Source organism: Monodelphis domestica, chromosome 7, assembly GCF_027887165.1.
Source record: "Monodelphis domestica isolate mMonDom1 chromosome 7, mMonDom1.pri, whole genome shotgun sequence".
Taxonomy (NCBI): Eukaryota; Metazoa; Chordata; class Mammalia; order Didelphimorphia; family Didelphidae; genus Monodelphis; species Monodelphis domestica.
In genome coordinates this window covers 45,289,596-45,777,182 of record NC_077233.1, presented here as the reverse complement: position 1 = coordinate 45,777,182, position 487,587 = coordinate 45,289,596, and the positions used below count along the sequence as shown (strand labels likewise).

At 38.1% G+C, this 487,587-nt stretch overlaps 2 protein-coding genes and 2 long non-coding RNA genes across 11 annotated transcripts; 2 read left to right on the top strand and 2 right to left on the bottom strand.

The window, feature by feature from the left end:
- The first annotated feature begins 15,343 nt into the window (after window positions 1-15,343).
- Window positions 15,344-156,323, top strand: SUMF1 (sulfatase modifying factor 1). 3 transcript variants are annotated; one of them, XM_056804554.1, is made up of 9 exons: window positions 15,344-15,697; window positions 22,893-23,066; window positions 24,685-24,759; window positions 66,657-66,739; window positions 80,266-80,388; window positions 81,144-81,258; window positions 84,986-85,099; window positions 117,837-117,896; window positions 155,369-156,323. In XM_056804554.1, the coding sequence occupies exons 1-9, from the start codon at window positions 15,359-15,361 to the stop codon at window positions 155,399-155,401; spliced, it is 1,116 nt and encodes a 371-aa protein (XP_056660532.1). In that variant the 5' UTR covers window positions 15,344-15,358; the 3' UTR covers window positions 155,402-156,323. The 3 variants fall into 3 exon arrangements, with proteins under 3 accessions (XP_056660532.1, XP_001374411.1, XP_056660531.1); XM_001374374.4 differs by lacking the exon at window positions 155,369-156,323 and adding an exon at window positions 129,075-129,843; XM_056804553.1 differs by lacking the exon at window positions 155,369-156,323 and adding an exon at window positions 120,193-120,380.
- LOC100022449 (histone-lysine N-methyltransferase SETMAR) lies at window positions 155,281-163,096 on the bottom strand. Of its 2 annotated transcripts, none has more exons than XM_007500131.3 (2): window positions 162,810-163,096; window positions 155,281-157,234 (listed from the first exon to the last, which is right to left on the bottom strand). In XM_007500131.3, the coding sequence occupies exons 1-2, from the start codon at window positions 162,918-162,920 to the stop codon at window positions 156,446-156,448; spliced, it is 900 nt and encodes a 299-aa protein (XP_007500193.3). In that variant the 5' UTR covers window positions 162,921-163,096; the 3' UTR covers window positions 155,281-156,445. The 2 variants fall into 2 exon arrangements, with proteins under 2 accessions (XP_007500193.3, XP_056660533.1); XM_056804555.1 differs by having other exon boundaries at window positions 159,874-163,087.
- Window positions 163,097-163,123: 27 nt separating this feature from the next.
- On the top strand, window positions 163,124-407,966 carry LOC130455444 (uncharacterized). Of its 4 annotated transcripts, none has more exons than XR_008913416.1 (6): window positions 163,124-163,423; window positions 171,868-172,032; window positions 242,145-242,237; window positions 258,255-258,383; window positions 270,523-270,599; window positions 407,446-407,966. It is a non-coding gene; the product is annotated as an uncharacterized LOC130455444 (long non-coding RNA). The 4 variants fall into 4 exon arrangements; XR_008913417.1 differs by lacking the exon at window positions 407,446-407,966 and adding an exon at window positions 272,316-282,009; XR_008913414.1 differs by lacking the exon at window positions 270,523-270,599.
- Window positions 407,967-417,937: 9,971 nt separating this feature from the next.
- Window positions 417,938-459,744, bottom strand: LOC103099954 (uncharacterized). 2 transcript variants are annotated; one of them, XR_001623838.2, is made up of 3 exons: window positions 459,159-459,744; window positions 457,396-457,519; window positions 417,938-418,659 (listed from the first exon to the last, which is right to left on the bottom strand). It is a non-coding gene; the product is annotated as an uncharacterized LOC103099954 (long non-coding RNA). The 2 variants fall into 2 exon arrangements; XR_008913413.1 differs by lacking the exon at window positions 417,938-418,659 and adding an exon at window positions 432,923-433,180.
- Window positions 459,745-487,587: the final 27,843 nt, after the last annotated feature.

Genomic DNA, 487,587 nt, shown 5'->3' with positions numbered 1-487,587 from the left:
TTACTTCTCTTATGTCTTAGAAACAATACACGGTATTGATTCTAAGACAAAAAGGTAAGGGTTTAAGGGGGGGGGGGGGAGTGTACAGTCAAGCAAAACAATTTCACACATTGCTCATGTACAAAAATATGCCCCATTTTGTGTCTTTAATCCATCATCTCTTTGTCAGGAAATGAATAATATAATTCATTGTTAGTCCTCTGGAATTATGGTTGGTCATTGTACACATCAGAATCCTTAAGCCTTTCAAAGCTATTTGTCTCTACAATGTTAATGTTATTGTATAAATTGTTCTTTGTCATTTAAGAAGAGATTTGTCATTTTGTAGAGATTTTAAATCTTAAAATTTCTTATTTCTGATATAATTCCTATAAACACATGAGATGGTAACAAAGGATCAAAAGGGACAATGAAAACAATCTTAATGATATAATTTTTTAATTGCACCAATAAAATCAATGCAACTAGATTAGAAAGAAAAGATATAGATCTGTAAAAAAATTTGCATTTACAATACCCATAAGGTTATCTTGGAAATATGTAAAATCAAGAGCTGTTTTGTAATAGATAAAAGCTTATAGAAAATAAATGGTTTTTAAAGGAAATAACTAGAGATAAGCACTTGAAAAAATATTCAAAATCACTAATAGCTAAGAAATGCAAATTTAAAATCCCCTTATACACAGTCAATACAGGGGATTTATTTTGTTTGACTAAGCACATTGTAAAGGTGAGACAGTGTTTAGACAATAATTTTATTAAATTCTGTTGTCACCAATATTTATTATATTTTGAGTCAGAAATTTATTTACACATATTTATAAATAGAGAGAAAACAATAAAGAAGAGAAATGTGAGGGGGGATAGAGAAGTCATCTATCCTATCAACCAAAATATTTTGCTCTGGGCCTGCTTAATCCAGGTAGAGATTAATTAGCTCTTAACCAGGAAATTCTGTTAGTGAGTAACCATGTGGCCTCCTCCAAGATGGAAGCTAGTCTCTTTAGAAACTAGGAAGGGAGTCAGCCTTTCACTCATCCAGCTAAGTAGTCCAGGAGTCAGAGTCTAAATTGAAGGGGAGCTCCAAGCCCATAATCCAAGCCAAAGTCTCTAGCAAAGTTCCCTTTGAAAACTCTCCCCAGTCAGAAGACTCTCTCCAGAAGACAATCTCTTCATACTATCTTCTCAAAGACAATCTGCTCTGAAGGAGTTCAGGGCTTGCTTTTATGGTGACTTCTTGTCCTTTCCCCTTTTCACAGGGACCAATCACAGTTTCCAAATTGTCTAGCACTACCTTGAGGGTAGTGTTTGTGGGAACTAGTTCTTAACTGCTGGAGGGGTGAATATTCTTCAAAAGGGTTCACAGATTTCTGGCTGATTGAGTTTCTGAGAGTGTAAACTTTGATCATAGGATTCTCAAGTTTGGGACTAAGTTAAAAGGGTGGAGCTCTCTAAGTAAGTTACTTGTGAGTTCTCTAAGTACCTGGCTAGCTTCTCACTAAGTACTAAGTAGGGTATTCAATCTTTTGTTGATTCAATTCAAAAGTAGACAAAGGAGAGTCAATCCTGTCTTTACAATCAAAGTAGGGATACTTAAGTTAGTGTTAACTCAAAAAAGACAAAGGGAATAAAGGATTCCTTTTCACAAGTATAAACTCAGAGAGAACAAAGAATTGCCTTTTATAGCATTTATGATAAAAATTTTGCTTTCCTTTTTCTTATTTGGGGGAGAAGAGAGTAAAAGAAGAATTAGGGATATTTACTCTCTCACCTTACAAAAAGAAAAAGAAAAGAAACAAGAGAGTCATTAAAATGTTTTTGAAATATATAGAAAGCAGAAGGAAAGTCAGAAGAACTTACCAAGCAAGACAGCGTCAAATGTAATGCTGAATTTATTATGTGGTTTAAAAGAAAAATAAGCTTTATATAATAGAAATTCATATTTTTATGTACAATCCTCTTTCTATTCTACTTGTATGTGGAAGTACTCATTTTAATTCCTGTTTGTTAAGAATTAAAAAGTAGAAAAAATAAAAATCACATTATATTCATTATATCATTCAGTAAGCATTTATTATATGCCAGGGACTATGCTAACTGACAACATTGTTCCAAAGATTCTCCAGATTAAAGTTTCTCAGATTGTTCTCAGAGAGTTAAAACAATAGATAGACAAAAATTGAATTAACTATAAATTGGATTCACCTTTTCACTGAGGATTGAGTTTAAAGTAGATATTTTGTAAACTCAAGTATCTTTCCAATCACCCTAGCCAGGATTAGCTAAAGACAATAAAAACCCTTAACAAATCTCAATCGCCTAAGCATCTATGACTCTATCTCAGCTTTCCCAAACTTCAGTAAAATTATGTAACCAGGATGATATCTCACCTTTGGAAAAAAACTATATAAACACCCCACTTTCTGTAGTAAGGTGGGAAGTCTCAGATCTTAAGGCCTGAGTTCCTCCCTGGGAATATACTCCTCCTATGGTGGCTCGGTCATGTTAATTGACTATAACCTCCTTGCTCCATTAAAGATCTGTAGTATAACTACTTTAATTATATATGTTCCTTCATTTTATATTGAACTGTATGATGTTTGCAATCCCCATCAACTTTAAGCCCATGTTCTTATAAGATCCCACTTCTGAGACTATACACTGACGAGGTGAGTGATAACAAGAAAAGAACTAATGTATAAAAATGTTCATTGTAATATTATCCATGAAAACAAAAAGGTAGAAAAAAGAGATGTTCTTGTTATTGGAGATTGGCTGCACAAACTCAGTTTTATGAATTCAATGGAATGTTCATGTTTTATAAAGACCAAAGGCGAGGTATCACATTACAGACACAAAATTTTCCTCCTCTTGCGAAAGATTAGATTGTGAGTTCCTTGAGGGTATGGATTGTCTTCTGCTTCTTTTTCTATACTTTAGTGTTTAGCCCAACACCTGGCACATTTGTTGTCATTGTTATTGTTCAGACCAACAACTCATAACTCTATTTGGGGTTTTGTTGGCAGAGATACTGGAGTGGTCTGCCATTTCCTTTTCCAACTCATTTTACAGATGAGGAAACTCAGGCAAACAAGGTTAAACTAGTGTCATATAATGAGTGTCTGAGGCAAGATTTGAATTCAGGAGGAAGAATCTTCCTCACTCCAGGCCTAGCATGAGCAGCCTGTGACAACTACAGAGGCATCTCACTACTCTCCACTGCTGGAAAGATCCTCGCCTGTGTTATACTCAACAGACTCCTGTCATCTGTTTCAGAGCAGAACCTGCCTGAATCACAATGTGGCTTCCGACCAGATCGCAGCACCATCGACATGGTCTTCACGGTGAGGCAAATGCAGGAAAAATGCCTTGAGCAGAACCTGAGTCTCTACATTGTCTTCATAGACCTGACGAAGGCGTTCGACACCGTGAACAGGGACGCATTGTGGGTGATCCTCAGCAAGCTTGGTTGCCCAGCAAAATTCGTCAAACTGATCCAGCTCTTTCATGTCGACATGACAGGGGAAGTCCTATCTGGTGGAGAGACTTCTGATCGCTTCAACATCTCCAATGGCATGAAACAAGGCTGTGTCCTCGCTCTGGTACTATTCAACCTATCCTTCACCCAAGTATTACGACATGCTGTGATGGATCTAGACCTGGGCGTCTACATCAAATACCGACTGGATGGCTCACTATGCGACCTTTGCCGCCTGACTGCAAAAACAAAGACAACAGAGAGACTCATCCTGGAAGCTCTCTTTGCAGATGACTGTGCTCTCATGGCCCACCAAGAAAATCATCTCCAAACCATTGTGGACAGGTTCTCCACCGCAACAAAACTGTTTGGCCTGACTATCAGCCTCAGCAAAACAGAGGTGCTGTTCCATCCTGCACCAGGGAGGCCAACTAACCAGCCGTGCATTATAATCAACAGCACGTAGCTTTCTAATGTCAACACTTTCAAGTACCTGGGCAGCACCATCACCAACGACGGGTCCCTAGACCATGAGATCAATGCCAGAATCCAAAAGGCCAGCCAGGCACTCGGGCGGCTGCGCTCCAAAGTCCTCCAACACAGAGGTGTAAGCACTGCGACGAAGCTCAAAGTGTACAACGCAGTGGTCCTCAGCTCGCTCCTGTACGGTTGTGAGACACGGACACTGTACCGGAAGCACATGAAACATCTGGAGCAATTCCACCAATGCTCCCTCCGGTCAATCATGAGGATCCAATGGCAGGACCGAATCACCAATCAGGAAGTCCTCGACAGAGCCAACTCCACCAGCATCAAAGTCCTGGTCCTCCAAACCCAGCTACGATGGTCTGGACACGTCATCCCCATGGACCCACAGCGAATACCAAGACAGGCATTCTATGGTGAACTGTCAGCTGGACTAAGGAAACAAGGCCAACCAAAGAAAAGATTCAAGGATCAGCTAAAGTCCAACTTGAAGTGGGCTGGCATGACACCAAAGCAACTAGAACTTGCTGCCTCTGACAGAAGCAGCTGGCGAACCCACATTAACTATGCTGCCACCACCTTTGAAGATGAGCGACGTCGACGTCTGGCTGCTGCCGACACCAGGCCACAACCGCACCTCCCGTAATGTAACAGTTAAAATTTAGGGGAGACTGAGGCAGGTAGAAATTAGTTTCTCTCTGCAAGGAGTATTATATTTTTAGAGGTTTATTGAAGATTAAGGATTAAAGAAAATACAGGATAAGGAAAACGTGCCTAGGCCAGAGAGGCCTAGATAAGACCTCACCTACATTATGGAAAGAGCCACGTCTGTCCCAAAACGGAAGTCCAAAAAGAGACACAAAAGCCTTTGCAATCAGCTTAAATCCTTCCTCGATCTCGGCCCACCTCAGAATTGCATGAGATTACAAGGCATTCTGGGTAAGTGGAGCAAAGGCTTGTGGGGATTGAAGTCCTGGATTCAAATCCATTTTTACAGTAACAACTGGCGTCCCAGGCCCCATGTGCCACAAACTTTGGGCTTTAGCCTTTGGACTTCAAAGCCACATGAGGGTACATAAATAGATGATAATGCACAAAGACAATTGTCATTCTCAGTCACCGAGAGACTACCACTATAACTAACTAACCAGGCTTAGCACTCTATTCTCTTTGATACCTAATTGACCTGCAGGGCATATAGTAGGTACTTAATACATGTTTATTTTTTAATTAAAAATGTAGGATGTAGTTCTATCTGTCACATACTAGCATGTTACTGTGGCTAAGTCCCTTAATGCTTTAGTGCCTGAGACAGCTGTTGAGATTGCTTTCTAAAATGGCCAGACTAATTTGTGACTTCATCAACAATATATCAGCTAACCTGTCTTTCCAAACACTTTCCATCACTATCATCTTTGGCAATTCCCAGTCCTGGAGGTGAAACTTGAAAGTGTTGTGGAAGAAAAACACCCAAATTTGTAGAAGGAAGAAAAACATCCCAAGAATGGAGACTCAAACTCCATTCAGCCTAGAAGTAAGAAAAGAATTTTATTTGAAGAAGTTTTTAATATAGTATGATTGTAGGCTGATGGAATTGCCTGGGGGTTAATAGAACAGCCTTGGAAGCTTATGGGATCACCCCTCAAGCTAATGGGTCTAATTCAGTTGTTAAGGATCAATGAACTTGATCCAGAAGGATGGAGAGTATTTTGTGGAGGGATGGCAATAGATGTTACTATCTGAAATCTGATAGACTATGATCAAGAAGAAACAAAATTATTGAGAATATTTAGAAGACAGGGACCTGAAATCAGGAGGAGGAATATTATCAATGAAGGAATCAGGAAAGAGTTCAGGTTGGAAAATAACCAGAAGTTCCATGGAAATCCCAACTTTGCAGGCATCTATTCATTTGGACTTGAAGAGGGTCCTCACAAGGTAACATGAATCCCATGAGAGCCTGCAGGAAACTTTAACAGTATAGATTAGACTTGCCTACTCTTCCTGATGAACAGACTGATCTCCCTTTTTGCTTAACCTTGTTTTTGTCAGGGAAACTGGGTATTGTCAATCCCCTTTTGTCATTACTGTGGGTAGAAGGGAGGTAGAGGCAAAATATCAGGCCAGTTAAGGTGTTGCTATCCTGATCTTAAGTCCCCTGTTTATCCTTTCAACTTGTAAACAGAAGAAATTAATATGCAGATACAGTAATACAGAAGGCAAAGATAATGGCTGCCCACTACCCATCTCCTTCAAAAGATTTGATTTTTATTTATCTTTTTTTTTTTATAATATATTTTATTTGATCATTTCCAAGCATTATTCGTTAAAGACATAGATCATTTTCTTTTCCTCCCCCCCACCCCCCATAGCCGACACGTAAGTCCACTGGGCATTAGATGTTTTCTTGATTTGAACCCATTGCTTTGTTGATAGTATTTGCATTAGAGTGTTCATTTAAAGTCTATCCTCTGTCATGTCCCCTCAACCTCTGTATTCAGGCAGTTGCTTTTCCTCAGTGTTTCCACTCCCATAGTTTATCCTTTGCTTATGAATGGTGTTTTTTTCTCCTGGATCCCTGAAAGTTGTTCAGGGACATTACACCGCCACTAATGGAGAAGTCCATTACGTTCGATGATACCACAGTGTATTAGTCTCTGTGTACAATGTTCTCCTGGTTCTGCTCCTCTCGCTCTGCATCACTTCCTGGAGGTTGTTCCAGTCTCCATGGAACTTCTCCACTTTATTATTCCTTTGAGCACAATAGTATTCCATCACCAACATATACCACAGTTTGTTCAGCCATTCCCCAATTGATGGGCATCCCCTCGTTTTCCAGTTTTGGGCCACCACAAAGAGCGCAGCTATGAATATTTTTGTACAAGTCTTTGTGTCCATTATCTCTTTGGGGTACAGACCCAGCAGTGCTATGGCTGGGTCAAAGGGTAGATATTCTTTTGTCGCCCTTTGGGCATAGTTCCAAATTGCCCTCCAGAATGGTTGGATCAGTTCACAACTCCACCAGCAATGAATTAATGTCCCTACTTTGCCACATCCCCTCCAGCATTCATTACTTTCCTTTGCTGTTATGTTAGCCAACCTGCTAGGTGTGAGGTGATACCTCAGAGTTGTTTTGATTTGCATCTCTCTGATTATAAGAGATGTAGAACACTTCTTCATGTGCTTGTTAATAGTTTTGATTTCTTTATCTGAGAACTGCCTATCCATTTCCCTTGCCCATTTATCAATTGGAGAATGGCTTGATTTTTTGTACAATTGATTTAGCTCATTATAAATATGAGTAATTAAACCTTTGTCAGAGGTTTCTATGAAGATTTTTTCCCAATTTGTTGTTTCCCTTCTGATTTTAGTTATATTGGTTTTGTTTGTACAAAAGCTTTTTAGTTTGATGTAGTCAAAATTATTTATTTTACATTTTGTGATTCTTTCTATATCTTGCTTGGTTTTAAAGCCTTTCCCCTCCCAAAGGTCTGACATGTATACTATTCTGTGTTTACCCAATTTACTTATGGTTTCCTTCTTTATGTTTAAGTCACTCACCCATTTTGAATTTATCTTGGTGTAGGGTGTGAGGTGTTGATCTATTCCTAGTCTCTCCCACACTGTCTTCCAATTTTCCCAGCAGTTTTTATCGAATAGTGGATTTTTGTCCCAAAAGCTGGGATCTTTGGGTTTATCGTATACTGTCTTGCTGAGGTCGTTTTCCCCCAGTCTATTCCACTGATCTTCCTTTCTGTTTCTTAGCCAGTACCAAATTGTTTTGATGACTGCTGCTTTGTAATATAGTTTGAGGTCTGGGACTGCAAGGCCCCCATCATATGTGTTTTTTTTCATTATTTCCCTGGATATCCTTGATCTTTTGTTCTTCCAAATGAACTTTGTTATGGCTTTTTCTAAATCAGTGAAGAAGTATTTTGGTAGTTCAATGGGTATGGCACTAAATAGATAAATAAGTTTGGGTAGGATGGTCATTTTTATTATATTGGCTCGTCCTATCCATGAGCAGTTAATGTTTTTCCAATTGTTCAAGTCTAGTTTTAGTTGTGTGGCGAGTGTTTTGTAGTTGTGTTCATATAGTTCCTGTGTTTGTCTTGGGAGATAGATTCCTAGGTATTTTATTTTGTCTAAGGTGATTTTGAATGGGATTTCTCTTTCTAGTTCTTGCTGCTGAGCTGTGTTGGAGATATATAGAAAAGCTGATGATTTATGTGGGTTTATTTTGTATCCTGCAACTTTGCTAAAGTTGTTGATTATTTCAATTAGCTTTTTGGTTGAATCTCTAGGATTCTTTAAGTAGACCATCATGTCATCCGCAAAGAGTGATAACTTGGTCTCCTCCTTGCCTATTCTGATGCCTTCAATTTCTTTATCTTCTCTAATTGCTACTGCTAGTGTTTCTAGTACAATGTCAAATAGTAGAGGTGATAATGGGCATCCTTGTTTCACTCCTGATCTTATTGGGAATGCATCTAGTTTATCCCCATTGCAGATGATATTAGCTGTTGGTTTTAGATATATACTGTTTATTATTTTTAGGAATGACCCTTCTATTCCTATGCTTTCTAGTGTTTTTAATAGGAATGGGTGTTGTATTTTATCAAAGGCTTTTTCTGCATCTATTGAGATAATCATGTGGTTCTTGCTAGTTTGCTTGTTGATGTGGTCAATTATGTGGATGGTTTTCCTAATGTTGAACCAGCCCTGCATCCCTGGTATGAATCCTACTTGATCATGGTGAATGATCCTTCTGATCACTTGCTGGAGTCTTTTTGCTAGTATCCTATTTAAAATTTTTGCATCTATATTCATTAGGGAGATTGGTCTATAGTTTTCTTTCTCTGTTTTTGACCTGCCTGGTTTTGGAATCAGTACCATGTTTGTGTCGTAAAAGGAGTTTGGTAGAACTCCCTCTTTGCTTATTATGTCAAATAGTTTGTATAGTATTGGGGTTAACTGTTCTCTGAATGTTTGATAGAATTCACAGGTGAATCCATCAGGCCCTGGGGATTTTTTCTTAGGAAGTTCTTTGATGGCTTGATGGATTTCAATTTCTGATATGGGATTATTTAAGAATTCTATTTCCTCTTCTGTTAGTCTAGGCAGTTTGTATTTTTGTATATATTCATCCATTTCTCCTAAATTGGTGTATTTATTGCCATATAATTGGGCAAAGTAATTTCTAATGATTGCCTTAATTTCTTCCTCATTGGAGGTGCTGTCCCCCTTTTCATCTTTAATGCTGTGAATTTGCTTTTCTTCCTTCCTTTTTTTAATTAGATTGACCAGTACTTTGTCTATTTTGTTTGTTTTTTCAAAGTACCAGCTTCTTGTCTTATTTATTAAATCAATAGTTCTATCACTTTCGATTTTATTAATTTCTCCCTTAATTTTTAGGATTTCTAATTTGGTTTTCTGCTGGGGGTTTTTAATTTGATCGCTTTCGAGTTTTTTCAATTGCATTTCCAATTGATTGATCTCTGCTCTCCCTTGTTTGTTAATATGAGCTTTCAGGGATATGAATTTGCCTCTGATTACCGCTTTGGCTGCATCCCAAAAGGTTTGAAAGGATGTTTCGCCATTGTCATTTTCCTTGATGAAATTATTAATTGTTTCTATGATTTCTTCTTTAGCTAAACGGTTTTGGAGTATCATATTGTTTAATTTCCAATTGGTTTTAGATTTGGTTTTCCATGTACCATTACTAATCATTATTTTTATTGCCTTGTGATCTGAGAAGGCTGCATTCATTATTTCTGCTTTTTTGCATTTGTGTGCTATGTTTCTGTGACCTAATGTATGGTCAATTTTTGTGAATGTGCCATGTGGTGCTGAGAAGAAGGTGTATTCCTTTTTATCCCTATTTATTTTTCTCCATATGTCTATTAATTCTAATTTTTCTAAGATTTCATTCACTTCTTTTACCTCTTTCTTATTTATTTTTTGATTTGATTTATCTAAATTTGATAATGGTTGGTTTAAGTCTCCCACTAGTATGGTTTTATTGTCTATTTCTTCCTTCAATTCTCCTAGTTTCTCCATTAGAAATTTGGGTGCTATATTATTTGGTGCATACATGTTGATTAATGATATTTCCTCATTGTCTAGAGTCCCTTTTAACAAAATATAATTACCTTCCCTATCCCTTTTGATCAGGTCTATTTTTGCATTGGCTTTATCAGATATCATGATTACCACTCCTGCCTTCTTTCTATCAGTTGAGGCCCAGAAGGTCTTACTCCATCCTTTAATTCTGACCTTGTGGGTGTCAACCCGCCTCATGTGTGTTTCTTGAAGACAACATATGGTAGGGTTTTGGATTCTAATCCATTCAGCTATTCGTCTACGTTTTATGGGTGAGTTCATCCCATTCACGTTCAAAGTTATGATTGTCATTTGTGGACTCCCTGGCATTTTGATTGCCTTCCCTAATTCTAACCTTTTCTTCTTCGGCTCTACCTTTTAGTCCAGTGATTTACTTTGAATCAGTCCCCCTTGTCCCCTCCCTTGATGTTTCCCTTTTTAGTCCCTCCCTTTTTGTTCCCTCCCCCTCCCCCCTCTCTTTCCCTCCCTTTTTGTTCTCCCTCTCCCCCTCCCCCCCTTGGTTTTCCCTTCTCCTTACCCTTGTTGGGTAAGATAGAATTCAAGATCCCAATGGATCTGGATGTTTTTCCCTCTCAGAGTTGATTTCCCTGAGATTGAGGTTTAAGTAACCCCCCCCCCCCTCTTCCTCTCCTTCTTATAGGAGTTTTCTTCCCCTCCCCTTCCCCTGTGAATCTTTGTGTGAGAACCATTATTCTATTTGGTCTTTCTTTACCCCCTATTTATACATTACATTTTCCCCACATATTAGTATACATAGGTTGATATAAATGTAGTCCTTATAGAAGAGAGTTTGAGTAAAAGAAGATAACATTTTCCCCTTTCCTTAATATTTACCTTTTCAGGTATTCCTTGCTCTTTGATTTTCGGTATCAAACTTTCCACAGAGCTCTGGTCTTTTCTTTGCAAAAAGTTGGAAGTCTTCTATTTTGTTGAATGCCCATACTTTCCCTTGGAAGTATATAGTCAGTTTTGCTGGGTAGCTGATTCTTGGTTGGAGACCCAGCTCTCTTGCCTTTCTGAAGATCATGTTCCATGCCTTACGATCATTCAGCGTAGAACTTGCAAGGTCTTGGGTGACCCTGATTGGCATTCCTTTATATCTAAATTGTCTTTTTCTGGCTTCCTGTAGGATTTTTTCTTTTGTTTGATAGCTTTGGAATTTGGCAATTACATTCCTGGGAGTTGTCTTTTGGGGGTTTAGTGTAGAAGGTGTCCTGTGAGCTCTGTCAGTGGATGTATTGCCCCCTTGTTCTAGAATCTCTGGGCAATTTTCTTTGATTATATCTTGTATCACCATGTCCAGTTTGGTGTTTATTTCTGGCTTTTCTGGGAGTCCAATTATTCTTAAATTTTCTCTTCTCCCCCTGTTTTCCAGATCTATCACCTTGTCGGTGAGATATTTTATGTTCTCTTCTAATTTCTTGGTGTTTTGGCTTTGCTTTATTAGTTCTTGCTTTAAAGCCTGGTTTTCTTTTACAGTTTGGTCAAACTGGTTTTGTAGATGCATGAATTTCTTTTGCATCATTTCCCACTTTTCCTCCCAGAGGGCTTCCATCTTTTTGGTCCTTTCTGATTCAAATTCTTCATGGGTTTGTGGAGAGTTTCTATTTCCTTTGGAAGATTTTGGAGAATTTTCTTGTATATCTTCTTCTATCTGCTCTGTATTTTGTATTTTGGCTCCATAGAATGTGTCCAGAGTCGCCCCTTTCTTCTTATTTTTCTTGGTATTTTGGGGCTTCTGTGCTTCTGTGGAGTTTGTCATCTCTGAACGTGGAGGATTGGCTTTTCTTGTCTTTGTCTGGTGTTGAGGCTTTAGTCCTGGGCAGATGTTGGTTCTATGAGCGTTCCCTGGGTTAAACTGAATATGCCTCACTGGAACTGGAATGGAAGGGTCGGACCACGAGGCCACACTCTCCCCCTGGCTCAATTTCCGGAAGTTGCCTTCAGAATCGCTGGCCGTGAGGCTGTTTCGTTGGCCTGCGGGGGGATGGGCTGCCGCTTCCCCAAGCTCCGAGAGCACAGACTTTCACTGAGACTTGGATAGCAGGATCCAGCCGGTGAGGTTGTCTTGCCCGCCCTGGGGGTTGCTGTTGTTTTGACCAGCTCTCTGCAGCGGAGGCCCCAGGCAGTAACTTTCACCCGGACCCGACCGGCTCTTTGCAGTGGAGGCCCCAGGCAGTAACTTTCACCCGGACCGACTGGCTCTCTGCAGTGGAAGCCCCAGGCAGTAACTTTCACCCGGACTGGGACTTGGGTAGAAGACCCTGAGGGTTGTTGTTCCTCAGACCCTGCTCTCTGAGCCCGTCGCGGCTGCCGCTTCCGGGAGCCTTGGACTCTGCGCTCCTACCCCTGAGGTCCGAGGGATCTCGGGTTCTGGCTTTTAAGGGGAGCCGTACCTTTTGAACCGGGTCCAGGTCCAGGAGGAGGGTTCCCAGGGTCTGTGCTGTTGATCGTTTTGAATTTCGGTGCCTTAGGAGCTTCTAGTTTGAGATCGGTCGGGAAGGGTTTTCCGGAGATCTGAACTTCAGCTTTCTCTAAGCCGCCATCTTAACCGGAAGTCTCCGATTTTTATTTATCTTACCACAAGTGTCAAAAAACAGTCTTTTATAAGGTCTAGGAAATCCTCTTAGGCTCTGAAGTATTGCATATAAGCACTTTGAGGGCAGGAACATTGCTTTCCTTTACATTCCTGTAAAGGTAGCCTCAAGGTTAGGAAGATCTGAGTTAAAGTGCTGTTTTCATATAACTGACTGGTTGACCCTAATTATGGAGTTTCTTCATCCAGGAGTACCTTATCCTAGTGAAATCACTGACCCATTCTCCATCTTCAGGATTTAAGACAGTACCTAGACTTAATAAATGCTTGTTGACTGACCAGGGGCTTTGGTAGAGTCCTCCCCACACTGGGAATGCCTAACACTGGACAGGAACAAGAACAAGGAATCAAGAGTATGTAGGTGGGTCAACTGGGTAGCACAGTGCATAGAGAGCCAGTCTTGGAGTTAGGAGGATCTGGGTTCAAATATGGCTCCAGATACAGAAGTATGGGTGGGTGATCCTGGACAAGTTATTTAACTCTAGCTGAATAGTCCTTGCTGCTCTTCTCTTTTAGGGTTGATATTAAGTCTAGAAGGTAAGGATTAAAAAAAAAACAACAAAAAAACTTAGATCCTTATGTGAGCTCTTTGAATTCAGTGGCTATCCTTTGCCTTTTTTTAAACTTTCAGCTGTTAGCACAGGAATAGAGTAGGCACTTAATAAGGTTCATCAATTGATTTGCAAATCCAGAGAATCCTGGGAAGACTTTCAAAGAGAGCAAGGAAAGTTGGGCCCAAAGAACAAGAAATACAATAATTCTGAAAATGGAGATAAGTATAGCATATATAGGAAACTAAACTGTGGTCAAATTCATGGTTAGTACTATTATTATGAGCATTGCAACTTAATAATGTTATTATACTACTATGATAATAAAGGAATAAAAGAGACATTTTTCTTGTCAACTAAAACCAGATAATTTTGGGGGGAGAGGTGATGATGGTGGTGATGGAGGCATATATTGAACTTTTAAAAATCACTTTGGGTGCTAAATATGGTAATTACCTGTAGTGTAAAAATGCTAGTTGTATCAATATTTTGCAAAAACAAAACAAAGCTGTGTTTCTTTTCATTCCCAGCACACAGCCCAGAGCATGTACTAGTTAATAAATAAATGTTTTGTTATAAATGTTTAGTAGTTTTCAGTCTAGATGGACTCTCTATGACTCCTTTTGGGGGAGGCAGTTCTTGGCAAATATAATAGAGAGTTTTGCCATTTCCTTCTCCGGCTCATTTTACAGATGAGGAAACCGAGGCAAACAGGTTTAAGAGACTTGCCCAGGCTCACACAGCTAATAAGATTTGAACTTAGATATTCCTGACTCTAGTCCCTGTGCCTTATCCACTATGCTACCTAGTTGCCTTTTATAAATGTCTCTTGATTGTCAGGATTCAAAAAATAGAGGACTTAGAGCAAAGGTTCTAACCACTTTCCACTATGTAGGGAAGTAATTTTAAAAAATATTATTATTTTTCAATTTTAAAAAACCTAATAATTGAAGATAATACTACATTTCAGTTAAAAATTAACATTAAAAATTTTTTTGAGTTCCAAATCTCTTTTCCTTCAGTTTCTCCTCCACCCATTTGAGAAGTTAAGCAATATGATAACCATTATAAATATGAAGTCATGTGAAATATTTCCATATTAGTGATGTTGAAAAAAACTAAGCAGGAAAATAAAGGGGAAAATATGCTTCAATCTGTACTCAGAGTTTATCAGTGGATAGCATTTTTCATCTTGAATCCTTTGGAACTGTTATGGATCATTGTATTCTTTCACAATATATTATTATTATTATTATATTGTTGGTAGTTTATGCATAATGATCTCTTGGTTCTGCTGCCTTTACTTTGTATCAGTTCGGATAAATTTTCTTAGATTGCAGTTAGAGGTTAATGAAAATAAAGATGTTATTCTACTCCTGCCATCCATTCAAATATTCAGATTTTCCTGAAATCTTTTCCAGGATCAGTACCTGTAGTAAGGAACTCCTAAATTAAAAGGATCTGGATTTGAATCCGGGTTTTGCCATTATCTTTGTGACAAAGGGCAAGTAAGTCACTTAATTTCACCGAACCTGTTTCTCATGTCTGTCAATCTCTTAACATTTATTAAGTGCCTGGTATGTGTTAGTCACCCTGCTCAGCTCTAGGGACATAATGAAAGGTAAAAGACAGTTCCTGTTCCTAAGGAACTCATAGGCTATGCCAAATGGCAAAGAACTACTACAAACACGATATAGAAAGAATAAACTGGAAATAATCAGAAGAGGAAAGGCACTGGGGTCTTGGAGGAAGCCAAGAGGCAGGACAGCATTCCAGACAGCATTTTCCTTGTGGCAAGTCACACAGCCTCCCTGGGTCTCAGTTGTTTCATCAGTAAAATGGGGTCAGGAGGAAGTTGGCATTGGGTTGCACTTAACCTTTAAGGTCCCTCCCGGCTTGTACACTTTAGGAGTTATGCTTGAGGCTGCCCTCGCTAAGCCTCCGAACTGATATTTTCACTTTTCATTATCTGGCCAATCACCATATATTTCCTGGGCAGCTACTCTGAGTTTTTTAAAAAGTCAAGCTTTCAGTGAGAAACATGAGGCAGAAAGCACGGACAAACTGCCTCACAAAGCTCTCCTTCCTCCTAGTGCTTCTCAGTCCAAAGAAGCGGCCGCGCGCATGCACTCCAACAGCTCCTTTAGAGGGCCGGGCTCACATGACCCCGCGCAGTCACATGGCTCTCCAGACAACATGGCTGCGCCCGGTTCGGGGCTCCCTTGGCCACGCCGGTTCCCTTCATTGCTGCTCGCACTGCCGTTGCTGCTGATTATTGGGGCAATGGGAGCGGCCAGGGGCTTGGGCTCGGAGGCTGGATCCGCCGCAGCTGATGCGGCCCACCCGGCGGGGACATGTGGCTGCGGCTCTCCCCAGCGCCCCGGGACGGCGGCGCACAGATATTCCCGGGAGGCGAACGTGGCTGAGCCGGCCTCTGCCGAACGGCCAGTGCTGACCTCGCAGGTCGGCGGCAGGGAGGAGGAGGGTCTTGTGCCGGAGAGGGGACCGTTTGCTCTGTAGGAGAAACCGTGGAGGAGAACAGGGTTCTTCTCCCCACCTCTCAGGACTGGCGGGGTTGCCCTTTTGCCGGGGATACTGAGTTTGGGGGGGAAACTATTTCCTCGCAGCCAAGGCCCGTGATTTGGAGTCAGAGGACTTGATTCCAAATCTCAGTTTTGCCATAACTGCTTATTTAGCGAGACCTAGGGCAAATTTAATTTTATTTGGGCCCTAGTTAAAGGGTTGGAGTAGGTGATCTCTGAGATTCCTGTGACCCGCCACGCCCACACCACTTCCCTGACATTTTTCCTATTGAAGCATGGAGGTGATTGTCTCCTGGCTTAGTTAATTTGAGAAAACCTAAGTTCTGTCTTCTCCACTGTTTGGGTCTGTATCTTGGTACAGCTGTAATTTCTCTGGTTTTAGTAAGATGAGACTTTAGTAAGTTATTGTTTCAACGAGCATTCAGTACTTAGGTGATGCCAGGCATTATGCTGGTGGCTGAACCAAAACAGGTTCCCTGCCCTCAAAAAGTTCATATTCTAATGGACCTTAAGGATACTCACAATCGGTGTAACCTTGCCCACGTTTTTTAACCCTCTGGGCTTCAGTTTATTTATGAAATGTGAGATTTCGTGGTATAGAAGAAAAAGTGTTAGATGGAGTGAGAGGATAAGGGTAAGGACTTAGCCTCTTAGTCCTCATTCGGCTCTAAATATAGGGGAGGACTCTCAAAAGTTATAGTGCAGTTTTAAGCTTCAGTAATTTAAGTTTCAAGCTTTTAATGTTGAATAGCTTAAAATTCCACTAAGACATTTGGGATGCCTAGCATGAAACTATTGTTTTGTGATAACATGTAACAGGTTTGTCTAAATGTTTATCTGGATTAGTCATTTCCACAGCAACAGTAGTCTTCCTAAACCATTAGGAACCTTGAAATTTCATTTCAAGGCATATGCCCTTTGTCTCCTGGGGTTGATGGTGGTCTACAAAATATTTTTGCTGATTCCTTTAGGAATGTTGTAGGAATGCAGATCCTTTAATATGTTTGCCACGATGGGGAAGTAACAGTACCTTATTAGCTTGATGTTTTTGGATTTTATTTCCTTAAGTGTTTTAATGTGGGAGTTGATGACTGTTTAGTCCTCAAAGTCTTCAACTTAGGGGTCTTTGGTAACAGGTGGCATGCATTGAGATTTGTAAGTATTCATGAATATTCCCTTGTATGACCCTCATAACACTGTGAGGTGAAAACTATAGGTATCATCTCCTTTTATAGATGAAAGAATGAAGGTTTAGGGAAGTAAGAGGGCAGATTGGCTAGGGTTTCAAGATAGATGGTTTGAAAGGAATTAGTTTTATTTTTTCCACCCTCTATAAATAGCAGTCCATTGTAAGGTTACTGGGGGCTTACTTGAAGCTTGCTCTGTTACTCTATTATTTGCAGTGAGTCTGATGTACCTGTCTCAATGTCCTTTGTATTTCTTTTGTAATAGACATTTCCTTAAAGTTTCTTCTCAATTTAAATCCTTATATAACATGTGATTACTCCCATATTCTTAACATGCAAGGAAATAGTTCCATGCTGAGCCATAAATAACACTTACATTGAAGCATAGTTATGGAGTCCACCCCCAAAGTATCTTTAGATATGATTTCAGAGGAGTTCATAAACTTGGATAGAAAAAAAAATACCTGAGAACCAAACCAGCAATTACTTAAAAACCTTGTTCTGTGCATAAACTTCACCAGACTACCAAAGGAATCCTTGACACAAGAATGGTTAAGAACCTTTGGTCTAAGAGAGTGATATACTTTTCGGTTTCATTGAATGCTATACTTGTAATAAATCTAGTTAAAAAAGAAACGAATATAAGATGCTGCCCTTGCCCTAAAGGAATAAATACTCTCTCTCTCTTTTTTTAAACCCTTACCTTCCATCTTGGAATCAATACTGTTTGGTTTCAAGGCAGAAGAGTAGTAAGGGCTAGGCAATGGGAGTCAAGTGACTTACCCAGGATCACACAGCTGGGAAGTGTCTGAAGCCAGATTTGAACCTAGGACCTCCCATCTCTAGGCCTGGCTCTTAATCCAGTGAGCTACTCAGCTGCCCCTGGAATGAATACTCTTATTGGGATAATAAAACATGGTAGTATATGATATCCAGAATCCAAGGAGAATTTTTTTCGATGAAAAAATAGATATCTGAGCTTTTCAGCTACTTATTTCAAAAGTAAGAACTTGGTTAAGATACTTTCCCACTTGTCCTTTCTTTAGTTCAGTCATCAATAGTACTGTTAGTATTTATAAAAGAATACTAGTGAGGGGGAAAGGAAATTATATTTGAATAGTGGAAAAGTACTCTGCAACCTATGAAGTGCCATATATAGTCTGTCTTAGCATGTTGTGAGAGTTCTGAAAGTTATGGCACTGTGTGTGTCAGCTTGCTTTAAAAAAAGATTTTGGAGAAATACATCAGAAGACTAGCTGAAAGTTTCATTTTTAAAAAGGCTAAAATTCAATCTTGATGCAAGTTTATCATTTTGAAAATGATCTTGAATTGACTTCTGAGTCTAGTATTTTGCAACAAAACACTTCTTTTTTGTTATTTCAACCTTAAGAAATTTCTTAACATAGCAGCTTTATTCAAGAGACAAGATTTGGGGAAAATAAAATTTATATGTTTGGGTGCATATTTATGTAACTCATATCAGATTTCACAGTCAATGATCCTACCTTCCTCCCTATCCATAAGTTGTCTTTCAAGCTTAATTTCAAATGAAATTTGCTTTATGAAGTCTCCCCTGAACTTTTTGGTATTAGAGTAATCTCTCCTTTAAATCTCTCCAGACTACTTACATATAATTCCATTTTACTCTAATTATTTCTGTGCATTTTTAATTCTCCTAGTAGACTCTAAGCCTCTCCAGGGAAGCACATTTGTATAGTTTAGTGCCTTGTATATAAAACAAATATTTGAATGAATGAGCACTGATGTCTTTTTTTATTCTTAGGTTTTATAAAAGGAGGTTTAGGAAACTGATGAGATAATGAGGTCTTCAGGTACCCTTTTTAAAGTCATTCAAACCTACCTCCCCTTTGTAAGCAGGCTCACTCTAGTCTCAGGCTAACTGAATTTTTTATTAATCTGTTTTTAATGTTATTGAAGATTGTGCTTTGCTTGCCCCTCTAAAGTTGGAACAAGGCAAGGAGTAGGTTAGGTTAGCATAAATATGTTAGTGTTCATTGTTTCTTTTGAGGGGGAAGGAGGAAGGAGAAGAAGAGGGAGAAAGAGAGAGTGATTGGTTTTTTTCCTGTAGAAATCTTATGACTGAGACATCCCTTTTATAACCCATTATTTTTCTTGCTGGCATTAAATAGGAGAGAGAGTAAAATGGAGAAAAATGAAAATATATGTGCTTTGGGTTTTTGAGTCCCAGCTCCCATAATTATCAAGGGTGTGAGACTGGGCAATAAAAAATATGACTTTTATGTTATGTTTTAAGGTTGACATAGTGTTTTGCATACATTATCCCATTTGACCCTGACAATAATCCTTTGAAATATCTTCATTTTACAGTTGAGGAGGCTGTAGGAGATTAAGTGACTTGCCCATAGCCACATAGCTAGGAAGTACAGTGGGGTTTGAATCTAAATCTTTCTGATTCCAAGTCTAGGACTCTGATCACAGCCCTGTGCTGCTTCTCAAGGTCTTAAACTTCTCTGAGCTACAATTCCAGTATCTGTAGAATGGGTATCATAAATGTGCAATTTAGCTTATGGAATTGTAGGAAAAACACTTTGTAAATAGTAATGCTGTCAGTACAATATTATTGTTCTTTATTAATCTGTGTTGCCTGAGTTACTATGGAGCTTCAGTGGGAAAATAGGATGAGTTCTTCACTTAACTCAGCCATTCATAAGCCTGAAGAGTATCAGAGGTGGGCAGGGGGAGCTTCCCCTTTGAATTCTTGGGGGAATGTTGCCACTGACCAGCTGACTCTGTAAGAAGGAATTAAGCATTCCAGCATTATTACAGCTGTACTTGTCAAGACTTGGCTGCAGACCATGGTGAAGACCAACTACTGCTTGTGACATCTGTTCAGAACACTTTAGTATATAAGATGGGAGAATACTCACTTTCTTAGTTCATTTTGAAAGGCATATTCTACTCAGGGTAGAATGGGTTATTTTTATCCACAACCTTTAGAATGGAAAATTGTCTTCTGTAGCCTAAATACTCTCATTAAAAAGAAAAAAATTAGGACAGAAGTCCACAGTGGAAAACTTGAGTATTGTTGATATTCACCTTCAGGCAGGAAAAGATAGAACAAATCTAGGTGACTTAAAAAATCTGTTAAATTAAATGGGCACAACTTTCTGTTGACTTTGCTTTTGAGCTGAGGAATTGACAACTGTTCTCATAATAGGATCTCTTTATCTGCTGGGGGAAGTTTTTTCCTTCTTTTAAACCCTTTAAGGAACTCAATTGGTTTGTTTTAAAGCTTAATTTTTAAGCTTTTGTGTCATGGATAGACTTTTCCCTATTATTATTATTATTATTATTATTACAGGAGAAGTGAGGACAGAGAGATAAAGGTGCTATAAGAGTGACCTGAGTTTTTAGGGATTGAGGATTTTATAAATGTCTAAAGGAATAGTAGAACTAGGTTTTATGTTGGGGTCTCATTATGACACTGAACCTTTGTCTACTTGAAGACCTTTTTTGTTGGGGAATCCACTGCCTCCTGGACAGTCCCTTACACTTGTTGATATCAGTAGTTTGTTTTAAAATTTCCATTAAATCAGCTTCTTTGCCTTTTCTACCTACTGGTCTTAGTTTTTGGGATTCATGCTGTCGAGTTGTGTACTTAGGGGATAGGGTTATATGGAAGAACTTCTTTGTATTTGGCAGTGAAGATAGATTGGCAGTTTCTCACTGTGACAGGCCACCTTAGATCAGGATTCTAATGTCGACTCTTTTAGCATCTATTTTTCTAAAGGTTCCTGAATGTCTTGCATATAGATGTTTTGAAAAGCTGAAACAAAAGAAGTAGATAAACCCAAATATCATATACTGAGAATTAGAAGAATACCTCCCTGATTTTTCTGTTGTGCTTTTCAGAATTGTCTATGATGTCTGACTTCCTTTCTCTGCTCCCCTATCCCCTTTCCACTTAAACTCACCAATCCTCTTCATTTTCCTGGGTTTCTGTCCATAGTATCATTGTTTTGGGGGTGTGGGACTAGGCAGCAAGGTGGCACAGTGGAGAGAGTGCCAGGGAGTCAAGAAGATTCATTTTTGTGAGTTCAAATCTGCTCTAAGTTACTAGCTGTGTGACCCATATATTTTATACTTCTCTTGTTTTTAGTTATCTGTGAACATGCTGTGTACTTCCAGTAGAAAGTAAATACCTTGTTGATAGGATTTTATTTTTATTTTATTTTATCTTGGAATCTCCAACTCCTAGCCCAGTGCCTTAACTCTGCCTCATTTTCCTCAAAAGTAAAATGAGCTGGAGAACAAAATGGCAAAGAACCCACTATGTTTGTCAAGAAAACCCTGAAAAGAGATCACAAAGAGTTGGACACCACTGAAATGACTCAACAACATTGAACATTGCCATTTTTACAGGAACCTCAGTTCCCAACTTAGTCATGAAATTTTTCACTTTCATTAAGCTCCCATGTCTAATCAGTTGCTAAGTCTTGTCAAATGTAGCTCCTCAGTATATCACATCTTTTCACACTCACACTAAACCTACACTACAGTTGAGACTCTTTATCTCTTTTCACCTGAGCTATTACCAACCCCTTCCTAATTGTCTTTCCAACATCCAAGTTCTCCCCTCTCTAACCCATCTTGCACAGATTGGTATTCCTAAAGCATAGGTTTAGTCATTTTCTTTCCTTGCTTAAGAAAATTAACTGGCTTTTATTTGTTTCTAGGATCAAATATAAACTTCAGCCTTTGACATTTAAAACCTTTCATAAACTTCTCTCTGTTTCAGTCTCTCTTCTCTGTTTCTCTGGCTTTCCTTCCCTTTCCCTTGCCCTCTCTCTCCTTGTCAATACTTGGCTGTTTGATGAACATGACATCTTATCTCGAATCTCTGCCTTTATATATAGACTATTTCCCTCATGCTGGAAATCCTTTCCTTCCTTACCTTTGCCTCTTTTGGCTTTCACTCAAAGGCTCAGTTCAAATGCACCTCCTTTAATAAGTCTTTTATGATTCTTACTTAGGCTCTCCCACCTCCCAAACATTTGATATACATTTTATGTCTATCTTGTTTGTTAATTATCTATGACCATGCAGTGTACTCCCAGTAGAAAGAAAATGCCTTGAGGATAAGATTTGTTTTTATTTTATCTCAGTATCTCCAAGTCCCAGCACAGTGTCTAGTAAATTGGCATTTAATAAATGCTTGTCAATTTATTGATTGTATACTGTGTCAGTGGAAGTAGAAATTGAACTCTTTCTTAATGGCTAGTTTATTCAACAAGCAAGTCTCCAGCTGTGATCTAATCCTTTCTTTTAATGTTAACTGCCAAGTGTTCTTTGCCCTCTTTTCCTCCCTTCCTGCCAGCTCTCCTACTCCCAGCTTTCTCAAATGTAGTATCAGGGGATTGGGCTAGTGTATCTAAAGCTCCTTCCTGTCCTACAATCTTTTAGAAAGTTTCCAACAATTTAGTTCAACACAGCACATTTACAACTTTTGGTGACACCCTCATTACCTTAAAAGAATTGACAAGTAAAATGTTCCAGGACACAAATGAAATTGTTTTTGCCTCTTCTAAGTTATTTAAGGTGTTTTTGAGGAAGAACCTATAACATTCTAATGGAAGGACTCATTTTCTAAAAGGTCCTCAGTGTTCAGGCTGATTTGTGGCATTTTAGGATGACATTACTAATTGAAGGAAAGACGTTTTAATTCCTTATTTGTAGGGTCATAGAGATAGAGCTAGAAGTACAAACCCTTATTCTACAAATGACTAAACTGAGTCCAATAGAGGGGCAGGGGCTTCAGGGCTGCACGTCAGGAAGTGGCAGGGGCAGGGTAAGAACCAAAATGTTCTGAAGATAAATCCATTACTACTACTCCCTCACACTGAAATGACAGCACAACTTCTTTCTTCTTTTCTCCTTCTCTTCCAGATGGCCCACATCCCTGCAGGTGTATTTACGATGGGCACAGATGAACCTCAAATAAAACAGGATGGGGAAGGACCTGCCAGGAGGGTCAGAATTAACTCCTTTTACATGGATCTGTATGAAGTCAGTAATGCTGAATTTGAGAGATTTGTGAACTCCACTGGTTATGTTACAGAGGTGGGTAACGAGTTCCTTTGAAAGTTCTCCTTAGAAAGTGTGTTAGTTTTGTGGAGTGGGAAAACCAGACAATACGCACAGCCATCATCCAGCCATCCCTAGCTGCTTCTGAGTCAGCAGAGAGCTGGAAAAAGAAAGACACCTTTCCTGCAGAAGAATGGATGGTCAGGTGCTGTTTGATGCTGTACCTAGGAATAATGAATAATACCTTTGAAATGCACATTGTCAAGCTTGAGGGTAACTCAGTTTGAGTTATATTTATGGTGCCTTGGCAATTCTAGTCATTTCCATAATATTAACAATAATTAGAGCTCACTTTTTTTAGTTATTCAAAGCACTTTCCTCCTAAGAACTCAGGTAGATAGGACAAATGTTATTCCATTCTGTTTTTGACAGACAGAAAGCTTTGGCTTGGTCTTATATTCTCAGGAACCTCGTCAGACAGAGAATAAGTGTTGGCGCTGGGATTCTACCTAGGTCTGATGACTTTAAATCTAGCATTCTTTCTCCCCCATCCCCCTTAAAAAACTAATTCCCATCTCTTTAATTTCAGTTCTTTCCTGATAGACTTCTCCCTCATCTTCTTTCTCTCAGCCCCTAGAGCATTAATGGTGAACCTATGGCAAGGGTGCCAAAGATGGCACATAGAGTGCTCTCTGGGCATGCAGCCACCCTCCCTCCTCAGCTCCCTGCCCCAGAGTTCCTTACTACAAAGGCAGAGGGACAGGTGGAGCTGCTCCCCTCCTCCTCTCTACAGAGACTGATGATATTTTTTCACATGCCCCACCCTTCTGCCCAGCAGTTCAGTGGGAGCACACAGGTGGGGAAGGTGGGCAGCTCACAGGTGGCAGAGCTGGAGGAGAGCAGAAAGCTTGGACCACTCTATACTCTCTGAGGACATTCCTAACTTCATCCTCCCCTCCACCCCAGCAGCTTAATGGAAGCACTTCCTTCCTCCCTTGTGTGGGGTGTGTGTGTGTGGGGTCAGGGTGTGTGTGTGTGGGGGGGTCATAGTACTCCATCTCTAAAAGGTTCACCATCACTTCCTCTAGAGTTGTTGTGGGGGTTGCATGAGATACTAGTTAAATGCTTAGCATGGTGTCCGGCACCCAGAAGTTGCTTAATAAATGCTTGTTTCCTTCTTTCTGCTTCTTTGACTAAACCTCCTGTGATTCCTTATCCCCTTCCTGCCCATTAAACATATATATTCTTCAAAGTTTTGTCCTAGGCTGCCTTCTTTTGCCTCTTTTCCTTTCCATTTGTCTTCTCATCCATTCCTGTGGTTTAAATGCTCCCCTCTATGTGGCTGGTTTGCAGCTCTATCTGTCCAGCCTTTCTCCATTGTGATTCCTGTTGTTTGCTGAATAGTTAGTTAGTTTCATCTGGAAGTTCTTCCTTAAGTTCAGAAGCTCTGTGTGTGGGGGTGGGGAGTGGGGAGGGTGATGCTCTATATTCCCTATTAACCCTCAGATAGGATAATGGGATGTTTTCAAAGTAGTATATTTTGGGATGCTTGGAAGGTTTCCTATCATCAGAAATTTTGTGGTTCTGAAAGATCAATTATGTGTCAAGATATGTGAAGTCACTTAATGAATTTTATCTTTTCCATTCATTCTAGGCAGAGAAATTTGGTGATTCCTTTGTCTTTGACAGCATGTTGAGTGATCAGGTGAAGAGTGATATCCATCAGGCAGTAAGAGATGTTTAATTTAACTGGGTTCTACGCTGGTGGGCTGGTGTGGAGGGAGTGGAGGAGGCTGGGTTTTGAACTAAATAATATCCCTGAATAATGAGCTACTTGGATCACTAAAAAATGAAACTTACCTAAGAATAAATGGATTGAGTTCTAGAATCTATAAAAAGTATTGTGAGACACTGTGGTAGAGGATAAAGAGTACTAACATAGGAGGAGTCTTAACTTGGGTGCTGGTCCTGGCTCTGCCACTTACTATGTCATCTTGGAGAGTCACTTGGGAAAGTCCTCATCTGGAAAGTAGAAATCACAGCCTCTCCTGCCTATCCTACAGAGTGAAGAGGGAACTTTGGTAAACTCCAAAACATTATGTCGATCTAAATTATAATTGTTGACGTCACTTAGACTCATTTGTTCATGTAAATAATATATAATCTCACTTAGCAGGCCACTGGATTAAGTTGAACTGGAGCTTTATTGACTACTATCCAAGATCCAGATTGTTTTCTTTCCCCTTAATGATCTTTAATACATAATAGAGGATTCAAATGACAGTTTTTGATTCTAAACTGTAAGAAGTCATAAGCATGTATTAGTTCAGTTTGGGGGTTAGAGCTTGAGCTTCCAAACATTAGTGAAAAAATTAATCAGGGTAATATGAATCCTTTTGTTCAGGACTCAATTTTTTGTTTTCTGTGTATTGAACCAGAGGTAACTGCCTTGTAGTATGTACTCTTAATTCAGAAAGTAAACACAGAGTAGATTCACCCCTCCCCCCAAAATGCACAAGAATGGCAAAAAAAGAATTTTCATATGTAGGGTGGGTCACTTAACCTCTGCTGCCAATTCCTTCCCACTCTTTTTTGCCTTGGAGTCAATATAAGACAGAAGGTAAGGGTTTTAAAAAAAGAAAGAAAATATGACATTCATTCTATCCACACCAATTTTATGCTGTGTGCATATGATTCTCTGTGTGTGTGTGTGTGTGTATGCATACACCCACGTGTGCATACTTGTGTTTGTGTATGGAAACTTACTAACAACCTCAGCAAATTTGAATGATGAAATAAATAAAATGAGGAGTAAAGTCCCAACTAAAGCCAAAAAATTAATTTATTACACTGCAATAAAAGGAGCTCCAGCAAAACCCCCATTAATTTAATGTTGTGCTCTAGTTTTCTGAACTTTTAAAAATATATATATTTTATAATAAATGATGCTTAAAATCATTGCTTCAGTTTCCCATGACTCTTCCATCTTCCACATCTTAAATCCCTTCCTGATACAACTCAATATAGACAAGCAAAAGAAATTCACACATTGGCCAGGTATGACAACATATGCCTCATTCTCTACCTACATTATACTACTTCTCTGTTGAGAGAAGGGAGCCATAATCATGTTCTATTTTTTTCCCAGTCATTTTTGACTTTTGGAGAAAAAGCTTGTGAAACCCTGATTGATTTCCCCCCACCCCCACTAGCAGAATTTTGTTCTTAGTGGTTTTATGAATTTATTATTTTTGTATGTTTGAAGTTTGACAATGATGTGCCTGGTGAATATCAGCATTTTGAGTTTTCTCTATTAAGATTATTGGAAGTCTTTTGAAAATTTTCTCGTGTGACTTTCTAAAGTATAGCAATCCAATTCTTTTCTTCTTTGGTAATTATAGGATTTCAGTAATAGAGATTTTCTTTCCTTAACCCTCCAAACTGCCTCCTTTGTATTCATTACATCTCAGTCTTTATCCAATTGAGCTCTCTTTTGAGCTTGGTATTTTATTTCAGCTGTAGTAGCTGCCCTTGTATTATTCTTGTTTTTATTGTATTCATTGGGATTTTCAGATTCCTTTCAACTGATTTCCCTTTTGCTGATTTTTTTCATCTTCCGAGACTTTTTTCTGCTGCCAATCTAGTTCTCCCTTGAATGTGTTTTATTATACTTTAAAGCACTTAATGAATGTTGTTATCGGATTCAGTTTCTGATACTGCTTTGGGTGTTTTTCTTCTGATGTTTTCCCATTTTCCTCTTTTTCCATAATAGTTTTTGTTGTATCCAAGACCTTCTTTAGTTTGCTAATTGGTTTTTGGTGAGTTTTTGTTTTCTAATGGGTTTTTTCTAGGGGTTTTTTTGGATGTTTCTTAGTCATTTTTGATGGAGATCATAAGAAGCCAGACTCTCTTGCCATCTCACTGATATTTAACTAATTTTTGGATGATTTGGAGGAGGGGGTAGAACTTTATTATTTATTTATTTTTGACCTAGTAGACTTTTTTGAGGACAGGACACCTGAGGACAAGTAGGAGTTGAGGTGCATAATTTGAGAAGTGTGAAGAGCTGAAAAAAAGGCAAAGATGGAGACAGAAGGAATTGGAGAATCAGAAGGCTAGAATAAGAAAGCGATTCAACTATCTTTAAAAGTGAAGAAATATAGTCCTTATCTTTTTATTTTAAGAAGTGTTTGTTTAACTCCTATTCAGAATTGAATATATATATATATATATGTATATATATATATATATTCAGGTTATTCTCTCCACTGTTTTAGGAGCTATTATGCCAAAAACTGAAACCCTTCAAGCTAGTGTTTCTTTTCTGTTCACAACAATGGAGGAAGATGTTAACCATTGACAAAATATAGGGGAAAGCAATATGAAGTGTTTAAACTGTTTCTGGGAAAACTGGAAAATGTTTTAGAAGTACCTTCCTGCCTGATGACAATTTTTTTAGCCCTATTTATGGATAAGAGTTGGCTCCTTCATTACAATTTTGTGTTTAAAGATTAGACTGCACATTAAGTACTAGAGATCATTTTGAGCTGGTTATTTCATGTGTTTGCAACTCAGCATCAGGTGTGTATTTTAAGATACTGAGCTTAGACTGATAGGCATTTGCAATTATTATTGCAGTTTGCACTTACAGATACGTTGCCTTCTGTCACTTGAAAATCTCCACATGCATTAGGTGTAAAAGGAGTGGCAGATTATTGCCAGGCTCCTGAATGTGGCTGTTAAGTAAATAGTGAAGTCTCAGTGTTCATAACTAGGACAAGGACAAGTAGCTCTTGCTGGGTTGTAGTATTGATCACTCACTTAAATGGCTACTAATGGAAAAACAAATGTTTTAAGTGTGTTTGGAGAGAGCTGAAGCTAATAAAAGGAATCTGTTTCATTGATGTTGATTTTCCTATAGTGTTGTTTTTTAGGTCCTGACGACAGGGGATAGAGAGAAGACATATTGACTTCAGTTCAAAGTTTTTTGAGAGGACTTGGCAGTCATTGTAGACTTGCAGTTCCAAAGAATCATCTGTTTTTATGTTCAGAATGTTAGCTAAAAAATGCTTATTTGTGACTTTTTTGTTGTGTGATACTTTAAGGCAAAGGCACTGGTCTTAATTGAAGCAGAGATTTGACAAGAGGTGGGATTGGGACCAGGTTTTTGTATTGTTTGATCTTGGGTGGCTTTCTATTTCTGGGAAGGATACTCTTCAGGGGTTGTTCTTTGCTTTGGTTTTAATAAAGTGCATTATTAGCAAATCTCATCTCTGGCATGAGTAATAAATGTGGGGTAGGCATACAAGAAGATATGGGTGTTCTGGCTCTGTTGGCAGCCTTCCCAAGGGACCAGTGATTAGCTTCTTGCATGTGGTTCGGCTTTGTCCATCTTGTTAACAATTTAGAAAAGCAAATTCCAGAGAGAATTGCCTCTTGATAAAGGAAGGTGGAATTCTGTTTTGAGATTTTCCTCTATAATCAAAAGGAGAAACTCATTGGTCTTATTTCACACAGAGCAAGAAATCAATTATCAAGAAGCCATTATGAATGATAGAGGACAGTTCAAATAGAGCACTAAGTCATTTTTCTCAAAGATATGGTGGGATTTTGTTGTTTGGATCATGTTGAGGAGGAGTTAAGGTAAGTTGTGAATGTGCCTCTGTCACCTCTTAAACAAAAATGAGTGAATTTTATAGCCTGGGTTCAGAACTGTCAGTGTAGGAATTCAATTCAATTATATGTTATTGTATAAATTGTACTGAGAGCTGCTTTAAGGAGGGACAAAAACTACTTTTTCTCCAAAGAATAATATAAAAATTTTCTAGATTTTAGAAATCCTTTAAATAAGGTTTAATTGTAACATAATGCAAGACAGAGTAAGTTTTCAGAGTGGCATGCTCACAACAGGTGCCATACAAAATCAGGCAGCATTGAATTGTATGTTACTTTATTCCCCTTTTTATTAGTTCAACAAACAGCTCCCTAAACTGTCCCATCCAGCTTTGGGAGTCTCCTCCATGGCAGCAATAAATATTTTTCTCCCTGAAGCAACAGCCGAGTCTGGTGGTTTGGCTTGTCTTGCATCTGCTGTATTTCTTCAAACTACAATCTGTTTTGTCTTTCTGACCTGCAAGAAAACTGACTTGAATTTAAGCCCTTTATGCTATTGTTATTTCAGAGAGTTTTATTGGGCTCTGGGAAGCACAGTAGGTAGAACAGTAGACCTAGAGCCAGGAAGACCTGAGTTTAGATCTGGCCACTTGCTAGCTGTGACTCTGGACAAGTCATTTAACCTCTACCTCAGTTTCTTCTTCTGAAAAAAAAAGGGGGGGGGATAATAATAATGCTTCCATCCCAGAATTGTCAGGAAGGTAAAATAAAATAATATTTGTAAAATGCTTTGCAAACTTAAGATACTTTCCATATAGCCATTTATATTTGATATTTCTGTGCTTAACTTTTGTACCATTTATGTTTTGAATGGATTGCATATTTTTATGGAAGAACTTTTCTCACCGCAGCAGTGGATAGTTTGTATGTCTTTGGACCAAGAGTCACTGAATTAATTTGTTTTGTTTTAACACCCCCCCCCCCTCCATCTTCACCTATACCGGCACCCTGTGAGTGTGGGAATATGATATCCTCGGCAGCGGATCTACCCTCCTTTTCTGCTTGGTTGTGAATGGACTTGCTCTGGCCCTGTCTGGTCTCCTTAGTGACCAAGGTCATTTATGTACACACTGGCTGAAGTTAGGGGTATGATTCATTAAACAAAATGAAAACTCTGTAGGAGATTTGAATCTATGATCTTGCCCTCCATAGCTGTAATATCATTTCCAGTATCTTTGGGCTAACTTCCTTTCTTCCCAAAGCACAGTGACATCAAAGAAGTATTTTGCTGTGCACCTTGCATAGTAATGCGTGCTTTAATGGCAATCCAATATAAAATAATATAAACTGATTTACTGGAGGCAATTATTTATCAAAGGAACCCTTCCTACATTAGAATAGTATTGGCTTACATGAGTGTTTCCCTTGGATAAAAACATCACCAGAAATCCTTGGCCCCCCAGCTTCCTTTGGTACACTGTCTCTGCCCTTAGTTAGATTGTAAGTTCTTTGAGGGCAGGAACTGTCTTTTTTTTTTTTCCTAAGTGTGTATCCCTAGAACAAGTGCTTCACAAATGTTTATTAACTGTTGACCACTGACTTATATGGCACATGTTCATTTCCCATATCTGTGGCTTTTTGTTGGTTGTCCCTGTTGGCTTTGAACACTCTCCCTCATTTCTCTTAGACTTTCTGGCTTCCTTTAAGACTCAAGTATCCCTTCTGTTTGTGCCTTTCCTAAATACCCCCAGCTGCTTTGGCCTTCCCCTCTGAGGTTCCCTTTCATTTAATCTGTACAAATCTAGTGTGTTCTATGCACATACTTGTCATTTTCTTTTTTAGAATGTAAATTCCCTGATGGCAGAGATTTTTCTTTTTTCCTTTTCTTTTTCTTCTTCCTCTTCTTTTTTAAAAATAAAAACCTTTACCTTCCATCTTAGAGTCAATACTGTGAATTGGTTCCAAGGGAAGAAGAGTGGTAGGGCTAGGCAATGGGATTTAAGGACTTGTCCAAGTTCACACAGCTAGGCAGTGTTTGAGGCCAGACTTTTTGCTTTTTCTTTGTGGCCCTGGGGCTTGGTGTTTAATAAACTCTTGATGATTGATTGATTGATTGATTGATTGATTAATGTATGCATTGTGCCCAAATCCTTCTTTCTACAGCAAAGACTAGAAATCACCAGAGGCTTCTTTAAAGTCCAGATGAGGAAGAGAAAAAAGAGTCAGATTGAGCCAATGTCTGAGTAAAGCGTAGGAGACAAGGTGTCTTGGTGTCTGGAATAAAAATGGATAGAGCATTAGATGTGGATCCAGGAGATCTCTCACTACCTGTCTGACCCTGGGCGAGTCATTTAACTTGTGTCTTAGTTTCTTCACCTGTAAAATGGGGCTGATAACCCTTCTCTCCAAGGGTTGCTATGAGGATCAAATGAGTTGATATTCATGAAGTGCTTTGCTACCTTTAAAGAGCAATAATATCAAGCTGTCAGATGAGGAAACACTACCTGTAGAACCTGCCTCATAGGGATGAGGTTTTAAGGTTCCAGACAGAAGAATGTCCAGCCTTTTGCAAATTTCAGTGTACAAAATGTGTTATCAGGGTTGTTGGTGTATCGTGCGCTCATCTTTATCTTTCTAAAAGTAAATTTTATTGATATATTTTTAAATGGGTATCACATTTCCCCTTATATTTCCTTTTCCCCAGGCATCCCTTATAACAAAGAATTAAAAAAAAGAATTAGAATATTTTTCCATGGTTACATGATTCATGATACCCCCCTTACCCCTTCCTTTTCCCTTCCAGAGCTGACAAGCAATTCCACTGGGATATACATGCATCATTGTTTAAAACCTAATTTCCATGTTATTCATATTTGCACTAGAGTGAACTTTTAAAATCATATCACCATCAAACCATGTGATCAGTCATATGTTTTTCTTTTGCGTTTCTGTTCCCACAGTTCTTCCTCTGGATGTGGATAGTGTTCTTTCTCATAAGTTCCTCTTTATTGTCCTGGGTCATTACATTGCTGCTAGTAGAAAAGTCTGTTACATTTGATTGTACCATAATGTATCAATCTCTGTGTACAGTGTTCTGGTTCTGCTCCTCTCACTCTGCATCAATTCCTGGAGGTCCTTCCAGTTCACATGGAATTCCTCCAGTTTATTATTCCTTTCAGCGCAATAGTATTCCCCAATTGATGGATACTCCCTCATTTTCCAGTTTTTTGCTGCTACAAAGAACACAGCTATAAATGTTTTTGTACAAGTATTTCTCTCTATTATCTCTTTGGGGTACAAACCCAGCATTGATATGGCTGGCTCAAAGAGCAGGCAGTCTTTTAAAGTCCTTTGGGCATAATTCCAAATTGCCCTCCAGAATGGTTGGACCAATTTACAACTCCACCAGCAGTGCATTAATGTCCCAATTTTGGCACATCCCCTCCCACATTTATCATTTTTCTTTGTAGTCATATTGGCCAGTCTGCTAGGTATAAGGTGGTACCTCAGAATTGTTTTAATTTGCATTTCTCTAATCAGGAGAGATTTAGAACACTTTTTCATGTGCTTGATAGTTTTGATTTCTTCCTGTGAAAACTGCCTATTCATGTCCCCATGACCATTTGTTGATTGGAGAAGAACAAAGAATTTTTTTTTAAAGAAAAAAGTGAGAAAGGGGGAAAAAAGCCACAGGACTGAATAATACACTGAACAAATTGGTTACTGTGTGTCCTCTTCCACTCTTGTGACCCTCCTTCCTCCTTTTCCTCTGCAGAGGAGTGAGGAGGGGGACCACTTTCTACCTCTTCTTCAGGGCCAGCCTTGTTCTCTGTAATTTTGTGGCATTTCTTTGTGATTGTTTTGTGCTGGCTCTTTCCTTTGACATTGTTGTAGTCATTATGTATACTGTTTTATTGGCTCTACTTCCTTTACTTGGCATTGGATCATGGAAGTCATTGCCATGCTTCTCTCTGTTCATCCTGTTTGTCATTTCTTACAATATGACAATATTCCATTGTGTTCATGTAACACAGTTTATTAACCATCCTTGATCAGTGGGCATGTATTTTTTTCTCTGGTTCTTTGTTGCTACAAAAAGTGCTGCTGTAAATATTTTGCTGTCCTTGGAACCTTTCTTTTTGCCAGTGACTGGAGGAATCTGAGTCAAAGGATATGAATATTTTAGCCACTTTATTTGCACAGTTCCAAATTGCTTTCCAGAATGGCTGGACAATTTCATAGCTTCACTGTGCCTATCTTTCCATAACCCAAAAGGATATTTCATAAGAGCTAAGAGCTTTATTAATTCTATGAACTATAAAAATTTTGGAAGAAACAGGATGTTTTTTTTTATCAATGGTTTCCTTGAGATAGCAGTAGGATCTCTAGTTCAAAGGTCATTTTAGTTACTTTATTTGCATAATTCCAGATTAATTGCTTTCCTTTTTATTTATATATTTATTTGTTCAGCCATTCCCCAGTTGGTGAGACTCCCACAGTTGCCTAGCTTTTTGCTTTAACAAGGAGAGATACTATTAATAGTTTTGTATATATGGGTACTTTTATGATTTCTTTAATCTCTTTGGGAAATAGACCTAATAGTGGTATCACTGGATTAGACTATGCAGTTTAGTAACTTTTGAGATGAAGATCTATGTTTTTTTTCTGGAATGACTGTATCCCCTCACAGTTGTACCAATGATGCATTAATGTATGTCTTTCCACAGCTACTCCAGCATTTGTCATTTTCTTTTCTGGGTATGATGTGGAACTTCAACGTTGCTTTAATTAACATTTCTCTAATTTTTAAGGATTTGTAGCATTTTTCCATATAATGTTTAGATTTCTTTCTTTGAAAGAAAAATTCTTACTTTGAAACAATAATTATTGTTTAGATTTCTTCCTTTGAAAACTACTCTTGACCACTTATACATTGGTTTATATTTATTCTCATTCCATTTTGTTTTATTAGGCTTAGCCCATTATTTTAGCCTGTCAAAATCTCTCCAGATCTTGATTGAGTCTTTCATCTGATATGTTATGTAATCCCTCCACTCCTACCAACTTTGTCATCTTCAGAATCAATAGGAATACAATCTATGTCTTTATCCAAACCACTAATCAAAATATTAGCTGATACAGGACCATTCTCAGATTCCTGAAATGCTCTGCTAGAGAACTCCATTCATACTTATATTAAGCCATTAATAACTACTCTGGGAGTCTCAACCAATGAACCAGTTCTACCTCATTGAGTTATTTTCTAGTCCATGCCTCTCCACAAGAATAACATAAAGTTCTATATCAAATGCTTTGTTAAATTTATAGTAAACCCTTCAGGAATATCCTGAAATCTAATAAGTCTACTAACGCTTTCAAAAAAGAAAATGAAGTTGGTCAGTCTCTTATCATGAAAGCTATGCTAACTCCTTCTAGTTACTGTTTCAAGATAGTTAATCTCTTTAGTAATGTGTTTTAGAACTTTGCTAGCCATAAAAGTCAAGTCCTCTAGCCTTTGTTTATGGATTTTCCTTCCTTCCATTATTCCCCAATTTTAAAAATTATATATTTGATAATCATCACCACTAACAAAAACATTTCAGTAAATGCATAAAAATTATATATAAAACCGCTAACTTCACATTGTTTATAATTTTTTACAAATATTTAAGTTATATGTGTGTGCTAATATAACATCCTCTGCTTTTGAGCTCTCTTTGTTTTACTTTGATACCTTTTTGTCTTGATCATGGCTGTGGATTTTTAAAAAATGTAATCATAGGATGTATTATTCACTTTTCTTCTTTTCATCTTCATATACTTTTCTTATTTTCTTTATACTTGCAATATTTGTCATTTCTAGCATCATAATACAATCCATTACATTCAGCTATCAAAACTATTCAGCCATTTCTCCTAGTCAATACATTTGTGTTATTTTGTCATTACAAACAAAACTTTCATGAATATTTTTGTATAAAAATAGCTTTTTATCCTCTCAATAATGCTCATAGGGCCTAATACTAATAAATGGATCCCTAGGTCAATGAGCATGAATAGCTTTATTACTCTTAATGTATATTTCTATCTTGTTTGATCAACTTAATCTGAGATTCTCATTTAACATATATTACCAAGGCCATATTTAGCTAGATTGGCCCTTAAGCAGGAGATACAATCTGTTGCTAGGATCATACTAGCCTAGTCTCTTCCTTAAGGAACTTCTGGGGAATCAGCAGAATTTAAGTTCTTTTTCCTTTAGACTCAGTGTTTCTTTTCTCATTGCTCCCTGCCCTAGTACCATCTCTGGTTCTCTCATTCTTTCCTTCTACAGCTGGGTTGTCAGCTCCAGTAACTTTTTTTCAGGGTTTTTGGAGGTTGGGAGATGGGTATTCTGAGCTGTCTCTGCAGTGGTGGTGAAGCTATGGCACACATGTCAAAGCTGGCACACAGAGTGCTCTCTGTGGGCACATGGTCACCCTCCCCAAGAATTCCTTACTAGAAAGGTGGAGCAACTTAGGTGGAGCTGCTCCCTTCCCCCTTTCCATCGCCCCTCTGCCCAGCAGCCCAATGGAGTGCCCAGGGGGTAAGAGGGGCAGCTCACAAGTGGCAGAGCTGGAGGGGAGGGGAGTGCTCGGGCTACTCTCCTCCCCCTCTCTAAATTCCATTCCTCACTGCACCTGCCCCTTTGTCCACCAGCCTACTGGGAGCGTTTCCTCTCTCTTTGTGTGGGGGTAATGGGGATAAGGCAGGGTGAGCCCGCACTTGGGGGGGGTGGCACTCTGGGGTTTGGGGTGGAGGTGGGACCCATCACTCGCTGTCATTGCTCTAGGGTTATCTAATCTAGGTGCTACCTTAGGTGGAAGGAAGCCTAATTTCTCTCCCTTCTCTGAGGTTGCTACATTAGTGTCTGCTTCTCATTGCAATCTGAAGGAGTGGCATCAGCCTGTGTAGGTCTTAAAGCACAGAGTTGAGGGTCTGATTGCTAAATCATAGAGACTGGTGAAGGAGAGGTACTGAGTGGGTATGATAAGGATTTTTGTTGTTCAGTTGTTTAAGTTTCTTTTGACTTTTCATGACCCCATTTGGAGTTTTCTTGACCCAGATACTGGTATGATTTGCCATTTCCTTCACCTCATTTTACAAATGAGCAACTTGCCTAGGGTCTCAAAGCTGTATCTTCCTGACTTCAGGCATTTAATTCCTAAGGCAGTTTACTTTATTGGGCTTCTTTCTTTCTTATCCTGTACATTCAGCTTTAATTATTCCATCTCTACTTCTGGTACATAATTCCCTGTTCACATAAAATGCTTTTTGTAGTTGATTAAGAGTATTAGGATTATCCTCTGTAAACCCATGGAAGGCATCCTTGGTACAATTCCATTAGCAAAGGGGATGGAAAGGATGTTAATACTTTGTATTCTTCTCAGTTCATTTTGATCTTTTTTTGGCTTACATATTTTCAAAACTTTTTGTTCTGTGTAACCTGGAGATTCTGAGTAGTAGGTATGGTGGCATCTATTAAAAATGCTGTTCTTTGGCTTTTATGGATTAATGTTATATCTGGGCAGTCTTGGACAAGAGTTGTCAGTGATAAAGGCCTAGTTCCAGGACAGTTTATTGGTTGAGTTTTTCAGGACATTTTGAAGTCTGAATTTGTAGGATGAGAACTTGTCATCTTGTAGGTGATGAAAAATAGGGAACTTTTCATGTATATTCTAGTCTCCATAATTGTATTGCTGGTTAGTTAAGAGGTGCTGAAATCCTACAGCTTTTCCAGAATGTGTTGCACAGTCTCTACTGTGTCCTTGCATAATCTGCATTGTTTGGGTTCCTCAAAGATAACTGTATGGTAATTTCTGATGGCAAAAACTTGGTCCTGTATTTCCATCTTTAAACTCCTCTGTTTCCATAGACAAATCTGCGTGATCCAGGTCTTCTTCCTGAACATAATTGGCTGAATTCTCCTCGATATTACTCATGGAAGGTCTTTGATACCTTTCTTAATTCTTGACCATTTTGTGGCCTCCTAATGGCATTCACTTGGTCATGAATGTTCTACTTCTGTTTGATGAAATAATGTCTGCCTGCTCTAAAAGTATTCCTGTAGTTGTGAACTGTTTATCTTGTGTCCTACTGATTTCTTCCTTTTTTAGCAAGAAACTTTCTGTAGTTGCCTTAGGGGATTGACCCTGTTGTACAAAATTTTTAGAATGCTTTCCAAATCTATTATGGTTGAATTTATAGTTTTGAAAATTGAAGTCAAGACTGAAATATATAGATGCTAATTGTTTTAAATATTGACTTCCTATTTAGCTTTGGTTTTAGGATGACTCTAAGTCTCAATATATTCTGCTTCAAGTTTCTTTGTAATGGCATTATGCTTGATGTGTATTGCCTGGAGGAGCAATGTTTTTGTGTCATCTTTGTCTACCAGTTCAATTTGACCTCGATATTCACCTTTAAAGTGTTCCTTCTCTGTTTTCCTTGGCACATGTTAAGAATTTTATATTATCAAGACTAAATGACATCGTGATGCTATCAGAGAAAGATTTCTCTAAACAGAGATGTTTAATATGTTTTTCTTTTTACTGGTGTCATAGTTTGATGTTGCCATGCATACATAAGATTATTATTAATAAGATGTCTGGGTTAAACTTCCTCTTTAATTTGGAAGCCAAAGTTAGTTCTATACAGAAGAGATAATAGATTTAAGGCTAGGAAGAACCATAATTGGCTTCCTGTCTCCCTGAAAAGTGTTACATTGTATTTCAGGTTTTTTTTAAATGTCATCTGAGTGAAATGTTTTAAGTAGAGAATAGTTTTCCGGGTGGATATCAAATATTCTAGTATTGTCACTATACTTAGGTCTATTTTAGATATTTGTGATGTGTGAATAAGCCAGAGTTAAGGAACCGAATCAAAGACTTGGGGATAATCCATAAATATGGTGGACATTTATAGAGGTTTTTTGTTCAATTATTACTGGATAGCAGATCATGTCACCTTTCTTAAGTGAACGAATTATATATAATTCGTTCGAAAGGTGACATCAGGTTTATATCTGAGAAGAAGGTGGCCAAATACTTAGTAAGTAATTCATACTTTACTGTGAAACTTTTGAGCCATCTCTTATCCAATTCCTACTTTTCAGTTTTTCAGAAAAGCACCCTCCCCCCTTCTCTCTTCCAATGAATCCCAAAGACCATGGTTATGGGCTACCCAATTATTGGTCATAGGATGTGTAGACATCTTTCACTTAGCTGAATCATGGCAAATTTATGTTATTTGGCATTATAAAGGCTGGAATTATTGATCTAATTGACAAGGTTTTATTTATACCTGAAGCTAAAGGGATAGGAGGCATTGCCAATGCCAGGATCAAACTAAAATGAAGTAACAATCTGATCAGAGAAGTTTAGTTGGTCTTCAACTTTTTAGGAGTCTGTCTCAGTGACTTTTGGAGTCAGAAGGGCCCTTTGAGCTGGCTTTGTGGTACAGATATATTTTTCAGAGAAAGAAGTTGAGGACTATCTTTGAGAAAAATGACCAGTATTAAAAAGAAGGTAGTGCAGAGGAGGAAATGAATGGCAATATCATCATCATCATCATCATTGTACTGTTTATACATTGTTAATATAACAAACAACAGAAGAACAGTTTTTTCAAGGCAGGTGGAAAATTCTAACTTTTCTACAAGAAAGGTGCTGTTGGGTATGTAGGAAAGAACAGTAGCTTTGACCTCAGAGGATCTGGATGTAAATCTTGCATCTTGGACATATTATTTTTTTTCCTTTAATCTATTTTAATAACAATTTCCACATAAGTTTTCTGAAGTTGTATGACCCAGATTGTCTCCCTCCCTCTTCTCTCCCCTCTGCTGGAGCTGACATGCAATTCAGGCTGGCTTATATATCTATTATCATGCAAAACATTTCTAAATTATTCATTTTTAAGTGTATAATCTTATAAAACCCAAATTCCAAAGCATGTACCCAAATAAACAAGTGATAAATCATATACTTCCATTTGCATTCCTACTCCAACAGTTCTTTCTCTGGAGGTGAATAGCATTCTTTATCATATTGGGACTTCTTATTCTTAATGTATATGACCTCCAGTGGGTCCCTTAAACTCCTTGATTTCTCATCTGTAACATGATGAGATTGTCTCAGGTGGTTTTAGGGGTCCCTTCCCACTCCTGATCTGTGACCCTATGAAGGGTTTCAGTAAGAGGCTGGTACTGTTATGAATTTTAAGTCACAATCTCATGTAATTTTGGTTTTCAATATCTGTAGAATTACATTTGAAATGTTCTCGGGTGTGTTTGTAAGAATCAAATGAGAGGGTGGATGTATTTTATAAATGTCTGGCTGTCAAAAATACTTCCTACATGCTGCCGATTTTTTTGGGGGGCCTGGGGAATGGATTTAATTTCCTCTGGTATCCTTTGGGTATTTCATACCTAACCACTATTTTAGAGTTCTTTGAATTTATTTTAGGCCCCATTTCTAAATGTTCTGTGGCCCAGTTTAGTTTGGGAAGCAGGGTGCTATGTTGAAATGAAGTCTTAGAGATATAATTATTCTGAGCCTTTTAATGCCACCTGATACCCCACTGTGATTTAGACATTTAAAAAATTCCATTTTACTTATCATCTGACCAAGTATCCAATCTTGATGACCTCCTGAACCTGGACCTGGTGTGACCCATCTCAGGTTGAAAATCCAGACTTTCTCTTTAGCAAGAAGAAAACAAGACTGGCCATTAGAGTTGAGTACAGGTCCATGGTAACTAAATTATTCAGGAAGGGAGGTTTAGGTAAGAGCAAATGGATAAGATAAGGAGGGAATAGTTGTTAAACAGCTACTCTTTGTGTCTTTTTGAAAAGAGGACTTGTCTGCCTGACCCTAGGAATCAGTGTGCTACAAAGGTTTAAGAAGGGTGCCTATGAGAGATAGCACCTGAAGGTAGGAGCCAAGTGTGGCAGGATAATGGCACACTTTTTTATCTGTTCCAGAATAAGACATTTGAGCAGAGGAGATCTGTTTGAGGCATGCCAGGGAGCAAGATCCAATTTTAGCTCTTGTTTTCTGTGGTCTATCTGTTTCCTCAGGGCACTACCTTTTTGTCTTTGGAGATCAATTCAAAGTAAGATCCTTAGTATGCATTATTTTTCTTGTCATTAAAATATTCTGAGATTTGTATCATAAAACTGACTTGTAAGGCAGAGAGGCCATTTGCTAGATAGCAAATGAATGATCCAAATATATGTATGAGCTATCTTAAGAATACTCTATTTAAGAATTGAAATAATGTGTCATAGAAGCCTAGAGCTAGAAGGAAACTTTAGGCCATCTCTTCCAACACCTTCATCTTTACAAATGAGGAAATTTTTCTAGAAAGGTTGTGACTTGGCTTGACCATAACCACACTTTACCAAAGTTACTGGAAAAGCTATGGCTGGAACCCAAGTCTCCTCATTTTCAGTTCATTTAATCCAACTGTGTTTTATAGATAAAAAAAAAAAAAAACCTGAGGCCCATAAAGTTTAAATGACTTACCTGTTATCCCATAGCTGTGTCAACTTGAAATCTGGGAACCCCAAGTTTGTCCCTATCCTTTGGGAAAATACCTTAAGAGGAGTTTCAGACTGAATTATAGACCTTAAAAGTACTTGATGATCCCAGTTTAGGTGGGACTAGTAGATATAATCAAATGTTAAGTACCCCTTTTGTCTTAGAAGTTTCTCCCATTGTATCAAAGTCTTGTCCCAGACAGCCCAGCCCTCCTCAGGACTCTTTCTTTAGTATCCATTGTAAAGCAGTGTCTTGGACTTCTCTTTTCCTTGTAGCCAAAGCAGTGTCTTGGACTTCTCTTTTCCTTGTAGCCACTGTCAAGCCAATCAATCATACTTCCTTGTCTTTAGTTCCCCAAAAGCTATATAAGATCCCTATGTTCTGTTGTTCTGGAGAGACTCATCTATGGAGGCAATTCTCTCAGACACTGTCCCCAGAGCCCCCAGGGTTTCAACTGTGTGGTATTTAGTGCACTTGACTCTGTGAAGGGGCTGATTATTAAGGACCTGTCTCTTTTCTGATTAAAGACTTGGTTTTATGACTACTTTAGTGTTTCTGTTTTTCTAACTTGACAGCTGTAAGATTGTGGTTTTTTTTTTCTTTTAGAATGTGCTGTTTTAAATAAGTAAACTTTAGGGGGGCAGCTGGGTGGCTCAGTGTATTAAGAGTGTTACAAGGGAATCACTTTAAAAGACTGATATATATTAATTTAAGGTCGCCAAGGAATCAGCTATGTAATTCCTAATTGAAAAACTCAAGTCAGCCGTCAGCCTTTTTTGGAGTTTAATTACAATCGGAGCAAGAAAGGAATTAGAGATATATATAGAGAGAGAAAGGGGAGAGAAGGGAATAGGGCTTAAATACCCCTTCTGTTTAGGCTGGGCCAAAAGGCCCAAGCCCTTAGATAGCTGGGGCAAAGAAAAAAGATCAGTCCCTATTACTCACGTGTCCAAAATGGAGAAACAGTCTCAGAGGCCCCCACCTTCAGCTTCCTCCAGAGCAAGCTTCCTCAGAGCCCAGGAACCACACCGACCAAAAACTCAACCCCCTCCAGTCTCCAGACCCTCCTATCTTTAAGGACACCATCCAAGTTGCCTCCCCTCAGTCCTCACATCTACCAATCACTCTTCATCAATTTCCCTGTCAATGGAGGCTCTCGCTTAACCCAGGACCGCCCAGAGGTTTCTGGCTTTTGCACATGTCTGTTGAAGGTCATATTTTTCAAATGATTAAATCTTTACTCCTTTGTTACAGCCCTTTCTAAATCCTGTTAACTTGAGTATGGTAGAGATTGGAATAATTAAATTTTGATCTAGGCTGCAGCCCTTACTCAATCCTATTAGGACTGAATAGGGTGGAGTATCTCCATTGTATCAATTCTAAAATCAATCAAGACTCAAAGAAATTCCTGTTCTATGCTCAAGCATAGGTCAAAGTCCTTTCCATTGTTCAGCAAAGGGTTTCTGTCCTAAAGTAATCTTAAGAAGGGAAGAGAAGGAACCTCCCATGCCAATGGAGTTCCCATTCCAATAGACTATCAGTAAGAAATTTTCCAAGTATGAAATATCCCAATGGTGAAATTTTCAACAATTATAAGTCTAAGGAAATTTGAGGTTTACAAGAGCCAGGCCTAGAGATGGCCTTAGACACTTCCAGTGGTGTGACCCTGGGCTTTTCCAGTAACTTTGGTTACTAACCCCCATTGCCTAGCCCTGTGATGGCGCACCTATGACACATGTGTCAGCACTGACACATGTAACCATTTTTGATGACATGTGGCCACATGTGGTTGCATACAGAGAAGTATGGGACAGACTGCATGCCAAAAAGGACATTTTTTTCTTGAAGTGACACACCACCTGAGTTATGCTTGATTTTTTGACAAATTTTGACATACCAAGCTCAAAAGGTTGCTCATCACTGGCCTAGCCTTTACCAATCTTCTTCCTTGGAACTGTCAACATGGACTCTAGAAGCACTCAAACCTGAGGCTTTCACCTCCAAGCTAAATAAAACTGGGGAATCACTCAATCTTTCTAGGCCACAAGTTTGGGGGCTTCTAGATTCCATGTTGACCCAACCAATACATTGTAAGGGGAAATTTTAGGGTTGTGACTTAATCTAAATTTAACTAGTCGCCAGGGAAAATCCCAAATAAAATATTCAAGTCAGTTTGGAAATTTTATGGTGGTTTAATTAATATAGAGGGAAGGAATTTAAGGAGAAGAGGGAGGGAAAGGGTATAGGATTTCTGCCTGGCCTTTTCCAGGGGGGAGTTCAAAGATCTCTGCCACGAGGTTTTTTCATATGATTAGAGGCTTTCCTAAGAGGATAGTGTTTTGGAAGGAAAAGGAGAAAAGAATCAGCCTAAACTCTGAGAGAGCTCAGAGAAGACGCCTCACCTGAACTAGGTTATTAAGCTTCCCCCAGTAGTGTATCAAAGACTCTCACCACCAAACCTGGGCAATAGCTGCCACCACGCCAAGATGCCAAGATGCTTAGCATGTTGCTGCCAGAGTCACCTCTCCGCCAAAAGAGGCCAAGAGAGGAAGTGACGCAAAATATATAGACCATTTTTACATCACTTTCCTGTGTCTCATAAGTACCAATGGTAGCTTAAGTTTGACTTAGGACAGCCCAGGGGTCTGTCAGTTGTTTCTGCTTTGTCATTTACCAGCACATGTCTGTCATAGGCCATCCTTCTCAATACTTAATCCTTAAGTAGGGGTGTAGACATTTCTGTTTTGTTAGACTAAGCAGGGTGGAGTAAATCTAAAGTTCACAACATAATAAATAAGTAAACTTTAGGCCTGGTTCTGATTTTTCTTTTCTACCTGTCTCACATTGTATGTCCTAAGGTAAACTCCAAATGACTACATGACTTAGATATAAAGACTGACATAAACAAATTAGAGGAATGAGGAAGAAATCAGATTTGTGGTTATTTTAAAAGATTTCAAGACCAAAGGAAGGAAAGAGGAGATAAAATAGATTGGTTTGATTACATAAAATTGAAAAGGTTTTGCATAAGAAAAACAAATGTGATTAGAACTAGAAGAGACAGTTAAATGACAAGAAATCTTTGCAGTAAGATTCCTGGATAGAGGTCTCATTTCAAAGACATAAAGGGACCTGAATCAGATACATAAGGTTAAGAACCATCTTCAGTTGAAAAACTTGTCAAAGGCAATGAACAGGAACTTTTCAGAGGAGAGATCTAAGTGATCAATAGCCATATGAAGAAATGTTCTAAGTGACTAATAATTAGAGAAGTATAAATTAAAGGAACTCTTAAAGTTATATTTCATATCCCTCATATTGGCAAATTTGTAAAAAAAAAAAAGAAAATAACATGATGGAGGGACTATGGGAAAACAGGTAAATTAATGTTATCTTTAAAAAAAACCTTTAACTTGTGTCCTAGAATTGATACTAAGTATTGATTTCAAGGCAGAAGAGTGATAAATCTTGTGGGGTTCTAAAGTTGAACCCCCGGTGTTTGGGAAGGATACCTTTTGCAAGAATGCAAAACTCTGAAACCTAGCTTAAAAATAAAAAGAGAAATATATTAATTTAGAAAGTAATGTTGAGAATGGCCAGAAGGATAATGTCAACATGGACTCTAGAATCCCCCAAACTTGTGGCCTAGAAAGATTAAATGAACTCCAGTTTACTTAGCTTAAGGCTCCTGGTTTGACCTTGTCACCTGGGAGTTCCTCTAGAGGGAAAGTCCTACTTCTCTGCCTCTCAGACTAACAATAGACTTTAAGATGTTGACTATCTCCTTTGTCCCAAAGTTTTCTCCCCTTACCCAAAGTCCTTTTTACCAAGGTGGCCCAGCCCATGATTGACTGGGTCTTTCCCTTTTGTGTCCATTGTAAAGTATTAGCCCCTCACTGTTATTCCTGTCTGAACTCCTCATTTTCTTTTATTACCACTGTAAAGTCAATCAACTGTCTCTCATCCTTAGCCCCCATGTGAAAGGTATTTAAACTCCCCAACTTTAATGGCTCCTTGGAGTTGTCATCTAGTGTTGCAGCACTCCCAGGGATAATATCCCCAGAGGCCAGGGTTTATAGACTCTGAGTAAAGAATTAAATACTGGACTTATCACTATCCTGATTAAGGTCTTGGTTTTTCTGACTATTTGATAGTTCTGTGTTATTTTCAAGTTAAAAATAGTAAGGTGGAATAGCAAGATGGGGAGCTGTTCCTTGGGAGGACAGCATGGATGGGAAAGCTGTCCCCCCAGACAACATCAATTCTGGGGATTTTATACTCTTTACAATAGTATAGATGTGATGCTGTGTCATGGTAATTCTAGAGTGGTCAACACTCAGGCATTCAATGGGGGGTTTGGTCATCTGACTGGGTCTGCCTGGAGACCTAGAGTGTGACCCTCATAGTTTTGGGGACAGATAGATGTCTGAGATACTGCCCAATGGTTTTGAGGTATAGCCTGGAGGTGCATCTCTCTGTCATCTTAAATCTAAAAGACAATCCAAGGAGTATAATCCTCTCAGGGTCTTATAGGAGTTATCACATGTTTTGTTTGAGGAGTCACAGGGATGTAAAGGAGCAAAGGAATTTCCCTGCTTACAGTTCCCTTGAATTGCTGGGGGTACAATGCCCCTGCCAATAAGGACTAGACAATTGGGTTTGAGTGACTTGGCCAGGGTCACACAGATAAGAAGTAACAGGCCAGATTTGAACCAGGACTTCTTGTCTCTAGGTCTGGCTCTTTAGTCACTGAGCCACCTGTCTGCCCAATTAAAGCTATTTTTGGAATTGTACTGTTCTGAAAAAGCTTTTGGGAACTATGCCCCCAAAGTTATTAAACTGTTCCATACCCTTCACCTCAGCAATGACAATATTAGGTCTACTCCAAAGAGATAAAAGAAAGGAGAAAGGGCCCCTTTGTGCAAAAATATTTATAGCATAGCATAGCATAGTTTTCGTTTTTTGCATTGGCAAAGAGTCGGGAAATTGAGTGGGTGCCCTTTAGTTGGGGAGTGACTGAATAAGTTATGCTATACAAATGTGATGGAATACTATTGCACTATGAGAAATGCTGGAGGAGGTGATTTCATAGAAACCTGGAAAGGCTTGTATGAACTGATACAGAGTGAAGTGAGCAGAACCAGGAAAAAATATACAACAACAATATTGCTAAGAGAAATGGCTGTGAAAGACTTTAAGACTCTGGTCAACATAGTAACCAACCACAGCTTGAGAAGAGTCATGATGAAACATTCTATCCACCTTCTGGCCAACAATGGACTTGGTACAGCTTGAGCTTTTTCTTTTTTTTGGACGTTGCCAATAGGAAGATTTGTCTTTTTTGACAGTGCCTATTTGTAAAAGGGTTTTTTGTTTCTCTCTCAGTTGGGATGGTAAGGATAGTAGGCTAATTTTTTGTTGATTAAAAAAATCTTCTTTAAAATATAATAGCATTGTGGACTCTAATATGCTATAAATATGATTTAATTAATTAAAAAGGATATACAACTTTTCTGAAAATCAGAGATTGTATAAAGTATGTTATTCCTGCAATAAAATGGCTGTGGTCTAATTGGATCAAAAGCTGAACTAGAAGTATTGCTACCTTGGGAGCCAGGAGCCCTGGGTGCTATTTCTGCTACTAGATTAGTTGTGTGGTCTTGAGCAGCTTTAGAGGTGGAAGGGTCCTTAGCAAAAACTTTGTCCAACCACTTCATAAATTCAGATAAGGAAACAGGGCCAGAGTGGTTAAATTATTTTCCCCTGGTTTTGTAGTAATTGCTGGACCTAGAACTTGGACTGAGCTCTTCTCATTGCTCCTTGCTGCTCTTTTTTTGCTACCCTAGGTTGTCCCACAGATCTTCAATTATAAAGTTTTTATTTATTTTTTTCTCCTTGAGGTGTAGCCTAAATCCCTCAGGTCTCTTGTTGATCTAACATTCTGACTCCAAGTCTTATACATCAAGCTTGCTATAATACTGGGAACTACTAGCTTTAATAGGCACCAAATTTAAAAAAAATTTTTTTTCTTAATCTTTAGACTAGCTTGTGAGGTATTATGTGCAAAAGAAACTACCTCCCCCAATCAAATAATAAGACCGAAGACACAACAATGAATACTTCTTGAGGACAAAAAAATTTAAAATAAATCTGTGGATTTTCTAGGCCCCTTCCTTCCCCCTCAGATTTTTACTTTCAGTTTTCAGTAACTAAGAGGGAGATGCTCTAAACTATAAACTGGCATACTTGAGTGACTTTCATTTGGTAGCTGTCCCTTGTTTATTCCATGTTTGTCCTCATAAGCTCTCGCCTTAAAGCATAGACCAACAAACATAAGAAATTCATATTATTTCCAAGAAACAGGGCAAGACACACTGGCTCCCAGTGAGCTGCTCCAAAGTGGCAGCCCTACTCAAACCATGCCGGAGCCCTCTGTGCGATTGCTATTTGGATGGCTAGCCTGCCTCCCTCTGGGAGTTTAGACCTGCAGGGTGAAAAGCCTCCTGGGAGGGAGGCTCTTGGCCTGAGGAAACTAATGTCTGGGAGGTGGCTGCATGCTTATACTTGCACTCCTGAGATCCCTGTTATTCTTTCTCAGAGTTGGTATTATCCTCACTTCAGAGGGGAACAAATTGAGACAGGAAGCTAAGTAACCTTTGCTTCTTGTACCTTGAACCATAGATAGAACCTCACTGAGCCTGTTCCACAGTTACCCTCATGTCACCTTTAGAATCAAGGAGGACAAAGACTGCAGCCTTATTTTAATCTAGCACTAAATGGGATATTTAATATATCTTTTCATCTAATTTTGGGCATAAGCAGCACAGTCTTGGAGATGGGAAGAAAGTGATGAATCTCCTATCAGAGGAAGAAGTTGGCTGTCCAAGTCAGTCTTGGTCCTTTGAGTATTTCTTTCATCCTGAGCTGTAGCTTGTCATTAGTGACATCAGAGACTCTTCAGCTTAGTTAGGATAGGCCTTGGCTTTTGTGGGACTCAGAGGATTTCTGTGGAATGATGATGAGTTGTGGGAAACATTCTGCCTGAGAGCCGTGTTGGTTGTCTAGCTTACTAATCATCCTACAGTTTTCAGTTTTCCTCTCTTCCAGGTCAGGATCTCATGGAAATGGTTGTCATCAAGGCACAAGAAAAAAGGGAAAATGCTATTGAGTGGGGTGGCAGGGACCAGGGTCCTCAAAGGCCATCTAGTTTAATTCACCCTACCCATGTGGTTAACTGACCAGCCAGTCTTTGTTTGTAGCTCTGTAGGGGGGAGCTAGGTGGTGTAGTGGAAAAAATGCCAGGTCTGGATGGACTCAAGAAGTTCAAAAGTGGCCTTAGACATTTAATAGCTGTGTGACCTGGATCAGGCCACTTCACCCTGCTTGCCTCAGTTTCCTCTTCTCTAAAATGAGCTAGAGAAAGAAATGGGGTCAGGAAGAGTCAGATGCAACTGAAACTAGCCTCCAGAGCCAAGTAGAACATGTCTAATTCCTTTGCTACATGGAAGCTCTTTAGATACTTGGACATTTGTCACATCATCCTCTGGCCCATCCCCAACAGTTTTTTCTTCCCTCTAGATGGAATATCCCCTGTTTCTTTGATGCTTATGTTGTATGGTTTAGGTCCAGCATTGCTAGGATTGTCATCCTCTGAACTTGTTGTCCTTCCTAAAATGTGTCTTCCAGAACTGTCTCATGTACCCTAGATTTGTGATCAGACAGAAGATAGTGTGACTCTCATCTCCTCATGCTTCTCAGTGCAACCCAGTATTACATTAGTTTTTGTGGCTGCTGCACTACTAACACTTCTTAAGCCTTTGGGCCTCTTCTGATGCTGTGTTGGGATATGTAGGTGATCCTATTACTTTTCTGTTTTTTTTCCCCTTAAAGAATTTAAGCTCATATGAGGCTCTCCTCTGTCCTTGATCTTGTTTGAACTGCCAGTTTTGTAGATGGAAAGGCCCTTTGCAAATGGGCAATATTTCTGATCATTGGCCTTAACGCATACATGAAATTCGGGTCCTTCCACATTTTAGAGAGGTATTCTAGAGCCAGCATAGTCTAGAATTGTAATGAATTATGAGGAACTTAACCAAGAAACAAAGGAAGAATACTCTAAAACCTCTAACTTGTCTAGGATTTCATTTTAATTTTTTGCCAAGATAAAATAAACGAATGGAAGATATTTTCTGCCACTATCCAATGTATTCCCAATACTGATTCAGCAGTCTGAGATCCTTGATGTAGGACTTATTTGGAAATGAACCATCAAACTTATTCATTTCTTTACTTTTACTGGAATTTTTCTTTTAATAAGGCAAATTCCTCTTATGATCACATGTCTTTTGGTGCTGAGTAAGGACATTTTATCTGGGGGTCAGTGTGTTTTATTCCTTTGATATCCAGTAAAAACTCTTATGAGACATGGGCCTTGAATTTCTGGGTTCTGTCCATTTTTGCTATGTGTGTATACCCTAGGCATGTCTGCAGTTTCTCATTCACTATTACCAATGCCAACTCTGAAAGCCTAATGGTTTACTCTTAGGGCCCTTCATCTTGTTTATGCTAATTTTTATAAGTTGACCATCTTTTTAATTTACATGTCTAAATGTAATTTGATGGACACTACTTATGGACCTGACATCTTTCAACAGAGTTGATTTGAATAATTACATAATACCTGATTCCCTGTGTCTATCCCTCCCTGCCCCAACCAGGGGTTGTATATGTTTAGAAGAGTGTAATTAACATCTCCAGAGAATAAAATAACCCATTTCTACCCCATGAGCTGTTACTACAATTTGGTTAGGCCTCCAAAGAGGGCAGGGTAAGACTCTCTTCTTTCCTTTGCAAAGCCCTTTAGTCCAGACCCAACTGTTCTGCTCTCAGGGATACTATTTACATTGTAATCCGTCTCTTGCTGTCGGGTACAGCTGTTTCAACTTAAACACAAGACAGTTGCTATGGAGATGGTAGAATAGAAATAGGTCATATTTAAAGCCATTTTTTTAATATGAGGGGGAGTGTCATAATTCTGGGAGTTTGTCTTATTTGACTGGGAAGATGTAGGTATATAAAAATGCTTGTCATTTTTAGGGTATCATTCATTATATAATATAAATGCCCTCCTATTGATATGCCTACATATATTATAAATAAATAGACCTAAAGAGTATTCTCTGCCCCCTATGTTAAAGAAAAGGGAATAAGTGGTGTCACACCTAGCAAGAATAGAACTTTAGTCAAGGGATCAGTTTATATTGCTCAGATGTTAGTTGGATGCAAAGTGCTATCAGTTGCTTGGAGAAACACCATGTTTTGATAGAAGGGCACTGGGTTAGGCATAATGAAATCCTTACCTCGAACTTGTCTCTGTAAAATGGGGGTAATGACCTTTTTCCCCAAGCCTGACCAGTATGATGATGTCTGTCCCTTCCTGGAGGGAGATAGAAGCTTGAGAAAAGGTAGTGCTCAGTATCCTTCTCCCTCCAAATTGTTGTAACTGAGGGATTAGTTTATGACCCTTGACAAGCCTCTTAAAGTCTTTTAGGTCAATTTTTTTCATCTACTGAATGAGGAACTTGAATAAATCCAATCATTCTTAGCTTTTTTTGTGTGTCCTGGCAACCTTGAGCATCTGGTAAAGCCTGTGGATCCCTTCTCAGAGTGATGGTTTTAAATGTGTAAAATAAAAAAGAAAAGATTAAAAAAGAATATCATTTATATTGAAATAAAGTTATCAAAAACATTTTTTAAAAATTATGGGGTCAGCTAGGTGGTTCAGTGGAGAGTCTGACCTAGAGGTGAGAGGGCCTAGGTTCAAGCCTGGCCTCAGATACTTCCTAGCAGTGTGACCCTGGGTGAGTCACTTAACCTTCATTGTCTTACCATTTTTCTGCCTTTGAACCAGTACTTATTATTGTTTCTAAGACAGGATAAGACCCCCCCACCTCCACCTCCCCATATTAAGAATCCCTGAATTAGATGATGGTATAGGAGTCTTTGCTATATCGTTTGGGTTAGGTCCTGACATTCTATGAATCAAATGGGTAAACTGGTATTTATTTAATGCTTATTGTGTGCCATGTTCTGGAGCTATGTAAACAGGTGAAAAACAATTGCTGTCTTTCAGGAACTCTTTTTACAGGTGCAGTCTCTTCTTACAAAGAGGGATGGCACTTGGTACCCTTTGGACCCTTTTCACAAAATATCCATGAGGTTAAGATGCTGAAATAAATAATCTTTGTGAGAGTCATTGGGAAGTTCATACTTGTGTCCTTCATAAGAATGATATTTGCCATTACTGTCATTTAAGTGACAATCCCTGGGTGTTTGAAATGAGACTAGTCCAGGGGTAGAGAACCAGTCATTGGTGTTAAGCTAAACCTGCCCCTTTGGAGCAATAATCCTTGGCTGTTTGTGTTTGTGTGTGTGTGTTAAAACACCAATATAATTCTGTTGATGCTGTGTTTAGAAGCAATATTATGTCCTATGAAAGATCTAGGATGGTTTTTCAATCTAGAACATTGGATGAATATTACAGCTTCTGAGTATAATAAATGAAATTAAAGTTTTGCAAATGCAAATGTTTATTGCCACTCATAATAATAGGCCTGGATTCTAGCTTCTGTCCTCATTGGGACTATTGACCTTTGGGTTCAGCACTCCCATTATATGGCTTGTACAAGGATGCTTTTGGGCCCTGTTATTTGATTATGATTTTAGGATGTGCACAAATGACAGTCTCCATTGAAGAAAGATGGGTGAAGGTATTAGTGAAAGAATCTTTAAGAAAAATGAACTCTCTGGAGAAAGGGAAAGTAGGCTGTCACTTAAGTATTATAATTGTTATAGGATTGTAGAGGACAGAAGAGGGACAGGGGATAAAGAAGGTTTTATAACAAGGAATGGAAGGGTTGAAGGGAGAGAGGGAATATAGCTGCCGGTGAGGTAAAAGGAGTGAGATACCCCTGCTGAGAGGCTATCTTGGAAAATTGGGGTTCCTGAGAAATGGGCTACCTATGATAGCCTGAGGGGATGTCTTTTCTATTGATTGATGTTGAAGATGCCCCAGAGCAGGTAAGCACAGACCCCCCTGAGAGACAAGCCTCCCCCCAGACTAAGGTCACCCAGCAGGGGTCCCATAAGGACTGATTATGGTTGAATGGCTCTCCTGAGGTTCAGCTCCCTCTATGTTCCCCTGAAATGAGAGTCCTCTTATCTGACTGTGGTTATTTAAATAAAGATAAATTTTAATAACAAATTTGATCTGGGGAGGTATCATGGAAGAGGGAATCGGGATTTCCCTAGATTGGGTTTGAGTCTCTCTCAGCTTTGGAGCTGAGGCCAGGCCTCACAGGCTAGTGGAGGGTTTCTTTTATCCTTGTCTATGCTAATCTGTGTTAGTTTTCTTAAGTTCAAAGTCTTTAGCTGAAGACAGCAAAAGGAAGAAAAGGTTCTGATCTTCAGAGCTGGTTGGACCTGTCTCTTTGGGCTGACACCCCTAAAGACAGGCCTTATAGTTCAAACCGCTCCCCTTAAATCCTTTTGTTCGATCCAGGCAGAGCACACAGTTGGGAAAATCAGGAATAGAGACACTTCTATCCTGAGACAGGGAGAGAAGCTCCTTCCAGTCCAAGGGCCAGGAAGAGAGTCCCAAACCAACTATCACTCCCAAGTTCCCTCCACCCACCAACTGTCATTCTTGTCAATATCTTCTCTCTAACATTCCAACTGTTGTTTGTTCCACCCGAGTGGCAGAAAGTCCAAAACTTGCTTCAGTTTTCCTTTCCACAGTATGCAGGAGAGAATGGAATAAAATTCACAGGCTTATAAGCTCATAGCTTTAAAGTTGGATGGGAACTCGGAGGTCATCTAGTCCAACCCTTTCATTTTATAAAAAGAGGGAAGAAAAATGACTTGAGGTCAGCAGGCTTTCCATTGGATACCATGTTGTCCCTGTTGTATAGTTTGTAGCATTTATGTTGAATGTGTTATTATGACAGTTTGCCGAATGAAAGTGTATTTAGCATTTATAGGACCTCTAGATCACCAGGGAAATCTATACCTCATATAGCTTACTTTGTCCATTGTTGATATATCAAGAAAGTTAGGTTCATGCTGAATCTTGTTTGAAGTGTTTTAGAAAGTAGGCTTGCATTGAAATCTTTTTGAAAGTGAATCATTCCTACTACTTCCAGCCTTAATTTATTGTGTTTGTGAGTGCACATATGCATAAGTTCACAAACAAGAGGTGTGTATGTGTCATAGAGAAACCTGTTTTCTGTGGCATAATGAATAAGGACTGAAGTTGGAGTCAGAAAGAATTGAGTTCAGATCATCCCTCAGACACGGTTGAGTGACTTGCCCAGGGTCACATATCTATCAAGTGCCTTGAGGCCAGATTTGAACTCTGGAAGATGTTTTCCAGACTTTTAGGCCTGGCACTCCATCTGCTTAACCACTTAAGCTGCTCAGTCCTCACCTGAACTAGAATCCTGTCTCCCACATTCCTAACAAGTCAGCCAATTTTTAATGGCATCCCTTTGACTGAGGGTGGAGCCTGCTGGCTCCTGGTTTAGCCCATCCTACTTTGGATAGTTCTAATTGTTGGGGATGTTTTCTTTACATGAAGCATAAGATTGTATTTCTTCAGCCTACACATTGTGCTTTTACTTCCATCCTCCAGAACCACACAGAAAAGTCTGTTACTCTCCCACATGATCCAGAGGAATCACATGCCATGGTCTTCGGTCTCTTTGTCTTTTGGACTCTTCCTTGATCTTCTTCCCGTTTGTCAGAATCCTTCTAAAGTGTACCTAGAACTGATTCCTGAACTCTTGAAGAGGTCAGGTGGGGCAGGCAATGTTTGGACTCCACGTCCTTCTTTATATTGTATCCAAGAGTGCATTAGTCTTTTGGGTTGCCAATTCACACAATTGACTTTTTAGGCAGAGATGTTTATTTTTTCCCATTTCACTTTTATTTTTTCTCAATTACACATAAACAAAAAATTTTCACAATTAACTTTTAGAATTTTGAGTTCCCATTCTTTCTCTTCCTCCTCCCTTCACCTCTCCAAGAAGGCAAGCAATTTGATATAGATTATACATGTGCAGTCATGCAGAACATTTCCATGTTAGTTGTGTTGCAAAAGAAAGCAGAGACCAAGAAAGCCAGTAATAATAAAAAAGTAAAAAAGAATGCTTTACTCTTATTGCATTTAAATTCCACTAACGTTCTTTTGTCAGACAAACTAGAGCCAGACTTTCTTCTCCCATTTTGTACAGACAATTCCTGCTTTATGTAAATTTGTATTATCCAAATTTGACATGGGGGCAGGGGCACAATGGAACTTGACCAGCTCTAGGCACTGAAGCCTCTCTGGCTTTGGGGGCTACTGAGCTTACTACCTAGGGAGCAGGACCATGTAGAGCCATCAGCTTCCATTAAGGGAACACTGGCTGTATTCATGAAGTTATATTAAAAACAAAAACAAACAAACAAAAAACTCTTACCTTCTGTCTTAAAATTGATATTAGATATTAGCTTCCTGGCAGACGAGCAGTAAGGGCTAGGCAATTGGAGTTAAATGACTTGCCCAGGATCACTCAGCTTTAGAAATGTCTGATGCCAGACTTGAACCCAGGACCTCCTTGAGAGACCTGGCTCTCTATCCCCTGAGCCATCTAGCTGCCTCAAAGTTGATCTTTTAAAAAATCAGGTATAAGATTTTGCAAAATTTTGGCCTATTGCTTTAGCTGGATGATGTGGCTTTAACAATTTTTTAAAAAGTATTTTTCCATGGTTATATGATTCATGTTCTCTCCCTCCCCTTTTACCTCCCCCCTCCCAGAGCTGAGAAGCAATTCCACTGCGTTAAACATGTATTATCATTCAAAACTCATTTCTATATTATCAATTTTTAAATAATCTCTTAAAACCAAACCTCCAAATAACCATGTAACTTATATGATACCCATATAACCAAGTGATAAATCATATGTTTTCCTTCTGTATTTCTATTCCCACAGTTCTTTCCCTGGATGTGGATAGCATTCATTCTCATAAGTCCCTCGGGATTGTCCTGGATCATTGCATTGCCATTAGTAGCAAAGTTGATTATATTTGATCATCCCACATGTTTCCCACATGATCATCCCACAATGTTTCAGTTACTGTATATGATGTTCTCCTGGTTCTGCTCATTTCACTCCACATCCGTTCATGGAGGTCTTTCCAGTTTGTATAGAAATCAGTTCATCATTCCTTATAGCACAATAGTATTCCATCCTCATCAGGTACCACAATTTGTTCAGCCATTCCCCAATCTAGGGACACCCCCTTATTTTCCAAATTTTGTCATCACAAATAGTGTGGCTATAAATATTTTTGTACAAACATTTTTTTATCTCTTTGGGGTACAAACCTACTAGTGGTATTGCTAGATTAAAAGGCATACAGTCTTCTAAAGTCCTTTGGGCATAATTCCAGATTGTCTTTCAGAATGGTTGGATCAGTTCACAACTCTACCAGCAATGCATTAGTGTCCCAATTTTGCAACATCTCTCCAACATTTATTGTTTTCCTTTACTGTCAGTTTGGCCAATCTGCTAGGTGTGAGACGGAACCTCAGAGTTGTTTTGATTTACATTTCTCTAATCAGGAGGTATTTAGTACACTTTTTCATGTGATTATTAATAGTGTTGATTTTTTTCAGCTGAAAACTGCCTATTCCTATCCCTTGACCATTGCCAATTGGGGAATGGCTTGATTCTTGTACATTTGACTTAGTTCTTTATATATTTGAAAAATTATACACTTATCAGAGAATTTTGTTATAAAATTTTTCCCCCAGTTTGTTGGTTTTGTTTATATAAAACCTTTTTAATTTAATATAATCAAAATTATTCATTTTACATCTTGTACTGTTCTCTATCTCTTGCTTAGTCTTAAATTCTTCTCTTTCCTCCAGATCTGATAGGTATATTATTCTATGTTCACCTAATTTACTTATAATTTTCCTCTTTATGTTTGTCTTTTACCCATTTTGAATTTATCTTGGTATAGGGTGTGAAATGTTGATCTAAACCCAATTTCTCCCATACTGTTTTCCAATTTTTCTAGAAGTTTTTCTCAAATAGTGGGTTCTTGACCTAAAAGCTGGGATCTTTGGGTTTGTTGAACACTGTCTTGCTTATGTCATTTACCTCAGGTCTATTACACTGATCCATCCTTCTATCTCTTAAGCAGTACACCATATTGCTCTGATGATCACTGCTTTATAGTATAGTTTAAGTATTATATCTGGTACTACAAGGCCACTATCTTTTACAGTTCTTTTTCATTAGTTCCCTTAATATTAATTTTTTGTTCTTCCACATGAACTTTTTAATACTTTTTTCTAATTCTATAAAAAAGTTTTTTGGTAGTTTGATAGGTATGACACTGAAAAAGTAAATTAGTTTTAGGTAGGATTGTCATTCTTATTATATTAGCTTATCCTACCCATGAACAATTAATATTTTTCCACTTGTTTAGATCTAGTTCTATTTGTGTGAAAATTGTTTTGTAGTTGTGTTCATATAACTGCCGAGTTTGTCTTGGCAGATAGATAATATTTTATATTGTCTAGAGTGATTTTAAGTAGAGTTTCTCCTTCTAACTTTTGCTGCTGAGTTTTGTTGGAAATGTATAGAAATACTGGTGATTTACATGAATTTATTTTGTATCCTGCAACTTTGCTAAAGATATTAATTCCACTAGCTTTTTAGTTGATTTTCTAGGATTCTCTAAGTGTGTCATCATATCATCTGCAAAGAGTGATAGTTTACTTTCCTCATTGCCTACTTTAATCCCCTCAATTACTTTTTCATCTTCAATTGCTACTGTTACCATTTCTAGTACATTATTAAATAATAGTGGTGATAATTAATAATAATAATAATAAAAGTGGTGATGGGCATCCTGCCTTCACTCCTGATCTTATTGGGAAGACTTCTAACTTATCCCCATTGCAGATGATACTTGCTAATGGTTTTAAATAAATACTGCTTATTGTTTTAAGAAAAGATCCTTCTATTCCTATACTTTATAGTGTTTTCAATAGGAATGGGTGTTGTATTTTGTCAAAGGCTTTTTCTGCATCTATTGAGATAATCATGTGATTTCTGTTGGTTTGGTTGTTCATATGGTCAATTATGTGGATGGTTTTCCTAATATTAAACTATCACTGCATTCCTCATTTAAATCTTACCTGGTCATATAGTTAATAATCTTTGTGATAACTTTCTGAAGTCTCTTTGCTAGTATTTTTTTTTTTAAGATTTTTGCATCTATGTTCATTAGGGAGATTAGTCTCTAGTTTTCTTTTTCTGTTTTTGATTTTCTTGACTTGGGAATCAGTACCATATTTGCATCATAAAAAGAATTTGGTAAAATTCCTTCTTTGCTTTTTTTGTCAAGTAATTTATATGATATTGGGATTAGTTGTTCTTTAAATATTTGGTAGAATTCATTTGTGAATCCATCTGGCCCTGGGGATTTTTTGTTAGGGATTTCCTTGATGACTTGTTCAAGTTCTTTTTTCTGATATTATTTCCTCTTTTGTTAATCTAGACAATTTATATTTTTGTAAATATTAATCCATTTCACCTATATTGTCATATTTATTGTCATATAATTAGGCAAAATAGCTCTTAATAACTGCCTTAATTTCCTCTTCATTAGAGGTGATATCACCCATTTCATTTTTTATGCTATTAGTTTTAGGTTTTCTTCTTTTTTTATATTAACTAATACTTTTGTTTGTTTGTTTAAAGAACCAGCTCCTAGTTTTATTTATTAGTTCAATAGTTCTTTTACTTTCAATTTTATTAATTTCTCCTTTGATTTTTTTTAGCATTTCCAATTTAGTTTTCATCTGGGTTTTTTTAGTTTGTTCTTTTTCTGTTTTTTAAAATTGCATGCCCAATTCACTGATCTCTTCTCTCTCTATTTTGTTGATATAAGCACTCAGTGATATAAAAGTTCCCCATAGTATTATTTTGGCTGTATCCCATAGATTTTGATATATTATCTCCTCATTGTTATTCTCTTCAGTGAAATCAGTAATTTTTTCTTTGATTTGTCCTTTGACCCACCATCAGTGATGCGGCTTTGCAGAGGCTTTTTGAATTCTCTTTTGCAGTGCTATCACTCACCTATTTGTCTGATCATTCTGCTCTACTACTATCAGACTACATGTGGAGTGCTTTGTTCAGTTCAGAATATCTGTGATGTGGTCCTTCCTTATACGATCCCTAACTCCCTTTTTCTGCTTATCAGTTGCCCCTCTCTTCTCATTAATACTTTGTGGGCTTTTGAGACCAAGAGGTTCCCTTTCTTATTGCTAGCTCTGGATTCAAGCTTTACATATTACTCATTCCTCTCTATTCTTCTCATATACTCTACTATGTTGTAATGTCATCCAATAATTAAAAAAAATTCTTTATTTTATTCCAGTAACAAATTTACATATTAGTTTCCCAAGGTTACATGATTCATGTTGTCTTTCTTCTTCCCTCCCCTCTCCTGTAGTTCACACGCAATTCCACTCTTATCCTACAATTTAAAAGAAGCCAATTCACCTGTAGCGGGGTGTTGCCAGGTTCTGTCCATAATATTCCACATTCAGTGTAAAATTTTATGGTTTGACTGAATATATTTAAATTGGTGGTCTCTAGGGATTTAATTTCTAAATCCCAAAATGAATTACTAAAGTAAAATGGAATTTATGGTAGTTTACTTTACAGTAGAGGGAAGATATTAAGGAAGAGAGAAAAGGGAAGATAGAAGAGAGAGAGAGAAAGGGAGAGGGAGAGAGGGAGCAAGAGAGAGAGAGGAAGAGGGGGAGAGGGAGAGAGAGGAGAGAATGAAAGAGAGAAGGAGGGAGAGGGAAAGAGGGAAAGAGAGGGAGAGGGCAAGCGAGTTTGAGGGAGAGAGAGAGAGAGAGAGAGGGGGGGGGGGGGGAGGGAGGGTGGGGGTGGGGGTGGGGAGCCTGCCTCAGAGCCAGGTTAAGATGGTGGGCCTTTCCCGGAGGTTCACACCTCCAGAGAGGGCAAGGAAACTAAGTCAGCCTTTCACTCACCATGGTGACTGTCTAAAAGGAAAGCAGTTTGAGATCTCCTGCATGAGCTCCTCCAGGAGTCAAGTTTCACAGTCAAGTATCTTTACTCCAAGTCTGAGTGTCTGTCTTCCAGTCTCACCTCAAGTGTCTCCTCTTCACTCCAAGCCCAAGCCACTGATCTCCAGTCCAGTTCTGAGTGACTAATCCTTTTATATATATTCATCCAGTGTGTCTCTATTTCCTCTATTTAAAAATATTTTTCTCTTGGGTCACCTCCCTTAAATTTTACATCTACCAATCACAGCAGACGCTCCTCTCTAGGACTGTCCATTCTTTCACACCTGGGTCACAGACCTCCCACTCAATGTATGAAATGGGTGTTCACACCTTTTTGTGGTTAAAATGGGTAGATCTATTTTAAATACTGGGTTAACACTTTGGGGATTACAATTTTATCTTCACTATCAAGGAAGAGCTAAGTACCTTCATTGGTACAATCAGTGGAGAACTAAATCCAATCTTCACCATAGTTAGCCACTGCCAGATTTCTGCCATCAACCATCTACTTGTGTACATTAAAAAAAAAAAGTCTTCTGCTAGACTATCTGTTATCACTCTGTGACTGGCCCCCTCTTTTTTTCAGCTCTGCCACAATGTGATTTTTTTTTTAATTTGGAAATTTTTATTTAATTAATTAATTTAGAATATTTTTCCATGATTAAATGATTCATGCTCTTTCCCTCCTCTCCTCCCAACCCCCTTCAGTAGCCAAGGCCACTGGGTTTTACATGTGTCATTGATTAAGACCTATTACCATATTATTGATATGTGTACTAGTATGATAGATGAGCATCTGTATCCCCAATCATATCCCTATCAACCCATGTAATCAAGCAGTTGTTTTTCTTCTGTGTTTTCTACTCCCATAGTTCTTTCTCTGGATGTGGATTGTTGCTGCCCATTTTTATTCACTCTTGCTGAATTTTTGTTGTTTGGGGTGTTTTGAGAAACAAATAATCCTGTCAGATCTGTCTTTCTTTCTAAAAATGTTTCTGACTCTTCTTGATTATTGAATGTCTATCTTTTTCATGTATGATTAAATTCAGATTTGCAGAGTATATTATTAAGGACTATGTTCTGAGCTGTATTGCTATTCAGAATATGATATTCCATTCCCTCTTACTTTTCATAGTGGGGCAAGAGTAATCTTGCATTATTTGAATGCCCTTTTCTATGTATTTGAAGATCTTTTTCCTGAATTTGTTTCTGATTTGAATTGTTAAATTTAACTACTCTATGACTTTGAGTTTAAAGCCTTGGAGGTTTTTTCCCCCTGGAGTCAGTCTGTGAATTTTTTCATTTAAAATTTCATTTTCTGTATTAAGAAGTTCTGGGCTGTTCTCTTCTATTGTTTCTATCATTATGATGTTAATTAAAGGTTTTTTTTGTCCTCTCTGGGTCTTTTGAGTAGACTTTTGGTCCTTAGGTTGTATCTCCACATCTTGCCCTCAAAATCAATTTTCTGTTTGCCTAGTGACCACATTTTCTATTAATGTTATCATATTTTGCTTCTCTTCTTGATTGGCCTTTTACTTCTGCATATTTGTATTCCTAATCTATTATTTTCTCTTTTACATCTTTAATGAGACTTGGCATTTCACAAAACAGTTTTACTGTTTTGCTTATCATTTTTGCTATTCAGGATATGAATTTTGGTTTCACAATTTTCATTTCTCTTTTGAACTACTTAGGAACAGGATGTTTTGGTTCCATGTACTCCTCTATAGGGTCCTCTTTATCATCAAGTTTTGGATAATTTTCCTTTGTTTATAGTATTTTTTTCATAGCTGCTCAAACTTATTTACTACATCTGGAGACCACATTTCTTTCATTAGTATTTTTCTTATTGATTTATTCTTTAGGTTTAAAGCTTTGAGTTTTCTTTTTCTTGAAATCTTGGGTAATTTCAATTCCCCCTGCTCCCTCCCTCCCCCTTATTTTCCCTATTACTCACTTTCAAACTTCCTCTCTTCTGATTGTGGTTTCCTTGGAGGCTGGACCTCTGAGCATCTCATCCTTTTTTTCATGTTGAGCAATTACCATTCACCAGCCCTAAAGTGTCTTTTGGGTGATCAGAACTGGCCTCAGCTCGTTTCTCTGCTCTTTTCCTCAGGTATAGTACTGTGATACTGCCATTTTTTGGATACTCTTTGGCCTGGCATTGGCAGTTCAGAGCTTTATGGCACTGGTGCTGTGCAGTTTCCCCTGCCTGGCACTAGCACTGCCAGTGTTAAGAGGTTGTTGCCCAGCTATTGCTCTCCTGGTGTCAGGGCAGTGGTGGTACTGCAGAGTTGTGGATCTCAGGAGCACTCCTCATTACTTCATGAGCTCTGATTTTCCTTTTCTTTTTCTAAATCTTTTAGATTCTGGGTGTGTTTGACCATGGGGCCAGGGAAAGTTACTTCTCTTTGGCACATTACTGATGTTTGTGGGAAGTAGATTTGAGATCAGAGAAGCTGATGAGTCCCCCATCCTTCTGTTCATGCCTCTGTGGCCATGTTATGGGCAGGAAGGAGACCCTTTGGGGTTCAGGAAGGATACCTTTTGCAAGCATGTAATGACTCCAAAACTTAGCTTAAAAACAAAAAGAGATTTATTAACTTAGAGAGTAATGTTGAGAGTGGCCAGGAGGATAGGAAGGTGGGATAGCAAGATGGGGAGCAGTTGCTTGGGAGGGCAGCATGAATGGAGAGGCTGTTCCTCCATGGGGACAGCATGGATGGAGAGGCTGTCCCCCAGAGGACATCAGTTCTGGGGATTATATACTCTTTAGATGCTATTTCCTGGTGTGGACTTGACCAGAATGTTAGTCCCTCAGGCATTTGGTGGAGTGGGGTGGTCATCTGACTGGGATCTGCCTGGAGGAATAAAGATTCATTTCTTTGTCCACCTTAAATCTAGAGGACAAAAGAGGGTAAACATCTCAGGACCCTGGGTGGGGTCATTGGGTGTTTCTAGGTTAAGAGTCACAAGGATGCTAGGGCGAAGGAGTTTCTCTGATAATAGTTGGCCTGGGTTTCTGGGGTACAGTGCCCATGTCAGCCATATTGTATTCCTCAAGTGGAACATTAGCTCTGTGAGGATGGAGACTTTAGTTTTGTTCTGGAGATTCAGTGCCTAGCACAGTGTCCTTTCTTTCACTCAGTAATCTCCAGTGGTTCCCCATCCCCATCAGGATCACCTATAGAAGCCTCTATTGGCATTCAAAGCCCTTCATAGGGCCACCTCTCTCTAGCTTTTTGGTCTTATTATGCCTTATCCCCCACCATGTACTTTTTGATTCATTGTCTGTCATTGTGGTACAATGAATAAGAGGCTCTCAGCTCTTAGCATCTTCCCTAGGTGTCCCTCAAAGCCTGTAAACCTCAAAATTTCTCAGACTTATGAATGTTAGGGGTTTCCCCCATTGGGGAATCTTCTACTTAAAAAAATTCCCTAGCAGATAGTGAGAATTCTACTTGAATGTGAGGGCTACTTGCCTTGGGAATATCCCTACTCCACCCTATTTAGGACTGCTTTAGGACAGAGAGCTCCTTGAGAACAATGAAAAGTACTTTGATACATGCTTATGGAAGGGACAGGAAGTTCTTTGAGTCATGACTGTTTTAGAATTGATACAATGGGATACTAAGTACCTATAAAGGTGGGGCAACTTGTAAACTACTTAAACCTAAAAGGGTGATAACTTATTCAGAGGTTTTTTTCTAATGAAATTTGTTGACACAGCAGCATTTTTTTCCTGACTTACTAAAGAGATTAAAACTACTCAGCTGTGAATTCAAAATGGGCGGTCCTTTAGAAACATCTACAGTGATTGGTAGATGTAAGGACTTAGGGGAGGTGACAGAGAAGATTTTGCCCTTAAAAATAAGAGCTCAGGGAAGAGCTGGGAAGTCATTCTGAAACATTCAGATTGGAGAGACTCATTCTGAGGAGACTGATTCTGAAACATTCAGATGGAGGAGGGAGCTGGTGAAAGCAGCTGAGATGCTGCTGGCCTGGTGTCATTAGAAATCCTTACTTAGACAGATCTTATGGTGAATTATAAAAAACTGACTGATTTCTCTTTTAAGACTCAAGTCTAGGCCATATTGGCTTGAGGCCCTTCATACTTATTCCTTTTCTTACTCTCTCTCTCTCTCTTTCTTTGATTACTCATTGTATTGTTAATTAAAATCTATAAAACCCAATTGTCTTGGGTATTTGAATAATTGGGAATATTTCCCTGGCGACCACCTTATATTTGATTTTAAAACCCAAGACACTGTAGTGAAACATATTTCTGCGGTCAAATTTACTCACCCTCTCTTATATCTATCACAATTTATACCTTCCACTATTTTACCCACTATAGTTTAAGACCTCAACCATTTTAAATCTCACAAGCCAGAGTGCTCTTCCTCTCTTTCTTGGACTTCTGGCTTCTGTGGCTTCCTCCAAACTTTAGCTAAAGTCTTGTCTTCTACCAGAAACTTTTCCCAGGATCTCTGAGCCCTGGAGCCATCTTTCTGTGGAGTATTTCTTTTTTTTTAAAACATTATTTTATTTGGTCATTTTCAAACATTTTTCATTAGAAACAAAGATCACCTTTTTTTTCTCCCCCCCTCCCCCCATCCCTCCCATTGGCGATGTGTGATTCTTCTGGGTATCACATGCGTCCTCAACCCTAGCCCATTTCTATGCTATTGGTTTCTGTATTAGGGTGTTCATTCAAAGTCCCTCCACCCCTGTAGTCAAGCTCTTGTCCTTTCTCCCTGTTTTAACTCCCACCTTTTGTCCTTTGCTTGCGGGTATTGTTTGTTTTTTTTTTCTCCTTGATCCCTGCATGTTGTTCAGGGACATTGCATTGAGACTAATAGAGAAGTCTATTACTTTCGATTGTACCACAGTATATCAGTCTCTGTGTACAATGTTCTCCTGGCTCTGCTCCTCTCACTCTGCATTACTTCCTGGAGGTCGTTCCAGTCTCCATGGAATTCCTCCACTTTATTATTCCTTTGAGCACAATAGTATTCCATCACCAACATATACCACAATTTGTTCAGCCATTCCCCAATTGAAGGGCATCCCCTCATTTTCCAGTTTTTGGCCACCACAAAGAGCGCAGCTATGAATATTCTTGTACAAGTCTTTTCCCCCATTATCTCTTTGGGGTACAAACCCAGCACTGCTATGGCTGGATCAAAGGGTAGACATTCTTTTATTGCCCTTTGGGCATAGTTCCAAATTGCCCTCCAGAATGGTTGGATCAATTCACAACTCCACCAGCAATGAATTAATGTCCCCACTTTGCCACATCCCCTTCAACATTCATTACTTTCCTTCACTGTCATGTTAGCAAATCTGCTAGGTGTGAGGAGAAACCTCAGAGTTGTTTTGATTTGCATCTCTCTGATTATCAGAGATTTAGAGCACTTTTTCATGTGCTTATTAATAGTTTTGATTTCTTTGGCTGAAAACTGCCTATTGATGTCCCTTGCCCATTTATCAATTGGAGAATGGCTTGATTTTTTGTACAATTGCTTTAGCTCTTTATAAATTTGAGTAATTAGACCTTTGTCAGAGGCTTTTGTTATGAAGTTTTTTTCCCAGTTTGTTGCTTCCCTTCTAATTTTGGTTACATTGGTTTTGTTGTACAAAAACTTTTTTAATTTGACGTAATCAAAATTATTTATTTTACATTTTGCAACTCTTTCTATGTCTTGCTTGGTTTTAAAGTCTTTCCCTTCCCAAAGGTCTGACGTATACTATTCTGTGTTCACCTAATTTACTTATAGTTTCCTTCTTTATGTTCATGTCATTCACCCATTCTGAGTTTATCTTGGTGTTGGGTGTGAGGTGTTGATCCAGACCTAATCTCTCCCACACTGTCTTCCAGTTTTCCCAGCAGTTTTTGACAAATAGTGGATTTTTGTCCCAAAAGCTGGGGTCTTTGGGTTTGTCATAGACTGTCTTGCTGAGGTCACTTACCCCAAGTCTATTCCACTGATCCTCCTTTCTGTCTCTTAGCCAGTACCAAATTGTTTTAATGACCACTGCTTTATAGTATAATTTGAGATCTGGGACTGCAAGGCCACCTTTCTTTGTATATTTTTTTTTTCATTATTTCCCTGGATATCCTTGATCCTTTGTCCTTCCAAATGAACTTTGTTATGGTTTTTTCTAATTCAGTAAAAAAAAAATTTTGGAAGTTCAGTGGGTATGGCACTAAATAGATAAGTTTGGGTAGGATGTTCATTTTTATTATATTGGCTCATCCTACCCATGAGCAGTTAATGTTTTTCCAATTGCTCAAGTCTCGTTTTAATTGTGTGGAGAGTGTTTTGTAGTTGTGTTCATATAGTTCTTTTGTTTGTCTCGGGAGAGAGATTCCTAAGTATTTTATTTTGTCTAAGGTGATTTTGAATGGGATTTCTCTTTCTAATTCTTGCTGCTGAGATGTGTTGGAAATATATAGGAATGCTGATGACTTATGCGGGTTTATTTTGTATCCTGCAACTTTGCTAAAGTTATTGATTATTTCGATTAGCTTTTTTGTTGATTCTCTAGGATTCTTTAAGTAGACCATCATATCTGCAAAGAGTGATAACTTGGTCTCCTCGTTGCCTATTTTAATGCTTTCAATTTCTTTTTCTTCTCTAATTGCTACTGCTAGTGTTTCTAGTACAATGTCAAATAGTAGCGGTGATAATGGGCATCCTTGTTTCACTCCTGATCTTATTGGGAATGCATCTAGTTTATCCCTATTGCAGATGATGTTAGCTGATGGTTTTAGATATATACTGTTTATTATTTTTAGGAAAGACCCTTCTATTCCTATACTTTCTAGTGTTTTTAATAGGAATGGGTGTTGTATTTTATCAAAGGCTTTTTCTGCATCTATTGAGATAATCATGTGGTTCTTGTTGGTTTGCTTGTTGATATGGTCAAGTATGTGGATGATTTTCCTAATATTGAACCAGCTCTGCATTCCTGGTATAAATCCTACTTGATCATAGTGAATGACCCTCCTGATCACTTGCTGAAATCTTTTTGTTAGTATCCTATTTAAGATTTTTGCATCTATGTTCATTAGGGAGATTGGTCTATAGTTTTCTTTCTCCGTTTTTGATCTGCCTGGTTTTGGAATCAGTACCATGTTTGTGTCATAAAAGGAATTTGGTAGAACTCCTTCTTTGCTTATTATGTCAAATAGTTTGTATAGTATTGGGGTTAGCTGTTCTTTGAATGTTTGATAGAATTCACTAGTGAATCTATCCGTTCCTGGGGATTTTTTCTTAGGGAGTGTGGAGTATTTCTTATATTGAACTTATTTGTGCATTGTTTCCTGTATTAGACTGTGACGTCTGTGAGGGCAGTGACTGTCTTTTGCCTCTTTTTTTCCTATCTCCAGTGCTTCACACAGTCCCTGGCACATACTAGGTGCTTAATAAAGGTTTATTGACTGACTGGGGCATAAAATCTATTGAATTGAATATTGAATCTAAAAATATTTAGTAAGGGCACAACTATGACCAGTGGGTAGAAGTTATAAGCAGGTTGAATTTACTATAAAGAATTTCATTACACAGTTTTCTTCGCAATGGAATGAGTGAGTACCTTATAAAGTACTGAGTTTTTTGTCATTACAGTTTCCAGAGTCAGTGTTGGGTCAAAATTGGGCCAAATGATTTCTCAGGTCTCATCCAATCCTAAGTTTTTTCTAATTTTGTGAATGAAAGGTGAAAAATCCTTGAATAAATCCTTATTAATCCTTAATTAAATTAATTAATTAATTAAATCCTTAATAAGCAAAAATTTCCTAGACTGTTTTTGTAACAGAAGAGAGCTGCTGACCTAGGGAGAAAGTTAAGTGGATTAAGAGAGGGGCCAGTGAGGCTTTATTACAGGATGCCAAGGTGTCTCATTAGACTCTACCATTTGACTTTCTCCTCTGACCTGGCCCTTTTTTCACCTTTTTTTTCCTACCTACAAACTCAGAATGATCCCATCCCTTACTTAAGTTGCTAGAAGACTTCTTTAAGTAATGCGAATGTCTTAGCTATAGGCACTATGTGAAGATGTCCTTTCTAGGCTAACAATGTATTCCCATGCATTTTTGCTTTGTGATAAATTGGTAAAGGACCTGATTTTCAAAACTTCTGTGAAGAACATTATAGATCATGGAGCAGGCACCAGCTAGACTAAAGATTGTGGTGAGTTTTCCTGAGTTTTTTTAGGGATTTTAAAGCTCATCAGTAACATCTCATTGATCTGCTTTTCTTTAAGGTTGCAGCTGCTCCGTGGTGGTTGCCTGTTAAAGGAGCTAATTGGAGACATCCAGAAGGCCCTGATTCTTCCATTTTGCACAGGTGAGTTAGGTTGCAGTTTCCCAAGGCTGAAGCTTTTTCTCTCATTCTACAGGCTTTATAGTTATGCTTTTTATAGAGTGAATTTAAGGTCTTCAAGTGAGCTCTCTAGAATTTGATCACTCAAGAAATATATGTCAAAATGTGTCCCTTTGTTCTTATTTTATACCATGGCTGTTTTTGTAGTTCATCTATATGGTGCTTTTAAAGCCTTTTGGAAATATGAATTAGTTTTAAAGAGGAATGTTAAGTTTATGAAATGTTTACTTATATCTCTAATTCTGACTTGCCAGGTGGCCCTTGCTGAAGCTATGTACTTAGGGTTAGGGATTTAAACTCTGGACTGATGTACTTTTAAAAGAGTCCCTGAAGGACTCCAGTAACATTATCTATCTGGCGAATCACAAAGCCACAATTTGATCATCAGGTCTCTAAGGTGCTAGCAAAGTAATTGTCTTCTATTTCAGATGGACCTGATTCTGACTAACAAAGAAGAATTTGTTTCTAAAGCAGAAGGAGATGGGAATCTGACCATTTTGTCTTGGGATTTTTTATACAGAAGGAAAGTGTAGTGGTCTGACATGAACTACACATTTTAGGAAGGCAGATTTAAAAAAGGTTCAGAGAATAACAGGTTCTAGGATGAAACTCCAGAAATGAGAAGTCAAGTCAGGAGATTGGGAATCTCCAAGCCAGAAATACAAATACAATGAATGAAACAATCCCCATTTGCCCAGTGCTCACATCAATGGGATAAACACAGAGGATCCCTAAATACATCCAGCATAAATTTAAAGAGAACAAATATAAATAAATGCAAAGTAATTAAATGCCAGGTAGTGTGTAAAAGGGGATGCTAAGGATTGAAGGGATCAGGGAAAGCTTCCTGTTGCATCCTGAAGGGAGAGAGGGATTCTAGGAGGTGGAGGGGAAGAGGGAGAAGAGGTCAAATATGAGGACAGAGTCAGGAGATGGAGTATTCTGTGAAGAAAAAAGAAGAAGCCAAATCTGGCTCAGTTGTAGAGTGTGGGAAGGAGAGTAATGTATAGTTAGGCTCAGGCAGGATTGTGAAGACTTTAAAAGCTATGTGGAGAAGCTTGTATTTGATTGTAGTGGCAGGAAACAGCCCCTGGAGTGTATTGAGTAGAAGAGCTGTATGGTGTGAGTTGTACTTAGGGAGAATCATTTTGGTGGCAGTGTAGAAGATGGTCTGAAATGAGAAGAGATTGGAGGCCAGGAGACTGGTGAAGAGGCCACTGTTCCCATCTAGGTGAGAGATGATAAGGTGGCAGTTGTTAGAGTAGAGAGAAGGGACCATCTGGGAGAGTTGTGGAAGTAGGATTTAGCATTTGATTGGTTTCATTGGGTGAGAGAGAGTTCAGAATCAAGGGGAACTGTACCAGCACAGGGGAGTAGGAGAAGGGACCTTTGACAGAAATAAGGGAGGCTTATAAGGAAGGTTTTTGGGAAAAGATAATTCTGCTTTGGCATTGCTGAATTTGAGATGCCTCTGTAACACTGTCCATTAGGGAGTTGGTGATGACTGCTAGGTTTAGAAGACACAAAAAGAAAGTTCCAATGAATACAGAAAAGATTTGTTTGAAGAGCTTGATATAGATGCAAAGGGAATTCATCATTTTAGATGAAAAAAGATCAAAGAAGACTCATGATAGCCCCTTGGGAGGGAGGAAGAAGAAAAAAAGGACAGTATTTGAATTTTACTTTTTTCTTTTTCTTTATAATGATGAATAATCTCTGAACTGGAAAGGGCAGAGTGAAAATGACTAATAGGTAGGAAGTTAATACCCAGATTGGGGAGAGGATAAGAGTGCCTATATGCCAACAGAGTTCCTGGCACCAGCCTTGAATGAACTTAAATTTTAGGTAGTGAAGGAACTGGCTGATGTGATTACTGAGCCATTTTTAGTGACCATTGAGAGATCAAAGAGAATGAAAAAAGTCCTGAAGGGCAAATGTCCTCCAGATTTTTGCAAAAACTAAGAGAATAGAATTTGAGACTATAGGTGAGTGAGGTTTGACTTTGATTCCTGGCGAGATCCTAGAACATCTCATCAAAGGAATGACTCAAGAGAGTCTTCAGGACAAAATGGTGACCACAGAGAAACAATGTGGTTTCATTGAGAACAAGTCATGGGGGAAGTGAGGTGGCTCAGTGGATTGAAAGCCAGGCCTAGAAATGGCAGGTTCTGGATTCAAATTTGTCCCTAGACACTCTCTAGTTCTGTGACCCTGGCAAGTCACTTAACTCCAGTTACCTAGTCCTTACTAGTCTTCCACCTTCAAACCTTTGTATTGATTCTAAGATAGGAGGTAAGGATAAAAAAAATCAAGTTATGCCAGACTTGCCTCCTTTCCATTTTTGATAGGGTTATTAGTCTGGAACTGACTAAATGCCTAAACTCAAAGAGTAGCCATTAATCGTTTAAAAGAAAAAGCACTGAACTTTTGAATAGTCTTGAGTTCAGATGTTACCTCTGGTGCTTATGTGACCCTGGATAAGTAACTTAAATTTTCTGAGCCTTAGTTTTCATATTTGTAAAATAATACTTATAGTAACTAACCTAATGGTTATTTGAAAATCAATGGAGATTAGTATTACATATAGTGCTTGCCTTTTAAAAATGTTTTAATTTTAAATATGATTTTTTGATTTGATACCCCTTATGATAGTATATCCTTTCTCCCTTCACTTCTTAGAGAACTATTCCTTATAACACAGAAAAAAAGAAGAAAAACCAGTTTAGCAAGATTAGCCAAAATATGGAAACATGTTTGGGTGTACATGCGGCATAAGGTGTTTTTCAAACATTAAAGTGTTCTATAAATGTATTATTATTAGTGGTGTTGGGAATAAAATGGGATCTGACCCGAGTTATAAGTGTTTATTAATAAAATGAGAGAATGAGAGATGAGAGAGAGAAGAGATATTAGCATGGTTCCTTACATGCTGACTTCTGATTGTCCTGCACCAGCCCAGGGACAGTCTGTTCAACAGTAGAAATAAAAAGACCTTCTTCCCTTGCTTGCCTTATAAATCCCCCTAGCTTCTTCCTCCGTGGCAATGTTGCACACTGATGCTCATGCTGATGGCGGGCCATTAGATATGACATTTCTCTGTCTCACAAGATTCTTTGGGAGGCCAGCATGTTAAGTCTCCCCACTCTTTATTTTTCCAGGAGGTTAACATGTCAGTTCTCCCCAGTGAATCATTCCACATATGGAATCTATACTTTTAGGATTTTCTCACTCGGGGGGGGGGGTACAAAAATAGAAAATATATTGAACATTTTATGGAGAGGGTTACAATATGGAGGCTTGTCTCTCCCAGAGTATGCCATGCATCTGCCCTTGTCCCTGTGCTTTTTAACATTTTTGTTAGTGATATGGATAAAGGCACCGATTGGCACAGTCTCTTAGGCTTACAGTTAGCAGAGTTGGTAGAGAGAGCTAATATATAAGTTTGGAGAATCAGGGTCTTAAAATGACTAAACCTGCTAGAATGTTGGCTCAAATCAGATGAGTGGTTAACTCTGGTTAAGGACAATCTTACATCTCACTTCAAAAAAAATCAAGTTATATAGTGTAAGATGGTCAAATAGCATTTCTCCTGGAAAAGATCAGGGGAGTAGAGATTGGCTCTTGAACTGAACCAATACAGTTGTATTCACATTGTATCACACAGTTATGTGATATTGGGTGGAGGGAGTGTTTAGGGTGTTTGAGGGAGAGTGAGGATACTGCCATGTTTTCCTCATCAGGCTGTATCTGGACTCTCCTGTTCTCTCCCCAACACTATGGTTTTGAATGACAATGTTAAGTTAGAGATCAGCTGTAGTTGTGAAATGCCATAAGGATGATAGTTGAAGAGCTGGACATAATTTGTGTGGAGTCAAGAATACTTGGACTAGAGAAGGCAGCATGTGTTACAATAGGAAATAAGACTTAGGACATAAAAAGTGATTGACAGGACATAGGATTAGGGTTTTCCTTGGAGCTGGTGGAATAGAATCCCAGAGAAATAGTTAAGCAATTGACAATCTCTTTTGACCAGGATGAAGGAGGAGGAGTATTTTCCTGGTGCAGCTTGAGAAACCACCATTACAAATCTTAAATATCTTCTGGATTTTGCCCACCAAAAGACAATGTTGTAAGATTACTAATCCCTAAAGACTTTGTCTTTAATGTACTTAGAAATAAGATAATTTTAGTCAGATAGCTTATAATTCAGAGGGTAAAATAATTGAGATCTATCCCTTTCCCTTCTTTCCCTTTTTACCTTCCCCTTCCTTGTTTAATAAAATCAAAATATTTATATGTTCCTTCTATGTTTTTTCCCTAAAACCCCTTCAATCCTATTGTAATATTTCAGTTGACTGAGTCAGCTAGGTTGTACAACCTAAATTTTATGGTTTTCTTAGTGATTTTATAAGGGGTGTGTAGAGATAAGGCAGTTAGAATGGAACATTCTAAAGACCCTCTGAAAGTAGTACAGTCCAGAGGGGGAGGCCAGTGGAATTCTAAGACTGGGAAAGCTGTGGGACATTTATTTGTTCATTTATTTTTGAGAATTTTATTTAGTCAATTTAAAACATTATTCCTTGGTTATAAGAATCATATTCTTTCCCTCCCCTTCCCCCCCCTCCTTCGAGTAGCCGACGCACAATTCTACTGGGTTTTATATGTGTCTTTGATCAGAACCTATATCCATGTTGTTGATGTTTGCACTAGGATGATCATTTAAGCTGTGGAACACTTAAAAAGGTTAAAAGGCCATTACCACATGTTCTTGGTGGCCATATTGAAAATAATTTTTTTTCAAAATTTTAATTTTATGATTGTTTATTATAAAATCTGATCATAGTGGAGTTTAATACTACCATTTCACCAGTGTATACTGTATTACAAATGAATATAAATCTGACAGGGGACATAATAATGGCTGTTATTAAGATCTTGTGGGATTGTATTCTACATATCCCTTACATTCTATTTGTAATGTTTCCAAATGTATGTGCAATGCTTTTAGACTATAACTGTATGAAACCTATAATGGAAATCAAACTGAAAACTGTATTATCACATATTCCCCTCTCTTGTGTTTGTATGTCTTATTTAAATGTAGAGTGATATTTATTTACATGGGCAAGTGCTTAAAAGCTATGGTCATTTGTGTTACAAAGGATTCAGAATTTAAATTGATGGTGGTGCAATTGAAACAACAGCTGGACCACATGGAGTTATACATAAAAGAAAATAAGATGCTTAATAAGAGAAATGAGTGTGGGGATACTGGAAATAATGGGGAAATTAAACAACTTAATAGATTACAATACAAAGAGGCTAGTGGGATGGCTACCCTATGCCCTCTTAGGGAGCTCCCTGTAGTTTCCAAAGATGAAATATTCCAAGTAAAAACCCACAAAAGATTCACCCCTGTGGACTTGGAATCAATTAAAAGGAGAATTTCTAGCTTTACAGAAGAATCTAATTGAGTTATTAAGGAAATGAAAAGGGCAATAGATCTGTTTGACCCTGACTATAATGATTTTGCATTACTAATGAAGGAATTATTAACTAAAAGGGAACCTAACAAGTTTATAGAGGAGACAAGATCAGACACTGTATTGGTATCCTGGCTGGAACAATATGATATGGATGTGAATAACAAATATAGAAATGAAGGAATGTAGGGAAGCTATAATTGAGGTTATGGGTTGGTATACTAAAAGACTGAATGCATGGTCAAAATTTGAGGCAATTAAGCAAAGATCACAGAAACACCTATAGCTTTCCTTGAAAGAATTACTGAGGTGACTGAAACAATCCTTAGCATGGATTTACTTGAGGAAGGGACCATCGCTGACATTAAAAGAATCTTTGTCAAAAATGCAGTTCCCCAAATGAAACTTCTCTTTAAGAATAATTACCCCAATTGAGAAGAAATGGATTTGGAGGACCTTGGACGTAAAACTACATATTTAACCACCGACACAGAGCATAGATATGAGAAGAAAGATACTATAGTGGAAGACCTAAATAGAAAACTTAGCAGTGAGATAAAAGAAGTCAAGGCAGTGGCTGCTTTGAAAACCATGCAGCCTAGGAACAATTATAGGCCTAGGGACTGAAGATCAGGCCCCAGGAAATGCTTTTTATGTGAATGTGTTAGGCACTTTTACAGAGACTGCAGATATAGGAGCCAAGTTAGGAGACAAATTAATAGGAATGGAGTTTTAATAGGCAACATAACAATAACTGGAGCAATAACCATTATAATAATTGGAATAATAACAATTGGTGGATAACTAATTATGTAAATCAATGCCAAAATGCCTGCTGTCAGGGACAACAAGCACCTGATCTGACCACTATGCAGGATTGGGCAAAATCTAGAGCTAGGCCAAAATATAGCCAGATGATGAAGGGTGACCAGAGCAAGGGTGCTTGTTCATTATGAAGGTTTACCCAGGATACATCAGTAATTGAATCAAGGGATAAAGAGTGGTGTATAAATGAAAATAAGTATAATGGTAATGAGGTTGAGATGAATGAAAGAATAATATAATTAGTGTTAATAATTATAAGGAAAAAGAAAATTGTAATAATAAATTTAATAAAAAATTCTAATGAGGGGGAAGCTGGGTAGCTCAATGGATTGAGAACCAGGCCTAGAGATGAGAGGTCCTAGGTTCAAACCCGGCCTCAGCCACTTCCTAGCTGTGTGACCCTGGGCAAGTCACTTGACCCCCATTGCCTAGCCCTTACCACTCTTCTGCCTTGGAGCCAATACACAGTATTGACTCCAAGACAGAAGGTAAGGGTTTAAAAAAAAATTAAAAAAAATTCTAATGATTATAAAATAAGTGAAATTAATGAAGAATATAAACTGAATAATAATAATGGAATTGTAAATGATATCAAGGTGGAGATTATAAGGACCAAGGAGAGTAGTGTAAAAGCTGATAATGTAAAATCCTGGGAATATCATGTAATTCAAGCAGATATAAAATAGGATGGACATGAAATGACTGTTCTTTGTACTGATGTTACTGTGCTAGCACCAGTATTAGAAACATTTCAGCCTCCAAACACTACAGAGCCATATGTATCTATTACAATAGGGGATCAGATATAGGATCTTCTGGTAGATATTGGAGCCAGTAAATCAGTTTTGCAAAGTCTTCCTAAAGATTGTAGTGCTATTGGTACTATGGAAGTAATAGGAGCAACTGGAAAACCAGAAAGGGTAGGTAAATTACAACCTAAAATGATTACTTTAGGTCCTTTATCTGTGGTGCATGCATTTCTTTGTATGCCAGACTGACCCATGTATCTTCTTGGTAGGAATTTATTGTGTAAATTACGAGCAACAGTACAATGTACTGATACTGGGGATATATTATTACATGAACCAAAAGAATCTCTGAAAGCTTTTCCATTGCTGTTCTTAGATTCAGTCAGTACAGAGGATGAGTTGGATTCCATCTATACTATTCTTGAGGATATCCCTGAAGATTTATGGTCAAAGTATTCCACAGATGTAGGCCTATTGAAATCAGCTACTCCTGTAAGGGAGGCAACTAAGGAAGGACCAATTCCTTGGGTACCTTAATATCCCTTAAGTAAAGAAGCAGTAGAGGGTATCATACCTATTATTGAGTCCCTAATCCAACAAGGGATAATAATACCTTGCTTCTCAGAATATAATACTCCTATACTTCCAATAAAAAAAGCTGAAACTCCATCAGACTGGCAAAATAGTCTACAGATTCATCCAGCATCTGAGAGGTGTAAATGATTTTTTTATGAACGTATAAATGTGATAAAGACACATCCTATTGTAACCAAGCCCAGCTGCTATAATCTCTTCCATTCCAAGTCAGGCAAGATATTTCACCATGGTAGATTTATGATCATAGTTTTTCTTGATACCTATACATGAGAATTCTCAAAAGGTCTTTGCTTTTACCTGGGAGAAAATTTAGTGGATGTGGACTTGTCTTCCACAGGGATTCACCGATTCTCTGAGTCAGTTCTCACAAATTTTAAATAGAGACCTGAAAACGGTAACATTCAAAGAAAGTAAAATAGTACATTTTGTTGATGATATTCTCTTAGCATCACCATTTGCTAAAGAGATAGCAAGATTATTTTGATTGAATTATGTAAACATGGGCATAAAATCTCCAAGGCAAAATTACAGTGTATTTTGCCTCAAGTAGACTATCTTGGATTTGTGTTGTCAGAGGGTTCCAGAAGTATCATGCAGAAAAGAATAGCAGATACCCAGAAACTGAGCATACCTAAGACCAAGAAGCAATTCAGCTATTCTTGGAACAATTGGTTTCTGTAGGCAATGGATACCTGGATATAGTGAAATAACTAAGTGTCTAATAGATCTAACCAGGAATACAGAACCAGAACCTCTGTAACTAAAACCCGAACATCTGCAAGCCTTAAGAAAGCTTAAGGAAGTGATTTTATCTGCACCAGCTTTGGGTATCCCGGACTATACAAAACCATTTCAACAGTTTGAAAATAAAATGTATTGCTTCTGGTGTACTGACACAGACTTTAGGACAAAATTATCATCCAATTGGACATTATATTTGTCAGCTTGATCCAATAGCTACTGGTACAGTTTCTTGTCTGAGGGGTGTAGCAGCTTTAGGTATGTTAGTCCAAAAGTCATCTGATTTAGTTTTGGGATGTCCATTGACTGTATATTCACATCAAATAGAAGCACTAATGAGGAAATTTTGTTCTCAGGCATATTCAGACCAATGAATAAGTATGAAATTATACTTCTAGGTAGTGAAAACATCACATTGAAAAAGTGTAGTGTATTAAACCCAGCTACACTTCTTCCTGATTTGCCAAAGAATAGTGAATCATTATATGAATATTTAGAAGTAGTAGATCTAGTAGATATGCCAAGGATGGATTTAAAAGACACTCTGATTGAAAATCCAGATTTGGTTTTATTCACAGATGGTTCTTCATATTTGTGTAATGGAATTAGATGTACAGGTGCTGCAGTTTTCACAGAATATGAGACACTGATATGGATCATTACCTAGTAATCTTAGTACTCAAGGTGCAGAGTTGGTTGCTTTAAAGCAAGCTTGTCTTATGGCTAATGGTAAAAGTGCAAATATTTATACAGACTCTCAATATGCTTTTTTCAGTTTGTCATGCTATAGGACATATCTGGAAACAACGAGGTTTTATTACTGCATCAGGAAAACCAATTGCTCATGCAGAAATAATAACTGAGTTGTTGGATGCTATCCAGAAACCTAAACGGTTAGCAGTGATCCATTGTAGAAGTCATACTTATGGCAGAGATTCAGTCTCTAAAGGAAATCAGAGAGCTAATATAACTGAAACATTTGTTGCCAGAATGTTTCAGTGTATGTAATGAATTTGTCAACTATGGAATCTGATGATCTAGAAAAAGCTTATGTAGACTCAGAAATTCAAAAGTGGAAGGAGAAATTTGGAGCAAGGAAAGAACATGGGATATGGGTTGCAGACACTGGAAAACTGCTGTTACCAAAAATTTATATACCTATTTGTGTCAAGTCATCCACACAAGAGGTCATTTTGTTACTCAAGCTGTAATTGACTTTGTAAAGAGGCAATGGGTAGCTCCTGGAATTAGTACTGTAGCAAATAAGATCTGTACAAGCTGTTCTGTTTGCCAAAAATTCAACCAAGGGGCATTCAGACATAAAGGTTTAGGTGGTAGACCTTTAGCATATTGTCCATTTGAGAGCCTGCAAATTGATTACATCAGCATGCCAAAAGGTCGAAGATACAAGTTTTGTCTGGTAATAGTAGACAGATTAACTAAGTGGCCTGAAGCATTTCCATCAAATACAAATACAGCTAGCTTTGTGGTAATGTAGCAGGTAAAAATTAGTTTCTCTGCTAGAAGTATTACATTTTACGAGGTTTATTAAAAATTAAGAACTTAAGAAAATACAAATAAGAAAGCACGTGCCTAGGAGGCCTGAAAGGCCCATTCAATTTCACTTACATCATGAGAGACGCGTCTTCTTGGAAGTGGAAGTAGGAAGAGAGCTCAGTAGGCTTTTACAGCCAGTTAAATAGAAATTTTGATCTCGCCCAGGTGGAAATCTCAGTGAGATTAGAGGGCATCCTGGGAACTAGAGCAAGGACTTCTGGGGATTGAAATCTGGGTTTCAGATCTCCATTTTTACAGTAAAAGTGTTGATTAAGGAAATTATACCTAGATTTGGAGTACCACTTGCCATAGACTCTGATAAGGGTTCTCATTTCACCCAAGATACCCTGAAAAGAGTCTATGAGAATCTAGGAATAATACCCAAATATATTCCTTATCATTCACAAAGTTCAGGTAAGGTGGAGCATGTAAATAGGGAACTCAAAAGACTATGTTGGGGAAGATCTGTGCTGAAACTCATCTCAAATGGCCAGATATTCTTCCCATAGCTTTGTTTTACCTACATATAAGACCAAGAGCAAATTTGCATATGCCATCCTATGAAATGCTTTTTGTACATGCTCTACTATAGACAAAACCTTGTAAGATAGTCTGTATACTATACTTAAAGAATGACATAATATGGGAGTATTAATTCAATCAGGTCCATTGGATTATTCTCTCTATGATTTCATGCCAGGAGGATATGGTATATGTCAAAAATTTTGCTAAAACATTAACAACACAAGACAGTTGGGTATATCCTTACATCATTGTGTTAGTTTCTCCATTTTCAGTTAAAGTTTTGGGTAGAGATTCATGGTATCATTGTTCACATATAAAATTAGCACATGGTATAAATAATGAAAATGTACAAATCATCGAAGAAGAAAATGAAGAAGAGATCATAGAAAGTTAGAATCATCAGGTAAATTGAGTCTGCAGTCAAAAAGATCAGTAAGGAGAGGACTATTCCAGTGGAAGAGGATAGAAGAGGACAAGAGGAGAATTCAAGAAATTAATGGACATTTTAATTTTATTTTAATTTTTAAAATTTATTTTATTTTATTTTTTTTAAACCCTTACCTTCTGTCTTGGAGTCAATACTGTATATTGGCTCCAAGGCAGAAGAGTGGTAAGGGGTAGGCAATGGGGTTCTAGTGACTTGCCCAGGGTCACACAGCTGGGAAGTGTCTGAGGCCAGATTTGAACCTAGGACCTCCCTTCTCTAGGCCTGGCTCTCAATCCACTGAGCTACCCAGCTGCTCCCTAATGGACATTTTTAAAAGACTGAAAACATAACTTTAAAGATTTTGAAAAATTTGCAATGAAGAGAATCACAGGATTAATGAACTAATTGATTAAAATTTGGGGTAATATAACACAAAACAACATAGCACATATTCACATAAGCAAACATAAATATATTTCCTACCATGGAGTTGGAGAAGAATTATTCAATGAAGATAAGATGAGAAGAGAAGGAAAGATTTGAAGTAGTGGTAAGTATATTGCATGCAGCAGTAACATAACAATAACCTAACAGCAACACTGACATTACACTAGCAAAACAACATGATATAACAAAGTAACAACATAGCAAAACATAAACACACAAAACATGGTTAGGTTACATTGAATCACTACTTAAATGAGTGAAACAATGAATAATTAGGTACTAACATTAGCTATAGATTAGTTATTTACTAACAGAATTTAGTTAGCTATTTTAGATATCTAATTTTAGTATAGAAATTTAGGTAGATAGAAGAATTTTGAAGATAGAGATTTAATTAGATAGGATTAAGTATATAAGATAAGATTATACACTAACTTGCATTATAACATACATAGCATACATTACATAACACAAATAACATATAACATCACATATCAAACAAAACTAAATATATGTAAATTTTGTGTGTAATAGGATTGCTAACGAATTGTATCATAGTGTATATATGTAACATGTGTATCATGTGTAAATATGAAAGTATATCATGTGTGTATATATTGCATGTGTGTACTATATATACGTGTGTGTGTAAATAGCTCACTTATATCTATTGTTACATGTAGTTTGCATAAGTGAGTTTAATGTTTTGGTTTAATTTCGGTGTAAAACTTATGCAATGCTGTGTTTATTGTAATTTTCAAAACATTTTCTTTTAAGTTTGATGTTAATGTATTACAGTAGTATTAGAATGTTCTGTATTAGCTGATGAGAGTAGTATTTACGAGTTTAGTGTTTGCATGGAAGTTGTGTTCATCTTTTGCTTTTGATGTTATTTGCTTTTTGTGATTTTGCATATGTTTGAAATTTTACTTGTTCATTATTTAAAACCCTTTTTTCCCTTTCCTTGATAAAATCTCTAGGTTAGTATTAGTTAGCTTAAGATAGTTGAGTATAGGTTTTTTGTTATTTTTGGTTAGATATCTTAGTGTAGGTAATCTGTAAGTAATTTAGGTTGTGCACAAATGCCAAAATAGTGTTTTCAAAAACGATTTAGGCTTTATGCAAAGGGGGAGGGGGGACTGTTACAATAGGAAATAAGACTTGGGACATAAGAGTGATTGACAAGACATGGAATCAGAGTTTTCCCTGGAGCTGGTGCAGTAGAATCCCAGAGAAACAGTTAAGCAACTGACAATCTCTTTGAACCTGGTTGAAGGAGGAGGAGTATTTTCCTGGAGCAGCTTGAGAAACCATCATTCAAATTACAAGCTTGGGAATATCTTTGACTATGGAAAAGAAGGCAGTCTACATTCTTCTGCTGGACAGATAGAACAGACCACCTTTAGATATTTCTCTTGGAATTTTTTGACTTTGCCCACCAAAAGACTCTGTTGTAAGATTACTAATCCCTAAAGTCTTTGCCTTTAATGTACTTAGAAATAAGATAGTTTTAGTCAGATTGTTTTTAATTTAGAGGATAAAATAATTAAGATCTCTCCCTTTCCCTTTTTGCCTTCCCCTTCATTGTTTAGTAAAATCACAATATTTATATGTTCCTTAAAACCCCTTCAATCCTATTGTAATATTTCACATGGTAACTGTCTCTGGCTAGTTTATTGATATTGGTGGAATAGGGATTAGATAAATTCTGCTTAACCAAAAGAGGCAGGACTAGGAACTGTGGCTAGACATTTCTGAGAGGCCTATTTTGGCTTTATGTAAGGAGGTTTTTTTTTTTTTTAGTGCCACTCAGAAGGGCACTAGGCTGTTCCAGAATCTGTGGAGTGTGCCCTAGCTAACGGCACTAGTCTGGGATGTTGTAGAGAAGCATCTGGTTCTGTTATGGATTTGGATTAGATGAAATCCCCTCAGGGATGAGATTCTTGGATTCTGGAACTTGTGGGGAAAAGCAGAAAACAGAAGATGTGTCGTAGCTTGGCTGGTTAGCACATCTGAACCACTTGTTGACATCTGCGTATGTCCATTTAACCATATAGTGATGCTTTTGGAATGCCTGGGCCTCACGGAATGCTGATTTGCTATGAATTCTTACCTGTGCCATTTTTCTCTTGTTCTCAGACGGGATCATCCAGTTCTTCATGTCTCCTGGAATGATGCAGTTGCATACTGCACTTGGGCTGGAAAGCGGTTACCCACAGAAGCCGAATGGGAGTATAGCTGCAGAGGGGGCCTGGAGAATAGGTACTGGAAAAGTGTAAGCCTTTCTTACAGGCTGACCATTGTTTTTAAAGCTCAGGAGATCTCTCAATGAGCAAGTCGGGTTGGAGTTTATTTTTTTGTCCATTCTCATTCTCTTTTCTCATTGAGTTTAATTCATTAGCAACATTACTTGGGGCATATTGACAAATGACTAACCAACCAATAAACTCCCCAAATCAAACCATGGGCTAAATCTTTTCCCTGATAGAGTCAAAAGAGTTCTCATCCTTCTCCTTTCAAAAGACGCAGAGGTTGTAATGCCAGAGAATCAGTGAGATGCTATTACTCTTTACATCAATTTGGCAAGCTCTCTCACTGGCAGCATTTTTCTATTTTTAGGTCCCTTCTAAAACTGGTACATATTTCCACATTGCTAAAACTCGGGAGTGCATTGATGCCTGGATTAAATCTTCTAGGAAAAGGCTCCCTAAAATAGTGAATTATTTATAAAGAAGTCCCTGGGTAATGTTGCATGACCAGGCTACCATATAAGTCCATAATTTGGCCTGAGTGGTTACAATTCTCTGGAGGTGCCTCTACTCCAGCCCTTCTGACAGCAAACTTCAAAGCAACAGGTTCTGTGGATGTTCCCCTTTCTCCCATCATTTCCTCATTTCCTTTCAAAGTATCCCATTCTTTGTAGCTCAGCCTGACCACTGTAGCTGTCTTCCTTCTCTCTCTCTCTTCTGGGGTCCAGAGGCCTGAGTGTATTTGACTGGCTTTGTCTCTCCTGACAGACTTTTTCCATGGGGCAACAAGTTGCAGCCCAAAGGTCAACATTATGCCAACATATGGCAGGGAGAGTTCCCTGTGAGCAACACTGGTGAAGATGGCTATCAAGGAACAGCACCTGTGAGTATTAGGGCCAGACACAGCAATGTGAAAAATATATAGGAATTTGAATAATAAATTAAGAGAGAGAAAAGAAAGAAAGGTTCTTTCAGTCAAGTGAGCAGAGCAGAGAGAGAGACTCATAACTGCAGCACTTTACCAAAAGCACAAGCTCCAAAAAAAGAGCCCCACATCGTGAGTCTCAGCCAAATTTATTTGCTAAGCATCCGTACGTAAAATGAGGATGTAACTTAAAAGGATGCTGGGAATATAGCTCAGGTGTGGCAAATTTTCCATCTGCACAAGTGGGACCTTCCCAGGGGCTCCTCTGTGCCTTGGCATGTCTTTGCCGGCCCATGTGGTAAATGCTGCAGGTTGTCAGACGTTTTAAATGAAATGATGTGAGAAGCAATTTCATTGAATGACCTGGAGAGAAATCCACTGGTTGGGAGTAACTATGTCGACAAGCTGCTAGCTTGTTTTTTTAATTCTCTTAAAAAAATATTATTTCTTCTCTCCTCAAAATGTCAACACAAAGAAGATAAGTATTTTTAAGAGACTGAAATGCAAGAAATGATTTTCAGTGATAAAATGCTATGAAAATAACTTGAGAGGATGACAGTTTTCTAGGAAGTAAAGGTCCATGTCAGGGTTCACCCTGTAGACTTCTTTTTTTTTTTTAAACCCTTACCTTCTGTCTTGGAGTATACTGTGTATTGGCTCCAGGGCAGAAGAGTGGTAAGGGCTAGGCAATGGGGGTCAAGTGACTTGCCCAGGGTCACACAGCTGGGAAGTGGCTGAAGCCGGATTTGAACCTAGGGCCTCCCGTCTCTAGGACTGGTTCTCAATCCACTGTGCTACCCAGCTGCCCCCTACCCTGTAGACTTCTTAAAGAACTGTACAGATATGTTAGTTGGTGTTTTTATAGGTGGCATGATAGAATAGACAGTGGGTTGGCCTTGGAGTCGGGAGATCTGAGTTCAAACCTTGTCTCTGGCACGTATAACCTACATGACCCCAAACAACTGCACAGGCACCCAGCCTGCCCACTGAGGCAAGAAACTCCAGGCAAGATGCTGATGTGGAACTGTGAAGGGACTGTCCTACACTTAGTGCTCCTCCCTTCCCCCCAAATATTGTGCAAACCTGTTGAGACTTTTTGTTTTGAGCAATTTTATAATATGAGATTTTATGCTGAATCATTTCAATTATGCACCAGCATGTTCAAGACAGAATTCATTCTCGTTCTTTCACAACCTGTTTATTCTTCTGACTTTACTATTTCTAGGAACGTTTTTTGAATTTGGGTTGTCTTTTCCCTTGCCAGTGAACTATCCAGTAACCTTTGCTAGACTCCTTTCCTCCATTTTGGGGGCCTTTTAGTCCATCCTTTATACTTACTGACCTAGTAACCCTAAAACATGGTTCTGATTATGTCAATCATTTGTTTAAAAACTCAGTTGTTCCTCTGCTGATTTTAATAAAATATATTCCTAAGCTTATTATTCAAGCCCATTCATGCTTGCCTCGGTTGTCTTTATCATTTTATTTCCAATTTCTACTTGTTACTTACTGTCTGCTCTAGTCCAGCAGTTCTTAGATGTTTGGTCTCATAGCTCCATTTTGCTTTAAAATGTTATTGAAGACCTCAAAGAATTCTTTTCTAGATTATATCTATCAGTATTTTCCATGATGGAAATTAAAGACCACTTAATGCTATTGAGAAAATAGTTTTGATCTCATGGACTTCCTGATTGGATTTTGGGGACCCCTGGACTATACTTTGAGAATTGCTGCTCTAGACAACTGGACTCGACTCTTCTTTGAACATGAACTCCTCTTGTGTCCATCGTATGCCTTTCTTCTTCTTCTTCTTCCCTCCCTGGGAATACTATTTCTTATGGAAATTGCAGAAGATGTGGAATCCAGGGAGACCAGGATACATCCCTAACTCCCTGAGATTGTTTCATTCATTCCCCAAAGAAGATGTAACACCCACAGTGCCTTCCTGCTTCCTCGGGTTGTCTTTAGGATGAGGTGTGTGATATAGAGACCTCAAAGAGTTAGAACTATGTCAGCTCCCGCTGTGATGGTAACTCTTTTCCTATTTCCTACCTCCATCCCCTAACTGCCCCTGTCAACTTACCTCATAGTTGTCAAGTCCCTATTTCATAATGATATATCTTCAAAGCTGGCCTCAGTGCACAGAAAAATATAAAATGATTGTTAGATTCTGTTCTCCATTTGCATGCCTCAATTCATGCAGGTAATCAAGGATCGAGGGGATGTATGCAGATATACACATATGTATGTCTACACATGTGGGCACTTAGGTAGTATGGTGGATAAAGTGTCCAGCCTGAAGCCAGGAAGACCTGAGTTCAAATCCAGCCTCAAATACTTATTAGCTGTTTGACCCTGGACAAGTCACTTAACCCTCCTTAGTTTCCTCATCGGTATAATGAGCTGAAGAAGGAAATGGCAAACCACTCTAGTGTCTGCCAAGAAAACTTCAGATGGCATCAGAGAGATGATTGAAATGACTAAATACATACATATATGTTTATACATCTGCATATTTAATGATGTATATATTCATATATACACATATGTATACTGTTAAAATTTAAATTATTGTTAGAGTTATTGTTAAATCCCTCCTGCAGTAGTAAAATATTACCATTCCCCTCCAGAAAATAAACACTATTTTTTACCTTCAGCTTTTTTTGGGTCCATGCGAAGTTAAAATTGCATAGGAGATTGTAGTCAAAGGACATGTGTGATTTAACTCAGATTTTTGGGACCTGAGAACCATCAAGAGCCTCATGATTATTCCCTAATTTGGCAACAGTGCCTGAGGAATTGGGGACCTTGGCTTTGAAACTTCTCCTCATAATGAGGGTTTGGGCCAGGACTTTAGAGGCCAGAAATGGGCACTGTCTGTACTGTAAGAGCTGGTTCAGAACTTTGCTCTCAAGACTTCTCAGATGACTGTTTGGGTCCAAATGAGATCAGAGATGGTTTATCACCCAAGTTCAGATTCATGTTTTCGATGGAGTAAGCATCCTTCTTTTCTCCTCTGTTAGGTGAAGTTTTGTTTTATGATCAATGATAAATTTTCCCATTAGAAACAACTCAACTGTATTTTATACCATGTAATTATAAACTTTCTGTAGGTTTATAAATTCCTCTTGAGAGCCCAAACTTTGGAAATGTCTTTTTTGTTTACATTCATGTTTGTTGGCTAAATTGTATTTTTTTTTAGTTTAAATTCACTTTAATTTTAAAAATCAATAAATGCCAAAGTATTTTGAGATATGATACAAAATGAAATGACAATAGGGTGACAACACCAAAAAAGTGATCTAATACTAGCTTATTTATTTAAAAAAACAGTCCGAAATTAGTCTTTTGTAGCCTTTTTAAAAGCCAACAGATAATGTAAGTATTCTCTGACCATAAAGATAATGTACAAATAAACACATCTTTATAGGAAGGTCACAAACCTGTTGATTTGTTAGACCTAAGCTTCTCATAATGCTAAAAATCCACCTCTGCAACCAGCTTATTCTCCATCTTTCCATAATCTGTAGTCTTCACTTTTTTTTTGGCTAAATTGTATTTTGACTGATGAAATGGATGCTAATATTCATGTGTGAGAGCCAGAGTTTTATTTTTGTGCTTTTTTTCAGCTAAATAGGTTTCTGGAAATGGATGAATGTTTTAACCGGTTCTTTTCTTTGTGTAGGTTACTGCCTTTCCTCCTAATGGGTATGGTCTGTACAACATAGTGGGGAATGCATGGGAGTGGACCTCGGATTGGTGGACCGTTCATCATTCTGCTGATGAAACCCTTGATCCTGTAAGTGTCCCTTTCTGGTGATGTGCTCCACGTTGGCACCTCCTGGCTCATCTGCCTCCTCGGGGCACGTTGGAGCAGGTTTTCTGAGGTTCTGAGCCGCTCATTTCAGTGTAGCAGGTACTTAAGCTCTGGCTGAGGGTCTGCAAGGTGTAGAAGAGGACAATGTTCCTTCCAAAGGGGAAAGTCGAGCAGGAAGGAGTAAGAGACACAAATAACGATGCTGCAGAGGAGCCTGTGATGTGCTTTGGAGCCTCAGAGACTGGATTGTAACCTTCGTTGGGTTGGGGGCAGGATCAGTGACAACTGATGTTGTTTTATCACAAGGGAGCCTTGGATTTGGGGTAGAAGGATGTCAGGCAGATGGGTTGGGCTGAGAGGAAGCTGCGTGCAAAGGCAGGGAAGCATGTGGCATTTGGGGAGTGACCGCCGTGTTCTCTGATGGCTGTTGTGGTGGAACGAAGAGAGCTCACCTTTGATCTGAGGAGCCTCTGAGTGGAGAGGAAGGTCCTTCTTGGGAGCCCAGAGCCGTGACGTCCAGTATCCCTTTCCTCTAGGCAGTAAGACAGGTGACGAGTGGGGAATGATTCTGGAAAGAAACAAGCTGCAGCCCAGAGCCCGAACTTCCAGGCGAAGTAAAATTGTCACATCGTGAGAGGGAGCCAAGCCGAGGAGTGTGTGAATTCTTATTATTCTGTAGAGGCTTTCCCTGTGGAGTCACAAAAGGCAGCGGGGAGGCGGAGTAGGGAACAGATCGGATGCTCTCTCCTCTCCCTGCTGAGGATTGGGCACACAAAGATCGTGAAGAAGTTGGGCCTGGCCCTCGAGGGGCTCCCCATCTAGTGAGTGTAGCAGGGAGCTGAAGAGAGTTTGGGCAGCCGCTGAAGTCCAGGGAGCCCAGAGAGGAATGAAGTTTGGAGCCCCTGGGCCTGTCCCAATAGGGCCAGGAGGAGCTCCTCGTGGGAGAGAAGGGCGCTGAGGCAGTTTGGGCCTCGGCCCTGAGCTTCTTTCCAGGTGCCTGGTGCTCGGTCTGAAGCCCAGAGGGTCAGAATCACACTGAGAGGGTTCCCGTGGAAGAACAGGCTGGGCCTGTTGGAGACACTCTCCAGGGCGAGGAGGCTTCATTCTTGCCCAGGGAATGGTGTCTGTGTGCTTGGGAGGCCTCAGCGTCTTGGCTTCCTGGAGGGCCGAGTCCTCCCTGGAAGTCCTCCTTGAACCAGGTCACTTGGGGTTTGGGAATTGAGACGTATCTCCCAAGTGCTTGTTTGAGAAAGTTTGGGAGTTTTGTATCCAGAATAGAAAGGGCAACAGAGAGCTGAGGCGCTCTTTCTGGCTGCAGATTGCTGATGATGCAGCTGAGGAAGGCCATTACATGTGCCCAATTTGCTACCTTAGGCTAGCGAGTAAACATTGATTAGGTACCAACTGTGTTAAGGCCCCGTGCTAAGCTCTGGGGATACAGAGAAAGGCAAAAGGCAGTCTCTGCCCTCAGAGAGCTCACAGTCTAAGGGGAGAAGACAGGCTAGAAAGTTAGAGGGTGAGAGGGAGGCAGAGGGAGGGAAGAAAGGGGGAGAAAGAGGAGAAAATGGGTGAGAGAAAGGGAATGAGGGAGGGAGTGTGGAGAGAGACCAAGAGACACATAGGAATCTGTAGGCTGGAGGCATGATGAGGTCTTACAGGCATGTGGGAGATGATGGGGGCCAGACTCTGGGAGCAGCTCTCGGATTCTGCTCCTCTCCAATCAGAAGGAGCCACGGGTCCAAGGGATGTTTCAGAGATCAGTAGCAGAGTAAATGGAATCTATGACTGATGTGTGCCCTTGTGCATTTGTGTATGTGTATTTATACACATTGGGGCCAGCTAGGTCTGAAGTCAGGAAGACTCGTCTTCCTGAGTTCAAATACAGCCTTAGACACTAGCTGTGTGACTCTGGGTAAGTCACTTAACACTGTTTGCCTCACTTTCCTCATTTGTAAAATGAGCTGAAGAAAGAAATGGCAAAAAAATCCCAAATGGAGTCACAAAGAGTCAGACTCAATAGGAAACAACTGAACAACAACACATATAACCACATTGAAAATTCATTAATTGGCTGCAAACACTTAGGCATATAGATATAATGGAATATTATTGTGTAGTAAGAAATGAATGTGAAGAATTTAAAAATGCTTGGGAAGATTTACCTGAGCTGATTGGAGTTAAAAAGTGTAAGAAAAGTACATACTCATTCACAACAGTGTAAATGGCAAAATCACTCCAAAAGAGACTAAACTGAATAATAAAAAGCCAGCGATAGTACTGGGAAAGAAAAGAACAAGACATAATTTCTTTCTCAGCTCAGAGGCAGGAGACTATGAGGGCAGAATGTTGTAGACCTCCTCCTCAGAGGAGGTAACTGTAGTCATTTTTGTTTTCTCTTTGTCACAAGGGAAGTATTAGCCATGGACAGGGAGAAGGGAAGGGTTGTCACTCACCCGCTCTCAGTGACAGTAATAGGGTGACAGAAGATATCGATAAAGTATTTTAAAGAGAAAATATAATAAATCATTTAAAAAAATCCTCAAGTATATTTCATTATGTGAACAGATTGAAAAGTTCCATGCTAAGAAACATGGGCATTCAGGCAACACTGCTCCTCCTAATACTAGCTGGACAGGGGTATGGCACACTTAATTTTACATTTTGACCTTTTAAAACGAGAAATTTCTGGAAAAGGAAGAATAATTTCTCAAGCTTTTCTCTCTGGTGGGTGAGCAACTGTCATTTGCCACTCAGGGCGTTTGTAGAGGTTGTCATAACTCAGGTTTTTGTGCCCCAGGCATGTTTCTCAGTGTGATTATAAATTTTGCTTTGCAGTGCTTGCTTTTCTTGAGTGTAACACATGGGCTGTTCATGAATAATCCAATCCTTAGATGTGCCTCCTTGGTTATAGATGAAAAGGCTGAATCCTTCAGGATCTGCAGTTCTTTTCTTATGCTTTGGGGGAGAGTGAGGTCAAAGATAACCCCTTTCCTGAGATTATGAAATCCTCCCTGAGTCTGCAGCCAGGAGGTATCTCCATCCACTGGCAAGATTGTAGGACCAGTGGTTATTTGCAGGCAGAATTGGAGTTAACTTTGTTCATAGATAAAAAGCTTCTGTATGCTTGGAAGGAGAGCACAAGCCTTCTGGCATAGTGGGAATACATATCTTTGGCCATCTGGTGCCTTGCTGAGTGGGTATTAGCTTTCTGTCTGTGCATCTCTTCCAAGGATGTGAAGAGGATTTCAAACATTCCCTATCTTCTCTGGTCACAGATTTTGTCCAATAACCAACTGGAAGTAGTTTTCTGCCTCAATTGTTTCACACCTAGATTTGCTTCTTGATTGACTAGGGATGATGCCCTTTTATCTCATTGTATGAAACCTGAGATCCTAGAAACCCATTGCGCATCACGAGTATTTTAGCAGCAGTCATGGTCAGAGTAGGAGGAAAAAGGGATCAAAACAGCCATTTGAAAATGGAGTTTTGTATAGTGAGAAACATCTGGGATCAGGCATTAGTTGGCTGCTGTGTTTTAGAGTTTGGGGCCTGTATGTCATGACAAAGATAGTGCTGAGAGGGTCCCTTACCACCAGCATGTAAGGCTGTGCCTTTGAATCTTGACATGATTGGATATGTTGGGTCTTTGATAATTCTGGTAAATTTTGGCATCCAGAAGTGGGCACAGTGCTCCAGGCAGGGTCTGTGTAGTGGTCTTGTTTTTTTCTGTGATTTGGGCATCAGGCTAATTCAGTGTATGATTGCATAGATCACAGGGCCCAGCACAGGACCGGGCATTTTTCAATCCTTATCTCATTGTTGGTTCAGTAAAGCTTATGATCAACTTTTTCCTACCCTGTATTTGTACAGCCGATGCCTTTGAGCAATCAGAGAGGCTGGCGCCTCTAGCCTTCTTCACTGTTTGCTCAATCAGACCCATCTTTGTAACAAAAAAGTCAGTTCAGTAAAAATGATTGCAACTGGAAAATGTGCTTAATATTGGGAGGTAGCATGGGAGGGGGAAGGAAAGGGCTGACCTTGGGGTCACAGGCCCTGAGCTACTTACCATCTTGTTGACCTTGGGGAGTCACTTTACCTCCCTAGGCCTCAGTTTCCCCTTTGGCCTGTTTCATCATTCTGCCTAGTAGTACTCCTCTGCTGAGAAGAAGAATGTATTTTTCATTTCTCTGAGATAATTATTGTTTTTTTAGTTGCTTAGAAATGTGCCTTTTTAATGATATAATTAATTAGTAATAGTTTAATTCATATTGATCATTTGTTTTGTCATCATTGTGTATATTCTTCTTTTGCTTCTATATATTCCATTCCATGTAAATTCTCAAGAATCTTCTTATGTTTCTCTGAATTTATCCTATTCATCATTTTTTCCTGAATCATAATATTCTGTTCTATTCATAAATCTTAGTTTGTTCAGCCTTTCCCTAGTTGGTAGGTACCAACTTGCAGCTAGTTCTCCATGTCCATAAACAGTATCATTCTGGATATTTTAGTATGTGGTAACCTTATTTCTGTCTTTGGGGCATGGTATCACTAGTCAGAAGTGTGTGAACATTTTGTCACAATTTTTGAAGAATTGTGAATTGATTATCTGAGGTGACTGGATAGATATATAGCTCCAGTCATATACCATTGTTCTAGGCTTCCTACAACTCTTCCAATAATAACTATTTAAACATCAGTTGTTGTTTTAAGCCCTTACCTTCTGTCTTGGAACCAATACTTGTACTTGTATTGGTTCCAAGGCAGAAGAATGGTAAGGGGTAGGCAATGGGGATTTAGTGACTTGCCCAGGGTCACACAGCTGGGAAGTATCTGAGGTCAGATTTGAACCTAGGACCTCCCATCTCTAGGCCTGGCTTTCAATCCACTGAGCTACCCAGCTTCCCCCTAAACATCATTTAAAAAAAAATTCATTCTCTAACTATTGCTGAGTTGGACTCTGTTTTGAACAAACATATATTTTGTATTAAAAAAAAACCCAAAGCTATTCTTTTATCAATAAAATCAGAACCAAAAACCCACTGAAAGCTACATAGTTATAATGGCCAAATTTAGTCCTACAATAGACCTCCAAACCCCCATTTAACTTAACAAAAATAATCCTGGGAGAGGGGGGCAATTGTATATCTAAAAACATATGTTAACAAAGTGGACAAGGAGGTGATTAATGAATTAAGTATATATTTTTTAAAGAGAGAAACCCAAAATAAGCACAGTTATAAGGGGAAATCTAGGTTATGTAAAAATGAAAAATATCACTAAAAATTATTTAAAAAGAAAGAAAATGCATCCCTTTCTCATCACCAAAGAGATAATGAGCTACAGATGTGGAATGTTGTACATATATTTGAAATGTCAGTTGCCACGAACTTTTTTTTCTGAAGTGATTATTAAAATAAATTTTTGGTACCAGGAATGGTTAGCTGGGTATGAGATGGGGAAGGATATATTGAGAAATGAATGAGTGTAAAATCAAAAGTGTATTAACAAATATAAGAGCAAAAAGAGAGAGAACTTCATATCCTTTAGTCACTTATCTATTGGAAAATCGGTCTTGTTACATATTTGTTTCAATTCCCTCTATATGTAAAGGTATTTCCCCCAACATAGATTTTGTTTTTCTAATTAGATTTTAAATTTTATTTAGTCAAAATTGTCATTTTTGTTACCACTTCTATATTTTGTTGGTGAATCTTCACCACAACTAATTGTGGAAGGTACCCCTGATTTATCTTTAATTTTTTATGATGTGACCTTTTATAGTCATTTCATATTTATTGGAACTTATTGTGGTACATTGGAAGATTCTAGTCTAAACCAAATTCCTGCCCAATTTGCTCTTTCCCTGCAGTTCCTGTCAAAGATGGAGCCGTTTCTCTACTAGTTTATGTTCTTGGGTTTATCCCATGTTGGATTATGGTTTTCTATTGCTTCTAGCTCTTGACTCCTCCTTTTTTCCATTTTGTTGTTTTTGAATGGTCATGATGGGTATATGGCATCTGGACTTCCATTTAAAAAAAGTGTCACCAGTAACAGAAACCTTTTCAAATGTTTGGATATTTGGCAGCAGTTTTATGGGCAAAAACATTTTTGGGAACCCCAAAAGGAAATAGTGTATTCCAAAGTGAAATTAGTAATTAGTAATGGTAACCAAGTCAGATTGGACTTGCTTTGTAAACCACAGAGCACGAAGCTGTTTCTTCTATACTTAGAGGATCTGTGATTTCTTTCCTCAGTATGGATAACTCTGCCAGTGAAGATTGCAAACACTTTGTAACTTGATGTTCTTTAAGAATTGACTCAGCCAGAAAATTCATTATCTTGTGACTAATCTGCTAATTAGCCTCTCAGAAGGGGGCACTTGGGCCTCTCAAGGGTTCTGGGGTTAGAGTAAATGTGAGTTCTGTGGACCTCACCTTGAAAACAGAATCCTTCCCCTGTCATCTCAAAGCAATGAAGAGTAATTCTTGGAGAGGATCAATTTTACATTCTTTACCTATCCTTAAGGTTTGCCTTCATACATTATTCTTAGTCCTTATGAGAATGGCGTAAATTTTGTAATGCTTCACAATCACTTTACAATGGTCCAGCTTTGATAAACTCCCTGATGTGATTTAAAAAAAGAGAACACTATTTTGTAATTGTCAAGTTCTTTGATTGCTTTCAATTACTCATAGCTATTCTTTCTTTCATAGCAGTTTCTTCTTTCTCTTCCTATCTGAGTTGGAGGCAGCTAGGTGGCATAGTGGATAGAGTTCTGGATCTGGCATCAGAAGGAATTATAATAGTAGAAATAAGTATAAAGCACCTACTGTGTGCCAGGTACTGTGCTCAATTATAGATATTATCTCATTTGAGCCTTTTAATTCTGGGAAGTTGATTCTATTTTCAACCTGCTTTTCAAATGAGGAAGTTGAGTTAGCAATTAAATGGCATACTCAGTCTCACATAGCTAGTAAGTATCTAAGGTCTGATTTATAAAGAACTTTGCAAATCTTAACATGCTGTGTAAATGCTACCTATTACTTTTATCTACTTCTGATTTGGGCTTAAAGTAAAAATAAAATTCACAATAAATATTTTGTTTTATATTTGTAAGTCTGGTTTTTCCTTTCCCTCATATGAGCCTGTTATTTAGAGAATTTCTGTTGTATAACTTGCTGGGGGTTTTAAGAGGGTAACTTGTAAATTATTCTTACATTGGTTTGTTCAATAAAAGGATTTTTATTAGCTCTTTCAGAGTTTATAGGTGTATAGGGAAGGAGTTACCATATGCTGCAAGGTTTGGGTTGTTTTAGAAACAAAAGATCAACCAAATGGGTTGGGATAACAGGTGGAACATTAAATGAAGGATTGATAAATTCACTCTTAATAGTAATAGAGCAAGTTTGTCTAGTGAGTTATGCTTGTACATATTTTGTCATTCTCTTTCTCTATACTTGTGATTTATTGCTGTGGTGTAAATATTGTTTCCTCTTCCCTCTTCCAGTTATAGATCAGTGAACTGCAATTCAGGGAGGTTCCATTTCTTGTCAGAATTACACAGCTAAAGTAAGGACCAGATCTCATGTCTCATAATTTTTTTCTCATAATACTTTATACTATTTTCCTCTCTGTGGCTATTAGTCATCTTAAATGACATTACAAATTTGTCAATAACAGACTGGTAATTAAATGGGGAATTAGGAAATCAGTAGATTGTAAATCCCTAGTTTTGTTTCTTTAAATAATTGTTATCCTTTGTTTTTTACACCAACTTTATTTCTATATTTCTCTCTCCCTAAGACATTCCTTTTAACAAAGAATTTAAAAGAATGGGGAAAAAGCAGTTCACGAAACTATGCAGCATGTCAACTGAGTCTGATGATGTGGGTTGTGAATTTTAGATTTACTCCACCCTCCTTAGTCTAACAAAAGAGGAATGTCTACTTAATGATTAAGTATTTTTTAATCTTTAATTTTTTAAATTAATGTTTAATTTATATTTAATTTATATTAATTAATTAATTAATGTCTACTTAAGGATTAAGTATTGAGAAGGATGGCCCATGACAGACAGGTGCTAGCAAATGACAAATCAGAAACAACTGACAGACCCCTGGGCTGTCCTAAGTCAAGCTTAAGCTACCATTAGTACATGTGAGATTCAGGAAAGTGGTGTAAAAATGGTCTATATATTTTGCGTCACTTCCTCTCTTGGCTTCTTTTCACGGAGATGTGGCTCTGGTGGCAGCATGCTGAGTCTTGGCATCTTGGCATGGTGGCAGCTATTGTCTGAGTTTGGCGGTGAGTTTCCTTGATACAATACTGGTAGAAATTTAGTAGTCTAGTTCAGGTGAGGCATCTTCATTGAGCTCTCTCGGAGTTTAGACTGATTCTTTTCTCCTTTACCTTCCAAACACTATCCTCTTAGGAAAGCCTCTAATCTTCTCAAAAAAACTTTGTGGCTGAGGTCTTTGAACTCCCCCTGGCACAGGCCAGCTGGGAGAAATCCTATACCCTTTCCCTCTCTCTTCTCCTTAATTCTTTCCCTCTATATTAATTAAACCACCATAAAATTTCCAAAGTGACTTGGGTATTTTATTTGGGATATTCCCTGGCGACCAAATTAATTTAGATTAAATCACAACCCTAAAACTACCCTTTCAGGGCAATGTTTCACACCTGTAGTTCTTCACTTCTAAAAGGAAAAGAAGTTTTTTTCTCTTTGCATTTTTTCTGTTCCTTTATTATTTATTTATTTTATTTATTATTATTATATTTAGTTTTCATTTATATTTTGTTGTTTTGTCCATTAGATTGTTGTAGTGCATGTATGTATATATATGTGTGTGTGTGTATATATATATATATATATATATATATAGTGTATATCTCTATGCACTCACACATGCACATATTTGAATGTACGTACGTCTCAGTATATATACTCACATCGCTATCTCTGTTTTCCTACTTCTGCTTGCGTTGTCATCCACTATCACACATGTGGGTTATACAGCATTAGTTCACATAAATCTTCCCTTACTCCCTCATTTTCTTTGTATTTGTTGTAATATGCCATCACATTCATGGGCCACAGTTGATTTAACCATCAGATGTCTGCTGCTACACAAGAGCTGCTATAAACATCTTGGTGTATAAGAGGCTTTTTCTATCTTTGACCTCCTTTGGGTATAGATGTCTGTCAGTGGAATCTTTGGGTCAGTGGATATGGCCATTCTTATAATCTTCTTAGACTAATTCCAGATTGCTTTCCCAAATGATGGAACCAGATCTCAGCTCTACTAATAAATAGTTCATTAGTGGGTCCCAGATTTATTTCTAGAATGGAGTGAGATCTTGTATGAACAACTCAAGCCTTCTCTGTGTAGAAACCTTTTCTGTGAAGCCAGTTACCGGGGTACATCAAACTCTGTAACTGTCCCAGGCCTGTATTTCTTCTGTGGAAACTAGGTGGCAGTGGGACAGGGCAGACAGTTCTGTCACTTGGTGCTAAAAAGCCAGGAGGGGTTCACAAACTCCCATTGGGCCTTCTAGCTTGGGAATACTCTGCCCCTTCATGATCCCCCCGAACTCCCATTCTAACTCTCAGGCTTTGCACTGTCCTTTTGTGACATCTGAGCAGCACCAGCATTAAGGGCCTCCTTAATGGCCTGCTTAAAGCTGTTTGTGGTGATTATTTTACCTACTTTGGGGTAGATATTGGTGCATATAGGATCATTTGACAGATTTCCTAACAGGTCCAGGCCTTTAGGTTGTGGTAGTATTTTTTTCATTTTTCAGTTGAGACTGACTTCATGATCCCATTTGGGGTATTCTTGTCGGGGATACTGAGTGGTTCACCATTTCCTTTTCCAGATCATTTTAGAAATGAGAAAACTGAGGCAAAACGGGTTATGTGATTGGCCCAGGGTCATTTAGCCAGTAAGTGTCTCGAGCCAGATTTAAACACAGGATTCAATCCCTGTTTCATTGGTTTCACATAGTTGACCTCTTAAACATAAAGAGAAGACTTTTTGGTCAGTTTGTCCCATTTAACTATGATTCATTCTTTGTTCTTTTGCTGCCAGATAAGTAAATGATTCTAGAAAGTACAGCACTAAGGCAAAGTATGTATAGTGCTCTTTTTTCAAAGTACTAGACACTTTCATGTCATGCCATCATAGCAGTGCTGTAGAATAGGTAAGGAATGGCAGCTTTAAATAGGGAAATTCTAGAACACAGTGGGTGTGACTTTGACCAGGTCTATAGTCATTTGTAGAGTTGGATCTAGAATCCATGTTTTTAGATGTTGAGACATGGACAACATTGACTAGGCCCCCTCATTGGAGGTGCAAGACCCAAATGGCCATTTATAACAACATAATACATTTTTATAGTAAGCCGCACACATGAGAACAGCACTTTGAAGGAAAGGTATGATGACAAATGATGGCTTAGGAGATGGGATCAACTATCGTGTGCTCTAGTTTTTCCCAAGTATTGAATTGTTTCTGTCGTTTGGTATAAACTGAACTTCAAGATCATGAAAGGTCTTCTCTAGAGATCTTCTTTACCATCGTACTATTGTGTTTCTTCCCTTTCTTCACTCAAACTCTTTTCAGTTCTATTGGTTTAATAAATTGAACTTTGAAACAATCACCTAATGCATTGTTAAATAAAACAGTAACATACTGTCTACGGCATCATTTTTCTGAACTTTCATAACATTATCTCCTGTTTATTCTTCTCCCTTCCCTGTAATATAAAATAAAGCCAAGGGGAACATCACTTTATTGACAAGAAAATTGAAACCAAGCTCTATTAAATCTCTTTTTACTAGGCCAGCCTGGTTATTAGATATTTCATCGTTTATAGCACCACTGGGAATGAATTGGCATAAGAGATAGGCTGTGAAATTTGGGCACCAATTTAGAGAAAATGGTTGTTCAACAAGATAAGATCAGATTAAAAGTAGACTCTTCATTGAAATATGTATGTGCATATATCCATTGTGATTGAAATTCCTTTTTCAAAGAAATGTTTCCCAGGTATCTTCTGTGTGCAGAGCACTAGGCTGGGCACGGAGAAATGTACAAAGATAATTAAGACACAGTCTTGCCTTTGTGGAACTTGCCTTCAGGTGGAGGGAGGAGGGGGAATGACATCCCCAAATATACTATAGCTCAATAATGCCTCATGCATTAGAATATCATCATGTAAGAGAGAATGTCATCATTGATGTCTGTGATTGGAGAAAAACATAGGTTGGCCATGTAATGAGATTGAAGAATGACTCAGACATTCAATGTGCATTACTACCCACACAATGTCAGGAAATCCAGAAGAAAATTCTCCATATCTCCCCTGGAGGATTTAGGAGGGGAGGTGGATCAGAGTCACATAGGACAAAAAAGCATGCATGGCCTGAGATTTGTTTCACTGGAAAAAGAATTCACATTGATGATCAAGGATCCATTGAGTTAAAGAGGGATAGAAAGTACTTTTTGTGCAAAGGAAACATCCCTTCAGATGGTAGCATGGGAGGAAGGGCCTAAACGATATGTTCAGTAGTTTTCTATTCTGAAAAGTGTACAAACTCTTTGTTTATACCCAAGCTTCTATGTAAAATACTCCTTTACTGACATGGGAATGAACATAGTCCATCTGGTAGCTCTTCAGTGAGCCCTGTCTCAGTGTTCAAGGAAGGATGTAAAAATTAAATTAGTCTCTAGTAATAAAAATTATTATAGTTTATGAGGTTTATTAAGGATTATTAGAAATCAAGAAATAAAGAAAATACAAATAAGAAACCACGTGCCTAGGGCTGATTAACCCATTCAAAGCTTACTTACTACATCTTGCAATGGCTGAGCAGAGAGAGTGAGAGCATAGAAGAGGGTGAGCTAGGCATTACTGCCAGTTAAAATACTAATTGTGATCTCGCCCAGGTGGAGACTCAGGTGAGATCATAGGGAATTCTGGGAAATACCAAGGACTTCTGGGAATTGAAATCTAGGGTTCAAATCTCCATTTTTACAAGGAGAAGGTGTGTACTTCTAATTCAGTCCAATGACCAGCATCTGCTTTCTGCCACACCTTGTGCTAGCCCTTGTGGATAAACGTAAGGAGAGATGTTCTGGAACATTTTAAGGTTTGCAAAGCCTTTACACGTGATCTCATTTGATCCTCATAACAACCCTAATGAGGTAGTTATTATCAGTTGTTATCTACATTTTACAGATTAGGAAATTGAGGCAGAGAGCTTTTAAGTGACTTGCCTAAGGTCCCACAAGTAGTAAGTGCCAGAGACAGGATTCAAATTCAATTCTTCCTGACATCAGATATGGTGCTCTATCTACTATGCTACTTATGAAATGCCTCAGCAACAAAAATGAAAAGGCTCTATCCTTTCAGAACTTCTGTTCTATTCAGGGCGAAATACTGAGAAACAGAAAATGTGTCATTTAGCCTCCGGGCCTTGGTTCTTCCCAGCACCCCTTTACTATCAGACAGAGGGAAACCTTAGGATACTTTGAAGTTATATTAAACCATTGAAGTTATGTTTAATTTAGTAAGATCTTATTGCTTCATCCTTCCATAACTTGCTAGTGAAGAGGACCTACTGAATGTGGAGACTATAAACCTCAAAAAAAAAAAAAGAAATCTTAAACTAAATTTGATCTGGGATTTCCTTACGAGGCCACCATCCATTCCTCATCCCCCCATTCTAAGCCCAGCTTGGAACTATTTCTAGAGTATGTAACACAAGGCTTGTTCTTTGTGATGTTTAAGTCATGGGTTTATAAAGATTCTTTAAGCACGTGTAATCAATAAGCTGGGACTTCTGGTGAGATTGTGATTATTGCCATAGTTTCCCAGATATATTGGTTTAAGAATGAGGCTGCACTCAAGATACTACTGTGGAGCAAAATGGTTACTCTCAATTTTCAAATCCCATCCTGTTTGGAGTCTCCGGGTCATTTTTCTTTGGAGAGTGTTTGCTAGAAGTGATTTGAAATTAAGAACATGCTACATGGTTTGGAATTCCAGTTAGGAAGAAAATCACTATCATTTCTGGGAAATAGCAAATGATTCCCTTTGTTAAATGATCCCATTGTGTGTTCACTCACTAGCTTCTTCCTGTGCTTCAATCTATACAGAATAGACTAGTTCAGTTTTTAGCAGCCAGGTTTATGGTGTTTAAAAACCCCAACAGAGGACTTCCGGTTAAGATGGCGGCTTAGAGAAAGCTGAAGTTCAGATCTCCGGAAAACCCTTCCCTACCGATCTCAAACTAGAAGCTCCTAAGGCGCCGAAATTCAAAACGATCAACAGCACAGACCCTGGGAACCCTCCTCCTGGACCTGGACCCGGTTCAAAAGGTACGGCTCCCCTTAAAAGCCAGAACCCGAGATCACTCGGACCTCAGGGGTAGGAGCGCAGAGTCCAAGGCTCCCGGAAGCGGCAGCCGCGCCGGGCTCAGAGAGCAGGGTCTGAGGAACAACAACCCTCAGGGTCTTCTACCCAAGTCCCAGTCCGGGTGAAAGTTACTGCCTGGGGCTTCCGCTGCAAAGAGCCGGTAGGTCAAAGAGCCGGTTGGTCCGGGTGAAAGTTACTGCCTGGGGCCTCTGCTGCAAAGAGCCGGTTGGTCCCGGTGAAAGTTACTGCCTGGGGCCTCCGCTGCAGAGAGCTGGTCAAAACAACAGCAACCCTCAGGGCGGGCAAGACAGCCTCACGGGCTGGATCCTGCTATCCAAGTCTCAGTGAAAGTCTGTGCTCTCGGAGCTTGGGGAAGCGGCAGCCCATCCCCCCGCAGGCCGACGAAACAGCCTCACGGCCAGGGATTCTGAAGGCAACTTCCGGAAATCGAGCCAGGGGGAGAGTGTGGCCTCGTGGTCCGACCCTTCCATTCCAGTTCCAGTGAGGCATATTCAGTTTAACCCAGGGAACGCTCATAGAACCAACATCTGCCCAGGACTAAAGCCTCTGATCACCAGACAAAGACAAGAAAAGCCAATCCTCCACGTTCAGAGATGACAAACTCCACAGAAGCACAGAAGCCCCAAAATACCAAGAAAAATAAGAAGAAAGGGGCGACTCTGGACACATTCTATGGAGCCAAAATACAAAATACAGAGCAGATAGAAGAAGATATACAAGAAAATTCTCCAAAATCTTCCAAAGGAAATAGAAACTCTCCACAAACCCATGAAGAATTTGAATCAGAAAGGACCAAAAAGATGGAAGCCCTCTGGGAGGAAAAGTGGGAAATGATGCAAAAGAAATTCACGCATCTACAAAACCAGTTTGACCAAACTGTAAAAGAAAACCAGGCTTTAAAGCAAGAACTAATAAAGCAAAGCCAAAACACCAAGAAATTAGAAGAGAACATAAAATATCTCACCGACAAGGTGATAGATCTGGAAAACAGGGGGAGAAGAGAAAATTTAAGAATAATTGGACTCCCAGAAAAGCCAGAAATAAACACCAAACTGGACATGGTGATACAAGATATAATCAAAGAAAATTGCCCAGAGATTCTAGAACAAGGGGGCAATACATCCACTGACAGAGCTCACAGAACACCTTCTACACTAAACCCCCAAAAGACAACTCCCAGGAATGTAATTGCCAAATTCCAAAGCTATCAAACAAAAGAAAAAATCCTACAGGAAGCCAGAAAAAGACAATTTAGATATAAAGGAATGCCAATCAGGGTCACACAAGACCTTGCAAGTTCTACGCTGAATGATCGTAAGGCATGGAACATGATCTTCAGAAAGGCAAGAGAGCTGGGTCTCCAACCAAGAATCAGCTACCCAGCAAAACTGACTATATACTTCCAAGGGAAAGTATGGGCATTCAACAAAATAGATGACTTCCAACTTTTTGCAAAGAAAAGACCAGAGCTCTGTGGAAAGTTTGATACCGAAAATCAAAGAGCAAGGAATACCTGAAAAGGTAAATATTAAGGAAAGGGGAAAAATGTTATCTTCTTTTACTCAAACTCTCTTCTATAAGGACTACATTTATATCAACCTATGTATACTAATATGTGGGGAAAATGTAATGTATAAATAGGGGGTAAAGAAAGACCAAATAGAATAATGGTTCTCACACAAAGATTCACAGGGGAAGGGGAGGGGAAGAAAACTCCTATAAGAAGGAGAGGAAGAGAGGGGGGGGGCGGTTTACTTAAACCTCAATCTCAGGGAAATCAACTCTGAGAGGGAAAAACATCCAGATCCATTGGGATCTTGAATTCTATCTTACCCAACAAGGGTAAGGAGAAGGGAAAACCAAGGGGGGGGAGGGGGAGAGGGAGAACAAAAAGGGAGGGAAAGAGAGGGGGGAGGGGGAGGGAACAAAAAGGGAGGGACTAAAAAGGGAAACATCAAGGGAGGGGACAAGGGGGACTGATTCAAAGTAAATCACTGGACTAAAAGGTAGAGCCGAAGAAGAAAAGGTTAGAATTAGGGAAGGCAATCAAAATGCCAGGGAGTCCACAAATGACAATCATAACTTTGAACGTGAATGGGATGAACTCACCCATAAAACGTAGACGAATAGCTGAATGGATTAGAATCCAAAACCCTACCATATGTTGTCTTCAAGAAACACACATGAGGCGGGTTGACACCCACAAGGTCAGAATTAAAGGATGGAGTAAGACCTTCTGGGCCTCAACTGATAGAAAGAAGGCAGGAGTGGTAATCATGATATCTGATAAAGCCAATGCAAAAATAGACCTGATCAAAAGGGATAGGGAAGGTAATTATATTTTGTTAAAAGGGACTTTAGACAATGAGGAAATATCATTAATCAACATGTATGCACCAAATAATATAGCACCCAAATTTCTAATGGAGAAACTAGGAGAATTGAAGGAAGAAATAGACAATAAAACCATACTAGTGGGAGACTTAAACCAACCATTATCAAATTTAGATAAATCAAATCAAAAAATAAATAAGAAAGAGGTAAAAGAAGTGAATGAAATCTTAGAAAAATTAGAATTAATAGACATATGGAGAAAAATAAATAGGGATAAAAAGGAATACACCTTCTTCTCAGCACCACATGGCACATTCACAAAAATTGACCATACATTAGGTCACAGAAACATAGCACACAAATGCAAAAAAGCAGAAATAATGAATGCAGCCTTCTCAGATCACAAGGCAATAAAAATAATGATTAGTAATGGTACATGGAAAACCAAATCTAAAACCAATTGGAAATTAAACAATATGATACTCCAAAACCGTTTAGCTAAAGAAGAAATCATAGAAACAATTAATAATTTCATCAAGGAAAATGACAATGGCGAAACATCCTTTCAAACCTTTTGGGATGCAGCCAAAGCGGTAATCAGAGGCAAATTCATATCCCTGAAAGCTCATATTAACAAACAAGGGAGAGCAGAGATCAATCAATTGGAAATGCAATTGAAAAAACTCGAAAGCGATCAAATTAAAAACCCCCAGCAGAAAACCAAATTAGAAATCCTAAAAATTAAGGGAGAAATTAATAAAATCGAAAGTGATAGAACTATTGATTTAATAAATAAGACAAGAAGCTGGTACTTTGAAAAAACAAACAAAATAGACAAAGTACTGGTCAATCTAATTAAAAAAAGGAAGGAAGAAAAGCAAATTCACAGCATTAAAGATGAAAAGGGGGACAGCACCTCCAATGAGGAGGAAATTAAGGCAATCATTAGAAATTACTTTGCCCAATTATATGGCAATAAATACACCAATTTAGGAGAAATGGATGAATATATACAAAAATACAAACTGCCTAGACTAACAGAAGAGGAAATAGAATTCTTAAATAATCCCATATCAGAAATTGAAATCCATCAAGCCATCAAAGAACTTCCTAAGAAAAAATCCCCAGGGCCTGATGGATTCACCTGTGAATTCTATCAAACATTCAGAGAACAGTTAACCCCAATACTATACAAACTATTTGACATAATAAGCAAAGAGGGAGTTCTACCAAACTCCTTTTACGACACAAACATGGTACTGATTCCAAAACCAGGCAGGTCAAAAACAGAGAAAGAAAACTATAGGCCAATCTCCCTAATGAATATAGATGCAAAAATCTTAAATAGGATACTAGCAAAAAGACTCCAGCAAGTGATCAGAAGGATCATTCACCATGATCAAGTAGGATTCATACCAGGGATGCAGGGCTGGTTCAACATTAGGAAAACCATCCACATAATTGACCACATCAACAAGCAAACTAGCAAGAACCACATGATTATCTCAATAGATGCAGAAAAAGCCTTTGATAAAATACAACACCCATTCCTATTAAAAACACTAGAAAGCATAGGAATAGAACGGTCATTCCTAAAAATAATAAACAGTATATATCTAAAACCAACAGCTAATATCATCTGCAATGGGGATAAACTAGATGCATTCCCAATAAGATCAGGAGTGAAACAAGGATGCCCATTATCACCTCTACTATTTGACATTGTACTAGAAACACTAGCAGTAGCAATTAGAGAAGACAAAGAAATTGAAGGCATCAGAATAGGCAAGGAGGAGACCAAGTTATCACTCTTTGCGGATGACATGATGGTCTACTTAAAGAATCCTAGAGATTCAACCAAAAAGCTAATTGAAATAATCAACAACTTTGGCAAAGTTGCAGGATACAAAATAAACCCACATAAATCATCAGCTTTTCTATATATCTCCAACACAGCTCAGCAGCAAGAACTAGAAAGAGAAATCCCATTCAAAATCACCTTAGACAAAATAAAATACCTAGGAATCTATCTCCCAAGACAAACACAGGAACTATATGAACACAACTACAAAACACTCGCCACACAACTAAAACTAGACTTGAACAATTGGAAAAACATTAACTGCTCATGGATAGGACGAGCCAATATAATAAAAATGACCATCCTACCCAAACTTATTTATCTATTTAGTGCCATACCCATTGAACTACCAAAATACTTCTTCACTGATTTAGAAAAAACCATAACAAAGTTCATTTGGAAGAACAAAAGATCAAGGATATCCAGGGAAATAATGAAAAAAAACACATATGATGGGGGCCTTGCAGTCCCAGACCTCAAACTATATTACAAAGCAGCAGTCATCAAAACAATTTGGTACTGGCTAAGAAACAGAAAGGAAGATCAGTGGAATAGACTGGGGGAAAACGACCTCAGCAAGACAGTATACGATAAACCCAAAGATCCCAGCTTTTGGGACAAAAATCCACTATTCGATAAAAACTGCTGGGAAAATTGGAAGACAGTGTGGGAGAGACTAGGAATAGATCAACACCTCACACCCTACACCAAGATAAATTCAAAATGGGTGAGTGACTTAAACATAAAGAAGGAAACCATAAGTAAATTGGGTAAACACAGAATAGTATACATGTCAGACCTTTGGGAGGGGAAAGGCTTTAAAACCAAGCAAGATATAGAAAGAATCACAAAATGTAAAATAAATAATTTTGACTACATCAAACTAAAAAGCTTTTGTACAAACAAAACCAATATAACTAAAATCAGAAGGGAAACAACAAATTGGGAAAAAATCTTCATAGAAACCTCTGACAAAGGTTTAATTACTCATATTTATAATGAGCTAAATCAATTGTACAAAAAATCAAGCCATTCTCCAATTGATAAATGGGCAAGGGAAATGGATAGGCAGTTCTCAGATAAAGAAATCAAAACTATTAACAAGCACATGAAGAAGTGTTCTACATCTCTTATAATCAGAGAGATGCAAATCAAAACAACTCTGAGGTATCACCTCACACCTAGCAGATTGGCTAACATAACAGCAAAGGAAAGTAATGAATGCTGGAGGGGATGTGGCAAAGTAGGGACATTAATTCATTGCTGGTGGAGTTGTGAACTGATCCAACCATTCTGGAGGGCAATTTGGAACTATGCCCAAAGGGCGACAAAAGAATATCTACCCTTTGACCCAGCCATAGCACTGCTGGGTCTGTACCCCAAAGAGATAATGGACACAAAGACTTGTACAAAAATATTCATAGCTGCGCTCTTTGTGGTGGCCCAAAACTGGAAAACGAGGGGATGCCCATCAATTGGGGAATGGCTGAACAAACTGTGGTATATGTTGGTGATGGAATACTATTGTGCTCAAAGGAATAATAAAGTGGAGAAGTTCCATGGAGACTGGAACAACCTCCAGGAAGTGATGCAGAGCGAGAGGAGCAGAACCAGGAGAACATTGTACACAGAGACTAATACACTGTGGTATAATCGAACGTAATGGACTTCTCCATTAGGGGCGGTGTAATGTCCCTGAACAACTTTCAGGGATCCAGGAGAAAAAAAAACACCATTCATAAGCAAAGGATAAACTATGGGAGTGGAAACACCGAGAAAAAGCAACTGCCTGAATACAGAGGTTGAGGGGACATGACAGAGGATAGACTTTAAATGAACACTCTAATGCAAATACTATCAACAAAGCAATGGGTTCAAATCAAGAAAACATGTAATGCCCAGTGGATTTACGCGTCGGCTATGGGGGGTGGGGGGGAGGAAAAGAAAATGATCTATGTCTTTAACGAATAATGCTTGGAAATGATCAAATAAAATATATTAAAAAAAAAAAAAAACCCCAACAAAACTGTGGGTTTTTAGTGTTTAAAAAAATTTTTTAATACCAGTTGACACTCACATTTCTTCTATTATAGATCTCTGATGAATCTACTTCCATCCATTTCCTGGGCTTTAGCTGAAAGTGGCTCTTTTTTTCATCTACTTGGTTTTGTGGGGTCAATGTGTATTGGATTATGACCAAGGGAAGAAGAATAGGTCTAAAAGAAATACTCATAGGGCTTGGGTCAAGATAACTTGAATTCAAATTCCACCCCAGATACAAACTTACTATGTGACCTTGGCTGGACAAGTCATTTAAATCTCTTAGCCTCAGGTTCCTCAAATGTAAAAGGGGTTGGTTGACCACAGTGGTCTGTAAGGTACCTTTTGGCTGCACATTTTTGATCATATATAATCCTTGTTGTAACTTTTTTCATATTCATGTGACTGCTTTCTAACTGTAGCACATCTGGGCATCTGGCTGCATTCTCCTTATTCTTCTCAGGAAGTCTGATCACCATCTTGGGTGAGGGTCCCTTAACTTGCCTTCATTCTTCACTTCCTTGGCATCATTGTTAAGTCTCTCCTTCTCTGCTCATAGAAGTTTCTCCATCTTCTAACTAAGGCCAATCTGCTAACTAACCTGAACTGTTGAGGCCATTCTGTCCAGCCTCTTCCAGGACCTTAGACTTCCAGTCATCTCTTTGTGGCCCAGCTTTGATCTCCTCTGATCTCTGTGTATGTCCCTGTAGGGGTAGAAATCAAAGATCTTTTTAAACAAGGGAAATAAAGCCTTTGGAAAAGGCTTGAAAGAAATGCAGACTTAAAAAAAAAAGAACTTTTTTGATGTAGAAGAAAAGTTGAGAGAGGGGGCTTCATTTATGAATTTATTGTTATGGGGAGCTTAGAGGAAAAACCTTCTACCAAAGCAGATCACCATTTTTGTACTTTTAGAGTTTTAGAGTTTCCTGAGGAACACTTTGACTTGCTCAGGGTTATTCTGCTAGTATGGGTTGGAGGCAAAACTTGAACCTAGATTTCCTGACTTCTAGGCTGGCTCTCTATCCCTTACATAATGGATAGGGCACTGAACTTAGAGGGAAAAACTGAGTTAAAATACTGGTATATCCAGCCAGGTATGGTGTCTGTAGGGAAAGGGTGAGCCACCTTCCATCTTACTGTGAAGAAAGACAGCAGATTGATAGAGCTTAGGACTGGAGCTCTTGTTCATTTAGTAGGAGCAAAGTCAGGAATGTGGAAGAAATGCTGTTTTCTTTTTACTTACAGGGTAGCCTGGGCAGATTGGTTTTAAAGAGAGAATACTGTTTGGGTTGGAAATGGTTCTCATGTTACCCTCACACTCTTCCAAAATTCAGAAACCCTCTCCTGACGTTACCACAGGAGCCACTGAGTGATTTGGCTGGCATAATTGGAACGGTGTCTCTTCCCCTACGTATGTCGTTCTCAGTCTTGGCGGTCTGCTCTCTAACCAGGGGTGAAATCTGCCTTCCCCCCTGCTTATTCTGGGCTAGCATCTGGGTCTTCTCTTGTCCTGTGGCCTCAGTGATGGGCACTGTCATTTCCTGGAGCTGCATTCCCTCCCTCTCTATCTTCAGGAACAGAAGGCTTTTTTTCCTGTTTCAAAACTTGAGCCTTCTGTAGTTCCCAATAGAGTTCCTGGCTTCAGTCTGAGGGGATGCCTCTAGCTCCTTTGTGCAGAAGAGATGATCAACAGGTGCTGAGCTCCAGGCTTAATTTCGTTTAGTTAACCATTTCTCGCCTCCTCTTCCTAGGTCATCTTTTGGTAGCTCTAGTCCATGTTGGTGAACCCATGGCACATGTGCTGGAGGGGGCTACCCTCCACTCCCTCTCCACACCCCTCTTCCCAGCAGCCCAATGCCAGTACTTCTTCCCTCCTCTGTCTGGGTGGCTTGAAACTACAGTTTGGACACATCATCTCTAAAAAGTTTGCTGTCACTGACTCAAGTGCCACCCCTCACCCAGAAAGTGGCTTTCCAGAACTCTATCACTGAACTTTTATAATGGCAAAAATACTTTAAATGGGCAGTAATAATTTCTACAATCTCTCTTCCTGCTGTTGAGTAGGACAAAGATCTTCTGTTAATCTCTCCTTTTCCTTTTCTTCTTCCTTCATCCTTTCTTCTTCTTTCCCATCCCCTCCTCTTTCCTCATTTTAAAAAGGGTTTCATTTTTTCTCAATTAAATGTAGAAACGTTAGCATCAATTTTCCACCATTTTGTGTTCTAAAATCTCTTCTTCCCTTTCTCCCTCCCTCTTCCCCTCATTGAAAAGGCAGGCAGTTTGATATAGGTTATATATGTATGTTTAGGTATACAAAACATACTTTATATTAGTTATGTGAAAGAAAACACAGACCAAAAATAAAAACCCATGAAGAAAATAAAGTGAAAAATTATATGCTTTGATCTATGTTCAGACTCCATCAGTCCTTATTTCTGGAGGTAGATAACATTTTTCAACATGAGTCCTTTAGAACTGTCTTGGGTCATTGTCTTGCTGAGAATAGCTAAGTCATCCACAGAGGACCAGCTGTTACCATATATAATGTTCTCCTGGTTCTCACTTTACTTTGTATCCCTTCTTAGAAGTCTTGCCAGCTTTTTCTGAAAGCATCCTGCCCGTCATTTCTTATAGCACAATAGTATTCCATTACAATCATATACTACAACTTGTTTAGCCATTCCCTAATTGATAGGCATCTCCCCAATTTCCAGTTCTTTGCTTCCACAGAAAAGAGCTGCTAGAAATATTTTTGTTCTTTTTTTTTTTAATCTCTTTGGGGTCCAGAACTAGTAGGTCAAAGAATATTCACAGTGTTTTAGCCCTTTAGGCCTAGTTCCAAATTGCTTTCCAGAATGGTTGGGCCAATTCACAAGTCCACCAGTATTGTATCAGTGTTGTGATTTTCCCATATCCACTGCAGCCCTTATCATTTTCCTTTTCTGTCATATTAGCCAGTCTGACAGGTGTGAGGTGATGCCTCAGAGTTGTTTTCATTTACAGTCCTCTGATAAGAAGTGATTTGGAGCGTTTTTTGATATGAGTATAGATGACTTTGATTTCTTTGTCTGAAAACTACCCGTTTACTTCCTTTGACTTTTTATTAATTGAAAAATGACCTACTATTCTTATTAATTTGACTCAATTTTCTATATATTCGAGAAATGAAGCCTTATTGGAAAAACTTGCTGTAAAAATTCTTTCCTCATTTTTAACAAGATACTGCTCTGAAACCACGACAAGATCGTTTTTCCTTGCCCTGAGTGCTTTGGCTCTAGTGACTATACCTGTGTAAAGTTGAAAATCTGTTACTCTAAAAAAGAACTGAGCCCATTGACTTCCTATTGTTACATACTTCCTGTAGACAGGGGATATTAGGTGGGGATGTGGAGGTTCCCACCTCTTTGGCTTGCAGCAAGCATGATGGTGGTAAGGCAGGTGTTTTAAATAGGCTGATCAGCCATTTGTGAATTTTAGATTTATTCTACCCTGTTTAGTCTAACAAATGCCTACACCCCTACTTATGGATTAAGTGTTGAGAAGGATGGCCTATGACAGACCTGTGCTAGCAAATGACAAATCAGAAACAACTGACAGACCCCTGGACTGTCTTAAGTCAAGCTTAAGCTACCATTGGTACATGTGAGACACAGGAAGTGATGTAAAAAATGGTCTATATATTTCGCGTCACTTCCTCTCTCCAGGATCTTTTCTCAGAGTGGCTCTGGCTCTTTTTTGGAGTAGAGGTGGCTGGTGGCAGCGTGCTAGGTGTCTTGGCATCTTGGCGTGGCTGCAGGTATTGTCCAGGTTTGGCAGTGAGTGTCCTTGATACAATACTGGGAGAAGCTTAGTAGCATAGTTCAGGTGGGGCGTCTTCCCTGAGCTCTCTCAGAGTTTAGGCTGATTCCTTTTTTTCCTTTACCTTTCCTAAAAACACCATCCTCCTAGGAAGCCCTTCATCTTGAAGGACTCAGCCTTGTGGCTGGAAAGTCTCTGAACTCCCCTTGGCTCAGGCTAGGCCAGAGAAATCTTATTTTCTTTTTCTTCTCTCTTCTTAATTCCTTCCCTCTATATTAATTAAACCACCATAAAAATCCCAAACTGACTTGAGTATTTTTATTGGGATTTGAATTAATCCCTGACAACCAACTAAATTTATATTTCAGTCAAAAACCCCTAAATTTACCCCTTACATATTGGGCATGTGGTCTTTATTTTACATTCCTTTTATTCCTTTATTTCTAATGATCATTAATAAATTCCTTAAAATATAATATTTTTATTGAGATTAATTTTAAAATTTTACACCTGTGGAGGATTTGTATGATCTGACAGATTGAAGGCTTGGCTAGAAGCTCTGTGTTCACAAGACCACAGCTTTTGGCTACATGTCCCAGTATGCCTTTGTTCTCAAAGGAACTCATATGGACAAAGATTATAGTGAGAATGACAGTGCCCTTTCAGACTCTCACATTTCTCTATACCTTTTAAAGAAGAAGCCCAGTTTGGTATGTTTAAGGTGGTTTGGACTTTTTATTGTTTGTTTACTTGTTAGTTTTTGCTTGTGACACCTTAGTACCTTGGGAAAAAGACACCGAACAGTTCCCTTTGAAGTTCCTCTAAATTGATTTCAGAGTAATTGTTGCTTTTATGAAGAACTTGGGTTGTTTGAAGATTATAAATACTGTATTTAAAACATCTTCGGATGTTGCCAAGGTGGCTGGTTTTCTAAGAAACATTAGGAAGGGAGTTCCATTTGTTTTTGTGAAGTCAAAATAAAAAACTTTGCTCTTTCCTGAAGGTGGCTGTGCAGTAGCAGACTTGAGAGTGGCAGGCAGCACATGGGAAGGAGGGCAGCAGTAGAAGCTAAAACTTGTCAAGGAGAAATTCACTCCTTAATTCCTGTAGTTTCCCGAATGGATTGAAAATCCTCTAGTGGGAACATTATCAGTTTCAGGATAGGCTGTATATCAGTGGAAGGTCATCTTTATGTCCTCTGATGCCAGCTTCCCGGGCTTCTTGGACATTATTACGCAGCTTTGATCTGCTTAGTTAAACTGTTGGCTCATAGATGCTAGAAACACTTAATTTTATGCCTTGGTAATGTGTGGAATGCCAGAGAGGCAGAGGGGCCAGAAACAGCCAGTCGGTAGGTATATATTATGTGATTTCTTCCAGCAACATGCGAAAAGGAGTAAAAGAAGCAGATGGTGAGAGTAATCCAATTGGGGCTTGATTAGGCAGGATTGCCAGTATCATGAGGCATATGAGAATAGAGGGTAGTGTGGAATCTGCCTCCCTAAGGGGAGGATATAGCCAATTCAGGAGTGATGGCCTGGAAGAGAAGTGGGGAAGACACACTGAACTTTCTCTATGAGTCTGTTTGTGTTTCCTCTAAATATATCGCAGAGTAATTATTGCTGTGTGCTGACCTTGGGATGAGTATCTCCTCCTCCCATATGCCCCCCACCCCCCATTAACAAAGATATATTTAAAACAGTTCACTAAGGGATTTACAGAGAAAAGAGGAGCCTGTTCAGGGTTATAGCCTAGAAGGGACTTGAAGGATGGAGAGAATGGCAGTTCAAATTGGCACTAAGTATATGATTAAGGGTTGTAAAACACAAAGGCATTTTTTCAGAGTTTGTAAATATGAAATGGTAACTTGTGGGTGATGACAAGACTTAGTGCACCATCTCTGTGTGGCTAATATGGAGTGGAGGAGTAGGTTATGGGAATTGAGGGGACTGAGGAAATGGGAATGTAGGTTATTTGAGGAAACATCTGTGTGTATGTCAGTCCCTTAGAATGAGGACAGGAGTTGGAGAAGAGAGAAAGACCATGAGCCAAGCACTGAATTCATTGAGGAGGGAAGGACAATGACTTGGGGTTGGGAGAGATGGACCAGCAGGATCTAGCTTGGATGGTAAATCTGAATGGTTTCTTGTTCCCTCACTTGAGGCCCAGAACTAGGCATGACCCTGGGGGGAGGACCCAGATAAATCAGAAGAGGAAGAGGGCTGCCTGGCGTCTGGATGTTTGGCAGTTAAGGTGATGTTACAAGGACATTACTTTGCTTTGAGGAATGCTCTTTGAGAAACTAGGACAGATGGTCACTGTGATGTTTGATTTCAAAGACTTGAAGCCAGGAAAATAGAGTTATCAAGAGATTGTTTCTTGTTTTCCAAGAGACTGTCCTGAGAAGTGATGACTTGGGATTAGTAAATGGGGTTTGCAGCTGTAAAGATGGGGAACAGGTTGAGTACCTTGGGAGGGCTCTGGTTTGAATCAGCCACTTGCTTCTGAGAGAATACTCACGTGGAAGGGGAATCTTTCTGCTCTCTTCATTCTTGAGACAACCCCCTGACTGAAATTCTCATATAAATGATGATTTGTGGTAGGGCTTTTTTGTCTCTAAAATGTAGATTTAATTTGTGGCTTCCCCTTCTACTTACTAGCTAGTGGTTTCATTGGGCTCAAAGGAAAAACAAGGGGAGAAGATTCATGTTTCCAGACCTGGCAAGGGTTCTCTCAGAATCCTTGGATGGTTGCAAGGCCCCAGAACAGTGGGGAGTATGGTTAGAGTCAAACAAGTTTCTTTCTAATGATGGTGGCAACTTTGAACAGAAGTCATTGGGTAAAAAGAAAATTAAATGGTAATGGTGGTGGTTATTCTTTGACAGAGGCCAGGACTGTTTAATGTTTTGGAGGGAAAATGCTTTGTTCTCTTTTAGATTTAGGTTCTCATCCCTGTGAGGAGGACTTAGTGAAAAGGTAATGGAAATGGCATTGGATCTTTAATAATCAGTTATCTCTTTCTGCCATTGGAACCAAACCATTTTGCTCTGGGCTTTTGATGGATCTTTGTCTCTGAGCTCTTGTCTGTCCCTTCTGCTACTTCTAGCAGGTGTCCCTTCTCTTTTTGATGCTAGAGACCATCACGTAAGTCTGAGAATGCTAATTTTGGGAGGCTTCAATTAGTCATTTCCATTTGCATGCTTGCTTCTACTTAAACAAGCAAAACTTGCTTCCTCATAGTTTACTTACTTGCACTTTGCACAGATTTCCTTCTGTTGGAGGTTGTATATTCATGTTGCAAGGTTTTTATGCCGTCCCCATTTCCTGGTGTTTTGAAATAGATCGTGCGTCTCCCTCCAGTGACCATGAATGTTACACCCAGAGCTCCTGCCTATCCTCCTAGACCCCATAAACTCATGCTTTTATCCTTTTTTGAATTCCACTGACTGGCATTGAACTCTTTATAATTAACTTAGTAGTGCTTTCTGAAGTCCCATGCTCTGGGGACACAGGACATAGAGAATGAGAACTAGAATGACTCTAGGCCCTCCTAGGAATTTTACTGATGAGGAAATAGGCCCAGAGATGAAATGGCATGGCTGCAGTTGCTCAGCTTGTAAGTGGCAGATTAAAGACTATTAGAGAAGTCTCTGTTGGATTCTGACCCAGTAATATCAGAGATGGAGGAGACATCTGAAGTCATGTAGCTCTGCCCATCATTGAAGAGGAATGTGGGCTAGGATGTGCACAAAGGCTCATCTCTCTCTGTACCCTGCAGATCTCCAGTAAACCACCCCCTTCCCAAGGAGTCCACATCAGAAAAACTTGAATTATTTGGAAGGGTTTGTTTGTTGTCTTTAAAATTTATAATATTAATCCGCCCTACAGCTTGTATCTAGTTAGTTATTTTCTCTAGAGTCAAACTGAGAAAGTTTTAATCTTTTATAATCCTTCAGTTACTTGAATATGGCTAACACATTCTTCTCCAATCCCAACTTCTCTAGGCTATCTCTGTTTCCTTTCAGTGATTCTTGCAGAGTGAATGGTCTTCAATTCCTTCCTCAGTCTGGTTGCAATCCTTGGACACATTCTTTGTCCTTCCACAAATATGATTTTTAGAATTGAATACAGAAGTTCAGGTGGGATCTGACCCTGGCAAAGTACAGTAGATCAGTTGCTACCCATTCTGGGAAGCCTTACTCACTCACACTCAGGAATTGTCAACTTTCATCTTTAGATCAGGTAGTATCCTACTTTCCCTGTCTGTCCATTGTTCAGTTCGAATGTAACTTTCTTAAGGGCAAAGATGGTTTGGTTTTGTCTTTGTGTTTCCTGGGTCCAGTATGTAGTTCCTGGCACAAATAAATGCTTATTGAGGTGAACTGATTAACAATAGTCCATCTTCTTTTTTCAATAAACTATACCAGGCCAACTAATTGCATATGGTTATGTATGGAGAGGGAATATTCAAAGCACGTAGACAACATATTGCTAAGTATTTAAGTCCCATCTGAGTGTAGCATTAAAGACCATGGGCTGGTTTTCTTCTTGTTTGGTGTGGTTTGAAAAGACCCACTGTTCTTTGTTTTCTTTTACTTGAACTTTCTGGGTGAAGTGATTAATGTGGCTTTTTGCATAGGAATACAGGCAGAAAAATAAAGATGGGTAAGTACAGATGCATCATGTTCATACACCCTGCAGAAACAGCCTTCCTAGTGATGGGCAGCCTTGACAGTGATTTGTGTGCCTTTTCCTTTGTGCATATGAAATGAAACTTTTCCCCTTCAATTATATGGGCTTTTTTTTTCTGTTTTTTAGTAAAATGGCCTGTCAGAAATTTGTAATTACTTGTCTGTCAATGTTATTGTGAAGGAAATTACTCTATTTGTAAAGCTCTGTGGACTATTAACAAATATATGTATGTGCCAATGTATGTACAGTAGTGTGTATATACATATAGGATGTTCCAAAAGTTTTAGTACAGTTTAATGACATTAAAACTTTTACATATGCACCTATATGTGTGTGCATATTAAATAGATATGTATATTCTTTAATAATGGATATTACTATGGTTCCATTGGGTCAGAAATGATCATGGTAGAGCTCATATCAATTGACAATTTTGTTGAATTCAAAGTTTGCTACCAGATTTCTAGGAAAATGATTTGCGCTCAGGGCTTTTGCTTCTTCACATCCACTCATTTGTTCACTCTCTTGTAGCCTGGTTTCTGTTTCCACCTTCCTCATCAGGCTTCTTTCTGAGGCCACCATATCCCTGCCTCCTCCTAGAGAGAGCCAGGGATTATAAACTCACAGCTGGGAATCATGCGGGGTGACTTGCCCCAAGCACAGTTGTACACTTCAGTCAGTCAACTGTGAGGCTCTGTCCTTGGCTCTCTTCTCTTCTTTGTTCTCTCTTATTGAGTACTTTCTCTTTGCCTTCGACTGCAGTTACTCTCTCTCTGCTGTTGACTCCCAGGCCTGTGTTTCTAGCCTTCACCCTGAATGTCAGTCCCATATTTCAGATGGACATTTCCATGTGGATGTCTCACAACAGTCTGAGCTTGCCATAAGTTGAGTATGTCACTCCTCTCTCCAAACCTGCTCCTCCTGATCTCCCTATTTCTGGTTCATGGCACCACTCTCCACTATCCTGGCTTAAAACAGAGGAATCATCATTTACTGCTCCTTCTCTCTCTCTCTCTCTCTTATTCTATCATTTGCCAAGTCTGATCATTTCTACATCTAATGAATTTGGAATTACCCCGTTTGTGCTCACAGTCACCACCTTAGTAGAGGCCCTTGTGACCTCTACCAGAATAGCTTCATAATAACCTCATAACCTCCTGCCTTCAGACTCTTCCCTTTCCAAACCACTGTTCACATAGCTGGCAAAACAGCAGCATAATGGACAGGTCTGACGGTGTCATTCTCCTGCCTCCAAACCTTCAGGCACTCGCCATTGCCTATCACGTAAAAATGAAAACTTTGTAGCCTGGTTGTCAAGGCCTTCCACCTCTTAACTACTGCCTGCTTTCCAGCCTTGCCTGGTAGGGGCTTAATAAATGCTTGTCTGTGTGAGTGAACTGCATTTTCTGTTCTGGCTTCTTTATTGAATCCCAGTTTTAATTTCAAATGCTCATATCCTGGAGGACATTTCCAACTGGCTGTGCTAGTCAGTCAATCATCATTTACACTCTGGCCTAGTGCTGGGGAAAGAAAGGAAGGCAAAAGTCAACCCCTGCCCCCAAGGATCTCACCATCTAATAGGGAGACAACATGCCAGTGGCCATGTGCAAACAAGCTACATTTGGAGTAAATTGGAGAAAGTCAACTGAGGGAAGGCACTCTCATTGGGGAGATCAGAAAAGGTTCCTTGTAGAAAGTGGAATTTTATTTAGAACTTGAAGAAAACCAGGATGCTGAGATGAGGGGAGATGGCATTCGAGCCATGGGAACCAGCCACTGAAAATGCCCAGAGAGGGGGCAGTTAAGGTGGTGCGGGGGCCTGAGGGCTAGATCTATCAATGAGAGGCCTCAAATACTTCCTAGCTTTGTGGTCCTGGGCAAGTCACTTAACCCCCCTGACCTAGCCCTTATAACTCTTCTGTCTTGAAAACAATAAACAGTTTTGACTCTAAGACAGAAGAAGTTAAAGGTGAAAAGAAAAGAAAAATGTCCAATTCATGGAATAGCCTGGAGGTCTGTGCCACTCGATCACAGAATACATGGAAGGGAGTAATGAAAAGCCTGAAAAAGGAAGAGGGGGCCTTTGAATGCCTAGCAGGGGAGTTTATATTTATCCTGGGGGTGATGGGAGCCACTGGAGTTTATTGAATAGGAGGGTAACATGGTCAGGCTCATGCATTAGGAATATTCACTTGAAAGTCCAGTGAAGGATGGACTGGATAGACCAGTGCCTCAAAATCAAGATGTCCACAGTTGGACCCATGTTCTCCCTCTAAGCTACCCCCCCCCCTTTTTCCTGATTTCTGCTTCTATTTAGGATATCCGAAACTGCTTCCCTCATGTTAGAAAATGTGCCCTCATCTTTGCCTCCCTCCCTCCCCCCACACTCTGATCTTTTTTCTAATTTACCTCTTTAATATTTCTCATCCCTTTCCTCCTTTTCATTCCTTCTCATAATTCCCCTTTGCAGTGTTTTTCTCCTTAGAGCCTGTGAGGGCAGAGGGCAAGTGTTTTTATTCCTGTTTTGCAGATGAGTAAACTGAAGCCTTTGCAGGCTGTGATTTTTTTCATGTTTACATGGTCGCCCTGTGTTCTTTCCACTCCAGCACCATCCTAGGTCAGGCTTCCATTGCCAGTCGCTGCCTCCCTTTCCTTGTTCCGTGTGTCCCGGTGTCACCACTCAGTGTTTTCTCAATGCCTGGACCCACCTGAGCTAGAATGGCCCTCGCCTTCCTTTTGATGGGATTGGCGTCCTTCTGAAGGGCTTAGTGTGGATTCTCGTTGATTTTGTAGGTGTCCTTTGCATCACTCCGGATGCTCCTTGGGTGCAAGCAACGTGTGTCTCAGTTAGGGAGCGACGCAGTTAGCGTGCAGTGAGCATGGGTTTAATTGCATCACATGGATGTACTTGACTTTGAGGAACTTGTGGTGCCGCTAAGAGGTTATCCATTAGTTTATTGCCACTTCATTGCTGAGAGTTTAGAATGATGAACGAGTGAAGGTTTATGAGAACAGAACAGGCCTGCCAAGGGGAACACCTGCTTACCTGCTTATGGAGGGTCTTGTTATTGCCTTTCTCGCCAGTGGGAGACTTGGGTAGGGGAGTTGGTCCCAAACAAACTAATAGCTCAGCATTAAAGCTTCATTTTTGTCATCGAGCCTTTGAGGGCTTCAATAATTCAGTTTGTGATCTTTGATGAAGTTTTTATTTGTAGCAGCTTTAAGCAGTGAAGAGAGTGGAAAAAACCTGGGCCTCAATGGGCAAAAGGATGGCATGGGACCGTCCCCACGGAGCTGGAGACGTTTCTGGGAGGAAGACCTTACCACGGGAGATTAGCACAGGTTCTTCGACAGCTTTTCACCGAGTTGAAGCTTTCAAAGTCGGGGCAGCTGTGCCTGGAATAGATGCAGTTCCTTACATTTTTGACTCTGACCTGCCCATGAAGAAGTCATGAGGGGACCATCTCCTCGAGCAAACCCAGGCATCTCACACTGAGTAAATGAGGGCAGCTGTAGAATTCTTTCTTGTCATTTCTGAACAAAGATGATAGAAAGTGACTCCACTTCCTTCCCACTCCCCCACAAAGTGAGCGCGTGTGAGCTCTCTGCTGTGTGTCCTGCTTTGCCCCTGCCTCCCCACGTGGGCTGCTGAGCTTCGGGAGGGCCCACATTGACCGCCTGGGACCGGGGCCTAGTCAGTGTGTGCCCACCTTCCTGGAAGGAACAGCCTGGCAGATGGGGGATTGACCCAGCTCACCTGCTCACTGCTGCCATGTGCTTAGATGCAGAGGAGCCTGAGAAAGGGGCCTGACCTTCGGGAGCCTAGTTTGGAGGAGTCTAAGCCAGGTCAGGCTTCACTCCTTTGTGCTCTGATTACTCGGGTTTCTTCTGAGGTGGCCTTCCATGGCGTGTCTGGAGGAATTGCTCCGTGCCGGAATGAGCCCCCATTCCCCTGCGCCTCTTGGAGTCTCTGTTTCCTTTCACAGCTCAGCGCAGGGGCTACTTTCTCCCCAGGCCTTTGTTGCCCCCTCCCCCTCCCCCAGGGCCCAAGGCCTCCACCTGCCCAACAGCCACCCTTTATCGTGTGTGTGTGTGTGTGTGTGTGTGTGTGTGTGTGTGTGTGTGTGTGTGAGTGAGTGTGGTCTCCTTGGCAGGGGGGAGGGAGTCTCTGTGTCCTCAGGGCCCTGCCTGGAACATTGGAGGCGCTGATTATATATAAATATATGTTATATATTCTGGCGAAGTGACTGATGTTTGGAAAAGGAGCAGCCTGTGAGGAAGCGTTCTCATCAGTGCGAGGGGAATTTAGAGGCAGGGAAGGTAGATTGAGCAGCCCAGGAAGGATTTTATGGGGAAATGGGCACCAGGTTGCGGAGTAGAGGTTTGGGTAGGAGAAGGGCCCAGTGCTCGGGTCCAGGCCAGAGGGAAGGAGGGCTGGCCCAGCCGAGCAGAGCTTCTGTGTGCTTCAGGGGGAGAGGAGGGGCTGGGGGCGCTGGAGCAGCCTCTGCTCTCCACCTGATGACCAATCCTCTCATTCTCTGTCCACAGAAGGGGCCTCCGTCCGGGAGTGACCGAGTGAAGAAGGGAGGATCCTACATGTGTCATAAGGTGAGAGTCACTGGAGAACACGCCTGCACTTCAGAACATGTGTGCGGAGCCTCCTCTGTGTGTTCAGGAGCCTGGCCCAAGCTCTCCTGTGGCTGCTCCCCTAGCACAGCAGCCACCAGGCCTGGTGACCCAGTGCTCCGGCTGTGGACAGCCTGGGGGCTTCTCAGAGCTTCTTGGCACTGTTGAGTCTGCCCAGAGGAGTGCCAGCCATGGCTCCTCATGTGGCTGTTTTATTTGGAAGCACTTCTGGGCCTGAGACTCAGGGAATGATTTGCTCATCACTAATGGTGCACACACTTGTTGGTAAAGCTGAGAGTCTTGGGAAAGTTGGCTAGCCCCCTTTCATCTGCTGCCAGAAGTATTTATTAAAGATTAAGAATTGAAGAAAATACAAATAGGAAAGCACGTGCCTAGGAGGGCCGAAAGGCCATTCAATTTCACTTACATCATGAGAGACACGTCTGCTTGGAAGCGGAAGTAGGAAGAGAGAGCAGTAGGCTTTTACAGCCAGTTATATAGAAATTTTGATCTCGCCCAGGTGAAGATCTCAGTGAGATTAGAGGGCATCCTGGGAACTAGAGCAAGGACTTCTGGGGATTGAAATCCGGGGTTCAAATCTCCATTTTTACAGCAGAGAGTACTCTCCAGAAATGTGGGCCATTACTAGTACTGCCACTGTGCCATCCCCGTCAACACAACTACTGCTCTGACCACCACCATTACTGTAACTGTACCCACAGCTGCTGCCAGTACTTCTACCACCACCATCACCCTCCCCGCTATTACAAATCCTACCATTAACATCACTAGGACCACTGCCACTACCACTGCTTCCCTGAATAGGACCAGTAGATCATATTTGTATGCTAGGTTCTAAAGATTCTCCTGAAATGTAAGGGATTAGAATGAGAATTTAACAATAATAACTACAAAAATGGCGGGTGGTAGACTTTGGAAACCCACTGTGAGCTGAACTCTTAAAAGAATTCTGGTACATGTGCCGCATGCATCCTCTGTGATTTGTATTTGCACTTTGGTTTTCTGCTTTGCTTTTTTTACATTTTTGCTGACAGAGCCACTCCTTTGTAGGAATAACTTGAGTTTCCTGTGCCACAAGCAGAAGGAATTTGGAACATGACTTGACCTGAAGCAAAGTAATGTTAACAGTGGCCCACATTTAGGTAGTGCTTCACTGTTTGCAAAATTACTTTCTTCACGGCGACATTTGTCGGCAAATAATGCAAGTATCATTATCCTCTTTTTACAGATGAGGATAATGAGGCGAGTAAGGATCTTGAATAGTCATAAAGCTTTTTGTTGGTAGATCCAGGACTCCAAACCAGTGCTTTTTTTACTTTCCCACATTTTCCCTCTAAGCTGTGTATTTTTAATGATCTAGGCTCTTCTCTTCCTCATGCAAAAATGGCTCTTTATAAATGGTGATTTTGAAATACTACTTTTATTAATTCAGTTAGTTCAGATGATCCAAGGCTTATGAGAAGCCTGGCATGGTCAGTGCTATTTTCCAATGAAGGAGAAGGATTTGCTAATGCATGTAGGCTCAGTAGAAAAGAAGATAAGCCTAATTTCCTTAAATTGCCTACAGAAATTTCTTTCCATTTTATTTTCCCATATAGGTTTGTGCTTATGCATGGAGGAATACTAGAAGTTGTTAAATTCTAGAAGTATTCACTGGGCCATAGATTTAAAGCTCAAAAGAATCTTCTAAGTTATCTAGTCCCAATTCTTCTTTTCTAGGTGAGGAAACTCAGCTCCAAAGAAGGGAAATCACCAGACATTGAGGATTCTAACTATTTCTTTTGACTCTTAAGTCTGCACTCTTTACATTGTACCATACTGTCTCATAATAATGCCCTGGGGACCATGGCCCTAAGTCCTCCAGTTCTTGGGTCTTACTTAGATAGGGACAGACCTACCCTAAAGAATCACATTTTTCTCTTTGGCTAATTATGCCTCCACTCTAGAGTTTATTCAAAGGAAATCTCCAAAATAAAACTTAGGAATGTAGTTCTTGTCTAGGTTTCCTGAATGTGGATAAAAAGATACCCCAGCTCTTGTACAAGTGCTCTAGGACCTAAAGGCATCTCAATATATTTTTTAATTCTTTAATTTTAATTTTAATTCATTGCAGAAAAACTGCTAGAGATGCAGAAGGCTCACAAGAGCCAGTTAACAAATACAGAAAATACTCAAGCAACTTACAAGGTTCTTCATAAGGTGACAAAACTTATTCTGGGCCAACTCTGACATTTTGGAAATTTCCTCTTTCCTACAGGGTCTTACACATTTCCCCACCCCACCTCATAGCCAAACGTTTTGGTTTAGGTTCCTACCAGAAGGTAAATGGACTCAAGGCTGTTGAACAAGTAATTCCCTCTTTATTTACTTATTTTGGTAGAAGTTTATAGAGTGTGTTATTGAATTATTTCTCTATTTCTATGGTGGGGCACTTACCAATAACTTTCTGTTGAACACTCATTGTTTTAATTATGAATCATAAAAACAAATTAAATCTTACATACTTATAATTTTCTCCTTTCCCTCTTACAATGAATTTTATTGCCTTTGGATTCTTCAGCTAAAAACTACTTGTGCATATGCACTTAGACTGATTGGTAGGGATCCAGATTGTTTCTATGAAATGTGGGGGACTCTCTATTAAACTTTTATGGGGCTGCCCAGGTACGCCTTAGAAGGTGATTAATTCCCAGAATAAGAATGAGGAAGTTATGAGATTGACTTTTCTCTTGGCAAGGTAAGCTCTGAAAAAGTGTGAATTCACTTTCTTCCCTGGAATTTATGAAGAAATGCAGTTAAATTCTTGATTTGGAGAGGCAATGAGGAAAAAAGGAGTTGATACTACATTAATGCTGAGGTTCATATATTTGAGTTGGCCCTTTAGGAGTTCTCATTAGAGAGAGAGAGACAGAGAGAGAGAGACAGAGAGAGACAGAGAGAGAGAGAGACAGAGAGACAGATATGCAAAAACAAACTCACCTACAGAGGGGAGAGACACAGACCCATCCACCAGGAGCAGCAGCAGTGAGCCAGGACAGCCAGGACCACCCACCATCCGTGTCCTCATTCTAATCTCAAAGATTTCAGGAGAGGATCTCAAACTGATAAACAGATAGATCTACTTGTCCTATTCAGGGACTTTTGCAGTCATAGTAGTGGTGGTGGTAGTGGTAGTTTCCTGGAAGAAGACTTGCAAATCTCCTATGTCCTCTAGGAGTGGTCCTCTAGGAGAGGAGGTGATGCTTGAAAGAGAAGCTACTTGAATCTGTTCTTCCAGGGTTACTGAGAGTCATGTGAATGTCATAGAACCATGGGAAGGTAGCACTACTGTTAGAATGGTCATATTTACAGGCTCAGGTATGAATACTTTGGATCCTCTCTCAGGTTAAATAAAACTTGCTTCTTTTCAGCTTTTAGTGTGCATCAGCCTGTGTGCATTCGTTACCCTTATTTGACCACCAGAGACTGATATTACAAGAACCATACCACTTGCTGCTGTCATTAAGAGAAGAGACATTTGCTTTAAGTAGAAGTTTAGTATCTTCCACAGTCTTGGGAAGTTTCCTAAAGGCAATCCAGCTAGCCCTCCTCTCTCTGTTCAGTTCTCAGCCTGTTCATTGGCTATGCATAATGTCTGGATAAGACATATATACTGATGGAAGAATTATAAGCTTTGGCATTCTTCTTTGGTTTGGATTTTCCACTCTAAAAAGACCAAAGTCTTTTGAGCTATTATCGATCTCAGCAGGTTCTGGGGCATGATCAGTCATTGTAATGTCATAACTAATAGGAGTATTTGGAAGATCTCACCATCTTTAGGGACTGTCTCTGCCTCTTCCATTTGGTTTTGTAAACTCTAAACATTCATCTTTGTAAATAAACTATGCAGGTGAAAAACCATTGATAAAGAGATGGGAGAAATAGTTGTCGCCTTCTCAGAGCCCTCTAGTTTTTAATGTTCTCCATTTCCTTAAAATATTTTATATATTTATATGCCTACATGCTTTATCATCCAGGAGAACATAAGCTCCTTTAGGGAAGGAATTTATTTTTTATCTTTGTTTCTATAGCATATAGGACAGTACCTGGCATGTGGCAGGCACTTAATGTTTTTGAACTGAATTGGGTAAACTCCTGTGATGACCTTTAGCAGTCAGCCCAAACTCTCTCATGTATCATGTGTTATTTTCTTTTTTCTTTTTTCTAAAACACAAACCTTTTGTCTTAGAATTAATACTGTGTATTGGTTCTAAGGCAGAACAGTGGTAAGGGCGTGGGCAAGTGATTTGCCCAGGGTCGCACAGCTAAGAAGTGTCTGAAGCCATATTTGAACCCAGGACCTCCCATCTCTGGGCCTGACTTTCAATCCACTGAGCCATCCAGCTGCCCTCTCATGTGCTATTTTCTAACAAATAATTCTATTCCATGATGCAGAAAGGATGCAGATTTGTTATAAGCAACCAAGGAGGTGTGTTTTTTCTTGTCTTGAAAATCATTCCATTTGGGAGGTCTTTTTCATAAAAATCAGGCTATGGCTTGTTCTGACTCACTCAGCCTTGCTGCTGGCAGATCATCCTCATCATTAGATTGTTTCCATCTCTTAGATCACGTTTTCAGCACCAATATCTGGCTCAGGTGAAATCAGTGTCACACGTTAATTAGTTACTTTGATTAAATTTATGCTGGAATGAATTTCTCTCCTTTTTCATGATTAATAAAGTGACCCAATTTTAAGGTACCCAAAGACCTTTCATCCTCCAGAATCATTTCTTGTGCTAAAAGTAGGTATTTAAAAAAAAACACCACATCACGCATAAGCTTACAATGGGAACATTCAGAATTAGGCCATGTAACTGTTTAATTACTTGCTATTGGTTGCCAAAGATTAGAATTTCAACTGAACTACTTAGCTCTAAAAAATGGATTTATGTGTCACTTGCCAATGTTGGGTTAGGAGGGTAGGGGGAGTAGATGATCCTAATTTTCTTGTGAGGACTAAAAAGAGTTTGGCAAGACTTCTTCTCTTGTTTATAGAAGTTAAGTTCATGATCCTTTTAGTTAAAGTAGAAACTGGAGAGGGAGGAAGGGGGGAGGTTAGTAACTGATTTGATCCCACAGGGGATCAGGGGTTGAAATGTGAATTCTTGAGGGTTCTTCACACCGTGCCTTGCTCTGGTCACACCATATCTGGACCATTGTGCTTGGCTCCAGCAGCTACTTGTAGGAAGGACCCTGATCACTGGAGCATGTCCAGAGAAGAACAGTGTTAAAGGTCTTGATTCTATGTAGTACAAGGATCATTTGGAGGATCTGGAAAAGTTTAGACTGGTCAAATAGAAGACCGGGGGGGGGGGGCATAGAGGGAGGAGAGAAGAACTGAGGACAGATGCATTCAAGTATTGTCCTTGAAAGATCATCATGTGGAAGATGGATTTACTTTCCCTTGTTTGGCCCCAAAGGACAGAATTAGAAATGAGTAGAAATTGCAGAGGTAAATGAAGTCCTGACATCCAAAGAAATAGAGGAGTGGTTCCAAAGTGGAATGGGCTATGTCTAGAGGGAGTGGGTTCTCCCTCATTAGAAGGCCAGATAGACATTTATTGGGTTTAATACAGTGGGGATTCTTTTTGGAGGTATACACTGGACTATATGGCAGCTGAGGGTCTTTCAGCCTCGAAAGTCTGATTCTGTGGGATCATATTCATTGAGCATCAATGGGAGTAAATAGTAATATTTTGCTGGTATAGTAAACAGTTAGAGAATGTGCATTCTCTGCCTCATTGCTCATGATCCCAAAACAGTAACAGAAAAGAAAACAAAACTGGATTGAAAAATGAATGCTGATTTAGAAGGGAGACAGCCTGGAATAGTAAAAAGAGTTGTGGCTCTGGAGTTAGAAGACCCAAGTTCAAGCCCTGCCTCACCTCGGCCTCAATCTCCCATTTATAAAACAAGGGGCTCAGGATTGGGGCTCAGATACCTCTGAGGTTCCTTGAAGCTCTAGAATTAGATTACTAAGGGCCCTCTTCTGGAATTTAACCTCATGATTTGATAGAACTTTATATTGAAACTAACTCCAATTTCCATGGGATCATAAATTTAGAGCTCAAAGGGATTTTTGAGGTCATTTAAATCAATTTTAGACCAATCTCTCATTTTATAAGTAAGGAGTCTGAGATAGAGAAATTAAGTGCTTTGTGTGAGGTTCACAAAAGGAGTATCTTGAGGCAGAATTTGAATCTAAATCTTCCTGATTCCAAGACCTCTTCGTTATAGTGCTGTCTTCAAACTTGTTAGATTATACACGCTAGGGAGGCTGAGAAACATGTGAGAAAAAGTCTTAAAGTATTGTTTTAAGCCCCTATGATGGGCCCAACCTAAACATAAAAAGGTGATCTGGAAGTTAAATGTGGTAAAACAATTGACTTATTGTGAAAGTTATTATGAGAAGTGGTTGTGTTTAGATTAGAAGCTAATCCTGAGAGGCCTTACTCCTATAGGCTCCTGTAGAGTTTGTTTTCTAGGTGAGTGGCCTCCTCAGGATAGCCTGTGGACCAAAGAGCTCAGTAGAGCCCTCTTCTAACATCATGTGCATTGGGTATGCCCAGACTGGAATTATGTCATCTTGTGGCCATTTCCCCAGCTGGAACCTTCACCAAATGACTTCTCCAAATTTGACTTTAAATGCATTTTATAATAGCTTCTTAGTAAAGGGGTTGTCTAGTTCTTTACATTTATGAGACAAGCAGTTTTCATGCAGGTTTTATCTGTAGCTGTTTAAGAAAGTCCTTAGAATCCAAAGGAAAGCCTAGGAGGGCAGCTGTGAGGCTGGCTCATAGAATTTCTAGGGAGTCTTGAGGCTTTCCAAGCCAGCCTCTACCTGAACCGCTTCCTTTTCACATCATTCCTGAGAAGTGGTTATCTAGTTCCTGCTTGAATATTTCTAGAAAGGGTGACCTCCTCCAGCCCATTTCACCATGGGAGAGCTCATTGTTCATTTTCTTTCCATGGAACTGAAGTCTGGCCCTTTTCCCTGGAGCTTTTGGTTCTGACCGCTTGGAGCAAACACTACAAAGTCAGACGTCTGTCCTATAGGTTAAACACAACCAGTTCTTCCACTGATCCTTGCATGCCGTGTCCTCTTGCCAGCTGGGTCACCTTCTTCTGGCTGTGCCCCACCTTGTCAGCCTTGTCTCCAGTCTTCTGGGGTTATGTGAAAGGCGAATTACGATAGGGATGAGGAGAAACAATTTACCATTTGAATTAGGAAAATTATTGGCTCATCTTGAGAAGTAGGTCAATGAGGCAGGCTGTGTGTATGTAATGTCATAGGGACATTGCAACAAACTAGCTCATGTTCTGTTAACTCTTCTGCCTAATAGATGATTGTATCGTTCGGTATTTCTTGACCTTATAGGATATCAGATTTAGAGCTGAAAAAGACCATAGGAGCCGTCTAAACAGCTTCCTGATTTTACAGATAAGGAAACCGGGACCCATGATTTGCCCAAGGTCAAACAGATAGTGAAAAGTGGAGTCAGGACTTGAACCCAGGCCTTCCAACCCCAAATCCAAGGCCCTTTCCACTGTCCCATGTCTTTCTCTAGTCTCTTTTCCTCCCTGTAACAGGTCCATACTTCTCTTGGGGCTTTCACAGATGAACATAACCTGTCCTCCTTTTCAGAGAATAATAGAATAACTCCACATGTTCCTGGAGGGCTTTAAGGTATACAAAGTTGTTGGGGTTTTTCCTTTTCATAACAATGGCTGTTGTGATCTCCATTTTATAAGTGAAGAAACTGAGGCTAAGAGAAATCAAATGATCTCGTAAAGTCCAGCATCCATAGTTAGTAGTATAAAAAATAAAATTCAGAACCAAGTCTCTTGACTTCAGGCCTCCTGATCTTCCCGCCATGTCGTGCTGCCCTCCAGGACTCTGAAAGACCCTTATTATTTGGCTGCCCCATGGAAACCCTCTGAGGACAGCAGGAGCGTCAGGCTTCCCTGGTGCCTAGATACACGCACTTCTTCTGAAGTTTTCTAGCACATAAGGACAAGAATTGTCCTCAGAATACATCTTCTAGAGCTTACTATTTCAGACACATTTTCTTTTCACTCTTCCTGTGCTATCTGAAGAATTGTTAGCATTGCATTCTTTCTTATCCAGAGAACAAATGCAGAAACAAATTGGATTATGTGACTCCAGTAATTGTGAAAGAGATGGATGTGCATGCATATGTGTGCACATGTGTGCGTGTATGTGTTTTGGGGCAGGGGGACCTACGATAGAGGATTTCTTTGTCAACCATGGAGATAATTTCTCTGAACACTGGGAATGTGCTACTTTTGTGACTGAAGTTGTTAAACCTGTACACTTGACCTAGTTTTTCGCAAATGATCTTTTTCCAGTTCTAAAGTTAACCTCCTCACAACTCCTTTGTGCAGTATCTTGAACCTCTTGTATTAGAGAGAGCCAAGTTCATCATTACATATTTTGGGTGCAAAAGAAAATGATTTATTGTCCAACTCGAGAATTTTAGCTTAAAAGGCACCAAATATCAGATGAGATAATATATGTAAAGTGCTGTATAAATGTCAGTTATTATTATTTAGGTTGTGGGAAGCTCGCTGGAGCTGGGGGTGGCATTCCTAAGAGTACGAGGGATCTGAAAGCTTTTGAAATGTTCTGTTTGCCAAGAATTTACTCTGTGCTCAGCCCTGAGGTAGGCTGAAGCAGAGGCCTGAGAGCGGATCCCTGCCCCCAGGCGATCGTACAGTCTTATTAGGAACTAAGCATTAACCTAGGAAGCAGCGGTAATAGTGTGAGGCCGGTGCCGTTAAATCCCCCATCCAATGGAATGGGTGTCGTGCCTGTCCCTTTGGGGCTGCCCAGCTTGTCCGGAAGTCTCGCCCCGTGAGGGAATGCCCCCTTGTGTTCGGTGCATTCCTCTTTCTTAAACCACCACAAGACCCCCTTTATCCACTTTCTCCTTTGATCTTGGTCCCTGCGCAGTGAGTTGGTGGAGTCTGTTTTGTTGTTACCCATCATTGAGATCTCTGGGAGCCCCTACGATGGCTGTTTTGGCCCTGGGAGGGCATCCTGGGAACGGGCAGTCACTCAGAGAACGGCAGCAGGCTCTCTTAAGGGGGCTCGTTAGCTGGGGGGACAGCGCTTGTGGGCCTGGGCCTATCCTAGGGAGATCCTGAGGAGGAGCAGCCCCTGCTCAGAGCCAGCTTCCGCATCCTCTCAGAGGTGTCAGGATGGCCTGAGGAGGTGCTCCATCACCCCCAGAGCTGAGCATGAGGTCTCAGAGGTACGGCGGAGCCAGGGCTTGGCTTCCAAGCCCGATTCCTCCCCGACTCGGGTAAACCTCTCGAGTCCTTTAGGGACCTCAGGCTTCCCCTCTGAGGCGCGTCTGCATGATCTCAGTCACGCTCCTTCCTGCTGTCCCGAGGTTCATGTCGGGTTCCTTCCAGCCTTTGTCTTCCCTGTAGGGCATTTGCAGCTCCAGGAAGAAAGGGCGCCTTTGGGGAATGAGAAGAAACAGGGGAGGGAAGAGAAAAGGCCTCCTCCGTGACAGGCTGGAGAGGCCCCATGAACCCAGGACAGAACCGGCTAGACTTGGAGGCCGAAGACCTGCGTTCAAGGCCTTCTCAGAGCCTCGGGATGAGCACTCCCGGGCCCTCTGCGGCTCAATTTGGCCCAGCGTTTGTAACCACTGAAGGCAGCTTCCTCCTTGTCCCGGGGCCAGATGGGACTTTACTGGCTGGGGCAGCCTTGGGGTTGCTCTCTCCCAGCTCTCCCCTTCTCGGGGCCTCAGACGTGGTGGTTAGCTCTGGGGACAGAACGGCCAGCAGCAGGCAAGCCTGTGTTTGGAAGCAGCCTCAAGTACTAGCCGAGAGGCTCTGGGCACGCCCCTGGCCTCTGCCTCCATCTCCTGCCCATGGAGTTGTCGGCCAGCTAAGAGGAGCTGTGTGTAAAGTGCTGTGGGAGGGCGGCTCTGCCTTGTGCCCGGCCACTTGGGTCAGGCCTTCTCTGGGCCTGCCTGTGCCCTGAGCGTTGGGGTCCGGAGGCCTCCACTCCTCAGAGGGAGACATCCGTGCAGAACGAGGCCGGGCCGAGGCTGGGCTCTCGGGCGCAGATCTGCAGGCCCCAGCTTTCTCCTTTGGGCTCTGGCTCTGGGCTGCTCGGCATGTGGGGGCGGGGGGGGGGGCGTTCTTGGCACTCCCTTTGGGGACGGCTTTAGCACAGGACTGCTGCAAATCTAGTCCAGAGCCCCAGGCGGAGGCGTTGAGAGGTCCCTCGCAGCCTCCCTGCATCCTTACATAAAGGGCCATTTCCATTCGGAGGCGGCCTTCTGGGGGTTTACCAGGAAGAGGGTTCCCAGGGCTCCAGGGAGGCTGGCGGAGAAGACAGCATGAATTCTGGGGGAGGGAAGGAGAGAGAATTAGGCCTTCTGTGTGTGGCCTGCCCCTGCGCTCTTCCTTGGGGAGAGATTCTGGTGCGCAAACTCCCTCCGCTGACGCAGAGAGCCGCCGCCTCCTCTCTAACTTGAGTTCTAGTGTTGCCCGAGAGGCCGAAACTTTGCCCACGGTCGCACCGCCGCCCGGTCAGAGGCAGATTCGAACCCGTCTCCTGGATGCCGTTGCATTGGTCTTGTCCACCTCTATCCCATCTGCCCTGTGAGTGCGGGCTCTTTCTTGTCCGCTGGGGCGTCGTAGGACCATCCCAAGGGCTGAGAGCTCCTTGGATGTGTCTGAACTCCTGGTTCTGTAGTCAGGAGGGCCCAGGCTGCAATTCTGGCTTTTCTGCCCCCTCCCCGGGCAGGCTGAGCTGGCAGAGGCAAACCTCCCTAAATGCTATTTGTAGGCCCTCCCGCCGGGTGACCCTGCGCAGGTCACTGCGCCCCAGGGGCCTCGCCCTTGCCCCCTTCCTCCTTAGAATTGATGGTCAGACAAGAAGGTAAGGACTTAATAAGAGCCTTGGCGGGGGTCAGAGGTAACGTTTTTATGATAACGTGTTTTTAGCCTAAACAAGGATTTACGTTCCGTACCTTTTATTGCGTGTGCTTTGGCCACCTCGGAGCCTTTCAAAGAGTAAAAGTGGAATCTCTTCTTTTCTCCATTTTCTGTGCTCAGTCCTACTGTTACAGGTACCGCTGCGCCGCCCGCAGCCAGAACACGCCGGACAGCTCCGCTTCCAACCTCGGCTTCCGCTGTGCCGCAGACCGGCTCCCGGATACATGATCCAAGGCGAGGAGGGGAGGAGGCCTGGACGAGCCTTCCTGGGGGCTTCGAGGTGACGGAGCTCTTGGGCATGAAATGCCCCGCTTTGGGCCCTTTCTGCACTGGCTGAGCCGCCAGCAAAGGACCGTCCCGTCCCCTCCCCAGGAGACCCCGTCCCACAGGGGTTTTGTTGTGCCGCGGCTCCGGGCAGAGCTGCCATTTTAGTGTTGTTTGGGGGGTCTTTAAAGAGAAGACGTGCCATTTCAGAGGAGTCTGACATTATTTTTTAGCTAAGCTGTTTTACGGGGGTCGGCCTTGCGGGAGAGTCTTCATGGAAAGAGACTCGTCTCAGGCTTCCCTGGGCGGGAGGCCGGCGAGTCCGCTGTATTCATTAGCACTTTTTTCTTCTTAAGGACCAGGCTTTGGGACGGGATTCCCTGTTGGGAGGCTGGGGTGGCGGCTGCCCTTTGGTGCTGGTGGGGTGATTCTGGAGTGCTGTGTCTTTGAAACATGAAGTGCCTTTGGTTTGGGGGGGCAGCAGAGCCCCGTTTGTCCTTCTGGCCTGTGCTCAGGCCTTGATCATCCCAAATACAGGAGGGTTGGGGAAGGGCCTGGCATGAATCCCCTTCGGATAACATGCTTTGAATTGTGCACTATTTTGAATAAATCACTCTGGGCTGAAGGAGCCGTTTCTTTGTGAGGCCGTCCTGTGTTTGCTTCCAGGAAGGTAAGAAAGAACCGCTTACGGGTAGGTGCCTGGCGTGGCTCCGGGCACTTTGTTCCTTCACACCTTTGTCTGCTTCAAGGAACTCCCAGGACGCCCTGTTGAGCCGAGGACTTCTCTTGGGAGAATGGGCGGGCGGCTGGCTTACTGTTAGCCTGTCTAGGGGCAGATTCAAGCTTTGGGGGCGAGAATTCACTATTGGGTAAACATTGTTGGGGAGACTGGAAAGCAGTCTGGCAGAAACTTGATAGAGACCGTATCTCATACCATGGAGCAAGAAAAGGCCGAGGCGGATCCCTGAGCCGGACAAGCCAATCAGAGAAGCTCTTTGGTTTCCTGTCAGAGCTTCCGGTGGGAGGCTGGCAATTATGGCCACTGGCATCTGAACGTGGCGCTAACTTGTGCCTGAAGTGCCATTTTCCTTCTAGAAACGTGGTGAAAGCCTTGGGTAGACTTTATGAACAAAATACACAGATTTTTTTGCCATACACTTTGGCAAGTTTTTGATCCCTCGGAGAAACTTATTTTGCAATTTGGAATTGACTCCTAGGTGTGTGTTAAGGTTCTTTATCCGGAGACCCTGAGAGGACACGAGTGCTCACATGTGACAGCTGACCTTGTGACCAAGTAGGGCATCGCCCTGCCCACTGTGGCATTGTTGGGGGGGGGGTGGGGGGTTGTGCAAAAGGAGCCAGAGTCAAATCAACCTGAGTTCAAGTACTGCCTTTGACATGCCATGACTGCACTTAACTAAGATTCCAAATTGCAAAACATCCTCCTGTCTGCATTGCCAGAGAGGTTTCTTCACTGGGGACTCCTAACACAAATAAAACTAACATGTTATACTCTATGTACTTCATCAATATTCAGATTTGTAAATATTTTGAAAAATCTTCTTTATGTTTACCAAATGACTTCTAAGAACCATATTTAACATCAGGCCTGCTTTATTCCGCTTATCTGGAATAGCTTCACATTAGTGCCTGAAGTGAAAGCGGGAACAGCTAATTTAATTCGTCCTTCTTTAACCTTAGAAACATGGGACCAAGTAAGAGGGACCATGTCTGGGATTTCACTGCCTGCCGAGGTCCAAACGGCAGAACAGCCTTCTTAGAGCTTGCATTTTTAAACTTGAAGCTTAGGCATAAAGGTAAGTAAGTTAACCATCTTGACAGATCAATCAGTAAACATTTATTAAGCACCTACTGTGGGCCAGGCACTGTCCTAAGGAAGGCAAATCAGCCTAATGATCTGTCTGCCTCTCCTGGAAGATGTTGAAGATACCAAGTAGGAAGCAATTAATGCAGGTGACCTAATAATTTGGATAAGAATGGAAAAACATAATTCTGCCAGTTTCAGAGACAATCTTCTAGGATAGTTTTTATTTTATTTTATTTCATTTTTTAAAAAACCTTCACCTTCCATCTTGGAATCAATACTATGTATTGGTTCCAAGGCAGAAGAGTAGTAAGGGCTAGGCCAAGGAGGTTAAGTGACTTGCCCAGGGTCACACAGCTTGGAAGTGTCTGAGGTCAGATTTGAACCCAGGATGTCTCATCTCCAGGCCTGAGTCTCTATCCACTCAGCTACTTAGCTGCCCCCTCCACTAGGATAGTTTTTAAATGGAAAATAAACCCCTAAGTGAGACTAAATGAATTTTCTCATCAATAAAGAGTTTGTGGATTCTGTGGGTTATGGCTAAAATCTGTATCTTTAAATTGGTCATATATTTCTACCTTATTTTACCAATTACAAATAAATATATTTGCTTGATTAACATCCCCAACCAGCTTAACTATAATGTCTCAATATGATTTTTGAAAAACAGGCTGAAATAAGAATTCTGGAATTTAGCCTGAAATGGCTTTATGAATCTCATAAAGGAACAAAATTGATTGGCTTGATTTTCCTGTCTTTAACCTTGTCTGTAGTGGAGACAGTCAGCAAATATTTATGAAGTGCCTACTATGTGCCAGGCACTGTACTAAGCCCCGAGGATACAAAGGGAGCCAAATGATGATCCCTGCCCTCAAGGATCTCAAACCATTGGTTTCCTTTAGCAATGACCTGGATCCAAGTTGGGGCTGGACTATGAGAAATAAAATAGGCTACAGCTCGTGAAAAAGCACAAAAACAAACTCCCAAGTAATAAAGCGTTGATTAGTTTCATAGCTGTTAACTTGCTCAGCTCCCGAAGTGGTGCCTGCCAACTCTTTCCTACCCCTCCTAACGTGTAAATCATAATCACTGAACATGAACCTTCCAAGGCCGAGATCTCTCTCCCCCATACCTCGGCAAAACAAAATCAAAACAGTGATTACATTAAATCGAAATGCTGCTGAACCCCAGCCTACGCTGCCAGCTACAAGGTACTAGTGTTGATCTGAAGGTAAATAGTATTGGGAGGAAGTGGGAAACAATGCCTTCTTGTGCTTTCTGGTCAGTAAACTCCTAGACTGAATTTTTTTTTCCTTTCCACCTAGGTGTTTATTTTGTGTGCTTTCTTTTTATCTAAACAGAATAAAAGTTGCCAAGGAACAGACCTGACCTTGTTTGTTTATGATGAATAGAAATTGCTGTTCAATATTTATTTTAGATGCTCAAAACAGCTTGCAAATGATAGACACAAAGGACCTCGGATGAAGAACAAGCAACAAATCTTGAAAAATTGGATGCTCTTGTTTTTTTGCTTATGATAGAGAAAGGGTTTGATTCATTTCTAAATTAAAATGGGAAGCCATTGCAAACTATATTCAGGTAAGTTGGGAAGTGAGACATGTTCATTTCAAAAACTTCCCCTGTTAGGATAGGAAAATTGATGGGGATTAGTAATGAGTTATTTTCTTACTTGAGGCCATGAGTTTTAATCTGACTCCAACTGGTAATGACCCCAAAGTAATTAATATCTGAAAACTGGTAAGGGGGCTTTGTGAGGAATAGTCCTATGGTTGGTAGGGGACAGAATTGAGACCATTTCAGAATAATCGAAGGCCATGATGGCTCTTTCCTGAGGGATTCGGACCCCGGCTCCATTTTCTTTTTGAACTTAAACCTTCTATTTACAAACTTGTGTAGGCATTGTCTCATTTGAGCCTTACAACAAGCCAGTGAAAGAGTCAGGGGAGGATTTATTATTTCCATTTTACAGATAGGGAAATGAGAGCCTCAGAGTGTTTAAGCCCTAGTCTGAGAGTGTCTGAGAATATCGGTTCAAATCCTAACTCTGCCACTTAAAACTTCTGTGATCATGGGCAAATCAGTTGATCTTTGTGGTGCCTGGGTTTGAACTAGATAACTTCTGAGGTCTTTCTAGATCTGAGTTTTGATCCTGTATTTCCAAATAGAGTGGGATTGTGGGTGAAAGTAGAATGAACAGCTAACCAGAGAGATCCCTTTGTGACCTCTCAGTCTAACACTCAAATAGGGTAATAATAATACTAAGTGTGAAGAAGCAAAACATCAGGGGAAAAAGTGAGAAATTAAGAGGGAAAGCAGCTATGTGTCATCAGGTGGCACTGATAAGTGTTCCCCTCATGTTTCATTTGGTGCTGATAGAGGAAATTGTTAGGATGTTGCTTTTTATCTTTTAAAAAAGATATGAAATTTTATGATATTGTTGCTTTCTGAAAAAGTCCAGGATTTTTATTCCTAACAAGAATTGCAAAGTTTTATTTTTATTTTTACTCTTAAAAAAAAAAAAGGAATAGGGAAGAATGGCCCTGGAGTTCTCCAGAGAGCATATTCCCAAGCAGAGGGCTAGGAGGATACCGACTGTGGTGGGAGGGGAGCACCCTCGAAGGAAGGAGGCCGAGTTCGAAAAGCCAACATGAGTCTTGTGGTCCATCCCAACCATGCAAAAAGCCAGAGCCAGAACAGTTCCTGTTCATGGCCAAGTCTGTGTTTTATTAACCCCTTGACTGCATTGACCAGAAACTTCCCTAGTTGGAAGGCGGGACCTGTCTATAAGATTTGACAGGCCACTTTTGATTGTTGTTCACTTGAGGACAGTCAGGAGGCTCTCACACTCCGGTGAGAAGAAAAGATGTCCTGAGGGTTGATAAAAATGCCCCCCACAAACAAAGCGACTCATTGCTGCTGTCTAGATGTCCACAATCAGCATACCAAGATGTTTAGTTTTCTGTTGCCAACTCTGCTGCTTGGCTTTAGGGGCTAATTCTTTAAAGGGATATTTTGTGCTCTCATTTAAACCCTCGATTCTGGCTAAATCCCTTAAAGAATTATTACTTTATTATTATAGGCAGCATCCTGTTTGGGACCTAATTTGTGGCAGAAAATCTGGACGGTGTCCAGGTGAGAAAGTTACTAATGGTTTAGTGAATGAAGTACAGGAGGTGCTGTTGTGGTGTTTATTCAGGAGCAAGGGAAGTAGTAGACAAAGATCCCCCATTCTCCATCTTCACTGAGGGCAGAGGAGAGGAATTACTTGAAGGATGTCTGACAGAGAAGGAACTTTAGACTGGGCAGCATCTTGTTTCAGATCTCAGCCTGGAACGCATTAACCACATGACCCTGAGCTAGCCTCAGAAGCTCATAGAGCCTCTGCGTCTTCAATGGTAAATGATCTACCAGACAGAGCTGCTGTGGGGGTGATAGCAGATCTATCTCATGACATTTTGGGGGGACCAAATGAGGTATTTGTACTTAGTCCGGTACAGTTAATAAATGATTGTTCTGCACCCCTCCCCCTATTTTACATTTGAGGAAGAGAGCAGTTGAGTGACTTGTTCAGGGTCACAGAAGTCTCTGAGGTCATATTTGAACTTGACAATACACGCAACACTACCCGATGCACCTCACTGATTTGCCTTTTTTGTGAGACTCTTCTGTTGAGAATATAGAGAAGATATCCTAGTGTGGTAGACAAGAGTCCAGGATTGGGAGAGGATCTGTATTCAAAACCTGGTCCCATGACTGCCTGGCTGTGTGACCTCATCCTCAGAATGAGCAGCTAAAACCAGACAACAGGCCATGGCGCCATTTTTGTTGTTGGAAAAATTGTGACCAGGAGGGGAGATTCAATTCAACAACAATCTCCATTCACTGTGCTTGGACTGAATGCAAGACACTCCTGAAAATCTATTTTTAAAAAATAGTCCTGAGCAGAAGAAGTGAGCTTTGTGAGAAAACTGCCTAGGAATAAGTGGAAATGAGAAAATCTGAGGAGGGAGGGAGCACCGCCAGATGAGGGCTTGGGGGAGGCTGCATCGCAGGTCCTGGGACTGAACTACCCAGGATGAGGCCACGTGCGTTAGGAGATGAAACTAGGACAACTGAGGCGACAGACTGGACGGAGAATGGCCTCTGAGGTCCTCTTGGACAGAGGCCCCAATGCTGCCTCTTGAGGGGTGACCCGCTGCTCCTCGGTGCCACCCAGGACCCTCTAGGATGGCACCAGTTGTTAGGAAAGTTCCCTCTTGCATCAAGCCCGAGCTGTCTGAGCTGTCCCTGGGTCTTCCAGCCACTGCCCTTAGTTTTGCCTTAGACTGGTGAATGGGGGAATCCTCTGGGAGGCCGCTTTTGTCCAGAGCCAAGGCCGGACAGGGCAGGGCCCCGGATTGGGCCCCAAGTACAAGCTCCACCTTCTGATACCAGCCCCCATGCCTTCTGCCGGTGTGACCTTGGCTCTATGAGCAGTAAAGTGTGGCACTGGACTGGAATCCTGCATCCTGGCTGCCCAAACCCATTGTTTGAAAGGAGCCCTCTTTCCCCCGGGAAATCAAAATGTTGGCTGGACCCCCGAGGAGGAAGCAGTCACTGCTGAGACTGTACCAGTTTGACCCATTATTGGGTATTTTAAAAATCTAGGGCAACTTTTAATTGGAGAAGTTTAGGAAAAACGAGTTTTGGGGGCGGAAAGAGGGAGGAAATGTCATAGGATACGTGGGCATATACTTTCTGCATTTTGCTCAGAGGAAATCCTCTATTTTAAATTGTCCGGGCCACGACAACTCCATAACGTTCTGGTAATCAGTGGTCTTAACACTGCCATCAGCCGGGCCACTCAGAAAAATAGGCGAGACTAGCCTTTCCCTCCCCTCCCCTTTCTTCCAAAGAATGTGACCTGTGCTTGCGGAGGGTTTATGTTCCTGCAAAACAGGTGGTTCTAGAGCGCTCTCTCTTCTTCCCTCCCTCCGATTCTCTCCTCCTCCCTGTCCCTGTCCCTTTCCCCGTCTTCCCTCTCCTTTTCTCTCTGGCTCTCCCTCCCCCCGCTCTGCTCTGCTCTGTCTCTGTCCCTCCCTCTCTGTCTCCCCTTTCCCTCTCCTGCAATGCAAAGATGAAATCTCAGCTCCAGTCCGGTCCCGCTCTCACCCCTTCGATAACGAGGGAAGGAGAGAGGTGGGAAGAAGGGAAAGGAAGCCCCCTCGTTGGGTTGGGCCTGTTCCGTGGCAGCTTGGCAAAGGGTTCCGGTCCAAGGGCCCGGACGAGATTAAGTTTTGGAAAAGGAGGACGAAAGTTTCTGCCCTCCAGAGTGGCTGTTCTTCCTGTTAACAAATGAAAGCTGATCCCTAAGGACTGGCTCCCGGGATGCGCGGATTGAGAAGTAGCCACCCTGTAGCCTCCTCCATTCCTGAGCTTCCCTTGGGCCTCGGTAACTAGAGAACTCTTTGGGGATGGGCTGTGGGGGCTCGCCTCTCGTTTTAGTTTGCTTTCTGTGTATTTCCCTCCCAACCACGGGACACTCAACTAGAGGGGTGGTCAGCCACGCATGAGTTGAGTAGACTTCTGTATCCATCCGCAACCACCTCAGAAAGTAAACCCTCACCTCCAGATGAGTTTCCGCATCATTGCTCGTGTGCTCCCCCTGGTGGCCGCGGAGTGATTTCTGGAGCTTGAGCTCAAACTGACGGGAGTGAGACCATACTGAGAGTAAAGATGAGCCTGGGTACAGATCGGGATTCAAACTGAGGTCCAATCATTTCCAATTCTCTTTTTTGCTACATTATGTTACTTTATCAAGAATTCACATTTCTATAATGTTTTGCAATAACTAAATAAGCATTTATTATGCTTTTGAAATGTTATTTAGCCCAATGCGTTAGCTGCTGGGAATGACAAAACGAAAATGAACTATTTCCTGCCCTCGGGGGTGGACCCTCCAATCAGTTCACCAAGTCCTCCTCACAGCTGCCCTGAAAGGTAGGGCCAGTCAAATATTGTCCTCTCCGGCTTAAAAGTGAACGCGAGGCTCACAGGGGCTCAATGTCTTTCTTAACCAGGCTCACACATCTAGCCTGTGGCAGTCACCAGTCTTCTCAAGAGCCGGCAATTTTAGAAAACTACAAAACCACAGGAACTCAGAGGTGAGCTGGAAATTCCTCACTGACATCTATTTTTTTTTTAAATCTTAGAATCAAAATGACCTATTGGTTTCAAAATGGAAGAGTGGTAAGGGCTAGGCAATAGGGGTTAAGTGACTTGCCCAGGGTCACACAGCTAGGCAGTGTCTGAAGCCAGATCTGAACCTAGGACCTCATTTCTAGGTCTGGCTGTCTGCCCCCACTGTGACATCTTGATGTATGATCAGCCAGTTTTTGCTCAAAAACCTCCAACAAAGGGGTGGGGGTGGGGGGGAGTTCTTGTATGTAATTGAAACCTAAAAACCGGGGAAGTCTCATAATGCTCACTTGATCTGTCAAGCTAATGGGGAATGTTACTACAATTAGCCCTAACCCTGATTTTATCTGGTGTAAGAAAATATCTCTGCCTCATCCCATACCATGGACCCATTTCTGTCATCTTAGCCCGTGTTGACTTCCATGACTGAAGTCATGGCTCCTAACGATCCACTGCTCTTACAGTTTACAAAGTGCTCTTATATACATGCTCTTGAACTTTGTGGGTAGGTGCTATTAAACTTCACTTTAAAGATGAGGAGACTGAGGATCACTGATGAAGTAGTTTGCCCAGAATCACAGATTGTCGGAGGAAAGATGCAAACCAGGACACCCAGCTCTCCATCCACTGCCCTATGACTCTGAGGGACCAAGCAAGCGATGGCAGTAAGATCATAGATTTTACAATATGAGATGCCTGTTTTTATGTGGGATATGTGTTTCGGTTCCAATACAGGGCCATAGGATGTAAGTATTTATTCGGTGTTCAAGGCATATTTAAAGCACACAAAATGCCAAGGCAGATTCAGAGGTCTGTTAAATAATCTCAATTTTGGCAGAAAAGTGGTTCTCATCCACAGCAGTTACAAGTATGATGGAATGTCCTTTGTAGAGTATAAATAGAAGAAAGATGCCATAGCAGTGCCAGTCTTCCAAATGATTCTGTTAGCTGATATTTATACAACCAAATTAAGTCCCTGCTATCCATGCTGAAGAAATCAAATGTATAAAAATGCAATTTGGATCAATAAACATGAAGTACCTACTGCACTTGTGCTTATTGCCCAGAGCCCAGATGATGTGTGCTTGGATGGGCAGTCCATTGAGTCTTGAATAGGTGCCATAGAATTTTTAAATGGATCCAGAATTGAATAAGAGATGATGCTGTAAGAATTTAAAATTAAGTTTTTATGCTAATATGAAAGTTCTAAAGTAATATTGTTGTTGCCAATTTAAAAAATTAACTCTTTTTTAAAAATAATATTTTATTTGATCATTTCCAAGCATTATTCATTAAAGACAAAGATCATTTTCTTTTCCTCCCCCTCCACCCCCCCTAGCTGAGGCGTGATTCCACTGGGTGTCACATGTGTTCTTGATTCGAACCCATTTCCATGTTGTCAATATTTGCATTAGAGTTTCGTTTAGAGTCTCTCCTCTGTCATGTCCCCTCAACCGCTGTAGTCAGGCAGTTGCTTTTCCTCGGTGTTTCTACTCCCACAGTTTATCCTCTGCTTATGAATAGTGTTTTTTTCTCCTAGATCCCTGCAGATTGTTCAGGGACATTACACCACCACTAATGGAGAAGTCCATTACATTCGATTATACTACAGTGTATTAGTCTCTGTGTACAATGTTCTCCTGGTTCTGCTCCTCTCGCTCTGCATCACTTCCTGGAGGTTGTTCCAGTCTCCATGGAACTCCTCCACTTTATTATTCCTTTTAGCACAAAAGTATTCCATCACCAACATATACCACAGTTTGCTCAGTCATTCCCCAATGGAAGGGCATCCCCTTGTTTTCCAGTTTTTGGCCACCACAAAGAGCGCAGCTATGAATATTTTTGTACAAGTCTTTTTGTCCATTATCTCTTTGGGGTAAAAACCCAGCAGTGCTATGGCTGGATCAAAGGGTAGACATTCTTTTGTCTCCCTTTGGGCATAGTTCCAAATTGCCCTCCAGAATGGTTGGATCAGTTCACAACTCCACCAGCAATGAATTAATGTCCCTACTTTGCCACATCCCTTCCAGCATTCACTACTTTCCTTTTGCTATCATGTTAGCCAATCTGCTAAGTGTGAGATGATACCTCAGAGTTGTTTTGATTTGCATCTCTCTGATTATAAGAGATTTAGAACACTTCTTCATGTGCTTATTAATAGTTTTGATTTCTTTATCTGAGAACTGCCTATCCAGGTCCCTTGCCCATTTATCAATTGGAGAATGGCTTGATTTTTTGTACAATTGATTTAGCTCTTTATAAATTTGAGTAATTAAACCTTTGTCCGAGGTTTCTATGAAGATTTTTTCCCAATTTGTTGTTTCCCTTCTGATTTTAGTTACATTGGTTTTGTTTGTACAAAAGCTTTTTAATTTGATGTAGTCAAAATTATTTATTTTACATTTTGATTCTTTCTATGTCTTGCTTGGTTTTAAAGCCTTTCCCCTCCCAAAGGTTTGACATGTATACTATTCTGTGTTTACCCAATTTACTTATGGTTTCCTTCTTTATGTTTAAGTCATTCACCCATTTTGAATTTATCTTGGTGTAGGGTGTGAGGTGTTGATCTATTCCTAATCTCTCCCATACTGTCTTCCAATTTTCCCAGCAGTTTTTATCAAATAGTGGATTTTTGTCCCCAAATCTGGGATCTTTGGGTTTATCATATACTGTCTTGCTGAGGTCGCTTTCCCCCAGTCTATTCCACTGATCTTCCTTTCTGTTTCTTAGCCAGTACCAAATTGTTTTGATGACTGCTGCTTTGTAATATAGTTTAAGGTCTGGGACTGCAAGGCCCCTATCATATGTGTTTTTTTTTTTTAATTTTCTCCTGGATATCCTTGATCTTTTGTTATTCCAAATGAATTTTGTTATGGTTTTTTCTAGATCAGTAAAGAAATATTTTGGGAGTTAAATGAGTATGGCACTAAATAGATAAATAAGTTTGGGTAGGATGGTCATTTTTATTATATTGGCTTGTCCTATCCATGAGCAGTTAATGTTTTTCCAATTGTTCAAGTCTAGTTTTAGTTGTGTGGAGAGTGTTTTGTAGTTGTGTTCATATAGTTCCTGTGTTTGTCTTGGGAGGTAGATTCCTAGGTATTTTATTTTGTCTAAGGTGATTTTGAATGGGATTTCTCTTTCTAGTTTTTGCTGCTGAGCTGTGTTGGAGATATATAGAAAAGCTGATGACTTATGTGGGTTTATTTTGTATCCTGCAACTTTGCTAAAGTTGTTGATTATTTCAATTAGCTTTTTGGTTGAATCTTTAGGATTCTTTAAGTAGACCATCATGTCATCTGCAAAGAGTGATAACTTGGTCTCCTCCTTGCCTATTTTGATGCCTTCAATTTCTTTTTCTTCTCTAATTGCTACTGCTAGTGTTTCTAGTACAATGTCAAATAGTAGAGGTGATAATGGGCATCCTTGTTTCACTCCTGATCTTATTGGGAATGCATCTAGTTTATCCCCATTGCAGATGATATTAGCTGATGGTTTTAGATATATACTGTTTATTATTTTTAGGAACGACCCTTTTATTCCTATGCTTTCTAGTGTTTTTAATAGGAATGGGTGTTTAAAAAATTAACTCTTAAGTCACAAGTTGGTTAGCTACCCATAACAATTTAGTTAACAATTTAGTTTACTAGAGATATAGTAAAACAGAGAAGTGTAGGAAGGAAGTAGAAAGTATTGCTTAATGTGGAAGAGAGAAATATTGGGAAAGCCTGCAACAAGACAGGAATAGCTGGGACTGATGACCTGTCAGTCAAATATTTGGAATGTGACTGGGAGAGGCAGTTGGAGCAGACCAACTGATGTCTGGACCTTTGGGGCTTGGAAAGATAGAAGAAGTCTGATGTTTCTTGGCTTTTGGAGACTGAAGCCTGAAGATTGTCTTTGGCTTTGAAGACAAAGAAAGAAGGAAGAAGTCCAGCTCTCTCTCTGATTTGCTCTGTTGTGATAGTGACTGAACTTCCAGACCTATCAGCCATTTCTCCAAGTTGAATTATATTTCATTATCCTCCAACCTAAGACTCATTGTAGTATTAGGGAAACCCCAAAACCCTCTTTCCTTTCATTTTCTTATCCTTCCCTGTCTTCCCCAATAAATTCCTTACTTAAGATAGAGAAGAGAAAGACTATTTCATTTGAGACATCATAAACTCACTCTGAGTAGATTTAAAAGATCAACAGAAGGAGGGTGAAGGGAAGAAGGGGAAAAAAAAAGATTAATAGTCTGATCTGTAGTTATCAATTACCATTCAAAATAATCCCTTATTACACTAGCTAGATACTGTAAAATTTCTGTCCAAAGAAGTCCAGCTCACTACTTGGCAAGCACTCTCAAGTTCCAATCTCCACATGGAGTCATGGTAGTCTCTTAAGCCAGGAGCCCTGGTTGTGTCTTCAGCAAGGGTTCCACCAATGCAGCCTCTTCCAGGAAATGAAGGCCTCTCTGGAACCAATCTCTCCAGAAGCTAGGAAAGGAAGACTATCTACTCACCTAGCTCACCGACGCAGTGTGTCCAAAGACAAACTCCAAAGGAGAAGTTCAAAGGAGAAGTCCCTTGGACAGGAAGTTCAGGATTTTTATAGTTCTTTTTCTAGGTCACTTCCTGTCCCATCCCCTCTTTATGGGAACCAATCACAGTCTTTCAATTTGCGTAGCACTGCCCAGGGGTGGGGCAGTGGCCCCTGGAGTTGTCCCCCACTCTAGCAAGTGATTTGTGAACTCTCTTACTTAGTGTCAAGTAGGCACTTTTAAGTTCTTGATCTGATTAGCTAAAAATAGGCAAGGGGAGAGTTAATACTATCTTCACAATGCTGGACAGCCCATGGGAAAGTGCATTGCTTCCAGTGGTCTTAAGCTATGTGCTTACCACTGGAGTCCATCTTTTCAACATCAGTGTTCCTCCAGTGATACCATAGGGTTATGAATCAAGGAATGCTACAATCATAGGAGAATCAAAGTTTCAGGGGACACAAAAGGCGATCAGTTTAGAACTGATTAGAGGACACTATGGATGGCATTTCAAAGATGGAGGAGAGTTAAAGGAAGAGAAAACAAAGACAACTAAGACCAGGGGGAGAAGTGACAGACTGAAGATTCTGAAGTTAGTGAATTCAAATCAAGCCACATAATGGCATCCTTCTGCCACTCAGTTTTCACATCTGAGAAGGGGATTGGACTACAAGTGTAAGGGATCTTCCAAACTAGCATTCTGTGGATCTATGATGTCTGTTCATTGACCTTTATTATCATAATGATCTGATTGAATGCTAGCTCAGAGCCCCCAGTTGTAGACATTGCTCTGTCAAAATAGCTATCTTAATTCTCTTTCCTGGGATGCTTTCCTTTAATTCTCTCTTTCCAACTGCATTCCCAAGCTAGCAAGTAAGTGATAGTTAGCAACATAATTATGAAAACAAAGTGATTTTTTTTTTATCAACCTCACCCAGAAGTGTAGTGACCATTCACAAGCCAGATCTCCTTACCAAACAGCACAGAAGCATTAATCTGCTACCTTTTCCTTAACTTGGGCCAGTTGGCCTCTCCTTGAGCACTGTCGTGGCCTCCTACTCTCAGGGGTTCACCGTGTTAGTACTTACTGCCTTTAGTGGAGATATCCAATCAGTTTAGTCCTACTTTAACTCAGAACCAAGCACCAGAAATCCACCAGCCTCAGCCTCCCCTAGTAACAAGGATTATGGATGTTCCACCTGGTCAAAGCAAACATTTAAAGCAAAAAAAAAGGCAAGTTGTTAAGAAACATTTTTTCCCCTATGCCCAGAGGAAGAGGATTCAGACACTCACGAGGGAGTCCAAGGGAAAAACAGAATGCAGAATTATTGACTCTGGAGGCGGGTGCATTGTAGGCTGGGGAGGGGGTGGTTTCAGCAGCTCAGCATCTGTTTCAATATGGTTTGTGCATGATTAACCCACACAGCTTTGCTCCGAGTCCTGGCACTCGTTCTTCTCGGCTGCCTCTGCCTTCGCTTCTCATCGTCTAGCTCCATGTGCCTTCTCAGGACTTCCCTTTCTTTAGCTACGCAAGGAGCTAGGCGCCTTCACAATACTGACTCCAGCCTGGTCTCCCTAGAAATGAATGTTCGGCTCTCTTTTAGGGCCACTCCGGGGCGAATTTCATCATTTTCAGCCCAATAGACAGACCTCCTTTTTAATTCAGTCAAGAAACTTGTTTGCACTTCCTGAAGGAATCATCAGGTGTGGCCATCTTTTATAGTTAGCTCATTGTTGCAGGCTGGCCCCTTGCTTTCTATGATCAGATCCTGGGCTGGGGCTGGGGAACAGTTATAAAAATGAAAATGGAAATGAGCCAAAATGAAACATGGTGGTGTGACCATGATGATCACAGCACAGAGAAGAGACCTTCCGCCCAGCTAGCGATGTGCTATCCCCTTCCTCCCCCATGTTCTGTTCCTGCTTCTCCTCTTGGTCCAGCTCTCATCCAGGACAAGCCTTAAAGTGGCAGGTGAGAAGGTGGCAAGCCCAAGCCCATTCTTGACTGATTCTCCCTTAATGTGTTTGACTCCTTCAGTCCTAGTTAGTGCTGGGCTTGTCAGCGATGTCCTTAGCTCCCCTCTCCTTCATCCTTTACTTAGAGACTCCTCCTGGGAGCCCATCTTGCTCTTATTTCCATCCATACCTCTGATTCTATGGTTGGAATGGCCAGCATAGCCCAAGGCTCTCTGTCCTCTGTAATATACATGGATTGAATGCAGTTATTTGTGTAAAGAGCTGCCGTTAATACCCGAGGATAATGATATTTAATAATAGCTAGCATTTGTGTAACAGGACTTTACAGAGATCTCATTTGATGCTCAAATAACATGGGGGATAGGTTTGTTATATCACCATTTTGGTTATATACTTAGTTATAACTATTATTATCCCCATTTTAGAGATGAGGAAATCAAGGCAGAAGAATTAACGTAACTTGCCTAGGATTACATAGCTGGTGAGTGTCTTATGTCAGATTTGATCTCAGGTCCACTATTCTGTCCAGCTGTGGCTTATCTTTCCCTATACTTTTTTTTTCAAAAAGAAAAGAATTAGTGAGGAATAGAGGTGGTGTCACTCTCTGGTTTTCTTTTTTTCTTTGTCAAGAAAAATCCATAGGAAACCTTTTAAAGGGATATATTGAAGAAAGTGTTGTTGTCTGAAGCAGAAGGTTGGGGTTGGGGGGAGGGAGAGACAGACAGACAGACAGAGTGAATGTGACTGGCTGGAAGCAAAGACTGATAATGTTAGAAAGGGGAAAGAGAATGGAGAAGAAATAGAGGGACAGGACAGCCATTTGATCCTGAAGAAGAAAGTGTAGAACCTGGTAGTTGCCAGGGATAAGATGTATGCTTAAGGGTCTTCTGGCAGAAGGATGCTCCTTAACTTTTTTAAAATTTTGATTAAAAAATATTTTGATCAGTTAAGATCCCCCTTTCACCCTTCTACTCTTATCCCCTGCCCACAATTGAGAACACAAGAAATAAACAAAACCCACTATATAGAAACATAATCATTCAGAACAACAACGTCCAACAAAAATTTGTCTCGTTCTGCATTAATTCCTTCACCTCTCTATCAGAAGTGAGTAGCACATTTCAACATCAATCTTCTAGAATCTTGGTTGAAAAGATAAGAGTTCAGGACCATCATATTCCAGCATATTTGTATACCATGACTTGTTCATTCATTCCCCATTGGGGAATAACTCAAATCCCCATTCTTTGCTAGCTCAAAAAAAGCTAAATGTTTTGTGTATTAGAGTCATCTCCCTCTTGATCCTCTCATCCTCTCCCCTTTCCTCCCTCCCATTTTCCCTTTGAATGACATTTTCTCTGTATCCAGCTGTGTGTGTATATTCTTCCCTTGGACCAGTTCAGATGTGAGAGAGGTTCAGCTGGTAGCTGCTCCCCAACTCCTTGACTGTATAGCTGTTGACTTGTGCACCCTCATGATGTGAGATCATTTCTCCTAATCTTTTCCTGCCACCCCCCACCCCCCACCCCTGCCTTAGTGTGTACTTCTTCCCCCCTCTTCATATTCTTAAGATAATCAGGATGAAACAGAACCAGTCCCAGGCTTTGTTTAACCGGATTCCCTCAGTGAACCCTAATGATGATAGGTTTCAGAGGGGATGTATATCATCTCATATTTGAATATAAGCAGCTCATATTTGTTTAGTTCTTTATTATTCCTTTAAGTTGCCCCTCTGTCCTGTGCTTGAACTTCAAAGTTTTTTCACAGTTCTGGTCTTTTCATCAGTAAAGCTTTGAAGCTTTTTATTTAATTAAAAATCCATTTTCTCTGAGTAGTATTATACTCAGCTTTTCTGGGTAAGTTTTTCTGGACTGGAAGTTCATATCCTTCTGGAATATAATGTTCCAAATTCTTTACTCTTTTTTAGAGGTAGCTGCTACCATGTTTGATCTTAAACCGTGGCTCCTTAGTACTTGAATTCTTTCTGGCTCTTGTGATATTTTTTATTTGACCTGAAAGTTCTGGTTTTTGGTAGGCTGTTCTGGGAATTTTCATTTTGATATCTCTTTCAGAAGTTGAGCAGTAGATTCTTTCTTTTCCCATTTTGCCTTCTGGTTCTAAGAGTTCTGGACAGTTTGCTTTTAATCTTGAAATATGATGTCTTTGCTTTTTTTTGAGTCATGATATTCAGCTAGTTCAATGATTCTTAATTTTTTTTCTCCTCAATCTCTCAGTCTTCCAAGTCATTTGTTTTTGCTATGTGATACTTTACTTTTTTTTTCAGCCTTTTAACTTTGTTTGTAACATTTTTGGGGGGATTCTATTTCATCCATTCTAATTTTTCAGTGTTTGCCTGGGCAAGGTTTCATACATTTTGTGCCAAACGGTTAATTCCATTTTCAATTTTTTCTTCCATCGTTCTCATTTCTTTTCCATTTTTGCTCTCATTGCTTAGCTCTCAATCCATTTATCAAAAAACATCTGAAACTTTTTTTTTAATGCTTGCTTCATCTTTTTCAGGAATTCTAGCTGAGTTTGTTCCCAAGCTCTGTTTTTCTCTGAGATAAGGCTTATAAATGTTTTGGAGCCATTCTCTTCTGTATTTGTGTGTGTGTGTGCGTGCGTGTGTGTGTGCGTGCGTGTGTGTGTGTGCGTGTGTGTGTGTGTGTGTGTGTGTGTGTGTTTCTGACACAATAGCTCATGATGATGGCATCTTTTTTTCCCCCCATTCTTTCAGCCTACTTCCTGACTTTGAACTTGATGTTGTGGCTGGGCGCTATTAAACTTCTGGAGAGAAGATCTGGGCTGTTCCTGTTCCTCTTTCTGTTTTCTTAGACTATTGAAAATTGTGTCATTCCACGATTTCAGGTATAGACTTTTAGCAATCTCAGAGAGGTCTGATCCAGGGCAAAGTATGCTGTCCTATCACCCCATGGACTCTCCAAGTTCCTGACCTGACTTTGCAAAAGTAGACTGCTAATGGACGCTACCCCTGTAGCTAGCTGGAAAGTAGGCTTCCTTTTGGTCTGAGATTCCTGCTTTGATTTTTCCTTTATATGCTGGGCTACATGCTAAAAGTGAGACTGGTCTGAGCCACGCCACTGCTATCGCTGACCTTTGAACTTCCTCCTTTCTCAATACATAGCTCAGGACCTCTCTTCCCTGGAACAATAACTGTGTGGGCAAATCTCTTTTCTCTTTGCCTTGGGTCTATGACTTGGAAAGCGGTAATGGGCAATAAAGCTGCCCGTTTGCATATTTTCCATTATTGGATCCTGGTATGTGCCTGAGAGTCCCCTGGCATGGATTCAAGACCTCTTTGTCCTAGTGGACAGCCTTTCCTTGGATGCAGGAGTGTTCCTTGTGTCAGGTGCTCCTGGCCCAACTCCATCCCTTTGAACCTTCCTCTCTATTTCCTTACATTGAGTTAGGATGGACACATAATTCACTTTGGTCTGGATTTCCTTAGTCTGGTGTATTTTCTAGATGTGTTTGGAGGACTTTGTGGAGAGGGGCTCTCTGAAGTACTTCTTATCATTCCATCATCGTTGATGTTCCTTAACTTCTGCTGGCTCCCATTGGGCTTCATCCCTACCCCTCTCTCCCTGACCCATGTGACAGAACATCCTTTGAAACCTGAAGACTGCCTATACCTATTGCTATGGGAAGAGGTTTATTGTTGGTACCCAAGTTGGAAGTACATTTTCTTTAATCATATTTTTAAATTAATACATTGATTTGACATCAATCACTTTCCAATAAATAATATCCCAGAGTGCCATACATCTGTTGCATTTTTGTGTTGTCACTTACATTGTGTTTTTTCTGGTTCTGCCTTCTTCCTTCTGTATCACTTCACAAAAGTCTTTCTATGTTTCTCTGAATCCTTCATATTCCTCACTCATGGTGGTGCGATATATCCCATTACATTCATAGACCAAAGTTGGTTTAGCCATTCCCTGGACATTGAACACATAATCTGTTTCCAGTTTTTTGTTATTCTAAGTGGTGCTATTATCAATATTTTGGTCCCAATAAGACATTTCTGCCATTATCCTCCCTGGGATATAAACTATTGGGGGATGTCTAGATCAAAAGGTATAAATAGTTTAATCACAAGAAAATACAATTAGAGCTAGAAAGGACTTCACAGACTATCTAGTAAATGGGTAAATTGGGACCCAGAGAGAGGAAACATAGAGTTGATATTTGAACCCTAGTCCTTGAATAATTCCAAAATTTCTAGAATTAGTGGGGCCAATTCATAGCTCCTCCAACAAGCATATCCGTGTGTCTGTCTTTCTGAAGCCCTTCCAACATGAGCAATTTCTGTTTTTTACTCTATTTCCCCATTATTAATAATTTATATATCTTCTGAAGACTTCATGACCTTTTACCTTTTATCAGTTGGAGAATAACTTGGTTTTAATAAAACGGTGTCACTTTTTTATAGATTTTGAGATGTCTTATTTTTATCAGATGTTTGATGCAAACATCAAAATAACCTGTCAAATGGATCACCCAAGTAAGTTTGATAGTATTTCCCTCCAATTCATTTCTATTCCTCTTGGTCTAGATCCCTGAAGGCATCTTCTGCGGAAACACTGCTGTATCTCTTATTGACCCTAACCCAGTGTAGACACTAAGGCTGAGAACTTCTGTGAATGAATGTTTGTGCATATGTGTGCTCACACACAATTACAAGTACGTATGTTATGTGTTATGGATATATAAATCTATCCACATATTCACGTGTGGGCGTGTGTGTGCGTAGATATACACTTGCTTCATTTTAAAAGGATAAATCATTTCATATTGTCCTGGAGTTCCACTGGGTGGCACTGTGTGAAAAGAAATGAGGTGGGTTTTGGCCTTCAAGTCTTTAACAACCTTAAAAACTATGGGTGAAGCCAGTCTGTGATCTCCCCCTGACCATGACCTGGTGCTCTTCTTTTGGAAACTAACCTGGCATTATAGAAGCAACCACAGATTTATTTCTAATTTTTATTCAGTGATGCTAGGATGCTACTCTAACTAAGGATGCTATCAACAACAACAACAAAAAAAGCAACGCAGTACAATTGAAAGGAGAATTTGCCAAGAACCCTAGAAAGTTGGGTGTGGGGCAGTGAGGAGGAGCCCAGTGGCCGTATGGTAGCTTTTTGGTTTGCTCTTCTCATTCATCAGATGGGAAACCCTCTTGTTTTGATGCTGTTGAAGGATTTCATGTGCTGTCAAGGCCCTCTACATTCAGTGCCAGGGGGGCATGGTTCCGAGTTCCCCAAGTGAAGGCCACTCTATGACACCATAAACAACCGTACAGAAATATCCGCAGGCGCTCTATTCATAATTGGAGACAACGGGGAGAGGAGAAAAGGTCCTTCATGCCCAGTGACCGGCTGCAGTAGGAGCTCTCAAAGAATAATGGCATCTCTTAGGTCTCCTCCTCTAGTCATCTTCCTGGTTCCCTGTGCTTACCATCGGGCTCTTCCTCTCCTTCCTCTCCATCCTCCGTCTGTCTCTTCTCTCTGTCGGTCCAGCTGTGGGCCTCTTTTTCTCTTCTACTCAAACATGTTCAGTGTTTTCATGGGAGACAAGATAGAAAGTGAACTCCTTAGCTTGGCACTCGAGGCACTTCCATGATCCGACTCTTTCCTCTCTTTCCAGCTTCCTCACTCTGTACACAGCACTGGCCATATTGTAAACATTTGATCGGCTTCACTGTCCTTCCTTGGCTTTTGGTAAACTACTGCCTCTCTTTCTCCTTTATCAACATGCTCATTACGTCTGAAGTATGGAGCTGAGAGCCCGTAATGATGGAGATGTAAGAAGGGCCCTCTCCTGCCAGTATGGCTGTTTTGACGTCTTCAAGTGTGAGCCCTGGACTGTTGGAGGAATTCCTCCTGCCGGTGTAGATCAGATGCCTACAGACTTGGGTGCTTGGCGCCCTGAAAGCCTGGGTCTTGCCCAGGGTCAGAGAGCCGTGTGGCCTCTCGTGTATCTTTAAACGATTTAGACCGAGAGCGTGTAGCTAAAACAGCGCTCTACGGGCTGAGGCTGGAAACTCTTTGGAGGCTATCGCTTGATCCAAGGGAGGTTCTGGCCCAATCCCTGGGACTGTGTGCACACCGCCAGTCAGAGAGAGGGAAGATGGGCAGCATCCCAGGCCGCCCCCCCAAGATGGACAGTTGGCTTGTCTCCAGCACGACCACATCCTCATAGAATGCTCTCCTCTGCTCTGTAACGTCCTGCCTTTCCCATTCTGAACCTTTGGTTTTTTGGAAAAATTATAACCTAACCCACTGTTAGCCCACTAACGGGGCACTCACAGCAGCAGCCGGGTTTTGGGGCCCCATATGAGCAGGTAGTGGCAAAGGCGAGCCCAGCACAGCCCTAATAACGAGGCTGGTTTCTCTACATGGCTGACTATTCAGTGTTTAGTGGGCACCTTCCCAGAGGCCCAGGCAGGGACATTGTTGGGAGATGGCCCGTGTTTAGGGGGTGGGGGAGTGATATGCCTCCCCAATCCCCGGGGCCCTCTCAAGGGGCCAAGATTTAGGATTGTCCTCCCTCCCCTCGTGGGGATCCCAGGGAGGCTGACGTTCTGTTGGGTAGAGCCCTCATGGGTGACTCCACATGGATGCTGTCACTGGGACAGGAAACAGGCAAGAGGGCGATGACCTTTTAACTCCCTGCCAGAGGGACCGAGATGCTTGATGAGCATAATCAGGAGGGCCACATCAGGCGCCCAGGGCAATGCTGAATCAGCCAAGCATTTCTTCATCTCAGTTAAGGTTAGAGGCCTGGGGGTTAGTAGAGTGGGAACAGCAGAAGGACAAAATAGCATGAAATTCAAGGACTAAGGAAAAAAACGTTTTGTCAAACTGGCACGATATTAGGTCAGCATGATGAAGCCTTTCTTAAAAAAAAAAAACCCTAACTTGATTTTTATTATTATTATTATTTTTAAAACTCTTACTTTCCATCTTGGAATCCATACTGTATATTGGTTCTAAGGCAGAAGAGCGGTAAGGGCTAGGCAATGGGGGTCAAGTGACTTGCCCAGGGTCACACAGCTGGGAAGTGTCTGAGTCCAGATTTGAACCTAGACCCTCCTGTCTCTAGGCCTGGCTCTCCATCCACTCAGCCACCCAGCCTCCCTAACTTTATTTTTCAAATTAACAGGCATTTATGTTCTCTCCCTCCCACCATTTCTTCACTGAAAACAAAAAGAAAAACTCTCAAGACAAATACGCATAGTCAAGGAAAACAAACTCCCTCATTGGCTGTGTTGGGAAATGTGAGCCTCATTCTACACGTTTGGTCTCTTCTGGCAGGAGGTGGGAAGCTTCTGAAATCCCGCTTGGCTATGGAATGAATCGCAGCTCTTACGTCTTTCTAAGTTGTTCTTTTTAAACAATGAAGTTACAGTATACATGGTTCTCTTGGGTTTGCTCATTTAACTTGGCATCAGCCTTACAAATGAGAGGACTCTTTTTATAAACCTTGAAGCACTCCACATATACAATCCAGACCATACTGCTGCTCCAGACTTTGTTTACCCTCCTGTGGAAAACTCCTTCGCTTCTCACATTGAAAACTGGATGCTGGTGAACGATTTCCACTTCCAGAGAAAGAACTGTTGGAGTCGTCTTTCACATCATTGGGGATTTGGGTTTTGTTTGAGTTTGCTCTTACAACGACCCATATAGAAGTATATTTTGCATGACAATAAAAAAGAAAAACAAAAGCAAAAAATCGAAGTGAGGGGGATTGGACAAGATCTGGATTTCTTAACCTTTTTTGAATTAAGGATTGTTTTGGTAGTCTAGTGAAGCCCCTGGAGCCTTTCTCAGAATAACATTTTTAAATGAACAAAATAAAATACATAAGATTATAAAGAAAAAAAAGAAAATTGGATGCTTCCTCTCAGAACCTCCATTTTAAGGATGACACACAGGTGGTCCTATTTTCTTTCCTCTCTAGGCTATACTTGTGACTTTCTCTGCTGTAACCCTTGCAACAGGTACCTTCACCTCCATCTCGCTTCCTTCCCCAGTATTTTTGGCTTCTTTTATCTGTGGTCTTTCTTCATTAGAACATAAGCCCCTCCAGGGTGAGGACCACCTTTCTTTCTGCTTGTAGCTGGATTCCTAGTACTTAACTGGTGACTCATTTTTAATAATGGCATCATGATGTAGGGGATAAACTGGCTCATTGGAAGAATTCTTGTAAGTCATGGAGTCTAACTCCCAGAGCCACACATCGAGTGAACATTTGGGACAGGAGGTGATTTCAGGTCTTTTTGACTCCAAAAGTCTATCCCTTAAGCCACCCTTAGGCGAGGTTTAAAGGCAGAGGGATTGAGTTCAGATCCTGCCTCCCCTGACATTAGTTGCATGGCTCTGGACAAGTCACTTAACTTTTATGAGCACCTCTTTAGAACTTGCCTCCCGAGTCACAGATAGGCTGCATTTTGTAGGAGGGAATACTCTAGGCTGATGAAACCAGGGATCAGTGATCCTTGGGCTAAACACAGAAAGCCTCCTTGACTCTCCGAATCAGAAAAGTGGAACTCCACTAGCCCTTCCCCAGGAGTGTCTTCCTAGGCATTTAGTTTGGCTTTGCACAGGACACTTTGTAATTGGTTTGGATGAAACATAACCTTAGGTGAAACAACATTGCAGAGGGCAGCTAGTTCCATAGCAACTGTGTTATAAATGGAATCTGCATTCCTGGCAGCCACAATTCAGACTCTAAAACCATGAATTTGGCCTTTGCAGAGACTGAAAACTTGTCAAAGGCCTTCTTCCAGTGTGCTGAATGGGCCTGCTAGAATATTTGAACAGATATGGTGTGTGAATACCTTCTGTACTAAGTCACCTGGGGATCCCTGAGGAGGCAGGGGGCACAGCAGGGCCCTGGAGGTTACAAGCAGAGAATCTAGGGCGGTGATGAGAGAGGGTTAGCTTCTGAAAATGTCCTGGGTGTGATGACCTTAGGCAAGTCCTTAAACTAGAGGGCACTGGGCTTTCTCCCCTTTCTTTCTTTCCTGTTGTAACCTCTGAATCAAGATCAATCCAGAGATGATAACTTTGAAATGAGTTTGGATAGTTTTGTAAAAACAAAACAAAACAGCAAACCTATTGATATCTTTAATTTTTATATTATATATTTCCCACTGCTCAACCCCTCCCAAAAAGCCATCCCTTTTAAGAGTATAGAAAAGAAAGAAAAAAGTTCCCTAAAGCTAGATAATATATAGAAAAAGTATGATTTATATATATATATATATAGATATATGTATAATTTTATACCCATGTACTCTTATTTCCTACAAAGGAAGGAGGGGAGCTATTTTTTCATGTGTTCTTTAAAGCCTAGCTTGGCCCTAATCATTCTAGAGCATTCAATTTTGATTATTTGTGGGACACTTTTTCTTTTTTAAAAAACTAGGGAAGGCATTGTCCATCTTCCTGGAGGATGTGAATCAGGGAAAGTTTTAAGTCTGATTGAAAAAAGTGTAGAAGAGTTAATGATTAGAACAGAGGCTTAAGGATTCAGGAGCCAGATTCTAGACTCTCCTTCAAAAACCAATGAGATCCTGATTTTCAACTTTCACTCCATAAAGTTGGTTTAGAAGTTTTGGGAAGTCTCACCTTGGCTACTCCCTTCCCTTTGCCCATGCACTGCTTCTTGTGGCTTTGGTGTCAGGGCTACTTCCCGGGAAGACTCTTTCCCTGATTGTCTCTTTGCTGTGATTTCCAACTCTCTGCTCCAGACCTCATCAGGCACCTTTTCCTTTGGAGAGCCCTTTGGCTCTGGGTCTGTGAGGGGATTGGCCTCCATGTCCTCCCATGATTTCCTTTGTGCTATTTGCTTCATGAAGAACAAAGGCACAAACTCCACTTGAGGGGATGACTGAAGGATGTCATTGTTGGGATCCCCAATTTTAGTATGTTCTGCAGTGACTTGCAACATTATGTTTCTATTCATATAGGTCTGTCTGGTGAGGGATCTTGGCCATGAACTGTTTCCATTTTACAGATGAAGGAACGGAGGCCCCAGAATTTGAATAATTTGCCAAAGATGCTCCATCAGTCAGTGGCAAAGCAGCAATTTGAATGCAGATGCTTTGACTAAACCCATCTGTGAGTGTGAACTTTAAATTACTCCACCCTACTTAGATCTTACTTTATGGGGAAGATAAAGTTGTAATCTCCTGATTGAACAGTGAAGGTACTTAACTCTTACCTTATAGTGAATGGAGTGAGATCTTGTATGAACAACTCAAGCCTTCTCTGTGTAGAAACCTTTTCTGTGAAGCCAGTTACTGGGGTACATCAAACTCTGTAACTGCCCCAGGTCTGTATTTCTTGGGATTGAGGATTCTATATCTAAATATCTAAAATACTTCCCGGAAGCTCAGGCTGAACATCAAACAATGAGGGAGAGATATTTAGAAGACGTTGTCTGCATTGGACGCATAAGTATGGGATACTTTGACCAGCGCCAGTCCCGGAAAGGATGTGGCAGAGAGCAGTCATTATTGAAAGCCAGGGGCTGCTGTGGGTGACTCAGGGGACAGGAGGTCCTGGGTTCCAATCTGTCCATTGATAGGTCCTGGCCATGGGGCCCTGGCCAAGTCCCTTCACCCCCATTGCCCAGCCCTTACTGCTCTTCTGCCTGGGAACTGATCCTTAGTACTGATTCGAAAGTGGAAGGGGAGGTTTAAAAAAGAGAGAGCCTGGGCAGTAGCTGGCATCTCTCGTGGGGGCCGCAGGGGTCAGGCAGAGTCACATTGTGACAGGACGCTACTGAGCGGATGTCAAGAAGTGTAAGTGACCTGGCGCAGGTCAGAGCTGTGAAGTGGCAGAGCCGATTCTCCCATTCAGATCTTTTTGCTCCAAATTCAGGGCTCGTTCACTCGCTCTGAAGGATGTCGGGATGTGCTCGGATTCCTGCTTCTGGAGGGGGGAATGTCTGCTGTGTCACCCCACTCCCAGGGTGCAGCCAGACCCAGAATAAGCTTTCCCAGGCCCATCTGGTCTCTCCTGAGGTGAGCCCCATCCAGACAGAGCTTTGGCCTTGACTAGTCTGACATCGAGATGCTACAATATCTGAATAAAGTTGTTACAGAGCTCATTTTAAAAAATCCTCACCTCCTCCCTTATAATCACTTCTGTGCATTGGTTCCAAGGCAGAAGAGTGGTCAGGGCTAGGCAATGAGGGTTAAGTGACTTGGCTAAGACAAAGCTCATGTTTAAGAGAAGACACACACACACACACACACACACACACACCATTGTTTGGGGAAAAACAAGACAGAAAGACTGCTGGGCCTAGAGATGGGAGGTGGGTTCATATCTGGCCTTGGATGCTGCCTAGCTGTGTGACCCTGGGTAAGTCATGTAACCCCGTGGGCCTACCCCTTCCCCTTCTGTCTGCAAGTTGTTATTAAAAGAAAAAGTAAGAGTTAAAAAAAGAAAAAAGCAGGAACACAGTGGAGAGACTGAAATAACTTGAGATGTTAGGGATTCTTGTTTAGAAGAAATTCATTTAGCCAACTATATTTAATGAATTTTTGGTTTCTTTCACTCATTCCGTACCCTGTTTGATTTCTAGTTCCAGGTCCACGGAGTCAACATGAATGCATGAGAGGATGAAAAACGTGTAATATCAGTGTGAGTATTCCTTTTGCCAGTGAAGATGGACCTGTGGATGAGTCGCCATGTTAGAAACATCATCACTTACTGGACAACCATTGGTGGTCAGGCCTCTTTCAGTGAGGATGGCCCTTGGACCACAGACGGCCGAGTTATTGCCAGCCCCAACCCCGTGGGCCTGGTAGGGCTTGTGCTTCTCCTTCGTAGCCTTTGAGGCTGCCTCCAGCTTATAGTCCAAGGAGGCCCAGTCAACCTCATCTTCCCTCTCCTCCAGACTGGGTTCTGGATGGATCCTGACCTTTGTCTATCGTGCCATAAAAGCCTCTTCTCTTTGGAAGTCCATGATCTCCATTTTAAGGAGGAGGTTCAGGTCTTCATTGTTTTCCAGGACACAGAGACTCTAGATACTTCCCAGGCCTTCTCTTCTGGGCACCTCATAACAGCATCCTCATCCCCATTCCTTGGCCTCTTACATGTGGTATGTGCCTGGCACATGGCAAGCAGTTAGTAAAGCTTGCTGCCTTAAAAGAGCCATTGTGGTAGAACTTTAAGGAGGAACAAACAAATACAGATATTTTTACTAGGACATGAAATGCCCAGTGTGCAAAGGCAGAGTTGACAGAGCTTTTCTGTGATCTGGAGCCCTTGGGTCTGTTTTACTAGTCAGTGCCCTGGCAAAGGAGTACCAGAGCCCTGCAGTATCTTGAACTTGGAGGATGTACACTATACTCCCAAAGAGTTCACTCTGTGCCACAGTAGGGCTAGAACTTTGGAAGAGAAAGCTCACGGTTCAATAGGGACTCCCTGAGTTCTCTTTTTGGTGTAATAAGCTTATTTTCATTTTATGATGTGGAAATACAATTGTTTTCTCAATCATGAAATTGTTTGAAATAAAAAAAACAATCAATCTTGTATTTGTTGTTATGCTTGTTTTGCCTTGTTATACTTGGTTATAACTTTGGAAATGATTCTTTTGACTATGTATGCTTACTACTAATGGTAGGTAGCCTCACGGCATACTTTTTTAACTGGTCCTTTAATGAGTGGTTGGATTTTCTAGGGGTGAATACAGTGAACTGTCATAAGGCAAGAAAGCAGCACATGATTTGGTACCACAATGACAAGGCTTCCCTATTTTGTGTTTATCTGACATTTCTTGGTTTCCATTTTTCTTCGTGAGATTATGAAATCTTCCTGAATAGTCATAAGAAAGTTCTTCATTTGGCAGAATGTCTTTGGCTGCAAAAAGTGCCAATCGAGGCACCATCGAGTCAATACGGACAGGGACCATCAATAAATTTGGTTCACAAGAATGGTTAAGGAACCTGCCGACGTTCCCTACGTGGGTAGGATCCACAAATGTTTCTATTATCTGGCCGTTACATATGTGCTCTCTGACGGCTATAATGTAATTTGAATCGTGCTTTGTTTGTTGTTGTATTCTTCTGCGTGCCTCCAAAGTTCCTAAAATCTCACCAGCATATTCACAAACAAACCTTCCTTTGGGTATGAGGTCCAGGGTGCGAAGCCCCCAGCCTTTCTTATCAGTCTTGAACACCTGGAGACTGAACTGCAGACCTCTTTGAACCACTCTGTTCTCGCATTGCTCACTGCACTGGCACATGACGTTGCATTCAAACATCGGTCTGGCAAACTCCACTTCACTCTCTATATCTCTGAGGCAGGAATGATCGTAATTCTCCCCACGAAGGAGACAGGAACAAGCGGCCGGGAGGCAGGACGCAGTGAGGCAAGCGCATCCGGGAAAGGTTATCTGGGTGGGATCAGTTTCTGCTCCAGGACCCATCACCGGTTCAGGAGTGTACTGCAAAGACAATAACACAACAGGGTGAGATACTATAATAAAAGTTTGTAGTTGAGACAAGTCCTAATGCAAATGGATTTTGTCTCCTGTTAGAAAATGCATCTCACAAATGAAAGAAAAGTTCTCATTACCTTTAAAGACTTGGGTGAATCTTCTAGGAGGGCTGATTCAAAGACATGAACCAGAACTGGAGAGCATAAGAAATCAGAGGGAATTTCAATATGTGATGGTGATAGGAATACTCACGTTAAATGAAATCACAGATCCAAGGTGTGCTATCTTTTCTTATTAGAATATATAAGTTCCTTGAGGCCAAGAACTGTCTTATATTTTCTATTTATAATCTCACTACTTAGCATAGTGTCTGGCACAGAGGAAGTACTTACTAGATGCTTTTTCACTTATTAAAATATTAATGCCAATGAAAAATTTCTTTTAGGGGGACCTTTCCTGAAACCTCATATTGATTTTTATTTTTAAAAATACTCACATGCTATTTAAATTCTCAAATACTCTGATTTCTGACATTTCACATAGGACATGATTATTTTACAGCTCAATTTGAACCTTCATAGTGAATAATTTGGTTACTATAAAAATCAAATTGTTAGGTCAGGTGTTAAAGCCTAAAATTGTCATTGTGATTTCTTTCTACTAATCATTCAGAAAAAGAGTTGCAGAAGGAATGTCATCTATTAACAAGATGCTTACATTAGGAGCACAAAATGGTGCACCTGTAAGACCTATGGATAAGGAAGAGTTTATGAGCAAACAGGACGCTGAGAACATCACAAGATGTAAAATAGATAGCTGAGTACATTGAATTAAAAAGCTTTTTGCACAATCAAAACCAACCCAAGCAAGTCTAGAAAAGAAACAAACTGGGAAAAAATTTAAAACGAGTGTCTGATAAAGGCCTCATTTTTTCAAATATATAGGGAACTAAATCAAGATGTAAGAATACAAATCAGTACCTAATTGACAAATGGTCAAAAGACACCAATAGGCATTTCTCAGATGAAGAAATTAAAACTATCTTTAGTCATGTGTAAAAATGCTCTGAATCACTATTAATTAGAGAAATGCAAATTAAAACAACTCTAAGGTACAATCTCACACCTGTCAGATTAGTTAATATGACAACACATATTTCAGCATGTCAGTTTTTTAAAAATAGTTTGCTTCTAAAAAACATCAATAATGATAATGGGGAAGAAGCTCTCTGTTTCCCCAATTTTTTGGTAGAGTTGGGGGGACGTTCAAATCTGTGGTTTCATCACTGTAGGAATCATCCTATTGAATATCCTTTTAAAATGATCAAAATGACAACTTATCTGTAGTTTAAGAATTTTCTGGGACAATGAGAGACTGAGTAACATACCCATGATTATACATAATGTATGTCATGAGTAGAACTTGAACTTTTTTGCAAGTGCAAAATAATACATGGTCGTGTCGAAATAGTTGCTGTTGTTTCAGTCTTTTCATCTAGATAGATGGCCTAGAATGAAGGATGATTTAGAAAGAAATGCCTTGTCAATCAAATTCCCCTACCCCATCATCTTATGCTGAGTCTATTTTAAAGTTTTTGAATATCAAAAGTAATGTAGGCAAGTGACTAGTGAGGCATTTTAAGAAGTAATGAGAAATTAAATTTTATCATTTTTAGTGAAAGTTTTTGTGAAGAATTCTTTTAAATCTACTTATTCTTTCTAGCTCTCTTTCCTAAATATTGTATAATTCACTGAGCCAAAAAATGATTTTATGACACAATCATTTCCTTTTAAAATCATGCCTGACTTCCTACAATTCTGTTACTTGCAGAAAAGCTTATCAGTCTTTGGTGAATAGATTTGCATTTCATTGCACAGAGATGAAAAAGGAGCACTTACTTTGATCTTCCAACTTTATTTTCACCAATTTATTTTATTCTTCACTTTTTTGGTGAATGAGGATATATTTTATAGTGCTGCAATTTTGGATGAAATCCTCAAGGATTTTGATAGCTAATATCAAATCAGTTAAAAACAAAACAAAGTAAAGGAGTCCTGTGAATCTCAATTTATTAAAGGAAGTCTCTTATGCCTTTGAAGTGTTTCATGTTTAAAGGGAATTATTTTTCCATGCTACATCTAACCTTAAGTATTCTCAGGGTGATACAATTGTTTAGAAACATTTGGATTTCAGTAGATTTAAAAGTACTCTATTATCTATTCAGTTTTTAGTATTAGAATGTTAAACCTCTGATAGAGGAACTCATCTTAATCGCATATATAAAATAGAATCAATAAGAGATAAAACTTGTTACACTGAAAAAAGATCTTACTTGAAGAAGCACTTGGGAAAAAACCAACAGATGTTATTGTGTCTGCAAAATAGTGGAAACTCAAATAAGCTATGCATTTTTAAAACCAAGAATCTCAAAATATTAAAGAGTTTGAAGCATCTCATTAATTTTTTTTGTTAGAAAAGAAATGGAAGCATTATCTTAGTCAAGTCAAGAAGTATTTAATAAAATGCTTCTCATAGGTGTTAGGTGCTGTGCTAAGTGCTAGGGATAGAGATAAAGGCAAAAAGAGCTCATGGCTGAATGGAGAAGACAACATTCAAACAAGTATGTAAAATCAACTGGCAATCACCTGCAGATGGAAGGCTTCAGTGTTTTCGGGATGAAGAAAGGCTTCTGGAAGAAGGTGGTGTTTTAGTTGGGACTTGAGGAAAGCCAGCCAGGCTAGGGGGCAGAGATGAAGTTCAGTAATCAGGGACATGAGAGAACTAGTGGAGAGAGGGCTACATTTAGTCAGGAAGAACCGAGTTCAAATCCCTGGTTAGGTGGGCCCACACTTCTTAGGCTCTTCGGCATTTGCAGTTGGCATTTAAATTATCTTGTTCCTTATTCTCCATTGATTTCATGGGTTCTTATGGGCAAGGAAGTCTCAAGACTCTTGTTTTGCATCCTTAATTGTAATAATCACAATAACCGAGTGCAAAGCATAGGAGGGCTCTGCAAGAACTTGTCAGACTGGGTAACTGCTGCTCTCATTGTTCTACAACAGCTTTAAGAATGTCATATTTTACATTCCCCAGGTTAAGGCCTTTGGCTTCTCCTGGATTTCAGAGACATGGCTGTGAAAAAGGCTTCCTTCCTTTTTTGGTTGTTCTGAAACAGAAACTACAAGAAGCTTTGTACTTGGCCTTTCGCCCCATGAAGTTGTTTTTGCTAAAGGCAGCTATGAGGGGCCTGGAGCCAGATTATTCCTGTTCTGAGATCTTAAAAATCAGGTTTGAAGTTGGTTTCAGAGAGCAGAAATGATAGCCACTTAAGTCCTGACTGAACAAAATTAATGAGCTTGTTTTGTTTCATTTTCAATCATCAATTGCCTCTGGCATTATGGTTTTTTGATTCCAATTTAAGGATGTCAATGTTTTATTTCACTTTCTCACACAAAACCTAAAAGGAAACTGGTAAAGTTATTTTTGTCTAGGAGTTATATTCTTGTCTTCATTCTTCTAAGGGCACACCTGACCAGTCTGATTTGGAGAAAACATGTTTGAAAGTACAGAATTGTTCAAGCTATTTACATAATGGCGAAGTTAATTTGCACTATCCACTGACTAGTATTTATTGAGAAAAAAGGAAGAGGTAGTCAATTTCCTTACACATGTAAGTGGTTTTAAGTATAGAGAGAATAAAATGCCTATTTGGGTCTTTTATAAGTCCATTCCTAAGTCTTCATGTAACTCTGGGTAAGTGATTTAACCTTTGAGCTTCAGTTTCTTCATTAGCAAAAGGGAATAATATTTGTAAATCAGTCAGGAAGCACTTATTAAGTGCTTACCATGGACAGACACTGTGCTAAGTATTAGAGATACAAATAAAAAGCAAAAAACAGTACCTGCCCTCAAGAAGCTGATAGTCTAATAAAAGGGCCCATGTAGATAAACCAGAACACATAAGATATACAAGGAGAGGGAAGGTAACTTTTGAGGGGATGGTACCAGCAGCTGAAGGAGACCAGGCTAGGCCTCCCAGAGGAGGTGCTACTTAAGCAGAATCATAAAGGGAGTAAAAGAGTCTAAGAGTTGGGCAGGTTGAGATGGACACCATTCCAGGCATCAGGAACAGCAGGTATAAAGGGAGAGAGATGAGAGATGGTGTGCTCCATGTGAGGAACAGAAGGGAGGCCAAGGAAGGCTGGATCCTAGAAGAGATGGGGCAGAAGAGAATGTAAGAGGCAAATGGAACGTAGGCAGAAGACCTGTTGGAAAGAATTTTAAATGCAAAGCAAGGGAATTTTATTTCCTGGTGCTAACAGGGAGCCACTAAATTTATTGAGCAAGAGAGTGACACTGTCAGACTTGAGGCCAAGATGTCTATTAGAAGGCTACAATAGCCCAAGTGATCAGTGATGAGGGCCTGAACCTGGGTATTATCTGTATCAGGGATATACATTGTTGATATTGTAAAGAAAGAAATAATAACATTTGGTAAATGATTGGCTACTTAATGTAGAGTAAGGGAGAGAGAGGAATCAAGGATGTCAACGAGGCTGCAAACCTGAGTGACTGGAATTATGGTGGTGTCTCAAAAGTAATAAGAAACTTAGCAAAGGGGGAATGTTTAGGGGAAAAGCTAATGAGTTCTGTTTTGGACATGCTGAATTGTAGATGCTAATAGGACATCCAGTTCAAATTGTTCAACAGGCAGTTGGTGATATGAGGCTGGAACACATGAGAAAGATTAAGGTAAGATAAATAGGTCTGGAAATCATCTGCACAGTAACACTATTTGAGCACAAATATAGAGAGTATATAGAGAAAAAAAAATTAGAGGGCTCAGGATATAGAACTTAGGGGACATTCACAGTTAAGTTGGATCCAGCAAAAGAATCTGAGAATTGGTCAGACAGCTAAGAGAAGAATCAAGAGAAACCAGGGTCACAAAAACCCATTGATGAGAGAATATCCGGGAGGAGGAGCTTGTTAATGGAAGCTCCATTGCAGGAAGGTTAAACAGAATGAGCATTGAGGTAATTAAATCTGGCATTTAATGTTGGCATTAATTTTGAAGGAAGTAGTTTCAGTTGAATAATGAGGTCAGAAGTCAGATCTTGAGAGGAAATAGAGCTTTTCTGAGAAAAGAAGGGGAGAAAGCTATTTTTCTAAAGATGGAGAACTTAATCATGTGCCCGGGGTACTTTTATTTTAATTTACAAATGAATTTTTATTTGTCTTCTTTTCACGACACCGAAATTTCCCTTGCGTGTAAAGTACTCAGCACAGTCTCCGGCACATCGAAGGCACCTAACAAATGCTGGTTTCTTTAGATAATGAAATTCCCTACAATTCAAAGATCCAGTACGGAGGAGGGAGGGGCAGGTGCCTCCACACGCTCAGGGGGCTGAGAAAGATACCAGCAGAAAGCCCGTGTCGGTGGGACCTTTAAAGGTTATAGAGCAGAGTAAGGAGCATAGGCGAAGGTGGGGAAGGGGAGAGCCCACGTTCTCGCTAGGTGGCGCTAGAGGACAGGAAGAGGGCGGAGCCGTGCGCGTGCGGCTCGCACTCTGTGCGGTACCTGAAACACCGGCTCCTCCCCTTCGGGCCACAAACTGATGGGCAGATTCTCGAGGCCGCGCCCTACATCCCGCAGCGCTCCAGAGGAGGCCTGGGGCTGCTCCTCTGACATGCCCGTTTCTGAGTCAGGTGACCGCGGCCTACCGTCTTCCCCACAATCGGCTTCTTCCTCGTTTCTGACAGCTTCAGCACACGCCTAGTGGTTCCCAGAGAGGCAGTGCGTCATCTCATGCTGGCAATTGCCCCTCCTACTTACCCACACCCACCTTCACCCCCTGGAAGCATTGACTAAATGGGTTATTCCAAGAGGATGCTGGTAATTGTCGGCCCCTCTGCCCCGTGGCTTCATGGGGGTTGTAGTCCCCGTACTCTGGCGCACTGCCTGACTCTCCATCCTACACCCTCCTTTGGCCCGCCCCCTCCCTTCGCGTGCAGCTGGAGGGGGCGGAGACTCAATCAATTACCGCTCTAGACTTAGAGGTACTAATAGAAAGACTGCCGCAGAACCTCCAGGCCGGACTTCTAGTGATTTACCAAAAAAGTTTTATTGCTGTCGTTTGTCTGTATATCACAGCCATTTCTGGGAAAGAAAATCCTCGTCTCCTTCAGATTGAGGTCTGTCGCTTTCAAGAATGACTGTGCAAAACTGTGATGCCCTCTCTCTCGCTCGCGCTTGCTCTCGCGCTCTCTGGCTCTGGTTCTGCACGTAGTAGGTGCTGAAGAAATGTTTGTAGACTCACTGCCGACTCTTGCTTCTGGAGTTGTGTTGTCCCCTAGGACTTGCATTGGTTTTTTCAATTAACCTGAAGTGCAGCTTCCGCTCGTAGTTTGTTACCAGCTTCCTTTTGGGCGATTTTTTCTCACTTACGTTAGTGTATACACATTATTCTCTGGGTTCTGTCCTTCCTGCCTCTATATTTCTATAAATTCATGAACATCTTTCCTTCTACTTAAAAAAAAAGTATGTAGGATTGCTAATTCCAGCTGGGGATACGATGAATAAAAAAGAAAGGCAGTCCCTGCCCACAAGGAGCTTATAATGATTGCACAATCTAATGAATCTAATTTAATTGAACAAGCATTATCAAGAGTTTACCATGAAGCAGGCAGCAGGGTGGATCAGAGGATTTAGAGCCAGACCTAGAGAAGGGAAGTCCTAGGTTCCAATTTGGCTTCCGAAACTTCTTGCTGTGCAACCCTGGGCAAGTTACTCAATTCCCATTGCCTAAACCTTACTGATCTTCCGGCTTGGAACTAATACAGAGTGTATAGATTATGGGATGAAAAAGTAAAGATTAAAAAATACGGCTCTGGAGGTATATAAAATAGGTTAAATACATATGAAACATTTAGGATCTACAACATGTGAATGAGAAGCAATGTAGAAGTAGACTTGAGGATGGCTGTGGTTTGAATTTGGCATTTACTAGCTCTGTGACACAGACCAAGTTATTTTAAACTTGTTTGCCTCAATTACCTTATCTGTAAAATGGAGATAATAACAGCTACTTCCAGGGTTTTTGTGAAAATCAAATGAGATATTTGTAAAGTACTTAGTGTTATGGGCAGGAAAGGGATAGCCTTTTGGGGTTTGGGAAGGATGCCTTTTGCAAGCATGCAATGACTCCAAAACTTAGCTTAAAAACAAAAAGAGATTTATTAATTTAGAAAGTAATGTTGAGAGTGGCCAGGAGGATAGCAAGGTAGAACAGCAAGATGGGGAGCAGTTCCCTGGGAGGACAGCATGAAAGGAAAGGCTGTTCCCCGCCGATGACATCAGTTCTGGGGATTTTATACATTTTTCACAACAGTTAGTCACTCAGGCATGAGGTGGGGTGATGTCTGCCTGGGGACATAAAGATTCCTTAGTTTTAGGGGACAAACAGATGTTTGATAGGATCAAGGTGTGGCCTGAAGGTGCATCTTTCTGTCCATCTAGAGGACGATCAAAGGAAGATAGTCATCTCAGGACCCTAGGTGGGGTCATTGGGTGTTTTTAGGAGTCAGGAAAAACAAGGGAGTTCCCCTGATAATAGTTCGTCTGGGTTTCTGGGGTACAGTGCCCATGTCACTTAGCACATGGAAATCATTTTGGAAATGGTAGCTATAATAATAATGATGATGATGACTATCATCATTGTTATAGCCAAGACCAACAAGACCCCTGCCTCTGACAGATTCCCTTCTTGCCCAGTTTTAGAGATTCTACAAACATTCTAGAGAAAGTGGTAGGTATGTGGAGTGGTTGAAGTTCCTCGGTAAGTATTTGTCTCCCTCACCAATGAAATCACAGGTCCAGTCCTTATCCCTACCATGTCCATGGCTTTACAGGCCCCTTAGGAGGCAAGGAGAGGCTAAGTTACTTGCTCAGAGTTTGCCATTAAGTAGCAGAGGTTGTATTGGAATCCAGTGTTTTTTGATTCCCATGTCATCAGTCTATTGATTAGACCAGGCTGTCTTTTGAGTATAACAATTTGAGGAGTGAGAAACAGTGATTGCTGGAGGATCAGAAAAGGTTTGGTGAAGGAAGTACTGGTACTTGAGCTGACCTCTTCACAGAAGTTAATAATTCTAAAAGGTAGAGTTGACAATGGAATGTCTTTAATTTACCTGGAACAGCCTGCTTAAAGTTTGGAGGCAAGAGATGGAATGTGTATGAAGAACAATAAATAGGCCAATCCCTTTGGACTATCCTGTAAGAGAAGTGATTTGATAGGGCTTTTATTCTAGTAGAAACCACTGAAGATTGAAGGTTGAGCTGCCAGAATTGAGGCCCAGGAAAAGGTAAGTGTTTTGCCAAAGGCAAGTAAACACCAGAACTGGGCTTTATCTTCAGTTTTGTGAAGATTGGATTTAGCTATCTCCTGATTGTAACAATGAAGATGCTTAACTCTTCCTTTATTGTGAAGACTAAATTGTAATCTCTTGATTGTAACAATGAAGGGGCAGTCCTGGAGAAGAGCATCTGCTGTGATTGGTAGATGTGAAATTTAGGAGAGGTGACACAAGAGAAAAAGGTCTTTAAATAGAGGAAACAAAGACTGAAGAGGACAGTCAGTCACCGGGCTTGGAGTGAAGGATCAGTCACTTGGAACTGGAGGGAAGACTGACACTTGAGGAGAGACTGGAAGATGGACACTTGGACTTGGCTGTGGAACTGAACCCTAGAGGAGCTCATGCAGGAGACCTTAGACTGCTTTCTTTTTAGACGGTCACCGTTTGTGAGTGAAAGGCTGACTTGGTGACCTTGCCTTTCTGGAGGTGTAAACCTCTGAGAAAGGCCCATTGTCTTGAGATTCTTTTCCCTGATTAGGGCCTTAATATCTTCCCTCTATTATAAATAAAACTACCATAAATAAAACTACCATAAATAAAAATACCTCTATTTTACTTTAGTAATTTATTTTGGGACCCTGGTGACCACCAATTATAATATTCAAGTCCAACTACATAAAAAAATTTAACAGTCTCCAAATCCAGAAATTTCACTCTGGGGGATTTCTAAATAGCATTCTGTCTGGGCTTCAGTTTGAGAGGATAATACCAGCAAGAATTATTAGTTCAGGCTTCTGCTGCTAAATTCTTCAAGGTCTGTCTTTGACTCTTAGTTGGAAATGGACATTTTAAAAACATTTTAAATATTTAAAAACCCTTACTGCCGGAGGCCATCATACCCCGACCAATTGACAAGGTCATAGTCTGAGGAAGGAAGGTCAGCAAAGCAGACCCCAGATCCCCCATTGTGACTTCTTTCCCCAAAGTTTCCCCACTAGTGGACTTGTTATGATTACTATTCTCTTCCCAATACAGTAGAAATAACATGATAGCAAATACTTATAGGATCAATAAATATATACCCTACTTTAAGCCCCCTAGGTTATTACCCCAAAAAGATTGCAATTATAGAATAAAAGTCCAAAGATTACTGCCCATGACCTCTCCTTTCTCAAGGACAAGATATTCTCCATGGCCCTACAATAAGCACCAGCTGAAAGGTTGAGTACTATAATGAATATTGTCCTACAGTTACCACACTCAAATGAATTTGTTGGAACAGAAGCCAAGCAATATCACTAGGCATTGCAAAGTAACACAAGAAAAACAGAACCCCCAAATTGGTCAGCCTAAAGTCCTCACACCTAGATACGAATATGTTTTGTTGTTCATATCCCAAGCATTTATGAAGGATAGTGAAAGCTGACCAAAAACTTTCACTTTTGAATCAAAATGATTCAAATGAATCAAATAAAAATGAATCAAAAAATGACCCTCTCTGCAGGTCAAGGGGTACTAACCTACAAATGGCTTTATTCACATTAATCATATCTATCACAGTGTGTTGTAGAAACTTAGTAAACGATCACAGAATTTTTTGTTGTAGTAACATCACAAGAGTGTTGTTTAGGTGATTTGATAATATCCAATCAAACTGTAGAATGTTACAAACATAGAGAATTGATTATGCATGTGTACCCAAAACCTATATAATAAATGTATCACCATACTATGGCAGAGCACTGTGTGTGATGCCTGTATATGTGGGCGGAATGCATGGTGTGTCTCATCTCATTTTTCTGACTGTGACACCACACTTGGGCAGACAACCCTGGGTCCTCAGAGAGGCTGCTGGATGGACCTCTGTACCTTACCTTCCATCTTAGAATCAATACTATATACTGGTTCCAAGGCAGAAGAGTAGTTAGGGCTAGGCAATGGGGGTCAAGTGACTTGCTTAGGGTCACATAGTGTATTAAAAATGGGTTAAGTTGTACCCCAAGGGATTCAGACTTTCAGTACAGGGAGGGGGAAAGAGAGAAGATCCCCCTTCCACAAAGTGGGGTACAGGGGAGACAGCAGATGTAATGAGTTGGTTCAGAGAGAGGAGAGGGGTTTGAAGATCTTACTCTTTCTGCCTTCCCTCCTTAGCTAAAGCTGCTCTCCCCAATTTGCTCTTGTCCCTCCTCCACTACTCGAGACCAAAGGGTCTGTAAGTAGAAGAAGTAAAGTGAAAGGGAACTATTACTGATGAATAGAGAATGGTAAACTGAGGGGAACTGTTACTTCAGCAATGACTGTTGTTCTCTGGCTGACTAGAGAGGGTTAGCTACAGGAACCTAAATCTGCTTACTTCTTGAGATAGTAAAGGTAAACTGAGGGGAAACGGTTTCTTCTTGCAATGACTGTTGTCCTCTGGATGGCTGTGGCTAGAGAGGGCTGCCTATAGGAACCTGAGGCTGCTTATATGTAATGGAGGTAGAAATGAGAAATGCTGAGGGATGCCACACAGGGATGCTGGTACACAGGGATACTGCCACACAGGGAACTATTCTGGATAGATACTGGGGAAACTCTGGGGTTTGCCTACTGATCCCTACTGATAGCTGATGGATCAATCTATTTCCTAACCTCCTTCTTCCCTCACTCTCTCCCCTTTCCAACCCCCTCCACCCAGTTTTCTTGAAGACTTGGCTCCTTCCTCCCCACTTGACTTCCTTTTTGTCTGACTGGAAGTCACTCTCTCTCTCCCTGGAGGTTTGAAGCTGGTTGAAAAGGCATTTGTGAGGCTGACTTGGTTTTTTGGTGGACTGGGTCTCTGTCTCTCTGGCTCTGAGCAGTGGAAGCTGACCAGGGGAGAAGCTTTTGAGTTGGAGCTCCCCCCTCCTTTCCTTTTTTAAGTCAAGGTGTTTATTGGGATAGCAGGATGAGAAACTGAGGTAAAAGGGATGAGGATTTTCCTAAACTACGGGGATAATTTTAGAAAGGTTTGAGGAAATATTCCAGTCACAAGCTGTGACTCTGAGACAGTTAGGGAGATGGAGGACAACAATAGTTCAAAAATCTTCTTTCTTCTTCTTCACAAATCAGCCAGGTCTCTCAGCTTAACCCCAGAAAGAAACAAAGTTCCAAATCTCCTTTTCTCCTGGCCAGTTCAACTCTCAAATAGATCACCAACTCAAAAGCTTCTCCTTTAGTCAGCTTCCACTGCTTAGAGCCAGAGAGACAGAGACCTAGTCCCCCCAAAAAACCAAGACAGCCTCACAAAGGTCTTTTCAGCCAGCTTCAAACCTCTAGGGAGAGAGAGAGTGACTTCAAGTCAGAGACAAAGTCCAAAAGCCAAGTTTCTCTTCTCAGTGTGGCCAGCAAAAGCCCCCAACTGCCACTCCTGGGAACATTCCATTGGAGTCCTGGTTCTTGCATCTTGGTCCACAAGTCCTGCAAAACCTCTCTCTCTTCATGTCTCTATCACAGTCTCCCCTTAATCTGTTCACTCACACTCAGTTTGGGTCTCTCAGATAACTTTTAATGTCAACTCAATCAGGTAATACAAAAGGAATAACAGGCAGGGAAGAATGGAAAAGGAAAGTGGGGAAAGGGGGTCCCTGTCTATCTAAACCCTTTCCCCTCCCTGACAGTTGGTGGGGGAAGGGGCAACTGGGAGTGGCAGTTGGTCTTGTGACTAGGGCACTTCCTTCCTGCCATTGGTAGTGGGAGGATCTTTGGCTTCCCAGTCTTGATAGGGTGCTTCAATTTTTTTCAGCCTGAAGAGATAGGCCCAACCAGCTCTGAAAGTCAGAACTTTTCTTGTTGCTTGCTGTCTATTGCTATGATTTTGGAATTAAGAAAACTAGCACAGATATAGTGTAGACAGGAATAAGAGAAGCCCTCCACCAGCCTGTGAGGCCTGGCCTCAGCTCCAAAGCTGAGAAAGACTCCAACCTTATTTAGGGACATCCTTCTTCCCTTTTCTCTGATACCTCTCCAATCTAAACTGGTTATTAAAATGTATCTTATTTGAATAGCATAGTCAGATAAGTGGACTATCTTTTCTGGGGCATAGAGGGAGCTGAACCTCAGTTCAGTCATCCAATTACAAATGTTCCTTATCGGACCCCTGCTGGGCGACCAAATTCTGGGGAAAGGCTTGTCCCTCAGGAGAGTCCATGTTTATCTGCTCTGGGACAACTTCAGCAGCAATCCAGCGAGAAGACATCCCCGCAGGCTATCATAAGTGGCTCATTTCTTGGACACCCCATTTTGTTCAAAATAGCCTCTCAGCAGGGGGCATCTCTCTACTTTGCCTCACCAGCAACCATATTCCCTCTCACTCTTCAACTCCTCCATTCCCTGCTACAAACCTTCCTTATTTCCTGTTTTTCAATTCTCCCATCTTTCCCTATAAATATTACAAACTCAGTCCTTGACAGCCTGAGCCCCCTGAGAGAAAGTCAGGTTGACTCACCCCTGGGCAACAGGAGCTAAGGTAAAGTCTGCTCAGGTTTCTCTTCAGAAAGTTCCTTCAATTGGGAAGTGTTGGGGGAGAAAGATTTCCAGTCACCGGCAGGAAAAAATGGGTAACCCTCAAGAGAAAGTCTTTTTCCCACTTTCTGTCTTTGGCTTCTCAAGACTGAGAGCAACTCCTCTACCAGCCTGAGTCTTCTCCTCCTCAAGATTTCCAACTCCTTTGGCCCCTCTCCCATCCAGGTGATCAATTTCACATATTTTTCAGCTTCTTCTCTAGTGCCAGCCTCTGTAATAGTAAGTAGGTATCAGAGGTCAAATTTGAACCCTGGTCTTCCTGACTCTAGGCCTGGCACTCTACTTTCCACCTAGCTGCTCCACAACCAGTTTAACCTTGATAAATGCAGAGATAAGGAGTTCCTAGAGAGCTTTAAGAAGTGAGTGATTGGGACAAAGTTAAAAGACATTTGCTTTTGACAGGTTACTCATTATAAATATTTTCTGAAATCAGAGCCCACAAATTTTCCTTTGTTTATTGTTTCTATGTCTGTCAAAGCTGATTAAAGCACTGAGGACAATAATAAAGCAACACTGCAGAGAACTTGCTTGCTTAGGGAAAATGATTTGCTGAGGAATAGGAAATAGTAGATGAAGAACTTTTCTTACCTGCCATATCTTATTCTATAAATAGGCTCTTTGCCTCTTGATGGATTTGCATAAAAGGAATTCACACTTTACTTTTAAAAATGAAGTTCTTTTTTGGAACATTTAGTTTCTTCTTTCCTTATCTATTTGTGACTTTCTTCATCTTATTGGTTTATGGTTTTTTTGAATGATAAAGTGGAAAGTAAATTTGTACAGAACCTCAGAATTTGAAGGGATTTGAGAGACCCTGTGGCCCAAATTTATTTGGAGGATTAGATTCCTTCTTAAAGTGTCCCTGACAGTGTATATTTTATCTCTGCTCTTTTTTCTGCTATATAGTGGGCAGCAAAGGCCCTTTCTTTCTCCTTCTCTCTCTGTCACTGTCTCTGACTCTCACTCACCCCAAACCTTCCCCATAATCTGTTCAGCTGATGCCTTAGCATAGTGTCAACACCTACAAGATACTTAATAAATGATAGCGGATTTACTGATTTATGGCCAATAACTTTGTTTCCAGTTCTTTGTCACAACAAAAAGCTGCAATAAGTATTTTTGTATATATGCTTATGTTTCCCTGATGTGCCATTGGCTTCTCTGGCGTCCATGCTTTGTTGTGGTGTTTTTGAGTCAAAAAGTATTCAGTGTAGTGAATGTTAGGTGTAGGATTTAAATTAATGTCCAGCACTACAAGTATTACATTTTATAAAGTTTATTAAGAATCACTCGATAATTAGTTATTTAATTAAATATTCATAAATAATACTTATTAATAAATAAAAGGTAATTAACAAAATATAAGGCCACATGAGTAGATTCTACTGCCACTCACCTCATGGGGCCACCTCTACCAAACCAATCAGATCAAGAGACCCTGAGAGACAGGGCTAGACAAGGTTTATCACCTCCCTACCTCAGCCTGTAACGTGAGGAGAGTGGGGTGCTGGGAATTGTAGTTTTTAGGGTAACAGATTCTAATTACACATCGGATATAGTTCCAGATTAAGTCACAGCTCTAGAAGTACATTAGTACTCCTCTCATTTCCTTCTTTCAGTATCTTTGTCAATATGTTGGATGTGCAGCGGAAGATCAGCGTTTGATCTGCATTTCTCTCAGTATTAGTGATTTGGAGCATTTCTCATATGATAGCTAATTCCCTAACATTATTTCTTTCCAGAAATGCCAATTTTGCCAAGATGGCAGAGTAGAAGTAGGGGAAGCTCGAACCCCTCTGAGAATCCTCTCCAACAACCCTAAAAATAAGGCTTCGAAACAAGTATTGGCGTGAAAGAACCAACCAGGGATCCTAGGAAGCAACTTCCTGCAGAAAACCACTTGAAAGGTAGGCAGAGAGGGTCTGGCTCACTGCAGTGAAGGGGGAAGGACCGGAACTTTAGGAACTCTGTAATAGAGCGAAGGGGAGCAGCAAAGAAAAAGGGGAGTTAAAGAGAGCCCCCCCCCCCACCCCGAGAACACAGCGCATTTTAAAGATAAAAGTCAAAGCCACAGTCAAGAAGAAGGCTGGGAAAATGAGCAAACATCCCTCTGGGTCTGCACCAACAAAGAAGAGGAGGCACCAATTCAGAGGGGGACAGTGAGAGAGCAAAGCAGCTACACCCCAACCTTCAAACAAAAGGAAGAATTGGCCTCAGGCTCTGGAAGAGCTCAAAAAGGCTCACTCCTTTGGCTCTATGAGGCCACCCCTTTGACCCACTTTGTTAGCAGAGTCACATGCTCTGTTAATAAAATGATAACGCTAAAAAAAAAAGGATACATATTTTAACATGTTCTTTATTATCTCTTTGGGGTATACGCCCATTTGTGATAGCCTAGATTTAAATAGTATGCACAGCTCAGTGACTTTGGTGCATAATTCCAAATTGCTTCCCAGAATGACTGGACCAATTCACAATTCTACCAACATTGTATGAACAGTACCTGTTTATGAGTGCACGTTTGTTTCACATGTGTTTCTTATAAACAAGATATGATTTTTTATTTCTAATCCATTCTCCAGTTTCCTTTTATTTTATTATTTTTTTTAAAAACCTTTACCCTCCGTCTTGGAGTCAATACTGTGTATTGGCTCTAAGGCAGAAGAGTGGTAAGGGCTAGGCAATGGGGGTCAAGTGACTTGCCCAGGGTCACACAGCTGGGAAGTGTCTGAGTCCAGATTTGAACCTAGGACCTCCAGTCTCTAGGCCTGGTTCTCAATCCACTGAGCTACCCAGCTGCCCCCTCCTTTTATTTTAAGGGTAAGCTTATTCAAACCACATTCATAGTTATGATAGTAATTGCATTTTTATCTATTCCATTCTCTTATCTTTTTTCCTCTTTTTGTCCCCATCCTCCCTCTACCTTTTCTTCTTCTTACCATGTTTCTTCCAAACTTAAAGTTGTTTTACTTATGATTTTGTGTACACTCTATCCTCCTCTTCTCTGACCATTTCAGATGAAAGTGGTGTTTAAGTGACTCTTACTCCCCTCACTCCTTTCTCCTTGTTTGTATAGTTTTCTGTTTGCATACTTCAATTGCCTGAGATAAGAATGAGATTTTCTTACCTAGTATTACTTTTCTCTGCCTTTCTTTACATCTGAAGATCATCACTTTGATTGATGATGATCTGATGAGAATGCTATGGAAGTATCCAGTCCCTCTCTTCAGGATCATCTTCTTATTACTGATCAGAGTGGCTCTCTCAGCTTTGAGTAGCTGACCATTGGTCATCATAAAGTACTTTGGTTTGTTACTCTCAGTGTAAACCTAAACTTCATCTGCCTTCTTGCTGAGCCCAGAATGTTGTATCTCTCTCTGTTTTAGTTGCACTTTACTTTTGATGGAGTTAAATGTTGCCTGTTTACAGAAAGAAAAACTATCCTGCTGGTAAATTCTGGGGAGTTCTCATTATTCATTTAGTAGCTTCCGAATTTCTCCATCATTTTCATCGAACCATTTCTGATGTTTTGAGTATTCTGGCCCCAATAAGTAAACGTGATGCTATATATACCAGATCTCTGAAAGCTGACCACTTTTTCTGTTTCACTGTTGCCAACCACGTGTTGGCTCACATTTCCCTCCAAGTCAGCAACAAACTATTCTCATAGGGAGAAGTGACATTGGTTTCTACTTATAGTCTTGCCTTAGGTCTGTCCTTTTTGTTGAAGGCAAATATTTAGCAAATACAGCAAATGGAAACTTTTTTTTTAGTTTTTGAAATAATATTTTTCCCATTTATATATTAAAATCAATTTTTAACATTCATTACAAAATTTTTGAGTTCCAAATTTCTCCCTTCTACCTTACCTCCCCTTTCCTTGAGAGGTAAGAAATCTGAAATAAATTTTACATCTGCAGTCATGTAAAGCATTTTTTTTTACATTATACATTTTTGCAGAACAGATCTCAAATGAAAAAAAAGAAAAAAGAAAGTGAAATATTCAGTTAAACCTTTCCCCATTGACTTACATAAACTGTGAGTGGTCATAAGAAATTAAATGGGAATTTTGGGGGAATTTTGTGGAAGCCAGGGATGACATCCAAAGGCCAGTAGACACAGGAAAAGTTTAGAAACTCGTTTTTTTTTTTACTTAACATTGGTCTATAGGTAGCCATTGACCAAATAACCCAAATTTTTAAATAAGGTACTGTAAATGCCCCATAAAAGATGAAGAAAAAAATTCAGATTTATTTTCTGATTTGAAGGGAGGGTCAAAAAATTTTACTTGGATTTTCTAGATAATCCCTGAGATGTGGAAGGGATATATGAAGTACATTTTCCATTAGTTCTTTCTCTGGCGATATAGTATTTCTTTTTATTATGCATGTTTAGGATTGTCTTAGATCACTGTATTGCTTGAGGATAGCTAGGTCATTTACAGTTTTTCCTCGTACAATATTGCTATCATCACAAACAATATTCCCCCTGGTTTTACTAACTTTACTTTGCACTGACAGTCATACACCACAACTTCTGGAGTGGATCCACGGACCCTTTCACAAATATTTGTGGATGTAGACTTGCATAAATTGGACTCTCATCTTTTTCTCTACTAGCTTCAAATGTGCACAGTCCCTAGTTTGTAAGTGCAAATGAGGTTACTAATGGAATCACTCAAATGCTAGAAGTCCCAAAAGTTAAACATAAAGATATTGAGGATTGACTATTCCATGGAGTACACAATGCATTAGAAAGAGAAAGAGAATAAGAAATGATAATTCCTCCTGAGATAGGAGCTAGCAAGAAAGAAGCCCTGGGTTGCAAGATAATAGAGCAGAGGCATTTCCTTCTCTGGGGTCAGCATGTTGGCAAACTGATTTTTTTGAGAGGAAAATCACTGCTATGTGTGAAGAAGGAGCTAAAAGAAAGCCATACTCCCTAAAGAACAACCTAAGGGAGAGTGTTCATTTGTTAGTTGTGCTGCCTCCATGAATGACTGGCAGCCTTCCTAGCTTGCCAGCTAGCCTACCAACATCTGGCTTCTATAACTAATTACTCTCTTGAATACTTTGGCCAACTACAGCCCCTTCTCAAAAATGCTAATGCCAGAGCCCTTTCTTCTGACCCTCTGTCAAGTGCTGGGCATAGCTTACTGCTTCTCCACCACATCTTCCATTTATACCATTTCACAAGGAAATGAGGCAGTTAGGTGGGTCTGTGTGTAGAAGCAGAGTAAAGGAAGAGGAGACCTTTTTAGGACTCTTCTGTACTCATCCAAAGGGGCACACACTCTTATGGCACAGCAGGGATAGTACTATTGTGTCTCAGACTGTTAATAAGCCAGTTGCACATGTTATCATGCAATATTCACACATGTAGAGCTTGTGAAATTGTACCTGTGAGGGGCTTGCTCACTTTCAGGTCTTTGCTAATTTTGTTTTCCTCCCATTTCTCTCATCGCTTTAATTCTATTCATTTGCTCAATCCAATTTTTAATCTTGGTTGGTGATTGGACCTTGATCAATGAATCGCTGCTACCGTCAAAAACTTCTTATCCATCTAGTAGGCTGTCCCCTTTGTTATTAAAATATCTATTCTCAAAGAGTAAAATATATTTACAGAGCCATTTTTTTGAAGGCTAAAGCTGGCTAATGTTGCTACTATCTGTAAATTTGAAGTTTTTGTAAATGGTCTTTTCTGAGCTCCATAAAAATCACATGGATAGAACTAAATCTGCATCTCCTTAGACTATAGTTAGTGCCTTTTAAAATCTGATTATCTCAGAATTTAGAATTTTTTTCCATTTGTTACTCATGTCTTTTATTTTGTTACAAAGTCATTTCCTGATAAACTCCATCTTCTTAGGTGAATGTTATCTGTGGCACAAAGAAAAGCAGTAAACCAGCACTGATCAACAAAATAACTATTTGATAGTGTATACTACATTCTATACCCCATGTTCTATGCCTCGTTACCAAGAGAAAGGTTTATTATATCTTCCCTAATGGATTTTTCATCTACCTCCCAAGAAGATGAAAGAATCTCCCCACTCCTGCCCTGCCCAAACTAGCAATGAAGATAGTTTCTTAATAAGAAATTCACTTAATTTCAGTTTTTCAGTTTAATTTTTCTTTATCTGACTGGCAAAGCTCTGAACACACTTTATAGAATATGAAAATAATGAGAGGATGTTGATAGGGTGATATAATCAGTCTTTAGAATTGCAAGCCCAGAATCCTTCATCTATTTCCTCTTGTGCCTAAAAACCCTATCTCATTATCTCTTTGGCATATCCCTTGGGTGATCCAGAAACTGTGGATAGTTTTAATTTGTTCCTTTAACCAGGGCAACTGTTTGGTAGAAAAATTTATTATTCATTAATTACTGGGCATTAATGGGTTGCTATAAGTGGTTACACTTATTTCTGTGTGAAACCCTCAAAATAATAAACTCATTGAAAACCTAAGGGCAATCTAATGATGCCTTGGGTCCATGTGGTTCCCTTGTCTGACAATTTACAGAAATTATTCTAGCTGAAAAGATAGGTCTTTAGTTATAATTACTGCATGCACTGAGTTCAGAAGATTCTCAACTTTTTGGCAGAGATTTGGTTCTATGGCTTAATTTACATTGATTTCCATTTTTAGTTAACCCTTGGCCTCTTTGTAGCTAAGGCAAAAAAAAAATCCTAGAAATGTTTGGGTAATGAAGCAGCAGATTATATTGCAGTGTCTATAGATAGACTGGCGTAACACCATTACAATGAGCTTATTGCCAACTTGGGGCAGCATAACAACACCTCAAGTCCAAGGAGCTTTCTAAAGTTTTGATTTCAGATACAATTGCTCTAAACTTCTAGATGGGAACATTCTCAATAGTCAGGCAGAGGTTGGACTCTATGCTTAATTTAGATCTATATTGATTTCTACTTAACCCCTGACTTTATGCTTGAGGCAAAATTCATTTTATTGGGCATGTTTGAATAAAGAACCAGCAAGTTATATTACACTGTCTGTGGATAGCTAGGAACCTGCAAGGGAAGATGGGGGAAAAGCCTACATGTGATTTTCCCAGTATTGGATCTTCTGCTCCAAGATGCTCGTAGATCCAATTATTCTCTTCAATATCTTCCTTTTCTGCCCAACTCAGTTCTACTTTTTACTTCTCAGCTATAATATAATGCTATTTTTGCTCTCTTTCTTCAAAGTGAAACCCTAAGCATCCCTCCTTCTGGTTCTGAGATAGTCTCCTTCTGCAAATTACTTAGGGTTCTGATCCAGTCTTTCAAACAATTGCTTTGATAGATTCTTGGATGTATACTAGCTTTTCTTGAACATAGTTCTAATAAAATGATAAATTGGGAAAAATTCCATGCCATTTTTCAAAATTTAGATGAACATCCCAATGCTTTCTCTATTTGTTTGTGTGCTGCAGTCAGAAATTTGCTCAATTGGATCCAGAAAACGAGCGTGATCTTAAAGCAATTGCTTCAGCTTATGTTAATCAATCAGCAGCAGACATTTGTAATTACTTTCATAAATTCTGCCCTGGCTGAAGTGGGAAAACTATTAGTGAACTAGAGGAGTTGCTTTATGTGTGCTTGAAAGGTGGAAGGAGGACTTGAGAAAGAGAAGGAAGATAAGATTAAAGGAAGCGAAGATTTGGAGGGACACCATCAAGAGGGTGACTTGGGAAGAGAGAGGAGAAGAGAGAGATTCAGAAAACAAGGACTAGGAATGGTAAGTTTTTACTATAAAAGAGAGGGGAACTTAAGAGAGATTGCAGGAAATGTGATCAGGAGAAGGTCTCTGACAGGGGGTGATATTCTATCCTCTAGGTTATCCAAAGCACAAAGAACCAGCTACCATGTGGACCACCCCCCACCACTGTCTCTTTGGTGCCAACAACTGCCCCTCTCCACTCACACCAACAGTTTTTACCTTGTTTTGGATACTGGGGATAAATATTTGCAATGATGGGTAGAAGGAGATGGTTAGAAATTAAGGGTGTTTCTTGGGCATGTTGAAGGGGATGCAGGTACAGTTAAGGAGCCCTTACTTGAGATTACGATTAATAAGATACCCTTTGTTTGCTTGGCCAATATAGGGGTGACTTTCTCTGAGCTTACGTGTCCCTATAAAGGCTGTTAAAGACTCCTGGTGTTAAAGAATGAAAGAGTAATAAATGTTTTTTGGGGAAAAAGTGAGATGTGTGCTTCAACCATTCTGCTTAAAATCACAATTGGATCTTTGATGTGTTTCCATTCCTTTTTTATTAAAGTCCAACTATCTTTCTCATTGTATGAAAGAAAACTGTTATGTAAACTTGAGATCATTATTCCCTGTGATACAAAAGGAGTTAGACTAGAATACAAATGAATTAACTTTGTTCTCTGGACAATTTTAACAAACTGAAAAAATTTAAGGGCCCCCCATATGTGATTTTTTCCCCCATGTTGCAAAACTTAATTGCCAGTTTATGGGAAAGGAACCTCAAGGATGTAGGGTTCATGAGGTCAGTTGAGCCTTTGAAAATCTGGTTTATGGAAGGACTGTCCCCAAATGTACAATAATATAATAACAAGTTAGAGGGTGTTGAACTTATTCAAAATCTCACTGATGCTTACATCCATCTAATAGGGTTAATAATGCCATGCCAGTTACCTTGCAAAACCCTTGTATTGCCAGTAAGGAAAAACAAGTGGATGATGAAGGCCCACTTATATACTATTATTGTCTAGGACCTGATGGCTATGAATAATTTCATCATTTCGAAAGCCCTTGGAGGAGTAAATCCTGTTTCTATTATCACCAACATTCCTCACAATGTGAAGGCATATTCCATTATTGACTTGTGTGCTGCCTTTTTTAGGATTTAAAAAAAATATACTTAGTAACCACCACTACCACCAGAAAGCTTTTAATTAAACAAATGCATAAAAAATTATGTGCAAAACCACAAAATCCACATTGTCTACAATTTGTTTAAAATATGCAAATTATGTATGTATGCTAATAAAAATATCTACTTATGAGTTCATTTTGGATTTGTTTTATTTTGAAAATTTTTTCTCTTGATTTTATGGCTGTTATTTAAAAAATGAAATATAGTATGTATTATTCTTATTCTTTTCTTCTCTTTTAATCTCTTCATGTTTTCCTTATTTTCTTTTATTTCCAATATTTGTCATTTCTAATGACAAAATATAATCTATTACATTTAAATATCATAATCTGTTCAGGCATTTCTCCTATTTATTGTATTTATGTTATTTCCAGTTATTTTGTAATTACAAACAAAACTCTCATGAATATTTTCATATATACACAGCTTTTTATTCTCTCAATATTGCCTTTAGGGCCTAACCCTTGTATTAGGATCCCTAGGTCAATGGGCTTGAATAATTTTATAGCTCTTAATGTATATTTCCATTTTGTTTTCTAAAGAAAACAATCCATAGCTGTTCTAGCAATGTCATATTAGGCCTGTTTCTACATGATCCTATCAGCATTTAATTTGATCAACTTAACCTGTGACTCTTAGTTAATATACATTATTAGGGCCATATTTCAGCAGGAGACATAATCTATTGCCAGGACTATATTCTTTCCCAAACTAAATCTTTTCACCTTGGTCATACCCAGTGGAACATTTATTCCAATAACACAACCCCTCAGGAATGCAAGATTACCTTCATAGTATGATAAATATGTTATAAATAAAATTTATGACTTTTACAGAATATTTATGCTCTCTAGACTATTGTTGTCCCAACAGAAACTATTATTTGGATTATGTGTATGTTCAGGCTTTGCTCTAATACTAACTTCTTGCAGGTGTCAGGGGACTCTTCAGATATATATCATATTTAACTTATCGAAGGTTCTATTCATCTCCTTAACTTCTTTTTCATGTTATTTTTGGTTAGATTTATCTAGTTCTGAAAAGGCAAAATTAAAGTCCATCATCATTATTATTTATATCTGTTTCTATCTGTACCTAATTTTATTTTTCCTTTAAAAATCTGGATGTTATAATGTTTGGTGCATACAGAATATGGGTTTTAAAAATATTGTGGCTCAGGGACTGCATCCCCCAGCATGCTCCAGGGGTCCCTCCCCCCTACTTCCTGGCATGGGATTAGTCCTGAATGGACCAAGGAGGGTACCTTGGAATCTGAATAGATTTGGGGTTTAGCAGGGTAGTCAATTTCAGGCTAGGGAAACTCTTGTGTTTTTCCTTTATTTTATTATTTTTTTAAAGGGATTCCTTTGCTTTTTTAAAAAAAAATTTTAAAATAATATTTTATTTGGTCATTTCAAAACATTATTCATTGGAGACAAAGATCATTTTCTTTTCCTCCCCCCAACCCCCATAGCTGACGTGCAATTCCACTGGGTTTCACATGTGTTCTTGATTCGAACCCATTTCCATGTTGTTGGTATTTGCATTAGAGTGTTCATTTAGAGTCTCTCCTCAGATGTCCCCTTAACCCCATGTAATCAAGCAATTGCTTTTCCTCAGTGTTTTTATTGTGTTTTTTTCTTTAAATAAAGTTTTTGCAAGATAAATGTGAGATAGTTTTCTTTGAGCTCTACAAGATTCAATATTGATAATGCTTTATTATCCATAATATCCCCCAACATAATATAATTACCCTCTTCATCATTTCTTATTAAATCTACTTAAGCTCCAACTCTGTCAAACATCATGACTACTACCCCTACCTTCTCTGGATAACCTGAGGCATATCCTATTCTGCTCCAGCTACTCACTTTCCCTCTATGTATCTCTCTCATTTTCAGTGCTTTTCTTGTAAACAATATTTTGTCAGGCCCTGGTTTTTTATCCTTTTTGCTATATATTCCCATGGGTGAATTTAGCCATGACACTCAATGTCATAGTTACTAACTGTGTATTTCCAACCATTCTGTTCCTCCTTATTGTTTGTCCCCCTCTTCCTTTCTTCCTATCCCTCTTTGGATTTCCAATTTCCTTTGACCAAAACTTCTCTAATTTGCATTCCTTCCAAAATTCCTCCATTTTCCCCCTAGTTCTAAACTGGTCCAACTTTCAAAAGATTCCTCCATTGCCCCTACCCCCTTACTTTTTAATTCTTATTCTATCCACCTTTCCAAAGATCCCTTCCTTATCCTCATGATCATGCTCTCTTACTTATTGATATGAGTTTGATTCTAAAAGTACCTCCCCGTCTTGTCCTGAATCCCTCCTTATTCCCTCACCTTACACTCTACCTTTTAATATGCATTTCTCTTCCCAATTCCTCCCTTATCCCATCCTCTTCCTTCCTGTTACTCAGTTCTTTAAGATTGTTTTGTTTTTTACTTTTTAATTGTTTGTTTTTATCCCAGGTCTGATGAGAGTAGACTTCTAGTACTATGAGCTCTCTACCTCCTCCTCCCTTCTCAGTGGCTGTTCCTCCACTCCTCTTCTATGTGAGTTAGCACTTCCACCCTATGTCTTCCTAGTCTATTCCCCTGCCATTTTGTCTCATTCCATTCAATTCATCTTAACCTTAAGTCTTCCATCCTTATCTGCCCCTTCAAAAAAACCCAGACAATAACATTTTCCCATACAGGAATCAAACAATTTGACCTCTTGGATTGCTTATGATTAGTCTTTCATTACCTTTGTATGTTTCTTATAGATCAGATTTTCTGCTGGGTTCTGAGTTTTCCCCCATGAATACCTGAAACCCATTTAGATTGTTAAATGTCTATTTGTTATCTTTTATATTTATGCCCATCTTTGCTGGATATGTTATTCTTGGTTATAAACCCAGTTCTTTTGCTCTATGAAGTGCTATGTTCCATGTCCTGCATTATTTTAATGTTGTGACTTCTAAGTCATGTTATTCTGATTGTAGCTCCACTTATTGTTTATAATATTTTCTCCTTAGCCTGGGAACTACATAACTTAGCAATGATCCTGTTTTTCATTGTTGGTTTTCTTTGAGGTAGTGATTGATGGATTCTTTCCATTTCTATTTTATCTGCTGATTCTGGAATTTCTGGGGAGTTTTCCTTAATGATTTCTTGGATTATGGTATCTAAACTCTTTTGATTGATGATAACTTTCTAGGAGTCCAACTATTCTTATATAATCTCTCCTTGATCTGTTTTTCCAGGTCAATTGTTTTTGTGATGATGTTTCACATTCTCTTCTATTATTTCATTCTTTTGATTTTTATTTCTTATTGTCTTAGGACATTATTAGCTTCTCCTTGTCCTTTTAGACCATGCCCAAGAATAACTTTATGTCTTGTCACCCAGTTGTCAACTTTAGCACCTGTGGCTAAAGAATAGTCAGTGAGTGGGCTAGCAGATAGACAATGCATTGTATTTGGTGGGTCTCAAAGACCTCAGCAGGCAGACCATTTGGCCATTTCATCTGCAAACTGGTTGCCATCTTGCAAAAATGACCATTAAGTATGAGTTGGGCAATACATCATAAAGAAGACTTTTGGGGAAAAAGATACTTTGAAGGAATTGGTCAATAAGTGAGGCATGAGCAGTCAACTTACTCTTTATAGGTATGAAGCCTCACTGCTTCCACAAGTTACCGATGATATGATAGACATACTTGGAATCAGTGTAAATGTTCACTTAGAGCCTCTCAGCCAGCTGGCATGTCCTAGTCAGCATTATCAAGTCAGGTCCCTGTGCAGCAAGTCAATCAGAATAGCCACCACCCACTTTACAGATTCAGAAGATACAACCACTCTTCTATCCACATACATCCCATTTAATAAAAGGAGGAGCCATCTGTAAAAACCTTGAGATTAAGCTGCATCCAAGGGATATCAGTGAAGTCAGGCTGAGAGCTCCTAATGGCTTCCCTAAAGCTCCTCATCTTCGTTCAGGAAGGTGAGAGGAAGAATTGAAGACATTATATTGCTAAATGGAGAGATTAGGATCAGATAAAAGGCCTGCCTCCTCAGTAGCCATCTTCCATCAAAAAAGATTTGAGTTGTAGATGGGTCAAAATGACAGCTACACTACAGATGTGTAATACATACAGAAGGAGGAGCATATACTCTCATACATAAAGAGTGCTGCACTTGAGTTCTTGACAACTTTAATAGCATTCATATTCACTTGGTTTGGAAAACCCAGAAAGCAGATAGGAAGGAGCCTTGGTTTCCATTGAGATGGCTAACATCATGACCACCCAATTTTTTTATGGGCTGAAGTATTTGTAGGTTTTCTATTGGTCTTCCTTATAGGGAATCCATAGTGCATATTTCTAGTTCCTCCCCTGGTATAAGGAAGGACCTACCTCAACATTACAAATAGTGGAGATTAAGATAATGCAGTTGAGGATAGATCAGTGATCTGGGTTCAAGTATGGGATTGCACCACGAGTATGGTTAGCACCAAAGGGGAGATTTTGCAAAGCTAGGTTGAGTGACTCATGTTTTAGTTTTGTTGGACCTTTGGGTATAGCCCAACCAAATGGTGGAAAATGGCAGTCTAGAGATACCCTTGCACATGTGTATTTATACCTGGGAAAAAGCCATAGTGGCATAAAAGATACTTGTTTCTTCATCATACTTTATCCTTCAGCATTTCTTCACCTTTATATGGAAATTATTTAGTTCTGTCTCTAAAAATTGTGTGTTTGAAATTAGTGCCAGTTGTATATCCCAACTGCTTGCTGCCTTGGTTTGCTAATAAGATAAATAAAAATATTTTTGCCTTCCCCCACTCAAGTTTGCCTCACTCATCAGGGTGAGGATGGAATCAAGATTTCCTTTTGATGCCATGCAAATACTAGATATCATTATTATTTATTAAATATTACATTTCAATTATATAATTATATATTACATTATTACTGATTAAAATCCAGGTTGTTCTATAGAAACTACACTATGTATTGATGTTTGGTTTTGTCTGCAATGTTTTCCTTTCATTTAAAGCAATGTTGCAATTCATATGGCACTTTGCATTTTTACTTTTCATTCACCAAATAATAAAAAGTCAATAAGAGTAGAAATGTATGTCAAAAACCAGTAAAATATACAGCAAATCAAATCTAGTTGAGTAAGAAAAATGTCCTTTTATTTTGCTGACATTTTATGTCAAAATGTGTGGCATTTGGATCATTTTACAATAAGAAAAATATGGCAATTGATTAAAGTAACTTTAGGGCTGTATTTTACAAGTCTAAAGTGATGATTCTCTGCTATTTACACTTTCCAAAGGACTATATTTTTACATTTTTGTGTTTAGATTGGCAGTAAATGTGTTCAGTAGAATAAAAATCTCTCTCATCTTGTCTTGCTCTTATATCACTGTATTGTGGTTTAATGAAATCCATAATTTTCCCCTTGTTGATGTGCCAACAAAAGACATAAAGATAAAATTACAATCAGAATATTGTTATTGTATATACTCTAGCTGTAAAGTAAATATCCAGAATTAATGATTACAGAATAATAACTCAGAATGGCATGTAATCAAATGGAGGAGAGTTTGATAACAGAAGAAGAGGTGAAACAGAGAATTATGTCTTTATTTAACATAAAATGTCACCAGCGGGAAATTAATTTCCCTCATCAAAGAAATATGAACAAGTTTATTGCCAAATATATTCAGGTAGTAGCTAATAAGGTAGCCAGTACAGGAAAAGACAGGCTTTACATTATGACCTTGAAAGGTACAGCCTTATATTTCCTTTACAAGCCTTTTAATTTTGAATTGTGGAGGGCACTTTTGATACTACCCAGGAGGAATATGACCTACAAGGTAGGACTTTATGATCTTTTATAGAAACGATACTGGGTTCTCTTCATTGGTTGCTGAAGATACATTGACAAGCCTCTTTTGCTTGTGGGATCAGAAAGCAAAAAGATATATATATCTTCTGACATATTGTTCTGGGATGATCTTGCCAATGGGAAACAACCTAAATACTATATACTACAGTTTATGATATTCTTACCTGACGTATTCCTCCTCAGCTTCAGAACTGTTTCTCAGATCCCATCTTATTTCTTAGCTTTTTATAATCAAGCACACTTGTGAATTGGGAGCAAATAAGACACTGGGTTAGATTGTGGGTGTTTGGGAGGAGGGGAGCATGGCAGAGAGGCCAATGAGAGAATAAAAAGAGGTAAAAAGCTAACAGAAAAAGAATTGGATGTTGTGTGTAACAAACCTGCTTTGCCAATTTCATAATTTCGACAAGAGTTCCCCACGTCTGTCCAGGGACAGTCCTTATGTATTCCTATCACAGCAGAGGAAACAGGATCTGTAAATGAGAAATTGAATTTTAAAAAATCATTATTTCTCTATCTTGGAGAAACTAGTTTGAAATAGAAGGCAAGAATTGCTGGGATTTTGTGATTGGATGGTTAAATGTACCAGGAGTGTGTTTTCTCTTAGGGCAATGCCCTTAGGCACTGAAAGAATGAACATTTTATTAGTTTTTATTAGGCTGCTTGAATAGAAACATTGACTTCACTCTTATGCTTCCAAGACTTTGAACCTGATTACTTGAGAACTGTCTGTAACCCTCCAGAGGTTTCTACTACTCAGTAATATTCAATTGTTTTAACCAGAACTTTGCTTAATTATCAGTTGTCTTAACAAGGAGGCTAACTAATAGAAGGTCTGTTTGTGATACAATATAATATCCAATTTGGCGTCAGCATCTTTGGCAAGAAACCCACCAATCTGAAATGGTAGGGAATGCTAATTTTCCGAGACTTCTTGCTAACTGCTTTTCAGTTTGATGAGGAGGCTATTATTTGAAGAAATGATTTAAGGTTCTCAACTGGTCTCCACATTACTAATATATTAACTATATGTGCCCACAAAATAGGAGCAGAGAATCTTGGGAAGAAAGGGGGCTAACCTTGGAGTATAGAACTTACAATTTTTTCACTCGCTGAGTTCAGATTCTGTTTCTGCTACTTGCTAAGTAGTATAGGTGGCTTTGGGGAAATCACTGAACCCCTCTAGGCTCAGTTCTCTTAGTAAAATGAAGAGATTGGTTCAAATCTTAGATCCTTCCTGCCTAACTCTAAGCATGTGGTCTTTAACCCTTTTGCCTTTTAGTCTATACTCTACTCTACTTTACTTTATACTATACGTATAGATCCCCAGAGACAGATTAAAAGACTGTCTCAAGTGGCAGTATTATAGGTTTAGAACCGAGAGGGACCTCAGAGGTCATCTGGACTCAGGTCCATATTTTACAGATGAAATTAATGCTCAGTGATAAAACTAAACCCAAGGTTATATGGGTAATAAGGGCTAGGATTCAAACTCAAATTGATTTAAAATCAAATAATTTTTTTCATTGCATTATGAATAACCAATATTCTTGTTTTTACTTGAAATTAAACTCTATATGTGACAGTAAGAAGATTGTATTCATTGCATCATAATCCTAAATAATTTCAATCTTTCAATTATTGATTGAAATGTCTGCCTAGATTTGTTGTCTGAAGGCTGATCAGAGCATTTGATTCTGAATTCTAGTTATTTTAGTAATCCTGATCCTCTGGAGAAGAAAGCCTCCGCTGTTGCGATGGCTAACCTTTCGTGTAGCTCTACCTTGCTTTGCAATTTTTTCCTCCCAAATGTTTTTCAAACAGATTTGATTTAGTGACATTCCAAGTCTAGAAGGTTAAATCCTAATCCCTAGAATACACCCATAAGCTTTGCTGAGAAAGATATTAAATATAAATTGCATCATCAGAGTAGAGAGATTGCAATGTTGATGACATGAAGGGAAAAAAATTCACAGGCAGAAAGTAAGACCTCTAAGTATCTTATCTCTTATTACCACTATTATGAGGCTTAGCTAGAGTATCATATGGTAGACATTAAAACAAACTCCAGTGTATTTAAAGCAGAAGTTTGAATTTATTTTCTAGACCCTGTATAGAAGATTTCCTTTGCTTGAGCTTTTGCCTTAATCAAGCCTGGCAGTCCATCTTTAGGGGAAGCTGCCAGGCTACCTTTGGTCTGGCACTGAGTCTAGCCATCTGCTGTTGGTTTGGATTTCAAACGTGGAGGGAGAGTACGAAGTCTAGCTAACCTGGAGGCAACAGCTGGTGGTGTCACTGGGAAAAAAAAATGATTGTGTTTGACATTGTCCTTTGGAAGCAGGCCGGGAGGTGAGCCAAATGCAGTGTCTGTTTTATCTGGTGATTTCTGCAGATGCCTGCGGGTAAGTTGAGTGTTTAATTTCTAGTCTCACCCACAAACTTTCAGCTTCATGAATGAAGAGCTTTCCTTTAATGGTTCTTATCAACAGAGTGCTCTTGGGGAAGGTCATTGAGTAGATTAGCATCAATCAAAGCTGATATTTCACAATATAACATGTCTTGTTGTTTAAGGATATATTGCAGCTATCCTACTAGTTGCAGCCCATTCATCATGGAAGCTGAAACTAATAAACTCAATGACAGTGTTTGTCCTGATGTTAATGGGCACCAGGGAACTAAGGAACTAGATTTTATTTTATTCCAAACCAATAAAATTACCTTTGAGCATATGGGATTTTATTTTCATTCCAAACTACCTACACTTAGTTGTCTCCTAGTCATGCTTTTATCATTGATTATCAAGTTGTTGTTTTTTTTTTAATCCCCCTCCTTCGAGTATAACTATTAACATTTATCTAAATGTGGTTACCTAACTGGATCTAAGTGGAATTCAAAAGTTGGGTTGGAGTGGAGAAGAGGAGTTTTAAGAATGCCCAATGAAATTATCCTCATTGAGTTCTTAAAACCCTTTCCTTAAAAAAAAAAAGGTAAAATTCAAGGGATTCAGACTAGATCCATGTTATTACCATCCAGGTTATGGCAGTCTGCTTTTAAATACATTCAGCTCTTCATCATTCATGTTTATGAAAGTGAGAGGACTGGGAACAATGGCACAGAAAAATCCCAAGCAAAGAATACTTCTCTAACAGTGGTAGGGTAGGGTGGTAGTCAGTTTAAACTTGCCAATTTGCCCCTCACCTTACTACTGATTCCATTTCAAACTCCAATGGGTTTCTTGGTATATCTGTTTGGAAAGTAGGATCAAAGGATCAGTAATTATCTTTATCCTTCTGTTAGCTTCTAGCAAGAGACATGCTCCTGACCAAAACACCGTAGTGTTAGATTTATCTCTATAGTTCTTCTGGGGATGTTTCCTCAGCTGTCTCTTCTTAAAGTCTAATACACCTACTACACCAGACTAGCAAAGACCAATGGCTAATTCTGTTTATAAAACTAGGGTAAATGAATAAAAAGAGAATAAGGCAAGCAGTTCTTCCCATGACTAGAGGCAAAGATTTCAGTCTTTGATGAGAGAGTCCCAGAGGAGAAAGGAGATATCAGATGACCAATTTATAGTCTGTAGTTCAGGGCTTTCAGCAGCGCTCCTGTCTAGACATTGCACGTGCTGATTGGCTCAAGTAGTCTTTCTCTCAGAGTTCTGCCACCTTTCTTCGTGACAATGTCCTTTGGCAGAACTTCTATTTTTCCAGTTTTACATGGTTTTGTACATGGCTTCTTTCTTCAGTTTCATGCCTTTTCTAGAGTTGGCAACCAAAAAAAAAATGAAATCCTTAAAAATAAAATAGAAACCTCTTTGTGTTTATCTTCTAAGCTCAGTTGATTTGCACATTTTATCATGCCTCACTTTATTTCTGCTTCCTTTTTTTATTTATGCAAGGGACTAATTCCTACCTCATAAAGGGATCCCTTGGCATGGGCTGCACCTTTTACCTTTGGCTTAATACTTCTTTCCTGTCATGGACTTTCAGTGATCATTTCTTACAACTCTCAAGTTACTAATTATGACTTTGGAATGTGATATTTGTGTGTGTGTGTGCGTGCACATGCCAGCATACACATGTGTGAACACAGGCTTCATGGGCCTGACCATTATAACAACAGATTTATTTATCTTTTGTCCAGTTGATCGTAGGCATTACTTATTTTCTGTATACTGGTTAGGGGGCCAGCAAGGAAAGCAAGGTGGTAGGAGAAGCCTAGCTAACATCCTAAATTCCTTGAGATTAAATCCATGTGAATGTAATTAAGAGAAAAGACCACATACACTGTTAGTGGAGAGTCCATACTACACATGAGTGTCTGGAGTCAGTGTCTGCCTCTCTTGTTGCTACTGCAAGTTATGTTTGCTTGGTTTTCCATATTCCCCCAAACGGAATTCTTTCCGATCTCATAGCTTTTGTGTGAGCACTGGTATTATCCTATGTGGTTTGAGATCTTCGATGAAAAGTCAGAAGTTCAAGGTTTGGCTATTATTTTTGCCTCCCTGCTTATCTATAATGAGTACCATAAGAAGTCCCTTTTGTCCATGCACTCCCTTGCTTGAGAACTTTTAGTCATTCTCCTCTTACTTGCAGGATAATGACCAAATGTCTTAGCATGGTGTTCAAAGCTCTCCACAGTATTCCTTTCTACCTTTATGAAAATAAATCTATAATTTCAATGCCATGGGTTTTACCTCCACTGATGCAGATCACAATGACTCTGTGCTGACCTTTCTTTTGTAGGCACAGATGATGACACTTTAGGAGGAGTCTCCAATTCTCATCCTAGGGCAAAGCCATCTGTACTAAGGCAGCCAAGAGGTCTGTACCCCTTTCATGAAGTCTGTCTTGGTGTCAAGGTTGACACTGAGAATTTCTTTTTGTACAACAATGCCCTCATTTTTCCTCAGCAACCCAGCCAGAATCTCTCCTTCTCTGGTTGCCCCATGGAGTGGGGAGTGAATACTAAATCTTTGCCTTTATAGAGGTCTCTATTGATTCCCTTCTTCTGCAGGAGCTGTGTAGGCAGCTTCATCTTCTTTCTATCACCAGAAAACATATTACTTCCCAGCAATGGCACCTCTTGAGTTTTTAAAGCCCTTCCTGGGAAAGAGTTGTCTAGTTACCATTTGTTATTTCACTGTTACAATATGGCGGTACCATCAATTCTAGATTATTGTAAGCAAAAGGCTATGTTGAGCCTGTCTTTGCTGCTGCTCATGCCAGTGTCTTCTCCTGTAGTTGGCTTCATTGCCTAGTGCTGCTAGAGCCTGAATCTTGGCCAGCTGTGGCCAGGGCCTGAATGCTGCCCCACTTCAGCACCTGAGAGCTGTTCTGCTGAGCAAAGGCTCTAGAAATGGTCCCCTATGCCAGGTCTGATTCTGCATTGGTGCTGCCACTTCTGAGACCGGAGAGTTATTTTCCTTTTAATGCCTATGCTTGGACTCAGTATATTTGCTCCTGCTGGCAGATGATATTTTTCTCATTCAACCCAAGCATAAGACTGCAGCTTTTGTTACTGAATTTCCTTTTAGATTAGATAGATTTCACCTGTCATTCTAACCTATTGAGATCTTTTTGGATTATAACTCTGTCATCCATCATGTTAGATATCTCTTTCATTTTTGTGTACTTTGTAAATTTAAGTGTCACCTATGCCTTTACTCCAATTACTGATAAGTATTTTTATAAACCATAGATCCCTAGGACACTCTACTTGTAACCTCTTCCAAGTTAACATTTAATCATTCATAATTATCCTTTGGGTCTGGCCATTCACCTGGTCCTAAATTTACCTGGATATTCTATTGTATCATTCACATTTCTCAATTTGTCCCAAAGGATGCCGATTGATTTTGTTAAATTCTTTGTGGGAATGTTGGTAAACTATGAAATATTTCTCCGATTAAACAGTCTAGTAACCTTTCCAAAAAGGAAAATTAGTCAGTCTGTTGTGACCTTTTCTTGATGAAGCTATCCTGGATCCCCGAGATAGCTTCATTTCTTAAATATTCACTATCTTTCCTCTGATAATAAATTCTAGAATTTTTCAAGACTTGAAATCAAATTCACTGGCTTATAGTTTATAGATTTTACTTTCTTACCTTTGTTGAAAAAGAATAATATTTATATGTCTCCAGTTCCATAGCACCTCACTCATTCACCACAGTTCTTAAAGATTCATTGATAATCACCTAGTAATCACATCTGCCAATTCTGATAGAATGTACACTTTGAAGGCAGGGATGACTTCATTTTTGTTTTTGTGTCTCCATTCCTAGAACAATGGGAGCCCAATAAATGTTTACTAATTGATGGATTAATTTCTTCAAAACTTAGGGTGTAATTCATATGGATCTGGTAGTTTGAACTCACCAAGGGTAGATAGTTAGGTACTCACTTGTTAGCTCTGCTTATATTGGGTTTAACTCTACATCACTATTTTTTTTTATGTCCTTTCCAGGGCAAAGGTAATTTTCCATGGCAGAGAAAATAGATACAAAATAAGAAATTGAGTAGTTCACCATGATCCATGATCATAATTCTATCTATCCTAACAATTGCAGTGCTCTTCGCCCTTTGTTTTTCTTCTTTCGTATACCTAAAGAACCCATTATATTTATCCACCTAATCTTTCATCCAGATTGCTGACCTGCATTTCCAATTGTCTGTTCTACTGGCACCTCAAACTCAAGAAGTCCTAGATTGAATTATTAGCTTCTCAAAATTTGTCCTGCCTTTAGCTTCCAAATTTATCTTCCTCTATAGCATTACCATTTTCTTAGTCACCCCGACTTGAAAGCTTGCAGTCATCTTTGACTCTTCTCTTTCTTTTACCCCTATAACCACCACTTGCTAAGTCCCTTTGATTCTTTTGCCATGATATCTCAGATCAGTGACTTCATCACTTATATCTCCTGATCTAATTTAGACCCTCCTCATCTTTTACTTGGACTATAGTAATAATCTCTATTATCTCTTTTCTAAATCATCTCATAAACAACCAAGAAAATGTTTTAAATTCATTTGTTTGCTCTCATGACTCCCTGTTGTCTTAACACAAAATAGAAACTCTGACCACATACTTAAGGCTCTCCAAAATCTAAACTCTGAACAATGTTCCTAATTACTTTACTCTATTACCTTCATATTCTCCATCATCTAGTCAAATTGTGCTCTTGTTTGCATACAAACATGTGCTGCCATCTCCCACCATAAGCATTTACACAGGGCATCTCCCATGTTTAGAATATACTTTTAGTACATATCTGCTTATTGGAGTCCTTCCCTCTCACAACCCTCCCCCCAAATTTAGCCAGATGTTCTTTTCCCCAAAAGCCTTTCTCTTATTCCCCCAGGCTAAAAAAATGATCTTTCCTTCCTCAAATTGTTGTCCTTATCAGATCCTACCTTGTGTTATATCTACTTGTTCATATTTTTTTATTCTCCTTCCCTCATTACCTTTATTGAACTGTAAACTCCTTAAAGAAAGATTATTTTGTTTCTTATCTGAGAGAGGCAGAAAAGTATTGAGTATTCCTTGGATGTTGGTAAGACCTGGATGCAGATTCTAACTTAGCTGTGCAGCCCTAGGCTCATCGTTTAACCTCTTTGAGAATAATAACTCTATCTAACTCCCAGAGTTGTTGTGAGGATCAGATGAGATGATATATGCAGAACACTTTATAAACCTTAAAAAGCTATATACACAGGAATTTTATTGTTATTGTGTTCATCATCTATCTTGGTGCATTGCCCCAAGCTCAATAAATCAATGTGTGACGTAGAGGAAAGAGTGGTATCCTTGGAATCCCAAGCCCTGAATTTTAATCCTAGTAGTACAACTTGTTACTCGTGTTACTTTGGTTAAGTGGCCTACTTTCTTTGGGCTTCAGTTTCCTCATCTATAACATAAAGGAGTGGGAACAGATAACTTTTAAGGCAATGGACCTATGATGCCATGGTCCTATGATCTGATCTGATTTGAAATACAATTATTCTTTTGCTATTTATTGAGCCAGGTTTTTCTCAAGCTTCAATTACTTCATCAGTTTCAGTAAAGTCCTATTGAAAACTGCATTATTGCTTTCTGAAGTCATTACTTCAGGATATAGTCCTAAGTTGCACCCTAGTGGCAGTGGAAATATATGACTATATTGGCGGTTAGTGGTTCCGGAATAGGAAATTCTATTAAGCCAAATTACTTTAAGCATAAGGTGTTTTACTGCTAATGGTGATTTGGTTAAGCTTGTAGGATTAAGTACAAAGAAATAACCTCATAAATAGTGTCCTCATGGTGGAGCAAAGTTACCATGGCCACCCAACTTACAGAAGGGGTGGGGTATCAGCTCTGGGAGGAGACGGCTCATTGAACCTCAAGAATGTGATGGGCGCCCCTTTCCCCCAGCACCCAACAGACTAAAACACCTCCTTGCTTCAGAGGAGACATGTACTTTTACTTCTGTCTTCTCCATAGTGTTAAAAGGAGGAGCTGAATGTTCAGAGCCATAGTACTTTGTATGTAACCCCATAATTCCCAAGGATCAGCAAGGTATCTAGACTTTTAATTAAGTTAGCTTAATTGCATTCTTTATTAGGAGCCTAGGTAAAGTAATAGCTTATAGAATTGGCTCTCTGTCATCTAAAACAAAGTTCAGCTCCAAAGCTACTTCCTACATGGGGTCTTCCCTCATCCCTCCAGCTACTGGTGTTCCCTCTGCCTCCTTCCCCCAACAAATTGCCTTCTATTCATTTTGTATACATATATATATATATATATATATATATATATATATATATATATATATATATATATATATATATATATATATTTGTGTGTGTGGGAGCCAGAATGGCACAGTAGGCTTCAGAGGCAGGAAGAACTAGCTTCGGGTCCTGCCTTTGATGCATATTGGCCTCTGACCCTGAGCAAATATGTTCCTTCTCAGGGCTCTAGGCAGTTCTCTGACATAATGATTCCAGAAGACCTGAATTTGAATCCCTCAGATACTGACTGGGTGATGCTTGGCAAATCCTTTTAAACCCTAATTTTCTCATTTACAAAATGAGAAGTTGGACTGGTTGACTTCTGAGGTCTTGTCTAACAGCAAATCTATGATCTCAAGATACAGAGGAGGTGTTGATCTATATTGGTGGAGGGACTTTCCTTACTGGGAATACCCTAATTCCAATGAAACCACAGGATGCGTCCTTTATTTCATTAATACTTAGGTGTACATATATTGTCTCCCCATAAGACAGGGAATATTTTATCTTTGTATTCTGAGTGCCTAACAGTGCTCACCACATAGTAGGTGCTTAATAAATGCTTGTTGATAAATTGATTAATCTATGCTAATAAAATAGTCTGGGGCAATTAGGTGGGATGGTGGATAGCATACCAGGCCTTGAGTCAGGAAGATCTGAGTTCAAATATGACCTCAGATACTTACTACCTGTGTGATCCTGGGCAAGTGACTTAATCCTGTTTCACTCAGTTTCCTCGTCTGTAAAATGAACTAGAGAGGGAAATGGCAAACCATTCCAGTATCTTTGCCAAGAAAACCCCAAATGGGTTCACAAAGAATAGTACACCACTGAGATGATGGAACAACAACAGAAAACCAAGTGAACAAGAACAAGGATAATCCAAAGAACAGAACAATCAAAATATTTTAAAATTAACTTTATCATGTTATATAGACTTATTTGTTCTTTTTAAATTTGGTCAATTTTGGACATTATTCCCTGGTTACAAAAATCATTTTCTATTTCTCACTCCACTCCTCCCCCTCCCGTAGACAGGGTGCAATTCCACTGGGTATTACATGTGTCTTTGATCAGAATCCATTTCCATGTTGTTGGTATTTGCACTAGGATGTTCATTTAGAGTCTACATCCCCAAACATACCCCTTCGACCCATGCAATCAAGAAGTTGTTTTTTCTTTGGTGTTTTTACTCCCACAGTGTTTCCTTTTAATGTGGATAGTGTTCTTTCTCATAAATCCCTCGGGTTGTTCATTATCACTGCATTGCCACTAATGGAGAAGTCCATTACATTCGATTGTACCACAGTGTATCAGTCTCTGTGTACCATGTTCTCCTGGTTCTGCTCCTCTCACTCTGCATCAATTCCTGGAGGTCGTTCCAGATTTCATGGAATTCCTCCAGCTCATCATTCCTTTGAGCACAATAGTATTCCATCACCAACATATACCACAATTTGTTCAGCCATTCCCCATTTGAAGGGCATCCTCTCATTTTCCTTTTTGGCCACCACAAAGAGCGCAGCTATGAATATTCTTGTACAAGTCTTTTTCCTTATTATCTCTTTGGGGTATAAACCCAGCAGTGCTATGGCTGGATCAAAGGGCAGATGGTCTTTTATTGCCCTTTGGGCATAGTTCCAGATTGCCCTCCAGAATGGTTGGATCAATTCACAACTCCACCAGCAGTGCATTAAAGTCCCCACTTTGCCACATCCCCTTCAGCATTCATTACTTTCCTTTGCTGCATGTTAGCCAATCTGCTAGGTGTGAGGTGATACCCCAGAGTTGTTTTGATTTGCATCTCTCTGATTATCAGAGATTTAGAACACTTTTTCACGTGCTTATTAATAGTTTTGATTTCTTTAGCTGAAAACTGCCTGTTCATATCCCTTGCCCATTTATCAATTGGAGAATGGCTTGATTTTTTTGTACAATTGATTTAGATCTTTGTAAATTTGAGTAATTAAACCTTTGTGTGAGGTTTTTGTTATGAAGATTGTTTCCCAATTTGTTGCTTCCCTTCTAATTTTGGTTACATTGGTTTTGCTTGTACAGAAACTTTTTAATTTGATGTAGTCAAACTTATTTATTTTACATTTCATGACTCTTTCTAAGTCTTGCTTGGTTTTAAAATCTTTCCCTTCCCAAAGATCTGACATGTTTACTATTCAGTGTTCACATAATTTACTTATAGTTTCCTTCTTTATGTTCAAGTCATTCACCCATTCTGAGTTTATCTTGGTGTAGGGTGTGAGGTGTTGATCTATTCCTAGTCTCTCCCACACTGTCTTCCAATTTTTCCAGCAGTTTTTATCAAATAATGGAATTTTTGTTCCAAAAGCTGGGATCTTTGGGTTTATCATAGACTGTCTTGCTGAGGTCACTTAACCCAAGTCTATTCCACTGATCCTCCTTTCTGTCTCTTAACCAGTACCAAATTGTTTTCATGAGCACTGCTTTATAGTATAGTTTGAGATCTGGTACTGCAAGGCCACCTTCCTTTGTATTTTTTTTTTCATTATTTCCCTGAATATCCTTGATCTTTTGTTCTTCCAAATGAACTTTGTTATATTTTTTTCTAATTCAGTAAAAAAGTTTTTTGGAAGTTTGATGGGTATGGCACTAAATAAATAGATAAATTTGGGTAGGATGGTCATTATTATTATGTTAGCTCATCCTACCCATAAGCAATTAATGTTTTTCCAATTGCTCAGATCTAGTTTTAATTGTGTGGAGAGTGTTTTGTAGTTGTGTTCATATAGTTCTTGTGTTTGTCTCAGCAGATAGATTCCTAATTATTTTATAATGTCTATGGTGGTTTTGAATGGAATTTCTCTTTCTAATTCCTGCTGCTAAGATGTGTTGGAGATAAATAGAAATGCTGATGACTTATGTGGGTTTATTTTGTATCCTGCAACTTTGCTAAAATTGTTGATTATTTCCATTAGCTTTTTGGAGGATTCTCTGGGATTCTTTAAGTAGATCATCATATCATCCACAAAGAGTGGTAGCTTGGCCTCCTCATTGCCAATTTTAATAACTTCAATTTCTTTTTCTTCCCTAATTGCTACTGCTAGTGTTTCTAGTACAATGTTAAATAATAGAGGTGATAATGGGCATCCTTGTTTCATTCCTGATTTTATTGGGAATGCATCTATTTTATCCCCATTGCAGATGATGTTTGCTGATGGTTTTAGATATATACTGTTTATTATTTTTAGGAAAGACCCTTCTATTCCTATAATTAGACCTAATTGTTTTTAAAATTGCTTTTGTAGGATTTGATAATAACACTGTGTGACCCTGGGAAAGTTGCATAATCTTTAGGGTCTCTGGTGCTAGGAATAAAAAGACAAAAAGGAAGTAATTCTGCCTTTCAAAACTTTGTATTTTATTGCATTAAAACACACACACACACACACACACACACACACACACACACACACACACACACACACACACACCCTCTCTCTCTCTCCATGGTTTCCAGAACCAAGGAATTGATAGTACTTTAGCACCTGCCCCTTTTGGACCACACTTTGAGTATTTTGTTTGATTCCAGGTGCCACGTTTTGGGCAGGACATTATTAAGATGTTGAGACCCTAGGAAAGGACAACAGAGTTAATGAAGAGCTTCAGCATAATGCATCTAAAGCTCAGTTAAAAAGTCTGGGGACATTAAGCCTGAAGAAGGAGATGCAGGAAGGACAGGATAGTTACCTTCAAATATTTGAAGGACTGTTATATGGAGGAAGGATTGTTCTTGTAGAAATGATTGGAACTTGCAAGAAAGGACACATATTTGAGCTGATATAAAGATATACTTCTTAATTGAAATGTACCAAAATTAAATGGATTTCCCCAGAAGATGGTGGGCTCCTCCTCCTTACTGTCCTTCAAAGACTGGATGAACATGAACATTCTTGGTCAGGTTGAAGTAGATGGCCTCTAAGGTCCCTTTCAAATCTGAGATACTCTTCTAGGTAACTTTATTTAATTTATAATACAAAAACTTCAGGCTCTTTGGCAAGTAGGTTGCAGAGAGTTTGGGGCACTCCTAAAAATAATCATTATTATCAACACAAACATTTCTATAGCACTTTTATGTGCCAGGTACTTTTATCATCATTACCTCATTTGATCTGCACAACAACCTTGGGAGGTAAGTGCTATAATTTCCCCCATTTTACAGATGAGGACACTGAAATAAAAAGATTAAATGGCTTTCCCAGGGTCACAAAACTAGTTAGTGTCCTAGGGCACATTTGAACTCAGGACTTCCTGACTCCAGATTCATTACTCTATCCAGTGAACCACCAGCTGCCACCTGTACCTGTAAATCTACCCTATATAGAAAACCACTTACTTGAGAGACCAGTCCCAGATGACCATATCCTTACAAATTAAGTAAAAGTTTGAGGGAATAGAGTTGACTCCTCAAATATAAAAAATGTTCCAGGTAATTCTTTTATGTAAGGTTTCAGGTCTTTCAATATTATCCTCAAAATTCCGAATGCTGACATTGATCCTCTGAAGGAGTTTTGGGTTAAGGTTTCTCTAACAAATAGAAGTGAGCAAAATTTCTTCACTTAGCTTTGAGAAGTTCCTCTCCTTAGAAGTTCATCTACTGGATAGCATTCCTTCTGCCTAAGACTTTCAAGATTTTCCTGGGGAAAATGCATACAATAGAAAGGTTCAATTCATTTCATGTCCTTCTCTTGAGTAACTGAAGTGTTATAACTTGAAATCAAAACTGAACCTGCCATCAAATTAGTTTTCTTCTCAAAGTCAGGAAGTAGGACATGATTACATACCCTGTCTTCAGAGGAGAAATGAAAAGAGCTCTGACAACCATTTCCAATAATAAAAGTGAGATTGTGTTGAACAAAGTATCCAAGTCAATGAAATAATTATTGAGCTTTTGTTTGGAAATCTGCTTGGTGATATTATACCTCTGAAAGTATTCACCTGAGAAGGAAATGCTTGGATAATATGAGAAAAATTCCAACTATCTTATTTTTAAGAGTCGTGCTTCATGACCTTTATATGGTGACAGACAGTTTTCTTCTAAATAATAACCCAGGGACAAGTTTCCCACTCATCATTCCCCCTCCAGTATTACTATTTTCACTCAAAGTGTCATTTATTATTGAATGGTTAAGATTGCAACAACAGTGCTGTATGTCATCCACTTTGTCAGAAATGCCTGTTTTTTTCCTACTTGTAGTCTATTCTGAGGGAGACAATGTGTTGTGCTCAAAGAAAAACTCAAGCCAGAATCAGGGGACTTTCTCTGCTGCTTACTATTTATGGGATTTTGAACAAGTCACCACATCTCATTGGAGTTCAGTTTCCTCATCTGTAAAATGAAAGGATGGAATTCGATGACTTTTAATGCCCCTTGTAGCTCTAAGTCTCCAATCTTATATCCGGCTTTGTTGAGGAAAGATGTGATTTTTTTTTTTACCTAAAAAACTGTGGGAGGCTTGTGAGAACCAATTTTAATTCTGATGGATGGATGAGTGGGTGAATAAATGGAGCTACCATAACTGAACAGCATCAACAGTGCCTATATTATTTCTGAATTCGTTCTCCTAGATATCCTTTTGCTTTTAAATAGCATGGACATTCATTCCTATTAGTCTACATGATTAATATTTAATTCTGGTAAAATGAAGCAGTGCTAGTTTTCATTCATTTTAATGTAATTTCTGCCTCTTGCTGGATAATTGCATTGATTTTGTTTCAAGGAGATTAGTAGTTTTCCAAAACTGTGATGAAAATTATAGAGAGATTATCATGTTTTTTGCCTACTTTGTTATTGTCCTTAGTGGAATTTTATATCTTAATTACTGACTTTTTAAGTGTTTTTTTTTCTCAGAAATAAGTTTATTAAATAAAAAGGGTAACTTTTTAGGCAGATCAAGTAACAACAACAAAAAAAAAACTGGGATAATTATCAGAAGGATAAAGCCAACTTCTCAATGTAAATTGTAATAAATAAGCAGGGAAAAATGTGTCTCAGCCCCCAGTGATCTGGCATTTGTTTCTATCATTGCACTAACAGTAGTCTCTCAAAGGTTACTGATAGTCTCTTATTTGCTAAATCTCCTAGTTTTATTCTCTACTAGACTCCTCTGTTATATTTGATACTGAAATTCTCCCCTCTTTTGGCTTCTGGGACATGGTGACATCTGGTTCTTTTACAACTCTGACTTCCTTCTTTTTTTTGCCTCTTCTCATTTCCTAACTATAATGCTTTCCTGGGGCTCGGTTCTTGGCCCTCTATTTTAAAAATGTATTTTATTTCTTAATGAGCTCATTTATTATTTTGGTTTTAATTCTTTCCTCCATACTGATGCCTTCCAAAATGACATTTTAATTCTCGTTCTCCTCAATAAGATTTAGGTCCAAATCTCCAATGACTTACTGGACATTTCCATTTAGAGGTTTTGCCATCATCTCATACTACAAATGTTCAAAACCAAATGGATACTCTCCACCCCAAAATAAGCTCCCCTTCCCCAGATTATTTTTTATGTCCATAGCACCATCAGAATCTTACAAATGAAGAGTTGGAATGGTGTTCAGAAATCATTTAATCCAATTTTACCAAAATCTCAAGTTCTAAATATAACATCCCTGACAAATGGTTATTCAGCCTCCATCTAAAGAATTACAGTGATAACGAATTCATTACCCCATGAGATAATCCATTCCATTATTGGATGACTCTAATTATTAAGTTTCTTCAGCTCATTATTCTTTTCGTTAAAAATCATTATCTTCTATCTTAGAATCAATACTGTGTATTGGTTCCAAGGAAGAAGAGCAATAAGGGCAAGACAATGGAAGTTAAATGATTTGCCCAGGGTCTTACAGTTAGGAAGTGTCTGAGGTCTGATTTGAACTCAGTGCTTCCCATCTCTAAGCCACTAGCCTGCCCCCTCTTCATTTAATTCTTAAATAATATAGTTATCAACCCTATCATCCTCTTTGTCCTATTCTGAATGTGCTGCTGCAGCTTGTCAATATTTCTTCTAAAACATGACTTTTATTTAGCAACTTGAGTGACTCGCCCACACTCACATATCTGATAAAAGTCTCTATGTATTTTAGATATTAATCTTCTATCTGAGAAACTGTCCATAAATTTACAGCCTCAACTTATTTCTTTCCTCCTAATCTTGGCTACATTAGATTTGTTTATACAAAAACTCTTTAATTAATTCAAAATTATCCACTTTATGTTTCACAATGTTTTCTATCTCTTGTTCATTCAAAAATTTTTCTCACCCATAAATCTGAAATGCATTATATTCCTGTTCTAATTTGTTTATAATATTTTCCTTTTATCTAGGCCATTCGTCCATTTTGATCTTATCTAGGTAAATGGTGTAAGACGTTGTTATATATTTAGTTTCTGCCAAACCTCCTTCCAGTTTTCTCAACAATTTTTTTTTAAAATATATTTTATTTGATCATTTCCAAGCATTATTCGTTAAAGATCATTTTCTTTTCCTCCCCCCCACCCCCCATAGCCGACGCGTAAGTCCACTGGGCATTAGATGTTTTCTTGATTTGAACCCATTGCTTTGTTGATAGTATTTGCATTAGAGTGTTCATTTAAAGTCTATCCTCTGTCATGTCCCCTCAACCTCTGTATTCAGGCAGTTGCTTTTTCTCGGTGTTTCCACTCCCATAGTTTATCCTTTGCTTATGAATGGTGTTTTTTTTCTCCTGGATCCCTGAAAGTTGTTCAGGGACATTACACCGCCCCTAATGGAGAAGTCCATTACGTTCAATTATACCACAGTGTATTAGTCTCTGTGTACAATGTTCTCCTGGTTCTGCTCCTCTCGCTCTGCATCACTTCCTGGAGGTTGTTCCAGTCTCCATGGAACTCCTCCACTTTATTATTCCTCTGAGCACAATAGTATTCCATCACCAACATATACCACAGTTTGTTCAGCCATTCCCCAATTGATGGGCATCCCCTCGTTTTCCAGTTTTGGGCCACCACAAAGAGCGCAGCTATGAATATTTTTGTACAAGTCTTTGTGTCCATTATCTCTTTGGGGTACAGACCCAGCAGTGCTATGGCTGGGTCAAAGGTTCTCAACAATTTTTTAACAAATAGTGAATTCTTATTCCAAAAATTTGGAGCTTTACCTTTGTCAATCACAAGGTTACTATAATCTTTTATAACTTTTTGGTACATCGATTCAGTTTCATTGTTCTATTTTCTGTTTTTTTAGCCAGTACCAGAGAGTTGATAATTATTTCATTATCATATAGTTTGAAATCTAGTACTGCTATGCATCCTCCCTCAACATTTTTTTTTCATTATGTCTTTTGATAGTATCAACAGATCTCCAGATCAACAGTATCTCCAGATATCTATCATATCTAGTTTATCTAAATTTTTATTTCCTTAATTTCATTCTTACTTATTTTTCTTTAAATTTATCCAGTTCTGAGAAGGGAAAGTTTAAACCCCTCACTTTAAAATCCCACACAAAATAATAGTTTTGATATCCTGTAATTCTTTTAAAAATTTGGATGCTATAACATTTGGTGCATATGTGTTTAGTATTTGCAATGTTACATTATAGCACCTTTTAACGTGCAGTGTCCCTGTTTATTTCTTTTACTTAGATCTATGTCGGATTTAACCTTGCCTAAGGTCATTATTGCTACCCTTCCTTTTTTGTTAGCTGAAGCATAATATATAATTATAATCAATTTAAAAATCACTACTCTAGGACTATACTTTCATCTTTGTCTGATTTCATCTCGATCTCTTCAACCTAACCTTTCAGCTAGTCAGGTTATTTTGGATTCTAATAATGCCATCCAAAGTATTAGCTATCTGTTGGCTGCATATTCTCAAATTTGATAAGCTGTTATTCTACGGAATATTTTAGGCAAACAATTCAAAGGAAAACAATCATAATAGGACCAAGGACAGAACCTTGTACCACCTTCTAGAGATGCTTTTCCAAGTCAGCTTTCATGCGCTGACGAATAAATGAATGAATGAAGAAAAAAGAATTTATTAATTTCCTCTTATATTTCAAGCATTGTGCTCAGTTCTGCAAATACAAATAGAATAAGCCAGGAAGTCCTTTTTTTCCAGGACCTCCCACTCTAATTATGTGAGACAACACATAAGACAAAATTGAAGTATGGACTGAGGTTCTGGTGGTAAATGTTTAATAGCTGGCTCTCCAAAACCACATGATACATTTTAAAATTTTATCTGCATTATGGACATTTTCTCCATTATGTTTTTAAGTATGGACAATTGAGAAAACAATAACTCAACCCCGTTTTGTAGCATTTTCTCAGTTCAGAGGAATTAATGCTCACAATGGAAATTTAACAGTGGCTCTTATGAACAGATCTGAGCTGACTCCAGGACTTGCCAGGACATAAGGTAGTGAAAGGGCCCAAGAGTCTTAAGGATGCAGTGGTGTTATAAGTGGCCAGGCCTAGAGGTCCTTATGTTAAATAAGTCATTAAGATAATAGTATTTATTCAACTAGGTCCAAGTCAATATAAGATCTATATATCTATATATCTATATATATCTTGAACTTGTCTCAAAAGATATCACAAGAGATTTGTTAAAGGCTTTCCTAATGTCAAGATACATCACATTTATGACATTCCCCTGCTCTACTAGTCAAGTAACTCTTAAAAAAAGAAATGAAGATAGTTTTGCATGAATTGTTCTTAATGAATCCATGTTGGATCATAGCAATTACCTCTGCTCTGCCTAAGTTCTCCCAGACTTCTTTTATAATCCACAGTAGAATTCTAATAAAAAATAATAATCTTAAGTTTCAATCACCTTCTCTTTTTTTAAATATTGGAAAACTATTTGCCCAGTCCCAATTTTATTGTATCTTTCTGTTTTTCTTTTAAAAACAATAATTCTTTAGAAATCTCTCAATGTAATAAAGCAAATTTTTTGAGTGATCTGGGATATAATTTATTTCATGAACCACTTTAGTCATCCTTGCCAAGAAAACCCCAAATGGGGTCATTGGTAAAGGGTCAGGCATGACTTAACAACAATATCCTATTTATTCCTTTATATTCTATTTATCACAATTATCTTAATAGATGCAGAAGAAGCCTTTGATAAAGTATAAAATCCATTCATATTAAAAACACTAGAGAGGATAGGAATAATGGATAGATAAAAGTATCTCTCTAAAACCACCAGCAAGCATTATCTCTAATGAAGATAATCTAGAATTCTTCCCAGTAAGATCAGGGTTGAAGAAAGGATGCCCATTATCACCTCTATTATTCAATATTGCATTACAAATGCTAGCAATAGCAATAAGAGAAGAAAAATAAACTATAGGAATTCAACTAGGCAATAAAGGAAACTAAAGTATCATTTTTTTTTTTGCAAAAACTTTAGCAAAGTTGCAGGATATAAAATAAGCCCACATAAATCATTAGTATTTCTATACATTACTATCAAAGTCCAGCAGCAAAAGATAGAAAAAGAAATTCTGCTTAAATTAACTGTAGAGAATACAAAATCCTTGCTCATCTAACCTCCCAAGACAAATGCAGGAACTATATGAATTGTGATAGAGGCTGGCACTAGAGAAAAAGTGCCAGACTGAAGAGTATGTGAAATTGATCACCTTGACAGGGGAGGGGCCCCAGGAGTAAATTTCCCGAGGAGAGAAGACTCTGGCTGGAGAGCAGTGAGGGTCTCTCCATCTTGAGACATTGAACAGAGAAGGTGGGATAAAGACTTTCTCCTGAGGGTTACCCATTTTTCCTGCTGGTGACTGGAAATCCTTTCCCCCAAACACTTCCAAATTGAAGGGACTTCCTGAAGAGAAACCTGAACAGCTTTTACCTCAGCTCCTGTTGGCCAGGGGTGAGTCAACCTGACTTTCTCTAGGGGGGCTCAGGCTGCCAAGACCTGAGTTCCCCCCAAACTTGAGGAGGGAGGGGAAAGGATTTAGAGTCAGGGACCCCCTTTCCTCACTTTCCTTTCCCATTATTCCCTGTCCCTTATTCCTTTTGTATTATCTGATTGAGTAATCATTAAAGTTATCTGTTCCCCAAGCTGAGTGTGAGTGAATGGAATAAAAGGGAGACCTTTTGGTCTCAAGTAGTGGAGGGGGGACAAGAGGGACAAGAGTGAATTGGGGAGAGCAGCTTTAGCTAAAGAGGGAAGACAGAAGGGGGAAATTCTTCAAACCCCCTCTCCTCTCTCTGAGCTAACCCATTACCCTGACCCCTGCTTTGTGGAAAGTAGGGGGAGTTCTCCTCTTCTTCCCCCTCTCCATACCTAGGGGTCCAAACCTTCCCTTGAAGGTACATTCCCTCCCTTCTCTTTTTAAATTTTTTTAAACAGTTGGCACCCCAGATGTTCATAGCAATGTTTCATCAGGCAGTATTTTACTATGTGTCCTTGACGAGAGCACAAAAAGCAAGTCCTGGTATCTCTTTGCACCCTCTGTTGACTTTGGGGTGTCTATCTATACTGTGTAGTTTGTCTGTTAAATGTCTTAATTGTAGCCAGGTTCTTAACCTCCTCTAATTCTTTCTGCCTTAATATTTCAGAGGTCTCTTGAAGCTTTTTTTTTTTTTAGATCATTCTTTTCTCTTTCTTGATCTACCTCATTATCATGAATATAGGTGGCAATATCTCTAAGTTCATTAAGTGAGATGGTGTCAAACTTAGGGCAATAATTCCTGAAGAAATCCCTCAAGTGCTTATCACAGCCCTTGAGAAACTGCCTCCTCATGTGTACTTTTGCTTCTTTTGAATCAGGGCTAAAACCTAACAGTTCCTCAGTTTTTTCAATAAGGCGATCAATAAATAAGCTTGGATGTTCATTCTTTTCTTGGGATAATCTGTCAAATTTTCCCCATACATTAGGTCTTTCTGACAATTGTTTAATTCCCAGCAATAGATCCTCACAGCATTTTCTTAGATAAGTCATTGATCTTGGATTAGAAAAATCCAGATCCTCAAAAACTTCTGGCCAACTTGTGAGTGAGGAATATTTTCTAGTTTGCTCAATAAAATTCTTGTGTTCCTGGAGTGTAAAAAGTTCAGATAAAGGAATTTCTGCACCCTCAAAATCTGGTTCATAGAGGCAAAATGCCCTTTTCAGTTCTTTAATTGCGAGATGAGGCTCTAATAAAAATTTAGGCATACCTTTACGTAAAGACTTTAAGTCATGGGTGGTGAATGACTTATGAACCTTTGCATGTAAAATGCCATACTTATCAGTGACCTTAGTTATATCATGCAAACGCATAATCTTTTGAGCCTTTGATGCATTTGCAAGATTGTTAGCAGATGCATTAATTTGTGCCTGTATGTTATTGGCAAGGTAATTTCTCCCTACTGCACCTAATGGTGTCCCAGTATTAGTTTTAGTAACTGCATCATCCTTATTAGTCTGTCCCTTCACGTCCCCAGTCTCCTCGTTGGTTCCCTTACCTATGCTTTGTTTTCTCTGTATGTAATCCTGGTACATCTCAGTTATAATAGGGATCTGACCAAACAATGTCTCTAATCTATTATCAATGACTAGAGCATGTACAGTTTTCTTTTGGAAAATCAGGTTGGCACCAGCTTTGATATTCTTTAAGATGTTAGTCACTACCAAGAACACAACATAGACTTGGAGTATGATTTGCCAGAGGTAATTTACATCAAGATAATTCATTGGCAACTGTGTCCATCCCATAGCCATATTGGTTAATGTCCCCAGAACATTGTCTATCATCCCTGCCACTGTATTATAAATGATATAGTAGCCCCAGTAAATGGCAATTATTCCTAGCACAGTCAACCAAAGTATTAGTTGTAACATGCTCCCCATCAGATCTTTTCTAGGCTCTAACTGCCAGGAGTAAACACTTAGAAAATGGTTGTTGTTCCCACAAGCTTTGCTTCTAGCTAGATAGGATCCAAGATGCATAGATCCTATTGCTGACAGCTCTACTACAGTCTCCCTTTTACAATAAACACTCTCTCAGTATTGTAACTGACCAGAGTGGCAGTTGGTAACTGACTTGTTCTCCCCCCCCCCCCCCCCCCACGGAATCAAGATGTGTTTGATCCTGTGTGGAAACTGCTAGGCTGAGTCAGTGACAAAGGCTGCTGCCTCAGGAGTTGTAATTGACAACAACTTCACAACTGACAGTTGATGGAAATTGGTGACAGTCACTAAAGGTTTTTTTTTAATAAATGGGTCCTTTTAAATCTGGGGTGCCAACTGTTTAAAAAAATAAAAAAAGAGAAGGGAGGGAATGTATCCTCCAGGGAAGGTTTGGACCCCAAGGTATGGAGAGGGGGAAGGAGAGAACTCCCCCTATTTTCCACAAAGCAGGGTTCAGGGGGAGACGGCAGCTGTAACGAGTTGGCTCAGAGAGAGGAGAGGGGGTTTGAAGAATTTCCCCCTTCTGTCTTCCCTCTTTAGCTAAAGCTGCTCTCCCCAATTCCCTCTTGTCCCTCTTGTCCCCCCTCCACTACTCGAGACCCAAAGATCTCCCCATGATCTGTTCACTCACACTCAGCTTGGGGAACAGATAACTTTAATGATTACTCAATCAGATGATACAAAAGGAATAAGGGGCAGGGAAGAATAGGAAAGGAAAGTGGGAAAGGGGGTCCCTGTCTTTATCTAAACCCTTTTCCTCCCTCCTCGAGTTTGGGGGGAACTCAGGCCTTGGCAGCCCCTCCCCTGTTGAGATGATCAATTTCACATACTCTTCAGTCTGCCACTTTTTCTCTAGTTCCAGCCTGTATCATAGAATGCAATTATAAAACACTTTTCACATGAAAAAAATCAGATCTAAACAACCTTTTCTGGTCCCCTCCCTTGATTAGGGTGAGCAGTGCTGTCCTAGAGAGGGCTGCTCAGTCGCCCAGGATGCTGCCGAACATCCCTGCTGCCCACAGGGCCGAGCGACCACTGGTCTGTGGGCCGCCTACGTGCAGGATCCTGATTACAACTGCCAGTGGTCACCTCCACCTGTTGCGTCATCACTTCCCCATCACTGCAGGTCTTGAAGAGGGTGAACGGGGTTAGGATAGATGAGTTGCACAAAGATACTTGTGCGTGAAAGAGATTTAAGTGGAAAAGCCGATGAACAGAGACAGTCCCACTCTCTCAGTGTTGGAAGCCTGGGCCCAGTGGCACGAAGAGTCGTTACACCTGGAGACTTCCTCAGCTGTGTTGGATGGCTGTGTTGTCCTTTGTGCTCCAACACGCCCTGAGCACTCCACAGTGCTTTGCTGCATCGCCCTCTCAGCCGTTGAACCTTCTTATTGGTTTCTTCCGCCTGTTCTGCCGAAACAGTCTTCACATGCTGGGTGAGCAAAGTCCTGGTTCACCAGGGGTCGGCGACAACCCGATGGCTACCCTCACGAGGTTTAGCTGGCCTGTCGAAGCCGTTACCCGGGGTATGGCCGCTGCCGCATGCTAGCAGCTACTGGGAGCCACACGTGAGAGCTGGGTGTCAGGTGAGGGTCAGAGGCTGGAGAGCTGCCCTAGGAGGGCACAACAAGCCCTCCATACCAGAGATATTACCCCTCCCTGAACACCCCAAACACCCCTCTAAACAACTGGAAAAATATTAATTGCTCATTTGTAGCCTTATCTAATATGACAAAAATGAAAACCTTACTTTAATTAATCTACTTATTCAATGTCATACCAGTCAAACTGACCAAAAATTATTTTATAGAGCTAGAAAAAATAATAGCAAAAAAATAGCAAATAGCAAAAATAACATAAAATAAAATAAAAGCAAAGAACAAAAGGTCAAGAATTTCAAGGGAATCAATGAAAAAAAGTGAAGGAAGATAATTTAACTATTCCAAACCTCAAACTGTATTTCAAGGCAGTAATCATCAAAACAATTTGGTACTGGCTAACAAATAGACTGGTGGATCAGTGGAATAGATTAGGTACCCAATACATAGTAGCAAATGACTGTAGTAATTACATTCTTTTTTTTTTTTTAAACCCTTAACTTCTGTCTTGGAATCAATGCTGTGTATTGGTTACTGTTGAGGAAAATGAGGCAGAGTTAAGGCACTGTGCTAGGAGTTGGAGATTCCAAGATAAAATAAAATAAAAATAAATCCTATCAACAAGGTATTTACTTTCTTTTTTTTTTATTGAAAACCCTTACCTTCTGTCTTGGAGTCAATACTGTGTATTGGTTCCAAGGCAGAAGGGTGGTAAGGGCTAGGCAGTGGGGGTTAAGTGACTTGCCCGGGGTCACACAGCTGGGAAGTGCCCGAGGCCAGATTTGAACCTAGGACTTCCCATCTCTAGGCCTGGCTCTGAATTCACCGAGCTATCCATCTGCCCCTAGTAATTACATTCTTGATAAATCCAAAGACTCAAGCTTTTGGAACAAGAACTCACTCTTTAACAGTGAAATAGAAAATTAGAAAATATACTGGAAGAGATGGCATAGATGAACATCTCATGTTGTATATTAAGATAAGGTCAAAATGGGTACATGATTTAGACATAAAGGTGATACCATAAGTAAATTAGTAGAACATGAAATAGTTTACATATCAGATCTATGATTAAGGGAAAAATATATAACCAGACAAGAGAAGGAAAATATTATAGTATATAAGATGGATCATTTTGATAATATTAAATTAAAAAACTTTTGCATGAACAGAACCAATTTAACTAACATTAGAAAGAATATAGAAAACTGGGAAACTGTTTTTCAGCAAGGATCTCTAAGGGCCTTATTTTTCAAATATATCAAGAACAGAATAAAATTCATAAATAGTCAAATAATATGAACAGGCAATTTTCAGACAAAGAAATCAAGGCTCCCTGGAGTCATATAAAAATGCTCTAAATTACTCTTTATTAGAGAAATGCAAATTAAAACAACTCTGAGGAACCACATCAGACCTATCAGATTGGCTAATATTACAGAAAATAAAATTGATAAACATTAGAGGGGATGTGGGAAAATTGGGACACCAATACACTGTTGGTGGAGTTGTGATCTGATCCAGCTATTCTGGATTGGAACTATGCCCAAAGAAATTTAAAATTATGCATATCCTTTGATCTAATTAATTTTTTTTATATCCCCAACACATGGACAGAAGGCCTTGAAAATAGGCATCTAAAAATGTTTGTTTAGTTAAATTGAAATGAAAGTTCTTCCCCTCAGATTCATGGACTTTCTCACTTGTGATTCCTACCTTTACTGTGATTTTTAACTTTTTAAATAAAGTCCAAAATTCACTCTCCATATTCTTTCATTGGCCTGTGAAATTTTGTATTCTTCATTTATTTTTGCTCTCAGTGCTACAGGTCCATTAGCTATCCAAATCAGTCAATCAATATTAAATGCTTTCATTACATTTTATAAAATGCTTCCTACATGTCTACTATTGTGTTAGATGCTGGGGATTCAAGTACAAGAAAGAAATCATCTTTACTCATTTTCTCCTCCTCCCTGTAGTATGTTGCTAAAGGGAAGTGATAGTCTAACTGTGGCAATTACTTAACTCTCTACAGTGTCTCATGTAAATCTAGTTAAAAAGGAATAGCAAGGAGTTTAGATGCTTGCTCCTTTTTTTGCACATGCTAGGAAAGAATGCAGGATAATCTTTATTTAAGCCTGCTGTAAGATTTTTTTTTACTAGGTGCCTCTCCCTCTTTGCTTTAGAGATAAGCTTGTGCATTTTGATTTTCATCTTTTAGAAGCAAAAAATCCAGCTTTGAAAGTGCCTACAGAAACATACATTCAATGCTATACATGAAGAAAAACAAAACAAAACACCCAACTTGGAGATCCCTTCCAGCATAGGGCTTTGTATTCTTGCTAATATTTTCTAACAGAAAAGACATTTCTGCAGAGGCCTCTGAAGCCAGGAATAGAGAAGACTATAAGAGGACATGATAGCAGTCTTTGATGGCTGTCATGTGGACCAAAGATTGGACTTGTTCTGTATGGGCCCAGGGGGTAGAATGAGTTGCAATGTGGAAGTGGCAGATAGAGAAATTTAGGCTTGATATCAGAACAAGGAATTCCTCACCATTAGAGCTGTCCTAATGTGGATTGGGCTGCCTTAGAAGGGAGATTTCCCTTTGGAGATCTATATGTAGGTGCTGGACTATCACTCATTGGATAGGTGGTCACAGGAATTTCTTTCTGAGTATGGGCTGGACAAGATGGCTACTAAAATTACTTCCAACTCTGAGATTCGATGATTGTGCTATTCTTGATACACCATTGTACCCTGGATCCTTATATTCAATTTGTTCCTTTTAAATATATTCCAATCAAAAATTACATCCCTCCAAGTTTCAGGGATATATTTTGCTTTTCACCCTGGTTGAAACCTTGCAGTCATTTATGATCTCTTTCTCTTTCTTATTTTCCACAACAGGCCATTCATTAGGTATGGCCAAGACTTCAATCATTCGCCCAATACATATTAATTCAGTACTTAGCTATACTCAGAAGTGTGCTGACTACAATCTGGGTTGGGGCAGGGTGGTAAATAAAACCTCATAAAGCTCCTTAAAGCCAGAAACTATTTATGTGGTCAAACAAGATTAGAATCCCTGTAGAGTTCAATATGGCAATGAAGTATTTTAGATAATTGCCTAGAGCACAGAAATGGTGAATGACTTGTCCAGGGTCTTATAGCCAATAGGACTTAGTCACATAGTCAGAAATGGGTACATAGTCAGGGCACATAGTCAGAAATGGGACTGGAAACCAAGTCTTTCTGACAATGAAGTCATTGTCCCATTCCCATCTCCTTATGTTTCTCCAAATATATATACATATACATATATATACATATTTATCATTATTCATTGACTTTCCTTTTCCCCAGAATTGAACATGACATCCTAATGTAGTTGGACTAGTGCAGAGTACAGTGGGACCATTAGCATTCCATAGTCTGTATATTATGCTTTTATAAGGTTGCTTTTTGTTTACTTCATATGCATTTCCTTTTTGCATACCCATATGCATTCTGTTTCCTCAGAGTAGAATATAAGCTTTTTGAGGGCAAGGTGATTTTTTTTAATTTGAAATTTTTTATTTAATTAATTAATTTGGAATATTTTCCCATGGTTTAATGATTCATGTTCTTTCCCTCCCTCCCCCCCCCCCCCATATCCAATGAACAATTCCACCGGGCTTTACATGCGTCCTTGTTCAAATCCCATTTCCATATTATTGATATTTGCACTAGGGTGATCATTTAAAGTCTAGATCCTCAATCATATCCCCATCAAACCATGTGATAAAACAGTTGTTTTTCTTCTGTGTTTCTACTCCCACAGTTCTTTCTCTGGATGTGGATAGCATCTTTCTCATAAGTCCCTCAGAATGCCCTGGATCATTGCATTGCTGCTAGTAGAGAAGTCCATCACCTTCGATTGTACCACAGTGTATTAGTCTCTGTGTACAATGTTCTCCTGGTTCTGCTCCTTTCACTCTACATCAATTCCTGGAGGTTGTTCCAGTCTCCATGGAATTCCTCCACTTTATTATTCCTTTTAGCACAATAGTATTCCATCACCAACATATACCACAATTTGTTCAGCCATTCCTCAATTGATGGGCATCCCCTCATTTTCCAATTTTTTTGCCACCACAAAGAGCACAGCTATGAATATTCTTGTACATGTCTTTTTCCTTATTATTTCTTTGGGGTACAAACCCAGCAGTGCTATGGCTGGATCAAAGGGCAGACAGTCTTTTAGTGCCTGTTGGGCATAGTTCCAAATTGCGAGGTGTTTTTTTTTTTAATCTATAGCATCTAATGCAGGTAGGTAGGTAATAGGCACCCAGCCAACACACTTGTTGAATTCTATTGAATGGATCTGGGAGTTACCTCAGCCACGTGTGATCCTGGCCATATGTGTTCTTTACATGTGGGGCTCTCTATGTATATTATCTGATTATGTATCCCTCCCCATCATTGAGAGGTAGTTAAATGGGGATGAATGGAGGAGGGAATTTTTCTTGTTATTTATCTTGTGATGTTTAAGTGATGACTGCTTTACAATAATGTATTCTCTGTCTGGGAAATGAATGAATAAAAAGCATTTATGAAGTATCTACTCTGTGCAAAGCACTGTGTTAAATGTTAGGGAGACATTGATAGAAAAGTGAGACTGATTTCTCTGAAGAAACACTGCAGAGGACCGTCACAACAAGGCAAATTTTATCATGATAGGGTGAAACATGATGTTATCAATAGAGAAGCCAGTGGAACTGAACAGTATAGACATGTTTGGAGAGGTTCATCACCTCGCGTTTCTGACTAGTGATTCTGCTGGGCAAGGGGAAAAAGTGGGGCCTGAGAGATGGATGTGGCATCGCAGGAGATTTTACACCATGTAACTGATCAAGGACCATGAGGCAAGGTACGAGGATGGAGGTTACTACAAGGAAAAAGCCATTCCTCTCAACTCTTGATCTGCAGCATTTAGTACCCTGAGATAAAGCCTCTGCAAGTCACTTAACTCTGTCTGCCTCAGTTACCTCATCTGTAAAATGACAAAATATAACACTTATTCCTATTAAAAACCCTTGAAAGCATAGGTATAAATGGATTTTTCCTTTGAATAAGAAGTATATACCTATAATCATCAGCAAACATTATTTGTAATGAGGATAAACTAGAAGCCTTCCCTATTAGATCAGGAGTAAAATGAGGATGCCTATTGCTACCAATATTGTTTAATATTTTATTAGAAATGCTAGCAATAGCAATAAGAGAAGAAAAAGAAATTGAAGGAATCATACCAGGCAAAGAGGTAATAAAACTGAAAAAAAAAACCTCTTTTCACAGATGACATGATGTTATATTTGGAAAATTTTAGAAATTCAGTTAAAGAATTAATTGAAATTATCAATAATTTTAGGAAAGTAGCAGATCATAAAATAAGCCTATGTAAATCATTAGTATTTCTATATATCACAAAGACCTGTAAGAATAGATAGTAAGAGAATAGCCATTTAAAATAATAGATAGGGGGGAGCTGGGTGGCTCAGTGGATTGAGAGCCAGACTTAGAGAAAGGAGGTACTAGGTTCAAATCTGGCCTCAAATACTTCCTAGTTGTGTCGCCCCAGGCAAGTCACTTAACCCCCCCCCCCATTACCTAGCCCTTACCACTATTCTGTCTTAGAATGATATATAGTATTGATTCTAAGATGGAAGGTAAGGGATTAAAAAAAATAAAAATGATAGAGTAAAATACTTCAGAGAATACCTGCCAAAACAAACCTAGGAACTACCTGAAAATAATCATAAAACACTTTTTATACAAATAAAGTTATTTTTAAATAATTGGAGAAATATTAATTGTTCATGGGTGGGCAGAGTCAATATAACTAAAATAAAAATTTTTTCTAAACTAATCTACTTGATCAGTATTATTTGAAAGAACCAAAGCCCAAGAATATCATAAGAATTAATGAAAAAAATGTAAAGGAAGGAGGTCTAACAATACCAGATTTTCAACTGTTCTATAAAGTAATAATTATCAAAACTATATGGTATTAACTTAGAAAAAGAAAAGTAGGTCAGTGGATCAGAATAGACATTCAACAAGCAATAGTGAGAAAATTATAGCAACCTTATGTTTGACAAAAGTAAAGATTCAAGCTTTTTGGATAAGAATTCACTGTTTGGTAAAAATTGTTGGGAAAACTGGAAAGCAGCCTAGCAGAAACTAGATATAGATGGTTACAGTTAAAATTATCTTGAGAGACTGGTTTTTCTTAGTTTTAAAATAATTTATTAATTGACCAGTCCAGACATCCTAATTGAGATCAAATGATTCTTTCCATAATAAGATAAATGGAAAAACCTGGTCTAGATACATATATACATTTTAGGGAGCTCATTATTCAGCTCCTTCTTCAAATATTCAAAGACTTCTTTAATTGGTGATAACTTATTGAGGTGGTCCATAAGACACTCAGTTCTTCTCCAAACTGACAGATGAGAATTTGCACATCTACAGGAAAGATATTGTTATAGAACTTTTTCTATCAATTTAAGTCTATGAAAGGACCACATTCCTTAGAACAAAGAGAATCCAAAAATCTATAGATTGAATGTAGCCAGATTCTGAGACCTGGCTCAGGAATTCTCCCCAATATAGCTTTTATAATCCAGGACTATGATATAAGAATTATAAAGTATGTAAAAAATTCTCACAGTTCAATATCTTACACTATTTCCCAAGATAAAATAAAAAAGGATAAATCATTAGGTATAAATGGAAACATCGCAAGCAAATTAGAAGAACAGGGAATGTATTAACTATCATATTTATGGATAGAAGAATTTGTGAATAAAGAATAATAAAGAATAAAGATTTTTGAAATGTAAAATGGATAATTTTGAATGCACCAAATTAAAAAGGTTATTAAAAAACTAGTGTAGTTGATTAGAAGGAAAGTAGAATATTAGGGGAAAATTTTATAGACTTGTTTCTAGAACAGAGGTCTCATATCTAAAATAGAGACTTTTGTAAAATTTATAAGAATATAAGCCATCCCCCAAATGATAAATGGTCAAAACATATGAACAGTTTTCAAATGAAGAAATCAAAACTGTACATATTTATATGAAAAATGCTTGACTGTCATTGATTAAGGAAATTCAAATCAAAACAACTCTGAGATATCATCTTATACTAAAATACTAAAATAGGAAATATGACGAACGTTGGAGGGGATATAGAAAAACAGGGACATTAATATATTGTTGGTGGACCAATGAACTGATCCAACTATTTTGGAGAGCAATCCCAAATTATGCCCAAAGAGTTATAAAACTGCAAATCTTTTGACCCTGCAATATCACTATTAGGTTTCTTTCCTAGGATGGTTAGAGAAAAAGGAAAAGAACCCATAAAAATATGCTCTAAAATATTTATAGCAGCTCTCTCTTATTTTGGCAGATCTGATAGTTCGATAGTAGTGTCACAGAATTGTTTTAAGATGCATTTCTCTAATCAATAATGATTTGGAACATTTTTTTTTCATATGACTATAGATAGCTTTGGTTTCTTTGAAAAGTAAAAACTGCCTGTTCATGTCCTTTGACCATTTATCATTTGGGGAATGACTTATATACTCTTATAAATTTGATTCAGTCCTGCAAATATTTGAGAATTGAGGCTTTTATCAGCTACTTGCTATCAAATTTTTTCCTAATCTTCTATTTTCCTCCTAATTCTATTTGTGTTAGTTTTGTTTGTGCAAATGCCTTTTAATTTAAAATAATCAAAATTATCCATTTTACATTGCATAAGACTCTATTTCTTATTTGGTCATAATCCTTCCCTTACCCATAGATCTGATAAGAATACTATTATGCTATAGGAAATGGGAAGCAGTATATTTTTAGAAAAACTTGAAACATGAACTGATGTAGAGTAAAGTGAGTAGAACCATGAGACAATTATTCACGGCAACAGCAATATTATACAGTGAATAACTGAACAGCTTAGCTATTCTTAGCAACATAGTGATCCTAGACAATCCTAAAGGGTTCATGATAAAAAATGCTATTCACTTCCAGAGAAAAAATTGATGGAGCATGAATGCAGAGTTTAGTGGTCCATTCTTCACTTTACTTTCTTTATATTTTTTCTAAATGTGTCTTCCATAACATAAAGAATATGTTTTGTATGATAGCACATATATAATCAATATAAAATTACTTACTGTCTTAGGGGAGGAGAAAAGGGAGAGACAGAGGAGAGAATATGAAATGAAAAATATTAGAAAATAAATATCAAAAATTGCCTTTACATGTAAATAGGGAAAATAAAACATTACTATCATAACAATAATTTTTATTATATCAGACAGCTCTTTAGGAAAATATGTGGAGGGATACTGAGGAAAATTGTGATGAAACAAAAGACATGAATAAACTTTATTAAAAAAGCTTTTTTGAGTGGGGAGAGGGAGGACGATCAGAATCATGTATGCCAGGAGGGTTGCTATTGCAGTAATCTAATTGATACTGGGTCCCTAGATGAAGGTGGTCATAGTAAGTCAGGTAAGTGATACTGAAGAGTCTGAAGAAAAGAAAAAAATGAAGCCTCCTTTTGAAAAGGTTGGGTTTTTTCCTCAGATAAGGGGACAAAGGTTTAATATATAACATTGCATTGTAGGGATCCCAGTGTGTGAAGTATAGCTGGCTTTAGATTTAGTCCATAAATCTGATGAAAGGGTATATACAACTCATTAGTTTGAGGACTCACAAGTTCTTTTCTCTGTCGGTAGTGTTCTTGACCTTTATTTCATACCATCAAGAAATGAGAATCAATAATTGACAAGAATTTATTAAGGGTGTAGGCAATGGCCATTACCAAGACAAAAAAGAATCAGTTCTAGACCCTAAGGAGCCTCTGTTCTATTGGGAAAACAATATGTCATAATATTTATATAATATTATAGACACACTAATGGCTCACCCCTTCAATTAGGAAAGAAAAAAATGAATGAATGCTTTGTATCTCTCTCTGCTCTATATGTATGGATTTGTTCTTGCTCAGAGAAAGCTTACTTGCTTCATTTCTCAGAGAAATTATATTTAAATCTTTTTTGGGAAATCTTCCTCCACCATGATTTTGTAGACTAATGCCAAAGTAACTCATAGGATCTCAATTACAAATCAATAGAGTGCCAACCATCCACCCCAACCACTATCAGCTGGGCAGAGACAGCAGCCCAAGTGAAGCAACACATTGCCACAGGGAAGAGATGCTGGGTTTGCTTGTCTTGGGGGATACTAAAAAGCTGAGCCCTCTCCTTACTTCAAATTCTCCTTTAAGACTTTGGAAACAAAATATCCCCTACATGGGCTAGTGAAGAAATGGTAGTTCCATGCTTCCTCTTTCTGATAGCGTTTGCTACATTCATCTCAGATGGCAGAGATCACAGTGTCGTAGCCTCAAATGGAATGGATCTATCAGGAGCCCGTTAAATGGCTCTGTGCCTCCCTTCCTTATTAAATATGCCCTTTTTATGATTTTAGGAAAACTAAATTACACAAAATGGGATGAAAAAGCACAAACACTTTTGTAAAATTGGGGGAAAAATCTTCCTGTCAGTAAGAAGAAAGGCTAGCTTTGTGGAATGATAGAGCCTTTATTATGCACCTACTGTAAGCCAGGCTCTTTCCTAAGCAATAGAGACACAAATGAAAACAAGCTTGGAGGAAGAAATCCCACAAGCAAACAAAAACAAAGCTGGAAAGGGCGGAGGGCAATGGGACCAGCAACATAGTTTGGTGCTTGATGGAATCTTGGTTCCAGGATAGGTTAGGGAAAAGCTCCCCTATCAGAGACCAGGGTGGTCCCTGAGTACAAACAGCATAGTTTGGAGCCGAGAGCTAGAAAATTTCCTATGCATCCTATATATATATATATATATATATATATATATATATATATATATATATATATATATATATATATACACACATATATGTTTTTAGGGTAGTTGTCATCAGAAGAGCAGTGGTGCATGCTTGCTCATTAGTTAGACTTATTTCATAATTGATAGTAATAATTTTATGTTCATATGTATGAACATATATATCATTCTATCATCAACACATTTTGATGTTGTTCAGCCATTTTCAGTCATGCCTGACTCTTTGTGACCCCATTTGGGGTTTTCTTGGCAAATATGCCAGACTGCTTTTGCCATTTCCTTCTCCAGCTCTCTTTATGGATGAAGAACTGAGGCAAACGGGTAAGTGACTTGCCCAGGGTCACACAGCTAGTAAATATCTGGATCCAGATTTGAACTCAGGAAGTCGAGTCTTCCAGACTCCAGGCCTGGCTTTTGGATTCCCCATTAGAAAAATGAGCTCTTTGGAGGCAGGAAATTTTTTGTTTTTATCTTTGTATCCACAACACATGGCCCAATGCCTGGAACACAGAAGGCTCTTAAATAAATGCCTGTTAAATTGAAATGGTTAAACACAGTTAAACAGGTTTCTTTTCACAAACATCTGTTGATGAACTCTTTTAGTTTATGTATGGTGCTAGGGCTCCCTTTCACCATCAAAGATCATGGGATCATGTCTAATATCCTCAGTTCCTTGTACATAATGAGTGAATGGTCAGAAAACCTTGATGATGCATTTATTATGCAAATATTTTCTAATCTTGGAAGCAGAACAATAACTTGAATGGACCAACCTGGGGTTTTTCCTGGGGTGCTAAATTTTTGTGGGTGATGATAGCATTTATAGTGCCTTAGCATCACAGGAACAGCTGCACTTGGCACCTAATTAGCAATAATAAAGAATGAAAATAGGAAGCTGCCAGAGATTTCTTCCTCAGTGGATACATTTGAAATGAATTCCTTCCTGTTCTGTTACTCCCACTCTCTATCCCTTCTATACAGTGGGTGACTTTTTCAGTATTGCTTGATGCATTTTATACTACTTGTACCCAATGGAAAAAAAAGTTAGGTAAAGTTCTGTTTGGATGTAAAGGTATATAAGTAACTTACACTTTTATTATTTGTTGCAGTGGTCTGCCACCCTGGGAAATATACCATCCAGGGAATTTGCCCAGCTTGTTAATGGTGGTTGTCTTGCTCTGCTTTTAGACTTGTGAGCTAAACTAATCTTTTTGTTTTCATAATATTTCATTCTGAAACAGAAAATGGCCCTTGGATGAGGTGGGTGTATGCCAATGATAGGTGAAATACTTCTCACTTATCTAGTGACTAAAATTCCTTGGAGTCCTTGTGCTTGAAAAGAAGAGTAAGTGTTTTTTTCCTTTCTCTGTTAAATTCAAGGCCATTTTGTGTCTGGTTTGCTCTCCCTAATCAGCTTGGATAGCATCCCTGCCTCTCCTTCCTCCTGCTTCTTTCCCTCCTGGTGTTCCCTTTTATTAGGTCCCCTGGTCTCTTTATGTGTGCTCATTCTCTTCCTGTACTTGTTTTCCAAAACACTTCTTTCCAAGTTAACCCTTGCTTGCTAGGTTTCTCTTAAACCTTCCTTTGTCTGGTTGGCTCCCAAATCCAGGGTACCCAAAGCACCAAGGTTGCCAAAGTAGCTTTATCAACTATTACTTGTATATTGATGAGAAATATATTATTGGATGATGAGATTTAGAGTTGGAAGGGACCTTAGTAATCATTAAAGAATATATCTGCTTATATTCCCTTAGTATCAATTTTGCCTGGAAATAAATTGTAAATATAATCATTTTATTAACCCCCCCATGACCCTGACCTGATGTCTTAGAATGAATATTGTGTATTTATTCCAAGGCAGAAGAGCAGTAGTATGGGCTAGGCAATGAGAGTTAAGTGACTTGCCCAGGTCACAAAGCTAGGAAATGTCTGAGGCCAAATTTGAAGCCAAGACCTCCTGCTAGGTTCCCCCTCCTCTTATTTTTAAAAGTTTTTCCTCCCTTTCTTGCTTATATACACACATACATAAAGGACATTTAGTTTCGTCACTTTAAGGAACAAGGAAGTTTCCTCAGAAATCTCTCCATGGAGGCAACTAACCCATCTCTGACTGAGAAGAAAAGTCCTAAGGATCTGCTTGAGTATTGTTCAAACTCCCATAACTAGTGTCAGAGATAAGATTTGAACCAAGGTCTTGTCCCTAAGCCCAGTGCCTTATTTAACTGCACTAGACTACCTCATTTTGATATTTGGAGCAAAATTTAAAAAGAAGCTGTAAATCTTGAAATTTCTCAGACTTGTGAATGTTAAAAATTTCCCCATTGGGGAATTCTCCAGTGGAACAATTCCCTACTGGAAACATTCCACATTTGGATGTGAGAACTCTACTTGGATCAGAAATGGGAGGACCTCTACTCCACCTGTACTTAAGACTTCTTTAGGGGAGAAAACTTCTTGCTAAACAATAAAAGTACTTAAACCCATACTTATAATGAGGCAAAAAGTTCTTTAAGCCATGCCTAATTTTAGAAGTAATACAAAGGGGTGCTAAGTACCTATTAAAGGTCAGGCAACTTGTAAACTTGCCAGGAGCAAAGAGGTGAAAACTTATTCAGTGTTTTTTCTGATTCAAACGTACTAAAGGGATTAGTCGACCCAGCAGTGAATTCAGAATGGGCTGTCCTTTGGAAAACGTCTACTGTGATTGGTAGATGGAAGAATTTAGGGGAGGTGACATAGGAGAAAAACCCCCATATAAGAAAAAGCAGAATCTCTTATGAGGATTGATTGAGAAAAATCCTTTTGGAGGAATCCTTTTGGAGAAAAGCTCTTGGGAGAGGCTCTGAAGAAGGGAAGTTCTTGGAGGACAATCTCTAAGGAGGTCTCGCTGGAGCTCCTCCCTTTGAAACAGTCTCTGGCTGGAAGGCACTTTGAGGAGGACTCTGGCTGGAACTCTCTCTGAAGAGACTCTGTCACTAGAATCCTTGCCTAGACAGACCTTGTGGTGAGTGATAAAAGACTGACTGATCTCTCTCTCTTAAGGCTCAGGTCTAGGCCATGTTGGCTTAAGGCCTTTCATAAGTATTCCTTTCTTACTCTTTCTCTCTTTCTTTAATTCCTCATTGTATTATTAATTAAATTCTCTATAAAACCCAGTTGACTTGGGTATATTCATAATTGGGAATATTTCCCTGGCGACCACCTTATATTTGATTTAAAACCAAGACACTGTAGTGAAACATATTTTCTGCAGTCACAAATTTACTCACCCTCTCTTATATCTACTACAATTTATATCTTCCACGATTTTAATCACTACAGTTTACAACCTCAACTATTTTAACTCTTTAAAATATAACAGTTTATGTCTCCCACTATTTTAATTATTACAAAGCAAAAGAACAATAAGTATTTATGGCATAAGTGAAAAGAGAATAGATATAAATAAAAGCAGGATAGTCAAATACAGGATAGGGAGGGAAGGCATTAAGAACTGGAGGGATCAGAAAGGCTTCTACATAAAGATAGCATGTCTTAAGTGAACTGTGTTTTTTTAAGGGTTATTTATTTATTTGATTAAAAAATTCTAAGGATTTATTTATTTATTATTAATTAATTAATTAATTTAGAGTATTTTTCCAGGATTACACAAATAATGTTCTTTTTCTACCCTCCCCACAACTCCCTCCCATAGCTGATGCACAATTCCACTGGGTTTTTCATGTCATTGGTCAAGATCTATTTCCATATTATTGATATTTGCACTAGGGTAATCATTTAGGGTTTATAACCCCAATCATATCCCCATTGACTCATATCATCAAGCAGTTGTTTTTCTTTTGTATTTCTACTTCCATAGATCTTCCTCTGAATGTGGATAGTGTTCCTTCTCATAAGTTCTTCAGAATTGTCCTGGATCATTGCATTGCTCCTTGTAGAGAAGTCCATTACATTTGATTGTACAACAGTGTATCAGTCTCTGTGTATAATGTTCTCCTGGTTCTGCTCCTTTCACTCTGCATCAATTCCTGGAGGTTGTACCAGTTCACATGGAATTCCTTCAGTTCATTGTTTCTTTGAGCACAATAGTATTCCATTACCAACAGATACCAAAATTTGTTTAGCCATTCTCCAATCAGAGGGCATCCCCTCATTTTCCAATTCTTTGCCACCATAAAGAGCTCAGCTATGACTATTCTTGTATAAGTCTTTTTCCTTATTATCTCTTTGGGGTATAAACCCAGCAGTGGTATGGCTGGATCAAAAGGCAGACAGTCTTTTAAAGCCCTTTGGGCATAGTTCCAAATTGCCTTCCAGAATGGATGGATTGATTCACAACTCCACCAGCAATACATCGATGTCCCACTTTTGCCACATTCTCTCCAACATTTATTACTTTACTTTGCTGTCATGTAAGCCAATCTGCTAGGTGTGAGGTGGTACCTCAGAGTTGTTTTGATTTGCATTTCTCTTATTATAAGAGATTAAGAACATTTTTTCATGTGTTTATTGATAGTTTTGATTTCTTTATCTGAAAATCGCCTATTCGTGTTCCTTGCCCATTTATCAATTGGAGAATGGCTTGATTTTTTTTTGTACAATTGATTTAGCTCTTTATAAATTTGAGTAATTAGACCTTTGTCAGTTTTTTGTTATGAAGATTTCCCCCCAATTTGTTGCTTCTCTTCTAATTTTAGATGCATTGATTTTGCTTGTACAAAACCATTTTAATTTAATGTAATAAAATTATTTTACATTTTGTAATTTTTTCTAACTCTTGCTTAGTCTTAAAATCTTTCCTTTCCCAAAGATCTGACAAATATACTATTCTGTGTTCAGCTAATTTACTTATAGTTTCCTCTTTTATATTCAAGTCATTCACCCATTCTGAGTTTATCTTCATGTAGCATATTAGATGTTGATCTAAACCTAAACTCTTCCTTACTGTTTTCCAATTTTCCCATCAGTTTTTGTCAAATAGTGGATTTTTGTCCCCCAAGCTGGGATCTTTGGGTTTATCATAGGCTGTCTTGCTGAGGTCACTTACCCCAAATCTATTCCACTGATCCTCCCTTCTGTCTCTTAGTCAGCACTATATTGTTTTGATGACCACTGTTTTACAGTATAGTTTGAGATATGGCACTGCAAGGCCACCATCCTTCACATTTTTCAATATTTCACTTAATATTCTTGATTTTTTGTTATTCCAAATGAACTTTATTATAGTTTTTTCTAATTCAGTAAAAAAGTTTTTTGGTGGTTCGATGGGTATGGCACTGAATAAGTAAATTAGTTTGGGCAGGATGGTAATTTTAATTATGTTAGCTTGTCCTACCCATGAGCAATTAATGTTATCCCAATTATTTAGATCTAGTTTTAATTGTGTGGGTAGTGTTTTGTAGTTGCGTTCAAATAGTTCCTGGGTTTGTCTCAGCAGGTAGATTCCTACGTATTTTATTTTGTCTAGGGTGATATTAAATGGAATTTCTCTTTCTAACTCTTGCTACTGATATGTGTTGGAAATATATACAAATGTTGATGATTTATGTGGGTTCATTTTGTAACTTGCAACTTTGCTAATGTTGTTGATTATTTTTACTAGTTTTTTGGAGGATTCTCTAGGATTCTTTAAGTAGACCATCATATCATCTGCAAAGAATAATAGCTTGGTCTCCTCATTACCTATTTTAATACCTTCAATTTCTTTTTCTTCTCTAATTGCTACTGCTAGTGTTTCTAGTACAATGTTAAATAATAGAGGTGATAATGGGCATCCTTGTTTCACTCCTGATCTTATTGGGAATGACTTCTAATTTTTCCCCATTACAGATGATATTTGCTGATGGTCTTAGATATATACTGTTTATTATTCTTAGGAAAGGCCCTTCTATTCATATACTTTCTAGTGTTTTCAATAGGAATGAGTATTATATTTTGTTAAAGGCTTTTCTGCAACTATTGAGATAATCATGTGATTTTTGTTAGTTTGCTTGTTGATATAGTCAATTATGTAGATGGTTTTCCTAATATTAAACCATCCTTGCATTCCTGATATAATTCCCACCTGATCATAATGAATGATCTCATGATCACTTCCTGGAGTCTTTTTGCTAGCATTCTATTTAAAATTTTTGCATCTATGTTAACTAACAAGATTGATCTCTAGTTTTCTTTCTCTGTTTTTGACCTCCCTGGCTTTGGAATCAGTACCATATTTATGTCATAAAAGAAATTTGGTAGAACTCCTTCTTTGCAAATTATGTCAAATACTTTGTATAGTATTGGAATTAATTGTTCTTTTAAAGTTTGATAGAATTCACTTGTGAATCCATCAGACCATGGGGATTTTTTCTTAGGGAGTTCTTTGATGGCCTGTTCAAATTCTTTTTCTGATATTTGGTTATTTAAATATTCTATTTCTTCTTCTGTTAAGTTAGGCAATTTGTATTTTTGTAAATATTCATCCATATCCCCTAGATTGCCATATTTATTGCCATTATTGGGAAAAATAGTTTTTGATGATTGCCTTAATTTCCTCTTCATTAGAGGTGTGGTCTCCTTTTTCATCTTGGATACTGTTAATTTGGTTTTCTTCTTTCCTTTTTTTAGATTGACCAGTACTTTGTCTATTTTATTTGTTTCTTTTTCCAAAGTACCAGCTTCTAGTCTTATGTATTAATTCAATAGTTCTTTCACTTTCAATTTTTTTTTAATTTTTAGGATCTCTAGTTTTCATCTGGGGATTTTTAATTTGTTCTGTTTCAAGTTTTTTGATTTGCTTCCCCAATTCTTTGACCACTGTCCTCCTTAATTTGTTAATATATGAGCTCAAGGATATAAATTTCCCCCTGAGTACTGCATTGGCTACATCCCATATATTTTGAAAGGATGTCTCATCATTATCATTTTCTTCAGTGAAATTATTAATTGGTTCTATGATTTGTTCTTTAACTAACTGGTTTTGAAGAATCATATTATTTAATTTCCAATTTATTATTGATTTTCCTTTCCATGTAACCTTACTAATTATTATTTTCATTGCATTATGATCTAGAAAGGTTGCATTTATTATTTCTGCTTTTTTGTGCATGTTTGCCATGTTTATGCATGCCATTTTTATGCCTTAGTACATGGTCAGTCTTTGTAAATGTACCTTGTGCTGCTGAAAAGAAGGTGTATTCCTTTTAGTCCCTATTTATTTTTCTCCAAATGTCTACTAACTCTAATTTTTCCAAGATTTCATTCACATCTCTTTCCTCTTTCTTATTTAATTTTTGGTTTGATTTATCCAGATCTGATAGAGGAAGGTTTAGGTCTCCCACTAGTATAGTTTTACTATTTCCTCCTTCAATTCCACTAGTTTCTCCTTTAGAAATTTGAATGCTATACCATTTGGTGCATACATGTTGATTACTGATATTTCCTCATTATCTATACTCCCTTTTTATCAGGATGTAATTACCTTCCCTATCTCTTTTGATCAGATGTATGTTTACTTTGGCTTTGTCAGATATCATGATTGCAACTCCTGCCTTCTTTTTCTCAGTTGAGGCCAAATAGATCTTGTGCTAGCCTTTGATCCTTATTCTGTGAGTATCTACCTGCCTCTTGCATGTTTATTGTAGACAACATATGGTAGGATTTTGGTTTCTAATCCATTCTGCTATTTGCTTTTGTTTTATGAATGAGTTCATTATATTCACATTCAGAGTTATGATAACCACCTTTGTATTCCCCAACATTTTGATATCCTCTCCTAGTTCTGCCCTTTCTTCTTTCACTATATCTTTTTAGACCAGTGGTTTACTTTTAGCTAGTCCCCCTAATCCCCACTCTTATTATACTTCCCTGTCTACCCCTTCCCTTTTTGTTCCCTTCTTATTTTTTTAGTGTCTATTAAGTTCCCCCCCAACCCCTCTTTCTCACCTTTTTTTGTACTTCCTGTCCCACTCCTCCCCTTAGTTGTTCCCTTTTCCCTTTTCCTATAGGGTAAGATAGAATTTTATATCCCAAATGGATTTAGATGCTCTTCCCTCTCAGAACTGATTTCAGTGAGAGTAAGGTTTAAGTATTTCCTATTATCACTCTCTTCCTTTCTTTCTTATTCTTTACCTGTGGATGATTCTTCTAATTACTATAAATAGTGAATATAATTTTTGAGAGTTAAAAATAACATTTTCTCATATATTAATATAAACAATTTGATATTTGATCTTATTTGAGCCTTTAAAAAGAAAATTTAAATAAAAAAATTCCCCCTTTTCTCTCCCTTTCTTATTTATGTTTTCATGTTTCACTTGATCTTTGTGTTTGCATATCAAATTTCTGCTTAGTTCTGGTCTTTTCTTTACAAATACTTGGCAATCTTCTTTTTTTGATGCTCACATGTTCCCCTGGAAGTATATAGTAAGTTTTGATGGGTAGGTGATCCTTGGTTGAAGACCCAATTCTCTTGCCTTTCTGAATATCATATTCCAAGCCTTGTGGTCCTTTAGTGTGGAAGCTGCCAGATATTGTGTGATCCTGATTGGTGCTCCTTGATATCTGAATTGTCTCTTTTTGGCTTCTTGTAAAATTTTTTTCCAAGATAATTGGAAGCTCTTAAATTTGGCAATTACCTTCCTGGGTGTTGTCTTTTGAGGATTTAGTGTAGAGGGTGTTCTATGAACTCTTTCGATGTTTATTTAGCCCTCTTGCTCAATAACATCAGGACAGTTTTCTTGGATAATTTCTTGTAGTATAATGTGTGAATTTTAAAACATTTAAAATGTCATAGAGGAAATAAAGAAAGAATTGAGATGTTTAAAATATAAGATGGCTAAATTGTAAAGTGGGCATGATATGCAATAATGACACTTGCCCCTCTCCAGGAATCTAATTATTGATCCATTACCTGCCAATTCTGTGAGAAGAAGGGCCACAAAATGATAGAGTGTAGAACTTTACTTAAGATTATCAGAAGGAATACACAATTTAATAACAACTACAGAAGTGATAATTATAGAAATAACTATAATAATGATAATGGAAACATCTTTAGGAATGAAAAGTGTAGGAACAGATACTGGGAAAATGATAACTCAAACCAAATGACTCCACCACAATATAACTTAAGTGGTGCTTGTCCAAAAAATACTGGGGGTGCTAATGCCCCTCAAGGGGGTGCCTTTCAGGGGAGTGCCCAAGGAACTTCCCAAATACAATGAAGGTATCCAAGGGGGGGCTGGGGCACAGGAATCAGAGGATACAATCTTTGATTTTCTGCACCCTGATGTCCTACTACGCATTGTCCCTATCCACTTCCCCCCTATACTAATGAACCCCATGTTACTTTAAATGTGGGTAACATCTATTATGATTGTTTTTTAGATACTGGAGTTTCCAGGTCTGTATTAAAGAGTACATCTGATTTACATTGTTATTCTGTTGGCTCAGAGAATGTAATGAGAGTGTCAGGAATACCCCAAAGGGCTAAAAAAACTTTACCCTAGAATGGTGTCTGTAGGATCCCTAGGAGTACAACATTCCTTCCTTTTGATGACTGACTCCCCTCTAAATTTTCTGGGGAGGGACCTTCTGTACAAACTGAGAGCCACAATAACTTGCTCCCCAGACAGTTCCTTATCATTGGAACTACCTGAGGAATCTTTAAATTTACTCCCTGTAATTATCTCAGAGAGTCAGGAGGGGAAAAAGCATCCCACCTTTGTAATACCTGAAGATATAACAGAGTCTCTTTGGGCCACATCTTCTTCCGATGTAGGCTTACTTAAGTCGGCTGTTTCTGTGCAGATAAAAACTAATCTAGCCCACCTCCTTCCGTTCCTCAGTATGCCCTCTCAAAAGAGGCAATTGAGGGTATTACCCCAGTAATAAACTCATTAATTGATCAGGGAATAATAATCCCTTGTAAATCTGAATACAACATGCCCATCCTGCCCGTTAAAAAACCAAAAAGGAGGCCTGATGGCAAGCACCTCTATAGATTCATACAGGATCTGAGGGCTGTGAACAACCATGTTATAAAGAGACACTCTATAGTTTCCAACATACATACAATTATTTCTTCTATTCCTAGCACAGCTACATACTTTACAGTAGTAGACTTGTGCTCAGCCTTCTTTTCCATACCCATACATGAGAACTCCAGGCATATCTTTGGTTTCACCTGGAAGGTCTCTAAATATACAATGGAGTCATCTGTCACAGGGTTATGTGGAAATCCCAAGTTTATTTGCACAAATTTTGAGCCAAGACACAGATCATATAACATTTAAAAATTGCAAATTAATCAAATACATAGATGATCTACTCTTGGCTTCAACAGACGCAGAAGCATGTCAGGAAGATAGTAAACACCTTCTTTTGGAATTGCACAAAAGAGGACATAAGATCTTGAAGGGTTAAGTTCAGTGGTGTCTCCCTAAAGTAGAATATTTGGGATTCATACTGAATGTGGGTGCCTGCTCTATTTCTCCCAAATGAATTGAGAATATTCAAAATTTAAGCTCTCCTACCACTAAGAAACAGTTGAGAGCAATTTTAGGAGCAACAGGGTTTTTTAGACAATGGATTTCTTGCTATGGGGAAATTACTAAACCCCCTTATAGCACTAACAAGGAATTAGGTCCCTGAACCCCTCAAATTAGAGCCAGAACACTTGTCACCTCTATCAGATATAAAACAGACTATCCTGTCTGCCCCCACTCTAGACATCCCAGATTACAATAAACCATTTACTTTGTATGTACATGAGCAAAGAGGGGTAGCTTCAGGTGTTTTAACTCAGACTTTGGGGCTTTCTCAGTGTCCAATTGCTCATTATTCTGCCCAACTGGACCCAGTAGCATCAGGAGCACCACCATGTCTTAGAGGAGTAGCTGCACTAGTGACAAAATCTGTTGATCTAGTATTGGGATGCCCATTAACAATTATGTGTCCACATGAGGTAGAAGCATTGTTGCTAAGGCATAGAACAAAGGCATTCTCGAATAAGTGTATTACAAGGTATGCCTTGTTAAATAGCAAAAACATTAGCATGAAAAGCTGGACAACCCTTAACCCTGCCGCCTTGCTTCCAGATTTACAGGAGAACCATTACACAGTTGTGAAACACTAGTGTCCATGGCAGAAAAGCCTTGAGATAATCTCTTGGACACTCCCTTAGATAATCCAGATCTGGTTTTATTTACTGGTGGTTCCTCTTTTATGAGGGATGGCATACGGTACACTGGAGCTGCTTTACTCACAGAATTTGCCACTGAGTGGTCATCTTCACTACCCTCTAATATTAGCACTCAAGGAGCGGAACTCATAGCTCTGAAAAACGCCTGTATAATTGCCAAGGATAAAAGGGCAACAACTTATATGGATTCTAGATATGCTTTTGGCATTTGTCACTTGGTTGGAATGCTATGGCTCCAGAGAGGATTTTTAACCTCAGCTAGAAAATCTATAGCTAATGAAGAAATTTCTCCTTTCTGCTCTCCAACTGCCTGAAGCCCTGGCTGTAGTTCATTGCTCTGCCCATACAGGTGGCGCTGACATTATCTCTAGGGAAAATGATTGAGCAGCTGCCTCTGCAAAGCTAGCAGCCATAGAAGGGCCTGAATTAATTTTAACATTAACAACCACTGATGACTTAAATGTATCACTTTCCTATAATAAAAAGGAAGTGGATAAATGGGAGCAAAAATTCAAAGCCAAACAGATTAATGGAGTGTGGGTGTCATCTGAAGGAAAACCCCTGCTCCCTAGAAGTTTCTATCACCACATTTGCCAATCTGTTCATAAAAATGGTCACTTTGGCACCCAGGGCATTGTGGACTCTGTTAAGAGAGTATGGATAGTGCCTGGTATAACTACTATAGCCTCTAAAGTGTGTACAGCCTGCTCTACTGTGTAAACCTCAAAATTTCTCAGACTTATGAATGTTAGGGGTTTCCCCCATTGGGGAATCTTCTACTTAAAAAAATTCCCTAGCAGATAGTGAGAATTCTACTTGAATGTGAGGGCTCCTTGCCTTGGGAATATCCCTACTCCACCCTACTTAGGACTGCTTTAGAACAGAGAGCTCCTTGAGAACAATGAAAAGTGCTTTGACCCATGCTTATGGAAAGGACAGGAAGTTCTTTGAGTCATGACTGTTTTAGAATTGATACAATGGGATACTAAGTACCTATAAAGGTGGGGCAACTTGTAAACTACTTAAACCTAAAAGGGTGATAACTTATTCAGAGGTTTTTTCTAATGAAATTTGTTGACACAGCAGCATTTTTTTCCTGACTTACTAAAGAGATTAAAACTACTCAGTTGTGAATTCAAAATGGGCAGTCCTTTAGAAACATCTACAGTGATTGGTAGATGTAAAGACTTAGGGGAGGTGACAGAGAAGATTTTGCCCTTAAAAATAAGAGCTCAGGGAAGAGCTGGGAAGTCATTCTGAAACATTCAGATTGGAGAGACTCATTTTGAGGAGACTGATTCTGAAACATTCAGATGGAGGAGGGAGCTGGTGAAAGCAGCTGAGATGCTGCTGGCCTGGTGTCATTAGAAATCCTTACTTAGATAGATCTTATGGTGAGTTATAAAAAACTGACTGATTTCTCTTTTAAGACTCAGGTCTAGGCCATATTGGCTTGAGGCCCTTCATACTTTTTCCTTTCTTACTCTCTCTCTCTTTCTTTGATTACTCATTGTATTGTTAATTAAAATCTCTATAAAACCCAATTGACTTGGGTATTTGAATAATTGGGAATATTTCCCTGGTGACCACCTTATATTTGATTTAAAAACCAAGACCCTGTAGTGAAACATATTTCTGCGGTCAAAATTACTCCCTCTCTCTTATATCTATCACAATTTATATCTTCCACCATTTTAACTCACTACAGTTTAAGACCTCAACCATTTTAAATCTCACAACTGCCAAGCATATAACAAACATGCCTTTCGTGACAAAGCCTTTGGTGAGTGTCCTCTGGCTTACACACCTTTTGAGCACCTGCAGATAGATTTCATAACAATGCCAAAGGCCGGACATCATAAATTTTGTCTAGTCATAGTAGATCAACTGACCATATGGGGGAAGCATTTCCTACAACCCAAGCCACAGCAGCTTTTGTTGCTAAGGTGCTTTTAAGAGAAATTATTCCTTGCTTTGGCTTTCTAGCACGTATTGATTCAGATAGAGGAAGTCATTTTACTGATTCTGTCTTAAATCAAATATATTCTTGCTTAGGGATAACTCCCAAATTCCATGTTTCACATCATCCCTAGAGATCAGGTCAAGTTGAAAGAGTGAATAAAGAACTTAAAACTATGATTGGCCAATAATGCACTGAGATACATTTAAAATGGCCTGAAATTCTCCCTCTGGCCCTATTTTATCTTAGAAGCAGGCCTAGAGGAGACCTACACATCTCATCATTTGAGATGCTTTTTGAAATCCACCTATACAGGCTAAGTGTGTGCTTATGCATCACTATTAGGGGGGAGATACTACTATTGCTTCCTATATACAGGAATTACAGCACAAACTGCATGAACTCCATGAATCCGGAGTACAAGCCAGACTACTAGACTTTTCACTTCACGACCTGAACCCAGGAGACAAGGTGTATATTAAGAATTTCCAGCATACTGGAGCAACTCAGCCTTCCTGGGAAGGACCATTCCAAATATTGTTAACTACTCCAACATCTATAAAAATTGGAGAGAACGTCTCTTGGATTCATTGCTCACGTGTAAACAGAGCATCTTCTGTTGAGACTGATTGACTCTATCCTATCACATGAATTGGAGGTAATAATCCATTGTTAAGTGGATACTGTTTATTTGAGAACACATTAAATTCCTGATTTTTTCCCTTATTTTTTATTACTGCTTTTCTTTTATTTTGATTAGAATATTTGATTTTTCCCTATTTCTCATTTCTTGTACTAAAGGGACATACAATTAATATTTTTTTCTGCAATAATATAAGTTTAATACATGTATATATACTTGCTATAATATCAGTGCATACCCCAAAACTTTAAACTATGGGAACCTGCCATTTATTGATAAAATGTTATGGGACTGTGATTGACGTTTGTGTCTGATTCCAGAAAAAGGGATAAAAACAAGGAGCACAGACTTAACCTAAATAGTGCCAAAAAGAGCACACAGGAAAAACTAGTGTGAGATTTGAGGTTGTGATGCTTGACATATGTTAAGTTGTAGGACTTCCTTGTGTCTACTCTCTTTGTGAAGTACTTAGACAACTACCAATATTTGACTATCATCCTGGCTCCCTATATCCTTGAGAATGATGAAAATCAGACCAGGGAATGATGCTTCCCTTTCAAAATAGAATTCTAGTTCCTTTCCTTCTTATAGTATGGCAACTTCCTGTAGTCTTGGCTGCAAATGGGTAAGTGAAATATTACTGCATTCCTTCCTACAGACTCGTGGGATAGAAATTACTTTAAACTGGACCTGTACAAGGGTCTATTATGAATTTATTCTTGCTTACTCAACATTGTATATACATATATTTTGGTATTTTGATTCTGATTTTGAAATTTTTTTTTCTCCCAGAAGTTTAACTTTCTTCCATTTTCCCCCTTTATATATATTTTTTGTTTTTTTTTTGTTTTGTTTTTGTTGTTTTTCAATTCTTTTAATAATTGACTCATACACCCCCACAACTCAACAATGCATCCTGAGCTGAACTGGATGTTTTTTAACACCCACTTCAGGGGGGATTGTATTTTAATGAAATCCAAGATTTTGAAAATTTTTGTTTGAGAAGGATCTTCAAGGAAGAAGCTTGCTAACTCCTAAATCCAGAGAATGACCTTTTGCAGAAAGATGCCAGAAAACCTACACTACATCAAGAAGATCAAGAATGAACTTTGGGTGTGGTTGATTGAACTGAAGTTTGATTGAACATTTATTGTAAATGTACACTTTTATGCCAAAGGAGACTGCTCCTAATTTGGCTTTTTGTCAATGCACCTAGCAAAATACTGGGTTTGCTTTCTCTCTTTTCTATTCCTTCCTAACTATTGTAGTTTCATAGCTGGTATGTTTACAAGACCCATCGGAGAGTCTAGTCTTCCTCGGGCCTCAGGGGGTATTGTGAATTTTTAAAGTACTCCACCCTTCTCAGGCCGTACTTTAGAAGATCTGATTTAGCTATCTCCTGATTAGTAACAATGGAGATACTTGGTTTAACAGAATCAAATCTTGGGAACTCTACATTTCTCCACCCTACTTAGTTTAACAATGTCAGCAATGTCTGTACCACACTCAAGAATTAAGTATTTGAGAAAATGGCCTTCAACAGACATGTGCAGAAACAGCGGACAGATCTCTGGGCTGTGCCAAGTCAAGCTAAACTATCACTGGTACAGATGAGATGCAGGAAAGTGACATAAAACCATCTACATAGAGCAAGTCACTTGCTCTCTCTGGCCTCTTTTCCTGGAGAGGCATCTCTGGCTGGCAGTGTGCTAAGCATTCTGAGATCTTGGCGTGGTGACAGCTATTTGTCTGGGTTTTGGCAGTGAGTTTGCCCTTGAGCTAATTCAGGTGCAGGCATCATGGCTGAGCCTTCTTGGAGTTCAGGCTGACTCCTTCCTCTTTTTTCTATCCCAAACCTTACCTTCTAGAGCCTCTAATCTTCCCCCCCGGCACAAGCCAGGTGGGAGAAATCCTACACCCTTTTCCTTCTACCTTCTTCTTAAAATTTTTTCCACTATATCAATTAAATCACCATAAATTTCCAGACTGACTTGGGTAAATTTTTTTTTTTGTTATTTGGGATATCCATGGTGGCCAATAATTAATATAGTTTAGGTCACAACGCTAAAATTATCCTTTTCAGATGTCAAGGTTTCTGTTTATTTCTGGGTTTTCAGGTAGGTCAATGATTCTCAAATTGTCTCTTCTATACCTATTTTCTTCATCATTCATCTTCTCAGTGAGATATTTCATGTTTCTTTCTATTTGGTTAATCTTGATTTTGCTTTATTAATTCTTGATGTTTTGAGAGATCATTGGCTTCTAATTGCCCAATTCTGGTCTTTAAAGACTGGTTTTCCACTATAACCTTTTGATTTTCCACTATAATATTTTGATTTCTCTTTTTGGTTTGGTCTATCCTGCTTTTCATCGCTTTTAGCTGTTTAATTTTGGTCTCTAATTTATTTATCATTTCATTTGATTTCTGGGCTTCTTTCTCCAATTGGGAGTTCCTGTTTTTTAAACTGTTGTTTTCTTTTTTAACTATTTCCCACTTTTCTTGCCAATGTTCTTCCATCTTTTTAATAAGCTCCAAATTTAAATTCTTCAAGAGCTTTTGGCCAATTTCCATTTTTAGAAGGTTTGGATGCACTTATTTGTATGCCTCTTCTGCTATTTCCTCTGTAGTCTGGATTTTTCCTCCATAAAAATTATCCAGGGTATTGACCCTTCTTCTTCTTCTTGCTTTAGTTGGTTTGGGGAAATTGTATTTTATGGGCATTTTTTGCCATCACTATGGTTATTTTTCTTCCCTTCCCAGTTAGAAGTCTAAGTGAGGAGGGTAGCCTCTCTGTGTATGGAACTAAGGAGAGAGGTTTTTGCCTGAGGCCACTTCTCAAGTCTCTGGAGTGTCTACTGTTTGCAGCCCTTTTGTGCACCATCTCCTCACCCAAGGTCTGCGCTCTTCTTCTTGTTGGGATCTCAAGTCTAGCTGCTCTCAGGGGTAGGTCTTTGGCGGTCTTAATCAACTTCCGAGGACCTAGAAGTGCCCCTTACTTGCTCACTGATTCTAGTGCATGCTGTCTCTGAGTCTAGCGCACTGACTCTGTAGGTGGGTTGGGGGAGGTTTGATCATCTCGTGTTTTGGTGGAAGCTATTTTATCCCCTTATAGTGTGGAAATGCCCAAATCCCACATACCTTCAATTCTGCTCCCTACTGTGGAGTCCCTTGGTTCATATGAATGTGTGTTTTTTGGCCTTTTGAGGTAATCTATATTGATAGATACTGAGGAGAGGTAGATTCCTGTGTCTAAACTGTAGCTATGTTTACCTAGAAGGCAAGTGAGCTGTGTTTAAAAAAATTAATTAATTAAAATATTTTCCATGGTTACATGATTCATGTTCTTTCCCTCCCCTTTTCCCTCCCCCCTCCCTGAGCTGATGAGCAATTCCACTGGGTTATACATGTATCATTATTCAAAACCCATTTCCATATTATTAATATTTGCAATAGAGTGATCATTTAAAGTCAAAACCCCCAGTCATATACCCATCAAACCATGTGATTAATCATATATTTTTCTTCTGTGTTTCTGCTCCCATAGTTTTTTCTCTGGATGTGGATAGTGTTCTTTCTCAAAAGTCCCTCAGAATTATCCTGGATTATTGCATTGCTACTACTAGAGAACTTCATTACATTCAATTGTGCCACAATATATCAGTCTTTGTGTATAATGTTCTCCTGGTTGTGCTCATTTCACTCTGCATCAGTTCTGAAGAGCTTTCCAGTTCACATGGAATTCTTCCAGTTCATTAATCCTTTTAGTACAATAGTATTCCAACACCAACAGATATCAGAATTTGTTTAGCCATTCCCCGATTGAAGGACATCCCCTTATTTTCCAATTTTTTGCCACCACAAAGGGCACAGCTAAAAAGTTTTTGTACAATTCTTTTCCCTTATTATCTCTTTGAGGTACAAATCCAGCAGTGGTATGGCTGGATCAAAGGGTGGACAATCTTTTAAAGCCCTTTGCTCATAGTTCCAAATTGCCTTCCAGAATGTTTGGATCAATTCACATTAAGTGAGCTGTGTTTTGAAGGAAAAGAACAAGATTATGAAACAGTGAAGAGTGTCACATGTGAGAAGTAGATAAGAGTAAAGGTCAATTTGGTTAGAGAGTATGGGAGTGAAAGTAATATACAACGAGGCTAGAAAGATGGAGCCAAGTCATCAAAGGTTTTAAAAATTAAAAGGTGAACTTATATTTTATCTAGAGGCAACAGAAAGCCACTGGAATTTTTGTGTAGAAGAATCACATGGTTCAATCCATATTTAAGGAAAAGTTCAGATAGCTGTGTGGAAGATGGATTAGAATAGGGAGGGAATGGAGGCATTGATTAAAATTCAGTTGTAATAATACAGGGAGGTGATGATCGGGATCCGAAATAAGAGAGTAGTTTGATTAAGAGAGATGTGATTGAATGTGAGAAATATAATGGAGACAAAAAATTTCAGAACAATAATAATAACTATCATTCATAGAAACTTTTAAGGCTTGCAAAGTGCTTTCCACTAGCTTTTCACAATAATTCTGTGGAGCAGGTTATTATCTTCATTTTATAGATAAGGGACTGAATTGTAGAGAGGTAAGTGACTTGTCCAGGTCTTACAGATAGTAACTATCTGAAGCAGATTTTGAACTTAGGTTTTCCTCACTATAAGTTTATCACTTTATCCAAGGATCCACCTAGCTTCCCAGACAACTGGTTGGATATGTGGGGAAAGGGAGAATGATAAGTTGAAAAAAATGATATCAGTATGAACCTGGGGTCTTGGAAGGATGGATATGCTTTCACAAGAGAGAAGCTTAGAAGAGGAATGAATGAAGAGGGAAAAGATAATGAATTAGTTTTGGACATGTTGAGTTTAAGGTGTCTTGAGACATTCAGTTGAAACATCCATTAGGCAGTTAGTGATATAGTTGTGAAGATCAGAGGAGTTCTTCATGTACAAATATGAGAAGACAGGACTCAGTAGAAAAGACCCCAATGTTTTTGGGACAGATGGAAGGCAAAAGGAAAAGGAAATGGCAGAGGATGAGATGGATATATAGTGTCAAGGAAGCAATGAACATGAACTTGATCAGACTTTGGGAGATAGTGAAGAATAGAAGGGCCTGGAATGCTATGGTCCATTGAGTCATGAAGAGAGTTGGACACAACTGATTGAATGAACAACAATATGTGTATATGTTTAGTTATATACACATATTTGTCATGATTCACATAGATAATTATTAAACCCATGGGATAATGGTTTTGCAGAGGAAAAAAGAGTAGAGGCATAAATGAAGAAGATTTAGGGAAGAACTTTGGAGAGAACAACCCATAGAAAGATGGCATGGATGATAAGCCAGAAATGCAGACAGAGGAGTGACTGATGTGACATATTTTTTTCATGGTGATACAAATCAAACTTTAATGATATTAACTCACTACAACTGAAAATTAAGAATCTCAGGAAGGCTCCTCATGCCAACTTTTAATTTCCAATCATATGGTTATGGAGCCATTTGTGAGCAATGAAATTATACCTTATCATGTACCTTCTATCAATTAGAGTGATTGCCAGGATCGTAGTAGAAGGTGTAGGGGCTGGGGGACATGGTTACAAAACCTAGTCAAGGAAGAAATAAAAGCACATTGCAAACATCAATGAAAAACAGTTACAGATAATAAGACATGAGGAGGAGAATCAGGAAGAACTAGTGTCATTGAAAATCCAGAGGAAAGAGAACATCTAGGAGGAGAAGGTAGTCAACAGTGAACAATGTAGGAGATAGGTCAAGAAGAAAGAAGATTGAGCAATGATCATCAGATTAGGCAATTGAGATGTCATTGGTAATTTTGAAGAGAGCACTTTCAGTTTAGTGATAAATCAAATGTCAGATGGCAAAATGGTCAAAGTATAAATTAGAGTAGTGGAAGTAGAGGCAGTTAGTATAGATAGTTTAGTCTAGGAGTTTGGCTGAAAAAGTAAAGAGAGCTATAAGAAAATGAAAGAGTCTTATGAAGTTTTTTTAAAAGGATGGGGCCAAGGGATGGTTTTGGGAAGGAAAAAGGCCATTTTATTATCAGGGATTTGGAGAAAGGAGAAGATGGGGAATGATATAAAAGATTTTAAGAGGGGAGAAGAGGTTGCTCCCAATGAATACCCTTAACAGTAAAGTAAAAAGGCAAGGTCATCAATTGAGATCATGAGGCAAGAGAGAATTGTATCAAGCTTGAGGAGAGAAAAGTAGGTTTGGCTGAAGGTTTGGTACTAATCAGGAAAGAATAAAAGGACCACCCTGTTACCATGAAGACCCAGCTGAAATTGGATAATATGGATGTATACAGTACCCAGTGAGCACTGTTATATGACTTCCTCCATTTAGGCTTATTGATATTTATTGTAACAAAAAAAAAACCCTTCATAATCAATTTCCAACATACTTCCCTTTCCATATAGCAAAGAAAAACAGTGAAGCAGACAAGCAAAACCAACTGGCACAACCAGTAACCATTTCAGGTAGCATGGAAAATATTCTACCCCTAGAGTCCACCACCTCTTAGGGCAAGACCAAGATTAGGGTGGGGAAAGAAGGGGATTAGCATTTATATAGTATTTACTATGGACCAAGCCTTTTACAGATATTCTCTTATTTAAGCCTCAGAACAGCCTTGAAAAGTAGGTGCTACTAGTCTCACTTTACAATTGAGGAAACGGGCAAACACAAGTGAAGTGACTTGCCCAGAATTACATAGCTAATAAGCTCCTGAGGCTAGATTTGAACTTGCCTTCTTGACTTAAGGTCTAGCACTCAGTCCACTGCATTACTTTGCTTCCTCTCTGCTGAAGAGTGTGTTGTATTTTGTCCTTTCAAAGTTATATTGGCAGAGTAGCTAGGTGACTCAGTGAATAGAGCCACACTTGGAGATTGGGGTCCTGGGTTAAATGTGGCATCAGATATTTCCTAATCTGTGACCCTGGGCAAGTCACAATCCTAATTGCCTAACCTTTATCCACTTTTCTGCCTCGAAACCAATATTTAGTACTGATTCTAAGATAAGAAGGAAAGGGTTTAAAAAAAGTTTATCAGCAAATAGTAAAATAATTTTATAATTATATATTATATTATACATAATATAATTATTATATATTATATATACATAAATAAATAAATAAAAATATATATTATATATTATATATATATAATATATAATAATTATATTATGTATAATATAATATATAATTATATATGAAGCAATGTACTTAGTGTTCTTTATATGTGAAATATAATAAAAAATGATGACTATGAATAATTCAGAGAAATGTAGGATGACTTGCATGTACTGATGAAAAGGAAATAAAGAACAATATGCCTAATAACCATGGTGACATAAAAGAAATTAGCTCCAAAAGGCATCAGAACACAGATTAAATGCATGACCAGTTGTAAAGTGTCATTAGAAATAATGAATATTTTGGCATATGTGGGATTTTTGTTTTTGTTATTTGCCTCTCTGAGGCCCAGCAGTAGAGTTTCTAGGTCACATTATGTTGTCTTTTTTAAAAAAATTAATTTTTATTGATCTTCTTGCCAAGAGACAACATCATTTAGTGGCTAGAGAGCTGACCTTGAGACTTCACCTTGATTCCACTTCTGACACATTCTGGCTTTTGGATTCCAGCTAACCTATTTAACCTCTCAGAGCTTTAGGGAACTCTTTAAGGCCATTAATTCTGTTGGCCAAGTTCAGACAGTAGTTACTATTATAGTTGGAACCAAAGGAAAGACTGTTTTACCTGTCTGTAGAAAACCTTCTGCAAGTCCTTTGGCTCTTGGTAGTGGTGGAAGATTGTAGTCATGTAAGTCATCAGGGTCCTCATTGTGTAAAAGCAACCTACTACTATCTACTTTGAGTGGTAATGAGATAGATACCAGCATTGGTAAAGGGAGTTTCCCCTTCTGGGAGTTAAAATCGTAGCCACAATCCCTATCCTTTGTTTGTATGTCACCTTTATTTTTTTTAATATATTCCTCTTTTTTCCCTACCCAGAAAACCATCCCTTTGTGATGAACTGAGAGAGATTATGGGCCAATTAATTTATTAGTTATTGCTAGTCTAATCAATAAACTGATTTTTCTTACCCAGAGCCCAGTTTCTCAGAATTTTATTCATCACACACTTGTAACAAAGAATAGCAATTCAAAAGGAGAGAAAAAAGCAAGTTAGGATTCAAATTCATGAATCAACTGAGTCTGAGAGCACATGTGATTTCCTATACCCTTAGTCCCTCCCATCTCTGGATATGGAATGCAGGGATGTGGATTTTATCATCTCTTCTTTGGGGACAAACTTGGCCAGTATATGTTCAATAATTTTTGTTGTTGTTTCATTTATACGGAATGAAACTGTATTTTCACTGCTTTTTAAACAAATTGAAAGAGATAAATGCTATTTTTATCTTATCTTCATATTCATCATTGGGACTCTCTTTCAGGTTACAAACTAAGGCTTAAGAAATACTTTCCTTAGAGCAATCCTGTGAGAAACATAACCTCATCTTGCCCCTTTGATAGAAGAAGATATTGATGTTCAGAGATCAGAGAGATAATGCAACTTTCTCAGAATCTCATCCTCATTTCTTGTCTTAGGTCTTTTTCTCTTTCCTCTGACAAGAAGCAGGAAATATGACCTTAGTTAAAGGGGTGGAAGATTATTGCTGTATCCAAATTTATACAATTATTTTGCTAAGGTTCATAAATATTATTGTGCTTCATAAAGTGATACAATTTAGCTCAATGACTAATAATAAAATGCACATTGTAGCAGTCAATATGAGAAGAAATAAAACTGCAAGTCATAAAATCCCTAATGAAAGACACGCATTGGAGAATCGGCTTGGATAAAGCCATATTTGGAAGATTAGGGGAAGAAATCAGAGAAAGGGAACATTGGATTCTTTTCTGGGCTTCAACCATACTTATGACATGGAGTAGTATGGCTAATTCTAGTAAAAAGTCCAATCTATGATTCATAGGATCAGAGATCTAGAACCAAAAGGGACATTTGAGATCATATAGTCTCACCTCCTTATTTTAGACAGGTTATCGAGGCAGTCATTCAATTTATTAAGGGCTTACTGTTACCAGGCACTGTGCTAAGTTCTGGGGATATAAAGAAAGGTAAAAGGATTGCCTTTGCTCTTAAGGTAGAAGAGACAAGTAAACATCTCTATACATACAAGGTATAGGCAGAATAAATTGGAGGTAATGACAGAGAGAAGACACTGGTACTAGGGACAGGGTACAGTGAAAGGCTCCTATAGAAGATGGGATTTGAGCTGTGTCTTGAAGGAAGCCTGGAAATCCAGGAGAAAGAGAGGCCAGAGACATGAAAAAACCAACCAAGGAAACCTAAACTGTCCAAGTTTTACAACTAGTAAATGGCAGAACCCAGCTCCCCTGACTCCAAATTCAGCAGAGTTCCTCCCATTACACCTCACAGCAATGGACATGACTGACTGCCCATCTATTCATAGTAATGAAGGATCTGTGATTTCTTCAGTGTGGGAATTACCTCGGCTAATACAAATCATAACCACTTTATGGCTTAGTAGATAAAACCAGCATTTAGCATAGCTCCTGCACAACATATTAGGTGCTTAATAAATATTTTTGAGTTGAATTGAATTTCGTGAAGCTCCGAGTGGTTAACTAACTTGCTTGTAATCACACAGCAAGGAAATATCAGAAAGTGGCATTTGAATCTGTTTTTAATTCCAAGCCCAGTACTCTATGAAATACCCAACGCTGCCTCTTTCTTTACTTGCTAGAGAGTAAATGAGAATACTTTTAAAAGAAAATTTAGGAATAAAATCAGATTGATTTTTCTTATTGACAGCTAATTTCCCCCCATTTTCAATGTAGGAAGCATAGAAATACATTTCTTTTCCCCACATCTAGCTCGCAGTTAGGACAGTTGGTTCCATTAGGCTCTTATTGTTTGTCATATAATACATTTTGACTCCATTTATACCATTCTGTCAACCTGTGAAACCACAAAGTATTCTAATTTATAGTCCCAGATTTATGGAATGCAATAAATGGTAATTGTTTCAAAATGTCCAATCTATTGCCCTTTGAATTACATCCATTCACACTTCTTGACAGGCAGTGCTTGGTCCAGGATTGTGGAAGAAGATGGAAGAAGCTAATCCAAGTCCACATCTACTGACAGGGAAGCGCCAGTCTGGATAAAATAAGGTAAAATAAAGTTAAATGAATATAAGGAAGCTGGGGAGGGGAAAGGAAAACTCATGGGGTAATTTGCATGGTGGATGCATATGTTGGGGGGGGGGAGTTTTTCTTCAGGGTGCTCCAGACATATTCTATCAATAGACATGTGAGTTCGTCAAGGTGAACATTTCCTTCTACAGTACAGATCACAACCTAGTAGTGTTTTTTTAGCCTGTGAAACTCATGACCATCCATGTCCTCCTGTAAAGTCCCTGGGGGAATATTCTCTAAATAGTAGTTTTTCCTCTTTGTTTTGTTTGGGTTTGGCATTTTCTGGCTATCATTGCAGCACTGTTTGTTATTCTTCCCTCTCAGCCCACATATTGCATATTCTATTTCCTGGATTGTGTCCCTTATGCTAATTTTCCATTGTTAGTAATATGCATTACCCTTTGAATCACCATCAGTTCAAATTTCTTAGAGGCTGTGGTACCATACAACAGGATTTGCAATTCACAACACCATTGGGAAAATACTCCTTTTGATAAGATTGGTTTTTGTGTCAGTGAACAGTGTGGAATCATCAGATCTCTGTAAGTTGTACAGTGGAAAACATGCTGAATTTGGACTCAGAGGGTTTGATTTCATATCCCAGCTTTGCCACTGTACAACAATGACCTGGCATTTTGCTTAGCCTCTCTAGGACTGTTTCCTCATTTGCAAAATGAGAGGATTGGACTTGCACGATCTCTAAGATGGCCCACAGTTCTAAATCTACCAGTCTATGGACAATTTTGTAAGTGCCGACTAGCCCAGGACCTTCCTCTTATTCAATGCTGAATCCAACTTGCTGTCTACCTACAGTGCCAGGTAGATTAACCCAGTAGAATACCCATTCAATTTCATGTCATAATCTCTATGAAAGGCATTTCTTTCTGTATAAGTAACTGGTGTGATGTCTTTGGACTCATTGTGGATCTCAACAAAGAGATCTTGGAAAAGCCTAAGCCTAGATGGAATCAGAATAATATAATTGGTAAACAGAATTATATGGAGGATCTCACTAATTATAGGACCTTTCTCTTCTATTTGGGTTTTGTATAGGATATTAACACAGTCATAAGAGCTTCTTTATTGGTGGAGATCTTTTAAGGCTATATATTAGTCTGCTGATTCTCTTAAAAATATGTGCTGATAACCAACAAACAGAAATCCAGTGGGATTTGTATTCCCTCCACCATTCAGTCAATTTTATCAGGGTGAAGTGATTAGATTTTGAGTACTTCCAAGGCAGGGATTGTCTTTTGCCTATTTTTAGTATCCATAGCACTTAGCACAATAACTGGTAAGTAATAGGTGCGTAATAAACGCTTATTGACTGACTGAAGATCTGGACAAATATAGAAAAAATCTGGAAAAGCTTACTTCTTTCCTTGCTCTATCAATTTCCATATGCTTTCTAGTTTCTCTGTCCTTTGGACAAAAACTTACAGTTAAGATACCAAATATTTAATTCATGCATATAGATCGTCTTTTAAAAATTATCTGATCCAATAACAGAAATATTGTATGATGAACAACTGTGAGTAACAGCTATTCTCAGAAGAACAATTCTGAAAGACTTAAGATGAAAAATGCTATCTGTTTTCAGAGAAAGAACTGATGGAGTCTGAATACAGATTGAGGCTTTTTTTTCACTTTTTTCTTTTTTTTTACATCTTCTTCCATAACATGACCAATGTGGAAATATATTTTGCATGATATCATATGTATAATCTATATCAAATTGCTTACTATTTCAGGAAAGGGAGGGACAAAGTTTAGAACTCAAAACTTAAAAAAGTATTTAAAAAGTTTTTACATGCAATTGGGAAAAAGAAAATATTTAAGAATTAAAGAAAAAAAATTCAATAATAACAAAAAAAATAAAAATGAAGGCTTTAACCCTCCCCCAAACAAAACAAGACTAATAATGCCTTTATTATCTAAAAAACCAAAAAGTACAATTTCCCCTCCAATATGATCTTTGGTGATCTCTTCTGCCTTTGCCATCACTGCAGAAGTAGAAGTGTAACAGTTAAAATTTAAGGGAGACTGAGGCAGGTAGAAATTAGTTTCTCTCTGCAAGGAGTATTATATTTTTAGAGGCTTATTAAAAGTTAAGGACTTAAGAACATAAAAGTAAGAAAAGGCACATGCCAGGTGGGCCATAAGGCCCACCCAAAATTTCACTCACATCATGAGGCACATCTGTTTGCCAGCGGAGACAGGAAGTAAGGAGACCCTGCCTACAGGGAAGACCCTTTAAATAAAATTTTGCTCTCATCCCAGGTGAGAATTCAGTGAGATTAGAGGGTATTCTGTGAGCTATCAAGGGCTCTTGGGGAATGGAGTCCAGAGTTCAAATCTCAATTTTACATTACCCCCGTTTGATCCTCTGGGAAGAAGTCCTTCCCCAAAGGATCATAAAAACATAATCAATTTAAAGATTACAATAATTTGAGGATAAGAGAAAAAAAAGAACAAAACCAATAATTGCTGGATGCATTGACAGAAAGCCAGTTGGGGCAGTCCCCTTTGGCATGAAAGTATACATACAAACAAATGTTCAACCAACCACACCCAAAGTTCATTTTTGTGCAGCTTGTGGTCTGGAGGCATCTTCATTATGTCTTCTCCAACAGTTCAGTTCTGGATTCAGAGAGGTAGCTTCTTTTTTACCTGAAATTCTTCTCAAAAAGAATTTAAACTTTGTAATTTAAAATAATAATATTTTTTACATTCCCCCTGTTAAGAGGGTGATTGACAAATACAGAATCACTTAGGGATGCATGGCTGAGGTATGAGGTATATTAATCAATTGGCAAGAGATATTAAAAAGATATTAGAAAAATCCAAATAAAAAAAGAAAAAACTCTGGATGAAAATATAGACTATCAAAGTCTTATGTGTAAAAATTCCAAGTAAAAGAAAAATAAATCTATAACAGGTCCTTGAATCAGGGCCCAATCAAAATGATCTAAGCAATGATGCATTTACCCAGTCAGTAGCCAGGACTACAGAAAGGTACCACACTATGAGAGGCAGAAAAGAAAGGGACCAGATTATAGAAGCCAAGAAGGAGCCAAGTTTGGGGATACTCGTCTGTGAGTATCTTCAGAGTGAGTGTGGACACAAGGAAGGCCTACACCTTAACATAAGTCAAGTGTCACAACCCCAAGTCTCACACTAGGTTCAAGACCTTTGTATTGGCCTAGAAGTGCATCAATCCATCCTGGATTGGCTTTTCTTTGGCTCTGTGCAATGGCTCTTTTGTGTATATCTTGTCCTGGAATCAGACAGAATCATTAAGCAAAGTTCCATCATTTATTTAAATGCCACTAATTGTGGCATCATTTTTATAGTCACAAGCTTTTTTAGGGCATGCATTAGCAAATGTATCTTAAACTTGTAGTACTGAAAAGTCAAAAAGTTAAAGAAAATCTTAATGCTGGTGACATGTGCTTCAAATGTAAAAAGGAGAGAAAAATAGTATATTGCACATGCAAGAAAAATATAATAATAAAAGAGCTTTAAAAATTCAAAAATATAGCTTATAATCATTGACACTCTGTGTCAGCTAGGAAAATATAGAATACAAGGCTTTCTCACCAAAAATGAGATCCATTTCCTCTTCATGTCTAGCCATGCTCCACTGTGAGTAGAAGGCAAATGAATTGAACAAGGTTAACAATTTTTTCATTTTTAAAATTACAGTAGTACAAATATGTAGTTATCAAAATCCCCCAAATTCTCAATAGCCCAATTAATTACAATAGCAAACAAACACACTTTCATATTTCACATAAGTTGCTGTATGGCATTTTTTTTAAAGCCTATGAATTGATGGATATTTGTCACAAGTTTTTACAAATGTAGCAATCTTTCAACCTTGGTATTTAAACATATTTTTTAAACAAAGTAAAATTCATCTTGGGTTAAGAACATAATCAAGAAATCTAGAGATCATTCTGGTGGAAGTTAAGTAGTAAGCTGAAGAGTATAAAGGGGTGCTCCTTTTTTGGAGGCTTTTTAGGGGTACAAATGTCCTGAGATTAACTGCCCCAACTTCCATTCACATATTTAGAAATGTGGGAAGGTTGGGAGTTACAAAATGTATTTCACTTCAGCTAGAATTGGCCTTACACCTCATGGTAGGGGCAGGCAAAATTACCAGAGATTGTTAAAAAAAATTACAAAAATCATATTTAAAAAACCCTTAAAATCAGTTGAGATATTTAGCACATTAAATCTTCCAAAGGTTGTTATACAATTTTAACCAGTTCTGAAGTCCATCTATCCTCTAGCAAAAGTAGAAAAAAGCTGTTTTTTCATATATGGGCTTAATTAACCTATGAATTTTTTCAGTATGGTTATAGGGGAAAAGCAACAGAATTTCAAAAACTCAGTACATTCAAAATAAATTCAATCACCCTTCAGTGTAACAGAATAATATTGAATCCAGTAATATATGAACTTAAAATCACAAAGTTAAACCTTAAAGAAAAAATGCAATAGAATACAGAGATTTTTATAAACCATTGGAGTCTGAAATGCCTCAAAATATAGCCTCTAGTCTTTAAAGTTCCTTAGGTGTGTTTAGCCATTTAAATGTCTATTGTCCGAAGGCAGAGTAGTAAGGGCTAGGCAATGGGGGTTAAGGGACCCGTTCCAGTGCCCCACAGTTGGGGGGTATCTGAGGCCAGATTTTAACCTAGGACCACATATCTGTAGGTCTGGCTCTCAGTTTGCTGAGCCACCCATTTGCCTCCCCAAAGTTGAATCTTTGGGCTGAATCTTTCTTCTGGCACACAGGTGAAATCAATGCTATTACCAGAACAGTCAAAAGGTATCCTTTTAAACAGCCCATTGCTTTTTAGGTTCCTGCTTGAAAAATCTGTTCCTTCTCTCTCCCCTGCTATGAACCCATTGTGGTCAATACCCCCATCCACGTGGAGGTTTAGCCTAAGGGAAAATTACCCATTCTCCTTTCCCTCTCGTCTCTCCCCTCAACCCACGCGGCCAATACTGTTAACAGCTGGTCGCAATGAGTCCTGAGCAATCTGCTCCAAGGATCTGGGTGATGAGCCAGCTGGGGTCATGCACATGGGTCTGGGTCTGGGGTGATGAACTGTCTGGGTTGGAGGCCAGATGGGCGAGAGACAGACCACCGGGGTGGGCAGGGCCGGGAGCCGGAGTGCAGACAAGCAGGGCCGGGAGCTGGGGCACCAGGTGAGAGGCCAGGAGCAGAAGCAGGAGCCAGAGAGGGCCGCAAGCAGGAGCTGATCAAGATGGTTTTCTAAAAAGCATCTTAGAGAAACGTGGCTTAAAAAAATCATTATCTAGGCTAAAAAATTTGAGAAGTTCTCATTCAATCTAGTGGTCGCCAAAAACTGTAACAGTTAAAATTTAGGGGAGACTGAGGCAGGTAGAAATTAGTTTCTCTCTGCAAGGAGTATTATATTTTTAGAGGCTTATTAAAAGTTAAGGATTTAAGAATATACAAGTAAGAAAAGGCATGTGCCAGGTGGGCCATAAGGCCCACCCAAAATTCCACTCACATCATGAGGCACATCTGTTTGCCAGCGGAGACAGGAAGTAAGGAGACCCCGCCTACAGGGAAGACCCTTTAAGTAAAATTTTGCTCTTGTCCCAGGTGAGAATTCAGTGAGATTAGAGGGCATTCTGGGATCTAGCAAGGACTCCTGGGGAATGGAGTCCAGAGTTCAAATCTCAATTTTACAGAAGGGATGTCATGCCAAACTGAGTGTACTTGTTCTTGCTTCATAGGTTATCATGGCCAAAAAATTCATCACCTGGTAGCCAGCCATCTGACAAAGAACCTCTCAATATTTATCTATGTTAGTCTTTGTACAATTTTTTGCTTTGATTGTACTTGAAGTCATCCTAGGTTGGATGGATCTGTCAAAGCTTGAAATCCACTGTTATAGTCTTTAAGAACTCAGGGCCATATCCAGGATTAGCCTCAGGACAATATTTTTTGTATGGGGTGTGGAGAATTATGATGCTAACAGTAATAGTAATAATAACAGCTGTGACTATATCACATTTTGAGATTTACAAATGGTATTGCATACATTATCATGCATGGGTGGATTTATTTATATTTCTTGAATACACTTGTGATTTGGCTGGTGTTAGTGGACACTTGGTGAAGCATTCCTTTTCCTAATGCAGGTCAAGTTCTCCTAGCTTCAGAGTTGTCTAGAGAACCGAGTTAAGTGATTTTCCCAGGGATATACAATTAGTATGGGTTGGAGGTGGAGGAGGTAAACTGAGGTCTTCCAGACTTTTCTACCCATGTTGCCATACACCCTCTCAGACTGATTTATGTGCAGTCAGTTCTGCTAAAATGCTTGTTTGGAAAACATGAATTTGTTTCAACATGATTGCTATATTGGGGAACATTTTGAACATAATGCAAATTTTGTATTTGTTTAGGCATTATCCTAAAGTTTGGGTTAGGAGGGTGGGATGGGGGTTGGGGTATGGCTGCTAGCATGCAATGGAGCCTGTGGGAAGAGGAGATGTTAGACAAACATCTCAGGGATGACTCAGGGAAAGCCCTTTGGGGCAGGGAGGGAGAGGTCATCTTTTCCCTACCCAGGATGTAGTTAAAACCAATGGGATGAGGAAAGGGGCTTCATTCTGGGGTTGTCTGAGAGGTAGTTCCTAGAGAGTAGGAGATGGAAGATAAGAGAAGACAGGAAGACTTCCATTGCCTCATTCTCCCCAACCTCTTTCATCCAGTGATCTAGAACTAACTCGATGATGGCCCAGTCCCTTTGACCCTCACACTCCTGCAATCCTTGAGCCACCTTCCCAGGTAAAAGATCTACAGAACAGGATTGTGGTGTGTCACCTTGGTGTAAATGAGTAGTGCTGTTGGTGACACTGATCTCATAATGCTGATTCCTCCTATCAGTGCAGCACTGAGCTCAGAAACTCTCTTAACTTCAAGTTTCAATCAAGCTAAAGTTCCATAGTTATTCTATGTCTGTTCTATGGTTGCAGAAGGAGCTGGAGGCAGAGGAGGGCTGGTCCATACCCCCACACTCTACCCTCATCTTCCTCAGTCATGGGAACCAGCATACTGCCTGAATAGCACTCCAAGGTCAAGAAGCTGCCTCTATTGTAATGGTTGTATATTACTTCACCAGTTAACAACTATGAAGCTGTGCTACCATTTCTATTAGCTTCTTTTCTTTTCATTTTATTACTGAAAAAGATTTTCAGTGTTAAAGCCCTAATCCCATTATACCCACGAACCCCCTAATATTCCCCCTTTAAGCCCTATGTTTTTTATTGAATGATTTTGCATAGGACTGTGACTTTTAGGAAGAGTATTTCAGATTATAGCAAAACCAACTGTGTAGGTCCTATAACCCTGTTGATTAAAAGACATATTATATTGGATGTAGTCTTTAAGCCTAAAGTTTTTCTCATCTGTAAAATAAGACAGGGATGGTAGAACCCTCTCTCTGTTACCTTCTCTAATCTCATTTCTCTAACCTGGCATGATTTGTCAGAAATAGACTTGGGATTTAGGGTTTTGCTATTTTGTTCCATGGTCTGACTGCTGGAAAGTGGGAGTATTGGCTAGACTATTATTCCCACTTCTAAGATGATATTTACTTGTATTTTACTTTCAGGACAATTATTGGCGTTCTTACATGGCATTTAGTAAGAAGTATTAAAAATGATATTTACGGTGGCCCATTTCCTACATTTTTTCTTGCTCATTATTTAGGAAGGGTAGCATAGTAATTTTATTTAAACCAAAATTTTCGTGTCTAAGAAACTGCTGCCGTTATCCGAGGATCTGCCAAGAGATGGCAGTGAAATGCTGCTCTTCTTAGCAACCGTGTGGTTGGAAAACACAGTAACTTAATTGTCATGAAAATTTCATTGCCTTTTTCTCTTAGGAATACTTTTTGTTGGCTATTCCTGGATCAACTAGGGATGTTTAGGAATTAGCTTAGCTGAATATGTGCTCCAAGAGAAGCAGAATCCAAATGGTTCCTTTTAAAGGATATCCCTAAGCACAATCTGTGTTTTGACAATGGAATGTAACTTACCAGAGGCTCTAAAGTACAATGGAATGTAACACATATAGGCAGAGTTTCTCTCTAGCTAAGAAAGATTGAAAGAATTCTAGAATTTTAAGCTATAAGAGGCTTCAGAGAGAGCCCAGTCCTGTCTAGATTTGGAGTTATGAAGACCTCGGTTTAAATCCTGACCATTTGACATGTGTAAAACTGTGCTACCATTTTTATTATGTTCCTAACTTTAAAAAAATTGTTACTGACAAAGTCTCTGAGTGTTGTCCTCTTAGCCCTCTTATCCCCATAAGCCCTATGATTTTTTTGAAAGGTTTTTACAAAGTGTTGTAATTTTTAGGAATCATAATAAGATTCTATCAGAACTAACTATATATATATACTATACAGTCATAATAGTGTTGATTAAAATACACAATAACTGTGTGACCTTGAAAAAGTCATTTAACTCTCTGAAAAGTTGCAGACCAGGGTATATTGAGAGTGGTGGAGGTTTTTACTATATCAATAAAAGCACAAATCCAGTAAAAAAAATGGCAAAATATTTGACAAATAGATAATAATTGGCCTAAATATCAGTTTAAAATCTACATCTCACAAAGGTGCATTATTCCATGTGAATTCCACAAATAACTCTGTAAGGTAAATGACAGGCTTTCCTGTCATATTTCCATTATGCTGATAGGAAACTGAGTTTCAGAATTTTAAAGTAATTTACCTAGAGTTACATGGCTTCTGAGTACTCTAGGCATAATTTAAACCCAACTCTTTATTATTCCAGGTTCAACACTCTTTCCACTCTGCCATGACTTCTGTAGGCTATACATTGACATGACCCAGGAACATGTTCTCATATCCCCTTTCCAAATTCTCCCTCATTTCTTTGATTAGTGGTCATGTTTTGCATAATTTTGTCTATTTAAGTTTAATTGTATATTGTAATTTTAATTATTATATTTTCTTCACTTTGAACTACCATTTGCAACTAGGTAGTTCCTTTTTTTCCTAATTATATGAATTTCTTATTTCCAAATTTTTTGCCCATCATTAAATGATGTCGAAGGACTTTAAACACTCTACAGAAGTCCTTAACTACAGTTATGTAGTCTTTAACTACCTTAAAATTACACTAAGATTTTGACAACACCCCACCAGTAGCAATGATCAGTAAGCACACAAATGAACCTTCTCTATCCCATATGTCAATTCAGTTTTTTAATTCTACCACATTTTTGTTGGTTTTAACCTAATTTCTGATTCTAAGCCCATTTGGCCTTCCAAATTATTCTTTAGAGAATTCCCAAAATTCAGGCCCTTTGTTCATATCAGAGGCAGAGTTCATTGGCATATATTCTGTGATGACCTGAATTTTATTAAGAATTAAATTCCCCTTATGAACATTTCTTTATAATTATCTCTTTCTCTCTAAATATATAACATAGCATTTACAAACTTCTAAGGAATTAAGTATGATTGCAGATATATGTGACAGCTAAGAAGTGCAATGGATAAAGTTCTGAGCTTGGAGTCAAGAAGACCCAAGTTATAATATCTTTTCAGGCACTTACTAGCTGTGTGATCCTGAGCAAGTCATTTAACTCTGTTTGCCTCAGTATCTTCATCTGGAAAATGTGCTGGAGAAGGAAATGGCAAACGATTCTAGTATTTTTCAAGAAAACCTCAAATGAGGTCACAAAGGGTAGAACATCACTGAAAACAGCTGAACAGTAATAGCTACTTTGCTTATTGGGGTATGTAAGTGCTCTCTCCGTCTCTCCCTCTCTGTCTCTGTCTCTGTATCTCTCTTACTGTGTCTCTCCCCCACCCTCTCTCTCTCTCTCTCTCTCTCTCTCTCTCTCTCTCTCTCTCTCTCTCTCTCTCTCTCTCTCTCTCTCTCTCTCTTTCTGTCTCTCTCTACCTGTCTCTGTAGCTCTCTTTCTGTGTCTCTCTGTCTCTCTCTCCCTTTCTGTCTCTCTGTCCCTCTGTCTCTGTCTCCCTGTCTCTGTGTCTTTGTCTCTCTCTGTGAGTCTGCCAGTCAGTCTGTCTGTCTGAATACACTATAGAGAGTTAGATAGTGGTCATAGTAAAGGATGGTAATGACCAAGGTCCTGAAAAAAAAATGTGAGTTGACTGGCAGCTCCTGACATTTCATTTATGCAAAAAAGGCTTTATCCCTACTTTAAATGAAAGGACCTCAGTTTTGGAAAGGACCTAATTGGAGGCAGCACTGGAATAGGAGTTCCTTTTACAACATTGGAAATGATCACAGTGCTAATTAGGGCTTTACTACAGGGGAAAGGGAGGACATTTTTCTTTCTTGTGGTGACTACCTTCACTATTCCCTTCTGGAACATGGGCTGGTTACCAGTTTCCTGTTTTCATGGAGCCCCTAAACATGTCTTCTTTCTCCCAAGTCTTGCTGAGGCAAAAGTTCTCTGGGGAACAGGCTGTGCCCCACTCCAGGCATAACTGCTCCTCAAGGTACCATCTTACATATTACTGGCCCGATGGCCACTCCCTATTCAAATAGATTTGTCCCAGCTGCTATCTTAGCTGGTTATGGTGGCTTCTCAATGACAAGTGGCCATCCAGTCCCTGCCTGAAAACCTCCAATGTGGGAGAATGCACTGCCACTCAATTCAGCCCACGTGACTTTTCAACATCTCTAATTGTTGGGGAATTATTTCTTACAGCTACTCTGAATCTGTTGCTCTGCTACAAGTTCTGCCCTCTGGGGCCAGACAGAACAAGTTGAGACCTTCTTTATTAAAGCCTTTCAAATGCTTGAAGAAAAAAGTCCTATCTGCTGTAAATTTATTCTTCTTAAGGCAAAATAGCTTCACTTTTAAAAAAGTGATCCTCATATGGCATCTGTCATCCTGGTCACACCTCTTTGGATGCAGACTAGCCTATCAGTTTCTTTATTCAAGTATTGCATATATTGATGCTTGATAAACGTTTGTGCAATTGAATTTTGGAACTATGCCACCCCGTATTGAATGCTATATTCCAGCATTAGAATCATACTTGGAAAGACCAGGAGAGAGTACATCTGAATTATCATCTTCATCATTATAGATATTATACCTCTATGAATGTAAACTAAGATTGTGCTAGCATGTCTTGGCTCCCATGGCACATTGTTGGTTCCTCTAGAACTTATAGTCCATTAGGACCATAAGATTGCAATCTGCAAGAGTCCTTAGGGATAATATATTCCAACAACATCATTTTACAGATGCATATTTTATGGATAATATTTTAAAGTGTTTTTTTGTAAGTTTAGCTTTATATAAGTGCTAGATATTATTGTTAACAATCATTATTATTGTTATGTGGAAACTGAGGCTCAGAGAGTCATGTTGCCTATGCTCACACAGGTCACAAGTAGTAGAAAAAGGATTGAACTCTGATTCGTGTGCTCCAAATAATGATCTTTCTAATATTCTAAAACCTTCAGATATTTTCACAAAACTATTGTTTAGTCATAACTCCTCCCTTTTGTACTTACTTGCTAAATTGATATTTGAACTCAGGTGTAGGGCTTTATATTTATCCTCATTAAATTTCATTTTGCTAGTCTCAGCACACTGGTTAAAACTGTAAAACTTTTTGGATCTGGACTCTGTCACCTAGTATGATAACTATCTTTACTCAGCTTTGTGTTTATTTGTGAATGTAATGAATATTCCTTTTATGCCTTCATTAAATCACGAATTAAAATGTTCCCCAAAGCACAAGGCCAAGATCCCAGGGGTACTCTGCTAGACTTTATTCCAAGCTGACATCAAACCACTCATGATTATCTTTGAGTCTGTCTAATCATTCAATCAGTTCTCATTCCATCTATTTGTACTATTGTCTAGCTTGCATCCCTCCATCTCTTCCACAAAAAAAGAGTGAAATCTTGGGAGATAACTGAGCTTCTTATAATTTGTGCCTGCTCTGGGAAGTGATTCGCTGTAAGTAATAAACTCCACAAGCATTGTAACCTTTGTGCTTTCTTCTCATGGCAATTAGGATTTGATTTTATATTTTCCAGAAACTGAGTTGTTTGTTTTTGTTTTTTAGATTACATCTCCCTATCTCACTCGGGTAGGAAGTATAGCAGTTACCAATAAGAGAGGTCTAATCTGTTCTCTTTCCCACCTGGCTGGCCCTCTGCTTCTGGTTGCTCACCATATTAGTGCCACACTTAGTGTAGTGGACACCCAATCAGCTTTCATTCTACTACACCTCAAAGCTCCCAGCCATGAGTAATATACCAGACTCAGCTTCACCAATATCAGAGCTTATAGGTGTGCACCACCACATTTGGCAAAGAAACTGATGACAGCAATGACATGAAAAAAACTGCATGATGTTTGGAGCTATTTAACAGAAAAACAAAAATGGTGGCTTTGGCTAATGGTATAAACAAATATTCTCTTGGAATCAAGTAAATTTTAGGTGAAGAAAAGAACTTTTATGACAGGGACCACATAATCTTTGACTCTCCCTTCTTATAAATAAAGAACACAATATCTACCTGAAGTGCCCAAGGTTTTTAGCAGATGGTAAGCCACTTTTCGGGTTTTTGAGGGACCACTTCATTACTCGGTCATCATCACGGCCATCTTGGCACTATCAACACCACCATTGTTATTTTCATATTCACTTATCAAATGAGACAATACATGTAAAGCACTTTGCAAACCTACAAGTGCTATGCATAAGTACTCACTAAGATCTATTAGCCAGCATTTCCTTGTTACCATGACTTATAGAGCTGAAAGGGGGCCAAGTGGAGAATGATGCAGAATGGCTTCTTTCTGAGGGGCGTTCCAACTATTATCTCAGATTATAAAATTCAGTACTAGACCGTGAGTTCCCAGAGGGCAGAATACTTCTTATTCATGTATGTAGTCCACAGTGCCTAGCACCAAGCAGGCTGTACTGTTTGTTAAGTTGAGGTGACATAGTAGGAACGCAAAATTCAAGGTTATTGATTGACTGTAGTTGCTTGGCTGAGAGGACAAATCCATCAATTAATCAGGAAGTGATTGCTGAGGGTCTGATAGGAGTCAGGCACTGTATTGGGTGCTGGGGAAACCCTCTGTCCTCAAGGAGGTTGAATTTTGTTAGAAGAGCCCCCAATGGATACCAGACAAAGGACATTCTTACATGCCACCATATGCATAGCTGGACCTGAGGAAATCCTTAGGCCCTCCCTCTTCTTTCTCCCCTGTCTTACTTGGTTCCTAGGTAGGGGGAACTATGTTTTTTTTTTAGTCATCTTGAGGGGTGCTGCCAGCAGGGCAGCCCTATTCTGTCCCCATCCCCACCCCAATATGGCACATCTGCAAGACCCATAGCCTTGAGTGAGACCCTCTCTCCTGATATTTATCAGATAATTTCAATGTAATGTAATGGAGTATGTATTTAGGTTCCTGTTAGGTAAACAAAATAAGGATTAGGAATTGGACTCGTGATTTCATTTCTAATAGATTATATACAGGTGAGGAAACTCTCTCTACAATTTATAATTATAATGAGTTGCTTATAGCATTGATAGATTACACAATATGCCTAGGGTCACAAAGCCAGTATATGTCAGAAGTAGGACTTGAACTCAGATCTTCCTGGCTTCAAGGATAATTCTGTGTTCATTATACCATATTGGCTTTCATATAAAATAAACACATGGAACACTTTTTGTGTGAAAAGGATATCATAGCTAAGGGATGTCAGGATCAGGACAGACTTGCTGTATTAGGTGGAGCTTGAGCCAGGTTTTGAAGGAAATAAAAATTCTAGAAGCCAGAGTTGATGTTGGAGTGCATTCTAGGTTGTGAGAGTAGTTAGTGCAAAGGCTCAGAGATGGGAAATGAAGGATCTTGTGTGGCAAGGACTTGTACTATTAAGTCTAGAAGGCCATGGATAGAAGACGAAGAGACAGATTTGAGCTGTTCAAAGCTGGAAATGGTGATGGGTTTTAGAGGTCTATATGCAAAGACTGAACTAATAATAGATAATTTTTTTTGAGATAAGAATTGATACTAGAAAGTTTTCTGATGTTTCTTCCAGTTTCAAAATGCTGTGCTTTGTACAATTCATGAAATTGCTTAACTTAGTTGTATATCCTTAAGCCTGGGCTAGAATTTTTTTAAAAAGGAAAAAAAAATATGGACAGTTTAGGTCATGTTGGTATGCTTGAATTTATGATAGTTTCTTTTGGTACCATTCTTTATTTCAGTATTTTTACTCCCCCTCTCCCTCTGTCATCCCTGACCTCAATCCTGTGCTTAAAGCATCAGCCTTCTGGAACAACTGAGTGAACACAGCAAGATAGGGTCAGAGATTGAAAATAAACTACGAGGCCAGACGACAGCTAGTTGTAGGTAGGAGAATGGCCAGTCTACATGTATTAAGATTGTGAATTAAGTGCAATTTCTTTTCTGTGTCTCTACTCTCCAAATCTTTGGAATCTTAGACATCTAGTACTAGCTTTCTATTTTCTCTTTCCCTTCAAAACTGTCCTTTATAGTATGTGTTTTATATATATATATGTATATATATATACACATGCACACACACACACACACACACATATATATATATATATATAACAAAAATAAATGGTAACACCAAAAAAAGAGAATAAAACACATCCACAAACTGTCCTTTAGATCATCTACCTTCACTAACCCCTACTCTCAGGTTCACATTCAGGTGAAAAAACCCATCTAGTGGCTTAAACCTGTAGACCTCATGTATGTATGTCAATTTGACTGATTTGACCCCAGCCCTTATAATGCATGTATGTTTAGACTTAAATGATCTAGAAGTCTGGTATATCTTCTATTCCAGCTACTTTAATGTTGTTATAGTTAGAGTTAAGTTTCTTGGCTTCCCAGCATCTTCATTCTTCATTCCTGTCTTTAGCTACTACTTCTTATCTGTGATTCATCACTCTGGTAGAATTTAAGCTTGTTGAGGGCAGAGACATTGCTACCTTTGTAGCAAACACAAGGATTAAAATATAGTATGTGCTTAATAAATATTTGTTGATTGCTTTTCCAAACTAGGGCATTGAGGAAGGCACAGATTGTCTTATTTTTATTTTCATATTTGTATCTCTCAAAAATAGCTTTGAAGATAGAGACTGTCACTTTTATAATTATATCACTAGAAAATAGCCCAGTGCCCAGCACAAAATAAATGTTTAATTAACGCTTATTAATTGACTGACTTAATCTCTTTGGTCTTGGGACATTCTAAAATCCTTTTATTCTGTGATTCATTTTGTTCCCTAAAAACATAGAGGATGAAAAAAATTTCTTTTTCCCCACCATGATAACCTGAGATCTAGAAAGTGATAAGACAGAACTTAGGTATCCTTTTTAAAGAACCTTTACTCTAATGAGGAATATTCATTATAAGCCAGTGGACATCTTTTTACAGTCCTACAGATTTACTGATTTCTTTCACCAGCATATTATAACCATCTAAAATTAGGCTACCACCTAATGATGAACTATGTAAGAGTATACCCCTAATCGCTTAATTAATGAAGCCTGATAGAAAGTTAAAGTAGAATGTTCCTTCTCTCAGAAGAAATCCATTCTAAAAATAATCTAAAGGACAGTAGAGCTAAATTTCCTAAGTCAGAGAATTTTTAGGAAAATGAATAGTTTCTCTTTGTCATGGTAGGTGCTGTTTCTTTTTATTATTTAAGTGTTTTATGCTTATAGATTTTAGAAAATCAAGTGAAGAAAATCTTATGACCCACTTAAATTTATAATTCTCTTAATTATTAGCCCTTCACACATGGTCTTTTTTTATTATAACAGGGCATCAGAAAGCTCTAGAATAAGCATAGTATTATTGCTAGGGTTCATAGCTTTGGCTTTCACGAACATTTTCCCTCCCTTCTTTCCTTTAGATGCTACTTAATTAGCTTCTGGTCCTGGTCTAGAGGGTCCCTGTGCATGGTTGTCCTGAACCACTGAGAAAGCTTCTGTCAGAAGAGGCTGACTCAGCACCATGAGATTGTGCCCCAGTTGTCTGTTGGGTAAGTGGTTTTATTTTTAACTCCGCTGGCTGTTAAAAATGGTGGCTGCAGTCACCTTGGAAAATTGAGCCCTGGTTATCAGAACACAATGTTGGTTTCATTCTTTAATCTCCTTTTTCTTTAGCTAGCAAGCCACTTCAGGTTTCTGTGCACTTCCTTTTGTTCTTAGGAGTAGGGGATAATATGGAGGTGGAAAGGATGGTTGTGGTTAAAGGGTTATCTTTACATAGGCTTGCTCTTTTTTCAAACCCAGACATCCCACTTGGCTCTGTAGTTTGATGACATTGGGAGGGATTCTATGTCAACTGGCATGCAGAGCAGTTATTTGGGACCAAGGCAGGATTTTTGATTGCTACTGTGACTAGTTAATTTTATTCAGTGTATTTAAAAATGCAACATCAATTTCCTTCATTTATCCTGGAGGTATATCCTTAGTTTCAGTGGAACTTTATGAAGCAAAAATTCAGGTTGGAGGAATTATTTACAAGATGCTACATTGAGCATTTCAGAAGTCCTGTGTTTGAATTCCATACCTGGCTCTTAATAATGTGTGTGACCTTCTCCTCAGCTGTCATATTTTTTTTCTCTTGTCAAAAGAAGGGATAGGAAGAGATGACCACTCTGATCCTTTCCTGCTTTGTCAGTATTCCCGTGAAGCCTCTGTCTTAGACAGCGATAGGAGGGGTAGAGTTGAAAACAACAAATGTAGTAATATATGTATATACTCATAGAAAAGATGCAGAAATTCTGCAAGTATAAGATGATTTAAGTTGGATTCTTTGCCTTTGTTTTCATATTGTGGTATGTGTATATGTCCCCAGTATCTGCACATTTGGAAAACTTTAAAATTTTTCTCAGTTTCAGAGCACGTGAGTTTTATTTCCATGCGTTAAAGTACCTTGAATATATACCAATTGGCTGTCCTTGGCCGTCCTGCCATTTTCAAGTGTCCTTAGTAAATCTCTGACCAAACATAATCAGGAGTGGACCAACTTATCCCTAGCTGGCACACTGTGAATTTACATTGGTGGGATTGCCATTTGGTGTGTTTGTTCTTGAGTTCTTCAGACTGCAGAACAAGATTTCTTAACTATTTCCAAACCTTTGAAATAGTTGAATATGGATCGTAAGAAATGTTGTCACCACTTTTATATTCAGATAACCTTTTGTGATATTGGACCTACCCCCAAGCTCTCTATTTCAGACTTATTTTTGTTTTCAGATAAATGATAGGAAAGAAACCTGAAAAGTAGAGCCAGTTTTAAAGAAGGTTTCAGCTCAATTCAGTGAACACTTATGATGTGTTTACAATGTAAGGTCTTGTGTTAGGCAGGGTGTACTGCAGATCAAGTTTACTGTTAGAATAAATACAATCAATTCTTAAAAAAAAACCTTACCTTCTGTCTTAAAATTATGAGTAAGTATTGGTTCTAAGGCAGAAGAACAGTAAGAGTTAGGCATTTGGGACTGAGTGACTTGCCCAGGGTCACACAGCTAGGAAGTCTCGAGGCCAGATTTAAACCTAGGATCTTTCCTCTCTAGACCTAGCTCTCTTATCTACTGAGCCATCTAGTTGCCTCCAATATCATCAATTTTTGATCATCCATGTTTTAAGTAGTAAAAAGCCATGGATGAGAAACACCAATGGCTCTTCCTGAAATCAATAAAAAAAAAAAAACCTTTTGGATAGAATCAAAGACAGACATATACACAATCAAATAATATCCTCAAACATTCCCCCAGACACACCTTGGGCAAGTCACTTCTTTCTCCATTCCTCAGTTTCTTCATCTGAAAATGAAAGGTTGGACTAGATGACTTTTGATGATTCTTACAATTCTGCATCCATCATCTTTTACATGGCATTCAATCCTAGCTATAATGATTCATAGCTCATTGATGATGAGTAAGTTTTCTAGGCTACTCAAAACCTCAGTTTTCCTATCTGATAGAGAAGAAGGTTAGAATAGATAGTCTCTGAAGATCTTTTCATTTTAAAATCCCCTTTACCCTTTATCCTTTTGGTGCCTAGCTCTGATTTTCTCCTGCCCATTCCTATGGCTGGCATCCTGAAACCCTGATGTTGTAGATGAGCAGAAAGGAAGTTTTGGGATCCCACAGATCTTTGAAAAAATAGAATTCATTCATACGCAGGAGAAAAGTGGTTATACAGTTAAAATAATTATTAGTATTCCAGAATAGTGATCCTCATTACCACAAAGACTATTATTTCCTAAAACCCTCAAAACCTTCCGCATTTGGGAAATAGTGAGATGCCAATGGGGTCACTTAAGAAATCAATCAACTAAATTTTACACAGTATCTACTATATGGAAAGTTCATAGGATCATAGACCTATAGTTATAAAGGACCTCGGTGTCTATTTAGCCCAAACACTTCATTTTACAAATGAAAACTATACCGAGGTTCTTGGAGGTTAAGTGACCTGACCAAGATACAGAGTACTAGATACTGGGGGAGATATAAAAAACAACCCAAAGATACTGAAAACAGTTTTATATTGCCCTCAAGGTATATATTCAAGGTACTTTAACGCATGGAAATAAAACTCACGTGCTCTGAAACTGAGAAAAATTTTAAAGTTTTCTAAATGTGCAGATACTGGGGACATATACACATACCACAATATGAAAACAAAGGCAAAGAATCCAACTTAAAACATCTTATACTTGCAGAATTTCTTCATCTTTTCTGAGTATATACATATATTACTACATTTGTTGTTTTCAACTCTACCCCTCCTATCTAACTGAGAATACAAACAAGATACAAATACAGGAGAAATCAAGTCAAGTTGCCAAAGGGCAGCTAGGAGGCTCTGGATAGAGAGCCAGGTCTAGAGACAGGAGGTCCTGGGTTCAAATGTGGCTTCAGACACTTCCTAGCTTTGTCCCTGGACAAGTCACTGAACCTCATTTTCCTGGTCCTCATCACTTTTCTGCCTTGGAACCAATGCTTAGTATTTATTCTAAGATGGGAGATAAGGGTTTTTTTTTTAAAGTGCATACAATGTGCCACACTCAGTGCTAAATACTGAATATATGAAAAAACCTTTGAACATCCACAAACCCTTAGCTGTATACAAGTCATGTAGAGTGATGTAAGGTATTCTGTGTAAGGAAGGCATCAGCAGTTTAGTGGGAATGGAAGGAATGACTGGGAAAGATCTCCTCGAGTAGCTGAGATTTGAGTTGTATTGAAGGAAGTCAGGAAAACTAAGGGCATTCCAGTCAATTGCAGAGGGAAGCCATTAAGAGAAAAGAGGACAAGTGAAGGCTTCTTTTGGAAGATGGGATTTTAGCTGAGATTTGAAGGAAGTCAGGAGACAGGGAAGCCAAGGATGAAACCTGAGAAAAAGTCATTTGATTTGGCCATTAAGAGGCCACTGGTGAATTTGATGAGGGAAGCTGAAGGAAGGGGTCAGAAGCCAGATGTAGAAGCTTTGGAAAGACAGTGAGAAAAGATTTAGGAGCACTTAATATAGAGAGCTTTCTCAGGCACATTAGCCATGATGGGGAAGAAAAATAGAGGACAAAATTCCACACTACCAGGGAAGGTAGAATGAAGTGAAGGTTAAAAAAAATAACCATGTAGCCAAGTGTGCCATCTGGGGTTAGTGCCACGGGAAAGCCAGTTACTTCTTAGCTAACCATCACCTTAGAAATATAAGTGGTGCCACTCTTTTCTACCTCTTCCTTTTGCAACACTGTGTGCAGTTTTCCCAAGCCAGTGACTCCATTATGCCTGTCCCTTGAAACCAAACCAGACTTGTCTGAGGGACATGACTGAGGGGAGAGTCATGATTTTTACCAAGCCTCCCTGTGCACATTTGTTTATTCATAGCTCAGACATTACCTAGTGTTAATGTTCCATATTCACATGGTTTAATTTTTTCTGCTATCCGCAGTCTTCTAAAGTTATTAATTACTAAAAATACCCCCCCCCCTTGTTTGTATCAGCCTCCTAGGTTCATACCTTGGTCCTTTAAAAAATCTCTGCATCAATCCTTGCCATTCACTGATTCTCCCTTTTGCAAATGAGGAAATACATAGATCAAAAGGTAGTTAGGATTGATCTTATTTTTTCTTTAAAGCAAGCTAGCTTTGATGCTCACTTAAACAGCAAGTAAACAACTTTAAAGAATAGACAACTCTGGACTTAGCCATCTGCTATCTTGGATAGAAAGGGAGTGAGTAAGAGGAGACAGTACCATACAGTCTGATGCCTACTCTTCTAGGTGGAAAGACAGATACCACCAGTAGCATAGACACCCACTGATCAGTCTCTAAATTCCTTGTTTTGGCTACCGAAAGCAAAGGCAGCTTGTAGCACTATTGCTTGGGACAAGAATCCTACAGGCTGCTGTACCTGGGGCTCTAGCACAGTACCAGAGGAGGTAGCAATGGTCTTAATGCTCAACTCAACTCACCAGTCTTTAGACTGACATCACAAAGAGTTGTTGATTCTCTCTCTCCTTTCCTCCCTCCCTCCCTCCCTCTCTCTCTCCCTCCCTCTCTCCCTCCCTCCCTCCCTCCCTCTCTCTCTCTCTCTCTCTCTGTCTCTCTCTGTCTCTCTGTCTCTCTGTCTCTCTGTCTCTCTCTCTCTCTCTCTCTCTCTCTCTCTCTCTCTCTCTCTCTCTCTCTCTGTCTCTCTCTCTCTCCCTCTCTCTGTCTCTCTCTCTGTCTCTGTCTCTCCCTCTCCCTCTCCCTCTCTCTCTCCCTCTCCCTCTCCCTCTCTCTCTCTCCCACTCTCTCTCTCTTTCTCTCCCTCTCCCTCTCCCTCTCCCTCTCTCTCTCTCCCACTCTCTCTCTCTTTCTCTCCCTCTCCCTCTCCCTCTCCCTCCCCCCCCCCCCTCTCTCTCTCTCTCTCTCTCTCTCTCTCTCCCTCTCTCCTCCCTCTCCCCCCTTTTCTCTCTTTTTCTCCCCCTCTCTACCCCCCCACTCTCATATAGCTTCACTCCCACCACAGGAAGAAACACTTGGGAACTTTTTCCTTCTCTGCCAGCAGAAGAAAATCAGTATCTTCCAAAGCTTTCTACAAACAACACAGGACTTCGTGCTATGGTGTACCAGGGATTTCATTGGTATAGAAACTTGTTTTCTTGGCACAAATCACAACCATCTTACATCTTCTTACATACTTTCTTCTCCTATGCAATTCTTTTTTTGTTTAATGTCCTTACTTTCACTCTTATAATCCATTCTAAGTATTGGTTCTAAGGCAGAAGCAAAGTAAGGGCTAGGAAATTGGGGTTAAGTGACTTGTCTAGGGTCACATATTTAGGAAGTATCTGAGGCTACATTTGAACCCAGGACCTTCTGTCTCCAAGCCTGACTCTCTATCCACTGAACCACCTAGCTGCCCCTATCCCACGCAGTTTTTGTCCAGGCTATCTTTATCCATCCATCCTTCATAGAGAACCTTCAAAACATATTGGAAACATTTCTTTGTTCTTTCAGCATTTTGGGGTGGAGGATAAGTATTATTAACAATTGGTGCTAAAAGTAGGGAAGTGTATGAGGCTATAGTGTTTTGTCCTGGTCCAAGGAAGCTTCATGAAAGATGTAGGACTCGAGATGGATTTTGAAGGGGAGAGAGGATTTGATTGTGGAGAGAGAAGAGGGTAACCTGTCTTGGTTATCTCAACAGCTCCAAGGATTACATTTTCATTTCTCTTCAGATAATTCTAAAAATTTTAGATATAGACTTCATCTGGCTCTTGAATTCTAGTATACATCATCAGCTACTTACTGGACCTCTTCCTCAATGTTCCCATGAACATTTCAAATTCAGCATGACTGAAATGGAGCTCATCTTCCCTTTTAAATATCCCCTCCTCTTTTTAAACTTTTTTTCTGTTGAAGATAGCACTATCCTTTCAATCACTCAGGTTCACCCTTAGTCATTCTTAATTCTTCATTATCCTTCACCTTCTCCTATAACCACTCATCTGCCATTTTGTCAGTTGTGCCTTCACAACTATCGCATTGAACCCCTTCTTTTTACTTATAAGGTCACCAGCCTAGATTAGTCCCCTCACTGGCTCTTTCTCATGTGATTGTGATGGCCTACTAACATGGCCTTCTTGGGTTCATCCTCTTCTGTCTCCAATCCATCTTCTATATAGATGCCAAAATGATTTTCTTAAAGCATAGATATGAACCTGCCACTCTTCTCAAGAAGCTTCAATAGCTCCATATTTATTACCCTTAAGATAAAATACAAATACTTCTGACCGACATTTAAAACCCTTCATAAATTGCTTTTAACTTTTATTTTATGAAATTAACCTATTTTTTCAATTAGCAAGCATTCCTTTTCCTCTCTCGTATAGATTCTCACAATAGAAAAATGAAACATAAGCAAAATTATTTTAAATAAACATGCATAGTTAAGCAGAACAAATCCCCACATTGGCAATGTCTGAAAAAGTATGCCTCATTTCTGCATATTTAGTCCATTACCTCTCTATCAGGACGTAGCTACCATTCTTTATTGCTGCTATTCTCTGGAATTAGGGAAGTTTTGGGTTTTCAAGGAAGATAGTACTTCTGGTATGGGAGCTTCTTGAGCCCTTTTCAGGGCCCTTTAGTCACGTTTGGTTTCCACCTGCTACCCAGCTTTCACCACTGGTTCCATGAAGCTGTAGCATGCACAGCTATAACACCCTGGTAAAATGTCTTGGCAGTCAGCTAATCCAGGATGAGGGTAACCTACAGGTTTCAAACCTGTTGATGAGCAGAGAGTGTCTACCCAAGGCATAAGACTTCTCTGAGGATAAGGGGTGGATTAGAACAATGTATTTCAATGGCCATGAAGGCAGCAGCAGTCCTGGGAGCTGGGCAATGCTTAGAGCTGGGTTAGACTTTGAAGAAGCCAAGGTCATCCACTGCATCCCGAGCTATCGCTAGTCATCCTGACTTTTGTCTTGCTGCTGAACTTTGATGACTCTGGAATAGAGATTGAATCTGACAACTTTGTATAGCTTTGCCTCACTTACATCCAATTTATTCATGAGTCAAATGCCATCACCAGTGACATCATTTTGGTCTTCTTTGAGTAGTACCCAAGACAACAACCTATCATCTCTAGAATAGTATTTAGTTATTGCATGGATCAGAATTCTTAATTCTTCCAAAGTTGTTTGTTTTTTTTACAATGGAAAAATTAGCACCAAGTGTTCTCATTTTGTTCACTTCACTCTGTGGTCATATGAGACTTCCTAGATTTCTCTGAAATAGTCCCTTTCATTGATTTTTGTGGCCAAGAGTATATTCTATTGCATTCATGGAAAAAGACTTATATGTCAACCTATCTTTCTAGACTGATTTCACATCAATTCCCCAGTATATTCTGTGTTCAAGGTAAATGGCCTTCTTGAAGTTTTATCTATGTGATGTTCCATTCTATTTTTCACAGGATGTCCCTCCTGTCTATTAATTCTCTCTTTAACTCTGCCTCTTGGAATCATGTGATTCCTTTAAAGTTTACTTCAAATATTGACTTGAGCTTGAGCCCTTGCCTGACATCTTAAGTTTTTATTTTTCTTTACAGTTAAATTACTTTTGTATGTATTTTTTCATTTATTTGTCTGAGTACCTGTAATTTCCTCTCAGAAGACTATAAGCTCCTTAAGGACAGGGACTATTTCTTATCTTCAATGCCTGATACAGGACCTGGAATATAGTATGTACTTAATAAATGTATGGAGACAGACCTAGAGACAGGAGGTTCTGGTTCAAACCTGGCCTCAAACAATTTCTTAGTGTATACTTAACCCTAATTGTCTAACTCTTTCTGCTCTTCTACCTTGGAACCAATACCCAGTATTGATTCTAAAATGGAGAATAAGGATTTAAAAAATAAATACATGTAGAATGATTTTTCTCTGTTTTTTTTTTTGGTCTTGTCCAACACTTCATGACTCTGTTTGCTGTTGTTTTTTGCAAAGATACTGTGTTTTATCATTTCCTTTTCCAACTCATCTCATGAGGAAACTCATGAGACAAACAGGGTTAAAGTGACTTGCCCAGAATTATATAGATAGTAAGTATCTGAGGTCAGATTTGAACTCAGGAAGAGGTCTTCCTGTCTCTACCACTTCCAGCTCTCTACCACTATACCACCTAGCTGGCTTTTACCACTTTCTATTTTATAGCCTAAACAATGTAACTATAGCTGAATCATAGCACTTCCCTCTAGCAAACTATATACCTAGGGGCATGAAGTCATATTTTCCTCCCTTATTTTTTACCAAAATTAGAGTATACTACAACATTCAAGAGCTTTTAATAGCCCAGGACCCAGTATGCTAGGGAAAAATAGAACTAGTTTTAGATAAATGAAAGATTAATTCATATTAGCTCATAGAATTTAGAACTGGATGATTTTAGAGGTAAATTAGTCCAGCTCCCTCATTTTACACATAAAGAAACTGTTGTCAAACAAGGGGTTAAGTAACTTGTCTGCTGTTTTTCTCAGTAGAAGTTATTCAGGGTCAGAGGCTTTTTCTTTTTTATTTATATTTTTTTGGTGGTTATAGATTGTAGCTCTTGGGTGGTGGCCATTGTTGTGTTAGTTTTTTCTTCCCTTCCTAGCCAGAAGTCTGAGAGAGGAGGGCAGGCTCTCTGTGTAGTGAGTTACAGAGTGGTTTTTGCCCTGAGGCTATTTTCCCAGTCTCTTGTCTATCTGCGGTGGGCAGCCCCTCTCTGCCCTATCTCTGTGCCCAAGTTCTGCATTCCTCAGCATCCTGGGGTCCCAAGTCTCACTGTACTCAGGGAGTATGTCTGTGGTACCCTCAGCCAGCCCCCGAGGACCTAGAGATTGCCCTATGCTTACTTTGACTCTGGCACCATAGGTGGAGTTGGGAAGGGGTGATCAGCTTGCACTTTGGTAGGAGCAATTTTACCCCTTTATAGTGTGGAAATGCTCAAACCCTGTCTACCTTCAAGGCTTTGCCCTATGGTAGAGCCTCTACACTCATCTGATTTTGATTTTTGTCCTGTTGAGGCGCTTTATATAGGTCGGTGGTGAGGAGAAGACCCTTGCTTCTACTCTGGGGCCATCTTAGCCCAAAAGTCCAACCCTAGAGCTTTGAATCTACTTTATCATTTCAAATTTTGGCTAGGGGAAATCAGGTTAAAATGAGCATCAAATGGAATCTTGAGGGAAAAAACCTGGGGGGTTTATATGAAAGGATGCATGTGCATGTGTGTATGTAGAGGGGCTTGAGAGGAGTGTAGAGAACAGGTATCTAGACTTTGATTTATGGGCTGGTCCTATAACCTCAAGTAATTGTCTTCTTTACCAGCTGTATCCCTGAATAACTACCTAGTTTATAGTAGGAGAGAGACTCATCTCTTACTTTAAACTATAGAAGAGGTCCTGGACCAATTGCCTCTTTGGGAACAATTCTCTGTATGGTACATACTGTGACCTGCCTGAGTTGGCCTGTCATTCAGCACCAGAAAAGTAAGCAGGAGCAATATGAACAGGCTTCTCAAGCAGACCCGAATACTCCAATGTCCTTCATGCTGCTGACTCTGGCATTGCAATTGTTATCAGAGCTGTGATTGCAATCACACTCTCGGTGGGCATGTCACAGCTCCAGTTATATTGCAGATGGTTGACACCTAGGCCAATAGAAAATGTGCCTAATCCATGGGACAAGAAATAGGATAACAGATTCTTACCAAACCTCCAGGGACAGCAGGTCCTGAAGCCCATGCCAAATCCATTTAATTTCTGCAAATTCCAAAGCAGCAAAGAATCAAGGGCAGGAGCTGTAGCTAACAAGAGAAAGGGGAGTGGGAGTAGCAGGATGCTGTTAGCTTACCACGTCATTTTCTTTCTGCTCTTTACCTTTGCCCATGTAATTCTCTGTGACCCGGACCAACTGTTTCCATGTCTGAAAAACCTGACCACTTGGAACCAATAGACAACCAGAATTTCCTAGTTTATTTGCTCTTTCTTCACTTGAATTTCATGAGGAGATGAATGACAAAAACTCCAAATTGATCTCAATCAATGAGGAATGCTTTCTGGTTGAAGCCCACTGGATAGGCATTTTTTCTTGAGAGAGTGACATTTAGTGAGGACACTTGTAAACACATGTTCTTTTGGGAAATTTGTGGCTCAGTTAAAACTCAGAAAAGGAATAGGGATTTGACTTATGCTTTTATTGGTATAGGGGGGAAAATCTTCTATCAATGTAGACCAGAATCTTTTCTACAACTTATAGTCATAGAAAGCACCCAAGATCTATTGAATGGTTATGTGACTTCCCCAGGATTAGATAGTTAGTATATGTCATAGTTGAGATCTGAAACCTGGTTTTCCTGGCTTTGAAGGCACACCATGCCATGCTTTCTCTAACTTAGAGATTTTTTTAAAAAGACCTACAAATAAAGATGACAATTTAAAATGTTAACCCTAATGAAACAGACATTAACATTTCCACAGTGGATGGAATTTGATTTTGTATCAAGGGCCCAGGTGGACCTTCTAGCTTGACATGATGCAAAATGAAGATATTCTCACTGTACAAAGCAGAGAGGCAAGGAAAGATGGGATTGGTATTATGGAGATGGAGAGAGTAGGGGAGAGAGAGAGAGAGAGAGAGAGAGAGAGAGAGAGAGAGAGAGAGAGAGAGAGAGAGAGAGAGAGACAGAGAGAGAGAGAGAGACAGAGAGAGAGAGAGACAGAGAGAGAGAGAGAGAGAGACAGAGAGAGAGAGAGAGACAGAGAGAGAGAGAGACACAGAGACAGAGACAGAGACAGAGACAGAGAGACAGAGACAGAGACAGAGACAGAGACAGAGAGAGAGAAGGAGGGAGGGAGGGGGTGGAGAGATAAGTTCCATGAAGACAGAAACTTTGCCTTATTTCCATTTTGCCTAGAACTGTGGTCAGTACCTAGCAGCCTCCCAGTAAATTTTTACCAGTTTGATTCAAATAAAAATGAAAATATTTCAGAGAAGTTTAGAATTAGTAGAATATCCTATTCCCTCAGCATGCCCATTAATCAAGGTTTTACTGGGTCAAGGTTGTTTTTCCTACCCACTTAAAAAACATTCTCTTATCTCACAATGCTCTATTGCCACCATGAAGCTCCAGGCAAAAAAGATTTGGCTGGAAAATTATTCATAGGTTAGTATTTTCAGACTTCCTTAACCTAGTTGCTGCTTGATTGTTCAGAGCAGTTGTTAAATAGAGAAACAAGATGCTGAGATTTATTGTTGGATGGGGGAAGAAAGAAAGAAAGAAAGAAAAAGAAAGAAATAGAAAGGAGCAAAGGAAGTAAAGAAAAATAGAAAGAAGGAAAATAAAAAGGAAAGAAAGAAGGAAAAAAGCAACCCCAAACCAAACTAAAGTATTATCTTTGTTGCCCAGGAGGGAACACTTAAATAATTCACATGTGAACTTTGGCACCATGCTGCATGCTCAGATCACCTTATGCAACTCTAGACCCCCTGAAAGCTAACCATCTGTTTGGCTTAGGTAAAATATAGGCCCAATAAAGCTTTAATAGTTTCAATTAAAATGGCAGTGGCCAAAACAGTGAGCATGCAGTAAAAGGAATTTTACTCAATTCAAACAGGTTCGTTGGCAAAGCCTTTATAGAGGGCTCACAATTCCCTTGCTTGACTGAAAAGCAAAGACCTAGGCTAGAGAGAATGCATAGAATTGTTCCCCCCAAGTTGAGCTGACTTAGATGTCTTGTTCAAAGGCTTTCATGAAGCATTTCTCTTTGTTGCAGGACAATTCACTGACTGCGTAAAATTTAGAAGGGCTTTGTATTGGGAACCATAGTGGACATGGCAGGCTACATACAAAATGAAATTCATGATGAATTACATTGAAAATTGTTGGATGATCTAAGTCAAATGTTTCCTGTGGCTGTCTTCAGATGAACAGTCACAGTTAGTAGAAAGCTTGACATTTTTAGCTAAGAATCCATCTTGAACATTTTACTTTGCAGAGCACATCCTCTTTTCAAATAATTCTCTAAGTAAAGCAAAGAGGCAATTGAAGAGCACAACTTTGGGAACTTGAATATTCATCAAGTCAGACAATTTTGCTGTTTTGAATGTTCCTTTCTTGCCATCTTTTCCCCATAGGACCCTCCCAAGCCCTCTTCTTGGGAGAACTGGAGTCCCCCTTTGAAGGGCCTGGCTGGATGCATCTAGCAAAATTGGTAAGAAAGAGGCTGGAAGAAAACTGCCTGAGGTTGTAACTTTCAATTTTCTTACTTTTTGTTCAATCTTGGAGACCTTTGAATTCTTTGTACCTGCAAAAAGTCAAAAGGCAGCTCAGTAATGAGCTCAGCTTCCTTTGCTCCCCACTCCTGCCACTCATAGTTTCATTTTTCAAGTACTGGAAAGTTCAGCAGTCACAAAATAGTAACAAATTCATGGTATTTGATAGTAGGTGGTAATAGACAGTGTTGGGAGGGGGTGCGCAAGTTCTCTAAGACTCTTTCATTCCCTGTTCCATCTTCCCTTCTTTATAGGGAAGCTAAGATCTTGTAAATATCAGGTTTGTTATTTAATGCTTGACTTTAGGAGTAATTTGTCATCCTAGAAATACAAGTGAAACATGGAATGATGAAGGACATGTTTTAAGCTTGGCATCTTATCTCCTTTCCAGGTTGTGGTAAAATAGAACTAGTTTTGGCCATTTAAGAACCTGATGTCAGTTTTGTGAGCAAAACAGGATAACTTACTTTCTCATTAATTTTGGGGGGCAATGCTGGTAGATTAGATATGAAATAGGACACTAAATTGTAGAATATCATAAATATGAATATAGAACTGAAAGAAACTTTAGATATAATCTAGTCTAGTCCCCTCTTTTTACAGATGAGAAATCTGATGTTTAAGTTGGACAAATGACTTGTTCTTAATCATACTGGTAGTCTCAGAGGTGGGATATTGTACCTAGTTTATCTGACTCTAGAGTCTCTGCTCTTTTCATTATGTCATGTATAGGGCTCCAAAAATAGTGTTTCAAAAATTCATGTTATCATTTGTATGGGAACTTCTTTCACAGATGTAGGTCACAAGCCCTCTAGACCACTGTAAGCAATCTTTTATTATCCATTATCCAGGGAAACAAATCTTGTAGAGAAGGGGACCAATCACCTCTATCAACTACTAAAGAACTATCACTTAAGAGGTAGTCAAGCCAGCTGTTGATCTAAAGCAGCATGGTGTCCTGTGAAAAAATCAGAAGGAAGATATGCTAGGCAAATCAAACCACTGCCATCACTTTAACCACCACCTCCTCTGTAGAACTGGATGGAGAAAGCCCAAGACCTTGATCTGAGACTTGGGAGTGGTAGCACCCACAGACCACAAGTTTTGCTTCCTAGATTGGACCCATAGCCATTATCCAGAGAAGCAACACCTTTGTTAAATACAGTCTGGAAATGTTTTCTGTTGGTACTATGACCATAGCTAATGAAAAAAAGGAAATTCTCAGCACTATTGCCTTTGACATTGCCAAATGGATCAACATCAGAAACTGATATAACTTTATCAGTGGAAATGACATGAAGCATCACCATTTATATGGGACTTTTAAAATCTGATTTGAGAATGAAACATTCTATAAGTAATGTTGCTATATGTGCTAGAATATGAACTCCTTATAAACAGGAATTGTCTCCACTTTTCTAATTATATCTCCAGTGTTTAGTACAGTGTTTTACCCATAATGCTTAATGAATGTTTGTCATTAATTATACCATGGTTTGCTTTGATAAAAAATTCACCACCTGGTAGCTAGGTTTCTTGTTATGAATATTTAACTAGTCTAATCCTTGAATAACTGATACACAATTCAAGTTGTCAAAGAGGAATCTACGAAATACTAAAAATGAACATGAAACCTAATTCTCTCTTCTTTTCAGTTCCCATCTGTCAGGGCCCCTGATTTCCCCCATCTGTTCTTGGGAAGGACTGAAGAGAATGAACCACTTGATCACAGAAAATATGAGGTATTTCCTCTTTGAGGGACAGCTAGGTGGCATAGTAGATTGAGTGCTGGCCCTGGAGATAGGAAGGCCTGAGTTCAAATCAGATTTCAAACACTTCCTAGCCATGTCATCCTGGGTAAGTTAGTTGACCCTGCTTGCTTCTCAGTTCTCTCATCTGTAAAATGAACTGGAGAAGCAAATGGAAAAACCATTCCAATATCTCTGCTAAGAAAACCCGGAATGGGGCCAAGAAGAGTCAGACATGGCCAAACAACAACTTCCCTCTTTGAGTCTGCTGGATGGACTCACCTGAGTACATGGACAGCCCTGTGAGCCCTTCTATTTTATTCAGCCTCAGAAAGTTTTTTGAGGACAATGATAGAGGCTAAACTTGGCTTTTAAAAAGTCGGCATTTCTGTAGCAGTTAGATAGTTCTTGAGAAAATTTAGAGTCAGCAGAATAAAGTGTAGGGCTTTGAGGATCCAAGTCTTTCAGGACATCTTGTTCTTTGGGAGCTATCCATGGTACTAGAATTGCCTCTGCCTGAGCCATTCAAACATAGACCATCTCTGTGATTAATTTAGTGTGCCTACTTTTTGTAAATCTCATACTCTTGACCATACTTGATTCTAGCTCTTTTTCCCTACCTTCTTCTGGTGTTTCTGTGAGTAATTCTTTTGCAAGCCACCTACCTTGATTTATGTCTAGCCTGATTTCTTCTTTATTTATATTAACTACTAACCTTGTCTTTTCCTCAGTCCTTCATCCCATTTCTCAGGTTGAGTTCCTAGTCTCATCATCTGTCTTCTGTTAACTAGTGGAAGATGTAACTTATTTGGAAGACACCCAATTTCCTGAATATTATTTGTAGTAACTAGTATATATCACTATTTCACAAATCTCTAATCTTATCTTAAAAATAACATCATAATTATGCTTTTTAGATCAGTTACATACCACAGGAAGCAGGGCATAGCATAGCAGATTGGGTGCTGGATTTAGAATCAAGAAGATCTGGGCTTCTTCAGGTATAAGCACAGCCCTAGGCAAATCACTTCTTTTTTCAAGCCTCATTTTTCTCATCTATAAAATGAGGCAAATAATAGGACCTCCTTTCCAGAATTCCTATAAAGCTCAAATTACATGATGTATGTAATGTGTTCTTCCAGCCTCAAAGTATTATATAAATGTGTGCTCAAATTATTGCAATGACAATAATAACTATAATTATGAGGGAGGATTGTTGATTTAGAATTTAACCAGATTTGAAATTATGGTCTTTGTGGTTCTTTAGAATGAGAGCATCTCAGAATAGACTGATAATATATGGAACAAGGATGGACCTATCATTTTTCTTGATGTGCAAATTGTCCATTGAATAGGTAGAGAAAAGCCTTTTCTGTGACTTCACAGACACTTCTGCTATTGGCTTGTACCTCAATCTCTTTATCTCTTGAAACTGCAGTTTCTTCATCTTTGCATTGGCAAGAGTTCAAAGAGTTTGGCTCTGTGTTCATGTCAGGGCCCTCATAGGATCTGTGAGATACTCCTGAGAATGTTTTCACCCCTTTTGAGTAAAGGTCAGCATAAGTGCCTCTTGTGTTGTTGCTGCTGCTGTTGTTTTTGCATAAAAATCACACTAGGAGCAGGATAGAAAGTAGAAGGAAATTGTAATGTAAATGCAAAGCAGAATAGTTCAGAGGCCCTGAAATCAAATACATGGGATATGAAGGTTTAGTGGATGGCCTGAAGCCATGCAAATTGGCATAGGCCCAATGGCCCACAAGAAATTAGGTTTGACCTAATCTCAAACAAATAATGGCTCTAGGAGAAGAATCATGTTAATAATAAGAATTATTGGCCTCACTGGATTGCTACTACATTCCTTCCACCTGTTGATGCTATTTATGAGCACATATATATATCCTGTACATGGGTAATATTTGGGTTTTTTAGGGCATTAGTATAATGCTGCTCCACCTACTTCTTTAGTGGATTTATGGAATTTTCTTAATGAAAGGTGGTGGAGAGCAGTGTCTTATGGGAAAAGTATAATGACATTGGCAATTTAAAATCAGTGATGCTGATAATGAGAAGAATGATAGGATCTTCAAATGACGGGAGTAACATAAGCATTGACCAAGATCAATTTTCATATGAATCTTGAAAAGTCTTTTCAAAGATATGGAAAGGGGAGAAGTCACTTTAGAAGAAAAGTGGGAGAAGAAGAACCTTCACAGAGTTCTGAGTTCCTGCGACCAAAGCATAGACCTTCAGCAGAAACAGCTCACCAGGAGCCAGACCCATAACAATCTAGTAGCCTAGACTATAGCTGTAATTACCAGGGGTTGGAATAGACCTCAGAAAGAGAGCAAAAATGCTACATACGAGGGGAACAGATGGAATATCAGAGTAAATTAGGTGCTGATGTTGTATATTCCATTGGTATTAGTGGTGGAATTGGGAAGAATGACAGGCAGAGGCTGTTCTCCAATAAGATGGTTCAAAATAACATTGATCCTTGGGGATTCTTCCCCATTCTCTTCCTCCTCAAACTCTTGACTCCTTATTCTCCTTCATGTTTAATTATTTAACTTGAAGGGTGAAATTTTAATTCTCTATAGATGCTGCTATTTAGTGACCTGCCTTGTACACAGTAGGTGCTGAGTAAATATCTGTGGACTGAATGAATCAAATTGTAGTTAAGTGGAAAGACAGAGAATATACCTAGCAAGGATGTTAGATCATGGATTTTTGAGCTGGAAGGGACATTAGAGATGATCTAGTCTAACCCCTCATTTAACAAATGAAGAAAGTGAATCATGGAGATGAAGAGACTTTCTCATGATAACATAAATGACTTAGTAAAATAAAGATAGGATTAGCACACAAGTCCTGGGGCTCTAAAGCTAACATTCATTCCACTATATTCCACTATTTCACCTTTAATGTAGTGCCTAGTAGTTTCATACTTTCCTTGAATGCTTGCTTTCTGCCCAAATGCCCAGGCAAAATTTTGAATTTGATCAAGAAAAAGCTCTTGTGGTGGCTTTAGGTTTTCATTTTTTATATATTAGTACATTGGGGAATCTATGATTTCCCTGGAATGGGAACTCCCCCCTGATAACACCGAGTACAACCTAGATATAAATTGTAGACTTCTAAGATTGCCTGAGGCTCAGATAGGTTAAATGATTTGCTAGTGAGAGGTAGGGTTGGAACACCCAACTTCCTGCCTCTAATTCCAGCTTTCCTTCTATTAAGTTTATGCCTTCTCTTCTATTGATGCCATAATGTCATTTAATGAATTTGCCATCAAAATATTAAGGAGGAGTCACCTTAACTCCCCCTTTTTACCCTCAATTCTGAATCCTCTGAGTCTACCAGGGCTAGTTTAGACATCTTTATTTTTCTGAATATGCACCTTTGATATGTCTTATTAGTTGGTCTCTGCAGTCCCTTCCAACTTTAAATCCATGACCCTTTAATCTCTTGGTGACTTGCAAGGGAGTTATACTTATTTGAATTGAAACCATCTTTTTTTGAAAATTAAAAAAAGTGCTGATGGTACCTTCATTTCTAAATATACTTTCATCTCTCTCATGCAGCGTTATCCCCTAGAACAAAGAATAGAAAAGAAAAAATGCAATTCAATCAAACCAAGTAATACATCAAATGAATCTGATAGCATATACTGTATTCTATATCTGTAGTCGCCCACCTTGAGAAGTACACACTCTTTTAAGTTGGAAATAGTTTTATTAATTTTTCTTGAGAGATGCAAAAGCTGTGAGTTGTAATCAGTCTTTTATTTACGTGTCATTCAAACATTTTAAAAGTGAAGAATCTTTGGGTACAATGTATAGAATACAAGTTACATTGGACCTCTGAGGCCACTTTGGTGGGGTAAGAGTGGAGGTGAAAGTCAAAAGATCTTTTTCATTTATTCCTTAGAGCAAGTTATGAACAGCATCAGATTGAATGCAGGGAAGGATTTTGTATGTGTGAAAGAGGTTGATAATACCATTATATGGAGCATCCACATGAAACATGAATTAACAAATAGAACATCATTACCGAGGAGGTGACTGTGATGTTGGTAGGCATATCAGAAAGTTTACTATTTAATTATTCAGCACTTTGCTTCAGTCCAGAATACAGACCAAGCAGGAATCTACTTGATGAAAAACACCATTGGTTTGTAAGCCAGAGCACCCAGGTTAAAATTCTGCCTCTGATGCTTGCTGCCTATGTAACATTGACCTAATTGCTTAACCCATGTAGGTCTCAATTTTCTTACCTTGAAAATGAGAGGGTTGGTCTATATCCCTTCTAAGGCCCCTTCCAGCTCTGTATTTATACTTCCATATTCCTTTGATTCCATTGCACCTTGGATGGCATTGTTCTGTGATTCTGAAGCAGCCACAAGCAATGAGTAACTACAGGGCTCTGCCTTTCTTTTTTGGTGAACATATAGCTGCCAATCCTAGTCTCTGTGAGACAAAAGTTCCTAAAACCAGAGGTCAGATTATCAGGCCCTAAATCAGTGGTCATTGTCCTGATGCTAGAGCTTTTCTTTTTTCTTTCTATTTGTGATAGACTATGGAACCAAATATATGACTCATACAGCCCAGTCTAGCCTGTTCCCTCTGAACCTCTGCAGTCTATTTGGGCTCTGTGCCTTTGTGTGTATCAGGCTTTTGACTCAGTCTCCTGATACATGTCAACTCCCAAATTATGATCTACTCTCTCTGCTTGGACCATTGCTAACTGATTGTTTCTTTCCACTACTGCTAATAATTTGAGTCCTTTGATACACATTTTCTCCTTGAATTCATAATAATACTTTGTTCTTCTTATTTGCACTGATTCTTTTGGACTCTAAAGTTTGCCACCATGTCTGGATTTACAGAACTCACAGGTGTCTTCCCTATACTAGTTGACATTTTGGCCATCACCTGTTAGGCTCACAGGGTTGTTTACTATAGCTCTTGTTCAGATTCATTTCATGGTCCTAGTTTCTCCCAAACTGTCTTGTTCTATTATTGCCCCAAACCAAGCATGACATTCTGCTGGAAAAGAATGAAAAAACAGAGACCAAAAATTCATTAAGTTTTGTTAATTCCTCTCAAGCATTATTGATTGGGATAGGATTAGGGATAGAAGAGCCCTCTTACTGTCCTGCACCAGTTGTCGATATCTGTCTTTTAGAAATGAGATTGAGAAAATTAAGCAGTCATATAATATCAACTGCTCAATGTTTTCCACTTTAAAATCAAATAGTGAGAAGCAATGGTATTTCATAGGAATGTATTTTTGCTGTTATCAGATTGGAATGCCCACATGCAAAGATTGATTTTCTTGACGCTCAGCTCTGATCAGAACAGTCCTTGCTCAAAAATCTATTTCCAAGTATAGTCTAAATTGTTTTTTCCTGGAATTTAAGATGTTCCATGATTTGGTGTCAACCTAATTTCCTAACCTTATATTCTACTCTTCTCTCTTTTTTTTGAAGTCTCTTTATACTCTGGGTAATTGTTACTATTTGTCCAGAAACATCCCAACCTTCCTACTTCTGTGCCTTTTTTATACCATTCATACTGCCTACGAGGCCCTTTCCCTTCTAGAAGCATGAAGTCCAAAAGAGTATAGATGCCACTTTATTTCTTTAAATTAAGTTCATATTGATATATTTTATTTTTTACATTCCCACAATTGCCCCTAGTATTCTTCCCCTCACCCCAACCTTGAGTCATCCTATACAATAAATAGTAATTTTTTAAAAGATCATGAAAAGAAAAAGATGGAAAAATAAGTACAAATGATAAAACATTGAAAAAGTTGGAACATGTGCTCAAGGTAATATATTATGCCCTCTCCCCCACTATTTGAAAAGGGAGGGGTTGGGGATGTTTTCTCATATTTCTTCTTTCAATCCAGGCTTCATTTTGAACATTTAATTTTTATTTCTTTGGTTGTTCTTTTATTTTAATTTTATGTTGTAGTTATTATATATAATTTCTTGGCTCTGCTTACTTTGCTCTATAATAGTTTATATAGATATTTCCATGCTTCTCCTTATTCATCAGTTATCATTTTATACAACTAGGCATTCCATTTCATTCATATGAAAATGTTTTTAAAGCTAATCTCCACTTGCTAAGCATTAATTTTGTTTCTAATTCCTTGCTATCACAAAAATATTGCTATTAATATTTTTGCATATATAGGGACTTCCATTTTATTAATGGCCTTCTTGGGGCATACTCATAGTAGTGAAATCTCTGAGTCCAATAGCATATATATTTGAGTCACTTTATTGGCATAAATCAAAATTTATTTCCAAAGTGTCTGTACTGTTTACAATCCCACCAATAATACACTTGTATGCCAATCTCCCTACAACCACTCTGACATTGATTATTCTTTTCTCATCTTTACTAGTTTTGAAAATATGAGATGAAATTCCAAGGTTGTTTTGCTTTACATTTCTCTAATTATTGGAGATTTTGAGATTTTCACATAGTTAATAGTTTGGAATTTTTGAGAACTTTTTGTCTATATTCTTTGATCATATCTATTAGAGAATGGCTTTTGGATATGTCTGTCTGTCTAATCTCTTTGTATATCTATTTATCCATCCATATCTATCTATCTATCTATCTATCTATCTATCTATCTATCTATCTATCTACTTATCTTTCTATCTATCTGTCTGTCTGTCTGTCTATCTTCTTTGGATGCCAAACTCTTATTGGTGAAATTTGATACTAAGATTTTCTCCTATTTGATCACTTCCTTTCGTATTCCAGGTACATTAAATTTATTCGTTACAGCCTATCCATGACCACCACACACTTCTCCATTGCCTTTGGGTGCTTTTCAATTTGATTTATTTAGTACCTATAGTGTTCTATGACTCATAGCCACATATCAACACCAGAAAGATATTTGTTTCAGTTCATTAAAAGAATGATTTGTGTAGCATGAGTAGTAATTGCTCTTTAAATATTTTACAGATTTCATTGTCAATCTGTCTGAACCAGTGATTCCTCCTTCCCCACTCCTTTGGAATTCTAAAGGAGCTCCTTTGATAATTTCATTATAGCTTTCACTTCATGATTTCACTTCTTGAGAGTGGGTTGATTCTCTCAATACTTGTTCTTTTATGTTGGCTGGTTTACCATTTTGTTTATAATACTCCATGAAATTCCCAGTTTTGCTAACTTATATATAGAGGCAGTGAAGAGGAAAGAGAAGTGGTTTTGTAATCAGTAAGACCAGGATTCCCATCCCACTTTTACAATATATGGCTATGTGATTGCAGGCAAATCATAGAGACTCCCAATGTTGCAGGCAACTCTGTAAAGCTATATGTGGCAGAGAAAGTATACTGCTAGATAATTCCTCACTGAGAACTCATTTCTGGACTGTGGTGATTCTTTTTATTTCTTTTATGTCCCATTTCACTTTTGGATAGTTTTAATTACTAGAAAATTTTCTTCTTGATACCATGCATAAATTTTATTCTGTCCAAATTTCACTCATTGGAATGATGGACCATGCATGGAGGTGAAATAAAACAAGTCTGATACCTCTTCCATGTAACTTTTTAAATACTTGAAGGTTATTATCATATTATCTCTGACTCTTTTCTTCTCCAGGCTACATGTCTGCAGTCTCTTCAACTAATTCTCTTATAGCATGAATTCAAGGCCCTTCTCCACCCTGGTTGCTTTCCTACTCTCTACTTTATCAATGCCCTTCTTAAATTTTGGTGCTGATGACTGAGCTTAAAGGAAAATGTTACTTAATAAATTAGCAGGGAAATAATGTCAAGGTTTTCTTTTGATTCTAAACCAAAGAAAAACTGGCAATAATTACTTTACAATTATTTGGCAAGGACTGCTTGATAGCTTATAGGCTGCTTTCTAGTATTATATAAATACGAAGTGGGGAGAATTTAGGCTAACTAATACAAAATAATGATAAAAAAGGAAAAGGGCCATAATAGATGAAAGGGTGGTGGTGGTGGAAAATTATCTTCCCTAAGAGAAATGTCTGTCATAATGCTTATATTACTTTTCAGGGAAGTGGGAAGAATGGAAAGATATTATTTTTAAAATCGACAAACTCTTGTTGACATGACTGACCATAATGGCATTTCTCATGATACCCGGTTCAGATAGATGCTCTCAGAGTAAACAGTGACCCAGGCACTCATTTATTTTTTCACTAATCGCCAAGGTGTGCTGCCTGCACCACTAAGCTATGGATTATGTCCTTCATTTGAGGATGAGAAAAACTAAAGAATGACTTACTATTCTAGGATTTCAATAACTAAAATTTGAACAGTCTAGGGGAAAGAAGGTAGTTTTTCATATTTATTCAATCTAGAATGTCTTAGTAACTTCAGTTCCTAAAAATGCCTGGGTTGCAGGTTGAGAATCCATAGGTGTTTTGCATGACTGCATATGTATAATCTATATCAAATTGCTTGTCTTCTCAGGGAGGGGAAAGTGTGAGAGGGAGAGAATTTGAAACTCAAAATAGAACAAATGAATTAGAAAAATTTTAATGTGTAATTGAGAAAAAAGAAAAATTAAATGAGACTCCATGGGGGTAATCCACATTATTAATTTTGACAAATGAAGGAGGAAAGAAATAATAGTAATTATTAAACCATTGGAAAACTTGTTATCAAATCACCCGACATCATCTGTTATATCTCTCAATTTTGTGCAAATGACCCTTATGACTGGAATGGGTTTCCTTCTTCCCCTTGCTGTACAGAATATTTAGTTTCATCAAAGCACAGCTTAGGAGCCACATATAACATGAGACATTTCTTGAACCCTTCCCTTAAAATCCCATCCCCACGAGTGTTTGATTCCCTCACTCTAGGATGACTGCAAAAGCTCTGTGCTCTGCTAGTAATTTCCATTATTTATTTGTGTATATGCTATATGTCACTAGGAGAATGATGACAGTCTGCCTCTTGAAATGATTTTGTATTATTATATAGTATTTTATAATTATACATGCATTATATATTCCCTATAAGAAGGTTAGTTTTTTTGAGGACAGGGGCCATTTTGTTTTTATAATTTTAGCACCTAAAATAATACTTTGCCTATAGGGATAGGGATAAAGACTGGATCTGTAATTAGCAAATGAGGAAATTTCTTCTATCAGGTCAGGTTGGTAGCAGCACCTCTTCAATCTTAGAGGGTTGCCTAGAGCACTCACTGAAAGGTTTAGAGCCTTGTCCAAGGCCATCCAACTAATCAGAGGCAGGACCTGAACTCATAACTATTCTGGTTTTGTGGTCAGCTCTTTCTCTGTCTCTATTCGTCTGTCTGTCTGTCTGTTTCTCTCTCCCTTCTATAATGTGCAGCCTAGAAGACAACAATTAATAAATGTTTGTTAAATGAAGATGTTTTGGGTGTAGTTCTGTTGTTTCCCAGAATGACACACAATGATCCCATTCGAAATCCTTCTGTAAGTGCATGCTAATGCAATTATTGCCTGGCTGCATTTTTATCCTGTACCTCTGGTTGATTTATATTACTAGTGGAAAGGAAGTATCTGTACACTTGTCATTGAAATGGACTACTCTGAAATTTGATCTAGGTCAGTCTTGAGGTAGTAACAATATCCTCTAGTTGTTTGTCCTTTTTCTTTGTTTTTTTCTCTTTCTTTCTTTCTTTCTTTCTTTCTTTCTTTCTTTCTTTCTTTCTTTCTTTCTTTCTTTCTTTCTTTCTTTCTTTCTTTCTTTCTTTCTTTCTTTCTCTCTTTCTTTCTCTCTTTCTTTCTCTCTTTCTTTCTTTCTTTCTTTCTTTCTTTCTTTCTTTCTTTCTTTCTTTCTTTCTTTCTTTCTTTCTTTCTTTCTTTCTTTCTTCCTTCCTTCCTTCCTTCCTTCCTTCCTTCCTTCCTTCCTTCCTTCCTTCCTAACAACTCCAAGAGAGAAGGACAGTGTTAGGCAAAATGGGGTTAAGCAACTTGTCCAGGCTCATACAGCTAGGAAACATCTGAGGTCAGATTTGAGCCTGGGTCCTCCTGGCTCTAGGTCTGGTGATTTATCCACTATGCCATACAGCTGCCTTTCATCCTTCATTTTTGAAAGGACCAATGACACCAATGGAGTAACATCCTGACTTGTGCGTGAGTTGGATTTAAGAGAGGCAGAGTTTCTCAAAATTGTTGGCTTTGCCCTATCTTTCAGAGTCATTGAAGTCCAGTGGCAAGACAAAAGTCAATGACTGGAAATTGCCTGGATGCAGTGGATGACCCTGGCATATTCAATCTCTGATCAAGCTCTAAGTGCTTCACAGTGCTTGCTTCAGCTTTCTTCATGGCTTTTGGAACAGCTCCCTTTTCTCTCCCATGAAGACATATCAGACCATGCCTGTTAAATTCATTCTCTCGGGCTCCATACCCTTTGCCACTTGACAGATTAAAAAATAAGTATATTTCCCAGACTTACTACAAAATGTGATGAATTCCTCTATAATCAGATAGCTCTCTAATGAGGTTGGATACTTCCTTTAGGATTACAGCAGCAATAAAAGCAAGGTAGTTTTTATCTCCCTGATTCACATGCAGAATACATATTCACCTTTGCTGTGCTGGCTGTTCTCTCTCAGAGTAGTCTCAAGCTGTTCCCAATGTGATCTTCAGATAGTGGCAACACCTCCCTACCCAGGTACCATGTCATATGCAATTAAGGCAAAGAGGCTTCTGAGGAAAAGGTTGGCAGACGTGCCCCAAGAGAAGGTGGAAGGATTATCTGTGCTTCAAGATGTTTCTTTTGTAGGGACTATTGCCTGGAAAAACTAATCCTTAACCTTCAATTAATAAATTTTAAAACCAGCTTGTCAAAATCATTGGTCCTAGTTCCAGTTAATATAGAATAAATTGATACCTGCTTTGGGTAACAGAAAGTGTCTGGGGCAAAGATCTGAATAAAATGACCTATTCTTCTTTTGACTTATGAGTTGGAAGGGCTCAAAGGTCATCTAGTCTGACCCTCTCATTTTATTGATAAGGAAACAAATGCCCAGGGATATGATGTGATAGTAAATAATCAGGTTAGGATTTAAACACCAGGTTCTCTTGTGTAAGGTGGTCTCTATCCTTCAATTATAACCTTTTAAAGTGTGAAAAGTCCTAAAAATCACCAACTTTTAAAAAATTTACAGATGATATAATCTATCTATCCCTGCTATTGCTCCATGTCTCTTCTATCTTAGAAGGGATTCCCTAGACTTCCTCAGGTTGTCAAAGGAACCCAGGACACCAAAAAAATCAAGGTCCCCCATTCTGAAATAATGTGACATGTCCAATGCTATGTGAAAAACATTTCCAGTTCAATTCAACAAGCATTTTTAAGAATCTACTTTGGGCCAGGCATTGTGCTAGAAACTGATGATACCAAGACAAAAACGACAGTCTTCAGCACAAATGAGCTTAGATTCTACATGCAGGGGTATTGTGGGAAAAAGAATGCACATGTAAGTTATGCCACGGGCCGGAAGCTTACTTTTCCTGAATTTTGGTCTAGTGCTCTTTCCACTCCAGCATTCTGTCTCCTTCTCCCAGTTTCTATTCTTTTTAAAAACAATATTTTATTCCCCCTAATTCCATGCAATATAAATTTTAACTGTCTTTAAAATTTGTTTTGAGTTCCAAATTCTCTCCCTTCCTCCCACCATCCACCATCCATGCAGTGGTAAATCATATGACAGATTTTACATGTCCTGCTTCCCTTTCCCCTCCATTTCCTCTCTTCAGTTTCTGCTTTTAGCTCTGTCTGATCCTCTGATTTTGGCTTGGCTCAGTTAGAAGCAACTTGTGGACTCTGGATGGCTCCACTGAGATGACTGTAAAAGATTTGATTTCCGTTTCTTCATTTCCTCCTGTAGAGAGTTTTGGTTGAGAATATCATCTATACACTAATTTGCATTTGGGAATTAAGGATATAGCCTTATTTAAGTTTTATAGTCATCTTCTGCAGTAATAGGATTATGTATCTTTGAATCTTAAATTGACTCTGTAATGTAAGAGTACTTCTTCTCTGTGTGAATATAGTTTTGAAAACTTGAGTACAAAACATTTCCTGAATTGAACCATACTTTCAATTTCAACCCGATATTTTGAAGAATTCATTGTTAAATAAACTTTAAAAGATAGATTAAATAACAACTACCTAATTTAATCTGTTTTGTAATCAAGTTTTTCTTCTATTGTTACTTAATGCTGAATAGACTGGTAGTCTGACAATAATTGCATTTTTTTTTAAGACTGGACATTTGGTAGCATTGAGTCCTTCCAATGAAGAAGCTTCCTCCACCAATGAAAGTCAATGTATTCTTTGGAACTGATATTCTTAGAGAACTTCCTGGAGGTACAAAGAGGGCAAGTGACTTGCCAAAGGTCACATAGCCAGTAGATATCAAAGAAAGATTCATAGCCACGTCTTTCTGACTCCAAGTCCATTCCTCTCTGATGTGGACTATTAAAATTAAGACTGATTTTCTTCTTGGATTTTTACCTGGTGAATGCTAAAAGGGGAACATGCTCTGAATATAGGGGACATGAAGGAAGCAAAGCTTTCTCTGGGCTTACATTGGCTTATAATAATGGTAAAATAAGTGCCTTTGACACTGTATCTGCATGGAAACAGTGGAGAAATATGGCGGGAATAGCATTATTCTAGTCTACCCATAGCCTTGAAATGCCTAGTATGAACTTGGTTGGGCAGCTAGGTGACCCAGTGGATAGAGCACAAGGCTTGTTAGGAAGACCTGAGCTCCAATCCAACCTCAGGTACTTACTAGCTGTGTGACCCTGAGCAAGATACCTAACCTTGTTGGCCTCAGTTTCCTCATCTGTAAAATAAATTGGAGAAAGAAATGGGAAACCACTGCAGCATCCAAAAAAATCCCAAATGAGGACATAAAGAGTAAGACCCAACTGGAAATGATTTTATAGCAACAATAACAACAGCAACAACAACTTCTGACTCATCTAGTCACCATGCCTCTGCCCACCTCAGAGCTTGATCTCATTTCATTTGATTGTTCCTACACTATTCTTGAAATTACAGTATAGACCATACTCACTTGCCTAATTTACTCTTGTCATTTTCTGTACCTTCTTTGACCCAACTGGCTAGGATGTACTCCCCATCCTTCATCTACATTTTTTAGAGTCCTTAGTTTCTGTCAAGACTCACATCAAGCACTAACTTCTATGTAATCCATTTCATGTTGTCCGTAGCTGTTAGTCCTTTCCCCATAAAAACTATTACCTTAAATCTATTTTGAATCAATTTGAAATATACATACATAAGCATACATATAATTAATGCTGGTTTATTTAATGGAATTAATATAATCTTCAAGCACAGCCTGTTATAATTATTTGCTTGAATATCCAATGCCTAGCTCATGGTAGGCACTTAATAAATGATTTGTTGGCTTATTTATTGATTGACATGGATGTTTCTCTGTTCTATTTTTGCCTGGCCTCCTTAGTACTGGGCCTGTTTCTCACCTGACTAATGGCTACATGACCCAGGCCCAAGTCAACTACACAAATGCATGTCTAAGTCTATATCCATTTGGGAACTATTAATCAATTAAAGCATGCCAGAAATATCATGGATGCCATCCCTACCTGTTGGACTAGATCTACCTAGCTAGATCCTTTCCTAGCTTTACAGGGTGTCCCAAAAGACTTAATAATTTATTAGTTTAACACTACCTTAAGATTTTTGGAAGATCCATAAGTTTCCTAAGACTTATGACCCCCCCCCCCCAATTATTAAGGTGATCAGCTATTCCTAATCTGTAGCATGGCAATTTAAGATCACATGAAAATAAAATATTTAACTTTATTTTAAACAATTAAAATATACTGCACATTATGTTAGAAGAAAAACAAAGTCAAGGTAGCCTCTATTGCCCTAATATCCCTCTCTGATTTGGTTTCATTTTTTTCTTCTGAGATCAGGCAGTTACTTCACATCCCAAGCCCTAATTTAAAATAGCCACTGGAAATTGCTTTGGACAGAAGCCTTTTTTATAGCTTTCACTATGAAAATTATGAGCACCTAGTTTTAATGCCTTAAGATCTACTCTCTTTGGATGATTTTTTGTTCATCTACTTACATGTTTTTAAGGACTTGCTCAGACCTTTTGATCTTCTCTACTCAGGGATTTAAAAAAAGATATGGTCAAACCTCTTGATACCTGAATTTATCAATTTATGTGCCAAAATCTATTTCGAGTATTCTTCATCTTTGGTATTTCATTTCTCTGTGTCTCAGTTTCCTTATTGTAAAGTGGGAGAGTCATAGTCTCTGTCCTATGAATGAAGAATATTATGAGCCCAAGGGCAGCTAGGTAGTGCAGTGGATGGGGTACCTGGCCCGGAGTTAGGAAGACCTGACTTAAAATCTAACCTCAGACACTTACTAGCTGTGTAACTCTGGGAAAGTCATTTAATTCTATTTGTCTCGGTTTCTCATCTGTAAACTGAGTTGGAGAAGGAAATGGTGAACTGTTTCAGAGTCTGTCAAGAACACCTCAAATGGGTTCTAGAAGAGTTGGACACAATTGAAGCAACTGAACAACAACTGAACATCTAAATTCAAATGCAGAGAGTATAGGCAATAAGCAAGGTAAAGCAGAGCTATTAATGCATCGGTGCCAATTTGACTTCATTCTGTGGGTAGGGTGGAACTCATGACTATGCTTAGGCTGTGGAACTATTTGTCTTGTTCACAAAAGGTAGAAAAGATCACAGGGGATAGTGAAATAGCATTATATATTCAAATTCAATAGTATTATTAAGTTACTCGTAGGCTCAAGGCACTGTTTCATAGTTTGCAAACCAATCAAAAAGGAAACTCAAGGAACTGACATTCTCCTGGGGCTCAGGGGCTCTAGTGGAATACAGCACACACACACAAATGTGTATATGTACATATATAAATGTGTATACCTATATCGTGAGGAAAATTGAACCCCAACAGCTGCAGGTAACAGGAAATGTTTTATGGAAGAAACGTCTGTGATGAGCCAGTCATAAGAAGATGGTAGTATAGAAAATCTAGAAGCCAGAGAGGGAAATGCCATGGTGAAAACCATTTTGGCAAGGACTCATGGAAGGAAAAGCAGTAGCAGTATTGTTTCGGAGGACTGTACAGATCCCTAAGATAAAAGGAGGCACTCGCTGAGCATTTCAGAAAACACATCACACATTTCGCTTGATGGCTTGGTACAGGAATGGAAGTAGACTTCAGCTATATGGTGGAATACTGTCTGCCAAAAGCATAGCAATTAATTTTTGACTTGATGTTAATTTTGTTCTTTCAAAAGTAGAAGAAGGAACAAAGGTAACTTAATCAGCATATCTTAGTGGATGATAAGGAGTAACTGACTGATGAATTTGGAATTATGGAACCTAGGGGGAGAGTGACTACTCCTTCAAAGAATTGATGATGGAGAGGCAGAGGAGAGCTGGGCATGATGTAGTAATATACGTCTTAGATTTTAGGAGAGTATATTTCTTTTTTTTTATGGAATGTTCTCCTTCACTTCTTTTTTTTTAAAATATATTTTATTTGATCATTTCCAAGCATTATTCGTTAAAGACATAGATCATTTTCTTTTCCTCCCCCCCCCAACCCCCATAGCCGACGCGTAAGTCCACTGGGCATTAGATGTTTTCTTGATTTGAACCCATTGCTTTGTTGATAGTATTTGCATTAGAGTGTTCATTTAGAGTCTATCCTCTGTCATGTCCCCTCAACCTCTGTATTCAGGCAGTTGCTTTTTCTCGGTGTTTCCACTCCCATAGTTTATCCTTTGCTTATGAATGGTGTTTTTTTCTCCTGGATCCCTGTAAGTTGTTCAGGGACATTACACCGCCACTAATGGAGAAGTCCATTACGTTCGATTATACCACAGTGTATTAGTCTCTGTGTACAATGTTCTCCTGGTTCTGCTCCTCTCGCTCTGCATCACTTCCTGGAGGTTGTTCCAGTCTCCATGGAACTTCTCCACTTTATTATTCCTTTTAGCACAATAGTACTCCATCACCAACATATACCACAGTTTGTTCAGCCATTCCCCAATTGATGGGCATCCCCTCATCTTCCAGTTTTGGGCCACCACAAAGAGCGCAGCTATGAATATTTTTGTACAAGTCTTTGTGTCCATTATCTCTTTGGGGTACAGACCCAGCAGTGCTATGGCTGGGTCAAAGGGTAGATATTCTTTTAGCACCCTTTGGGCATAGTTCCAAATTGCCCTCCAGAATGGTTGGATCAGTTCACAGCTCCACCAGCAATGAATTAATGTCCCTATTTTGCCACACCCCCTCCAGCATTCATTACTTTCCTTTGCTGTTATGTTAGCCAATCTGCTAGGTGTGAGGTGATACCTCAGAGTTGTTTTGATTTGCATCTCTCTGATTATAAGAGATGTAGAACACTTCTTCATGTGCTTGTTAATAGTTTTGATTTCTTTATCTGAGAACTGCCTATCCATTTCCCTTGCCCATTTATCAATTGGAGAATGGCTTGATTTTTTGTACAATTGATTTAGCTCATTATAAATATGAGTAATTAAACCTTTGTCAGAGGTTTCTATGAAGATTTTTTCCCAATTTGTTGTTTCCCTTCTGATTTTAGTTATATTGGTTTTGTTTGTACAAAAGCTTTTTAGTTTGATGTAGTCAAAATTATTTATTTTACATTTTGTGATTCTTTCTATGTCTTGCTTGGTTTTAAAGCCTTTCCCCTCCCAAAGGTCTGACATGTATACTATTCTGTGTTTACCCAATTTACTTATGGTTTCCTTCTTTATGTTTAAGTCACTCACCCATTTTGAATTTATCTTGGTGTAGGGTGTGAGGTGTTGATCTATTCCTAGTCTCTCCCACACTGTCTTCCAATTTTCCCAGCAGTTTTTATCGAATAGTGGATTTTTGTCCCAAAAGCTGGGATCTTTGGGTTTATCGTATACTGTCTTGCTGAGGTCGCTTTCCCCCAGTCTATTCCACTGATCTTCCTTTCTGTTTCTTAGCCAGTACCAAATTGTTTTGATGACTGCTGCTTTGTAATATAGTTTTAGGTCAGGGACTGCAAGGCCCCCATCATATGTGTTTTTTTTTCATTATTTCCCTGGATATCCTTGATCTTTTGTTCTTCCAAATGAACTTTGTTATGGTTTTTTCTAAATCAGTGAAGAAGTATTTTGGTAGTTCAATGGGTATGGCACTAAATAGATAAATAAGTTTGGGTAGGATGGTCATTTTTATTATATTGGCTCGTCCTATCCATGAGCAGTTAATGTTTTTTCATTTGTTCAAGTCTAGTTTTAGTTGTGTGGCGAGTGTTTTGTAGTTGTGTTCATATAGTTCCTGTGTTTGTCTTGGGAGGTAGATTCCTAGGTATTTTATTTTGTCTAAGGTTATTTTGAATGGGATTTCTCTTTCTAGTTCTTGCTGCTGAGCTGTGTTGGAGATATATAGAAAAGCTGATGATTTATGTGGGTTTATTTTGTATCCTGCAACTTTGCTAAAGTTGTTGATTATTTCAATTAGCTTTTTGGTTGAGTCTCTAGGATTCTTTAAGTAGACCATCATGTCATCCGCAAAGAGTGATAACTTGGTCTCCTCCTTGCCTATTTTGATGCCTTCAATTCCTTTATCTTCTCTAATTGCTACTGCTAGTGTTTCTAGTACAATGTCAAATAGTAGAGGTGATAATGGGCATCCTTGTTTCACTCCTGATCTTATTGGGAATGCATCTAGTTTATCCCCATTGCAGATGATATTAGCTGTTGGTTTTAGATATATACTGTTTATCATTTTTAGGAATGACCCTTCTATTCCTATGCTTTCTAGTGTTTTTAATAGGAATGGGTGTTGTATTTTATCAAAGGCTTTTTCTGCATCTATTGAAATAATCATGTGATTCTTGCTAGTTTGCTTGTTGATGTGGTCAATTATGTGGATGGTTTTCCTAATGTTGAACCAGCCCTGCATCCCTGGTATGAATCCTACTTGATCATGGTGAATGATCCTTCTGATCACTTGCTGGAGTCTTTTTGCTAGTATCCTATTTAAGATTTTTGCATCTATATTCATTAGGGAGATTGGCCTATAGTTTTCTTTCTCTGTTTTTGACCTGCCTGGTTTTGGAATCAGTACCATGTTTGTGTCGTAAAAGGAGTTTGGTAGAACTCCCTCTTTGCTTATTATGTCAAATAGTTTGTATAGTATTGGGATTAACTGTTCTCTGAATGTTTGATAGAATTCACAGGTGAATCCATCAGGCCCTGGGGACTTTTTCTTAGGAAGTTCTTTGATGGCTTGTTGGATTTCAATTTCTGATATGGGATTATTTAGGAATTCTATTTCCTCTTCTGTTAGTCTAGGCAGTTTGTATTTTTGTATATATTCATCCATTTCTCCTAAATTGGTGTATTTATTGCCATATAATTGGGCAAAGTAATTTCTAATGATTGCCTTAATTTCCTCCTCATTGGAGGTGCTGTCCCCCTTTTCATCTTTAATGCTGTGAATTTGCTTTTCTTCCTTCCTTTTTTTAACTAGATTGACCAGTACCTTGTCTATTTTGTTTGTTTTTTCAAAGTACCAGCTTCTTGTCTCATTTATTAAATCAATAGTTCTATCACTTTCGATTTTATTAATTTCTCCCTTAATTTTTAGGATTTCTAATTTGGTTTTCTGCTGGGGGTTTTTAATTTGATCGCTTTCCAGTTTTTTCATTTGCATTTCCAATTGATTGATCTCTGCTCTCCCTTGTTTGTTAATATAAGCATTCAGGGATATGAATTTACCTCTGATTACCGCTTTGGCTGCATCCCAAAAGGTTTGAAAGGATGTTTCGCCATTGTCATTTTCCTCGATGAAATTATTAATTGTTTCTATGATTTCTTCTTTAACTAAACGGTTTTGGAGTATCATATTGTTTAATTTCCAATTGGTTTTAGATTTGGTTTTCCATGTACCATTACTAATCATTATTTTTATTGCCTTGTGATCTGAGAAGGCTGCATTCATTATTTCTGCTTTTCTGCATTTGTGTGCTATGTTTCTGTGACCTAATGTATGGTCAATTTTTGTGAGTGTGCCATGTGGTGCTGAGAAGAAGGTGTATTCCTTTTTATCCCTATTTATTTTTCTCCATATGTCTATTAATTCTAATTTTTCTAAGATTTCATTCACTTCTTTTACCTCTTTCTTATTTATTTTTTGATTTGATTTATCTAAATTTGATAATGGTTGGTTTAAGTCTCCCACTAGTATGGTTTTATTGTCTATTTCTTCCTTCAATTCTCCTAGTTTCTCCATTAGAAATTTGGGTGCTATATTATTTGGTGCATACATATTGATTAATGATATTTCCTCATTGTCTATAGTCCCTTTTAACAAAATATAATTACCTTCCCTATCCCTTTTGATCAGGTCTATTTTTGCATTGGCTTTATCAGATATCATGATTACCACTCCTGCCTTCTTTCTATCAGTTGAAGCCCAGAAGGTCTTACTCCATCCTTTAATTCTGACCTTGTGGGTGTCAACCCGCCTCATGTGTGTTTCTTGAAGACAACATATGGTAGGGTTTTGGATTCTAATCCATTCTGCTATTCGTCTACGTTTTATGGGTGAGTTCATCCCATTCACGTTCAAAGTTATGATTGTCATTTGTGGACTCCCTGGCATTTTGATTGCCTTCCCTAATTCTAACCTTTTCTTCTTCGGCTCTACCTTTTAGTCCAGTGATTTACTTTGAAACAGTCCCCCTTGTCCCCTCCCTTGATGTTTCCCTTTTTAGTCCCTCCCTTTTTGTTCCCTCCCCCTCCCCCCTCTCTTTCCCTCCCTTTTTGTTCTCCCTCTCCCCCTCCCCCCCTTGGTTTTCCCTTCTCCTTACCCTTGTTGGGTAAGATAGAATTCAAGATCCCAATGGATCTGGATGTCTTTCCCTCTCAGAGCTGATTTCCCTGAGATTGAGGTTTAAGTAACCCCCCCCCCTCTTCCTCTCCTTCTTATAGGAGTTTTCTTCCCCTCCCCTTCCCATGTGAATCTTTGTGTGAGAGTGATTATTCTATTTGGTCTTTCTTTACCCCCTATTTATACATTACATTTTCCCCACATGTTAGTATACATAGGTTGATATAAATGTAGTCCTTATAGAAGAGAGTTTGAGTAAAAGAAGAAGATAACATTTTCCCCTTTCCTTAATTTTTACCTTTTCAGGTATTCCTTGCTCTTTGATTTTCGGTATCAAACTTTCCACAGAGCTCTGGTCTTTTCTTTGCAAAAAGTTGGAAGTCTTCTATTTTGTTGAATGCCCATACTTTCCCTTGGAAGTATATAGTCAGTTTTGCTGGGTAGCTGATTCTTGGTTGGAGACCCAGCTCTCTTGCCTTTCTGAAGATCATGTTCCATGCCTTACGATCATTCAGAGTAGAACTTGCAAGGTCTTGGGTGACCCTGATTGGCATTCCTTTATATCTAAATTGTCTTTTTCTGGCTTCCTGTAGGATTTTTTCTTTTGTTTGATAGCTTTGGAATTTGGCAATTACATTCCTGGGAGTTGTCTTTTGGGGGTTTAGTGTAGAAGGTGTTCTGTGAGCTCTGTCAGTGGCTGTATTGCCCCCTTGTTCTAGAATCTCTGGGCAATTTTCTTTGATTATATCTTGTATCACCATGTCCAGTTTGGTGTTTATTTCTGGCTTTTCTGGGAGTCCAATTATTCTTAAATTATCCCTTCTCCCCCTATTTTACAGATCTATCACCTTGTCGGTGAGATATTTTATGTTCTCTTCTAATTTCTTGGTATTTTGGCTTTGCTTTATTGATTCTTGCTCTTTTACATGATCGTTGTCTTCCAGCTGCCTGATTCTGGCCTTTAAAGCCTGGTTTTCTTTTACAGTTTGGTCAAACTGGTTTTGTAGATGCGTGAATTTCTTTTGCATTATTTCCAGCTTTTCCTCCCAGAAGGCTTCCATCTTTTTGGTCATTTCTGATTCAAATTCTTCATAGGTTTGTGGAGAGTTTCCATTTCCTTTGGAAGGTTTTGGAGCATTTTCTTTTATATTATCTTCTGTCTGCTCTGTATTTTGTATTTTGGCTCCATAGAATGTGTCCAAAGTCGCCCCTTTCTTCTTATTTTTCTTGGTATTTTGGGGCTTCTGTGGTTCTGTGGAGTTTGCCATTTCTGAATGTGGAGGATTAGTTTTTCTTGTCTCTGTCTGGTGTTCAGAGGCTTTAGTCCTGGGCAGATGGTTCTATGAGCTTTCCCTGGGTTAAACTGAATATGCCTCACTGGAACTGGAATGGAAGGGTCGGACCACGAGGCCACACTCTCCCCCCGGCTTGCTTTCCAGAAGTTGCCTTCAGAATCGCTGGCCGAGAGGCTGTTTCGTCGGCCTGCGGGGGGATGGGCTGCAGCTAGCCCAAGCTCCGAGGGCGAGGACTTTCACTGAGACTTGGATAGCAGGATCCAGCCTGTGAGGCTGTCTTGCCCGCCCTGAGGGTTGCTGTTGTTTTGACCAGCTCTCTGCAGCGGAAGCCCCAGGCAGTAACTTTCACCGGGACTGTAGAAGGCCCTGAGGGTTCTGCTCTCTGAGCCCGGCCGGGCTGCGGCTTCCGGGAGCCTTGGACTCTGCGCTCCTACCCCTGAGGTCCGAGGGATCTCGGGTTCTGGCTTTTAAGGGGAGCCGTACCTTTTTATCCAGGTCCAGGTCCAGGAGGAGGGTTCCCAGGGTCTGTGCTGTTGATCGTTTTGAATTTCGGCGCCTTAGGAGCTTATCGTTTGAGATCGGTCGGGAAGGGTTTTCCGGAGATCTGAGCTTTAGCTTTCTCTAAGCCGCCATCTTAACCGGAAGTAGGAGAGTATATTTCAAAAGGTTTAGAAAAGGATAAGTGGGAGCCTATGATCTAAAATTTTATGGGACAAAAATGAAATTCTAGTATTATAAGCTAGCAATTTCAAAAATGAGGAAAATGGGGGGGGGGCTGAGAAGAAACTGTCCAAGGAGCCCATTTTCCAAAATGTTCAGGTGACTCATTGATCAACTCAGGTATTAAAAAAGGGCACGTATAGACACTGAAAAGAAGAGCAGATAACAAGATGAATACAAAAGAGTAGAATTGTTCTGTAAAAAAAGTATTAGGAGCACTAAATCTCATGCATTCATGCCAGTGATAAGTTCAAAGGATAATGAAAAATGCTTTTTTTTCAGTAATGTTGGGGGAAAACAGGGAGATCAAAGACAGCATAGGATAAAATGGTATTATGATAATGTGTGACCAAGAGGGAGTAGAACCATTTAATTCCTATTTTGCTTCTGTTTTTTCCATTGAGGTAAATGATCTTTAAAGTGGAAAGGATGGACCAATAACTGTTGATAGAATATTGAAACAAAAGATAAATAAGGGTATATTAAAGTTTTCAGTTGCTTTCAGGGTGTTTAGGTTGTCAAACCTGGATGAGCTGGATCCAGACGATACTGAAAGTGTTGGTGGTTGTTAATCAATAAGCATGTATTATGTGCCTACTATGTGCTAGGCCCTACAGGAGGCACTGGTACTGAAAAGAAAGGCAAAAGCACAATCTAATGAGGGAGATGACATGCAAAGAACTATGTACTAAAATGTACAGATAAGATATGATCATTGACTGTTTTCTCCTTTGTATTCAGTGTCACTTAGTAAGCTCTCAATAAATAATTATCAACTGATTCATTGATGGGATTACTGAGTTACTATCATGAATCCTTGAATAATTGTGATGAATGGAAAAAATTCTATACGACTTGAAAAGGAAAATTATATTATCCTTATTTTTTAAAAAGAGGAACAAAATAGAATTTCCAGATCAAGGTAGGACCTGTGAGCTTAACTATGATTTTGGGCAAAATTCTGAAGTTTTAAAAACATTTAATTTTCATTTTCAGTTCTAAATTATCTTTACCCTTTCACTTGTTCTGCCATCCAATGAGAAGGCAAGAAATACAATATCCATTTTATGTATGAAGTAATGAAAAATATATTTTAGCATTAGCTATTTTCTGGGAGGGGGAGAAGAACAAGAAAAATAAAGCAAAAGAATTAGACTTTCATTCTGAGTATTTAGAAGAAGAAATATTAATACTGAAAGATAATATGGCTTCATAAAGAACTGATCCTTCCATACCAACCTCCTTTTCCTTTTTGAGATGGTTACTAGACTGAGAGAGAGTAATTAAATCTTTAATGCTTTTCTGTGATAAGTCCCACCACATCTACCTTTGCTACTGTAGACTGAGATCAGGTGGTCCTATATATCATATATAATATTTGTTTTTTGTAGGTGAAGCTGTTCCTTTAAGAAGATGGAGGCATCCATTTTCTTTCCTTGCTCTTTGGGGTATATTCAATTACCAGGAGGCTTTGAAGTCACCTTGCCTCTCCTCATTCTCCTAAAGGGTTTGCCTAATTATCTATTTGCGTGTTGATTCTCCAGGTGGAGCTAAATCATCTCCCATTAATCCAGTATCTCATTTAATTATTTTCTTACTTAGTGAAGTTGATTTTAATTGTATTTTATACCCCAACATTTCTTATTACATTAAAAAAATTCTTACTTTCTGTCTTAGCAACAAGTCTTAAGACAGAAGGGTATGGGATAGGCAAGTGGGATTCAGTTACTTGCCTAGCACCAAACATCTTAGGAAGGTGTCTGAGGCCAGAATTGAACTCAGGATCTCCTGACTCCAGGTATGGCACTCTATCTACTGACCTATTTAGCTTTGCCTGTTCATTACATTTTAAAGCATGAAACTACCTAAGGCTCGGTCTCCAATGTAGCTCTAGTCCTGACACGTGACCAACCACCTAGAATTTGTAGCTTTAGGTATTTGAAGGCTAGTAGTTGGGAGTGTTGAAGGAATTCCATTGGTGCTCACTTGATATCACAGAGTTTTCTTGTTCCTTGTCTCCCAGTGATATGTGGTAATGGGATAGTTGCTGGATGGTTTGAGGGGAGGAAGGATTCAGTGGGTGAAACCTTAGAAGATTATTTTGAATAATTTGAAACTCCAATTTGAGTAAATTCCTAGAGTGGCAGTTTAGGATCTTTTTACAAAGGCTGAAGGCATTCTGAACAAGCATGTATATGTGTTATAAGGTTCATGGGGTCATTGATTCTAAGCAAGAAGAGAACTTAGAGACCATATTGTTCAAAAATTCATTTTATAGATGAAGAAAAAAGTAAAGTGATTTTCCTAAGGTCCCTCTTATATATCTATCTATCTATATCTATATCTATATATATCTATATCTCCTTTGATTCCAAATTCATAATGTTTTCTACTGTTCCATACTGTCTGTCGTCATGGTAAAACTGGGCACTTTATGATTGGACAACCTAAAAAGAAGGCTTCCTACTTTAGGTCTCCCATCACCTATCACAGTGACTCAATAAATGTCACTCAAATAAATATCTCATGATGATAAAAGGACCATCATTTCAATCTAGAGCTAGAAGGGATCCATCTAGTCCAAACACTACATTTTACAGATATAGAAACAGATGACTAGGGATTTAAAAACTTTGTCTTGTTTGTTTCTATTTATCATTTCTTTCTCTGGAGGAGAGGGAGTGTGAAAGATAATTTTTTACTTTATTGTCTATCTTGAGTTAACACTAACTCAAGTAACCCTACTTAGTTCCTCACTACTGAAGATGGGGTTAACTCTCCTTTGTCTACTTTTAAATTGAATCAACAAAAGATTGAACACCCTACTTAGTACGAGGTGAGAAGCTAGCATGGTACTTAGAAAATTCACACCATTAGCTGTGAATCTTTTTGATGAGAACTTAACCTTCAGTAGGTGAGAAGTCGATCCCACAGACAATGCCACCTAGGCAGTGCTAGACAATTTGGAAACCGATTGGCCCCTGTGAAGAGGGAAAGGGACAAGAAGTCACCATAAAAACAAGCCCAAACTCCTTCAGAGCAGATTGTCTTTGAGAAGATAGTCTGAAGGGATTGTCTTCTGGAGATAATCTTCAAGGGAGCTTCACTGGAGACTGTGGCTTGGATTGTGGGCTTGGAGCTCAGCTTCAACTTGGACTCTGACTTCTGGACTGCTTTGTTGGATGAGTGAAAGACTGACTCCTTTCCTAGTTTCTGAAGAGACTAGCTTCCATCTTGGAAGAGGTCTTGTGGTTACTCACTAACAGCCTTCCTGGTTGAGAGCTAATTAATCTTTGCCTGGACTAAGTAGACCTGGAGTAAAACATTTAGTTAGGTTGATAGGATAGATAACCTCTTTAACCTCTTCATATTTCTCTACTTTATTGTTTTCTCTCCATTTTGTAAATATTTTACATAAATTTCTGAATTGAGATATAATACATATTGGTGACTACATAATTTCATAAAATTATTATCCAACCATTAATTTTAACCCTTACAGGAGGGAATTACTTGGGAATATTAATGTAGAAAATAACAAATATATGATAAAAATTTAAAAAGTATTAGACCATGATTTATATCCAGGTCCTTTGATTCCAAATTCATCATACTTTCTACTGTTCCATGCTGACTGTAGTCATGGTAAAACTGGGTACTTTATGCTTAAACAACCTAAAAAGAAGGCTTCCTACTTTAGGTCTCCCATCATCTATGACAGTGGCTCAATAAATGTCAATAAATAAATGACACTCAAATAAATATCTCATGATGATGAAAGGACCATCATTTGGATCTAGAGCTAGAAGGGATCCATCTAGTCCAAACTCTGCATTTTACATATATAGAAACAGATGCCCAGGGATTTTAAGCAACTTGATCACACAGATACTATGTATCAGAGATTTGAACCCAGGTCCTTTCCTATAAAATCACTGGTGTTTCTATTCTGTCACATTGTGTGTGAGAACAGGGCATGTAAGAGAGAAATTGTTGCATGAGAGAAAGTGTACTGGTCTGGGAATCAGGAAAAAAAGATCTTCAGCTTGGCTTCTCAGTACCTGACTGTGTAATCTTGGGCAATTAGTTCTGCTTTCTCACTTTAGTTTTCTCACTTCACAAAAGAAGGGGATGGACTAGATGATCTTTAGTGAGGTCCCTGCTAGCTCTAAAATCCCAACTTTCTAAATAGCTGCTGTTTTGGGGAAGAGAATGGGGTGCTGAGCACACGCTGAATGCCTGGCTAGTTCCTGAATTATTCTCCTTTAACTCATTTAGTTAGAACTGATTAAAGAAGACTGTAGTGAGAGAGCTGTGTGGGCAGACAGTTAAGTAGATAAACCAACTCTCTTATAGCACCACTGCTGTAGCATATGATTCAAGTGTGCTCTTGGAGACTTTTTAGTGCTCTGAACTCCAGTGAACTGGAGGATAATTTGGAGCTTGTGATTTTAAGCTTATTGTTGAGGCATTCAGAGTAATAGAGAATATAGAGCTAAGAGGGGTCTTGAGATACCTACCTGAAATACTAGAATTTTAGAGCGACATGGGAGCTGCCTTCAAGCATTTAAAGAGTTGTCACGTGGAAAAAGGAATAGATTTGTTCTACTTGATCTAGAGGTCAGGAATAGAAAACTGGATGGAAGCTACTGAGAGACAGGTTTGAGATTGATTTTAAGAAGAAACTTCCTAATAATTGGAGAGATCTGAAAGGGGAATGAACTACCTAGGGAAGAATGTTATGAAACTGGAGGTGGAAATGTTTAAAGTTGAATTATCCTGTTATAGAATGCCATGACTCAATTGTGTGATGCATAGTATTATAGAAAACCTTTAGAGAAACTGGAGTTAAGGTCCCTAGATTTTCACAAATCTTGTTCAAGTGGGCTTGGGCATATTCATATCTAATTTTGTTGACCATGATAACAGCTAAAAAAAAGCTGACTGTTGAGGAATGATCTTGTAAGGGAGAGAATGGAAGAATTAAATGGTGATCTCAGCAAATGTTTGAATGGCCAAGACCGACAATATGGGAAGGAACTCTTCTCACTAGAGACCTTCAAACCAAAACAGAGAGCCCCTTGTCAGTAATGGTATAGAGACCTTTGTGTAGGGATGACTTGGTTTAGGGTGGCCTCTGAGATTCCTTCCAACTCTGGGACCTTTCAGACTACTTAGTCTAGCCTCTTCATTTAATTGACGATGGAACAAAATGACTTGCCTAATACCATATAGCTAGTTGGTAGCAGAACTAAAATTTCAACATGGATCTCTTGACTGGGGTATATTGCACTTTCCTATCCTCTTGTCCAGGCATGCATCTCCACTGGACCTCACTTGAAAGAGGCAGCGGAATCAGCAGGCAGCTTCTGGGGCCAAACAGAGATCTTGCTGGGAAAGCTTTCAGTTGACATCTTTAAGAAGAAAGGAGCTATCCAATTATTGCTGACATTTAATTAAACTGGTTTTCATCATTCTGTGTATGAAATCAAGTTCAGTTTAAGGAGAGAACATAGGAACTAAGAGGGAACATTTTAGTGAGGTACCATGATTGCTGCAGGGGAACAATTTTCAGGGATTTTTCTTCTTCTGAGTCTCTGTGTGTCCTCCTTTCACATGGTCCATGGAAAGTGATAAGCTGGGTCGGTGCTGTATACATGTTCATAAGGGTTTCTTTTGTTACCTGTGGCTGAGTTTCAAACAGGATCCTGGTCTGGACCCATCTTTATACCTTTAAATATTTGATCTGTGATGATTTCATGCCTCAGAGCTGAATCTGGAAGTACCTTCTGAAGCCTCTTTCTTTCCTTAAGGGTTTAGTTTTGGTTAGTTTTTGTAGCTTGATACATTGTCTACCTTTATCAATATATCAATATACCTACCTGTATCAATTTCTAACACTTCTTTCATGGTCTCCTCTAGTGATGCTTTATGATCAGAAGTGATACAGCAAATGAAGTGATTTAGAAATGGATACAATCACACAATAACCTCATAAAAACCCAGAAGGTTGTAACTTTATTTAGAAATGAATCTGAAATGCCTTGGCCATCACTATGGGGGTGGTGGTGAGGGGGAATGACTTCCTTTTTTTCTAATCTAAATGAATTGAGAAAAAGAAGTAAATTTGAGTCACAGAAGACTAATTAAACCTTCCTGCATGATCTCGAGCTAAATCTCCTCTTCCCAAGTGTGGCACCACACACTGCTGAGTGAGTGGAATTGTAAAGCTGAATAAATAGGCTCACAAAATTTACATTGCTGTTTTGTGTGTAATGAAGCCTAGAAGAATAGAAACAAAATTTATAGTAATTATAGATGTTTCACAGAAGAGGAGGGAAGAAATTATAATGACATGAGGTTTATAGATTTAGAGTCAGAAGGAACTAATGAGGCTCCTTAGTCTATAAGCATCATTTTACAGATGAGGAAACTGAGGCCAAGTAAGGTGAAATAACTTGACCATGAGCACATGAGTATTCAGGATTTAAACTCATGTCTTCTGACTCTAAATTTGGTACTTTTTCCTCAGGTCATTTGACGTCATTTCTCTTTTCCTTGGTACCACCGTAGTTGGAGTTCATGACTTAATGCCTGGACTACTTCAGGTGGTCCGCTATGTGGGTGGCAAAGTAAATTGGGTTCAGATCATGGAAAGCCTTGAATGATAGATGGAGATTTTAGAATTTATCCTGAGGACACTGAAGAGCCACTGATGATTTAAAGGGAATGAAAGAGCTGTCACCAAAAGAGAGCTGTTCAAATATGCACAAAAAGATAATAAATTATACAAGGCAGTATGAATAAAACTCAAATAGGGGAGGGAGTTTAAATAGCAAATGTTAGAGGAGCTCTAAGACAGGAAGGATCGCTGGGTTGGGAAGGTCAGGAATAAAGTTAATAAAATACAAATAATTTTATAAATATATATATTTCTATGTGTTCTTTTGAACCTCATAGCAACAGTTCTCTTTTCCCCTTTCAATCTTCAACTTTTTTTAGCCTAAACATCTCCATCTCCCTCACCCATTTTTCATAATAGAATGTAATCATCTCCTTGAAGGCAGGGGCTGTTCCTTTTCTTGCACTGCATCCTTAGCACCTAGCACAGTGTTTGATACTTAGTAGGTGCTTAACAAATACTAGTTAGATTGCTATTGTATAATCTCCAGACTATCCTGGACACTCTTCAGCATATCCTTCCTAAACTGTCCCTGGAACTGAAAATTGAAGTCCAGATGTAAGTGACTAGGGCAAAAAAGAATGGGATTATCCTTTCCCTGAATGTGATGCTTTGTCTAAATTAGATTGAAACCATATCATTTTCTTGGCTGCCATGTCATACTGTTGGCTTTTATTTAGTTTGCAATCAACTAAAATCTCTAGAAAGGGTTTAAGTAGATGAGGGAAACATCTTCAGAAAAGAAATTCATTTCACATATGAACAATTAAGTCACCAGAGAAGCAATAAACTTAGTGAAGTCACTTCCATTTATTTCCGTTGATATATATCTCTGGTTAGATCCAGAGAAGTATTTGTCTTACTGAGGGAATGGACTAGAAAGAACTCAATTTGAATGATTCTTGCATGGCATGATATAAATGTGTTTTAAACTCCTCCCATAAGCACATGCTGGCACTGTCATTCTTCCCAGGCAGCTAGGAAGCACAGTGAAGAGAACACTGGCCTGGAATATGGAAGATCTACGTTCCAGTTAGGAAGATCTAAAGTTAACCTTTGTCTGGCTCAGAAGTTTAAATTTTCTTAAATTGAGAGATAAATAGGGATAATGCTAGCACCTGCCTCACAGGGTTGTTGCATACAAGGTTTGGATCAAATGAAAAATATTTGTAAAGCATTTATCAGAGTGCCTGGCATATAGTAGGCACTCAAAAGTGATTTCTCCTTCCCCCTTTTCCTTCATTCTGTCCCTTTGTTTCAGCCCTTAGCCACATCCTTATTTCAACCTTAAGGCCAAATCCTTTGCAAAACAAAACAAATCCAAACAAAACAAAACAATTTCTGTTCTCATTGTCTTGTTTTTCCAGAATTCCTTCAGGTCCCTTTATAGTTGCATTCTCTTACAGTCCATTGACTTATTTCCAACTGCCTGATGAGCTCCTGTGGTTCTAATTTCATCTCACAAGTAGGCTTTATTGACCATAGCTCTTGGGTCACTCTCAGGCAGTGCTATTACAGGGAGTTATGGTGCCCAGGGCAAATGCTACAAAACAATCCAGGTTAGGGCAAGCATAAAAAATGCATCCTCAAAGCAACATTTTAGGATAAATTCAATTGTAGAGGGGAGTCTATGGGAAGAAATCTTGGCTTCCTATAAGGAAGAGACATGGGACATGTTGAAGACAGAGACATTGGTACATCATGAGGCTGCTAAAAGGTTGACTCTTTGGGGATGGCAAAAGGCCATTTGATATCCCATTTTAACTAATTAAAAATTTTAAAAATCCTAACCTTCCATTTTAGAATCAATACTGTGTATTGGCCAAGGTAGAAGAACAGTAAGTGTTAGGAATGGGAGTAAATGACTTGCTCAGGGTCTCACACCTAAGAAGTATTTGAATCCTGGTTGAACCCAGAACCTCTCATCTTTAGTCCTGGCTCTCATTCCATTGAGCCACCTCGCTTCTCTCTTAACTAATTATTTTTGATAAATAGGTGCTGAACTCAAATGTTCATACCTTCTAGAGGAACTGTCAGAACCATCTAAAATTTAGTATCAAAGGGTAATCCCCTTTGTTTCACCCTGTTTACCACCCTATTTTTAGGCAACTTCATTTCCCTCTTGTTTTTTAGTTTCCTTAGTGTTTTGAAACTGACTTCCCTTTTTGGATTATGTCTTGGAATTAGCTCATATCCCTCTGTCTTATAAGGATATAGGAAATCTTAGCTGCTTTCTTTGACTGCCCCAGATTGTTCTGAAACAGGTTCTGGATCTATTTCCAGCTGTAGCCATATTTAGAATCAATGGGTCTTATTATCTGTTTATACTGTCTCTACACTCTCTACCCCACCAGACCTTACCAAAAAACCTGCCGCAATATTCTCCAAATGTTCTTGTATCTCTGTATTGCCACTTGACCTTCTGATGCACCTTAAGAACTTCTTCAGTTTTCCATCTTCCCTGCCACTGTACCCCAAGAGCCACTGGGCCTTTCCATCTGCCCTGCAGCAGAACCCACCTTTATGTGTTATCTCTCTTTGGGAGAAGATATTTTCACAATTTTCTGTTTGCATCTTAGTATAGCTCTCAGTATATTATGTAATGGAAATTAAGTATTTTATCAATTTCTTCTTTATTCATCTGTCTCAGACTCTAGGAGTCTCTGGACATTGGCCTAATTCAGATACACATATACACAAGTGGCTAGGCCTGCACATAATAGTGAAAGAGGTAATGCTTGTCTTTGGCACTCTCTAGTACCCCATCTTGACATTCTCTCACCTTTGATGATTACCATTTTGTGGTCAAAGCATCCTCCTGCTTCATTCCTTACTCAGGTCTTCTTTCTCAGGCAGAGCTCCATATTTAGGGATTATTCTTGAATTTCTTGGTCTCTTTTCTCTTCCATCAAAACTTATGTATCAGATAAATTTGTTTTTGTATTCCTAGTTCCTAGTACAATGACTTGCTTAAATGTTGCAAGTGTTTACTAAATGCTTATTAAATTAAATTGTGTTGAATTGAATCTCAGCTCATGGGAGCAGATTGGACTGTACATAAAGGGAAAATTTATATTGTTAACCCTTGGGTAGCAGGTAGAATGGCAGAGCCAAGGAAACCTTGGACCAAATCTCTTCTCTGCCACTGACTTGGTGACTATGTCTGAGTCACGTATCCTCTGAATGTCAATTTACTTATTTTTCAAATGGCAATAATGATATCAACAATATCAACTGCATATGCTGATAATGAGAATCAAATGAGTTAAAGTATTCAATATTTCTTCATTCTGCTTATCTTTCACCTTTTTTCCATTTATTTTTCCTACTAAATTTCTAGAGCTAAAAAAAATCCCATAGGAGAGCCGACCAATATATTTGATTCCTCTGCGGACATGGATGATTTAGGAACCACAAGTATGAACACATATTCCTGCTTCTGGGGACTTGTCTCCCTCTCTGAGCAAGAATTGAGCCCAGCCTTAGAATTAGAGGCATTTAGGAAAATGTATACAGGCAGAACCATGAAAGGTTGAGGAAAATAAACAGCTCATGTAATGAAACCCTTTGCCTTTTCCTGAGAAGGAATCATGAAATATGTACAAAATGCTGTCTCTGAAGGTTTCACAGTTATTCCGCTTCAATACCTGAAGGAATTCACGGAGGCATCAGGTTTGGGGTATGAAATCTAACATGAGAAATCCTGGCCCAGGCCATAGTCTCCAGCTGCTTACTTAAAGCCATCACAAAAGCTCAATGTGGCTGGGTCATTTTATCTAGAAGAGTCAGACATTTTTTAGTTGTTTTGGGGACCCTGAATATGTTTAGTATTGCTCATCTACATAGCCAGTAAGTCAGTGTTCTGGTTCAAATCATTCTATGCTTTTCTTTGATTCCATTGGAATCCTCTTATGATGTATTGATAATTTTTGACCATCACACTCGTTTCTTGATATATGCCTGCCCCAAGCCTATCCAGTGAGCCTCTCTTTATAACAAAGGAAGAGAATTAAACAAAACCCACCAGCACAGAAACCATGTCTACTGTCATCTTCAATGTTCTGCACCCAGAGTGGAGGAAATTCATTTCTTCATCTCTTCTTTGGGACTAAGATTGGTCTTTATAATTGCATAGGGTTTGGCTTCATTTTAGCATTCTTTTAATTCATATTATTGTAGACAATGAGTATATAAGTTTCATGCTTTTGCTTATCTCACTCTACATTAGTCTATGTAAATCTCCCCAAGGTTTCTTGCATTCTTCACATTTATCATTTCTTACTGTGAAATAATATAATATTCCCTTATATTCATGAGTGCAGTCAGTATGGTAGAGTAGCTGGTAAGCTGGTTTGGAAGCTAGTAAGAGCTAGGTTCAAATTCTCCCTATGATACCTACTAATTCATTCTGGGTAAGTTCCTTAATCTCACAGTTCTCTAGGGCTATAAGTTGTATTGCTAAAAGGAGTCTGAAATCACAGGTCAGACCCTGTCCTTGTTCCTTTCTCTTCATTCATGTATCAGTTCAGCCATTCCCTAATCAATGGTCAATGATTTTGTTTCCGTTTTCAGTTTTTTAACTATTATTGTGAATATTTTGGTATACATGAGAACTTTCTGTCTTTGACTTCTTTTTTGTTTCCCTGGAGTACTTTTAAAAAGCTATCACTAGATATGAGGATTCATGGTAGCCCAATAAGAGACCTAAAATCCATGAAGATTTCATGACTGCTATATTATCTGTAACCATGTTTGCCACCCTTGGACATTTAAAGGGGTCTAGTGAAAAAATTCACAATTTCTAGAATTAAAAAACAAGAATAATTAGATTTTATATCCTACTTCAACTATTGGTTACTCATATGTCTTCATAAATCACTTAACTTCTCTCGACTTCATTTCTAACTCTGTTAATAGAGGGGGTAGGGGATGGATCTGATGACCTTTGTTACCTTTAGAATAATATCATAGGATGCCTTCTTTTTCAAACTTTAAATTTATTTATTAATTTGTTTGTTTATTACCTTAAAGTTCCCAGGTATTTCTCTCACTCCCCTCCCCATACTAGATAAGGCATCATTTGACAAAAAGATGAATATGTAAAATTGTATCTTGTAAGTTTCTATTTATCAGTTCTTTTTTTGGAGGTGGACATGCCCAGTTTTTTAAACAATATTTCTATTACTGTATATAATATTCTCTTGCTTCTGCTTGTTTCACTCATCATAATTTCATGTAGGTCTTTCCATGTTTTTTCAAAATTAACCTCTCATCATTTCTTACAGTGCAGCAGTCTTCTTCACACTCTTATATCATAACTTGTTTAGTCATTTCCCAATTGATGGATGGACATTCCTCCAATTTTCTCTTTGCCACCACAAAGAGAGCTGCTATAAATATTTAGAATATATAGGTTCTTTTCCTTTTTCGTTGATCATCTTAGGAAAACTTGTAGTAGTCCTGGGTCAAGGGATATCCATGTTTTTTTGTAATTCTTTGCCATAATTACAGATTGCTCTCCAAAACTGTTGGATAGACATTCAGAGGAAGAAATGTAGAATAGAAACACAGAAGAAAAACAACTGCTTGATCACATGGGTTGATGGCAACATAATTGGGAATGTAGACTCTAAACGATCATCCTAGTGCAAATATCAATAATATGGAAAAAGATCTTGATCAATGACACATGTAAAACCCAGTGGAATTGCTCGTTGGCTCTGGGAGGGAGGTGGGAGGAGGGAAGGGAAACCTGGAAAAATGTTGTAAATTAATTAATTAAATAAAATTTTCAAATTGTTTGATAGGAGGTCTTCTCGAAATGCAGATGTGTGACTCTACTACTACTTGGCTCCCAATTGACTTGAGTGGGAGAGATGGCATAGCACTCAAACTCATTTGTTTTTCTTAAGCCTGGATTTCTTGATAACAGCTACATATGATCAATCTTATGCCCCAATTCTAGATATTTAAATTTATCTTCTGAGTAAGCAATACTGATCTCTTCATTCCAAGAATCCTCGGATTGACTCCTGTCTCTATGAGGGGGAGAATATATTCCCAGGATGGCTTACTGGGAAGACAGATGGTTCATACCTAAGAGATGTGCCTTATGAGAGACAAACCATTTTTTTATTATAGTGCATTTTTTCTAGATTACATGTCAATATGTTTTTAAAAACATCATTTCCTAATCTTCACGAACTGATACAGGGCAAAATAAACAGAACCTGGAGAACATTTGATACAGTAACAGCAATATTGTACCATGATCAGATGTGAAACTTGGCTACTCTTAGCAATGCAATGATGCAGGTCAATTCTACAAGACTTATAACTGGCAATGCTCCCCACTTCTAGAGAAAGAGCTGTTGAACAGGATGGATGAGGATCAAAGCAGACCATCTTTCATATCATTGTGTTATCAGTGTGTTTATGGTTTTATTTTGGGGTTTTGGTTTTGTATGATTGTGTTCTAACAGCAATGACTAATATGGAAATGTCTTTTGCACAATTATACATGAATGGCCCAGATCAAATTGCTTACTATCTTTGAGTTGGGGGAGGAAAGGAAATGGTTTTGATCTTATAATTTTGGAAAATATATGTTGAAAATTATTATATAATTACATATTATACATATTTTAAAATGTACAGATTATGTATATATGTACATAACATGTACATATTATAAAATACATAACCAATAACATATTATTACTTCATATTATATTAATATTTATATTTAAAATATAATTATACATTATATCTTATATTACTTTAGTACAAGGCACCATACTTATCAGTGATGACTTTCCTTCCTAATCTAAGCAAACAAGTGGGAATCTCAGTTTCTTCCAAGTCTCAGTAGGGAAACAGACAAACAGATGTGTTTGGAGTTTTTACTCAAGATCCTTATTGTCCTAAAAAGTAAAGAAAGGAAACATGACTTCTGGGATATCAAACCAGATAGTTTCTGCTTCTTAAAATCTTCCCAATTAGACTATCATGATAATGACTGCCATTTACATAGGTTTTTTTTTTAAACCCATACCTTCTCTTTTGGAATCAATTCTATGTATTGGTTCTGGGGCAGAAGAGTGGTAAGGGCTAGGTTATGGGGATTAAGGGTCACACAACTGGGAAGTATATGTCTCTAGGACTGGCTCTCAAATCACTGAGATACCCAGCTGCCCCCTACATAGTGTTTTATTATTTGTAAAGGCTTTTAATTGTGTCATTTCATACACTCTACATGTCAACGGTGTCAGATAAATACTCCATTTATGACTATCCCCATTTGAGAAATGTGGAAACAGACTCAGAAGTTGGGTGAATTGTCCTCATTCACATATGTAGTCAGGAACTACTAGACGTATTCAAACCCAAATTTTTCCTGACTTAATGCCCAATTTCCCCTTCCCCCCATTACAATATTTTTCCTCCTTTATCCCTCCCTGAGGGTTGTGCTTGAATTTCCCTTGTGTTCCATACAGTGGTTGGCCTGGGACTGGACATAGGGGACATGTTATTGAATTGTTTAAGCAAGAAATGAGAAGGGAAGGGGAGGATGTATCTGATAGATAACCAGTAGGAAAATGGTGTTGGATTGTTGTCCATGGCTTTCTAAAAAGGGCAAGAATTTCCTTTCTTTTCTCCTTTTCTCAGAGGTCACTTTCCAGGACCAGGAGGGATGCCCGGGAGCAGATGTAGACTTTGGGCTTCCTGCTAAGCCTCAGCCTCTTTTCCTGACTCCAATGATTGGCAGTGCAGAGAGAAACCCAGCTGGAGGGAACCAAGTGGGACTTCTAGGGGTAGGCCCCCTGTAGGGCCTTTCTCCAATTGCTTCAGCTGAGCACACACACAAAAGGCAAAACCACAAGGAAGGTGTATTTATTAAAATATGCTCTTTTACTTAGCTACTTGTCAGCATTTCTGCTATCCTGAGGTTAGGGGGCTCAGGGTTTACTCTTTGTGGCTATTTTTTCCTTTGGCTCAACTTGTATAGGCCCCAGTAAATGAATGCTAAATGTGAATTTTTAATGGCGTCCTCTGTATGGAGCAGTCACTTTGGTGGATTAGTGAACAGAGATGCCTAATTGCCAACAAGGGCCAGGGAAGAAAAATTAGAATTCCCAGATGGGACTGTGGGGACTTCAAGCTGGAAACATAGCTAGAAGGGAAGCTATTAAGAAGCCCACCAGAAATGAATTAGCTTGGAGAGATGGCTCTGTTTCCTGTACAAAAGCTCTGTTGGAAAAAACCAATAATTATCCAGGACTTCCAAGAATTTCTCCCTTCTCTGCCTTGACTATTTTTTTTTAAAACAATACAGAGAGCCTCATTCCTTAGTTAATTACCACGTTTGTTTGGATAATCATAATCAATTAATAAAAAAAAAATCAGGCAGAATATGCTGCTTCAGGGAAAGAGAAGCAACCTCCTTCCTCCTTTCAGTATATTTTTATACTCTATCTCTGCCAGTAAAATTTCCATCTGACCAATCCTTCTTTCTTACTTCCCCCTCTTCCCCTTACCCCAATAAACAAAACCAAACTAATTTTTACCCTCAAGCATTTTGGATCTGGAGTTTCCATTTAAAGATTACTCTGTTCATCACAAGACTCAGGAACTTGTATGCTCAAGGCCATATGTGATGTTGGTTCAGTGAACGGCGCTCCTGTTGAGTTGATCTCAGTGGGAGCTTGAACAGAGAGAACTGGGAGAATGAGCCTAGCTTCATTTTGTGGCATATGGCTCCTCACTTGGTTTTTGGAAAACTATTCATCTGCATGTCTTAGAATAACTACTTGTTTAGCCAGCATGTCTACTAACATGTTTGGAGAGATAATAAAATATCCATTATGTGTGGTTTCTTCTGGTAGGTGATTCTGCTGGTGGCACTGGTGGCAAGGGACTCTGGATCTAAAAAAAAAAACAGTGAACAGCTAGGTGACTTAGTGAGAGCCAAGCCTGGAACTGGGAGAACTGAGTTTAGATGAGTCAAAATGCTTTCTAGCAGTATGACCCTGGGCAAGTCACTTAATCCCAATTGGCTAGTCCTTACTGCTTTTCTGCCTTGGAACCAATTCTAATTCTAAGATAGAAACTAAGAGTTAAAAAATAATAGCAATAATTATGGACTGATCTAGGATATAGAGGACATGATTTTAAATTCTGCTTTTAAGAATGGGCAAGTCAATTAATATCCTTGGCCTTCAGTTTCCTTATATTTAAAATGAAGCTGAACTCAATGTTTTCTGAACTTCCTTTCACCTCTAAAATCTAGTATTTTTATCAATAATAATAACAATAGCAAGAACAACTTACATTTGTATATAGCTTTAAGATTATCAAAGTACTTTAGATAATTATTGCATTGGAGATAATGAGATGGACTACCTCTTGAAGTATAGGTGTGCTCTTTTCATCATACCCTGTTGTCTTCAGAGGACTTGCTTTTGTACCTAGCTATACATCTCCTATTCCCAACTAGACTATAAGTTTCTTGAGGTCAAAGACCATCCATTTCTCCTTATTTTCCTAATTTTAATGAACATTTGTTGAAATAGTAAAACAAGAGAGTTTCTACTCTACTTACTGCTCCAGTGATAACCATTTTCTGGGTGGCAGGAGGCAGCAGGTTGCTATATAGCCACAGCTACTTTGGAAGAGACTGAAAAGTGGTGATGCTCTTATATACCTGGGCATAAGAATCTCTAAGTGTAGGCACTACCACCTTGGTACATATCATTTAGTGGTAGTTGTGTGGTCAAGATGGTCTCTGAAGACCCTTTTAAACTCTTCCACCTTGTTATTCTAATGCTCTCAATGCTCTGAGAGATAGGTGTTGTAAGGCATTATGATCCCCATTTTATTGATGAGGAAACCAAGTTTTAGAGGGAGACAGACACAAGTCCATTTGGTTAATTAGTCAATAAGCATTTATTAAAAGTGCTTACAATATGCCAGGAGCTGTGATAAATATTGGGGGGGGGAAGGCAAAAATGGAACCCCTGCCCTCAAGAAGTTTACATTCTAAAGGAGGAGACATCATACAAATTACTAGTGTGGATGAGAGAGAGATATAATATATATATTGCAAAAACTGGATTTTACAATGAAATCTCATGCAAGAAGGAACTAGAACTTTGATTGCCAACAGGGAATGGGACTGGAATCTCTAGCTAAGAAAAGCAGGTGGACAGTTGGGAATATATTTTTCTTGTCCTTCTGAACTGAGAGGGAAAGGAGAAATCTCACTAGTCTTATCTGGCTACTATCCCTCATTGATCCAAGAGACCCAGATTAACCATTTTTTCTTATAAGTGGTGGATAGAGACTTTTTCTCTTTGGGGAAGGCAAAAGGCTATCAACCCCAAAGATTTTCCTCCAAAGATATATTTCTATCTCAGGAAATTACACCAACCTGACTTCACAAAATCCTAAGGTCTTCTGGGACTTAGGTCCCTAGACCTGAACCTCAAACCCTGAAGAAACTTTAGGTGTAAAATAGAATAGGGACTTCCTGTTTCCCTCTTCCCTAACCTACCATTCCAGACCTATCAACTAATAAATAGATCTTATAAATTACTGAAGAAATAGACATCTTTTCTTCAATGTACTAAAGGGATCACAGATAACTATCACCCAAAGAAGAGAACAGAAACCAGAGATTGAAGGGGATTTCCTCTTACCTTTCAGCTCTGGACATAGATTAACTTCAACTTCTCTGGGACAGTTCTGCCAGGGAGGGAAGTGGTGTTTCTCTTTATTTGTTCCCTCCCTCTCAGTTACCTGTCAAACGTTGGTTCCTGATGCCCCACTAGCACACTAGGTACATACAAGACTTATATAGTATTAATGGAATGTAAGTAATCTTAGAGGGAAGGGATTAATGGTGGCAGAGGGGAGACAATGTATCAGGAAAAGACCTTCTTAGGAATGTGGGATATGCATTAAGTCTTTTAATAAAGAAAACCAACTAAACCTTACATTCCATTTTAGAATCAATATTATAAATTGGTTCAAAGACAGAAGTGCGGTAATGGCTAGGAAATGGGAGTTATGGGACTTGCCCAGGGTCATTTGCCCAAGTCACTTGCCCAGATAGGAACTATTGAAGGTCAGATTTGAATCTAGGACCTCCTGTTTCTAGTCCTGGTTCTGAATCCACTAAACCATTTGTCCCCACCCCTGAATTAAGTCTTGAAAGAAGCCAAGGAAGCTAAGAGGAGGAAGTGAAGAGGATCAGCATTCTATGTGAGTTGCTAATACAAAGCCATTGAATTGGGAGGTGAAGTGATGCATATGAGGAATAGCAAGTAGTCCAGTACAGCTAGGTCATAGAATACACTGAGAATAAAGCATACAATGAATGGAAAGATAGAAAGGGAACAGACTGTAAAAGACTTTAAATTCCAAAGAATTTTATATTTGAGCCTGGAGGCTATAGGAAGCCACACTAGAGTTATTGAATAGAAGATGATGTGATAAGACCTTTACTTTAGAAAAGTGGCTTGGGCAGACGAGTAAAGAATGTACCTGAGTTAGGAGACACTTGAGACACTGGATCAATTAGAAGGATAACGTCATAGTCCAGGCATGAATTAACCCTGAGAAGCTACAGGTTCAAGATTTGATTTAGAATGAACACTCAGAGACAATGATGCTAATTTTACCTTTTCTATCAATGATCAATGAATACAGGAATCAAAGATATATTATGTAAAATCAGGCCCAATAGAAATTGCAGACAATGGATAGATTCTTAATGCTTCTCTTTCTGTTCTCTAAAGTAAAGTTCATTATTTGTCTCTTTTGAAAAAGCCTCCATGAAGGACGAGTCTTGCCAGATGAGAAGATAAACATCCCTCCCTCTAAATATTTTTATGCCCAAAACTGGATGCTCTGTCAATCAGGGGGATGCTTGGGTGATGACCAAAATAGGGTCTTTAATGTGACTTTGGACTAAATGTGTTTCTCCTTCATGTTTTTACATCTTTGTTTTTCTGGATCATTCCCCCTATTAACTTTATCTTCCTGCATGCATCCCATCAATTTCTTACTTTGCCCACTGATCTTGGGCAGTGGGAGAAGGTACCTCTCATTCTAGATCCATGCATAGGATTGAGTCTCAGTAGGGGTTATAGTAAAACTTGGACAATGTTCACAATATCAGTGCTCTCATTTGTTGTTTTTGGTATTGATGGAAGGTGGATATAAAGTGATGAAGCCAGGAATCTTGAATAATTTAAATGCATAAAATATTAGGGCTGGAAGGAACCTTATTGATCGTTAGTTCAACACTGCCAATTTACTGATAAACAAATCAACACTCAGAGTGGAGAAATGATTTGCCCAAGGACATATGGCTGGTTAGTGGTAGTGCTAAAATGAGAACATGGCATTTAGATGCTTAGGTAAATATATTCGTCCCATTATACCATGTTATCTCTTTAGCATTTGCTTTTACACTTGTCTGGATTTTTCACTTACACATCTCCTACCCCCAACTAGACTCCAAGTTCCCTGAGGATAAGGATTATCTTTTTCTCTTTATTTTTCTCACTTAAACACTTGAGAAAATGAAACATGTCATTTCTTTACTTCCTTTCTCTAGTGATGACCATTTTCTGGGTAGGAGGAGGCAGCTGTAGAGCTTTTGGAAAAGGCTGAAAAGTGGTGCTTTCCTTATATACCTGAGCACAGGATCCTCTAGTTATCCATGAAGAAGCTGAGTTCTGCCAATTGTGTGTACTCAGTGCAATTTCTCTGTCATTACACTCTGATTCCCTTCATCTCAGCATCTTTTCTCCTAGGCAATTAACTTAAGCTTTGTTTAACTCTGATTTTCTTATCCTCTCCCTTAAGAACTTTCTGTATGGATATTTTTTCATACTCTAACAGAAGATGATCAGTCTATGCATAACACATTCAGTTCCTAGACCTGCACATGATTAGGCCTTAAAGAGAATCTCAATGACATGGGATACTGGTGATAGTTAATGAGACACTTAAGCAACTTTAAGACCTTAAAATAAATAGAATCTCAGAATTGGAAGGGAACTCAAAACGCTATCTAGTTTAATGCATTTCTCAAAAAGAATACTCTTTACAGTAAAAAAAAACAAAAAACAAATGATCATCCAACTTTTGCTTGGAGAACAACAACAAGGAGAATCCATTCATCTAGTTTTGGGCAACTGATTAATAATGAGTTGTCCTTATGTTGAGTTTAAACTTATCCCTTACAATTGTAGGGTTTGTAGGCTTGTAGGATAACATCTTAGAATTATAGATTTAGAACTGGAAGAGATCCTAGAGGTCTCTAGTCCATCCTCCTGCCCCTAATTTTACTTGTGCCTATTGTTTCTGTGTGGAGTTAATCAAAAGTAGTCTTAATCTTCTTTCTCATACTCAGCCCTTCAAAGAATTGGAGATAACTATCAAGTTCCCTTTAAGTCTTCTTTCCTCCATGATAAAATATCCTTCAACCAGTCCTCATATCTAGTCAAACCACCTCAGAATATCTTGTACTCAGATACCAGAATCCCTTTTAGTTGTAAGGGAGGGGTTAAGGGGGTTATTTTTTAAAGGGTTGAACTTGTTATTTAAGAGTTTGGTCACCAGGAATTTAATTAATTCCTATAAGATTTATTTACAATTTATTTACCAAAAGGTAGAAAGAGTGAAGCAAGAAATCAGAGAGAGGATAAGGTAAGATATCTAGCCTGAGCACTAAGCACTATCTATCTCCAGCCCCTGGCTCAAAAAGTAGGTAGGGAAGTTTAGTCTTCAACCGGATAGGCATCAGGCCTTGTAGCCAAGACCTGGGGAAGTCTCTTCAGAAAATTCAGCACTTTAAATGTCAGTTTTCACTCACCACATGTCAGTCCAGTCAGCAGATCCTTTTGACCCTCCTCACTAGCCAAGAGAAAAATGCCTTTAAAAGAAAGAGTGCTACACAGAGTTTGTGAATTCTTAGAGAGGAGTTCAACTTGGACTTCTACTTTTGCTGGATGTCAATTCTTCATGCATCACTTTCCCTAATCCCACGTCTACCAATCACAGCTGATGCTCTGCTCTAGGACTGCCCAGAAGGTAGTTAGTGGATTCTGATTTGTTACCCACTATCGCACACATGGGTCACAGACCTCCCAATTCATAATTAAGTGGGATATTTGCACTTTTGGTGATTAGATCTAAATGGGAAGATCTTCATACTTAACTTTTAAGTAGGGTGTTTACACTTATTGGGGCTAAAATCTAAAAATAGACATGAGTTACAATTTAAATCTTCAATCAAGGAGGAGCTAAGTGCCTTCATTGTTACAATCAGGGGAGAGTTAAATTTAATCTTCATCTGGTAGATAACTCACTTGTCTGATTTTTGAACATTTGTCCAAGTTCTATTGATATGTTTTTGGAATGACTTTGATCTCTATTTGTATAATTTCAGTCTTTCTGCTTTCACAATTTGTGGCTTATGTCCTGACTTAGATTGGAAAAAACTTTTCTGCTCAGTGCTTAATTTCCCCTGCTTTTCTCTTCAGTTGGACTTTGGTATTATGACTAGCTCTTTTGTTACATGGTCTATCCTTCCAATTTGGCATCCCATAACAGTGAATAATGAGATTAATATTTATTCAGCTGAATTAATACTATATCCTGCTGGCTCTGGTAAATCCTCTGTGACTTAAGTCCTATAAGAGGTCTGGATATGTAGGATTAATCCTGTAGGCATAAGAGTTCTGCTTTAGGCCAAGTTATTATTTTTTCAGGAATTATTTCCTCCTTAATAGTAACTCATATAATGCCTTATGGCTCACAAAGTACTTTAGATACATGAGCTAATTTGTAAACCACAAAGTGACATTCACATATTATAATTATCACCATTTATTGCCAAAAAGATCATCATGAGGGAATTTAAAGTTTATATTCAATATCTTTTGCAGAAAATGAAGAGTAGAGAAATTCTTTGCAAAATTTAATAAGGCTGCCCTAGGAATAAATAAACATATACTTTAATACTCAATTACTTTAACATAAATGAAAGAAAAGAGGAAGGTGATGAGAAGTATATTGTAAAATAGAGTCCAGGTTAAAAAAGGAAAATAGTGAAGATTATGGACAAAGAAGCTTTATATCTATGTACCATGAATTATTTTTTTAAGCAAAAGTTAATATTTCCTTAACAAAGTAAACAAAAATTAAAATAAAAAAAATGAATTTCATTAGATTTTAATAGATGAGAAACAAGAAGTTACTGACTTGGGACTCATATAGAAATCATCTTTGTATATAAGACCATTAGCTTATTGGAGCAAAGATTAAAAATCAATGATATTAGGGAAAAAAGTTATAGCATTCACTTAAAAGATCTCTAATGCAACCTGTTTATGCAAGTGATGCTGAAGAATAGGAAATGGGTAAAGGACTAGCTACTGACACACACTACTGAAATTTCTTATCAGAATGAAATAAATGTTAATAATTTGCTACAATGAGGAAGCAAAAAGGAAACAAAACAGAAACCACCTCAGTCAGCAAATATTTGATCTTTCCAAGCAAAACATTGTTTTTTCATGATAACTTATTTTAAAAATCTTAATGAGGAGGTAGCAAAAGATGTGTAGAAATACTATATAAAACAAGAACCAGTGGAAGGACTTTATTTTAGAGAGAGTTGAGTGAGAGCTCAGTTAAGCTAGATCATCATACTAGGAGAATGTGGAAGGACTGTTAAAATTTTTGAGCCAAGACACAGATAATATAAAATTTAAAAACAAATTAATTAAATATGTAGATGATCTAATCTTGGCTTCAACAAATGCTGAAGTGTGCCAAGAGGATAGTAGGTACCCCCTCCTAGAACTATGTAAAAAGAAGGTACAAGATCTCAAAGAAAAAGGTTAGGTGATGTCTCTCAAAAGTAGAATATTTGGGATTTATTTTAATTGCTAGTGCCCATGCAATTTTCCCCAAGTGCATTGAAAATATCCAAAAATTAAATGCTTCTACCACTGAAAAGGAATTGAGGGCAATTCTTGGAGCAACAGGATTTTATCAGCAGTGGATCCCTTGTTATGGGGAAATTACTATGTATCATTTACAAAAGCACATTAGGATCTAATTCTCTACATCTTTCAAAAAACTTTATGATTATAAACTTATACTCTTCTGGAATAATGTGACTTGCAAAAGTCTCATTTTCCATTATCGTACTTTTATCAATGATATCTATAAAATCATGCAATATTGGATAAAGGAATTAGAGATAAGTAGCCTATAGAAGTCAAGATAGAGCAAGAAAAAAATCTACCCTTTTCAAGGAGGTCTTAAAGGAAAAGCTGGATGCCTATTTGTTACCTGTGTTGTGAGAAGGATCCATGTTCAAATGCATATTAGCATAGATTGCCTCCTTTGAGAAAGGGTACTAAGGAATGGAAGGAGGTGGGCTAGATTTATTTTTAATTTGGACAGGGACAGCCACTTTAAGTAGGCCAACATCAGAAGATGATGTCTCCCAGAAAGATTCTGGTATATCAGCTGGGATTTCAAAAGTCTGAGACTCATTCAACTCATGAGTGTTTGAAAGAAGTATAGGGAGCAAAGTTAAACATTCCTCAGGCAATTCCAGTGATATGGAGCCATCTGGAGAGCAAGTTATTGTGGCTCTGAGCTTGCATAGAAGATCTCTCCCCAGAAAATTTATAGGGGAGCTAGGCATGAAGAAGAAAGAATGCTGTACTTCTAGGGGTCCAATAGACACCATTCTAGGGGAAAGCTTTTTAATCTTTTGAGGTGTTACCCCCAACCCCACTACATTCACTGAGCCAATGGAATTGTAATCTGAATCAGGTATATTTAATACAGACCTGGAAGCTCCAGTGTCCAACAGACAATCATAATAGGTGTTACCAACCTTTAAGGTAACATGGGGCTCATCAATATTGGTGGCAGTGGATAGGGACAATGGGCAGTAAGAAATCAGGTTGTATCCACTGATTCCTGTGCCCCAACCCTCCCCCATACACCTTCATAATTTTTGTGAAGTTCCTTGGGCTCCCCCTGAGGGGCATTAGCACCCTGAATATTTTTTGGATGAGATCCACTTAAGTTATACTGTTGAGGAGTCGTTGCGTATGAGCTATCATTTTCCCAATTTTTATTCCTAGACTTGTTATCATTCCTAAAATTTTGATTCCTATAGTCATTATTATAGTTATTTCTGTCAATCCTGAAGTTGTGATTCCTATGATCATTGTTATAGTAATTTCTATAGTTATTAAACTGCATATTATTTCTGATTGCCTTGAATAAATTTCTATAGTCCATCATTTTGTGGCCCTTCTTCTCACAGAATTACCAGGTGATGGATCAATAGGAGAAAGTGCCATTAGTTGAGTATCATGCCCTTTTTCCTGTTTATCAATCCTATTTCTTAAATATTTCAATTCTTTCCTAATTGTTTCCATGAAATCATTAGTCTCTTCTTTTTTTTTGTTGCCTTATGAAACATAAACAACAATTTTTCTAAATTCATTAAGATCCATTTCAAGCCACCTTGGGAAATGAGTCTTAAAATAATGCCTGATCACTTTGCAAGAGTTATTGACAAAGTGTTTTCTAATTTGTCTTATGTCATTTTCTTTAGAAAGATCAAAATCTTGGAATCAACCCCCAAACTCAATGATCCTATCCATGAATCTGGAGGGTATCTCATCATCTTCAAATTCTGCCCATCTACCTGTGTTTTCAAAGGACTCTCTCATTGCAGCTAGAATGGCCTCCCTACAATGTTATAATTAGAAATAATCTTCAGAGTTGTTATAGTCCCATTTAGGATCCTGCAATGGCCAGTGTGCTGCACTGAGCCCCCGGACTTTATTGACATGAGAAATTATTTTATTTTTCTCATGTTCAGTTAGGAAAGATTGGAGTAGATTTTTAATGTCTTTGTAAAACGAATTATACTTAGAAGGAAATGGTGAAAGAAGAAAAGGCAGGACCAGCAGTAGAAACCAAAATGTTGGGAAATACACAGCTAGTAATCATAACTCTGAATGTGAATGGAATCAACTCACCCATAAAACGCAAGCTAATAGCAGAGTGGATTAGAATCCAAAACCCTACCATATGCTGTCTACAAGAAACACACATGAGAAAGGTAGATATGCTTAGGGCAAAAGTAAGAAGATGGAGCCAAATATATTGGGCATCAACTGATAAAAAGAAGGCAGGAATCACAATCATGATATCTGACAAAGCCAAAGCAAAAATAAATCTAGTTAAAAGAGATAGGGAAGGTAATAATTACATCTTGATAAAAGGCAGTATAGACAATAAGGAAATATCAGTACTCAACATGTATGCACCAAATGGCATAGCATCCAAATTTCTAAAGGAGAAACTAGTGGAGCTTAAGGATGAAATAGATAGAAAAACTATACCAGTGGGAAACCTGAACCTTCCTCTATCCAAACTAGATAAATCAAACCAAAAAATAAATAAGAAAGAGGTAAGAGAAGTAAATGAAATCTTAGAAAAATTAGAGTTAGTAGACATTTGGAGAAAAATAAATAGGGACTAAAAGGAATACACCTTCTTTTCAGCAGCACATGGTACATTCACAAAAATTGACCATGTATTAGGGCATAAAAACATGGCAAACAAGTGTAAAAGAGCAGAAATAATAAATTCAACCTTCTCAGATCGCAATGCAATGAAAATAATAATTATTAATGGCACATGGAGAGGTAAATCAAAGATTAATTGGAAATTAAACAATATGATTCTCCAAAACCAGTTAGTAACAAATCATAGAAATAATAACTTCATTGAAGTAAATGATAATGATTAGACATCCCTTCAAAACCTGTGGGATGCAGCCAAAGCAGTACTAAGGGGGGAAATTATATCCTTGAGTTCATATATTAACAAATTAAGAAGGGCAGAGGTCAATGAATTGGGCATGCAAATTAAAAAACTAGAAAGTGAGCAAATTAAAAATCCTCAGATGAAGACTAAATTAGAGAACCAAAAAATCAAAGGAGAAATTAATAAAATTGAAAGTCAAAGAACTATTGATTTAATAAATAAGACTAGAAGCCGGTACTTTGAAAAAACAAATAAAATAGACAAAGTACTGGTCAGTCTAATTAAAAAAAGGAAAGAAGAAAACCAAATTGACAGTATCCAAGATGAAAAGGGAGACCGCACATCGAGTGAAGAGGAAATTAAGGCAATCATTAAAAACAATTATGCCCAATTATATGGCAACAAATATGGCAATCTACGTGATATGGATGAATACTTACAAAAATATAAATTGCCTGGACTAACAGAGGAAGAAATAAATTACCTAAACAGCCCCATATTAGAAAAAGAAATTGAACAAGTCATCAAAGAACTCCCTAAGAAAAAATCCCCAGGACCAGATGGATTCATAAATGAATTCTATCAAACATTCAAAGAACAACTAATCCCAATATTATACAAACTATTTGACAGAATAAGCCAAGAAGGAGTTCTACCAAATTCATTTTATGACACAAATATGGTATTGATCCCAAATCCAGGCAGGTCAAAAACAGAGAAAGAAAACTATAGACCAATCTCCTTAATGAATATAGATGCAAAAATCTTAAATAGGATACTAGCAAAAAGACTCCAGCAAGTCATCACAAGTATTATCCACTATTACCAGGTAGGATTCATACCAGGAAGGCAAGGATGGTTAAATATTAGGAAAGCCATCCACATAATTGACCATATTAACAAGCAAACAGGCAAAAATCACATGATTATCTCAATAGGTACAGAAAAAGCCTTTGATAAAATACAACATCCATTCCTATTGAAAAAGCTAGAAAGCATAGGAATAGAAGGGCCTTTCCTAAAAATAATAAACAGCATATATTTAAAACCATCAGCAAACATCATCTGCAATGGGAACAAACTAGACGTCATCCCAATAAGATCAGGAGTGAAACAAGGATGCTCATTATCACCTCTATTATTTAACATTGTACTAGAAACACTAGCAGTGGCAATTAGAGAAGAAAAAAGAAATTGAAGGTATTAAAATTGGCAATGAGGAGACCAAGCTATCACTCTTTGCAGATGATATGATGGTTTACTTAAAGAATCCTAGAGAATCAACCAAAAAGCTAGTTGAAAAAATCAACAATTTTAGCAAAGTTGCAGTATACAAAATAAACCCGCATAAGTCATCAGTATTTCTATATATCTCCAACTCATTTCAGCAGCAAGAACTAGAAAGAGAAATCCCATTCAAAATCACCTTAGACAATATAAAATACTTAGGAATCTATCTGCTGAGACAAACACAGGAACTATATGAACACAACTACAAAACACTCTCCACACCATTAAAACTAGATCTAAACAATTTGAAAAACATTGATTGTTCATGGGTGAGATGAGCTAACATAATAAAAATGACAATCCTACCCAAATTAATTTACTTATTTAGTGCCATACCCATTGAACTACCAAAAAACTTTTTTACTGAATTAGAAAAAAAATCCCAACATAACAAAGTTCATTTGGAAGAACAAAAGATCCAGGATATCCAGGGAAATTATGAAAAAAAATACAAAGGAAGGTGGCCTTACAGTCCCAGATCTCAAACTATGCTATAAAGCAGTGGTTATCAAAACAATTTGGTACTGGCTAAGAGACAGAAAGGAGGATCAGTGGAATGGACTTGGGGTAAATGACCTCAGCAAGACAGTCTATGATAAGCTCAAAGATCTCAGTTTTTGGGACCAAAACACACTCTTTGATAAAAACTGGTAGGAAAATTGGAAGACAGTATGGGAGAGATTAGGTTTGGATCAACATATCACACCCTACACCAAGAGAAACTCAGAATGGGTAAATGACCTGAATACAAAGAAAGAAACTATAAGCAAATTAGGCGAATACAGAATAGTATACTTGTCAGATCTTTGGGAAAGGAAAGACTTTAAAACCAAGCAAGAGCTAGAAAAAAATCACAAAATGTAAAATCAATAATTTTGATCATATCAAATTAAAAAGGTTTTGTACAAACAAAAAGAATGCATCCAAAATTTAAAGGGAAGCAACAAATTGGGAAACAATCTTCATTACAAAAACCTCTGACAAAGGTCTAATTACTCAAATTTATAAAGAGTTAAACTAATTGTACAAAAAATCAATCTATTCTCCAAATGATAAATGGGCAAGGGACATGAATAGGCAATTTTCAGTTAAATAAATCAAAACTATTAAAAAACACATGAAAAGGTGTTCTAGATTTCTTATAATCAGAGAAATGCAAATCAAAACAACTCTGAGGTATCACCTCACACCTAGCAGATTGGCTAACATGACAGCTATGGAAAGTAATGAATGCTGGAGGGAATGTGGCAAAGTAGGGACACTAATTCATTGCTGGTGGAGTTGTGAATTGATCCAGCCATTCTGGAGGGCAATTTGGAACTATGCCAAAGGGTGATAAAAGACTGTCTGCCCTTTGATTTAGCCATAGCACTGCTGGGTTTGTACCCCAAAGAGATAATAAGGAAAAAGACTTGTACAAGAATATTCATAGCTGCACTCTTTGTGGTGGCCAAAAATTGGAAAATGAGGGGATGCCCTTCAATTGGGGAATGGCTGAACAAGTTGTGGTATCTGTTGGTGATGGAATACTATTGTGCTCAAGGGAATAATAAAGTGGAGGAATTCCATGGGGACTGGAACAACCTCCAAGAAGTGATGCAGAGCAAAAGGAGCAGAACCAGGAAAACATTGTACACAGAGACTCATACACTGTGGTACAATCGAAGGTAATGGACTTCTCCATTAGTGGCAATGCAATGTCCCTGAACAATCTGCAGGGATCTAAAAAACACTATCCACAAGCAGAAGATAAACTGTGGGAGTAAAAACACTGAGGAAAAGCAACTGCTTGACTACAGGGGTGGAGGGGATATGACTGAGGAGAGACTCTAAATGAACACTCTAATGCAAATACCAACAACATGGAAATGGGTTTGAATCAAGAACACATGTGATACCCAGTGGAATTGCGCGTGGGCTATGGGAGAGGTGGTGGGAGGGGTGGGGTAGGGAAGAAAAGAAAATTATCTTTGTTTCCAATGAATAATGTTTGGAAATGACCAAATAAAAATAAAAAAAATGTTAGAAGGAACTATTTCAGAAGGAAGGAATTATTATATTATATTATGAATTAGCTTGCAAACCAACAAGCTTCAAAAGGGTGGAAAGGAGGAACTGTTGACAGTAGAGAATCTTATCACAGTTACTCTGATACAGATTCTTTTATCTAAATGATTAATATAATTATTTTCTTATATAAGTATATTATACTGTAAGAATTGAAATAATATTTCTAACCAGATATATATTTTATAAAGTTTATTAGAAAGAGTAAAAAAATTTGGAAAATGAGGGGATTCCCTTCAATTGGAGGATGGCTGAACAAATTGTGGTATCTGTTGGTGATGGAATACTATTGTGCTCAAGGGAATAATAAAGTGGAGGAATTCCATGGGGACTGGAACAAACTCCAGGAATTGATGCAGAGTGAGAGGAGCAGAACCAGGAAAACATTGTACACAGAGACTGAGACACTGTGGTACAATTGATTGTAATGGTCTTCTCCATTAGTGGCAATGCAATGACCCTGAACAACTTGGAGGAATCTATGAGAAAAACCACTATCCACATCCAGAGGAAACACTGTGGGAGTAAAAACACTGAAGAAAAACAACTGCTTGAATACATGGATCGAAGGGATGTGGTTGGGGATTTAGACTAAATGAACATCCTAGTGCAAACAACAACATGGAAATAGGTTCTGATCAAGGACACAAATAATACCCAATGAAATTGCATTTTGGCTGCAGGAAGGGTGGTTGGAGGGGAGAGAGCGAAATAATGTGATTATTTTAACCAATGGAATAATGTTCTAAATTGACTAAATAAACTAATTCAAATGGGAAAAAACAAAACTAAAAAAAGAATTATTAAAAAAAAACAAAAACGGATTATACTGAAAAAATATGGAAGCCATATTTTTCATTACCACAAAGAGATCTTCATAACTGGGTACATTTTGTGTCAATTCATTAATGTCTTGTGGAGTGGTCTCTTAGGGTCACCATATCCCCATTGCATCCTATTTGGGGCACTTCCATTAAGGGGAAAATGAATTTATTTGAATTAGGTAATGGTGATTCAGCTTGGGGAGGAACAGTTTTCTTAGAGGATGAGATTTCCGAGGTGCTGGGATTGGTTGTGGGGTGGGAGAAGGAATAGGAGAAAATGGGATTTCATGAGAAGGACCAGGAGAAGTAAGGCCAGCCAAGAGTGGCAGAGCAGGAGAGAGGTATTTCTGCAGCTAAGATATAGGAGAGGGGTCTTCCATCTCTATTTTGGGGAAAGGATTTTCCTCTCTTACTGGTTCAGGAACAGGCTTGTAAAAATCAGTCATGTTTTAAATGGGGTCCGTATTTGCCATTTGACCATGTAAGAATTATTGGAAATAGTCCAATTGAATTTGAGTGTCTGCCTGCATTTCAGCTTTAATTTTTCTTATGGTAGCATTTCTTGTCACAATATTTAGGAATAAAAAAATAAAATTATCTAAGAACATAAGGAATAGGAGGTATTCTGAAACCATTAAGGTTCCTAATTTTCCATAACCAGAAGGATTTTATGAAGAGTAGCATTCATTTAAAATATTATATATATGTTATATATATATAATATATATATATATGTTATTTGTTAAATTGCTTATAATTATGGTTTTATTCAGCAGATGGTGCTACTGGCTAGATTTTTTTTGTTGGGGCAGGAGGAGAACTATTTTACCTCTCTTAAGACGGAGTGAAAGCTTTTCCCAGTTTTTTGCCCTCAAAGCTACTTAAGAGACAAGGCAACATAGCTAAAAGATAGAAGCTTCCCCAAGTGAAAACCTGAGGGTCTGCTAATTGGGTTGTTTGCCAGAGAGGTGTGAGTGCTAACAGTTTCCCCAGGTGGGTCCTCAGGGTCTAGCCACTAAAATTAAAAGCAGCTGTGCTACATTTATTTTTAAGGGGGGGGGGAAGAAAAAGAAAAAAAAATTGAACTTACCTCTGGCAGCTGTGAAATGTAGACTCAAACAAGCTATTAAAAGCTGACTTAGGGATATTCACAAAAGTAAAGGAAAAGTCAAGAAAAGTAGAAATATTAAGGGTATTTTGTCACAACCAATGTGGTCTGCCAAATAAATGTAAGGCTAGGAAACAGGGGTTTATATTATAAAAAGGTTGGACTGGATTATATTTAATATAGGGTCACCAGGAATTTATATTTTTTCCAAAAGAGATTTATTTACAAAATATAGAAAGAGTTAAGTAAGAAAAACAGAGAGAGGTGAGGGTAAGATATCTAGCTTAAGCACTAAGTAATTTACTCCTAGCCGAGGATTTGGGGAAGTCTCTACTGAGGCTTGTCTCTTCAGAAAATCCAATATGAAAGGAGTCAGCCTTTCACTCACCATGTCTTGGGTCCAGTCAGCAGATTCTCCACCAGTCTCCACTCCAAAGAAAGAAATAACTGTCAGTAGAACTCCCAGTTGAACTGCACCCAGGAAGTTATCACTCCCTTTTAAAGACACTTTCTTTTGTGTCACTTCCTGTGCTTTCCCCTAATTTTTAGGTGGAGAAATCATAGTCTAAAGCCTTGCTCAGGACTGCCCAGGAGGCAGTCAGTAGATTCTAATTCATCACTCAGTATTGTACATGTGGGTCACAGATCTCCCACTTAATAATTAAGTGGGATGTTTACACTTTTGGTGATTAGATCTAAATGGACAGATCTTCCCACTCAACTTGAAGTAGAGTGTTTACACTTATTATGATTAAATCTAAAAATAGGCAGGGGTTACAATTTAATCTTCACAATCAGGGGAGAGTCAATTATTTTCATTTTCACTGTCAGGGGAGAGTTAAATTTAATCTTCACAATCTCAAGTTTAATATATCGCAAAAAGAGCTCATTATTCTCCCCTTCCCAATTCCCATAATTCTCTTCTCAAAGTTTTATTCATGTTGAGGGACATGACATTCTTGCAGTCACTTATATTTGCAAACATATTCTCAGTTTGTTATTCTGATTTATCCCTCATATTCAACTAGTTTTTAAATTTTGTTTTTTCCCTATATTCATAATATTTCTTGCATTCATTCCCTTCTCTCACATGCCTATCACTCTAATTCATACTCTCAGTCTAACTTTCTCAGGATATTTCACATTATACTCATTGATGATTTCTATATTACAGCCTATTTGCCCTACTTAGTCATAGAGGATATTCTTTTTTTTTTTTTTAAATATATTTTATTTGATCATTTCCAAGCATTATTCGTTAAAGACATAGATCATTTTCTTTTCCTCCCCCCCACCCCCCATAGCCGACGCGTAAGTCCACTGGGCATTAGATGTTTTCTTGATTTGAACCCATTGCTTTGTTGATAGTATTTGCATTAGAGTGTTCATTTAGAGTCTATCCTCTGCCATGTCCCCTCAACCTCTGTATTCAGGCAGTTGCTTTTTCTCGGTGTTTTCACTCCCCTAGTTTATCCTTTGCTTATGAATGGTGTTTTTTTTCTCCTGGTTCCCTGAAAGTTGTTCAGGGACATTACACTGCCCCTAATGGAGAAGTCCATTACGTTCGATTATACCACAGTGTATTAGTCTCTGTGTACAATGTTCTCCTGGTTCTGCTCCTCTCGCTCTGCATCACTTCCTGGAGGTTGTTCCAGTCTCCATGGAACTTCTCCACTTTATTATTCCTTTGAGCACAATAGTATTCCATCACCAACATATACCACAGTTTGTTCAGCCATTCCCCAATTGATGGGCATCCCCTCGTTTTCCAGTTTTGGGCCACCACAAAGAGCGCAGCTATGAATATTTTTGTACAAGTCTTTGTGTCCATTATCTCTTTGGGGTACAGACCCAGCAGTGCTATGGCTGGGTCAAAGGGTAGATATTCTTTTGTCGCCCTTTGGGCATAGTTCCAAATTGCCCTCCAGAATGGTTGGATCAGTTCACAACTCCACCAGCAATGAATTAATGTCCCTACTTTGCCACATCCCCTCCAGCATTCATTACTTTCCTTTGCTGTTATGTTAGCCAATCTGCTAGGTGTGAGGTGATACCTCAGAGTTGTTTTGATTTGCATCTCTCTGATTATAAGAGATGTAGAACACTTCTTCATGTGCTTGTTAATAGTTTTGATTTCTTTATCTGAGAACTGCCTATCCATTTCCCTTGCCCATTTATCAATTGGAGAATGGCTTGATTTTTTGTACAATTGATTTAGCTCATTATAAATATGAGTAATTAAACCTTTGTCAGAGGTTTCTATGAAGATTTTTTCCCAATTTGTTGTTTCCCTTCTGATTTTAGTTATATTGGTTTTGTTTGTACAAAAGCTTTTTAGTTTGATGTAGTCAAAATTATTTATTTTACATTTTGTGATTCTTTCTATATCTTGCTTGGTTTTAAAGCCTTTCCCCTCCCAAAGGTCTGACATGTATACTATTCTGTGTTTACCCAATTTACTTATGGTTTCCTTCTTTATGTTTAAGTCACTCACCCATTTTGAATTTATCTTGGTGTAGGGTGTGAGGTGTTGATCTATTCCTAGTCTCTCCCACACTGTCTTCCAATTTTCCCAGCAGTTTTTATCGAATAGTGGATTTTTGTCCCAAAAGCTGGGATCTTTGGGTTTATCGTATACTGTCTTGCTGAGGTCGTTTTCCCCCAGTCTATTCCACTGATCTTCCTTTCTGTTTCTTAGCCAGTACCAAATTGTTTTGATGACTGCTGCTTTGTAATATAGTTTGAGGTCTGGGATTGCAAGGCCCCCATCATATGTGTTTTTTTTCATTATTTCCCTGGATATCCTTGATCTTTTGTTCTTCCAAATGAACTTTGTTATGGTTTTTTCTAAATCAGTGAAGAAGTATTTTGGTAGTTCAATGGGTATGGCACTAAATAGATAAATAAGTTTGGGTAGGATGGTCATTTTTATTATATTGGCTCGTCCTATCCATGAGCAGTTAATGTTTTCCAATTGTTCAAGTCTAGTTTTAGTTGTGTGGCGAGTGTTTTGTAGTTGTGTTCATATAGTTCCTGTGTTTGTCTTGGGAGATAGATTCCTAGGTATTTTATTTTGTCTAAGATGATTTTGAATGGGATTTCTCTTTCTAGTTCTTGCTGCTGAGCTGTGTTGGAGATATATAGAAAAGCTGATGATTTATGTGGGTTTATTTTGTATCCTGCAACTTTGCTAAAGTTGTTGATTATTTCAATTAGCTTTTTGGTTGAATCTCTAGGATTCTTTAAGTAGACCATCATGTCATCCGCAAAGAGTGATAACTTGGTCTCCTCCTTGCCTATTCTGATGCCTTCAATTTCTTTATCTTCTCTAATTGCTACTGCTAGTGTTTCTAGTACAATGTCAAATAGTAGAGGTGATAATGGGCATCCTTGTTTCACTCCTGATCTTATTGGGAATGCATCTAGTTTATCCCCATTGCAGATGATATTAGCTGTTGGTTTTAGATATATACTGTTTATTATTTTTAGGAATGACCCTTCTATTCCTATGCTTTCTAGTGTTTTTAATAGGAATGGGTGTTGTATTTTATCAAAGGCTTTTTCTGCATCTATTGAGATAATCATGTGGTTCTTGCTAGTTTGCTTGTTGATGTGGTCAATTATGTGGATGGTTTTCCTAATGTTGAACCAGCCCTGCATCCCTGGTATGAATCCTACTTGATCATGGTGAATGATCCTTCTGATCACTTGCTGGAGTCTTTTTGCTAGTATCCTATTTAAAATTTTTGCATCTATATTCATTAGGGAGATTGGTCTATAGTTTTCTTTCTCTGTTTTTGACCTGCCTGGTTTTGGAATCAGTACCATGTTTGTGTCGTAAAAGGAGTTTGGTAGAACTCCCTCTTTGCTTATTATGTCAAATAGTTTGTATAGTATTGGGGTTAACTGTTCTCTGAATGTTTGATAGAATTCACAGGTGAATCCATCAGGCCCTGGGGATTTTTTCTTAGGAAGTTCTTTGATGGCTTGATGGATTTCAATTTCTGATATGGGATTATTTAAGAATTCTATTTCCTCTTCTGTTAGTCTAGGCAGTTTGTATTTTTGTATATATTCATCCATTTCTCCTAAATTGGTGTATTTATTGCCATATAATTGGGCAAAGTAATTTCTAATGATTGCCTTAATTTCCTCCTCATTGGAGGTGCTGTCCCCCTTTTCATCTTTAATGCTGTGAATTTGCTTTTCTTCCTTCCTTTTTTTAATTAGATTGACCAGTACTTTGTCTATTTTGTTTGTTTTTTCAAAGTACCAGCTTCTTGTCTTATTTATTAAATCAATAGTTCTATCACTTTCGATTTTATTAATTTCTCCCTTAATTTTTAGGATTTCTAATTTGGTTTTCTGCTGGGGGTTTTTAATTTGATTGCTTTCGAGTTTTTTCAATTGCATTTCCAATTGATTGATCTCTGCTCTCCCTTGTTTGTTAATATGAGCTTTCAGGGATATGAATTTGCCTCTGATTACTGCTTTGGCTGCATCCCAAAAGGTTTGAAAGGATGTTTCGCCATTGTCATTTTCCTTGATGAAATTATTAATTGTTTCTATGATTTCTTCTTTAGCTAAACGGTTTTAGAGTATCATATTGTTTAATTTCCAATTGGTTTTAGATTTGGTTTTCCATGTACCATTACTAATCATTATTTTTATTGCCTTGTGATCTGAGAAGGCTGCATTCATTATTTCTGCTTTTTTGCATTTGTGTGCTATGTTTCTGTGACCTAATGTATGGTCAATTTTTGTGAATGTGCCATGTGGTATTGAGAAGAAGGTGTATTCCTTTTTATCCCTATTTATTTTTCTCCATATGTCTATTAATTCTAATTTTTCTAAGATTTCATTCACTTCTTTTACCTCTTTCTTATTTATTTTTTGATTTGATTTATCTAAATTTGATAATGGTTGGTTTAAGTCTCCCACTAGTATGGTTTTATTGTCTATTTCTTCCTTCAATTCTCCTAGTTTCTCCATTAGAAATTTGGGTGCTATATTATTTGGTGCATACATGTTGATTAATGATATTTCCTCATTGTCTAGAGTCCCTTTTAACAAAATATAATTACCTTCCCTATCCCTTTTGATCAGGTCTATTTTTGCATTGGCTTTATCAGATATCATGATTACCACTCCTGCCTTCTTTCTATCAGTTGAGGCCCAGAAGGTCTTACTCCATCCTTTAATTCTGACCTTGTGGGTGTCAACCCGCCTCATGTGTGTTTCTTGAAGACAACATATGGTAGGGTTTTGGATTCTAATCCATTCTGCTATTTGTCTACGTTTTATGGGTGAGTTCATCCCATTCACGTTCAAAGTTATGATTGTCATTTGTGGACTCCCTGGCATTTTGATTGCCTTCCCTAATTCTAACCTTTTCTTCTTCGGCTCTACCTTTTAGTCCAGTGATTTACTTTGAATCAGTCCCCCTTGTCCCCTCCCTTGATGTTTCCCTTTTTAGTCCCTCCCTTTTTGTTCCCTCCCCCTCCCCCCTCTCTTTCCCTCCCTTTTTGTTCTCCCTCTCCCCCTCCCCCCCTTGGTTTTCCCTTCTCCTTACCCTTGTTGGGTAAGATAGAATTCAAGATCCCAATGGATCTGGATGTTTTTCCCTCTCAGAGTTGATTTCCCTGAGATTGAGGTTTAAGTAAATCCCCCCCCCCCCTCTCTTCCTCTCCTTCTTATAGGAGTTTTCTTCCCCTCCCCTTCCCCTGTGAATCTTTGTGTGAGAACCATTATTCTATTTGGTCTTTCTTTACCCCCTATTTATACATTACATTTTCCCCACATATTAGTATACATAGGTTGATATAAATGTAGTCCTTATAGAAGAGAGTTTGAGTAAAAGAAGATAACATTTTTCCCCTTTCCTTAATATTTACCTTTTCAGGTATTCCTTGCTCTTTGATTTTCGGTATCAAACTTTCCACAGAGCTCTGGTCTTTTCTTTGCAAAAAGTTGGAAGTCTTCTATTTTGTTGAATGCCCATACTTTCCCTTGGAAGTATATAGTCAGTTTTGCTGGGTAGCTGATTCTTGGTTGGAGACCCAGCTCTCTTGCCTTTCTGAAGATCATGTTCCATGCCTTACGATCATTCAGCGTAGAACTTGCAAGGTCTTGTGTGACCCTGATTGGCATTCCTTTATATCTAAATTGTCTTTTTCTGGCTTCCTGTAGGATTTTTTCTTTTGTTTGATAGCTTTGGAATTTGGCAATTACATTCCTGGGAGTTGTCTTTTGGGGGTTTAGTGTAGAAGGTGTTCTGTGAGCTCTGTCAGTGGATGTATTGCCCCCTTGTCCTAGAATCTCTGGGCAATTTTCTTTGATTATATCTTGTATCACCATGTCCAGTTTGGTGTTTATTTCTGGCTTTTCTGGGAGTCCAATTATTCTTAAATTTTCTCTTCTCCCCCTGTTTTCCAGATCTATCACCTTGTCGGTGAGATATTTTATGTTCTCTTCTAATTTCTTGGTGTTTTGGCTTTGCTTTATTAGTTCTTGCTTTAAAGCCTGGTTTTCTTTTACAGTTTGGTCAAACTGGTTTTGTAGATGCGTGAATTTCTTTTGCATCATTTCCCACTTTTCCTCCCAGAGGGCTTCCATCTTTTTGGTCCTTTCTGATTCAAATTCTTCATGTGTTTGTGGAGAGTTTCTATTTCCTTTGGAAGATTTTGGAGAATTTTCTTGTATATCTTCTTCTATCTGCTCTGTATTTTGTATTTTGGCTCCATAGAATGTGTCCAGAGTCGCCCCTTTCTTCTTATTTTTCTTGGTATTTTGGGGCTTCTGTGCTTCTGTGGAGTTTGTCATCTCTGAACGTGGAGGATTGGCTTTTCTTGTCTTTGTCTGGTGATCAGAGGCTTTAGTCCTGGGCAGATGTTGGTTCTATGAGCTTTCCCTGGGTTAAACTGAATATGCCTCACTGGAACTGGAATGGAAGGGTCGGACCACGAGGCCACACTCTCCCCCTGGCTCGATTTCCGGAAGTTGCCTTCAGAATCCCTGGCCGTGAGGCTGTTTCGTCGGCCTGCGGGGGGATGGGCTGCCGCTTCCCCAAGCTCCGAGAGCACAGACTTTCACTGAGACTTGGATAGCAGGATCCAGCCCGTGAGGCTGTCTTGCCCGCCCTGAGGGTTGCTGTTGTTTTGACCAGCTCTCTGCAGCGGAGGCCCCAGGCAGTAACTTTCACCCAGACTGGGACTTGGGTAGAAGACCCTGAGGGTTGTTGTTCCTCAGACCCTGCTCTCTGAGCCCGGTGCGGCTGCCGCTTCCGGGAGCCTTGGACTCTGCGCTCCTACCCCTGAGGTCCGAGGGATCTCGGGTTCTGGCTTTTAAGGGGAGCCGTACCTTTTGAACCGGGTCCAGGTCCAGGAGGAGGGTTCCCAGGGTCTGTGCTCTTGATCGTTTTGAATTTCGGCGCCTTAGGAGCTTCTAGTTTGAGATCGGTCGGGAAGGGTTTTCCAGAGATCTGAACTTCAGCTTTCTCTAAGCCGCCATCTTAACCGGAAGTATAGAGGATATTCTATTTCCTGATTCTTTGCCTTGGAAAAGGATATTGCCCTTCCTGAATATTTTCTCTTCTCACCACCATCTTTTAGAACCCCTAGCTTCCTTCAATGCTCAATTTAAGTGCATCCTCCTCCAGGAAGCCTATCTTGATCTTCCCAGTTACTGATGATCTCTGCCCCTCCATTCCCTTGAAATAATTCTAACCTTTTTTGTATCTTTTTTATTTTTACTTTTCTATGGATGTGTTGTTTCCTTAGGTACAAAATAAGCTTCTTAAAAGAAGAGAGTATTTAATTTTTATATTTGTATTCTTCATACCACACACACTACTGTGCACATAGTAGATACTTAATAAATGATTGTTGTGTAACTAAGTGAATATAAGAGATCAATAAAAATTATTAATCACCTATTATGTGCCAGTCACTGTGTTAGATATTTGGGATAAAAATGCAATCAGTAAAATGATATTTATTCATAAGAAGCATATTCTAAGGAGGGAAACCATTAGGACTTATAAAATTATATACAGGATAAATATGAAGGGAATAAATACAAATAAATAAAAAGTAGTTAAATATTAGGTTGGAAAGGAGAGGGAGAAATCTAGTATATGAGGGAATCCAAAAATGCTTCATGTGGAAGGTTGTGCTTGAATTAAATCTTGAAGTATCAGAAGGACTCTGAAACAAAAAGGAGAAGAAAGAATATTCTAGGTATGGGGGGTGCCAATGTAAAATATGGGAGAAGGGGTAGTGTCATGTGGGAAGAACAGGAAGAAGGCAAATTTAGCTGGGTCAGAGAGTGTGGGAGCAGTATTAATGTATAATGAAGTTGGAAAGATAAACTGAGGTAAGGTTGTGAAGAACTTTTAAATTAATCAGAAGAGTTTAGAATTAATTCTAGAGTCAATAGGAAGGCACTAGAGTTTATTGAGTAAGGGAGTGACACAGTCAGATTTGCATATAAGGAAAATAATTTTGGTGGTCATAATAATTCAGAGCTTGGTTTTGCAGTATATGAGCCACGGAACTAGGAATTTATGAATGGAACAGTTGAGTTCGCTAAAATTGGAGAGGAGGGTCAGGTTGAATGCTGGACTTATTCACAGAAACTTCATTCTGGAACATCACTTGAGCTCTGGAATTCACATCTTGGAAGTTTCCTCTGCTTCTACAGTTCTTTGGTCTGATTAGATAACTCTTTGAATTTTCATTTTAAGGAATCTATTCAATTCTCATTAGATTACACTCCTTTAAATTTTCCATATTGTTGCTAATTCATTATTTTCTTTTACCCACTTTCTCCCTGAACCCTACTTTTCAGCTCCTTTCCCCATTAGAATATAAACTCTTTATGGATAGAGATTGTTTGTCTTTTTTGTTTTATTTGTATTCCTTGTATCTGGCAAATTGTAAGTGTTTAATACATGTTTGTTGTGAGAATTTATTTTTTATATGTTGTATTAAATATTGTATCAGGATCCTGGAGGAGAAAGGCCCCAGTTTCTGTATATTGGGGAGAATCACTGTATATTCCTGTGTCTGAGATCTGGGTCAGTCTATCCAGTCTACTTTTTTGATTCAGAGATATTTTATTTTCCCAATTACACACAATACCAATTTTCAACATACATTTTCTGAAATCATAAAATACAAATTCTCTTTCTCCTTTTTCCTCCTCTATCTTGGATGTGGTAAGCAATTTAATCTGGGTTATACATGTATTATCATGCAAAACATACTTCCATATTGCTAAGTATTGTAAGAGAATACTCATATAAAACCAAACCCTCAAAATGAAAACACAAATAAAATGAAGTGAAAAATAGTATATTTTGATCTGCAACTCCAATAGTTCTTTCTCTGGAGGTGGAGAGAATTCCTTCAGTCTACTACTTTTTGCATTTTTTTCTTTGTCCTTAGGAATACCAAAGAATGCCCTCCTTTCTAATAGAACTTGGTTAAGAAATAAAGAGAATCAGGATTCTTTCCCAGTGCAAGTGCAAACATTCATCTGCCCCTCTGTTGGTGTAGGGAAGGGCTGAGAGTTTGATAGATCACCTATTAATTAGTTAGTTACCAATTAGAAATTCTGGGGATGTTCAAGGTAGAGGATGAGTAAAGAGCTCCTAAAATTCTATTTATTGAGCTTCCTGACCTAGTTATGGGGTTGGTGGTCTTTCAAGAGGGCTGTAGAACAACATCCTACTTTATTGGTTATACTGCCCAATATTGGCATGTCCAATAAATGGAAATATCCAATAAACAGGTTGATATTTCTTACTCAAAATCAGTCTTTCAAGATAATTTTAATGTTAACATTGTTGACTGACTGATTGAAGTTAGAGCAAGGCAAATGGTCTGAGAATGTATTAAGGGATGAATGGATTGAAGGTCTCAAGGAAGATGGAGAATTAGCTAAGAGGGATGCGACACAGGGAGAGATAGAATGAATATGATTTTATAGTCAGAAGAATATGAGTTTTTAATTAGGGTGATGGAACACTTGGGGGGTCAATAGTGAGATCCAGTATGTGATCTCACTGGTCTATGGCTGAAATGGAGTGTAGAAAGGAGTAAGTCATGATATTTAAGGGACTGAGGAATTGGGAGATAAGGGGCTTGGAGATAGCATTAACACAGATGGGATTTGGGTCCAAACAAAAGTTGGCTTGATTCAGATAGCAGGTTCATTGCTTGTGTTGTTCTTTACTGATGTTAGATAGGCAGATTTTTAGTTCCCTGGGGGACCTATACCACCCACAGGTATTCAAGGCTGCTACTGGGCCACCAAGTGAGTTTATATTATTGGTTTTTTCCTTCTCAAGTTCTTTCCAACATACTCCTTATTAGCATTTTCAGAATTGAGATTCCTCATATGGCAAATTCCCAAGAGGTCAGAAAGATGCTATAAAAACTTGGTTGCTTCTTCAGTGTTTATACTAAATGCCAGGCTATTTGGTAACATGGAGTTGCCGACAGATATATTGCTATTGGCAACACATAGTTCTTATTTCCCTTGTGCCCCCCTAGTGTTTCCATTAACTGTGTAATATAGTTTTCTTCAGCTAAATGATTAGCATCCAACTGTTCCTATGTTAATGCTTGTGTTCAGTTCATTAAAAAAAAAAAGTAACTCCTGGTAAGGAATCATAGTTCATTTTAAAAATGTTTAAAGCTTCAGAGAATCTTTGTGTTTTTTTTTAATGCTATCTTTCAGTGGAAGGTTTTCTTTTGGTGGCAGTAGTGGGGTGGGAAGGACCTTTATAAACATCAATGGTTATTTGCAAAAGTTAAATTGGAGCACAATTCCCTGATGTGGTTAAGCACAACGGGCCTCAGCCAGAACTACATTTAAAAATGCTTACCCAAGTGAAGGGTGAAGAAAATGGATTTACAGATGCTTATATGAGAGCAGTCATCTTACATCAAGCAGAAAGAGCTTCTTCAAATGATTTCTGTTTGTGGGAGCTGTGATGTGGTCTGCGCTAGGGGGTTGGGAGTTGTGATGCTAAAGGTTGGATCACTGATCCCAGGGGTGAAAGGGAGAAGGGATCAGGAATAGGGCTGACTGTCAAGAAAACTGAGAAGTTCAATTATCTTCTATACTCTTCTCCTTCCACTCCTCAAATTGCCCAGGGTTCTCCCATGTGTCTGGCTCTCTAGAGCTTCTCATTTAGTCCTGTCCTCCTTGATCAATGTCCCATGTGCTCCAGACCTTTCTCTCCACACACATCTTCACCTATTCCTCAGTTGCCACTCACTTGTGTGCCTTATCTCATTCTGTTGGTTTGAGGACGGATCAGGAGACTTCACTGAAGAAGTGGCACCTGTTTGGGACCTAAAGGAAAAAGGAAACAATAATCAAAGATGGAGAAGGAGTAATTTTAGGTATGTGGAATGGTCTTGGTGGAGATGTGGAGAGTCAGAGTAGAAGGAATTATTCATTGGCTGGAATGAAGATTCTTTGAATGGGATTAATATGAAATAAGGTTGGGAAGATAGGTTACAGCTGGATTCTGGAGGACTTTAAATTCTACACCTATTATTAGAAGAGATGATCAGAACTTGACTTGAGAAAGATTATTTTGTTCATCAAATTCCAGTGATTCCCAGACCTCTAAGATGGGATAAAATAAAATAAAAATGGGGGAGCTAGGAGGCTCAATGAATTGAGAGCCTGGTCCAAAGATGGGAGGCCCTAGGTTCAGATCTGGTCTTGGACACTTCCTAGTCCTGTGACCCTGGGCAAGTCACTTAACCTCCATTGCCATTCTTACTTTGGAACCAATACATAGTATTGATTCTAAAGCAGATGGCAAGGGTTTAAAAAATAAATAAAAACTCCTCTAATGGGTTTTGGAAAAACCCCATACCATCTGGCTATAGTTTAACATTGGAGTCTTGTTATATATTTTTCCCCCCAAAACTTGACAAACAACAACTATAGAACTAGAACTACAGAGAAAGAGTGCATTGTGCATAAGACCATCCAATTCTCTAATATCTGCCTTGCCAGCAGCAAGCATTTATTAACCACTTACTATATGCCAACAACTGTACTTTAAAGGTATAGAAAAAATTCTACAGGCAACTTTCAAGCTGACCTGCTGGTCTGTGATTCCTTGTGTCAAGGGTTATTTTATTATTAGTCCTCTTTGGATATTCTTCAGTGCAGTCAAACTGGTTCCTCACAGATGACCTTCTGTCTCCTGTCCCTAAGATTCTGTGCTGCCTAATCTTTGTAGTGCAGAATGCACTCTTGCTTCATCCTTAACCTCTTAGGACCCCTGCCTTCAAGGCTCAGCTCCAACTAATTCCTCTTTCTACCATTACTTTGTATTACCTCTGTATTTATTATTGAGCTTGAATGATGGGGGTGGGGTGGGGACTGGACCACTCTGCTCTATAAAATGGCTCCCATAAGGAAGTGGGAAACATGGTCCTTCAGGGGAAGAGTTTTCCATTTGTTAAATGTAGTAGAAAGGGCAATGGATTTGGAGCCTCTGTCTAGTTACTTGCTAGCCACATGACTTTGGGGAAATGACTTTACCTGCCTGAACCTCAAGGCTCTTATAAAATGAGATGATAATTTCTCTGTCTATCACACAGTTGTTCTATGGTTCAAATGCAGCCACAGGTAGAGTTATTATGAGCAGATTCTCTCATGGGAAAAGTAGTATTCAAAATCCATCTAGGGTAATCAGCTTGAAATACTCTTCTGTTACCTACATAATCAGGACATCTAATGAGTAGAGATTACAGGACATCTTAGCTTTTGATGATAACTAATTATTCTTAATTATTATGTTCTAAACTTAATTGTTTCTATCCTTCCTTTGTTCCTTCGTTCCTTCGTTCCTTCATTCTTTCCTTCCTTCCTTCCTTCCTCCCTCCTTCTTTCCCTCCCTCCCTCCCTCCCTCCGTTCCTTCCTAGACACACATTCTTATAGCATACTGATATTCTGTTGAAAACTTTCCTTCAAGTTCTTTGCTAATAAAAACATATTGCTGCTAATATTTTGGTGTATATAAGACCTTTCTTTTTTTATTGATTCTCCCAGGATATATGCCTAGTAGCGGAATCTCTGGGTCAATTTCTTTGCCTAATTCCAAATTACTTTTCAGAATGGCTATACCAATTCACATTGAATTAATATGTATTTTTTTAGAACTCCAGGGGAAAGCTTTTCAATATTCTTTCATACACAGAATCAAAACTTGCTTCCCTCTCAACTTCAGAATAAAATTCTGAAGACAGAAAGAGAAATAATTCTGATGAGGAGAAAAAGTTGCAATTTTATGGAATTATTAATGTGGATTTTTGATTAAACCAATTTTGATTAAAAAAAGATTTGTAGAAAAATAGAAGCAAAGGTAAATTATAGAAGACGAAATTTGAAAGCAAAGCTATTTAAGAATAATATAAATGCTAACATTCAGAATGAACTAGGGCTGGTGAGGAACATGAAGGACAATAAATAAATATTCTTAATCTGTTTTAGTGAAAATACAAACATAAAAGAAGACTTAAGATTGATATTTGTGATGGATGGAATACAAATTTAAAGAAGATAATTTCTGAACTCTAATTTTGATTTACTCTGTTTTTTTGCCAAAGAGAACAACCTTTGGATAAGAAAGGAAAGAACAGAAATGTCTGATTGGGAGTTGGTAGCCAAGATAAAAAAGAACATAAAAAAGAACATAGTAAGTGAACTCTCTGCTGCCCTCAATAATTTCAAATTATTTGGAGATGGCATAGGTCTTCAAAGTCAGAAAAAAAATCAACAACTAGGTCGATATAATTGTTAAACTACTTGGTGATATTTAAAAGTTCTTGGAGGACAGAAGAGGATAGTAAAGTGCATAAGTCCCCATTTTTTTAAAAATGGAAAAGAATGGAGTCTTTAGATTCTATACCATTAAGCTTTACATAAAGTCCTGGCAAAAGTTTACAATATATTATTAAAAAGACTTGGGCAAGTGATGACCAGAAGGAGTCAATGGGGCTTTGTCTAGAGGAAGTCATGTCAGACTTACCAGATTGTCTTTTTGTAAAAGTGAGAATTTCTATCTCCTCTCCAAAATACCAGATCATTAATTCAGAATTCTTGATTTGAATTTATCCAACAAAAGTGACAACTATTGCAAGTCCTTAATAATTTGTTAGGAATTAATTGATCTGATGACAGGATAGAGACAGATGAAACCCGTAAAAAATCAGTTATGTTTGGCTGAAAGAATCAAATCAATCTCTTCAACACTGTGAGCCAATTTTGAAATGAAAAGCCCTTGGGGACAGATGGCAAGATGGCAGAATATGAGCACCAGTTGAGCTAAACCTTCCCAAAATTCTCTTCCGAACAACTTTAAAATAAATGCCCCAATTCAAATTTTGGAGTGGCAAAGGCAACAAAAAGTTTGGGTTAGATGTTATTCCAGCTTAACACAATTTAGGAGGCAGGAGAGGTCTGTGACACTGGGAAATAGTTTGGGTAGAGATAATTTAAGAATTATTGGACTACTTGAAAGCCATGATCAAGGAAAGAACCTAGATATCATATTTCAAGAAATTATTAAGGAAATTCAGAGGGTAAAATAGACTTTGAAAGAATTCACCAATCTCCTCCTAAGAGAAATGCTACAATGAAAACTCCTAGAAATATAATAGCCAAATTCCAGAGTTTCTAGTTCAAAAAGAAAACATTTCAAGTAGTCAGAAAGAAGAAATTCAAACATTGTGAAAACATAGTCAGGATCACACAAGATTTAGTGACTTCCACATTAAATGTTTGGAGATTTAGAATATGATATTATAGAAAACAAAAAAAACCCCTAGGATTATAACCAAGAATAAGCTATATAGGAAAACCAAGAATTATTCTTGGAAAAAATTAGCTGCCAAATCAAGTTGGGATATTGAGTCCAGAGGGTGTGTCACATTTTTTACTAAGAGTGACTAAGCTAGTTAGATCAAGGTAGTGATATAAATTAAATTCATCACTTCTTTTAGCAAATCATTTGTCAAAAGTATCTCAGACTATTCTTTCACAAAAAGTGGAGAGGTATAGGAATAGAAAATAATGATATTAGTTAGATATAGACCAGGCTGAATATACCTAAAGAATAATAAAGCTTCAATTTCATCTTGGAATGAATTTTCCATTGAAATGCTCTAGGGATCTGGGTTTAGTCCTATTCTGTTAAACATTTTTTATTGATGGATTAGATAAAGGCACAGATGAATTTTCATAAAATTTGTAGATGACACAAAGATGGGAAGATTGGTTAATGCTGTATATGACAAAATAGAATCCAAAAAGACTTTTTAGAAGCTAGATCATTTTGCTGAATATAATGGCATTAAGTGTAGTCTTACACTTGGGTTCAAAAAAGCCAATTGTACAAGTATAAGGTGGGGAAGACATAGTTATACAATGTTTTGAAAAGATTTGAGGATTTTAGTGGACTATAAATTCAATATGAGTTAATGACATGATTGGGAAGTAAAAACAACAAAAAGAGTTAATTTGACCCTGAGCTGTGTTGAGTGACATAGTCTACATTAAAAAAAGGACGTGATAGACCTATAGTGCCTGGCTTGTTCTAGGGACCACAGTTTGAGAAGTAAGTTGATAATGTGGAGAATATCTAAAAGGAGAGCAACCCCATTAAGATCAGTTGAAGGAAATAATGATGTATACTCTGGAGAAGGCAACTCTCATTGGGATATGACAATTGTCTTCAAGTATTTCAAAGGCATATGGTACTGGGCTTGGGTTCAGGAAGCCTTGAATTAAAATCTAGCCTCAAATATTTACTAGCTGGGTGACTCTAAGCAAGTCACTTAATCCTGTTTGCCTCAGTTTTCCAAATCTGTTAGCTGGAGAAAGCAAATCACTCCATTATTTTTGTCAAGAAAACCCCTCAGAAGGGATCACAAAGAGTTGGAGAGATATGAAAATGACTAAAGAACAACAATTTAAAAGAGAGGTTATATTTGCCCTGTTTGTTACACAAGAGTGTATCCAGGAGTAATGCCTAGAAGTTGCAAAGAAGCATATTTTGGCTTCATGTGAAGGAAAACATAATCAGAACTGTTCCAGAATGGAATGGGCTACCTCAAGAAGTAGTGGTTTTTTTCACTGAAGTTCTTCAAGACAAGGCTAGGTGATCACTGACTAGGTATGTTGGAATGGGAACTCTTTTGGGACATGGGTCGTAATTGATGATTTCAAATATTCCTTCTAATTCAAAGAATTCTGTTCATTTGTGATTCTCCTCATTGGTCTTGATAACCAGCCTCTTCTGGAATGGTTTTTAAAAAAATGTGACAATCACACCAATTCTTAACAGTTTTGTGGCCACTGACAATAGTTTTGTCATTAAAATCTTTCTTGTTTTGGGCCTTTTATCTTCCACTCCATGTGTCCTGACTATCGCCAATCTGTGTATATAATGATTCTTTCTTCTCTGAGCCAATCAGTTAACTTCTAAAGCAAATTAGACCTGAATCAGCAATCTGCAATAAGTACATTTAGATTATTATCTATCATGTGCTTGTCGACTTTACTTCTGTCTAGAATCATTAGATAGTCTTCTATTTGTTTGAATTACAAATTCAGTTGTAGTGATTATGTAATAAGAAAATGATACTGTCACTTTAAATAAACTATCTGGCAACTAAAACATCAGGACTATAATTAAAGGCATCACTCACAGCCATCCCATTTTAATACATAAAAGAAAAGGACATGATTTGGTTTTAATGAACTTGTCTTGGTTTTAGCCCTACTGTTGTTTTATTTCAGTTTGGATATAGCAATTAAAAAACCGTATGTAAAAACAAAAAAAAGCATCTCATGCTAAACCAGAAAAATGATTTCTTTTTAGATCGAAGCAGTACTGACACAGTAAAATTTTATTTTCTTCCATCTCAGAGATATCTCAGAAATTAAAAAAAAAAGTTCTAGGTCAGATTTCAGATCTGTCACCATTCAGTGCCTGTATATTTTTGGATGAGTCATTCCTTCTCTCTGAGCCTTAGCCTCTTCATCTATAAAATAAAAAGGTAGACTAGTTGATCTCCAAGGTTACTTGCACGTCCAAAATACTATTATCTCATGACCATCTTTATCAGTTCCAGGGCAAGTTATTCTCTAATAGATGAGGTAGGACAACTTCCATACTTAGAAAGTATTCACAGTGCTGATGATTGCTGCTGTTCTCTTTGCCCTTTTGATGCAAAGGCATATGCTATAGGATTTCTAAAAAAGCCCAGGGTGGGTCCTGAAGCAGTCTAGTTTGGACCTTCAGGAAGTGATTTGAAGAGCTGCAAAACTATCCATTCTATTGTTCTATCAGGTGTCTGACACTCCTTCCACTGGGTTAAGGCGTTATGCCAATATATCATGTGGCAGAGGGGAAATATGTTAAGCCATTATGGTTCAAGAATACTTTAAGACAAACGAATTTATCAGACAATGTTCATAGGATATTGAGCTGAAGATGATTTTGGATATCTTTTAGTCTAATTCCATCATCTTAATGATGAGGACCCCAAAATATCAGCAGTTCTCAACCTCTCAATTTGTAGCAATGAGGATACATAATGCATATCAGGTATTTACATTCTGAATCATAACTGTAGCAAAATTACAGTTTTGAAATAGCCACCAAAATAATTTTTTGGTTTGGGGTCACTGCAACATGAGGAACTGTATTGCGGGGTTACGGCATTAGAAAGGTTGAGAACCACTGGTCTAGATGCATAAAGTGACCTCTCCAGTGTCACAGTTCCATATTTGGAAGAGACCTCATTAAAAAACTCAATCCTTTCTTAAATGAGAATCCTTAGTACAGGATTCCCAAGAACCTAGGATCTGAATTTTGGACCAGACCTCTTTCAACTAGTCAATCACATATTATGAAATACAGGGCAAATGCCTTTGATGGAGTAGGATTTTGGGGAGGAGAGGAGAGGGAGTAGAAGAATCCAACAAACATGGCACAGAGAGAGCAGATTGCCAGGTGTGTTGTAATACTAAAAAGGAAAGAAAAGTTGCACTAGTGAATGCCTTAGGTAATCACAAGGACTTTGAGCAGATAGGTAGGGATGGACTAATAGTAACTGGTATAAGAACAATCCTTAAGGGAAGATGGGGAATGCCAGAGACAATGTATCCCACTTTGTATCCCTTTTACTTAACAAATTTCTTTAGAGCCAAATGGGGACAGAAATTCCCCAGGACCAAGTATAATAAAAACTTTGCTCCAACATTCTATAGGGGCTCCTGAAAATTGCATTTTTTTAGAGTACTACCAACTATTTTTTCTTCTGATGAAGACCGACTGACTAGTGATCACATTTATGGAATTTAGAATTAGAAACATCTACTATTGGCAATAGATGAAGAAAATGGGGATCTGGATCGCCCAAGGTCATAAAGGTAATAAATCACAGGATTTAAACTCATTCCAAATCCAGCATTTTCCCTTCCTGTTCACCTGGCCCTTTAGGGTTTAAAGAAAGCATGGGTCCAAAGCTCTAAATTGCCTTCTTATTTAAACCTAACTCATCTTTAGGACAGGGAGTTAGAAGAAAAGAGAAAGTCATATTAAAAATTTTGGGGCAATTTATAAATGAATATTTTATTCATAATCTGGGGGGTAGTTTAGATTTTAGATTAGCTTTAGATTTTTATTAGCTATTTCCTGTTCAAATCAATAGAATAATCAGTAAAATCCAAATAGTTTTTGAACAGGTGTAATAGCTAATCTAATGTTTGCAGCTGCAGGGGACCAGGGCCCTTTCCTAGGTAAAGAACATAGTTCAGACCCAGAAAGCAGTGATTATATATTTCCCCTCATCATACCATCTTAGAAGCACTAAAAATTTACAGACCTTGAGAACAGCTCTGAAAACTTAGCATGAAAAAGCATGAAGTTTGGGACACTGCCTCCCCACCCCAAAGTGAGCAGAGTTCAATCTTAACATCAAATTCAAAATCAAGAAAGAGGCTGAAAATGAGAAAATAGAAAAAAATAACTAGACTATAAAAAACTACTTTGATGGCTGACTGCTAAGACATAAGCTCAGAAGAAGACAATAATGTCAAAACAGCTACAAACAATGCCTCAAAGAAAAATGCTAGTTGGATTTAAAGCTCAAAAATAATTCCTGAAACAGTTAAAAAAAAAGGTAAAAGCAGTAGGGGGGAAATAATGAGAGTGATACAAGAAAATTATGAAAAGAGAATTAACATCATCTTGGTAAAAGAGGCACAAGAAAACCTGAAGAAAATAACTTTAAAAAGCAGAATTGACTAAGTGGAAAAATGTGTAGAAAATATCACTGAAGAAAACAATTTCTTAAAAATTAGAATTGGACAATTGGAAACCGATGACTCCATAAAACATTAAGAGACAATAAAACAAAATCAAAAGAATGAAAAAAAGAGAAGAAAATGTGAAATATCTAATTGGGAAAACAACTGACCTAGAAAACAGATTGGAGAGAGATAATTTAAGAATTACTGGACTACCTGAAAGAGAAAGAGCCTAGACACTATATTTCAAGAAATTACCAAGAAAATTTTCAAAACATCTTTGATCTAGAGGGTAAAATAGAAATTGAAAGAATCCACCAATTATCTCCAAAAAGAGAACCAACAATGAAAACTCTCAGAAATATTATTGCCAAATTCCAGAGCTTCCATGTCAAGAAGAAAATACTTCAAGGAGCCAGAAAGAAACAATTTGATATTGTGGAAACGCAGTCAGAACCATATAAGATTCAAGTGTTTCCACATTAAAAGAATAGAATATTTAGGAATATGATATCCTGGAAAGCAAAAGAGCTAGGATTACAAACAAGAATAATCTCCCCAGCAAAACTAAAACTAATTCTTTGAAGGTAAAAAGAATATTGAATAGCATCCCTGATGAAAAGACCAGAATTAAAGAGAAAATTTGACATTCAGGCACAAAAATCAAGAGAAGCATAAAAGGTAAATATGAAAAAGAAATCGTAAAGGATTCAATAAAATTAAACTGTTTGCATTTGTATGTGGGAAGATGATACATGTGACTCCCAAGAACTTTATCATTATTAGGACAGTAAATAGGAATTTACTTAGACATAGGGCATGAATATGACTTGATTATAGTGGAATAATCTAAAAAATGAAGGTGTGAGGGAGAGGAATGTCCTGGGAGAAAGGAAAAGGAGAGATATAATGGGAAAATTTTCTCAAAGAAAAGAGGCAAATATAGTTCTAAAAGGGAATTATACATATCTGTATTTATACGCTCAGTTGCAAAAAAGAAATATAACTTGTCCAATAGGAAAAATAGAATGAGAAGAGCATAAAAGAAGTCAGGGGATGATAAAAGGGAGGATGGATTAAGGGGGGCAATGATTAGAAGCAAAATAAACTTTCAAGGAGAGAAAATGGAATGAAGAGAAACATTTGGCAACTATGACTGTAAATGGGAATGGGAAGAGCTCACTCATAAAACAGAAGTGGATAGCAGAATGGATTAGAAACCAAAATCCAACAAGAAGCTATTTACAAGAGATACACTTGAAACAGAAAGACACACAGAATGAAAATAAAGATCTAGAGCAGAATATAATATACTTTAGTTAACTTGAAAAAAGGCAGTGGTAGTAATCATGATCTCAGACAAAGAAAAAGCTAAAATATATTCAATTAAAAGAATCAGAGAGATAAATTGTAGCACAATCAAATGTAATGGACTTCTTTACTAGTAGCAATGCAAGGACCCAGGATAATCCTGAGGGATTTATGAGAAAGAACACTATCCAAATCCAGAGAAAGAATGGTGGGAGAAGAAATGCAGAAGAAAATCATCTGATCAATCATGTGATTCAGTGTGTATATAATTGAGGATTTTTGACCTCAAATGATCATTCTATTGCAAATATTAATAATATGGAAATATGTCTTGAACAATGATACATATATGACCCAATGGAATTGCTCTTTAGCTCAGGAAGGGGGAGAGAAAGAATATGAATCATGTAACCATGGGACAATACTCTAAATAAATTAGTTAAAAATAGAATCAGGGAGACTACATTTTGCTAAAAGGTACTATTGACGATAAAGTAATACAAAAAGTTGTTACAGTTCTCAGATAAAGGTCTCATTTTTCAAATATATTCAGAATATAGAATTTAATCAAATTTGTGAGAGTAAGAGTCATCTCCTGATTTGTCAATTTATCAAAATGTCCAAAAGCTATAAACAAGAAATTTTGGGAAGAAATTAAAACTACCTATAGTCATGTGAAAAAATTCTTGATATCACTATTAGGAAAAGACAAATTAAACAATTCTGAGGCACTATAACAAATGTTGGAAGTGATTAGGGAAAAATTAGGTACACTATTGAATTGTCAGTGCATTAGTGAACTGGTACAATCATTCTGGAAAAAAAATTGAAACTATGCCCATAGTGGTATAAAACCATACCACAACTAGGGATTAAAGGGATTAAAGAAAAAGGAAAAACACCTACATGTATAAAGAGATTTATGACAGCTCTTTCTGTAGTAGCAAAGAACTGGAAATCAAATGGATGCTCATCCATTGGGAAATGGCTTCACAAGTTGTGTCACATGATTGTGATGGAGTCCTATTATGCTATAAGAATTGGCAAAAGGGATAGTTTCAGACCCATATGAACCAATGCAAAATGAAGCAAGAAGAATCAGGACAGATCACTGTGCACAGTAACAGCAATGTTGTAACAGTGATCAATTGTGAAAGACTTGGCTACTCTGATCAATACAGTGATCTTAGACAATTCCAAAGGACTCATGATGAAAAAATGTAATCTACCTTCAGAGAGAGAACTGATGAACTCTGAGTGCAAACTGAAGTGTAATTTTCTCACTTTATTTGTTTTCCTTTTTAAAAAATATGCCTAATATGGAAATATGTTTTGTGTGATTTCACAGGCATAACTGAGATCATAATGCTTGCTTTCTCAATAGGTAGTAAAGGTGTGGGAGGGAAAAAGAGAATTTGCATGCCAAAGAAAAAATGCAACCCCACTCCCCAACATACTACAACATTGAGCTGGATCTAAGAAGCTGAAATCATTGGGAATATTTACCTTTACGTTAGAAAATTGACCTTCACATGGGTGAAATGCAGGGATGTGATTATACAGTAATTTCTCTTAAAAAAGACCCAAGAGTTTTAATGGACAGAAAACTCTGATATGGCAGTTCTCTACCCCTGCCACAAACAAACAACAACTATATGATCTTGGGTTGCATCAGGAAGGCATAGTTTTGAGGAAGAAAGAGGTAATAGAAACACTATATTCTTCACTTGACAGATCACATCTAGAATATTATGTGTTCGATTCTGAGTATCAGAGAACATGCTGACAAAGTCAACGAGGATGATGAAAGGTCTTTGGTGTATATGCTATGTGAGAACTGATTAAATAAACTGGGAATATTTAATAACTTTATCAATTTAATAATCTTAAAGGTTGAAAATAAGGCTATTTTGATGTGATTTGTTTGATTTTTGCTTTCCTTTCTAAATGCTCATTAATCCTCCCTCCAGAAATATATTCCAAAGTTTTGCATTTCATGCCCTTTTGCTCTTGTCTATAGAGTTCAGTTGTAAATCACTCCTTGATTCATGTCTTATGTTCCAAATTAGTTCATACCATTTCTTAAGAGCAAGGATGATGTTTTTCACTTATACATTCTGTATTGATCAGTGTACCATAAATACTCAACAAATATTTGTTTATAAAGATTATTTGCCAAAGTCAAAGGAGATCTCAAAGTGAAAATGTTTAACCTGTATATTCCTGATGATTTTCACCCTTCTTTCCTTTATTTTGCATGTATAGACATAGCTATGAAGCTAAAAGCCAACTATCCAATTACTCAGGGCAATAGAAATACACCTTTTATCCTTCAGCTTTAACTTCTTCTCCAGAAGGCTGCATCTTAGAAATGCCAGTGTACTCACCATTCTTTTGGCAGGCAGAAGGATGAGGGGATTTCTCTGTGTATTGGAGAATCCAGGAATAGATTACAGAACATCTGAAATTCTCACTGATGCTGATGGTGGCAAAATCCTCATTAGCTGGCAAAAATTCTGCATGGTGGGGGGAAAAAACTGAGACTTATGCAAGTGAAGGATTCATTCAGCAATTCTTGACTTTAGGGGATTTGTCCTTTCCCCTAAAAGAAGTTGACTTAATTCCTTTTATAAAGCATAAATTTAGAACAGAAATTTGTTGTCCCATGACGAGGATTGAACAACCTCCACAAAACAAACTGGGCAAACTTCCACAATGCTGTGAGTCCAGGTACTGTCTCAAGGGATGGCTTAGGCCACTGCTGTTCCCCTTCTATATCCCTATTTGCCTAACATTTTCTTTTGTACAAAAGTACATGTGCCATGGGATGCTTTAGTTCAAAGTCAAGATGTATCCTGAGAATTTTTTGTCTTTGGAATCCTAATGTTTGAGGGTAATCAGTTCGACTGTTAACATAAATCTAATGAGGACTTACTATGTGTCATTAATATCATGCTGGAGATACAAAAACACTGACTTTGCTCTAAAGGAGATTGCATTCTACTGGGGGAGACAGCATGCAAATAATTGACTATATGAAATATATTCACTGTAAATGGGAGGTAATGTCAGGAGGAAGGTGCTAGTAGTTGGTGAGGGCAGTGGGGCATGGGAAGATCAGGAAAAGCTTCCTGTAGAAGGTGGAATTTTGAAATTAGTCTTGAGAGGAAGTGAGGGAAGACATGAAATAGAGGTGAGAAGTGAGAGTATTCTAGGCAAGGGATGGCACTGGCAGTGAAAAGCTATGGAGATGGGACATAGAATGTCTTGTGAGAGAAACAGGAAAGAGATCAATATCATCAGATCATAGAATACGTGGAGTGGACTGATGTGTGAGAAAACTAAAGAGGTAATGAAAAAAAATTAGAGAAGACCGCTCTGTGCAAAAGAGCTATGGAAAGATTTAGAATAGAGGAATGAAATGGGCAAAGGGAAAAAAAAGGAGATTCTTCTTGCCCCAAAGCAAACGGTAACTACAGAATATCATCTCCATATGTTTAGCTACCCTGCCCCACAAATGCATCTAATCCCAGTAGGAAGAGTTGGGGAACACAGAGTAAATTAGCAGAAAGGCACATTTCTAGGGGACACATGTGGTCAAGGTGACTCCTGCCTATATGCTTCTCTCTGTGCTTGGGATGTTTTCATGCTACTCATCTCAAGCAGTGTTTGTTCTGGGCATGTAATTCCCCTGAAGCCTGCTCCTTGCTGGGCACTGGATTTCTCACTAGGCAAGTATACTTGCTATAGGATGCAGTGGTTGATGGAAGGGGAGGGAAAGGAGAGAGAAACACGAAAATCATGGAATCACAGGATCGGAAGGGACTTCAATGGCCATCTACTTCAATCTATACCCAAAGGGGTCTTCATTAAAACTCATCTGATTAAGTGATCATTTAATGTGTGTTTAAGACTTCCAAGGAGAGAAGGAGGTACTGGAGGAAGGTGGAGTCTTGAAATTAAAAGGTAGTAAACTTGACTCTGATTACAGGCAGAACTCTAGAACACTTTATTAAAGTTCTTTTTTTGTGAGCAATTAGAATGGGAAGCAGTGATAACAATGAGCCAGCAGGACTTAATCAAGAACAAGTCATGCCAGACTAACTTCGTTTCCTTTGTTGATGGGGTTATTAGACTGAGTGATCAGGGGAATGTTGTAGACATAATGTACCTGAATTTTAACACAACATCTGACAAAGTTTCTCCTGGCATCCTTGTGGACAGATTGGAGAGATGTGGGCTAAATGGCAGTATAGTTTGGTGGCCTTGAAACTGGTTGAATGACTGGACCCAAAATTGATAATTAAAGGATAAATGTTAACCTGGAGAGTGGACTGGTGGACTGCTCCAAGGCTCATGTCCTTTCCCTTGTTTTAGTCTACATTTTTATCCGTGATTTGAATGAATGCACATATGACACACTTGTCAAATTTGCACATAGAGTGAAGCTGAGAGGGTTATCAAATGCGTTGGGTGATAGAATTGGGCCAAAAAAATCTTGACAGGCTGGTACAATAAACTAAATGTAAAAAGATGATATTTTAAAGTAAGAATGTAAAATCTTATTTTTCAGTTCAAAAGGTAAGTTGCTTAGGTAATATAGGATAAGGGAAGAAGGGATTGAATAAAAGTTCATGGAATGAATTCTCTGCAAGCTTGATGGAAGGCACTGGCATGAATATGGTTGCCAAAAAAGAGCTTATAGTATCTTAATCTGAATTTATGGACTATATATATATATATTTTTTTTGTTGTTGTTGTTGTTATCACACTCTCTGCTCCCATGTTCCCAAACCTAACACTTTCATTTTGGGCTGGACCTGACATATCATTGTTTTAGGGAACTCCCTATAAGGCAGTTCTGTGAATTGATGCAGTTTGATTCCTGTGTCTTAGAGAACCGGCTGGGTCCTGAGAAGATAAGGGACAAGGTCACACAGCGAGGATAGGTCAGAGAACTGGCTTATATTCAGACCCTTTTCCTGACTCCAAAACCTGCTCTCTGGCCACTATATTATGCTGACTCTCCTGGTTCCTCCTACATGCTTTATAAATATATTTTTTAATTGAATGGAATTGAATATTTCTGTCATACTCAACTCTGATCTTCTCACATCTGGAATATTGTGTTCAGGTCTCAGGATCATATTTTAATAAGATAACTGATGAGTGAAGCAAATCCAGAGGAAGGTAACTAGGAGATAATGGCACTAAAAACATCGTGCCATATGGGGATCTAATGATGAAAATGATCATGTTTAGCTTGGAGAGGACAAAGCTTAGAGGGGACCTGATATTTTTTTCCAAATATTTGGAGGCTTGTGATGTGGAAAAGGGACTACACTCACTCTATTTGATCCCAGGGAGCAAACTGGGGAAAATGGATAGAAGTTGTAGAAAGATAGACTTTATTTCAACATAGTCCATTGGTAAACATTTATAAAGTGTTTACTATATATCTGGCACTATGATAAGTGCTGGGGATCCCTACAAAGGTAGAAGACAGCCCCTACACTCAAGGACCTCAAATTCTAATGGGGGAGAAGAAAGGGTGCATAAGTAGGTGCTTAAAATGCTTAAGAATGTGGTGCTTGGTAAATGTCTACTCATGTGCTGGGTGCTTAAAAATATTATCTCATTTGATTATCCCCATTGGGGAAACTGAGGTAGACATATGCTAAGTTACTTGCCCAGGTTACCCAGCTAGAAAGTCTCTGAGAATAAAATAGAACTCAAGTCTTCCTGGATCCAGGACCATTTTGATGCCTCTTGTGATTGCATGTAATTCTAATAATATTCTTACACTCTGACTAGATTGAAAAGGACTTATCTAGAAGCCTCATCATTATTGCGAACACTGGCATTTTCACACTAGACCTTTGCACCTATTTTTAATCTTATTAAGGGCCATCCTTAGCTTCCTGAGGAAGGCAGGTAGCAGGGAGGGCATCAGCTTTACCTATCAGAAACCCAGTCATTGACAAGTTGCTGCTTCTTTTTTTCCTTCTTGGCATCTCACAGTGGGCTCACAGAATTATGCTTGTATATGTTCCATAGTGGAGTTTCTTTGGGAATGGAAAAAAATATATCTAGGCTTCCTGGCCTTTTTAGATTGAAATTTATTGAAACATTTAAAATTGGGGTGTCTAGGGAGCACAATAGACAAAAGGCCAGACATGGAGTTGGGGGGACCTATGTTCAAATCTGGCTTCAGATACCTCCTAGCTGGGTGATCACAGGCAAGTCTCTGTTTTCTGTCTTAGAATTGATACTAAAGCAGAAGGTAAGGAGAAATAAAGAAAGAGAAATAAGGAAAAAAGAGGAAAAAAAGAAAGAGAAATAAGGAAAAAAAGGAAAAAAGGAAAGTAAAAAAGAAAGGAAGAAGGAAAGAAAGAAAAAAGAAACAAAGAAAAAATCTTTATAAGGTGATGGTCACTTACATGTGGACTGGTGGTTAGAATGGAAAAATATAAGGATAGCCTTGGTAGGATTGTTCACTGGCCCTCTAGGGAACAAAATCTTATAGTAGAGAGAAGTGTGGGCTGGGAGTCAGAATCTCAAGTGGAGGGAACTGTAGACCATTTGGTCTAACCCCCTAATTTTACAGATGAAGAAAGGGAGGTTGAAGTGATTTGGTCTCACAGGAACTAAGGAACAACCCAGCATTTGAACTCAGATACTCGAATTCCCAATACAGCCTTCTTTTCACTGTACCTTGATGTTTCCTTGACTTCTTATCTTTGCTACAAACTGACTGTTTATCTTGGCCAAGTCACTTCTCATGGGTCTCAGTATCCTCATCAGGAGGTTAAATTGATCAACATTTATTAAGTGTTATGTGCAGGACACATTGCCAGGTGCTAGGGACATACCATGAAAAACAACCTAGTCCTCTGTCTTGAAGGTCCTTATGGTCTAGAAGAGGGGAGAAGATGTGTCCATAAATGGAAATGTTGCTGATTGTGGGGAGCAAGCCTGAGAGGAGCTGGCATTAGATCGGCCAGTTAGATGATTTCCAAGTTTCCTTCCTGTTTTATGATTCTAGGAAAAGGAAAGACTCTTTTGAATGCTTGAAGATGAGAACTATGGAACCAATCTGAGAGGCATTTAGTACAGTGAAAAGAGCACTGGCTTTGGAATCAAAGGACATGGGTTCAAATCCCAATTCTGCCACTTATGACCTACGTGACCTTGGGCAAGTCACTCAATATTTGTGGGTCAGTTATCTTATAAAATATCTTATAAAATGAAAAGGCTGGACTAGATGGCCTCTAAAGTTCCCTCCAGTTCTAAATATATAATCCAATTTGACTTATAGCAAGAGAGCAATTAAAGGTACTGATGGACTTTCAGGATAATTAGACTTTGAATGAGAAAGATCAACAGATTTATTTTGAATCTTTTAAAATATTTTATTTAAAAACACACAATAATTCATTGGGAAGGAAACAAATCCCTCCTCCCTTGATGTCCCACAATAATTCCTCACTTACCCAGCCTCACTTCTACCAACGTACATTCCTTCTGGATGTGAAAGAGAATGGATAAAAATGGACAAAAAGAAGTTGTAAGCTAGTTTGTGTATAATAAAAAGCATAAAAGATCTACTGTTCATTTTCCCTTCTCTTTTCCAATTCAACCAAATAAAAAAGGATTCATTGAGCAGCTATTATATACAAATAGCTATATGCTGGCAGCTATGGATACAAAGACAAAAATAAAATACTTTTGACCCTCAAAAAACTCTATACATTATATATGTATGTGATAGATGTAAGTTAACATGACAAGAATCCATAAAATTTCTCATTTTATGTCTTTTTTTATTAATAGCTCTTCAAGTAAAAAATCTATCCATCAAGAAATATTTATTAAATACCTACTATGTGCTATACCAGGGCATCTAAGTGACTCAGTAGATAAGAGTACCCTGCCTGGAGTCAGGAAGGCTGAGTTAAAATCTTACTTCAGACACTAGCTGTGTGACCCTGGACAAATCATTTCACTCTGTTTGCCTCAGTTTCCTCATCTTTAAAATAAGCTGGAGAAGGAAATGGCAAACCAGTCCAGAATCTTTGCCAAGAAAATCCCAAGTGGGGTCAGGATGAGTCAGACATGTCTGAAATGACTGAATAACAACAAAATATGCTGCTATAATAGTTTCAGGGTATACAAGAACAAAAAAAAGAGTCAATTCCTGCCTTTAATGAGCTTACATTCTATGAGAGGAAACCAAAGATACCCGTAAAAGTGATACAAAGCAAGTACAAAGTAATTTTGATTTTTTAGAGGTGAAGTAGTGCTAGTTCTTCATCTCTATGCCTTAGAATCCCACATTTCATTCAAGGATAAATTAGAAGAGTGCCTTCTACTAAATAAGTCCTTTCTGGATCTCCCCAATTATTTTCTTTCTCTCTTGAATTACTTTGTATTTCCTTATCTGCATATGTGATCTTTGCCCAAATAGCTAAAACATTATTTTATGCAACAGTGCCTGACACTTAGATGTGCTTAATAAATAAATGATTATTAAATTAATTTGAAAAGAGAAGTTCAGTCAAAGAACTCCCAGAAAGTTTGAAAGCGAGAAAGCTGGACTTCTATGGAATGCTTCCCGCATTTGCATGACTCCAAAGACAGTGCTTTGGAATTCACAACTACTGGGCTACTGGGAGGAAGCTTTTGGCTGTTTTTTGAGGGGGCAAAGCTAAGGGCGAAATCTTTTCTTTTTGCTGTTCAACTCAATCTAACAAATGGCCATCAACATTTAGAGCTGTGAAGGGCCCTCCCTGAGATGCTGTTCTCAAATTCAGCTGGTCCAGTGTGGACGAATAAGAACACACACACACAAACCCAAGAAAACTGGACCTCTTCAGGCTGAGGACAGCCAGGATAAAGAGCAAAGCCAGGTGTCTATTTCAGGCTCCAGTCGTGTTTGGGTCAGTGTCCTCTGGTCTATTTTAACCTCCCAGCAACAGGCATTGTGTTGATCTGTCCATCCGAGGTGTGCTCTAGGTGGGATCTATTATTGGAAACATGACTTCAGTGGAGAAAAGGGCATTCTCTTGGCTGGCGCCCCAAAGGTTAACCATTTTTTCAGGTCAGCTCTATGGCGAGGTTTTAGGATTTTGGAGCCTGCTGTAGCAAAGCTAATTACCAGTAGATGCCTTGACATCTCAGATTCATGAGAGGGAACTGAAGCCCCAGCCTGCTCATGAGAGGAATAAATAGACAAACATGGAGCTATCTCAAGAGAAATGGGATGTACCCATTGTCTGAGCCAGTAGGAGTTGTTAATGATTTCCCAGGAGAGGATGGGCTGAGAAAAGAAGGTCCGTAGTCCGATGAGAGCAGGAGGGTCCAGGGACCAACTAGGGCTCTTCCATCCATTCGTGCAATTTCTCAGCCATCTGAGTTATTATGTGAATGCGACTTCCCCAAAGGTACAACATTATGATGCTGAGCGAACTGGAAAGTTAATGATTTTAAAAGCATTTTGAAGCAAAAAAGGGGCTTACATCTTCCTATAGAAAAGAGAGAGAGGTTTATAGAATATGTTACACAGCTTTTCAGGCTCGTGCTCATAAATAATGACTCTCCTGCCTAGAAAGCAACCTTGGTTGACGTCCGGGGTAAATCAGAGGGAAATCTGGACCCAAAGCAGACATCTCAGAGCTGATACAGAACCTTGCCCCAAGGCTGCGATCGGCACCCATCCCAACATGGGACGTCAGCACAAAAAGTGAGAAGATCCGGACTCACCGGTGTTACAAGGAAGCGAGGCAGATGGCAGGTGATGCTGGGTTGGAGATGGCTATGCTGCTAAGCAACCAATTATTCCAACATGATTTATCCTCGTGCCAAGACTGCGCACAAAGCAATTAAGCCGTGTCAGCGATGTGCACGGGCTGGCACACCTGAGGGGGGACGGGATTATGGATTTGGATTTGAGCTGGTAGCGCAAAGCATACTTCAGGGGTAAGAAAGGAAAAAAAAAACATTCCAAGATCTGGGGGATGCTTTACATCCTCTGCAGCAGTGGAGAGAATGTGTCTGGGGATCTCCTTGGATTTTCTAAAGTGAAGACTGAAATGTTTGTAATGGAGGCATTTGTTTGTAGGAGACCTGGCTTGGTATAGCAGATGTCAGCCTTGAAACTGTGAAGGTGAAGGTTCAAGTCACACCTCAGCACTTAAGTGACTGTGTGAACCTGGACAAATCACTTACCTTCTCTCAGACTCAGTTTCCTCTTCTTTTATAGTTCAATCCTCCCATGACTCTTCAGGACCCCTATTTGAGGTTTTCTTTGGGGGTAAAGATATGGGAGTGGTTTACCATTTCCTTCTCTAGCTCATTTTACAGAAAAGGAAACTGAGGCAGGCAGGGTGAAGTGACTAGCTAGCCAGAATCTGAGGTCAGATTTGATCTCAGGAAGAGGGAGTCTGTCTGATTCCAGACTTCTGTTCCAGGTGCTCTATTCACTGTACCACCTAGTTGTCCATTCTTCTTCCTCTGTTACCTGAGAAAAATAATAGCTGTACTGTGGATTGAAGGCTGCTCTCAGAATCAGGATGAGCTACATTCAGGTCCTGCCTCTTGTGCTTACTTGTGTGACCTTCATTCCATCCTTCAATATCCCAGGCTAATTGATGACTCAGTATTTCCTACACCAGTAGAATCACAAGTCCAGATCAAGATATATTGATAAAGAAACTTGATTTAAATCCTTCCTCTGCCTCTGTGTGATCTTAGGGAAATCATCTCACTCAACTGGGTTTCATTTCTTCATCTGTAAAATGTGGGCACTGGACTGGATTATCTCTGATGGTTCCTTCTAGCTCTAACTCCAAGACCCTGTCTCTTTTTAGGTAGCAACCTCCCACTGTGGCTACTTTACCCAACTCCCTCTTGTACTCATGGGCTAGATCTCTAGAGGATGTCTAACTACTTCTTTTTTCAGTCCTAGGGATAATCCTGAAGAGCTAAGGATTTCTGGTAATGTCATTCAGGAGTCCCCATCCAATGTTCTCCCCATTGATTATCAGCCATGATTAATTAGTTTTTAGAAAGAGTATTAAGCAAATATAGGAAGGATGGTTGTTACAGAAACATGACCCCAAATTCAGGGCATGCTTTTCCCAGGACATACAAGGTCCCTGGGAGGAATGGACTAGACTTTAAAGTTCACATATGGCCAGAGAGTAATCATGTAGTTGAGGGTATTGGAATTCCTTTTCTCTCCTCATGGTGTCCTCATGAAGTTTCCTTTAGGTGTCCTGGAAATCATAACTTGTAGGGAGTTGCATACTTTGCCTACACGTGGGGCTGTGATGTCTAGAACAGTCTAAAATCCCAACCCTTTTGAAGCTTATACAAAGAACTGAAAATTGGGCTCCACTGAAATTTTCTTTTATTATAATCAAAAATCCAGTCCCATTAATTACAGAAATAATTCCTGATTCATAAACATCTGTTCAGAAGTGGTGTACTGTGGACATATTTGCAATTAAACTTGCAAATGGACAAAACTGTTCTCTAGTGATTAAATTTTAAACACCTTAATGCCACTCATCTTTTAGGGGAAAATTGGTGAATGATTGTGCTGTTTGAGATAAACATATCTATATCTCATCCCTTGTTTTAAAAGCAGTCTCTCTAGCTTGCTTACCTTGGGCTAAATTTAATTCTAATCTTCAGCAAGATTTAAGATTAGATTTTAAAAAATGTGTTCAGAGGAATAGCTAAGAGCCATACCTAGTCATTGAGAAGCTGGTAATATTAAACTGGATGATTAAACTTAGTTAACAAAATCTTATTTTTTATGTGCCAGGATTTATTTATATTTCATCTGACCTCAATTTCTCGCATTGAGCTGAGTGGGGTTTTTCTAGCACAGTTGCAGAGCTGCTTATCTTAAGGTGAAAAAAATGTCATTAGCTGATTCCTGCTGAAGCATCATATTTCGGGGGCCTAATGGTTAGCTGCTGAAGAAAGTCCAAGGAAGGGGAAATTATTGCTTATTATGAGACTACGTCCTCCTCCAGTTTGGACATTTTTAAATGTAATCACCCAAAGGACTTAGGACTACAGGAAAGTCAGGTACTTACTGTCTGCATCTTAGGCAACAGTTAATTCTGAGAGGATTATAACTATAGAGGATATATTTTGAAAAAGTGCTCTCTTGCAATATAATAGCAAGGGATCAAACATGAGCTGTGATTCTCAAGTTTTCTAACCTAGTCTGTACTACTTAATATCACAATCTCAGGGCTAGAAGAGACCTTAGCAGTCATAAAGACCAAGCTGTATAATATTCCTGGTATCTCCATTTCTTTGGACAAGCATATACTAAAGCATCTGATATGTTCATTTGGTTTTCTGGTCTCTGCTTGAAGATTTTCATTGATGGGAAACTCACTACCTTATGAGCTAATATATTTTAATTTTGAACAGTTATTGTAGCTTTTTCTCCCATCTTTAACTTTGATCCACTGTTTCTAGTCCTGTCTTCTTGGATCATGTAATAGTCCTTCAGATATTTGAAGACAGCTATCATGCCACTCCTTAACTTTTCATCTCCAGGCTAAATGTTCTTATTTTCAACTTATCCTGATATAATATAATTTTTAATTCCCCTGAGTATGATGGTTTTTCTCCTCTGGAAACACTCAATCATGGTAATATCCTTATTATAATTTGATACCTAGACAGTTAATGATGCAGTGAGTGTTTGTTAAATACATATGTAGTCTCTAAGGGTCAAAATTTTAATGCATGTACAGATCTGAAATGGTGGAGGAATTTATTTACCTAGAGCTCTTTATATTAATGAAATCACAAGTTTAAAATATGATTATACATCAAATACAAATATTTATGCTTATATAAACATATACTCACATGTGTTTATAGACTGACATTTTTATCTAGCATGTGTATATACTTATGGATAAAAATTTGTCCCTCCATTATTGATCTTGAAAAGAACATGACCACATTGGGTCTATTATCCCTCCTTCTTTCGAATTTTCTAGAGATTTGATAAACATGCCATCTTAGTCCAAATTACTGCTATAAGTTTTGAACAGAACAGAACCAAGGGCAGAATCCTGAAGCCTGTCCCCACTTTCCAAATTGAGTTCTTTCTTCATAATGATAATGATCCACCAATGGCCATTATTTAGGACTAGTTATAAAGTCCCCTGGTCACCCACCTGGTCTGACATCTTTCCATTTTGTCCATAAGGATATCACTAGAGATTTTGTAGATACTTTGATAAAACCCAACTATGTTATATCTGTATTATTCTCTTATTTACCAGACGTGTGATTTTATCAGAAAAAGAAAGTGAGGTCAGCCTGACATGACTCATTCTTGAGAAATCATGCTAGAACCTAGTGACCATAGCTTCCCTTACTTGGTGTTAACTCCCAAACCATTGCTTCAGAAACAAATACTAAATTTTGGTGAGAAATTGAAGTCAAATTTACTAGATTGGGAAAATCTAACTTTTGGAAAATGGGATCAAACTTGCCCACTTCCAAGTCTATGATTTTTCTCCATGATTCTTCCAAAATTTACTCACATCAGCCCAGCAATTACAATCATAAGCCATTCAGCATTTTAGTACAAAGTATGTCCAGGTTTGATGATGCCCTTAGTGTGGGCTTCTATGTGCTTTCTAACAATTTTCTCACTTATCTTGAATTTCGTTTCCATATTAACCATTTTTGATTTATGGTTCTCAGTTTAAATCATAGTTTTGTTGGTAAAGGAAATGGAAGGAGAATAAGTTGAATAGACTTGTCTTCTCAGCATCATCCTATACACCTCATCCATTCTAAAGAGCAGTTCAATCCCTTCTTCGATTTTCCTCTTATCTCCAAATACCTAAAAATCTCTTTTGTCCTACCTACCTTTAGCTCAACTTTAGAACTCTTGACATTTCTGTTGTGCCACTTTAAAAAATCTTTACATTTATTTTTATTTACTTGCCTTTGCTTTCTCTTATGTGTGTATGTGTATGTGTGTAAGATGAACTGGTTGATGAGTTCCCTGTATGACTATTCATTCTCATTTTACCTTTCATTAGAATACTTGATATCATAAGGATTTCTTTTTTGAAAGCATCTTGTCCCACTTGGTCCTACTGATACATCTGCTTTGCACACATGAGTCCCTTACCAACAAATAATACAAATAGTGATGGAGATCGACATCTTTCCTGCTTAAATTACCCGGAAAGTATATGTTTCTTTCCATTGTTCTATTATTTCTATTCTTTACTGTTTGTTAGCAGAAAGGACAAATATTCTAATTGCAATTATTTAGATCCAATTTGATTTATTGTATTATCCCTAAGACTTGTGTGACCTTTGAGTATTGTCTTCATATGCATTGATTTGTTCATTTATTTTTCAATCGTTGGGCATTATTAAGCCCACTTTTGGAAGCCAGATCTGAGGGATATGTATTGGTGGAATGTCCAGATTGAGATGAGGATCCTATTGCCTGTAGCTTTGGGTTACCACATTAAAAAAAACAGACCTTAATGAGCCTAATACATCTGTGTCCTGAAGAACTAAGGTCTATTTCATATATCTGAAGCTTTCTTCTCCCTTTTAGATGACTAGGGACCATCTCCAATGCTGAGAACAATGCCATTGTCTACTGGCTGCATGGACTCTGGTGACTATTCACTGACATCACCCACTCTTTTAGTCTCCAAGATCAGCCCCTCTTCTGGTTTCTCAAGCAGTTGTTTAGCTATGTAAATATGCCCATTAGATCTGCCAAATTATCTGGAGAGGGATGTCCTGCCAATTCATCCTGAAGCTCTTCATTTTCACTCTTGACTTCCAGTTGGTAGAAGTAATTCATACATAAGCAACAGTATTTTCTCTGCCATGTGCCAATATTAATCAAGAAGCATCTGCTTACCACAAGGATTGCCCCAATTACTAAAATTTGAAAGCACTAGTTATTCTTTAGCAAATGGTTCTCTTGATTTCTTCTTCCACCAGCAGCTACCTGATGCAGGAATTCAGCCCCTGATACCTTCAAACTTGCCAGTAACATGGACCACCTAGGAAAGACTCTAAATTCTCTCCATCCCTGGCACGTAGGTGGGGAAATAATGTGAGAAAGAATCAATGACAAAGTCATGTAGGGTAGAAGCACGGATAGGAGAGTCATAGTCCCCTATGAAGATGCTCTTGCTGTCCCACTAGTCAAGATACTCCCTCTCTCTACTTAGCCCATGTATAACTTCCATCTGATTCAGTAGTATTATAGGGTTAAAGGGAAAATACATCTCCTTTGCCGCTGTTATTATTAGGGTGCTGCTACTTCTGACTGTTACCATGTTCTGATCTTTAATGCATGTCATCCCAAGAGTTAGGAAAGAGCTCAGAGAAATTTTGTTAAGGATGCAGCTGGTATTAATCTTGTAACAGCCAGTCATCATCCTCCAAATCCTTGTGCTCGTGTGTGTGTGTGTGTGTGTGTGTGTGTGTGTGTGTGTGTGTGTGTGCAACCAAGACCTCAAACAGCTTGAAGCACAGTCTGGTGCATCAGACTTCAGCCAAAATCTCATAAATAAATGGGAAGACAAACACAGGAGGAAGCCACTATTTCCCCTTTCCATCTTTTTCTTTTCTTCCTCTCAAGGCTATTAGCAGCTAGACTTCGTATAGTGTCAAACACACTTTGGTAGCAGAAGCCCAGAATCTCTGGATCTCTCTGCTTTTATCTAGACTCTGTAGGTCATCCCCAAGAAAGAGAGGAGTCAATATCTTTAATAGTGCTATAGGTGCTAAGGTCATCTACTGCGTTCTGGGCCATCACCAATCATCTTGACTTTTGTCTTACCATTAGACTTTGATGGCTCTGGAATAGAGAATGAGGTTGATAACTTTGTGCAACTCTGCCTCACTTAAATCCAATTCGTGTTCAAGTCAAGATATAAACCCTGGATGTCACAGGTCCTTTTTAAAAATAAAGGACAAACAACAATGCTATGGGAATGGCTGCTGCCTTTCATTGATAGTTTAAAATTTCCCCACTTCTTCAATTGAGAGAGCAGTTATGAATTTTTCCAGCTTTATATTCCTTATCTATTATGAACTATAAAATGGCATTGTCATTTCCTTTCATGGTTCCCATCATATCTACTTCAATATACAATGTATTCCTATTGTTTAAGACTGGATAACTAGTTCTGGATAAACAGACTAATATTTGCTTTCATGATTACCTCAATCTTTTTTTTTTAAACCCTTACCTTCCATCTTAGAATCAACACTATGTATTGGTCCCAAGGCAGAAGAGAGGTAAGGGCTAGGAAATGGGGGTCAAGTGACTTGCCCAGGGTCACACAGCTAGGAAGTGTTTGAATCCAGATTTGAACCCAGGACCTCCCATCTCTAGGCCTGGCTCTCAATTCACTGAGCCACCCAGCTGCCCTCTGCCTCAATCTTTTGAAGAAAAATTCTTAGGTATTCAATACTACTCTGATGTCATTTAGTTGATATGAGATCAATGCAAAAAAGAACAATCTTTATTGAATTTACACCTCTTCATCGTCATGACTCAATGGCTCTCCTACTTTTTTCTTTCCTTACTTCCATCTCTTCTATAATGTCTTCAACTTCACTAGATTGCTTCACTAGATTTGTCTTTGCATTTATCTTCTTTCTTTTCTACCCAATTCCCCCATTTCTTCATCCCTCAAAGCCATTCTCTATAGTTTGTTTTCTTCCTGTTCTCCTCTTCTCTCTCCTATCCAGCTTTTTTCCTTCTTTCCCTTTCCTTATATATTCTTTTCTTTCTCTTCATCTTTTTATACCTACGTTTCCTCTTCCCATAGCTCTTTTTTCTTCCTTTTTTGTCCCTTTCTTTCAACTTCATTTTGCTTTTACTCCTCCTATAGCACATTTGTAAATTTTCTTTCTCATAGTTGTGTTAATCTTCTCAGATGAAATGGATTTGTTAGTAGGTGAAGACTGAGGAGTGTAGAATGCAAAGTGTTCTAATGATCAGATAAGTCAAGTTTCTCTTTCCTGGAATAAATAGATACCAATTTGGCACATTAAAATGGCCCTGAAGATCTCCTTTCTCTGTTAGTCTGTGGTTAAATCAAACCAATTAGAGATCGTTAGAAACAGAACTCAGTGACCAGAGACAGAGAGATTCTTAAAAATGCTGCAAAGGAAAGTGGGTCTGTGTACTGTAACAATACCTTTGTAGAAGTTAGCAACTTTGAAAGACTTAAGAGCTCTTGTCAATTCATAACCAATCATGATTCCAGAAAACAATGATGAAAATGCTATCCAACTCTCTGACTAAAAAGTGATAGAATCAGGGCACAGATGGCGATATATATTTTTGTTTTGTTTTATCTATGTATGTATATATGCATCTATCTATCTTGCATGTAACAACAAATTTCTACAAGTTATATGATTAAACTTATTTCCCTCCCTCCCTTCCCTTCCCCTTCCTGGTACTGGCAGGCAATTTGATCTGGGTTGTACATTTACATATGTATTATGTGGTACACATTTTTGAAGTTGGCTAATTTATGAATTAATTTTTAAAAAGATTATACATATATATTTGTTGCAAAGATTTTCTTTTTTCTACCAAAAGAGTGATGACAGTTATGAGGGTGAGAAAAAAGCTTATTAATTGTAAAAAAATTAATTAAAAAAGAAAGCTGAAAAATGAAGGTGACAGTTTTGAAAAGTATTTTTAAATCTCCTTAAAATGTGTCTCCATGCTTGTTAATACTGTATCCCACTATTAAGTGAGTGAAATAGCTAAACTCATTTATTATTACATTTGGAATTACCTAAAAATCCAGATTTGATATTTGGGAAAAGAAACAATTTGCAATCATTGGAAGTTCCACCAACTTCTTATAGCATGGTGATGAAGACAGGAAAGGAGTTCCATTTAAAAATGATAATCAAGTTTATGGCATGATGCTATTGAGTCAATTTAGGATTATTGACTGCTAATGGAAGAAAATAGAAATGCAGAGAGCCCTCAATGGTGAATAATCCAAAATTAATATATAAACCTTGATGAAAGAATGGTGCACCTTGGTTAAAATAATATTATATTAGCTGGAGATACCATAGATATCACATATGAATGATCAGTTTTAGAAAAAATGAGAATAAACAAATATAGATTCCAAGGGTTTCATGATTAAAAAGGAGGGGTTCCTTCTACCATAGAAGGAACAGAGTCCTAACACAGATGGAAAAACACCACTCTTCACTTTATTTCCTTCACAATCTTGTTTTACAACATGACAAACAGAGAAATAAATATTATATGATAATATAAATACAGCCTGTATCATATTACCTCTCTACTTGAGGAGAGGTAAGCAATGGAAGGGATATAATAAAAAGAATGAGACATAGACTTTTGGACAAAGACAAAGTGAGAATCTATTTCTCTTGGATAACCATTATAATTTATTACATATTTATAATAAATCATATGTATAATAAATCATGTTGCTATATTATACATATTTTATGTATAAAATGTATTCTATATTTTAAAAAAGTGAATCGAGACAAAATGGCACATCTGCTGAAGAGAATTTTATTGTTCTCTGATTCAGAAAGCTCTTCATGATCTTGCAGAGTCTTAGGGTCATTTGACTGAAGATTAATTGCCCTTCTAGTTGTCAACTGGTTCTGTTTGACATTCCATGAAATGACATTATGGAGAGAGGCAGTAGGGCAACAAACATATATAAACCACTTACATTGTTCCAGATCTTGTGAAAAGCAGTCGGGATTACAGTAGCAGCTTCTAACCTTTATAGAATGAAGAAAAAATTTAAACTTAGAGAAATTAATGGACCTCAACATGATGATAGCTGTACTATTAGTGTCTGTTGATTGAGAAAATACATGATGACATTGAGCTACTCTGAATCCAGCTTTGCTTTCACATGAAATAGCATTTAATTACTCAAAATAGTAGCTATATACATTTGAAATGTATCACATGTATGCATGAAGTAGTATTCAGTCTACAGAAGGTCTATTTGCTTATTGATTATGCAGAACAATAATGAGATGGCCCCTCCTCCCCCCCAGAGATTTGAAGCCCAGAGGTTGGAAACTAATGACTTATAAAAATGAGGATATAAATGGGCTATTGACTGAGTTTCTCCATTTCTGTTTAGGAAACTACTCTCCTCCAACTCATCTAGCTTCACAAACTTAGGGGTGTCCTTACTTTTCACTTTCATCTCTTATCTAATCAGTTTTCAAGTCTTGGCCCAGTCCAACACATTCTTGCTGGGCTATTGCAATAGGTGTCCCTGACCGTTATCTCTCTCCACTGTTCTTCAGCCTATATACAGCTGCTAGACCGATGTTATATCTCCCATCTCTGAAGCTTTGCATGTTCTGACCCTCCAGGTCTACAATCTCTTTCTTTCTGACCTAGACCTTTTAGAATCTTTAGTTAACTTAATGTTAACCTAAGTTCCATTTCTTATATTAGATCTTTCCTGATTATTACTTTGTGCATCAATCCTAGACTTGCCTAGACTTGGACAATCTGCTTTGCAAGTCATCCTATCCATTAAGTCATCTAGCTATGAATTTCATAAATGGATTTGGTTTTAAGCTAAGAAATAAAAATCCCAAGTTTGACCTAATAAGGATAGCACCACATCAAGAGGCATTCAGTTAGCAAGCATTTATTCTGTGTTTTACTCTGTGCCAGACATGGTATTAAGTTGTTTTTGTTCATTTTTTGTTTTCAAAGAGGACCAACGACATCGTAAGGTGATGTCTTGATGTGTATAAATTGTATTTAAGTGAGGCAGAGTTGTATAAAGTCATCAGCCTCACTCTCTCTTCCAGTCTTCAAAGACCAGTGGCAAGACAAATGGCAGAATTACTGGTGATGACCTGGGATACAGTGGATGACCCAACTCTCATCTGTAGTTCCAAGAAGCAAGTGCCATAGCAAGTGCTGAGGATATGAAGATATGCAGAAGCTCATTGTTCAAAAGCCTCCCTCCATTGGTCACAGACTTAGTCCCCTACCACCCATCCATACTTAAGTATGAAGGCATTGCTGCCATTGAGCTAAACCAGATATTCATTTACAGAATTATAGGATGTTAGAACTGCTAGAGATCTTAGAGATCACTCCCTCCAACTTCCTATTTTGCTGAAGAGAAATTTGAACCTTGGAGAGTTGAAGGTAGCATAAGACATTAGACCAAGGTCCTAGTCCAGCTCTATTCCTGATAAGTTGTGTAGTCTAGGACAAGTCACATAACTTCTGAGCCTCAGCTTCCTCACCTGTAAAAATAAAAGGACTTACTAGATGTTCTCTAGGACTCCTTTTGGTTTATGATTTTAAAATTCTCTGATCCTGGATAAGATTCTATGATCCTGGCTAGAATGTTGGTCTCCTGGTCCAGTATTCTCTCTAGAATACTACAAATCTGTCTACTCATATGACTTCATATGCAAAATTAGTCACTTCTGTCCCAAAGAAGGGAACTTTGGGGTCCATGAGAAAGTATTCTGTAATAAAATAGGGAAATGGTGTGGTGTAAGGAAAGGTGCATTAGACTTTGAGTTAGAAGAGAAACCTGAGTAAAGTGATAACGATCATGAGAATAATGATGATGATAACAGCAATAACAACACAACTAATACTTCTCTATACTTTTGAAGTTGGCATAATTATTTGTGTACATTTTCTAACGAGAACAAGCACCGTAAATACTTAAAGCCCCATTTTCCATGGGCTTTGGATCCAATTTGGACTCAAAGTGGAGTGCCTTTCCCACCATTGCACAACTGGCAAGTAATGGAGATAGGATTTTGGGGCCAGGTCTTCCTGACTCCAAGTCTGAAGCCTCTCAATGCCTCAGTTTCCCATCTGGAAAATGGAACTGATGATACTTGCCTTGCTCACCCCACAATCTTCTTGATTAGCATGCTTTACAAACCTTAAAAGTTGAGAGTATGTTATTAGTCAAACACATTCCTGGAGCTTTGAGGTTTTATGTGATAGTTGGTCCCAATGTAGGAACTCACTTACTTTTTAGAAATAATTGCTACTATTCCTGAGATCCCTAGTCTTCATTTCAACAAACATATATTAGATCATAGATTTAATGGTGAAAAGAGTCATTAATGCTATCTAGTCTAGGTGTTCTTAGACATTTTTGTATTAAGGTCCATTTTGGCAGTTTTCTGAAGTATATGATCTCCTTTTTCAGAATAATGTTTCTAAATAAAAGGACACACCACATTTTGGTTAAAAGTTAGTGATGATATTGAAACTTCTTCCCTGTCCATGGATACCTTGAAATCTGTTGTTGGGGCCTGTGGGCCCTAGGTTAAAAATATTTGATCTAGTTCCACCTCTTTCATTTTTTTTTGGTTTGTTTTTGTTTCATGAGGAAAGAAAGACCCAGGAATGTTGGGTGATTTCTCAAGATCACACAGACAATAAACTGCAGCACTGGAACTTGAACTTGGGTCCTTAGATTCTCAAACCAGAGATCTAGTCTTCTATAACACATTACACTGGGCTAAGCACCATGTTAGTCTGGGAATAGAGATGTAAAAACAATTGTGAAGGAGTCCCTGCCCTCACGGAGCTTATGTTTTATTGACAGTCTCATGTTGCCCAAACTGAACCCCATAGCCTGGAGGAAAACCTTGATGCCACTTTATCCAGGGTGACATTGGGAGAGTTGTGGCCATAGAACTCACATAACTCAACAACAGAAAGTTTCTTAAATCTGTTCCTGGGGAAAAGTTAGGCCAGTTTCTCAGCTCAGCTCAGCTCTGATCCTGAGCATCCAACAAAATGGAGTGGGTATTTTCTGCTTTAATGAGTTTCTGACTGTGTAAATATAGATGTTGTTTGGTCAGCACTTTTCCTAGCAGTATTTTCCAGGGATAATTTGCCTGCAATAAGTTCTTGAGGCAGCCTCCTGAAAATACTCAGGAGCGGGCACCACAGCTGGTCAGAGGCACTGGTCTCCTAAGACTGCCTGATTTCACTGGAAAGGAGACTGGGTCCAGGGTTCCCTTCCTAGACTTCCTTTTTTAAACTTGATCTGGTCAAGCCCTTTTGACCTGTTTTGGTGAGTAATAGATGACAGCATTTGGTACAATGCCCTGGTACATAGTAGGTTCTTAAGAAATGCTTCCTGACTGACTGAGGCTATGTTTTACAAACATGAGTTCATTTGAACCTTGTCGAAGCTCCCTAGGAAGAAGGCACTTGTAGGTCTTGTTATTTCCATGTTATAAATGAAAAAGTGGAAGCCTAGAGATGTTAAGTGATTTTTATCATGGGTATAGAGCTTGTGTTCTGTGGGGTTTTTCTTAATGGACTTCCCTGACCAGTAGGGTCCCACAAGGGAAGGGGCTCACCTTTGTAATGGGACCCGAGGAGAGGTAGGAACCGAGAACCAGGGTGGAGAATGAAAGACACGGACAAGTCAGTGGTTGGATAGGGCAGGCAATCCCTATGATACTCCCTTTGATAGGAGAGTATGAGTACAAAGGAACAAAGGTGGATGAGGAGATTAAGATAGGGAATGCTGGCAAGATGGTTACAGCCTCGGGGAAGGAGAAGGTTAAGAGGAGAGAGAGACAGAGTCATTGAGGAGCCCAGTGGAGCTCCATGGAAGGGGAGAAAAGCCAAGAGGAAATTCATGGGTTTGCCTCTGAATTTATTCCTGTCCTGCTTGGGCGGTACTCCCAAGCACTAGTAACCACATCACAAAGTATAGACAATTAAGATTGGGTGGCAAGGTAGAGGGAACACCTTTGGGCGTGTAGATTGCAAACCTTGGTGCTTTCCTGGGGAATTGAGTCCTAGCATGTTAATGAGTTTGTCTTAGCCAAGGGCCACATGGCCAGTTCAAGGTTACATTCACAAGCCTCATTGGTATAACCTTATGCTTGGAGACACAGTAATCATACAGTCATTTATATTTCATAGATGTGAATATGCTTGGGATGCTACATGTTCAGGCACTCATCAGGAATGAAAAGCAGGTTATCTTTCCATCACATCCATCTCTTCATAGGAAACAATCTCTCTAGCCTCTTCCTACAGGGTGACTTATCTATAAGAATGGATTTCCAATGAGAGGAAGAAAAAGGATGGCCATGAATCCAATCCATCATTTAAGAACCATTTGGGACCCAGGGCACAGGTCTTCTTGACATCGGGGCCAGAACTGTATCAATGAGAAAACAAAAACAAAAACGCTACAGTGAAAAGAGTGTTGGGTTATGGGACCCAGGATCAAATCCTGGCTTTGCTACTTATTGCCAGTGTAACTTTTGAAAAGTGAGTGGCTCCCTGAGCCTCAATGTCCTCTCTATAAAATTACAAAGTTGAAATAGATGACCTCTGAGCTATCTTCCAGCCTTTGATGTATGTCATTGGGAAAGCTTTGGTTTCCTCATTTATAAAACCAGAATTTGGACTAGAATGGCTTTGGAGGTACCTAATAGCCATAGATGCACATATGACATTGGTCAACTCATTAACTTCCCTAGGCCTCTTTAAAATTCAACTTGATGATGGTCTCTACTAGCTCTAAATTTGTGATGCTATGACTAAACCCATTTTAGGTTAATGGTATGTTTCTTTGAATTGTTTATAAGCTTCACAAATAGCTTTCAAGAAAGGAATAAATATTTATGAGATGCCTACTGTGTTCCAGACATGGCCCATGGTATAATGAGGAGTACAAGGTGTCATCTTTGTCTTACATAGTACATTTTGGCAAATAAGACCCACAAAATGAATGAAAAGTAGATTGTAAGCTATAACATGCCAGTAGTTTAGCAAACCAGGACTCTAGGAGATGGTCGAGGAAGAGGTAACTTCCAGTTTGGGGATCAAGGATGGCTTCATGAAGAAAGGTTAAATCCCTCCCAAATGGTTCTTAAAGGATAGATTGGATTCATGGCCATACTTTTTCTTCCTCTCATTGGAGGTCCATTCTTATAGATAAGTCACCCTGTAGGAGGAAGCTAGAGAGATTGTTTCCTATGAAGAGATGGATGTGGTGGAATTGATAACCTACTTTTCATTCCTGAAGAGTGCCTGAAGTATGTGAAATATGGATTTCAATTTCTTCTTCCCCCTGGCCATCCTGGCAGATTTTCTGTTTATACATATGCCCAACTTCCACTGTTGCAGAAGAGAACAGAATGCTTATTGATAGTTATAGAAAGATATGAGTGAAAAGGTCACTGTAGTACCCTTGATGGTGTATTGCCCTCAAACCATCCCGCATGTATTGCTAGACTTTGTGTCAGAAAATATAAAGTAACCTCAAATGAAAATATGCTTGTGACCAGCTTGACCTATTCTCATAACAGTCTCTAAATACTAATCTCATTATGTATTTCTCATGCCAACATGGTGACTAAAGCATTTAAAGGTCAGTGGAGAATGTATTAACACATGAGCTTTATGTATTTGTCAGGTGAGCATTTAGGAACGCCAAACCTTTTCTGTGTCTGAACGGTTGCTTCTTTTCCTTTCTACCTCACTCCAATTGTATTCCCCCCCCCTTTATTATTATAGGTCACCAGTTATCTCCATAGTTTTCCCTTGATGCCTCATCATCCTAAAAAACATACAAAATCCTGATCACTGCCCATCCTTTCTAAAGGCATGATGTAGTTTTATGAAGACCTACTCAGATATCTATTACAGGGAAACAAAATGTTTGGGGGTCCTTGCATATAATAATGCATATAATAAAGTTGTGTTTGTGTCATAGAAGTTATATTGCCTTATTTATCTTTTTAATATTGATGATGGCTTTTGTTTTTTTATACTAAGGTTATTTCTCAATATCCTATCCTTTCATTGAATTGATCCCTTCCAACAAAGGAAAAATGTTTCAGTAATAGTTGACCTATCTAAAAGTCCTGTGTAACATTCTAGTCCCATGGTCCCAACCTCTCTAAAAAGAAGAAGGAAGGAAGTCATCACCTCTTCTCTGAGGATGAGATTGGCTATTGACCTTAATCTTGATTTAGCTGCCCTTTACTGTTATTTCCCTTCATATTATTACTGTATTGATAGCCACATCTACTGGAGACCTGGAAAAGACAGTTCTTGCATCCAAAACCCCTGGCACCAGCAAATGGTTCAACGTCAGAAATGGGTGTATTTGTCAGTGGAAATAAAATGAAAGTAGATGTAGTACTGGGCATCTAGATGGTGCAGTGGACAGACTACTAAACCTGAAGTCAGGAAGACTCATCTTTGTGAGTTTAAATCTGGCCTAAGACACTTGTGAGCTGTGTGACTGTGGGCAAGGCATTTAATCTTGTATGTCTCTGTTTCTTTGTCTATAAAATGAGTTGGAGAAGGAAATGGCAAACCACTCTAGTGTCTTTGCCAATAAAAATGGGACTGGAAGAGTCAGACATGACTGAAATGTTTTGAACAACAACATATACATTATTGTCTGCTTTACTGCTGAGCTCTAAGTAATATGGGACCTTTCCTCTCTCACTTGTAGCTGAAATCTCTTGTATATTTTGTTTCTTTCCTTAGAATGTGCCTCCTTGAGAAGAAGGACTGTCCTGATTTTCTATTTGTATCTCCAGTACATGGCTCAGTACCACACACATAGTGTGTAATAAGTTACTATCCATCCCTTCATCCTTCCCTTCATCCATCCATTTGTCCATCCATCCAGTATGTTATTCTCTTTGTTCTTCTTTCTTCTCACTGAAACAGTTCAAATCTTCCCATATTGATCTGAATTTATTATAGCTATTGATTCTTATTGTGGGATACTATTCCATTATATTCATGTGTGACAATTTATTTATCCATTTCTGCAACAATCAGATAATCTGTTTCCAGTTTTTTTGATACTATAAAAAGTGTCATATTGTTTTAGGAAAAGAAATGAATGGAAATAGTTTAATGAAAGGATGATAGATTGTACCATCAATCAAAGATAACTAATAACTTCTATTTGTAGGGATTAATTTTCTCTGATAAAGAAAATGACACAATTATAGTAGTGGTAGCTCACATTGACACTACTTTAAGGTTTGCAACACATCTTACACATATTATCTCATTTGATTCTCAAACAGCATTGTGAGATAGAAGCTTTTATTTTAGTAGTAGTAGTAGTCTCTTGGTAACCAAGGATGACTATTGTCTTTGTGTGTTTTTGTGCACAAAGACACCTGTGCATGAAGATTTAAGTGGAAAAGCCGATGCACAGAGACAGTCCCATTCTCTCGGTGTTGGAAGCCTGGGTCCAGTGGCACGAAAAGTCGTTACACCTGGAGACTTCCTCGGCTGCATCGGATGGCCTTGTTGTCTTTTGTGCTCCAACATGCCCTAAGCACTCCACAGTGCCTTGCTGCCTTGCCATCTCAGCCAGTGGATCTTTTATTATTATTATTATATTTGAAGCTTTTATTATTATTCTAATATTACCAATGAGGAAACTGTGCAATGGGATGATTTGTATAAGGTTCCAGAACTATTTATCTGTGGTCGGATTCCAATTCAGATCTAACTCTTCATAATATTACCTGGTTGCCTTATTTATGAGACAGCAAGTGGAAAAAGAGAAAAGCAAAACAAAATGTTCCCTCTTTAGCTAAAAATTTAGAAGAGAATGTTTTATTGTACTTTTCACAATATAATGGTCTGTTATGGAGTTAAGAAAGAGAGTCACAGCTCAAGCTCAGTTTAATGATTACTACTAGCTATGCTTTATTAGTACTTGTTGTTATTGTTCTTAGTTATAACTTATTGATAAAAAAAAAAACAAAGATACAGTGAGGACACCTGCCCATTATTGACATAGCAGTCCTATTCCCTTTTGCCCATTTAAGGACATGCTACAGGACCAAGGAGTTTCAGCCAGGAGTTGACCAATACTGCCAGGACTAAAGACTTGACCTGACTAGGTTCTGAACATTAAGGATTCTTGTATTTTATAATGAGTAGTAAACAAAGAGAGCCAGAATACTTTACAAATGAACCAATGTAGGATAAACAAATGAATAATCTAGAAATGCTCAGAGTCTGACCAAGTTTCTTCTCTGTGATTGTAACTATGGACTAATCACTCACTTTGCCTGTCTCTACCTCTATAGTGTCCAGGTTTGGCTCCCTATCCATTGAGCTACCTAGGTGCCCCCATTTCATTCCTTTTGATGGCTGGACTCACACGCAACAAATAATGTTGCCAAATCAATGCTTATCCCCTTCTTCCAGAGGGCTCTGTCTCCCCACTTGCCCCCAAATATTCTTAGATTGCTATCTAGATCTTCTATATGTTTTTTGTTGCATATCTATTTATTTTATTTGCTAATTCCCCCAATAGAATGCAAATCCATGGAGGGCAGAGTCTTGTTTTTGCCCTCCTTTGAATTTCTGTAGCTTAGTCCAGCAGTGGCTTGGCAAGTAATAAGAGCCTAATTAATGTTTGTTCACTTACTGACTGAAAGGAGGGTGACTCATTTCATCATTTTGTAGTGGCCTTGATGTTTTTTCTATATTCACTGAAGCCTTCTTTCTTGGTTAGGTATGGCCACAAATGATTTTTAAGAGTGAATTTATTGAAAATATTAGTCAATGTAGTAAAAGAATCAACAAACAATGTAAAATTATGAAACGAATTTTTACTAGATTAGTAAGAGATGAAGACTTTTTAAGTGACTAGCACATTAATAAAGCAGTTTATTGCTGTGACTGCTTTGTAAAATAAAAAATTTGCATCTATAACCTGAAGACCTGACTGCTAGAATTATAATTTGATATATAATATAGATAATATATTATTTACATTATATATAGATATCTACATATATCTATATAATATAGATAATAAAGAATATATACAATATAGAAATAATATAATATAGATAGAATAATATAAATATAAATATAGAATAATAAATATAATATAATGAATAATATATGGTTTTAAAAACCAAACCAAACCAAGAACCCCATGTTTGGTTGCAGGGGCCCTAACTGTAAAGCCTTCTGTAGTAATAGAATCCAAATGACAAAAATATAAACCTCCAAGGGTTCTTTTTTAGTTTGTGTCTTATTTCCCATGTAATTAAGGAATAAAGGAATTTCAAAAAGAATTGTTTCACCATTTGAACATACTCTGCTCCCTTTAGAAAGTTGAAATAGTTTAAAGAGTCTGCAAAAGGACCAGCCTTTTTGTAAGCAATCCCTCATTTTTCTTGAAAATATTTCCATTGGGCTCTGGAATGGTTACACTTCTTGTTGTTTCAGAGGACATATGGAGAGTGGAATCCTTGGATATAGAAACACTATCTTCTTTATCTCTCCTTCATTATATCTGATTATGATATCACGACTGTTATCATAATTATAGCTGGCTAATGATGCCCATCAATTGGCAAATAGATGAACAAGTTGTAATATATAGTTGTAATGGAATACTGTTGTGTCACAACAAATGGTAAATAGGCTGATCACAAAACATTTGGAAAGACCTATATGAAGGGATAGAAAGTGAAGCAGAACTAGGAGAATGTTGTACACAGTAACAGCAGTAATGGAGGATAATCAACAGCCAATGATTTAACTCTTGGATCCAAGGATCCAAGACAACTCCAAGAGATTCATGATGAAAAAGATGACCCACTGCCATCAAACGATCTAATGGAATCTGAATTCATTTTGAAACATTTCAATTTTTTTCTTCATTTTTCACTTCATTTCCTTCATGAGTTTTTTCCTTTATTATTAGTTATATATGTTTTCTATCATAACATGATGAATATGGAAACACATATTCATAATAACATATATATAACCTTTGTCATAGTTTCCATTTTCTTGGGGGGAGAGAAAGCACAGATTAAAATATCATAATATGATTATTAAAATTTTTGTCTACATGTAATCTTGAAAAATATAAGAAAAAAAGAAAAATAGTGGGTTTGAAGCAAGAAGACCTAGATTCAGGTTCTGCCTCTGTCATTTACTATGACCATAGGGAATTCAGTTAACCTCTCTAACCTTGGTTTTTTTCATTGGTAAATGAGGATATGCAGTGAAATAAACTTTGAAGTCACTTCAGGAGAAGAGAGGTACTACTGCTAGTTGTAGTTAAGAAGGTAGATAATAGGATGATAGGATTTAGAGATGGAGATGACTTTAAGGGTCATCTAGTCTAGTTCCTTCATTTTATGGATGTGGAGTTTAAGGTCCAATGAAGTGAAAGGATTTGCCCAAGATCACATAGGTGGTAAGTAGAAGAGTCAGAATTTGAACCCTCAGTTCTTCTTTGGCCTCCAGGTATGTGAATTTGCACTTGTGATTTCAGGAGTTTGGGAACCCTAAAACTTTTCAATTGGCCAACACTAATCTCCAAATGTAACTTTTCTATAATCCTTTCAAGTACCATTAGAGGGAATGCAGGGGTCAAAGGGTATGTGTATGTGTATATGTGTATGTGTGTGTGAAAGGTAAGAAAGAAACTTAATTGTAAATCTTAGTTATTGACAAAACTCATCTTACACCATTGAAAATTAACTGGCCATTCCCCAATTGACAAATGGTCAAAGAATATGAATAGGCAATTTTCAGATGAAGAAATCAAAACCTCAATAATCACATGAAAAAGTGTTTTAAATACCTCCTTATTAGAAAAATGTCAATCAAAACAACACTGAGGCACCACCTCACACCTAGAAGATTGACCAATATGACAGTAAAGGAAAACAATAAATGTTGGAGAAGGTGTGGAAAAATTGGGATACTAATACACTGCTGGTGGAGTTGTGAATTGATCCAACCATTCTGGAGGAAAAAAGACATGTACAAAAATATTCATAGCCACACTCTTTGTGGTGGCAAAAAATTGGAAAATAGGAGATGTCCCTCAATTGGGGAATGGCTGAGCAAATTGTGGTATGTGATGGTGATGGAATACTATTGTTTTGTAAGGAATGATGAACTGGAGGATTTCTATATGAAATAGAAGAACCTCCATGAACTGATGCAGAGGGAAATAAGCAGAACCAGGAGGACATGGTATAGAGAAAGTGAAACATTATGGAATGATTGATTGAATGTAATGGAATTTGGTACTAGTAGCAATATATCAATCCAGGACAATCCTAAGGGACTTATGAGGAAGAACTCTACCCACATCTAAAGAATGAACTGTGGGAGTAGAAATGCAGAAGAAAAACATATGACATCATTTGTTTATATGGGTACATGATTTGGGATTTTGGTTTCAAAAGATTGCTCTATTGAAAAATGGAAATAGGTATTTTGTATAACCTTGTAGAATTGCTTGTTGGCTCCAGGAATAGGGAGGGAGAGGGAAGGGAGAGAAAATGAATCATGTAACCATGGAAAAATATTTTAAAAAGAAAATCATTTGGACTAGCTTTCGAAGAGCCCATAAATAATGTTCTGTATCATTAACTCTAAATGACCCAGAGTGGATAAACCAACTCTACTGATGAGCTCTGTCCTACCCCAATGCTATTGACACAGTTTGACATAAAAAGCCAGAAATCTAGTGGAGTTAAGAAAGATTATTCTTTCATGTAGGTAGAAAGGCATAGGAAGAGCTCTGGAATGTGTTAGAAGACCTTGGTTTTAGCTCTCCACCTTCCATTAGTTAGAACTTGGGGGAACATTTTTTTCTCTGTTTGGTTCAGTTTTAGTCTCCCTCTGACATTCCATTTCATTCCCATGACTATTGCATGAATTAAGCAAAATAATGTTGGCAAGGGTATTTGACAAAATCCTCCAAATGAAAGGAATCATATTAAGACTTTCTTTTTTTTATCTTTTACTTAGAGTCACACCTGGCAAATTCAACCACTTCATTTTCCAGATGAGGAAACTAATGCCCAGAAAAGGAAAATTACTTGCCCAAGGTCACGCAGATAATTAGAGGCAGAACTTTGAATAGGAAACAGGTTTTCTTGTTGCATACTCCTTACATGAAACCTCATTTAAACAACTACCAATAGAACAAAGGTAAAGAGAGGCAGGTACTTTTGGTTGTTTTTTTTTTGGACCAGATATGCATTTTTTGTTGGTACAAGGAACTTCCATTGAGAAAAGTTGCTCTACCAATGTAGATTGTCAAATTGGCAATTTATAGTTATAAACATTTGCCTACAAAGAATATCACCTAGAATCACAGTCAGTGTATGTCAGAGGTAGAGCTTGGACCCATATTTTTCTGATTTCAAATTTAGCTCTTTTCCTACTGTACCAAAGTTGCCTCTCATGGGGTGGGTAGCACAGTCTTCTTATTATTTTCATCTTACAAATGAAGAAACTGGCTTAGAGATAGAAGTCTTACCCATGATCTCTTGCTATAGTCACTGGTCAATGGTGTGATTCGTACACATTTCTTCAAGACTGTAACTAACTATAAATGTAACTATATCTAGATATCTATTTACCTAGAAAATGAGGATGATAATACTTGCATTGATCACTTTAGAATATTGTTGTGAGGAAGGTGCTTTATAAGCCTTAAAGGATTGTCAAAATGTGAACTATATTCAATTTCATTCCCATGTTGATATAAACTAGAATGAGCCATTGGTTTTATTAAAAAATAACGATCTCTACATATTTATATATCTATATTTATTTGTGTGTATACATAAATACATATATAATTAATATAGAAATTCAAATACTTGGTAGATAAAATCTCATCCATACTTGAATGCTTTTATATAAAGTGAACATTAGTACCATTCTGAAACTAACTGATCAGCACTCTTGGATAAGTAGTTTGAGATTCCTCTGTCTTGGTAGTGTTGGCCAAAGAGTTAATTAGCTTCTGAGCAGAGAATATATATCCTTTCTGGGAAATTTATTTTTAGCTCTTTAACTGCAGAGTAATTTTCTTCTTAAGTATGAAGGAAAAACATATATACAAATATTTATATATGGGTTACATATGTGTAATATATATATATATAAAGGAAAAGTATATACATACATACAAATACACATATAACTTAGAATTCTGACATGGTACTAATATACTTCTTGAAAAACAAAAGGTGACCCAATGCCATATGAAACTAGCAAGAAATAAGTAAGGAAGAGATCATGCCAATTAAAATGGTACATTCATAAAGACAGGAAATAAAGTCATATTAATAAGATTTCCAGCTTGTATTTATATGAGGACAAGACTGTTTCAGGAAGGAGCTGATGCCCACTTGGCACAATTTTCTTAAAAGTAGCATAAGACTGGCACTGTGCCATATTTTATGAGAACCATTCATTCATTCGTTCAATCAATATTTAATGAGCATCTCCCATGTTCAAGGCAATCTGCTCTCTACCCACTTGCAGTGAAGCAAGATTTTAAGCTGATAAACTCACACATAGTTTTGTGTTTGTGTGTGCTTGCTCTTCTATGAACCAAGAAAATGACGAGAAGGGAAATGTAATTTTTTAATGACCACAAAGGATACTTTTTGTTACTGGATGCAATATGGATAAGTGAAGAGTCTATCATTTTGCTATAGTGATGAAGTTCAGCCACCAAACTCCCTGGTAAACATGGGAACTCCCTCTATGCTAATCCAATTTAATGATTTTCAGAAGATAAATCTTAGGAACTTATTTGGGGGACATAGTGAATATGGCTGAGTTTACACAGCTAGTAAATGTCAGAGGTGGAATCTGAGTCTAGATCTTCCTAACTCCAAGCCCAGTCCTCTATATATTTCAGATCTTCCCTACTCCAAGCATCTCATCACAATGTCTCTACTACTTCTGGATCTATTTGATTATAATTGTAATAAGGGTAATGCAGAGATCCCTGGTCTTAGAGAAATCACAGAGAAACATGGGTTTGGATTCTGCTTATACTGTTTATTAGCTGTTGTTTAGTCATGTCCAACTCTTTATGACTCAATTTTGGATTTTCTTGGCAAAGATACAGGAGTGGTTGGCTATTTATTACCATCTCCAGCTCATTTTACTGATTGGGAAATGGAGGCAAATGGGGTTAAGTGAATTTCTCAGGGTCACACAGGTAGTAAGTGTATGAGTCTGGATTTGAACTCAGCATTCCTGATTCCAGGTCCTGTGTTCTATCTACTGTGTATATTTGAAATATCTGTTACCCTAAAAAAAGAACTACATTTCCTGGGACCCAACTGACTTCCTGTTATTACATACTTCCTTTAGACAGAGGATATAATGAGAGGATGGGAAGAGTCCCACTTTTCTCTTTGGCATGATGCAGCAGTCATGGTGGTGGCAATAAGGTGGAGATTTTGAAATGGCTAATCAGCCATAGGCACATGGTCTTTATTTTGTACCTTCTTTATTTCCTTGATTTCTAATGATCATTTATTAAATGTCCTAAAATATAATAGTTTCATTATTGAGATCCAATTTTAATTTTTACAACTGTGTCACCTATATGACCCTGGAAAAATCATTAATCTTTATGAACCTCAGGGTTATTTATCTGTAAAATTAAATACTTTCATTGTTCACCTCAGAAGACTGTTGTAAGGAATATACTTTATAAGCCTTAAAGTCTTACATAAATATTACTTATTTTTACTTTTATTCTATAGCTGATAAACTAGAATGAACCAATGGCTCATTGTTCAGAAAAGGGATGTAGAAGGCTATAAGCTACTTTGGGGCAGTGAATGATTTGTTTTTACTTTTCAGTTTTCTTCTCCCCATCTCTTCCTCATACCTAGCCTACCATCTGGCATCTGGTAGGCCTTCCTTTTTTTTTCAAATTAAAAAATATTTTTAAACATTTCCCATGTTTTCATGATTCAATTTCTTTCCTTCCCCTCTTCCCTCTCCCCTCCCAGAGCTGACCAGGAATTCCACTGGGTTGTACAAATGTACAAATTACTTGATCTGGTAGGTCTTCCTTAATAAATCCTCGTTGAATCAAATCCAATCAAGTTTGTCATGAAGTGGATTTGCACTGTTATCCTTTGAAGGGATGATGGATTTAAATGAAGGAATGAATAATGAATGTTAGATGAAGTAATGTCTCACAGAGAAGGATTCTATACAATAACAATTGATGCTGAAAAACACTGGTGAGAGGTCAAGGTAAGCAGTGAATGGATCCAGAAAATCACAGCATTTCAAAGTTGAAAGGGATCTTGGAGAATGTTCCATTAATTCTTACTCTACTTGAACAAGAATCATCTCCATTCATGGTCATCTAACCTTTGTTTAAAAATCTCAAGAGAGGAGGAACTCATTATTTATGGAAGTCAATTCTACTTTTGTTAGTTCTAATTATTGGCAAGCTTTTCCTTATGTTATAGCTAAATCTTTCAACTTCTAAGCATTGGCAGCTAGATCCACATATTTCTTGAGCTCCCAAATTATGTCAATTTATGTGCTAAACCAGGTGTATTTCTCCTCTTTCCTCATCCTTCTTTCTTATTGTCCTTTGCCTCTCAGAATCCTAGAATGTTATCAGTGGGAAAGCTCTTAGATGCATAGAGAAACAGGATCATAGACCTACAGCTGAAAGGGACTTCACTGTCTATCTGGTCCAATTTTTTCATTTTACAGACGAGGAAATGAGGCCCACAGGACATTATGTGACTTGTCCAAGGTCACAAAGGTATTAAGTATCGTAGCCGAAATGTGAGCTCGGGTTTATTAAATCCAGAACTACTGCACTTTCTAATGTACCACACTGCCTTGAGATATGAAGTTACTTGCCTTTCAGTTAAATCAAAGTAGCAAACATTTATTAATCGCTTATTCCATGCCAGGTATTGTGACAAGAGTCAAGCACAATGAAAACCAAACAACAACCAGCCATGACAACAACCCTGTTCTCAAGCGACTCAGCATCTAGTGGGGGAGACAATATTTGAACAACTATGTATCAAAAAAAGATGCATAGAGTGATTCGAAGATAACAGGGAAGGCACTGGAAGAAAGGGGTATAGGTAAAGTCCTCTGGCTTTGGTGGAATTATAGTGATGAATTGGAGGAAGCCAGGCAAATTAGAAGATAGAAATGAGGAGGGAGAGCATTCTGGACATGGGAATAGCCAGGGAAAATGTCTTGAGGTGGATGATGGAGTATCTTATTCTAAGAAGAGGACCAGTGTTACTAGATTACTTTTGGATGATTATTATTAAAGTATAGGTTGTCTTTCCATTATAACATGCTGCCTCTCTTGTTCTTCCTGCAATCTAAGTTTTTAGATGAACAAATTTCTGCTTTCAACCATCTAATCAAAAGAACAAGTGGAGTACATGTGTTTCACTCGAGGCCATTGCCAATGATTGTAACTGAGTGAGGATAAAAAAGACTTTGGGACAAATTCTATGCTATGAATAGTTTGGATAGATTTCTTTCCTGTAGACAGAACCATAGAAAGGACCTCGAGGGGATCAATTATTATTATATCCTTCTTATTTATTCAATAGCATTTGTTAAATTCCTATCATATGAAGTTCCTACCACTGTATTCCACTCCAGGGGCAGTTAATAATTAAGGAATGTAGTGAAAACTATCAGCTAATGGACAGAGAAGACAGAGGTATGATGTAATTTTTTTAAACCCTTACCTCCTGTCTTGGAGTCAATACTGTGTATTGGCTCCAAGGCAGAAGAGTGGTAAGGGCTAGGCAATGGGGGTCAAGTGACTTGCCCAGGGTCACACAGCTGGGAACTGTCTGAGGCCACATTTGAACCCAGGACCTCCCATCTCTGGGCCTCGTTCTCAATCCACTGAGCTACCCAGCTGCCCCCTAGATGTCATATTTTAATGGAAAGAATACTATGCTAAAAGGCTTAGGAATAGGGTTCTTCATGGTCTACCTCTGCAATCTTAAATTCTAGTCACTTAATTTCTTTTGACTTGATTTAGAAGAAAAGCCTTCCCTCCTGTCACAGAATCAATACAAAGTATTAGTTCTAAGGCACAAGGCCTGTATAGGCTAGGTAATGGGGATTAAGTGGTTTGTCCAGAGTTACATGCAAGGAAATGTCTGAGGTCATATTTGAACCTAAGACCTCCTGTCTCTAGCTATCTATCCACTGAGCCACTTAGCAGTATCTAGGTTGATCTTTTAAATGTGTATAGTTCCCATAATATTTGGGTCCCCAGAAAGTCATTCTAGGTTTCAGGCACTTTGTGGGTCAATATTTATTCAAAATATTCACTGACTAGCTTCTCTTGATGTCCTTATTTTTATTAGATTGACCAGAAGATATATTAAATCAAAGAAAAAAAAAGAAAAAAATTCCTTCAAAAAATAGAGTATAGTCTTCATAAGGTTAGCATATCCACAGTAGGGGAATATTTTCTTTCTATCTATCTATCTATCTATCTATCTATCTATCTATCTATCTATCTATCTATCGCCAGGGAACATATATGGTTAGGAAAATTCATACCTCTGATGCTACAAAGCCACTGAGGTATTCTTATGTCATTTTCTGTTCTGAATGGTCTTTTTTTTGCTAGTCAGTTGTGTCTTCTATTTGGATCTATTGCATTGGTCTTCAGCTAGGGAATGTCATCAATCTGCTCTTGATTTTTGCTGATCTTTAGCTGGGATTTTGGTCTTCCCCTTAGAGAGACAGTTCTTTATTTTGAGCTCTTTTAATTTTAGCTCTTTTGTGATGCAAATCCAAGCTATTTGTACCTAGTCAGTTAGCTAGAGAACCCTAGACAGGTTTTTAAGTGTATCTTTTGAAATCTTTTCTTCTAGGTGATTTTGGACTATTTACTTCATTCTTTCCTCATTTATAAAATGAAGGAGTTTGAACTAGATTACCTCTGAGGTCCCTTCCATCTCCAAATCTATGATCTATGCTTCTTCTTGTAGTCTTTGAGCTTCAACTCTTAGAATCATACCTTTAATTTTGGAAGGGATCTTAGAAATCCTTTTGTCTAGTTCCCATTTTATAAATAAGGAAATTCCATTTTGCAGAAGTTAAATGACTTACTCAGAATTCAAACTCAATTTTTTTCAACTGTATCATGCTATCCTTGTATGAATTTTGGTTTGAAATTTTTTTATTCATATCATAACCTTGGGTCATTAGAGTCCATCCCTTTCAAATTTCATTTACTAACTCCATTGATAGACTTGAATGTTCATCCACATCAATTTGGTTAATTTTTCTAGCTCTTTAACATAATTCTTTGGTTGTTTGATTGATATGGCACTAAATTAACAAGTAGAATTATTATTTTTATTTGGCTTGGCTTATCCATGAGCAATTAACATTTTACCAGTTGTTTAGATCTCTCCTTATTTGTATGAAAAAAATGTTGCAATTGTGTTCATATATCCCTGGGTTTGTCTGGCAGGCATATTCCTGAGTACTTAACTTCATTCTTTCCTCATTTGTAAAATGAAGGAGTTTGAATAGATTACCTTTGAGGTCCCTTCCATCTCTAAATTTATGTCTGCAATTCTTTTAAATGGAATTTCTCTTTGTATCTCTTATTGCTGGGTTTTGTTGGTAGTTTATAGAAATGCTAATGATTTGTGTGGGTTTATTTTATATACTAGAACTTTGCCAATGTTGTTTCTAGATTTTTAATTGTTTAATTGTTAATTTAAATTAACATTTTTATTCAGTTCTTTAGAGTTTTCTAAGTATACCACTATATCATCTGCAAGGAGTGATAGTTTTGTTTTTTTCTTGTCTGGTTTTATTCCTTCACTTTCCTTTTCTTATTACTATAGCTAGCATGTTTAGTACAATACTGAATAATAGTGGTGATAATGGGCATCCTAGCTTCACTCCTGGTTTTACTGGGAAGGCTTCAAGTTTTCTTTTTGTGATTTTAGATAGATTCTACTTAATTTTAGGAAAGGCTCTAGTATTGTTTCTTATGCTCTCTGGTGCTTTCAGTAGGAATGGATGTTGCATTTTGTCTTTTTTTATCTATTGATATAATTATATGATTTGGGTTGTTTTTGTTAATGATAAGAACAATTATGTTGATAGTTTTCATGGTATTATTGAATAAGTCTTGCCTACCTGCTATAAATCTCACATGATCATAGTGTATAATCTTTGTGGTAGATTGTTGTAAACCTCCTTGTGAGTATTTTATATATAAATTTTGCATCTGTATTCCCTAGGGAAATTGGTCTAGTGTTTTCTCTCTGTTTTTGCTTTCCTATATTTAGGTAGTAAAACCATTGTGAAGATTGGATTTAGCTACCTCCTGATTTTAACAATGAAGATACTTAGTTCTTTCTTTATTGTGAAGATAAAATTGTAATCTCCTGATTGTAACAATGGAGATACTTAGCTCTTTATGGTGAAGTTAGAATTGTAAGCTACAATCTATTTTTAGATTTTAACTACAAAAAGGTGTTAAGTAACTACAAAAGGTGAATTTAACAAAAGGTGTTAAGTAACCCAAAAATATATAATCTAACCAAAGAGGATGAGAACTAAAGAATGGGCAGTCCTAGAGAAAAGCGTCTGCTGTGATTGGTAGATGTGAAAATTTAGGGGAGGTGATACAAGAGAAAAAGGTCTTTAAATAGAGGAAAGAAAGATACTCAGTCACCTGGGCTTGGAATGAAGGACAGAGAAGCAACTGGAAGACCAATACCTAGACTTCTTTTAGACTGTTACCATTGGTGAGTGAAAAGCTGATTTAGTAATCTCACCTTTCTGGAGGCTGGAGCCTCCAGGTAAGGCCCATCTTCTTGAGAGTCTCTTCCCCTGTCTGGGGCTTAGAAATTCTAACTGGTATAAGAAGAAGCCAGAGTTTTCTCTCTCTCTCTCTCATTCCTTAATATCTTCCTTCTATTGTAAATAAACTACCATAAATTCCATTTCCTTTAGTAATTCATTTTGGGATTTAGAAATTAAATCCCTGGTGACCACCTAATATATATTCAGAGTCCAACCACAATTAAATTTGAATACCATATTTGTGTCATTAAAGGAATTTTGTAGGGCTCTATTGTTCCCAAACAGTTCATATTGTATTAGGAATAATTCTTCTTTAAAATATTAGGTAGAATGCATTTGTGAATCCATTTGGTCCTGCAGATTTATTTTTAGGGAGCTAATTTATGACTTGTTCAATTTCTTTTTCTAAGAAAGAATTACTTAAGTATGCTCTTTCTTCTTGTGTTAATCTGGGAAATGTATATTTTTGTAAATATTCATCCATTTTACTCTCTTTGACTTCAAACATCCTTTATAAACTGGTCTCTTTCAACTGTTTATTCTTATGCCTTTCTTCCCTTACCTCTATATATTTGTCAATCTAGCAATATTGGCATCCTTGTTATTTCTTGTACAAAATCTCCTCTGGTTCCACATATTTTCACTGACTGTCTCTCATGCCTAGAATTCTCTTCCTTTTTTTCCCTCTGCTTCCTGGCTTCCTTGCTGTTTCAATTAAAATCTTATCTTTCATAAGTATCCTTTCTTAGACTTCTTAATGCTAGTATTTTCTTTCATTATCTCCAAATTATCCTCTCTGTGTGTATCTCCCTCCTCCCTCTTGTGCAGGTGGAAAATTTGCCACACCTGAGCTATGTTCCCAGCATTCTTTTAAATTACATCTTCATTTTATGTAAGGATGTTTATGAGATAAATATGCCTGAGACCTACTCTGCAGGGCTCTTCTTTCAGAGCTTGGGATTTTGGTGAAGTGCTGCAGCTCTGGCTCTCTTTGCTCTGCTAACTTAACTGAAAGAACCTTTTTTCTTTTCCCTTTCTTTTGAATTATTATTAGAAATCCTACATATTTTTAAATACTAGAATTTATTCATTTTTACTCCTTCTCTCTCTCTCTCTCTCTCTCTCTCTCTCTCTCTCTCTCTCTCTCTCTCTCTCTCTCTCTCTCTCTCTCTCTCTCTGTTTTCCTGCCTGTTTCTCTCTCCTCTCTTCCTGCTATCCTTTCTTTTTTGTGTCTTCCCTCCCTCTTTCAATACTTAGTTGTTTTCATGTTGTCTGATACATTAGACTTTGAGCTCCTTGAAGGAAGGGGCTGTTACTGCCTTTCTTTTACCCACAGAACTTATCACAGTGCCTGGAACATAGTGTATTCTTAATAAATACTTATTGATTTGACTTGGAGATAAAGAGGTAGTACATTCTAGGCATGGGGCATAACTTGTGTGAATTCACAAAAAGGGGAAGGATGAAAGTTTCATGTCAACGAGGCTCTAGGAGACTAGTTTTTTCAAGTGCATGAGTTGAATAATGTGAAAACAATACTCAAAAGCAGATTGGAGTTACACTGAATAGTGACCTCAATTCTGGTTAAGTATAATACTTTATAGTTTAACCTATATGAATAGGGAAGTTCTGGAAGTTTTTGTACTGGGAATTATTGAATCAGCTTGATAACACAGAGGATAATATGCTGAATTTGGAGTCAGTAAGATCTGAGTTTGAATTCTACTCTAGCCACTTGCTAGCTTTGTGATTCTTAGCAAGTAGGTTACTTAACATTTCTTAGACTGTTTCCTTATCTTTTAAAAATTTGTTTTTATTTTCCAGATTACATGTAGATACAATTTTTAGTAATTATTTTCTGACATTTTGCAATCTGTGTTCTTTCCCTCCCTTTTCCCCTTTGTTAAAATTAAAATACAATTATTTCAAATATTATATTTCATAAGATTTATTAATAATCACTAGAAGTAACAAAATAAACCATGTGCCCTTGGCTAATCTACCTGTTTAAACAGCCCACTCTACCAATGTTCTGAACCAGCAAAGCCAAGGAAGACCAACCTATTTATCTCTTGTCTATATCAGCACCTAACAACAGGAAGTCAGTGGACTCTTGGGAAATGTAGTTCAAAGATAGATTTCCAATTATACACCTTCCCTCTTTTCAAGATGGCAGATAAAATGATAGAAATTTAAATGTTCTATAATGCATATTTTCATGTTTATTATGTTGTGAAAGAAAATATATCACTTCTAAAAGAAAAAAACTCATGAAGAAAATAAAGTGAAGGGAAATATATAGATGCATAGATACATACATACATATATATTTTTTATTTCAGGGTTCAGGAGAGAGATGAAAGCTTCATACATAAATCCAGAGGTGATTGGGAATTTTTTTCCCTTATTTAGTGTGTTCTGTCCCTAGGTGTAGAATTTCTCAGAGACCTAATTCTGACTACAGAGCACTAGGCACTTTCATGATGATTTTCCTTCAGAGTAGATCTAATATATTGAAGGTCAGAACTGCGCAATGCCTTCATAAGCATTCTATATATAATAAGTAGCTTTCTCATTTCTTCATTGGAAGACTTTTTCCTATGAGGCATGCTCCTTGGTAAATATTAGAAGTCCAGCATTGAGAACAATATGTGAGACTTAATGGCTTTGGAGAATTCTTTTTAAAAAGATGTGTTGGGGCACTCTTTGTGGTGGCAAAAAAAAAAGGAAAATGAGGGGATGCCCTTCAATTGGGCTGAACAAATTGTGGTATATGTTGGTGATGGAATACGATTGTGCTATAAGGAACAATAAATGGCTTGATTCTAGGGGCAATAAGAAGTCATAAGAGTTCATTGAACAAAATAGTGCCATGGTAAGACCTTTGTTGTAGGAAAAGATTTTTAGCAAGTATTGTATTGGAGGCTCAATTACTAGGGTATTTAAGGTAAAGAAAAAAGCTGGAACAATGACTAAGAAATAAGGTCAAGGAGAGATTGAATTCTCAATTCTCTTCCCCCCTACCCACTTCCTGCTTTCTTCAATTTGATTCTAACACCTATTCAGAGATGGTAAATGATAGCAGCTTTCAATAGACTAATTTCACTTCAAAAATACTAGAAAAGGATTTATTTTAAAGGAAGAAAAGGTAGGGAGTGGGAAGTAAGAGTAGAGGAAATTTTGGGTTTCCCTAATCTATTATAAATTCAATATCAAGAAAGTAGAGTTGAATTGTCTTTAAGGGAATATTGTTAATAATTTGAAAATATCTTCAGAGATAAGCCCGTCTTCAAGTTGAAACCAGTAGCCAGAAACTACAGAGTAAATGTCTCTGTCAGCTTTCTTCCTCAGTCTCAAGGAAGAAGATGAGTAAATTAGTTTGTGTGCCAGCTGATTCAAACTGCCTTCTCCCTGGCCTCATTCTTCTCTGGAATTTTTCTGATTGACAGATCTTCAAAGTTCCATGTCTTGCACTTGCTTGCAAGTCTTTCTGTAGCAGTAATCAGTTTCTCACAGTATGTGAAGAATTTTTTTGAAGAAGGGAGAGATTTAAGTCAGGATGACAAATTAGGAGGCTGTGGCATAATTCATGTGAGAGGTGATGAAGGCCTGAACTAGAGGATTGAAAATGTGAGTGGAAAGGGGGAGACAGATGGGAGAGAGGTTGAGAAGGTAGAATCACCATAACACAGCAACTGCTTGGATGTGGTAGGTGAGGGACCTTATATGCTTTCTAAAAATGGGGGAACTATAGTCATGGTTTTTATCTCTTTCTTCCTTCCTTCCTTCCTTCCTTCCTTCCTTCCTTCCTTCCTTCCTTCCTTCCTTCCTTCCTTCCTTCCTTCCTTCCTTCCTTCCTTCCTTCCTTCCTTCCTTCCTTCCTTCCTTCCTTCCTTCCTTCCTTCCTTCCTTCCTTCCTTCCTTCCTTCCTTCCTTCCTTCCTTTCTTTCTTTCTTTCTTTCTTTCTTTCTTTCTTTCTTTCTTTCTTTCTTTCTTTCTTTCTTTCTTTCTTTCTTTCTTTCTTTCTTTCTTTCTTTCTCTTTCTTTCTTTCTTCATTCACTTATTTATTTATTTAATTATTCATTTATTTATTTGTTTTGGCTTTTTTTCCTCAAGGAGAGGCTATTTTAATGGAGGAAACAACATAGAAACAATTATGTACTTAAATACATACTTTTTCACACAATATAAAATATATATCTATATTTTTTCCACACAGAATAAATAGAGGTAATCTCCCCAGATCATTCATAGAAAAATCATAGGATAGAAAAGTGTCCCACATGGCTTTTAATACGCTGATTCCATGTAACCCCCCCAACTAGTCAATCAAGTGGAAATCATCTGAATTGTCCACAAAGGAGAAAAGAGTTGAGTAGCTTTTGTTGTCAATAGATTATAACAAAGCAGTATAGTTAGACTCTGGCTAAGAAGTGAATACAGTTGAAGCTAAAGCGATCTTTCTTCTAAAGGGAAGGGTCACTGTTTTATTGCTTTTCCTCTTAAAAACATGAGGGTAGTAACTCAGGGACAAACAATAAATGAGTTTGACTTGCTGACCCCTGAAATAGTTGAGATTCAAACACTGAATCACAAAAGACCTGTAGAAAAATTGATTCTGGTTCATATTGACCCAACTGGGAGCTATAAAGTTGAAGATGAAGGATTCCATAATGCTTAAATGCAGCAACTGTTGAGCAGTGGATATTGTCATGCTGACCTTTGGGACTTTGGAAAACCAGGTGGGAAACTATGTTATTGCTTGGAGATTACTTGAGCTTGTTGTTGTTGCTCAGTTGTTTTTCAGTCATATCCAACTCTTTGTAATCTCATTTGGAATTTTCTTGACAAAGATCATAGGGGGTTTGCCATTTTCTTCTCCAGCTTATTTGACTGATGAGGAAACTGAGGCAAAAAAGCATCACTGAATTTGCTCAGGGCCACATAATTGGTGTCTGAAGGATAGATTTCAAGTCTGAAAGCTGAGTCTTCCTGACTTCAGGTCCTGCATTCTATCCACTGTGCTACTTCACTATCCTCTACTTATCTTAGCTAGATTATTGAAGTAGAGAACCCACAAGAGGGACAGAGGGACAAAGGTAATCTTACTTCCATATTTCTTGTAGGAGTGGCTTAGAAAGCAGCCTGTGCTGGCAGGTGAGTAGAATAGACAAAAGCTCAAGACCAGTCATCTTTCCTAGATTGTCTCAGATTTTTTTTTTCTTTTTGCTTATTGAGTTTTGCTTATTTTTTTTTCACTTTAAACATTATTTTATTTGGTCATTTCCAAACATTATTCATTGGAAACAAAGATCATTTTCTTTTCCTCCCCCCCTTCCCACCACCTCTCCCATAGCCGATGCACGATTCCACTGGGTATCACATGTGTTCTTTATTCAAACCCATTTCCATGTTGTTGGTATTTGCATTAGAGTGTTCATTTAGAGTCTCTCCTCAGTCATATCCCCTCAACCCCTGTAGTCAAGCAGTTGCTTTTCCTCGGTGTTTTTACTCCCACAGTTTGTCCTCTGCTTGTGGATAGTGTTTTTTAGATACCTGCAGATTGTTCAGGGACATTGCATTGACCCTAATGGAGAATTCCATTACATTCGATTGTACCACAGTGTATCAGTCTCTGTGTATAATGTTTTCCTAGTTCTGCTCCTTTCGCTCTGCATCACTTCTTGGAGGTCATTCCAGTCTCCATGGAATTCCTCTACTGTATTATTCCTTTAAGCACAATAGTATTCCATCACCAACATATACCACAATTTGTTCAGCCATTCCCCAATTGAAGGGCATCCCCTCATTTTCCAATTTTTGGCCACCACAAAGAGTGCAGCTATGAATATTCTTGTACAAGTCTTTTTCCTTATTATCTCTTTGGGGTATAAACCCAGCAGTGCTATAGCTGGATCAAAGGGCAGACAGTCTTTTATCACCCTTTGGGCATAGTTCCAAATTGCCCTCCAGAATGGTTGGATCAATTCACAACTCCACCAGCAATGAATTAGTGTCCCTACTTTGCCACATCCCTTCCAGCATTCATTACTTTCCTTTGCTGTCATGTTGGCCAATCTGCTAGGTGTGAGGTGATACCTCAGAGTTGTTTTGATTTGGATCTCGCTGATTATAAGAAATGTATAATACTTTTTCATGTGCTTTTTAATAGTTTTGATTTCTTTGGCTGAGAACTGCCTGTTCATGTCCCTTGCCCATTTATCAATTGGAGAATGGCTTGATTTTTTGTACAATTGCTATAGTTCTTTGTAAATTTGAGTAATTAAACCTTTGTCAGAGGTTTTTATGAAAATTGCTTCCAAATTTGTTGCTTCCCTTCTGATTTTGGTTACATTGGTTTTGTTTGTACAAAAACTTTTTAATTTGATGTATTCCAGATTATTTATTTTGTATTTTGTGACTCTTTCTAAGTCTTGCTTGGTTTTAAAGCCTCTCCCTTCCCAAAGTCTGACATATATACTATTCTGTGTTCGCTTAATTTTCTTATAGTTTCCTTCTTTATGTTCAAGTCATTCACCCATTTTGAATTTATCTTGGTGTAGGGTGTGAGGTGTTGGTCTAAACCTAATCTTTCCCACACTGTCCTCCAATTTTCCCAGCAGTTTTTATGAAATAATGGATTTTTGTCCCAAAAGCTGGGATCTTTGGGTTTGTCATATACTGTCTTGCTGAGGTCACTTACCCCGAGTCTATTCCACTGATCCTCCTTTCTGTCTCTTAGCCAGTCTAAATTGTTTTGATGACCACTGCTTTATAATATAGTCTGAGATCTGGGACTGCAAGGCCCCCTTCTTTGTATTTTTTTTTCATTATTTCCCTGGATATCCTTGATCTTTTGTTATTCCAAATGAACTTTGTTATGGTTTTTTCTAGATCAGTAAAAATTTTTTTTGGAAGTTCCATGGGTATGGCACTAAATAGATAGATGAGTTTGTGTAGGATGGTCATTTTTATTATATTGGCTCATCCTACCCATGAACAGTTAATGTTTTTCCAATTGTTCAAGTCTAGTTTTAGTTGTGTGGAGAGTGTTTTGTAGTTGTGTTCATAAAGTTCCTGTATTTGTCTTGGGAGATAGATTCCTAAGTATTTTATTTTGTCTAAGGTAATTTTGAATGGGATTTCTCTTTCTAGTTCTTGCTGCTGAGCTGTGTTGGAAATATATAGAAATGCTGATGACTTCTGCAGGTTTATTTTGTATCCTGTAACTTTGCTAAAGTTGTTGATTATTTCGATTAGCTTTTTGGTCGAATCTCTAGGATTCTTTAAGTACACCATCATGTCATCTGCTGTCTCAGCTTTTTTAGCTCCTATTCCACACTAATTAACACCATACTTTGGAAAAATTCTTCCTTTCCTTTGGTTTCAGTTACCTTCCAGACTTTTTATCATCAAGGAGCAATTTGTTTTGCAGAAACTTGCCCACAAGTGTCTTTTTTATCTTGAACTGGAGATTCTTCCCTCCAGGTATTCTTAGACTATTACAGGTGGGTTTGAGGGGCTTAGTATCTCCAGAAGGAGATAAAACTCTGGCTTACAGTAGCCATTACCTCTCTCTCTCTCTCTCTCTCTCTCTCTCTCTCTCTCTCTCTCTATATATATATATATATATATATATATATATATATATATATATACATATATATCATCTTATTTATCTCCAGGGGCTTGATGATATCATATTAACTATTAACCTCCACTCTAGAAGCTACCCTACTCCCCAAGATTCCAGGGCTCTAAGGGTTTGAGATTTCCTAATTTCTCCATTCAAAAACATCCCCAAATATTCCAAATGGGACAAAGAAACAAACCACAATTTTGCTACTAAGGTGTTAATTTAAAACATACTTCTTTTAAAACTATTTATAACAGAAGTTCACAGTTCCGTGATTAGTTCTCTACTTTTGTTCTTCACTGTGTTTGAAGGTGGTTGTTAAAAATTAAGTTAATAGAAAGGAAAATGTTTTTGAAAAAGAATTCAGAAGAATTTGGAAAACTGAAGGCTTTTTAGGTCATTACCTTAGGTTTTTGCCTTCAAATCCTGATCCTTAAAGATCATACTTATTTTTCTTGACAAATGTTGACTGAAGGAGACTTGGTGGATCCAAGGGGTGAATCTATCTTGTCAGTTGTCAATCTACTTTCCAGAGAGCTTTTGGGGGTTTTCTATATTCCATATAATTAAGATGCCTGGAGTGTTTCACTGAGTTTGAGATGTTGAGACAGGTCATTCAGAAACTAATTAGACTGCAGCAGTGGAGAATGTCATTAGTTAAAAAAGAAAGAAAAACATTAAAAAATTAAAATCTCTAGCTGATTATTCCTCTGAGTAAACATGACATGGCATCTTTCTTGTCCATCATTCCCTCTAAAAGTGATCATCTTGTCATTTAAAAGAATGTAATTGAGAGGGAGTTCAAAGGTACAGCTGGTGGTTCCCATTTGCAAGCCAATGTGATCTTCAAGTTCCAGGTTGCCATGGACACATAGTGGGGATGCATTTGGCCTCTGAAAACACTAAAAAATCTGCTTTTTTTTTCTAGATTTGGAATGGTTAGTTTTTGTAATGCATTTTTATATCTTTTCATGATTTAGGACTTTAGTAAGTAAAGTTCATGATTTATGAGCAAGTGAAGTTTGTAATTTATGCTAACTAACATCAGATAATCAACTGGTCAATGGGAGAAGTCTAAAAAACATTCTAAAATTATGTAAGTTTTGATAAAAGAGTCTCTTATCAATTCTTTCTATAATGGGGGCATATTCCTCTTAAAACGCAGTAAAACTGACAAGATTACCTAGGAGCTGTTGCCAATTTTCCTTTTCCATTGTCCAGGAAATTTGTGCTCAAGCTGTCTAAGAGAGTGATAGAACTTTGACATAAAAGGCTCAATACTCCTATTATGATCTCAGCATGGTAACCACCAAGTGCAAGGAAAGGTTTTATGTACCTTCCTCAACTGAGTAATCTACTCTTTAGTTAATGGTGGAAAAGGGTCTGCTCTAAGTAGATGAGTTCTTTCTAATGTCTCCTGTTTGGAGAAAATTTTGAACTTGAATTTTGGTTTTGAGGTTTAGAATACTGGAACTGGAGTCTGGAACTCCTGGGTTCATATCCTGGCTGAGTGAGCATGGTTAAATCACTTGCTTTCCCTGAAAGTCAATTTATTCATCTGTGAAAATGGGATTATAATAGCATATCGTGAAAGGTCAGTTTTGAGGATCAGAGAAGACAATGGATGTAAAGCATGTATATCTATGTTAAATTTTGTTGTTCTGATGGAGAAGATTCTTGTTCAAGTCTGGGTTAGATTAGATGGCCTCTGAGGTCCCTGTCCCTTCTAGTACTGAGACTTTGTGATTCTGTGACTTGATGCTTTTCTCTTAGTCATGTTCTTTTTGATGCTTATTCCACTCCCTTACTCTTTTAATTTTATTTAATTTTTATTTTTTGTTAAGATCCTATCTATTCTTCAATGTTCAGATCCCTCCTCTATAGTTTTTCCTAACCATCCCAGTCCACAGTGAACTCTCCTTTTTTTTGAATTGTTTTTGACACTCACTTGAAATTTATCATTTGCTATATTGTATTGCTTTTTGGTATATTTGAAAAATACCTTTCTCCTTAAATATGTTGAAAGCTTCTTGAGGGCTAGGACAGTGTTATAAAACTTCCCTGTGTAAATTCAAAATCATATGTAAGAACATTTGCACAGAGTTATTAGAGAGAACAATGTTTTTCTTCAAATTTTCATAATTTCATTTTATTTTCTTCATGCCTTCCTGTCTTGTTTTTATTTTCATCTTTTTAATATTTTCATCACTTCTTGGTTGGGTAACTTTTCTCCAGGGGAGAAACCATTCCAGTTTCCTTGAACTTTTTGCCTATGATCTAAGGAGCCGGAATCTTAATATCGTCAATGTTAGCTGCCAAAGCTATAGCCATAATGACATACCACTGGTTCCCGGATTAATGGAGTTATAAGGACTATGATAGTTCAGTAGACACTAGAGCTATTATTTCCCCTTATTTTTATTTCAGCTAGTGGTGCAGATAGAACATTGGTCCAGGAGTCAGGAAGAGCAGGGCTAAAATCCAGCTTCAGATAGTTATTAGCTGCGGGACTCTGGGCAATTCATTTAACTTCTGACTTAGTTTCCTCAATTGCTAAATGAGGATAATAATAGTACCCACTTTGCAAGATTTTTTGTGAGGATCAAAGGAGATAATATTTTAAAAGAGAGCTTAACATAGTGCTTGGCATATAGTACCATATGGATTCCTTCCCTTCCCTTCCCTTCCCTTCCTTGTTATTAAAAAAGGATATTCTGCTGCTGTATTATTGATAAGATATTGACTCACAAGTGAATATAACAGTCAAGGGGTGGAATGTGTTGGGGTAAAATTATATCACTGTTGATTGACTTTGAAGTTAGCAATGAGTTTTATTATAAGTATTATCCTATCCCTTGTTGGGAGCCATCAAACCCACACTGTCTGACATGATCACAGATGGGGGCTTGAAGCTGCAAAGCAGCCTTCAGAAGAGATGAGACACCCACTTAGCACCCACTCTGTGTGACTTCTCTCACTATCATCCCTTACTAATGGAATTGCTAGGATTATTGTTCTCTCCCTAGCTTTAGGAAAAATACGAGAGCAAAATACTTGCATGTTATCCCCACAGAATACCACCAAAAGATCATACTTACAAAACCAAACCTAAAAGACTATCATGGGTTAACTTCTGCTTATGCATATAACATCTAACAAAGCTGTGCTCAGAAATTCCCCACTCCCATGCACAGAACAAATTCTCCTAGGCCAGTACATCAATCTTCCTAGGGAGAGGCTTGTACACCATGCCTCAGTGACTTGATTTACCAACCAAAATCCATCTTGGAAACTCCCCATGAAACACTGAAATAAGATTATCTTAATATTAAGACTGAGTTGTGTTTCTATTACTCCTTTGATCCCTCAACTTGGCTGCAGTGTTTGGTGATTGTCTCTAGAATTTCTGATTGATTATCTATGTTTATTAAAAGTCATAAATGATTTTCTTTGATTGTCCACAAAGCTCAAGCACCTCATAGATTAATGAAAAAAATCTGCTCTCTGGCTACTTTGCTGTGATATAACCATTTATCTTTTGCAAAATCTTTGTGTATGCTGTCAGAATCAATAGTAACAACATAAGTATATAGAATGATCACAGAATGTTAATCAAATGATTTGTTAAAAGTTAATGTATCACTTATCCAATTATATGCTTTGAACATGTATGTTGAGTAATGTAACTGTGTGCCAAGAAAATATGTATTCATTGGGGTATAAAAATAAAAGCCAACCCTGGGCCTGGTGAAGCAGTTCCATGCAAAGCTTGGCCCCAGGCTGATACACTTAGCTGTCTTCCATCACTCCTTTACTCCTTCATCATCACACCTGTGAGCAAGGTTGGCCCTGAACTCATGGCACCTTGTTTCGTTTCCTTAACAATTGGGAGAGAAGAATTAATAGAAGTCTAGGCTACCTTCTTGATTCTCTGTTTGCCTTCTCCAACATTTTCCTCTCTGAAGGCCATATCAGAATAAATACATTTATGTCTCAGATTGTCTTTTTATTCTTTGATGTGCAATTGGATTTTAAAGCTGAAATGGACTTGAAATGATCTAGTCTAATTTCATTTTATAATTGGAGAAACTGAGGCAGAGAGATTAAATAGCATAGGTCATGCAGTTATTAAGGAGCAGAACTAGGATTCAAATCCAGATCTTCTGAGCCCAAATTCCATGCTCCTTTTTCCTATACCAATTACCCTTGGTAATACTGGGAATAAATCTCAGGACAAGAGTTCAAAAATAGGTTTTCTATTTCCACATACAAGTGTAGACACCAACTTCCTAAAATTTTCACTTGGTTCCACAAACTCTAAGTTCTGCAATGGGAAATATTAGTGATGTAAGCTATATAAAACTATTCTTCTAGGGTCTTTGAATCAGCCTCAGTCAGGGCCAGCCCTTGGCAACATTATGAAAGCAGCAAGGTTCACTTCCAGCTACTTTCCTTTCTTGTCCTTTGTCCTCCACTCTCATGTACCTCAATGTGCTCAGGTTTTCTCTACAATCCTTCCATCAAAATATACTCTTGATTAGCTGGCTTCCTATGCACCAATGGATCTGTGTGATACAATGGGAAGAGGACCAGGCACAAAATCAGAGGACCCAGATTAAAATCTTACCTTAGTCCCAACTCTGTGAATTTGGACACACAACTCATTTAATCTCTCTGGTCTCAGTTTTCTTATCTGTGAAATAAGAGGATGGATTAGATTTCCAAGACATTTCCAACTCTGTGATCCTATGATTTCATTAATCTAGACTTTCTTCCCAATTATGCTAATCATAACCCAATGATGCCTGCCCAATCTTCTATGGCTCTGGTCCATGACCTCCCATCTATTTTCCTCAAGAGAGGTCTACTTAGTGAGCTAAAGGAACACTCAATATGTCTAGCAACTGAATAGGATACTCCTTCCAGAAGGATTTTCTTTCCTTTTTCTTTTTTAAAGTTTTATTAATAGAATTTACTTCCAGGTATCTCAGTCCCCTCTCTTCTCTCTCCATACCATAGAAGGCATCATTTAACAACTAGATAGGTATTTATAGATTATGTCTTTCAGGTTTCTTTTATTTTCCAATTCATTCTCTGGAGATGAACATTCCCAAGTATTCTTCAATATTCTCTAGCTGTATAGAATATTCTCTTGGTTCTATACATTTCACTCTATATTATTTCATGTTTCATGTCCAGGTTTTAAAAAAATATTCTGCTCATTTTTTTCTTATAGCGTAGTAGTATTCCATCACAATCATATACCACAAGTTTTTCAGTCATTCCCCAGTTGATGGACATCTCCCCAATTTCCAGTTCTTTACCACTATAAGAAAGCTGTCATAAATATTTTGGAACATATGTTCTTTTGCTTTCCCCCTATTTCCTTTGGAAGGGTATACAGAGTTCTATAACTCTGGGCATAATTCCAAATTGCTCTCCAAAATGGTTCAATCAATTCACAATTCCACCAACAGTGTATTAGTGTCCCCGTTTTTCTACATTCCCTCCAACATTTGTTATTTTTTCCTTTCATCATTTTAGCCCATCTGATGAATATGAGATGATACCTGAGAATTGTTTTGGTTTGCATTAAATCAGCACGAAGTTAGAGCATTTTTTCACATATCTACATATGGCTTTGGTTTCTTTATCCAAAAATTGTTCCTATCTTTTGTCCATTTATCAATTGGGAGATGGCTCTTATTCTAATAAATTTGACAAAATTCTCTATGTGTTTTAGATATGAGACCTCTATCTGAGAGACTGTCTGAAAATGTTTTCCCAGTTTTCTGCTTTTTTTGCCAATCTTGGAAACATGTTTAATTTGTCTAAAAGTTTTTTATTTTAATGTATACAAAATTATCCATTTTATACCTTACATTGCCTTCCATTTCTTGTTTACTCATAACTTCTGAGATTTCATTTTCAGTAAAGAACAATTCCTTAAACCAAAGGAATTAGGCACTAAAGACAGACTTTCTGGCCTCAGTTATAGGCTCATGTGGTGGAATATGATAGTGAGGGGAGGATAAATATGCTTCCAAAGTGGCCTCCTTTTTCTTCTACTTTTAAGGCTCATTCTCCTCACAGCACTTCTAAGCAAACTCCTGTTCCTCCCTTTGATCAGCCTGGGAACTTGTTAAGTCTCACTACTAAGCTTCTGCATCATTGAAGATCAAACAGGCTTGGCCTTGCATAATGAATTGAGGCTAATTTATGCAAGTAGGATTCTGGCCCATGGACTGTTCACTTTTTGCTTCAGGTACGGAGCCACGATTTACTCCAAGGATTTGGTGAAGTATTGGACACCTATTTATGCAGCTAGCACCTGGAATTCTTTCTTTCTTACACAATTGAATTATTGATCCACAGGGCTGACAAAAGAGTGATGTTGGAATGGATTCTGAATGCAGAATGAATTGTAAACCACTGAAATCCCTAGGTAATATTGGCTGAGGTCATCTTTGTGTTCTGGATGGGCAAGAAGGCATGCCCATCATTTTTCTTCTGGCTTTATCTTTGTGTCAGAATACTTTATCCAAGACTTTTGTCTTTGTCCTATATCTGTCACGTACCAGAAGATATAGATCATTTACCTGGTGGCTTAAGCTCTATCACAAATAGTGTATATTCTGATTTATTTGGCCTTCTGCATTTATTGAGGTTTCTCAGTCAGTGCTGACCTCCAGACTTAATTGTAAAATAGATTCGTTTCCCACAAATCAGAGAACCTCTATGGGAAAGACAAATGAATTTCTAAAAGCCAACTCTTGATTACTTCAGGGGCAGATGAACTCATTTGTGGATTATCCAGATGCCAGGCTTCTCCCTTTACCACCCATTGTTCTTTTAGGGGGCACTTCACCATATATTGGAATTTGGGCAAGGAAGATGAAAGAAATATTCAAGGCAGACATTTTTTAAAATTTATTTTTATTTTTTTTAAATTTTATTTAATTAGATGATTTAGAATATTTTCCTATGGTTATAAGACTCATGTTCTTTCCCTCCTCTTCCCCCCACCCCCTTCCCATATCCAATTCCACTGGGTTTAACATGTAAGTCAGACATTTAAAATTTTTTTTTCTTTTAAGTTAAGCATTTCCCCCTCTCCATTCTCCCCCCCCCCACCAAAAAAAGAAAGACAAAAGAAAAAAATCCAAACCTTTATAGTAAATATGAGAGCAGATAATTTCCTACCTGGAAGTAAGTCTTTGGGGATGTAAATTAGTTAAAATGTTAAATTAGTAAAATTATTAAAATGTTAAAGTGAGAATTTTAAATTATCAATGGATTTCAGTGATTTCTGCCATTCCTGCCACCCACTGCCATGGATAACAGAGGTTTGACTATACAAACAAACAAAAAGGTCACTTTCCAACCTCTAGAAAATTCTTAAATTTAAAAATATATTTTTTTGTTTTGTCTTTACTCATATTTTAAGCTTTAACTTTTTCTTGGTTATCTCAGTATGAAGATCATTACATTTGGAATCAAGAGCACCTGCTTTCAAATCTTGACTTTGCTACTTACTACTCAGGTGACCTTAGGTAAGTTACTTAACTTGTATAGGTCTCAGTGACCTCATCTGAAAAAAATGAGGGGTTTGAACTAAATAGCCATCAAGGTCCCTTCTAGTTCAAATCTAGGGATTCTTAGATCCAATCCAGACTAATTTTCTTCCCTCTTAATTTTCTCTCTTTTTAAACGTTTCCATTTCTTTCAATGATATTATCAATTTCCTGATTTTTTCTGAACCAAGATTCAAAGTAGTTGATAACTTGTTCTGCTTCTACTTTCCATGCACTCATCAAGCTCTGCCAGTTCTTCCTCTTAGCTTCTTTGCTTATGTCTTTGAGATTTTATATTCCTCTCCATTCCCATTGGTCTGAAATACTGACCTGGGCTTTTGCAACGCCTTCTTAATTTATATCCTCGCTTACCGTCTCTCCCTGTCCAGTCCATCGTGCACACTGGTCCTGGATCAATTGGGTAAAACATTTCATTTATTATTTCACTCTGCTCAAGAATCCTAAATTACTCTTTTATTGGCTATTGGGTTTTCTTCTTTGTCATTTAAGCACTTTAGTAAATAGGGGTGCTCTTCCTATGTAGTCTTATTTCTTCCTACCTTGTTCTTCAGGCATATCCATCTTCTTAACTTCCTCATTCATTGCTATCCTCCTCAGCCTGGTTTAGCCTTTTGTTGAGATGGTTTTGCCAGGATGTGACCAGTTGGAGCCACAGGTGAGAGTTGGGTGATGGGTGGATGCCCAAGGAAGATGAGGAGCCCTGAAAAGGGCTCGGCAACCCCTCACTCCAGAAGTGCTGACATCTATCCATCCACTAACTGACAAATCTCAAACCAGTTGGTAAGTTAAGGAGGGGTGTCTGTCTCAAGCCTATGAAGGCCTCCTTTGACAGATGGACAGATGCTCTAATGGCCAGGAAAGTGGCTGAAGCAGGTGCTCTGCAGCATTTAGAGCTTGCTTAGACCCCAAAGACTTCAAGTTCATCCATCGCATCCTGAGCCATCACCAGTTGTATTGACTTTTGTCCTGCCACTGGACTTAGATGCTGCTGCAAAAGAGAGCGAGACTGACAACTGGTTCAACTTTGCCTCACTTAAATCCAACCCCTGCAAGTCAACACATTTAATGTCATTGGTTCTCTTTGAAAATGAAGGACAAATAGCCTTGCTATTATTTTCTTACTTTGGTCTTTATACAGAATAAGCTTATGAAGAAAGTTTAACCTTGTTAAAATCTATTTTGTATGTGGCTTAAATTTTTGGAAGGATTTGACTTATTTTATAAATTGAATGGTTAAAAACTGGAAAGGAAGTCGTTCATTTAAAAGCAAGAGCTGAAAAGAGTAAATTAGAAAGAGTTAGGAGCATTGCATTTCCATTAAATGAATTTTCTTGAAATAGAAGTTCATGGCCAATTAGAGGAAGGCAAAGAGCACATGGAGAGAAAAACTACTGAAGAAGATGGTTAAGTCATTTAAATTTGAGATTTTCATACTGACTTGACAAGGGGGCTTAAGTATGTAGCTGGGTGGCACAGTGTACTGTTGTTCCTGTAATCAGAAGATCTGAGTTCAAATTTGACATTTATTAGCTGTGTGACCCTGGGAAAGTGACTTAATCTAAATTACTCCAACTGTAAAATGGGAATAATAATAGCACCTACTTTATGGGACTGTTGTGAGGGTCAAATGAAATAATTATGAAGTGCTTAGCACAGTGCCTAGCACTAGTAAGCACCTAGTAAGTGCTCGTTTTTTTCCCCTTTATAAGGAAAATTTAGTGGAACTACTTCACTCAATTTCACTCTTATCAGGAGGAATGAGCCTTTGCTCAGCCCTGAGATATGAGCTAGATCATAATTTAATTAAATAAGAGGATTTTGAAGTGTTTTACTAGCCATATTAAAAAGTTTGTTATTATTGGTTTGATTTCAACTTGGAAATATATCTCCAGTTGAGTGTTACAAAAATCTGTTTGGCCCTCTGTCTTTTTAAATTAATTAAAAATATGCTTCAGAAATGAACAGAAATCTATTTTTCCCTCCTGGTTTCCACACTCTTAAAAAATTCCTTTGAACAAATATGCATATCAAAGCAAAACAAATTTCCTCATTGGCTGCATTTAAAAAAATCTCATTCTGTACCCTAAATCTATTGCTTTTCTATTAGGAGGAAAATAGTCTGTTTTTTTATTGCTCCTCCGGCGTCACAGATAGTCATTGCATTGATCCTCATTCTATAGCTTTTAAAGTTGTCTGCCTTTCTGTGTGGTTTATTATATAAATTGCTTTGGTTCTCTTCATTTAATTCATTGGTATAGAAAAGTCTTCAAATATATTCTGTTGTATAATACTAGTGTTATAGTATAAATTATTCCCCTGGCTTGGTTTAATTCACTCTGTTCATATAATCTTTCCATGTGTGAGATAATATGAAAATATAACCCCTGACCTGCTCATGCAACAGAACACCAATATGTCATGCAATTAAAGGGACACATTGGCCCCTGGAGTCAAATGGGGCTGGCAGAAGTCCCCTCGTGGCAGGTGATGTATCTGGAAGGCAGGAATCATGACCCAGTAGGAGTGATGTCACTGGCCTTATTAAGAGAGGGGACCAAGCAGAATCAGGGCTCTTTTGGGGGAGGAACTCTTACTGAACACAAGCTGGAACTCCATCTCTCTCTTTCTCTGGAGTGGCCTAATGTTCTACCTGAACCTCTGCAAGGAACTGGATATGGGGAAGAATGGAAGTGTTTTTATTTTCTTTTTATTAGGGCAACCTGGTGATTTTCCTTTCTTTTTATCTCTCTCTTTTACTAATGAATAATTACAATTTAATATACAGTCTCCAAGATTAATTTTGATCATTACGCTTTTAAAAAATAATCCACTTGCTCATTTCTTTTTTAAATATATTTTTATTTATTATTATTTTATGTAATATATAATTATATTATTATTTTATATTATATAATATAGCATATTATATGTTATATATTTAAATATCATTTTATTTTAAAATATTTTTCCATGGCTATATGATTCATGTTGTCTCCCTCACCTCTTTGATCCCCTCCTCCTGGAGCTAATAAACAATTCCACTGGACATGTATTATCACTCAGAACCTATTTCCATGATATTCATTTTTGTAGAAGGGTAATCTTTAAAAACCCAAACCCCCAATCCTATACACACATAAATGAGTGATAAATCATATGTTTCTTTTTTTCTGCATTTCTACTTTCACAGTTCTTTCTCCAGATATGCATAGCACTCTTTGGCATAAATCCCTTGTGATTGTCCTGGATCATTGCATTGCTTTTAGTAGCAAAGTCAATCACATTTGATCATCCCACAATGTTTCAGTTACTGTATACAATGTTCTCCTGCTTCTACTCATTTCACTCCACATCAGTTCATATATATCTTTCCAATTCTTATAGAAATTAAGTGATTCATGATTCCTTATAATACAAAGTATCCCACCACCATTATATATCACAATTTGTTCAGCCATTCCCTAAAATGAGGATATCCCCTCATTTTCCCATTTTCCCCCCCACAAAAAAAGCCTAGCTATAAATATTTTTGTACAAACTGATCCTTTCCCATTTTTTATCTCTTGGTGATACACACCTAGTAGTGATTTTTCCTTGCTCATTTCTTATAGCACAATAGTATTTTGTTGCCTTCATATACCATACTTTGTTCAGCCAGTCCCCCAAAAGATGGACATCCTTATTGTTTTTAGTTTCTTTGCCATTCAAAAAGATTCATTACAAATATTTTTGAATATAAAAATTTTGAATATAAAAATATAAAAATGAAAAAAATATATTATATAAAAAGTCTTTCTCCCCTTTAAATCTCTTTTGAGTACAGAATTAAAGGTGTTATAGTTGGACCAAAGGGCATGCACTGTTTTGTAACTTTGGTGAATTATTTTCCATAATCATTATAACCAAACGAGTCTACCAATAATGCATCAATGTATGTATTTTCCCATAGTCTGCTTCAATATTGATCACTTTCCTTTTTTGTCATATTACAATCTCAAAAATTTTTTTAATCTGTATTTCTCTAATCAGTAGTGATTTGGAGCATTTTCCCCATCTGACTATAGATAGCTTAGATTTTTTCCCTTGGAAATTTACCATTTATATCTTTAAATCCTTTATTATTTAGGAAAAAGCTCTTATTCTTATAAATTTCAATTGGTTCCCTATTAATCTACAGATGAGATCTGTCTCAGAGAAACTTGCTAACTCCCTCCCCCACCCCAGTTAATGGTTTCCCTTTAAATTTTAACTTTATTAAATTTGTTTGTATTTAATATTTTTATGAGCAACTTGGATAAAGCGATATAAAGTATGCCTTTCAAAGTTGTAGATAACACAGAACTGGCAGCTGCCCTCCATAGAGTGTTTTCTAAGCCTTTCCTTCTCTCTTCTCCGCTCAAACTTCATCCCATATATAGCAGATGCCCTAGCTCCCACTTCATTAAGAAAATTAAGACTGGGGGGCAGCTGGGTGGCTCAGTGGATTGAGAGCCAGGCCTAGAGATGGGAGGTCCTAGGTTCAAATCTGACCTCAGACAATTCCCAGCTGGTTGACCCTGGGCAAGTCACTTGACCCCCATTGCCTAGCCCTTATCATTCTTCTCCCTTGGAGCCAATACACAGTATTGATTTCAAGATAGAAGGTAAGGATTTAAAAAAAAGAAAAAAAAATTAAGACTGAGTGTAAGTTCCTTAGCATCCCCACACCTACCTTAACCGTTATTCTTTAAATCTTTTTAACAGATCATCCTAACTTTTACCTTTATTCCATATTCAAAAAGAAATATCCCAATAAGGGACACCTTCACTAAGTGGGAATTACCCTGGCAGATGAAATTATAGCTACAGACCAACAAACTTTGATATAATTTATTGTGGCTTTTATAATTTGTTCTTTAACCAAAGTATTATTCAGCAAGTAATTTATTTTGTCTTTGCCTTTATATAGGTCCATTTCTTTTGATCTTATTTTTTCTTGCTGATTACATTTCTTGTTACAGTATGAGTCATAAATGGGCAGCTAGGTGCTTCAGCATATAAACTATTGGAATTGAACTTGGGAAAATTTAAATTCAGATCCTGCCTTAGACAGGTGACCCTAAGTAAGTCCCTTAACTACTATTTGCCTCAGTTTCCTCATAAAATGGAGATACTAATTGTAATAGTAATCTTACTTTCCAGGACTATGAAAAGATATTTGTAAAAATCACTCCACACAGAAGTACACAGCAAGTGCTATATAAATGTTAGCTATTGTTATGTTTAAGACAAGTTAAAATGATCTGAGTTTCTTTTGAGGCTTCTGGTGTAGGGGGTAGTGGATTGAGGTCAGTAAATTCACAAGTTTTTTTTTTCATAGTTTTTTTGTCTTTTCCTTGACTTGGGAACTTGAGGCTCAAGTTCACTGTAGGAATTTTGCAGGCACTAGGAGTACCCTGGAGGTATCAGGGTAAATTCTTACCTTTCTATATTTAAGAAACAAATTAGAGGTTTAAGGAGGGCAAGGGAAATAATATGTATTGGGCACAAGTGTAGTGAAATTAATGGATGGAAAACATACTAAACATTTAAAGACTGAGAATATTTAGAAGGGGATACTTAGTTTGCCTTGTCCTTGAGGGCTATTAATCACATCTTTCGGAAAGACAGTTCCAGGATCTGGAGATTAAAAAAAATAGAACACCAGAGAAGATTTATGTAAAAGAAGAAGACCCTAGTTTTAAAATAAAAACTATACCTCTCCCTAGATATATCTCTGAAAAAAAATGTTGAAAACAATAGACAATAATTAACTAAAAAGAATTAATTATTCAATAATATGTACACATTAATGAATGAATGAATGTGTATAGTTTGGACTAGATGGCCAGTGAAATCCCCTTTTATATATTAGATTCTATGATTACATGAACAAAAAATACTTATTAAGTTTTTATTGTGAATAAAATACTGAGCTAAGTGCAGAATATACAAATAGTAAATCAAGATACTCCATTCTTTCAAGGAGATAAAATTCTAATATTGAGAGACAACATATATAGGTTAATGGAATTATATAGAGTTCGTAGTGGTCTTAGAAGACATATTAACCAATCCTCCTATTTTTAGATGAGGAAACTGAGGCAAACTGGTTTTAAGTGACAGTATCAGGAATCAAACCCAAGTCATCCAAAGGCAGCCAGAGTTCTCTCTCTACTACTGTCTCTCACATTCCCTCAAAATTTATATTCACTGACCCTTATTTTTGAATGACATCAACTGGATTTGGAACAAGAGAAAGAGACTGAGTAATTCTGTTCCTCCATTGAAGTGATCACTTGGATGACTTGGAGGGTGACTTGAATAAATGGATGAGCTGTGATTGCTGATGATGATGAACAATATATCCATTTTTGCTGGAGGGAGCTTTAGTTTTCATCTCACCTAAGCCTTAACTCAGAGTTCCTGTTCTAAAGCAAACCACTCAGAAACTGTGGAAATCTTTATCCTAGGGGGTCAGGAGAATGGGGTCAGATTCCCTCTATGGGCCTTGGCAGGGACAATATTATTTAAGGCAAGAGTCCAGGGAATTGCTGGGATCTTGGCCATTGGTTTTTGACAGGTGGGATGAATGGTACTGGTGGGATTAAGGGAGACCTGCTGACCCAGCATTTCAACTGAGCTCTAGAATATGCACATTTCTCTTTTGGCATGCCATTCCAGTCCCTCTCGCTTGGCTCCTGTCAGGCTAATGGATGGTTTAAAATAAAGGTTTAGGTGCAACAAAAGCTGGAGCTAAGAAAGTATGATACCCTAGAGAAGAATCTTGTTACTCTAGAGTAGTAAGCTTTGGGGAAGAAGCCAGGAAAAGAATGGGTCAGATGGAGAAGTTGATGGTGTTCCATGCTATATGTATTAGTTCCCTTCATTTCTGCTATTTATTTTCTTTGAAATAATGGTCATCATGCTGGCACAGAGCTATGGCAAATATGTAGAGTGGGTTTATATCTTCAGAGTTTGATTTCAGGGGTCCTGGGATGTCGGAATCATTACTAAATCAGTGCTTTTCTCGTTGTGAGAACTTTATCTCTAGCTGAAGGTTCTGATCTTTAATAATAACAAGAATAGCTGACATTTTATATGTAACATGTCTTTGATATATGTTCAGATCCTTTAAGATGTAGATACCCAAATGGGAGATTCCAGAGATCTGCTTCTGGGAGAAGACATTCTGGGTTTGCTTACCATGTAGGAGAAAATAGCTCTTTTTTGTTGTATGAATGAAGTGCCTTCATTTTCAAAACTATTAGACTAGGATAACTCCTCTGTCTATCTCTCTGTGTATCTGCTTCTGTTTTTCTCTTTCTCACTGACTCTCTGCTTTTCTATTTATGTCTTGGTCTCTGCCTTTCATTGTCTTTTCTGTCTCTGTTTATTCATAGTTTGGGAATCATGCAGTAGCTTAGGTAGGGGAAAGATTATGTTTCCCCTCGTCTTAGTCTCTATAAGCCCAAGATTTATGCATGGGATTTTAGTCTGTTTCATTCACTGTTTCAAATTCTAGGTATGGAATGGGAATGGAATGGAACGGAATCCCCAGATCCAAGAACTTGAGTCATTGGGATTTTGGAACCAGGATTCCAGGCTGGATATTGTCATTAACCCACCAGAGAAGGCCTGAGAAGTCAGATTACCAGTATAGATGCCCAGAAGAGCTGCAAAGATGGAACATGGTGGGACTGATGCTACACAGGAACTGAGCTAAACTGTTAGGATTATTTCCCTGAAGTGAAGGGAGAAATGTCTGTATCTTTATTCTTGTTATTCCTTTAAAATAAATATTCATTTGTAAAAGAGATCTGACTGTAAAGTTGTTAAATTGATCTAGGGTTATTTGGAGCCCTAAAATGAAAGAAACCCAATTTGTGGGGGCTTGAGCTGATATTAGAGTCTTGATATTTCCAAACCACCTTAAGGTATTGGAGAACCCTGGGGGAAAGGTGGAGATAAACCATTCTTAATCTTTATGCAGTAGGGGTCAAGAGAAGGCAGTGTTATTGATGATGATGATGATGATGATGATGATGATGATGATGATAAAGCAAATGTTTGTTGAGCACCTATGTAGGTTCTAGGCACTGAAGTAGATGAGGGGGATACAAATAAAACAGTGAAAAAGTTTTTGCCTTCAAGGAAATTATTACCTAGCTGAAGGAGACCACATGCACTCATATAAACACATACAAGATTCTTTTAGAGGAAAGTCATTAGATCAGAAAAAAATTCTTATAGAACATGGTATTTGAGCTCATCCTTGAATGAAACTGGGGATTCATAGATGTAAAGTTGAGCAAAAAAAGAATGCTGTGTATAAGAAACAGTGAGAAGGCTAATTTGACTGTACTAATTTGAAGACTAATTTGAATGTTTATAAAAACAATAATGTACAATAGGATGGGAAAAGAAGGTTGGGGTCAAGATGATTTATTATTATGATAATAGTAGGCATTTGTATAGTTCTTTGTATATGTTGTCTCATTAGATCATCAAAATAATTCTGAGGGAAGTGCCATTATTATTCCCATTTTTGTAGTGGGGGAAACTGAGGTTCATAGAAGCCAAGTGAGTTATTCATGTTTACACACACCTGGTGTCAGAAGTAGGATATGAACATATCTTTCTGGCTCTACAAACCATATCATGTCTCCTATGCCTTGCTGTATTTGCCACAGTGTCAAGAAGGGTAATCATAAAAATTGTTACTAGTTGCTGAGTAAATAAAAGAGCCAAGGGTAGGTTTTAGTTGGGGGATTCCAAGAGGATTTAATGGAGGAGGGAGAATTTACTTTGGTAGGTAAAGTCAAGTGTAATGTTAAGTCCAGTAATACTATCAAGGAGATATTTTATACCTACTATTTCCTTCTTCTCTATAGCACCTTGACTTATGCAACTCATTTCACAGATAAAATTCTCCAGTGGAAATCTTTCCCAATATGAACTCTTTCTTCCACCTATCCTGTGGTCCCTCCACTCCCAATTCAAGACATTCATATGTTAAATCTTTTTCTTCACACTCATATATTCTGCAAGAAAAGTCACCAAATTCCTTGGAAACTTTTATCCTCCATGAATCCCATCATCTGTGTAGCATCTGAGATACTACCTTGTTACAGAGAGTATTCTTAAAGCTAGTAAAATTTGTGAGATAATTGTGTAAATAACCTAAAGAAAGAAACCAGCAATTCTAGGAAGTGAGGTGAGAAAGGTGGAGAAACTAGCACAAAGTCATGAAAAGGGGAGATAGAACAGAATTGGTACAAAATTCCAGGTGTTTTCAGAGCTTCCATGTCCCTCCAATAAAGGATTGTTAAGCCAGCATTGAAGTAAATACTATGATTATAATGATCAGAAAGGCAGCTAGTCTCAAAGTGCCTCAGACAGTTCTCTCCATGGGGTCATGCTCCAATCCTTTCTTTAAACTGGACTTTTAGAGACCCTGTATTGGAATAGCTAAGCCAGTGAGCTCTGTGATCCTTGGCATCATTTCATCTATCTTTACTCCAGCCATTTTCTATTCTACCGCTTTTCCTCTTCTTCCTACCTTATATCTGGAAATTGTGGCCAGGGAAAAGAATTCTGATCTGGGAAGCCCCAAAGTGCACTCAAATAGAAGCCCTTTCCAGAGGCAATGATAGTGGTCATTTGATTATGGTTCTTAAATCAAGAGGTAAGTAGAAAGGGACATATACATTCACCCCTCCCTATATATATATATATATGTATATATGTATATATATATATGCATATAGATAGATATAATCCATATATATTCATATATATGTGTGGCATCCATCTATTTATCTATGGAAGAAGTATAAGATTTAGCTTCTATTTTAATGAGGAGAGATACATATACACGTGTACATATACAGAGATATCTATGTATACAGATACATGTGTATTCCTAGCCTTTTTTATTAGAATGTAAGCTATATTTTATATTACTTCTACTTTTCTACCTACATTTATATCAATTTTGTTGTTCAGTTGTGCTCAACTCTTTGTGACTCCATTTGGGGTTTTATTGGCAAAGATATTAGAGTAGTTTTGCCATTTCCTTTCCAGGCACATTTTACAGATGAGGAAACTACAGAAAATAGGGTTATGTGACTTGTCCAGGGTCACATAACTAGAAATTGTCTGAGGCCTGATTTGAACTTAGGTCTTCCTGATCCAGGCTTGGCACTCTATTCACTAGTGCTACCTAGCTATCTTATACCCATGTCTATCTATCTCTCTATCTCTCTGTCATCTATCAATCAATCAATTTATCACCTATCTCTGTCTCTATCTAATCTATATCTGTCTGTCTATATATATTTATGAATGTATCTAATGTAATATTAAAAATAATATATCAAATGTAATATGCTAAATGTAATATTTAGAAATTGGTTTGGAAATATATTAGTTAAAAAGATTACTGTGGTTACCATTTATAAAAATAATTAACCCTTAAGTCATGAGAATAATAGTAGCTTTTAACAATTTAATTTTAATATATAAGAAAGAAATAAGGAGGGAAGGAAATAGGAAAATATTTTCTAGCCTGCCATCCTAATTTTACTAGCCCACATGAGGGTCTTCTGCCCAAGTCACCAATGCTGGATGGCAGACAAGCTCCCAGCCAAAAATCTCCTGACAAAAAGACCCAGCCTTCTCTACCATCTCCTTATAGTTCTCCTTCTCCAAGTCACGTCCTTTTCCTGTGTGTTGGTCTGGCACATCTCAGGAACTAAAGTCTCTCTGTTTGGAGCATTCCAGCCAAGCCAATGTGCTGATGCAGATGAGCAAAAAGTTCATGATCCTTGGAGGAAGGGGTTCCCTTCACACAACACCCCCTGTGATTCTTTGGGAGATGAACATGTTGAAATCTCCCGGATTTACATGCCTAGGCTCCCCAATGAATCATTTCACATAACTAGCTTATATCTCTAAAGATCTCTTACTAGAGTTACATACAATATTGCACTTTCTAAGAAGAAATTACAATAATTTGGAAATAAGAGGGAAATAAAGAGAAAGAACAAAACCAATGATTGGTAGGCATATTGATAAAAAGCCAATTATGGGGCAGTCCCCTTTGGCATAAGAGCTTATATTCAGAGTAAATGTGTTCAACACCCTTCAGTTCAATTCACCACATTCCAAAGTTTATTCTGGATCTTTTGATGCAATGTGTGGTTTCTTCAGGCTTCTTTATGATGGCTTCTTCAAAAATTTCACTTTCTTGATTTATGAAGTTAGCAAGTTTCTTTTCCTGGAATTTCTCTGAAAAAATTTAAAAAATATATTGGATTTTACACTATCTACCTACCTATCTGCCTGTCTGTCTATCTATCTATCTATCTATCTATCTATCTATCTATCTATCTATCTATCTATCTATCTATCTACTTACCTATCTGTCTAGAAATAGTGACCAGGGAAGAGAATTTTGGTCTAAGAAGCCCCAAAGGGTCATCAAATCAAAGCTCTTTCTAGAGACAATGACAGTGGTGATTTGATTACAGTTCTCAGAACAGGAGATAATTAGAGGAGTAGAGGCAAAAGAGTAAAAATATATACATACATACATACATATATATATATATAAACAATGCACACAATATATACACATATAACCTTCCTCATTAGAATGTAAGCTTTAAGTAGGAAAGGACCATCTTATTTTCACAATTATATTCTCCATATTTAGCACATAGTGAGTTCTTGTTTTTCAATATTGATTAATTAGTTTTCATTCATTCATTCATTCATTCATTCATTCATTCATTTATAGAGTATGTTTCCTCAATGGAAGTTCCTGATGATAAAACACACTACAAAACACACACCAACAAAACAAAGTGATACAGCAGTGCCCAAGAAATTTGAGCAAGAAGAGGAAAGGAAAATTAAGTTCTCAAAGAGAAGATGATGAAATATGTGGGCAGTTGTTTCATTTGCAAAGCAGCTACTGTAGAGTAAATAGAGGAATGATCTATGATTTCGTCAGCATAGGACACTCTCAATGTGGGAACTTCTCTGACTGAAACAAAATGCAATTCCTCTAATGTTTAGTACATTTAGTCAGTAAGTTGATAAATTTTTATTAATTACTTACTACAATGCCAGGCATTGTGGGCTAAGTACTGGTGGTTCAAAGATTCAAAGAAAGGTAAAAGAATTCCTGCTCTCAAGGAGCTCACAGTCTAATGAAGGAGATACCTATAGTCTTATGGTACTGCTCTCCATTAATAAAACACTCTTCTAAGAAAATAACCTCATCTGAAATTAGGTGTTTGGCCAATAGATTTTTAAATGATCTTAATAATGATAGTTATGATCTCTGTATCCTGAATGGAAATTGATAAGTATTCAAGTATTATTGAAACCAAGCATGGTACAAAGATCATAAAATGGTCTCCCTGCTCTCTCTTATACAAAAGAAATCAGAAGTTTCCTACCACTAGCAGCACCAAATTAAAAAAGAATAAAGGCCTATAAAAACAGATCTGATGTTTATAGGTTTAGAGGTCACTGGGATCCAGTTTTGTATTCATTATTTGCAAACACCATTTTTCTTTTTGTGTGTTTGTGAGGGTCCTTGCCTCCCTCCTTCCAGCCAGTCAGAAATATGAATTTGCTTTATATTGATCTGCTTATGATAGTTGATATAACAGCATCTTGTAGCAGATATGCCTCTGGTCATATCTCATTTTACCTTTTATAAAAATTTTAGTGTTTAGTTAGTTTAGCACTAAAAATAGTGCTTCTCATAGACAACAAAATAAAAATCAGTGTTTCTCCTTGAACAATTCTGAGCAAGTCCTTTCATGTTTTCTGGTTTTGTTCTTAAATCTTGTGTGGTGTAAATTACAAAAAAGAGATGTTAGGGGTACTATCCTCAGTCTCATTCTTCTGAGCCTACAAAGACTGAAAAGAGCTGGATTTTCTCTAGGGTTCTGGTACATACATTCATAGGAGTGTTTTTCAAACAATAGACTTTTTGAACAAGAAAGAAAAAGCTTGCCTCAGTTTTGCTACCTGCCCTAATAGCCCATGGTCTGAATTCTGCAGCCATGTTGGACCTAGAAGCCCAAGCGATGTGTCTTATGGGTGTGGATTTGGTATCATGAAAGATCTTTATAATGGAGAGTTATTTCTGTGCAGTATTAAATGCACTGTGAAAGATTAAATTCTGAGAATTTGGTCTAATGAAGACATCTTGAATCTGGATTGGAGATGACATTAGCCTCTCACTTGAATTTTTCTTGTCTTTCCTGTTTCTTAATAAGCATCTATCCTGAAGAACTCCATCCTCCGTGATGGTGACATATCAGACAGCTTGGCTTCATGGGTACTTGCCCTTTCTTGATTCCATTGTTTTCTGTCTCTTTTTCCATTCTCCTCTCCCCCATGGATACCAAAGACCAACATAGTCCCCTCTCAGTAGAACATGAGCTCTCAGAGAGCAAGATTGGTTTCATTTTTTTGTATCCTTACTATCTAATGGGTTTTGTTGTAGAGCAAGTATTTAATAAAAGATTGAATTAAATAGAATTGAATCAGTCAACCAATCAATCAGTCAATTAATCAATTAGTCTTTTAAGGAGGTAGGTGTCAATACTAGATTCTAGGTGTTGGGGAGACAAACATAAAAATAAAAAAGTCCCTGCCTTCAAGGGGCTTACATTCTGATGAAGGAGAATCAATATATATCTCTATAATACACACACACACACACACACACAATGTATGTATACTAGGTGGAAATCAAAGATGGATGAGAAGCCCCCCAAAAGGTTTGACAAGCCCTCACACCAGAGGTGTTAGTCCTCCTTGAGCACCCATGCACCACTTTAGTGTCCACCTGGCACTCGGCTCTCACCTGTGTCTCCAGAAAACTGCATTGTGTATAGTAGCTATAGCCCTGTAAACCTTCTTGGCAGAGAAACCAGGTTGAGGGGAACTAATGAGCCACAAAATTGTTGGTGAGTTAGGGGAGTGCCAACCACAAGTATGTGAAGACTTCCCCTGGTGGAGTGAACAGATGAGAACAATTTATTCCAACAGCCATAAAGGTGGCTAAAGCAGACTCTGAGGAACACTTATAGCTTGGCCAGACATCAAAGATGCCAAGGTTCTCAAGTGCATCCTGGGCCATCTCTAATTATTCTGACTTTTATCATGACACTGGACTTTGATGACTCTGGGAGAGAGAGGGAAGCTGATGACTCTGTGCATCTCTTCTTCACTTGAACCTCAATTCATGTACAAGTCAAGACATCACTCCAATTGGGGAATTGCTGAATTAATTGTGGTATCTGCTGATAATGGAATACTATTGTCCTCAAAGGAATAATGAACTGGAGGAATTCCATGGAATGACCTTTGGGAATTGATGCAGAGTGAAAGGATTGTAACCAGGAGAACATTTTACACAGAGACTGATACACTGTGGTACAACCAAATGTAATGGACTTCTCTACTAGCAGCAATGCAAAGACCCAGGACAATTCCTATAGACTTATGAGAAAGAACAACATCCATATTCAGAGGAAGAACTGTGGGAATAGAAACACAGAAGAAAAACAACTGCTTGGTCACATGGGTTGATGGGGATATGATTGGGGTTATAGACTCTAAACAATCACCCTAGTGTAAATATCAATAATAGGGAAACAGGTCTTGATCAATGACACATGTAAAACCCAGTGGAATTGTGTATGAGCTATGGGAAGAGGGTGGAGGGAGGGGAAGGAAAGAACATGAATCTTGTAACCATGGCAAAAGGTTCTAAATTAATTAATTAAATAAAAGTATAAAAAAAAAGACATCACTAATATCATTGGTCCTCTTCAAAAACAAAGCACAAACCAGCAGTGTCTATACACACAAAAATTAACACTATAATATTTACTGGGATATGGAAGAACTTGGGAGATCATCCTAACAAATAACTGTTCAATTCTTATGGTCTTTTCCATAATAATAATAATCAAAACACAGGGAATCGAGTGCTAGGGCTGAGTTAGGAAGGCCAGAGTTCATATATGGCCTCAGATGCTTAATAGTGGGATGACCCATGGCAAGTCATTAACCTATGTTTGCCTCAGTTTCCTCAAATATAAAATGTGGGTAATAATATCACATACCTTTCAAGTTTGTTGTGAGGATTGCATGAAACAATAATTGCAAATGCTTAACTTGGTGCTTAGCATCTCTATCATAGTAGCTTCAATAGTGATGATGATAATGATAACTAACATGTTAAGTTTTGCCAAGAACTTTTAAAATATATCATTTTTTTCTGAAGTGGAGGTCCAGCCTCCCACATGGGGATGGGGTCTTGGAGGTGGGACAGTGTTGGCAGAATCATGAATGGGACACAGCTTTCATATTCAACCTGTAGCACAGATTTCACACTGATCCACCTTGGCTGAGGCTTGGCTTTATTTTATACACTCATGATCACACATCTACTTGTCACATAATTTCATTCTCAACATACATGTTTCCCTAGTTCCTAACAACAGATGCAAAGCCTAAGGAGATATTAAAGAAAACATTGTTGCTAAGTGTGAGGTCAGAGGGTAGAATCAACATGACCCAGATTTAGGTTGGGGAATTCTGAGCACAGATTTGCCAGAAGTTTTAAGCCTAGAAAAGAGGGTCCTATCTAAATGGGTACATAAGAATCCTTAGGTTTAACTTTGTAGGTGGGATCTCCTGGTGCTATCCTGGGGGGACAGAATGGGACCTCTGTATTAACCCTGCAAGCATGTTGCTCTCATTTATTTTTCCTGGAGAATAATCATAGCAATTCCAATAATAAGGGGATATTAATAAGGAAAGTCACTGGGGGAGGGGGTTCAGTGGATGTTTCCATCCTTCCTAGGAGCCACTTGTGACCTGCTGGTTTCCATGAGTGACCATGTCAAAACATCATGACTTGATGGTTCCTGGCATCTCCCCCTTTTCTGTTTTTTGATTGGAGTGACTTTAATTCAATTTGTACTTGACGTAGGATAGAGCCCAGGGATAAAAATAAGACAAGAACAAATCCACAAATCATAAGGATGGCATATAGGACAAACCAAAATATGTAAAATTAAAGAGGAACTTATGCAATATGTAAGCCTCCATAGGACCACCAAGAAAGTCAGTCATTGGTGTTAAGTTGGAAGCAGCAGTACAATCAGGAGGTACAAATCCTTCTTTGTGCTTGGGCTGCAAGTATCTTAATTTGTCCCCAAGTTGGTAGAGCATTCTGAGTTGTTGTTTTCACACAGTCTCTTTGTAAGCTTGGGAGATAAGTGCCATTAATTAGCCTCACTCTACAGATTATGCAATTTATCCTGAGTTGCCCAGATAGTCAGTATTTAAGGACGGATTTGTATTCAGGTCTTCCTGACTCTAGTCTCAGGGTCCTATTCACCCTGGTCCTGTCCATTGGCATAATTAATCACTCAGATCTTCCCCATTCATTCATTCATGGTAGGCTCTCTCTCGGGTCAACATATTTAATTCCCTCTGCAGTTTAGACACCCCTCTCCAAATCAGTTCCCAGTCCTAGACAGGGTCTGTTTTCTCTAATCCTTATACCAACCTCTGCCAGCCTCAGGTTCCTCAGCTATCAATGGGGACAACAATAACACTACCTTCCAGTATTGTTATGAAGATAAAAAGAGATAATATCTGGAAAGCCCTTTGCGAATTTTAAAACATTCTATAAATTCTAGCTATTATCATTATACTTCAGAAAAAACTTTTGGTCCAATTTAAGAATGTGATTTTCTAAAACAAATCCTATTTGCTTCTGTGGGCTACAGATCTTTGTCAAAGATAACACAAGCCAGGAACCAGTCAACCAGCATTCTTTCTTTCATTTTGTAGAACTTTCTTTGTTAAGGGTGAAAAAAAAAACAAAACCCAACACCCAACTGCTTACAAACAAAGATAAAAATAAATTAGGCGTCAAGGATATAACAGTTTCTCCATCAAGACAATATTATATTGTTGGGGACATATGATTTCATCAATATATGGAAATGTGGGTGACAGAATCTCAGCAGTGGTAACAGTGAGTGCTGAGTCTAATGACAGGATGATCTGAGTTCAAATGTGACCTCAGAAACTTCCTTAGGTGTGTGATCATGGGCAAGTGACAAATCTGCCTCAGTTTATTCAATTGTAAAATATGGATAATGATAACATTTCTTAGGACTGTTGTGAGGATCAAATGATATAAGTGTTTAACACAGAGCCTGACACAAAGGAGTCATTATGTAAATGCTTATTCCCTCTGCACCTCCTAGCCTGTTATGCTTAAAATGTTTTTAAAAAATGCTTAAAATGCTTTAAAAATCAATGTTTAAAATCAAATTGTTCCAGAATTAGGAGGGTCTTTGGAGCATAGAATTTTAAATTTGTAAAGGAGATTAAACATAAAATATCAGAACTGGGAGGACTCTTAGGTGACATCTAGGGGATAAGTAATTATCAAGCCTATGAATCCCTGATGATTTGACTTATCCACGGTCACACCTTCAGTTAGAATATATTAAATCATAGAATATTAGAGTAAGAATCTAACTCTAAAATTTTTTCTTTTTTCTTTTTTTCTCCACTTTATTTTTTCTTTTTCTTTTTTCTTTCCCTCCCCTCTTTTCTCTCAACTCCCAGAGCCAAAAAGCAATTCCACTGTAACCCTAAATTTGTGACACCAACTATCAGAAGCTTTTCCTTGTTCTCCTATTTGTTAGGATTCCTTCCCTTCTCAAACTATATGTCCTCTTCCTTGCCCCTCTTCCTCCATCTCAGTGGCATATAAACTCCTTGAGGCAGGAATTGTTTTACCTCATGCCTATGTATCCCTAGTTCTTTAGAACATAAAAGAAGTTGGATTTAATTGTTAGATCACCTTTTTCAGTGATTTCCAATCTTTTTTGTTCCAAGAATCCCTTTCAACTAAAAAAAAGTGTCTTGTAAATATTCAGGGAAATAGGATATGCTACTCATAATATTCTTTACAATTATATACTATTATTTACTTTTTTTTAGCACAAAACCCTTAGACTATTCACATGAAGCACCATGAGCCAATAAATGAGAACCAAGATCTAGTGTTGTCTTTTTATTTTGCAGACACCAGTAAACTGAGTCACAGAGATATTGTGACTTTCAAAGGTCACATAGTTAGTGATAAAGTCAGTACTGGAATCTACGTCTTCTATTTTTCTTTGACTTTTTATGTACTTGTATTAGAAATCACCTCTGTGACTATATGAGTTACAAATACTTCTTTTGCTATTCCAGCTCACATTACTAATCTTGCCTGAGAACTCTCCTCTCTGATTGCCATCAACATGGTAAATCAGTAATTTACTGGATAGAATAATGAAAAATGTAGCCATCAGTCTCCTTCTCCCCTCTCCCCCCGCCAGGTGAAAAAAAAAGTGAAAGGAAATAAATAAATTGTGTGATACTTGTGTTCTAAAGGATCCAACTGGTGGGGATGTTGGGTTTTTCCAGTGCATTCCTTCTCTCCTATTTGTTAGGTCAGAAGTGATAGAGAGGCATGAAGAAAACATGGAATTTGAGATCAAAGTAACTAGGTTAGAATCTCTACTACTTACTATGTAGGTGGTTTTACCTTTCTGGACTTTAGTTCCCTTTTCTCTAAAACGAATTGCACTTAGAAGCTCTCTTAGGCCCTTCCCATATTTAAATCCTGTCATAAAAAAAAAAGAGCGACTCAGTTTCTCCATTTGTCAAAATTAGGCTGATTGACAGGATTAAAGAATTCTTTGATGGCATCCTACATGCACCATTTTTTCACCCTTTTAAATGTGGAAGCAAAGGCAAGTTCCTTGTCTTGTCATTTTAAAATGAATTTGGAACATTTGGAGTAATGAACTTGTTCTGAGCTGGACTGTGTAGCTCATGCCCTTGAGAGAGTAAATGATGCCTCCAGCACGGCCCTCATGCATAACCATTATTGCTAGAGAACCCGCTGCATAAACAAGGTCCTGCCAAACCCAGCTGAATTATTCTTTCTTCTCTGTCTGGATCCATGCTGCTTTATTTCAATAAAAATGAAACCACATTCAGATAATGGAGTGCCAGTACCCTGTTTGGGGTTACTTTGGAATCTGTTGAGTTTTCTTCGTTGGAACTTAATGTCTCCTAATAATTTAAGTCAGCATTTGATTTAGGAAATTACAAAAAAAAAGTGATGATTAACCTAGTTGAAAATGCTACCATATCGCTTCTCGGCCTTTTGGCTAAGATCAAGTGAAAAATGTTACCATGTCTTAGAAGGATGTGGCCTCAATGTTTTCAGGAAGTAGAGTCACTGGATATAAATCTAAAGCAAAAAAGGGCCTTGGGGTCATCTCCTTCATTTCCCCCATTTCACAGATGATAAAACTGATTAGAGAGGGGAAAAGACTTATCTAAGGTTAAGCAGGTAAATAATAAGTTGAACTGGGACTTGAACTCATATCTTGTGACTCCAATTTCTTCACTCTTTCTCCTTCACTATGGAATTAAACTCATTAGTTAATTTTATTATATCCATTTCATCTGGTTGGTCTCTTGAATGACTCATGCACTTCTGGGGAAAAAGCCTGTATGTTTCTTGTATTATCCCAAATCTATGCCAATTAACTACTCCATTTTATGTTTTTAGACCAGCCTTCGGTTGATATTGCCAACCAGAATGATATTGATTATTCATAATTTTTGAGATTTCAGATCTAAATTTAATTTTTGCTATAAAATTTCAGTTTAACTCCTGGAGGAAAAATCTCTGTGTGTGTGTGTGTGTGTGTGTGTGTGTGTGTGTGTGTGTGTGTGTGTGTGTGTGTCCACAACCAAAAGGGAATCTGGTGACAGTTCAGCCTTGTGTGCTTGAAAGTCCCAAACAGCTATTTTGGAAGGAAATAAACAGGGTTCACCATATGAGAAGCAGCTTGGTGATACGATGGATAGAATGCCAAGCCTGAAGTCAGGATGACTCATCTTTATGAGTTCCAAATCTGATCTTAGACTCACTAACTGTGTGACCCTAGAGAAGTCATCTTGTGCCTCAGTTTTCTTTTTTTGTAAAATGAACTGGAAATGGCAGACTACTCCAGTATCTTTGCCAAGAAAGCCCCAAATGAGATCACAAAGAGTTGGACATGAATGAACAACAAACAACAGTCCTCTTATCCAGAAGAGGTAGCCATGTATGGAGATGTATTTCATAGTTCTTAGATACCACTGAAACTCGCCTTCCTTTAGATGGCCCTCAAATAAAATATCCAAGCAGGTCCTTCTTCTACGTGTGTTGATAGCAGGCCTTGCCCACTAGTTTAATAGAATATCTAGGAGAAATGAGGGTTTTTTGGGTAGGGAAGACATTAGATAAGTTTTGATTGGTAGAGGGTCTTGGAAGTTTACACGATATTGGAATATAGAGATTGTAGACCATATATATATATTTCATATATGTGATAACACTCCAAATTATTTATCTTATCTCTATTATAGTTGTGGTTTAGTTGTTCAGCTTTGATTTACGTCGTGAGGTTTTTTCGCAAAGATACAGTGTTTTTTTTCATTTCCTTTTCCAGTCAATGAAGGCAAACAGAGGTTAAAGTGACTTTCCTAGGTTTTGATGAATGACACATGTAAAACCCAGCATAATTGCTCATTGGTTATGGGAGGGGAGAAGGAAGAGGGGAAGGAAAGAACATAATTCATGTAACTATGGCAAAATATTTTAAATTAATTAATTAATTAAATACACTTAAAAAAATAAAGTGACTTTCCAAGGGTCACATAGGTAGTGAATGTTTGAAGCTGGATTTGATCTCCACTGAGCCACCTATTTGTTTTCATTTTCTCCATTTGGGAAATGTAAAATTATAATAAACCAATAGATAAATGTGAAGCATCTATTTTAATAAATACCATTATATTTATCATATAATAATATAATTATCAATCCAAGAGACTATGGAGATTAAAAGAAAATGAAAAATCATGGGGTAGGATGGTTCTTCCATGAACAACCTTAAGAAAGTAGCTGACACACCATAGCTACAACTACACCAGGGTTGCTGATACTTTTCTCTAGGATGCCAAAATGTAGCGGGGAGCATCACTGATATCACTTGCAGTCCTTCTGTAACCTAGAAACAACTGAGCTTTGTACCAAGTTAGCAAGAACAATGAACTAAAATAGTAAAGTAACCCCATCTGATGTGAGTTTTTCCTGGGCCTGCCAATCCGCCTCCACAGTTTTCCCAGTGTGGTGGGATGGGAGTGCAGATTTCACACTGCTTGTCCCAGTACATTTTGTGTTACTTTTAGTGGATGAAAAATGCTAGCTATAGGTCCAAAATGCTAAAAAGGATAAGCCACACTGGGCAAAATGCCAGCTGCCAAATGGGGCTTTGGGAAAGGAGGTGCTTTAGGGATTTAGAAAAAGGAGAGGCCACTTCCAGCTCGAGTGAAAGAAGAAGGCTTCGCAGAGAAGGGAAGTATCTAAGCTGGGGTGGGTTTCAAGGATGAGTAGGTTGTGGATTAGCTGCTTTTGTACTTTGTCCATATTTTACTAGGAATCAGCCTTCCTTACCTCTACCCAGGATGCCTCTAAATTCTCCCTGCTATTGTCAAGATGTCAACTGGGGAATATTCACTAAACTTGGTATAAAACATAATTAGGAAGGAACACTTGCTTCTAAAACATCACCCAATGCATTTAAGACACTCTAAAGAAAATCTCAATTTGACCAATATTTCTTTAATTCCTGTCCTATGCAAAGCATCTACTAGATATTAGGGTGGTATGAGTGAATGATCACACATTTAAAAGGTCTTTACAGTAGTTACTATGCTAAGCACTGAGGATATAAATAGAGAAAGCTTAGCAATTCCTATTCTCTTGGAATTCACCCTTTAATTGGGGAAGACAACAAAAGAACTTCAAGAGCAGTTGGAAAAGCCTGAAAGTCCAAAAAGGTTCAGGGAAGGGTCAGACGGCAAAGCCAAGGCATGGTTGTATCATGTTAGTAGATCAGATGGCAGTGCTAGGAGTCTACAGGGTGGATGATAAGGCTTAGAAGAGTTAATGAGGAAGAAGTGGGGCAGATGTTCTTCCATTTCATTAGAAGAGGAAGAGTTGGTGGTTCTTCTTTATTCAAACCATATGAGCATCCCAGTGTTTTCCAGGAGGTAGGACAGGTAAAGGATGGGTTCTTCTGGTGTTGGCACATTTTCCTAATGCTCTGCCATCTTGGGGAAAATATGGGATTGCCTAGAGGTAGTAGGAAGAGTAAAAGGGTAGATTATAAGAGGGATTGGAATGTAAGGGGGCAACAAAGATAAGACAAGAAATGGGCAGAAATAATTGAAATACAAAATAAAATAGAAATATATGAGACATGAACAAAATATGTAAGACCCAGGAAGTGAAACATAATTTCTGACTGGGAAAGAGTAGGGATAGGGTGATGCAGATCATGAAAAACTTCAGTTTTCAGTTTTCAGATATGACATATGGGTTGCTTGAGATGTATAATTGTAAGAAAACTCAAAAAATTTTCTACCTTCTGTCTTAGAATTTGCACTCAGAATCAGCTTGAAGGCAGAAGAGTGACAGGGACTAGGCAATTAGGTTTAAGTGATTAAATTACTTGCCCAGGGTCTTATAGCTAGGAAGTATCTGAGGCACAGATTTGAACTGAGGACCTCCCTTCTCCAGGCCTGGCTCTCCATCAACTGAGCCATCTTTCTATGCCTGAGAAAGCTCCTTGCATCAATTTTTGGAACTGATTGGGTTTCTAGGTTCTTAGTTAACATTCTCAAACCACTATCTAGAGATGGTCCAGTGTCTAACAATGCAATAAAGTTTCCCCACAATTCCAATAATTGAATAAAGTTTTCTCACAAGACCAAAATTGGACTAGACCTTCAACTAAATAGAAAAAGAACTGAGGTAGATTAAGAATTGAGTCACAAGATGGAATCATTGTGGTTCACTCTATTCCCACAATTCCCACAGCAAATTGATGTATTGTTGGTTAAACTCTGAATTAGTGTAAGCATTCTGGAAATCAATTTGTAGTTATGTGAAGAAAGTGACTAAAATGTAAATGCCTTATGACTGAGAAATTCCTAGGAGGTCAGTGACAAAGAAAGGCCTGATACACTCCCCAAAATTTATAGCAGCAATTTTTGTAGTAGCCAAAAACCAGAAACAAAGTAGATATTCATTGATTGGTGAATGGCCAAGCAATTTGTAACATATACATGCCATGGAATATTCCTAGGCTTTAGGAAATTATGAGCATGATGATACAAAGAAGTATGGGAGTATTTCTTTTAATCAACTTGAAGGAAAATAAACAGAACTGGGAAAATTTTATGCACACACATGCATACACATACAATTACAATTGTTTGAAACAGAATGCTGTGCAATGGTACTAACCTTTTGGTTGTTCAGTCATTTCAGTCCTGTCTGACTCTACCTGATCCTATTTACTATTTCCTTCTCCAACTCATTTTACAGATTTGGAAACTGAGACAAACTAAATAAATTGACTTGCTCAGGGTCACAAACTAATAAGTGTCTGAGGCCATATTTGAACTCAAGTCTTCCTGACTCCAGGCCTAATACTTTATCTATTGTGCTACTTAGCAACTCCCTAATTTGACCCCAAAGAAGGTATATGGGAAGACCCCTTTTTAAGAAGTAAGAAAACTACCAGCAGAGTACACTGTATTATATAGGTGTATTACATTGCATGTAATCTCAGAGTTTTTTGATACAGTGGTGAGATTTGTTTAATGTTTTTTTTTTTCTACTCAAGAAAAAGTTCTTTATTATAAGAGATAGCTCCCTAGGAAGGGTTGGAGGAAGAATAAGTTGCAAACTGAGGTCATTTAAATACAAAATCAAATGCAGAATATAAAAATAGAGGTAGGAACTAGACCTGTGGTTTAATTGATGAAGGGAACTTCCAGATGAAGAAACTTGCTCTGGACATTCTCCTCAACTTATAGCCTTAGACTAGAGCAAGGTGTCAAAAATGGGACCCACAGCACTCCTATTGAGACCACAACCAGAAGTAAATAATGTAAAATATAACTGGCAAATATTTAGGAAAATGAATAGAATATAATAAAATATAGATATGTTGTTTTTAAAACTAAGTCAAAATGCAGACACAAGACTTCTTAGGTATATTTTAGTGACCTCCTATTTCTATTTGAGTCTGATACTGTATAATTGTCATAAGCATTGTATAATTGCCATAAAACTAAAAAAATTTTGAGAAAGAAACATTTCAGGAAAGAGAATTCAATAACTCTTTGAATCTAGAAGATGAATTGTTTGAAGAAGGCACCATGAAGATGCCTGAAGAAACCTCCACAGCATCAGAAGATCCAGCATAAACTTTGGAATATAACTGATTGAACTTTGGGGGGTTGAACACAAGTATTTTGAATGTAAATTTGTATGCCACAGGGGATTTCCCCCTAATTGGTTCATTGTCAATGTGCCTAGCAAACATTGGTTTACTCTCTCTCGCTCTCTCTTTATCTCTTTTATTTCTCTCTTATCTCAACTATTATAGTTTAAAATTATCCACTGGGGAGCCTAGTCTCCCAAAGGATCATGGGGGAATTGTGAACGAGAATTCTTTACTCTATTGAGTATCTTGAGTTAACACTAACTTAAGTACCTCACTAGATTGTGAAGACAGGATTAACTCTCCTTTGTCTACCTTTTGATTCAATCAATACAAGCTTGAACTAGGTGGAGGAGTAATTCACTAAACACTTAGTGAATTGACACCCTCAGAAACTCAGTCATCCAGGATGAGTATTCACCTCTCCAGAAGGGGAATTTTAAAAAATTCACACCCTTAGATGAGAACTTAACCTTCTGAAGGTGAGAAGTCAATCCCACAGACACTACCACCACCACCCCCCCCACCCCAGGCAGTGCTAGACAATTTGGTGGAAACTGGCCCCTGTGAAGAGGGGAAGGGACAAAGAGCCATCATAAAAGCCAGGAAATCCTTCAGCTTGAGGTAGACCATCTTTGAGAAGATACTCTGAAGAGATTGTCTTCTGGAGATATCTTCTGACTGGGGAGAGTCTTCCAGGGACCTTTGCTGGAGACTGCAGTTTGGATTATGGGCTTGGAGCTTGGCTTCTAGACTCTGACTCCTGGACTACTTTGTTGGGTGAGTGAAAGGCTAACTCCCTTCCTAGTTTCCGAAGAGACTAGCTTCCATCTTGGAGGAAATCAAGTGGTTATTCACTACTGGCCCTTCTGGCTTATGACTAGAATAGGCATTTTCTCTAACCTATTTCACATTTCTCTACTTTATTGTTTCCCCTCTATTTTGGTAAATAAGCTTTTGACTTGAGATACAATAATTTTGGTGAACATGTTATTTCATATAATTTAAGTCCAACCATTAAATTTAACCTTTACATTTCCACTGGCCTAGACTACAGAGGGGTTAAATGATTTTCCTGGGGTTTTAATATCAGTATCAAAAGATATGGGTGAAAAACAAACAAATGAACCAGCCATTTTTTTATTAAAGAGAGAAGTTACATGGATGAGTAGCTTTTGAAGGAAGGAAAATGAGTTGCTTTTCAGAAATGTTGAATTTGATGTACCAGGATAGAAAATTGAGATCTAAATCTTAAAAAGTGAGATCATTTTGGAAGTCATCTCCCTAACACTGACTATGAGCTTAAATAGGTTTGATAAGAGAGCAAGGATCTCTGGAGGAGAGATAAGCAGAACAAAAATCTTAGGGAAAAATCTTATTACAGCAGTGGAAAGAGGACCCATAGGAGATAAAGAAAGAAAAAAGAATAGGGAAAAAGGGAGGAGGAAGAAGGCAGTTTGTCAATAGCATCAAATACTCTGGAAAGGTCAAGGAATATGAAGACTGAGAAAGAATCTGTATTTGCTAAACAGGAGGTGATTGGTGACCTTTGAGAGAATACTTTCAGTATAATAATGTGAACAGATTCCAGATTGTGAAGAATTGAGGAGTGAATGGGGGTGAGGAAGTAGGAAAATTAGATGTGGACACCTCTTGCAAGAATTTTGCTGGTACAAGGAAGAAGAGAAGAGAAAGTAGCTGGATTCAACTTACTACTTCAACAAATATTGATAAAATTACTGCATATAAAGGTACAAAGATGAAAATGAACATAGTGCATATATTCAAGATACTGTCTATGTGCTAGGAGAGATGTGATATACCTATGCATTATTATTACAGAAACATGAAATATGATTAGGAAAAAGGAGAGCATCAGACAAATCATCACAGGAAAATTGTTAAAAGGAAGGAACTCTTTCAGATGGGAGTGGGGTTAGTCAGGGAAACCTTCATGGAAGAGGTGACATTTTCATTGAGTCTTGAAGGAAGAGAATGATTTCAATAGGCAGAAGTTTTTGAGAGGATGTCCATCAATTGGGGGGATGACTAAACAAATTGTATATGGAATACTATATTGCTATAAGAAATGATAAGCAAGATGATTTAAGAAAAAGCTGGAATGACCTTCATGAACTAATCGAGAGAGAATAAGCAGAACCAGGAGAACAATGTACACAGCAACAGTGATATCATTCAATGATCAACTGTGAAAACTTGACTACTCTCAGCAATGCAATGATCTAGGACAATCCTGAAGGATTTAAGATGGAGAATGCTAGCCACCTCCAGAGAAAGATCATTAGAGTCAGATGGATATGGATAAAAGCAGACTATCTTTTACATCAGTATTTTAATGGCTTTTTGGGGGGATTTTGGTTTTGTATGAATGTACTCTTACAAGGACCAATAAAGAAGTCCATTTTGCAGTATAATAAAAATAAAGTTGAACAGATAGAGTCTGAATTGATAATTAATTTATAAAATTATGAAATAGAGAGAAATTCATGGGATAACAGATGGTAGGGAGGCAAAAAAGCCAATAATGGCAGAGAAAAGTGGCAAAAAGAGTACAGAGGCAGAAACTAGTTGCAGGGTCAGGGAATAAGAGTGAAGGAAGGCAGTGTGCAAAAGAGGATAGGAAGAAGAGAGGCACAGCATATCATTTACATAACCATAACTTAGCATTGGGAACCTTTGGCAGCATGGATTTGATGAACATGGTAGAAGGCTCAGAGGGGCAGGAGTTTGAGGTCTTGTTTTTATGGATTTAAAAAAATTGAAACAGATCAATTCTTATCTGTGCCACATTGAGGTTAATTCCATGGATATATATACAAATTATTTCAGAATTATCCATAAAACTTCAAAGTAGTCATCTCAAAGTTCACAGCCCTTTTTGATGTTTTGCTCTTTTCTCTGGAGCTCTGGGGGTCTGAATTTTGTCTGGAATTTACATAGCTCAAGACAAGAACCTCTACAAGTAGCACCTCAATGGTTTCTTCTAATTCAGAATATTTTACCAGGAGGTGAATTTTGGGTCATATATGGTACAGTTTTTAAGTTACACTCCTTTGATCTTTGGGATGGATTGCATGGGTCTTCTAGGTTCCTCTTCTCAATCTTATTTCTTGCTATCCTGACTGAAAGGAGTCATGGTCAGGGGGAGCAGAATAAGATACAGTTTTTAACATAAAGTACAATTTGGTTGGAATATAAGTTTTGAAAAGGGCAATGGTGTGAAATAATTCTGTGAGTTATTGATATATATTTATATCTATATTTTTATAAAAACAAAAAATGTGAAATAAAAAAAAAAAAACTGATTGAAGCCAGTCTAGTAAATATCTGAAAATCCAAGAAAAGACGTTTGTAGCTTATCATTTGGTTATAGGAAGCCACTCACAGCTCCTGAGCAGAGGTTCTCCAATTAATATCCTAAGAGAATGACATGGTTTGAGCTTATTTTGACAGGTATGTAAAGAATTGATGAGGTGGAATGCCCATGGTATATCATGAATAAGAAAGGAAGGAAGGCTTCTTTGACAGCCTGTATGGTGAGAACTTATGTAGGATAGGATGGGCAGATAAAACTGCAATCTGTATTATTGAAGAGAGTGTCAACTGATGAGATCAAAGATCCATCTGAGTATTCAAGGACGAGGACAATCGAAACATATACGTAGATAAAGGTAGGGTTTACTGGAGTCAGTTTGAACTGGTGAAAACTAATTGATAAATTTTCAAAGTAACCATTTGCATCTTGGAAATTTGCCAATCAGGCCTTTATGTATGGTTTTGTTGATTGCTCAATTTAAGAAAATGATGGAGACAATTTTAATAGTGAATATTAAATTTAAAAATGTATTGTGTGTACTTTTATTTTCCTGGAGAACTGTTTGTTAAACATTTAACAGTGTACTAACCTGTTAGAGAGGAATAAACCTGTAGAAAGGAAGAGAACAAAAGATCTATGGGAGTGTTAATGATCCTTGAAGCAAGGTCCAGAAGAAGGAAGAGGATGGGTGAGAGGATACAGGTGGAGGTGCTAACCTTATCTAGTAGTTGGTTACTTGTTCCTTTGAGATAGAAAGAGAAGAAGAAAGACCAAATGAATGAAAACACAAAGAATGTTGAAGGTATTGAAGGCAAGCAGTGAAGGAGTCCCTGCCATTTGAAAACATACTAAAAAGAGAATAAAACCGTAATATTGGGAATTGATCAATGGAACAGAATAAAATATCCCCCAAATAGAACCATATATATATGAACATTGTGTTTGATAAATTCTTCCTTCAAAAATGCTATTTAATTAAAAATGATGGATAGCCGCTTATTAAAAAGTGGGTTTAGGTCCCATACTTTACACCATTCACTACAATCTGCTCTAAGTGGATCTGTGACACCAATGTATCTTGAAATATTGGAAGAAAAAGGAATAATTTATTATGGGAGTCAAGGGTTTTGATTTTCCAGGACTTAAGCGACTGAAGTCAAAAGATGGATACATACTAGAAGCAAAAATAAAGACAGATCTCAGGCTGGCGGCACTTGAGTAGCAACTAGCTCAGGTTCAAGGCTAGATCCGTTGGTAATTATTTAGTAATGGCTTTGCTAGCTCCAGTTTTATCTTTAGGCTTTATTATTTTTCACAGGCATTTTATTTTAGGAAATATGAGAGACAGGATGAGATGTTAAAGTGTTGACTCATCTGGATTCATTGGAAACTAACAGGAAGGGGTGCCGTCTCCCAAGGGGTCTTAGGAGTGCCAAACCAGTAGGGCTCAGTTTGAGGCAACCAAAGCATGAACTGTTACTGAGATTTAAGTACTACAGAACTATTACTAGGGCTACTGTATGGTAGCTGATTCTTTAGAACTTCCACTGGATATATGCAGAATTAGGTCAAATATATAATGATGGCAAATAAGGAAAGAGCTGAGATCTCTAGACTGAAATTTGAATGATATATAGTAAAGAGTGAGGAAGAAATGATGCTTGTAAATGTTTTAGGGATAAAAGGAGAGAGTGGTGTGTCTTTTTGAACATGAAACTTTGTTTTCCTAAGGGAAATTGAAATTTGAGTTACATTTGTCACATCAAGCTTATTCCCCCATAACTAATGGCTGGAGCTTTGTGGGCATGATAAGAACTTAGAAAAATCCAAGAAAGAATTCTCTATAGTATTTCTGACTTCAAAATGTCACAACAGAGGTGGGGCTGAAGAACAACAATATCTACCCACATATAAGCTTGTCTATATATAATATGGTGAAAGGGAAGAGAGATTTTTTCATAATCAAACAAAAGGAATAAATTATTTGATTCAAAATCAATGAGGTTGATTATACAAAGATAAAATGAATTTTGCATAAAATTAAATCCATCCAAAATTAAAAGAAAATGATAATATAGTAAAATTTAGCATATATATCAAAGGTCAGACATCCAGATACTGTCGAACATATATGTGTATGATTATACTTCCCAACAGAGCCATATTCTAAAATTACAAATTAATCAGTTTTGAGAGAGGAGGTATGTATGAACTATTAATTACTCCATGAAAAGATTCATGAATTCCTTAATAAATCAAGAAATACAAATCAATATAGTAATGTCCATATATCTTTACATAACCTAACATGGGGGAAAAAAAACAAAAAAAAGGTAAAATTTAAATGTTAGTCTTCTGGGGAAGAGGGCACCAGTTACATGCTTATGATATATGTGCTATACATTTGTATAAACATTTTGGAAAACCAGAAGTCAATATATGATGTTGAAAAAACAATACCCTTTTTAACACATCAAGACCATTAGTGTAATCGGATGAGCAACAAAAATATTTAAAATGGTTATTTCAGTTGATGCAGAAAAGTCCTTATAAAATATAACACTAAGTAATATAAAAAGCCTTCTTAATTATTAATGTGGAAGGTCTATTTATTAAGAAGGTCAAAGGCATATATTCAAAATCAAGAACTGGAATGTTCTCAATGAAGAAACACTGGCAGCTTTTCCAGTACAAAGAGCGGTAAACAAGTATGTTGCCTTTCTCCTTTTTTATTTGACTTCATTCTAGAAATGCCGGAGATAATATAGCAGAGTGGATAGAGAGTTGACTTCAGGTCTAGGAAGACCATGTTGACTTACTGATCTTGGGTAAGTTACTTAACTTCTTGGTGATGCTGGCAGCTCTAAGACTATAAGCTATATGGAAGGTTCTGGTTTCCACTGGGAAAGGAAGATTCCTCATGTGGGAGTTCCTTATGCAAATGAAATCACAAGTATAGTCCTCCCTAACCATATGGAGAAATACTTTGTTGTTGTTTACTTGTTCAATTGTGTATGATTCTTCATAAGCCCACCAACCATAATACACCATACCCTATCCTCCACTAGCTCTCAATAGTCTGTCCAAGTTCATGTTCATTGTCTCTGGGACAATACCCATCCATCTCATCCTCTGCCATTCTCTTTTCTTTATGCCTTCTATCTTGCCCAACAACAGGAATTATTTTTCTAGTGAGTCCTGTCTTGTTATATGACCAAAGTATCTGAGATTCAGCTTCAATATTTAATGTTCTAAAGAACAGTCTGAATTATTTTCTTTACTTATTGACTGATTTAACCTCCTTGCTCTCCAAGGGACTCTCAAAAGTCTTCTGCACCACTATAATTTGAAAGTATTAATTTTGTGATTCTTGGCTTGTTTTATAATCTGACTTTCACCACTATACATTGCTACTGGAAAAACCAGAGTTTTGATTATATAGGTCTTTCTTAGCAAGGTGATATCTCTGCTTTTTAATGTGTTGTCCAGATTTGCCAAGGCTTTTCTTTCAAGAAGCATGCATCTTTTAATTTTATGGCTATGGTCACTATCTGCAGTGATCTTTGAACTCAAGAATAAAAAATCTGACATAGCTTCCAATTCTTCTCCCTCTATGTGCCAGGAAGTGATGAGACCAACTGCCAAGATCTTAGTGTTTTTTTTTTTTTTTTAATGTTAGGCTTCTATCAGATCTAGCACTTTCCTCTTTTACCCTCCTCATCAAGAAGCTTCTTAATTCTTCTTCACTTTCTGCCATCAGACTAGTATCATTTCCATATTTGAAATTGGTGATAATTCTGCTGGCAACCTTAATTCCAGCTTCTGATTCATCCAGCATGGCATTTTGCATGATACTTTTCATTTACATTAAAAAAATGATATACAATATACACAGCTTCCTTGTTCTTGATTCCCAATCTTAAACCAATCAGTTGTTGATTCCCAATCTTAAACCAATCAGTTGTTGATTCCTAATCTTTAACCAATCAGTTGTTCCCGTGTTCAGTTCTAACTGTTGCTTTTTGACTGAACACACGTTTCTCAGGAGAGAAATAAGATGATCTGATACTTCCATCTCTTTGAGGGCTTGCTATACTTTATTGTGATCCACATGGTCAAAGGTTTTAGTGTATTCAATGAAGCAGAAGTAGATTTTTTTTTCTAGAAATCATTTGCTTTCTCCAGAGTTCATTGAATGTTGACAAGTTGGTATGAAGTTCCTCTGCTGCATTGAAAACCAGTCTGCTCTTCTGGCAATTCTTAGTTCACATACTGCAGAAGCCTAGCTTGCAGAATCTTAAATATGATCTTGCTGGCATGTGAAATAAGCACAATTGTTTGGTAATTTGAACATTCCTTGGCATTGCCCTTTTTTAGGATTGGGACATAAACTGATCTCTCCCAATCCAGTGGTCACTCTTGAGTTTTCCAAATTTGCTGGTAGATTGCAGCACTCTAAAATATAATCTTTTATGGTTTTAAAAATAGCTCAGCCAGAATTCCATCATTTCCCTTAGCTTTATTGTTAGCAATACATCCCAAGTCCCACTTGACTTCATTCTCCAAAATTTCTGGCTCAGACAATTAACCCACCATCTTTGTTTTCAGTGATGTTAAGATCTAACTATTGGCATATATCACGAAATATGGGACCTAAACCTGTGATTGCATTGTTTGGAAATATAGATGAGGAAATTTCCTCTGACCAGTGTAGGTTGTCATTCTTTCTGCAACTTATGATCTTAAAATGTTTCTTATACCATTAAGAAGTTAAGTGGCTTGTTTATAGTCATCTGTGTAGTATGTATCTAGAGAATAAATAATTTAAGAGAACAAAATTAAAGATTTAAACATTAGGAAAAAAGATATAAATTATCTCCATTTGCAGATGATGATGTTTTACAGAATTGATAAAACCCTAAAGTCATTATTATTATTTAATTAAAATTATTTTCTATAATAAATTTCTTCCCTCCATTCACCCCCTCTTTCACCTATTGAGAAGGTAAGAAGTATCATAATCATTTTACATATAAAGTCATGCAAAATATATTTCCACATTAGCCATGTTGTAGGGGAAAATGCAAGAAAAATAAAGTGGAAAATGCTTCAATTTATATTCATTTAAATTTATATTTATATTTATTTATATTCAGTTTTCTCTTTGGAGGAGGATATTTGTCATCATGAGTTCTTTGGAATTGTCCTGAATCACTCTATTGAGTAATTCACATTTTGAGTCTTTCATATTGAGTCTTTCACATTTGATTATCTTTACAATATTGCTATTATTGAAAACAGGGTTTTCCTAATGAACAGCCAACACTTAGGGATTCTGCTTTAGCATTATTCTTCATATTGATCTCCTTACCTCCAGTCACAAAGGCAACACCCTAAGTTAGGTCTCATCACTTCACAAGGGATCACCTCTTCAATTCTTATGAGTCCTAAAAGTTGAATATGAGGCAAGTAAGAAGAATATTCCCAAGTTTAAAAACATTTTGGAGGAAGACAAGGTCTACAATATCACTCAAGTAGAGAATTCTAGAATACTAATTTTCTCTACCATTATGGAATGATACCTTCTCTGCAACTTATTCTATAGAGAGAGCACTGAGACATTGAATAACCTCTGCAGGACCTCACAGTTATGATGTGTTTGTGTTGCTCTATAAACCAAGGTCTTCTTCATTCTGAGATCAGCTCAGTGGTCAAAAATCTAACTGGCACTTTGCAAGATTTATCCAAGATTCCATTAGTACTATTTTAAATTTAGCTATTTTTTTTGTTAGTCAAGTTCTCAATCATTAATTTTACCTCAATTTTTTTAAGACTGTTAAGAAAAATAAATTATCAGTAATTGCTAGTAACGGCTGATTAGTCTGGGATTATCACTGAAGTATAAAATGCAATTTGGAGCCTCATTGTGATTATTATTCCATTTCTTTCACTAAAGATGGTGACCTTCTAATTTAGAAATTTAAGATGCTTATTAGATAAATGTTAAAATAGTGCCAATCTAATTGTCATTATATTTCTCTGGTTTCCTGTTTTCTATTTGGTTATATAATCTGTTATTTTTTAGCATGGAGAATGTCAGCACTTAGTGATTTGTAGAACTACCAAGGCTTGGTAGTTTACAGAAAGTGCTATTACTTTTCTCATTTAGCTCAAGGGAGAAATGTCTCAGAACTCTAAAAGTTGTTCATACTATTTTTATTCATGAAGAATATCTGTCCCCAGAGGCCAAAGGGGGAAGTTAAATGTACAGAAAGTTAATTGAAAATGGTGCCCTCTAGAGGTTGCTTGACCAATTTGGGAACTTAATAGAAGGCTGAGTAGAAGCAAAGAGGTGGGCATAAGATGTACTAGATGTGCCACAGCATATCCCAGTTTCTTAAAGTGGAAAATGAATCTGTAGCACTGTTGGACCTTGCCTGGAAAACAATTTTAAATGAATTTGATGATATGATGAATTCTGGAAAGCCATGGGGAATTATGCTAAGAAATTGGCGAAAACATTCATATCCATTGAACCAGAGATCCCACAAATAAGTATGTACCAAGAAGATCAGGAATAAAAAGAAAGATTGCCCAAATACAAGAATATTTATAATGGTACTTTTTGTAATAGTAAAGAATTGGACTTGTTGGGGGATGTCCGGGTAAACATGGTGGCAATCTAGATACGAATTGCTTCCTCTCCCCTGAACCGAACGAAATAGACTACCTCAAAAGAGCACAAAAATCATCTTTAGAAGATTGGAGGGACTCCCCAGCAGCCCACAGCAACAAAGGTACGTGGGGTTTGAACACTTCCACACTATAAGAGGGAGAGAAAACTTACTGCCAAGCATGAGCTGAGCTGAACTGCCCTCCCCAACCCCACATACGGAACTGGAGTAAGGACCAGTGCACTCACTGGAGATAGCAAGTGAGTGAGGAACATCTCTGCAGTGAGTGGGGAGCACTCCAGGGTCCTTGGGATCTAAAGAGGACTCCCAGAGAACTACCCCTCAGAGTGGTTTCACTAGAAAGCATGCAGACCACAGAAGGGGGGGGAGAGGGGGCTCCTGCAAACTGCAAACACTATGGAGGCTCTAGAAATGGCCTGAGGCAAAATCTCCTCCCCTCCTTGCTGTAGTGAGGGGGGGGGACGCCAGGTTCCCTGGGAACTGACAAGGACTACCAGGGAACTACCCCGCAGAGTGGTTTTACAGGGGAAGCCTGCCCAAACGGGAGAGAAGAGACCACAGACTGCATGGGCAGACACGCTAAAAAACTTTGGAGGCTGTGAAGAATCAGCCTGAGGCATAAACATCAAAATCCGCCCATTTCACTCAGATTTCTGACTGAAAAGGAAATGGAAAACCACCAAAGAGCTGGCTCAGAGTGCCCAAGATCAACCCTCCAAAAAGAAAGGGAAAAAAGTGACTATTGAAAACTTTTATGGAGGGAAAACAGACAAAAAAGAGGATGAAATGCAAACAAAATCAAAACATGCAGACCAAACTGAAAAGCAAAACCGGTCCTTAAAGACCAGAATTAAGCAACTGGAAGACAGTGAACTTGCAAAACAGCAAGAATTAATAAAACAAAGTCAAAAAATTAATGAATTAGAAGAAAACATAAAATATCTCACTGGCAAGGTGACAGACCAGGAAAACAGAGGAAGGATAGACAACTTAAGAATCATTGCTCCACCTGAAAAACCAGAGATTAACAAAAACCTCGATGCCATACTACAAGAAATCATCAAAGAAAATTGCCCCAATGTTCTCAAACAAGAGGGCAAAATAGAAATTGAAAGAGTTCATAGAACACCCTCTATACTAAATACCCAAAAGACAATCCCCAGGAATGTAATTGCCAAATTCAAGAGCTTCCAAACTAAGGAGAAAATATTACAAGAAGCTAAGAAGACAAACTTCAGATACAGAGGTGCTTCAATAAGGATCACACATGACCTAGCAGCAAACACGCTAAGAGACTGTAAAGCCTGGAACACGATATACAGAAAAGCATGAGAACTGGGTCTTCAACCAAGAATCAGCTACCCATCAAAACTGACTATATACTTCCCGGTTAAAGTATGGGCATTCAACAAAATAGAAGATTTCCAAATATTCATAAAGAAAAGACCAGAACTCAGTGGAAAGTTTGATATCCAAACACAAAGAGCAAGAGAAATGTGAAAAGGTAAATTTGAACGAAAGGGAAAAGGAGAAAAGTGCTTTATTTTTTCTTTTATTCAAACCCTCTTCTATAAGGGCCACAATTAGATCAAATTATATATACTAACATATGGGGGAAATGTTATGTGTGACTTTCAAAAATTGTATGCATTAATAGAGTAATCAGAAGAATCACTCATAAGGAAAGATTCGGGCATTAACATGATTTGGAGGGGAGGGAAAAAAAGAAAGAAAAAGTAAAGGGGGAATCAATGAAGGTACTAAGATATACTTGAAGAAATAGAAATAAATTAAATAGAACAATCTTTGTCACACAAAGATATACACGGGAAGGGGAGGGGAAGAATTCTCTTATAAGAAGGAGAGGAAAAAAGTGCTAAGTGGTAATACTAAAACCTTGCTCTCAGTGAAACCAACTCTGAGAGGGAAGAGAATCTAGATCCATTATCTTGAATTCTATCATATCCAACAGGGTAAGGGAGAAGGTAAAACCAAGGGGGGTATAGGGGAGGGAACACAAAAAGGGAGGGAAGGAGTTGGGGGAGGGGAAGGGAACAAAAAGGGAGGGGCTAGAAAGGGAAGCATAACAAGGGAGGGGACTAGGGGGACTGATTTAAAATAAACCATGAGTTCAAAATGTAATAGCAAAAGAAGAAAGGTCAGAATTAGGGGAGGATATCAAAATGCTGGGGAACTCACAAATGACAATCATAACATTGAACGTGAATAGGATGAACTCACCCATAAAACATAGATGAATAGCAGAGTGGATTAGAATCCCAAACCCTACCATATGTTGTCTTCAGGAAACACACGAGGTGAGTAGAAACTCACAAGGTCAGAATTAAAGGATGGAGGAAGACCTATTGGGCCTCAACTGACAGAAAGAAGGCAGGAGTAGCAATCATGATATCTGACAAAGCCAAAGCAAAAATAGACCTGATTAAAAAGGATAGGGAAGGTAAATACATCCTGATAAAAGGGAGTATAGACAACGAGGAAATATCACTATTCAACATGTATGCACCAAATGGTATAGCACCCAAATTTCTAATGGAGAAACTAGGAGAATTGAAGGAGGAAATAGATAATAAAACTATATTAGTGGGAGATCTGAACCAACCACTATCAAATTTAGAGAAATCAAATAAAAAATAAAAAAGAGGTAAAAAAGGTGAATGAAATCTTAGAAAAATTAGAGTTGATAGATATATGGAGAAAAATAAATAGGGATAAAAAGGAATGCACCTTCTTTTAAGCACCACATGGCACATTCACAAAGATTGACCATACACTAGATCATAAAAACATGGCATACAAATGTAGAAAAGTAGAAATAATCAATGCAACCATTTCAGATCATAAGGCAATAAAAATCATGATCAGTAAGGGTACGTGGAGAGCAAAATCAAAAATCAATTGGAAATTAAATAATATGATTCTCCAAAATCGGTTCTTTAGAGAACAAATCATAGAAACAATTAATAGTTTCATTGAAGAAAATGACAATGGTGAGACATCCTTTCAAACCTTATGGGATGCATCCAAAGCAGTACTCAGAGGAAAATTCATATCCCTGAGTGCATATATTAACAAATTAGGGAGGGCAGAGATCAATGAATTGGAAATGAAAATCAAAAAACTTGAAAGTAAACAAATTAAAAACTCCCAGAAGAAAATCAAACTAGAAATCCTAAAAATTAAGGGAGAAATTAATAAAATTGAAAGTGATAAAACTATTGAATTAATAAATAAGACAAGAAGCCAGTAATTTGAAAAAACAAACAAAATAGGCAAGGTACTGGTCAACCTAATTAAAAAAAGGAGGGAAGAAAAACAAATTAATAGTATCACAGTTGAAAAGGGAGACCTTACCTCTAATGAAGAGGAAATCAAGGCAATCATTAAAAACTACTTTTCCCAATTATATGGCAATAAATATGCCAATCTAGGTGATATGGATGAATATTTACAAAAATATAAACTGCCTAGACTAACAGAAGAAGAAACAGAAGTCTTAAATAATTCCATATCAGAAAAAGAAATCCAACAGGTGTGGAAAGGAAACTAGACTAACAGTTTGTGGGGGAAGGGGCATCTGGGAGTGTCAGTTGGGGTTTGTGACTAGCACTTCCTTCCTGCCAGGAGGAGCAGTTGGGGTTTGTGACTAGCAATTTCTTCCTGCCAGGAGTGGCAGTTGGGGCTTGTGACTAGCACTTCCTGCCTGCCGGGTGGGAGTTACTTCCTGGTGTTGGACGAGGAAGGAGCTTGTTCAGGCCAGTCTGGTGTGGCATGCTCTTCTTGGTTCAGCTGGAAGACAGAGGCTTCTGAAGATCAGATCTGTTCTTTTTTGCTTTCTGTCTACTGCTAAGATTCTAAAAAGACAAAACTGAACTGATATAGAGTAGATGGGAGTGGGAGAACCCTCCGCCAGCCTCTGGCCTGGCCTCAACTCTGAAGCTAAGGAAAGAAGTCCAATCCCAACTGGTTATTAAACTTTATATTATTTGAATTCACAGTCAGATAAGTGGACTATCTTTTCCGGTCATAAAGGGAGCTGAACTTCAGTTCAGTCATTCCAGGACAAACAGTCCTTATTGGACCCCTCCTGCTTCCTCTCAGCAGGGAGCATATCCCTGCTTTACTTCACCAAGCAATATTCCCTCTCTCCCCTTAACTCCTCCATACCCCATACAAATCTCCCATTATCCCCATTTTCCAATTCCCCATTTCCTTTCCCAATAAATATTACACAGGCCATCAAAAAAACTCCCTAAGAAAAAATCCTCAGGGCCTGATGGATTCACTAGTGAATTCTATCAAACATTCAAAGAACAGCTAACCCCAATACTATACAAACAATTTGACATAATAAGCAAAGAGGGAGTGCTACCAAACTCCTTTTATGACACAAATATGGTATTGATTCCAAATCCAGGTAGATAAAAACTGAGAATGAAAACTACAGACCAATCTCCCTAATGAACATAGATGCAAAAATCTTAAACAGGATACTAACAAAAAGACTTCAGCAAGTGATCAGGAGGGTCATTCACTATGATCAAGTAGGATTCATACCAGGAATGCAGGGCTGGTTCAATATTAGGAAAATCATCCACATAATTGACCATATCAACAAGCAAACCAACAAAAATCACATGATTATTTCAATAGACTCAGAAAAATCCTTTGATAAAATACAACATCCACTCCTATTAAAAACACTAGAAAGTATAGGAATAGAAAGGTCTTTCTTAAAAATAATAAACAGTATATATCTAAAACCATTAGCAAACATCATCTGCAATGGGGATAAACTAGAGGCTTTCCCAATAAGATCAGGAGTGAAGCAAGGATGCCTATTATCACCTCTATTGTTTAGCATTTTACTAGAAACACTGGCAGTAGCAATTAGAGAAGAAAAAGAAATTGAAGGTATTAAAATAGACAATGAGGAGACCAAGTCATCACTCTTTGTGGATGATATAATGGTCTACTTAAAGAATCCTAGAGAATCAACAAAAAAGCTAATCCAAATAATCAACAACTTTAGCAAAGTTGCAGGATACAAAATAAACCCACATAAATCATCAGCATTTCTATATATCTCCAACACAGCTCAGCAGCAAGACTTAGAAAGAGAAATCCCATTCAAAATCACCTTAGACAAAATAAAATACTTAGGAATCTATCTCCCGAGACAAACACAGGCACTATATGAACACAACTACAAAACACTCTCCACACAATTAAAACTAGACCTGAGCAATTGGAAAAACATTAACTGCTCATGGGTAAGATGAGCCAATATAATAAAAATGAACATCCTACCCAAACTGATCTACCTATTTAGTGTCATAACTATTGAACTTCCAAAAAATTTTTTTACTGGATTAGAAAAAAACATAACGATGTTTATTTGGAAGAATAAAAGGTCAAGGATATCCAGGGAAATAATGAAAAAAATACAAAGGAAGGTCGCCTTGCAGTCCCAGATCTCAAAATATTCCATAAAGCAGTGGTCACAAAACGATTTGGTACTGGCTAAAAGACAGAAAGGAGGATCAGTGGAATAGACTTGGGGTAAGCGACCTCAGCAAGACAGTCTATGACAAACCCAAAGACCCCAGCTTTTGGGACAAAAACCCACTATTCGATAAAAACTGCCGGGAAAATTGGAAGACAGTGTGGGAGAGACTAGGAATAGATCAACACCTTATACTCTACACAACGATAAACTCAGAATGGGTGAATGGCCTGAACATAAAGAAGGAAACTATAAGTAAATTAGGGTAACACAGAATAGTATACATTTCAGACCTTTGGGAAAGGAAAGACTTTAAAACCAAGCAAGACATAAAAGAATCACAAAATATAAAATAAATAATTTTGCTTACATCAAATTAAAAAGTTTTTGTACAACCTAAACCAATGTAACCAAAATTAGAAGGGAAGCAACAAACTGGGAAAGAATCTTCATAACAAAAATCTCAGACAAAGGTCTAATTACTCAAATTTATAAAGAGCTAAAGCAACTGTACAAAAAATCAAGCCATTCTCCAATTGATAAATGGGCAAAGGACACAAATAGGCAGTTTTCAGATAAAGAAATCAATACTATTAATAAGCACATGAAAAAGTGTTCTAAATCACTGATAATCAGAGAGATGTAAATCAAAACAACTCTGAGGTATCACCTCACACCTAGCAGATTGGCTAACATGACAGTGAAGGAAAGTAATGTATGCTGGAGGGGATGTGGCAAAGTCAGATCATTAATGCATTGATGGTGGAGTTGTGAATTGATCCAACCATTCTGGAGGGCAATTTGGAACTATGCCCAAAGGGCGACAAAAGAACATCTACCCTTTGACCCAGCCATAGCACTGCTGGGTTTGTACCCCAAAGAGATAATAAGGCAAAAGACTTGTACAAGAATATTCATAGCTGCGCTCTTTGTGGTGGCCAAAAATTGGAAAATGAGGGGATGCCCTTCAATTGGGGAATGACTGAACAAATTGCGGTATATGTTGGTGATGGAATACTATTGTGCTCAAAGGAATAATAAAGTGGAGGAATTCCACGGAGACTGGAACAACCTCCAGGAAGTGATGTAGATTGAAAGGAGCAGAACCAGGAAAACATTGTACACAGAGACTGATACACTGTGGTATAATCGAAGGTAATGGACTCCTCCACTAGGGACGATGCAATGTCTCTGAACAATCTGCAGGGATCTAAAAAACACTACCCACAAGCAGAGGATAAACTGTGGGAGTAAAAACACTGATGAAAACCAACTGCTTGACTACAGGGGCTGAGAGGAAATGACTGAGGAGAGACTCTAAATGAACACTCTAGTGCAAATACCAACAACATGGAAATGGGTTCGAACCAGGAACACATGTGAAACCCAGTGGAATTGTGCGCTGGCTATGGGAGAAGTGGTGGTAGGGGGGCAGTGAGAGGGAAAGATAATGATCATTGTTTCCAATGAATAATGTTTGTAAATTACCAAATAAAATAATGTTTAAAAAGTAAAAAAAAAAGAATTATAATGGAGGCAGACTGGTATAATGGAAAAAGCACTGGTTCTGAAATTAGGAGACATTGGTTCTAATCCACTCTGACTATCATTACCTAGAGAAAATCAGTTAATATCTTAGTCTTATCAATGAGTTTTCTGATTTTTAAAATGAAGTTGGATTTAGTTGTCTGTTGAGGACTCCTTTCAGTCTTGCACCTATGACCATGACACCATAGGTTTGTCATTTTTAAAGTATATGCATAGTCATACATATAGGATATAAATTATAGACATATAATCATGTACTTGTGTTCATATACATACACACAAAGTATATACAAAATAAATACAAGGGGAGTCATTTACAGCTAGGGGAATCAGGGAAGGCTTCACGGTGCTGGTAGCACTTGAGTTGAACAAATAACTCAGCTGCTTCTGATATGTTTTCCACTTTTGTCTCTTGAAGCTCATTGACCTCTCTGGCTTTCACAAAATGGCTTGTTGCTCTGCATTCTGGACCTTCACCAGCCTTTTCAATTCCCTGCTATCCTTGTTCTTTACAGCCCAAGCAAAAGAGTATAAAATTAGCACCATGGACACCACCAGCCTATGTTCTTTTCTTTAAAAAAATTGTTACATTGAAATTGCAAGGTATTTTCCTCTCCAATCCCTTCTTTGCACTAAAGAAGGCATCATTTGACAAAAAGATATGTGTAATATAATATAATATATAGAAGATACATTTAAACTATGCCTTGTTTATTTCTTTCTTTGGAAGTTAATCCCTTTTCAGGAACCTTTGCTGGGAAGACCAGGACAAGTCTGATAATTGGCAGGCTATCCTTAACTAAGAATTCTCCCTTCTTGCTGCTTGATTAGCATATAATTCCTCCACCACATATTTGCTCAATGGGCCTCAGTTAACTGCTTTTCATAGTTGTGTAATCAGACATTGGGAGCCCCTAATACATACTTAAGGACAGCATTTGCAGAAGCAAAGCAGTTAGCAGCAAAATGCTGGTTTGTTAAGTTGGCCCAGTTAGCCTGCTAGCATATGTTGATGATCTCTGTAGTGGTGCAGAGGAATAAATCCATATAGATTCTCAGGACCAATGGCCTGCACCCTCAAATCCTGTTATAAGCTCCATGGGTTTCTTTGGGGGGGCTGAATACCAAAAATAAGAGTCTTGAAATGAAAGACCCTGCACCTATTTCTACTGATCTGAAAACAGCATATTCCCTTTACTCCCTTGGTTAATGGCCCTTGGATCCAACTCTGGCTTTCTTTCACACATTTCCTTGGAGGTTTGGTTACAGGGGTTTATCTTGTTGGCACCTCCCTGGGAATGACTAGGATACTTTGACAGTGATTCTGGCTTAATCTCTGTGGGCTTTGGCACTTATCCATTAACTGCTATAGGCTTGGCTAATGAAAGAGATGCTAAGTTTCCAAAAGACAAGAAAGGAATATTGGTAGCACTTAAAAAGCTTTTAACTTCTCAAAATTAAAATAAAAAATATGAACAGTCCTCATGTATCAAAAATGAATTTAAAAAATAAAATTGTATGTTTCCAGTATAGTGATGCAAATGTTGATGCTGGGGGACACTGAAGGTGATGGATTGCTTGAATTCAGGAGTTTTGCACTAGGAATAAAACTAATTTGATATCTGTACAAAGTTTGGCATGAATATGATGAGGAGGAGGCCACTAGGCTGCTTAAGAAGGAGGTAACCTGGCCCATGTTGGTAACAGAGCAGATCAAAGCTCCCATGCCTACCCATAGTAGACTCTAGACTATAACTAACTACTGCATTCAGGCAAGTGAGATAGGGAGACCCAAGTTCAAACAAAGAAACTAACAAAAACAACAACAAAAAGAAATTTTATAATTCAATTAACCCTAATTTGGTTATAAGTAAATTGGTTAAAGTGGGGTGTGACCTTCTGTATGGTCTAATTATTTTTGTTCAGTCATTTTTCAATTGTGTCTGACTCTTCAGGATCCCATTTGAGGTTTTCTTGGCAAAAAATAGAGTGGTTTGCCATTTCCTTCTCCAACTTATCTTACAGATGAGGAAACTGAGGTAGAGTTAAGTGGACTTGCCCAGGGCTACATAGTAAATATTGGACTCAGATCTTCTTGATTTCAGATCTGGTGCTCTATCCGCTGTGCCATTTAACTGCCTCATGGTCTATTAATGAATATAATAATTGCATATGCCATGTATTTTTCTTCCTTTGCCTACGGATTGCTGTGGTGGTATCTCTAGGATGTTAAAAGAGATAGAGGTAAGTCTCAAGTCTGTATGTGTATGTATGTAAGAGTAGAGGGTGTTTTTAAAGAAGGATATGTACAGGAATATTGTGAACAGGAGTAGAGGAATAATAATCAGTAACTGACTCTGTGTTGACCATGGATAGAGATCTACTGACTAAGTATCAGGGTCCGTTTGGAGCTTTTTTTGACTTTTTGTAGTTAGGCAAGCAGGAAATAATTTTAATTGCCTTAATCTCTGTCCCTTAATCCAGTTAAATTTGAGGATAGTTTTAATATATTTTAAGGAAAAAGTAGTCTAGTCTCCATGAGGCAGGACCTTCGGATACTGTTCCTACCACAAGGACTAATAATGGTCCTTGCATTAAAGGGCTACTGGAAGGAAGAATCAAGTAAGATAATGTGGGGATGGCATTTTGTAGAACTTTGGACCTTCTATAAATGTGAGTTGCTGTTTCTGTTGTTCCGACCACATCTAGAGTATTTAGTTCTATGTGCCACATTTTAAAAAGAGGAAGAATTACAAGTGAGAGCATTTCCAGAAGTTAATTATCATTGTAATGAGGAGGTGGGGAAACCATAGCATTTCAAGAACAATTGAGAGAAGCAGACATATATGAACTGATAGAGAGAAGACTGAGGGGCCTCTGGGAGTTGCTCTGTGGGAGGGGATAGACTTCCAAATTGCTTATGATTGGTCTCTAAACCCCAATCCATTCCACTTTCTTCTGTTTTCTGGTCTGTGCAGCCTGTATGCCAAGGTTATTGGATTTTTTGAATTTTAAACACCTTAGTAGGAAAATTCCTTTTTGCTTATTCCACTTGCTTATTGAGCAGCTTTGATTTCAGAGTTTTTGGCGATTTGAGATGAGAAGGAAACTGCCTTTATTATTTTTATATCATGGATTATAAAACAAGGAATCACATATAATCCTTTAGGTAACTACAGCTTTGATTTTAGAAAAAGTTAGACCCAATTAGTAAACTAAATGTGGATGAGATATTAGTTATAATAATATAATATTAACCATAGTAGTGGAAAAGATAAATATAGAGTAGGATGTTAGAATATTATTAAAACCAATTCAATTAAGTCATTCTGTTTTCAACCTTGGAAAGTTAAGTACATAGTCTAATTGAATCTTGATTTCTGATAAAGATAACAGAAACAATCATTGAGTCAGTAGTAGAAATTAGGAATGTATTACAAAGACAAGATAGTATTTGCTTTTGTGAACATCCTATATTCACCATAGGTTTCTCAGAGTTTATGGCTCAGAGAGGAGTCTTTTGATTTATCCTTAAATTCATTTCCAGAATCAATATAATATGTTGTCTGATTGTGTCTGTCTATTATTTTTTTTATCAATGACAGATGACTGTGAATTGTATCCTGATCAGATTTATTCCCATATTTCTGTTATTGTGACTTCCAAACTGCAATGAAGGACTGTGCTCGTGACATTCCTAAAACTACACATTGTAACCTTGACCAGAAGTCTTGATCTTTGTAGATCCTTCTGATGTGCAAATAAAAAGTTTTAATCGATGCTAAATCATCAGAAGGACAAGAGTAAATGGTGGCTATCTGTCTTAAATCTTTATTGGAATTTATTAACTCTCTTAGAAAATATTTCCTAAACTTTAGTAATATATTCTGGATCAGTTTTATTAATCATTTTTGTTCATTCACTATCAAAAGCCTATAAAACAGACTGCTGTACATCTACATGAGGTCTTTGCCATAGGCTGGGTGTGGTGAGACCGTCAGCTTTAATTTTCCACAATTAGAGATGGATTTTCAACCCAGGGTGATGGTCTAGATTTCTTTATTTCTATCTCCAAGTTTCAGCTTTATTGTAATATGAGTTTGATGAAGCTGATTGGCATTGATTTGTTCCTAAAGATGAATTGATTGCTTTTCATGAATTAGAAATTGTCACATTCAGGTTCAATGCAACTTAAACTGCATGACGTATTTTGTCATATGTGTGTTTCATGGAGCTGTTAGGGAATAGCAAGAACTTTTAAGCTCTCTTTAGGCCCCTATTACTAGGGAAGAGACTTCTTCATAGAATTCAAATTCATATGTATCAGCATAAAATCTGAAATGCTATAATTTACTTCCTTAGACACTTACTAACTATATGTCGCCAGGTAAGTTACTGAATTTCACTTAGCCTCAGTGTTCTCGACTTCAAAATTGGGATAATAATAGCACCTCCCTCACAGGGTTATCATAGGGGTCAAATGAAATAAAATATGTCTAACATCAAGAAAGCACTGTTGGACACTACCTCACTTCCTTCTCCTCTAAAGTCTCCTGTTGAGATTTTACTTTTGGTAAATTATTGTCATTATAGTAAGCAATAAATCATAATAGTAAATAGTAATAGTATTATATATATATATATTATATAAAAATAATAGTAAAAATAAGAGAAATCTTGATAGTACACATGATCTAATACAGCCTCAATTATATAGGTGGAAATATTGAAATTAAATTTTTATTTCAGTTAACAACAATCTACCTTTTCTACTCCCCATTTCCTTAACAGCCTCTCCTACTGAAAAAGAAAGAAAAATAAAACTCTTGTAACAAACATACATAAGCAAAAGAAATTAAAGGTCCAAATATTTGCATGCATACATATATATATATATAATGAGTATGTATATATGTAGAAAGAGAGAGAGAGAGAGAGAGAAAGAGAGAGAGAGAGAGAGAAAGCTGTCTTTGCCCTGGATCTAGGCAGGTAGTATAGACTAAGTTCAGTACTCCTGGGGAACCTAAACTCTAATTAGAATTGGACTAGCTCCTTGTTCTTATACTCAATAGCATCTTCAACCCCCTCCCTGATGCCTACAGGTTGGATAGCTTTTATGGTCATTCATATTTAGGTTTTCTCCAAAAAGAAGTAGAAAGGCATGCTACATACAAGATGAATACCATATAGCTAAAGCATAATTAATATCTTATGTACAGACAAATGTAAACATAATGAATTCTCACAAGCACACATAGAAAAGAAGACAAAATAAATAAAGAAAAGTAATAACAATTGTTATATCTGCCTGGAAGGTAATACATGGAGCCATCTAAATGTAGAGCAGTTTGAAGGACTTGACATTTCATTTTGGTGTTGCAATGTCCAAACAAATCCTGGTTTTTGTCTTGTGGTAAAATTGGTTAGGTTTGGGCCATTCCTATTTTGGGTGGTTGTCTTCTCCAAGAATGTTGGAGTAGGGGCAGCTAGGTAGCTCAGGGGATAGAGTCATGCCTGGAAACAGGAGATCCTGGGTTCAACTCTGGTCTTCAACACTTCGTAATTGTATGACCTTGGGCAAGTCACTTAGACCCAATTGCCTATCCCTTACCACTTTTCTGCCTTAGATCCAATACTTAGTATTGAATCTAAGATGGAAGGGAAGGTTTTTTTTTAAATGTTGAAATAATTGTCAATGACTCTTCTTGCCACCATTAAGATCCAACCCAATAACATCCATGAACCTTAGACTTTTCCAACTCATAAAGTCATCTTCAAACTTGGACAAATCTATTTGGGGATAGACACTCCACTTAAAGTGAGTATATAACAAGTCAAGGAGAGGTATCCTGCACCTGGGGTCAGCCTTGCCAAGATGTAGGATGTGTACTTTAGATACTACAGACTCATAGCTGATAGGCACAAGTTTCGATGGGATAGGGGGAGTGGAAGGTTAGGGCAAACCACCTCTTCATCTAACCCCTCTCAGGGAATGGTTTGAAAGAGTCTTGACATGATTTGTAGCCAGAATGGAAATGAAAATTTGAGGTTTCATAACTCCCACTTTGAATCATCAGCTATTCTGGCTTCAGAGCCAATAAGGAGACTCTTTGTGACATCAAAGTTTAAAACTTTTAATTCTGAATCATACATGACCAGACCCAGGCTCCAGAGCTTCTTTGTAGTTAAAAGAAACCCAGAGGGATATATTTTAAAAAATGGAATGATAATGTACTATAATAATATATATTGATGGAATAATAATGTACTATAAGGATTGATGACCTAGATGATATCTTTAAGAAATGGAAAGACCTCCATGAACTGATGCAGAGTAAAAATAAGCAGAACCAGGAGAACATTGTACACAGAAACTGAAACATTGTGGGACATTCAAATGTAATAGACCTTGTTACTAACAAAAATACAAAGATCCAGGACAATTCCAAGGGACTTATGAAAAAAATGCTATCCATATCTAGAGAAATAACTATTGTAGTGGAAATGCAGAAGAAAAACATATGATTTATCTTTTGTTTATTTGTGTAGGTGATTTGGCATTTTGGTCTTAAAGATTACTCTCTTACAAAAATAATATGGAAACAGGTTTTGAATAACAGTACCTTTATAACTCAGAGAAATTGCTTGTCAACTATAGGAGGGGGTAGTGAGGGGAAGGGAGACAACATGAATCATGTAATCTTGGAAAACTTATGTATAAATTTGTCACTAGAAAATCAAAGAAAAAATGATCACCCTAGTGGAAATATCAGTAATATGGAAATAGGTCTTGACCAAAGATACATGTAAAACCCAGTGGAATTGTGTATTGGATATGGGAGGGGGTTGGGGAGAGGGGAGGGAAAGAACATGATTTTTGTAATCCTGGAAAAATACTCTAAATTAATCAATTAAATGAAATTATAAATAAATCAATAAAAATAATAAGATGTATCCTAACAACTTCAGTGAAAAAAAATTGATGGAAAAAACGTTTACAAAGATTCCATCTTAGAGTCAATACTATGAATAGGTTCCAAAGGAGAAGAGTGGTATGGGTTTGGCAAGAGGGGTTAAGTGACTTGCACAGGGACATACAGTTAGGAAGTGACTGAGGCCAGATTTGAAACCAGGACCTCCCATTTCTAGTCCTGCAAAGATAATTCATAATACATGACATGGGACAGCTTACATATGTATACCATTTTAGAAACTTTTGGAAACCTGATTTCTTCTTCCTCCACTTTCTTTTTTCCACAATCTCTCAAGCTATCCTTCCTTTTCATTGATGTTAATTGAAATATTGTTGAGCTATGATCTTTTGAGTTGAACAAAAGGAAAGATGGAGATCTATTTGTACTTATCCAGGATCACAGTAGAGCAAATAGTGAAGAGACCTAGAATTCTGCTTCTAAAAAGTTTTTACCTCTAATTTTGTCCAATATTTACAATGTACAACTTAATCCATGTTCTCAAAGATTACTTGGGCAAGTCTGGGACAACTCGCTATGTATTCCAAGAACTGTCAAAATGATTCTCTCCTTCCCTCCCTTTCTCTCTTTTTGGATATCATCCTATACCTAGTGAATCTTTAGGTATAGGGAAATTAAATCCTGTTGACTTCCCCAAAACTTCATGCTGATAGAATTTCCTGAAAACTAGCCAGCTGATAAGTCATAATAAATAAGCCTTGTGTCCTAGGGTTGCCCGCTTTCATGTACCTCCATCCCATGTCCCACTGGTTCTTGTGGCTACAGATTCACCCTCTAGTTAGTTGTGGATAGGGAAAAGAAATATGCAGTTTGACTAGGAGTACTCTAAGTTCAGGGAGATGAGCAGGCTGCCTATAGTGTCCAGTGACCTGCCAAGATTGTTGTCCAGAGATATGGCCATTTGAAATATCCTGCCATGTGTACTGTCCTGGAGAGGTTTAAGGCCAGTTAGACGCCAGTCATGGACTTAATGCCCACTGAAGCACTCTGCAGTGGGAGGGCAGAATGAATTTAGGAATGCTGAAGCAAATGAACCCAGAAAAGCTATTGAGGGCAAATAATCATTTTTGAAAGAAGATTGTCTCAATTAGAGAAGTTACAGGAGGCAAACAATCACTTTGACAATGCTTTCTGTTCCCTCTTATCCTCATCCTCTGGGAGCCACCAGATATTGATCTTCCTGGCTTTGCAGAGAGCCATTTTCCTTAGTGTCAGCCCAGCCCCTTGAATCTGATGACCATGTCTCCCCCCACCACTTTTCCCATAAACTCTAGCCAGATTGAGCACAGTATATCATCTTTGCCCTATTAGTTTACAAAGGGATAAATAGGATCCCACCTTTTCCCAGGGCAATTCTTTTTCTCTTCTATTAATTGCTCCTAATTATCAGCCCAGTCAGGCCCATGCCCTTGAGGCTGGAGAGATCAGACTTGACTGCAGAAAGTTCTTGGACTATCCTCAGCAAGTTTGTTACACATTTTTCTTTCCACATTTTCTCTGCAGATTAACTATTAATTTTCTAACTGAGCAAATCAGCACTTGACAACTGTATTGATTGTATCTGGTTGCTAAAAAAAACAACCTCTTCTGAATCAGTTTGTGAATTGAAAGCTCCTTGCCAATGCAACTCAGCAACAATTCTGAAATTTTGTCTTAGAGAGTTGTCTGGGGGACTAAGAGTTTAAATGATTTGTCTAAAGTCACACAGTGTCAGAGGAAGAACTTGAACTCAGGTCTTTTTGACCCCCAAGGCTGATTCTCTGATCTCTAGGTCATGATCTCTGTTGGCATTTATTTCAACTGATTTTTCTGTGTAGCTCCCTCTATTCCTTTAAAAAAAATTCCCTCTATTCCATGTAAAAACAATTTTAGCATTTTAAAAAAGTTTTGAGTTCCAAATTCTCTCCCTTCTTATGATCCTTCCTTCTTCGCTCCTTCTCTACATTCTCCCCTCCCTGAGATGGGAAGCCATCTGATATAAATTTTAATGTGCAATCATGCAAAATATTTTTCCATATTAGTTATTTTGTGGAGATTTCAAATGAAAAAGAAGAAAGAAAATGAAATAAATATATTTCAGTCTGCATTTAGACTCCACCAGTTCTTCCTTGGCAGGCAGAGGGCATTTTTCATCATGAGTCTGAGATTGTCTTCGATCACTGCATTGCTAAGAATACCTGGGTCATTCAGTGTTGTTCATCAAGAACTATTGCTATCACTATATAGTTTTCTTCTGGTTCTTCTCACTTCTTTCTGCATCAGTTCACATAAATATTTCCAGATTTTTCTGAAATCATCCTATTTATCATTTCTTGTAACATAATAATATTCCATCATTCCCAAATTCCACAACTAATTCAGCCATTCCCCAGTTTACGGACAATGCCACAATTTCTAATTCCTTGCTACCACAAAAGAGTTATAATATGTATTTTATACAAATAGGTCTTTTATTTGTTTGCTTATTATTTTATTAGTTACATGCCATATCCCATCTTAGTGCCTTTGCACTGGCTTTGTTAGATTGTGCTTAGACTCTTTTTCTTCACTTGCATCTTCCGAAACGCCTTTCTTCCTTGCAATCTCAGGTCAAAACCTTCGCTTTTCATAAGCCATTTCCTGGTCTTCCAACCATTCCCTCCACATTCCCTTATAGCTATGTTTTCTTGGTGTAGTTTGTAAATATTTTTTTACATGTCCAGATGTTCTGCATTAGAATGTAAACTCCTTGCAGAAAAGAACTTCTTACTGCTGTTTTCATACTTCCAGTGCCTAGCACAGTGTCTAACATAGCACAGATATTTAGTAAGTACTTATCTAAAGTACTTCCTTGGTTGATTGATCTGCCTAGACTTCCCTGGTAAATTGGGAGGAGAAGCAGCAAAGGTCTGGCTTCAGTAAGGTTCTTAGGGATGTTATATGGGCATAAACCAGCCAAGTATGTGTATCCAGGCAAAATATGGGTATGACAGCATACAGTCAGTGTCCTCCTTAAGAGACATCCCAAATGAAATGCAGGGATTGGCCCAGAGCAATGGGTGGAGCTTCACACATGGGAGAGACAATCTGATTTGGAAGGGGGAATGTGGGGTGTATTGTATAGGGCACTAGACTTGAAGTTAGGAAGACCAGGGTTCAAAAATTACTTTAAGACACTTAATTTTGGACCCTGGTCAGGTTATTTATTCTCTCTCAGCCTTTGTTTTCTCCTCTATAAGATCTGCAGATTGTATTCAATGATATTTAAGGTGCCTTACAGCTGAGTCTTTCTTTTTTCTATCCTATATTTGTTTGATTTCCTTCATGAAGCTACTTTTGACTTCTTTAGCCTACTTTGTACTCTCTCTTCTCTGAAGTCTTATTTTACTGAGGAATTACATGGCCCTACTCGATATAATTATTTCTTATTTTATGCTTAAAACATCTCACATCTCCTCTGAATTAGGTAGTTCCTGGAGGACAGGAAACTACATTGTACTTTCTTCTTTACTGCACAATATCTAGCACTAGCATTGATTGACAGGGTAGTTAGGTGGTTCATTGGATTGAGAACCAAGCATAAATACAGGAGGTCCTGAGTTCAAATCTGGTCTCAGACATACTTCCTAATGATGTGTCCCTGGCAAGACTTAATTCCCATTGCCTAGCCCTTGCCACTCTTCTGTCTTGGAATGAATAACCATTATTGAGTCCAAGGCAGAAGGAAAGGGTTAAAAGAAAAATAACTGTTTGATAAATAGGAGACACCGAGAAATGATTCCTCATAAGTTTTTATACCTCTCGGTATCCCATTTTGGGTGATGGTGATTTTTCCTCTCAGCAGAAATCAAATTGGAGATGCTGATGGGAAGAGAACAGAGGCAGTGGGTCAAGTAACAAGGAATGCCATTTTTGCTCTGTTTTTTCCATCAGTGTTTAACATTCACACAAGGTTGAAGCCCGTGGTAACCCGCTCTGATTCCCTCTGTTCTTCTCCTGCCTCCTGATAAAGCGTAAATGGGACACTTCACAGTGGGACCTGAACTGTAACAATTGGGATTCTTGGCTGGATGGCTGAACTTTCGTGGCTTTTAACGTTTTCAGTGATTTTTAGTAATAGGTGTCTTGGCAAAAGGACAAGGCATTAGCTCAAATGTCATGTTTAAAGGGTAGACAACCTTTCAATGAGGTTCCACTTGTGTAACTACCAACAACTTTCAAGCTGCAATATTAATAAATAGGCACGATTGCAGTCTCTTAATCAAAGGTGAGGAATTACAACTTAGCCGGGTCCCAGCAGTCCGTCTCCTATGATGAGATTTCGGTCTTTTCAATCTAGTCATGCTTTTCTCCACAGGGCTCATGTTGAGCCGGTAGATTGGCTCTCTTTATGATGAGCCCAGGAGATATCTAGGCAGTTTACAAATGAACTTCCTACCATTTCCCTTGATATTTACATCTTTATTTATAGATTTATTAAATGATGTATTTATTAAAATATTTATATTTATATGCACACTAGTTAAATAATGGTCCAGACTTGCTATGTCATCTTCTAGATATTGACTGTGTAGAGGAATCTTTAGGTATCAATTCTACAAGCTAAAATCAATTTACTTTACAGAATAATGTCAAAAACAAAGCTGCTCCAGACTGGGAAGCTTTACACATATAAAAATAAGTTTGGCTTCCGTTAAGCTGTGCTAAGCACAGCTGGTTTCTCTACAACCAAGTTTCTTTCCTCTGCAATTAACTCCAGAAAGGTTCGCTCCTCCAGGGGCTAGAAATCTCACTTTTAGATAGCATCATTGGAGATTTATATTTCACGAATAACCTGTTGCATGAAGCAACTTTGTATAATATTTATTGGGAAAGGAAATGGAGGATTGGAAAAACCGGGGGATAATGGGAGGTTTGTATGGGGGTAATGAGGAGTTGAGGGGAGAGAGGGAATATTGCTTGGTGAGGCAAGGGAGGGAGATGCCCCCTGCTGAGAGGAAGCATCAGGGGTCTGATAAGGACTGTTTGTCTTGGAATGACTGAACTGAAGCTCAGCTCCCTCTATGCCCAAAAAAGATAGTCCACTTCTCTGACTGCAAATTCAAATAATATAAAGTTTAATAACCAGTTGGGATTGGAGTTTTTTCCTTAGCTTCAGAGTTGAGGCCAGGCCCAGAGGCTGGCGGAGGGTTCTCCCACTCCCGTCTACTCTATATCAGTCCTTGCTTTGTCTAATTCAGAATCTTAGCAGTAGACAGAAAGCAAACAAGAACACTTCTAACATTCAGTAGCCTGTGTCTTCAGGTTGAACCAAGAAGAGCATGCCACTCCAGACTGGGCTGAATAAGCTCCTCTCTCCTCTAACACCAGGAAGGAAGTCCAACCCAGCAGGAAGGAAGTGCTAGTCACAAGACCCAACTGCCACTCCCAGTTTCCCCTTCACCCACCAACTGTTAGTCTAGTTTCCTTTCCACATTTGGCTTCAAATGAGTCCAAGTTCATACTTTGAGTATTTCTGAAGGATTATATTTTTTGTCTTGTGCCCCTACTCAATTTCCTCCTAGAAAATCTTGATTTTGCTAATTATTCTAGCTTTTATATAGATGTCTTCAGGTGCCTTGCGCAGAGCAAACTAATGAGGTAGAAGTTAGAAGTTTATTTCACACAATAAAGAAAACATAAAATGACTTACTTGATTCTTTTAACAAAAATAATAGGTGTATTTTTCTTCCTTCCTAGAGGGATTACTCTTACCTCCTTAATCCATCTCCCAATCTCTCCATACACAAGCTTGCAAAATCAAAAAGAATGGAATGAATCTGGAGAACTTTGGTTAAAATAGAAAGCGTTAGACTTGTTAGACACTCACTAGTTCCCTGACCACAACCAAATCAATTTTATGCCACAACTTGGTTAGCCATTCCCCAACTGATGGGTATTTCCTTAATTTCTAATTCTTTGTCACCACAACGAAAATGGCCACAAATATTTTAGCACATATAGGTTCTTTTCCTTTTCCCCTGATCAACCTAAGAAATAAATCTACTATTGACACTGGTGGGTCAAAAGGTATACATAGTTTTATAACTCTTTGGGCATAATTCCACATTGCTCTCCATTCTAGTTGGATCAGTTCACAATTCCACTAATATAATAATATTGTATTGTATATATAATAATAGTGTACTAATGTTTCCATTTTTCTACATCCCATTCAACACTTGTCTTTTTTTGCCCTTTTATCATTTTGGCCAAACTGACAGGGGTGAGATAATATCTGAGTTGCTTTCATTTGTACTTTTATAATCAATAATGATTTAGAGCATTAAAATTTTTTTTAAATTTAGTTTTATTCAATTTAGTTATATATACTATTATGTAGAGTGAAATGAACAGAACAAAGAAAACATTATACACATAAATAGAAATATTGTTTGAAGAATGACTTGTGTACTTCCAACTCCAGACTAAGAACTCACAAATAGAAATAGCAAGACATAGCTTTATATCTTTATACATACATAGCTTTTTGTCAAATGATGCCTTCTCTAATCCAGAGAGAGGGGGAAGGGAGGGAGTTATCCAGGAATTTAAATGTAAACAAACAATCAAATAAAATTTTAAAAAAGTTTTCATAGTGCTATATTTTTTACAAGACACTTTAAATCTGACAGAATGAGATAAAAGAAGTAGGAAAAACTAAGAATTGATTGCACAGGCTAGGTTCTCAAAATCTATGCTGTCATAGTGCAATGCATTTGTTACAAAGGAGATCTATTAGAGAGGAGTAGGTTATTGGGTAATAATGAATATACATAAAGGAAAGTCTATCAATTAAAAACATTTTTATATTACAGAAGCCATAATTTTGTTAAAACTGTTTTCTTATAGATTTACATATATATTATCCTAAAAACAGGATATATACCAGAAACTCAGAGTTTTTATGTAATACTTTTTGTTTTTCTTTGTATTTTGAAATGCCTGTTGATAATTGTTGAGTTCCTAATAAAAAATAAAATTTAATTTTAAAAAAGAATGCAATCTAAAGGCTGCATTGAAAATACAGCAATAAAGAAGTAATAGTCTTGCTGTATCCTGACACATAATGAGAACTTAATAAGTGCTTGTGGACTTGACTATAAGACATTATTTATTGTATTTTTCTCAGTTTTCATTGCCACAGTTTAGAAAAAGACATTGGCAAGCTAGTGTCAAGGGGAAGGCAATAAGGTTGGTGAAAGTTCTTAAATTTATGAGGGTGTTAAACCTAGAGAAGAGAAAATTTAAGGGAACTATGATAGATGGCTTCAAGCATTGAAAGGCTGCCATGGGTACTGGTATGACCTGACCCCAGAGGGAAGAAGTAGGAGCAAAAGTTGCGAGGATGCAAATTTCTGATGTCTAGAATAAGTTCTTCATGATTACAAGACTTCAAAGTGTAATGGACTGCCTTGGCAAGCCATGAATTCCTCTCTCATCAAATATCTTCAAAAATATTGAATAATAACTCATTGACTCTGTTGTATATAGGGCACATTTTGGGGTATAGATTAAACTTGATGGCTTCTCTAAGTCCATTTCAGCCCTAAAATTATGGACTTTTGTGAAGTGTTGCCTATTGATGGAGAAATAGTGAGTGGTGAACTAGGAGTAAGAGAGGTCCAACAAACTCCAGTAAACTATGTGGGGGAGAAGGAAAGATCTTGACTTTGGCCTTGGCAAGGTTCCCTCCTCCCCACCTTGGTCAAGGAAAGACTTTGAGAGGCTGGAGAGGAGAATAGAGTTTCCATTTTTCCTGTTAGTATCTCAGTGGCCTTCCAAAATCATCTTAAGGAGGTATCTGAATTGGGAGCTTAAGACATAGGTGAGAAATTGATTTGTAGCTCAATGAGGAGCACATCAGAAAACAAATTGTCCCATTCTTATGAGAAACATCTTATATAAATGACAGTCAGGAGTCGAGCTATTCCTTTGCTACATGTGGATTCTAAGCTTGAACCCATTTTCCTTTGGACTATCTTTGTACTTGTAACATAATATGTCACAGGATTTTGAGGGATTGTTTTGTACCAACCATTCTCATTATACATCTATATATACTCCTGCCTAAAAGCTAAATAAGAGTCTGACTAACATGACTTTTTGGCTAGTAATTTGGACATAAGCACTCACTCAAGTTGAGAATGTTAGAGAATTATTCTAGACTCATTAAGGGTACCCCTAAACCTAAGGAGAAGGTAGCATTGCTCTGGAACCCAAAACTTCTTTGGGAGGGCAGACATTGGAATCGAGATCCTCAGAGCTTAATAAGGACTACCCAAGAAACTGATGAGAAAAATAAAAATAAGCGAGCTGCATGGGCTGCAGATTTTTGTTCTGCTCTAGTATTACACATGATATAAATCAAGGATATTAGGAGGATCTTCAAGGGAAAAGCTACACTATGGGGAAAACAGTCTCACTTTTTCTTTTAAATTTGACAAGTGACCATTAGCATACTCCTGTTTTGCTTTAATTCCGTTTGTTCCCTTGGTTTAATGAAACTCAGCACTTTTCCTGGTGGTCCATGCTGCTTTATTATCTCTCTAAATTCAGTGATCTGAGGAAATTGCCGACAACGAAGGTGGACAATCATTTTTAATTAAGGGCAATGAAGAGCATGGTCTATTAGAGAGTAGGGCTTGTAATTTGCTTGGTTATAGAACTTGGATTGGGTGAGGAGAAAGGGGAAAGGGGGATAGTAAGAGATGGTAAGAAGACCTCTTTGTTGTAGGATGAATGAAGCAAAGGTAACAACATCCTGATTTACTTGATGGCATTTCAATATCTACCCTCCATTCAGTGACTCTAGAATAGTTTGAGAACAGGAGATAACTAACTGAGGGGATAAAATCAGTACAAAATCAGGTCATACTTACTGTGATGATAGGAAGCCAGGTTCCAGGATTCTGCTGATCCCTGTTTTGACCAACAGGAATAGGTATTCTCTATCTGTTCTTCATATTATATCTCCCCCTCATCCTTCTGCCTCTTGCTTAGGAACTGGTAATAAAATCAACAATGCCATTGCTATTTTGAAGCTCATGTGAGCCCCTTTAGAGTCCAGGTGAATCAGTGTCTTACATTACCTAGGCTAAAGTTCCTGTTGTTAGCCACCCTTTCCTACTCTCTCAAACTCATTTGTGCGCCTATTCTATTCTTCCAGTGTTCTCTCTGACATGCCCATTTTTTAACACATTCTTCATCTATAAAATGATTTGGAGAAGGAAATGGCAAACTACTTCAGTATCTTTGTGAAGAAAATCCCAAATAGGGTCATGAAGAATTGGATACAACTGAAACAACAACAAATGCTAAACAAGTGTATGTTATATAATCATGGTTATAGTATTCTTTTTACAAACTTTTGGATATTTGTCACATCGGTGTTCTATGTGTATCCAGAATGATCTACTTCTCCAATATTTTGTCCCTAGTGCACTATTTTCTTTAAAGCTCATTCCCTTTAATGAAAAGAAAAGCATCTTTTCTTTACTGGTTTGTCGAATGCAGTAATCTATTATTTGGGGGTAATTGCTGAAGTAATCTCACCTTATTGGTCTCCAACAAAGCCTCCCAGATTGACATCTCACAAATTGAAAACTAAGTGCAATATCAAAGCTATTAACAAAAGTTGCCTGTCTAGTGTGAGGGCACCAGGTTAAAAGCTAGAATTATTTAGTGAATTCTTGGGAAGAAGAAAAAACATCAAACACAAACCAAAAATAAGCAGTAAGAAATGTTCTTTATATAAATTATCTTTTCAGGATGAATACAACCCAGATAATTTCCTGTTGTTTTTGTTTTTAATTCTGGCCTCTCCTTAATTTAAGTTTATATACTGGATCAAATTCTCATCATGAATAATTTGTACTCTACACAGTACCAGAAGAGCATTCACCTTTAACTTCACATACCACCTAATTTCTACTTTATTATATGGGTTACTTAGTGTCCCTAGGAATGTTGATATCCTGTTAGTCCCTGAAGCCCCGTCACCTCTTAGCCTTCCCTATTATTTCTCTCTTAATTTCTTTCCATATTTAGTTCAGTGATGAATGCTTCTTCTTCCTCAAAATTCTTTACATTTGTCTGTACCCACTTATAATCACATCCTTAGTTCTTAATCTCTTCAATCTTATGCTAGTGATTTTTTCCTGTCAAGAAGGAACCAGATGTACTTTGGGAGTTATCTCATCTCTTTGTCTCATTGCTCCCGTCTAGATAAACTGGGAAGATCAGCAGCAGACACCCTGCTAGGTTTATATTAGTAAACATTTAACAACTGGATCTCTGGGAAAGAAAAAAAATCCTCATGACATACTTCTACATTTAATCTGTATTATTAATTTGTCCTCTATCATCTTCCTAAGTCTAGACAGTCAATGAAACAATAAATCAGGCAATTATTTTTAGTATTTGGCAAATTCTGAGGTATAAATGCTCACACTGAAAATTTAACAAAATGTTCTTGCAAATTAATTCCCATATACAACTACCCTCACTCCAGACCCTAAATTGTAGTCATTATTTTTTTAACAAGTATGCAGGTTCATAAGGCTCAATGCAGGAATGGACTTATTTTTAAATTAAGGGAAAGACATTATACTCATTATAGCCCATAGAAAATAACAATTCTTACCTGTCAGATTTCCTCTCTCAGAATACTATTTGATTCCTACGGTTTCCTCTCCATGTTGGTGGGGTCCATTGACTCCCTTGTTTTCTGCCATGGTCCCTTTTATGATCTTGCATTGCTTCAGCTGAAGCTTACGTTAATTTCTGTTCTCCTTCATTTATAATACATGATACTTTGGAATCTCTGGAATCTTTCATTATTCTTAGAAACTATAACTCTAGGTGCTTCTGTTTCTAAAAAAATTCTCTTCATCTGTGGTTCTTGTGGTCTCAGACTTCACATACTATAGGTCTTCAGGAATCAGAAAAATCCACATCCTTGTATCTTGTAAAGGTATCTCTATCCCCAAGACTCTATTGGTTCAGTGTGATTTCTTTTAGAACTGATTTCTCTTTTCCCTCTAAGAATTTGAATGACCATGACCCCTTCATGTGGGTCTAGAAACTTACAAAGGCACAACATCTTTTCCTCTTTGACTCAGTCTACTGTGAGTCCTTGAGAGGCCATTGGGTAGAGTTACTCAAATTACCTGGGATCTGTTCCTCAAAACACCTAGGATAAGGAGAAGAGTGCAATGTGGTTCTTTGGCACTACTGCATCACTAGAGCGAGAAGTGTAACAATGACTTTATGAGCTCACTGCCTGAATGTCAAGTACGTTATATTTCACCCTATTATTTTTTGTTAACCACAAGTAGATGTGGGGGTTTCTAGTCTCTGCCATTGGCTCAATCTACATTTTAGAGGTGCCCTGCATCCCAGTTCTACTTCACTACTTAACAGATTAATGTTTATAAAGGAATATTTACTTTAAAACTATAGAAAGAACAAAGATATATTTCCTCAAACTTTGGGGGATATGATTCCTCCTTACTCCAACTCAGTTTCTGGGCCAGGGAAGGGAAGTCAGTTCAGGAATTAACATATATATTTCACCAAGTTCCAAGTCTAAAGCTCCCTTGGGACTATGTTCCAGGAATATGGTTTTTCAGTGCTTTCCTTCTGGGCTGAGAGAAACATCTGTCTTAGAATCCTGACTTCAGTCATCAAAGATTGAACTCTGAGGTCTGAGAACTCCATCTACTTCTAGCATTGAAAAAGAAAAACAAAATCGATGCGCCAATCCTGATTCTCAGGCCACTAGGGTCAAAAGTGAGAGGGGAAGGTAGCCCTTCTCCCATACTAAATTCCCTCTTCCATTCTCTAATTTTTTTCTCTTTGGGATCATGATATGATCCTCTTACCTATCTCATTCCATGGCCTACTGGGGGCACATAGTTCCCATTTTGAAATAATCACTACAGATCATATGTACAGAAAGAGGAAATAGACAAAAATATCAGGAAATAGATCATAAGCATGGATCAAAGATATGCTATTAATATGATGGGGTACTGAAATTATCCAGATTTCTGCTAAAGTTCTCTCTCCTACCTCCTCTCCACTACTCTATCTCTATCCTTTCTGTTAAAAATAGAGCAGTTTTAGATCAATCAAAAAATTCATCAAAACAATGAACAACTTTATTAAAGTTGGAATACATAAAATAAATTCATATAAAATCATCAGCATTTCTCTACTACCAATAAAGCCCAACAATAATAGACATAAAGAGAGTCCATTTAAAATAATTAGAGACAATATACAATTCCTGTGAGTCTACTTGCCAAGGCAAACATAGGAGCTATATGATCACAACTTTAAAACACTTTTCACACAAATAAATACAGGTCTAATCAATTGGAATAATATCAATTGCTCAAGGGTAGGCTGAGCCAATATAATAAAAATGACAATTCTACCTAAATTAATTTCTTCATTCAGTGCCATACCAACCAAATTACTCAAACATTATTTCATAGAGCTAGAAAAAATATTAAAATTCATCTGGAAGAACAAAATACCAAGAATAGCAAGGGAATAAATAAAAAACATATGAAGGATGGTGGTTTAGTTGTACTGTATCTTAAACTATATTATAAAGTGTCAAACAACACCTCATGTTTGATGAATCCCCAAATCCAAGTTTTTGAAGAAGAACAAGCCACTTGACAAAAACTTCTAGGAAAACTGGAAAGTATGGCAGACACAGACAAACTAGGTACAGATCAATATGCATGCCATATACCAAGATATATTAAAATTAGAAATAAAAGGAGATGCTATAAGCAAATTAGGGAAGGACAAAATTGTTTACCTGTCAGGCCTATGGATAAGTGAAGAATTTATGTTTAAACAAGACATGTCCAAATGAAGTGTAAAATAGATAGACTGAACTAAATTTTTCATTAATCCTTGCTTAATTTATAATAATAAAAGAGGAAATTAAAAAAATTAAAAAGTTTTACACCAACAAAACCAATGCAATCAAGATTTTAAGGCAAACAACAAACTGTGAAGAAATCTTTATAGCAAGTATCTCTGACAAAGGCCTCATTTATCATATATTTACAACACAAATCATTCCCTAATTGACAAATGGTCAAAGGATATGAACAGGAAATTCTCAAGTAAAGAAATTAAAACTCTCTGTAGTCATATAAAAAAACCCACTACTAATTACACAAATGAAGATTAAACCAACTTTGAGTAACCTTTTCACACCTATCAGACTGATTAATATGACAAAAAAAAGAAAATGATAAATGTTGGAGGGGATGTGGGGAAATGCACTCTTGGTAGATCTGTGAACTGACACAACTGTTCTGGAGAACGATTTGGAACCATGTCCAAAGGGTCATGGAGTAGACCAAAATGGAGTAGACCCTTTGACTCAGCAATACCACTAGTATGTTTATATCCCAAAGAGATCAAAGATAGGGGAAAAGACCCTATCTGCATAAAAATATTTATAGCAGCTCTTTTTGTGGTGGCAAAGAACTGGAAACTGAAGGGATGTCCATCAATTGGGAAACTATTGAACAAATTGTAGTATATTCTTGTAATGGAATACTATTGTGCCTTAAGAAGTGATGAGTTAGATGAATCACACAAAAAAACCCCTCCCAAAACAAACCTGGAAAGACTTATATTAAGTGATGCAAAGTGAAGTTAGCAGAACCAAAAGAACACAATACACAATAAAAACAATAGTGTACAATGATTAACTGTCAAGACAACTAAATGATAAAGTTGTATTAACATACAAAAAATAGAATAGTTTGATTAGCTTTGATGGCAGTTTCATTGTTCTTCAAAAGATGGGGGAATCAACATGGATTTGTTCTATTTAGGATCTTAGTCACGCTAATCAGGAATGGATAGTTGCTGGAGTGGAACTAATGGGAAACTTAGGGAGAAGTGCTCATTCTATCTTAGAATTTATTATATGCCAAGAGAGTGAAGCTATGGCATACTCTACAATCAGGGAGAGTATATTTCAAAGATTTTGGGAGAAGGATAGGTAGGGTCTCATGGATTTAAATTCTATCTGGAAAGCTAGCCTAGGAGAAAGTGAAAACTCTCAAAAATGATTTTCTGAAATTGTGATAAGAAAAGAAGAGAGCTTTTTAAAGAAGCCAATGTGGATGCATAGAGATCATATCAGTTGACTAAGATCTAAAAAAGATACAGATAGGAGAAGATGGAAGAAGGGTAGTTAACCGCAAAAGAACACAAAATCATGGGATGGTACTATAAGAATTGTGTCAGAAGTGCTAAATCTTAGAATGAACAAGGCTGAAAATGATAGCTAAAATTAGCAAAAATTATTTTAAAAATAGGAAAAAGGAAGATCAAAGAAGAGTGAGGATTATCATTCAGGGAAGATGCTAACTGATGGCAGAGAGAAGGACGGGATGCCTAATTCTTGCTTTGTTTCTGTTTTTTTTTTCTTTCTGGCATGATCTATTATTTCCTTCCTCCCTCCCTCCCTCCCTCCCTTCCTTCCTTCCTTCCTCCCTCCCTCCCTCCCTCCCTCTCTCTCTCTCTCTCTCTCTCTCTCTCTCTCTCTCTCTCTCTCTCTCTCTCTCTCTCTCTCTCTCTCTCTCTTTCTTTCTTTCTTTCTTTCTTTCTTTCTTTCTTTCTTTCTTTCTTTCTTTCTTTCTTTCTTTCTTTCTTTCTTTCTTTCTTTCTTTCTTTCTTTCTTTCTTTCTTTCTTCCTTTCCCAAGGACCTCCCATCTCCAGGTCATCCTTCATTTGAAAAGAGGGCCAACAGCAACAGCATCATAGGGTGATGTCTTGATTTGTGTGTGAATTGAATGTAAGTAATACAGAGTTGTGCAAAATTGTCAACATCACTCTCTTTTCCAGAATTATTCAAGTCCAGTGGCAAGAAAAGGTCAAGATGAATGAAGACTCAGCTTGCATCAGATGACCGTGGCATTTTTTTGTTATCTTACCAAACTCTTAAGTACTTCACAGTGCCTGCTTCCATTGCCTTCATAGCCTTTGGAACAAATTGTTCCTTACTCTCCATTCTGCAAGCAGAAATCTTCACATGCCTGAGAAAAACACCCCCCTAACTCACTGATGGATTTGATGCCTAGTATTTCTCCTCACTGGGTTAACTCACTTTCTGAGATGGATTACCAGAGTGTGACCAATGTGCATACTACAGTTTCTTGGGGCCACAGGTGAATTCTGGGTGGCAGGTGGACACCAAATAAGAAAAGCAGTTCTGAAAAGCACTTGGCAAGTCCTCACAACAGAGGTACTAACCTTCCCTGAGTTCTCTATATAACCCAACAGTATGGTATGTAGTCTGGGATGAAAAGAACAAAACTATTAAATAGAGAGGTGATACTTGATATGAATAAGAAGATTACAAGAGAGCATCTGGCTGCTCTGAATGAATTAAGATCACCTGGCTTAGATGCACTAGCCCTTTAGGTACTGAAAGAACTAATTAGTATTATTACTGAGCCATTTGTGAAAGGACTGGAAAAGGAAAATGTCCTGATGAGCCAAAAATAATAATAATAGGGGAATGAAATCTTTAAACTTCAGGCCAGTAAACTTAACTTTGATTCCAGACAAATTTTTAGAACTTATTCTTAGAGATGTTAGTTAACCTTTAGGAAAGAAAGAGGTGATCACTAAGAGCCAGGATGGCTTCATCAGTAGCAAATTAGTCCAGCTTAACCTTAGGCCCTTTGTTTGGATAGGATTAAGAAATTGATGGCTCTGGCAAATTATATATATACATATATATATGCATATATACATATCTATGATATGTATTAGTTTTAATTAAGCATTTGAAACAATCACTCATATTGCTTTGAAGAAGATGGAGAGATATATTCTACACAATAGTCACTTGTATTGCTAAGTCTAAGCAGATTATGATAATGAAACCTATTTTCTTGGCTGTCATAAACAGATGATTGACTTAGGTACTCAATATCTTCAAAAGAAATGAGGCATGAAGAGATACTAGGTATATGGCTTAATGCCCTAGGCCATCAAATAAACATCATTGTGGAAAAGGAATGCTTCAGATGTTTAGAGTGAAGGTTTCTGAGTACCTATCAGTGATGGGCTTCTTCTGTCTTCTCATCTCAAGTAAAAAAGTATTTGCTCATTTTCTCAACAGATGGCTGCTGAATGCCTACTATGTACTCATTCTACACTACGTGTTGAAATCTAAAGGGAAGTGTAAGGTAAGGTCAAGAATTTTTATAAGCTTGAGCCTCACTGACTACAGGTAATGATCATCTATTCAACAGATATTTTATTATAAATGAGAAGAAAAGAGAGTGAAAAATGATTGTGGAAAGCATATCTATGTATAGCATCTTTCTAAGGGAAAAGTCAAAAGATTAAGATGAGTGGTACAGAGGACCCCAGAAATATTCTTGGGAAGATGAGTGAAAACAGAGCAGATATCCCTGGGATAGCTGGTCTGGAGATGAACAGGGATTTGCTGTTATGCACAATAGTGCTGTCATCCATTGGTAACTTGCTAAATCTTATTGGATAATCTGATCTTTTAAGGTTAAAAAAAAACCTTTCCATGAATGAGTTCATGTTGCTTTCTTGGAATAATGAGAGGGATCATTCTGATATATCCATTAGTTTCCTTTTTCTTACTCCTCTATCCAAGAAATGCATTTAATTTTGATCTTAAAATATCTTGAGTTTCAGTGTAACATTGTAAGGTAGATTTAATCACATTAACCCCATTTGATATAAGAGAAAACTAAGAATCAAAAAGGTTATCCTTTACATTATCTCAAAAATATATTTACATTAAAATAATTAGGAACATTTATTACAAAGCTGCAATTTTCAGATTGGTTTGAGGAAGTAAAAATGAGATAGCCAGAAGAATATTAGCAGTAAATTGATGTGTATCAATTAATTAATGAGAAAAACTATGAGTTAGCTTAGCTCCTCAGGCTTAGGGATCTGGTTTAGTCCACAACATCATTCATAGAAGATAAAAGTTTTCCCAGCTAGCACAATTGAAGGAAACTTATACTAAACCAGGCTGCCACCAGGTGTGCCTCTTAAAAATGGAGAGCTTTGTAATGAATACCCTTTCAGATTTCCAGGGCATCAAGTAGAAAAAAAAACCCATCAGGGAAAAAGTTCATTGTCTCACACAGCTATATCCATCTGCCCCCAAAGCCTGTTCATATAATATCCACATCCAAAGTATTCAGAACAAAGGCTAGACTTTTTTTTTTGATGCAGCCTATTATTCCATTTAACCAAAGGCTGAGAAGAATGTCAAATTGTTAGAGGAAATCAAACTCTCAGTTTTCCCTTGGAGCTGTTGTGATAGGTAAGAATACCATGAAGTCATATCTATTGTGATTTTTAGCAGTGAAGAATTAAACTATTAAAGTCTTGGCTCTGCTAGATACAATCTTTCATCCTCCAAATTCATGCTCTCTTATGCTACCTTCTGTGCCACCAGTGGCATCTTCCCATCAACAGTGAAACTTCTTCCAATTTAATTTCTTCCAAAGGGATTGGATGGTATATGTAATAAAGTATTTGGAGTCACATAGAACTGGATTCAAATTCTATTTTTGAAAAGTGCTAGCTGTGTGATTGTAGGGAAGTTATTATCTCTTTGGATTTTAGTTTTGTCATTTGTAAAATGGGGAGAATAATAGCTGGAGTACCTCTCTCATTGTTATGGTACCTTTTGTGGTTTGAGGGTGATATTGGTTTCTCCATTGTTATGGAGCCAGTACTGACACTGGGTTTCCTGAAATGATCTGTTTGAACTAGTTGTATTTTCCTTTACTCTGATGAGTTTTACCAGTCATAGAAATAGATGGAGTCTGCCTGCCAAGGACCAAAATCAACAGGAAGACATTCTATTTAGGATCTATTCTTACCAAGGAGGAGGGAATGATTGCAATGACGATGAAGAGAAATGACCACTTAATCTTGAAGTTTTAGAATGAGAGGAAAGTCAAGATTATATTGAATTGACATACTCTAGATTTGGGGAGAGTCTACATCAAAGGATTCAGAAAGATAGGTTAGATCCCATGAACTTCAGTTCTACCTAAGAACTTAGCCTAGGAGAGATAGGAAACTTTACAATGATGTTCTAAAGACAAAAAGAAGGAATTTTGATAAAAAGGAAAAAAAATAGTTGTCTAAAGAGATCAGTATGGTTTTAGAAGTACCTTATCAACCTACTACGATATAAAAATATATCATCCTTATATAATTAAGGTGATGAATTCTTTGACCACAGCCATTCATAAAAAAAAAATCCAAACAAACCTAAAAATAACCCTCAGTCCTGTGAGTCCTGTGCTTCTTTCTTCTGTTTCTATGGGGATAGTGGAAGATGAGCTGAAAAGGGGGCAGAGAGTACTTAGGGTCTCAGGATTCTTGGATTGTCTCTAATATTTTCTGTCTATACTTTTAACTTGACTTTCTGTATTCTAAATGTTAGATTCTTGTTCAATGAGTATATTCTGCCGTTGAAATTAATCAAGCCAATCTTAATATTCTCATTATAAATGAAAAAACAAAAAGAAAGAAGTTGTGACTAAGTGGAAGAATAGCTCAAAGGTTCCCCTTGGAGAGGCAAAAGAAAGATTTGAGAACTGGATTTCTTAGGTAACCAAAAACAACTAGAAACATTTCATGGGGAATGTGATCATGTCATATTGCAGTACTAATAAATATTTACAAAAATACTACCTGTAAAAATTTGCAGCTTATCTACTATCATGTATCATAGAGAATGAAGAGGTATAGAAATTCTATAAGAATGCATGGAGACTCTCCAAATGAAATCAATATGTACCTCAATAATTGTTGATTTCAATGTAAATGTGAGAATAAGTAAAGATGGCAAGAATATGTTAGAAAATATAGGGATAAGCAAAGAGAGAAGCTAAAGATTAGTATGCAACATGTGTCTTCTGACACATGCTTCTATATCATGAATACTTTCTTTGAGGAAGCTAGGTGGCAGCAGCGATAGCTAGGTGGTGCAATAGATAGAGCACAAGACCAGAACAGGAGAACCAGAGATCAAATATGGTCTTGGACATTTATTGGCTATTTAAACCTGGACAAGTCACTTAGCTTCTGTCTTCTTCAGTTTCCTCATCTGTAAAATGGAGAGGGGAAGCAAGGTGGAACAGCAAATGAAAACACTGGGCCTAGAATCAGAAAGACCAGAAAGAGTAGAGTTCAAATATAACCTCAAATACTTATTAGCTGTGTGACCCTGGGAAAGTTTCTTGACCCCTGCTTACATACAACTGGAGACGAAAATAGAAAGTCACTCTAGTATCTGTGCCAATAAAAAACTATGGATAGTTGGTCCATGGAGTCATGAAGAGTAGGACACAACTGAATAACTGAACGACAAAAATGGAAATAATAATAATGATAATAATAATAGCATATACCTCTCAAGGTTGAGGTGAAGTTTTAAAAAATGAGATATTTGTAAAGTTCTTTGCAAACCAGAAAGTGCTATATAGATGTTAACTTAATATTAGAAGAGAATTAAATGGGTGTTGGAAATAAGAATTAATATCACAAATAAAAAATTCTAATATCACAAAAATGGAACTGATTCTATTTATCAGGCAGTAAAAGACTATTGATGTGAGAATTACTTCTGAATAAGCTATGTTTACATAGTCAGATAACTGATATCTTCTAGTAAAGATAAGAATTACTACAAAGCTAGAAGAAATAAAATAAAAATATGAAATGCAAATAAAACAATTTAATTCTGTCTTATTCAAATATCACTGATGAAAACTGGTAAAGAGACAGAAGTGACATAACACAAACTAATAATTTATACAGAGGGTTTAATCAGTATGAATTAGTTGTCACTATAGGAAGGCAAGATGAATCTAAAAGCATTTTAATCAGCAAACACTTATTTGTCCACTGGAGAGAGATGACAGCAAAAGGTAACATAGCTTCAGAATACGAATTTGTTAGTAAAATATTATAGAGGATTATACAAAATTATCAGCAATATTACTTCATTAAATATAGAGGAGCAATAGAGGCTACAACTGGTTTGAAGAGAGCTTAGTATGAAACTCAAGTAAGAAATGTCATCCATAGGGAATTTGGGGATAAAAAAAGGCGATGAATAAAAAAGAGAAAAATGGAAAATATCTGCAAATATTTTGATAATGAACTGTTTTTCCAGTAAAGTAATAATCCTTAGAAGCTAACATCACAGTCTTAGGTGTACTGATAGAGGATAGAGAAATATTATTTAAAAGAACAGCATGGAGGAAAGCAGTCAGATTAGATCAATTGTATGTATAGGGTATATACTGGAGGTAATATAGTTATAAAGGCATTGAGGTATTGAGTCATAAGCTATCTGAAAGAGAATGAGGTATCAAAAGAATGGGGAAAATCCCATACTTTTTTTGTTTTGTATTTTTGAAATTTTATTTAATTAGTCAATTTAAAACATTATTCCTTGGTTACAAGAATCAAATCTTTCCCTCCCCTTTCCCCACCCCTTCCCATAGTGGACACAAAATTCCACTGGGTTATACTTGTGTCCATGATCAGAACCTATTTCCATATTGTTGAGATTTGTACTAGGATGATCATTTAGAGTCTACATCCCCAATCATAACCCCTTTGACCTGTGTAATCAAGCAGTTGTTTTTCTTCTATGTTTCTACTCCCACAGTTTTTCCTCTGAATGTGGATAGTGTTCTTTCTCATAGATCCCTCCGAGTTGTTCAGGATCATTGTATTGCCACTAATGGAGAAGTCCATTATATTCAATTGTACCACAGTGTATCAGTCTATGTGTATAATGTTCTTCTGGTTCTGTTCCTCTCACTCTGCATCAATTCTTGGAGGTCATTCCAGTTCACACGGAATTCCTCCAGTTCATTATTTCTTTGATCACAATAGTATTCCATCACCAACTGATACCACAATTTATTCAGCCATTCCCCAATTGGAGGCCATCCCCTCATTTTCCAATTTTTGTCCACCACAAAGAGTGCAGCTATGAATATTCTTGTACAGGTCTTTTTTCTTATTATCTCTTTGGGGTACAAACCCAGCAGTGCTATGACTGAATCAAAGGGCAGACAGTCTTTTATTGCCCTTTGGGCATAGTTCCAAATTGCCCTCCACAATAGTTGGATCAATTCACAACTCTACCAGCAATGAATTAATGTCCCAACTTTGCCACATCCCATGCAGCATTCATTACTTTCCTTTGTTGTCATGTTAGCCAATCTGCTGGGTGTGGGGTGATACCTCAGAGTTGTTTTGATTTACATCTCTCTGATTATCAGGGTTTTAGAACACTTTTTCATGTGCCTATTAATAGTTTTGATTTCTTTATCTGAAAACTGCCTATTCATGTCCCTTTCCCATTTATCAATTGGAGAATCACTTGATTTTTTGTACAATTGATTTAGCTCTTTATTAATTCAAGTAATTAGATCTTTGTCAGAGGGTTTTGTGATGAAGATTTTTTCCAACAATTTGTTGGTTCCCTTCTAATTTTAGTTGCATTGGTTTTGTTTGTACAAAACCTTTTTAATTTAATGTAATAAAAATTATTTATTTTATAATTTGTGATTTTTTCTAACTCTTGCTTGGTCTTTAAAATCGTTCCTTTCCCAAAGAATTGACATGTATATTATTCTGTGTTCACTTAATTTATTTATAGTTTCCTTCTTTTATTCAAGTCATTTACCCATTCTGATTGCTATAGGGTATGTGATGTTGATCCAAACCCAATCTCTCCCATACTGTCTTTCAATTTTCCCAGAAGTTTTTATCAATTAGTGTATTTTTGTCCCAAAAGCTGGGAACTTTGGGTTTATCATAGACTGTCTTGCTGAGGTCACTTACCCCCAAGTCTATTCCACTGATTCTCCTTTCTGTCTCTTAGCCAGTACCACATTTTTTTGATGACCACTGCATTACAGTATAGTTTGAGATCTTGTACTGCAAAGCCACCTTCCTTGGCATTTTTTCATTATTCCCCTGGATATCCTTGATCTTTTGTTCTTCCAAATGAACTTTGTTATGTTTTTTTCTAATTCAGTAAAAAAGTGTTTTGGTAGTTCAATGGGTATGGCATTAAATAAGTAAATTACTTTGGGTAGGATTCTCATTCTTATTATGTTAGCTCATCCTACCCATGAGCAATCAATGTTTTTCCAATTTTTAGATTTAATTGTGTGGAGAATGAAAAAAAAACCCATACTTTGGAACATCAATCAACCAACAAGCATTTTAATTAAGCTCTTCCTATGTGCCAGACACTGAAATAGATTCTAAGGATGAAAAGTGTAAAAAAATATAGTTACTGCTCTCAATGAATTTACATTTTTTGCAGTGGGAGATAACATATACATATATATATATATATATATATATATTTTAAAACATATGCAAAATAAATATTGGGTAATTTGGTTGGAGAGAAAGGAAAAAAAGTCTCTAGGAAGTTGACAATGACATTAAATTTTAGATAATCTACAGAATTTTGATGGCATCCTTTATGACAGTGTTAGAAGGGAAGAGGCAGATTTTTGCAAACAGTATTCTACAGTAAAAATGATTATGTACTTAACATTTTGTAATTAAACTATGTAGAAAATATAAAATCCACTGCACTTTTCTATTTTTAAAAGTAATTTGTAAAAGTATTCTCTTTCAAAGAAGTATCTCCCATTTACATGTCAAAATATTCAGTATTACTTGAAAGACATGAATCAAGACATGATAGTTTTGTTCAATACCCTCTTATCATAAGCATATGGCAAAGCACAAAACAGGGAGATCCACTCAAAGTGTTCACCATTGGGATGGAGGAGAGCCCAAGTTGGAGAAGTATTCCCCATGAAAAGTGAAGTCCTTGATCTTTCCTATTGGTAGATTACATCATTATAGTTGGATCGTCTCAGAACATTGCAAACCTAGAAAAGATATATAAGGACATAAGAATTTGACCTAACAATTCACACAGGAAAAACAATTAGATGAAAAATACCTGTTGCCAAAATTTTAACATGGCAGGACAATCTGTAGATTTAGTACATTAGCATATATGCATATCTTTGTATAAATATATATTTATTTATCTACATATATGATACTTAAATATATGGATATGTATGTATATGTGTATAAAGAAAATACAGACAAACTTGACCTAGAGTTAAAACAATGAACTTTTTTTGCCTTCAGAAAGTTTGAAATCTCCTTAATGTCTCTCAGACTTATGGACACAGAAGCCCATCTTTTATAATAACAATATTCTACTGGTATTTTTAATGATTCTGAGACATAGAACACAACAGTTTCTGAAGAATTAAAAATGAGTGTTGCATGGAAGGCAATAGAGAGCACACAGAACAGTTTACAACATAAAACAAATAAGAAACTTCAGAGGATAATTGGAGTAAAGGATATAATAAAGGAAGTGTTTAATAGAAAAAGATGGGCTGGTCATCTGCTGAGGGTAAGGGTTTATTAAAGGACAGGCCAAGTAGTCTACTGGCATTCTTATGATGCCCAGAGAAAACTGGGAAGGTGAGGAAATAATCCACCATGTTGCTGGATGGATTCACCCCTCCCATAAACCTATGGGAAGATATGGATAAAAATTGTACTGAGTGGGTAGAATTCTGCATCATTGAAGGAAACATTATTAGTATCTACCTTAGAATATTATTTTGGAACTCAAATGAAGCAATGTATGTCAAATACTCCATAAAATTTAATGTGTCATATAAATTTCATGATGATGATGGTGATGAGGATATGAGAGTTAGCATAGTATACATGATGGAGAGCTGGACTTGGAGTAAGGATGGCCTGGGTCCAAGTCTTGACTCTTACAATACTGTCTGTGTGTGACCCTGAGCAGGGTGTTTAATCTCTCAGTGCCTTCAATAATTTTCTTAGATTGCAAGCTTCAAAGCAAGTACTATCTATATTGCTGGAGGGAGTTCCCTAGATGGATGAAATCATAGATCTGGACCACAAAAAGAAACAAGAAAAGATTATAATTCTATATAGTCTATCTCCAGTAGAATAGTTTTGGGGGCTACCACTTTCATGACCTTTCCTAAAAAGATGGCATGAACATTAATCAAAATCTTTTGTATGTCTAGTCTTCTTGGCCTATACATTTCTGGAGAGGGAGGGAGTCATTATGTGTGTGTTCTGTGTAGCACTTAGCAGCTTGTGGGTGCTTCATAAATATCCCATAGAATGGGGGAAATGATGTATGTTTGAGGCTAAGAGATTGTGACAGATAAATGGAAGGTAGAAGGTGAAGATGTCTTTCCAGCAGTCAAATCAACATGCACTGGAATAAAATATTTAACTGTGTGCTTCAGCATTTGGACAGATCTCAGCAAAGGAGAGACAGATTCTTGCACCAAATCAAAGGAGTGGTATTGGGCAAAATGATGGCTGTCACTGAATTTTGCTGCCATAAGCAAATTTGCCAACTCCAGCTAATCCTATGCATCTCTTGATGATTTCTGAACTGGTGCTAGTGTTTCATCCAGATTGTATCATTCACATGATGAATTCTTTAAATCAAAGCTGTGACAGCCTGGGTAGATAACCATAAACAATTCAGAAGAATTGCCTAGAAGGCTAGCCTGGGCATTTATGTTCAAATTATGTTTTTATACAGTTCTTTTATCTTTGGTGTTGTGGGTTCATTTATTTCTATGGTCTTTCTCTTCCATCTGCTAGGCTAAGTAAACAATATTGCTCAAAAGGTCACGCTTGAGCTTCTTTATTGGTATGATAGGTCTTTATTATTTCTTAGGTGCTCTTTTTTGAGTTTGTTACTATTGATTGTTTTGGAAATTGATTTTGTGGGGACAAATTTTGTAGAGAATAGCAGTTTTTTACCCACATGAAGGTAATTGCCAACTCTGCAAAATTTCTTTAGAGTGATTGATTATGCAAGAGCTTTGCTCTTATTTTTTTATATAGGGAATGACTGGGACCTATGATTTCCACAGCAGATACATATTTCATATTGCTGCTATGAGTTGAAGAGCTGAAATTATTTGCTAGAACCAATGCTGAAGTCCCTGAGTCAGGGCTGTTCAGTGCTCAATACCAAGTCTTAGTTCATGTTAGTTTTCCATTCTCAGGCTGCTATAGTCCTTAATGAGGCTGTTTCCATTTCATCTCTAATTCAATTCAATTCAATTCAATTCAGTTCAATTCAGTTTAATTAGAGTATTTTCTATCTTAATGCATGAGATCACAACCCTATTAATGTGAACAAGATAGTTTAGAGGCATCTCATAGAGGCATAGGAACAATCAACAATGATCATGTAATAGAAATGTAGATTTAGAGCTGAAAGTGACCTGATTGTGTTTTGTAACCACATCGTTTTACAGATGAGGAAACTGAACCCTAGAAAAATTTAAGTGACTTTCCCAAATCACAATCAGATGACCTCAGAATTCCATATTTGGAAGAGACTTCAATAGTTATTCAATCCAACCAATACCTGAAAAGGAGTATCTTCTATATTACTTAGTAGGTGTTCATTTAGCTTCTTCAAGAATGTGTCTAATGAGGAATCCCATCCTGGTCTTGAAAAATCCCAGGAACTATGCCCCACAGGCTCTAAAACTATGCATGCTCTAAAAACCAACAATACCACTACTAGGTCTATATCTCAAAGAAATAAAAAAGGGAAAAGGGCCTATTTGTACAAAAATATTCAAAGCAGATTTTTTTTTTTGCTATATAATTTTTTTTTGCTATATAAGAATTGGAAACTGAGGGACTGCTCATCAGTTAGAGAATGACTGAACAAGTTGCAGCATATGATTATAATGGAATGCTATGTAAGAATTTATAATTTAGGTTTTATGCTAATATGAGAATTCTAAAGTAATATTGTGGTCGCTGATTTAAAGATTTTCTAACAAGTAAAAAATGACTTTGGTAGCTTTATTTACGAAGAGGTAGAAAGTGAAAATGGAAAAAGGTAGCTAAAAATACAGGCTTATAAAGCACTCGACATTTTATTTTATTTTATTTGATACTCACAACAAGCCTGAGAGGTGAGTCCCATTATTACTCTCCATTTTACAGATGAAAAAAGAGAGCCTGAGAGAGTTAAGTGCCTTGCCCAAGGTCACACAATTAGTAAAAGGCTGAGATAGGATTTAAACTCAGATTTTTCTCACTCCAACTCAAGTGTATTCTCTACTCCATCTCCTGGCTGTCTCATCAGTTTAGTCTAATCTATTCACAAGTCTAATCATGATAAACTTTTATTTAAAACATCTTAGTAATTCCACATTATGCATAGAATGGAATATAGATTCCTTGTTTGGGCATTTTACACTCTCTGTGTCCTGGATCTCAACTGCCTTATTTCATACTACCTCTCTCTACTCACATTCCAGGCAAACTAGACTCCTAAACTTTGGGTCTTTTGAGTACCCCCCAGTAGTATCCCTCTCAATGCCTTGTATGTATCAAAAGAAAGCTTAATAAAAGTTTGAACATTTTCATAATTTCAGGCATCCCAAGTTCATTCAAAGGAAGGCGGTATGGTATGGTGGACAGGTGGCTGACCATTGAGTCAGGAAGTCCTACCTCTCTCTCTCTCTCTCTCTCTCTCTCTCTCTCTCTCTCTCTCTCTCTCTCTCTCTCTCTCTCTCTCTCTCTCTCTCTCTCTCTCTCTCTCTCTCTCTCCCTTACACACACACACACACACACACACACACACACCAGCCTGTGTGACTTTGGGCAAGCCACTTAATTTGTCAGTCCCCCAGGCAATTCTCTAAGGCTACTAATTCCTTCTACATGGTTGTTGATCTTCATTGGATGAGAGGGTCTGTATAACTGAAGGTTTCCACAATCCTCCAATGATGAAAATCACAGGTCCAGACCTATCTGATGCGATGTTAATCAAGTCTCACACATCTAAGTAACAAATATTAATTTGCAGGTGAAATTACTCACTTATTGGTTTTTATTTGTGTTATTTATGCATATTGGATTCATTCTTTATAGATTTCAAACTTCTGGTAGTCAAGACCCTGGTCTTCTCATTCTTTCTTAACTCCTTACCACTTGGTTCAAAGCTGCAATTACCAAGACTACTTAGTGGTGTTGAGTGAATGATGGACAAAACCCATTCATTCAGCAAATGTTTTTTGAACATTTACTGTAAGTGGGGCAATGCTTTAGGCACAGTGTGGTGTAAGCTCAGAAAGATTGGAGTGTGATAAGGGATGTAATAAAAAGCAATTTCCTGAAAGTTAGTGCTAAGTGATAGATATCATCCCTACTAAAAATATTCAAGGAACTCTAATCTTATTCTCATAGATACTTACCACTACTGATGCGGATCAAAACTTTTCCATTCTTTAGTGGGTGGACTTTGTAAATGTCTGTGGATACAATAATTACATCACATTGAATCTGGTTTTATTGTGATGAGCTTTTGTAATCATACCTAAGCTGTTGCCCAGAAGACTGACAGACATTCTATTACTAGCATGTATGGGTATACAAGGAAGATTATAACCTTTAGTGTGAGGGCTTGCTAAGCCCTTTTCAAGACCGCTCATCCATCTTTGGTGTCCACCTGGCATTCAACTCTCACCTGTGTTTCAGAGAAGCTATAGTGTGAGCCACGGGCACATCAGGCAAACCTTCTTGGCAGCTGGGCTAAATCAGGTTAAGGGTAACCAGTGGGTGATAAACCCATAAGTCAGTTACGGGATTGTCTTCTCCAAGCATGTGAAAAGACTTCCCCCGGGGAAGGGATAGGTGAGAACAATTTATTCCAATGATCACTAAGACAGGTGAAGCAGGCAATGTGGAGTACTTGGAGCTTGGTTAGACATAGAAGATTCCAAGGTCATCCACAACATCCTGGATCATCACCAATTGCCCTAACTTTTGTCCTGTCACTGATCTTCAATGACTCTGGAAGAGAGAGAGAGAGGCTGATGGCTTTGTTCAATTCTATATCAACTAAATCCAATTGGTGAGCAAGTCATTACCCTTTGCTGTCACTGATCCTCTTTGGAAATGGACAGGGGCAGCTAGGTGGTTTAGCCAGGCCTGTAGACAGGAGGCCTTGGGCTCAAATTCTGGCCTCAGACACTTCTTAGCTATGTGATCCTGGACAAGACATATAATCCCAACTGCCTAGCCCTTACTGCTCTTATGCTTTGGAATTGACATAGTATTGATTTGAAAACCAAAGATAACAGTTTTTAAAAAAAGAAAATGAAGGACAAATAACAACAACAATTCAAAAGGCAATAGACCTAGAGTTAAAGAAGACCTTTAAAGTTATCTGGTCCCACTTCCTCATAAATTTTTGTTTTCAAATAATGAATATTCATTTTCTCTGCCATCCCCTTCCCTAGAATTAAGTAAAATCAGAGTCCTTGTAACAAATACAGATTAGGAAGCAAAATAAGAATTCTACATTGTCCTGTCCAAAAATGTTTGTCTCCTCCTATGTCTATAGTTTTTTTTAATTAATTTTTTTGTTTCAATAACAAGTTTCCACATATGTTTTCCAGAATCATATGATCCATACTGTGTCCCTCTCTTCTTCCTTCCCCTCCCAGAGCTGAAAAGCAGTTCAATCTGGGTTATACGTGTATTTTTTAACCTTATATTTTTTTTTATTTTTTCTTTATTTTATTTTAATAAAAAAAATTTCCACCTAAGTTTTCTAAAATTATAGGATTCATGTTGTCTCCTTCCCTTCTTCCTTTCCCCTCCCAGAGCTGACAAGCAATTCAGTCTGGGATATACAGGGTTATACATGAATTACCATGCAAAACATATTTCCATATTATTAATTTTAAAAAATGAATAATCTTATAGAACCAAACCCCCCAAACAAGTATCCAAATAAACAAGTGATAAATAATATATTTTCATCTGCATTCCTAATCCAAAAGTTCTTTCTCTGGAGGGGGATTGCATTCTTTTTCATAAATCCCTCAAAATTGTCCTGGATCATTCTATTGCTATTAGTAGTGTAGTCTATTACATTTGATCATTCCACAATATTGTAGTTACTTTGTAAAATGATCTGGTTCTGCTCATTTCACTCTGCATCAGCCCATGTAGGTTTTTCCAGTTCTTTATGAAACCATTCTGTGTCTAGAGTCTTTTGCTTCTTTGTCAGGAGGTGAGTAGTATGTTTTATCAATAGTATTTGGGAAAATCATCCTTCCATTCACTAATTCTTCAGAGTAGCCTGCTAATTTCAAGGAAGTTGGCGACTTACTCTAGGACAGATAAGTAGTCAACATCAAGGGTTACATTTGAAATCAGAATGTCTTATTCCAGAGCTAAGGTTCACTCCACTGTGCCAAAGCATTCTCTGCTTTGCTGGTCCTCCCAGAACTTAGACTTCAGTAGAGAGTAATCTTAGAGAACTTAAGGTCACTACCACACTACACTAAAGTATGGACTTCAAATGAAAACTTTTCATTGAGAATAGGGGCCATCAATTAATTAAAATTGGCTCTAATGTTTTACATTCTCATGTACTTTTCACAATAACTCCAGAAGGTAAGACAATAGGTATTATTGTCCCCATTTTAAAGATGAGGAAACTGAGAGTCAGGGACATTATTTTTCCCAAGATCATATGTTTCAGAAGTTGCTTTAGAATTCAGTTCTCACTGACTTATAGCACCATGCTCTTTCCAAAGGATCATACTGCCTCTTAGACACGTGGAAAGGAAAAATTTATAATCGTAACAGACATCTAGATAGTATTAGAATTAGAATTAGAATGCTGAACCAGGAAGATCTTGTTCCCAAGTCATATTAGCTATGTAACCAAGACTATACTGGTAAATGTTTAATGACCAACTCTCTGGGAAAAAAACTCACACTACTATACACAGAGCACACTTTTACATTTAATTTGCATTATTAACATTTCCCCCATAATTTTCATAAGTCTAGACTAAATCAAGAAAACAATAGAGAGCCCTGATTTCTAGCATTTGTCAACTTCTGAAGTGTAAATGCTCACACTGAAACTTGAACAAATGACTGTTATGAATAAATATGAGCTGGTTCTAGGACACCCCATGTGTGACCCTGGACAAGTCACTTAACTTATCTCCACATAAGTTTCCTCATTTGTAAAATGGATTTAGTAATGGCATCTACTTCACAGGATTGTTCTGAGCATCAAATTATATGATACACAGGAAGTGCTTTCTAAAACTTAAAGTTCTCTCTAAAAACTAGCTCTTATTAAAATGTTAAGAGATCTATTGAAAATATTTGGTAGTTCAGAAAATAAGAATTCATTTCATAGCTCTATAATTGGGAGGGACTAGAGAGGTCAGCTATTTAAAGCCTTCTCACTTTACAGATGAGAAAACCGAGGCTCCAAGAAGACTGGGACCTCAGGAATGTATGGTACATCCAATCTGGACAATCAAGGAAGAGGTTATGTGGCCATTTGAGTTGTGCCTTGAAGGATGGATAGAATTGTATTGTACAGAGTAGGCATTATTCTGTATTGGTTCTGTGTGGTACCTTGGATGAAGCCTTGATTGCAAAGGTCTCAGAAGTACATAATTGAAAATGTCACTGATGCCTGTGAAGATTTATTGGTGCCTTCTTAGAGAATTAACACCTCCCAATTAATAGTGACAGTCTCTAAGCATTTGGTGCCTAATGAGCTGCATCTCCTAGGTAGAAGGGGAGAGGAGCAGATCTTTATCATTCAGCCCATTCATTCCCTTCTTTTGATTCTCCTGCTGACCAAACTGACTCTCTTTTCTCCCCAAGACACCCCTAGAGGATTGTCTCTTTTAAAAAAGGGGACAGAAATACCACATTTTGGGAAATTCTGGGCTATAAAACCTCAGTGGAATCACAGACTTGGAAAGAAGGGAATAAGGATTTCCATAGTACCTACTATGTGCCAGGGATGGCCTTAAGTGGTTTTTAAATTTTTTAAATAAATATTAATCTAATCTGATCCTCAAAAATCCTTTATTTATTTTACAGATGAAACTAAGGCAAACAGAAGTTAAATGACTGGCCCAAGATTATACATCAAATGTTTGAGGCTAGCTTTGAATTTGGAACTTCCTGACCCCAAATCTGGTACTGCAGGCAACACACACACACACACACACACACACACACACACACACACACACACACACACACGCGCGCGCGCGCACACACACGCACACACACGCGCGCACACACACACACACACACACACACACACACACACACACACACACACAAACAGTGGGTTGGGACAGCTAGTTAGTGCAGTGATTAGATTGCTGTGCCTAAATCAAGAAGACTCCTCTTTGTGAGTTCAAATTTGACTTCAGATACTTAGTAGCTGTCTGACAATGGGCAAGATGCTTAACTCTATTTCCCTTTGTTTCCTCCATGTAAAATGAGTTGCAGAAGGAAATGTCTTCAGCCCAATCTCTTCCCAGAGCTTCAGTGCTATATACCAAATACATATTGGAAATTTCAAATGGGATTGCTGGAGACATCTTAAACTCGACATAGCTCAGACTCATTACCTTTCACCCTAAACCATTCATTCTTTCAAACTCTTCTGCTCCTCTCAGAAAAATATTCCCATCCTTTCTATTTGGTTTCTATGGGTTTCTATTTGAGTTCCTAATCTTGCCTCATCTTAATCTCCTCACTCTCCCTCACCCCTCACATCTATTCAGTTGCCAAATTCTGTACCATTTACTTTTGCATCTCTTCTCTCTACCCATGCAACTACCAACTAGATGATTGCACTGGCCTTCTAATGGCTCTCCTTGCTTTGAATCTCTCCCCAGTCTAGTTAATCTCACACAATGCTACCAATGAAACATTTGTCATCAGATAGTATCATGTGACTTACTATTTAGCTCATGCTAGTGCATTCCTATGACCCATAAGATAAAATATAAACGTGGGTTTACTTTTGAATGCCTACTATGTAATCAGAAATCTTGTACCCTTAAACTCCATTTCCCAGCACCCTACTCTCCTCCTGTCCTCATGTACTGACGTAGGCAGGATACGAATTCTTCCTTTTTCTGCCGCTCTTCCTCTTGTCTTTCTGCCACAGCTTTGGTGGGCTTTTTGAGCAGGTAGATTAGCTTGGGCATGTGGTTTTATTTTGTTAGATACTTACCTTTTTATTCCTTTGCTTCTATGATTATTAATAAATCTTATAAAATATAATATTTGGGTTATTGGTTATTAATTTTTAATCTTATACTAACCAGTCTGTCCTACTCTATCCTTCCAACCTCCCTAGACTCTACCCCACATTACCTTCTCTTTGTTCCTTATACAAAACACTCCATCTCTCACCTCCATACCTTTGCAGTGGAGATCTCATACTCAAGGAATGTCCCCATTTCTTTCCTCTGCCTCATAGAGTGTGACCCTTCCTTTAGGATGCAGCTTAAGTATCACTTTGTTCAAAAAGCCTGCCTTGATCCCACTAACTGCTAGAACCCTCTCTCAAAACCATCTTGGATTTAGTGACTTTGTATACACTGGTGCATATTAACTTCACACCTCTGGGACATATTGACATATTTACAGGCACTTGTTGCCTCTTCCTTTGTAATGTAAGTTCCTTGAAAGCAGGGACTGTTCTGTCTTGGTACTTGTATTTCCAGCATCAAGTCCACTACCTGACATGGAGTAGATAGAAAATAAATACTTGCTGATTGATTGATGAGTCTAATCAGAAATCAAGTACTGTGCTTTGGATGGATCTTCATCTTAGAAGAAGATGCTAAACTTGGGCAGTGTGATACAGAGGGCAATAGGGCTTTCCTCGAGAATATGTACTTTTCTTTAGCAGCACAACAATCTCTGCTCCTTAGAATTTATCCCAGATTAGAGGTGAAACACACTGTTGCTTTAATTATGGAAAGTTGAACTTTCATCCCTACTTAATTGAGACTGGCTAATTTGCGCTTGGGCTCAGTGGCTCAAATGTCATGAAATCATTTGAAAAAGCAGATCCTCTTGAGCATTGGAGAAAACAGCCATTATTTTGTAGACCTTTACAATCATCATCAGGAGCAAACGCTGTCATCTGTTGATAATTATTGCCAGTGAATCATGACTAATGTGGTTGGGAAAGTGTCACAAGAAGTGTCATTTCTGTGGTGTGTGTGCATGTGTGTGTGTGCGTGTGTGTGTGTGGGGCACGAGATAGCCAGGACATATTGCAGAAGGGGGTCCAGTGAGGAGACAGATGCCAGCTTTGTGGGGACACAGTTTGAATGACAATCAGAGATAAACAGATCATTATTTTTCTCAGCAAGGAGAGGTGAGCTCAGAAATGCCAACACTTGTCTCCTGGTCACTTTGCATTCCTACTACAACACAAAAGGGGGAAAAAGAACTTCATTTTGTACTCTCAAATTTGGTGCTTATTCAGAGCTGGCTGTTATTGTGGCTTCTCTGTAACCACAGGACAGTTATGTCTAAGTACAATCTTTAGTGAGAAGGTGCCCTCGAGGCCCAAATGCTGTCCATTTGAGAGTGGGGTGAGTACCGGTCACTGCTTTATTGTAGCCTGGGAGATTGTCAGCAGTCCAAAGCACCAGTTATGAGCTATGTTCTAGTAGGAAAGAAAGTGGACTTGATTTTACTGCCTGTGTAAAGCAGTCTGGGTAAACTTGCAAAAGGGCAGCTAGAGAGTGGAACCTTTTTTTGACACACTAGTGCCCCAAATCACACAAACACAAACCAGTAACAGCAAACATTTTTTCCAAGACTGATTTGCTCTTTAAAAATGAGCACTTATGCAAAATTGGGAATGGACATTCCATCATATTAATAGAGCATAGTTCCCTGAAGAGTTTAAGAGGTAGCATTGTTGTGGTGTCTATTTTTAGCTAATCACATCAAGAACTTAAAGTACCCCTACTTAGTATCCCTCTTAACTATTAGGTAAGGGAGCTCACAAGTAATTTACTAGTTCACACCCCAAGGGCCACAAGCACTGCCCCCCTCCCCCTTAGGCAGTACTAGGCAAATTGAAAGATTACAATTGGTTTCTGTGAAGAGTGAGGAGACAGGAAATGATGTGGGGAAAAGGGCATAAAAGACACCAACATGGTCTGGAACAGGATTCCCTTCCTTGGTTTTGGAGAGACTGATTCCTTGGCTGTCTTTGCTGCCTTGACTTGTGCAAAGGATGGTCCCAGAGATTCCTTCCTTGGCTTGTGGAGAGACTCTCCTTGGATTCTGTGTTACCTTGCTGGAGACTACCAGACTTTCATGTGGAGATTAGGACTTGGAGAAGCTCTTGCTGGGGGCTGTATCAGACTTCACTGGAGAAGAACTTAGGGATGGTAGGCTTGTTAAGGCTCTGTCTCTTTTCTATAGTTCCCACTTTCACTTTTTCTCCCTTGTTGTAAATAAAAGCTGCTAACAGTCATTTTGACTTTGGGGCTAATATTTTATAAATGGCAACCACTTTTATAACTCTCACATTGAGTCAAAACCTAAATTTAATTGCTACAGTGGGAAGTCCATTGATTTGTATAAACAGATAGTATTTATTATTGGCTAGCCATAGGAAACTGGGCAAGTCACTCTTTGTCTCTACTTTTTAAGCCTCTGTCTCTTTTATAAAACAATGGTGAAGAGTTGAAGCAATAGGGTAGTATAATGGATAGAGTGCTGAATTTGTAGTCAGGAACACACGAATTAAAATTTTGCATTAGTTACATACTATCTGCAACTCTGGGGAAGTTATCAAGCCTCTCTCTTAGGTACAGTTTCACATCATCTCTTAAGTTGGTATAATAATCATACCTGAAGCTAGGCAAGACAGTGGATAGGGCACTAGGCTCAGAATCAGGAAGAATTGAGTTCAAATCTAACCTTAGTCACTAATTATGTGGTACTAGGCAAGTCATTTAAAATCTGTTTGACTCAAGTTCACCAAATGAAAGATGGGTATAGTAATTACATCTCTCTCCTAGGATTGTTTTAAGAATCAAATGAGATAACGTTTGGAAAAGTGTTTGATTTGGCATACAATGTAAATTAGTTTCATTTTTACCTTTCCTTCCTGAAGAAGTAGCTTCTATGGTCATCACCAATGGTCTTCAAAGTGAAGAAGGTGGCTTCCTAGTGGTCCTTGAAATGACTAGGGGGGGATCCCTTGACATAGATTGCATCCTATCTCCACTGTGATACCAAATCACAAGGTTTGTCTCTGACACAATTCCATCACTTCTTCAGATACTGAGAAGCAACACCCCCCAAATATTCTGCCTCCACCTCAACAGGAAGCTCCCAATGTCTCCTCTATTGCATCAATAGCAGTTGAGGCAAATTCTCTCCCCTTTCCCAGTATCTCACAATTGGCATCCAGAGCACCTCATGCATATGGCAGGCACTATGAGAGACAAGCTCTATATTTCAGAGCAGTGGTTGGTAGAAGCCTCCACCTACCTCCTTCTTTTCATTTTTTATGGTTCAAAGCCAGCCCTACAGGATGGGCTATGTGATAGATGAGAAAAGAGTTGCATTCATTCCATTGGTCTCATTATATTATCTTTCCCCCAACCTCACTCCTCTTTCAGAATTCCAGTTTTTGTCACAGACACCACCATCTTCCCAGGATCATATGTACTCAATCTATTTACCCTTATTCCTCTCAATCAAGTGAAACGACACTCTTCAAAAATAACAATGATTTCTCAATTGTTAAGTCTGGTGACTTTTCTTACCTTTCATCCTTTTTGATATCTCTGTAGCTTTGGATAACCTCCTTGTGAATACACACTCCTTTCTGGGTTATTGAAAACATGAGGATATGTTACTTGTAAAAAACCTCTCATATTTGCACATTAGAAAACTGGAAACAATTTTCTAACCTGCTTACTATTTTCCAAATGAAGAGTTTCAGTGAATTTTGGACCTGTTGTAACATCTTATGGTTCATTTTTAAAGAATAACAGAATTGACATCAGGGAAGAGGGAAAACCATCCGAGATTCTCCATTGCTTAATTGTTACTAAGGCCCTATGAAGTCTGACTCTCCAGCCCACCTTTCCAGGTTCCCTTCATATTATTTCTCTTTACATATTCCAGCCAAACCAGACAACAAACTGTTTCCTGAACTTGACATTCAGACTATTTTTCATACATTTGAATAAGGCTTCTTCCCATTACTGAGCGCATTATTTCTACATCTTCACCTTTCAGAATCCTTATATTCCTTGAAAGCTGAGCTCAGGTTCCAACTCCTGCAAGTATCCCTTTTAGACTTCCCCTGATGAAAGTGCTTCCTCCCTCCTCAACTCTTTAGCACTTTTGTCTGCTTTTTCTTTGAGTCTATCATATCATATTGTATATTATACTTACATGGTTGTGTAATGTTTATAACTGTGTCCTCCCCATCAGAAGAAAATTAATTCTTTGAGGGCAAGGACTATGCATTTTTTTCTTCTTTGTGTCTTCAGCACCTAGAACAGTGCCTTGAAGTAGTTGGGGTTTAAGAAATTGAAGTTGTTGAATTGAATTTCTGGTCCAAGGCAAGAAGCCAGGGCAAGCATTTGGAGATTCTCTAAGTCTCCAGTGAGTTGGTCCTTGGTTAGAGTTATGACTCATGTTCATTCTGTGCCAGTCTACAGTATCTCTGTTTCAATTATGGAATGGTTAATCATCCATTTCTTTTTTTCCCTACATTGCCTTGGAATATAACCCTGGGTCTAAGATAATTTGCATCTATTGAGACTCTGACTTGCAAAAAAACCAAACAAACAACAAAACCCACTACAAAACAAAGCATGGCTTTGAAAGAGCCTTGGACTGGGGAGAAATAAAAACAAAAGCTGGGTTCTAGAACCTTGGCAAGCCATTTCCCTCTCTAACAATGTTCTCACTTGAGGGGCTATTGTTAGATGATCAAACCACTAAGGCTCCTTCTTCTGTTTCTGAATGCTATGGTTCTATAATTTGTTAGCAATGCTTTGGCATGTGTAGAGGGTTGGGTTTTAACCTGTTCTTTGACTAAACTAAATCCTTTCAATGGAGGTCTTTAAACAGATGCTAGATAATGGCTTATTTGGCAAGTTTTGAAAGGGATTCTTTTGGGAGTATGAAGTGTCTGAAACGCCTATCAACTCAAAAATTCTATGGTCCTGTGACTTTCCAGCCTACCTTTCCATTGGTTTGTTTAGTCTATTATCCTTTTAATTCAGGTGATCAGTTTGTCTCAGCAAACCTGCAAAATTTTACCTTCTTCAAACTCTCCACTTCTAGGTTAAACTAGTAAGAAAATGAAGGAAGGCAACATGATACAGTGTATAGAGAGCTAGCTCTGGAAAGCAGGGACTGGCAAAAGACCATGGACCTTTAGTGTTTGACTTTTAATCTCTATAGTGCTGAGTTGCAGGAGAAGAACAAGTCCAAAGGCCTGGAACTCATTCATCTATGCTTGGGCCATGAATAGATGGGATCTCTGACTTGAAAGCATCCATGACCTGTGAATGACCACTGAGATACTTATGGTGCCAGAAACATTTGGGAGGACAGTTTCAATTAGTTTGGTACACTTCTATGTTGTTTATTAATTAAAATAATTTGTACCATTGACTAGTTTGGTAGGCAATTGAGTTATTTATAAGTTCGAATAATTTGTATCATTGGCTGGTTGCCAATCAATTGAATTGTTTATTAATTCAAATAATTCATACTATTGATTTATTTGCTACCCAATTAAATTGCTTATCATTTTTCTTTTTAAAATTTATTCATTAAATTAATTAATTTAGAATATTTTATGGTTACATGATTTGTATTCTTTTTTTTTCTGCTACAATATTTTTGTTCTCATGGATTTTCTTCTGCATTCTTTGACAAAGGCCTACCAGTGGTATCACTGGGTCGAAGGATAATCACAGCTTCTTAATTTTGTGGGCAAAATCTATTTTTTTTTCAGAATGACTGGGTCTTTTACAACTCCACCAGTATGCATTAAAATGCTTGTTCTCTAGTACATTGGAGAATTCATCTTCTCTAACATTTGCTCTTTTCCTTTTTTGAGGGGGGTTTAACATTGTCAATTCATTGTGTGTGAGGAAGAACCCAAGAGTGGTTTTATTTTGCACTAATTATTAGTGATGTGGAACATTTAAAAATATGGCCATTGATACTTTGTTTTTCTTCCTCTGGAAACCACCTGTTCATTTTTGATGCTAGTCAATCATTTCAGGCATGTCTGACTTTGTGATCCTGTTTGGGGTTTTCTTGGCAAAGACACTGAAGTGGTTTCCTATTCGCTTTTCTAGTTTATTTTACAGATGAGAAAACTGAGGCAAATGGGGTTAAATGACTTGCCCAGGGTCACATAGCTATTAAATGTTTGAGGCCAGATTGAACTCCAGCCCCAGCACCTATCCACTTTGCCGCTTAGCTATCTGTTCACAACTTTTGACAATTAATCACAGCAACAATCATTTAATAAGCACCTACTCTGGGATAGGAATATGAGCAAAAATAAAGACAGTCCCTGTCCTCAAGTAACTTGCATTCTTTTTGAGGGAGGCAACATATAAAAGAACAGAAAAGATGGGGTGTGTAAGGTGGTGTTGGCACTTATTCATTAGGCTTTTATTCTCATAAATTTGAATCATTTCATTATAGCCAATGGCTGTTGCACTATACTATAGCCTTCCCCCCTCCTTTGCCCTTGAAGCATGCTCTCAGAGAATGGGAAATTCAGAGAGGCTATGAGGATGGTCTCTGTTTGATCTATTCCTGATCATCTTTGACAACTTTTTCCTCTTTGACTAAAGGGAGAAACAAAGCTCTACTCTGAGGGTGGGGGTTTTCAAAGAACGAGTAGGAACCTTGTCCAGTCTATCAGAACTGTTTTACTGCCCTTTTGGATCCCAGATGTCAATTACTTGGAAATATGCAATGTTTAGGGGATGGCTTTACATTCCTACACTCATACTTGGCT

Bases quoted from the DNA above. Each gene is read 5' to 3' on its own strand.
- SUMF1 (XM_001374374.4), top strand. From the start codon at position 15,359: ATGCACTCCAACAGCTCCTTTAGAGGGCCGGGCTCACATGACCCCGCG. The intron at 23,067-24,684 runs GTGGGTAACGAG...CATTCATTCTAG, and splicing joins CCACTGGTTATGTTACAGAG to GCAGAGAAATTTGGTGATTC. The intron at 66,740-80,265 runs GTGAGTTAGGTT...TCTTGTTCTCAG, and splicing joins GATTCTTCCATTTTGCACAG to ACGGGATCATCCAGTTCTTC.
- LOC100022449 (XM_056804555.1), bottom strand. From the start codon at position 160,002: ATGTCCCTGATTACTGAACTTCATCTCTGCCCCCTAGCCTGGCTGGCT. The intron at 157,235-159,873 runs GTGATTGCCAGT...TTGTCTTTGCAG, and splicing joins CTGAAGCCTTCCATCTGCAG to TACACTCCTGAACCGGTGAT.